Genomic DNA, 549917 nt, shown 5'->3' with positions numbered 1-549917 from the left:
TTTTAATCTTTGGGAATTTTACATCAGACAGAAAAAGGTCAAAGTATAAGGTTTGTTTCTCATCTCAGTGAGATTGTGGTCGAAGTGTAAATAATTCAAGGCGTCAATAATACTTTCAGTTGATAATAAAATTATTGTAACCCAAAACATCAGAAACATCTATTTGCGGTTACTAAACACTGGAGCAGTGGAAACTAACGGAAAGCAATGCTTTGATGCTAGAATTTCAAGGTTGAATAAGTGCTTTTATAGAGAAACAGTTGTACATTCAACTTAAGTGTAAAATGCCTAGTGTAATTGAAACTGGGAGGAGAAGAAATTTAGAAATTTTCTAAATTAAAATGTTTGCTTACAATGGGCGAATATTGTTAAGAAAGATTTAGCGATTCGGAACTATTTCTCTATCATTTGTAGACCAGTAACAGGTATGCAATACAATTCAATTATTTTCATCCAATATCCCACAATGCCAGTTTATGCTTCTAGAAAAAAGGGTTTTACGTTGTTATGAATCCATATTCGTAAAAGCATCAAAAACACAAACACCTGTGTAGACGCCATATAGGCTCAAATGCGATTAATATGTTGTGACGTACATCGTTTGACATGTATTTGTTTGTGTTTTTGGCACATTGTGCATTGTCTGGCAGGCTGTTTGTTCAAACATTTTACAACTGACATTTGTAAACAAACTAAATATTTTTGTCATATTATTTACGTGAACATTAGGCTCAAACGCTGCATTGCGTTTTTGAAATTAAATATTTAAAATTTCTTCCTATTGTCAAAATCATGCATTTAATAACAAGTTTTTCGAATCATTTCCTATTGTTGTGAAATATAAACTCGAAACTATTTAGTCGAATTTTGTCGATTGGAAACCATTTTAACGATGACCTGCTGCTCTTGATTGTGATAAATTTATTAGATAAGAAATCAATAATAATATTGCCACTGTTTACTTTTTATTGATACATATGCTTTAATTAATATTTGATAAATATTCATGTAGTCATAAACATCTATGTTCAATGAATGTAGCACTAATTAACGAAATATATAGAAATGTCTGAAAAAAAAGACGGCGTAGTTTAAAGTGACATTTGGTGACGTGAGCGTACCAGAGGTTGGTGGAGAAAAAATATACGTTTTACGGTAAAATTAAAACGGAAAATTATGAATGAAACGTCCAAATTAAAGTTGACAACACTGTTGCTATCGTTAGGACTAAACGACAACTTCATTTTGGTCGGTAACTTGATGAAAAATGTCGTTGATTACCGAAATTAGAAGCATTTTAATTTTACCGACTTTTGTCGATAACTCACAAAAAATGACAATAGTTAACTGCTTCTGTTTTTCTTTAGAAAAAAAGAGTAGAATGTTACTTAAGGGCTAAGTACATAAGAAGCTTGAAGTCATGGCACGGCCTATTTTGTGACATTTCACAAAGGAATTACAGAGCCGCACTAAAATCCTGCCGTCGTTTTTCATTATAATTTGGCATTAATATGCCTAGCCATGACTTCAAGCTTTTTATGTATTTGCAGCCTTACTCTCTCAAAATCACTCACTGAGTAAATTCTATCAAAATAATAAAAATATATTCCCATCATTGCCACACTGTTCCTCGCAAGAGCAATTATCGATAATGTATACCATGCTTTATTAATTCATAAATTGGGCCGGGCCATACATCAAATTGACATATGTAGATTTTTTTAAATAGGTTTCTTTGACAATAATTCTGTGAAATATAATATAAAGTCGGGCCGACTTTATGATAACCTACACCACTTTGCTAATTTAGTAGAGCTCCACATAACAATTAAAAGTTTTTATGGGAGAATTTAATCATACACGCTATGATTTTAATTATAATTTAAAGTTCAAAGGAATAAATATGCCGAAGCAGTTGTATCTTTTAAATTCGGACTTGTATTGCCCATTTGGTGCACAATTAATTTGAAATCTGATAAAGATATATATATGGGAGCTATATCCAAATCTGAACCGATCTCGATAAAATTTGGCAAAGATATTTCTGAGCTGTATTTGATACATTTCCCTGAATATCGTTGTTACGGAGTGCATATTACGGCTGTGGGTAACAAATATAACAAATCGGATGAACAATATATATGAGAGCTATGATTATATCTAAACCGATCTTCACCAAATTTTACATACTAGCTTCAATTCGGTCATAAGTGGCAAATTCCAAGCCATTTGGACAAATATTAGACGTTTGGTGCACAATAAAAGACAAATCGGACGAAGATATATATCGGAGCTATATCCAAATCTGAACCGAACTCGATAAAATTTGGCAAAGGTATTTCTGTGCTATATTTTATATATTTCCCCGAATATCGTTACTACCGAGTGCATATTACGTCTGTGCAGGATAAATTCAACGAATCGGATGAACAATATATATTGGAGCTATAGCTATATCTGAACCGATTTTCACCAAATTTGAAATACTTTTTTCTAGACCCAATTTGATCGTAAATGCCAAATTCCATCCCATTTGGGCTAATATTACACGCTTGGTGCACAATAAAATGCATATCGGACGAAGATATATATGGGAGCTATATCTAAATTTTGACCGATTATATCCAAGTTCAATAGGATTCGTTCTTGGATCAAAGGAAACTATCGGTCTACCTCGTTTCTTTTTGCCTGCTACAAACAAATGCATAAAGACATAATACCCTGATGACCTTGTGGTGTAGGGTATAATAATAGTTTTCCTATCACAACAAATAATATTATTGAAAATATTCCAATAATTTTGAACAGTGCTGTATCATTTCAAATATGTAAATATATGCCGATAACGCGCCATCAAAACAAGTTCTTTTTCATTGTGAAAAATGTATTTTCAAAATAGCATTGATATTGTCGGAAGCAGCCACTGTAATCAATAAATGTCGTCGTTAATTTTTCCAGATTATTTACTGGCGCGCACACACACGGAGAGAATGCTAATGGCATTAGATTGCAATGCCCGCATATTTTATGTTTATTTTATGTTAATAGGTTGTACTAGATTTATTTCAAAGCTCTACAATAACAAATCTTTTTGCAATCATTATTGAAGAATAGCTAAATTGATGTGTGGCTTAGTAGCTTAGGTCAGGGTTACCGTTATGCCCTTTTAACGGGTTTTAAATAATTAAATTGACGTAAAAATCTATCACAATAATAATAAAAATATATTCCCATCATTGCCATATTGTTTCGCGCAAACATAATGAAGATGATCGATAATATATACCATGCTTTATTAATTCATAAATTGGCCTGGGCCATACATCAAATTGACATAAGTAGCTTTTTGACAATAATTCTGTGAAATTATAATTTATAATGTAATGTATAACCAGTAAAGAAAGTCTTAAGAAAGTATCCGGGTGGGCCGACTTTATGATACCCTTAAACATGTAGATGCATCAACGCTAGGGAACATTAAAATGTCAACATTTTTAAAATGTTTTTTAAAAATAAGTAGATTTTTATATGTTTTCATATAAGACGCAAATCTGAGGTTGTCCGCATATGCATTTTCCAACAATTTTTACAAATTCAAATTATTTTTTAGCAGCTGTGTTGATGCGACTACCTGTATTCTTCTACCATACGTAAAACGTATGAATATGTCTGTCAAATATAAGATAATTGATCAACTGTCTAATAAAACAACTTTAATATCAACGTGGACTTAATTTGAATTTGTAAACGAATACCTTTATGAGGATAAACTGGTGGACGGCATTTTGTATTTTTTGCATTGTACACATTTTATTTCTAATATTCCCTTTCAACGTTGGAACAATGCAAACAAAGCATTCTTTGTAAACTCAAAATGATCACCCTTTCTCCCATTTCAAAGCCACAACACAACTTTACTACAAATTCAAAACAAAGAAGAAAAGCTGGCCACGTGACTTGAAGTCAAGTCCTACGTACAACATATGGTCATCCTGGAAAGTTATTGTGAAACACAGACGGTGACGATTATGATGACGATAGATGGTGGTGGTTGTCACTGACTACTGGCCATGTAAAGATTTTGCGCAGTAGACAATGGAAATCTCTTTGTTTTCACAAAATATCATAAAATGTGGCCATAGAATTTTTTTCCATCATTTTTTTTTGTTAAACAAACAATACTCTGTGGCAAAGCCCAATGCTGACATTTAGAGGTACAGTAAAAATGATTGCCTTTATTTTTCTAAGAATATGCGTGTGTGTGCGTGTGTTTGAAAGGATCAATATTTTTCCCAGTTGCATTTTTAATTACCTCAACTTAATCCTTGAAATGCCTATATTATAGTTTATGGTTTTTTCGCACTTTGTCTTTGTCGAAAAATTTACAGTTTTTTGTTCCAATTATAGGAACCGTTATAATAAAATAAAATTAATATTAAACTTTGGACACACATATTTCTTGACAAGTCCATGGTCATCACTATTTCAGCCGTTGTATGCCCGAATTAAAAACGCAAATGTCGACAATTTCGCACAGAAAACTCCGAAATTTTCCAACTTTCGTTTCGTAACACGTTTTCTTGATTTCTCTTCTACCTTTCGTCACACAGAAGAATCGAACGAAAAATTTCCACGTTTATAAATTATATAAGACAAATGAAATATGTCTTTTAACAAATTTGAAATAAAATTCTTGCCAGAACACAAAAAGACAAAAAATATTTATAAAGAGTTTTTTTGCTGATATCCGAATGGCAGAATTTTCATCCGTTGTTAGTCCTTTTATGTTCTCTTGCTGCCGAGCTTTGACACTTCAATGTAAAGAGATTCCAAAAATTAGTTTCAGCTTTAGATAAAAAAGACAACACGTCCGCCAAACAACGGCGTCGGTCGTCGGTGGTTGAAAGAAAACTAATGGCAAATATTTTTGGACTTTCTCTTCGTAATGTTGGTGCATTGGATGGGTTTCCAAACAGGAAACACAATGCATGGATATACATTGCAAACCGGAGAGAGTGAGAGAAAGACATAATGAAAAAAATTAACAATAGATGGCGTTAATTAAGGAATATGGCAAAATTACCCCCATTTAGTTTGATGTCTTATCACTGGGTACTAAAGGACTGTTCCAAACATTCAAGAATCCACAATTACGGAAGCAGATACACAACACTTTTAAGAGGCAATTGAAAATTACTGTACCGAGATTTTATATTAGACCATTTAAAGCAACGAGTACCAGTGAGAGGGTGAGATGAAAAAACTGCAACCAATATCAGACTGTTGTTCGTTGTCCAGCAGTTTGTAAACAAAGAGGTCAGCTGAAAATGTGCACCTTCGGTTGGCCACCAGCTCAAGAACTCAAGCGCCGGCCATGGTGATGGTGTGGGCCACCATAACAGCGGATGGTCGCTCTCCGCTAGTATAAATCGACCCTGGCATAAGAATAAATGCCGAATATTATCGCGAAAATATTCTGGAGGGTGTATTAAATATAGCAAACATTTTGACCGCAGACCTTAGAAATTCTACAGAACTCAGCGCGCCAACCAAGAATGGTTACAAAATGAGTTTCCTCGCATCATTTCCAGCGCACAATGGCCACCAAAATCTTCGGATACCAATCCGCTGGACTATTGTGTCTGGAGTATTTTGGAAAGCAAGGTTGGCGCTAAAAAATACCAAAGTGTCGATCAGCTCAAGCAAGCGCCGGGAATGGGCCAAAATACCGCAGATCATTGGCCGTTTGAAGGCCGTAATGCGTGCCAAAGGTGAACAATTCGAACAAATCTAAATTTATTCTAAAATTTGATGCTATTTCCGACATTTGTTGCTTTCATTCAATAAAATTTAATAAAAAATTAAAAACTATGGCGTTTGACTTTGTTGCAGTTATTTTATCTCAACCTGTATTTAGCTATAATGCTGAATCTTCCGCATGTTCTTATCTTACGTTTAAGTTTAGTATACAACCAAATGGTCCATAAAATACAATTCATAAAATTCTAATTAAATATGACTCCATAGCAACTTTTTCACCATTAAAAATATTTAGTACATTTTTCGATATTTCTTTTAAGGTTTTTATTTAGAATATATTTGCATTTACGCATCGAGATTGGTATTAAAAAGCAACTTTTCCATTTATTTTTGTTTATTTTAAAAAAAGCTTTGGAATAACGTTTGCATAGTTACGTTAATGCATTGCGGAACGATTTTCCCTAAGATGTGTTTTGCAGCACTCAGCTTTGGCTTGGGTCAAACATATACATCCAGAATAAACAGCTGTTCGAAAAAATTCATCGTTTCGTTTTTCGTGGCAAGAGGAGGAGAATTGTGAATTACTTTCTGTTGCATTATTTAAACAATTTGTTTTTACGACTTTATTTGGGTATTCCCCATTACATCTGGAAACTTCAACAGCAACAACGATCGATATAAGTAAACTAACAAGAGATTTATTGTATGTAAGTCAACTACCGTCACTTTTATAAACATCCCGACAATTCTGAGGTGCATTGCAATGTGAAAGTTGTAATTGGCATTATTTCGTTTCGTTTTTTGTTATTATTTTTTTTTTTTTGGGGGAAAGTGGAATGTTGGAGTGTCTCACATAGCACTAGATATGCACAACTAACTACTATATATGAATGCTCAATATATATGTACATTTTATTTATTCTTTTTTTTTTCATTAGTTAAAGTGACTTGTAAAAATTGTTTGGAGGCTTGCTGCTACAGTTAATTAATTGTGAGTATAATTGTTTAATTAAAATAACATAAAAAATGAATCAACAAGTTTTCTTTTGTTTTTGTGGTTGTATATGATATGGAAAGGCTATGATGATGTTTGGTTGTAGAAGATCAATGATCAATGTTTGCGTTTCTTGTGTTTTCTTATTGGAGAAAAGGCAGACGAACAACAAAGTTAGGAATTGAGGCAACAAAAGACTTCATTGTACAAGAATGTTGTGTTATCGATAACAATGCAGTCAGACAGATCTACCCACAAAGTCTGAATTTGTATGTAGAATCAATTCTATCTGAATATAACAGAAAATGGTTTGAAACGAGGAAAGCCAGCTGAAACACATCTTTAAGCTTAGGCAAAGCCAGACAATAAACAATTATTGTTTTTTTTACAGTATAGGTAGTATATGTTATGTTGCATATTTGGAAAGGGTGTGGCAAATAGCTTTAACTTTGTGAAATTAATATAATTGTTGTCTATTGCAATTATTTCGAATTATTTTAAAGTGAAGGTGTAAGTGCATAAAAGGCTTGAAATCATGGCTAGGCATATTTAATGACATTTCGTAAAGGGATTACAGAGCCGCACTAAAATCCTTCTGTCGTTTTCCTTTATAATTTGACATTAATATGCCTAGCCATGACTTCAAGCTTTTTATGTACTTGCACCTTAAGTCTGTATATGTGCCTTAGAAGGCCTGATTGATGTACGAATTGCAATTTATAGTTTAAATGTTGCCAGGATTTAGTTTAGTACAGCATGGTGCATTAATTTGCAAGGTAGGCCATTGGTACACATTTTTTTCTGCCAAAAAGTAGGTCTATAAGCAGACACCAGCGTCTGAGTTTTAAAAATTTCTTTAACCTATCCATTCCAAGCCATGTACAGTAGAATGTAAATGTTATTTAAGGATAAAATTTTGAAATATTGTCAGAAAAATAAATTTAATTTTTTCAAATTCAAAGAGCAAGACTTTTGACTTTTATTAAATATTACACAAAGTCTGTTGATATATTACACATAACTATTATATACAGCATCTTACCACAATTATAAACTGACTTGGCTGGAAGCATCGGTACCGATCCATAGCTAAGGAAGTTGCTTTTGTTTCTTGTCTGCCACGACAGCCAACCAAAGGCTTACTCATGATAGTTCAAACTTAAACGATTTTTTGTCAATGTCCAGATTAGAAATATTGTATTTAACTGAACTGAAGAATTGTTCATTCCATTCAGCCACACACCATTATTGACTAAAATTAGTTATTTATTACTTCGCTATTTTATTTATTGTTTTTGATTTATTTTTACACGCACGATTCCCATTACAGAGGAGCATAACAACGTAACGCGCTATTTGAAATTAATGCTAATAATTTTATGTTTTAAAATCAAACACCTAACAATGCTTCCAATGTCTATCATCTCTATGTATGTTTTTCTTTTTTTTTTGTTTCTTTCATATATGTTTTTCCCATACCTACGTTCAGTGCAATGTCTAACGCCACCACTACCACCACCACTACCACCGCCCCCACTGCAAAGCAACAAGAATTGAAGCATATCGCTTCGATTGTTCGTGCTTTGATCACATCGACCAAGCCACCGTGTTATCTAAAAGATATTTTACGCGAATATAATGAAGTAGAGAGCAAACAGCTGCCATACAAAAGTCTTGGCTACAAGACAGCCCAAGAGCTTTTGGAAGATACTGGAGAGTTTTTGTTCAATGGCAGCCGAGGCAGTGGAGACGTAAGTATATTTCGGAAGAATAAAATATAATAATTCTGAACCAAAAAAAGAAAAATGCACACTCGCACACGTTTACACTGTACCTACTATAGAGCAGCACACAGACGCACCCATGCACCACCCACCCACACGGGTGAGATGAGACTTGCTGGCTGCATTCCATTCACCCCCTTCATTGATGTGCCGAAATTAAAAGAAAAAAAATAAGATTTTCCATCGTCAGATTTTCTTTTTTATCATTTTCATTGCAATTGTTGTTTATGCTTGGTTTTTCATCTTTCACTTCTACTTCTTCCTGCTAAAAATAGATAGCTATTTATATATACATGTATGTACGCAGTATGTACGTTTATCTATCTATACAACATGCATACATCTTTCTTAGTGTTTTTGTTTATTTTCCTCTTTACGAGAGGGGGAGGATGAAGGAGAGACATTCGTCTGGGGGAAAAGTGATTGTGTGTAGTGTGGTTTCCTTTAGTTATGATCAATCTTTCTTTCGCTATAAACGAAACTCTGTCTGTCTGATTGTTTTCTTTCTTTGTTTGTTTGTTGTTTTTGTTTTCAGACCATAATCACCGCGAAATTCAATTCGAAAACTGCTCATATTGCTTCTATGGTCAGAGCTCAAAAACCAAGCAAATCGACACGTATTGCTCCGGTGAAGGCTATGAAACAACCCCCCCGAATGCCTGCTCATAGATCGAACGGATTTGCTGGTGGTGATCGCAATAACAACAACAACAACAATAGCAATAGCAACAGCAGCAATTACGGCAATCGAAACAGTGGCAACAGCAATCAATCGGCGCATCAGCAATTGCAAAGGCAAAAATCACAGGGTGCCAATAGCAACAGCATCAGTAGCAGCAGCAACAGCAACAGCCAGCCAATCGATTTACGTGATATGTTGAATTCCAAGAAGAATCAACGGATTCAAACGCAACACTCGGCCAATGAGCAAAACAAATCGCAACAAAAGAACTCACAAAACGACAACCAATCGCCACAAACTGCTGCTGGGCCAAGGCCCATATTAGGAGCCTCAAAGCCCTCGGTTCAAACGGACAATAAAAAGTCGTTGTCCTCCTCCTCTACTTCATCGTCATCGTCCATGCAGTCTCAAAAAAATACTAGCAGCAACAAGCCACAGACGACCCCGGCTCAGCAGGTTGGACAGAAACCACAACATCGGCTAAATGTCAATCAGAACAATCAGCAACAGTCGGCACAGGTTCAAGCTCCCATGGCCAGGCCACAAAAAACCCCAGCCCAGCAGCAAAACACTCCCATTTACCTGCCATCAAATAATTTGACTGCTAGACTGCAGCAACAGACCTTAATTCACCAACAACATCAGCAGCAACAGCAGCAGATTAAAGCACAGGCCACTATTCCAAAAGCTCTCAATGAAGGCGATGTGCCACTAAAACCTGTAGCCATGGGAGGCGGTTTGCAACATCGCCTTAAAGTGGTCAACCAAGTAGCGGCATTTCCAACACAGGTATGTTTTGAATTGAATTGCCATTGACATTGAATCCATCCCCCCTCTTCTTTTGCAGCACAAACAGCCTCCATTTCAACATGCCAAAGTTGATGCAATTAGTGCATTAATACAATTTTGTCGTTACAAAAAACTCCCTCCTCCTCGCTTCAATTGTATTAAGGCCAAATTTTTCGGTGGAAGATACACGTGTCGTGTAGAAGTGAATGACATCATATTCTCCACATATCCACATCAATATGAGACTGAGTATTTGGCAAAAGAGGCCTGTGCCATACAGGCCTTGGACAAACTGCAAATGCAAGAGAAGAAACGGCCCATGCCGCCTTGTTCCTTTACCAGCACCGAGTTGTTGGATAAACTGTACACAGAGTTGTTGAAATTTCCGCATGGAGTATTTGCCAAAAATTTCCCGGAATGGTTTGAGACTAACTTCCAACAAACAATACCCGAAGATTGGTTTGGGCTAATACAAACATCCAGTTTGTTCACCATAGACACTGCACTAACCAAGGCCATTATATTTGCCAACAAAGATGCCGATAAGGGTAATGGCCAATGTAGTTTTCCGATTTTGGAACTAACTAAATATATTTTCAATTACAGATATTACACCTCTGGGCGCTGAAGACAAAACAAAAGTCATACAAATCGATCCCATATGTCTTCCTTGGTCCGACGAATATTGGTCCATTTTTATAACTCATTGCAACTCAACGGTGGAGGTGTGGGGTCGTTTATTTGGTGCGGATTACAGTGGGCGCTATAGTGCCCTGCTAAATGACATAGAGGTTTACATGGCCAATAAAAAGGAACGCCCTGTTTCGATTACACGCAAAAACATATATCTGGTTAGTATCAACGATTGTTGGCATCGTATTCGAGTGGAGGAGCTTGACAAGTCCAAGGCCAGTTGCTTGTGCTTCTTCATTGATTTTGGCGATGCTGATTGGTTACCGGTGGAGCAATTGTTTATTTGCGAAACTCATTTCCTGCGGCTACCAGCCCAAGCTGTGCCATTTTCCTTGTATGGCCTTGAAGATTTCGAAGGTAATCCAGCGGGACGCAAATGTCTGGAAGATCTGTTGGCCACAAAGTCTGCAGTTGGCAAAGTTTTCACCAAAGAGAGTGAATTCTACGACACCAACTCAAAATGCCATGGTAAAATACAGGTGGTACTCTTCGACACCTCTACCCAAGAGGACATCAATCTCAATCAGCAGCTATCCAATATGATTTGCAATGAAACGTTACCGCCGGAGATTAATAAAAATACGGTCACCAATACCTTTGTGTCGCATGTCAGTGACAATGGTGATATATTTGTGCAAATTAAAAGTCCTGAGCTGAAATATGTCCAAGTAAGTTGTTGTGGCTGTTGTTTTATGACATTTGATAAAATCTAATTGATCTCTTTTCTCCCGCCTGCAGATGCTCTTGCAACAAATAATCGAAACACGTCTGAATCGTGACCAGCACAAGGTGACATTCGAGGACTTGAAACGTTCCAATATGTTTTTAATTTGCGATGATGAAGATGCCAACGATGTCAAATGGTACCGTGGATCTGTGGTCGGTGCCAAGACCATTAAGGAGGATAGCAACAATTACCCAATGTATTACGTGGACAAGGGCATAACCAAATCTGTGGATATTTCCAAAATATTCCTCTTGGAAAGCTTAAGCTTGGCTTTGAGTAAATTCCCCGAGCAGGCCATTAAGGTGCGTTTGCATAATATTCCAGAAATATCGAAACATATTGTTGGACGCATTCGCGGACTTTTGCCCAAGGATTGTGAAGTGCTGGTAGGTGTAAAGTGTAGTTTGTGATGTTTTGAGGAATTTATACTTTTTATTTTCCAGACAAAAATGGCTATTCCTGGTCCGGTGCCCCAGGTTACAATACACACACGCCTAGAAGGTCCCGGTATTTTGGTCACCATCAACGATGTCATACGCAATGAGCACGAACTGATGGGGTATGTGAGAAATGTTTATTTATTTTTTTGTTTGTCTGTTTTACGTTTTGATTTGCTTGTGTTTAGTGCTGATATGCTACCTGGTCCCAACAATTCCACCGACGGCGAGGAAGACGATTCCATTTCGAAATTCCGCTTGGACTTTTCCAAGAGCAGTCAAGATAATTCCAGTTCCACCAGCCTGGCTTCTCCGAAAACCCCGACAAGTAATTCGTTTATTGACATTACGCGAGGACTAACTCTAACCACTGTGCCTGGTTCACCGCAAAAAGTAAGCGATTTGCCAAAACTTAATGATTATAGCAATATACCGGCCATAGGGGAATTGTTTGAAGTGCGTGTAACAATGTCGGCCAATCCTTCAAATTTCACTGTAAGCTTAGGCATTGAATTGCTACAACTTGGGAAGTTGCGTTTAATTTAAATTTGTCTCTTCTCACACTTCTTTTAGATACAACCCTACAAAGACTACCCAAATTTGAGGACTCTTATGAAAGAATTGCAGACTTTTTGTGAGAACAGTGATGAGTTTATACCAACCGATATGGTTGAGATTGGCCAAGCCTATGCAGCCAAGAATGCGGATTCTTTCTTCCACAGGTAAATACCCGTTAAAATGTCCTCCTTTTTGGTTTTTTATATTCCATATTTGGATTTAGGGTAACGGCTATTAAGAAGTGCGGCGACATGATACATGTACGTTTCTGTGATTTTGGTGATTCGGCAACTGTGGATTCGAGTCATTTGAAAATATTGCCCCTCAAGTTTCGTCAATTACCTAAAATGGCAATACAAGCCAGGCTTTATGGTAAGTTTCCAAATGGGAATTTGAGAGGTGTAATGTATGTTCATGACACATTACCGTTTTTTTTTTTTGAAATAGGTATTAAAGCTGTCAATGGAGACTGGACCCTAGATGATTGTAAATTTTTCCGTAAGCTGACTGTGGGTCAGACATTTGTATCTGTTATAAAGAATATAAAATATGATAATGACACAACACCACCTACTCAAATACTTGAATTGGAACTGATTGATGTCACTACCGACGAGGATATCTTGGTACATGAGCTATTGTTAAACGAAAAACGAGCAATGAAGGAAGAGTAGAAAACTTCCATCGTTGATATTCGCAAAGGCAATCTAAAACGTTTTAAATTGCTCGATGAATAAGTTGAAACGCTACGCGTTGATCGTGTTAGACTTTTTAAAGGAACAATTTCGTTATCTCTTTTTGTAAAAATTAACTATTGAATAGTGGCTTCCATTTCGTGGGACACATTTCGAAATTTCATCACATTCCGAATGAACATTTACAATAACACTACTACTGACACACACACACACATGCAAACAACTATAATTTTTCCTTTTATGTTTCTTCACTCACATTAAGAATTTCATTTTAAATCAAAAATATTGATAATTGTTTAAATTATTATCTTATTATTATTCTCTTTTTGTAAGACTTGATATTATCAATTTTTTTTCGTTTTCTTATTTAAACAAAAGAATTCTTTTTACGATATTATTTAATTTAATTAAAAATTAACTATTTTAACAAACCAAAAATTAAAAAAAAACTCGAGCAAACAAAACTTTTTGTTTACTAACCCAATCGATATATACACATAAAATGTATGTACGTGCGTATGAAAGCTTATGTTTCATTAAATGAGAATTATAGACATGAATAGAATATTTAACAAAAAACAAAAAAAAAATCAATAAAACGTACTTTAAAAGAAAACTGTGTGCAACAATTATAAAAAAAAATCATAATAAAAATTCGATTTGAAAAAACTAAATAGTTTTTTATTTTGCAAATGGTTACGGCCATGGTAGAAGAATATAGGTAGATGCATTAACGCTTAGGAACATTGATGTGCCGAAAATTTTAAAATTTTTTTTTCAAATATAATATAGGTTTTTATATGCTTTCTATTGTGTCTGGAGTATTTTGGAAAGCAAGGTTGGCACTAAAAAATACCAAAGTGTCGAGCAAGCGCTTCGCTGGGAATGGGCCAAAATACCGCAAGCCGAGCAACATTCGGGCAGCGTGTGACGGTTTTATTGGCCGTTTGAAGGCCATAATTCTTGCCAGGGGTGACCAATTCGAACAAATCTAAACTTATTATAAAATTTGATGCTATTTCCGAAATTTTTTGCTTTCATTTAATAAAATTAAAAAAAAAAAAAATGAAATATTATGGTCTTTGGCTTTGTTGCAGTTTTTTATCTCACCTTGCATATTTCTATATTTCGTCTTCCCTCGCCTTACTTTACCTTTTTTTTCCTTTTGATTGGTTGCCCTTCTCTCCCCTTTTCAAAGAAAACTCAATTATTGGTAATTTAAATATTTTTCAAATATAGATATATATATTATTCTTTTTTTCTTTGTTGTTTAATATAGACTTTATATATGTATGTATATAATAATTTTTTTGGTTTATCGCATTTTCTTTTTTTTTGTTCTGCATTTTTTTGGGTTTCTGGTTTACTTTTTTTGTTTTTACACAACTTACTACGTATTTATAATAATTAATAAGTTGTTGTTGTTGGTTTTTTTAGAAATGTTTCGGCTTAATGAAAATTTATTGTATTTCTTTTATTTTATTTTGTTTTGAAAAAAATAAATAAAATTAATAAACAAAATTAGATACTAGAATAAGTTAAGTTTTTACGTTTTATTTATTTATTTTTTTTATTATATATAAAAACATGTTTATCATTTGAAATTATTTTCTTTACTAAAGTGTATAACTAGTTATACAATGCTCTCGTTTTCATCTCGCTCTATGTTCCAAATATATATCTATAATACCTTTCATAGTTTTCTCAGTTTTGCTGTTCTTTTTCTTTAATGTAAGTTTTTGTTTTTACAAACCAATAAGAATAATAATAATTTTATTATATACTTTTTGTTCTTCTTGTTGTTGTTTTACACGTGCACCATCTTCAGTTACAAATTACATTTATTAACATACATAAATCTTTAATATAGGCTTTTTTTGTTGGTTTTACGACAGGGGTTTTATTGTTGATTTGTTTTATTTGTCCTCTCCTTTTCTTGTTTTTTTGAATAATAATAATAATAATGTTTTAGCAGTAAAATCTAACAATCTCTTTATTTCTCTCTCGCAACATTCTATAATATATAAAAATTAAAAATAAATTTAGCTCACATGTTTCAAATGTGGTTTCTAAGCTAATTCTTAGCCGAACAAACATGATTGGCATATAACGAGCAAGGTCTTGGGCGTTTAATGTCAAAGTCCCATCTTTGCATTTCTTTACTTTGATCGCATAAAAAATCTAAAAAAGTAAGGAATAGGCACTGGAATACACATTACATAGACATACAATACATAGACAAATAATTTATACGTCGTCCAAGTTCAAATTCATCCAATAATTTATATATTTCATTGTGGAAATCATAAAAAGAGATAAAATAATTCTAGCATTAACGTATAGATCACATTGAACTTTATATACAAAAGCTGTGAACTGTGAATCTTCCTAATAAACGTCATACTAAAGAAGAGACAATTTGTAACGGTCTCAGCAATTTATCGTGAGAGGACCGTTTTTGCAAATAACCTCTTTGTTTAGTTGGATTTAATAATAATTCTGATGCCAGTTCCTTCTCAATTAAATTAATTACTGCTTGATAATTGTAAATAAATTAGAAAATAAAAAGATTTTAGGTGATAAAGTATATATGCCCTCTGCAACTCTTTACTTTCCTCGTTATATAAACCCCCCATGCTTGTTATTTTCCCTTTAATTACATACCACTTTCGTCTTTACTAGGTAAAAACAAACACTTTTGTTAACATTTTACACTTTTTTACCAAATCTATCTATGTCAGAAAAAAAAACCAAAAATCTCATTCCTAAACATTTTATTCTCTTTTCATTTTTCATTTTATCAAAATATGGGGATCTCTTTTCATACTGTTTTCTTATTTGGAGGAAAATTTATTTGTTATTACAACTGACTATACTAACTTTTTTTGGTTTGTTTTTAGATATTTACATTTTAAACTGAATACTGGAAAAAGAAAATAAAATAGAAAAAATAAATCTTTACAAGTAACCCACTATATTGGTAAATTTATTGACTGAATATTGAAAAGAAGAAATGTGTTATTTATTTTTGAAATTCTTTTAACCGCCAACTTGACACAGTCCCAATTATTAGTTACATTTATTTTACATTTGTTGTTCTTGTTGTTTTGTTGGTTTTTGTATTTTGTTTTCATACTTCATTATTGCTATACGTGTTTGGTTTTGCAAAGAGTTTCCGGTACATTTTTGTTTTGTTTTAAATATTATTTTATAAGATGTTTTTTGTTTTATTTTTTTCTTTTGAACGTCCAATCAGGTATCGGTTATTTCTCAACAAAAACCTATTTGTGTTTTTAATTATTTTTCTTTTGTTTGTTTGTTGTTTGTGTGAGGTTCCATTTGAAAATTTCTCTTCTTCACATCATTTTTGTTTTTGCAAAAAAGCTTAGTTTGTTATACGATAGCAGCCATTTTGTTGTTATAGTTTTTGTTTTTAATGATTTCCAATGTGAGTTGCAAACCCAGCATTTTTCATGTAGAAGATATATTTCTAAACAAAAACAACATTTTTTTGTTTGTTCTCTGTGGCAGTGTAACCATTTTTTTTTCAAAATTTGTATTTTGTATTTTTGTTTCTATTTAAATACATACTTTTTTGTGTGGAAATGTCGTATTTTAACGTTAATAATCGAATATTGTTTTTGTATTGATATAAGTTTAATATCGTTTTTGTTTGTTAAGGTTTTTGCTATTAATAATTGATTTGTATTTGTTCTGTACTATTTTTTCCCCAAAAAAACTGAAAAGAAAATTATTATCTGTTTAAGTTTTTTTATTATTATTTTATACATTTTATTTTAATTTATTCTTAAAAATGAACAGAAAAACACAAAAATTCAAATGCATCTTTTCAGTTATATTTCGGTTTTTTTAGATTTTTGTCTTCAAAAAGTGTGCGTTGTTGCATTCCATTAAAATGTGTATGTACGAAACTTCAATGTTCAATCCTTTCTGAAAATAAAACGAAAATAAAAACTAGAAAATGAAATAAAATAAAAAATAAAGTTTTTATATCTGGCAGTGAAGTGAAAATGTTTATGCTTTAATTTTTCACACAATTGATTTTTATGTGGTATTAGGGTTTTATTATTAGCAGGGAAGAAAGACCTAAAATAATAATTTTAAACCTTTTTTATTTAAAATAAAGACCTTATAAGCCATATCCACACTAAATGTTCCAGATGAACGGCTTATCAAAAGGCGCAAGGCGTCGTTTAATGGTGAGTGATAGTGTTTCTCTGACTTTCCTTTTCATTGCAAATTTCAGATCATTCTCAAAAGAGAAACAAATAAATAATATCGTAAACTTCCGTAAACATCCGTTAAGGGGCGTTTTTACAGATGCCTTTTAAATTTGTTTATGCATTTTCATAGTTTTCAGCTTTGGATTTGCTTTGGTTTAGAGGCCTAAAGCGTTAAGTGAAATCTGAAATATCTTAGAAATAACATTGTAGATATATTCCTTACACATCTCAATACTAAATTTTTAATGTTCCAGTTTATTTTATTTTTAAAACTTCCAGAAGATCATTGTTTTTCCTTAGGTCTTATCCTACCTTTTGTTGTTATGGTTGTCTTGCAGAATAGAGTAGACGTGGATCTGCACAGACAATTTTCTGTCATAGGCTTTAGTTCCCATTGCGAACTTCAAATAACAAATTTGAAACAATTCCGGAAATCAAAATCATCAAATACCGAATATAGGGAGGTACCGTTATATGGAGGCTATATGAAAACGTGGGCCTGCATACAAAATTTTTTTTCATAGGCTATAGTACCCATTTAGAATTCTAAATATGAAATTTGAAACAAATTTGCAAATTGTATATCACAATTTCTTGGAATTTTGTGTAAAAATCCCCCAAAACTCCATTCATGTTTTGTACTTTTACCCAAATATAACAATTCTGTGTGAAAAATAAAAAAAACAATGAATCGACATTACTGAGTTCCCAACTCTGTCATAAAGTCATTATGGGAGGCAATGGGAGAGAAAATTGTTCTCATAAGAGGAAGAGCATATGCAGTAAGTAACACGTGAAGAAAACGTTAAAAACACCAACTAATCTATTTTAAGTATTTTTTGTTAGTTTTTAGTTAGGAAGAATGTTTCATTGGGAAAAATAAAACAACACAAGGATAAATCTATTATTGTTTTTAATAACTATTCTTTGTTGTATTTTTTCTCTTTCAGTTTTATTTATGTTAAAAAAAGATATTCACAAGGAAAGTATTTTTCCCTGGTACTACTGTTTGTTAACCTTGTCCCATGGATTAAAAATACAAAAAAACTATCATAAAATCAATTTAACAATAAAATATTACAAAAAAAAAAAAAACGCATGTAACTAGTTAAATAGAGTGTTTTGTAATTGCAAAAACATGATAAGATTTGCATTACACTGATCTTAATGACAGCTGCTTACATATTGTGGTTGTTGTTGGATGCAATAATAATAATAACTCTAATAATGGTATTTAGGGGTTTCATTCGTCATAAAAATGTGTATGTTTTAGAAAAATTAAAACAAGTTTTTTTTAAACGGCATACACCAGGGTTCAACATATTTTTTTGACTATGCCTTTATTCTTTGCACTTTTCAATAATGAAAACCAGATATTTTTTTAAAAAAAGAAACAATTGGGAAAATTTCAATGTATTTATTTGTTTGACAAGTTTGTTTTTATTTAATTTTTTGTTTGTTTTATTCAATATTTTACATAGGATATTTTTCCATTTATATTTATTAGTATTATCATGTAGATTATGGGTGTGTGTGTGTTTGTTGTGGGTATGTATTTTGTTTTTCTTCTTAATATACAATGCAGTTTTGTTTTGTTTAAATTATGAGAAACGAAAATAAAGAAGGAAAAAAAGAAAATAAAACAGAAATCATATTATCTTAAATTATTAATATTCGTATGTAATTTTTTTCTGCTTAATTTTTATTGTTATTTTTTTTTTCATTATTTAAATTATTATTAAATATATGTGTTTTTATTTCTTTTTTATACAGTTTTTTCAGTAGTTTTATATTTTAAATAAAAACAATTGCACAATTTTGAAATCGGAAATAATTTATTTCACTTATATAAGAGCAAAGCAAACTATTAATAATACATAATAATTATATTTAAAAAAAATAATAATAATGATAAAAGTATCTTTAAAAATTAGAAAAACAAAAGCTTATAAGGAAATTGTTCTAAACAATTTTGTTAAAAAATTATGTTTTAGAAAAAAATTTTGCTTAAAGTAATTAATTTGTGTAAATTATTTATAAAAAAATTCTTGTAAATTTTGTGTGTTTTTTTGCATTTTTTTTCATAAAAAATAAGGCCATGCTTGGAAATCTTTTTTGGAAAAAAGTAAATTGCCAAGAAATGCCAAAATTATTTTGGGCTTATGTGGTAATGAATATAAAAAAAATTATCGATAATTAAAATAAAACTATAAATATAGATTTGCATACTTAAAACAAAGATTCAAAGTCTTTTTCCAAAAAATGTAAAAAAATGTTTTTGCCGTTATGTTATTTTTTTTTTAATTTGTTACAACTAAAGAAAGCAAAACATAATAACTTACTATCACTTTGTTGTTGGTTTTTTTGTTTGTTTTGTTTTACTTTTTCTTAGATTTCGTATAAAAAATTATATATTTATGTTTTTATAATTGCCGCCAAATATGTATGAAGTTTTCATTGTGGTTGTGTTTGTTTGTTTGTCTATATAAAATTTATAAAATTTTCAAGGGAGGGAATTCTAAAAAATGAATATTTTTTGTTTCCATTTCATGGTTTCTTATTGTGTAACTCGTAGATCTAAAAATGTGAGAAATCAGTCCAAGTTTGTTTTTGTTTTTTTTTTAGTTTTCGTATTTTTATCCATAAAAATTAAAAAAAGTATTTTTGTTTTATAATATTAATTATTATATGTTATTTATAACATTATTGTTTTCCTTTTTTTATATATCCATATATAATAGTAGTTGTTGATGATTTTTTAATAGTTATTTTTTGTTTTCTTTGTTTTTTTATTTTGTTTATTTAGATAAAATCTTAAGAAACGTAAAAAAGAAAAGCCAAAGTTTGTAAGAATGTATTTTATGGTTAATTTCCATTTTTATGTATGTCTACATATATAAATATATTATTAATTTTGTTTTCTTGTGTGTTTCTAGTTCACCGGGACTGTTTTGAGGGGGAGGGGAAATAGTTTTTCAGGTCAGCAGGTCTGGGAGGAAGTTGTAAACAAAGTTCATTTCTTTCTCTTTTGCTTTTTGTTTTGCATCATCATCATCATCTTCATATATACCAAATTGTATATAATAGACTTTTTATTATTAAATATAAATTTGATTTTGTTTTGTTATTGTTATGGGCTTTTTACATCATACTTTGAAGTTATTAACATTATCGCTCAACCTAAATACTATGGTATAAGTAATAATAATAATAAACATATTTTGTTTAACAATCTTTACTCTCAGGTTTTTTGTTTTGTATGTGTGAGTGTTTAATTTTTTTTTATTTTAATAATTTTGTATTTTCTTTGTCATAATTGTTGAAGGTTTTCCTAAATCAAATGAGAGATGTTCTGGTGGACTCATGTCAAAAACCCATTCTTTTCTTAATCCCCAAAAAAAATTGTCCTAAAAGTTTGGATTAGTTAATAAAATGTGTAAATAGTCAACTTTATATGGTCAAGAGGGAATATTAGAATTAAATACAAAATGTGTAGTATATACATACATATGTATAAATTAATACCAAAATATATATTCGTCTAATTGATGGATGCTTTAAAAATGTCAGTTGGTAGTATAAGGAGGTCTAATATAGAGTTCAAAGCATACAAGAAGGAAATGCGGTATTAAATGTCATATTATATAAGGGAACTGCCAGGATTTAAATATACTTCTTTGTCTGTAATGTATGCTGACTAGAAACAAGCTGAGAGTTTGACATGCACGAGTCCAACTTTCCTTTCAACAAATTTCAACAATGGAAGTGTATTATTATCATCATCATCATTAGCTTGATCAACGACGATTTAAGAAAACTTCAACAACAATTAATTTATGAAAATAAAAACATAACTTTGATGTGGCTGCAAAGAAAAATCAAAAGAAAACCTAAAAAAGAACTGCCAATCTATGGGATGTCTTCTCGACGCCTTCTATTGCAAACTATGATCGCCAAATGCAATAACTGCTTCTGCTTGCTCTAGAACTGTAACTCCCTCTACGCCATTGTTGTTGCCTCCAACATCACCATCATCGTCGTCGTCGTCATCGCCATCTTCACCACCATCAATCGCATGGTTATGTATTAACAGCTATTGCTATGCACTGTTCGACTGACTCATTGATAGACTCATATCTGTGCCATAGTCACCGCCATTTGGCGTGGAAGCTGCTGTGGCAGGTGGTGATGTGGATGAGGTGGCCAGCGCTGTATTGATGGACGTGGAGGTTGTGGCCTGTTGTATCGCTGTCACCAGACCCGAGGTGGGTGCCAGCGATTCTTGCGCCGCCTTTTCGGCCTGTGTCGCCTGCAGATGCGACTGTACCGAGGGTGGAATGGCATGAACGTCCCAAATCTCTTCCAGGAATTTTGGCAGTTTGCGATTCTTCAGCTTGAGAGAGAAACACATTTCTGCATTCTGATTTCCAAGTGTCCGCAGTTCGGTTAATATGGATAAGAGTTTTGCAAAGAATACGAGACTCATGGGATCGCCACAGTGGCGATTAAGTATGTAAATGCGGAGTGTATCGATGTAGTAACTTTGTATCGCTTCGACTAGTTCGGCTTCTTCGAGACCCGGCCGATCGGAGAAGATCACAATGGCAGTGAGTAAAGCATATTCGACATTGTCCACCTTCATGGAGTACATTTGTCGACAGAAATGCAGCAAGTCCTCAATATTGTCAGCCATGCCAGCCATTTTGTACGAGTCACGGGTGTACGATCGATTATTGGCAAAGAATATCGAATCTGAACTGTGATCGTAACGACGGGCCATTCTCAACATCATAACTTCCGATGAGCAGGCCTTAGCATGGGAAAAGAACAATAATATTATTAAAAAAAATCCAAGTAAATTTAAATATACAATTGTTAACTCACCTTTAACAGAGTAATTTGATCTTCTTGTGGTATTTTGGTAAACGCTGGCAAACCCTTGGCAAATTCCACAATTAATTGTACTGTGAGTATAGTGATTTCAGTTATATGACGAAAACTCACATCCGTTTGACTTTCATTTTCATCAGGTGAACTCTGTGAAAAGGAAAAAGAAAATAGAACAATCATAAGTAAGAGTGTGAAAGATGACGTCTCTCTTCCCGTTTTTTTTTTTTTTTTGAGGAGAGATAACATGAGTTTCAAAAGTAAATTGCATATGGTAGCTTTAGTCTATTTGATTAAGTAAGTCAAGCATTACTCTCATTCTACAAGGGGGGGAAACAGAAAACATATCCTCATAAAGTAAAGAAAGTAATTCAATGTGTTATTTCATGTGCTGCAGAGAATTGACAACTCATTCATGCCGTGTAAGAACGGGAATTCTTATTGGCAGCCATATTATATGATCGAAGGCCGTTATTACACATATGCTAATTTTGTTTATGGCTAGATTTATGGGAGCCATAATGGGTGGTTTTTAAATGAAATGTAATATTTAAAATTAATTTTATTCTCTTGGGTGCTTTTTTAATGATATCTAATATTTAAAATTAAATCTATTCATCAGTTCAATTTGAGGGTAATCTTTAGCGTAGGGTACAAGTCTAAAATAGAAATTCAGCAACTTGCAAATACGAAAAACTTTTTATTGAAAGTAGTGGTAGGTTGCACACTGCCCCTGTGTCCTATCTCTATGAGTTTTTCGGAAGTAATTTCTTAGGCAATCGTAAGAACTTACCATTATACGTTTGAGATCTTCCTCGGATGGCTGTTCATAGCCATCTTGATACCATATTAATTTATATATAACTGCCAATTGATTGTACGTTAGAGGAGGTATATTTCGAGCCTGACATTTTGCCAAAATGTCTTCAGGTAACAGCTATACAGAGAAAGGAAAGAGGAATATTAAATTGTGAAAAAAGTAATTATGAAGCGAGAGAGAACAACATACCGGACATGTGGGATGTGTTGGCGGTTCACAGGTCATCAAATCGAGTATCTCCTTTTTGATGACATCTGTGGCACCAATACTCGTCTGCAGTTTATCCTTTTCCTTTTGCGCCTTCTTTTCGCGCCGTTTCATTGCACACTGGTTCTCTGGGACTACACATTCCGGTCGCATGCCAACGGTCAGACATTTTTTCAGGCGGCACTCTTGACATTTGCGTCGCATGTACATGTCCATTTCACAGGCATGGCCGAATTTACAGCAATAGACTGCATTTTTGGTAACACTCCGCCGGAAGAAGCCCTTACAACCCTCACAGGTGAGGGCATTGTAGTGATAACCCGATGCCCGGTCACCACAGACCAGGCACAGTTCTTCTTGCAGACGGGGCGCAGGACCTTTTTTGATTTTCTTGACATCACTAGCATCACTCGTGGAGAAGCCATTGAGACTACTTGAAGGCGATAGATCATCTCGTCCTGCAATGGAAACACAAAAAAGAAAAATGGAATATTAGCAAAAAAACACACAAACAAGAAGGCTTTAAACAAATATTCGAAAAACAACAAGTTGAGATTGAAGCCTTAAAACTATTGATGATCATTTAAATATTTGAAGGTTTATTTCTGTATTCCAATACGATTAGAATTACAAATGGATTGCTGTTGTATATCTTGTGCTGAATGACCAACAAAATATGCATTTCAGTGGAGTGGAGAATTGTTGCCAGTTTTGAGGCTCACTCGCTCGCTCTCTCCCTGGAAATCTGGTATAGGGTGGTATGACGTCAATTGATGGTATCTCGGTTGTATTTTTGTTATTGGCAACTGGTTATTCTGCATATATTTAAAAAAATACTAAAACACAAATTTTTGTGGGTTTGCCTTCATTACACAGACATACAAAGCTCCTTTGCTTGGCGGCATCTAGGAATAACCATTTACATTAATTGATCAACGAGAATAAAAAAATGGCTGTTGGAAATTAGAAACTTAAGTTAAACAATTGATTTGTTCCAGAACTGCAAGAATGTGAAAGTTTTTACTCTGATTAACGATTTTCCCTCCATGATATCGAAAAAAATTACAAAAATAGTAGATTCTTGCAGGTTTTGGAGCAGAGCAAATACAGAACCATTCGATTTATTGGAAAGAGTTGCAGTATTCTAAGTACCATGTCGTCTGTTAAAAGTTTGTCGTGAAGGAAAGTGAGTTTTTGAAATTAATAGTAAAGAAGCTAAACTTTAAGTTCTACAAAAATGTCTCACCGTTAGCATTATTTTGAGGTTTGATGTGTGCCCATGTAGCCCTAATTAATAGATGGCATACATCGTGTAAACACGGTTAAAATTGAAGTATGAAAGGGAAACTACCACAAGGAATAAACTGAAGAATTCTTCTATATTAAGAACAAAAAGTCGGTGAATGGTAAATTTATTAGTTGTATAAATGTATAATAGTTTATTTAATACGCTTGAAAGGGAATAAATTCGTCAAAATTCATTTGGCATTTCATTTTATCCATAATATATGGCCGATTTTACACATTTCACTGGCAGTTGATTAAAACCTACCCTTGCAGAAAGGCGTTCCAAACTCGATTTATTACTGACATACCCCAACAAAAAGGCGCTCCGACAGCCAATTTTACTAGTTTAATGGATAGAAAAATATATTTATCTCTAATTTAAGTGAAAGAATGCATTTCCAAAGTGTATAATAAATTGCCAATATATGAGCCTTTCTCCATGGCTTCATTTGGAAATCAGCGCATCGTGTGTACACATGTATGCGAATAAATCACATTTAATACAATAATATATAAAAATGTAGCTGTTCATAAATTGAAGATATTCCAAACTGCAACATTTTACAAACATACATGTATAGCTAAATGAGAATACATGTAAATATATGTATGTATGTATCTTAAATATTCACACAAAATACTCATTTTTAGACAATTTTATCTTTGCCTTACTAGTCCAGAAGAACTTGATAATGGCATTTTTCAAGCATGGCGAACATACGTATGTATGCCCGGGGAATGGAAAACTATGTTGAAGATGTAAATATATGTAGGTATGTGTATACTCATGTGTATATATAGTTGCTGCGACAGCTTTTGCCAAAGATATAGAGTATATGCACTTGAACTGCATTCACATGGATGTACCTATAACAAAAAAAAGCACAGACATACATACATACATATGTGTGTGTGTTGATATGTGTAATGTGAGTGCTTGTACATCGAATGTAATTATCTACAAGATATCGTCTATTTATTCCCCCGGTACAAATTGTTTGATTGTTGCAAAGCAAAGCAAACATCCATCCACATAGTTTATTTGTAACATCCATACCAGCGATATGTAGGTATGTATGTATATAGCCATATGCACGCATCTAAATGTATTTGGTTGTTTGTGTGCCATACATGTAGAGAGTGAGTGTCTTGCTTGTCATCATCATCATCGCCGTCGTTGTCGTCGTCGTCATTATCATCATCAACATCGGTGGTTGCACTTGAAGGCAAACTACTCTCGTGCAAATGTCAGCCATCCAGTCTTGACTATTTGGATTATATCTATGGCTATATACCAGATATGTACATGCGCCTCTATGTACATATATATAGCGTATGTGTGCTTGTGTGTCATGTTGTTATTGCTCTCTAGCACCGAAATGCCCTTCACCTCGGCCGAGTCGTGGTATTTCTTTTTTTTGCTGTTGTTTAACATTTTCCTTGTCCTCTCTCTCTCTGCACTTTTTGTGCAAGTTTCCCATTTCGTTGTTTGCAATTGTAGTTGTGTTGGTTGTTGGTGTACTTTGCTTGCATGAGAATGTGTTGGGCGAATAATGCACGTGCATGACGTGCTGGGTGCTATGAAAAGTTTATTGACGTATATTTTTTTGCCTCCAAATCTATGTATGTGTCGGTGAGTGTGTGTGTGTGTGATACAAACGACCGAAAGACCAACAAACCCACCAAACGAATTGCAGTAGCAACAACCACCAGCAGCAATAACAACAACAACAACAGCAACTTTTGCAAATAGACTTATTTTGTTGCTCCAGGCTTTTTTTTGTTCCATGCTCTGCTCTCTTCTGCCATTCTCTTCCCCGGCACTGGGCCACCACGACAAGAAAAGTTCAGTGGGCAAAAACATGAGAAACCATGATGACGAGTAGAGCAGAGGAAAAAGTGGGAAAACTTGGCTTAAGCACGTTTTTGTTTTGGTATGTGGCTTTCTGGCTGGCTGTTTGGCCATGTTCAGAGCAGGCAGCATTGGATAGATGGCTATTATGCCACTTTCCTTTCCGTGACTTACAAAATGCAGAAAATGAAAAACACCATCATCGTCGTCATCATCAACATCCAACTACCAAACAAAATGAAATGAAAAATAAGACAACTGCAACAACAATCATGCAAAAAAAAATGGAAAGGAAAATGAATGAGAAAGAAGCCCGGCCAGAGCAGCAACATCAGCCAGCAACTGCAATTTGTGGCGGCACATCGTTGTTGTACAGCAACAACTTTGCCATGTTGCATTATTTCACATTTTTATGATAATGTGGTGGGTTAATGGAGCGCCAATGGCATAGCCACCCCACACAGTAGTGACTTGAGCTACCACCCATTTTTGCTGTTGTTGTCTTGTGGGAAATGCAAAAGAAAATAAGCTCAAAAAATGGATCTTCTTTTTTTTTGCAACCAAAGACAAACGAGCCTAGCTACCTACCATCTGCATATTGTATTGCATGTCGACCACATGTTTAGAGATTTTCCTCACTTTAACTTCACACTCTTTGGTTTTTGTGGCGGCTTTGGATTTTCCTTTTCTTTTTTTTTTTTGCAGTGATTGTCTGCGAGTGTGAGAAGATGTGATATTTTGCGGTGGCAAGCGCGCATTCATGTGTGCAATATAACACCATCATCATCTTCATCATCTCCATTGCCACCACCAGTAACAACAACACAACAACTTTCTCTTTGCAACACAAACCGATATTGCTGGCGAAAAGTAGAAAACAAACAAACGGCAACTGCTGCATTCACCAGGCAAGATTTCCAGTTTCTGCTTGTTTTGGTTTCGGGCATGCTCGCTGAATGAAACCAGTACCAAGCAAAATATCATTAGCCATTAATATTGGAAGAAGTATAAAAATGATCATAATTACTATTATTATAGTCATCATCTTCACTATTATTACAAAAACAAAAATAATGTGTGATCGTCAAATAATGCTAAATTATATTTTAATTAATAATAAGTCGTTGATTTAAATAATTTGATATGTGGCCATGTTGCTTTAGCACAGTTATTGTGTGTAAATATGGCCTAATATGACGTGGGGGCAAAAACAACACAGTTTACTCTCTCCCACTCTCAATAAGGCAACTTCCATTAATTTAGTCCTGTGGCAGTGGGCGAAAAAAGTAAATATAACAGAGTTTGAGTAAAAAACACGAAATAAATTGCAAAAATATTAAAAAATAATCTATACCTAAAAGGAATTAAAATTACTTGTTTCCATTGCATTGCAAGCTAAAAGTGAAGAGCCTAAAAACCAATTTTATTCTTTTTATTCTACTGATCTCATGCCCCCTAAGTTTTCAACAAAGTAAACACAACATAAAAAAATACACATCTATCTACTGGTTTTGTAAGCAACCCTGATGAAGAAGAAAATGCATTCATTATATTTGGAGTAGATAGAGGAGGGAGGGGGTGTATACACAACTTGTCCTAGGCAATTTTTTCGTTTGTTTTTTTTTTGTTTGCATAGAAGAGTCTGGTTTGTATGCATGTTGGCTGCCTGGTTAGCTTGCCGGTGGTGTCCCAACCAGCCAGTTTGCCAGCTTGCCTGCATAATTTTCCAATGTTACCTATTTTGTTTGTAAATTGTGATCTTGTTTTTTTCGTTCGTTTTTTAGATTTTCTTTTGTGTCTTTTTTTTCTAATGAATGTCAAATCAAGTCAATAACAAGGTTTTGTAAAGAGAAACTTGTACATTGTTCACACAAGTATGCATACGACATGGGGGCAACTCTATGTGTATATGTATACATGTGTATATACATATAGGCTGTAACATATACCTCCATGTATATGCATAACATACATATATTTACATTTTAAATACAAAAGTCAAAGTTGTTTATGTGTTGTTGTTGTTTTTTTTTTTGCCTTCTTCACAGAGTGAAGTGAATTGCATGGCTGAAATTTGGGTTTCAGTTTGTTCTTCTTCTAGTTTACCCTTTATATATTTGAGAAGTGTAAGTTTAGCAACTTTTATATACTCCTTAATGGAGAGGAAATAAATTTGATATCCAAGACCCATTTAAGCAAACATGATTTGTACACAAGCATAAGAAGAATTTACTAAAATGTCTACTTTCATACTTTTTCTCAAAATTTTTAAGTCTAAGTTTAAGAATTAAATTAAATAGGTCCTTGGGTAAAAACGTGTGGCAGCATTTGAATCTTAGTGGCTAAAAAGTCGAATTTTTTGGTACAGGTCTCTACACGAGTAATTTTATGAGAAAAAATTATATAAAAAATACTAGATTATATAGAGCACAACTTTTTTATTCATAAATTTCATTTTGCTTTTACTAATTATTGGCATCTTTTCCCTTGAAAACTCCGTTCTATAGACTAAGAAGTCTTACCTTATGTCCATTGTGCAACAACAGTTATTCTGCGATAAAAATAACAAAAATCCCGTTGATTGCAAAAGTTAATCCTTTAATTTATTTCTGTGGCAATATTTTTCACATAATGGAAATTTAATGTGTGGCCATTTGGTTTGAAATAGAAATGAATGAGAGTAGCCAACTGCCTTTATTAAGATACCAAGAAGGCAACCTTAAATGTTGATGTGTGGCAATTGTCATGTGGCAAATGTGCTTCACAAAAGAAAAACGAAGGAATAAATTAAATGATTAAATTTGACGTATACAGTATGGCATTAATCATTTGACTTCATTAGGTACGGACAACCTTTAGTGTTGACGTATGGTAATGTGGTCAAAAAGTATTAGAAAGCTGCAAATTTCCCTCAAAAAACTTGTTTCCAACCCACACTAGGAAAAATTGTTTTCTAAGTCAACTTTATTCCTGTGGCAATTTTTTGACATCAGGAAAAGATGGTACGGCTTTTAAAACATTGGGTTTAAAATTCCCCCATGAATGACATTAACCATCAAATTTCATTAGGATACTTATGGGAAATTTTTAGTGTTGACGTGTGGCAATTATGAAAATATGTAAGAAAACCACAAAATCTTCAAAAAAAACTTTGTTTCACCCTAATTACACCAGGAAAAGCAGATTTCTTAAGTTAAACCTTTATCTTGTTCTTGAGAGAATTTGGTGTGTGGCCATTTACTTTAAAATCTCCATTATTGATATTAACTATTCGACTTTATTAGGATAACTAACAAGAACCTTTAATGTCGACGTATAACAGTTGTTAAATGGTTTAAGGAAAATGCAAATTTCTACGAAAAAATATGTATTTCACCTCGACCCACACCAGATAAAGTTGATTTCTTAAGTCAAACCTTTATCTTATTCTTGTGGCGATTTTTTGACATAAAGAATAAAGGTTTGAATTTAATAAGAACATTTGGCCATTTAGTTTATAATCGCCATAATTGTCATTATCTTTTCGACATTATTAAGATGCCTATGAACAGCCTTTAATGTCGACATATGACAGTTGTCAAAAGGAAACAACAAATTTCTTAAAAAATAAATTATTTCCACCCGAATCCACACAAGATTAAGTTGATTTTTTAAGTCAACCCTTTACTTTATTCCTGTGGCAATTTTTTGACACAAGGAAATAAGTAATAAATTTAAAGATAAAACTTGTTGTGTGACCATTCAGTTTAAGATACCCAGTAACTAACTGACTTTATCAGAATACTTATGGGCAACCTTTGGTGTTGACGTGTGGCAATTTGCAAAAGAGTGTGAGAAAACTGCAAATTTCTGCAAAATACTTACTTCCACGCCAACCCCGACTAAGAAAAATCATTAAGATGGAATAATTATCAAGCTCTATGGCCACATACCAAATTTTCCTTTGGTCCGGACTAATCGTCGAGGCTAAATGATTTACACCCAACATTTTTTGCATCTTTATTATAAAAATGAAACTTTTTCTGATTTTAAATTTAAGATTTCAATTAAAAAGTCCTGTGAAGGGCTATTTGTGTTGCAAAACAAATCTATGATATGCCACATTAGTATGAGTTAAGGTAGGCTCAAGCTCCAGCAAAACAACATTTGTTGTTTGCCTTGAGTTGTCACAAAAAAAAGAACCAAAAACCTCCCTTTTATGGTTTGTTAGTTAAGATGAATGAATCTCAACTATGAATGGCAAAAATGGTGGGTATGGGGGGTGGTTTGCATTGCTCCTGGCATGAGAATGGAGTTGGTATTCGGTATTGTGATATATGTAAATGAATGTCCTTTGCATACATATAGAAATCCATGACATTTGTATTTGAGTTGTTTTTGTTGCTGTTGTTGGTGTTTGCATTGCAGCTTGTGTGTGTGAGCGAACCTAGGTTAACATTTCCTACTTTTTTGCATTGTTTTAAGACGCATGCGCATTTTATCCTTTAGCATAGCCCAACAAATCAATATTTTGTATTTTATACGGCAAATGGGAAAAGACCGAAAAATACATATATATTAGAAAATGAAACAACTCATTGCCGCCACAACGTCCGTTTGTCTGAATAGAACAGAGCAGAAAAGAGTAATGCCAGAAAAAGAATGAAAAGAAGAAAAAGAGCCATAAAAAACTCCACTCACACAGAGACATGCTAATATTGAAGCTACATGAAGAAACTATAGTTTCAAAGTGGAAAAAAATCGATACAATGGAATTTTTAATTTGAAAACGAAGTTTAACAAAATTTATATTAAAAAAGCAACTCATTAAATAAATGCTTTATTGCTCAAGTAATTTTCTCCAATTTTTTTTTTTTACTTTCATTAAAAAAAAATTGGGACATTAGGCCAATTTTTTTTGACAGATTCTTCAAAATCGCCTACAATTAATAATTTTGTAATAACAAAAGATAAGCATCAACTTTCATATGAAGCCCCAAGTGAATCAAGTGAATGGTGGTAAAGTAGTTAATGTCGATTGTTTGATGTCGGCTTGACCACCTTCGTCATTCAAACCACACTACCAAAAAAACACCCACAACACTTTTGGTGCTTACCTTCACAATAAACAAATGGCATTTCAAAAAAAAAAAAATGTTAAATGATTAGTTGTTGTTGCACTTCCATTTTAAAAACTATGTCAAGAAGTCGATTTTTTTTGTCAAATGACAATCATAAACATCTTGTTTGTGTTTTTTTGCAATTTTTTTTTAAGGACGGCTTTTATGTGTAGTGTCACAGAATTTGTTATCTTCATAAGTTATGAACTTTTTGGGAGGCTACACTTTCATTTTTGAAGATTTAAAATTTTAGATTATATCTTGGGTTCAATGTGGTAACCCTGTAAAAGTTGGCTTAGAGTTAGCTTAAATTTGCTGTTTTAAATTATTAAAAAAAAAACACATTAGTAGTGAAGATAATGTGAAATTTACTCTAAGTTGATATGTGGTCGTATAGCTTTATCAATCCATTTTCTTACAGGTCTGTATTACATAGACCCTTGAACATATCAACAAATATTTTTTTTATTGATATTCATTTACTCCTTTACTTCAGTTTGATGTGTGGCTCATCGACTTTAGATGATCAAAAAATTCCAGTGAGTAGTTGATTTTGTTTAATTTTTGTCAAAAGATTAAGAAAAACAACACTGTACCAATGCAAAACTATGTAACAACGACCCAAGCATTAATTCTCTTGTGTTAATCTGGCACTTATTCTCAAACTGACAAAATTACGCATGTCTACAACAGCAGGATATACGATATGCAACGGCCAAAGCTGAAGTCATCCATTCTGTAACAACGCCCACTACAAAGACATCATTGAACAGCTGACTTTCGTTAGGGTCAACCCTTTGCTTAATTCCTGTGACAAGTGTCAATTTTATAGCAAATAACGCAAGTACCTAAATAACATAACAAACTGTTACGCAAGTCTACAACAGCAGGATACGATCTGCAACGATCTAAGCTATAGCCGTCCATTTTGTAAGAACGCTCTCTACAGAAAAATCATTAAACAGCTGACTTCCGTTAGGGTACTAAGGTCAACTCTTTATTTTACTTCTGTGGCAAGTGTCTTCTTTATTTCAAATAACGCAAGTTTCTAAAGAATACAACAAAACTGTCAACAGAGTAACAGTATCGCTCAGAAATGTCTGCCTCCCCATATTAGAATTATTTTTTTTTATCTACAAATCTACAAATTGATGACTCTATTTACACAAAAGCATATTTGCATATCTATATTTAAATATGTTCGCATGTATGTTTGTGTTCATGTCTGTTACTTATTGTATTGTTCGAACAATAAAGAAGACAAAAAAAGAAGAAGTACAGTGAAATGGTATTTAAGTTACAATGCGATTTTTTTGCAAGCCAATGAATGTTTCTGTCGCCGTCGTCATCGTTGTCGTCTTCTGTTACAACAGCTGAACCACAAGCGAATTTAAAACGTATTTTCAAGGTTTTAATCCAGCTGAGTACATATGGAGCTCCACCACCATCACCACCTATCCATGTATTGTGACGGTAATAATACGCATAGCTTAGTGTTATATGTAAAATAGTTGTAGAAGTATGTTAGCTGGGAATATGTATGAGGAGAATCTAATAATTGGAAAAAGTCATCTAATAACAAGTGCAAGGTACAGTGTAAACACGGCCCATTTCTTTTGTGAGTTTTCATCTAATGTATTGGATGGCCATGTGTCATTATGTTTAGAGATTTGTAGGTCGACTTTCGTATAATTGATTCTTTACGTTTAGGGATTTGTAGATCGACTTTGAATTAATTGATTTTCTGTTATTGCTCATAAATCCCATTTTGTTGCTAACTCTTCATTGCCGTACTACCCTCTTATTACAATATTTGCTGAATATTGGCTGTTTATTGCATTAGAAGAAACAAAAACGAGCGTGGAGTACCCCATGTTTTGGCAGCTGTAGTATTTACTCTCTAAAGTTTCACATATTTGTTTTTTTTTTTCAAAGCTTAACTAAGAAGTGGAAAGAAGCAGAAGCCCAAAGGGAAAATATATAGTCTAAGTTATTATAAAAAATAAAAAGTCCACACACACACACACGCACACATGTTCTAAGACGCCCCATTGATGTTTGTGTCTCGTCAACGTCATCAACGTAATCGCCGTTGCCGCCAACTGACTGACAAGCGTAGCACCGACCAACCAGCATTTGCTTAAAGTTTATCTTTTGTACAAATCATTCGGGTTGTTATGTTGTTCTCATGTTGTTTTTTCGCCGCTTATAATGTTCTGCTTCCTGGTAGGTAATAAATACTATCATTGTTATTATTGGTGTTGTCGTTGTTGTTATATTTGACGCTACAGATGGATGAACAGATGAAGGAAGATAGCTGCGACCGACCACAAAGTCTGAATTACAAACTGCTGCTGCCTTTTTTTACGATAGTAAGTTAGTTAGTCAGTCAGTTGGTGAAAAGTGAGTTGTTGTTGTTATTTCTAAGATTTCAAATAAACATGTTAGTAATAATGGTTTTTGGTCCTTCAATTTTTAGGTTTTATTGGCCATGTTTTACTTAAATTTCATTTGCGCCTGGTGTCCCCTTACCCAACGTCTTTTTAATTCTCCATTCCTCCATTCACATTATTTACCAACTTTATTGTTTTTTTTTCGTTGTTGTTGTGTTATCATTCTTATGTGCTTGTACTTTTAGGCTTAGAAGTCATTAAGCTTCTTCTTTTAATGGCTTTTGAAAACAAAACTCCCAGAATATGAGCTGCTGTTGGTGGTGTGTTTGCTGTTGTTGTTGGTGTTATTTTAAATGAGAAGAACCTTATTAAATGTTATGATTAATTATGGAGTTGTTCTTGTCTTTTGTTCTTTTTTTTTTTTTTGTTATTGTTCACCTGAATGTTGGGAGGCTTGAGTGCCAACCCGGCTATGAACTTGTTGGCTTTGTTTTATTTTTGGCATGGCTGGTTGGCTGACAAAAAAGGGATAACAAATGATGTTAATGTTGGCATAATATTAATGTTCTTTTATACTTCGTCTCTTATTCTTAGTCTGTTTCTGATTTGTATTTGTTTTTGTTTTTTTTTGTATTAATGTATGAGTTATATTCAAGATTAGTTTATAATTTGCCATAAGATGTGTGTTGAGGTAATAATCTTATTCAATTCTCCCGAAATTAAAGTCAGAGGTTGGCACAATGGAATTGTATGATGTCATAAAAAAAGAGATGGCTTGGAAAAAGTTCTTAAATGTTGGCAAAGGGAGTTAAGCAAAGAGAGATTACATTTTTTTGGATTAAATTTTAAAGAAATTTGATTAAAATGTAATTAAAAACTATAAAACTATACAAAAGTGTGGGGTGATACAAAGAAATAATGTAAAATATTCAGAAAAGCAACAATTTCTCTATTTTTTCATTATTTTTTAATTCATTGCCAATTCTTTCGCCGAAAGCCTTACTTTCGCCCGACGCCGTCGAAAAATAATTCGGCTTTGTTATCCCCTCTCTCAGACTACAAACATATTTCTCAAATGTAAACAAATGTCTGCTCTCTCTCAGGGCAACTTGTAAACCTTTATTAAAATCGTGCGTCAGATGGCAAAAAATGATGATTGCTATTTAAAGAAATTGTTTTTAATAAAAACTCAGGGAAATTTGAACACCTTTATTGAAAACGTGCGTCAGATGCCAAAAAAATTATGATTCCTATTTAAAGAGTGTTTTTAATAAAAAAAAAACTAAAAACAGTGAACGAAGAGCAACATTAAAAGGAAACCGAAGTTTTTTTCTGGGATAAAATAACCCTTTTTGTTACAAATATTTATAAATTGTAATAGATAGGAATATTTTAAGCACACATTTTGACATAATTCTTCAGAATTGAAATAAAAACAACAATTCAAAGCCGTGTTTACACTCATTTATTTGCCAAAATTCTCGTAAAAGACGAGCAACTAAAAGGCACTATCTATACATGCTCTCTCCAACAACTTAGGTATCCAATCCAACTTAGGTATTCCTTTAATTTAGCCCTGTGGCAAATTACAAACACATACGTTTATATCCGTTGATTTTTTTGCAAAAACAAATTAAAATAGCCCTTTTTAGCATAGCTATTGATTAATTGTAATAGATAACCACAATTTTAAGCAAATAAAACTCAACAATTGATTTATCGAAACACACAAAAACAACAACACACAGACATTTCCTATTTCCGGTTAAGAATTCAAAAAAACCCACCCGCCAAGCACGCAAATGGAAGACATTGAGAATAAAATGAATACATTTTCATTGATAAATGCAAAAAAGATTTTAGTTAGAAACAAAAAACCTACAACAAAAAATCATTGCTTTGGCAAAATTTAAGTCAGGGTGAATGAATAAAAAAATCCTTTTAAGAGAACAAGAGAGTGAGTGAGGTCTCTCAGCAAATATGGCATAAAATCAATGATTTTTATATCGACCTACATTCGTTCAGAATTCTTGGTACTGGCCCAATGAGTGTGTGGAGACAAGATGACTTTATATAGAATATTTGTTTTTAATTCATCGAATGTTTTAGAATTGTATTAAAAAAATAACAACAACTAAATTAATTTTTATGCCATTTTAGATACCGTTGCTTTGGTTTTATTGTGTGTAAATTTTGTTGTTGTTTCTAAATATTTATGCTAATTTTTTGTTAGCCAAATTCAGTTATTAATGGCCAAGAAGTAAAACATTCAAAACTGGTTGACGTTAACGAAAAATTTGTTGTTGTTCCGCTTTGTGTTTTGGCCATTATTTTTGTTTTTTTTGTTTTGTGACGAGTTCACGTTTTTAATTTCCGCAAATTTTACATAATTTTGCATGTTCCACCTTATGTTGTTGTTGTTGCTGTTGTAGTTGTTGGTCTCTCAAAGAAAAAGTAACATCATCTGCTTATTTGCAATGCCCCTTCTTGCTGTTCGACACGTTTAACCTTCATGCGATTTGCCAAAAGCCGAAAAAAATAAACAAAACGAATAAAAACAACAACAAATTTTAAAGAAACATCTCAGAAAATAAAGTTCATGAACTTGTCGAGCGAGCGGCCCAACGACCACCAGAGAGTTTTATTTCTGGCGAATTTTTATCATCAAAATATAGCAGCAACCAACCATCCGACCGATCGACCTACCAAATAAGACTCTGATTATTTCTGGGGCTATCAGCTACGTACCAATCAAGCGCAACGACATTTGCCGCTCTTTTATTTTTCCAAATTTGAAGCTGATGAATGTTCGTCCGAAAACTTAAGACGAAGAAGGAGAAGAAGAAGAAAAGAAACAAGTAAAATGCAAAAGAAATTCAAGTTCAGGGGTATATTTATATAGAGTAGATGCAAATTTTATTATTTGCATAATACACTCAGGGAAAAAATTGGTTGAAAATAATATAGCAAAGTAAAGGAGAAACTCGAAATTTTCTGAAAATTTTTTCCGAAGTTTCAAGATAGTAAAAAATTTGTCGAGCAACGATGGTTACCCCTCTAACTAATTCTTAAATGCATTTTAAACTTGCCTTAAAATGGCTTATATATGCATTTTATATGTTTCAGGTTTTAGGGCGATTTTGGGGCGATATTGAGGCATAACAACTCAAGTTGGAAGGTAGCTTCCAAAGAGAAGAATATTTTGCAAGGTGTCTTCTATATTTCTTTCCTTTACATCAACCGTGTAAAACAAGAATTTGTGTCAGAAAATGTAACTTCTTGATCGGATGTTTTTTAAGATATTCTTCAAGTTTTTTTTTCAGTTTTTGGGAGATTTTTAGCAATAAGAAGTCATTGGAGAGGTAATGTTCCTTTGGGAAAAATATTAACCAATATGTCTACTACATTTGGTCTTCAGACATTAAACTTGTAAACCCATCATGAGGGTCAATAAAATTGGTTCCTGTGGAGAATCCCTTTTCGACATCGGTTATTTTAACATATTTTTCAAAGATTGAGCACTTTGCCGAGGTATTTCCTCAAAAAGGGTTTAAGTACGAAGGAAGCTTCCAATGGGAATTATGTTTGTTATTGTGTCCTCTACATTACATCTTCGCATATCAAATCTCTAAAATGAAGTTGACTAATCTAAAATAAAGGATTCCAATGGAAAATGCCGTCTAATAACAAACCTCTCTTTTTTATTAAGCTTTTTGTAATTTCCAGAAGCTTTTCGGCAATTACCATTCGGGTTAGAAGCTAGCTTGCAATGAGAATTACATTGGCTGAAGTGTCTTCTACAATTCTTTCTCAGGCACCAAGCGTTTTCAAGCAAGTTTAACATCGAAAATTGCATTCAAATCAACAGACTCTCTGATAACTCAGTTTAAAAAATATATTGCATATTTTTAGGCGTCTTTACACCAGGGCGCCTAGGATAATTGAAAGATTTTTTGGTTTTCTCGGTGGATTTCGACATGAGGGACTTAAGTAGGATGAAAGCTTCCAATGTAAACTTTATTTGTCTATGTGTGAGCTACATTTCGTCCTTTAACACCTAGCATATAAAACAATGACTTGTGGCAGAAAATGTTGTTTTATTCTAGTACTATTTTTGAGATCAGGGATGTAAGACAAATTGAAATTTTTTTGGTTTTACCGGTGGATTTTGACAAGAAGGAGTCAAGTAGGATCTACGTCTCCAATGAGAATATTATTCGTTTATGTGTCTGCTATATCTTATTCCTTAACCTCGATCGTGTAAAAGATGGACTTGTGGCAGAAAATCGGGGCTTCCCTGGGAACTATTTTTGATATCAGGGCTTTAAGATTAATTGAAATATTTTTTTGTTTTATCGGTGGATTTCGACACGAAGGAGTCGAAAAGGATGAAGACCTCCAATGAGAATTGTATAAGTTTATGTGTCTGCTACATATCGCCCTTTAACATCTAGCTTGTAAAAAATGTATTTCTGGTATAAAAAGAGAGTTTCTGTTAGTACTATTTTTCATAGCAGGGCTGTAAGATAAATTGAAAGATTTTTTCGGTTTGATGGCTGGATTTCGACATGAAGGAGTCAAGTGTGATGTAGATCTCAGTTGAGAATTGTATTTGTGTATCTGCCTGCTACATTTCGTGCTTTAACATCCAGCATGTAAAACAAGGGCTTGTGGCGCAAAATGGTACTTTATCTCGAGTACTTTTTTTGATATTAGGGTTATATGATTTGTTTCAAGATTTCTAGGATTTATTGTGGGATTTCACCGTTTAGGAGTTATGTGGGTTGTAAGCCCCCAATGAGAATTTTATTTGTTTATCTGCCTGCTACATTTCGTCCTTTAGCATCCAGCACGTACAACAAGGATTCGTGGCGGAAAAGGGTACTTTACCTTTAGTACACTTTTTGATTACAGAGTTATTTGATTCATTTCAAGATTTGTTGGTTTTATTAGTGGAATTCGCCCTGAAGGAGTCAAGTGGGGTGTAAGCCCCCAATGAGAATTTTATTGGTCTATGTGTCTGTTACATTTCTTCCCTTAACCTCGATCGGGTACAATCAGAACATGTGGCCGAAAACTAAATTTTCTTTAATTACAATTTTTGATATCTGGGCTATGTGATTTCTTTTAATATATTTGGATTTTATCGGGCGATTTCGACGTTAAGGAGTCATGAGGGATAATGACCGTCAAAGAAAAATATACTCGTGCATGTGTGGGCTAAATTTCATCCTCTCGCTGCAAGCTTGTAAAATTATGTTCAAAGCCACAACGAGCCTCCCCATTGACTGGAAATGTATTTTTTTGTAATTTTGAGAATTTGCAGAAAATTTCGTACTTATTTGTCTATGCTATTAAAATATCGCTTAGTAATCTGTTTCCAAGCTAGATTTCTCTTAATTTCTATTAAATATATTTTCTTAGATTTCTAATAATTTATTGACGTCCCTATTTAAATCTGTGTAACAAAGTGTTATCAAAAGATATATATTTTTTCTTCTTGCCAGATAATTAACATTTTCTAAGACAAAAGCTAAGTCAAGCTACAAAACAGCTGATAGATGATTTTAACACGCTTAGCAGAATTCCCAAAGGGGAAAAAGTGAGTTGAAAATTAAAAAAAAAAAAAAACTACAAAGCTAGTCTGTGGCTCGAAGCTCAATATCGCATGGTGGGTATCGTGACGAGTTTGTGGCGCGCATATTTAGTATTCAAGGTGGCTTAAAACAATTTGTTATTTGGAGGTTTTGTTTGCCGTTGTTGTTGTTGTTGCTGCTGCTGCTGTAGCTATTTCAAATTCAAGTACTGAGGGTTTTTTTGTGAATTCTGTTTTTTTTTTAATTGTGATTTTTGCACGAAAATTTAAGCCATGGAGGAAGAGGCGAAGTTTGGGGGGAGGAAGGGAGGCATTGGCTTCATTGTTGTTATTAAACAACAATTCAGCCGTGTACTTGAAAATTTACGAATTTATTGTCAAAAAAAAAAAAAAAAAACAAAACAAAAAAATGGCAGGAGAAGTTGGAGAAAAACAAACATGGCCAAAAAACAAACAGACAGACAAACAAAAAATAACTAAAAATGTACTTGAAATGATTTTTAATAATGAATGCATTATTATATTTCATGATTATTGTTATTATTTTTTTATTTAGTTTTTTTTTTTGGTTGGATAGATGATTGTTGCTTGGAAGCACCATAGACCCTGGCAGCAGCAGCAGCACCCATCATTTGATTTGAAGTACAACCAAATACTTGTTTTTTTTGCGGGATTTAGGGTTTCTAAGCTAGGGGTGGAGTGGGAGAGCGGCTTGCTTGGCCATTTTTTGCAAAGTAATGCCACCGGCCCCGAAGCCAGCCAGCCCCACATCATCAGCTTTCTTATGGTTGAATGTCATGCCGTGTTGTGCGTCTGTGTGTGTGTTTTTTTTTTTTTGCTACCAACGTCACAGCCATCATTTGTGGCCAGAAAAAAAGTAATCATAATTCAATGTTAAAAATTTCCGAATACCAAAAAACAAAACAAATTTGTATTGAATGTGTGGCATTTAGACACACTTCCATAGAGCGCGGCCCATTACAAATGGCATGGTGACGCCGGCACACAACATTGTTTCAATGGAGGCAAAAAACAACAACAACAACAACTAAGTGTAAGTAATTTTATACAAAACTTACACAGAAATCGTTTGCAATTTCTTTTCATTATTTTTTGGTTTGGTTTGCGGTTTTGAGGTAGTAAAAATAATAATGGGAAGAGAGAGGAGGAATAGGGGTGGTAGGAGGGACCAGTATCCCATTTGCGATCACGTCTAAACAGTGAAGGCCATCCACAAAAAAATGCCGTAGGTTAGAATTGTTGTTCGCCGAAAAAAATTAAAAGTGTTAGCGTAATGATGATGGTGATGGCGGTGGTGGTGGTATTGGTGCCAATTGGCGATTGGTGATTGCTGTTGACGACGGCCTATTTCTGAAAAACACAAAGCTGCAACATTTCATATTCACATACATATGCAAATGTATGGATTATTTTTTGTTTTTTTGAAAACCATTTCCGTTTTGAGTTTTTTTTTTTTTCAAAAAAAAAAAAAAAAAAAAAGTGAGGGAGGCAATTTATTCGAGAGATTTCCATTGTGATCTCATCACAACTGTGGGTGTTAAAAGGAATATCAATAAAAATTATTTAGGTGGCGTATGAGTAATATCACTTATTTATTAAGCATATGTCACAGGATCTTATGAAAATGATTTTTTATTCCGATCATTAAAAATTGAAATTTTTTCGTGGATCTAAAACCACGAATTTAGTAATATTTTAAAGCTGGGAGACCTCCTGTAGGATCGTTAGAGGCCCTTTACAGGGGCTTTATAGAACTCCCAAAGATTGAAGATCTTCTGGTCTCCTATGAATCCGTGATCCTCCATACGTTTTCGATAAATAAAAGGCACATAGATGGTCCCTGATTGCAAAGAAGCCTAGCGAATGTCTTTGAAAGTGTACATCGAAGAAAAACAATTTAAATGGCGTATGATAAACATCGCTTGAATATAAAGCATACGCCACAGGTTCTGATGTACAGTAAAATGAGCATGATTTTTATGCATATAATTTCAAATCGAAAAAAATTCTTGGTTCTGCAGACAAACGATCATCCGCTTATATTTTATAGCTGGGCGATATCCTGTAGGAACGCTACAGAGAAGACATTTTACGCAGGGGACTTTACTTTAGCTAATATCGCTTGAATATAAATCATACGCCCCAGGGCCTTATGTGCTGTAGTACAACGAGGATAATTCGTATCCTGATAATTGAAAATCGAAATATTCTACTATTTCTACACCCATAAGACCATCAACAGATCTTTTATAGCTAGAAAACAAGCTATAGAGAGCAGAGCTTTTACAGAGGGTTTTTTATGACAACTCAAGTTAGAATATCTTTGGGTCATCTATGGACCTTTTGTATATTTTCGATATATAGAAGGCTCATAGAATATCCTGTGAATATCATTTATATGGCTTATGATCAATATCACTTGAATATAAATCATACGCCGTAGGGCCTTATGTGCTGCAGTACGAGTATGATTCTTATCCAGACGATTGAAATAATTGTTGGCTTATGCAGGCATAAGACAATCTACAGATATTTTATTACCCTGAGGCCTCCTGTAGGGCTGCTACAGATAAGATACATCCTGCAGAGCTGCTATTAGAGAATACATTCTGTAGGTCTCATATGAGCAGGATATTATCCATAGACCTACCAAGAAGAAACTACCGCCCACAGGCCTTTTACTGATGAAATAACTTCAAATGGATCTATTGATCTCCTTAGCCAAGACACCTTCCATAGGTCTTCTAAAGGCGCTTCTAAGGGTTCTCTGCGAAAATAAGTTCTTCTATAGCTTTAAGCATAACTAATGGTCTTCTGTGGGTAAAAGTCCTTTAAAGGATTTCAGGACTTGTTCAGAGGAAAGATTTGCGATTTCCCATAGCAAAAAATTGCAAATTAGCGAAGCAGTTCCGGTGGGAAAACTGCAATTCAGACTGAATGAGGTTCCTTCGAATAAAGACCGGCTGAATTGAAGTTTGCCTGGGAACAGAAATGCAATTTAACCAGACTTAATGGGGTTTTCCCCACAAGAAAACTTCATTTAAGCCTGGCCTGGCTGAATGGGGTTTTCCCATGGCAAAAATTTAAATTCAGCAAGGCTGTATGGAGATTCTTTTGTGGGAAACCTGCAATTAACCCTAGTTGAATGGGGTTCTTTCGAATAGAAGGGTTTTCATAGGAATACCTTTTCATTCAACCAATTTTATAAAGAATTTTTTTTTGAATTTCATTTCCTTTAGCAAAATTAAGATTCCTGTAGCCCTGTGTAATAGTTCTTCAACTATTTCCAATACCCCTCTCTTGAATTGAAATAAAATATTCACATAAATTGACCGCATTAACAAACAACAAAAAAAAACTATGACTGGGTGCGAGTGCTGGCCACCGAAACGAGTACACCGCTGTCATTTGACGTTGTTGCTGTTGTTTTTGTACTTGTGTTTTTTGGCGAAAGTTAATGATTTTGTTTCTTCTTGTTGTCCAACAAACACCCACCCACACCCGCTGTGAATTCAATTAGACTGGCCATCAGGCGAACAATTGTTGACACTTTTATTTCTATGGTGACACACCGCCGTCACCGTCGCCACCGCCATCGCCGTCACTCCATTTACGCATTTAGTTTGGACAAGAGGCGGTGGGAGGCAAGGGCTGCTCAGTTATGTTTTGAATATTAGAAATGGCCAAAATGGTATTTAAGGGGAGTTTCCGGAGAGGGAAGGGGAGCTACCTTCAAATCGTAGGGGGTGCTACCCATTGACATGTGTTCAAATACTTAAAGAAGTGTTGGTCAAGCAACGTTTTGATGGAAATGAGAGTTAGGGGAAGGGTTCCTATGATTTTTGGGTATTCATGGAAAAGGAGTCGATATTCAAGGAATTTCAGAGGAAATGGAAAAAAGAAAAAATATTAAAAAAAAAATGTGTTTTTGAAAAAAATCTGTTGTCGCAGAAATATTTTTAAATTTTTGTAGGTTCTGGAGCAGAGCAAAAAAATTCAAAATTAAGGTCTTTGATGGAATTCCGATTTTTCTAAAAATATGTGCCAGGGCTGTAGGTGGCCTCTATGTGAGTTCTATTAAAATTATTTAGGGATTTTTTTTAAATATTTTTTTATTTCCATTTATTTGTAACTGGCAATGAAAATGCCCCTATATCCGATTTGAAGTTACTCACATGTTTTTGGTTTGTTTGTATGTTATTGTTACTGTTGTTTGTTTCAACAAGGTTAGTACATAAAATTAAAAAAAAACACCGCAATGATAACCAAAAAACAGGTCTAGGCCTTTTTATTATTTGTTCCCTGCCCAGGCGGTAAGCTTGAAAAAATAAAAAAACATGGCTGTATGAATGACTGGTGGTTCGAGTACACATTTTGCAAAAAAAAAAACAACAACGACAACAATAATAAAAAACAACAACTCATTTTGCATTGTTAAAAAGTGCGTTGTATTTTTTGGCAGCTCTTGGTTTTTTTTATTCAATTCTTTTTTTTTTGCTTTTAAAATTCAAAACCCGAGCCATACATCGCGAATATCTGTTTTTTCGTCTCAACTGGGCGTGTTTGTATTTACGAGTATTTTTTTTTCTTATAAAAATTTATACAATATTTTGCCAATGAAATTTTGCTAGGCAAGACAAAAAAAAAATATTAACAAAAATGACTTTTAATTTTTTTTTAATATTTTTCAAAAAGGGTATGACTAAAACTGTACCCCAACCAATAACAAGAGAAAAAAAAATATTGTTATTCAAAAAAATTCTTCAAAGTCATACAAAAATTTAAAAAAAGATACAACTTCGTTAATAACAATTTAGACAAGATAAAGGTTTGGTTGGTGGCGGGAGACCTTGGCAATTGGATATTCTCCCATAATTAAACTTAAAGAGAAAAAAATTATAAATAAAATTAAAAAATAAAAAATATTAATAAAAGCGATTTATACTCTATTTTTGTGGTTTCAAAGATTTATCGTTAAGACAAAAAAAAAAAATAATAATAATAATAATAAATAAATAAATAAATTGCATTTTTGGAGTAGAAAAAAGTGCTTCCGATTTTAATGGATTTTTGAAAGCCAAGTCATTAGACTTCATGTCTTCAAAAACCTTGAAAAGCCAAGGCCACCATATCCTTCGCCGGCATGAAATCATAATATCGATCAGAAAATGTTGCAAGGCTTTCCGTTTTGTTTCGAAAAACATGACTCACTGCTATAGAGAGTAATATGAAGAGAGCCCAAGGGGGAAATACTCCAGACTTAAGCAATCAAGTAATTGAGAGATTAAGGTATCGGTGGGTATATATCTCTGGCATCAAGGGGTATCATCATTCAATACGGCCAAAATTAGCCTCATCGAAATAACGAAATAACCCTAGGTCTCTCCGGACAAATTTCGTTTCAGGACTTTGAAAGTCGATCTAGGGGTATCCGTCCCCTTGAGGTATCCGTGTCTGGCTGGAAAAGAGAATCCGATTTGTTCCAAACTTGGTACATCGTAATATTATGAGCAAATTTGGATCGAATTAGGAGAAGGTTAATATTAGACCACTCCTTCCTCCCCCAAAGGTCAACATTTTTACAGAAAATAATTTACTTTATAGAACAACAAAGTTTCATCAAATTTTGTGCAAACTTCGCAAATTTTAATATTTTTATCAGTGCTGGAATGGGTGTGAAAATGGACAATATCGGGCCATATCGGCCTCCCCTTCCAAAGGAAAACATTGTGAATAATTATAACTCTCATAAACTGCGAAGCAAGATTCCGAGTGTCTTCAAATTTCGTATATTCCACTATTTCTACTAACCCAATATCTACTGTGTAGATGGTAAATGTCAAACCACTTCTTCTGGTACCTCCTCCAAAAAGGGGTTGAAATTTAGAATAATTAAAACGCCCATAAAACGAGAAATAAGCATCCGATTCTTTTCAAACTCGGCACATCACAATATTTCTACTAACAACATATCGGCCCATTCCTTCAGGTACCTCCCTCACAACGGGTCAAAATTTTGAATGCGAAATAAGCATTCGACCCTTTTTAAACTTCAAACATCCTAATATATATATATATATATATATATATATATATATATATATATATATATATATATATATATATATATATATATATATATATATATATATATATATATATATAGATATGGTGTAAAGATAGGATATATCGGTCCACTCCTTCTGGTACCTCGCTCACAAAGGGGTCAAAATATTGAATAACACAAACGCTCCAAAAACGAGAAATAAGCATTCGATCCTTTCCAAACTTCACACATTCCAATACTTCCACCAACACAAAATCTGGTGTGAAAATGGTAGATATCGGAACACTTCTTTTGGTACCTCCCCCACAAAGGGGTCGAAATTTTCAATAATTTTATTTCTCATAAAATGCGAAATAAGCATTCGATCCTTTCAAAACTTCCCACATTTCAATACTTCTACTAGAACAAAGTATGGTGTAAAGATAGGATATATCGATCCACTCTTTCTGGTACCTCGCCCACACACGGGTCAAAATTTTGAATAACCCAAACGCCAATAAATTAAGAAATAAGCATTCGATCCTTTCCATACCTAACACATTCTAATATTTCCACCAACACACGGTCTGTTATGAAGGTGGCAAATATGGGACCACTCCTTCTGGTACCTCCCCCACAAACGGATCAAAATTTTGAACAACTCCATCGCTCATGGAACGAGAAATAAGCATTCGATCCTTTCGAAACATCGTACATTTCAATATTTCCACTAACACAAGATCTGGTGTGAATATAAAATATATCGAGCCACTCCTTTAGGTACCTCTCTTACAACGGGTCAAAATTTTGAATCATTTGTAACTCTCATAAAATGCGAATTAGGCATCCCATTTCTTTCATATTTGGCACATTACAATGGTAGGTATCGGTCCACTCTTTCTGGCAAATCCCCCACAGAGGGGTTTAAAAAAAATAAGATTCAAAATAAAAATATGTCCAAAAAAATTAAAAATTCTAATTTTTTTGAGTACGTATTTCTAGCCCTATTCAGACTCAAAACAATGTCTTTATCACTAAAACATAAACTAGAATATTTTCCGAAATTTCCAAATTTTCGATATTTTTTGTAAAAATTTAAGAAGAAAATTTTTTCTAAAATTTCCATTAAGTAAAAATTTTTAAAACCTCTCAACGAGAATTGCTTAGAATCCCAAGTATAATTCCATTTGGCCTTTCTCTCTTCCCTGGGGCATTGCTAATCTCTTTACATTCTCTTGGCAAAAACAAAAGATTTAAGCAACGAACTTGAAATTTGAAGGCCTTTGATAGAACAATAGCTGAAAAAACACAAAAAACAACCCGCAGAAATAATTGTTATTTTTGTTACGCATCATACCGGCAAGTACTGGAAAGGTATAATTATGTATTTTTGTTAAATTAAATTTCAGTGGTTGTCGGTGGTGGTGGTGGAAAAAACATTTATCTTCTTTTTGTTTGTTCAAGCAATGTTGTTGAAGCATAACGCACATGCACACACACGCATACACGCACACATGGTGAGAGGGGGAAACATAAACGGTATAATCATCACCGTCACCAGCAAAAATGTTGGCAACATCGCCATTGCCATTATTTTCGTTGTGGCTTAGAAGAAATTGTTGCGGAACTGAAAGAGCGGGCAGGATGAAGAGGAAGGAAATTGAACCTTAGAATAACATAAAATAAGAAACATACGCATAATTTCTGTTGATGTTGAAATTTTTCTTCTTCCTCTTTTGTTTTTTTGTTTAGCAGCTGTGTTTTGTTTCTGTTTAAACCAAGTAATTTTGTTCATTAAATTGTTTGGCCAAAAGCTATGATGTGCTGCTGCTGCTTGTTTTAGTCTGAGGTCTCTAAGCCTTTACCCTTCATGCGAACCAAAGTTGAGGCATTTGTGCGTGTTGCTAAAACTAATTTTAATAATAAACACATTTTTTTTTTGTGTTTTGCCAAAACGTTCATTGCTCCTGAGCGCTCAAGTCAAGGTTATCACATGTGTTGAGAACGTGAAAGCCAAAACCAAAGCAAAAAATAAAAAAAAAATAACAAAAAAAAAGTACTGGAACAAGCGAAAAATGCGAAACAAAATATAAATTATAGTAAAATACAACAACAAGAACAACAACAACAATTGTTGAATTCGAAATGAAATTGTAACACAACAATGGCGGCAGCAGGAAAAAGGAAAGGGGAAACAGCAGCTAGAATAAATTACCAACACCTCGAAAACAACAACACCACCACCGACATCAGCAACAGTTGTTGTTCTTGTTTTCCATGGCATTTGAATAAAATTCAATATCTGTTGTTAATACAAAACCCCAAAATAAATTGAATATTTTTTCCTTTCGAATGTCCCACAAGAATTTTGTATGAGTTCGCAAAATAAAATTAACACCTATCACAAAAGGAACAACAACAACAATAGAATGGCAGCAAAATTCAATACCCTAAATAAATTCAGAAAAATAAATTAAAGTATTTGTTGTTATTTCTAGGGTATCAACTTTTGCCAATACCGTTAAAAATTAACACAAATAATATTGTCTTGCCGGCTTGGAAACTTGCGATTTTTTTCTCAAACAATTTATTTTGAATAATTCTTTTTAGAAGAAAACTGAGACAGACTGGTATTTGGTATCTGCAGTTAATTATTTAAATTAAGGGGGATTTTGAATAAATTTACAAGGCTCCAAAATTGGAAATATGTTAGGCTTATGAAAAATGGAGTAGGAGTAGCAATTACTGATAAAAAACTGCATTTAGGTTTCTTGAAAGGATATTTTTCTTAATTTTTTAGAAATTATTTTGAAAAAATTTTCATGGCTAATCGATTTAAATTTTTAGAAGTTTGTATTAATTTTTTTAAAATAAAATTTTGAAAATTTCATTTTATGGAGACAGTGTAAACAAATAATTTCAACAAAAATATAGAAGTTTCTAATACCGTTTCCATAAAAAGTATAACACCTAGAGCTATAGTTTATTCTGAGACCTATAGTGAAATTTTGTGCAGAATATTTCTTCCATTAACACTTTTGGTCTAAATAAAATTTTTACTTTACTTTCATGCATGAACTTGAAAACACCAAAAAAATGTATCAACAAAATAAAGAATTAGTTTTTTTTCTGTTTTTATGGCAAACTTGGTTCCAATATTTTCTGATACACAGGGTGAGATGAAAAAACTGCAACCAACATCAGACTGCTTTCATTTCTAAGCCACTCGTCCGACAGCTGTTAAAATTATTCCATTGACAGCTCATTATATTCTTTACAAGCGTACAAAAGCATTTTGGTGAGAATTTTCCAGAAAAAAAAGTTATTCGTGATGGAATTTAAGCGTGATGGTGTGATTTCTTTATATTTGGCTGGAAAGCCACAAGTGGCTATCGTTAGAGCACTCCAGCATTTAAATGTGAATAAGTCTTTTGTGTCTCGTACCATTGCTCGTTATTGGGTCGGTGATACTGTAGCGTCGTAGCCCGACGTCAAGGGAGTGGACGGAAGAAAACAGCAACTTCAGCAGAAATGGTTCGAAAAGTAAAGAAGCGATCGCAGGGACCGCTTCGCAGTGGCCGAAAAATTGCTCGTGAGAAGAATATATCGCAATATTCCAATCGGCAAATATTGAAAAATGAGTTTGGGGTCGAAGTTGAGCCATTGAAATTCCAAAAAGTGAAAGAACTTACAACGCGACATAAACAGAAACAAAATAGACTCAGAAGAGCTAAAGAGTTGCTTCGCTTGGCCGAAAGTGGTTAACTGTCGAATTTGTTTTTTTCCGATGAGAAAACATCCGTTGTCCAGCAGTTTGTAAACAAACAAAATGATCTGCTCGTGTTTACTTGCCAAAGGGGTCAGCTGACAATGTGTACCTTCGGTTGGCCACCAGAACTCAAGCGCCTGCCAGCCATGGTGATGGTGTGGGCCGCCATAACAGCCGATGGTCGCTCTCCGCTCGTATTAATCGACCAGAATAAATGCCGAATATTATCGCGAAAAAATTCTGGATGGTGTATTAAAGCCTTGGGCGCACGCAAACGTTTTGTCCGCAGACCTTGGACATTCCAACAGGACTCAGCCCCATCGCACTCAGCAGGCGCCACCCAAGAATGGTTACAAAATTAGGTTCCTCGCTTCATTTCCAGGACACAATGGCCAGCAAAATCTCCGGATACCAATCCGTTGGACTATTGTGGCTGGAGTATTTTGGAAAGCAAGGTTGACACTAAAAAATACCAAAGTGTCGATCACCTCAAGCAAGCTCTTTGCCGGGAATGGGCCAAAATGCCGCAGAGCAACATTCGGGCAGCGTGTGATGGTTTCATTGGACGTTTGAAGGCCATAATTCGTGCCAAAGGTAACCATTTAGAACAAATCTAAACTTATTCTAAAATTTGATGCTATTTCCGACATTTTTAGCTTTCATTCAATAAAATGTAACTCTAAATGTAAGGCTACTTCTGATTTGGTTGGAAATATTTGGCTGAAGTTTTCAAAATAGCGATTATCAAGAGGTAGTTATGTGGAGCTTATACCTAAACGTATTTCGATGCATTCGCTTTTCATTATCAAAAATCCTAGGAGCAATATCAATCTCTGAACAAAATGTCCTTTAAAAGGGCGAGGTTTATAGGGATTTCAACAGATTTTAATGCTGATCGCCCGCTTCTTTGTGTTGTATTTTTTGGCTAGTGGGTACGAAAATAAGCTGAATAATGAATAATTTGGTGTGGTGGCATCATTGGACTGTACCTCTTCCAAAATGCTGCGAATCGTACCGTAACTGTGAATGATGAGCTTGTCTTGCATGACATGTAGCTTCAACAAGACATGTCACACAGTACGCGTAACAATGGACTTATTAAGAAATATTTTATTTCATGTTCGGTACCGGTCATAGATCATTTCTCTATATTTTATGTTTTTTTTTTTTTTTTTTTTTTTTTTGAAAAACTTAGCTAAACCTGTTAGAATATAACCCTTTATATACTTTATGGGGTCTTCGACTATTTTTCGGTTATGGCGTATGAGTAATTTGTCCAGAGAACATATATCAATCATACGCTCCCAAATCTAATTGCGAAGTTGCTCTTCCTCTCTTTCGACTTTCAAGCTTTTCTCATTGTTAACTCTCTCACAAAATTATCTACTATTCACTATTTTTTTCTTTAAGTTTTTGATTTTTTCCTTGTGACGATTTTCAAAATGTCTTAAATCTCATAAAAATTAGAAATTTTTAATGATCAAAACAAAATTCAGCCCACATAAAAATATTGCTAAATATCTATTTTTTTTTTTCAAAAAAGCAAAAAATGTCCGAACAATACTCCAATTAGTAAAATCGACAATAATTCAATACTAAAAGGAATCCCAAAAAGGAAATTATTTTATTCTCTGTGGGATATCTCTGCGCATTTTGCATGCCGGGAGTAAAAGTGGAGAATAGGAGGGGGTAAATGGGAGTAAAATTGGTCATGAATTTGAAGAAAGTTCCATTTATTTACTACTTTGCTTTATTTTGCACTCATCTTGTTCTCCTCTCTCCGTATCTCTCTCTCGCATAAGAATTACCATTTGCCGCATGCGGCAGCAATTGGCCATGGAACATTTGTAGTTTTTCTTTTTTTTTTGTTGTTATATATTTTTGGTGGCGATATTGATTGCACAATGACCCCATTTTCTTTTTGGGCACGAGCAGTTAATGTAAATGTTTGCTGGGGCACACAATAGGTGTGTGTGTGTGTGTGTGTGTGCGCGTATGTCGTATTCATTCATATGTGAGAAAACAGACCTGTCTTGCATTACCCCCCTCTCCCTCCTACAACATGCAGAGCAAGAACACGACTAACTGACTGACACATCAATTAATGTTCGGCATTAACAATTTATTTGGGTCTCTGGTGTTGTTCTAGAAAACAAGATCAGCAGTGAGAGGCCCTCTCTCTAAGTTTTATTGGTTTTGGCATTAAAGAAAAAAGAGAAAGTAATATGGCCATTAAAGAGCGTTAGTGAGGGTATGAATGTGGCAAAGAGAAAGAGAGGAAGTGGGAGGCAATTAAACGGCATTCTGTTCAATTTCATGTGGTGACCTAAATAGAAAGAAACGAAAAAAAAGACAACAACCTATAAACAAAACAAGAAAAGGCATGCTGCAATACATACATACATATACATAATGTAGGTAGTCAATGGAAGATTCCTCCCTTCTCCTTGTCTTGCCCAGCAGCCCTCACAGTTGGCATCAACCCAACCACCCACATATTTATGCCCTCATGTAAGTAAGTGGGAAAAAAACAAAACATTTGAATAACCAAATGTTGTAACCCCCCGGACAAACACTCACCTAACGGCAACTGATTAACTTTGACTGACATACGCACCAAAGTGCGGATCTGTTGCTCACTTAGCATTGCTGCACTTGTGGTGACAGTGGGTGGCCCAAATAGCTCCCCATAAATAGTTCATTCCGCCGCATGGCCCCCAAAAAACGAAAAACACAATTTGACTTGGTTTTTCTATTTTCAGAATATTTGTGACGTTTGCTTAGATAAAAGCAGGCACGCCACATGCTTTAACCTAAATACCCAGTAAAAGCGATAAGCGGGGAGAGCTCTCGCCGCCCATGAAATGAGAACAAATTCAATGAAAACTTGTGCTCGTGCTGCGTTATATATTTTTTTTTTTTTTTTTTTTTTTTGGAAAGAGCAGCTAAGGTGCATTTTACTTTCTTTCGAAATAGACGCTACTGTCTCTGCCTCGGCCGCCATTCCAGCTGTCTGTCATCATCGCTGTTTATCAGCTGAAAATTTCTTTTATTTTGTATACACTTTGTTTGGAATGTGTGTTTTTTGGACGGAAACAGTGCAGCAAAAACAAAAAAAAAAAAAAAAGAACAGTCAGCTGTATTGGTTCTTATCACTTACACCCAAGCAAAAAATGTTAGTTCAAAACGAAATTGACATTGTGTCAGCAAAATTGCAATTACGTTGTAGGTTTTTGGAATTAAAAGTAATTTTGCGAAATTTTGAAAAAAATATTGTTGGTGTAGATGTAATCGAGATTATTTACATGGGTGATTCTGAGTTAATTTTTCATTATTGACGTTGTTGAAAAAAATTGAAGATTTTCTTTACTAAATTTTTAATATTTTTGAAAAATTTTCAAAACTTTTGGATCAATTACACAATGGTGAATAATTTTCGACGTTTTTCGAAAAATTTCCTCTCGTTGGTGAACACATTTTCGTGTTTGTGCAGAAATTATTGGCGTTGGTGAATAAGAATTGAAACTTTTGACTAACTTTTGAACATTTTTGAAAAATTTTCTGATACTTTTGAGATATTTGAAGACGTCGGTGTATGATTTTCGGGATTTTTGAAAAAAATTTTCTCGGTGGCAAACAATTTTTCAAACTTTTATATGAATTTTGTAAATTGTTCAATAATTTTCCACATTTGTAGATCAGTTGACAACGTTGGTGAAATGTTATTGGAATTTTTGCAGAAATTCTTCTCGTTTGAAGAAAATTTTCCGTGTTGGTAAATAACTTATTGACGTTGTTGAATATGAATTAGGAATTTTAGCTGGCTTTTGAACATTGTAAGTACTTTTGGATCAATTGGCCCACATTGGGGAACAGTTTTGCGTTTTTGGAAAATTTCCTCTCGTTGGTGAAAATTTTTTCGTGTTTATGGAGAAATTATTGGCGTTGGTGAATAAGAAATTGAACTTTTCACTAACTTTTGAAAAATGTTGAACAATTTTCAATACTTTTGAGGCCACAGAAGACGTTGGTGAATGACTTTCCCGTTGGTGCGAGTTTTTTGTGTTGGAGGATAACTTATTTGTACTGGATTTTTTGATAACTTTTGAACGTTGGTGAACAATTTTACGAGTGTTGGTGAACAATTATTCGTATTTTTGGGATAATTTTTTTAACTATTGGCAAACGAATATCAGTATTTTAGCATCATCTCTCTACATTGGTGAAAACATTTTCAAGTTTTTTGCAAAAATTTTAAACGTTGGTGAATAATTTTACGACCATTGCTGAAGAACTATCGGTATTTTATATTTAATAGAGTATCATTATTTCGAAATAAACTGTCTATGTTGGTGTACATTTTTCCAAGTTTCTGGGAAAATCTTCTTCGTTAGTGAAAATTTTTCCGAGTTTTGGAGTAAATTTTCAACGTTGGTGAATAGTTATCCATATTTCTGAACAAATTAATAATACTGGTGATGAATTATCCACATTTCTGTAGAAATTATCTGTGTTGGTGAATGATTATTCGGCATTTTTGGAAACATTTGAACGTTGGTGAAAATTTTTACGAGGGATGTTGAAACAATTTTGAAAACTTTTAGATAATTTATGAATGTTGGTGAATGAATATTCCTATTTCTACACATTGGTGCAAAAAAATTAATTTTTTGGGGAAAAAATATTTTCGTTGGTGAAAAAAATTCGAGATTTTGTAGAAATTTTTATTTTTTATTTCTGAATAAATTTACTACACTGGTGATCATTTATCTACATTTCTGTAGAAATTATCTCTGTTGGAGAATTATTATTCGGAATTTTTGATAACATTTAAACATTGGTGAAAAATTTTAGGAGTGTTGATGAGAAAATCTTGAAAATTTTTAGCTAATTTATGAATGTTAGTGAATGAATATCCCCATTTCTACATATTGTTAAAAAAATCAGGATTTTGGAAAAAATATTTTCGTTGGTGAAAATTTTTTTGTGTTTTTCTAGAACTTTCCGGCGTTGGTGAATAGGTTGGTGAAAAATAATCTTTATTTCTGTAAAAAATTGTTGTCATTGATGAACGTTATTTAAAATTTTTTTTATATCAACATTGGCCTAAATCCATTTTTTGTTTTTGAAAAAATCAATTTTTTTGAAAAAAAAATAATAAAGTCTGTTGAAATTTGAAAACAATAAATTTTCTTTGAAAACTTTTCCAAGTTGGTGAAAAATCCTTTTTTATGGGAGAAAAAAATCGGGTTCTTGAAATATGCAATTTTGAAAATAATCCATTTTCTTTGAAAAAATTTCCTAGTTGGTGAAAAATCCATTTTTGCGAGGAAAAAAATACTTGAGGTTCTTAAAATATGAAAATTTGAAAATGGTCCATTTTCTTTGAAATAATGTCCAAGATGGTGAAAATCCATTTTTTTTGGGAAAAAAAAAACTTCAGGTAGTGTAATGTGACAAAATTGCCACATTGGTGAATAGCAATTCACATTTTAGTACAAAATGACAACGTTGGTGAATTTAATTCTCACCTTTCTATAGAACTATAAAAGATTGAGAATATTAATAATCTTTCTTTTAAATTCGCGTTGGAAAAAATAAAGTCGACTATTCTTGAAACACAAATCTTCATCTTGGTATTTCATAAAAATATATCCTAATTTTGAAAAAAAAAACCTGTCTTATTTTCTGCCTTAGAACCTACGTTGAACTGTTTAATTTCTCTGAGTTTATCTCAAAGGGCTCCATTAAAGAGAACCAAAGATCAAAGATCCACAACTATTCTAAGCATTTCACAATATGTGAAAAGAGAAAGAAAGAGGGAGTGAATGAAAGAGATTCTATTCTCATCGACACAATGTTGCAGTGTTTTGATTGTGGGCATGATAACACGGTGTTGTCTCCATAACTGTGTAAGGAAGGAAAGTGAGTGAGTGAGTGAATATTCATTTGATTACTCAACACCCAAAGGGGGGAGAGAGAGAGGAAGGGAGCTCTTCTTTGAATCCCACAATCTCACACAAACAATATGTATATATAACCGCATTACAATACAAACAAATATTTCTAGCCGACGTTATCTATGATAACAGTGTGTCCTACTTTTTGTTATTGTATTTCAGTCACTCGGTGTGATGTTCATTTGGTTCGATTCATTTGTTCTTGTTCTTATTGTTTTTTTTTATTTTTTTGAAATGGAAACAAAGTAGAAAGAATATAATATTATTGTAAATGAGAGCAAATGGAATGGAAGGGAGGGAGATTGAGGGTTGAAGAGCTGTAACAAACAAACATTTCTAATATTTTTTTTTTCTATTTGAGACCCGCATGTGAAGAAATAAACAAATTGGGGAATATTTTTAGAAAAGAAATTGTATGTGTATGTGGTGTGGGGTGGGATGGGAGGAGGTTGAGAAGAAAATAAATAAATATTATTTTGAGAGAGAGCAAAACAATGGAAGATCAAAGAAAGAGCATATAAAATATATATTTAACAATTGTTATTATTTTTTTAAAAATACTAGATCCATTTTTATTATTGTTATTACTCTTGTTTTTTTTTTTTGGTTCATGCACAAATGAGAGTGAAACAGAAATTGATGATTTAATGGATTTCTTTGTTTTGATTTTTATTTTTTTATTCGTTTTGTTGGTGGTTGTATTATTTACTAATAATTGTGCTGGTAGCCAAACGCACGTCAACCAAATTGAGCCAAACTAATTGATCTAGAATAGAAAAAAAAAACAACAACAAAACCGACACACACACCATTCAAGTGACTTGACCCACATTTTTCTGATGAGAAAAATAAAAGAGATACAATGTTTAGGTATATATGTAAAAAACGTAATATTTTTTGTAAATGGGAATGGATATTTATTGTTGAAGAAAAAATTGGTCTATAAATCATAAAATAAATTTGGGATTAAATAAAATTTTTCATTTCATGGGGGTAAATTGGAGAATCTTGGGAAATTGTTTGACTTTGAAACTAATAAAAAAATCAGAACCAGAAAAATTTTTAATTTTAATAAAGTTGAAAGACATTCCTTCACTTTTTTGATAAATGGGGAAATTAAATTAAATGATATGACAGCATACAAGAATTTCCCAAAAATTTCCATTTCGCAATTTTGATACCATCAGCGATATTTATGACTGCAGATGGTATATATCATTTGACATGGACAAAACGTGTCTCATCGCAATAACGATTTTAGACCCTAGGTCTGTTTGGACCAAATCCTTTTTATTGGAGTCGATCTTACGATTTCCATCCGTTCTCCGTTTGCCTGACTGGCTGGAGCGCATGATAACTCTCGAAGGGAATATCCGATTTCATTTAAATTTGGTACATCGTAATATTATTATCAAACTTAGATCGAGTTCGGAGATGGGCAATATCGGGTCAAAATTTTGAATAATTATAACCCCAGTAAAATGTGATTTAAGAGTCCGTTTGTCTTCAAACTTCGCATATCCAAATATTTCTACCGACACAAGATCTGGTATGAAGACGAAATATATTGGACCACTCCTTCTGGTACTTCCCCCACAAAGGGTCAAAATTTGGAATAATTTTAACTTCTATAAAATGTAAAATAAAAGTCCGACTGTCTTCAAATTTCATACATCCCAATAATTGCGTCAGTGCTATGTTAGGTGTGGAAATGGCCAACATCGACCCACTCTATCAAGTACATCACCCACAAAGGGACGAAATTTGGAAAAATTAAAATTCTTATAAAATGGGAAATAAGCATCCGATTCTCTTCGTATTACACACATCATAATATTTTTATTAGCCGAAGGTTTGGTGTGAAGATGGAATATATCGGTCCACTTCTTCTGGTACCTCCCCCACAAAGGTTTAATATTTTAAAGATTTATAACTCCTATAAAATGTAAAATAAGATTCCGATTATCTTCAAACTTCGCACATCCCAGTATTTATACTAACCCAAGGTCTGGTGTGATGATGGGATATATCGGTCCACTGCTTCTGGTACCTCCCCCACACAAAGGATCAAAATTTTTAATAACCAGAAGGCTCGTGAAAAGGCGAAATTAACATCCGATTGCATTTAGAATTGGTACATCTCAATATTTCCATCAACACAAGATCTGTTACAAATATGGTAGAGATCGGCCCATGCCTTCTGGTACCTTCCCCACAAAGGATCAAAATTTTGAATAACTACAACGATTATAACATCCGAAATAAGCATCCGGTTCTCTTCATATTTCACAAATCGCAATATTTTTATGAACCCAAGATCTGGTGTGAAAGTAGAAGACATCGGTCCACTTCTTCCGGTACCTCCCCCACAAAGGGTCAAAATTTTAAAAATCTATGAAGCTCATAAATTGAGAAAAGAACATTCGATTCCATTCCGACTTGGTACATCTCAATATTTACATCAACAGAATATATGTTATAAAGATGGTAGAGATTAGACCATTCCTTCTGATACCTCCTCCACAAAAGGGTCAAAGTTTAGAATAACCAAAACGATTATAAAATCCGAAATACCTTCTCACCTACCAAGTGATTTTGAGTATTTTGAACTTTTTGGCCCCAATTTTTTACGAAAACTGCTGTAATTCGATATTTCTGGTTCTTTCCGTCTAGGGTATATATACACCCCATATAATAGAACTTCCAAATTTGAGGTTTTTTTTCTTATTTTTTTTTAAATATTTATAATTTTTTATAGTTCTTTTGCATTGTTTTTTTTTTTAATTTTTAAAATTTTTAATTTTTTCTCTGCCATTGTTGTTTATTACTTTTATTTGTTTGAACCTCATTATTGAGCCATAAATAATTGCCATCACATCTCGCGTTGTCATTATTCACCTGAAAAATAATAGCCGCCGATTTTTTTTCGGGCCATATAATTAATCTGACATTAGCCGAGCGGTGTCTGTGTGTGTGTATTCGTCACCCTTCTTTTTATGACATCATGGTGAATTTGTAAAACAATAAAAAAAATATTGAAATACACATTCTCCTGTCATTCAATGATTGATTGATTGGTGGATCGATGGATGGTTGTGCAAATAATTTTTTTTATTATTCCAAAACCGCAAATGGAGTTCTCATATCCAAAAAAAAAAAAACCATAAATCTCGGTCAAAAGATTAGCCACAAATAAATGCTCTAGTTTTCATAATAGCAACAATACCAACAACCATAAATCAGTAGCCGGCCCTGTTCCATTAATGGGTCACACAATTGGTATATCCTGATTGATATTATCGGTGAATGTGTAGTTATTTATTGGCAAAAAACAAAAAAACTAAAGTAGGTCTAGGTCTCGTTGTGGCTTTGTCTGTTTGTGGGTGGATGGCTCTCCCTCCATCCACTATTTCACTTTACAGCCGTTTAATGAGTACCACACTGTAATGACGCTCAATTAAGAGTTATTGTTGTTTCGAAACAACAATAAAATGAAAGTGTCAAAAATAAATAAATGGCATACATTTATATATTCAAAATATACAGATATAGGTGGGTGGGTGGTTGTACATTTAAATATTTATTGTTTAAACAATTACACATTTTGTTTTGTCGATGTAACAACTGTTTCATTGTTTACTCTTTACTTACTCTCTTTGGATATTTTGAATATTGTGACACACACACATACCTGTAAAGAGAAAAGAGACCATTCATTAGTTAGTTCTGAGCGTGTATTTAGAGAGGAGAGGAACTTTTCTATCTCTTATTCCCCCTCCATTACAATTGGTTGGCCAATTGCATTTTACAATCGCCCGTCATAATAATTAAATAAATATTTATATGTTACTTTCTACACACTCGAGATAAACAAAAAGGTATTGTAAATTATTTTACAACATTGTAACTCAATGTATTACAAAATAGTTTGCAGGGTTGGCAAACAGTTAATGGAGAGATAAAGCAAATAGTTTAGGTAATAGAATTTCAAAACTGGGTGTGCTTTATTAGATAATGTGTCAGTCAAAATTGGAAGAGGAATATTTCCAAAAAATAGGATCAAAAATAATTGATACAGGGTGAGATAAAAAAATCTGCAACAAAGTCAAAGGCCATCATTTTTACAGTTTTTCTTTACATTTTTTCGAATGAAAGCAAAAAATGTCAGAAATAGCATCAAATTTTAGAATAAGTTTAGATTTTTTTTCGATTTGGTCGTTCTTGGCACGGATTATGGCTTTTAAACAGCCAATGGAACCGTCACAAGATGCCCGAATGTTGCTCTGCGGTATTTTGGCTCATTCCCGGCGAGGCGCTTGTTTGAGATGATCCACACTTTGGTATTTTTTAGTGTCAACCTTGCTTTTCAAAATACTGCAGACACACTAGTCCAACGGATTGGTATCCGGAAATTTTGGTGGCCATTGTGCGCTTGAAATGAAGCGAAAAACCTCATTTTGTAATCATTCTTGGGTGGCGCGTGCTGAGTAAGATGGGGCTGAGTCCTGTTGGGATGTCCAAGGTCTGCGGCCAAAATGTTTACGTGCGCCCAAGGCTTTAATACACCCTCCAGAATATTTTCGCGATAATATTCGGCATTTATTCTGATGCCACGGTAGATTAATACCAGCGGAGAGCGACGTTGTGACGGCCACCCCATGGCCGGCGCTTGAGTTCTGGTGTCTGGTGGCCAACCGAAGGTGCACATTTTCAGCCGACCTCTTTGGCAAGTTAAGACGATCGGATCATTTTGTTTGTTTACAAACTGCTGGACAACGAATGTTTTCTCATCGGAGAAAACCAAATTCGGCATCTTACCACTTTCGGCCAAGCGAAGCAGCTCTTTAGCTCTTTTGAGAATATTTTCTTTCTGTTGCGGTGTAAGTTCTTGCACTTTTTTTTCAATGGTTTTACCCCGAGCTCAGAAGGGCGGTACCAGAAGAAATGATCCCATCTCTACTATCTTTGGAACAGATGTTGTGCTGATGGAAATACTGAGATGTACCAAGTCTGAATTTAATCGGATATTAATTTCCCGTTTTATGAGCTTTAGGAATATTCAAAATGTTGATGCTTTGTGAGGGAGGTACTAGAAGGTTGACCCTTTGTGAGGGAGGTACTAGAAGGAGTGGACCGATACATCCCATCTTCACAGCAGATCTTGGGTTGATAAAAATATTGTGATTTGTAAAATATGAAGAGAAGCGGATGCTTATTTCGGATTTTGTGGACTTTGACCCTTTGTGGAGGAGGTACCAAAAGGAATGGTCTGATCTTTACCATCTTTATAACAGACTGTGTGCTGTTGGAAATATTGAGATGTACGACGACTGAATGGAATCGGATGTTAATTTTGCGTTTTATGACCTTCATGGATATTCAAAATTTTGACCCTATGTGGGGGAGGTACCAGAAGGAGTGGACCGATATTGCCCATCTTTGCACCAGACCATGGGTTATTAAAAATATTGTGATAAGTGTAATTTGAAGACAATCGGAGTTGATGGAGTTGACCGATATTTTCCAGTTTCGCAGCTGTCCTAGAACTCATAAAAATATTAGGATTTGCAAAGTTAAAGGAAAATCGGATTATCTTTTCTCTTTCCGTGCTGAAAAATATTTTTTTGAAGATTTCGACCTTTTGCCAGGTGCCAGAAAGAGTGCACCGATATTACCCATCTCCGAACTCGATCTAAGTTTGGTAATAATATTACGATTACTATAATTTGATGAGGCTCGTTTTAGTCGTATCAAAGATATATACCCATATGACTCAGGGTATAATTATTTACATTCCTGTAAAATATTTGTCGGGTGCATAATGGTTTAAATTCACTGCTCAATGGGTTAAGCAGCTATATAAGTATGTACATACATATATACGCATTGATATCTGGTATATATGTATATTTATTATCTACCTCCACGCGTGCAGCAAAAATCTACAATATTTATTGTTCGCCCTGAGGTAAATGTAGTTCAAACAAATGCAAACTTCTCCCTTCACCCACCCCCTTTTTCATCAGAAGTGCATTTATACAATGTAGAGCAGTTCGAGAAAAACAGATAGAGAAAGAGGAGTCGCGTGTGGAAAAGATAACCCCTTACGAAAGAGAATTGTAAATACTTCAGTGCCAAGAACAACAAAAGGAAAAAAATTATTAAGACGCCTGCAGTTCTGTGGCCCTAGGATTTGCAGTGGAAAAGAAGAAGAAAAAAAAACAATGAGCTGTAAAGTTTTCCAACGAAGGACGAGGTCATAGTTGGCATTTACTATTTACCTTTTTCTCCCTTCACCCCTCCCATTTCCTATTTTTAGATCCCTACACTTTCCCTTGCCTCTGATACTCAGCAAATCCAATTGCCGTGATGTGTCAACTCAAGAAAAAAGTGTGAGAGAAGAAGGTGCTAGGGGCAAGTGAGAGTGCCAGAGAATAAATTTATGGCAAATGTTTACTGTGACTAGGTGCACGAGCTGTTGTTCTCCATCTAAATTTCTATTTGCAATTGCAAATGTATGGCCTTTTTATACCCTCCACCATACTATGGAGGGTATATTAACTTTGTCATTCCGTTTGTAACTCCTCGAAATACTCATATCAGACCCAACAAAGTATATATATTCTTGATCAGCGTAAAATTCTAAGTCGATTTAGCGATGTCCGTCTGTCTGTCTGTCTGTCCGTCTGTCTGCCCGTCTGTCTGTCTGTCTGTTGTAATCACGCTATCTTTCGAATGAATTGAGATAGGTGGCTAAAATTTTGCACACATGTTTATTTTTCCAGTAGGCAGGTTAAGTTCGTAAATGGGCCAGGTAGGTCCACGTTTTCATATAGCCCCCATATAACGGTACCTCCCTATATTCGGTATTTTGATGATTTTAGCGACATTATTCACGGGAATTGTTTTAAATTTGGTATTTGAAGTTCAAAATGGATACTACACCCTAAGACGGAAAATTATCCGTGCAGGTCCACGTCTTCGTATAGCCCCCATATAACGGTACCTCCCGATATTCGGTATTTTGATGATTTTAGCGACATTATTCACGGGAATTGTTTCAAATTTGGTATTTGAAGTTCAAAATGGATACTACATCCTAAGGCGGAAAATTATCCGTGCAGGTCCACGTCTTCGTATAGCCCCCATATAACGGTACCTCCATATATTCGGTATTTTGATGATTTTAGCGACATTATTCACCGGAATTGTTTTAAAATTGGTATTTGAAGTTCGTTATGGGAACTAAAGTCTGTGACAGAAAATTGTCTGTGCGGGTCCAGGTCTTCGTATAGCCCCCATATAACGGTACCTCCCTATATTCGGTATTTTGATGATTTTAGCTACATTGTTCACCGTTTATTTCAAGTTTCGAATTTGAATATGGTAATGGCTTATGACCAACAATGCCTATGCATGTCCACGTCGTATAGACCCCAAAATAACGGCTATATTCGGTATTTTTAAAATTTTAACAGAATTTTTTAAGGATTTTATTTTTTGAAAATTTCCAAATTCGTTGCAAATGGTGGAGGGTATTAAAAGTTCGCCCCGGCCGAACTTACTGCTTTTTAACTTGTTGTTGTTGTTGTTGTTTTGATGAGGAGAGAAGAGTGTTGTGGTGGCTAAAAAAATAATCATCAAATGCCGACGACCACCGAGCAACGCTAACGACCAAACAACAAATGCAAAAAAGTACAACAATGGCGGCAACATGGCATTAGCGCCAGTAAAATTGCACTCGTGACCCCTCACACTGCCTCTCTTTTCTAACACTCTCTTCTCTGTACCCTCACTCTCTTTCTAATGGCACACGTCGTTTTATAGGTTAATGACACAAAACCAAATGAAATAAATACATAATAAAATGAAATACCAACAACAATAACAAAAACAAATCATTATTTAAAACGTAAACTATTGAAAGCGCAGTTGTTGTTGTTGTTGCTGTGCATGTTGATTATAGCGTTCATGTTGCTACTGGCAAAGTGAACTCTCACATCTTCTCCCATCATCTCACCCGATTGCAATTTTGTTTTGCTTTGCTAATTAAAAAAAAAAGAAGAAAAGAAAGCCATAAAAATCTCTGTTTGTAGCTGTGTGCGTTTGTTCGTCGGCTGCTGATTAATGAATTCAGAGAACTTTTAAGAACAAAAATTGCTTGATTTCTTTTTTTTTTTTTTGCAAAAATACATTGACACAAAACACAGACACCCTCCCCTTCCTCCATCTTCTCCTGAAATTTGTTTTATCGGCCAAAAGACTGAAATGTCAGCAAGGTGGGCAACAGCAGGCCTGCATCGGTAGTAGTGCATCGATGATGTTGTCTGGTTTTTTTGTTTTGTTAATTTATTGACAAGACCGGCCATTTAGTTCAAGTGCACGTGTGGATTTATTTTATATGCCAGACCAACAACAGCAACAACAAAATGGATAAATACATTTTTATAAATAATAAAAATAATTATCGTTGTGTTGGTTGATTGGTTGGCGTTCATCACCGTGCCGTGAATCGAATGACAAATTCCCATAAAATCGAAAATTCAATGAGTGAGGAGAGGCGTTGAGGGGAGGGGAGAGTAGTGGTGCCGGACAGAGAATGCGAGCGAGAGCACAACAATCATTGCCATGCCATTGCATGGGAATTTGTTTTAGTTGTGGCTGGGGGCTGGGTTGGCTGGCGGACTGACTGTCACTGTCTGCTCAGAAAAAAGGTCAGTAAACTAATGCAGGGCGATAAACTGTTGTTGGTCAATAAAATTCAATGAAATTTGCGTTTAGACAACAGCAAATCATTAGAATAGAAGAAAATAGAAAAAACAAAATAAAAAAAATGAAATTAAAATTATGAGAAATACTGCAAAGAAAAATGATAGATATTTTGAGAGATTTCGCATTAGAATAATAGAATAAAAAAAAGTAAAACTAAAATAAAAGCTATGAGAAATACTGCATAAAAGCTGATCAATATTTCGAAAAATCATCAGATTCACATCAGATCTTGTGGTATTAAAAATATTGAGATGTGTGAAATTTAAAGGGAATGGGCGTTTTCTTAATCAAAATATTGACTTCTTTGTGGGGGAGGTACCAGAAGGAGTGGTCAGATATTTACCATCTTCACAACAGATCTTGTGTTAGAAGAAATATTGAAATGTGTGAAGTTTCAAAAGGATCAAATGTTTATTTGTCGTTTTATGGGCGTTTGGGTTATTCAAAATGTTGACCTCTTTGTGGGGAAGGTACCAGAAGGAGTGGGCAGATATCTACCATTTTCACAACAGATCTTGTGTTAGTAGAAATATTAAAATGTGTGAAGTTTCGAAAGGATAGCATGCTTATTAGTCGTTCTATGGACGTTTTTTGTTATTCAAAATGTTGACCTCTTTGTGGGGGAGGTACCAGAAGGAGTGGTCAGATATTTACCATCTTCACAACAGATCTTGTGTTAGTAGAAATATTGGGATGTGTGAAGTTTTGAAAGGATCGAATGCTTATTTGTCGTTCTATGGACGTTTTTTGTTATTCAAAATGTTAACCCCTTTGTGGGAGAGGTATCAGAAGGAATGGAGCGATATCTATCATCTTCTCAAGAGATCTTGCATTAGTGGAAATATTGAAATGTGTGAAGTTTCTAAAGAATCGACTGCTTATTTGTCGTTTTATGAGCGCTTGCGTTATTCAAAGTGTTCCCCCCTTTTGTGGGGGAGGTACCAGAAGTAGTGGGCCGATATCTCCTATTTTCACACCAGATCTTGTGTTAGTAGAAGTAGTGTAATGTGTTAAATTTCAAAAGGATCGAATACTTATTTTGCATTTTATGAGCGTTTTGGTTATCCCAAATTTCAACCCCTTTGTGGGGGAGGTACCAAGAGGAGTGGTCCGATATATTCCATATCCACAGCAGATCTTGTGTTAGTAGAAGAACTGGGATGTGTAAAGTTTCGAAAGGATCGAATGCTTATTTCTGGTTTTATGAGCGTTTCGATTATTCCAAACTTTAACCCCTTTGTGGGGAAGGTACCATAAGGAGTGGTCCGATATATTCCATATCCACAGCAGATCTTGTGTTAGTAGAAATATTTGGATGTGTGAAACTTGAAAAGAATTGGCTGCTGATTTCGCATTTTATGAGAGTTAAAATTATTCAAAATTTTGACCCGTTGTGGGGGAGGTAACAGAAGGAGTAGTCCGATATTTCCTATATTCATACCAGATCTTGCGTTAATAGAAATATTGAGATGTGCGAAGTTTGAAGACAATCGGACTCTTACTTCACATTTTATAAGGACTATCATTATTCAAAACTTTGACCCTATTGTTTGAGAGTTATTTAATGGAGCGGGCCAATATTATCCATTTCCACAGCACTTATAAAAATACTAGGTCCACATCCATTTTGGTCGATTTCGATTTTTAAATAATACCATACAGTTCTGCAAACATTTTAACTCGGGTTTTTGGACTAGAGCCATTTGGCACGACCTCTAGATATTCAAAACAATCTCACACAAAAGTTGTGGTCCATTTCACCCACTAAATGTTATCGAATGGCCATACAAATTGATAGGCTTCTTCCGTATCTTAAACTCTTACCCAATGCTTAATTCCGCCTCTATTGGTCCATAATTGTGACCTATAGAGCAAATGCAAAGTCAGGAAAATTTTCAAGTTTTGGTTCATTTCAACCCCTGGATATTTTGCGATCATCATTTCTTCTATTCTGACCCTTACCCCAACTCCATGCAAGAATTCGTGGGATTTGGACCATAATTACAACCTGAATCGGATGGATGGAGACTCATATATAGATCGGCTCAGCTTGGCGGGATAAGAAGATTATTATATAACATTGAGGGTCTAGGGCCAATATTTCAAGGTGTTACAAATATTTTGACCCAATCAAACGTATAAAAATGTCAAAGAAATTTTTTATTTATCAGTTTTGATTGAGGGTTTAACTTCTTTAAGAAATGCTTTCGTATTGTTACCATGACCTCACAAAATGACTGGTAGGTGGTTACAACAAATCCAATCCCATCGCACGCTAGGGTTTCACATCAAAACAAATTTTTGGGTTTTCAAGGTAGATATTTATAGATTTTGTTGTTGTCACCATTAAAACGGACAAAATGAAGAAAAAACTCAGTCGTCATGCCGCCGCCGCCGCTGCCATGCATCCAACCAACCGTCCATCCATCTATCCATCCTCGGGGGAATATTTGTTGGTTGGTTTGTTTGTTTATTTTATGGGGTGTCCAAATAAACCACACATTAATGTAGTTCGGGGAGGGGGGAGGTAACGGAAAATACAAAACAAAGACAACAAACTCAGAGCAAACACAGAGAAATGATTAACTTTCTCCATGAATGGACGGAAGAAAGAACCAAAGAAAAAGAAGTAGAAAAACACAAAAAAAAAAAAAAAAAACATAAAACCACTAAAAATCCAACACGTTTAACCCACAATCTGACCAAGAAGAAGAAGAAGAAGAAGAAGAAAGGTGGACAACAGAACGGGTGATAGTAAACGAAAGCAGGCAGCAGTAATACATTAAATTACAGTTACACTAGCCACGCTTTGTTTGTTTGTTTGTTGATGGACAGAAAACACGTTTGATTTTGGTTAGGGAATGTATGACCCCCCCCTCCACCAGACCAGATCTGACCAGGCGGCCGGGCATGACATTCATTAATCACCGAAAAAATATTTACTTTGTTATGGAAGAGAACAGCAACAACGGGAAGTAATGAATGGATTTGGCCAGAAGCTTTTTAACCAAAAAAGCCCTAGAGAATGCCAATCAGAATTCTTCTTGGGCTTCTTATTTTCCAAAAAATAAATTTGATTTTCCCTCCAATTTTTATAAAAAATTCTTTTCATCAAATGTTCATAGGTATCTAATAATGAAAGTATTTTTTCCAATGTGTGTGTGTGTTTCTCGCGTTCGCTTGGCCATGGCCTAGCTACACGAACAAGAAGCAGCAGCAGCAGAAGAAAGTGATATTACCACGAACCAGGCTCTCTCAAAACGGGCCATAGACAAGAAAGTAGTTTTGAGCCATCCATGGCAAAATTGAAAACGGTGAAAGACAAAGCAAGAATTGAGATTGCATGCTAAAACCACAGCACCACATACACACTCACACATACACATACATACGCCATTTAAGTGCGGCCCGGTAAGTGAGAGTAATGTAAGTTTGTCTGTTTGTCTCCAGCTTGGAAGTCAATGTGAATGAAAGTTGTTTTTAAACCTCCTCGTCGTTGAGCTCGGCTCACTGCCATTGTGGCAAATCGAATTAACGCCAAAGATGGCGAAGAAGAAGAAGCAGCAGAAGCAAACGAGGCTGAAAACTAAACCAGCTAGTGGTAGTAATTGTTGGTTGGACTTTTCTTTTCTGTTTGTGGTTAGGCAGCCAGCAGTGGTAGGCTTAGTTGAGGAGGCTGTTTGTTCAAGAATTTCAAAAAGCACTACCAGCAACAACAACCCGTTCAAGATAATTGCTATTCTTGTTACGAGAAAACATACCTACATTGCAGAGAACTCGTTTTACTTCTTTTTCTTCCGTTTTACCGCTGACTTTTTTGCACTTCGGCTTTTGGAAATACCCACCTAGTTAAGAGATCACAAAGAATTTTGTGGGCTCTTGTGTAGCCTCTTCTTCTTCACGTGCGCGGTGAAAGTGTTATGTGAGATACCCATACCGATAAAGTACACGTGTGTGTATGTTCCTAATGTTTGGAAGGTGATTTATGGGGGGGGGGAGGTAACTGAGAGAACGGAACTGGAAGTGGTTCCTAAGAATTATATGTTGTTACTGTTGCTCTTATATCGAAATTAAAAATAAATCTCTATCTAGTAAAAGATCGGGAGGGTCTTGTTGAGATTCTTTGGTCTACATAAGACCTGTCGAAGAAGTTGGCATTTTTCAAATAATTTTCCAGAGAGGAAGGATAATCCCATTTTGCTCCAACTTTGCAAATCCTAATATTTGCTTCAGTTCTAGGTTAGGTGTGAAAATAGGCAAAATCTGTTCACCCTCAATCAAGTACCTACCCCACAAAGGGTCAAAATTTTGAATAATTCTAACTCTTATAGAATGCAATGTAAGTGTCCGATGGTCTTCAAATTACACACCTCACAATATTTTTATTAACTCAATGTCTGGTGTGAAGATGGTATATTTCGGTCCACTCCTTCTGGTACCTCCCACACAAATGGTCATAATTTTGAATATTCATGAAGCTCATAAAAAGTGAAATGAACATACAATTCCATTCAGACTTGGCACATCTCAATATTTCCATCAACACAAGATATGTTACAAAGATGGTAGAGATCGTACTATTTTTTCTGGTACTGCCACCCACAAAGGGTAGGAGTTTTGAATAACCAAAACGATTATAAAATAAATAATAAGCATCCGACTCTATTCAAATTTCACACATCTCATTTTTTTCTATTAACAGAAGATCTGCTGTGAAGATGGGATATATCGGCGCACTGCTTGTGGTACCTCCCCCACAAGGAGGTCATAATTTTGAACATTTATGAACCTCATAAAACGTCAAATTAACATCCGATTCCATTCAGACTTGGCACATCTCAATATTTACATCAACACAAGATCTTTTATAAAGATGGTAGAGATTGGTCCACACCTTCTGGTACCTACCCCACAATGGGTCAAAATTTTGAATAATTATATCCTTCAGAACATGTGAAATAAGCATCCAATCCAGTTGATAGGTTTTAGCTTGTTTTTTTCTACAAAAAGAGTTTTTAAATTTTTATGCTACGAAAACAAATAAAAATGGCATAACATCTTGCACCCTGTGGAAATTTGATTTATGTTCAAATTTTAAGCTCTAATAATACCTAAAATATTGAAGTTCTGGGGGCTATACATGTGATTTGGTTAAAAATTGGATCCGAAACATTCGAAATACCAAAATTCTGGAGCTATCGTTATACGGGGCCTACAACAAAACTTGGACAAACATAAAAATAAAATTGTAACTTCTATCCTGATTTCAACCAAACCTCCAAATTGCTCGCCAGATTTCGAGAGGCGGCACTCCTGGGGGCAGAAAAAATTGAGCGATGACTCTCGAAAAAGAGCGAGCATGCTCGTTTTCGAGTAGGAGCAAAATTCGCTCGAAATCAATAAGTTTTTGCCGAAAGCTTTTTTTCTCTTTTTGTCTATTTTACACAATCTTCTCACTAAGGCATTGCCGCTCGCGAACTCTACTTGTGAGTAAAAACGACGGGCATTGTTAAATCAATTTAAAATCTTATGCTGATCCCGAAAATATGTTCTTTACGGGGTTTCCGATAAATATTTCAAACTGTTGGGTATAAAAACAACAAAGGTCGAAGGTCCTGAAACCTCAAAGCCTTCAAGATATGGGGATTCTGAAATGTTTCTAGAAAAAATGTAGACCTTAGAGTCTCTCTATAGGAAAATTAATGCTTCTAGGAATACTAAGAGGAAGAGAGAAAATGGAACTTCTTTAATAAACCAAAGATTCTTGTTAATAGAACTTGTCGTAGAAAATCGCTCCGTAGAGACGACCTTGGGAATGAAAAGTAGAAAGGCTGACAAGAAAGAGGAACTCTTGTCTATAGAAGATCCGTAGAAAATCTTTTTTCTTGTAAGTAACCATTGAAAACATTTTTGGAATAAAGTTTTGCAGAAGGTCCTCTGGACAGAAGAAGGTTGTCTCTTCTGGAATAGGCTATTTTAAAAAGACCCATAGAACATAAAAATGTTTTCATGCAGACTTGCCTCGAGAATTTAATAGAAGACCTTTAAGATGTAGTTTTTCTGTTAAATTTATGAGGGAGGTCTTTTATACGATCTCTTTTTTTCTGTCTATACAATATTTTTTTTCGGTAATTATAAAAAAATAATATTTATTTTTAATACTTAATTTAATACTTTAATACTATTTACTGCTAAAAATAACTATTTCAAAACGCTTATTTAAGATCTTCAATTGGAAAAACTCCCTTTTTATAACAGAAACATGTGCCTTGCACATGGCGTGTCATAATAGGGGAAAAATTGCATTAGATATCTCTTGTTCTCTCTCTCTCCACATTACAAAGTATATTAGCAGTTCGGAGCCAAACAAATCCCACACTACTTCGTGTAGAAGAGAAATAGTCGTTGAAACCTTCTCGTCGTTTAATTACTCCTCGATTCTATTCTCTTGCATGGGTTGCACTACTTAACTATGCACCCTTCCCTGAATGACATTGTTGTCATTGTAGTGGTGTTTTAACTGGCATTGCACTTCATTTGAAAATAAATAAAAAACAAAAACAATTCTCCACAATAGAGCGTAACGGAGTAACTAACATCGGTGGGAGAATAATAACGGTGAGAATGATGATGGCGATGACGATGGTGGTGGTCGTGTGGTGTTAGTACAAAACTTATCACTTTTTACCCGTATTTCAGGCTTTACAAAATAAAGGCGAACAACCACAGAGTAGAAGAAATGTGAAAAAAAAAACAAATACAAAAATAAACACACTACACTACTTACACGACGACCGGCAGCAATAATGAATGACATAAGAACAAAATGCAAAAAATAATAAAAAATGAAATGCAAAAAATAAATGAGGAAAAAATACAGAGTGCAACTAAAAAAGTTCTTGGGGTAGGTTTGGTCGATTTGTTGAGGTACTACTACTACTACAGCAACAACAGTAACTAGTGGTCGTTGTTGTTTCTTTTTTGCACACAAACACACATTACAACGTCCATGCCTGATAATAACAATGCTGCTGTTTCTGCTGCTGCTGATGCCGATGATGAGGATGATGATGACAACAACAGCAACGATTGCAGAAGCGCTTGTTGTAATTGCAGTAACATCTTCTTGACAACCCTCCTGACAGTCAGCCAGCCAGCCGGCCTCACCGCAATGTGCATGATGGGAAAGAAATGAAATGAAGAAACAATGAAGGCAAACAAAAACAAAAAACAACTACAAAACACATTACCTACTGCATCTCTACGAAGTAGCAGAAACTTGCATTCGCACACACAATTAGATGATGAAAATGTAGAGAAAAAATAAAACGACTTGAAATATTTCAACAAGATATTTAAGTTCAATTGTAAAATATTTTTACTTCATTGTCAGAGAGTGTTTTTTCGCTTCTTTTTGTTTTGGTTTGGACCTCATTTCGTTGGCAAGTTCATGTGTGTGCTTCGTTGTTTAAAAATACAAAAGGAACATTTTTTTTTTGCACAGCATACAAGATGCATACATATTCATAGACATACATACATATATACTTTGATACATAAGGGTGTTGGATACATAAGGATACTTCTTTACGAGAGCATACAATTCCTGTGTGAAAATTTGCCTAAAATTTAGCTGAATAGAAAAAAATTCTGAATATTAAAGTTTTCCAAAGAAAATTGACTAAATAGCACAGTTTTCGATAGAAAAGTTGAAAAAATAGAACATTTTTCTAAAGGAAAGATTTTTAATAGAACGGATTTCTAAAGAAAAGTTGCAGAGTATAACAGTTTTCCTTAGAAAATTTGCTGAGTAGAACAGTAGCACAGTTTTTTTACAGAAAAGTTTCTGAGTAGCACAGTTTTCTATAAAAAAGTATCTGGGTATAACAGTTTTCTACAGAAAAGCTGCTAAGGAGGACAGTTTTCTATAGAAAAGTATCTGAGTATGACAGTTTTCTATAGAAAAACTGTTGAATAGCACAGTTTTCTATTTAGAAGTAGGTGATTAGCACAGAGTTCTACATAAATTTCGCTGAGTATAACAGTTTTCTGTAGAAAAGTTGCCGAGTAGCACAGTTTTCTATAGAAAAGTATCTGAGTAACACCTTTTTCTATAGAAAAAATGCTGAATAGCACAGTCTTCTATAGAAAAGTTCCTGAGTATGACAGTTTTCTATAGAAAAATTGTTGAGTAGCACAGTTTTCTATAAAAAAAGTAGGTGATTAGCACAGTGTTCTATATAAATTTCGCTGAGTATGACAGTTTTCTCTAGAAAAGTTGCGAGTAGCACAGTTTTCTATAGAAAACTCGCTGAGTAGCACAGTTTCCTATAGAAAACTTGCTGATTAGCACAGTTTCCTATAGCAAAGTTCCCAAGGAGCACAGTTTTCTATAGAGAAGTTGCTGAGTAGCACCTTTTTCTATAGAAAAAATGCTGAACAGCACAGTCTTCTATAGAAAAGTTGCTGAGTATGACAGTTTTCTATGGACAAATTGTTGAGTAGCACAGTTTTCTATATAAAAGTAGGTGATTAGCACAGTGTTCTACATAAATTTCGCTTAGTATAACAGTTTTCTCTAGAAATGTTGCGAGTAGCACAGTTTTCTAAAGAAAATTTGCCGAGTAGCACAGTTTTCTATAGAAAAGTTGTTGAGTAGCACAGTTTCCTATTGAATACCTGCTGAGTAGCACAGTTTTCTATAGAAAAGTTACTGAGTAGCACAACTTTATATAGAAAAACTGTCGAGTAGCACAGTTTTCTATAGAAAAGTTGTCGAGTAGCACAGTTTTCTATAGAAAAGTTGTCGAGTAGCACAGTTTTCTATAGAAATGTAGCTTAGTATGACAGTTTTCTATAGAGAAGTTGCTTAGTATGACAGTTTTCTATAGAAAAATTGTGGAGTAGCACAGTTTTCTATATAAAAGTAGGTGATTAACACAGTGTTCTATATAAATTTCGCTGAGTATAACAGTTTTCTATAGAAAAGTTGCTGAGTAGTTGCACAGTTTTTATAGAAAAGTTTTTGAGTAGCACAGTTTTCTATAGAAAAGTTGTTGAGTAGCACAGTTTTCTAAAGAAAAGTTGCCGAGCAGAACAGTTTTCCACAGAAAAGTTTTCGAGTAGCACAGTTTTCTATAGAAAAGTTGTCGAGTAGCACAGTTTTCTATAGAAAAGTTGCTTAGTATGACAGTTTTCTATAGAGAAGTTGCTTAGTATGACAGTTTTCTATAGAAAAATTGTGGAGTAGCACAGTTTTCTATATAAAAGTAGGTGATTAACACAGTGTTCTATATAAATTTCCCTGAGTATAACAGTTTTCTATAGAAAAGTTGCTGAGTAGTTGCACAGTTTTTATAGAAAAGTTTTTGAGTAGCACAGTTTTCTATAGAGAAGTTGTGTAGTAGCACAGTTTTCCATAGAAAAGTTGTCGAGTAGCAAAGTGTTCTATACAAAAGCTGTAGTAGCACAGTTTTCTATTGAAAATTTGCCGGGTAGCACAGTTTTCCATAGAAAATTTGACGAGTAGCACAGTTTTGTATAGAAAAAATACTTAGTAGTTATGGAAGTTGCTGAATATAACAGTTTTCTAAACAAATTTCCGAAGTTAAAAATGTCCCTCCATAATTTCGCCACACCCCAATATAAGCCAATTAAATGACAAGAGCAATGAATAAAAAAAACACTACAACAACGACAACTATGCCAGCCCATGCATGAGAGTGCAATGACTACTGCAACAGCAGCAAAAACAATAATAACAAAATAGAAAACAAAAACAAACAATGCACATTTGGGTCTTGGCCCAGGCACACACTGATGGTTGGCCTGAGAGTGGGGACGTACAATCACACACACACACATATGTATCTCTCTGTGTGTGTGTATGAGTAAGATTATTAAGAAAGGTAAGTAGTTCATATACCCCACGAAAAGGAGAATGATGTTCAAACCCCACCCCGCCACAAATCATGATAATGCCCACGAATAAATTACGAAAAACAACATCATTCGTAAGTGGCCCAAAAAACGTACGCATAACCCTCACTACCTCCTCCCACCTTGCAAATGTAAACACACATGGCTACCCTTCAAAAAAAAACCAAACGAATTCAAGTCTTTGCCAAGTACGAAAAAGTGTCCTTCATTTGCAGCGCAATGCACACAATCGAACACACACTCACACACAACTGTGGCAACCTTACCACACAATGACTTTGACCGCTTGATTTCGATTGTTGTTGTCGTTGTTGCAGTCAATACTCAGGCCGAATTGCAATGCTGCCTTTTTTTCGGGGGGCACTTTTTTCATCTTCGTTTTGTCGACGACTGCACTTCGTGACAATGTTGGTTGGTCGGTTGGTTGGCCTTTTTTTCGCAAAGGGGAGACCGAAATGCATTGCCGTTTTATTAATATCGACAGCATGGCAGCCAATACAAAAACAACACCAGAGGCATTTAATGATGCATTTATGCACAGTTAAATTGCATTGTACTCTCTGGCTCATGGGCTCTGTGCTCTTTCTCTCTCTGTTTCTATGTTATGTTGCTGGGTTGCCTTGACTCTTTAAAAAATGCAATCATCATCTCAACCCCATCGAATCATTGTTTTGCAAAGCTCTCTGCACTCAACAGCCATTACATGGAGAGAGAGCGAGAGAGCACAAAATGCCATCAGTAAATTGGTGGCTGTTGCTTGAGAATTTAGGTTACGAGTGTAATATTTGACCTAACGTAACGTAAGTGCATCAGCATTGGACAAAGGACAAGGTAACAGAAACCACAACAACACCAACAACACAACCATGTTCCGCACAGTTTTGCATAAGACAAAAATCTTTGCAAACCGAAAATGCGACAGTCAATACCTATCCCATCACCGAAATGAAATGTTAATTTGTGAAATACAGTTTTTGTTTCTGAGAAAAAGTAGCTGTAGAGATTTATTGCATATTTACAACAGCAACAACAAAAAACAACAATTATATATCGTAATGAATATTTGACCCTGTCCTAAATTTTTGGCATGTGTATGCATGCATGTGCAAAACAAAGTAAAAATAAGTACTCGTTTATGAAGTGTACGCAATGTAGCAGCCAGCAGTCAATTGGTGAGCCAACCCAACCGCCAGCCGAAGTTCGGTTGTATGTTCGTTCGCAAGTAACTGGCTTGACTATTTGTTCGTTCATCATTGCATTCATGTGACACCGAACCGAACGGCAGCAGAATACTGTCTCCTCTCAAAAAAATGGGGGGCTTGGGTTGGCTGCCGCGTGACTTGTGTCAGCCTCACAGAATCTGGGTAAAGTACATTTGTTCACCAGGCCAAGGACCAAGCTCAAGGTTAAAATTGAATTGGGGGGTTTTTTTACGAAAATTCTGGGTAAAGGTTATGAAAAACAAACACATCATTATCACAACCTTGTGAGCCAGCGATGGACCAAAAATCAGTTGATGGAAAATAACTGAAAATGGAATTGTCGGAAAAGAGAGGAAACTAGGTTAAGGTTAAATGGATATGTTTGGAGGCCAATGTGAAAATTTGATTTTCTCGAAATCAGAGATGTCTTTGAAAAATCGAAATTTAACATTTGATCAACTAAATAAATATTTGCTTAAAAAGAACGGGTTTCTACAGAAAAGATGTTAAATAACCCATTTTTTTAAGAATTCTAACTGAGTATAACAGTTTGCCTATAGAAACGCTGCTGAAAAAATCCGTTTTTTTTAAGAAAAATTGCTGAATAGCACAGTTTTCTATAGAAAAGTTGCTGAGTAGCACCGTTTCCTGCAGGTATGTCACTGAGTATAACAGTTTTCTAGAAAAAAATTGCTGCATAAACCCCTTTTTTAAATAAAAGTTTATGGGTAGCACAATTTTCTATGGAAAAGTTGTCAAGTAGCACAGTTTTTTATAGAAAAGTTGCTGAGTAGCACAGTTTTCTATAAAAAAGTTGCTGAGTAGCACAGTTTTCTATAGAAAATTTGCTGAGTAGCACAGTTTTCTATAGAAAAGTTAGGGAGTAGCACAGTTTTCTATAGAAAAGTTAGGGAGTAGCACAGTTTTCTATAGAAAAGTTGTTGAGTAGCACAGTTTTCTATAGAAAAGTTGCTGAGTAGCACAGTTTTCTATAGAAAAGTTGTTGAGTAGCACAGTTTTCTATAGAAAAGTTGCTGAGTAGCACAGTTTCCTATAGAAAAGTTGCTGAGTAGCACAGTTTTCTATAGAAAAGTTGCTGAGTAGCACAGTTTTCTATAGAAAAGTTGCTGAGTAGCAAATTTTTTTCACAGTTTTCAGTTGCTGAGTAGCACAGTTTTCTATAGAAAAGTTGCTGAGTAGTACAGTTTTCTATAGAAAAGTTAGGGAGTAGCACAGTTTTCTATAGAAAAGTTGATGAGTAGCACAGTTTTCTATAGAAAAGTTCCCGAGTAGCACAGTTTTCTAAAGAAAAGTTGCTGAGTAGCACAGTTTTTCTATTGAAAAGTTGCGAAATTGCATAGTTTTGTATAGAACATTTGCTGAGTATAACAGTTTTCTATATACAAATTGCTGCTCTCTATAGGACACCCAATTTATAAAAATGTTTTCCAATTCTATTTTTTAAATTTCAATATTTTATTCACCCCATTGAGGCAACTTAATTCCCCTCCCACTTACCTGATGATATCGAATTAACCGATTCGGAGCGCGGTGTATGATGCATCATGCTGTTGTTGTTGCCATTCATCAGCTGATGATGGTTGAGACCATTAGTCAGGCTATGGATGCCGTTCTGGTGATTCATTTGCATGGGATGGCCATTCTGCAGGGACTGGTGGATGGCGGCCGACAGCTGGTGTTGGGTCAGGCCCGTTCCTGTGCCACCACCGCCATTCAGGTGATGTGATTGACTGTGATGACTGGCCATGCCGCTGTGGCCATTCAGATTTGTCATGCCGGGCACCGAACCATTTCCTGATGAATTCATATTGGTACCACCACCTCCTCCACCTCCACCGTGACCATTCGTATAGTTTTGCGTCGAACTATTCGAATTGGAGTTGGGCAAAGGTATTATCGTAGTCTGGGCCGGCAGCGTGGTGCAGCCGTGTATTGAGGTAATCACACTGTGTTGATTGTAGTTGGAGGCGGGGTCATTGCACATCCAGAGCTCTGATTCGCCGCCGTAGTCCGGCGAATCCAGCGATGAGGGTGAGATGTTTAGTTCGGTAGACAGGACGAGGCCGTTCGATGAGGATGTGACTTCGGATGAGGATTCTTCCAGCATTCTTAGGGCGGCAAAACCACCATTGTTAGACCAACGTCGTTTCATCATTTGGAAGGCGAATTTTGGTAAAGTTTTTCCTCGGCTAGGCGGCAAAAATTGTTTTTTTTTTTGTTTTCAACGATTTTTTATCTATTGTAAATGCTAGAAATGGGGGTGAGGGGAGTGGGGGAAAAAAAAATTAGTTTTTTTCCAAGGCCTCGTTAGGACTCCAAGGAATTCTGAATGGGCTGGCTGGTGGGTTCACCACCAACAAGCGTAGCAATACAAACACACAAAGAACACACGCTCTCGCCGTCATCGTTATTATTATTGTTGTTGTAATAATGTCATTATAATAATTATACATGATTGTCAAATTGTTGTTTTTTTTTGTTGTTGTTGTACATTCTTCAGACACGCGTCAGCGGAAAGAAATAAAATAAATTTTGGAATAAAATCATAGAAAATATGAGCTGAATGTCAATTTTTTATGGAAAATTTGCAAAATAACAAAGCTTTCTTCAGAAAAGTTGCTGAGTAGCACAGTTTTCTATAGAAAAGTTGCTGAGTAGCAAAGTTTTATACAGAAAATTGCTGAATAGCATACTTTGTTTTTTAGAAAAGTTGCTGAATAGCACAGATTTCTATAAATAACTGCAGTGTATAACTGTTTTCTTTAAAAAAATTGTAGTGTATAACAGTTTTCAAAAGGAAAAAAAAATGCTAAAAATTACATTTCCTTACTGAGTAGCACAGTCTTCTAAAGAAAATTTGCTGAGTAGCATATTTTTTTTTTTTTAAAGTTGTAAAGTATAACAGTTTTCTATGGAAAAAAAGGATAAATAGCATATTTTTATGTAGAAAAAGCACAGTTTTCTATAGAATGGTGGCTTAGTATAACAATTTTCTATGGGAAAATTACTGCATATAACATTTTTCTTTAGAAAAAATGCTAAATAGCGCAGTTTTCTATAGAAAAGTTGATGAGTAGCACAGTTTTCTGTAGAAAAGTTGCTGAATACCACAGTTTTCTATAGAAAACTATGTGAGTAGAAAAGTTTTCTATAGAAAAATTGCTGAATACCACAGTTTTCTATAGAAAACTATGTGAGTAGAACAGATTTCTAAAGAAAAGTTGCTGAGTAGCACAGTTTTCTGTAGAAAACTTGGTGAGTAGCACAGTTTTCTATAGAAAACTTGGTGAGTAGCACATTTTTCTATAGAAAACTTGGTGAGTAGCACAGTTTTCTATAGAAAACTTGGTGAGTAGCACAGTTTTCTATAGAAAACTTGGTGAGTAGCACAGTTTTCTATAGAAAACTTGGTGAGTAGCACAGTTTTCTATAGAAAACTTGGTGAGTAGCACAGTTTTCTGTAGAAAACTTGGTGAGTAGCACAGTTTTCTGTAGAAAACTTAGTGAGTAGCACAGTTTTCTATGGAAAAGTTGCTGATTAGCACAGTTTTCTATAGAAAAAATGCTAAGTGGCACAGTTTTCTATAGAAAAGTTGCTAATAGCACAGTTTTCTATAGAAAAGTTGCTGAGTAGCACACTTTTCTATAGAGAAGTTGCTGAGTATAAAAGTTTTCTATAGAAAAGTTGCTGAGTATAACAGTTTTCTATTGAAAAGTTGCTAAGTAGCACAGTGTTCTATGGAAAAGTTGCTAAGTAGCACAGTGTTCTATAGAAAAGTTGCTGATTAGCACAATTTTCTACAGAAAAGTTGCTGAGTATGACATTTTACTATAGAAAATTTTTTGAGTATCACAGTTTTGTATAGAAAAGTTGCCGAGTAGCACAGTTTTCTATAGAGAAGTTGTCGTGTAGCACAGTTTTCTATAGAAAAGTTGCTGAGTAGCATTGTTTTCTATCGAAAAGTAACTGAGTATAACAGTTTTGTAAAATATGCTAAGTATAACAGTTGCCTATAGAAAAAATGCAAAATTGCACATTTTTCTATGGAAATGTTGCTGAGTATCACAGTTTTCTACAAAAAAAATTTTCTGAGTATAACAGTTATCTCTAGAAAATTTGCCGAATATGACACTTTTCTAATGACAGGCTACCAGTTGGAAATACACGAATCGCCCTACATTTCTGATTCCAAAGAACAGAACTTCAATATGAAGCCCAGGGTGTTCGTTTTTTCTCAACAGCTTCTTGATCTTTTTTTCCTGAGTTTTTGCCAGCTTCTTCTTGTTTTGTTTTGCCCAATTTTTTATACGGAAATAAATCATTTGTTTCATGCGAATTATTTTTCGTTCTGCTCTTTTTTTTGGTTATTCGTTTTTTTTTTTTGCTTTGTAATTCTCAAATACTAACGCTCGTTGTTTTTGAAAAAGACAAAAGCAAAACACGCCAAGGAAAAAAAATCCAATTTATTCATTAAAAATTGTAGTTGTTGTCGTTGTTGTCTTTTGTGGAGAACTTTAAAATGATGATTAAGCTAAACTTCTAAAAAAAAAAACAACCAACGAAAAAGACATGCCAAACAAAAGCCTTCTCCTCCTCATAACGAATATTCACAGCAACAACAAGATGGAGCAACAAAAACAACAATAAGAAGGAGTAACAGTAGAGCAGCAGCAGCAGCAACACATGATCAATTTGTGGGTATTTTTTTTTTTGAACGAATGAAAGAAAAAATGAGTTAGTAATACTTGTCCAATCGTTCGTACAAACGTCCGTCCATCCGCCCCACCATCTAACCATCGATCGTCATAATAACCAAGAATACGAAAAAAAAGAAGAACAACAACAAAGAGAACTCTGGCAGCCAGAAAACCGGTCTCCAGCGAAACAGGTTGCCCAACACAAGCAGTTAGCCGGGCTAGTAAGTCGATGTTTTTGTTGTTGTTATTACTGCTGTTGATGGAACGAACGTTGTTTTCATTTTGGCTATAACAACAACAAGAACCACCGCGCAGCACACCACCACCAAAAAAAATCACTTTAAACGCGATTTCTTGGTCTCGAACACTCGCTGGCTACAAGTTAAAGCTCAAATATCAAGCTGGCTGGCCAAAACAAAACTGAAAAAAAACGATTTTAATATAGCTCTAACACACACACATGTTTCCCTGTAGATGTATTGGTGTAATGAAATCAAATCAAAGCAAAAAAAAAATAAAAAACTCCGATAACTCTTTGGAAGGAATGTCTATGTCTATTAAGCCCACAACCAACCTAGCCAACCAACCTACCTACCTACCTATCTGCCAGCCATCCAAGTTACTATCCATGTCCAGAGTTCAAAACGAAACCCGGAGGAATGAAAGAGAAATTTTTGCACAAAGAAGAAATGCTTGAGAAAACAAAAATCGAAAATATTCTAAGCGCGAATTACACACGGGCGGCAGAAGCAATAACAACAGCAACAACATTAACTTGGTTAACAGCAAAATAGCCATGGATGGCAGAGGCTACGGGAAGGGAATACGTTAACATCGTATTGGCATGGATGGCCAATAAGATAGGCCAAATACGCACTCACGCACACACACACACACGCACGCTCAACACACATACCTATCTCTCTCCCCGTGTAAAGAACAACAACAAAGAAAAGATGCGTAAAAGTTGTTTTTTTTTTTGGTGATCGTTGATTTTTACGCATTTTTTTTTCGGCCAAGAATAATTAGCTGAGACATGTTGTGGTTATTGTCAATCACCCAACAACAGAAGAAGAAAGGTGGGAAGAGAAGAGAGGGGGGAAGCTGAAAAACAAATACAGCAGCTGACATTCTGTCAATCAGTTGTGAATTATGATTTTTCGTTTTGCGTTTGACTTTTGAAATGTAAGTAAAATTCTGTAAACAGAAAGAGAGAGAGAGAGAGAGAGAGAGAGAGAAAGAAAAGGAGAGAGAGGTAGTGAGAAAGAGAAGTCATATGAGGTAGATTAATAGCCAATTGTGAAATATTCTGTAGAAAAGTATTTTGCAGGTGAGTCATGCTACAACCAGTTGCAGAATGGAGTAATTTTCCATAAGAAGGTGTCAGAACAGCGATAGTTTTTCTACGGAACAAATGTAGCTGATTTATAAGGAAAAAGATGGAAGATAATAGGTTAACGATTTTTTTCGATAGAAAAATTGTTGAATAGCATAATTTGCTGAATAGCAAATAGGGGAAAGTGCCTTAATGGACTATTTTTCGAAGGAAAAATAGCTGAAATAATGTCTTATGTAAAAGTTATTGAATAGCAAAATGTTGCGAAATAGCATACATTTCTATCGAAAGTTGTTGAATAGCTTTTTTTCTGAATAAAGTAATTTTCTATAGGAAGGTGTCAGAACAGTCATATTTTTTCTATAGAAAAAAAAAATAGCAAAATAGCAATTTTATAACGAAAAAAGCTGGAGAACAGTTAATACGTTAAATACTTTTTTTTTCTACAGAAAAGTTCTTGAATAGCATAATTTGCAGAATAGCATATATTTCCTAAATAGCATATACTTCTACGGAAAGTTCCTCAAAAACATATTTTTCTGAGAAAAAATAGTTGAAATAGAGTAGATTTTTATGGAAAAACACAAAATAGCATAATTTCTTTTGTAAAAATTATTGAATAGCAAAAAATTGCGGAATAGCATACATTTCTACCGAAAGTTGCTGAGTAGTATAGTTTTTTAAAAGAAACGTGATAAATAGCATAGAGTTCCGTGGGAAGTTCCTAAGTAGGATACATTTGTATAGAAAGTTGCAGAATAGCATAGTTTTTTACAAGAGATGGCTTAATAGCATAGGTTTTTCATAGAAAAATTTTTCGGAATAGCATAGATTTCAATGGAAAGTTGCTAAAAATATATCTTCTTCAGGAAAGAAACTGAATAGCAAAGTATAACGAAAAAAGGTGGAGAATAGTTAGTAGGTTAAATCTAGCTTTCTATAAAAAAAATTGTTGAATAGCATTTACTTCAACGGAAAGTTCCTTAATAGCATTTTTTCTGAGGAAAAGTGGGTGAAATGGCATTGGTTTTTATGGAAAAATACAAAATAGCATAATTTCCTATGTAAAAATTATTGAATAGCAAAAAGTTGGAGAATAGCATAATTTTCTACAGAAAGTTGCTGAATAGTATAGATTTTTAAAAGAAAATTTACTAAATTGCATAGATTTCCATGGAAAGTTGCTAAATGGGATACATTGGTATAGAAAGTTGCTAAATATCATAGCTTTTTACGAGAATAGATGAATAGCATAGATAATTAACGAAAAAAGCTATGTTAAAGCTATTTTTTCTATAGAAATGTTCACGGAATGTTCCTTTATATAATTTTTTTTTTTTTTTTGAGGAAAAATAGGTGAAATGTCATAGATTTTTATAGAAAAATACTGAATAGCATAATTTCCCATTTAAGTTAGTAAATAGCAAAAAATTGCGGAATAGCATACATTTGTACGGAAAGTTGCTCAATAGCATATTTTTTCTAAAGAAAAGTAGGTGAAATGGCATAGGTTTTTATGGAAAAATACAAAATAGCATAATTTCCTATGTAAAAGTTATTGAATAGCAAAAAGTTGTGGAATAGAATACTTTCCTACAGAAGTTGTTGCTGCTAAATAGCATAGATTTCCGTGGAAAGTTGCTATGCAGGATATATTTCTATAGGAAGTAGCTGAATAGCATAGCTTTTTACAGGACATAGATGAATAGCATAGGTTTTGAGGAATAGCATAGATTTCTATAGAATTTTTTTTCAATAGAACAAAATTAGCTGGATAGTAAATTTATAACGAAAATAATCTGAAAAATAATTAATAGGTTAAATAATTTTTTTTTCTACAGAAACGTTCTTCAATAGCATAATAATTAATGGATAAGCTGCTAAATAGCATACATTTCTATGAAAAGTTCTAATTTTTCTGAGGAAAAGTAGCTGAAATAGCATAGATTGCTATGTAGAAATACCGAATAGCATAATTTCATATGTAAAAGTTACTGAGTAGCAAAACGTCGCGGAATAGCATACATTTCTACAGAAGTAAATCTGCAAATAGCATAGATTTCCGCGAAGAGTTGCTAAGTAGAATCCATTTACAGTTCAGGAAATGACTGAATAGCATAGTTATCTAAATTTGCTGAATGACATTGGTTTTTGTAGAAACTTTACGGCATAGTGAGTTTTCTACAGAAAAATTGCAGAATAGCATAAATTTCCATAAATAGTTGCTGAATAGCATAGCATTCTACTGGACAGTGGCAGACTAACACATTTTTATTTTGAAAATTTGCTGAATAGCAAAGTTTTCTACACAAAGTTGTGGAATAACACATCTTTCTAAAGGAAGGTAGTTGAATAGCATAGGTTTCTCATAGGAATTTTGCGAAATATCATAGATTTATATAGAAATCTGACAAAGGCCATAGCTTCTTCAGAAAAGTGGCTGAATAGCATAGTTTTCTGTACAAAATCCACAGAATAGCATAATTTTTTTAACAAAATTTGCGGAACAGTAAGTATTCTGTATTTGCTTGTATTGGTTTTTGTAGAAAATTAACGGAATAGTAAGTTTTCTATAGAAAAGATTCTGAATAGCATAAATGTATAACAAATATAACAAATTTCCTGAATAGCATAGTCTTCTATATAAAGTTGTTGAATAGCACAGCTTTCTAAAGGAAGGTAGCTATAAATAGCATAGTTTTTTTATAGAAAATTTGCGGAATAGCATAGATTTATATAAAAATTTACGAAATAACATAGCTTCTTCGGAAAAATAAAAATTGCAGAATATTTTGCTTAAGAAAGTGGTTAAATAGCAAATATTTCTACTGAAAGTAGATTAATAAAAAGGTTTTTTTAAATTTCCAAGTAGCACACTTTTCTATAAAAACGTTTCTGAATAGCAAAGCTTTGTACAGAAAAGAAGCTAAATAGCGTATTTTTTCTACCTATTTTTTAAATAAGCAAAATAGAATACTATTTGTAGAAAATTTGCTGAATACTATAGTTTTCTTTGGAAAAGCTATTTTTTGCAAAAAGTTGCTGAGTAGCATAGATATCTGTTCAACATTTGATGAATAGCATAGGTGGTTTCATAGGACAATTTCTAAATATCATCGTTTTCTATAGAAAAGTTTCAGAATAGCATAGATTTTTGCAGAAAGCTGCTGAATATCATAACAAAAAAGTAAAATTGCAAGCATAATAGCATAGTTTTCAACACTAAATTTGAGGAATAACATGCCTTTATATATTGAAAATTTACTGAATAGCATGGATTTCCATAGAAAGCGGTTGAGTAGAAAAGCCTCTACAGGAAAGTACCAGAATAGCATAGCTTTTTTGTAGAACATTTGCATAACATAGCATAAAATTCCTCAGGAAGTTCATAAATAGCATAGATTTTTATGGAAAAATATAGAAAGGTTCTGAATAGCATAGGTTTTTATAGAAAAGTTGCAGAGTAGCACAGTTTTCAATAGAAAAGATGATGAGTAGCCCAGTTGTCTATAGAAATTTATTGATTTCTGCAGAAAGTTGCTAAATAGCTTAGGTTTCTCCACAAAATTTGCTGGATAGCACAGTTTTCTGTAACAAATAGCATTGAATAGCATAGTTTTTGACATTTGCCATATACAATAGTTTTCTAAAAGCAAGTTGCTGAATGACATAGTTTTCTATCGAAATGTAGCTGAATAGCATCGAATTCTATAGAAGCTTGTCAAGTAGCACAGTACTCTACAGGAAATTAATTGAAATAATAAAATTTACTGAATAGCATATCTGTGCTATTCTGGAAAGTAACTGAATAGCATGTTTGCTAAATGGGATAGTATAGAAATCGGTTCAAGTTTTTAAATAGCATAGCATTTTAAGAGCAAAGTTGAAGAGTAGCACAGCTTACTATAGGAAAGTTGCTTTGTAGCACAGTTTCCTACAGAAGATTTTCTATAGGAAATGATCTAAATAGAATCATTAGAAAATTTGCTGAATAGAATAGTTTTCTGTAGAAAAGCTAACGAATAGCATAGATCTCAATACAAATATGCTGAATAGCCTAGAAAAGTGACTCGATAGCCCTGCTTTTTACTAAAATTCGAACAGATATCGGTACGAAATTTCGGCTAAAACATCAGAGCTCGGCTCCGGGGAGAGAACTTATTATTGGATTATTTTAGAGGAAGTTGGCAATTTTTGGAATTCCAAATGAATTCGATTATCAAAAAATGGGTGTTTCTGACGACTTTCGGTAAAAATAATATTCTAGACACGAAGGGAACAACATGCCTCACCACTATCCCGATTCAAACATGAAGATCATTTTCAAATACGCGAATTCTTGGAAATTCCATATTTGATGTTATTTTTTTCTAAATATTTTCATGCCAATAAAACAATTCCCCCCTTTGGCTATTTTTGGTCGAAATCCTTGAATCACAAACGATAGTTCTTGTTGCCTACATGCCTCAAATTACTTTGGCAAAAATAATATTTTCTAAGAATTTTCAAAACGGTTTTAGAATAAAAAACCTATATTGCACGGAGAGGTGAATCAGAGCGTATAGGCATCAATTATGATCCTTGAACAAAACATTTCCTTAGAACAGAATTTATATGCCCCTCATGACGTTTGCATGACTAAAGCTGCTTTTCGAAACAATTATCATAAAAAGCCAACCCGGCAAATTTTGTATTTCTTCTTTTTTTGTTGGTGATCTCCTCTCTCCTTAGAAAGGAACATTTGATTGATGGATCGTTTTTGTGTTTCTGCTATTGTCAGGAAGACAAAGTATGGCTCGTTTAGAGACAACAAAAATGCTTGATAAAGCCTAAAATTTGGCCAAAATGGCATAGCCTCCTTTGAGACTTGTTTTTCTAAACTCTCTTTTTTCTGGATACGGTTCGTCGAAGACTTAGAGCCAGCAGCGTATTTCTATCTCCTTTCGTTCGGTATGTGTGTTATTATATCCAAATTTCTCATATGGGTATTTGTTGTTGTTGTTTCAATTCATTTTATTACCTTTTTTTTTTTTTTTTTGGTTGTTGAAGACCTGGCTTTTATTTTCTTTGCTTATTTCGTCGAGAAACAAGTCTAAATGAATTGATTGCGGCTACGACAACGCTTTCAGCCACAAATTCTATTTGTATCGTGATTTTTTTGGATTTGTAGTGGTTTGATCGTCTCGTGTGTGTGTCCCGTGTCCGTCTCTGAGCTCTGAGTAGAACTTAAGAAAAAATCCAACGCACGTCGTCGTCGTCGAACCAACCTGATGTGACGTGATTTGCCGCCACTTAAAATGAAATTAACAACAACAATAAAAACTTGTTTGAAATTGTCTCTTTCGTCTCTTTTTTGTATTTTGGTTGCTTAATGTTGGCTATAATTACTGGCTGGCTGGTGGACTGACTGACTGACTCAAAGGTTGGTTGGTTGCCAGACTTGTTGCTTTTCTTCTGCTGCTTAGTCTTTAGCTTGTTCTGCCTACTTGCTATAGCTATACGACGAATAAAGTTGTCCCAACTTCCAGAGTTGAGTGTTTCATTTTCGGGGGATTCAGGTGAATTTTGGGAGATATAAAAAGGACAACTTTTAGAGTAATTCCAAAATGAGAGAGAGAGATTTGGAAAATAGACCGATAAATGCTCAAATTCACCAAAGTAGCAAAATGAAAAAACCCGCTTAAAAAAGTCAGATCGATTTGGGTTCAAAAATCCGATATACTTTGGCTCGGATATTCTATTGAGGCATATGGAATATCGAATGAGTTTCTGACCCAAGTTCAGAGGGAACTCTATAATGTAACCGAAAACATGCGACACTCTTCCGAAGATGCAAAAAATGCACTCTTCCTATTCCCGGCAACCATTCCTGTCAGATTTTGAGCACAGATTTGTTCGTAATCATTCGGGAGCGAAACTTATTTGCGAGTGGGAGCTATAGATGAGCGAGAGTTGTTTTTGGGAGTTTCCTCCTCACTATTTTCTTTCATCTGAGAGCGTTGACGCTGCTGTCTGAACAACTTGAGTGGGAGCCGAATAGCTCGAAAGAGAGTAATAATTTGCTCGAAGAGTGAAATCGAGTGAATGAAACCATTTTTTTGCGTATTTGTGTGTAACAGAAAACCGGTTTGGATGTTGTTGTGAACTGTGGGAGAAGGGGATTTTCGTGTACAAAATCTGAGAAGAGAAAACAGTAAAGACGAGGGCAGGTGTACAAATGCAACCAAATACCGTCAAAATATCGGTTTTTTTGGTATAGATTAGTGGCAATGCTTTTCAACGAGCTTGGTTATGCTTCGTTGGCTGCTGTGGTTTGAGAAAATGCGCAAACACAGAAATACCACAATGCGGTATGACAAAAACTCGTTCGTTTTTGAATGAATTTTACTCCCACTCAAAAACGAACGGGAGTAACCCGCCCCTATTCAAGCGAAACTGAAAAAATACTCCCAGAAGTGCTACCGCCTTTTCACCTTTTACTCAAATTCTGTCTCCAGATATATCTAATTTAATATCGGATCAGATATGTGGTCTGATATAATATATAGGAAGAGTAGAATCTGCTCGTTTTCGGATAAACTGAGTATTGCTCGTTTTGTTTTTTTACTTCCTGGGGTGCTTTAGTGTTTCACCCTTTTCTCAAATTCGAGCGAGTTTTTCGGACGTGTGTCTCCAGATATATCTAATCTAATTTCGGATTAAATATCTTTTTTTTTTTTCTTGATATTTTCCAGTATCTGGATCTATTACATTTGCGGTACTAAGTTTGGATTCCCCCCTTTGGAGGTAAAGGTCCCCATTACAATTCAGAAAAATATATGAAAAAAGTTCGATTTGAGGCATTCCTGTTCCATGAAAATATGAAATTAAAAAAAAAATATTTTCTTTAAAAAATTTCCCATGTAACCTTTCTCACCTCCACAGGTTTATTGATAATTTCTATAGAATAAGAAATGATACCCTACCTAGTTTATCGTGCCAACAATCCCAAAAATATATTTCCTATATATTTCGCTATGGGGAAGATAGAGATATTCCACAATATTTGGTTTTACTTTCCTTATCTTCGATATTCGTCAAGGTTGTTGATAACGACTAGCAAAATGCCAAGCAAACAAAAATTGAGGCCGAAAAATTGCATTCAGTGTTTCGGAAATCAAAACAGTTGATATTTGGGTAAATTTGTAAACTTTTCTCCAGATCCTAAAATAATGGCGCCCAATGCGTCACAATTATTTGAAAATTAATATTTTTGTTATGAAAATACAAGTCACAGAGTTGTGTGAGTCATACAGCAACAGTTTTGAAGTTATGGTGAAATTAATAAAACTGTGGGGTAATTTAGAACGAGGTGCGCAGTATAAGGCTTAAACGAATCGATGGCCAAAAAATGTTTGAAAATTACGATCACAAAATCAAAGAAATTAAAAAACTACACACCAGGGTTTAGAATTATGCTGGGTGAAATCCGAGAGAGAGAGAGAGAGAATTGTATTCAACTGGGTCTCTAGAAGTTTGAAAGTTGACCAGATATCTGATACGAAATTAGATTAGATATATCTGGAGAGAGACCTCCGAAAAACTCGCTCGATTCCGAGTAAATGGTGAAAGGCGAGAGCACTCCTGGGAGTAGAAAAAGCCAAACGAGCAAAACTAAAAAACTTGAATAAGGGCGAGTTATTCCCGCTCGAGCAAAAATCAACCGAAACGAGCGGATTCTACTCTTGCTGAGCACTCTTTTAGTTTTTGACCTCTGAAAAAACTCGCTCGATTTCAAGTAAATGGTGAAAGGCGAGAGCACACCTGGGATCAGAAAAAACCAAGCGAGCAAAACATAAAAACTCGAATAAGAGCGAGCTACTCCCGCCCGTTTTAGAGTGGACGGATTCTACTCTTGCTGAGAACTTTTTGTTGAATTTCTATGTATGTGTATTTTCCCAAACCAGAGCAGCGAACGAAAGTGCGAGCGCGGCATTCCTCTATGTTATGTCACGAAACGTGCCAGGACATGAAGTCAAGCTGCTTATGTATTCTCACCTTTCGAGGCTTTCATGGCGATATCAAATTGAATACGAAAGAAAACCCTAATTTCAAATTAGTTTGTAATATTATTTTAATTTATTTGAATTAAATCCGAATTTTGAAAAAAAAAATACTTGGAATGGGGGGTTTTCCTTCGTCATAAGGGCCTTTTTTTCGATCGAAAATTGGTCGTTTATGTCGAAGTTGAAAATTTTGCTTCTGTTTCGAGTCCGGCTTCGGAGTAGCCAGTTTTTATTTCATAAAGTCATTAGAATTTCCCAAACCCCAAACCATTTAAATTCGCATTTCACCACAGATTCTCAAGTCCTGTAATAAGAAAGTCATTAATTTCAAAATTCTGGTTATTGTTGTCTTTGTTGTTTTTTTTTTGTGGAATATTTTTGTTTTTGGAATTTTTTAAATGCGTCACAGCAATAATTTTTGTCAAATTGCAAAATAATGCACGTTTTGTTGTTGTAGTCATGGAAGGAAGGTATTTGTATTTGTTGTCACACACAGAGAGAGTAGATGTTGATAATTTTTTTTCGTTGTTTCTTTTGTTTTCATTTTTTTTTTCTTTTTGTTGCTGTTGCTGCTGTTGTTTTAATGGCTGATTACTGTCAATCTGCTCGCTGCTGTCCTCTTCAACGCTACTGCCTGCATGTGCTCGCTGCTAGCCTGGTCCTGATAAATTCAAACAAAAATTATTTTCATGTTTTGCACTTTTATTTTCGCACAAATCAAGGTCATTTTTGGTCGTCGTTCGGTCGGTCGCTGCTGTTTTTATTTTATTTTTATAGATAAAGACAATTGAAAGAAAAAAATTGAAAACAGCAGGAGAAAAAGCAGAAGCAGTGGCTCATTAAAAAACCAAAAAAAAGTCATTAAAAAAATAAAATAAAACAATAAGAGAATCAACAAGTGAAACGAAATCATTTATGTCCCATTAAATATATATTTTTTAATTTTGTGGGCAATTTGAAAAATGTCTGGCAGAACCACAAAAAAATCTTGGAAATGTGGCCGGTCATTAAGGAAAGAATTTATTTTGAAATAATTTTTAAAAAATCTTCTACAAATTGTGGGACTCCAAGAAGATGGACCCAAAGGCCAGTCTGCACGAAAATTTTAATTAAAAAAAAAATCAAGGCGCGAAAGTATAACCAATTTTTTGAGATATTAGGACTGACATCTTGGAAATGCATGTTATCCTATAGTTCCCCCATATAAGTGTGACTTCTCACTGGACAAGAATGTTTGAGGCTAGTCCTCCAGACTACATATTGGAAAAGGGGATAAAAAGAGCTTGCAGGAAATAATTCATTTGGGCGCCAAAGTATGTTGGGTCCTCAAGGCATTTGTAGCTGCATTAAAACTTTATATTTCATGGCTTCCAAAATTTATGTATTATATACCTTCCCTAGCTTTAAGCGGTTCATAATTTTTTTTCTGCTAAAAAGAAAAATAAAGAGTCTTCACAAAAAAAAATAAATAAATAAATAAATAAATTTTAAAAAAGTCATTCAACTGTGTCTCTGGACGGATGGAATCAGTGGCATGTTTTTTTTTGCGATGAATATAATTTTGCTCTTTGGACGCCATTTTGCCCCCTTTCGTATTTTCTTTGAATTTGTTTAACTTGAATTTTGTGGTGCTGGTGTGCATGGTTCGGGTGTTGTTTTCATTTTTTTGTTTAGATATACAGGGTGAGATGGAAAAACTACAACCAATTTCAGACTGCTGACATTTCTAAGCCACTCGTCCGACAGCTGTTAAAATTATTCCAGTGACAGCTCATTATATTGTTTACAAGCGTACAAAAGCATTTTGATGAGAATTTTCCAGAAAAAAAGTTATTCGTGATAGAATGCAGGCGTATAGTGTGATTTCTTTATATTTGGCTGGAAAACAACAAGTGACTATCGTTAGAGCACTCCAGCATTTAAATTTGAATAAATCTTAAATCCCGTTACCGTGAGACTGGTAGCATAGCCCGACGTCAAGGAAGTGGACAAGAAAAAACCGAAACATCAGCAGAAATGGTTCAAAAAGTAAAGAGGCGACTTGATCGAAGCCCGCGTCGCAGTGGCCGAAAAATGGCCCGTGAGCTGAACATATCGCAATAGACCATTCGGCATATATTAAAAAATGAGCTCGGGGTAAAGCCATTGAAATTCCAAAAAGTGCAAGAACTTACACCGCAACAGAAAGAAAATAGACTCAAAAGAGCTAAAGAGTCGCTTCGCTTAGCCGAAAGTGGTGTACTGCCGAATTTGGTTTTCTCCGATGAGAAAACATTCGTTGTCCAGCAGTCCACGTTTTGTTATGACCCCCCATAGAAAGGTACCTTCGAATTTGTAGTATTTTAAGAGCATTAGACGTATTCTCCCACTAAAATAGTTGTAATTTGGTATTTCAGGTCCTAAGGGTAGTCAAAATCATCACACAGGAAATGCTCATATATCGTCGGTACCTTCTAAAATTCAATATTTTAAAAAAATGCAGCAATTTTGTCTTGCTGTCGTGGGATTTTCAACAAAAATTTTGTTTCACACTTCTTCTAATATTTCCAATTTTCCTCTATGTTTCTCTCTCCCCCTCTCGCGACTCGATTTCATCACTCAAAGCTTTCTGTGTGAACCACCATCCATCCAGCGTAGATTTGCTGCCTTTAAATGATGACAAATCGCATTTTCAAATTACCTGAGCCGCCGACCACGAATCGAATCAACAATCTCTACAAAAACTACAACAACGAAAACAATAAAAATAGCAGCAGCGACAGGCTAACTAAGCAAAATACAACATCAGAGGAGAGTAGCCAGTCAGTCAGGCGGTCGGTCGGCGGGTTGGTCGGTCTCAGTAGTATGAGAGAGGTCATTGTCACCTGCATGCACATTTTAATGGGCGAATGTATGTTTGATTGTTTGCATCGCCGTGTGAATGTGACCGTGTGTGTGTGTGTATTTCTGAGTATGTGTGTTTGCATGATTGTATTGTATATGAGGTGTCAATTTTTTTGACATTGAGCCCCGCCAACCCAACCAAAATGGGGGAATCCACAATAAATTAGCATGAAAAATCTGTCTTTTTTTTGGTTGATACTAAAAAAGTAGGCTGAAGTTTTGGGCCAGGAATTTTTGAGAGGGGCGGGGGGAAGTAAGGTTAAAACAGGGCTTAACATATGCCTTACAAAATTTCGCATTTGTTATTTCGCAAAATCCCAAATTTTTTGGGAGTGGTAAGGTGTTGGGTTCAGCTCTTTGTCATCCTTTAGACCTTAAAAACTGAAGATCCTTGTTGTTGTTGTCGTTGTTTTGTTGCAGATATTTCTGGGTAAATATTTACGAATTTATGTTTGCCGGGCGTTTCGAGGCAATAAGTCCAATGCAAATTGATAAAAGTGCATTTTATTTGATTTATGCGTTGTAGTCACACAAATTTCTCCAGAACTTTGCAGAAGAAAAATGGGAAGTTTATTTTTCAAGGTGTGAAGTGGCAACATAAAAATCAATTAATATTTGGAGTTTGGGTTTTCTTGGATTTATCATCAATTTATGTTTTTTTTTTTTTTGGATGAGCAATATTTTGCGGGAAAATAAGTTCTTTAGAGGGTATTATGTGGATAATGTCTTATTAGGAAGCAAAATGTTATTGAGGCGAGTTGTGAGGTATAAGTTAATGTATCGGAGATTATGAATAATTAAATTTCATACTCCATTTAAGTTTACAAGAGTGAGTCAACGAGTTTTTCCGAGATCCGAAAAAAAATGGGACGATTTCTAAGAAGGTTCATTAAAAAAATATGACTATAAAAGAGGGCCAGGAAAAATATTTTTCTTTCGAGATTTTCGAACAAAGATTCTTTGGCAAACAGGGTGAGATAAAAATAACTGCAACAAAGTCAAACGCCATAATTTTTACATTTTTGTTTAAAATTTTATTGAATGAAAGCAAAAAATGTCGGAAATAGCATCAAATTTTAGAATAAGTTTAGATTTGTTCGAATTAGTCACCTTTGACACGAATTATGGCCTTCAAACAGCCAATGGAAGCGTCACATGCTGCCCGAATGTGGCTCTGCGGTATTGGCCTATTCCCGGCGAAGCGCTTGCTTGAGGTGATCGACACTTTAGTAATTTTTAGTGCTAACCCTGCTTTCCAAAATACTCCAGACACATAAGTCCAACGGATTGGTATCCGGAGATTTTGGTGGCCATTGTGGGCTAGAAATAAAGCGTGGAACCTCATATTGTAACAATTCTAGGGCGGCGCTTGCTGAGTGCTATGGTGGACCTGTTGGAATGTCCAAGGTTTGCGGCCAAAATGTGTAGGTGCTCAAGGCTTTAATACACCCTTCAGAATATTTTCGCGATAATATTCGGCATTTATTCTGATGCCACTGTCGATTAATACAAACGGAGAGTGACCATCAGATGTTATGGCGGCACATGGCCGGCGCTTGAGTTATGGTGGCCAACCGCCAACCGAAGGTGCACACTTTCAGCTGACCTCTTTGGCAAGTAAGCACGAGCAGATCATTTTGTTTGTTTACAAACTGCTGGACAACGAATCGGCGAACGATGCAACTCTTTAGCTCTGTTCTATTTTCTTTCTGAGTCTTTTTTCTTTCTGTTGCGGTGTAAGTTCTTGCACTTTTCGGAATTTCAATGACTTTACCCCGAGCTCATTTCTTAATATTTGCCGAATATTGCGGAATGTTGCGATATGTCCAGCTCACAAGCCATTTTTCTGTCACTGCGACGCGGGTTTCGATCAAGTCGCTTCTTTACTTTTCGAACCATTTCTGCTGATGTTGCTGTTTTCTTCCCTCTACTTCCTTGATGTCGGGCTATGGTACCAGTATCACGGTAACGAGCGATGGTACGAGACACAAAAAATTTATTCACATTTAAATGCTTGAGTGCTCTAACGAAAGCCACTTGTGGTTTTCCAGCCAAATATAAATAAATCACACTATCCTGCTTGAATTCCATCGCGAATAACTTTTTTTCTGGAAAATTCTCACCACAATGCTTTTGTACACTTGTAAACAATATGATGAGCTGTCACTGGAATAATTTTAACAGCTGTCCAATGAATGGCTTAGAAATGGCAGCTCACCCTATATTATAGAGGTTATAAAAAAGGGACTGAGACACCACTCTAAGACCTCGAAATGAATAGCGGAGTTCGGACGCTTGCTAGAAGAAGAAGGCCTTAGAAGACCGAGATCAACCTCAAAGTATTACGAAAGTGGTGCCATGATGGTAGCAATTCTCAGAGGGTGGCAGGTGGGTTTTTTTAGGTACCAAAATCGAGCCCAACCATAAGCGACGGCTCAGGTTAATGCATAAAACAGATTTTTCCCGATTTTTCGCAAAAAGGAACAACTCTAGTTTAGAAAAAACTCTCTCATTTTTTTTTTTTTTTGAAATGTTTTTTTTTTTTTTAATTGTCTTCAAATTTTAGGAATTTGAGCTCTGATACCGGGAAAATATTTTTTCTTGTGTCTTGGGCCCGGCTTAGTCCCGGACCTCCAATATATCATCAGAAAGCTAAAGAAAATAGAACGGTGTTGGCATGTTTGTTCGGAATACCGTAGTATTTTGTTGTTGGAAAATAGTCAGGCTTAATCCCATTATTATTGTATTTATAAAAACAACGTTTGTTTATTGGTGGAAAAAGATGGTAATGTTTTCCAGGCGGTAAGGCAGGGAATACCTAGGTTTCGGAAAGAGCCATCAATCCTCATCAGTTACCTTGTTTTTAGATTGGGATATTCCCAACAGGAGTTATTTTTAAAATGGTAACTCCTATGACAAAAAACTGAGGATTGGTGGCTCTTTCCGAAGGTAGGTGCCTTACTCCCTTGTAAACATTACCATTTTTTTTCTTTTTTTCTAACAAACAAATGTTGTTTTTTTTAGAACAAGAGTAATGGGATTAAGTTAATGAAATTCCTATCCAACAAGTGGCTACACGGGTTATTTAAAACAGTTCCGTAGTTGTGTAAAATTTATTGACTATTTGAACCCCGAATCTTTTTAAACTCCCCAAAAGTCAAAAAATGGCCCCATTTATGGCAAGCCCCCACATTTATGCCAAATTATAGTTGACACTATAACTTTCCAAAAATGCTAGGATATGCTATGATATGCTAGGATATTCTTGGATCCAGAGATAGAGGCCTTTGAACCCGGACAAGTCGATTATGTTCAGTGTATTGAAATGATACTTATATTGTTAATATCTGAACTATGGGAAAAATTCCCAAAAAAATTAAAAAAAAAAAAAATAAAAAAAATTGAAAAACGAAAAGCCAAGAGTTTTTACTAAACGAATTGACAATTTATATTATTTTTATTATTATTCAATTATTATTAAATACGTCTTTTCGATTTTTTTATTATTTATTTATTTATTTTTTTTTTAATTTTTATGTTCCTCTCAAAATTTGTGTTTGTATTGCTTGGTTTTCATTCAGAGTTCCTTAAAGTAATTAAAAAAAATCAATTTTCCAAAATTTACCTTTTGTTTAAAAAAAATAATTTCGTTTATTATTTTTTGTATATAGTATATAATCCCAATAGTTTTTGGTGTTGCTGGAAACAGGACAGCTAAAAATTGTTAATCCATTTGAGGTGAGAGTTGAGGTTTTGTATTTTTTTGTTTTTACATTTGAGGTTGGCTGAAGATGAGGTTTTTTGAATCAATTCAATTCGAATTCGATTTTGTTTTTTGTGTGAGTTGGATGAGGAGGTTTGAAGTTGTTGTTAATAATAATTTTATTGTTGTTGTATTTCTTGGTTGCTTTATACAATATATCACAATTATATTTTTTCAATAAAAATTCAAACAGGTCATATTATTTTTTTTATAATTTTATATTCAACAGGTTTCAACAAATATTAACAATGAATTCCAGGGGGGTTAGAGGGAGATTGGTTCTCTTTTTTAATGATGATGGGATAAATGTTGTGGTGATTATTTTCCTTTTTTTTTTTTTTTGGAATATTTTTTTAATTTTTATATTTTGTTTTGCACTTAATTTCAATTTTTGTTTTTTTTTTCGTAATTTCCACTTTAACACAAATAAGAATTTTTTTATTTAATTTTTATGTTCTCCAATAAATTCGAAATAATTTGTGTCAATTTTTGTGTTTTTGTGAGACCGTAAATCGACATCATTGTTGTTTGGGTTCTACCATTAGTGACAATAATCCGCATAAATCCCAAAAACAGACCTTGACTGTGTCTGTCTGGGCGAATGTGTGTGTGTTCAAGAAATTTCTTACGAACGAAGGACGTGAGTAGCAACAACAACAAGACCGAAATATTTTTATTTCAGTGGCAGACGCATAAAATTATCACCAGCCAGCAGCCAGACGAAGAAGTTGTGATATTTGTTGTTTTTGTTTTTCTTCGTTGGCATTGCAAATATTCCCTTGCGGCTCTCAGACACACACAAACACTACTCTCTCAGATAGTTGTGAGAGAGAGTCATTCTCATTTGAATTTGGAAAGGAGTTTCTTTTGCATGGAAAATAGCTAGAACCTTGTTTTTTTCTCGATGAACAAAGAAAGTCAAACAAGATTTCTCTCTCTCTCTCGCCCTCTTGGTGCTCTCCTCTCCCTCTAATACCAGTGATTAGGAGGATTAGTTGATAGGTACCAAGTTTTGTTTATTTACTTTACGGATTTTAAAGTAGCACGAAGATAGTTTTATTATCCAATTTGGATGGAACGGCGACGAAGAGTATGAAGGAGGAGGAAAATGAGAGTGGCAAATGGTTCTCTCCACAGGTTTTTTGTTTTTTTTTTTTTTTTGAGGAGCTGGGGATTTTCAATCACTTTTTGGTTTTATTTTGAAATTTAAAATTTTGTATTTTTTCTTTACAATTTTCAATATTTATTTTCCACTTCTTTTCGCTTTGAGATTTGATGACAGACACACACACGTCTAAACATGAAAAAGTGCACGTTCTTTAATTCCAAAATTGCCTTTCTTTTTCCGTTGCAGTTGTTGGTGATCTTTTCTCTTTTTTTGTTTTTTTGCTGTGGATTTTTTTAGATTTTTTCGATCGGAAATAAGAAGAATAAGAAAATTAAAAACTGAATTGTTTTGTTTGCTTTCTTTCTTTCTTGGCTTGTTGCAGTTGTTGTTGTTGTTTTTTCGATTTTATTGCATTATGTGTGCGTGCGTTTGTGTGTGTGTGTGTTTGCTTGCTGATATTGGAAACGCAGCACAAAATTATCCACGAAAAACAAATTCACTTGGTTTTCACTGCACGTCTCCGCCGAGAAGACGTAGAGACCGAGACAGACGGACAACAGTCTGCTACAAAGTTGTTGTATTCATTTCATGCCTCCACAAAAATAAAACGTGTGATCATTTGTGTTGTTGTTGTTTTCTTTGCTTTTCTTCAATTCTAATTCTTCACTTATTTTTTTCTTTCTTTCTATTTTAACTTCTTCTTTCTTTATGTTTGATTTGAATTCTTAATTTCAATTCGACACTCACATTATTCTCAATCACTTCTTCTTGTTGTTTAGAATTTTATTTTCAAAAAAATGCAGACACATAATTATGCTTAACAAAAAAATTTTGAAAAAAGAACAAGAACAACACGGCGAACGCGTTACTCCGGCGTTATTCCAACAATAATCGAAAATATTCAAATAAAACGAAACAAAAACACGGTCAAAACGAACCGCAACAAATTCGGTGTGTTTTTTTTATTTATTTGTATTTTTTTCTTTTTGTTTTTTTTTACGTTCGCTTCGTACACGCTGAGACAACGGCGACGACACAGACACTGTGTTCTGAATTTTTCAAAAATCCTCCGCTAACAACGATGTCCAAACAAATACTAAATCAATGATTGCCAGTCATTGCCAGAGTCATGAACTCGCTTCGTTGTCGGCGGCGACGACGACGACCATACACGACGGCCAGTCAAGCAGCCAAAACAGAGCACCACACAGATACAGCAACAACGACAACAACTGTTTGTGGGGCCCTCAATCATTCATCTCTCCCTCTCAGCGAAATTGCATTCAATAACCGAGTCGTCGTCGTTGTAGTCGTCATCGACACTGAGTGCGCTCTTTCTCTCACTCTCTCTCCCTGTGTGTTGGAGTATCTGTGGGATTTGTCACGCACACATGCATTGTGGCGACGTGCGTATGACTTGGGTAAACAACATTCATTGAGAACCCACTCACAGATACTCATAACAATGTGGCCAATTTGGCGTTTTTATGACAATTTCGAAGATTTTTTGAATTGTAGTAAAATTGTATTTTTTAAATGGATTCTTTCAGAAATAAGTCTACATTTTATAATTACATACAAAATTTAAACATAGAAAAGAATAATCAGTTGAAATCGTCGTGATTTTCAGCCGTTTTTAACACATTGGCTCGAATTAAATTTTAAGAAAATTTAAAATGGGTACCATTTTCAAACAAATTTCTAGCAAATAAATACTTATATGGAGCCTGGTAGAAATATAAAAGATAGTTTTATGCAATCGTATGGCACTTTTAACCAAATAGTGTCACATCAACAAAATCAGTTTCGAGACATATTACACATTTTAAGTTATGTATTGATAAAATTAAAAAAAATACAGGTATCAGTGCTAAATTTCTGTGCAATATAAAGCATGGCTCGAAGTGTTGAAGTACAGGGTGGGATAAAAAACTGCAAACAAAGTCAAAGCCATGACTTTTATATTTTTTAAATATTTATTTATGAAAGCCAAAACAGCCAATAAAACCGGCCCACGCTGACCGAATGTTGCTCTGCGGTAGTTTGACCCATTTCCGGCGAGGCGCCTGCTTGAGGTGATTGACACTTTGGTATTTTTTAGTGCGAACCTTGTTTTCCAAAATACTCCAGACACAATAGTCCAACGGATTGATATCCGGATTGGATTTAATACACCCTCCAGAATATTTTCGGAATAATGTCGGCATTAAAACGAGCGGAGAGCTACCGTCGGCTTTTATGGCGGCCCACACCCACAACATCACCATGGCCGGCGCTTGAGTTCTGGTGGCCAACCGTTGACCTCTTTGGCAAGTAAACTCGAGCGGATCATATTTTTTGTTTACAAACTGCTGGACAACGAATGTTTTCTCATCGGAGAAAACCAAATTCGGCAGTTCAGCATTTTCGGCCAAGTGAAACAACTCTTTAGCTCTTTTGAGTCTATTTTTTCTGTGGCGGTGTAAGTTTTTGCACTTTTTGGAATTTCAATGGCTTTACCTCGAGCTCATTTTTCAATAGTTGCCGAATGGAATATTGCAATATGTTGAGCTCACGAGCCATTTGTCTGTCACTGCGACGCGAGTTTCAATCAAGTCTCTTCTTTACTTTTCGAACCATTTCTGCCATTGCTGTTTTCTCCCGTCCACTTCCTTGACGTCGGGTTACGCTACCGAGCGATGGAACGAGACACAAAAGATTTATTCACATTTAAATGCTGGAGTGCTCTAACGATAGCCACTTTTGGTTTTCCAGCCAAATATAAAGAAATCACACTATCACGCTTGAATTCCATCACGAACAACTTTTTTTCTGGAAAATTCTCACCAAAATGCTTTTGTACGCTTGTAAACAATATAATGAGTTGTCACTGAAATAATTTTAATAACTGTCCGACGAGTGGCTTAGAAATGACAGCAGTCTGAAGTTGGTTGCAGTTTTTTCATTTCACCATATATTACTTTTTCTTGTAACAATATTTTTGCCATTTTGTTGGTTTCAAGTACTACATAAACCGTTCTCAAATCGGCACCTATCCACTTCATTTCAAAACGCTTATGTTTCACTTCTGAAAATAAATTTAGAAATAATTTCTAAAAAACATCAATTAAACCGCCAAGTTGACACCACTGCCTTATCTAAAGAGAGTGGATATCCATCTTTACACTTTGTAAACATTCGGTCGGATGCGACTTTTTTGCCTCTTCTCTGCAACTATACTTGCACATTTTATCTGAAGAAGGAAAAAACGCCAGAACTGGATTCAATTGGAAATTCCCTGCATTTGCTCTTGCTTTGGCTGGCTGGTTGGCTCTCAAGGTTCCCACTTGCACACACTCACATGTAAAGTACTCTCTGACCCCCTCCCTCTCTCTCGCTAACAAACATTGTTTTTATTATTTTCTGGGTGGTGCAGGGAGGCGATGAGCTGCTGGCCATACACTACCACTGTGCCTGTGCATGGGGCGGCTAATGTGTGAGTGCGTTGTTTCGGGTTTTGTTACAAACCAAACCAGACGACACATGAACGGTGGATGTGCCTACCCTGTTAAAATGAACGGTCGGGTCGTTGGGTCGCTTAGGGACGTTGGGGATGGAACGGTTGGTTGGTCAGTATTACTTTGTTGATGTATCTCCACCACTCTCAGACATGTTTGGGTACTTGTTCGCCGTTGTGTTTACTCTATGCGTTGCTGCGACGGCGGCAGCAACTGTTTAGCATGACTAACCCACATATACAACACGACGACGACGACAGAGATGCGACAACCTAAAGAAGAACACTCTGGCAAAACAACAACAAACACTGCGAGAAAAAAAACCTAAATACGATGACGGTGACAACGAATGGCTTGCTGTTGTTGTTGTTGTCGTTGTGACTGAAACATGTTTACCTTCTGTGGGTATCTCACTATCTTTCCTAGGTAGATACTCTCTCTCTCATTGTTTTTCATTGTTATTGTTATGGCCAAAGGGAGAAATGATGGTGTTACCCCGAGAGAGCGAGAGAGAGTGGCAATAGACAATTTACCGGTGAGAATGAAATGTTGTCGTGACATTGCCCATGATGTGTACATCGTTTTTTTATCTAACAGATACAGATTTTTTTCATTTGTGTTCTGTTGTTGTTGTTCATTAAGCTCTCCTGACTGAGGAGTGACAGACAAGGTATGCAGTCAGAGTCACGATACGATGTATGCCGATGAATGAAAATGCCGATGCATTTTTAGCATTTCTAGTATCGTGTCGTTGTTCGACACGACTTGCTTTGTTTGTTGGTTGGTTGTTGTTGGTGTTGAGGTAATTCAGATTGGGGTTTATGCGGCGTTCGCTATACAGAACAGAAACAAAAAAGAGTACAAGGTCCGTGCATGTGTGGAGCAAACGAATCTGCCACTCTCCCTCTCTGTTAATGAAAAAAAAAACAGCCGGGACACCGAGCATTTGACGTCGCTGCCGTCGTCATTTTATGGCCCATTCGAAAACGAAATATTCCGAGAATGCAAGTGCAAATGGAGCTATAAAAGTACACACACACACATACACACAGAAAGAGATACATTTCCACACACACACAGACAAATGTATAGGGGCATAATTGGATTGCTGGGTAGGATGGTTGGATTGCATGATTGTAGAGAGCAGATCCAAAATGAAAATTGATATCATAGTGTCAAGGGAACAATTTTCACACACACTAACACACAAACCGGGGAAAATTAATGAAATTGAATCGAGTTGCAAGGCATGTTGCAAGCGTCGCAGAGTGAGTTGGTTGGCTGGAGGTTTTGGTGGATGAGTAACCCAGCAACAATTGAGAATGAAATTTCTCTATTTCGACAAAAAGATGAAAAACTTGATGGGTACATATTAAAGAAGTGGTGGCAGAATTTTCCTTTCAGGGGAGAGATTGCTGAAATTTTGCTTTTAAAGAAGTCCGAAGGTAGAAATTCTTTCTAAAGAAGAACTACTAAAGCCCTTCAATTATGGAGGGCCTTTAACGAATTCCTTTCTACGAAACCGATATGGGTTCGTGTTTTGCATCCAGAAGACCTAAAACATTGTTCACTGTTCTAAAGAAGAACTACTGAAGCCCTTCATTTATGGAGGGCCTTTAAACGAATTCTGTTGTACGAAACCGAATAGGGTTCGCCTTTTGTTTCCAGAAGACCTAAAACATTGTTCACTGTTCTAAAGAAGAACTACTGAAGCCCTTCAATTATGGAGGGCCTTTAAAATAGTTCCTTTCTACGAAACCGACATGGATTCTACTTTTGCATCCATGAGACCTAAATCATTGTTATCATTGAACATTGAAGTCCTGTAAAACGAATTCATCCTGTAGAATGCTAGTAAAGTATTGCCGGTCCTATAAAAGCTCTGTAGAATGGTTTCAGTAAAAAAGGAGGTACAATATTTACAGATCACCTTTAGAAGAAGTTCTGCCTAGAAAAGTACAAAAGAAAACAATAATGACAAGGGTTCGGTAAAAGCTTGAAATTAAAATTTCGTAAGAAGATCCGTTCTGAGATGTAGGGATATCTGGTAATTCGTGCTCTATGGGTATAAAAGGTACAGAATGGTACGATATTACCACCCGGAGCAATCAGTAAGGGCTATACAGGGTGATATCAAAAAAAAAAAAAAAAAAAAAAAACTGCAAACAACTTCAGACGGCTGTAATTTCTAAGCCACTCGTCCGACAGCTGCTAAAACTATTCAAGTGACGGCTCATTATATTGTTTACAAGCGTACAAAAGCATTTCGGTGAGGATTTTCCAGAAAAAAAGTTATTCGGATGGATGGAATTCAAGCGTGATAGTGTGATTTCTTTATATTTGGCTGGAAAACCACAAGTGGATATCGTTGGAGCACTCCATCCAGCATTTAAATGTGAATAGATCTTTTGTGTTTCGTACCATCGCTCGTTACCGCGATACTGGGTAGCGTAGCCCGACGTCAAGGAAGTGGACGGAAGAAAATACAGCAACATCAGCAGAAATGGTTCGAAAAGTAAAGAAGCGACTTGATCGAGACCCGCGTCGCAGTGGCCGAAAAATGGCTCGTGAGCTGAATATATCGCAATATTCCATTCGGCAACTATTGAAAAAATGAGCTCGGGGTCGGTGCAAGAGTTGACACCTTAACAGAAAGAAAATAGATTCAAAAGAGCTAAAGAGTTGCTTCGCTTGGCCAAAAGTGGTGAACTGTCGAATTTTATTTTTCTCCGATGAGAAAACATTCGTTGTCCAGCAGTTTTTAAATAAACAAAAATGATCCGCTCATGTTTACTTGCCAAAGAGGTCAGCTGAAAATGTGGACCCTCGGTGGGCCACCAGAACTCAAGCGCCGGCCATGGTGATGGTGTGGGCCGCCATAACAGCCGATGGTCACTCTGCGCTCGTATTAATCGATCGTGGCATCAGAATAAATGCCGAATATTATCGCAAAAAATATTCTGGAGGGTGTATTAAAGCCTTAGGCCGCAGACCTTGGATATTTCAACTGGACTCAGCATCATCGCACTCAGCTCGCGCCAACCAAGAATGGTTACAAAATGAGGTTCCTCGCTTCATTTCCAGCGCACAATGGCCACCAAAATCTCCGGATACCAATCCGTTGGACTATTGGGTCTGGGGTATTTTGGGAAGCAAGGTTGGCACTAAAAATTACCAAAGTGTCGATCACCTCAAGCAAGCGATTTGTCGGGAATGGGCAAAAATACCACAGAGCAACATTCGGGCAACGTGTGAGGGTTTCATTGGTCGTTTGAAAGCCATAATTCGTGCCAAAGATGACCAATTTGAAGAAATCTAAAGTTTTTCTAAAATTTGAATCTAGTTCCGACATTTCTTGTACCCATTCAATAAAATTAAAAAAAAATGTAAAAATTATGGCCTTTGACTTGGTTGCAGTTTTTTTATCTCACCCTGTAAGGTGGGACTTTTGGTGGAATTTTAGAAAAGTATGGAAAGTGCAAACTGGTTATATATTTGGTACGGTTGAGATTGTATGAGCGGATCTAGGGAATCTAAAATAGGCTGTGAGTTTGTGGTAGATATTCTAGTTTATTTTTGAAATTCGTACCAAAAGTTTACAAAAAGTACTCTAGGGAGTACTCAACTAAATTTTCTATAAAAAAAACTGAAGGCCTTGGCATTCTGGATTGTCGGATTTACACTTGGCGTCCAAGGGTCAAATAAAAAATATTGTGCGAATTTTTTACTACCGTACAATATTGTTTTAAATTTCGAAAGGGAATATTCGGCAGAGAGGAAAGGCTATCTTGAAATTTGTGTGTTCAGTGTACGAAGATTTCTAAATAGTACTTTATATTGTTCTACTGACATTGAGTGAAGGTCAGTAGAGTAAGAATTCTCCCACCACTGTTATTGTTAATGTTTTGTTTTGTTTTGTTTCTCCCCCTAAAAGTTATGCTGGGTTATTGTCGATTTTTTTCCCTCTAAAGCTCTTTCTAAGAAAGACTTTCTTTTTGTTCTTGCCACTGGCCGACTCTCGAAATTGCCAGACAAAATTGTGGATACGAGAAGAAGAAGAAGAAAAAAACTGCAACACCTAATTGATTAACAATGGAAAACGAAAACCAGTCACAATTTATTTTGCCGTAACAAAAAAGCTGTCAGAGACGAAATAAAAAAAAATTAAAATGGAAATAAATTGACAATTGCATTTATTGCCGGCCATTCAGGCAGGCTGGCGATACTTTGACAATCTCAAAGCAAGAATTAAGATCACAAAACGATGATGACTTGAAATGATAATAACGAGCGATTTTTGGGGGCTGCCATAGGAGATGCATGAGAGGGTGAGGGCGATGAAGGAAAGATGACGAACATGATATGAAAATATACCCAACAACTACATCTATCGTTCGAAAGACGAAGAAGACACGACGAAGATGAAAAACTTCATTGTCATTCAAAGTGCGCTTAGATGAGAAGCAAGTTCAAGTGTATGAAAACACATAGACGCCTATATGCACATACATTCAACTATGCATGGATGTGTTGGTGTGCATATAACACATACATAAACGCAACTGCCCGATACATTCAGGCACGCACACAAAAGCACACGGAAAGCTCCACAAACGACCCACCGACGACTGCACTCTCATAGATACTCAAACCGGCTTTTTTCTTTGTGAGAGCCCCACAGAACTGTTTGACAATGTTCTGAGAGCGAGCAGTATAGCAAACCAACAACTCTGTGAGAGCATAATGCTCTCGACCGAGAACATGTGGGGTGAAAGCATAATGAAGGTGCATTGCCAAACCACAACATTCTGACGGAGTATCGCATTTAACATTCAACCAACTATCAAATACCAGATGAGTCAAAGTCAAGAGAAATATGTGAACAGAAAAGAACACACACACACACATACAGATACATTGCTATATACGATATTAGATAGCAGGGTTGCCAAGCTGGTTTATGATAATGAAAATGAAAAAAAATTGGATTAAGGCCATAGAAGACCACTTGAGCTCTTCTATGGGCCATAGACGACCACTTGAGCTCTTCTATGGGTCATAGACCACTTGAGACCATAGACCACTTGAGCTCTTCTATGGGCCATAGAAGACCACTTGAGCTCTCCTATGGGCCATAGAAGACCACTTGAGCTCTTCTATGGGCCATAGAAGCCCACTTGAGCTCTTCTATGGGCCATAGAAGACCACTTGAGCTCTGCTATGGGCCATAGAAGACCACTTGAGCTCTTCTATGGGTCATAGAAGACCACTTGAGCTCTTCTATGGGCCATAGAAGCCCACTTGAGCTCTTCTAGGGGCCATAGAAGACCACTTGAGCTCTTCTATGGGCCATAGAAGACCACTTGAGCTCTTCTATGGGCCATAGAAGCCCACTTGAGCTCTACTATGGACCATAGAAGACCACTTGAGCTCTGCTATGGGCCATAGAAGACCACTTGAGCTCTGCTATGGGCCATAGAAGACCACTTGAGCTCTGCTATGGGCCATAGAAGACCACTTGAGCTCTTCTATGGGCCATAGAATACCTTGAGCTCTTCTATGGGCCATAGAAGACCACTTGAACTCTTCTATGGGCCATAGAAGACCACTTGAGCTCTTCTATGGGTCATAGACCACTTGAGACCATAGACCACTTGAGCTCTTCTATGGGCCATAGAAGACCACTTGAGCTCTTCTATGGGCCATAGAAGCCCACTTGAGCTCTACTATGGGCCATAGAAGACCACTTGAGCTCTGCTATGGGCCATAGAAGACCACTTGAGCTCTGCTATGGGCCATAGAAGACCACTTGAGCTCTTCTATGGGCCATAGAATACCTTGAGCTCTTCTATGGGCCATAGAAGACCACTTGAACTCTTCTATGGGCCATAGAAGACCACTTGAGCTCTTCTAGGGGCCATAGAAGACCACTTGAGCTCTTCTATGGGCCATAGAAGACCACTTGAGCTCTTCTATGGGCCATAGAAGCCCACTTGAGCTCTTCTATGGGCCATAGAATACCTTGAGCTCTTCTATGGGCCATAGAAGACCACTTGAACTTTTCTATGGGCCATAGAAGACCTCTTGAGCTCTTCTATGGGCCATCGAAGACCACTTGAGCTCTTCTATGGGCCATCGAAGACCACTTGCGCTCTTCTATGGGCCATAGAAGACCACTTGAGCTCTTCTATGGGCCATAGAAGACCACTTGAACTCTTCTATGGGCCATAGAAGACCTCTTGAGCTCTTCTATGGGCCATAGAAGACCACTTGAGCTCTTCTATGGGCCATAGAAGCCCACTTGAGCTCTTCTATGGGCCATAGAAGACCACTTGAACTCTTCTATGGGCCATAGAAGACCTCTTGAGCTCTTCTATGGGCCATAGAAGACCACTTGAGCTCTTCTGGGGGCCATAGAAGACCACTTGAGCTCTTCTATGGGCCATAGAAGACCACTTGAGCTCTTCTATGGGCCATAGAAGACCACTTGAGCTCTTCTATGGGCCATAGAAGACCTCTTGAGCTCTTCTATGGGCCATAGAAGACCACTTGAGCTCTGCTATGGGCCATAGAAGACCACTTGAGCTCTGCTATGGGCCATAGAAGACCACTTGAACTCTTCTATGGGCCATAGAATACCTTGAGCTCTTCTATGGGCCATAGAAGACCACTTGAACTCTTCTATGGGCCATCGAAGACCAATTGAGCTCTTCTATGGGCCAAAGAAGATCACTTGAGCTCTTCTATGGGTCATAGAAGACCACTTGAGCTCTTCTATGGGCCATATAAGACTTCTTGAGCTCTTCTATGGCCCATAGAATGTTAAATGCGATACTCCACTTGAGCTCTTCTATGAGCCATAGAAGACCTTGAGATCTTTTAGGAACCATAGAAGACCACTTGAGCTCTTCTACTGAGTCTTAGAAGACCTGCAGCTAATCTATGAGACATAGAAGACCTGCAGCTCATCTATGAGCCATAGAAGACCTACAGCTAATCTATGAGCCGTAGAAGACCTACAGCTCTTCTATGAACCATAGAAGACCTGCAGCTCATATATGAGCCATAGAAGACTCGCAGCTCCTCTGCTATCTAAGCCGTAGAAGACCTGCAGTCCCTCTATGAGCCTTAGAAGACTCGCAGCTCCTCTGCTATCTAAGCCGTAGAAGACCTACAGCCCCCCTATGAGCCTTAGAAGACTTGCAGCTCTTCCAATGAGTCATAGAAAACCTTAAACTCTTCTATGACTTAAGAAAACCCAGAACTTCTCTATCAGCTAATATTTGATGCTCTCGGCTACTTGGCAACCCTATATAGAACTGTATAAGGCCCCCCTATGACCACCTCTTACCATTTGTTCGGAATTGTGTCTGTATTTTCTGTGGGGTTTGATGGTGGCTGCGTTGTATGATATCACACTGCTGTTAGTTTGTATGCAATACCCTCTCTGCCGAAGAGACTCACTGGCTGCCTGTCTGGCCGGCCGGCTGACTAACCGACAGTCTAACCACCGAATGCCGAAATGACCGGCTGTGTAAATGTGGAAGGATGACAGTCGGCTGACTGGCTGCATGTCTCAGAGTATAAATAAATACAAAGTATTAAATTGTTGTGTTCAGCAACGAAAAACATGCACGCTCACACAGACACACACACACACATACACATATACAGAGACTCGTACACAAAGTACATATAAACAAATATTCAGTAGAACAGTAGAATAAAAACAAACGAAAAAGAGGAAGAAGAGGAAAAACGAAGGAAAAAAAATAAAGTGTACCAGTACTTGGAGAATTTGAGTGGTGCATCGATATGTGTCCACACCTCGGAATGGTTCCCTCACCCACCACCCCATCCCCTCCATTGCCCTTTGCTAATGCATTGCGAGAAGCAAATAAATGTGTATTTGCCGAAGCTGTTGTTTTGCTGTTTACAATGGCTTTATGTGGGTAAAAGGAACGACGTCTGTTCAAATATCGGGTCGTGGGGTGGTGGCAAATGGCGAATGCACAACGTGGGGTGTGAATGTGGGTGCTACTCTCCCAGTCTCTCTGCTGATGGCGGCGGCGGCACTACTGCACGCAATGTTGTAAATAATGACCAGATTGATGATTATTTGTTAGTTCGGCCAGTTGGCCCCCGCCGCTTCTTCTTCCTCAGCTGTTCCATGGGGTTGTTATTTATTCTTTGTTTTGTTTTGGAAAATGTAAACCAAGCCCACGCACCACAACAACAATGTTTACAAAATTTATTCCAGGATTTGGCAGGACTGTTGCCAACAAATGAATGGAAATTTTTGCCAGAGCAAAAGGTCGTCCTTGATAATTGAGCAAGGCTAAGGGATTAGATGTTGAAGCGTTTTCTTTCGTTTTTTTTTTCGTGGCAGCAGCAATAATTTGTTACAGCCAAGAAGGAAAACTTGGGAAAACAACTTTAGTTTGTTGTTGTTGTTGTTGCCTTTACTTTGTTTAATTTAAATGCGAAGAAGCTGGTAAATAAGACAAAGTTTTTAAGTGGGATAACTGCCGCTGTCATAGCGCTAAGCAACAGTTAGCGTTAATTATGTGCCGGCGATTAAGTTAGAGATGAAAGGAGACGAAGTTGCTACTAAATTGAGATTGCTCTGGAGGGAAGATAATCAATCAGTCTGGCTGTATCAAGTTTTGCAGGAAAACGTTAATTCATGGAGACTTTAATTTGGGGGGATTAACTTTTGAGCAAAAGAGCCTTAGAGAGGGCTTTCTTTAGGAAAATACTAATTCTAAGAGCTACAGGTCTTCTATGGTCCATAGAAGACCAATTGAGCTCTTCTATAAGCTATAAAGACCATTTGAGCTCTTCCATAAGCCATAGAAGGCCTACAGTTCTTCTATAAGCCATAGAAGACCACTAGAGCTCTTCCATAAGCCATAGAAGACCTACAGCTCTTATATGAGCCATATAAGACTTACATCTATTCTAAAGGAGATAGAAGACCTACAGCTTCTATGAGCCATAGCAGACCCACAGCTTTTCCTTGAGAAATAGAAGACCTTGAGCTCTTCTAGGGGCCCTAGAAGACCTACAGCTCTTCTGCCGGCCCTAGAAGCCCTACAGCTCTTCTATCGGCCCTAGAAGACCTACAGTTTTTCTATGAGCCATAAAAGATCTAAAGCTCTTCTATGAGCCATAGAAGACCTACAGCTCTTCCATAAGCCACAAAAGAACTACAGCTTCCATGAGCCATAGCACACCCACAGCTCTTCCTTGAGAAATAGAAGAGCTGTAGGTCTTCTATGAGCCATAGACGACCTTGAGCTCTTCTATGAGCCATAGAAGACCTTGAGCTCTTCTATGAGCCATAGAAGATTTTGAGCTCTTCTATGAGCCATACAAGACCTTGAGCTTTTCTATGAGCCTGTAGCACTTCAATAAGCCATAGAAGACCTACAGCTCTTCAATGAGCCATAGAAGACCTACAGCTCTTCTTTGAGCTATAGAAAACCTACAGCTTTTCTATGAGCCATACCTTAAGATTTTCTATGAGCCATAGAAGCTCTTCTATGAGCCATAGAAGACCTACAGCTCTTCCTTGAGAAATAGAAGACCTTGAGTTTTTCTATGGGACATAGAAGACCTACAGCTCTTCTATGGGTCATAAAAGACCTACAGCTCTTCTATGGGTCATAAAAGACCTACAGATCTTCTATAAGCCATAGCAGATCTACAGCTCTTCTATGAGCCATAGAAAACCTAGAGCTCTTCTATGAGCTATAGAAGACCTGCAGCTCTTCTATGAGCCATAGAAGACCTACAGCTCTTCTAAGAGCTATAGAGAACCTACAGCTCGTCGAAGAGCTACAGAATAAGGCCTACAGACTTTGTGTGATCCATAGAAGACCCAAGGCTTTTCTATGAGGACTTTGTGTCTTTGCTAAGAACCATTTTTCCATTGAAGCTCTTCAGTTAGGCCAAATCAGGTCTTCCGGGCGAACACCTGTAATTTCTATTATTCCATTCCAATCCATTTTCAATACAACTTTAACCATGTTTACTAATCAAGCACATTCCTGCTCTATTTTCGATAGAACTTTTTGCAAAAAAAGAAAAAAAAAAAAAACAATGGCAGACAACTTGGGCTATTAATAGCGGAGCCCCCCATAATGGGAGGAGAAGTAGAAACAAGAAACACAAAAGAAAACTATAAAACTGCACATAAAACAGCACACATTCATACACACACATACACACTCCGACACACACACGCATGCAGAGACATCAACATTCTGCGGAATATCCAAACAAAGACTTACTAACACCCATTTTCATCGTCGAGGCAGCCACCATAATCGGAGGAGATACATTTTTTCTGTGTTTTACCCTGGATTGGAGAGGAACATGAAAACATGCGGCCCATCTAGTGGCAAACTGACTGGTGAAGATAAAAAATTACAACAACAACAAAAACACATGTACAACATGTTGTTATTATTTATATTATTAGCAAAGAAGAGCAGAGTATCTGCATCTGTGCTATCGAGGAGTATCTAGGTATGTCCAGAAGGGGGAGGTGAGGACAGATGTGTGAGAGTGACCATGTATTGTTGTAAACTGCATTGAGAGGTGGGGTGGGGAACAGACAATGGGAGGAAGCCCTGTTTTATATATCGGCAAAATCGCAACAGAACAGAAAAAACTACAACAACACACATTAGATAGCCCCATCAGCCAGTAGAACAACAAAAAAAAAAAAAAAAAAAACAGAGGACAATATGCACAAGTTTGTCTGGCAGGCTGGCGGGCTGGCTGGCTATCGGACTATCAGCCTGTCTGTGCTGCTGCTGCCGGTAGAGAAACGCGACAACATCTTTGCATTAATGGATCCCCACAGCACCACAGACAGATACCCCCAACAGCAAAACCCTGGTATAGCCATCACAACGAGCCAAAGCAGCCAGCCAACCGGCAACAACAAAAATAACAATAACAACAACAACAACAACATCATCGTCATTGTCGTAGTCATCTTCGTCATTGGTATCCAACCATCCATCTAGCCATCCATCTATCCACCATTGCCACTGCCAACTTTGTCGGTCACCTCCTTGTCGCCACCGTCTGCGTCATTTTCTTTACAGGCTTTGCAATCTGAACCAGTCAGCCATCCAACCCACCAACAACAACACCATGGCCTGTTTGGCTGCCTGACTGACTAACTGAGTGACTGAGTGAGAAAGACATGGCAGACAATTTATGCGAAGGCACACAAATCCACTGAACGAGTCTGGAACAGTGGTGTGGCCACCACAAGGCCCAGTCCTCCAAACAGTAAAAGGCTGCCAAGCCAAGCCGACAGGGAGCCATCAGTAGGGAGGGCGGCAGTGGCGGTTGTGTGTGCATGTAAACCGGCCAGGCATTTGAAAGAAAACAGCAAAACGAAAGCAAAAAAAAAAAAAAAAGAGAGAAATAAAAAATAAAAATTCAAAGCTTCCAACTCGTTTTGTTGTTGCTTTTTTATGGTGGTGTAGTTGTTTGTTGTTGACAAACAACAAAGGAAAATAATAGACAGAATTACACACACACATAAAAAACACTCTCAGATATATACACAGAGCAGGCTCCAGTCGCCAGATGAGAAGGAGCAGGAGTGGAACACCAACGACACAAAAAAATCTTGGCAAAAAATCCCTTTGATTTTGCGGATTTTATTTTGAAGGCGACAGGTTTTACGACGAGGTGAATTCTTGAAAAAAAAAAGGATTTTTCTAAAACAATTCTGTCGTCTGAATGGACACTGAATGTCGTGGCCGTTGCTTATGATTTGCTCAATTTTATGTCTTTAAAGTCTGAGACTTCGAAGCGGATGCTTTAAAATGCAGGATAAATAAACAAAACAATGCGTAACGCTTTGAAGGATTTATGGCTGACAGTTTTCCTTTTTTTGTTGGGAACGAAAGGAAATAAAGGCAGTGGTTTTTTTATTAGAAATTTAATAAATCAAAAATGAAAAAAGGGAAAATATAAAAAATATATAAATAAATAAAAAGTCTCAAAAACCAGACGATGTTTTCAAATTATGACCTTTCCTTAAATGTGGGAAAGTCCAGCCCTTCTCTTGATGGAAGTCTACAAAAGGGTATATATCCTCTTTTTAGAAAATAATTTTTAGTAGCCATCCGTAGCCATATTTCCTTTCTAAAAGGTTTCATTTCTCATATTCATAGAACAAGAAATAAGGCCCTGGAAGGACCTTCCAGGGACCTTCTTTTCTTTAGAGTGTGATCACGAAAATATAGGCTTCTTTGAAGAGGATTTCTACAAGGAAGACGTCCATACAATACTGAAGTTAAAAAAGTTATAAACTCAAAGTATCTCCAAGGGAAAATTGAGGGATAGCAGATGAAAAATATTTGGAAGGCTTTCTGAGGGTCTACATAGGCTTTCTATGGGTCTACATAGACACATTCTGTATGAATATTTTTCAAGAGAAAGGTCTATTCTGGATAAATTTTAGTTGTTGAGTGTCCTGCAGAGAAGAACATCTGGACATATCTATAGTTACATATTATATGGCAGGAAATTACCATTAATCTGCCAGATAGCCAATATTGCCAGCTTTAACCTAACTTTGGTGCATTCACTAGACAAATAATTCTCATTGACTTCGTGATATTCGGTGCAAAGCATACACGCTCTTATTCGAATGGCATAGATAGAGTTCACTCGATTCCTTTTTTACTCACAGAAATACTCGAGCGAGTTTCACTCTCTTCTTGAATGCAGGCGGTGCTCCCTTTGTGAGTAAGAAAGAAACCGAGCAAACCCAATATTTCTCTGTCACTCGAATTCAAAGCCTACTCGCGGCTTTTCTCGTTTCCGAGTGAGAACAGAACTCGTTCGAAATCGTGCAGATTATATTTTTTTCGAGTACTCTATTAGTTTCTGTCATATCGTTGTCTAATTTATAATTATGTGGCTTTTTTCAACCCACTTCAGCAAACGAAACAAATTGGTACTCTCGGCAAGCCTCTGCCCTTAGCATTCTCCTCCATCTCAACACACTCCATACAACATAAAAGGTAAATGCTCTTCAGCAAGAGAACAACCCAAATATCTTAGAACCGAAAGTATCCCAATTGATTAATTGCAACACGATAATAAACGGAATACCTTCGAGCCGATTACAATCCGATTACTCAGATTGAATACTTCGAATCCGAGTAAAATTCTTGAGTTTTTTTTCGAGCTGGAAGTATCTCGAATACTACTGAACCAAAAGCAATTCACCTGATTACCATCGAGCCGACTACAATCCGATTACTTAGAGCCAATACTTTGGAGGCGAGTGAAATTTGTCTGATTTCTTCGAGCTTAAAGTATTACGAATACTACAGAACCAAGAGCAATTCACCTTATTACCTCCGAGCCCACAGTAATTCGAATACTTCGGAGACAACAGCAATACGAGATTTTCTAAACCACGATAAATACACACAAATAATTCTGAGCTGTAAGGAAATTGAATACTCCTGAGCTGGTAAACATGAAGACAAAGTAAGCTTAACAAATCCATGACTTGAGAACCACAGAGAGTGCTTAGGGTAATATAGCCAGCAAAAACCCGAACTCTGTGCTGACACCTTATATTTCCTAGTCATTAGCAACCGAATATTGCGAGTCGGAAGCTAACCACCCAATTATCTTTTGAACAAACAGTAGCTCAAATATCCTCGAGTCGTGAGTATACAATACAATTACCTCCGACAAAGTAAATCGAAAATAACGTAAATGCTCGAGTACTTCTGAACCGAGCCGAGGGAGCATATATCGTAAACCGGAATATAACTAAGCCGGCAACAACGAAGAAGTGGTTCAAAACCAGTTCCACGATTTAAGAAGTCGAATCAGCACATCCCGCTATTAAAAACTAAGCTCAAACCAGCTATCCGACTACATTCGAGCTGGCAGCATTCCATCGGCTACCTTACGAGACGTCAATAACTCGTCAACAACAAGTACCGATTACCTCCGACAGTAACAACATTATTACTGAGGTAACTCGACTACTTTCGGACCAATGGAACATAATTAACTCGCGGATCCGAATACTTTGATGACGAGGCTTACCGTCGTTTACATTTTTACAAATAGCAGCCGAATTTTCTGTGAGCCAACAGCAACTCGAATACTTCGGAACCGAGACATAGTGGACGAGAGCCGCTAGACATGGAGCCGAGTATCACTAATCCATTCCACGATTTGAGAAGCGGTCGAGGACAATCTATCCGAGAACTTTCCATGCGTTAGCAACCCGATTACCTTCGAAACAAGAAGAAACCACACAATTACTCCCGATCTATGGATAATCTGAACACAATTTACGAAGCCGAGTATTTTTTTTTTAACGATAAAGTTCGGTCACCAAAAACTAAAGGAAAATATTCATCCCGACCTTTTTTCGTAGAGAAAATTTCAATCTGAACAGCCAGTTCTTTCTATAGAAAAAATCAAGTTTTGAAAAATGGATACTTAACCCATTTCGCACCTCAGTTTAATTTTTCTTAAATTAAAAAAAGGAATCCACCACTAAAAATATCCCCCTCCCTCCTAAAAGTACCCTCTGACATATGGCTGGAGGAGGTGTATATCATTTGACACGCCCAAAATGTGCCTCATCGAAATAACGGTTTTAGAACCTAGGTCTCTTTGGACCAAATCCATTTGAAGACATTTGGAGTCGATCTAGCGATGTCTGTCCGTCGGTCTCTCTGGCTAGCTGGTGCGCACGATAACTCTCGAAGGGAGTATCCGATTTGATCCAAACTTGCTGCATCATAATATTTTTATCAAACTTAGAGCGAGTTCGGAGATGGGCAATATGGGTCCACTTTTACTGGTACCATCTAAGGATTATCCAGTTTTGCTCCAACTTTGTAAATCCTAATATTTGCATTAGTGCTAGGTCAGGTGCGAAAATTGACAATATTGGCCCATTGCATCAATTACCTCCACCACAAAGGGTCAACATTTTGAATACTTATAACTCTTATAAATCAAATTACACACGTTGAATATTTTTATCAACCCCTGGTCTGGTGGGAAGATGGGATATATCGGCCCTCTGATTCTGATACCTCCCCCACAAAGGGTCAAAATTTTGAATATTCATGAAGCTCATAACACACGAAATTATCATCCGATTCCATTCAGACTTGGCACATCTCAATATTTCTGTCAACACAACACTTCTGTCAACATCTGTTATAAAGATGGTAGAGATCGGACTATTCCTTCTGGTACCTCCCCCACAAAGTCTAAAATTTTTTTAATAACCAAAACGATTATAAAATCCGAAATAGACATCCGGTTCTTTTACACACGTCCAATTATTTCCACTAACTCAAGTTCTGGTCTGAAGATGGCATACATCGGTCCACTTCCTCTCGTACCTCCCCCACAAAGGGCCAACATTTTAAATATCCATGAAGCTCATAAAACGCGAAATTAAAATCCGATTCCATTTAGGCACATTTCAATATTTCTATCAACACAAGATCTGTTCAAAAGATGGTAGAGATCGGACCATTTCTTCTGGTATCTCCCCCACAAAGGGACAAAGTTTTGAATAACCAAAACGATTATAAATTCCGAAATAGGCATCCGGTTCTCTTTATATATCACACATACCATTATTTCTAATAACACAAGATCTGCTGTGAAGATGAGATATATCGGTCCACACCTTTTGCTATCTCGACAGGCTGAATAAATATTCGGATTGTAGGAGTCAATCCCGGACAAAATTCCTATTCTATTTCAAATGATTTTCTATGAATCAATCTTACAAATCTGGATCAATTTTTCCTGCGAATCAATTAAATTACATTTAAATTTTCTCCCAAAATACGACAAATATTTTTTTCAGATATCGAAATCCAAGGTGCTCGTTCCCCATAATCACTGCAGGTTATTGTTCTATAAATTACCCCTAGAATACTTAAAAACATTTCGTCTGAGGTCATAAAATATTTAAAACCACACAAAATGTTGACCTAATTACTGCCCGTCAACAGGTTAAGAGAGGCTGGCTGAGGTGTAGACAGACAATTATCATGTGACTCGCCAGCAACCGATGATGACAATTCTTTGGATTTTAAAAATAAATCAAATTCCATTGAAATCAAAAAAAAAAAAAAAATAAAAAATAAAGAAAACAAATAAAGCGAACAATGAAACAAAATTACAATTTCAAATTATTTTTAAAAACTTGTTCTACGAAATTTTGAAGGCAAAAAATAAATAAATTCAAACAATATTCCCTTCGAATGACAATGATGAGACTTAACAACTGACCTCCCCCTCGAGAGACCTTAGTAGAGTCATCAATGGAATAATTGACAAAAAATATGAGATTCCTAGGGGAATTGTGTTGTGGGTGGGTGTTGTTATTGTTGTTGTTGCTATTATTGTTTACAAGTCATAACACGCAATAAAATAAAACAAGTCACTCAATATCCGCCGCATTCGATGCCATACTACGCACAGCGACCGCACACGCCACGAATTTGATGTGATACGTTGCCACAGCTATTTTTACGTTCTCAGCTCATTCATTGTTAGTTTTTTTCCGTTTTTTTTTTTTTTTTGGATTTGCCATTTCCCACAGCTAGTTTCGTAAAAATAAACTTTTAGCACGTGTTAATATAACCCACCTATTTTGCACATCCCCCCTTCCCACAAGACTTGAGGCTTCGTTTTTTTCTTCAATTCCTCAAGTTGTCCCTGAGGTTACATTGTAAAGCCAACATTGTAGATGCTGGGAAAGGGGAGTAGTGAAGATGAGTGTTTTGAACAAGCGCGTGCATACAATTTTATTGTAAAATGAATTAAGAATACTCGCTGCCAGTTTGGGTTTACAATGTTACGGATCCTTTTAAAAAAATTATATCTAAAGAAAGCTGGTCAGAGACAACATGGAAGGGCTTATAGCCATAGAAGAACCATAGGAGGGCTTTCTTTATGGAAGAGCAAAGATCTTCTATCCATAGAAGATGGATGAAGGGACTTCTATCCATATCAAACAGATAAGAGGGTTTTTATACATAGAAAGGAGGTTATCTATTCACAGAGGTTCGATAGGAGGTCTTCTTCTCTTAGAATGCCGACAGGAGGTATTCTTTCCATAGAATACCGATAGGACGAATTCTATAAACAGATGTCTTATATCCGTAGAAGACCGATAAGAGGTATTTTATTCATAGAATATTGAAAGGAGGTCTTCTATTCGTGGAAGACCGATATGAGGTCTTCTATTCACAGAAGAACACATTAGTGGTCTTCTCTCCATAGATAGAAGGTCCTCTATTTATAGAAGATTGATTGGAGGTCTTCTATCCATAGAATACCCTGGGAAGGCTAGTCTTCTTAGAATAACAGATATCCATAGAAAATCAATAGGTCTGATATCAGGTCTTCTATCCATGGAAGGCTGATAGGAGTTCTTCTATTCATAGAAGAGCAGAAAAGAAGTCTTCTCGCTATAGAAGATCGATAGGAGGTCTTTTATTCATAGAATACCGATATGAGGTCTTCTATTCATAGAAGATCGATATGAGGTCTGGTATCAATAAAATACCGATATGAGGTCTTCTATCTATGAAAGGTTGATAAGAGGTAGCAGATTTCAGAAGGTAACAGATAGCAGGTCTTCTATTCACCGAAGATTGATAGAATCTTCTATCCATAGAAGATCGATAGGGGGTCTTCATAGAATACCGATATAGGGTCTTCTATCCATGGAGAAAAAAGTTTTTCTATTCATAGAAGAATAGCTAAGAGGCCTTCTATCTATGGAAGGCTGATAGGAGGACTTATATTCGTGGAAGAACAGATAAGAGGTCTTCTATACATAGAAGAACAGCTAAGAGGTCTTCTCTCCATAATAAATCGACAGGAGGTCTTCTATTCATAGACGATCCATAGAATACCGATATAAGGTATTCTATCCAAGGAAGGCTGATAGGAGGTATTCTATTCATAGAAGAGCAGAAAAGAGGTCTTCTATTCATTGAAGAACAGACGAGAGGTTTTCTATCTATGCAGGGCCTATAGAAGGTCTTATATTCGTGGAAGAACATATTACAGGTCCTCTGTTCATAGACGAACAGCTAAGAGGTCATCTCTCCATAAAATATCGATAGGAGGTCTTCTCTTCATAGAAGATCCATAGAATACCGATATGAGGTCTTCTATCGATGGAAGGCTGATAGGAGGTCTTTTATTCTTAGAAGAACAGACAAGAGGTCTTCTCTCCACAAAAGATCCATAGAAGGTCTTCTATTCATAGAAGAACAGATGAGAGGTATTCTATGTATGTAAGGCTGGTAGGAGGTCTTATATTCGTAGAAGAACATATAAGATGTCTTCTTTCTGTAAAAGACCGGTATAAGGTCTTCTATCCATATAAGGCCGATATGAGGTCCTCTATCCGTGAAAGACTGATAGGAGGTCTACTCTTCATAGAAGATCGATATTTTATTCATAGAAACCTGACATGAGGTCTTATAGAAGAACAGATAAAAGTTTTTCTCTCCATAGAAGATCGATAGGAGGTTTTCTATGCACATAATACCAATATGAGGTTCTCTATCCATGGAAGGCTCATAGGAGGTCTTCGATTCATGGAAGACCGATATGAAGCTTTCTATCCGTAGAAGATCTTCTATCCATGTAAGGCTGATAGGAGGTCTTTTATTCATTGAAGAGCAGATAAGAGATCTTTTCCCAATATAAGATCGATATGAGGTCTTCTATCCATAGAATACCCATATGAGGTCTTCTATCCATAAAAGGCCGGTAGGAGATCTTCTTTTAATAGATGAACAGATAAAAGATCTTTTCTCCATAGAAGGTCTATGAGATATGAGGTCCTTCACAGAAGACGTATAGAATGTCTTTCAGAGAAGACCTATAGAAGGTCTTCTATCCACAGATAAGGTCTGCAATCCATATAAAGTTGGTAGAAGGTCTTCTAGTCACACAAGACCAATAGGAGTTCTTCTATCCTTAGAACAACGATAATAGACCTTCTATTCAAAGAAGACAAAAATAAGTTTTTCTATTTGTTGGTCGTATTCTATCCATATTAGGACGAAACCAGGTCCTCTATTTATAAAAGACCTATAGAAAGTCATATATCCTTAGAATACAAATAGAAGATCTTGTATCCATAGAAGCCCTATAGAAAGAGAATACTCGTTCTCTAAAAATATTTCCTACAATTCCTTAAGTCTTCAGTTCTTCGCTTTCTTTGGAATTACCTCCCCCATTCGATTTGTATTCCATTCACAACTTTCCTCCATTCATTTGGCATGTGCATGTAAACGTGTTGTATTAAAAATCATCAACAACAACAGCTTGTAATAATTACAACGACAACAACAACAATAACAACGTCTGGCGGAGGGGGCGTTTACGCGAATTTGAATTTATTTTATTACGTCGAGTACTTTGTAGGTGACTAGTTGTTGTTACGACGACACTAGCTCTGAAATTGGCAAGCTAGCAGGGAGAAGGCTAATGGTTGCTGAGGGGGGAAGAGAGAGGGGGCTGGCTATATTGCATTTATCACTATTGTGGTTGTTGTTGGTTTTCCATTTTTATTAAATATTTTATTGAATCAAATTATACTAATAAAATATGTAGACAAAACCGCCACTCATGCCAAGGGAGGCAGCGGGCCTGTCATGAGAGAAGGGAAAGAGCGGAGCCAATCTCTTTCACCTCCCACACACACAGCTGGCAAAAATGCAGTGACGGCCTCAACAACTTATGGCGTAGCACAGTCACAACAACCGAGTTATGGCGTACAATGATTGGATCGGAGCAGTGGTGCATTGAACTATTTTTTTATTTTTTGCTGTCGCTAAATACCATGAAAGGGGGACGGGGAGGAGAGAGTGAAACGGGGAAGCCAGCCACAACCGCTTCTATGAATGAAATCAAAATTCAATTAAATGACATGCATTAGATGATGGACGAACGGACGGACGGGCGAGCGAGCCAGCGAACGGAATGTTAGAACAAAGCGTTGACAACAACTGCATTGAGGCATTGGCCGCCACTTTTGTTGTAACAACAACAAAAACGCTAATTAAATGTTATTAATTAAATGAATTTAGTTACAAAGCGCTAGCTGGCGCTGTAAAATACGCAGACAATGTGCAGAGGTGAAACAGAAACAAAAACAAAAAAAAATAATGGCAAACGTGATGAAATTAGAAAACTTAATTTGCCTCGAATAGAATATTGAATTCGGTTTCAATATTTCCATTCATTCATAAAAATAATATGCAAGCATTTCCGTTATATTTCTTTGTTTCGAAGTACTTGGCGAGTATTTGAGAAAACGTGGGGGCCATGAATGTCGGTATTTCTTCCTTTCGAACAAAAAAAAATTAAGGCAAAAAACGCCACATGACTTAAATTGATGAACGTTTTCGTGTTTGTCACTCAAATTCGAAAAAAATGTCACCATAGTTGTCATGCCAATGAATGATTCAAAATATTTTGAATGACAAATGCACGGGGGAATTGCTCATATTTTTATATCTCCATATATGAGACATGCGGGTATAATTACGGCAATTTCGTTATGGGAATTTGTAAAAACCTATGGAAAATTCGTCATATCCTGAGGCATATTAACGGATGTCTTCCATCTAGGGGAGACGATACGATGGTCCTCTATTTGCACGTTAAGAGGAATTTTATCCACAGAAGGCCCACAAGACAGGCTCTTGGTAAAAACGATCTTAAAGAGGGTTTCCATTCATAATCGACAGATAGGAGGTTTGTTATGTATAGAAGACCTATGATTGATTTTCTATCTATAGCAGACCAACAGAAGATCATTTTTTATAGACGTACGATTAAGGTCTTCTATCCATAGATTATGTATCCATAAAATACCGATATGAAGTCTTCTATCCATAGAAGGTCGATGAGAGGTCTTCTCTCCAAAGATCTATAGGAGGTCTTCCAATCATAGAAGATCGATACAAGGTCTTCTATTCATAGAAGATCGATATAAGGTATTCTATTCATAGAAGGTCGATGAGAGTTCTTCTATTCATAGGGGATCGATCGGTGGTATTCTATCTATAGATTACCGATATAGGTTATTTTACCCATGCAAGGCTGATTGGAGGTCTTTTATTCATAGAAGAACAGATAACAGGCCTTCTAATCACTGAAGATAGATAGGAGGTATTCAATCCATAAAAGATCGATAGGAGATATTCTATCCATAGTAGATCGATATGACATCTTCTATTCATAAAAGATCGATAGGCGGTCTTCTATCCATAGAATACCGATAAGAGGTCTTCTATTTCTAGAAGAATATTCTATAAAGCAACCCAATTAAAGATCTTCTACCTGCAGACCTAATGAAAGCTTTCTATGTACAGAGGACCTTGCGAAAGTCATATATTTGAAGAAGGCCGATATAAAGTCTCCTATCTATACCAGTCTCGAAGGAGGCCTTCTATTGTTACCAAGCCAATACAAAGTCTAGAGTAGAATGATTTTAGGATCCCTTGAAATAGAAGCAGATAAAATACCTTCTACATTTAGTTGGAGATTTTCTTCCATCTAAAGATTGGCTATTAAGAGGCTATAGAAATCTTCAATATGGAAGACGGATAGGAGCTCTTTTATAAGAAACAGGATGTTAGGAGGTCCCCTATAAAAAGGGGACAGATACGATGTAATCTATGGGTAAAAGGCTGATACAAGTTGCCGATAGGATAGGAGGTATTCTGTCTCATCACAACCGATATGAGTTGTGCCTACAAATAGACCTCTAATAGGAAATATTCTCCAGAAGACCGGTGGGAATTACTTTATGGATGGAAGGTTTATCGGAGGTCCACTATACAGAATTGAAGATTTTTATTCATACAAGACCCAAAAATATAAGAAGTCAGCTATACATAGGAGAGAAGGTATTCTATCTATAAAGAGTTTTTTAATATAAGTCTGATACAAAGTATATTGAAGACATAGAGTCGGACATATATGGAGTCTTTTCTATAGAAGAGTAGACCAGGAAGTTTTCTATATATAAAGTGCCAAAGGAAGGCTTTCTATTCGTAGAAGACCCATGAGAACTCTTATATCTTTATAAGGACTATAGAAAAGCTGTTATCTATGAAAGACCCACAGGAAGGTCCTATATCTAGAGAAGAGTGGTAGTGGAGGTCTTCCGTCCATGAAAGACCGATATGAACACTTCCATTTCCAAATGGAGTGATATGATGTCTTCAATTAAATTGAGAGTGATATGGGGATTTACTATAGATAGTTGACCGATAAAAGGTGTTCTATTGATAGGTATAAGGTCAATAAGGATCTTTTAAATACTGGAGATTGATAAGAGACAAGGCCCTTAGGAAGACATCCGTAAAGATACGTTGTATTTTTCTCGAGGTCAGGAAAGGTTAAAAAGAGAGATATGAGGGAAAGGGAGAGAGAGAGAGAGGGGGAGGACAAAGAGAGAGAAACCAGTGCACGGGAAGAGTGAGTGTAAAACATAAGAACATTAAAGTTATTTACCAAAAATGCAAACCAAGCAGATTTTCGAATTCAGAAAGGATTGATAGAGAGGGAGTAAGAAGCAATGAGAGTACACGGGAGGAACATTAAAGACATTTTAAAATATATTCATCACAAAAATAAAGTGTCTCGGGAGTACTTTCGGAACTTATGGAAACTATGGGAAAAATACAATTTCGGACCCCCGCTTCGGCTCCTTGTTTCAATTTTGTTTGTGTACAATGGACCTTTTTATCTTTAAAGTTGAGCTATAAATTATCAGTAACATTAAAAAAAAATCGTTAGTCTGAACTTTTTTTGTCTATAAGTTTCGGAAAATACCACCCAACTCGAACCCGCTTCCATATATTCCTATATTCTGCGCCACTTTTTTTAATATCCTGCCTTTATTTACAGGTTTTGTTATCTTAATGACACCCGTTTCTCTTTCTCTCTCTCTCTCTCTCTCTCTCTCTCTGTGTCTCGAACCTTAACCCCTTGTTGACTCAAAAAGTTTGTGTGGTTTTTGTCTTTGCTATATACACGTTAGGAACTTGATAATCGTCCGATAGAAGTTTTCCTTTCCAAAGAACGCCTACAGGTGACCTTTGATATCCAGTATAGTTATGGGAGACCTTCTTTCGATTCAATAGGAGTTGTCTTATTTGGAAAAATAAAGAGTCACCTTCATAGAAGACCGAAATGAAACGCATATGAAGAACGATATGAAGTCCCTTATTTATCCAAAGGTCCAAAGAGCTTTAATATATAAAAAAGAAGGCCAACTTATGTTCTTCTTTGATAAAGTGGAACCTAAGAAGACCTATAAAAGTTCTTCTAGGTACATAATATCTTATAAGAGTCCATTATCTACATTCGATCTTCTAACGGTATTTTGTGAACATTTCTATACCATACAATAACCAGATCATCCTAATACATCCGAAAACTCACACCCTCAGATATTATCTAATGCTAGAAACGAAAACAAAACAAAAAACACAAAACTATATTGACAAATTATATAGATTATATAATTCATGCCACCTCCGACGCGTTCCCTTCCTCCACTTAGCTATTGCTCAACGATGATGGGACCGGCATAATGCCAGACCCAACCAGTCAGCCAGCCATCCAGACAGACAAGTAATAAATCGTTCGTAACTATCATCGTCATTTGAATTTTTGCGGTGTGTATAACAGAGGAGAATCAGAAGACGTTGTGTGTGTGTGTGTGTACACACATACATATATGCACTGGGTTGTCTGGCTGATTTGCCCGTCAGACGGTCTGTATGACGATTTGGCACTTTCTTAAATTTTTTTGTTTCGCTGCTTTTTTTTTTGGCTGCAATTGGATAGGTGAAAACTATTTCAAGTAATAAGACCAAGAGGAGGAGAAGGAAAGAGGGAGGTGGAGGAAAAGGGGGAAGGGAATGAAGAAAACGCTGACGCTAATAAGTCGTTGACGTTTTATCGAAATGAAAAATTTTAGCCCAGCCCCGAGAAGGAGACTCGGCAGCCACAACACTGAACTCGACTCGACAGCCAACGACAACACAAAACAAATTGGGGTCAGGGTTCCCCCACAACTCACACATACGCACACACGGCACTTCCATACACACACATATGCATACACACACGCATACGCTGTCATAGGTGGCCCACTGCTGCTGTGCTGGGGCGCGCACACAGAGAGAATAGAATTAGCAAAGTAGTTCAACGCTGATTGCTGCCAGTTGTCGTAGTTAAATGTTGTTGGTGTTGCTGTAGTTGTTGGGTGATTCAATTGACTGCCGCTGCTGCTGTTTCTCTGACGCATTTTCGCTGAAGCGAATTGTGTCAGTGCCTTTTTAATATTTCTTATTTTTTTCTACAGCAGCAGAACTTGTTCCTCTGGAATTTTTTTTTTCGTATTTTTTCATGATTTGTTTATGACATTTATCAGAGACAGAAAACAGATGAAAGGCAGGGAGAGAGAGAGAGAGAGAGAGAACACAACAAATCAACGAAATTGTTGGATCTCCTATTGGACACTTGAATATTATTAAGAAGCTCAAGGCGAGTCAAGGGAATTTCAGATATATTCCGAAAGATGACAGCTCCACCGAAAAAGTTAATCAAATCCTCCTGCATTCCGTTCGCATTTCATTTTCCTCATAATCATCCATATTTCATTAAGCGGCAGCTATTTGTCATGCAGATTAAAAACAAAAACGAAAACGAGCCAGCATTACCTTAAAGAAATGTCTAAACACCCACACGGGTGTTAGGAACGCAGCTGAGTGTTTTTTCGGTTGCGGCTCTTTTTTTATTTCGCTAGAAGTCCATTGACGTTCAAAGGCAAATGCCTGATAATCGCATTTCTAAAAAAGCACAACACATGTACATATTTATGGGTACTCCTCTCCTCCCCCCACCACAGCCAGTCAGCCAACCTCACCACCCCATTCCCCAAATGCATTTTTAGAGGCCAAAAACCTTATCAGAATTAGTTATACAAAGAAGCAATGAACGTTGAAATAAACAGAATTATGCACACGCTCCGCACCGTCCCACTCCCCCCCATCACCACTTTATATAGAGGGTGCTGCGCAAATAGACATTGCAATTTTTTTTTTTTGAAATCGAAAGTGATAATAAAATTGAAATAATAAAAAAAATGTGTAGAGAGAGATAGAGGGCGGGGTGGAATGTAGAACTATATAATAAAAAGTGAACATAATAAAATTAAACCATAGAAACTATGTCAAAGAAAATAGAATCAATATACGAAAGAAATAGCTTGGAGAAATTCTTAATCGAATGATATGGTGGATAATATATCAGTTATGCAAGCATTGGGGTCATATAAAAATATATGGCCTACAGGTAAAAGACCAACTTGTCTTCTCTTGCTTGGGAAGAGCGAGTGGTAATTACATAGCAGATTAGAAGGCACAAACAGGACAGAAGTCATATTCTTCACCTGAAAAAACTAGGGATCTGTCTAGGGTTTGTGTGAGAAGGTTTGTGAGGAAGTCTCCGAAGTCCCAGTGTTCTCAAGAATGGTAGAGAGCTGGTGGTCTTCTCAGAGAGGAGCTGGTGGTCTTCTCATAGAAGAGCTCCCATCTTCCCAAAGAAGAGCTAATGGTCTTCTCATAGAAGAGCTTAAGATCTTCTCACAAAAGAGCTTAAGATCTTCTCATAAAAGAGCTCGAGGTCTTCTCATAGAAGAGCTTAAGGTCTTCTCATAGAAGAGCTTAAGGTCTTCTCGTAGAAGAGCTCGGAGGTCTTCTGATAGAATAGCTCGGAGGTCTTCTCATAGAATAGCTCGGAGGTCTTCTCATAGAAGAGCTCGGAGGTCTTCTCATAGAAAAGCTCGGAGGTCTTCTCATAGAAGAGCTCGGAGGTCTTCTCATAGTAGAGCTTAAGGTCTTCTCATAGAAGATCTTAAGGTCTTCTCCGAGAAGAGCTTAAGGTCTTCTCCGAGAAGAGCTTAAGGTCTTCTCCGAGAAGAGCTTGAGATCTTCTTCGAGAAGAGCTTGAGGTTTTCTCCGAGAAAGAGCTTGAGGTATTGTCCGAGAAGAGCTTGAGGTCTTCTTCAAAAAGAGCTTGAGTACGAATGGACTATTTCGGAGTTATTCATCAATTAAGTCTTTTACAGCCATACATTGAGTCTTCTTTTAACGAATATTCAATTAGCTAAAAAAAAGACATCGACTGGTTTATATTCTTTGGATAAGATACATATATCTCCCTTGAGATACAAAGAGCTACGAGTTCAATTCCAGTACATCATTCCCAAGAAAACCCAGTCCCAGACACAGTTGTATACTATCATTCTTAATTGCCAAAGACTACCCCCCCTTTCCGATAAAATGATGAACAGCAAAAATAGAAGCACAAGAAGAACAAAAGTTATACAAACAAATCCGCCACCCTGACCCACCGCAAGGCATTCTTTATTTTAGCCCAAATTTAGTTTGGCACAGAGCTTTGTCTTCTACGGCATTCCTTCAAAGATTTGTTTGCCAGCGAAAATATTTATTCAATGGTTTGCTATCGAATCAAAGAGAATAGGAGAGGGGTCGGAGGGGGTAAGAAGAGAGTATGCGAGCTTTGGGGGTAGTGCGTGCGCGTATTTTGTGCGAGCGTATTTGATTTCAATGTCTAGCCTTTTTCCTCAGAATGAGAATCAATTAATGAGGTTTCTGTTCTTGTTGCCGGCTGCAACGCCTACACCGACGACGCTGCGTAACCGTGTCTGGCAGTTGTTTGTGATAACGCATTTTTTTCTATGCGTGTGTGTGACGACAGCAGCAACAAAACTTATGCTCTTCGTCGTTTGGCAAATAAACATCAGAGAGAGAGAGAGGAGGAATTCCTTGCCCCTGGCCATGTCTGGCTCGGAATTTATTTGATGGAAATATGCCGGGGGTTGATTGAACAGCCGTCAATTGTTGCTGTTGCTAGAAATGATTATAAAGCTTTCATCAATTAGCACCTCCAGCCACTGACTCTTAATCCACATTTATTTACATAAATAGTTGCCCTTCAAACCCTCTTCCTCTCCTATCATCATCCCCTTGCAAAAATCTCAAAAAAAAAAATAGTTTTGTTTAGATTTGATTCTCTGTTGTGTAAAAACATGACACATGAATCACCTCAACAATAACAATAAACAAAAACACAACCACAACTACAACAACAACAACAACTAATGCCAAAGTCTCATGCCAGACATCGAGTCTAGAATCGTAGACAAGAATAGCAGCAACAGCAACAACAATAGCAACAACCACGATAATAATAGTAGAAAATATACATTTCGACATACAGAATCGGAACTCAAAGTAGTGGTGTTTTCGCAGCGAATGTTTGAATGAATGAATGAAAAGTTAGTTGCTTTAAGTGCTGTATTTTCTCCATAACGCTAAATTATAAACAAAAAAAATTAAAACAATAACAATGAGGAATTTTTTAAACAAAAAAAATGTTTTGGATCTTCTACAGATAGAGGGGACCCATAAAAATCTTCTTAAGATAGATATAAAGAGCTAGGATGTAAATATAAAAAAGAATCCTACACAAGCATAGAAGAGCTGACACAGGCTTTCGTTACGTAGAAAATAATTAATAGGCCTTTGGCAGATACCACAGTTTAGTTCTTAAATATACAGAAGGCTATCCTAGGGTCTAAGTAGATGGAAAATCAAGAAGGAATATTCTATAGGTCCAAGATTTTCCTTCCAAACTTTCATGTAGATTCTTCACAGGTAGAACTTCTTTTGGAAACCATCTATACATACTTGTAAGGCTCTCTGAAGGTCTTCTGGGGGGGTTCCTAAAATATAAGATTTTTAAGGGGCCATTATGTAATGCATAAATAAAACCTTTCAGTAGATAAAGGCCCCTTAGTTTCCAATTGGATTGGATGTTGGACAGATACTGATACCCAAATACTCAGAAGTAAGAGTATCCGATTTGCTCCAAACCTGGTACATCGTAATATTATTATCAAACTTAGATTGAGCTCGGAGATGGGCAATATCGACCCACCTTCCCCACAAAAGGTCGAAATAACCAAAAAAAAAATATATACTTCACAGAAAGAGAGAGAATAATTCTATTTACCTCCAACTTTGTAAATCTTTATATTTGGATCAGTACTACGTCAGGTGCAAAAATGGACAATGTCGGTCCACTCCATCGAGTACCTCCCCCACAAAAGTGTAAAATTTTGAATAATTATAACTTTTAAAAATGTGATGTAAGAGTCTGATAGTCGCCAAATTCCGCACATCACAATATTTTTATTAGCTCAAGGACTGATGTCTATATGGAAAATATCGGTCCATTTCGGACCATTCCTTCTGGTACCTCCCGCCACAAGGGGTTAAAGTTTTGAATAACCAAAACGATTATTGAATACAAAATAAGCTTCCGGTTCTCTTTATATTTCACACTTCCTATTATTTCTACTACCATCAGATCTGCTGTGAGGTTGGTATATATTGGTCCACTCGTTCTGGTACGTCCCCCACAAAGGGTCAAAATTTTCAATATCCCCGAAGCTCATAAAACGCGAAATTAATATTCGACTCCATTCAGACTTGACACATCTCAAAAATTCCATCAACACAAGATCTGTTGTAAAGATAGTAGCGATCGGACCATTCCTTCTGGTACCTCTCCCACATAGAGATCAAGACTTTGAAAAACAAAACGCCCAAAGAAAGAGAAATAAGCATCCAACTCTCTTCGAATTCCACTCAACCAAACATTTTTGCCAACACAAGATCGGTTGAGAAGATGATATATATCTGCGAAGTCCTTCTGGAACCTCACCCACCAAGGGTTACCATTTTCAATTCTTTTCTCTGTCATAACTTGCGAAACAAGTCAGCGATTATAGAGATTATAAAGTCTGCCGTTTCGTCTGGGCCCTGATAGTCAGTCAATGGATCAGTATGTAAACCTGTTTTTACTTGTTTATATAACTAGAACATATTATACAAAAAAATATTCATTTCTTTGGGAGACGGTAATTATCACCCTTTGAATTTCAAAATTTATAAATTGCCGATGCATAAAATTTATCTGCACTTTTGTTAAGGGAATCTGGATAATAATTTTCGTGGATTGTGTTTGTAAATTCCAAAACTGGTTAAAATTGTATACCAGTTAGAACCGGATTGGTCCTGTTTACAAAGATGATCAAATCACTTTTGATTGGTTTTTATAAACAGTTGAAATTGAGTTTTTTAAATATCGAAAGTCATAAGGTTTTAGGAATTATCTACTTCAGGCCTACAACTTCTGCTTCTAACTCTATTTCTCTCATATTTCAGCTACGATGGATCCCACAAATGGTCTTAAGGGTACTGGGATGGTGACTTTTCCCAAAAACTGTACTTATACCAGAGTCAATTCATTAAAAATTTTTTGAAACTTAAATCTACAGTTTAGAGAAAATTGATTCCACGGTTAAAGGAAAATATTTTTGAGAAAATTTTGTTCTTTATTAAAAACTACCCTCATAAAAATCTCCAAAAGTTTATGGGTCTTAATGCCAACCTAGCCTAGCCAACCTAAGAAATATATTTTACCAAAATTTAGAAAATATATGTCTCAATTGACATAAAGTTCTCATTTATTACTTTCCGAAGTACTAACAACGCATCCCACTCTTTTCTAACTCTTTTCCTAATAACATTAGATTACATTGTTGTCATTTTAACAACCAAAAAAAAAAATTAACAATTATTTTATAACCAGAACGATCAATTTGGGTCAATTAGAATGCCATAGAAAATGGGTTTGAATTTCAATGCCCTCAGTCCACTCCCCACTCCGCACCAACATCACAACCACCAGTCAACCAAAGAAAGTGCAACAACATCTATTTTTTTCGGGAGAATCACATTAATAATCAAGAGAACAACAAAAAAAAAACTAGAAAAGCACATTCACACACACACACACCAATGCAATTGAGTCATTTGAACTTAATTCGATGAAATGATTGCAACTTTCAATTGAAGTTCGGGGGAATGGTGTTGAGTTTCAGCAGCAGCAGCGGTGGTTGCTGGCAACAACAAAAAAAAATAGAACAAAAAAGAGTCACATAACAAACGACAGAGAGCGGGGAGAGAGTGCAGATCGGTAGTCAGAGCACCCAGAACCATTCAACCAAACCCGCAACAACACCAACCGAAACTCAATCATCAGCAACAATATTTCATTTATTTATTTATTAATATTATTTACGTTGTTCTACTTGGCTTTGTTGTTGTTGTTGCTGCTGCTGTTGTTGTCATTTATCAAATCAGGTCAGAGACCCATTAACACAATAAAAATGAAATTGAAATCGTAGACATCAACAAAAAAAAAAACACAGCAACAACAACATCAGCAACGACATAAAAAACGACAAGTGATATCCAAACTTTCCGACACATATTTCAAAAGTGAATAAACTGATGGGCCTGGGGTGCGAAGCGGCTACAGAGAGTCATAAATATGTACTCTCAGACATACATACAAATAAAAATAATAATTGCTGTATGTAAATATGTAGGGAATGCAAACATGGCTGTGGTGACAATGCCATGGCAGTTTATAGATTTAGATTGCCTTAAAGTGGGCTAAGAGAGGAAGAGGTGATTTGGGACAGCTGGGAGAAATATGAAGCCAATTTGAATAGGATTATACCCGGAGGAAGTCATAGAATATGATTTCCATTAGGAAATCTTCGATTCAGCCGGGCTGAATCGAGTTTCCATTGGGAAATCTCGCATTCAGCCGGGCTGAATAGAGTTTCTATTGGAAAAACTCCGATTCAGCCGCCAGGATGAATAGAGTTTCTATTGGGAAAACTCCGATTAAGCCGGGCTGAATAGATTTTCCATTGGGAAAACACTGATTCAGCCTGGCTGAACAGAGTTTCCATTAGGAAAACTCTGATTCAGCCGGGCTGAATAGAGTTTCCATTGGGAAATCTCGCATTCAGCCGGGCTGAATAGAGTTTCCATTGGGAAATCTCGCATTCAGCCGGGCTGAATAGAGTTTCCATTGGGAAATCTCGCATTCAGCCGGGCTGAATAGAGTTTCCATTGGGAAATCTCGCATTCAGCCGGGCTGAATAGAGTTTCCATTGGGAAATCTCGCATTCAGCCGGGCTGAATAGAGTTTCCATTGGGGAAAACTCCGATTCAGCCGTGCTGAATAGAGTTTCCATTGGGGAAAACTCCGATTCAGCCGGGCTGAATAGAGTTTCCATTGGGAAAACTCGCATTCAGCCGGGCTGAATAGAGTTTCCATTGGGAAAACTCGCATTCAGACGGGCTGAATAGAGTTTTCATTTGGAAAACTCCGATTCAGCCGGTCGGAATAGAGTTTCCATTGGGAAAACTCCGATTCAGACGGGCTGAATAGAGTTTCCATTGGAAAAACTCCGATTCAGCCGGGCTGAATAGAGTTTCCATTGGCGGAAACTCCGATTCAGCCGGGCTGAATAGAGTTTCCATTGGGAAATCTCGCATTCAGCCGGGCTGAATAGAGTTTCCATAGAAAAAACTCTGATTCTGCAGGACTGAATAGAGTTTCGGTTGGGAAAACTCCCATTCAGCCGGGCTGAATAGAGTTCCCATTGGGAAAACTCCGATTCAGCCGGGCTGAATAGAGTTTAAATTGGGGAAAACTCTGATTCAGCCGGGCTGAATAGAGTTTCCCTTGGGAAAACTCCAATTCAGCCGGGCTGAATAGAGTTTCCCTTGGGAAAACTCCGATTCAGCCGGGCTGAATAGAGTTTCCCTTGGGAAAACTCCGATTCAGCCGGGCTGAATAGAGTTTCCCTTGGGAAAACTCCGATTCAGCCGGGCTGAATAGAGTTTCCATTGGGAAACTCTGATTCAACACTCCCCAATATTGTCGGATCATTGAGAAATTGAAACGCTTTGTATCTCACCAACCAATCAATGGAGAAATACGCTGCTGAGCTCCCGAAAAAAAAAAACGCAGACATCAAGGCATTAATTATTGCAAGTGGCCCGGGGCGGTGGGAGGTGTATCATAAAAAAATTACGCCTTGCATCTCGAAGCTTACATCTCATGGCCCCCCGAGGGGGAAACATGTCAAGTGCACAACACGCACACACACACATGCTTGGAAATTTGATGATAAAGAAGAAGAAGCAACAAATTCATCAGCAGCCGCCGAAAGAGAGTGAAAACAAAAAGAAAGTATTTCTCAATTTTGGTGAGGTTTGGCTGATTGCAAAAATACTGGCAGCAGCAGCAGCGTGAGCGTGCGTGTGTGTGTGCATTTTGTTTAATTATTGCCATTTGCTGTTGATGGCGATGATGTTGTTGTGGCTAATGTGTATTTATTGTTTTTGTTGTTGCTGTTGTATTTTCGAAATTTTGTACGATAAACTTTGCAATCGCCGTTTGATTCGTCGTCGTCGCCGTTGCTGCTGCTGCTGCCGTTGTTCAATTCAAAGTTAAAGGTCACCGCTTGCATTCAAGGCCACCCAATACAATTACAACGACAACAAGAGCAACAACAACAACAACATGAGCAAGTATCACACTCCTCGCAAAAAGTACTCCAACGTTACATACTCTGGCGGTATGTCATACACACTCATATCCGTACCCAACGAGTCGGATGATTGTACGTACATATGTTGGTACAACTTACGACAAAGTCGGAACGTCTCTCACTTTGTAGACAATTCCACAGCCATCTTCTCGGCAATTGTCGTTGGTGTTGTTGTTGTTGCTGCTGTCTTCGTTTAATTTCGTTTCTTTGCAGATAATGCGAAAAAATGGCAATAAAAGTCCAAATGGGATGATGGCTGGCGGGACGGATGGTGGGAGGGTTGCAGGGTGATGTTGCTGTTGGTGTATTTGTTGTACGCAAAAACCCATCATCGTCAGCAGCAGCAGCAGCAACCACACCAACAACAAAGTAAATCGAATCACGCAAAACACTTTTGTTAATTAATACAACACTTTGAAGATTTTTATTGTTGTTGTTGTTTTAATCTTCAAATTTGTATTTGTGGTTGTTGTTCTCGTTGTCTGTAATTCCTTGACGTTGTTGCTTTTTTTCGGTGCCTACAAAATTTTGACAATAATTTATTGTTTTTTTTGTGGTTCTGGTGTTGGTTAACTGAAAAGGAGATTTATAATCGTTCACGACGATTATCATGCCTTTGTTGTTGTTGTTGTTCGGTTTTATTACTGATATTGTAAAAATAATAACAAATTACCCAAAAAAAAAACAAAATCTTTTGTTCCAGCATTTGAACAAAAAAAATGTGAGAAAGATAAATTTTGGCATTAAATTGCGTATGTCCCGACGATCAGATCAAAAGAAATTATTGAAATTTAACTGTAGAATGCAAAACGGGGAGGGGAGAGGTGAGAGCAAACGAAAGAGGTGCCGACATCACGTTAATTTCCAATTTAACATTAGGTATAGAAGTGCATGTATTTTTGCAAAGATGACGTCATAGCCCAACAGATTTGTGGTCATATTAGCATTTTTTTCAATACTACTACAGTAGGTACGTCTCGAGACCATCTACTTAAGAGTAGATGACTCTCGAGATTATGTTCTTCAGAGTAGATGACTATAGAGGTCATCCACTCCAGACAATTTACTCCAGAGTAGATGACTATAGAGGTCATCTACTCCAGAGTAGATGACTATAGAGGTCGTCTACTCCAGAGTAGACTACTCTTTAGGTCTTCTTTTCTACAGTAGACGCCCCCGAGAGTCATCTAATCTGCCGTAGACGTCCCCGAGAGCCATATACTCTAACGTAGACACCTCTAGGAGTCATTTACTCTACCGTAGACGACTCTGGGAGTCATCTACTCCACAGTAGACGTCTCTGGGAGACATCTACTCCACAGTAGACGTCTCTGGGAGATATCTACTCCATAGTAGACGTCTCTGGGAGATATCTACTCCACAGTAGACGTCTCTGGGACACATCTACTCCGCAGTAGACGTCTCTGGGACACATCTACTCCGCAGTAGACGTCTCTGGAAGACATCTACTCCGCAGTAGACGTCTCTGGACGACATCTACTCCACAGCAGACGTCTCTGGGAGACATCTACTCCACAGTAGACGTATCTGGGAGATATCTACTCCACAGTACACGTCTCTGGGACACATCTACGCCACAGTAGACGTCTCTGGAAGACATCTACTCCACAGTAGACGTCTCTGGGAGACATCTACTCCACAGTAGACGTCTCTGGGAGACATCTACTCCACAGTAGACGTCTCTGGGAGACATCTACTCCACAGTAGACGTCTCTGGGAGACATCTACTCTACAGTAGACGTCTCTGGGAGACATCTACTCTACAGTAGACGTCTCTGGGAGACATATACTCCACAGTAGACGTCTCTGGGAGACATCTACTCCACAGTAGACGTCTCTGGGAGACATCTACTTCACAGTAGACGTCTCTGGGAGACATCTACTCCACAGTAGACGTCTCTGGGAGACATCTACTCCGCAGTAGACGTCTCTGGGAGACATCTACTTCACAGTAGACGTCTCTGGGAGACATCTACTCTACAGTAGACGTCTCTGGGAGACATATACTCCACAGTAGACGTCTCTGGGAGACATCTACTCCACAGTAGACGTCTCTGGGAGACATCTACTCCACAGTAGACGTCTCTGGGAGACATCTACTCCACATTAGACGTCTCTGGGAGACATCTACTCCGCAGTAGACGTCTCTGGGAGACATCTACTCCACAGTAGACGTCTCTGGGAGACATCTACTCTACAGTAGACGTCTCTGGGAGACATCTACTCTACAGTAGACGTCTCTGGGAGACATATACTCCACAGTAGACGTCTCTGGGAGACATCTACTCTACAGTAGACGTCTCTGGGAGACATATACTCCACAGTAGACGTCTCTGGGAGACATCTACTCTACAGTAGACGTCTCTGGGAGACATCTACTCCACAGTAGACGTCTCTGGGAGACATCTACTCCACAGTAGACGTCTCTGGGAGACATCTACTTCACAGTAGACGTCTCTGGGAGACATCTACTCCACAGTAGACGTCTCTGGGAGACATCTACTCCACAGTAGACGTCTCTGGGAGACATCTACTCCGCAGTAGACGTCTCTGGGAGACATCTACTTCACAGTAGACGTCTCTGGGAGACATCTACTCTACAGTAGACGTCTCTGGGAGACATATACTCCACAGTAGACGTCTCTGGGAGACATCTACTCCACAGTAGACGTCTCTGGGAGACATCTACTCCACAGTAGACGTCTCTGGGAGACATCTACTCCACATTAGACGTCTCTGGGAGACATCTACTCCGCAGTAGACGTCTCTGGGAGACATCTACTCCACAGTAGACGTCTCTGGGAGACATCTACTCTACAGTAGACGTCTCTGGGAGACATCTACTCTACAGTAGACGTCTCTGGGAGACATATACTCCACAGTAGACGTCTCTGGGAGACATCTACTCCACAGTAGACGTCTCTGGGAGACATCTACTTCACAGTAGACGTCTCTGGGAGACATCTACTCCACAGTAGACGTCTCTGGGAGACATCTACTCCACAGTAGACGTCTCTGGGAGACATCTACTCCACAGTAGACGTCTCTGGGAGACATCTACTCCACAGTAGACGTCTCTGGGAGACATCTACTCCACAGTAGACGTCTCTGGGAGACATCTACTCTACAGTAGACGTCTCTGGAAGACATCTACTCTACAGTAGACGTCTCTGGGAGACATATACTCCACAGTAGACGTCTCTGGGAGACATCTACTCCACAGTAGACGTCTCTGGGAGACATCTACTCCACAGAAGACGTCTCTGGGAGACATCTACTCCACAGTAGACGTCTCTGGGAGACATCTACTCCACAGTAGACGTCTCTGGGAGACATCTACTCCACAGTAGACGTCTCTGGGAGACATCTACTCCACAGTAGACGTCTCTGGGAGACATCTACTCCACAGTAGACGTCTCTGGGAGACATCTACTTCACAGTAGACGTCTCTGGGAGACATCTACTCCACAGTAGACGTCTCAGGGAGACATCTACTCCACAGTAGACGTCTCTGGGAGATATCTACTCCACAGTAGACGTCTCTGGGAGTCATCTACTACACAGTAGACGACCCGACAGTCATCTACTCCACAGAAGACGACCGACAGCCATCTACTCCACAGTAGACGTCTCTGGGAGACATCTACTCTACAGTGGACGTCTCTGGGAGAGAGATTCTGTACCAGTTATTCTTTTCATAATTTTGCATAAAAATTGATTTTCCAAAGAATTTCCCAACATTTTTCCCGTCAGGAATTTCATGTTTGTGCACTTGACTTATCTTCTGCTCTAGATCAGTGGGAGGGAGCCAACATTGTTCAATTTTTTTCCAGAGATTTTTAATGGATGCATAAAAAAGGTAAATCGGCTGCACACACACACACACCCAAACATGTATGCATTATGTTGTTGTTGTTGTCTGCAATTACAAGCATTAATAAAAAAAGAAAGGAAAGTGGCAGCGGCAGTTATAAAAGCGACGAATGGACAAACGGAACGGCATCATCATCAGTCAAGCGTCACAACATTTAATTTGCACTCTCGAGTCAATGGCGATGGCGGGCGATGATGAAGATGATTGTTGGGTTTGGTGGGGAGCGTGATTGTGTGTGAGCGAGTGCTATTGTTGTTGTTGTTGCTGATATTCAGTGTATTGGATTGGATCCCCATTTTCAATACCCCATGCTCCTCCCTTTTCCCCAACAAATTCTGTGTAACTCTCTTCGTTGGCCCTCTTTCTCCTCCTACGCCTCTTTCTTCTTCTGCTGCCGTGGGGGGGAGCGAACGTGTCTGTGTGTAAATATTGCACAAATTGTTATAAATCCATAACGACCGACGATGGAAAGAAATGAAATGGAAAAAAATGCGCTGCTACATTTTTTTCCGTTTTTTCGTTCGCTAGTCGCTCATCGCTCGCTCGCTTCACTGCTGAGCAAATAATGGAAAAAAGCGAAATTATCGCATGACCTTGAATGCGGTTGCTTCACTTTATTAATTCTTTATTTTTATTTCACTTTTAATATTTATTTGTTGTTGTTGTTGCACACATTCACTCGGTCTCAGTGACTGAATGACTTAGTGACGGACTGACTGACTGACTGACTCGGGTGCAAATGTTTCGTTTTTTGTTGTTGTAGTCGCTGCACAAATACCACAGCCTTTGTTTGAAGGGTGGGGATGGATCCAACATCTGGTTGGGTGGTTTTGCGGAGCAGCATTTGTTTTTGGGCTGGGTTAGGAACGGGACGGGACGGAGGGCAAGCCAGCCGGCAGTCAGTTGAAGAGATAAGCAGCCACTGCCGTTTCAGGCAATTTCTTTAATGTCGTTGTTGTTGTTTCTGCTAAATAAAATAACAACAATAAAGAAGAACCAGACAAAAAAGTATTCTAGGCATGAAAATTTTTGATTTAATATTTTCTTATTTTAAATTAGCCTTAAGAAGAAAAATGAAAAATATTATCGGAAAATTAGTTCCAAGTCCCTGAGAAGAGTTATTGGCTGGATTTTTGGCATACATATGACTTATGGAAGGACTTTAAAAGGGTTTCCATTGATAAGAGCCCTGAGGCTGTTATTCTTTTGATAGACAACCCTCAAATGGTCTTTCATTGATTGGAACCTTCAAAATTTCATTCGGAGCACAAAAATAACAAGCCTTTATTTGATAGAAGGCCTGTAAGAGGTATTGTATGATAGAGATCTCCAAGAGGCCTTCTTTGGCTAGAAGACCTTCAAGGAATTCTGTATTGCTAGAAATCCCCCAAAATATCTGCTACAGATAATAGATCGGAAAGAGGTCTTTTATACATAAAATATCCTCAAGACGGTTTCGATATTCAGATGAATTTCAAGAATCCCAAGCTACTTAGAGGAGCTGTTGGGCCAAGTTTTTTTATACCCTCCACCATTCTATGGAGGGTATATTAACTTTGTCATTCGGTTAGTTACTCCTCGTAATACTCATGTTAGACCCTACAAAGATCTAGATCAGCGTAAAATTCTAGTCGATCTAGCAATGTCCGTCTGTGTGTGTGTCCGACTGTCTGTCTCTGACAATTACGCTATCATTCGAACAAATTGAGATAGAAGCCTAAAACTTTGCACAAATGTCTGTTTTGAGCGACATGGACTATTTACGAACTTAACCTGCCTAGTCCACGTTTTCGTATAGCCTCCATATGACGGAACCTCCCAATATTCGGTATTTAATGATTCTGAAGACATTATAGACCGGAATTGTTTAACATTTCGTATTTGAAGTTCGCAATGGGTACTCAAGCCCATGACAAAAAATTTTGTATGCAGGTCCACGTTTTCGTATATCCCACATATAGCCCCTCATTCCGTTCATTCGGTATTTTGATGATGTTAGCGACATTATTCACCGGAATTATTTTAAATTTCGTACTTGAAGATCTTAATGGGTGCTACAACCTATGACAAAAAATACCATATGCGGGACCACGTCTTCGAAAAGCCCACATATGACGACATTATTCATCGGAATTGTTTCAAAATTTCCTCTTGAAATTTCGGAATCTGTACTACAGCCTATGACAAAAAACTGAAGCAACCACATAACAGTTTTCATTTAAGCTGTATTTTTTGACGGATTTTTTTTAATTGGCAATGTTCATTTCAAATGGTGCAGGTTATATAGTTCGGCCAGACCTGCAAGTTAGCTATTTTTTCTTATTGATATGTCATATAAATGGTCTTCTTTCCATAAATGAGGAAGATGTCTTCAGAGGACATCTACTTTACGGTAGATGGCTTCGAACTAAAAAGCAGATGTCTTCTGACTTCATCTGTCGAATTTTAACCTGTCTTCTATAGAAAGAAGACCATCAAAAGGTTTTCCAGAGGTGGGAGACGTTCAACAGTTCTTCTATAAATACAAGACCCTCGGCATGTCCTCCATACATAGAAGAGTTTTTTACAAATATAAGACCCTTAACTTTTCTTCTAGAGATAAAATGCTCTTAGCAAGTCTTCTATAGATAGAAGTTTTTTAAGAGGTCCTCTTTTGAAAAATTCGAAAAGTCTTCTTTGGATAAAGGGGCTTCAAGAGGACTTCTATGGATGAAAGACTCTCATGAAGTCTTCTTGGATAGATAGATCTATATTTAGCTCCTTCGACTCAATAAATGAGGTATAGGTGGTCCCCTATAATCAAAGTCTTTTAAAATCTACTTTAGACCTCCAGATTTTCCCCTAGGTATGGTGTATATCTGCATCTTTTCCTTAAAAGAAACTTTTATTTCTGACATTCTTTTTCAAATTAATAATTTAAATTATGAAACTCTCCTCAACCATTAGTTATGGCCGAAGGAAGGGTGGGCATGTGATATCTCTTCTCCAACTTATCCTCACACTTTTTGCCCTTCCTTCTTGATATTTTTTTCCAAAGAACGGAAACAAGGCGAGACATTGAAATTCTTACTGTAAATATTGAAATATTGATATGCGTTAAGCCCCGCAGCAGCAAGCCTGCCTGCCAGCCAGCAAAAAATATTAAATATCATTAGCTTAGCAAAGTTTGGCTTGGTTCCTCATAAATATGTCGAAGTTTGCACAGCAGAATGTTTCGAATCTAAAATTTCATTTAAATATTGGCAACGAAAGAGAGAAAGATTGCGTGAGTTGTCTGTCTGCCAAATTGGCCAATATTCTGCTGCAAGTAAATATAATTAGATACTTTGTGGACGGACGGACACTTAGTCAGCCCCGATACGACACACACGTTCAATGTCTAGACAGCAGAAGTTAGTTGTTAGGTGTGTCTTAATAACACAAGGACTTGTTTTGTGGCAGAACTCCTCTTCAAAAACTAAAAAAAAACAAAATTACTGCCTCTAAATGCATGCATGTCGGATTTTTATCTCAACTGTATGTTGCTGGCCTTGGAGTTGAAAAAAGGATCAATTTCTTAAAAATCTTCAAGAACAAAATATTGGTTTCGTCCTACATAATATATGCAATTTATTGGGGATTTGCATTGCACGAAACTTTTAAAGGCTGCCAGGAGTAAGATAACAAAAATGCTGGCCAATTATACAGGGATGGGGGGTATTCTGCAAAAACATCTCTTTAAAACCAAATGTTCCAGAATTTTAGATACAATTCTAGGATTCAATTGAACAAAAGTCAGGTCCATATATGACTTTTGGTGCCATCTTTTCTCTAATAGAAGACTCTTGAGGTCATTAAATCTAACAATTTGTAGAGTAGATGTCGTCCGAAGACATCTACTGCAGAGTAAATGTCGTCCGAAGACATCTACTGCAGAGTAAATGTCGTCCGAAGACATCTACTGTGGAGTAGATGTCGTCCGAAAACATCTACTGTAGAGTAGAAGTCGTCCGAAGACATCTACTGTGGAGTCTTCTGATGACATCTACTCTACAGTAGATGTCTTCTGACGACATCTACTCTACAGTAGATGTCTTCTGACGACATCTACTCTACAGTAGATGTCTTCCAACGACATCTACTCCACAGTAGATGTCTTCCAACGACATCTACTCCACAGTAGATGTCTTCTGACGACATCTACTCCACAGTAGATGTCTTCTGACGACATCTACTCCACAGTAGATGTCTTCTGACGACATCTACTCTACAGAAGATGTCTTCTGACGACATCTACCCCACAGTAGACGTCTTCTGACGACATCTACTCCTCAGTAGATGTCTTCTGACGACATCTACTCTACAGTAGATGTCTTCTGACGACATCTACTCTACAGTAGATGTCTACTGACGACATCTACTCTACAGTATATGTCTACTGACGACATCTACTCTACAGTAGATGTCTTCTGACGACATCTACTCTACAGTAGATGTCTTCTGATGACATCTACTCTACAGTAGATGTCTTCTGACGACATCTACTCTACAGTAGATGTCTTCCAACGACATCTACTCCACAGTAGATGTCTTCTAACGACATCTACTCCACAGTAGATGTCTTCTGACGACATCTACTCCACAGTAGATGTCTTCTGACGACATCTACTCCACAGTAGATGTCTTCTGACGACATCTACTCCACAGAAGATGTCTTCTGACGACATCTACCCCACAGTAGACGTCTTCTGACGACATCTACTCCTCAGTAGATGTCTTCCAACGACTTTACCCAACGGTAGATTTATTCTGACGACATCTACATTTCGGTAGATGCTTTCTGACAACATCTACGTTACAGCAGATGTCTTCGGAAAACATCAATTCTACAGTAGGTGCCTTCTGAAATTCACTCTGTGGTAGATGGCTTCCGGCGTCATTAAATGTAAAGCAGGTGTCTTCTCAGCACACTGCATCAGTCATATAAACGAATTTTAACCTGTCTTCTATGGAAAGAAGACCGTCCACAGGTCTTCGTGAAAAAGACCTTGACAGGTTTTTTAGAGGTGGGAGACTTTCTAAAGTTCTTGTAAAGATACAAGACCCTCGACTTGTTCTCCATATATAGAAAAGCTTCAATAAGTATTCTAGAAATATAAGACCCTTAACTTTTCTTCTAGAGATAAAAGGCTCTTAGCAGGCCTTCTATAGATAAAGGTCTTTTAAGAGGTCCTCTTTTGAAACATTCGAGAGGTCTTCTTTGGATAAAAGATGGCTTCTTTAGATGAAAGTCCTTCATGAAATCTTCTATGGATATAAAGACCTATATTTTGCTCCTTCGACTATGCTTCTGAAATCCACCGAAAGAATGCAATAATTGTAGGCCCTACTGTCTAGAAGGCAAGTTATCACGAAGTTTGCATTCAAAATGCCTGTGGTTGCAGCAAAAGGAAGCTCAAAGTCCCCCATCTCTATACACAACCACCCCTTCACCCTCCCCCTCCATCACCTCCACCCACAAACACACACCGCACCACACACAGCACTTCATATGGCCGACATATGAAAATAAATTTATTTGTCTGTCGTCTAACAATTCGCTTTATTTTTCGGCGGACATTTGTTGGATTGTAATTTATTGAACGACGGCCATTTAATTTGCTTTGTTCTCCAGCAAAAACAGCAGCAACAAAAACAACAACAAAACACAACGAAAAAAGAAATCCAAAAAACAAACGACAGAAATGCAACGAAACAAACCCTAACGACAAATACGCAAAAATAACAGCAACAAAAACAACAACAAAACAACCACGCCAACTTGTTTGTGCAGTTTTGGCTGCTTTGGTGTGATCCTATTGTTGTCGTTGTTGTTGTTGTGGTTGTTGCTGCTGCTGTTTTTGTTTTAAATGAAAGCACAACATGTGCCAGTCGGTGTTGGTTGACCTTGATCTTGAAAAATACACACACACCGAGTTTCAAATTTACACACAGATACACTTACACACACACGGAGGCAATATTCAATACATTCTCAAAATAAAATTACCACCAAAAAAAAAAAAAAGGAGCACATCACCAGTTTTTTTCGGGAGGTTTAACTGACACACAGAGCCACGCACACATCCAGTCAGCCAGCCAGCCACTTACATTGCCTTTCCAGAGAGGGGAGTACACAGGGTGTGTTTTCGGAGGATGTCTACACACACAATCACGATTTTTGCAGAGACACCGATATGTATGTACACTCATACACACATGTTGTTCTAGAAGCCAGCCAGCCATGTCTGTCTGTCTATCTGACAGTCAGTCAGTCAGTCGATTTTTTGTCTGTGGGTATTTATGTATTTCGTGGCTTTCTTTGTTTTGTTCTTTCGGGCTCTGTATTTTTTTTTTTTTTTGTTTTTTGTTCTGTGAGACGACAAATTTGCCAAGCCAAAACAGAGGAACACGAAGAAGAAGAAGCTGAAGCACAACAAAGTTCTGCTGACTTTATGCCTACTCCTTCTACTCCTCCTCCTCCTTGTGGTTCTCAGTGGCGTCTTGTCTTCTTCCCTTGACACACAACAGCTGCTTTTCTCCTGCCATGGTAGAACTTTAAAATTTATTAAGGGTTAAACCCGCTGAAAACCAATAAAGTTCCCCTATTGTTTTAAGGTGGCTTATGAGGTCCGGTCCGGTCCTCTTTCCCCCCCTTCAACCCGTTTCTATTTGTTTTCTCATTTTTTCTGTTTGGTCTGAAATTAAGTTTACCTGGAACCATATATAGGCCAAATGCCATTATTCGGCAATTTGTTTTTCTTTGTTTGTTCTTCGGTCTCAGGATCTGTTCTCCTTGGCTTGCTTTGCCAAAGTGAAGTAGAACTGGTTTCTGGTTTTAAGGAGAGACAAAGGAGGGGAGTAGCCATCAAATGTGAATTTATTGTCCTTGAAATTTGCAGGCACTTCAAAAACAGAGTTTGGCTTTCAAACTGCAGCGGCGAAACAAATGCTGGAAGTCTGTCTGGTTATGCTTTACCAAACAAATATTGATCTGAAAGAGAAGGAGCCGGGTTTGTAGGCATACCCTACAGCACTTCCATTTATGTATATCAGCATAGGATCCACAGGATCCATATTTTGAAATTACAATAAATTCTCCTTTTTAAGTTATGCCCTTTTTATGCCAGTCATACTTATTTGGGTCCTACAGTGGGACAACTTGGCCCAGGATCGAATGGAACAATTCCTGCATGTTGTTATGAAACCTAAAATACAATTTTTAAGAAAAAATATATTGGAAATATCGTCAAGACCCTCGAAAAAAAAGTAAAAACTGGAGGGTCCTGTAAATGGACACTACTCGGAAGCATAGATCTAAATTGGAATTCTCTGCGATGGGGGGTTATAGGTTCTGAGAACTGAAGTTAAAGCCAAATGGATTGGGAAAATATGTCCAGGATCCCCCAGGACCAGGCCAAATGGATTGGAAAAATATGACCAGGACCCCCAAAATCCGTAAAATCAGGGCGATCTCTATACAGGGTGAGATAAAAAAACTGCAACAAAGTCAAACGCCATAATTTTTACAATTTTTTTTTTTAATTTTATTGAATGAAAGCAAGAAATTTCGGAAATAGCATCGAATTTCAGAATAAGTTTAGATTTGTTCGAATTGGTCACCTTTGGCACGAAGTATGGCATTCAAACGGCCATGAAAACCATCACACGCTGCCCGAATGTTGCTTTGCGGTATTTTGGCCCATTGACGGCAAAGCACTTGCTTGAGCTGATCGACACTTTGGTATTTTTAGGTGCCAACCATACTTTCCAAAATACTTCAGACACAATAGTCCAACGGATTGGTATCCGGAGATTTTGGTGGCCATTGTGCGTTGGAATGAAGCGAGGAACCTCATTTTGTAACCATTCTTGGGTGGCGCGTGCTGAGTGCGATGTTTCTGAGTCCTGTTGGAATGTCCAAGGTTTGCGGCCATAATGTTTGCGTGCCCAAGGCTTAAATACTCCCCCCTCTTTTCGCGATTATATTCGGCATTTGTTCTGATGCCATGGTCGATTAATACGAGCGGAGAGCGACCATCGGCTGTTATGGCGGCCCACACCATCATCGTGGGCGGCGCTTGAGTTCTTGAGCTGGTGGCCAACCGAAGGTGCACATTTTCAGCTGACCACTTTAGAAAGTAGACACGAGCGGATCACTTTGTTTGTTTACAAACTGCTGGACAACAAATGTTTTCTCATCGGAGAAAACCAAATTTGGCAGTTCACCACTTTCGGTCAAGCGAAGCAACTCTTTAGCTCTTTTGAGTCTATTTTCCTTCAGTTGCGATGTAAGTTCTTGCCCCTTTTGGAATTTCAATGGCTTTACCCCGAGCTCATTTTTCAATATTTGCCGAATGGAATATTGCGATATGTTCAGCTCACGAGCCATTTTTCGGGCAATGCGATGCAGGTTTCGATCAAGTCGCTTCTTTACATTTCGAACCATTTGTGCTGAAGTTGTGAAGCTGTTATCTTCCGCCCACTTCTTTGACGTCAGGCTACGCTACCAGTACCACGGTAACGAACGATGGTACGAAACACAAAAGATTTATTCACATTTAAATGCTGGATGGAGTGCTCCAACTATATCCACTTGTGGTTTTCCAGCTAAATATAAAGAAATCACACCATCACGATTGAATTCCATCACGAATAACTTTTTTTCCGGAAAATTCTCACCAAAATTCTTTTGCACGCTTGTAAACAATATAATGAGCTGTCTCTGGAATAATTTTAACAGCTGTCGGACGAGTGACTTAATGACAGCAGTCTGAAGTTGGCTGCAGTTTTTTCATCTCACCCTGTATATAGAAGAAGACCTCCATACAACGAAGAGGTCCTCTGAACAGAGAATAGGGATACGTAGTCAAGAAAAAGGAGGGCTTTGAGCCGTTTCGATGTTTGTCTTTAGCGAAAAAGTCCACCTTTTCATCCTCAGATAATTATACCCTCCACCATTCTATGGGGGCTATATTAGCTTTGTCATTCCGCTTGTAACTCCTCGAAATATTCATGATAGACCCCCAAACTAAATATATTCTGCATCAGCGTAAAATTCTAAGACGATTTAGAAATGTTCGTCTGCCTGCCTGCCTGTCAGTCCGTCTATCCGTCTGTCTGTTGTAATCATGCTATCCTTCGAACGAATTAAGATAGAAAGCTAAAATTTTTCACGCATGCATATTTTCCCAATAGGCAGGTTAAGTTCGTAAATGAGCCATGTCGGTGCACGTTTTCGTATAGCCCCCATATAACGGTACCTCTCTAACTTCGGTATTTTGATGATTTTAAGGACATTTTTCACCGGAATTGTTTCAAATTTGGTATTTGAAGTTCGTAATGGATACTACAGCCTAAGGCAGAAAATTGTCTGTGCAGGTCCACGTCTTCGTATAGCCCTCATATAACGGGGTACCTCCCTACATTCGGTATTTTCATGATTTTAGCGACATTAGGTATTTGAAGTTCGTAATGGATACTACAGCTTATGACAGAAAATTGTCTATGCACGTCCAGGTCTTCGTATAGCCCCCATATAACGGTACCTCCCAATATTCGGTATTTTGACGAGTTTAGGTACAATACCCATCGAAATTTTTTGAAATGTCGTATTTGACGTTCGTATTGGATGTTACAGCCTATGACAGAAAATTGTCTGTGCAGGTCCATGCCTTCGTATAGCCCCCGTATATCGGTACTTCCCTATTTTCAGTATTTTGATGAGTTTTTTTTTTCAAGTTTCGTATTTGAATATTGTTATGGCCTATGACAAAAGTTGCCTATGCTAGTCCACGTCTTCGTATAGACCTCAATATAATGGCGACTACCTATATTCGGTATTTTTAAGATTTTAACAGAATTTTTAACGAATTTTATTTTTTGAAAATTTCCAAATTCGTTCCAAATGGTGGAGGGTAATCAAAGTTCGGCCCGGCCGAACTTACTGCTTGTTTACTTGTTAGTTCTTCATTCATAATCTACTGGAATTTTTCTTTAATTATAAAAAATCGGCTATATAGCGACTATACTTAATGTACAAATTGTTGTACCAAAAAGAAGACCATGTTTTCTTTAAAGCAGAGAAAAGAAAAAAGAGGTCCTTCGTGGGACCTAAGATCTTTTGAGGGAAAGAAAAACAGCCTCCGTGTTCAGATAAAAAAGTATAAAAAAATGTTTTTTTTTTTGGGAATAGAAATGTTCGGTCTTCTGCGTACTCGGAGGAAATGGACTTTGGTGTAGGAAAAAAAAAGAGATTCTTCGTGAGGTCTAAGGTATTCTGAGGGAGGGGAAAAACAGCCTCTTTGTCCAGAAAACAAGGTATAAAAAATGTTTCTTGGGAAAAGAAGTGGTCGGTCTTCTGTGTACTCGGAAGAAATGGCCCTTTGTGTTTAAAATATATCTTCTTTGTATAGAAGAAGCCCTGCGTATAAAGAAGATGTTCTCTGTATAAGGAATAGGGATACGTCGCCTTTTCGATATTTTCCTTCAGCGTAAAAGTCGACCTTTTGATCTTCAGATTTTTTACAATCCAATTACCAAGTATTCGACTCTCCTGTCACTTGTCCTCGCTCTGTGTCTGGCTTTTTGGAAATGCTAGATTCAATAGTGTAGGATTTGAGTGCTTTGTAATCTGTCCGAAAATTGAACGATCAGAATTGAAATCTTCATATATTTTTAGACGATTTTTTGTCTATATTTCAAATAGCTAAAATTTTTGAGTTTTCCGTCTTTTTGGTAGGGTATAAAACAGTCGCCGCCATAAGGCTCCAATGTGTGTATATCCTTCTCCTTCTTCTCTTTTTTACAAAATATATTTTTCCATGAAATAATTGAACTTCCTGTTGATAATCGTTATTAGAAAACAAAAACATTGTTGCAGTTCAAAAAAAAAAAACTCCATTATTTTATCTAATTGAGTTTTGGTCGGCCTATCTTGAGAAAAATATTTGCCAAATGGCGACACGTGAATGCAATATTCGCCGGACTGGAGGAGAACGATGGAAAAGAAAACACGGAGTAATGCGTAATTTCATTATCTTTTGTTACAAAAGAAGAAAAAAAAAACAAATGTCTACTTAAAATAAATATCTTTTGTTTTTTGCGAGGTAGCCAAAAATAATAAATTATCTTTTGGCATTCTGTCTGTCTGTCTTACTTTTGTTGTTGATAAAAAAAAATTACAAAAAATAAGAAAAAAAATTGCAAACAATTAAAAATTGATTGGATATTTTTTTCGGTGCTGTCGATTTTATTTCATGTCTCAAATTTTATCAGAGATGTAAGCCAAGTGCAAAAAAAGCGAAATTTGGTGAATTAATGAGTTTTTCAGAATAAAAAATTGTGTATTTTTTGGAAATTGATAAAGATCGACGAGATATAAAATGCAGGGCAATGTCCCTTTAACAGGTTTTATTTTTTTTAGAACTGGAACAATAAAACTCCATACCGATGCATGGCATGTATTTTTACCTTAATTGCAGCAAATTTACAACAATTAATTTTTAATCAAAAATTTTACACTGCAAGAATTTTGGGTTTTTTGAAATTTGCTGCTCATAAATCTTCAGACACCAGAATTTGCGACCACACACACACACTCACACAGATTTCCCGTCAAAAGATAGAAATAGTCTGTGTGAATTTTTGTGATCTCTGCTTTTCTTTGCGTATAGAACATAAATACACTATTTGTTAGAACCCAAACAACATCCTCGATAGTATAGTGGTTAGTATCCCCGCCTGTCACGCGGGAGACCGGGGTTCAATTCCCCGTCGGGGAGATTTACAATTTTTTTTAATTTTTCATTGTTAAATAATTTATTTTTTGATTCCATAAATTGACATAATGAATACAATAAATATTCGATATTCTTATACCCTCCACCATTTGGAACGGATTTGGAAATTTTCAAAAAATAAAATCCTTAAAAAATGCTATTCAAATTTTAAAAATACCAAATGAATAGCAGTTATATTAGGGTCTATACGACGTGGACCTCATAGGCACTGTTTGTCATAGTAAATAAACGGTGAATAATGAAGTTAAAATTATCAAAATATCGTATATAGGGAGGTACCGTTATATCGGAGCAGTGCGAAGACCTGGACCAGCATAGACAATTTTCTGTTACAGGCTATAGCATCCATTACTAACGTCAAATACGACATCTCAAACAATTTCGGTAGGTATTGTACCTAAACTCGTCAAAATACCGAATATAGGGAGGTACTGATATATGGGGCCTATACGAAGACGTGGAGCTGCACAGACAATTTTCTGTCATAGGCTGTAGTTCCCATTACGAACCCTAAATACGTAATTTGAAACAATGCCGGTGAATAATGGCGCTAAAATCGTCAAAATACCGAATTTTGGGAGGTACCGTTATATGGGGGCTATATGAAAACGAGGACCTACATGGCCCATTTAGGAACTTAACCTGCCTACTGGAAAAAAAACATGTGTGCAAAATTTTAGCCTTCTATCTCAATTCGTCCGAAAGATAGGCAGATTACAATAGACAGACAGGTAGACGGAAAGACGAACGTCGCTAAATCGACTTAGAATTTTACGCTGATCAAGAATAGATCAGTAAAACGCCATAATGTCAACAATTTTTTTTTTTAATTTAGCAAAAAAAGTGTCGGAAATAGCATCGAATTTTAGAAAAAGTTTAGACCTGTTCGAATTGGTCACCGTTGGCACGAATTATGGCCTTCAGACGGCCAATGGAAATGGGTCACTCACTGCCCGAATGTGGGTCTGCGGTATGTTGGCCAATTCCCGGCGAAGCGCTTGCTTGAGGTGATCGACACTTTGGTATTTTTTAGAGCCAACCTTGATTTCCAAAATACTCCAGACACAATAGTCCAACGGATTGGTATCCGGAGATTTTGGAGGCCATTGTGGGCTGGAAATAAGGCGAGGAAAAATATTTTGTTACCATTCTTTGACGGCGCGTTCTGAGTGCGATGTTGCTGAGTCTTGTTGGAATGTCCAAGGTCGGCGGCCACGGTCGATTAATACGAGCGGAGAGCGACCATCGGCTCTTATGGCGGCCCACACCTTCACCATGGCCGGCTTAAGGATTGAGTTCTGGTGGCCAACCGATGGTGCACATTTTTAGCCGACCTCTTTGGCAAGTAAAAACGAGCGGATCATTTTTTTGTTGTTTACAAACTGCTGGGCAACGAATGTTTTCTCATCGGAGAGAAGCAAATTCGGTAGTTTACCACTTTCGGCCAAAGCGAAGAAACTCTTTAGCTCTTTCGAGTCTATTTCCTTCTTTAGCTGCGGAGTAATTTCTTGCACTTTTTGGAATTTCAATGGCTTTACCCCGAGTTCATTTTTCAATATTTGCCGAATGGAATATTGCGATATGTTCAGCTCACGAGCCATTTTTCGGCCACTGCGACGCAGTTTTCGATCAAGTTGCTTCTTTACTTTTCGAACCATTTCTGCTAATGTTGTTGTTTTCTTCCGTCCACTTCTTTGACGTCGGGCTACCCTACCAGTATCCGTATCACATTAACGAGTCATGGTACGAGACACAAAAGATTTATTCACATTTTAATGCTAGAGTGCTCTAACGATAGCCACTTGTGGTCGGTTTTCCAGCCAAATTTAAAGAAATCACACTATCACGCTTGAATCTCATAACAAATAACTTTTATTCTGGAAAAGTCTCACCAAAAAGCTTTTGTACGCTTCTAAACAATATGATGAGCTGTCACTGGAATAATTTTAACAGCTGTCGGACGAATGGCTTAGGAATTACAGCAGTCTGAGAAAGTTGGTTGCAGTTTTTTCATCTAACTCTGTATATGTGAGCTATATCTAAATCTGAACCGATCATTATAAAATTTAACAGAGGTATTTTCGAGGAGTATCTGATGTCCGGTATCAAATATCATTCTTGTGGAGTGCATATTACGTATGTGACGGATAAAACATTTATATGGGAGCTATAGCTATATCTGAAGCGAATTTATCCAAATTTGATGTACTTACTTCTAGATTGAATTCGGTGGGATGTATCAAAATCCAGGTCATTTGGGCTTATATTGATCATTTGGTTCACAATGAACCAGAAATCGGTTGAAGAGATATGGCATTTATATCTAAATCTGATCTGATTATCGCCAATTTCGTCTTTGGGCTAAATAAATATTGTTTGGAAAATTCCATCTTAATTGGATAATAAATGCGACCTGCATTTTCTTGACAGGAATATACGGACGGATGGACGGACATGCATAAATCGACTCAGAAAGTGATTCTATGAAGATCCAGCAAAGTAACAATGTTTCTATCTTCCGCATCCTTCTCCATGTTACAAACAAATACACAAAGACATAATACCCTTACCACTATGGGTATAGAGAATGGGACTTTCGGTCCCAAGACCCTCGAAAATGGCCACTTTCCAATTTTTTCCAGTTGAACCCCCGAAATGGTTCCAAAAATGCATTTCTGTGTACGTACCGTTGAAGATATACTAGCCAATCTCTGATCAAATAGAATATCACCATAATATGAATTTCTAGGCAAGTCCTTATCAGATGAAGCATGGAGCAGGCTCCTCTCCGAAATTATTACTTTTCTTACATTTTTCGTCATTTAACATTGAAACATTGATTGTTTGCTAGTAGGAGCCATCCGGAATGGCTGTGAAACAGACTTCCACTTAATTTATATAACCAAAGTTTTCCATTTCGAATGAATGAAATCTCAGAATTTCAAAAACTGAATTCTAAAAAGGCCACAAACCTATGCTAATGACCCGCCGGTTATTGGACATTTCCCCACAAATAATTTCCTATGTCAAAAGGAGCAGTTAATTTCATGGAGAGCCCCTCCAAGCCCCCAAAGGATTCCATGCAATTTAAACTTTTTTACCCCCTTTCCACCCCTCCCTCCTGACAAGTGCTGCTTGAATTGAAAAATCTCATTTCGAAACAAGTTCGATGTCTTGTTAATGAAAGTGATGTCCTTAGACGTAACTAAATATCCAACCTACAACCCATCATCATCATCGAACATAATATTCCAAGCGTTAGCGTTTCTATTCCAATGGGCTTAAAGTCATTTGGCAACAAAGTAACTAACAGCAATTTAAAAATGGCCAAACAATGTAAACCACGAAGCCGAAACCAGCCATTCACAGACGTAAATATGTATAAATCAGAAAAAAACAACAACAACCTTCTAAATATATATAGCAATAAATGTGTACATATATACATACATACATATGTATTGGAAATGTATATAAGTATGCTTTTTTGCTACGCCTTACATCCTGCGCGTGTTCGACACAAAAAAAGCACACCCAAAACCCATTAATTTGCCAAATAACAATAAAAGTCCGAAGAGGAGCAGCAGCAGCAACAGGGTGGCAAGATGTTGTTGCTGCCATGGCTGGGCGGACAAAAATAAATATAAATTCATGGCATTTCTATGACAAAACCAAGCGACCGCCAAAACGACTGACAGAGAAGCAGACAGCCTGCCACACCAACCATTCATGCCGGCTCGGTGTCTGAATCCTAGCAAATACAGCGGGTTTTGCAACAATATTTTAAGAAAGTGTGGGCGATAGCCTGAGTCCCCAACACAAAGTAAGGCAAATGCCAGCACATGCCGGCAAACACCTTGCCACTTCTTAAACCAAAAGAAAGCCAAACTGTAGGGTATGTAGGCAAAGTACAATTGAAGGGCTCACAGCTATACCGAACTAAGTCATAAAAACATAATTCGAAGATATTTAGAGGTAAAGTAAATGCACTGCCATTAATTTCTGGAAGGAATATTTTAGTCTACCAAAAGAAAATGTAAAAGACTATATTCAAAATTAACTAATGATATTAATTTAAAATAAAAATAATTTAAATATATTACTAAAAAAATATTCAAAAACAAAAAAACCTACTTTGGTTCATTATTACTCTGAATAAAATTTGAAGGTTTCACAGCTAAAGAGAACCAAGTCAAAAAAAATAAAATAAGGTGTTCGTTATATGACTAAATATAGTTCACTTCAGCGATTAATTTCCCACTAGTTTCGGAGTTTTATTTTGAGTCATGTTTTGCTTTAGCGGCTGGCAGCTGCGTGTACATCTGTTGTAATTGACAACCATTGTGATTTTTTGGAAAATAAAATAAATTCATTTAAAAACAAGTAAAAAAACATTAAGTTCGGCCGGGCCAAACTTTTAATACCCTCCACTTTAGGGTAAAAGAAACATTAGAAGAAATGTGGCAAAAACCATTAAAATGCCGATTATGGGGAGGTACCGTTATACGGGGGCTATACCAAAACGTGGACCTATAATTACAATGTTTCGCCACCGGAGCTGGAACCCATTATGACCAACAAATACCAATTTTTAGACAAATCAGTGAAAAAATGTGGCAAAAACAATCAAAATACCGAATATCGGGAGGTACCGTTATATGGGGGCTATATCAAATCATGGACCCATGCATGCAATGTTTCGCCACCGAAGCTGGAACCAATTATGACCAACAAATACCAATTTTCGAACAAATCCCTGAAAAAATGTGGCAAAAATCATCAAATTACCGAATATCGGGAGGTACCGTTATATGGGGGCTATACCAAAACGTGGACCTATAATTACAATGTTTCGCCACCGGAGCTGGAACCCATTATGACCAACAAATACCGATTTTCAGACAAATCCGTGAAAAAATGTGGTAAAAAAACTAAAATACTAAATATCGGGAGGTACCTTTATATGGGGGCTATACCACAACGTGGCCCTGTACATGCAATGTTTTGCCACACGCTCAGGGACCCGCTATGACCTACAAATACCAATTTTAAGACAAATCCGTGAAAAAATGTGGTATGAATCATCAAAATACCGAATATCGGGAGGTACCGTTATATGGGGACTATACCAGAACGTGGACCGATATATCTCATTTTCAATACCAACCATCCTAGACACAATGCAAATAGCTCTGCTAAATTTTGGAGCTCTACGTCAAATAATGTGGGCTGTATCGTGATTTCAACAGACAGACGGACAGACAGACAGACAGACGGACAGACAGACAGACGGACATCGTTAAATCGACTTAGAATTTTATGCTGATTATGAATATATATACTTTATGGGGTCTAAAATGAATATTTAGGGATGTTACAAACGGAATGACAAAGTTAATATACCCTCCTTTCCAAGGTGGAGGGTATAAAAAAAATAAATTAATGTCAACAAGGACAAAGGAAAATTTAAGGTTTCAACTATGGTAGAAAAAGATGGTAAAGTCATGCAATTATATGTTTACATTTTTATACCCTGCACCATAGTATGGAGGGTATATTAAGTTTGTCATTCCGTTTGTAACACCTCGAAATATACATTTTAGACCCCACAAAGTATATATATTCTTGATCAGCATAACAGTCTATCCGTCTGTCCGTCTGTGGAAATCACTCTAGCTTCCGAACGAAATGAAGTAAGTTGATAAAAATTTACTCAAATGCGTATTATGACTGTAGGACTTTTGGTATTGAAAATGGGCCATGTAGGTCCACGTCTCCGTATAGCCCCCATATAACGGTGTCCCCCGATATTCGGTGTTTTGATGATTTTAGCGATATTACTTACCGGAACTATTTCAAATTAAGTATTTGAAGTTCGTAATGAATACTACAGCCTATGACAGCAAATTGTATGTGCAGCTCCACGTTTTCATATAGACCCTAATATACGGCTTCATTCGGTATTTTTAAGATTTTAACTGAATTTTTAATGGATTTAAATTTTTTGAAAATTGCAAAATTTGTACCAAATGTTGGAGGGTATTCAAAGTTCGGCCCGAACTTACAGCTTTTTTACTTGTTTCTTTTTTTCAACGTTGCAGGGAAAGTTGACAGGGTAAATTACAGAAAATGCAGAGATGGATATGCTTATATGAAATGACTTTACCTTCCTTATTTTACCATGGTTTCAACAAATATTTACACATAAAAAATTCGTCATTTCCGTTTTCATCATTTTTGGGGCTGGCAAATATTCCTCATTTTCATTACTGGAAAAATCACTAGTGCTGCTATTATTACTATCCATTTATAGAAAACACTGATTTTTTTTAATTTTGCTGAAAACTGAACGACAATAAACACGTTCTCACTAATAGTACTGATTCAACGTGAAACACACTGACTTGGTTCATTTTTGCTTTGAAAAAAGTCGAAATTGTCAGTCGTTGACTTAGGTTTTTTACCGTTATCTTTGGAACGAAACACTTTTTGACATTGTGCTTTATAGAGTAAACAGAGTTTCCATATACCGGGACATTGGCACTAATTTCGGCATTTTTTATTTTTCATGACTTGGTTCGGTATAGCAGTGAGCCCTCCAATTGGAAGACAACAAATCCCCGTTATTTGCCTTGCCATGGCATGAAAGTGCACAAGCAACAACAACAACAACGAACTCAAGAAAAAGGTCGTTGCGTTATATGTCAAGGTGGAAGGAAGCAGCAACCTCAGGAGTAGAGTCGGAGGATGAGTTGGTGGCAAGACCGTGGTTGGAGTTTTCTGATTTTCCGCACAGTCATGCCCTGTCTGCTGCCATCCTATCCCCCCGCCCACATTCTGCAAGTTCAAGCACTTTTTTTTCGGGGAGATTTCTTCAAAGAAGACAACAAACGTGATGACATAGACGTCTGTCTGGTGACCTTCAACTTTTCCACCATAATAAATTTCTAAGTATGTGTGTGTGTATGTGAGCATGGAGCCCAAGGATGTATACGAAAGTATATAGTCCCACGATTGTATATATACCACATATACACAGGAATTCTAGAATGAACCGCACATTAAGTACACTTACACACACACAAGTGGAAATCTCTCAATCAGGCCATTTGTTTTTTTTTTCTGCTGCTGCTGAATGCCAGACTTTCTTTGTTCCACACACAAACACACACACACAGACAGCCAGCCAAGCTCATCGTCCTTGACGATGTTAAATTTGGTAGAAGGACAATGAATATTTTTTTTTTTTTGTTTCACAAGGTCTTTATCCTGTGGGTGTAGTGGTTGGTGGCTGGGAGAGAAGCATTAACTTTGGCATTTGACGAAAATATTCTGGTTGCTTTGGTAACCGACCGACCCAAGAGCCATTCCAAAAAGGACAAAGAAGGAGAAAAGAAAAGCCTGAATGTAGTTCAGGTCAAATGAAACAAGAAAATAACAGCGCTAACTAGACCAAAGATGGCGCCCGAATGACAAAGAAGTAAGAAAGCTTTATCAAAGCTTTTAAAATAAAAGTATTTAGTTTATGGCGCCATCTGTTGGATTATGGTGATACTAAATTAATAAATATGGTGGTATATTGTTTGGGATAGTTGGCAATGCTGATAAATACAAATTATATTTCAACACGCCTATATTCAACATCCTCGATAGTATAGTGGTTAGTATCCCCGCCTGTCACGCGGGAGACCGGGGTTCAATTCCCCGTCGGGGAGATATGAAAATATTTTTTTCGCTTTTTTAACAACTTTTAGTTATGTTTCGCGTAACGTTATAAGTTGACTGAAATATTTTTAATTTATTTGTAATTAATGTTAATTATTATTAATTCATCCTCGATAGTATAGTGGTTATTAGCCCCATCAAAAATATTATATTAGCATTCGATTTCAATCTATAAACACTCAAAATAGGATTTTTAAGAATCAATATACTTTTTATATCCTCCACCATAGTATGGAGGGTATATTAGGTTAGTCATTGTGTTGTTAACACCACGAAATATACATTTTATATTCTTTATCAGCATTAAATGCTGTGTCCGTCCGCCTACCTGTCTGTGGAAATCACTCTACCTTCCGAACGAAATGTATAGGTTAATAAAACTTTTACTTTTGGTATTGAAAATGGGCCATTTAGGTCTAGCCCCCATATTGGTGATTTAAGCGAAACAAATTTGGCATTAGAAGTTCGTAACGGATACTACAACCTACGACAGAACAAGTAAAAAACATTAAGTTCGACCGGATCGAACTTTTAATACCCTCCACCTTAGGGTAAAGGAAACATTAGAACCCATTGTGACCCACAAATACCTATTTTTGACATATTCGTGGGAAATTGTGGCAAAAATTATGAAAATATCGAATATCGGGAGGTACCGCTATATGGGGCTAGACAAAAACGTGAACTATACATACAATATTTCGCCACACGAACTGGGACCCATTATGGCCTACAAATACCAATTTTCCGACAAATCCGCGAAGAAATGTGGCAAAAATCATCAAAATACCGAATATCGGGAGGTAACGTTATATAGGGACTATACCAAAACATGGACCGATATATATTCATTTTCAATACCAACCATCCTAGACACAATACAAATTGATCTGCTAAATTTTGACTCTCTACGTCAAATAATGTGGGCTGTATCGTGATTTCAACAGACAGACAGACGGACATCGTTACATCGACTTAGAATTTTATGCTGATTATGAATATATATACTTTATCGGGTCTACGACGAATATTTAGGGATGTTACAAACGGAATGACAAAGTTAATATACCTCCTTTCCAAGGTGAAGGGTATAAATATGTCCGTACAGATCCCCGCCTTCGTATAGCCCCCCTATAACGGCACCTCGGATATTTGGTACTATGGTGATTTTAGTGGCATTATTCACCGGAAATGTTTCAAATTTGGTATTTAAAGTTCGTAATGGATACTACAGCCTAAGACAAAAATTTGTCTGTGCATGTCCACATCTTCGTATAGCCCCCATATAATAGTACCTCCCTATATTTGGTATTTTGATGATGTTAGCTACATTATTCATCGATTTTTGTTTCAAGTTTCGCATTTGAATATTGTAATGCCTTATAACAAAATATGCCTATGCAGGTCCACGTCGTCGTATAAACACTAATATAACGGCTATATTTGGTATTTTTAAGGTTTTAACAGGGTATTCAAAGTTCGGCCCGGCCGAACTTACAGCTTTTTCCCTTTTTTTAATAGTTATGTAAAGTTTTAAAATCTCTACAAATATTTTTGCATTTTTCTGAAGTTTGTTAATATCCTCGATAGTATAGGAGTTAGTAGCCCTGCCTTTTGCAGGATTTTCGTATTTGATTTCAATTTATTACGGTTTATCAATATTATAATTATTCATATTTACAAAGAGTTTATAGTTTTGTAATGCATCATTATTAATATATATTTTGATATTTCTCAAAATCATTCAATATCCTCGATAGTATAGTGATAAGTAGACCCTGTGATGTAGAGATGTATGATTATGGAATTTAATCTGAATTCAAATTTTGGATTTTTCCATAGCTTTTTTCCTCGATAGTATAGTGGCTAGTATTGTCTTGTCTTTGTCCTTGTCTTTTGCAGGATTTTTATATTTGATTTCAAAATTCCACTTTAACGGCAAATAAATGAGCCGGAGTTTGAGTTACGTTGTATCTGTTTTTGTCAATGTTAGAATATATATCTTATTATATATAGAATTTATGGTTTCGGAATGCATTATTCACATATATATTTTTATTCTCCCAAAATGAGTCCATATCCTCGATAGTATAGTGTTTAGTAGCCCCGTCTTTGACACGATTTTCATTTTCGATTTAACCCCAAATTTTTCTATAACAAAATATTATTAGCTTGGGGCTTTAAAGAAACCTTTTTTTTCATAGAATTTTGTAGAAATTTATAATTATGGAAGACAATCTGTATAGCAAAAATGTTCCCATAGATTTTTCCTCGATATTACAGTGGCTAGTAGCCTTGCTTTTCACAATATCTTCTTTATCGATTTCAAATCTTAAGCACTAAAAATCTCACTTTAAAAACAAATTATTTAGCTGCGGCTTATAACAAACGTCTTTTTTTCATGATAATGATGAAGAGAACTATAATTCCAAAATTATAGATAGATATATAATTTTGCATAGGTTTATAATTCTACAAGACAATCTCCATTTATATTTTGTATTTTCCCACATTCCTTCAACATCCTCGATAGTATAGTGGTTAGTATCCCCGCCTGTCACGCGGGAGACCGGGGTTCAATTCCCCGTCGGGGAGATCTACAATTTTTTTGTTGATCCAATGGACGGATTTTTTAAAAGTATGGACGCACGTTATGGTCCATTTTGCTTTGAAGGTAGGAGTTTTTGGTTTCCTTCACTCTTAAAAATTGCATGAAATTGTGTGCAGGAATATTCAAAAGGCATATAAATGCGATCTTTGTAACCAAATAAGAAAACATAAATTTTTCCGATGCAGATATGCTTAGATGGATGAAGCTAAAGATATATTACTTTATATGTTAACTTGTTCCTATTTTTTAAGCTTGCCTGACTAAAACCTCTATCAGAATTCAACAAAAAATCCTAATTATGATTTAAGCAATTTAATAAATAAATTATATAAATGTTGCAAATATATGTCAGGAAAAACTGGAGAAGAATGTAATCTTATTGATGCAAACAAGGATTACAATTTATTCTATAAAATTGTACCTGAAAAGCCTTCAGAAAATTATTTTCAAGCGTCCAAAGCTTTAAAAATTATTGGAATTATTTAGAGGTTAAATGATTTGTTAAATTAATATTAGTAAACAAAAAAATGTTTATATTATAATTAGATTTTGTTCAAAGTTTGGACATTGTGCAGAATACTTTGCACATACGCTTGAATGCAGTCGAGGACCCGTTCAAATCTGGCAATTAAAAATAAATATTCTAAAATTACATATTTCCCAGCCGCCATAAAATATCACATGTGTAAAATTCAGTGTGCGCTGTTTCATACTATAATGTATAAGATAATAAAGGTTCTGATCCACACACACAGATATCGATGCGTTATATAGGTACCCAAGCCCACTTGAATGATGGAACGACAAGCTGCCCTTCAATGTTCTCCATTCAATATTAGAATATAAGACAATAATTGTGTGACTGCGATTAGGTTAAGTTAGTTTAATTTTTGGTGTGCATAAGAAAAATATTTTTAAATAAAATCAGAATTGAATCTACATTCGAGCCAAACGGTTGTGGTTTTCTGGAAGAACGAGTCTCACAATCTTCAAGAAGCTCCAGTAAAGTTTTTCCTTTAAGAAAAATGTGTGATTATTCCTTTAACCTGAGGTCCATTCCTATATCTCTTAATTTTCTGAATATTTCACCCACAACTTATATTCATTTAAAAGTTAATTTGCAGATTTTCCACCTACCTTGTTTCCCATTTGGTGAAAACGGGTCATAACTACCCGCCGACATGGGCGATGAGTATCCATTCGATAAATTTGCGCCATAAATGTGATTTTGAGAGGCTGAAGATGGACTTAAAGGTGCAGTGCTGGGCACACTGCCGGGACTAGGTGTGGAAATCCATTCTTCCCTTCTGCAAAGAAACAACCAATGAAACCATGGAATTCGAGAAAATTGAGGGCCCAAAACTTACAATTCCAAACGGGCTCGTTTTGAGGGCAGAAAAACCGCTGAACTGCCATTGGAAGGATCTGCAGAGCCACCAGCAGCTGCCGCCACATTACTTGTTGAACTACCACCAGCAACGCTTGGTGCGGTCGTTATGGTAACTTGTGTAGATCCCGCCACTGTGCTGGCATTGACAGCAGCAATACCCGTTGCCGTTTTCAATGCCAAAGTTCCCGATTTGAGTGCTGCTGCTGTTGAGGGGGCAATGTTTGCCAGGGCCGAACAGGCCGCCAGACTTATGAACTCTTCCTTGCAATCGCTGCTGAGATTGGCGACCTGGCTGTGATTGCTACTGCTGCCCGCCGCCGCCAATGCTGCTGCAGTTGTTGTTGCGCTGGAAATGTCATGTAGGGGTTCCGATTTAATGGCAGTCTTTAATAGCTTGATTTTCTCTTCGACGGAAGCACTGGCGAGCGAGTCTACCGAACTAATGACAATATTGCTTACATTGTTGTTTAGCTGGCGTGTGGCGGCAGCGGCTGCGGCGACAGCATGCTGCTGTTGGATGTGTATCAAATTGCGAACTGGGTTGGAGTTACCGGCTTCCGCCGTTGCATCCAGCGTTGATGCAGCGCCACCAGCAAAATTGGCTATGAAAACATTGGCAGCATCCCCTCCTGCAGCAGCGGCAGCATTGCTGGCTGCCACAGCAGCTGAACTGGCGGCAGCATCCAGTTGTTGTTGCAACAGAATATGACTGGGTATGACTTGCTGCTGCTGCTGTTGTTGTTGTGGCGTTGATGATTGTTGTTGTTGCTGCTGCTGTTGTTGTTCGCTGGGCGGCAACGACAGCTTTTGTCCTTGCGCATGATTTAGCCGGTACATCATTGAGGACAAATTCATCCTAAACTTTGTGGTGACCCGTAAATCTTGTTCTAGCTGTTGTTGTTGTTGCGTTTGGCGACATTTAAAAAAGTGTGGCAGGGAAAATAAATATTTTTTGCTTCGATTTACATTTTTCGCTCAAACGGTGCCGCATCCAGGGGCACCGTTTCTCCTCGGCCAATCCCCCCGCGTGTTGGCCTTGGGCAGCAGGGTGTTTGGTTCTGTACCACGATGATTCGGTTTGGGTCTTGGTAAAGAAATACCAAAAATATTTACAATTTGTCCAGAAGAGCAGCTGCAAAAGAAGAGATGAAAAAAAAGAAACACAAATTAGCAATGAAAAGCAAAGCAATGGAATGTTCAAATGTTTGCTCGCTCGTGACCCGACCCTCTATAGGCTCAGTGCCCCTGCCCGCTCAGCTTTGGTGGCGGGCATTTCTAAGAATTCTAATGTTTTGTTTTATGACTGCCAGTCACCTTTCAATAATCTCAGGGTTTCAAGCACCCCTCCCCCCAGGCCATGGCTTTTGTTGGTCAGTAGCTGAATGTATTTTTTTTCTCTCTTTCTCGTTAGCTTGTCGTCTATACTACACTTGAGCATGCATTGACCTAGTTTTTTGGCTTTTTTCAGGGTATCAAGGGTTGAATGCCGTCGTCGTCATCACCATCGTCATGTCATGTTGAGAACACAAAGTATTCGTGGTCACATGCCTGGTGAACAGAGAAAAAACAACAAAAACGCTTTCACATAATATGACCCATTCGCAGGGTGGTAATGAGTCAAGGATGTTAGAGGTTGAAAATGTTGAAAATAAAAAAAACACCACAACAGGTCTTAAATTATTTACGAGAAATTTAAAGCACCGTTTTTTTTTTTCATTTTCACTTGTAATAAATACATTTCTAATGGAATGTTCGTAACAAACTATTTCACCTAGGTATGTGGTTTGTTCTGAGATTCATAGTGAAATTTTGTGTAGAACATTTCTTCTTTTGATAACTTCAGCCTAAAATGAAATTTAATGTCACTTTCATGCATAAACTCGAAAAAAGTCCGAGAAAAAAATTATCGAAAAAATTCGGATTTTTTTGACTACATTGATGCATATATTTTCTTGATATTAAATGGAAATAGAGATTACTTTTCTTTGGAGACTTATAGTGAAATTTGATCAAGAACATTTTTGCCTTTGACACTTTGTCCCAAAAACTAAGTATTATCGTCAATTTAGACTCAGATTTAAAACGCCATACAAATAACAGTTAAAAACGTAATCATGTAACGCACATTTGAAATATATAAATTCAAATGTAATTTTCGTACAAAACCATTAAAGCTAGGTATATAATTTATAGCGGGACTTATAGTGAAATTTTGTATAGAATATTTCTTCTCTTGACACTTTTTGCCTAAAACGAAATCTTATGGTACTTTCATGCGATAAATCGAAAAAAGTCGGTGCAAAAATTAATAAAAAAATTAGAAAATATTTTGACGTAGTTTGGCAACATTTAGGCAAATATTTTCTGAATATAAAATCAAAATTCTGTTTTCTTTTCCTTGAATACCTATAGTAAAATTTGATGAAGAATATTTTTGTCTTTAACGTGAACCTTCCAAAATCATGCTTTGTATGAGGATTTGGCATAAACTCACATGGAGTATGGATTTAACCCTAAATTGTGTTTTTTTTTTGCATTTATAAATTTCAGGCGTTTAGTGAAGATTTAGAGTTTTGATATCTTTGGGACCTATTGTAGAATTTTATGACAAATAATTTTATAGAATTGTTTCGACTTCCTAGATCCCGTTTAAAGGGAGATTTTAATAATATTCTGAAAAAAAATTAAATTCGATTCGATTTGGGATTGAAATTTTCAACCAAAATAATGCTTGTATTGTTATCAGTAATATTGCCGGAGACTCTATATATCTAAAATTCGAGGAATCTTTATTCGAAAAATTTTAAAAAAGTGGAGAATTACCACCTTTCCTCTTCTATTTTGGTAACTTTCCAAGGTAAACTTTTAAAACGCCGAGGCAAGTGTCTTCTGTGTTTAGCTCTACTTTCGTAATCTTCTGAGTTTTCCTGTAATTCAATATACCCTTCTTCCATTATGTGATGAAGGGTAAACAATTTGAAAACTTTGACCCGATTTTGACATTGATTCTTTGGGGGTTTTTTTAATATTTGATTTTTAACTGGGTTTCTGTAATTTGATTAGAGTTCGGTGTTTTAAGTACTTTTTTAAATATCTTGAAAAACCTAACCCTAAAATTTTGAAATTACATGGCCTCCGTGGCGCAATTGGCTAGCGCGTTCGGCTGTTAACCGAAAGGTTGGTGGTTCGAGCCCACCCGGGGGCGCAATTATTTTTCCTCTTCTTTTTGGTTGTAAGAAATGAAAGCGAAAAGAGAGTGGTTTTAGGTTCTACATCAGATAAGGGTTGATCGCTACAATACCAACTATCATATTTTTGCGTTCCCAGCTCCTTTTTATGGGATAGACAAAAGTATCGAATATCGATGAATTCAAAAAATATTCGCAATTTCCATGAAAAAGCGATACAAAAAGGTGGAAGAGAGGAAAAAGAAGGACTTGGTCCTTCGATCTTTACAAAAATCAGTACTGTACACTCTTTGGGATATGAAGTGACCTGGTTTTGCGTTCCGATTGCAGTTATTGGTTCTTTTTTGGCTATTATTTCATGTTCAATATTATGTTAATTTCATACATTTTTTAAAAATCGAAGGACCAAATGTCAATTCTTGTCCTTTTTGTGAGGAAATTATAAATATTTTGCATTATTTCCATATTCCACATAAAATTTTCTCGTCTCAGGGATACAATTTCTTTCAAAAGAACGGTACTGTACAGTCTTTAGTATTAATTAAGTATTTAGTATTAAAGTGACCTAAAACGAAGATGGGTTTTGATTGGGCGCCATATCGCCTCCGTGGCGCAATTGGCTAGCGCGTTCGGCTGTTAACCGAAAGGTTGGTGGTTCGAGCCCACCCGGGGGCGTCTTAATTTTTTTTATTGAACTCGAACATTGAAATAGTTTTCCCCAGTTGGGCTATAGATAGACTTCAAAATATGTTTTACATTAATTGAATATGAATTTCATCAAAGATGGAATTTTTCACAATTGGTCCTCGTCTAGCCACTAAAATGACTCCTAATAAGCCGGCTCGATGCGTGGACTTTGATAGATTCAATTTTCGGTGTCATCTCCTTAGGTCATCAATAGCTCAACTTGAAAGGGAAATTATCAAATATCCATTTACCAAATACCTCTGCCCTAGGTCAACAATCTCAAGTCATTTATTCTATTCACTATTTTTAATATTCAGAAATTTTTCAATGATTGTGTTGAAGGGACATACTCAGTCTTCCTATTACGCTAAATATCACAATCGTGGTTTCTATGGCGGACAGTTTTCGAAAAGTAGAATATACAAAATTACATCTGAGATATATTAGTTTTTGCATCGTTTTTAAAATTCCGGTCTTCACATGGCCTCCGTGGCGCAATTGGCTAGCGCGTTCGGCTGTTAACCGAAAGGTTGGTGGTTCGAGCCCACCCGGGGGCGATTATTTTTGATTTTACATTTGTAAGTTTTTATAGGAATTCATGGCAAAGTCCTCGGTAAATACTAAGGGCTTCCTCTGATTTTTAAATTTGCCATTTTTTAGGAATTCATGGCAAAACCCATGGTTAATACTAGGGGGAGATTTTGATATATTTAGTCAGGAATAAATATATGTCCAACATATATCAATATACTCTTAATATCCATTAGTGGTTTGTGTCTTTTCACCGTTTGTGGGAAAAAACGGCAAACATGATATTATTTCCAGGGGCGTAAGCAGTGGATGTTCTGCTAAATGGCCATTATTCTGACTTGTACATTTTACATGGAAAAGTTAGTTTGTTTGCCAGTTAGGTTCCGAAGACATTTCTGCGTACATCACTTATGGCACTGACTACCCTTTCTATGGTTTTCCCATTTACATACACTAGAATAGATTTCTGGAGGTTCCTATACGTCTCAATATAATTTTCTTAAAATTTCACAACCCAATGAAGCTTTTCACAAATTTTCTTAAAGCCTCTCTCTTTGAAAAAAAGATTTTGCGCCCCCGGGTGGGCTCGAACCACCAACCTTTCGGTTAACAGCCGAACGCGCTAGCCAATTGCGCCACGGAGGCCATGTGTTGCCGTTGCAAAGATGTACTCATTCAATTTAATCACATTTTCCTACAATGTCTGTACAGTACCGTTTTTCTGTAACGTCGAAGGACCATCCGATTAACTTGTAAGAGATTTTGAGCAATTTCATATATTTTTGTATTTTTGATAGACAATTGCGCCACGGAGGTTATCTGATGCCATTACAAACTCGTCTTCATTCAGTGGCCATCTTATTTTCTTAAATTACATGTACAGTACAGTTTTTCTGTGAGGTCGAAGGACCATCAGATTAATTTGTAAGAGATTTTGAGCAGATTTCATATATTTTTGTATTTTTGATAGCAAATTGCGCCACGGAGGCCATGTGTTGCCGTTGCAAAGTGGTCTTCATTCAATGGTTTCATTTTCCCCAAAATATCTGTACAGTACCGTTTTTTTGTGAGATCGGAGGACCATCAAAATAAGTTGTTAGAGATTTTAAACAAATGTCCGATTCTTGCCTATTTTTTGATAGTTGAATGAGCTATCCAATTGGGAAACAGAGGCCGGCCATGTGTTACCGCCACAAATTCGTTTTCGATTCGATGTTAATGTAATTTTCTCAAAATATGTGTACAGTACTGTTGGTTTCTGTAGTCGCAGGACCACCAGAACAATTTGTAAAAGAGTTTGAACAAATATCAGATTCGTGCGTATTTTTGATACTCGGAAGAAGCTAATCAATGATATAATACTGCTGAAACCACCCGTCATTGTTCCATAATACATTGTGTACATAAAATATCTGCACAGTGCAAATTTTCTGGTTTTCGAAGGTTACAAATTTTGATCGTTCAGCTTTCGAACATTAAAAGGAAATAATATTTGGTTGTTTTTTATTTCGCCAATTTTCCTATATGACAAATATCCTCAGGGATATAATTTTGTAGGAAATCGTCCTATCTGGTTTAATGCTTCAAAATATCAAACTTTAAATTTAAGATATTGCTGGTAGTCATTGTTGTTGTTATTTATCTTATATTAAATATAAGTTAAATATCAATATATAAATGAGATATTGCAGATTTCAACAGTCAATTGCGAAACAAAGACTATTGAAACCCAAGATATTTTTAGAAGATTATGAAATCTTAGATCAGAAGTAAACACCACATAAAATTCAATTCCTAACCAATTCAAAATCAAAATCTCATCCGAATTAATGCCCAAAAGCAGGTAAATAGCAAAACCTTAAAAATTTGTTTTACAGATATTCTCCCTTTAACTTTTTAGAAAATAAAAATTCTTAAAAAGTAATGCGCCCCCGGGTGGGCTCGAGCCACCAACCTTTCGGTTAACAGCCGAACGCGCTAGCCAATTGCGCCACGGAGGCCATGTGCGTGCGACAGATTTTTGCAAATTTGCAACTGGGAATTTTTGGCTGTAAAATACATCCGAGTGAGTCAATACTTTCTTTGGAGATTTCAAGATGATGATACTAGAAAGTGAACTATCCAGGCCAATATGGATGGAGAGAAGCCACAAATATTTGCAGAATGTAAATAACTTCAAAAACGTCTACTCCAAAATAAAATCAAGTCCCCAATGTCAAGTGTTGATATTGACAGCAACACGACATCGCCTCCGTGGCGCAATTGGCTAGCGCGTTCGGCTGTTAACCGAAAGGTTGGTGGTTCGAGCCCACCCGGGGGCGCATTAAATATTTTTTAGAATCACATCTCGGGATAAATTTAGGAGAAAAAAAATCTTGTTGGAAATTTCGATGGCAAATTCACATTGGTCCAGGGTTAAACCATTGATGGAGTCTCGTACATGCTAGCCTCTTAATGACTGTCATGAATAAAAAATCAATCAGATATATGTATAGGGCTTTTTTTCAACAATTGTTTATATAAATCTTGGCAAATCAAATAATAATTTTTTTATGTTTAAAAATTATTACAAAAAGTAAAAAAATCGGCTTAGAAGAGTTTTTTCAACATTCTCTTAAGAATTATGTTTTATTATTTATTTGCTATTCTATGGTTAACCCCTAGAAAGTAAAGACCGTTTTATGCTAAAATGGGTTTTAAATTTTCTGACCTCAATTCTGACTTGACCCATTTTTCTACTATATAAAATCCGTTGTACAATTTGGGCGCCATATCGCCTCCGTGGCGCAATTGGCTAGCGCGTTCGGCTGTTAACCGAAAGGTTGGTGGTTCGAGCCCACCCGGGGGCGGTCGATATTTTAATAATTCCAATGATTTGGAGAAGTTTCTAGATTTAATTCGATGAAACTTGAAAATTCATCCAACGAAAGAATAAAGAGGATGGATAATCATCAGAATGTTGGGCGCCATTTAGAACCGAATATTATTGGTTAATTAAAAATGACAGATAAATATACAATATAAAAGTATATCACATTATGAAATATCACAAATATCACCTATGTCAATTTTGTCAGGTGAATAGCATTTATATTCAAGTACATGACCTCCATAAACCTCTAACCAGAGTGAAAATTGTGCCAAGTGAATAGATCATGGTAGAAGAATACATGTAGATGGTTCAACGCTTGGAAACATTGATATGTCAAAATATTTTAAATGTCTTTTCAAATATTAGTAGATTTTTATATGTTTTCTTAGGCGATGACATCCGGAGGTTATAATACGTGTTTTTCAGCAATTTTTACAAATTTAAATATTTATTATTCAATATTTTCAATTCCAAAATTGGTTTGACAGTTCATTGTCCCAGCAACTGTGTCTACCTATATTTTCTACCATGGTATAGATATGTTTTTGACCTCTTCTAAAATGTCACATTATCTACTAAACCTCAATGTAAACATGAAACACTGATATTTTCCTCCAATCGACATAATAGTAAGTTATCCGAGAACCTTAATAAAAATGACAAAGAATTTTCTTGGTCAAAGACAAATAACGCCATACAGACACGCCGCCAACATCTGCCTCCGTGGCGCAATTGGCTAGCGCGTTCGGCTGTTAACCGAAAGGTTGGTGGTTCGAGCCCACCCGGGGGCGCATTTCCCTTTTTTTGTTATAGAACACGTAAAATGAAAAATAAAGGCAACTAGAAACTTCACCATCATATTGTATATGTTCTAAAGCTTTGCATATCGCAAAAAGCTTCATTTGAAAAAAAGCTTTTTAATATAAGCAGAATGTTCTTGCCGTATATCGGGTAACATGAGCTGCATGTGTGTAGTTAGCTGCCAGCTTAGACATGGCCTCCGTGGCGCAATTGGCTAGCGCGTTCGGCTGTTAACCGAAAGGTTGGTGGTTCGAGCCCACCCGGGGGCGCATTACTTTTTAGTTCTTTCTATTTTTGAGTTTTTTATTTTTTTTTTATTTTATTCCAGACAAAAAAAAAAACAAGGGAACTGATCCAAGAAAGATAATAACACATATTGTAGCATTTTTGGAAGGTTATAGTGTCAACTATAATTTGGCATAAATGTGGAGGCTTGTCATAAATGGGGCCTTTTTTGACTTTTGGGGAGTTTTAAAAAATTCGGGGTCCAAATAATCAATATATTTGATACAACTACGGAACTGTTTTAAATAACCCGTGTGACGACTTTGTCTCATTACTCTTGTTTTAAAAAAACAACATTTGTTTGTTAGTGGAGAAAAATGGTAATGTTTAGAAGGGGGTAAGGCAGGGAATATCTACCTAGGTTTCGGAAAGAGCCACGAAACCCTAGTTTCTTGTCATAGGAGTTACTATTTTAAAAATAACTCCTGGTGAGAATATCCCAAACTTAAAACACGATGAGGATTGGTGGCAATTTCCGAAACCTAGGTATTTCCTGCCTTACCCCTGGTCAACATTACCATCGTTCTCCACGAATAAACAAACATTGTTTTTATAAAAACAACAATAATGGGATTAACCCTAACCATTTTGCAGCAACAAATAATTTTATTTTTTAATTTTTTGTTATTTTTATTTTTATATATTTTCCATATTTGTTATTTTTATATATAAATATTTTTATTCATTTTTTTACTTTTATATAAATTTTTATTGTCATACATATTTTTAATTTTATATATATTTTTATTTTTATATATATTTTTATATTTATATATATTTTTATTTTTACAAATTCGTATTTTTATGTTTTTATTTTCATACTTTTTTATTTTTATATTTTTTGTCATTTTTCCCTTTTTTAATTTTATATTGTTTATATTTATATTTTTTGTTATGTTTATATAATTTATATATATATATATATATATTTTTTTTTTTATTTTTATATATGTTTTTACTATTATATTTGTTATTTTTTTCTTTGATTATTTTTATACACTTTTTTATTTCTAAATATATTGGTCATTTTAATTTGATCTTTTTATTTATTTTTATTTTCTTATTTTATTTTTTCATATTGTTTTATTTTTATTATTTTATTTTTTTTATTTAATTTCTTTTTATTTTTTCATATTGCTTTATTTTTATTTTTTTTTTGTTATTTTTTTATTTATATTTTTATATATTTTTAATTTTTATATATTTTTTATTTTTATATATTTTTGTTTTTTGTTATATGTATATTTCTATTTTTTAATTTATTTTTTATATTTTTTTATAATTAATTCATTTACATTATTTTTTTTTTTATATTTTTTTATAATTAATTCATTTACATTATTTATTTTTTATATTTTTTTTATAATTAATTCATTTACATTATTCATTTTTAAATGAAAATATTTTTTTTATTTTCATAGTATTTCATTTTTATTTTTTATTTTTCCATTTATATATTTTTATATTTGTTTCGTTCATTTTCAAATATTTTTTTTTAATTTTCATAATTATTTTTATATTATTTAATTTTTATTTTTTATCTTTATATTTTTCGTTATTTGTTGTATTTTTTTTGTAATTTTTATGTTATTTTGTTATATTTATTTATATATTTATGTTATTTATTTTATTTCCAAATTCATTTTTATAAATATTTATGTATTTCTTTTTGTTTTTGATAATTTTAAACGTTTTATATTTTTATATTTTTAATATTCCGGAACGCATATTTTTTGTTTTATATTTGTTCAAGATTAATTTTAATTTTTTTTTCATGAAATGGGAATCTTTCCGAAATTCTCTTTCCGGTTAAATAGGTGTATTACCATGGAACTTAGTTGAAAATAAATATACTAGACGGACTAGAAGAGTAAAACATGTACTAACGACTACTAACTATTGCTAATGGATTATTTTCCCCAAAATATGCTGTCGTTACTTTTATTACTATTTATGTTTAGTTTGTGTCTTTTAATTTTATATTTTATGAGGGGTATTTAATGCAATTAGTAATGTTCTTGACCTACAACAAAAACCCCTAACCCCTTTCTGCAACATACAACAAATGAGAAGTGCATCTTTCCCAAATCGTTCCACAAAACACTGCAATCAGGGGGAGCATTTGTCGAAAAAGCCAACAAAAAAGGGGGATTACAATAATGTTTGTTGGACGGCACAATTTCACATTTGTTTGCAACACACCTGTGAATCGCAGAGTTCCAAAAATAAACGAAATGGAAATCAAATATTAAACGTCACAACTTTGCTCGCGGCCCAGAGAGTTGGGAGAGAGTCATATTTAATGGTTACACGATTCTCGTTTCAGGAAGGCACGCTCCCGTCAAGGGTCACACAACACAGCACTGCACTTGGAACATTTCTTTGCCGCATTCAAAAGACTTTCGTACTTGTAATTCACAAATGTACATTTGCATGTATGTATGTATGGATGTAGGTTCGAATAAATATTCACATTGTCACTTTGTAAAGTTATGAATTAATTATTTTCCAAATAAACACAAAAAGCAGGGAAAGTTCCTTAATTTTTGACATTCGTTAGAAGGAAAAGAAAAAAAACGATAGCGCGAGAATTGTTGACGTTTGACATGTTGTAGAGAACGCGTGTATGTATGTGTGTGTGGAAAGTCCTCAATGAATAAAAAGCGCAGGCGTTGTTTTGGTAGTTCAGAGTTGCCATAAATTTCGATGGATATATGATTGGGTACAAGGGGACAAAAGCGGATTGAAAGGAACATACATATAGGAGAAACGGAGGACCTTATAACGGAGATCAAACATTATATCTCTCAGAATGACAGCGCAAGAGGCAAAAGACCTGAAAAATCTGTAAAAAAGGTCTATTTTTATAGAAATAAAAATATCTCCAGAGCGAATATTGACGGCTGTTCTAAAAAGGAGGGTTTGTGTTTTTAGTCTTTCTTGGAAAGTCCTCTAGTAACAGGATTTATATCAGAACTGTTTATTTATGCATTTCCCCAAAAGGCTTTTAATCAAGACCATCCAATTAGGGCTCGAGTCACCTCCTAAATGGCTCATAAAAGATCTCGAGGTTTTTTTCATTGCTTTCACTTGACTTTTCATAGAAGCCTTGAAAATATTCTCATACAAGACCTGAGGGACTTCTCATAGAAGATATGGGTTTAATGTTTCACAAGAACGGGGGTCAATCTTTCATTGAAGACAAGAGGTTTTTCATAGAAAATCTGGTGGACATTTATAGAAAACCTTTCGCTGTCTTATAAAAAAAAAACTGAAGGTAAAGGGAACCTGGAGGTATTTTAATAGAAGAGCTGGAGTTCTTCTCCTAGAAGACCCAGAGACCTACACATTCAATAATTGAGGTCTTCTTTTAGAAAAACTGGAAGTCTTTTTCTAGGACCCTGAGTTGTTCGCTAGAGGACCTAAAGATCTTCTCATAGACAACGTAGAATTTTCTTAGAAGACAGAAAAGTCATCTAGGTCTTCTCCTAGAAGTCATAGATGACTTTTCATATACGACTGAGTGGTCTTCTCCAAGAAGACTTGGGGGTTTTCTCCCAGAAGAGCTATATATTTTCTGATAGAACACCCACATATCCTCTCCCAGAAGACATAAGGGCAATTCCCAGGATTCTCCTAGAGGAACCTAGAAGATCTAGAACTAAGAAGAACTAGAATTATTCTCCGAGAAGATTTAGATTTCTACTTCTAGAAGACTAAGATGACTTTTTCTGGAAGATTCAGGTCTTTTTATAGAAGACTGGATTGAACTCTAAAAAAGCAATTTTTCTTGAGGATCTGGAGGTCCTATTTCTAGATGACCTAAAGGTTTTCCAATAACGTACTGAAGGTCTTTATCCTAGATACCCCTAGGTTATCTAGGAAAAAGACCTTCAGACCTTCTTCAGACCTTCTTTTTCTAGAGGACCTAGAGGTATTCTTCTAGAAGACATAGAGGACTTTTTCTAGAAGACCGAGAAGACCTCTACTAGAAGATATAGAGGTCTTTTCCTAGAAGACGAAAGACCTGTGTGGTGTTTTCAAAGACAGGGAGGTGGTTTCATGGAAAACTTATAGGTCTTTTCCTAAAAGACATGGATATCTTGCGAAAGAAGACTGGAGGTCTTTCCAAGAACTTGTCTTAGAAGACGTGGAGGTTTTTTCCTAGAAGACGGAAGACCTGTGGGGTACTTCTAAGGACTGGAAGGTGAAAATTTATAGATCTTATATTTTGAAACAAGAATGGAGGTATCTCAAAGAACTTCTCAAAAGAAGACGTGGATATAGAACTGGAAGTCTTCTCAGAGAAAATATTGATGCCTTCTAACAGAAGACTTTGAGGTTTTCATATAAAAAACTCTCCAAAATGTCCAGAATCCTTCTCATCTAAGACCTGTATGACCCCTCACGGGGAACCTGAAGGTGTTACCACAGAACCCTAGAAGTTTATTTACCAAATACTTGGAGATTTTCTTAAAGAACTCCAAAAAGTCTCCTTAAAGACGACTTGGATGTCTTCGCAAAGCGAGATTCTCTCGCAGAATAGATGGGTATCTCCTGTAGAAAATTTCGTGGATTTGAAGGTATGTAGAAGACCCTGAGGTCTTATAGAGGACATAAAATCTTTTTATTCTTTAATTAAAAAGAACCGATATCAATTTTCTTTGGAACTATCTGAATATTTTCAAAAAAAAGACTCTAGGTCTTATAATTGATATCCCTCCTGGACCTCAAATAGAAAACCTCGTGCTTTTCTCCCAGACGACCTCATGGAAGACCTAGTCTAGTAGTCTTCTTCCAGAAGCTCTGCATGTCTTCTCCCCAAGACCTCCAATTTCATTGAAATTATAAACCAAAAAAGCATTTCCCGTTCATTTCATTGCCAAGTTGTTGTTGCTGTTGTTTTTTTTTTGTGAATAATTAATTTTTTTTTTTGCTGTTTAGAAATTGTGGGGAAATTGTACTGCATTATGATGAACGATGCTGGGTGATTCTATTCTATTTCAGCAACGGCGGCAGTAGTTGCACAGAAAAAAAAAAAAAAAACAAACAAACAACAACAATATAAACGACCGCACCTCAATTTACATGGCAGTGAGTAGTGGAGCAGTCAGGCAGCCCAACCGACCGACAACAACCAATCAATGGAAACAAATGACAGGGAAAATACCAAAAGAAACAAAAACAACAGAACATTTCAAAGCCCCAACAATGTATTTTCATTGTGTGTTCGTCGTTCGTGTTGTTTTCTTTGAAAGCGAAAAAAATGCAAAAAAAAACTGACTGCACAAATTCGCCAGCAGAGAAGCAAAAATAATTATTTGCTGTTTTTTTGCACATTTTCGCTAATGTTTTCACTTGTTTGGGGTGTTTTTTTTTCATTTTCCTCTGAAATACCTATTCACGGTTGAAAGAGTTGAGTGTTGAGGAGCACGAATAGTTGTCTCTCATACTCACAACGGTCTATGATGTAAATGAGAGCTGAGAGGCTCTCATGTTTGTTTTTTGGTTGGGGAGAGTCTCTTACACTATTTGGTGTTGTAATGGCCAGGGAGAGTGAGCAGAGAGCCGAAAAAAAAGAAAAACTAAAATGAATTCGTTTTGTAAACACAACCCCAACCATCCGACGACGACAACGACGACATTCATAAAATAAAACGAGTGCAGCACGAGATTGTGGATGGCCGTTGTCGTCGTTTTGTTGGCGTTTTTGCTTGGTTGGGGCTGGCTGCCATTGCTGCTGCTCAACTGCATGAATATGCAGTAAAAGCTAAACAACAACAACAACAACATGGCAAGTTGAATGACATAAAACATCAACTGACCTTCAACTTTAAGATTGAACTTAAGCATTGCATATTTACACTTAGCAAACGAATGAACGAACGACCGAGCGAGTGAGCGAACACACACACACACTCACTTAAATAACTACACGTACGTAGTATGTTGGGCGACGAAATGGGTGGTGGCGTTAAAGACGTCAGCGTGTGGAGAAATGCCAGCAATTGAATGGGGCTTTAGGGGAAAAGGGAGCTCCATCAATAAAGGGTTTAGAGGTGAAATGGGAGCCATGTGTTCGGGGAAAAAAAAACTTCATTTGTGTTGAAAGAATGAGAAAATAAGCTATAAAGTATTCACAACACAAATGGGAATTTATCAAAGATTTTCCATTCAAGATAAAAGGCAATTGTTGGTTGTAATGCCAAAGGTTATGATGGGTAACAAAGGGAACGTTAGGCATGTTCGCAAATAGTACATCGGTGGGTATTTGCTAAATGAATTAAAAGTTTCGCTCACAACTTCGTATTATATATTGGCCGTTGGCACTTCAAGGCCTCCGTGGCGCAATTGGCTAGCGCGTTCGGCTGTTAACCGAAAGGTTGGTGGTTCGAGCCCACCCGGGGGCGCATAACTCTTTTTGGATTAATTTTTTCTATTTGGAATTAAAAGATGGATATTTTATAATTTTTTTATTTTCAAACTCAAAACACGAAATATAAGCCAGACTTATATGAAAATATGTATTTAGATAACGATTAGAAAATATCGAATTAATTTTCCTTTCTACATTCTATACTCGGACTGTAAATTTTAAGGTCTTCAATTTGATATAAAAATATACATTTAAAGAAATTGTTAATAATTAATTCCAATAAATTAAAAAATATGTATTTTATTATAAAAAAAATATTATTTATATTTAAAAATAATAAATTAACTCGATCCTGCCAGGAGTCGAACCTGGAATCTTCTGATCCGTAGTCAGACGCGTTATCCATTGCGCCACAGGACCACTTGGCAACCGTGGTCGCAGAGCGTAACAGCAACTGTTGCTCATTCTCAAGTAAATTGATAAGCTTTCATGTGTCAGAACTTTGATTCGATTTTTTCGTTTCGTCGTTTTTTTAGACAATAAAAATAATAAAAAAAAATAATAATAATAAAAAATTAGTGACTGACACATAGATGAAACTGTTTAAAATTTCTGAGAACTATAATTCCAAAATGTTGGTGTGGACTGAGAAGATAAGTTATTGGAATAATTTGGGGAAAATTCACACTAAAAAATAGTAAAAACAAATTAGAAAATATCTATCGGTTTTGCCGACATATGTATTCCCCCACAGACTTGAGTTGCCCTTCCGAAGCAGTTGGGCAATATTGACAAATTCGGATCTGACCTAAGACTGATATAAATAGTAAAACGTGCCAGATTTGGACTATATTGTCTACTTCCTCTTCCTATATAAGGATATGTGAAAATTTTTGGAAAATGTGTAAGTATGCGCGAGGTAACAGATATAGCGGACCCAAGTATTCCATTTTCATACTTCATCTAATACAGATAAAAAATATTGGTATGTGCAAAATTTGAAGAAAATCGAACATTTACAGGGTAAGATGAAAAAACTGCAACAAAATCAAACACCATAATTTTTAATTTTCTTTAAATTTTATTGAATGAAAGCAAAAACTATCGGAAATAGCATCAAATTTTAGAGTAAGTTTAGATTTGTTCGAATTGATCACCTTTGGCACGAATTATGGCCTTCAAACGGCCAATGAAACCGTCACACGCTGCCTGAATGCTGGTCTGCTTTATTTTGTCCCTGTCCCGGTGAAGCGCTTACTTGAGGTGATCCACAATTTGGTATTTATTAGTGCCAACCTTGCTTTCCAAAATACTCCAGATACAATAGTCCAACGGATTGGTATCCGGAGATTTTGGTAGCCTTTATGCGCTGGAAATGAAACGAGGAACCTCATTTTGTAACCATTCTTGGGTGGCGAGTGCTGAGTGCGATGGTGCAGAGTTCTGTTGGAATGTCCGAGGTCTGCGAACAAAATGTTTGCGTGTCCAATGCTTTAAAACACCCTTCAGAATATTTTTCGCGATAATATTCGGCATTTATTCTGATGCGACGGCGATTAATATGAGCGGAGAGCGATCATCGGCTTCTATGGCGGCCCACACCATGGGCGGCCGGCGCTTGAGTTCTGGTGGCCAACCAAAGGTGCACAATTTTAGCTGACCTCTTTGCCAAGTAAAACGAGCGGATCATTTTGTTTGTTTACAAACTGCTGGACAATGAATTTTTTCTCATCGGAGACGGAGAAAACCAAATTCTACAGTTCACCACTTTCGGCCAAGCGAAGCAACTCATAAGCTCTTCTCAGTCTATTTTCTTTCTGTTGCGCTGTAAGTTCTTGCAATTTTTGGAATTTCAATGGCTCGAACCGACCTGAGCTCATTTTTCAATATTTGCCGAATGGAATATTGCGATATGTTCGTTTCACTAGCCATTTTTCGGCAACTGCAACGCGGGTTACGATCAAGTCACTTCTTTACTATTCGAATTATTTCTGCTGATGTCGCTGGTTTCTTCCGTCCACTTCCTTGACATCGGCAAGCGATGGTACGAGGCACAAGGGATTTGTGCACATTTAAATGCTGGAGTGCTCTAACGATAGCCACTTGTGGTTCGCCAGCCAAATATAAAGAACTCTCACTATCACGCTTGAATTCCATCACGAATAACTTTTTTTCTGGAGAATCCTCACCGAAATGCTTTTTTACGCTTGCAAAAAATATAATGAGCTGTCACTGGTATAATTTTAACAGCTGTCGGACGAATGGCTTAGAAATGACAGCTGTCTGAAGTTGGCTGCAGTTTTTTCATCTCACCCTGTATATATGACGACGGACTCCATGAAAACACACAAAATGTAAGGAAATTCAATTAAAAATAGAATTTTTATTTTTATGCCCTTCACCTTACTTGGAGAATATATATGCAAAATTTTGAGACGATTTGTCTGTCTGTCCGTCTGCTGTAATCACTCTATCTTTCCAACGAATTGAGATAGAAGGCTAAAATTTTGCACACATGTGTATTTTGCCCGTTCGTAAATAGGTCATGTCCGTCCACCTTTTCGTATAGCCCTCCTCTCGATATTCAGTATTTTCGTAGTTGAAGATCTTAATGGGTACTACAGACTATGACAAAAAATTAATTATGCAGCTGCACGACGTCGCATATATAAAGGCCATTATGTAAACGGTATGTTTCGGAATTATTTGAAAATTGTCAAGTTCCTCCCAAATGATTTAGGATATTAAAAGTTCGGCCGGGCCGAATTTAGCAGATTTTTTACTTGTTTTTTGTTCCTATATCCATACTACCATTTTTGTGATATCCCATATACATTTCTGTAACTTAAACAATTTAGGTGATTGAGGAAATATTAAAAAATCAAATTATAAAAAAATAATAAAAATTAAAAAATTCTTCTCGATCCTGCCAGGAGTCGAACCTGGAATCTTCTGATCCGTAGTCAGACGCGTTATCCATTGCGCCACAGGACCACCTGTTGGCTACGGACGCAATGTAGCACACATGATGTCTGATAATTAACAACTACACAGTTCAGTTATGCCATTTTTGATGTCTTTTTAAGAATATTTTTTATTTTACCCTAGTCCATAAAATTGTTGTTGTAGTTTTTGTGATATACAGACTCTTTTTTAGTCATCTATTGAAAATAACCCCCTTGTAGGTCTACAAAACTATCTCAATGACTTCGTGGACGTCTCTCGACTCTCTTCCAGTCGCCTAAAATATTGCTCAGAATTGGCTATAAAGACTTTATTTTATTAAATCATCTCCCTTAACCATTTTTTCTTTCTTTCACTCCCTTTTAGAATTTCATTAATTAAATATTAAAAAAAAAGAAATATATTTTCCTTGTCGCTAAGATTATATTATTGTTAAATTTCCTATAAAAATTTATTTTATTCTTATAAAAAAATAAAAATAAAAAAATTTCACTCGATCCTGCCAGGAGTCGAACCTGGAATCTTCTGATCCGTAGTCAGACGCGTTATCCATTGCGCCACAGGACCACATGTTTGTCACACATGCTCACAGTGGGTTCATTGATGTCGTGAGAAACCATCAACAAGAACTTGTGGTTGATGATAACCGGTTTTGAAGGGGCCGAGGGGGAGGGGGGACGACCATAAATATTATTTAATAATGAATGGGCATATGTTCAAATATATAAATAAGTGTGTGTATAAAAATATACCTACATAGCTATAAATTTATGTTTGAATGAAATGAACGATTTTTGTTTTGGAAAGCAAATACAAGTGGTTTTTGGTTCCAATTTGGGAAATAATTTTACGTTTTGAAACTTGGAATGAAACAAATTGTTGCGCCTTTACAGATTTGCGGACGAATGGAATTTTTCCAATAACAATAAATAATTTCACAATTTTTTATAAAAGAAAAAAAAAAACCTTGTGAAAAAATATATTGAGTTTTTGCATTTGATTATCAACTGAGAAAAATGTTAGTGCCACAAAATTGCAGCAAAAAAAAAAAAGCAAAACTGCTTAATATTCAAAACATTCCAAAGAACAAAGGAATTCAGTTCAGTTCGGTTACAGAGCCAAAGTGAGAAAAACACAGCGAGTGTTTACTGTTGTTGTAGTTGTTGCTGCTGCTGTTGTTGTAAATCAAAAAGTCAATAAACTCTAAGCGGAAATAATTAATTAATTAGCCATTGAAAGCAACAACAACAGCATCGACAAAATCATATGGCGTTTGTGTGTGCATATTTAACGGTCAGCGTTTTAATTAGCAACTGCCCGAGTGAATGATGGGAAAACAACAACAACAAAGGCAGTGCTGAATAAAATAGTTTTAGAATAATTGAAATCAATATTATTTCATTATAAAACCAAAAGCTTGTGAAGACAAATGTAAATCAGTAGCAAATTACGACTTAGTTTTCATGACTTGAAATAGTCGTTGGAGGAGAGGACTGAAGAGGAACTCTTTCGGGGAAGAGGAGAGAGAGAGAGACTCTATGCGGAACAAGAGACAGACTCAAGAGACGACAAGAAATCAGTCACAATCGAGGACAAAATTGCCATATATTTATAGCCTCCACCATAGTATGGAGGGTTAGCAATGTCTGTCCGTCTATCCGTCTGTCCGTCTATGGAAATCACTCCAGCTTCCGAACGAAATGAAGTAAGTTGATAAAAATGTACTCAAATGTGTATTATATCTACAGGACTTTTGGTATTAAAAATGGGCCATATATGAGTACTATACGAAGACGTGAACCTAGTCTTCGTATAGCCTCCATATAACGGTACCCCCGATATTCGGTATTTTAATGATTTTAGCGACATTATTTACCGGAATTGTTTCAAATTTCTCATTTGAAGTTCGTAATGGATACTACAGCTTATGACAAAAACTTTTCTGTGCAGGTCCACGTCTTCTTATAGCCCCCATATAACGGAACCTCCCGATATTCGGTATTTTGATAATTTTTGCTACATTATTCACCGATTTTTTTTTTTCAAATTTCACATTTAAATATTTTAATAACTTATAAGATTTCAGATTTTAACAGATTTTTTAAGGGTTTTTTTATTTATTTATTTTTTTTTTTTGAAAATTTCCAAATTCGTTCCAAATGGTGGAGGGTATTCAAAGATTGGCCCGCACGAACTTACAGCTTTTTTACTTGTTAGTTAACAGAATTTATAGATAACATGTTGGGGTGAAGCTATAGCTGACGTGAAGGATTCAGAGGAGGGTCTATTTAGACCTGAGGCCACCAAAATGAGACCAGGCGAAAATTCACCAAAATGAGGAAGTGCTTCGAGTCTACAGTGGATTTTTAAAGGCCGACAGAGGAAGTCTTGTAGGGCGGTCCTTTGGTCGGAAAATAGATAATGGGCGTTTTTTTAAGTCTTCAGGAAGCTAGTCCTTAAATAGACTGGGAACAAGTATTTTAGACCAACGAAAATGTTTTCTGTAGAGAAGATCCTAAACGACTCTTGAGGTAAGACCAGGGGATGGTCACCATTGGCCATCAGTAGATAAAACTTTAAGACGACCTGATTTAGAGTCTTTGGACCATGACCTCACAGTTTTTTTTTTTTTTAAATAATCCTTGGAACTAATGAACTATGTCTTCCAATGGACTATGTCATTTCAAGTGTTTACTCGGGCTCCTACAGTTACCTAATTGAGCTGTTGAACGAACTCAATCAAAAATGGTTCTCTTAAAAAAAACGAAGAATTAATCGTTTTTTTCAGACAGAAAATTGTCAGAAAGTTATCCAGGTCTTCGTATAGGCCCCATATATCAGTACCTCCCTATATTCGTTATTTTGATGATTTTTTTTACAATATTCACCGAAATTGTTTGAAATTTCGTACTTGAAGTTCCTCATAGGTACAGAAAATTGTCTCTGCAGGTCCTTTTGTAAAAAATCTTTAGACAAAGAAACTTACAATTTTTACAAAGTTCCTAAACGGATTGACAGCCCAAGAAATGGATAGCCTTCAAACCGATTTTTAAAGGATCTAAAGGATATAATAATAGGGGGACATTTTTTAAGGATTGCCATTGATCTTTGAAGGAATATTCAGGTCATTATTCTTGCAGTGTTCATGGCGATTTTTGAGAAGATACCTAAACCTAGGGACGTGCAGTTTTTTAGCAGATTTCTTAAAGGATACCTCGACTAAAGGACCTGGATTTTTAGGACGATTTTTAACAGGATCTTCAGGCCAAGAATCCTACACATTTTACCAAGTTTTTGATTTTTGAAAATATCTTCAGGCTATCATTTTCTAAGTAGAAGTATCTTAATGTTCCGCCAGCTATCTTGATAGGATATTCAGGTCATTATTCGTGCAGTGAACAATTTTGAGAGGATATCTGGACCAAGGGACGTGAAGTTATTTAGCAACATTTTTTAAAGGACACAATGACTAAAGGGCCTGAATTTTTAAGACAATTTTTGAAAGGATCTTTAGGCCAAGAATCCTACAAGTTCCTATAAGGATTGACAGCCCAGGAAATGGGTAGCATAAACCGATTTTTGAAAAGATCTTCAGGCTATTATTTCTACGCCTTCATATAGCCACGAACTAGTTCAACCGCTCTTTTCAGTGAATACTTCAATTGAAATATCTCTTTCAAGACTTACAAAACACTATCTGAAGAGCCTCAAAAGAATTAATTACGGAAATAAATACATTATTTTTCAAAGACCAAAAAACAGATCAGATGGTAGACCAAAGAAAACCAAATGGTAGCTTTGAAGGCGAGAAGAAGGAGTTTGTGAGGAGATCATGCAGGAGCTGGGGAAAAAATTGCGACTTCCCAAGGGAAATTTAAAAGATCACTAAAGAACATAGCTCCAACATTCTCGCTCGAATTCAAGAAAAGTGTGAGAATCTCTCGAATTCGAGCGTAAGTACTTTTGCGAGCATACTCTATATTTCTGTGTCACTCGAATAAGAGCAATTAGAATTTGAGCGTTTTTGAGTGATAGTGAAATCCGCTCTGAATCGAACAGATTATTTTTCAAGTGCCAAGTACTCCTTTGGTTTTTGCCACTTTCTCTCTTCTTCGGGAATTTAGACTGCAATTTTTTTACATATGGAGTATCTCGTGAGAGCTTCCACATAACACAAAAGCGAGGAATGTTACGGTAGCTATTGAAGGAAATTAATAACATATTTGCAAAAAGCTCGCTCGAATTCAAGTAAAGTGTGAGAGTCACTCAAATTCGAGCGCAAGTACTATTGCGAGCATACCCTTTTTTCTATCACTCGAATAAAATCGGGTAGGTGGTTTGGCTCGCTTTCGTGTGATATTAAAATCCGCTCAAAATCGAACCAATTATATTCGTGCCGAGTGCTCTTATAGTCCTTGCGACTCTATTTCGGGCATTTTGACTCTCACTCTTATTTTTAAAAAAGGGTTAACTCGCGAGAGATCCCACATAACACAAAAGAGTAAAGAGTTAACTTCGTGTAAATTTCCTACTCTTCGACACTCCGGCTGGCGAGTAAAAAAAGGAGTCTGACTCCGCTAAAAATGAGTTAAGATGATTTTTCATAGGTGATAAGATAAGAGTCTCCGATGATATGAAGAAAACCCTTTTAGGAGATCTGAAGACAGAGGACACCTGAAGAAGACTGAAAAGAAGCCTATCGAAAAGTAATTGAAGCCGTTTAAAACCTTAAAATATAATCTTAAGAACATCTCCATAGTCGAGCGAGGTCTTATTTAAGTAGACGAACTGTTTACAGACGATAAAGAAGCCTTAGTAGACGACAGAAGAAAATATTGAGACGAGAGATCTTAATCTAACACCGACAGCCAGTATTTCTTCGACGAAAAAATGGGTCTTTATAGAGCCAAGAAGGGAATTAATGGGAGAGGCAAGGTGGGAGCCATTCTAGGCAACTTAAGGAGTATGAATTTATGAAGAAATTTGTTTGACGACCTGAGGGAATTCAGCATTGAGACCAGAAGGAAGTTGTAGAGGAACAGAACTATGTCTTAATAGGCGACCATAGGCCTAAAATGCGAACAGAAGCGAGTTTTACTGTGTCCAGAAAGAGATCCAGAAATGTGTGTTTTAAGGCGATCGGAAGTATATACAAGACGATCGGATAATAGAGATTTTTGTAGCGAAAATAAAAGCCTTTATAAATTCCGGGATGGGAATCGTAATAGACTGTGGGACTGTCTAAATAGATGACCAGGAGGGATCCTTTTTAGGAGACAAGGAGGGGATCTTGGTAGATGATAAGAAACGAGCCATGATACCAGAGATCGAACATAGCCTTTAGACTCCTCAAGACTCAAAGCTTAATAGGCAATCAGAAGGAATTTTTTGGCTTAAAATCTTTATGGAGCATTAGGTGAAAATAGAAGCCTACCTGGCATGGATAATACGAGCCAACAGTCAAAAATTTATTTCGTACCCTGAAGCTGAAAAATACAATCTTCACTTTCAAGTCAGGGACTTTACGAATTAATTTATTAAAATTCCAGTTTTATAATTTTCCAAACTTTTGATCATTTTTTTTTTTAAAAATTATTCTACTATTGAAAAAAATCGACAACAAAAACAAGTTTCCCACAACGACCCTCATAAATTTCCGCTGGGAAATAAGATGAGATATGGTTCCTTTGTCTCTCGAAAAGCAACAAAACTGAAAACCAAAAAAAAAAAAAACAACCACAAAAAAGTTCTATGCGAAATAAAACGAAGAGGGCTCAGCATTATAGGGGCCACAAATTACAACGACGTAGCGGCAGCAGGGGAGAACAGCAGCAGCAACAACAACAACATGAATGGCAAACGCAGCAAACGAAAATGAGACGAGTAGAAGAGAAGAGAACCGAATTGAGGAACCATGAGAAGAAAAAACAAACAACAACAGCAGACAACAATTTTGCCAACATTAGCCGAATCGAACCGCACCGAAACCTAACCTAACCCAATCCAGACGTTGTTGTGTGGAACTTTGGCATATTTTGCGAAAAGGAGGGCGGGCAGGAATACGGAGACAGACAGACAGACGCATACTTATGTCTTTGTCGCCAGTCTCCTTTATTCGTTATCGTTATCATGGCCGTTGCAGAGACCAACTGACTGACTGACTGAATGTCTGTCGTTCTGTCTGTCCCTCTGTCAATCTGTCTGTCTCATGTTTATTTTTGTTGTAAAAATTTACAACTGAGGATATGTCTGCCATGCAAAAAATAACAACAACAAAAATAACCAGAAAAGGGAAATAAGGGAAGAAGTACCCAAGTTGCCGTATTCGTTGTGTGCGCGTGTGTGTGTGTGTGCGTGTAATCGTCAATGTCTGCGCAGCATATTTTGTGCCCCCTAAATTGAAAAGTGAGTATGTCGACGTCTTTGCCTTCGTCATCGTCGTCGTTGATTCGTGATATTTACTTCAATTGCTGCTGCTGCTGCTTCTGCTGCCTTGCCTGTCTGCTGTGGGAAAAAGGAGCCGGGGAGTTAAGCTTCAGCTAGAATTTCTTGTCATGCCCAAAAAACCAACCATGGCCTACCCCAAACCATTTTCTGTTATTCTTGGGGGGTCGCGAGTCGAGACTTTTGTCTTTATTTTCCCCTTGCCCGCCGCATTTGCTTTTTAATTTTAAAGTGAATGAGGGATTTCTTAATTTGTTACATGTGTTTGAATGTATCTATGAAGTGTAGAGTGGTAATAAAAATGGGAGGATGTATATAAGAATGTTCAGAATTTCACATACCTATTGGAGGAAAGTGACAATTACTTCTACGTTTCGAAGAGATTTAAAATTTAAAACTTCCTTGGGAAAAAGTCGTGCCGTAAAATAAATAACATGAGACCGCTTTCGAATATGATTTACAGGCAACCAAACGAAGCTTCTAAAAATGACAAGAATACAGATTTTAAGGCGAACTCTAATGATTTTCTGAGGGAGAAGGATTCGACCATGAACCTTTTAGATGACCAGATGTTAGGTTAGGTTAGGTTGAAAAGAGAGGGAAAAAATGTCAAATGTCCTGCTGAACATACACTTAAGTCAATATAGGCCAAAAAACAAAAGCTTGTTGTGGGGGGCAAATGTAAATCAGTAGCAAATTTCGACTTAGTTTTTATGACTAGGGATATCAACTGGAGAAGAGGGCTGAGGGAGAACAGGAGAGAGAGACTCAAGGGAATGCAAGAAATTAGTGGAAGACCAAAGTGAATTATTTTTTTACCCTCTACCATAGTATGGAGGGTATATTAAGTCTGTCATTCCGTTTGTAACACCTCGAAATCTACATTTTAGACCCCACAAAGTATATATATTCTTGATCAGCATAAAATTCTTTGTCGATTTAGCAATGCCCCTTCGTCTATCCCTCTGTCCGTCTGTGGAAATGGCTCTAGCTTCTAACCGAAATGAAGTAAGTTGATAAAAATTTACTCAAATGTGTATTATGTCTGCAGGACTTTTGGTATTTAAAATGGGCCATGTAGGTCCACGTCTTCGTATAGCCCCCATATAACGGTACCTCCCGATATGCGGTATTTTGATGATTTTAGTGACATTATTTACCGGAATTGGTTCAAATTTCACATTTGAAGTTCGTAATGAATACTACAGCCTATGACAGAAAATTGTCTGAGCAGGTCCACGTCTTCGTATAGCCCCCATATAATAGTACCCCCGATATTCGGTATTTTGATGATTTTAGCGACATTATTTACCGGAATTCTTTCAAATTTTGTATTTGAAGTTCCTAATGGATACTACAGCCTATGCCAGGAAATTATCTGTGCAGGTCCACGTTTTATAACCCCCATGGTACCTCCCTATATTCGGTATTTTAATGATTTTAGCTACATTTTAAATAGATTTTTTCAAGTTTCGCACTTGAATATTGTAATAGCATATGACAAAAGCTGCCTATGCAGGTCCACATCGTCGTATAGATCCTAATATACGGCTACATTCGATAACAGAATTTTTTACGGATTTTAGGGGTATTCAAGGAGGGTATTCAAAGTTCCTCCCGGCCGAACCTATAGCTTTTTACTTGTTAGTTAAAGGAAGGGAGAATTCATACATAACCTGTAGGGTAAATCTACAGCGGGCACAAAGGAATCAGAAGAGGGTCTATTTAGACAAGATGTCACTAAAATGAGACCAGACGAAAATGTGTGTGTTTAAATGGCCGACAGAGGAAGTCTTGTAGGGGGGTCTTTGGTCGAAGATGGAATAATAAGCGTTTCCAAAAGGCGTCAGGAAGCTAGTCTTCAAATACAAGAGAAAAAGTCTTTTAGGCCAAAAGAAATGCTTGTTATAGAGACGATCTTAAGCTGCTCTTGAGGTAAGACTAGGGGAGAGTCACCATAGACGATCAGAAGGAAGATCTTTGAGACAACCAAATTTAGAGTCTTTGGAGGATGGGATGTTTAGGGTTTATTATTTTACTTTTACGGTTTTTTTTTTATTTACCATGACCTGGATTAAGGTCTGGTATGGAGTCGTCCCCTAAGAATTGGACTCAGATATTTGCAAACGCTGGGTATTGACAGAGAAAAGAATCCACATTTCATCAACTTCTCCGCATGTCCTACATATGCTTTTATCTGCACATCATATCTTGTACAAATGAGCTTGCATGGCTTAGGTCACCCTTAGGGAAGATTGTTACCCCTCTAATCTCTTTATTACCTAGGACTAAAAGGTCCTTCGTTTTTAGCTCATTGGGGTCGGACCCTTTGGATTTTTGAGGGTTTCCCTTCAGAAGAAAATCTTTTTCAGTTTACCGAAAATAAGGGGTTGTCTACAGGGTGAGATAAAGAAACTACAATAAATCCAATGCCATGGTTTTTACATTTTTTTTTTTTTGAATAAAAGCAAAAAATATCGGAAATAGCATCAAATTTTAGAATAAGTTTAGATTTGTTGGAATTGGTCATATTTGGCACGAGTTATGGCCTTCAAACGGCCAATGAAACCGTCAAACACTGCCCACACACTGCACTGTTGCTCTGCGGTATTTTGGCCCATTCCCGGCAAAGCGTTTGCTTGAGGTGATCGACACTTGGATAATTTTTAGGGCCAACCTTGCTTTCCAAAATACTCCAGACACAATAGTCCAACGGATTGGTATCCGGAGATTTTGGGGGCCATTGCGCGCTGGAAATGAAGCGAGGAACATCATTTTATAACTATTCTTGGGTGGCGTGTGCTGAGTGCCATGGTGCTGAGTCCTGTTGGAATGTCCAAGATATGCGGCCAAAATGCTTTGCGTGCCCAAGGTTTTAATACACCCTCCAGAATATTTTCGCAGTAATGTTCGGAATTTATTCTGATGCCACAGTCGATTTATACGAGTGGAGAGCGACCATCGGCTAGTATGGCGGCCCACACCATCACCATGGGCGGCCCTTGAGTTGTGCTGGCCAACCGAAGGTGCACATTTTCAGCTGACCTCTTTGGCAAGTAGACACGAGCGGATCATTTTGATTGTTTACAAACTGTTGGACAACGAATTTTTTCTCATTGGAGAAATCTGAAAAAACCAAATTCGGTAGGTCACCACTTTCGGCCAAGCGAAGCAATTCTTTAGCTCTTTTGAGTCTATTTTCTTTCTGTTGCGGTGTAAATTCTTGCTCTTTTTGGAATTTCAATGGCTTTACGTCGGGCTCATTTTTTCAGTATTTGCCGAATGGAATATAGCGAGATTTTCAACTCACGAGCCATTTTGCGGCCACTGCGACGCGAATTTCGATCAAGTCGCTTCTTTACTTTTCGAACCACTTCAGCTGATTTTGCTGTTTTCTTCCGCCACTTCCTTAACGTCGGGCTACCAGTATCACGTAATCGGTAACGAGCGATGGTACGGAACACAAAAGACTTTTCACATTTAAATGCTGCAGTGATCTTACGATAGCAGCGGTGCTCAAAAAGAAATATCTCTTTTCAGTCAAATTTCTCTTTGCTTATTTAAATCAAGAATAAAACAGTGTTAAGTCATTATTTATACAAATATTTTTTATCCATTTGCTTTATAAATTATTTTGGCAAACATTCGTGTTTAAAAACAATTAAATAGAACCGTAAAATATAAAGAAAAACAGAATTTTAATTTTCTCTTAAATTATATCTTTTTTCTCTTCATGTTCTAGAATACGGTTTTGAGCACCGCTGCGATAGCCACTTGTGGTTTTCCAGTCAAATATAAAGAAATCTTACTATCACGCTGAAATTCCGTCACGAATAACTTTTTTCTGGAAAATTCTTACCAAAAAGCTATTGTACGCTTGTAAACAATATAATGAACTGTCACTGGAATATTTTAAACAGCTGTCGGAGGAGTGGCTTAGAAATGACAGCAATCTGTTGTTGGCTGCAGTTTTTTCATCTCAACCTGTATATATATACTTTGTTGGGTCTGAAGTGAGTATTTCGAGGAATTACAAACAGAATGACAAAGTCAATATACCCTCTACCTCTACCTCCACCTCCTATACCCTCCTTCCTATGCGCTGGTGGAGGGTATAAAAATCACAATAAATCTATGTTTATTTTTCTCCATCTTCATCTTTTTTCCGACAATTACTTGGTTTAATCAAAGATTAACATTTCCTTACAACTACTTCAATAACAATTGTAACATCCTATATTGCAGACAGATATCGCAGCAGCAGAGCCGCTGACGTCACAACAAAGTGCCTTCCCAGAACTACTTATTTTAGTTGATTTCAAGAAGAAGAGTTATTATTGTTTTAATGTTTTGTCAATAAACAATATCCACAACTCAATTGCTGGCCTTATTCTCCTTCCCTCCCCACCCTAGAATTCAAGAAAAACACCAAACTTCACCGTCAACTTGTTTTCATTATCGGCGTGTCGTCAGGGGGGTTTTACTTCAGTTCTCCTTTGGAGGGTTCTGTATTATTTGTTATTGTATTTAGATTAAAAACGTTTTGTTTATTTATTTATTTATACCATAGCTATTATGTAGGAACATTTCTGTATGTCTGCCTATCTGTTTAAGGGGCCGAAAGGGGAACCCTGCTCCCATTGTTATCGGTCGGGGTCCCGTAGAATGCCAACAGACAACGAAAGCCCAGAACAAACCCCCTAGCAAGGTAGATCTAACAGGTAACCGCATCGGCGAATTGCTACAACAAAGCAACTTTTGTGGTCCCCTCAAATGTCAAAATTGACATCTAAGGCGAAAAACATAGATTCGCCATGACATTTATAGGTTGCGGCAAATTTGTTTCAACCAATCAGAAACGAGGTGTTTGTTTACATTTTATTTTGTGTGCCTCTCGTCGTAAACGAACGTCGCAATAAAAGTTTTTATTGTAAAACAAATAAGAGTAAAATAAGTATTAATTGTAGTATTGCGATATTTTTTAATCCAAGAAACTTATAATGACTATATTTTACTGGTTTAAACCGAAAGTTTCCCGGAACTGCAAATGACAAGAGTCGAATTCTTGCACTACTTCCCGTGATGTGCTTTGGAAATCTTAGATGTTGAGGCTAACTTAATCCTTAAAGCTGCACTCCATTCTAACCTCCTTCCTTAATTTTCTTTTACTTTTTTTACTGGTTTCACTCTTAACTTGCTCTTAAATTATTTGAAAATTATAAAAAGGTACTTTTAGGGAAGACAATATAAACAAATTTGTTGTTGCATTCATTTAGGGCGAATTCTTCATTACAACAATTTGTTTTGACATTTAATGGTGCCGTCAGCTGGGCTGATGCGATTACCTAGTACATCTACCTTGCCCCCTAGAGTACATTAAGCACTCGGAGAGATAGATAGGCGCAAGTTGGGGGGAGAGGGAGAGAGAGAAAGAGAGAGCGCGGTAATGAGCAAGCACCACCATAATAAAGATAGGAGAACCAACGAACGACCGACCGACATCGCAATAATTTTCATGTGGTGTAGGTTAGGAATTTTTCAGAAAGAACGCAATGCAATGTGCAATCGTTTGGCAACGCAAACGACGGACGACAACGACGACGAGGAATATGAAATAAACAACAAATCATAAAACATGTAGGGAGAGAGAGAGAGAGAGAGAGAGAGAGAAACAACAAATAAACCATTGTGCGTTGCATACCCAACCAAACAGAGTCAGGCGGCCACAGTTGTAACCAGGCAGCCAAACCACCCTCCCTCCCTCCCCCCCTCCCTCCCTCCTTACTCATTACGTTGTAATGAAAACAAAAACACACATTCGTACACGATGCATATTCTGGCATTCATGTTTCGCTACGAACGTCATGCAGAATGGTAAACGTGCAGACCAGCATGCACAGCTGAAATGCACTCTCTCTCTCCGTCAGAAATGCAAAATAAAGGGGAGCAATAGGTGTTCTTTGTCGGAGAGTCAGATAAAGTTCAGCCTCGAAAAGAATAACAACATAAACAAGAGATACCCACCAAAAAAGCGAGAGTGCAGCAGAGAGGAAGTTATATATATGTGTGTCGTTATGTTTGTGTGCATGAATGTACATGTTTTCTATGTTGCCACATATGTTCGTTGCATGCAAAATTGCACTTGATTTGTTTGTTAGCAATTAGGCGAATATTTGCAGAAAACAAAAATAGCAACAAACGACGACAAAGCAATGAAATTATACGAAAACATGAGATGAGGGAGGATACACAGCGCGAGAGAACATTTCATTTTCTCTTCGTACTGATGCACTCGGCAATCGAATAAAAACATGCACTGTGCCCAGTGCCATGAAGGTTGGAAAATTTTATAGGGATAATACTTTCGCAGAGAAAATATTATCCGCATAAAGGTTTCCTTTAGAATATTGTATCCGGATAAGAAAATGTTATGGATAAAGGTTTCGTATAGAAAATATTATCCGGATAAGGGTTTCGTATGGAAAATGTTATCCGGATAAGGTTTTCAGGTAGAAAATGTTATCCGGATAAGGTTTTCGAATAGAAAATGTTATACGGATAAGGTTTTCGAATAGAAAATGTTATCCGGATAAGGTTTTCGAATAGAAAATGTTATCCGGATAAGGTTTTCGAATAGAAAATGTTATACGGATAAGGTTTTCGAATAGAAAATGTTATCCGGATAAGGTTTTCGAATAGAAAATGTTATCCGGAAAATGTTTTCGAATAGCAAATGTTATCCGAATAATGTCTTCGAATAGAAAATGTTATCCGGATAATGTTTTCGTATAGAACATTTTACCCGGACAAGGATTCGTCCAGAAAATTTTATCCGGATAAGGCTCTCGTGTAGAAAATGTTGTCCGTATTATTTTCGTATATAAAAAATTTTATCCGGATCAAGTTTTCGTACAGAAAACGTTATCCGGATATTTTTTCGTATAGAAAATGTTATCCGGATAAGGTTCTCACATAAAAAATTTTATCCGAATAAGGTTTTCGTGCAGAAAATTTTATCCGGGTAAGGTTTTCGAATAGAAAATGTTATCCGGATAAGGTTTTCCTATAGAAAATGTTATCCGGATAAGGTTGTCTTATAGAAAAATTTATCCGGATAAGGTTCTCGTGTAGAAAATGTTATCCGGATAAGGTTTTCGCACCAAAAATCATATTCTGATAAGGTCTTGGTATAAAAAATTTTATCCGGATAAGGTTTTCGTATAGAAAATGTTATCCAGATAATAAAATTTTATCCGGATCTGGTTTCGAATAGAAAATGTTATCCGGATAAGGTTTTCGAATAGAAAATGTTATCCGGATGATGTTTTCGAATAGAAAATATTATCCGAATAATGTTTTCATATAGTTAATGTTATACGGATAAAGTTTTCGCAGAGAAAATGTAATTTGGATAATAATTTCGGGTAGAAAATTTTATCCGGTTAAAGTTTTTGTGTAAAAATTTTGTATGGTTTTCGTACGGAAAATTTTATCCGGATAAAGTTTTCGTATGGGAAATTTTATCCGGATAAGGATTTCGATTAGAGAATGTTATCCAGATAGGGTTTGCATTTAGAAAATATTATCCAAATCAGGTTTTCATATAAAAAAATTTATCCGGATAAAGTTTTCGTATCCGTTTAATTCCACTGTGCGTTTGTTTTTGAGCTAATTATGTTAGAGACAGAAATCTAATTTTTGCATAGCTGAAAAGGTCTCCCCCTACACAGCGGTGTAGCTAAAGTCAAGGTAACTCTGCCAACCAACTCTTACTTATGGAGTTCGCCTCTGACGTAAATGCCACCAAAAAAAAAAAAAAAACACAGCAAGAAAGAAAAACAGCGGAAAACTCCTCCATCGCTTGACTACCAACATTTGGTAGAGATGCGAAAAGAGAGAAACAGGAAATCACGTCAGACACAAACAGAGAACCTGCAGCGAGCATTGTGTGAATTATGATGGCCACTGTGTAAATGTCTGGTGTCAAGAGCGAGCGAACCAGCCATGTGGCAGCATTTGCTTTGGTATGGACCTCTTTGTGCAAAAAAAAAATGAAATAAAAATTGAAAGCAAATGTCGGAACATATGGACAAATACATACGGCAACAAAAACAAATAACAAACTAGAAAAGCATTAAATCTCCATTAGAGAAGTTGTTGGATGTTGGCGTAAGCAAGAACAACAACAACAACAAAAATAGCAGCTAATGGAAAATGCCAAGCAAACAGCGGGCGATAAAAATCCAACATTTAGTTTCAGAGCTATTAAATGAGATTTGCTGTTTTCCCTTTCAATGGCAATGGGCGGGGGGAGGTAGAGGGGGAACAGCGGGAAGTGATTTAGCACAGAAAAACTGGAATAGAGGCACATAACCCAAGTGAACATTGATTTAATTAGACTTTATAAGTTTTTAATGTCAAAATTGTTGGTGTCAAATGCCTAAATCCATTACAGCATGAACTCAGGTGCCAGACCCTGGCCGAGAAAAGCTCGGTTCACAAAAAGATACCTCTTTCCGATATCTATGAACTGTAATAGAGTCTCAGATTCTAGTTAAAAATCAAAATCTAAAAAAGTTTCTTCTTTTTTCTCCCCTTCTTTTTATTTCAATTTTCTTCTCCCTCTCTCTCCCCTTTATGAACTCCATTTAGTCATCTTCTTCTTTTTCCATGTTCTTCTTGTTTTGTTCTTTGACATTTTGAAAATATGTAAGTTTTCTTGTTTACGTCTTTTTTTTGCAGCTTTACAAAATCTAGTAAATTGCATTGTTGTTGTTGTGGAGCCAACAGAGGCATCTAAACTCTGCTACGGACTGCATCGAAGGCTGCTGCATCAAAAACCCCAACACCATTACTGCCTGCTGCCAGCCAGCCAGCCAGCCAGTCAGCCTGCTATGGCATTGTCAAAGTCAAAGTCTCAAGTGACTAGATTCGATTTCGAGGCAATTTCTTTGTGAATTTTTAATGTTACGACGACAAGCGTAAACGCAAATAGCAAAGCAAAAAAAAAAAGACGAAGCTGCAGGCAATATTACAGCAGCAAAAAAAAAAGAAGGAGAACAGAAAAGAACAGATACAGGCGGCAGCATAAAAAACCAGCAGCATCTGCACACAGCAGCCATATTTAAAATTCATTGAAAAGCCATTGAGGCCGTCGATGCTGAAAAGATGATGAAGTGCTGACTTTGGAATCATCATCACTGGGAGTTGCAATGGTTCAGTTGCATGATATTGACCCATAATAGTTAAATAATGCAGAACAAAAATACGAAAAAAGAACCAGAAACACAGCAGCAAAAACTGAAATTTGAACACGAAAATGAAGTGGAAGTCGGGTGCATCGATTCTCTTCTGGGTCAATTTCAAATGCGGACAATTTTGATATTATAATGAGAAAATGTTGTTTTGTAATATTATCCGGACACAGTCTTCGTATAGGAAATGTAATCCGGACACAGATTTCGTACAGAAAATTTTATCCGAATAATGTTTTGGCCTAGGAAATTTTATCCGGATAAGGTTTTGTATAGAAAATGCTATCCGGACGAGGATTTCGTACAGGAAATGTTATCCAGAAAATGTCTTCGTGTATCATACGTTATCCGGATAAGGTTTTTGTATATAAAATATTATCCAGATAAGGTTTCGGATAAGGTTTTCGTATAGAAAATGTTATCCGCATAATGTTTCCATACAGAAAATTTTATCCGAATAAGGTTTTCGTATAGAATATGTTATCCGGATAAGGTTTTCGTACAGAAAATTTTGTCCGGATTATGTTTTCGTAAAGAAATTGTTATCCAAATAAAGCTTTCTTTTAGAAAATTTTATCCGGATAAGGTTTTCGTATAGAAACTTATATCCGGATAATGTTTTCGTCTAGAAAATAATATCCGGATAAGGATTTACTATAGAAAATGTTATGCGAATAAGGTTTTCGTATAGAAAATGTTATTCGGATAAGGGTTTCGTCCTGAATATTTTATCCGAAAAAGGTTTTCGTAAAGAGAATGTTATCCGGATAGGGTTTTCGAATAGAAAATGTTATCCGAATAAGGGTTTCGTCTAGAAAATGTTATTCGGATAAGGTTTTCGTCAGAAAATGTTATCCGGATAATGTTTTCGTATAGAAAATGTTATCCGGATAAGTTTTTCATAGTGAAAATGTTATCCGGATAAGGTTTTGGTATAGAAAATATTATCCGGATAAGGTTTTCGTCAAGAAACTTTTATCCGGATAATGGTTTCGCATAGAAATCTTTATACGGATAAGGTGTTCGTCTAGAAAATGTTACCCGGATAAGATTTTTGTATAGAAAATTTTATCCGGATAATGGTTTCGCATAGAAAATTTCATGCGGATAAGGTTTTCCTATAGAAAATGTTATCCGGATAATGTTTTCGTATCAAAAATGTTATCCGGATAAGGTTTTCCTATAGAAAATGTTATCCGGATAAGGTTTTCGTATAGAAAATATTATCCGGATAAGGTTTTCGTATAGAAAATATTATCCGCATGATGTTTCCATACAGAAAATGTTATCCGGATAGGGTTTTCGAATAGAAAATGTTATCCGAATAAGGTTTTCGTCTAGAAAATGTTATCCGGATAAGGGTTTCGTATAGAAAATGTTATCCGGATAATGTTTTCCTATAGAAAATGTTATCCGGATAATGTTTTCGTATCGAAAATGTTATCCGGATAAGGGTTTCGTATAGAAAGTGTTATCCGGATAAGGGTTTCGTATAGAAAGTGTTATCCGGATAAGGGTTTCGCATAGAAAGTGTTATCCGGATAAGGTTTACGTACTGAAAATGTTATCCGGATAAGGTTTTGGTATAGAAAATATTATCCGGGTAAGGTGTTCGTATAGAAAATGTTATCCGCATAATGTTTCCATACAGAAAATGTTATCCGGATAAGGTTTTCGTATAGAAAATTTTATCCGGATAATGTTTTCGTCTAGAAAATAATATCCGGATAAGGATTTCCTATAGAAAATGTTATGCGGATAAGGTTTCCGTCTAGAAAATGTTATCCGGATAAGGTTTTCGTCTACAAAATGTTATCCGGATAAGGTTTTCGTCTAGAAAATGTTATCCGGATAAGGGTTTCGTCTAGAAAATGTTATCCGGATAAGGTTTTCGCCTAGAAAATGTTATCCAGATAAGGTTTTCGTCCAGAAAATATTATCCGGATAAGGTTTTCGTATAGAAAAAGTTATCCGGATAAGGTTTTCGTATAGAAAATATTATCCGGATAAGGGTTTTCCATAGAAAAGGCTATCCGGATAAAGTGGTCGTATAGAAAATGTTATCCGGATAAGGCTTTCGAGTATAAAAATTTATCCGAATAAGGTTTTCGTATAGAAAATATTATCCGGATAAGATTTTAGTAGAGAAAATGTTATCCGGATAAGTTTTTCGTATAGAAAATTTTATCCGGATAATGTTTTTGTAGGGAAAATGTTATCCGGATAAGGTTTTCGAATAGAAAATGTTATCCGGATAAGGTTTTCGAGTGGAAAATGTTATCCGGATAAGGTTTTCGAGTGGAAAATGTTATCCAGATAAGGTTTTCGAGTGGAAAATGTTATCCGGATAGGGTTTTCCAGAGAAAATGTTATCCGGAAAATGTTTCGTATAGAAAATATTATCCGGTTAAGGGTTTCGTATAGAAAATGCTATCCGGATAAGGTTTTCGTAGGGAAAATGTTATTTGAATAAGGTTTTCGTAAAGAAAATGTTATCCGGATAATTTTTTCGGTTAGAAAATGTTATCCGGATTAGGTTTTCGTACAGAAAATGTCATCCGAATAAGGTTTTCGTAAAGAAAATTTTATCCATATAAGGTTTTTGTATAGAAAATTTTATCCGGATGAGCTTTTCGTACAGTTAATTTTATCCGGATAAGGTTTTCGTCTATAAAATGTTATCCGGATAATTGTTGTACGGGAAATGCTATCCGTATAAGGTTTTCGTACAGAAGATTTTATCCGGATAACATTTTCTTATAGAAAATTTTATCCATACAATGTTTTCGTATAGAAAATTTTATCCGGATAATGTTTTCTCACAGAAAATATCCATGTTTCCTGTGTAGTGCATATTTCCATTTTCTTGGAAACTACTTTCCATTTCCCCATGTTTCTTTACCCTCTTTCCAGTTATGACCAGACTGAATTATGGCCATCAACATGGCCGTCCGCCCGTCCTCCATGGCATATCGTGTCAATGCAAGTGGAACGATAAGATTAGGCGTTACACATTCTGTGGTGTTTTTATGCTATTCGAGACTCATTCATAAGTTGCTGTTTTTTTTGCTGTTCTTGGTATTATTTTCAAGATTAAATGTAAAACAAATGTTTACATTTTATTGAAAAATCATGAACAAAATTACAAGAAAAAAATACAAAAAAAAAATCAAAAACAACAGAAATAACATCTGTACTGAAAATCTAGAAGCGGCAGCAGAAAAAAACACCGCATTTATAAATATCATTTTAGTTTCTCGACCAAACGAAACTAGAGGGAGAAACAGCAAGACGAGAACAAACTAAAAAATAGCTTTTCGAAAAAAAAATCCAACAACAATACAAAAAATTACAACTGCGAAAAAACTGCAAACAAAACAATACCTAAAAAGACAAGAAGAAGTTGAAATGAAAGGCAAACGGAGAAACACACAATTGACTAAAACGACTACAAGATCAACTAAAAGGCAGACAGACAGACGGACGGACGGACGAACGGAGCGACCAACTAACCAACCAAACAAGAATATGTCGGGACCCAGAACGAACAGCCGCAGCAGCAGTTCTACCCAACTGCGTTGTTCTTTGCTCGGCGTCCAAGAAATTGGCAACCAAGCGTAAGCGCGCACCAGCAGCCAGCGCCAAGGCATTTTTCGCATTCAGCCAAGAGACCTCCTAACACAATGATGTTCTTTTTTCATTTGTTTTTATCACTACTGATGCCGCTGTTGTTCTTCTGCTTCGGTCCCGGCTATTGTTGTTGTCGTCGTCGTTGTTGTTGTTTTGGTTTATTTACTTCATTTTTTAATGTTTTCTGTTTCGTGGGCTTCGCTCGTAGCCGACTTCCACAAGTCAAGTAAGTCACCCAAGTCAGCGAGTCTTGTCTCTTCGCTCTATCTGTACCCCACTAACCGGTCCCTGGTTCCTCTTGACAGACATAAGTACGCGCGACTGACGACAATCGTTACTATTTTTCTTGTTTGAATTTTTTTTTCACTTTTTCTCCTTTGGTTTCAGTTGTTGTCTAAACCACAGCAAGAGGTGCTTTGTTGGAAATGGGAAAGTGTGGTTAGTTTTGGCGAAGGGTTTGTAACAGGCAGGCAGGCAGTTGAATTGAGGAACATGGGGTCCTTGAGAGGTCTTTGGACGATCTACTACAAAGTAAATGTACATTTAAATCGACCACTAGCAACAAGTAGTTAAGGTCCCATCTATGACACCATAGATCGGCCTCAGGATGTTTAAGATAGGGCGGATGAGCACTTAGAAAATCTACATAGCCTACATGAGCCCTCAAGTCATCTACGGCGAAGTAAATAAGCCCTCTGATTGTCTACGATGAAGTAGATGCGCCCACGGGTCATCTAAGATGGAGTAGATATGCCTCAGGTCATCTACGATAGAGTAGATGTGCCTTCGGGTCTTCTACGATGGAGAATATGTGCCTTGCGGTCATCTACGATGGAGTAGATGTGCCTTTAGGTCATCTACGGGTCATCTACGGGTCATCTAGGATGGAGTAGATGTGCCCTCGGGTCATCTACGACATAGTATATGAACCATCGAGTCATCTACGGTGGTGTAAATAAGCCCTCTGATTATGTACAATAGAGTAGATGTGCTCACGGGTCATCTACGATGGAGTAGATGTGCCATTAGGTCATCTACGACAGAGTAGAGGTGCCCTCGGGTCATCTACCATAGAGTAGACGTGCCCCGGGTCATCTACGATATAGTATATGAGCCCTCGACTCATCTACGGTCGAGTAAATAAACCCTCTGATTATCTACGATGGAGTAGATATGTCCTTAGGTCATCTACGATGGAGTTGATATGTCCTCAGATCTTCTATGATAGAGTAGATGTGCCTTCCGGTCTTCTACAATGGAGAAGATGTGCCTTGGGGTCATCTACAATGGAGTAGATGTGCCGTGAGGTCATCTATGACAGAGTAGAGGTGCCCTCGGGTCATCTACCATAGAGTAGACGTGCCCCCGGGTCATATACGGTCGAGTAAATAAGCCCTCTGATTATCTACGATGGAGTAGATGTGCCCTTAGGTCATCTACGATAGAGTAGAGGTGCCCTCGGACCATCTACAATAGAGTAGATGTGACCTCGGTTCATCTACAATAGAGTAGATGTGACTTCGGGTCATCTACGATAGAGTAGATAAGCCCTGGGTCACCTACCACCATTAGATGAGATCTCGGCTCATCTCCGATAAAGTAGATGACCTCTCGGGTCATCTACGATAGAGTAGATATACCCTCGGGCCATCTACAATAAAGTAGATAGGGCCTGGAGTCACATTCGATGGTATAGATGATTTCTGGGGTCATCTACGATAGAGTACATGGACCATCTACGATTGGATGAATGAGCTGCGGGTCATTTACAGGACATATGCCTTCTCAATAAATTCTCGGATCATCTTCTACACAGAAGATGTACTTCGTATTCCATTATCTATAGATATTGTGAACCTTGGGCCATCTACAGTAGATTGGTAAACCCTCTTCTACAGAAAAATTGAAAAACAATGTAAGGCACCTCCGGCTTCGTGGTGAGCGTAAATCTCCCATTAGCAAGCCAGTTTTAATATGTTACATCTTTTGTATTTCTTTTGCTTTTTTCTTATCAAGCTTTTCGACCGAACAACCTAGCGACCGGCTATTCCCAATTGTTAAATAGCCAAACAAGCTGCTAAGAAAAACAAGTCAGCCAACAACAGAAGAAGCGGCAACAGCAACATCAATACCATCTTCACAACGAACAACAAGCGAAACAACAATAAGAACAATAGAGTCAGCCGTACAGGCAGGCAGGCAGTCAACCAGCCAGCCTACCCCAACCAACCATCATCGAAGCGTACCGACAGTCAGTCAGTGGTGCAAGAATAGTTTTTGGCCAAGAGTCGCTCGGTTGGTTGGTCGACCGATTTTAAAACTGAAAAGAAAACAAAAGCAACAGCAGCAAATTTTATTTTCAATTGGATGGCTAAGTTAGTTGTTGGACAAGTTGATTCCCCCAGCCATGATTGTTGTTGTTGTTGTAGCTGTGTATATGGCTGGTTGGCTGGCTGACGGGCTGTTAGTAGGCATACCTAGCCCCAGCTAACAAGCCTGCACTTGGCTGGCTATGATGGTGGTAGATTTGTGTTGTGGTTATTTATCCATTTGCTTTGCTTTTGTTGCTGTTGCTGTAGCTCTTGTCTTCTTTCGTTTCGTTGTTTTGTGCCTTGGCAATTTTCATTGACAACAACCAGTCCAAAGTACGACGACGATGCGATGAGTTTTGTAGTTCAAGAAGATTGGTAGGTAGGCAAAACAAAAGAACAACAACAACAACAACAAAAACAAAAAAGTTATTTAAAAATGTGCAACTTGACTTTTGTTCGTTGAAATCCTTTCAAGGACTGACTGACAAACTGGATTTCATGCAAAGACAATGTGCAATTTAAACATGAATAGGTTATTGTTGTTGATATATATTTTTTTTTTTTTGTGGGATTTGGGAATAAGAAATGTAATTTTTATGTATTTTTATATTGTTAAGCCAAATGACAAAAAAATAAGCATCTTTTGAAGGAAATAATCTAAAAAATGGCCTAAACAGAGTTATGTTATACCTACATTAAAAAATTTATTAAAACCCCCAAAAATGCTATATCATTGACTAGGGAAGGCTTTCTCAGTAAAATAGAAGTTTCCTTTTTCAATACAAATTTTCCCTGAAAACTACTTAAATATCTTTTAAAAAATAATCAAACTCCCCATCAATGCGTTTTAAACCCCTCTAATCGGATTGATAGACATAAAATTAACACATGCTTTATTGTCGTCTAACAGACACCACCCACAAATTGCCTCCCTCTCTCACCTGCTCACACACATGCACTCTTTTTGCAGTACTCATTGTCTCTCCCTCTTTGATTTTGATGGGCTCTATCAATCAATTTGAAAACCCCCAAACAAAAAAAAAAACAAAAACACAACGGCAGTGTATGTTTTTGTTGTCGTTTTGCTTTTTTGTGTCTTCTCTCTCGGCTACCTTGACCGATTATCATGTTTATCGTTGGCTTTCGTGTATGTCAGCCAAACAAGGCATAGGCAGACATCCCAGTAAACAATTTTTTCCGACTGCTCTGATTTTAGATTTTTTTCCGAAATTTCTGACGTTTTTTTCAGAAATTTCTGATAGAAATTGGTCCGATTTTCTAAACGTTTTTTTTTAGAATTTCTGCACATTTTCCTGTGTTTTTAAGCGAAAAAAAACTCGAAAAATGTACAAACGGAGAGAGTAGATTGTCTATTGCTCTGGCATATTCTCTCCCACATGTAAACGGATGGTGGTGGTTTGACACATTCTCTCCCATAGTAGTTGTTGTTGTGATCATTCATTTCAAGATCTCAACAACAACAAAGCAAAAATGCTATTTGTTATTGTTATTGTGAACTGTTAGATTTTCCGTTGTAAAAATGTGCGTTTTGTTGTTGTTGTGAATCAGCCTCTTTCTCTTTCGTTCCCAAAAAAATATGATGGACAAAAATTGCAAAAACAACTACATACCGGTTTTCTGTGTGCACTGCTTTTTATTTTTAGTTCTTGTTTAGCAGTTGAAACAGAAACGTGCTACTGTATGTTATGTTCCTAATAAAAACAATATTTATAATGTAAATGTATTATAGATGTAATATTTAAACTACATTTTTACGAAACCCGAAATAAATTGTTTGTTTTTTAAATAAATATGTGTTTTTTTTTTTTCATTTTTAAGTGGTGTGACGATTTTTTCGATATTTCTTCCGAATTCTGAACGATTTCTTTCAGAAAATCGGAACTTTCTCCCGAATTCTGAGCGTTTTTTTTTCAGAAAATCTGAATTTTATTCCGAATTTTCTTTCGAATTCTGACCGATTTCTTTCAGAAAATCTGAATATTTCGCCGAATTTCCAGACGAATTCTGCCCGATTTCTTTCAGAAATTCGGAGTTGTCCTCCGAATCTTTTCCGAAAATCTAATTTTTTCTCCTATTTTTTCAGAAAATCTTTCCGAATTCGGTGACCACGTCCATACAACTTTCGTACCGAAATCGGAAGGAATTCGGAATCAGAATCGGACATTTTTTCAGAGATTCTGACAGAAATCGGACCGAATTCGGCAAAAATTGTTTACTGGGATATTCCACCACCGCCACCAGCACCGTACAAATAACAACAAACATACACGCACGCACGCACGCATGCAACACACAACATTCTCTCTTGTGTTTAAATTATGCAGGGACAAGAAAATCATGTTCCCAGTATGTGGTGTTGTTGTTGTTTTTATTTTTGTTGCTGTTGCATTGTAATTTGTATTTTTCAAGAACTCCCTTTTTTGCAATTTTTCCTAGTTGTTGTTATTGTTTTTGTTTTTTTCCTACCCCACCATGGATTGGGTTGTGTTATCAGTCTACTTGTCTGGCTCGGTTGGGAAAAAGAGTTACAAAGAAGAGGGAAAGAAAGAACGAATGAAAGAAAAACAACAACAACATAACCAACCATGCTAAATGTTTGTGTGTTGCTGTATTTTCCCTTCGTTTTTGCATACATGCGTGAATTATTTTCTTTCTCTCCTTTTATGCCTATCGGCAGTGATGTCAATGCGGCGGGAATAAAAAAGCGCAAAAAGTGATTTCTAAGAAAATCACAAAATTAAGTGTAGTAAGTAAGGTATTTAATAAGATTTTAATAAAACAATAATTATACAGGGGCTACAATTACAATATATGAAAGCGCTAGGGTTTTCATTAATCTAGGAATATCAAAAGGCTATACTTTCTCGATTGGCATTTGATACTAAGGCGATGTAGTCTCTTTGACTTCCGTCTGTTTTTCGAGATATTTTGACGATTTAAGCTAAATTTTCCAATGGAATTCCGAATATATAATAAACGCCGTGGGGGAAAATTGTTCACAAAAATTTCGCCACGGCTGAACTTTGAACAAAATCACGGCAGCCAGGTCAGGTTTTTTTCATATTGAGCAACTGACAAAACAATTGAATTGAGCACATAAGAAGTATCAAAAGTTAGCTATTAATAAAGAGAAAGACAGGATAAGATGAAAAAACTGCAACCAACTTCAGAATGCTGTCATTTCTAAGCCACTCATCCGACAACTGTATTCCAGTGACAGCTCATTATATTGTTTACAGGCGTACCGAAAGCATTTTGGTGAGAATTTTCCAGAAAAAGTTATTCGGGATGGAATTCAAGCGGGATAGTGTGATTTCTTTATATTTGGCTGGAAAACCACAAGTGACTATTGTTAGAGCACTCCAGCAATTAAAATGTGAATAAATCTTTGTTCTTTACCGGGATACTGGTAGGGTAGCCCGACGTCAAGGAAGTGGACAGAAGAATACAGAAACATCAGCAGAAATGGTTCGAAAAGTAAAGAAGCGACTTAATCGAAACCCGCGTCACAGTGGCCGAAAAATGGTTTGTGAGCCGAACATATCGCAATATTCCAATTGGCAAATATTGAAAAATTAGCTCGGGGTAAAGCCATTGGAATTCCAAAAAGTGCAAGAACTTACACCGCAACAGAAAGAAAATTGACTCAAGAGTCTTGGCCGAAAGTGGTGAACTGCCGAAGTTGGTTTTCTCCGATGAGAAAACATTCGTTGTCCAGCAGTTTGTAAATAAACAAAATGATCCCCGCGTGTTTACTTGCGAAAGAGGTCAGCTGAAAATGTGCACCTTCGGTTGGCCACCAGAACTCAAGCGCCTGCCATGGTGATGGCATAACAGCCAATGGTCGCTCTCCGCTCGTATAAATCTACCGTGGCATCAGAATAAATGCCGAATATTATCGCGAAAATATCCTGGAGGCCTTGGGCACGCAAACGTTTTGGCCGCAGAACTTGGACATTCCAACAGGACTCAGCACCATCGAACTCAGCAGGCGCCACCCAAGAATGGTTACAAAATCAGGTTCCTCGCTTCATTTCCAGCGCACAATGGCCACCAAAATCTCCGGATACCAATCCGTTGGACTTATGTGTCTGGAGTATTTTGGAAAGCAAGGTTGGCGTTAAAAGATATCAAAGTCTCGATCACCTCAAACAAGCGCTTCGCCATGAATGGGCCAAAATACCGCAGAGGAACATTCGGGCAGCGTGTGACGGTTTCATTGGCCGTTTGAAGGCCTTAATTCGTGTCAAAGCTGACCAATTCGAAGAAATCTAAACTTATTTTAAAATTGGATGCTATTTCCGACATTTTTTGCTTTCATTCAATAAAATTTAAAAAAAAAAAATTATGGCGTTACTTTGTTGCAGTTTTTTATCTCTCCCTTAATTATAGTCTCAACTTGGCTATTATTTTGCTATTTACAATAATAAATTATTCTGAAGAGAATGTGCTTGTGCGGCATATAAATTTTATGTGTTTGATTTCTCTTTCGAGACGAGCTTAATGATCTGAAAATTTTTTAATGTTTTCTTCATTTTGTTGGATTTTTCACATAAAATATTAATTAATTGACAATAATTCGATCCCTTTGTAACATACTAAACAGTCCTGTCAGTTTTATTTAATTTTTATTTTCGTGACTATTAAAACCTAATGCATACCACACTTCTGTTTTTTTTCCTTTAAAAATGCTTAATCGTCAAATGCAGTAAAAAAACACCAAATAGACAACACTGTTCACTCCTCTTGTTCTATGCATTTTGAATGGGGTATTTTAGTTAGGCCTCTGCCTAGCTCAATTTTAGTAGTTTTATTGAAGTTTTGACTTTGGGCTATGGGATGTGGGCTTTAACTGAGCACAAAAGGTCAGAAGAGCGTTTTTTATAGAATTTGCATAAATGTGGCAGACAGTACTTACCTTTAGCAAAAAGAAACAAAAAACGGCACGAGGAAGAACGAACGAAATATCACATGTGATAAATGAATGATGCTGCTGCTGTTTGGTGTAGTTTTATTAGAATAAGAAGATTCTGGTGTTCTGGCTGTATTTTGCACTTTGTAACTATTTGTTGTTGCACATACACCTGCTGTGGGTCATCAGCAAAGAATTTAATAATTTTTTATATTTCTATTTAAACTTAGCTATTTGTTTTTATTTTTTTTTTCTTACAAAATAGCTGTAAGTAACACTTTGTTTTTTTTTTTTGTTATTTCTTTATTAACTTATTCCTTAGCTAGATATTTTATTGCATTTTTTTTCTATTGGCAGAGTATTGCCATGCAAGGGTTTTCTACACTCATATTTCAGCTGCCGCGGACACTAACATACAAAGAGTGCTTCCATATTTCCATTAGATTATAATTTTATTATTTTCAATATTAATTTTACTATTTTTGCAGCATAAATTCCTCAAATTGTCAATGTTTATTAATTAAAAGAAAACAGCACTGCAGTCCAATAGGGCTGGCCGCCACGAATGGAGTTTGGCAAACGCCGTTGCTTTGCAAAACAAAACACTGAGAACGACGTCGTCTCCCGCTCTCTGCCAGACATTTATTTACACTTTGTTCTCTTCTCTGTGGGCTCTGCCACAATCATGGCTCATTTTCATTCATTGCATTTTTTTGTTGCTGTTAATTTATTTGTTTTACATTATTTTTGTTTTCTGACTTACTTCTCTGCTTCGTTTTCATGCACACACACACACATAGGCTCTCTCACATAAACACACACTTTTTGTTGGGGCTGGATGCTCACTTTGCGGCCTATGGCGAAGTCAACGTTGAGAGTTTTGTTGTCGACAATTCTCTGCTGGGGGAGGTAGGGATTTTTTTATTGTTGTGGTTTCTTCTTCTTCCAGTTGCCGTTTGTCTAAGCCCTGCATGCACATTCATACAGACGCCTGCTTGTTTTATTTCTTTTTAAACATTAATAATGCGTGTGTTGCAATTGTTGTTATTATTTTCGCTTTCCACTGCAGACAGACAGACCGCCAAACAGCATATCTCGATGTTACTTGTAATTGCAATTGATAAACTCACACAGAAAATGAAATTAAAACAAAGTCAAGAGAGAAAATAAAACACCAACAATAAAGACTGTTTGACAAGCAGCGGCGCACTCCGCTGTCGTTCAGTTCTCGCTCCGCTGCTGCAATACAAAAAATTGTGCAAATTTTTTCGCGACCATTAAGTTTTTTTGCTTTGCTGTTTGTTGTCGTCGTTGTTGTTGTTGTTTCTCTTCTTTTATTCATGCATTCAATTTTTTTTCTTGTTTTTTGTATTTCTATTTTTATTCGTTTCGGCCGTCTTTCTTGTAAAGAAATCTCAATTCTTTTTCCACTGCTCTGAATTACAACAAAATCACTGCAAATTTTCTTTTAGGAAATGACTTTTCGAATGGAATTTCTTCTTTCAAATTTGCTCTCTTGTCACCCACAACACTATGACGACGGCGGCGGCACACACACTTCTTTAACTTAAAGATCTATTTGTTTAATGTTTTTTTTTCCTTTTTGTTGACTGATTTCCTTTTTGCAAAATATCAATCAAGTAACACTTTACTTTTTTTGTGTTTTCTTCTATAATTTTTTCTTCTATTTCTCAGCGACGGCGACGACGCCCGCACACATCACAATATCGACCGTAACAATAAATTAAGACTGAGAGACTGAGACAAACTAAACTGAAATCGCAAAAGTAAAGTTGCATTCGCAGAGCATCAACGCCACCACGAACTATAAGGCATGCAGTTTGCGTTTGATGTTGTTGCAAAAGCAGAGTCAAAGAGGAATGCAAAACAAAATAACATTGCAAAAGGTAAGCTTTTTTCTCAACGAAAACAAGCAGCTTTTCTTGGGCAAGTGTCAGTGTTGCCAATGTTTTGCCATTCATGTGGTGGTGGATGAGTGTTGCCAAGCACAGGCGACAAATGATTGTGTTTATTTCCTTGCGTTGAATGGATTTTGTGCAAAAAGTGAAGCTATAATTAATGGAAAATTGAATTTTAATAAAGTGTGCTTTATAACGGTTTTAACGTATACGTCTATACGGTGTAAATAAGCCAATTTGAACATGCAACGTGCAAAACACTTGGCTTGACATCTGTCAAGTATGGAATATAAAGCTCCCTGCATCAACACTTCATAGGTCTTTGGAGGAAGCCCCATTTCAGGAAATTACTGCCGTGGAGAAACATAAGGGTGAGAAAATATGCAATTTTTTTTCTTTTGGCATAAGTCATAAGTCGTTTTTTCGAAAAAGAATATTGGAATTAGGGTGACCTAGTTTAAAACATGAACTGCAAAACTGAACTAAGTCAACCTAAACAAAAAAAATTCAGATCAGAATAAAATTCTATGTCGATTTAACGATGTCCGTCTATCCGTCTGTGGAAGTCACTCTAGCTTCCGAACGAATTGAGGTAGATTGATAAAATTTTACTAAAATGTATTTTATGTCTGCAGGACTTTTGTTATCGGAAATTGGTCATATAGGCCCACGTTTTGGTTTAGCCCCCTTATAACGGCACCTTCCTATTTTCGGTATTTTGGTCATTTAAGTCACATTATTCACTGGAAATGTTTAAAATTTGGTATTTGAAGTTTGCAATGAATATAACAGCCTATGACAGAAAATTATCTGTGCACGTGCACGTTCACGTCTTCGTAAAGCTCTTATATAATGGTACCTCCCTATTTTCGGTATTTTGATGATTTTAGCGACATTATTCACCGGAATTGATTCAAATTTGATATTTGAAGTTCGTAATGGATACTACATTCTAAGACAGAAAATTTTCTGTGCAGGTCCACGTCTTTCTATAGCCTCATATAACGGTACCTCCCAATATTCGGTATTTTCATGATTTTATTTGAATTGTTTCAAATTTCGTGTTTGAAGATTTTAATAGGTACTGCAGTCTATTACAAAAAATTACTTATGCAGGTCCACGTCTTCTATAGTCGTAATTTAAAATTTAAATCATCATTTAAACAGTATTTTTAAAAATTTTTACAAAAAAAATTCCAAATGGTCGAAGGTATTAAAAGTTCAGCCCGGCCGAACTTAGCTGCTTTTTTACTTATTCAGTTATAAGTTCATTTATGCACAAAATTTGTCGATGGGTTAATGATGCTTAGAACTACCGATAGGCAAAGTGCTGTAAACTTTCTATGTATCTTTTATATAAAAATCTTCATAGTAAGCCAAACCATTTATGAACCGCCAGTCCAATAAACTTGAAGGTTGTGCACGATTGAAGCTAAACTCATTTCTCAAAAATTTGCAACCTTTCCTGCATGTAAGGTATAAAAATTGAGTTATTTTTTTCTGACTTTTGGATTAATTAGGAGATGTTTCAAAGTCATTTTTAATAATAAAAATAGCCTTTTTGACTTTGACATGCTGTAATTGTGTCTTCGAATACTTATGCACCTATTATTATTTTTAGTCCTTCTAGAACCACCAACTACAATATGACCAGAAAAATGTCAATTTAAAGTTATGTCCCAAATTAACAGAGAGACACATATATTTGTAAAAATGAGACAAGATGAATGTCACAAGAGCAACTCAATTTTTTACCAGAACATTATCGACAGCCATAAGAATATAAATATCAAATGATCACATACCACCTGAAGCAGCGACGACCAGCGATCTCCTGCAAGTCATAAATGATATGTTCGATTAACTAAATGTATAAAATAAATCATCTTCCAATTCCTATTATCAACCCATGCATGGAGGGTTTCGACTTAAGTAACTTAATTGTGAAGAGAAGAGCAAGATGTGTCGATGGAATAGTTCAGACAGTGAAAGGTATGTAACTAATTGCTGAAGAAGATTCGTGGACTGCAACGATGTTGACTACACACTCCATGGAAAGTTAAATCAGGATGCGTTGGAGAACGCCATCCCAAGATACCGAGCACAAGGAAACAACACACACCTCCCCTGTAAGGGAGTTAATGTTCTATATTACCCATTATACCTTTCAGAAGTTTTTAAAAAGCGCACACAGAAGCTCGGTAAAAGATTGCGAAACGGGTGATGTTAAATATTTGGATTGGTCAATATGCACTACCGAGAAACCCAATGCCATGCACTATGAACAAAGGAATGAAACGGAAATGTTATCAATGCTCAAGATTTTCCAAAGTGTTGAAAAAAATGAAGTAGAAATGAAGACCGAACGGTACGTGATTGGATTTACCATACTTAAAACGATCACAAATAAAATAATATGCCAGAAACGTCAAGCAGCTATAACAAATGCGACAGCAGCAGCTCAAACTGTTCACCAATTTAAAAAATTATAATCCTACTCATAAATTGGCCATTGTAAACCCTAATCAAGAAACCTTTATTGTATGTCAATTCATTATTTTTTGGTATAAAAATATATTTGAAAAATTTCCCCATACGCAACAAATCTAGGACATTCAATGTCATAATAAAGAAAATAAACGTCGTGTTTCCCTAGGTCCTTTCCGATGAGATATGTAAGTACTGACATATTGACACTTTATAACTTGTGTTAAAAAAAAAAAAAAAAATAGTTCACAACAATGATCTTCAATATTGGATAGCTGGGATACAAGGAAAAAAAGAGTGCTTATCAAATACAAAAAGAAAGAGACATCATCATTTGTATAGACAGACTGGCGTCAATTTATATGGTAAGCAACCTTTATGTGTATCCATATTTTTTTTCAAAATAATTCCAAATAGAATTTATTTTTTTAATATTGTATGTTTTGGCGTTCACCACATATCGTATTAAGAAAATATCGTATAATACATGTCTTCATTTCGTAAATATTGAGTTGTAACTAATGCGAAGATAATATGAAATCGTTCTCATTTGAAAATGACTCTGGCAACCCTGCTATTGTGTCAGAGCTTTTGACGTTTGATTTAAGTCCTTTTCGTCAAATTTTTTGTAGGGTGGCCAAATTTCATATTTATGAAATTTATAAGGATTTTTCATTAAAGATACTACAAAAGTCCAATATCAGAGGAACTGATTTAATAATTTCTTAATTTAAAAAAAATATAAATTAGTAAATCTGATCATTGCATGCTTTGAAAGTCTATTCGCAAACATGCTCACGTTTGTAGTTGCAAGTAGACTTTCATAGAAGATTTTCTTCTGACATAAGTCATCGCCTGGCTTTTTCGTAAATTAAAAAAGGTTTTATTTTGACCTGGCTAAATTTCTGTCTATAATTTCAACTAGGTCATCATAATTTCTTTGCTATTTTAGAAAAAGCCAGTCCTGACATGTGCTAGAAAAAAGATCCTACTATTATTCTCACAGTAAAAGACTAATACAGTGTTAATTTTTTCCGATTTCCATCGAAATTAAGCTATTTTTCTGATGGGGCAAATATTATATTCATGGATTTTGCAATGCTATAAATACTTTCAGCTTTGCGTGAGATGACAAAGATGAGCCATAACTGTGTTAATTTAAATGCGGAATTAAAAAAAAACCCTGACTTTGGCATGACAATGACGAACCCCAAAACAGCGACATCACCATAAAAGAAAACTAACCCAACAACGAAGAAGACGCACATCGAAGGATATTCGATTGCACGTACAAATTGCAATTAAATTGAAAGTAATTTGTCATTCAATATTAAGACATTGCCAGTCGCTGGATGGGTCTCTCCTTGCACTTTGTTGCTCTTGACCAAATAAATCTTGCATATCCTTTTTAGCGCTGGCAAACGTTATTTGTGCCACAACGCACAATGGCATGTCAAAGTGTCCATTTAGTGCTTTGGGGGTGGTAAGGGAGGGAGAGGGAGAGAAAAACATTGTTACTGCACCAAGATTTATATATTGGCTATAAATTACAGAAAAAAACTTACTTAAATATAAACTTAAGAACTGCAAGAAAAATAAAGGGGAGCTAATATTTTGGTTTTGGGAAGGGGCTCATAAAATTAAATTAGAACCCCAACTTACCTTGTGTTATTAAATTAGCTATTTAAGCCACTTGTTACCCACACTGAACTGCTATTGAGCGTTAGAAGGTAAAAGCCAGTGCGTCACTTATTGACAACTTCTCCCATTAACTAAGTAACGAGTCTTACAGCCAGCCAACTAACCACCTGCTGTGTCAAAAAGTGAAAGCATAGCTGTGTTCGGCATTCCTTTCCTGCATCATGCACACACACTGCAACCTCATTGCCAGGATTACAAGCTGGTGTTTTGAATGTCATCCACGCTGGCGTATGATGAACATTTTTAAAGAGAAATACAGGGGTATAACGAATTTGGTTTCAATCGAACTGTGGAACAGTGTTTTGTGGAGGATATTAAAGCTGAATGTGTTATTGCGGAAGGGAGAGGGATTTTCTTTGGAAAAGCAAAGGTTCAGTAGGTACTTTTTTGGAAGACAAATAGACCTCTAAAAAGCCAACGAGTCGTCTACCGGAAGACCAACACATCTTCTTTTAGATGGGCTTCTCAAGAATGACCACTATGTCAATATATCATTCAGACAAGCCAAAGTATGACATTAATTTCTGAACAAAATTACGCCATTCTGGGACAATTCACACCCCTCTGTAAGGGAGTTTTATCCTGTTAAAGCCCGTTATATTTTCCAGAAGTTCCTCAAATAAAAAAATTATAATCCTTATCAAAAATTGGGCCTTGTAAACCCTAATCAAGAAAACTTTATTGAATACCAATTTATTATTTAATTTTTTTTTTTTATTAAATATATTTCAAAAATTTTCCAACACGCAAAAAATCAGGACATTGACAATTCATGTCATAATAAGGAAAATACACGACGTGTTTCTCTGGTCCCTTATGATGAAAAGTGTAAAGAACACAGAGAACAACGTCTAATTTACCTCCTACACCTTCTAATACTGAAAAATGGTAATTAGTTGGCGGAAAAATTGTCTTTAGAAGAGGCAAAGCAAAGGCAAGATGCATCGAAGAAGGGGAGGCTTAATATTGAAGCTAGGGGAAAAAATAACGTCAAGCTGTCCACTTAGATAAGTAAGCAGATGGGACACAGACATACTAAAACTTTATAATAAATATTTATGAAAATTTCAGTTCACAATTTATGGCTTCCACCAATGGGCAGGAGGTGCCTTAAGCATCTCGTAACATGTACGAATATTTTGGAAATTTGGGAAGATTCCACACAATAATCATGGGCACCTTGACACGATTTGATATGATACATTTTCTCTATGGAATTTAATATTTTTTTTAATAAATATAGTAAATTAAACAGCGGTTCTTCCCTCAGAAGACCAAGAAATCCTCTTCTAGAAGGCATTCTCATTAATGACCCATGTATGGAATAACTCAGAAAATGCAACTTGTGACATTAACCCTTTCAGTGTTTTTGTCAAATATATTTGACATTTAAAAGTACTCTCTTTCTTTGCCATTTTTTGTTTTTCTTACGAACCGTTATTTTTGATATTTTTTAATAATATTTTTTCGCTATTTAAAAATATTGCAGTTCTATTCTATTAGTTTCGTTTTCGAATTTCTGAGCACATTTTAGTAAATTAGTACGGAATTTCAGATTTTTATCTCGACAAAAATTTTCATTGACACTGAAAGGGTTAATTGCTGAAGAAGTATTTGAAGAGTGCGACGATGTTAAATACATGCTCGCAGGAAAGTTAAGTCAGGAATCATGTCAAAACCCATTTTTAAGATCTCGGGCAAAAAGGGGACAACTCACACCCCTCAGTAAGGGAATTAAGATATCATATAGCTCATTATATTTCTCAGAAAATATTCCACGTCAGCTTCTTAATCCTTCCTAGGATTACTCCCATTAATGGTATTATATATTTATTATTAGTTGCTCGTGATATGATATTTCTCAACTTTTCGAATCTATGAGGAACAATTTGGTTTTCAAATGCCTTTGAGGTTGTTGGCGTTCCTATATTGAAAAAGTACATCGAAGCTCAAGTTAACAGAGAGAAATATATATTTGTCAAACTGGGACAAAATGAATGTCGCTAGAGTAACTTAAATTTTTAGCAGAACATTATCGACAGCCAAAAGAATATTAATATCAAATGGTCGCATGCCACCTGAAGCAGTGGCCACAAGCGATTTCCTGCAAGTCATAAATGATATGCCAGAACATACATGCTCGCAGGAAAGTCAAGTCAGGAAACATTGGAAAACGCATTTTTTAGATCTCGGGCACAATGGGGGCAACTCACACCGCTCAGTAAGGGAATTAAGATAACATATAGCTCGTTATAGTTCTCAGAAAATATACTAGGTCACCTTCTTAATCCTACCGAGGTATATTCCAATTAATGCTATTATATTTTAATTGTTAGTTCCTCTTAATGATATTTCTTCACCCACTGTGACCCTAGAAGTATGCTAAATATTTTGCGCATTGTTTAAATTCCTTGTTAACCACACGCACACTTCTTCACTGTAAGTAAGTTGGGATTGTTAAACTACTGTCATCCGCAACTGTTGTTGGCCATTACTAAAGGCAGCAACCATCTTCCTTTGTAGGACGTGACATTCAAGTAGATTTCCATGCTCTTCAAGCAAACGGCAAGCGATTGAAAGAACAACAAAACCCCAGTTTCGGTGGAGTGAAGCAGTAGGAACTTGCATTAAAATGCAGTAGCTATGTTTGCATGTTGGATGCAACGGCATGGCGAAAGGGAATGCTATAACAAGGATATGCTAACAGGAGTTCTAATACCCAACCCATTTTTTTCCAATTTTTCTTCTTTTTTGTCGGGAACTATTTCTTTGTGTGCGTGGGTACGTTTTTCTTTTCGTTTCCTCTTTTTGTTTTATTGAAAATGGGTGTTGATAGAGTTGTTCGCTAAATTAGCTTATGTTTCATAACAAATGCTGTTTAGCTTGGGCAAGGTCATTTCAATGTCAATTCAATAGCACACACACTCACCCCCAACCACCTACATTGATGTTGACTTTTTATTCCAAAGCAAAAAAGTTGGGGGATTCTGTTGAGTTTGCAATTCCTGATATTATCAGCATTTATTTGTTGTATTCCGTAGGAGTTGTAGTTGTGGGTGTGCACTTGTGTAGCTGTGTGTGTGTGTGAATGTAATGCAATTGTTACCATACAATAATGCAATTTCACGTAGTGATCGTAAATTTTGATATGTTTTGCAGTTAAATCCCTCCTTTCCAAGAATCTGATGGTAATTTTTTTGCTTCCCTTAACGAAAATCTCCAAAAATCATAAAAATTGGGGGAAGCATCAAAAATCGAATGCATATTTCTTTGATACAGCATGAGGAATTTGAATGGTTAAAGGTACCTTAGCACTTTCTCCCTAATTTCAAGTTTTCAAGAGTACGTCAATTATTCGATGTATAACCAAAGAAATTGGCAATCTAAATGATACCTTTGAGGAAATTACGTTCACTGCATTAAGCTTCCATCATAGCATGGTCATACAGGTAGACGCATCGACACAGCTGCTGGGACAATGCACTGTCAGACCAATTTTGGAATGGGAAGACAACGAGGACAAACCACTATTAAAGTAAGAAATTTAGTAATTAAACATTCCAAAAATCATAAATCGCTAAGTGAGATATCTGAAATTGTTAATAGAAGCCGATCTACAGTTCACTACGCCATAAAATGGCAAAGACCTAAAATGGTAAAGACTGGACAAAATGCATTATGGAATAATAGTTAATGTTGAAAATATATAGAGGCGCTGCTCACAACAGAGACATGTTAGCGTAAAAAACATATTTACAGAGCAATTTTAAGAATAACATTTTCTGTAAACCAAAAATTTGGACTAAAAATTGCATTTCAATGACGTTTTCAATTAATTGAAAATTGCATTTACGTTAAAATGACTTAACATTGGTGATTATGTTGTTATGATATCGTAACAACAGAGGCAAATTCAATATTTTGAGTCTGACTTGTCCTATCTTTATACTTCTATGTCTTTGAAAATGGTTCAAAACAGAAGGATATGTAGAAAATAAGTCAAAAACGGCAAATAATAAAATATTTACCTTAGCTGATGAGAAGTGCATTTTACGGCAGATCAAAAAGTATTCATTTTTAAATGCACCGAAGCTTGCCAAAATTGCTGAGAAGGATTTGAGAAAAGTATGTGCCCTCAAACATAAAGAGATATACTGCATAAGTCGAATTACTATGGAAGAAGAGCTAGACATAAACCTCCAATCAGCAAGCGAAATCAAGAAGTAAGATTCCGATTTGCCAAGAAGCACATATCAAAAGATTTTTCATTTTCGTAGAATGAGCTGTTCGCGGACGAGAGCAAATTCAATTTTTTGGTTCAGATGCCAGACCTTATGAATGGAGAAAGGCAAATTAAGCGCTCCTTGCCAAGAATATGAAGCCTACAGTGAAGCACGGTGGTAGGTCAGTAATGGTTTGGGCTTCATTTTCAGCCTCTGGATTTGGATTATTGCATTTTATTGAGGGTATTATGGATCAGACTATGTACCTTAACATTTTGAAAGAACGTTTGCCACTCTGAAAATAAAAGCTCGGCCTTGGCGAAGATTATTATTTTTATCAAGACAATGATTCGAAACACAAGGCTCATGGGAGAATTAATGAAACTATCTCGATGGAAAAATCCGCCATCATACCATATCTTGCAAAGAAGATTTGAAGAAAGCTTTCCTGGAAGAATGACAAAAATTTGAACCTAGCTTTTGCGAAAAACTTGTTAAAAGTATGCCAAATAGTCCACAGATGGTAAAAAAGTAAAGGAATGCATACAAAATATTAATGTCTATAAATACTATTAACAAAAAACCTCGCTCGGATGGTTGGTATTGAAAATGAGATATATCGGTCCACGTTTTGAATAGCCGCCATATAACGATACCTCCCGATATTCGGCATTTTTATGATTTTTTGTCACATTTTTCCACGGATTTGTCTAAAAATTGGTATTAGTAGTTCGTAATGGGTTTTAGATCCTGTGGCGAAACATAGTAAAAATAGGTCCACGTTTTTGTATAGCGCACATATAAAGATGCCCACCGATATTCGGTATTTTGAAAATCATAGTAACATTTATCCACGAATTGTTTCAAATTTAACATTCTTCACTCCTCGTCCAGCATTTCAGGAAGACCAAGGGCATTTCTTTTTAATATTTCTTATTTAATATTAACAATACAGTGACCAGGTACTGTATTTGTTTTATGGAAATCCAAAACTCCCTTTTTTTATTTTTCTAGGAAAAAAAATTGCAGTTGATTGTTGTTGGTTTTGTCATTTTCATTTATATATATTTTTAGATTTCTATGGAAAATTGAACAAATGTTCCCTTCTCCATGGTAAGCTTTGGCATCCTTGCGAACATTGCATTATCAATTCGAAGTCCTTTACTTGCTGTCGTCATATTTTGTTTAACAAAATCTGAATTATGTTGGGTCAAGGATTTGTTTGGCGCACCAACAGTTTTTTTTTATTTCTCATCTTCAGCTGCAGGAAAGATAAAGATATCCCTTGAAATGGTCCCTCCTTTCAAGAAATAAATGGTCATAGCACTTGGTCATGGTAAATTCTTGTGGATGATTTGGTTTTTGCTAAAGTGTAAATGTGTGGCAGGGATTTTAAGGTTATCCCCTTTTTTATATTTCTTCCATGAATGTGTTCCTTTTTCTCCCCCCTTGAAATGTAAACCATAAACATGCATATACATGATTTCATTAAAGTTGATGTCAAAAAAATTGTCAGAATATAAAGCTTTATTGTATTTTTCTAAATCAAATTTCAGTTTTCAAAAAGGGGAACGAAGAAGCCGAACAATGACTTAAGCCTGTCAAAAAACCATTTTATGTGTTCTCACCTTCAAATGCAAACTTTGTATGTCTGTTAACTATAGTAGATCTATCTGAATGCCTAAAATAGATATGACATTATAGGATTCTATAGATCGACCAGTTCTATATAAAAATTTTACTAATATTCTGCATTTAATGCATTTGACAACAAAAAGATTCCTCCGAACTTGACAGCAGATAATTGAATTTCACTAGATGTCCTTAAGAATGTTACTTCACACCCAAACACAGCAATACACAAACCATCCAAAACGCAATTTAACAACTTTCACGGGTTGTCCTTTGTTTAACTTCTTATTTTCTCCCCAATTCGAAATACAGCAATAACATTTTTTTTTTTTGGAATAAATTTAAAACCTTTCTATTATCAAGGATAAGCAGGATAGCGCGAAATAAAATGAAAAAGAACGCAGATAAAAACTAAACACTTGTCAATCGACAAACGTTACAAGGTCAATGGGAAAGTTAAACTTAGTTGCGGATGCAAATGTTTTGCCTTGTTTCATAATCTCCCAAGGATACTTCAATGAAATTGACTCAACTGGATTATCAACTAAATTGACAAGCTGAATATTTCGTTTGTATGCAATGAGAAAACTGCAAAAACTTCATAAGCTGCGTAACATAAATGAGGATGTAACACATTAGTGGAATACAGTGGGAAAAAAATATTTTAAAATACCTTAAATTGAGAATAATAATTGAGAATTGGTAAATCTTTTTTATTTTGGAACTCATCTAGCATTTTCAAAAAAAAAAAAAATAAATAAATAAATAAATAAAAAAATACAAAATTAATACTATAACCATGGTAAAATTAAAAAGGTAAAGTCATTTCAAATACGCATTCCCATCTCTGGATTTTCTGTAATTTACCTTGTCAAATTTCATTGCATCAGGTTACCACCTCTGATTTGTGTATACACAATGGATTTATAATTTTGAAATTTGGATGTTGTTCTAATGGCAAAATAAAAAAATTATATTGAAAAAAAAAAAAGAAATTATGTTTACTTAATAATATGAATGGGTATAAAATGCTTTTTTTGAGCCTAGCAAATTAAATCATTTAAGATTATATTATTATAATCTTTATTTAATAACTTTTGCATACCATAAAGCCCTTTTCAAACACCCCACTGTGTAAACAGTGCATAATAGCCATTATGTTTGTGTGACAATGTGATTGGTAGCATTTGTTTGCTTAATTAACTCAACTCGAAATGCATCGTCAACTTGGCATTATTGCCACAGTAATTAGTGACAAAACTCAAAGCATACTTTTAGGGATAATGATACAATGTCACCCTCATGCTTTCTTTTATGATTTCCATTAAAAAAGGGAATTGTTAATGCATTTTAAATGCGTCATTCAATAGCTGAAATGGGAGAGAGGTCAATTTACAGAAATGTCAATTAGTTTAATGAAGTAATAAAAGTAAATGTCCGTGCCAATCTCTATCGTTCGAAGGGTAAATTTAAACATAATTATTATTAATTAAAGTGAAGGTAATATGAAACGAAAAGAAGAATGTATTGGAGATAAACATAAATGATGCCTGAAAGTAAGTATTCCTAAGGGTGCATATACACAGAAGAAATTTTTTATTGGTTGGTTTGCTGGTTCTTCATATAAATATAAAAAAAAATAAGTTCGGCCGGGTCGAACTTTTAATACCTTCATACTGTGGGCAAAGACAACATTTTTATATAAAATTATCTGAATCCACACGAGTTCCACTTCAAAACTACAGATAGCAGTAAGACCGCCTGGATAAAGCTGTTAAACTTTCAAAAAAAAACATAAAGTGGGTGAGGCCTTTGTATGGGGGCCATACCAAAACGGGAACCTCCACATAGAATTTTATAATTCAAGGTTTATCCTCTGCCAAATCTTCTTAAATACCAAATTGGAAACAATTCGGTGGGTAAATATGACTAGGATTATCAAAATCCTAGGTGGGTATCGTCGTATGTTCGATATAGGATAACGTGGACCTAAATTTTCAATGTTCTGCCGTCGGAGCTAGAACCCATTATGAACTACAGATACCAATTTTTATAGAAAAATGAGGTGAAAATCATTAAAAAACTTAATATCCGGAGGTACCATTATATGAGGGCCATACAAAAACGTGTACCTATACATACCATGTTCCGCCACCAGAGCTAGAAGCCATTTCGGACTACAAATACCAATTTTTAGACAAATCTGTGGAGAAATTGGGCAAAAATTATAAAAATACCGAATATCGGGAGGTACTGTTATATGGGGGTTATACGAAAACGTGGACCTATACATGCCATGTTCCGCCACCGGAGCAAAAACCCATAATGACCTACAAATACCAATTTTCGGACAAATCCATGGAAAAAATTGGCAAAAATCGTCAAAACACCGACTATCGGGAGGTACCTTTATATATAATGTTCCGTCACCAGAGCTAGAAGCCATTTCAAACAACAAATACCAATTTTTAGACAAATTCGTGGAGAAATTTGCCAAAAAGCATAAAAATAACGAATATCGGGAGGTACTATTATATGGGGGTTATACGAAAACGTGGACCTATACATACAATATTTCGCCACCGGAGCTAGAACTCATTATGACCTAAGAATACCATTTTTTTTAAATATGCATGGAAAAATTCGGCAAAAATCCTTAAAACACCTACTATCGGGAGGTAGGGGAGCTATACCAAAACAAGGACCTATATACACTTTTCGCCACCGGAGCTAGAACCCATTATGACCTACAAATACCAATTATTTGACATATCCATGGAAGAAATTTGGCAAAAATCGTCAAAACACCGACTATCAGGAGGTATAGGGACTATACCAAAACGAGGACCTATAAACACGATGTTTCGTCACAGGAGCTAGAACCTATTACGAACTACAAACGCTAATTTTTAGATAAATCCGTGGAAAAATGTGGACAAAATCACCAAAATACCGAATATCGGGAAGTATCGTTACATGGCGGGTATTCCAAAACAATACCAACCATACTAGACACAATACAAATTGTTCTGCAAAATTTTGAAGCTCTACGTCAAAAAATGTGGGCTGTATCGCGTTTTCAACAGACAGACAGACGAATAGATCGACAGACGGACATCGTTAAATCGACTTAGAATTTTATACTGATTATGAATATATATACTTTATGGGGCCTACGACGAATATTTTAGGATGTTACAAACGGAATGACAAAGTTAATATACCCTCCTTTTGAAGGTGGAGGGATTTATAGGTTGACTTAGTTCGATTTTAGCCTATAATTTATTCTTCTGCACCCTACGCTCATTTATTTTTTTTTTTAGAAAAAAGCCCGTCAATGACTTCTGCCAGAAAATAAAAACACCTTAAAGGCGAGAATACATAAAACATTTTTATTATTGGTTTAAATCAACGGCTGGCTAGGTTGGTTGACTTAGTTCGATTTTTGAGCCACTCTCCTTTGTTCTTTAACGAAGAAGCCAGCCGATGACTTTAGCCAGTAAAAAAAGCGTTATATGTATTCTCACCTTAAAAGGATTGCTTTCTGGCATAAACATTCCATTAGATGTAACATACAACATCGCCATAGCCATATCAATAACCTTAACCATATACACATTTAATCTTGTTATGTATTTTGACCTTTATTCTGGCATAAGTTACCGGATTGCTTTTTAATCGAAGGACAATGTAAAGTCTTGGGTGATCAAGTTTAAATTATGGGTCGAAATCGAACTATGGCAACCTAAACTCTTTTGTTTTTTATGAAAAAGTCATTCAATGATTTAAAATTCGATTATGCGTGTCATAATCATAAAAAGTTATGGTTACGGCAGAAAACCACAATTCAATTGGTATCTATGGTAAGGGTTATGGCTATGGGGTTATGGTATGTCACAAATAAATGACGCATTACACCCCATAAGTTTGCTATGAATAGCGGTTTTATGTGGTTATGGCGCGCATAATTGAACCTTAAGTCATTGGACGACTTTTTCATAAAAGAATAAACAAAGGAGTTTAGGTTGCCATAGATCGTTTTCGACCCATATTTTAAACTTGGCCACCCAAAACTTTACTTTGTTCTTTGATCAAAAAGCAATCCGGAAAGGTATGACAGAAAAACAAAATGGATGGAATATTTTCTGACATACCATAAAATGATTCCAGAACCTCACTCAAATCCTGCCGTCGTTGCTATAATTTGACATATGCCAAGCTGCTTATGTAGCTTCACCTTTAGGGTGAGAATACATAAAGCGCTTTTTTGACTAGCATAAGTCATCGGCTGGCTTCTTCGTAGAGGAAAAAGGCGGTTTTAGGTTTACTTAGTTCGAAGAAGACAGCCGATGACTAAAGCCAGACAAAAAAAGCATTTTATGTATTCTCACTTTTAGGGATTCTTACATTTATGCATTCTTACATTTAATATTAAAAAAATGTCTATAAAATTTTATGAATTTAACAAATATTTCAGTTCCGTTGGGCGTATTTTCCAATAACTCGCAAAAATTACATTGTTTCCAACGAAAAAAAAATGAATGGTTCCTCATTTATCAATGTCAGATTGGCTGAAGGTATTCCACAGTAATGCAAATTTTGTGATAAGGTTTTCAGAACTGGAAAAATCCCCTAAATTGTTGTAATATATTTCAAAAACTGAAACTACATTTGAAATCGAAAACTATTGTCTCTATATATGGAGCAGTTGGGGACCAGGTTAAGATCATTGTTTGACAATTCTAAATCTTTAGCATGACGTTTACCTGGAAAGTTTCGATTTTATTTGTGGCCTTGGTGGTGTTTGGTGGTGCTGGTGATGAGACCTCCGCCACTGTGGTCATATCACCGAGATCTTTGGGTTTGACCGTCGTTTTGGGTGAGAAACAATACTATGTGGGTGTGTCGCAAAAGGTGAGAATTGCATATAACTCTAAGGAAATTCTAAGGATGAATCTATCTTATCAAATATAGTGTTTTCGGTTTTATGAAGGCCTCCAAGATCTGTAAAGGTGAGAATTCATAAAAATCTTTTTGGACTGGTTCAAGTCATCGGCTGGCTTCTTCGTAGAGGAACAAAGGGGCCTAGGTCCAAAATAGAAGTAAGTCAACCTAAAACTCATTTGTTCCTCTACGAAGAAAGCAGTCGCTGACCTAAGCCAACCAAATAATGCTTTATATTTTCCCACCTTTAGATCTAGAAGACTTTGAAGGGTAGTTTACATAAAGGAGGCCTTTTCATATTTCCCCTAGACCGTTGAGGGTCATCTATATTAAGAAGAAGAAAAATATGAGGAATCTTCAAAGATTTCTAAACCTAAAGATCAGAATACATAAAACCCTTCTTTGACTGGTTTAAGTCATCGGCTGGCTTCTTCGGAAAAGAAAAAAGGAGCATAGGCCCAAAATCAAACTAAGACAACCTAAAACTCTTTTGTTTCTCTACGAAAAAGCCAGCCGATGACTTAAGCTAGCCAAAAAAACGTTTTATGTATTCTCACCTTAAGAGAATTGCACGGCCTCTGAACAAGGCCTCAAAGCCCCGAAGGCCCTCATTGGTCTTTATTCTGATACCATTTTTGAAATTTTGACAACAATTTCTCATATTTTTTCAGGTGAACTGGTTCCAAGCCAATTATATTTGTGCCGCCCGTGGAATGTCACTGACTGCTATCGAATCTGAGGCGGAGAATGAAAATTTAGGCAATTATTTGTTTGCAAATTGTGAGTAGAGAAGCTGCTGCTCAATTCAAGGCTTCAGAACAGAATCACAATGAAACTGCTCAAGGAGTCTTGTTTCTATTGAAATTATCGGCTGATTTCTTCGGAAAAGAACAAAGGAGCCTAGGGGCCCAAAGTCTAACCAAGCCAATCTAAAACTCCTTTGTTCCTCTACGAAGTAGCCAGCCGATGACTTAAGCCGGTCAAAAAAGCATTTTATGTACATTCACCTTAAAAGATCAATTATATGAAAATCGTAATGTCCATGGTAGAAGAATAAAGAAGGTAGTCGCATCAAAACAGCTGCTGCGAAAATGAACTGTCAAACTAATTTTGAATAAAAAGTTAATCAAATTTGTAAAATTTATTGAAAAATGCATATCGTAACAACCTCCGATTGGTGTCGTATAAGAAAACTTATAAAAATCTACTAATTTTTTTAAAAAAAATATTTTAAAAATGTTGACATATCAGCGTACATGCATCTACCTGAATTCTTCTACCTTGGTGTTGCCATATTCATATTCAAAAGTCTAGGGTAGACACATGATAAAATAGTTCAGGTAGGCGCATCAATACAGCTGCTGGTACAAGAAGCTGTCAAAAAATTTTGCGATTCTAAATTTTTAATGAAAAAATTTTTCAAATTTGTAAAAATTGTTGAAAAACACATATTATAATAACCTCCGATTGACGTCCTTTAAGAAAACGTATAAAAATCTGCCAATTTTTGAAAAAAAAAAACATTTAAAAATTTTGACATATAAATGTCACCATGGTGTTGCCATACGAATTCAAAAGCCCAGGGTAGACGTTTCCCATGGTAGAAGAATACAGCTGGCGCATCGACACAGCTGCTGGGACAATGAACTGTCAAACCAATTTTGAAATTGAAAAATTAATTAAATTTGCAAAAATTGTTAAAGAATGCATAACAACCTTCGATTGGCGTCGTAGAAGAAAACTTATAAAAATCTACTAATTTTTGAAAAACAAAAATATTTTAAAAAGTGTTGACATATCAGCGTTGATGCATCTACCTTGATACTTCTACCATGGCGTTGCCATACAAACTCAAAAGCCTAAAACGCTATTTTGACCGGCTTAAGTCATCAGATGGCTTCTTCGTAGAGGAAAAATAGAGTTATAGGTTGACTTAGTTCGATGTTGGCCCTACGCTCATCTGTTCTTTTTCGAAGAAGCCAGTCGATGACTTAAGCCAGTCAAAAAAGCGTTTTATGTATTCTCACCTTAGGGTAGGCGCATGGCAGAATCAAGAAGGTAAAGTCATGCAATCATATGTTTACAATTTTTTCAAAATTATTCATTTGACATCTCATTGTCAATATGGGTATTTATAAATGTAAATAATACATAAACAAATCAGAGATGGGAACCTGTTTTCTATGCAGTGAAATTTGACAAGGTAAATTACAAAAAAAGGCAGAGTTGGGAATGCTTATTTGAAATGACTTGATCTTCTTAATTTTACCATGGGTACACGTTTCCCTAAGCTGCCGTATGTTATCAAGAAATTTCATGGCTCCTACGGATCAGCTCTAAATGTCAAAACTGAGTAACTGTGAATGACATCAAAGCATTTAGGCAAAACAGTAGTGATTTTGACATAACTAGGTATTCAAGTGGCAATAATAAAAATCTAAAAAAATTGTTTACTCTTTATTTTCTATTTGTTTATCTTTATTCTATGCTTTCATTCACAATAGTGCCTGTAATCAGCTGATCAGGGATCACATGGTGTAAAAGCGTCATTATGCATTTGTCATTATATTTTAAATTCCCAATTCAAATTCTCTCTCATTCTCCCTTTCACCCTTAGACATAGACAACGCTGGCTTTTGGATATCAGGCTCTGACCTGGCTGCCCATCGACAATACACCTGGCTGTCAAGTGGTGCAAATTTCAACTACACCCAATGGACCAAAGGTCAACCACCCACCAACGCCAACAATCGCAATCATTGTGTCTCGACAAATAACAAATTTGAATGGACATCGAGCAGTTGTACCTCGGAACAGTTTTTCATCTGTTCCCGAGCCACCGAACCCGCCTGTGGTGCTAAGGGTTCTTGCCGTTATACCTATAATCAATTTTAAAAGAATCCAACATTTTTTTGAGAAATAAAATTCTTAATTTGGAAAAATTAATAAAATAAAAGACATTTGTTTTTTTTTTTTTTAATTTTTTTATAGTTTACAAAAAAACTTCTTTATTACACAAAATCGTAGGGGGCGAAATATAGTCGTTGCTGTTTTTTTTCCTCTATGTTTAAATTAAAATAAAGCGTAATTAAAGCCAAGATAATATTTAAAATAAATCTTAGTAAAATAATACGTTTCACAATACAAAGAAGAGATTACCTTAAGTTTAAAAAAATTACAAAAATTAATTAAAGATGGTCAGTTTGATGTGTTGGCAGGCCACATAATGTAATTATTTGACAATAATTGAGGTGAGAATACATAAAACGTTTTTGTGAATGGCTGGCTCATGGTAGAAGAATACAGGGAGTCGCATCGACAAAGCTGCTGGGACAATGAACCGATTTTGGAATTGAAGATGTTGAATGAAAAATTATTGAAATTTGTAAAAATTGTTGATAAATGCATATTTTAACAACAAATTAACGTCGTATAAGAAAACATTTAAAAATACACTTATTTTTGATATAACATTAAAAAAAAATTGACATATCAATGCTCCCAAGTGTGGATGTATCTACCTATATTCTTCTACCATGGGCTGGCTTCTTCGAAAAAAAAAAAAAACAAAGGAATATAGGGTCAAAATCGAACTAAGTCAACCTAAAACTCCTTTTTTCAAAGACCTAAAATGGTAAAGACTAGACAAAATGCATTCTGAACAAATGGTTTGTGGCTATACTACCTTGCATAACAGCTCATGACAGAGGCAAGTTAATATAAAAAACACAATTATAGGAAAGAATGACAAATAAAAATTTGGATAATCCAAAATATTTGTTTCAAAGCTCTATTCCATATACCTTCCCAAATAATTGCATACTGCAATAGCGGTTTAAATTGCTTAACATTGGTAACTATGTTGTTACGATATCATAACAACAGAATCATTTTTCACAGGGTTGCCATATTTTACTCTGTCTTGTCCTATCTTTACACTTCTATGTCTTTGCTTTTTTCCTCTACAAAGGAGCCAGTCGGAAAAGCTTCTTTTGTACTCTCACCTTTACGAATTTGTTTTCTCCTCCTAAAAAGCGACCGGACAACATAAAAACTCAAGCCAAAATGTGGCCTGGGGCTCAATTCTACTTCTACGGACATGGGAAAACTTAAAAAAAAATGTCAAATGAAAAACTTCAAAAAGAATTTTTTTCATTTCTGTAGTGAAATTATCCGTCTATTGCAGAATGTACTATTTTTGCCGAGTTCATAAACGGAATACCGGTTATCTTACATTCCTACGTTTATATTCTTGCAGTTTTGGAACAGAGAATACATGAGCATACATAAAACGCTTTTCTGACTGGCTGAGGTCATCGACTGGCTTCTTAGGAAAAGAACAAAGGAGTATCGGGCCAAACTCGAATTAATTCAACCTAAAGGGCGGAATACGTAAAGCGCTAGGATGGAAATACATAAAGCGCATATTTGGCTGGCTTAAGTCATCAGCTGGCTTCTTCGGAAATGAACAAAGGAGCCTAGGGCCAAAATCGAACTAAGTCAACCTAAAACTCCTTTGTTCAGCTACGAAGAAGCCTGTCGATGACTAAAGCCAGCCAAATATGCGCTTTATGTATTTCCACCCTAAAACTCCTTAGTGCCTCTACAAAGAAGCCAGCAGATGACTTAAGGTGAGAATACATAAATCGTTTTTCTGACTGGCTTAAGTCATCTGTTGGCTGGTTTCGGAAAGGAACAAAGGGGCCTAGGTCCAAAATCGAACTAAGTCAAGCCAAAACTCCTTTGTTCCTCTATGAAAAAGCCTGCCGATGACATATGCCCATCAAAGAAATTTTTTATGTAATTTCACCTTCAAGCCTGTCAAAAAAAAACCTTTTATGTGTTCTCACCTTAACTCCTTTTTGTTTTTGAATTACAAACAAAAAATCGATAAAATAAAAATGCTCTCAATTTTGGTAGTTACCCAAAATTTTCGGCACTTTAGCAACCGAAACTTAGTAATCGCTAAAGGTGAAAATACATAAAACGCTTTTTTGGCTGACTGAAGTCATCAGCTGGCATCATCGTAGATGAACAAATCAGTTTTAGGTTGACCTAGTTCGATTTTGGCCCCACGCTCATTTGTTCTTTGCCGAAGAAGCCGGGCCATTAAAAAACGTTTTATGTATTCTCACCTTAAGTCCTACCAATAGCTATATTGCTGTCAACTTTTATTTCGATTTTCCATTCTTGATTTTGCATTTTAATTTTACCAACATTTAATCGTAATTCAAAAAAATGAATGAGATAATGCCTCCACAGGTTTTCACAGAACAAGAATCCAGCTGGTGATGACAGCTGGGTTTTACTAAACCCCTGTTTACACGGAGTCTCACTTGTTGCATTATACTTCTTTTTTTTATTAAAATTAATGACTATTTTCTTGTGATGCTTTTTATCTGTTCTTTTTTTGTATTTATTTGCAAATATACATTTAAAAAAATTATTTATTTTTTTTTATTTAATTCTAATACCGAAAAAATTTAATGGAAATTGATTTTTTTTGTTTATGCTTAAATATTTTGGGGGAAAATGTATGCATGAGTATTTATTTTGTTTTTGTTTTTACTAAAATTTAAAATACATTTCTAATTTTATAAATTTACGTCTACTAATTTTTTTTTTGCAGAGGAATGAAAGAAACCCAATTTGTTTTAGATCACATAATATTTTTTCGCTTCAGAAAAAATATTACTGAACACACTCACGAATTCTGTTTTGAAATATCTACAAGGGAAAATGGAAAACATGGGAAATTTATTTTTCAAAATAAAAAGGAAACGACAGGAAAATGACTGAAAATAGCTTGAAATTCCCTAAGAGAATTAAAATCTATTCGCTCTTACCAAATTAAAAAAAGTAAATGGTTATAAAATAATATTTATATAAAACATTAAATATATATAGACTAAAATTTAGTTTTTTTTATAAATAAATTTTCAAATTTAAACTATTTTTAGAATATGTTTTCTAAATGATAATAATAGGCCAGGGGATGTTTGGATTTTTTTTTTTTTGTTTGAAATAGCATTGGCTTGGCCAAAATCTATTTCCTATTTCGAGTCTTCAAAGATTTAAACCTAAACCAATATCACATTGGTTCAATGAAAATATGTAATTTTAGTAGCTGATTTGTAGTGTTTCCTGGCTGCTTAACATAACATGCATTAAAAATGCCATATGTGTGAACCTGGTATAATAATGTGCTAGTCAGCTATTCCAAACCGTATTTTCCCTATTGAATTATTCAAATATTTCTCTTTCGATGAGAGATTTGTTGAATTACTCATTGAATTTCCATTATAAATGGGGAGAGCACATTTGAGAACATTTGCTTTGGGGAGAGCTCATGGTAGAAGAATACGGGTAGGTGCATAAAAGCTTGGGATTATGGATATGTCAAAATTTTAAAAACGTTTTTTTCAAAAATTAGTAGATTTTTATAAGGGTTCTTGTATGATATCAATCGGAGGTTGTTATGATATGCATATTTCAACAATTTCTACAAATTTGAATAACTTTTCATTTAACGTTTTAATTTCAAAATTGGTTTGACAGTTCATTGTCTCAGCAGCTGCGTCGATGCTACCACCTGTTGTCTTCTACCATGTAAACCGAGTTTTAGTTAGGGCACTATAATCCGTAGTTGATTTAACGTTGTTCTCCATGGTAGAAGAATACAGGTAGTCGCATCGGCACAGCTGATGGGACAATGGACTGTCAAATCCATTTTGGAATTGAAAATTTTGAATGAAAAATTATTTAAATTTGTAAAAAAGAATAAAAATACATATCTTAGTAACCTCTGATAGCGTCGTATAAGAAAATATATAAAAATTTACTTATTTTTGAAAAATCATCAAAAAAAATTGACATATCAATGTTTTCAAACGTTCATGGTTCTTTTCCATATGTTTCTTGAAGTGATCAATTTTTAAATATTCAAAAATATAGTTTAATTCCACATTTGAATAGCCGATTTGAAGTGTACCCAGACTGCTTAACATACCATGCATTAAAAATTCCATATGTGTGAACCTGGTATAATAATGTGCTTGTCAGCTATTCCTAACGGCAATCTCCTTTATGAATTATTCAAATATTTATCTTCCGATGAGAGAGATTTGTTGAATTACTCAGTAGCAGTTATAAAAGGAAGAGAGAGAGAACACATTTGGGAGTCTTTGTTTGTGGAGAGCCTGAAGTAAACATTGTTCAAAGAGGGGAAAACTGAATGTTATGATAAAAAGGAGAAAGAAAAATTTATATATAGTGTTCCTTCTGTGTCTCATTTATATAACAAGACTAATTGACGATTTTGACGGCCTAAGTAATGTTACGTTATTTCTAAAGGCAATTTTCTTATATAAACATTCGCATGTTTCTCTTTCGATGAGAGAGATTTGTTGAATTACTCAGTGGCCGCCATTAAAAGGAGGAGAACACATTTGAGAACCTTTGAGGAGAGGCCAAAATGAATATTTTTGTACACAGGGGAAAACAGAGTGATGATAAAAAAGATAGAAAGAGCATAGATGGGCAATATATGAAAGAGACATTCTTAAGAGAATTTTGAAATAACTTTTCTGCGTTGAATTTCAATTAATTTAATAATTTTTAAGCAAAAATATAAAAAAAGAAGCAAAAAAAAAATTTTATAAAAACAATTGTAGAAAATTATTCGAGTATGTCTGTTTGTTGATGTCATACTCATGAAGAGTATAAAAGAGAGCAACGCTAGCGTGCATACTTGTCTATCTATGGAAAGAGATATTTGATTTGTCGTGCTCTTTCTTTATTTCTCCTACTCAAAAACTCTGTTTCTCTTTAATTAAACCTTCTCCTTTTAATTGCTCAAGACAAATCTTGAAGAAACTTTCTGGACTCGCCCGAAATCTATCCCCTGGCCCTTTACCTTTCTTCATTTTTTAATGTGCGTTTTTCCTAAACTTAAAATCTAAAGAAATTATTAACTAATATTACATATTTTGTTTAGTTTTTGCTTTTTTTGTTGCTTGGTTTTCCTAAAGGTTTCCTTGATCCTGGCTCAAATCATATCATATCAATTTACAATAGGCATTGCATATATATATAAAAAAGTCTCCTAAAAAAAATTAATTAATTTAACAAAATTAATTACATTACATTTAAAATAAAATAATATTTTGTAATAGTTGACAAAATCCTAACGCCACATCTTATGTGGCATTCCTAAACGAAATTAAAAAAAACACATTTTCACTCCTTGGGGCGAAATGATGACCCTAGACGTTTTTACCTACTCTAAAATATCAGTGGTTATAGCCAAACTGATATTTTGGTGGCTGTTGTTGTTGCTGCGATGTTTTACTTTGGCCATTGGGATAGTAGAGATTGTGATGGGACGAGGAACGTCTGGGTGGCTCTGGACGATAATTGGCGGGATAATCACCATCTTCATGGCTATGATTGCGGGAGGGTGAATGGCGACGCATAAATCTCTCTTCTATATTGGACGTGGGCCAACGTTGGAAATGTCGAGTCGATTCGTCGGAGGAACGTCGTCGTTGATAACGCTTGGCTGAGGCGGTGGCAAGTTGTGACGGTTCTTGTTGATGATAGTTGGCCTCATCACCACTGCCGCCAGCACCCCCGGCACTCACACGTGGCAAGGCTGAACGATATTTACGTCGTGAACGTTCATCCAACGATGAGGTAGGGGTAAAATGGCGTCTTGGCTCCACCTCTTCGTCGTCCACGAATTCGCCATGGCGTCTTTGCAAATCAGCTCCATAATTATCATAGGCATAACGTTCTCCATTTGGCTGGCGTTTACGTTCTTGATGCTCCTCCAGGCGGGTACGCCATTCATGGGCTGTAACCTTTTGATTGTACAGGGCCGGGTGGGCAGCAAACTGGGCTGGGGTGCTGTTGGCAAACAAATCATGATAGGAGGATTTTCTCCATCCTTCCTCATAGCGTCTTTGGGTTGTTTCATCTTCCAATGCCTGGCGCCTTTGAGATCTAGATGAGCTACTCTCCGAGGAATCTTCTCCCGATGTGCCAATACCCAAATCTTTTTCATCTCCATAGGCCTTGTAAGGAGCTCCCAAGAAGCCCTTGGATGTAAAACCATTCACACCAGCCACATTGGAGGCATAGGGCAAATAAAAGGCATTGGCAAAGTTCTTATCCATCTTGGCCAGCTTAATTTTGCCATCAATTTCATCGATTTCATCCTCATTGCCCTTGTCCCTTCCTGTCCATGTCTGCCAGGAGCCGGGTCCGAACAGTGACAACAACACCGGCAACAAGAACAAACCATGCATGGCACCAAAGAAAATAACCAGGAACACCATTTTAAAGAACACCAAGAAAATATAGCTCTGGGCCAGCAACAAGGCCACAATACCCAAAATCGTCGAACTTGAACCTTGTATAATTGGCAGACCCAACGAATGGAAGGCCTCACGTACCCTGGCCTTGGGACTCTTCTTCTTCGACGACATATACGTGTAGCAAATGTGGGCCGTAAAGTCCACCGAGAAGCCAATGCACATGATCAGGTTAATCATGGAAATCGAATCCAAATTCACATCCCACAAGGCCATATAGCCAGCCACGCCCATTTCAATGGATATCACAGAGAAGGCCACCCACAGGGAGCACAAAATATTTGGTATAAAAATAAACGAGATGATCATCATGATAATGGCACCAATAATCATGGACTGAATGGAGGTGGGTCGCACCAATTCGAATTGATCGAAGAACACAAAGTACGGATGGAAAATGGTGGCATTCAGCGGTGAGTCTTTGCAAATTTGTCGCAAATCACGAACCATAACCTTTTCATGATTGGTATCCGTAATATTTACAGCTTGTATGAGGAAGCGGGAGGCTAGAATCTTGGTGCCATTTTCATTGAATTTCACATCCAAGGAGAAAGGATTTCCCGGGAAGAGCCAATGTTCCTTGACAGCTTCAATGAATTCCTGTTCCGTGTCCAGAGTCAGATTCAAATAGTCATTGTTACGATCCACGAAGGATAGGAAGGAGCGTATCCATGATTCGGTATAGAGGGAGGAGGTGACATACGAGGTATTTTCCAGATTTCGTGTTAATTCTTCGATTTCGTCTTGGATAATGGGATCGGAGTAGTTGATGTCGCCCGTTATGATGACCTGGGGGAAAAAGAGGGAGATTTTAGAAGTGGATTAATTTTTTTAATTAAAATAAGATGATAGACCAGGAGAATAGTATAATATATAGAATAGTAGTAGTTTTTCGTACTTTAACAACGAACATGTTTGATCAAACTTAATTGTAGAAACCATTTTAATATTTAAAACACAACTTTTAAGTTTGAAGGACGTTTTTGCTAAAACGACATGAGACACATGATGTCCTCTAAAGAGAAAAACATTTATCCAAGGGTCTACTTTGTTTCATGCCTTTACATCGAACATGTATGATCAAATTTAATGACTCAGAAAAAGAGTTTGAAAAACTTTTTTAATACTTTTTCTTTTTAGAAATATGTTGAAACACAACTCTTATGTTGCAAGGGTGGTTTTGACAAGAAGGACATACGACACATCATGTCCTCCGAAGAGAAAAATATTTGTAGAAGGGTTGACTTTGTTTCATGCCTTTACATCATACTTGTATGACGTAGTCAAAGTCTTCAAAAATGCTTCTAATATCAACTTGTCCCTACTTTTTTGATAAAAGTTCATAGTTAGAAAAATCTACCGTACCACGAAAAGTATTAACATAGTGAAGAAGTTCTGGAAGAAGACCTTTAGTATTTGACCCTGAGGAAGATTGTTGTCTTTAATAACTGTCCCAAATTGCAACTCTGTCAATGATAATTTTGACATTTACCTCGATAGAAGTTTGGAAATATTACTTTTATGTTTCAGGGAGGTTTTTGACAAAAAAGGATACGAGACATACGATGTCCTTCAAAGAGAAAAATATTCCTACAAGGATCAACTGTATTTCATACCTTGACAGCGAACATGTATGATCAAGTTTTATAGGTCAAAAACGGACATTACACTTAGTCCTCATAAAATGGTATGGGTGAAAGGTTGGGTGCGTCATATCTCCATATATATAGGTCCTTCCTTAAAATGCTGTGAGGAAGCCTTTAGTATCCTGTCCTAAAGGACATTTTTCTCCTTGGGAGTATTACCAATTTCCAATGTGTTCAGCGTCTATTTAATACTAATTTAGTTTTATCAAAGAAATTATGCATTTTGGGATTTTAAGAGCCTCTTTATATTGAAGAGCATCTAAAGGAGAATCTATGCAAGTGAGAGTCTTTCTCTAAAGGCAAAAAATGCTAACTAGAATGCCATCTTAAATTCTTACTTTGACATCTAACATGTATAAGGGGGCTATGGAGGTCATATATTTATACCTCCCTTAATGTTATGAAGAAACTTATGTATTTGTATTAGTCTATATATTTGAAATGTGGTGTTTCTTAAAGAGAAAAATGTCCATTGGAATGCCCTCTTTAATTCCTACATTTACATCCAACATGTTTGATCGAGTTGTATGATCTAAAAATTAACTTCTCTCACAGAAACTATAAGGAAACAAGGTTGGCAAAACTAGAACTTGCCAGATTGAAGGTAATGTATCTCGAAAACTATACAATTTTCATGGAAAATGTTGTAGGATATTTTGTGAAGAGTGTTCTGAGGAACATTTTTGTCTTTGAAACCAAAAGGAAATTCCTGGTATTAAAATGAGCAGCTTGGCATCATGACATGGTATATTAATGTCATATCATAAGGGAAAACTACGGCAGATTTCGTGTGAGGCTCTGACACACTTTTATTATGTTAGCAAATATGTCCTGCAATGATGCCAAGCTTCTTATCTATCTTTACCCTTACTTCTCCCCTCAAAAACTTAAAATCGTGCTCCTAAATTGAATCAATATTGTTTTAACTTTTTGAATATTGAACTTGTAAAAAATCTATCCTCTCCAAATCTTACCTGCATGCGATATGGAAATTCCCGATAATAATCATCTTCACGATCGAAAAATTCTACTGAATAAGAATCTGAACGTGATAGCTTGCGTCGTTCCAGGCCCTCCTTGATTTGGGTAATGCCATAGCAGGCACCAGCCAAATAGGCACCAAAGATCAAAATAATCAAGAATTTGCACCAGTTGTTGTTGATGATGGCCGAGAGATTGTCACGGAAAAATTTCATTAGAATATGGTCCTTGTTGTCGGTGGGATTGTCGGGGTCCTGGCGATTAATGCCACCCGACATGATGGCTCGATAGAAAATGTTGCGTTTTTCTGAAAGAAATCACCAACAAATTAGAAATGTTTCATGGCAGAATGGCTCCAAAACTTACCTTTTATGGCCACCGATAGAGGCTGGACCTTGCAACCGAATACAGCATGACGATTTTGTTGCTCTCTATAACCCGATATGGCCATGCAGGCGGCAAAGAAGGTAACATGCCACAGGAATGTGAAACCCACTGCCAAAACGGAATATTTGCAAAAGATTTGCACTGACCGGAAAGGGCTGATGACACCAATCCAAAAGGAAATCAAATCGGTCAAAGAGGTAATGGTAATGGACACCGCAGCCTCAGACATCATGTGGCCCATGCGCTCGGGTACGGACATTTTCAAAGAGGTCCGACGCCAGGCCGCCAACATAACGAAGGTGTCATCAATGCCAATACCTAAGAAGAAGAAGAGAAAGATTTTCATTAAAAATTATAAAAACTCCTGGGAATTCAAAAAAATGCTCACCAATCATCAAAAATGGAGCCGCCAAATTAATGCCAATAAATTCAATACCCAAATACATGGCCAAACCGAACGCAGCACAAGTGGCCATAACAGCTGAAATATTACCCATCAGACCCAGAAAGGGTTTGGAACGCACCGCATCACCCATCATACAGGTTATGACACTGAACAAGGCCATCAAAATGAAGGTGGAACTAAAGTAGGGCACCACAGTTTGTGTATTCTTTTCCAACTCATGATCCAGGGTCCTGGAGGCAAAATAGGCCACCGATATGTGTTTGAAAAGCCCTGTGTTTTCGGCATCACCTACCACACGCAAAAATGTTTCTTCCCATTCGGCACCTCTGCAAAAAAGGAAAATGAAGAGATAGTGGGATTAGTCAGTACTGATTTGAAGAAAGTTCATAGAAGGCCTTGATCAGGATATGTTTATCTTTAATTTTTGTTAAATAAATCATGAAAGAGATAAAGATAAAGGTCCGATTACACAGCATGTTAGAGACATATGTAAATTGCCTTTTTTCCACAATAATCAGTTGCATTTTATAGCATACTTTAAGGCGCTCTCACAATTTCAAATAAATTTGAAAAAAATCAACTGATAATTGTGTGAAAAAATTATTTTACATTTTTTTCTAGCATAATTTAGGGGGCTTCCACAAAAAACCCTTTATAAATTAAGATGATAATACTATAAGTATTTTATAAATAAAATGTAAGTGTTTTATATTAATGTATGGTATATAGTTTATATAGTGTAACGTTACTTCATCCTTTAAAATTTTTTGGTTACTCCTTAAAGTATGCTATAAAAAATTAAAATATGAAAAAGTACATATGACTCTAATATAATGTGTAATCGGACCTCAAGTGAAACTTCGCATACTCACTTTTCATCTTGCCGTTTGGTATCCGCTGTCACAAAATACACCAATTGTATCGCTGGCACACTGATGATAATATTGTCCTCGGTGATTTTGGTACCACCAAAAAATACCGGAAAGGCATGGGCATCCCATGTGACGGGATTGAACATCAGGGGAAAGGTTAAATTCAATTCACCAGATTCGATCTGCAATAACACATTAATTACAATTCATTAAAAGTTCTCTCTCTCCTCTCCCTCTCAACTTACATCATCCATAATGTAATCCAAATTCAAAATATCATTTTCGAAGCACTCATTCTCCCACCGGGCACAGGCATCCTTGTACGTGAACGTCTCGCCGTCATATGTCACCGTTGCATTCTGTATGATGTTGTCCAATTGACGTAACTCCTTGAAGATCTCGCGTCGTATCATATTGTCATTGCCATCTTTTGGTATGACAATTACCCGACCAAAACGTCCTATAACAAAAAACAAATGGCACAAAATGTTAAAATAGGAAAAAATAAACATTAAGAGTTCAATAGCAAAATTTAAAGATTTATGCACGTAGGCCAATAAAATAATTGAAAAGAAAAACACTTGGCAACAAAAAAAACATATATCAAACTTTTGAAACGACAAGAAGTCGTCTTCATAGAAAAACGATCTATTGATCCCTAATCAATGCATGTTCAAAGACATAGAAGTGTAAAGATAGGACAAGACAGAGTAAAATATGGCAACCCTGTGAAAAATGCCTCTGTTGTTATGATATCGTAACAACATAGTTACCAATGTTAAGAAATTTAAACCGCTAAGACAGTATGCAATTATTTGGAAGGTATATGGAATAGAACTTTGAAACCAATATTTTGGATTATTCAAATTTTTATTTGTCATTCTTTCCTATAATTGTGTTTTTTATATTAACATGCCTCTGTCATGAGCTGTTATTCAAGGTAGTATAGCCACAAACCTTTTGCTCAGAATGCATTTTGTCTAGTCTTTACCATTTAATGTCTTTGGCATGTTTTGTTTTTAATTTCTCTTACATTTGGTCTCCTTCTCATTATTCACAGTTAAATTGCTGAGAGAGAGACAGAGAATTTTTAGCACGGCTCAAAACAGTGTGCTGGCATAGACAAATAAAGGTATAGACTAAAAAGTTTTAAAATTTACCCTTCCGGCAGATGTCACTATGGTTGATCTTGGGCCAGTCAAGTCACTCAGGGCCAGTGAAGCACTCGACTTCGAAAACAATTTGTTAACTTTTCTGCTATTTAAGTTCTATATTTTTATATTTCACGACATATTTGGATAATGTAAAAGTAAACAAAGTCGATGTTTTGTTTTTAATTGATAAATAATAAAGAATCGTAAAAATATTTAATATTTTGTATTTTGAGAGAATTGAGTGAGTCTACTGAACCTCTCTCACAGCATGAACGACATCTATGGAAGCACTTTTTTCAGAGATAACAGATGAGACAACTTTTTAGTCTATACCTTTATTTGTCTATGGTTAGACTTTAATCAGCACTGCTCAAAACCGTGTGCAAGAGATTATTTAAGAGAAAACAAAAATTGCATTTTCCTTTTTATTTATCCATTCATTTCAATTGTTTTTAAACTTGGAGGTTGTCCAAAGTTATTAATAAAGCGAATTATTACAAACAATTTTTTAAATTATATTTTAATACTGTTTTTTGATGATAGAAGAATTAAGAGACTGGTGAGCGAGGTCTAGTTTTTGAGCAGCGTTGCTTTAATCAGTCCCGCTCAAAGCCGTGTTCTAGAACATGAGCCAAATGAAAAGAAAATTTAAGAGAAAATAAAAATTATATTTTTCTTTATATTTTCCGATTCCATTTAATTGTTTTGAACATGAATGTTTGCCAAAATAATTTATAAAGCAAATGGGTAAAAAATATTTGTATAAATAATGACCTAACACTGTTTTGTTCTTGATTTAAATAAGCAAAGAGAAATTTGACTGAAAAGAGATATTTCTTCTTGAGCAGCGCTGCTTTAATACATCTGTCGGCGAAACCCACTGATACTTTTTAACGTGTTCTAATTACTCTCTTATTCACAATTGTTTTCTATCATTTTGGTCCTTTCTCTCACTATGCTTGACTCTCCAATACTTTCTCAGTTAAAAAAATGATAGCAAATCTGTTACCCAGTGTATTGTTTCGAACATTTTTGCATGGCTTGAATGCGGAGTGAGTAATTTTGTTTTTGGTAACCGTTGATTTTTGCTACGTGACCATACGTTTTGGCGCATAAACGGCTTACCCCTTTGCCCATATAAATGTATTAATTTTTTGAATTTTTTTTGCAATTTTTCCCTCATATTAAGTTGCATGCTTTTTGTTCAATTACTTTTTTTGTTTCGTTTTGAGTTAGGAATAAAGACAACAACAACAACAGCGAAATAAACAAATAATCATAAAAATATATTGCGCTTTTATCTTCTCAATTGTCGCCAACAACACAAAAAAGAAACATCCTCAGGGTAATAAATCTAATGAACTATCGTCAGAGACACCCTCATCAAAAAAAAAAAAAAAAAAAAAAAAAAAAAACAAAAAGAAAAAGAAAAACAACAAAACAATTGAATTGCATTGCATTTTCTTTGGAGGTATGTGCCGCGATTTTTGTTGTTGTTATAAAGGAGCAAAATATGTCAAGAGATAAGCGTTTTTTTATCTACAAAATATAAATGCTTCGAAGGCAAAGCCAAGTATTTTCTGCGTTCTCTCAATCCAACAAAGACAGAATTGGTACAATTCACATGATTCACCCGGGGCTCTATGAAGTGTCCTCAAAACTCTCTTCTGAAGCCAAACAAAAAATCAAAGAGCCGAAGTAAACTTCAAACGTAACAAATGGAACAGCGATTAAATATCTTCAACCATGAGGTTTGACATACTTGAGATTCCGATTCCATGCAGGCATAAATGGTCCGGAGCCAACCTGTCTCTAATCAGTCTGCTTATAAATACAAAAGGATCAAAGATTGAATAATGCACGGGAGCCGGACTCTTCTGTGAGCAACCGAGGAATGGCCTACTCTTACAAGTTGGAGGATTTTTTTCAAGCAGAGATCTTTGCCAACGGGAAAACATCAAAATTAATTGAAGCTATGGAGAATGATATAGCTAAGCCGGCGACTACTTATGTGGACACTCAGTCGGCTCTTAAAGCTATTGAATCTTCTACAATCAATTCTGATTCAGTCCTGAGGTAGAGAACGGTTCTGGGAAAACTATACACTACTTACACTACTGTCCGGCTTTGCGGGGTACCTGGTCATTGTAATCTCGATTTAAATGATGCATTCCTGATGTAGACACAGTTCTGTGTAATTTGTATTCTACTTTCCGGCTTTACTGGGTAAGCGTATACGTGCTGACAACATTCATACGCAGTGTGGACGTTGAAACTTTTTGGTCTCTTAAGGAAGTTATCCTTGATATTGAGAACACCGAACTTGCTTATTTAAATGACGAATATTTCAAATGGAAATCATTTTTATGACTTAACTCTGGTTTAGTAAAATCTCTCTTTTTTAAATTTTTCCCGAGGTACTTTGTACCTCGTACTTTGATTCCGAGAAAGTTTTTTTTCTTTGGTGACTGATTCGGATAACCAAATATTTGACCCGAAAATCCGAGTCCAAGAAACGGATTTTTTCTTTGAATTTTTACAGAGCTAATTTTTATTACCCGCATTCCGGGAATTTTCGGGGAACGGATTCCGATACCCGGATATTTGACCCAAAAATCCGGGTTCAAGAACCGTTTTTTATCAAAATATTCCAGAGGTATTTGTACCCTGATTTCGGATATTTGAGCCGGATATTTGACCCAAAAATCCGGGTTCAAGAACAGTTTTTTATCAAAATATTCCAGAGGTATTTGTACCCTCATTTCGAGAAAATAGTTTTTTCTTGGGGGAAGGGATCAAATACTCGGATATTTTACCCGAAAATTCGGTTCCAAAACCAGGGTTAAAACCAGGATGTCCTCAACCGATATGGACAATATTGGTATTATTAGAAAGCTAATGAAAATGCCTATCTAAGGAGTCACACGATGGGGTTATTTAAATTATTTCTATTTTGTTTTCAACCGGAGAGCCATGAACTTGCTTATTTTAATTCGATTTTATGTCTCAACGCTAGTTTAGTAAAATCTCTCGGATTTTTTCAAAATTTTTTCCAAAGGTAGTTATTCGCATTCTGATTTTGGAAAAGTATTTTATTTCTTGGGAGACGGGTTTGAATACCCGGATATTTGAACTAAAAATCCGGTTCTAAGACCCGGGTTAGATTCGGATATACTAAACCGATATCGGCAATATAGGTATCATTTGAAAGCTAATAATAATACCTTTCAAATTTGTCAAAAAATGGGGTTATTTAAAACGATTCGGGTGTTGTGGCAAAATTATCGATGTTTTTTTAACCGGATTTTTTCGAAAATCCCAAAAAGTCGAAAAGGCTCTATTTTAGGAGTCCATGAAATTCGAATACCCGGATATTTGACTGAAAATCCGGTTCCAAGACCCGGGTTAGACCCGGATCTACAAAACCGATATGTACAATATGGGTATCATTTGAAAGCTAATGAAAATACCTATCCAATTGGTCACATCGTGGGACATTCTGGTGTTGTGGCAAAAATTATCGATGTTTTGGAAACGGTTTTTTTCGAAAATCCCCCAAAAGTCGAAAAATGCTTCATTTTAGTAGCCCACGAAATATAAGCCAAATTACAGCTGACACTATGACATTTCCAAAATGCTGGATTCGGTATCATTATCTTTCTTGGATCGGGAGATATGTTTTGAACCTGAATTCTGGGATTTTCAATCACTTTTCCTGGAAGGTAGACATCAAGCGAACCCTGCAACATTTATGCGGAAGATTTAGTCTTAACTAATTTTTCTAAGTAATTTTACCTAAAAACTCTAAAATCTTAACTAAGATAAAAACAACACAAAAAACTAACTTTGAACTCGACCCAAAGAATCAGCCAAGCAAACAATTTGTCCGTCCATCCCCCATCTGTTTTTTTTTTTGGTGTTTTTCTCTTTAAGTCAACCACATTTAAGTAGATCACCTCAAAAATAGGTTAAGGCCAAGAAATAACGCGGCTAGTCGCTGGCGGCGGGGTTAAGGTGCGTAACCCTTGTGACAAAATCTACATGAGTCATCTTCGCTTAATTATATACGGCCAACCAGATTTCAGCTTTGGGTCTGGCATTCATGCATTCCAATGGCATTTTTAAATGCTTCAATTGAATTCGAAAAAAAAAGAAAATTAGACAAAAATCAAAACCGAAAAAATGCACTCCATCCATCCATCCATTTGAAAAGAAAAAAAAATGGGTGTGGGAATTCAACACAAAACCGAAAAAAAGGTGAGTAAATAAGATGGGTCATGGCACAAAACATCAAATGTTCGGCAATGAGCACAACATACAACAACAAATTTTAGATTTTTGTTTTACTTGAAATCAACAAAAATTTGCTGTAGCGATTTTTTTTTTTTGAAATTCAATGGGACCCCACACAAAAATAAATTTATTTATTTATTTTTTGATTTGAACTAAATTTTTGTCGGCTTTTATTGGAAATTAAAATGCCAACCTTGTGATATCTGATTTTCTGTTGGCGAATTAGTTCATCAGCCAAATATTTCTTAATGATCACCCCCCCAATTCCTTGCCTTCCTTTTGTTTCCATTCAAGTTTTCCCCCCAAATCTTTCCCAGAATCCGCCGTTAGTCATTTGAGCAAGAAATCTCGGTATTTTCAATTGAATTTGATTTTCTTTACAAATACTATTTGCAGATACAGCGGTTTTTGCGCCGCCACTTAAGAATCTGAACCTGCCTTAGTGGTGCTACCGAATGTGCGGCTGATGATGATAATTTTATGCATCTACATTACGTCGTGTGTATTTTTTTCTTTCTTTCTCAACTTTTTTGTTTTGATTAAGTGACGTACAATGGAGAAAACAGAAAGTCCCAGAAAGAAAAGTTTGTAAGGCGAACGAACAACGATTGAGGCTGTTTCTTCCAGACGATTCGTTGGATTTTTTCCACAGATTTCCAGTGACTCTTGCTCTAATGCAAAATGAACCGCATGGGCAAATTAAATAATATGGGAGGGGGATTCGAGGGTAATGGGAGCCCACTATCGGGGCCTTATGGTGGGGAAGGGAATATTTATAAAATAAAATTAATTATTTCTTGCAAAAAATTTATTTTGGAATTGAATTGAGAGGTGTATATCTCTTTCTCTTTATTTATATCACCGTGAGCCTGAGAGACAAAGTTTTATTTTCTCTTGTCTTTGTTTTTGTGTGAGTCAGTGGTTTATCAACAACACTCTCAGAACCGTGTGCTAGCACATGAGTCCAAAAAAGAGACTATTTAAGAGAAAACAAAAATGGTATTTTTCTTTATATTTTGTTCATTCATTTTAATTGTTTTTAAACATGGATGTTGTTCAAAATTATTTATAAACGAATTATTACAAAAAATGTATAAATTAGGTTTTAACACTTGTTTTTTGATAATTTCGAAAATCTAATAGAAATTGAACTGGTGAGAGAGGTCTGGTTTTAGAGCAGCGGTGCTCAAGAAGAAATATCTCTTTTCAGTCAAATTTCTCTTTGCTTATTTAAATCAAGAACAAAACAGTGTTAAGTCATTATTTATACAAATAATATTTATCCATTTGCTTTATAAATTAATTTGGCAAACATTCGTGTCTATAAACAATTTAATAAAACTGTAAAATATAAAGAAAAACACAATTTTAACTTTCTCTTAAATTATCTCTTTTTTCGGTTCATGTTCTAGAACACTGTTTTGAGCACCGCTGTTTTAGAGCAGCGCTGTTTTTCAATGACTTCTCATCAAGAGATAAATTATCAATAAAAAGATAAATTATCAAAGACTTCCCATGTCTTAGAGCAGAGAATTGTTCTCAGTGAGAACATGTGTGAGGGCTCTTGCCTCTCACTGATTCATATTCACCAATGAATGACAAAGAATAGAAAGGAATGCGAAATTTGTACTTTTCGCCATTAAATCAAATAATTTGAGGTACCAGAAAGGGGTTCGCAAATACCATCTTCACAACAGATCTTGTGTTAGCAAAAATGTTTGTATGTGTGAAATTTAAAGAGAGTTGGATGCTTATTTCGATTTCTTTGAGGAGGTACCAGAAGAAATGGTCCGATCTCTACCACCTTTATAACAGATCTGCACAGCATATCTTGTGATAGTAGAAATAATGGGATGTGTGAAATATGCATAGAATCGGATGCTTATTTCGGATTTTATAATCGTTTTGGTTATTTAAAACTTTGAACCTTTGTGGGGGAGGTACCAGAAGAAATGGTCTGATCTCTACCATTTTTATAAAATATCTTGTGTTGATGGAAATATTTAGATGTTAGAAGTCTGAATGAAATCGGATGTAAAATTCTCGTTTTATGAGCTTCGTGGATATTCAAAATTGAACCTTTGTGGGGAAGGTATCAGAAGGAGTAGACCGATATACCCCTTATTTACACCAGACCTTGGCTTATTAAAAATATATTGATTTGTGAAATATAAAGAGAACCGGGTGATTATTTCGGATTTTATAATCGTTTTGGTTATTGAAAACTTTGACCGTTTGTGGGGGAGGTACCAGAAGGAATGGTTCGATCTCTAAGATCTTTACAACAGCTCTTGTATTCATAGAAATATTGAGATGTACCAAGTCTGAATGGAATCGGATGTTCATTTTGCGTTTTATGAGCTTCATGGATATTAAAAATTTTGACCCTTTGTGGGGGAGGTACCAGAAGGAGTGAAGCGATATATTCCCTCTTCACACCAGACCTTGGTTTAATAAAAATATTGTGATGCGTGAAATTTGAAGACAATCGGACTCTTAATTCACATTTTATGAGAGTTATAATAATTCAAAATTTCGACCAATTATGGGGGATGGAGTTGACCGATATTGTTCATTTTCTCCCCTGACCTAGCACTGAGACATATATTAGGTTTTGCAAAGTTGGAGCATAATCGGATTATCCTTTCTCTTTCTGTGCAGTAAATTATTTTCTTTGAAAATGTTGACTTTTGTAGGGGGAGGTACCAGAGGGAGTGGACCGATATTGCCCATCTCCGAACTCGATCCAAGTTTGACAATAAAATTACGATGTACCAAGTTTGGATCAAATCGGATACTGCCTTCGAAAGTTCTCGTACGCACCAGCCAGCCAGAGAGACAGACGGACGTACATCGCTATATAGACTCCAAATGTTCTGAAACGAATTTGGTCCAAAGAGAGGTAGGGTCTAAAACCGTTATTTCGATGAGGCACGTTTTGGCCGTATCAAATTATATATATACCTTCTGTAGCCATATGGCTGAGGGTATAATAAGTTACCAGTACTGAAATAACGGTATCATCTCTTTTTTTGGTATCTACTCTTAGTAAAAATGGAAGAAAATCAATATCACTTCAGTTCTTTAGCATTTGAGAGAGTGAGTCTCTTATCCAAATTCTTAAGAGACTATTAAAAATTCTTGAGTCGAATTGATTATTTTACAATTTTAAAATGTAGTTCTGATTAGCTCCACAACTAATTTTTATATATAATAATTTAAAATTATCCGTATATGTCTTTCACTGATATTTTAATCAGGACAGAGATAAAGAGAGACAAAGGCTGGCGCTCATGCATCTATACTCTTATTAATACCATTGCATGCATTTTGAGGTGTCTAATGTTTCCACAGAAGGTTTAGAAGAGAAAGTAATAAATAGGTGGGAGCTGAGTAAAAACTTCAAAAGAGATCATTTAAGAGAGAACAGAGGAAGTCCCTAACATTGCTCTTTTAGCGATTTTTTTGGGATTTTAAGGCCAATCACTTTGATTTCAATTAAATATCAACTAACTTTTGAAAAAAAGTTGACAAAGAGTCTTAAATAACCGCCCTTTTCTTCTACCAAATTTTTATTATTTGCCATTTTTGAGGCCCCCATTGACCGAAGGCCTTGCAAGCGCCACCCCATTCCCTGAGCCATCTTAAAGAAGATCATCACATCACAAAATGACCGAACGAACACAAGCCAATGGTGCTGGGCTATGCTACACTGATGGCAGAGGGCACACAACAAACTACTACGTATGAGAGAATAATTCTAGAGCCACAAACATAGCTTCATATGTTTATATATCTGGGTGTGAGTGTGTGTGTGGGCCAGCACATGTAGGTACGTGCAAACATATTTAAATTTACAGCTAAGTTTAGTAAATTGAATTAAATCGCGCTCTTATTATTTTCCATTTAAAAAAGAAACAGCAACAGCAACAGAACCCGAATGAAAACAAACACATTCCCACATGTTTGACTTCAAAAAGAAAAAAAAACGAACTGGCGTGGAATTGAATGGACGTTGATGATTTTGGACTGACATCAAAAAAACAACAACAACAACCACAAAATAAAGTACTCGTTTATATACGAAAAAAGTAAAGAAGAGAAGAAAATAGAAAACGAAAGTCAACGCCTACGGCATGGCATGTTTTCCATTTTGTTTCTGTGGGGATTTGCATGGAATTCTAAAGAGATTGACAAGTGCGGATCACTTGACACACACGCAATTTATTTTTGAGGTGGAGAATTATTTCTTACCTGGTCTTGTGATACGTCCAACATTGAAGCGATGCGTATAATTAACCTTAAAATACTGTTCAACTATGGCCCTCTCCGCCTTGCCCTCACCATTGATGGGTGAGAAGAGATATTCTGGATCGATTTGATATTTTAATTGTTGATAACTAAAAGAAAAAAGAGAAATATTTTTTATGAATAATTCATTTTCAAAATTCAGTGGTTTCATTTTGTCTCACCCCGTAATGCATAGTAACGTTAATAGTATTGGCACAATAATAAAATATCCTGGATGGCGGGCAATGAATTTACCCAGGTAGAAGAAGGTTTTATTTAACGTCTTGTCCACACAAGATATGCCACAAGTCATCTGGTATAAAAGTGAAGAGAACAAAATAAGGGAAATTAGTTTAAAAATTATGTTTAAAACAGAATTTAACAAATATGTAAACATGTTAAAATACATAAGTTATATAACTGAATTAATGAATAAATAAAGGAAAATTATTTGAGAAGTTTAAGAAAATAATAATTTACTCTCTCTTTCTCTCTGAGCATAATATAAGGTATTATAAGAGAGTGGACCGCCATTCATGCACGCTAGTGTCTGTGTCTTTGATTCTCTGTTATGATTACAATATCAATAAAGAGCATACAGGGTGAGATGAAAAAACTGCAACCAACTTCAGACTGCTGTCATTTCTAAGCCACCACGTCCGACAGCTGTTAAAATTTTTCCAGTGACAGCTCATTATATTGTTTACAAGCATATAAAGGCATTTTGGAGAGAATTTTCCAGAAAAAATATTATTCGCGATGGAATTCAAGCGTGATAGTGTGATTTTTTTATATTTGGCGGGAAACCCACAAGTGACCATCGTTAGAACACTCCAGCATTTAAATGTAAATAAATCTTTTGTGTCTGGTAGCCCGACGTCAAGGAAGTGGAAAAAGTGGCCGAAAAATGGCTCGTGAGCTGAACATATCGCAATATTTTATTCGGCAAATATTGAAAAATGAGCTTGGGGTCGGGGTCGAACCATTGAAATTCCAAAAAAGTGCAAGAACTTACACCGCAACAGAAAGAAAATGGACTCAAAAGAGCTAAAGAGTTGCTTCGCTTGGCCGAAAGTGGTGAAATGCCGAATTTTGTTTTCTCCGATAAGAAAACATTAGTTGTCCAGCAGTTTGTAAACAAACAAAATGATCCGTTCGTGTTTACTTGCCAAAGAGGTCAGCTGAAAATCTGCACCTTCGGTTGGCCACCACAACTCAAGCGCCGACCATGGTGATGGTGTGGGCCGGCTCTCCCCTCGTATTAATCGACCGTAGCATCAGAATAAATGCCGAATATTATCGCGAAAATATTCTGGAGGGTGTATTCAAGCCTTGGGTATGCAAGTATTTTGGCCGCAGTCCTTGGACATTCCAACAGGACTCAGCACCATCGCACTCAGCACACGCCACCCAAGAATGATTACAAAATGAGGTTCCCCGCTTCATTTCCAGCGCATAATGGCCACCAAAAGCTCCGCAAACCAATCCGTTGGACTATTGTGTCTGAAGTATTTTGGAAAGCAAGGTTGGCCCCAAAACAATACCAAATTGTCGAACACCTCAAGCAAGCGCTTCGCCGGGAATGTGCCAAAATACCGCATAGCAACATTCGGGCAGCGTGTTACGCTTTCGTTGGCTGGTTTGAAGGCCATAATTCGTGCCCAAGCTGACGAATTCGAACAAATCTAATTTTTTTCTAAAATTCGATGAAATTTTACGCTTTCATTCAAAAAAAAAAAAAAAAAATGTAAAAATTATGGCGTTTGACTTTGTTGCAGTTTTTTATCTCACCCTGTATATCTGTTTATTGATATTTTACTCATGGCGTAGAATAAGAGACATCAGCGCAAGCGTGCCTACTTGGCCATCTATGATCAAGAGAAGATATATGTGAGTTATTGAGAGCATATCTGGCTTAAAGAGAGTATGAATATTGGAATATAAGATATGAGAGTAAGTTAAATCGTACTCTAAGGGATTTTTTATTATTTTTTTAGACTCTAAATTTTAGAGAATTTTCATTTCCTGAAATCTCCAAAATATGTTTACCTCCATCGTCTTCAAATAAACTTTATCACAAGAAGGAAAGAAAACTGAAACAAAAATATCATGCATTTAATCAAGGTGAGATAGCTCAACTAATTCAATTTTCGTTATTAGGCGATGAAGCGTAACACCTTTATTAAACAACATGAGGTAGGTTTAATTCGTATTTTTTTTTTTTTGCCACACAATCACATTCAATCATTTTTAGGGCGTTTTTATATTGTCAAGCATATAATGTTATTTACTATGAAGAGTACAAGTTTAATGGCTCAGCCATACGCAGAAATACGCACATACACACACATACATATGTATGTGTATATGTGTGACAATGAACATTATTTTATTTCATGACATTCCAGGTGAATTGCTTGGCCGTCTCTCCGCGTGTGTCGTCTCCCTTTAAACAACCCAAAATGTGATGATTGGCGTGATGATTATTCATTTCTGTCTGTGTTTTTTTTTGCTTTTTTTTTTGCTTTAAAATAGTTTCACAGTGTCAAACGAATTGTTTCCCAACCCAATGCAACAACAACAACAGAAACACCAACTATTATTTTTATTATTGTTATTAATGAGCAGGGTCTTCGTATTATTGTTATTGCTGTTGTTGTTGTTGTAAGTATTCCAACACATTTAATAAGAAACGATTAGGCGAGGTTAACGACTGTGATGATTGTCGGTTTGGCATTACCTCATCATAATTTCAATTTGATTTTCATTCATAATTATTCATTCGAAAGGGTGATAGGGTATGGGGGTCGTAATGATATCTGCTTGAAAGGGAAGGGATTTGGGGGATATTATCCTCTATATATTTATAATTTTTAGAGCGAGGAACCTCATTTTGTAACAATTCTTGGGTGACACGTGTTGAGTACAATGGTGCTGAGTCCTGTAGGAATGCCCAAGGTCTTCGGCCAAAATGTTTGCGTGCCCAAGGCTTTAATACTCCTTCCAGAATATTTTCGCGATAATATTCGGCATTTATTCTGATGACACGGTTGATTAATACGAGCGGAGAGCCACGTCGACTGTTATGGCGGCCCACCTCATCGCCATGACCGGCGCTTGAGTTCTGGTGGCCAACCGAACATTTTTAGCACGAGCGGATCATTTTGTTTACAAACTGCTGTACAACGAATGTTTTCTCATCGGAGAAAACCAAATTCGATTCGGCAGTTCACCAAAATTCGGCTAAGCGAAGCAACTCTTTAGCTCTTTTGAGTCTATTTTCTTTCTTTCACGACCATTTTCGGCCACTGCGACGCGGGTTTCGATCAAGTCGCTTCTTTACTTTTCGAAGCATTTCTGCTGATGCTGCTGTTTTCTTATGTCCACTTCTTTGACGTCGGTCTACGACGTATCAGATATCTGACACTGCAGTAGCCAGTCAGTGTGCACACCGCGATTCTTAGATCAGACCTAGCATGTGGTAAAAGAGTGCTTGTTCCTCTTCTCGATATTAGGGGGCAGACGGCGTTAGATACCCCACAACAGGTCTCTAAGTGTCATCTTCTTCCAGCATCTTCGAAGAGAGATTTTTTGAAGTAGTTGATAAAATAGCTCATTGGTGGTTTAACAGTCTCGTCAATCGGTAGATCAAGGAATGGGAATCTTCTCGAGATAATTGATTAGCCACCCGTTCTCCAAATCGAATACATCTTAGGATTTATTTAAGATTCATAATTTTTTGAATTTTTGGTGGGCGAGGTACTGGATTAATATGAACCCACATTTGCCCTGAGTGTGATTTTTACAGAAACATTCGAATACGAATATCCTGAATTTTTGTGAGGAAGTTTCTGGACCAATATAAACCACCTTTACCCTAAGTTTGATATTGACAGAAATATTGGAATACGAATATTTTCGAGAAATTATGTCAAATTTCGTAAAATTTATGTTTATTCAAAATGTTGTCTCTTCTTTTGGAGGGTGATACTAGAAGGAAGTGGTCTGATTTTATCCATATTCCAATTTAAATTAAATAAATAATAATTAAAATATAAATATAAATAAATATTAATTAAAATTAACCTCATAAATATTGCCCTGCGCAACTAAACTCCATAGTCCATTCGCTTACTGTATAACAACAGAGGTTTTGTTACAATAACAAAAACAACAATTCTTCCTAAGTTCAAATAAAGATGTTTTATTTTCCCCAAGGACATATTTTTCCAACAAAAGATGTTCCCCCCAAAATTTAACAAATTATCTTATGATTAAATCACTTCAACAAAGTATGACCCTAAATCACTAAACCATGAATTTTGCTGAAAGGTCATAATATAAACGTCATAATTAGCTTTAATATGACAACATATCATAGGAGACCAATTAATCACTTTGGCAGTGGGTTTTCTAAATTGAGTTGTCGGATGGATTGTAACCCAATTTAAGGCAAATTAACTCATAAATAATATCCTTGAAAGTAAAGATATTAGAGTGATTTGCAGCAAAATTGAAAAGGTAAAAACGAGTAAATAAATAATTAAAGTGATTTACTGCAATGTAATTATTTATCAAGCGAAATTAAATTTCAAAAACAAAAAAAAAAATAGTCTGTCTTTGTTGAAAACGAATGCATTGCCTTCAAGTCATTGAGATAAGTGTTCTTTTTCAATAAAGAGCATGCTCTCTTAGAGGTTTTTTTCATATTTCCTTTTTTGTTTTTGTTTTTGCCTTACTTTTGCTCAAATACACTTAAAATAGAGATAAACAATCAAACATAACCAAAACATTGCACCAAACCATGTCAAAAGACTTAAGCCACAAACTTTTATTTTTATCAATGGAAGAGAGGAAGAGAAATACTAACATTACAATTCCAATTTGACCTCTCCCGCTAGCAATGAAAATTCCAATTAACTAAATTTTGTCAGTCTTGTACTAGTTATAAGCCGTACTAGTACCAAATGTGTCCCCAAGTAATGCGAATGGAACCAATTGACACCTTTTCGTCCCCAAGTAAACGAAGAGGCGACAGTTGTGCATAAATAAAAAACCACCACCAAAAAACCAACCAACAGACAAGTTAAACGAACATTTGAATGAGATCTCTACGAACAAGAATCACTTTGAATAGTTAGGGGTTAGTCTTTTGTCTCTGGTATTTGACTGTAAACCTGGAACTAGTACAATACCATCTACAGGTAATGCAAAAGGAGTCAATTGGTTACCTCGTATGACATCCCCATGTTAAAGTTTACAGTTGTTTGCACTGTGAGGGGTCTTAAGTGGAACTAGTTACTGTAATCCTAAGAATCGACGAGTATACGGTGCCGAACTAGTCCACATTGCTAGCGGGCTGTGAGAGGAAAGAGATTAAACAGTAATTTGGTGTTGATATGTTTGTGAATCAAAATCAAAATCACAATATCAAAAGACTTAGGCAACAAACCTGGGTAAAGAGTAGGGAGAACATTTTCATTACTCTTCGAAGTAAATAATGCATTTATTAGATGTTAATAAATCCAATAAAAACAAGTTAAAAAGGATCAGTCGGTATAGCCGACAGATGTATATCCTCAGCCAATGTTCGATTATTTAAATATATTTTGACTTCTTTTATGTTTATTCAAATATAAATAATTGATTGGAAATAATTGGATGTGAAATATAAAGAGAACCCGATGCTTATTTCGGATTTCATAACCGTTTTTGTTATTAAAAATCTTGATATTTTGTGAGGGAGGTGCCAGAGGAAATGGTCCAATCTCTGCAGTCTTTTTAACAGATCTTGTGTTGATGGAAATATTGAGATGTGCCAAGTCTGAATGGAATCGTTTGTCAATTTCGCGTTTTTGAGCTTCACGGATATTTATAATTTTCAGCCTTTGTGGGGGAAGCACCCGATGGAGTGGACCGATATTATCCATTTTTGCACCTGACCGAGAACTGAGGCAAATATTAGGATTTGCAGAGTTCGAGCTAAATCCGACTATTGCTTTTCTTTCAGTGCAGAAAATATTTTTGTTTTGAAAATTTCGACCATTTGTGGGGGAGGTACCAGAAGGAGTGGACTGATGTATTCCATAATAACACCAGACCTTGGGTTAATAAATATATTGCGATGTGTGAAATTTGAAGACAATCGGACTTTTACATCATATTTTATAAGAGTTATAATTATTCGGAATTCTGACCCTTTGTGGGGGAGGTACTTGATGGAGTAGACCGATATTGTTCATTTTCGCACCTGACTTAGCACTGATGAAAATATTAGGATTTGCAAAGTTGCAGCAAAATCGGGCTATCTTTTCTCTTTCTGTGCAGTAACATATTTTTGTTGAAAATTGCGACCTTTTGTGGGGGAGGTACCAGTAGGAGTCGACCGATATATTTCATCTTAACACCAGACCTTAGGTTAATAAAAAAATTGAGATGTGTGTAATTTGAAGACAATCGGGCCGTTACATCACATTTTATGAGAGTTATAATTATTCAAAATTGTGACCCTTTGTGGGGGAGGTACTTGATAGAGTAGACCAATAGTGTCCATTTTCGCACCTGACCTAGCTCTGATGAAAATATTAAGATTTGCAAAATTGCAGCAAAATTGTATTATCCTTTCTCTTTCCGTGCAGTAAAATATTTTCTTCGAAAATTTCGGCCTTTTGTGGGGTAGGTACTAGAATGTGTTGACCGGCATATTTCATTTTAACGCAAGACCTTGGTTTAGTAAAAATATTCGGATGTATGAAATTTGAAGACAATCAGGATCTTACATCATATTTTATAAGAATTATAATTACTCAAAATTTAGACCCTTTGTGGGGGAGGTACTTGATGGAGTGGACCGGTATTGTCCATTTTCGCACCTGACATAGCACTGATGAAAATATTAAGATTTGCAAAGTTGGAGCAAAATCGAATTATCCTTTCCCTTTCTGTGCAGAAAACATTTATTTGAACATTTCGACTTTTTGTGGGGGAGGTACCAGAAGGAGTGTACCGATATATCTCCTCCTCACACCAGACCTTGGATTAATAAAAAGATTGCGATGTGTGAAATTTGAAGACAATCGGACTCTTACATCAAACTTTATAAGCGTTGTAATTATTCAAAATTCTGACCCTTTGTGGGCGAGGTACTTGATGTGCAGTAAAATATTTATTTATTTATTTTTTTGAAAATTTCGACCTTTCGTAGGGGAGGTACCAGAAACAGTGGGCCGATATTGCCCATCTTTGAACTCGATCTAGGTTTTACAATAACATTATGATGTACCAAGGTTGGATGAAATCGTTTACTCCCTTCGAGAGTTATCATGCGCAGAAGCCGGTCGGACAGACAGAGGACTAGATCGACTCTAAATGTCCTGAAATGGATTTGGTCCAAAGAAACCTAGGGTCTTAAACCGATATTTCGATGAGCCACGTTTTGGCCGTATCAAATGATATATACCCTCTCTAGCCATATGGCTGAGGGTTCTTGTTCTTATAAGATTTAAATATATTTAATAAAAAAGCAAAAGCAAACAAAAGACTTAAGCAACGAACTTGTTGATTAGAAAACTATACAATTAGGTCAATGACACTTAAACTTCGATGTAATATCGTTAAGAAATAGATCACACTTTCATAATCTTCAACAAAAAATGTAAAGAAAACTCAATTATTTTTTTAAGAAATGCCCCAAAATCTAAAAAAAAAAAATTTTATTTGTTTAAAAAATTATGAGAAAAGTTAAATGTTATCCAAAAACCCAAAATATTTCTTTTAAACTATTTTAAGCACACATAGGTGTTTGTAACATGACAACAAGATGAATGTTGACAATCATGATTATTAACACCATGTTTTATTTGTGATTAGCATCCCCCGGCCAACGAGTGACTCAAAAGAAAAACCAAAATCCCAAAATAAAATAATTATCATTAACCATGAATTTAATTTCGAAATGTTTTCCACTTAATTTGCTTATATAGTTTTCAACATCGTTAACAACAATGGCACATTGCTCGTCATCATCATCACCGCCGCCAACACCACCAAAAGCCCATTGGCCATAAATCAAGAGCTGGTTTTTTTTCTACAATGAAAACAAAAAATAAAACGAAATCTCCAGCAATGAAACTCACAAAAAATGTCGCAAATGCCAACAAAGTTCATTATCAAATAATCGACATGAAAACGCACACACACAGACACACACATAGCTACATAAAAATATGCAGGCCAAAAAGCCGGCTCAATTTAAAATTCAAACTCAAGTGTAACTATGGATGGTTGGATGGATGGTTGGACAGAGGCAAAGCGGGGTAAATAATTGTCTGCAGCTTCACATGGCCAACAAACCCTTGACTCTGACTGCAGCTTAGGAAATTCATGAATGAATAGTTTGCTGTATTTTTTTTATTTCATTTTTTTTCTTTTGGATGATTGATTTGTCTGCCTAAAAACTTAGCCCAAAGACGCTAATGAAATGTATCTACATAGTTTTTTTTTTTCTTCTCAAAATTGATCTGGTTTCGTGCTGCTTGCTTTTATTTGAAAGTATCATGCATTTTGCAACCAAAAACAAAAAAATAACTAAAAACCAAGAGCCCCATAGCCAATTGTGTAGAGTGCTGTACTCGTCATAATTGAGTTTTGATGTTTTTAATGCCTTCATCCAAGCACTTGTTTGAAAAATTTTATTTCAGTTTTTTCGTTTTTTTTTTTTTTTTTTTTGTTTTGCATTAATTTTTGTTGTTGTGCCAACTTTTGTAACTGACTGCAGTCCACTTTTGGTAGTTAATATTTATTTTTATTTTATGGTTTTCAATGCATACATTTTGAGGCACGATAACGTAGTGGCATTACAAAATTTTTGTTGTTGTTTTTTTTTTTTTGATTTTGTGTTTTTCAGTTCAGGGAGATGACAAGCATAAATTTGTAAAAAAAATCTGTGTTACTAGACAAACCTTAAAAACGCATAGTTCGAGTGGCGTTTTTTTTTTTGTCTGGGGAAAAAGGGCACAGGTGCAGTAAAATTTTCAAAACAATGAAGGTGAACTAAGATTTTCAATATATAGAGACCTCTTGAAGACTTTAACTATGTCCAAGTATATCTATTATCAGTGAAAAGGGCCTTTTATGGGTAGAAGATATGTAGAAGGTCTTACAGGTGTAAGATACCTCAATTTGTTTCTAAAAAACTAGGATAAGATATCCCCTCTCTGTATGTCCTCCAGGCTGGCATCTAGCTATGGGAGATCTATAAGAGGCCTTCTACCCATGCGAAATTCTCCTTATATAGAAGATCTGTGAAAAATCTGTTTCAAATAGAAGACCTACGAAAAATCTCCTATACATAGAAGACATATGAAAGGTGTTCTAAATGAAGGCGAATCTTATCTCTACAAAGTATCCCTATCTCAGGTCTTCTATGTGGAGAAGATATCGAAAGGTCGTCTGTGTAAAGTAGATCTTCAATAGATCTTTTGAAGGATATCAGCAAGGCTTCCATATGAGGAAAAACACCAGAAAGTCTTCCGTATGAAGGCCTTTTGTAGGTCTTCTTCATATAGATGACCTTCAAAGGATCCTCATAGTATAGAAGATCTATGAGAAGTTCTCCTCATTCAGAAGACCTGTAAAAATCAGCTTTTCTGTGAAAGATTTGAAATCTACCTTATAAAGAAGTCCTGACAAAAAGCTGCTTCAAATAGAAGACCTGTAAAAGATCTTCTTCACATGGCAACCGTATGAGAGGTCTTCCTACTATGGTAAACCTGTAAGATATTCTTTATACAGAAAATCTGTGAGGTATCTTCTTAATATAGAAAATCTGTGAGAGGTTTTCCTCATACATCAGATCTGTAAAAATCAGCCCCATACAGAAGTCCTGCCAAAAAGCTGCTTCAAAAAGAAGACCGTTAATAGATCTTCTTCGTTTAGAAGACCTATGAGAGACCTTTCTTCTATGGACAACCTGTAAGATCTTCTTCATACAGAGAATCTATGTCAGATCGAAAATATAAAAAAAATGTATGGTACTCGTAACTGAGAAGACCTGTAAAAATTTCGCTCAAAATAGAAGATCTGTGAATGGTTTTTCTTTTTTAAAATGGCCCTTCATATAGGAGAACTATGAGAGGTTCTCCTTCTATGGAAAACCTGTGAGGTCTTTAAAGAATCCCCTTGATATAGAAAATCTGTGAGAGATACTCGTAACTGATAAGGCCTGTAAAAATCCGCTCAAAACAGAAGACCTGTGAAAGATTTTCATTTTGAGAATAGCCTGTGGAAGGTCTTTCTTATATGGAAGGCCTATCAAAATTCTACTTCAAATAGAAGATCTATAAAAGATCTTCTTCGCATAGAAGTCTTACAAGAAGCCTTCCTTCTATGGAAGACCTGTAAAAAGGGATTTTAAATAGAAGACCTCTTGAGCAATTCGGTGAATTTTCGTTTTTCTATCGAAGACCACTGAAGGACTTTCTCATATGGAACACTTTAGAAGGGATTTTTTTTAAATAGAAAACCTGGGATTATTCTTCCACATACAGACGAATGTAAAAGGTTTTCTTTATATAGAAGACCAAAGACAAAGACTCTTGCCCATAATTAAGGGGACCTTTGGAAGGAATTCTAGACATAGAAAACCTGAAAATCACCTTTCGATAGAGGGATCTTTGGATGGTATTCTAGCCATAGAATCCCTGAAAATCTCCTCTCATCCTTAGAAGCTGTCCAGAAGTACTTTATTGTTTATGGACACTCTGTTTAAAGACCCAAAAGAAAGCTAGAATACCTCCAGATAATTTTCATTTATAGAATAAAAAATCTGGGATTATTCTTCCCCATATCGTCGAATATGAAAGGGTTTCTTTACACAGAAGACCAACGACATAGTTTCCTAATATAGAAAACCTAGAGAGAGCGTTTCCCATAACTAAGGAGACCTTTGGACGGAATTCTTGCCATAGAAGCCCTGAAGAACACCTTTCAAAAGAGGGACTATATCCCTTCTCCTCTACTCCTTCGAAAATTGTTCTTTATAGAGAAGCCGTCTAGAAGTTGTTTATTGTTTGTGGACACTCTGTGAAAAAAGGAAGACCGAAGCCCTCCAAATAATTTTCTTTCTATAGAGAACCTCTGGAACAAGATTTTTTTCGGTAGAAGGCAAAAAAGGAAGATCTTTTGTCTGTGGAATGGAATAAAGAGCTGCCTGTCCTTATAAAAGACCTAAAAGAACAATCTATCGTTAGAAGGTTTTGTAACCTGGGAAAGCTCCTATAAAAGTCCTATGAATCCTATGAAAAATCCCGCGATTTCGATATTATTTTTTTCTTATCGACTTGAAATCCATTCAACTGCACTACAGCTAATAAAATGTTGAACACTCACGAAGCAATTTTGCAACCTGTTGCACACCGACCAACCATATAGACATAATTATGGCCAATTTTGGCCATGATACAAAAACAAAGAAGCTGTAAAACAAATTTAATTTAACCCAGATTTGAAAAAATTCCCCTTCCCCTCCGGCAAAAAGTTGGCAACGTTTCATAAAAAATAAAAAAAATATAGTGCTGCAATCCGCCACTGGTGAATCACGTTGACAAATTTGATGACACAAAACCTAGTGAAGGATTTGGCCAATACGGCCAAGCCATTGACCGTAAAAAGCAAAAGGTTAAACTTCAATAGCAAATTGGCAAAAAAAAACACAACGCTTTGCAAGGGGCACAATTAAAAGCATTGCCATGTAAAATGTCCAAAAAAAACCCAAAATATGATTGATATACCACCCACATAGACATACGCACGCTCTCATAGATACATAGATACAATTTTTGGCAATCAATTTAGCAGTTTGCGCCATAAAAAGAAGAATTGTTTGCATGAAACTCATTAGCTAAAGAAACATTTTGATGTTGGTTTGAATTGATTTTTTATATGAAATAGAAACACACGCACACATACATATATATTTACACATATATATGTGTGAGCACGTTTCACAAAACTGTGGTGGTTTTGTCGTAAGTCTTAATAAGTTGGGTCGAGGCTAAACCGGTGGCATTCAATGTCTTGCCAGACAGCTGTGACTTTACCTCAAGGCGGTGAAGAGGGGGGAAGAGGGGTGTCGATTTGAAATACACACTCAATCTAATGCAAAAATTATGTATGTACGTTTAGTTAATCTCTCGATTCTCGAAGTGGTTATTGGCCAACTGGACTTTGTATTGAGTCTAGAAAAAAGTTAACTCACTACGGCCAAGTTCTTGTTTGCGTCCATTACAATGTTCAACTCCCAAAGTCATTGTTTTGTAAAATCAAAAAAAAAAAAAAAAAGAATTGGATATGGCCCACAAAGACCACTTTCTAACTATGTTTCTGTGCTAAACTAAACATGGCTAATGAGAACGTTAACGCTATTTTATTTTCATGCACGATTATTGTTATTGTTGTTTAGCCATTCATTCACTTGGCCCCACTTGTTTGGCATTATTTTTTGATATTAAAAACAAACAAAAAAATGCAAAACAAAACAGAAATTTATTGAATCAATTAGAAAAGACAAAGAGAAAAAAAATAAAAGCGAAATCCAAAAATGTTGGCTACAAAATTGCGTTTGTCTTGGCTATGCAACTACTATATCTTATAAATAGAAATACGAAATTGGGTCAAACAAGAAAGAAAACTACGCACAAAGAGACAAACACACACATCGCGCACGCTAGCTGGAATCATACATTCCATGTGGCCCGCAGAGAGGCGCACACAGTTATGCCGGAATAAACGAGTTTGGTTACATGCATATTTAATCAATCGTTGACGTTGTGATTAAACAACAACAAAAAACCAAAGGCAATTTAAAATCGCTACAACAACAACAAAAACTAAATAAGGAATTTGTATTTTTGTTTTTGTTGTCATACAAAATATAGGTGAAACTTTTAATGAAATTCAAACACAGTCGTCATCAGCAGCAGCATAAACCAAACGAACTCACACACACCTACTTTTCAAGGTAAAGAATAATTTGCAGAGGCAGCGACAACTGATGACAACCAATTTCACTCTCTTTTTTTGCCTATGCAAAGACATAATTTATTATGCTATTATACAAAACAGCAACAACAACAACAAAAACAACACTAATAAGAAATTCCAAACAAGTGTGGAGAATAGTTTGAATGCTTACGGTATCACATCAACAAATGGAGACACACACACACAATGAGTGAGTGAAAGAGAGAGAGAGTTGATGGTTCTCTTACAATTGGCCACAATCAAACGAAAGACTTAAGACACAAACATGAAAGTGTAAGTCTGCCTTTTTTTCCCTCGCATTTGAATGGCAGTCAGACAAATGAAAAGTAATTTTGTGGTACTTTCATGGCCGCGGAAATAATTTTAACGCCTTTTAATTGACAACTCGGAAATACAAATTTCGGGGGAAACCAAGCAAATCACACAATAAAAGGGGAAATAGTTTTGTATTTTGTTGACTTCTTTTTAAGAAAACAAAAAAGAAATAGAAATAAATTACAAGAGTGTGTTATAGCCCCCCTTTTTTTAATTGTCATTTTGTAATGTCTCCACATACCCAGACCATGAAGCCATTCACAATTTAGCTAATTATTTGCTATTAAACTTTACGCCATCCATAGCCAAAAAAAAAGTAAACGAGAATAAAAGCAAAGCCAGCAATGATGTTTTGCCCAAGGAAAATTTATTATTTAATTGCAAATAGTGGAAAAAATTACTTCATATCACAATGTATTTCTTTGAATGTGAGGAAGCCATAAATTTTTGATTTCGGGCAAAATTTTTTAAGAGTAAAATATCTAAAATATTTTTTTTTGGGATCAAGAACCAGATAAATTTTATGATTTAAACCTTAGATTTTACTGCAACCACTGGCCTATTAAAGCTCTTTTTTTAATTGCAAAAACGGAAAATTAATTTGTAACAAAAATGGTATTTCTTTGTAAGTGTATTTTTTTAAGTAATAAACACAGAACTTATATTTTTTCGGGCGACATTTTTTATTAGCTAACTATCTACAATCTTTGTTAGAATAACCAAGAACCGGAATACCAGGCAAATTTTATATTTTAAGCCTTATTTTTTACTGCAACCACTGACCGAAAATTTATTATTTAATTGCAAAAAAAATGGTATTTTTGAGGAAGACATATAAATGATAAAATCAAATTTTTTATTTTTGTTCGGGCGACATTTTTTATGAGTTTTTTTTTATTTTTGGTTTTGGAAAACCAAGAATCCCAGACAATTGTTATGCTTTTAACCTTAGATTTTACTGGCAAGACTGTCCGAATAAATGTTCTATTTATATCGAATATAAAAAAGAAGTTAAAAAGAATTACGTAAAATATGAAGAAACATACTACCTAAGTATGGTATTTGGTGTAATAAAGTTTAGTTAATATGTTCCAGACAAATTTGCTATAATATTTTATTTTTTCTAAAAACCAAATAGTTTAAAAAAATTACTGCTTTAAAAATTACTGCTTTAATCTAAGAATCATTTCAGTTTTCTTGTACTACGTACAACGAAATAATATGGCAAAAGTATCTCGAAAATATGAAATAAATCTTTTAAACTTTTTATGTAATGAAATCAATAAGCAATGCTTCTTTGAGAAAATAATAATAATATTATTATTATTATTATTATTATTATTATTATTATTATTATTATTATTATTATTATTATTATTATTGTTATTATTATTATTATTATTATTATTATTATTATTATTATTATTATTATTATTATATTATTATTATTATTATTATTATTATTATTATTATTATTATTATTATTATTATTATTATTATTATTATTTATTATTATTATTATTATTATTATTATTATTATTATTATTATTATTATTATTATTATTATTATTATTATTATATTATTATTATTATTATTATTATTATTATTATTATTATTATTATTATTATTATTATTATTATTATTATTATTATTATTATTATTATTTGTATTGCAGAAGAAAAAAGTATTTTTGACCAATTTTTGTATTTTTAAATGGATTGACTGTTTTCAAAATGTCGAAAAAAGGAATAAACTTAAATAAAATCATAAAACCTCTTTGCATTCATCTCTGCATTAGATATTGCAGAAACCTCTCTTACAAATGGATATGTGACTCTTATAAAAAGAGAGTTATAACTCCTTTTCATTTTATTTTCGGAATATGTGAATTCTTAAAAATCATACCTTTCTCTTAAAGAGAATGACTTGAACCCTTTTACTTTCGAAAATCCCGTTGCTCTCCAGAAATGTTCGTAACCTCAATATAAGTATAACATAACATTATAATTAACGAAAAACTTAAGCAACAAGCACTTTTTTGGCATTCGCCTCACCATTCGATTTTACCAGGGGTGCTCAAGAAGAAATATCTGTTTTCAGTCAAATTTCTCTTTGCTTATTTAAATCAAGAACAAAACAGTGTTAAGTCATTATTTATACAAATATTTTTTATCCATTTGCTTTATAAATTATTTTGGCAAACATTCGTGTTTAAAAACAATTAAATAGAACAGTAAAATATAAAGAAAAACAGAATTTTAATTTTCTCTTAAATTATCTCTTTTTTCTCTTCATGTTCTAGAACACGGTTTTGAGCACCCCTGATTTTACAAACGTTTCACCCGTACAGGTACACGAGAGACGTGTACGTTAGTACATGAGACACAAGCCTCCTTCCTCATCTTCCTAAGAAAATATGAGTTATTGAAGAGATTTGATTTATCAAAGCTGAGCAATATCAAGAGAAAAAAAATTTAAGAGAAAATTAATATTCTGTTTTTCTTTGTATTCTTCGATTTATTTCAATTGTTTTTAAACGTAAAATTGGACCAAAAGTATTAATGAAGCTATTAATTAACAATAATGAAATAAATAATATTTTAACGATGATTTGTTGATGATTTCTAAAAGCAAAGAGAAATTGGCTGGTGAGCGGGCTTTTGTTCTTGAGCACCGCTGACAAAAAAAAATATTTAAAATACATGAGAGAGACATGCATCCAAAGAATATTTACAAATTCTCTGACTTAAAGCTTTAATCTGCCATCTATCTGAGACAATTTCGAAAAATCTTAAAGAAAGTCTTCAAATTTTTGTGATTTTATTATGATGTAATGCATTGATACAGGATTAAAGAAGAGTAAGTTCACATATTGCCGAATAAAATGAACTGAAATTTCAACTTTTCTTTTTTTTGAAATATTTAGTATATTTATTTTGAAAATAAAAGGGCTATTGTAAGGAAATGGTGGAAATCAAAATCGTGATTTTAAAAAATGAAACGAAATAAAAAATTATACAATAACGAAATCCCACAACACTCCAAAGCATTAAATTTATATTTGAGTATTATAAGTCTTTTATACCAATCACCAAAATGATGAGAGCTACTTCTTCTTTCTTTTTTCCTTTTAAACACTCATAAAATTTTTCAAAAATCTCATAACATTTAATGGCAGTGGCATAGCGCCATGAAATATGGTTTCACTTTCATTTAGAAAAAAACAGACGAAGCTTCAAAACAAAACATGGGGAGAGAGAGAAAAAAAAACAAATATTTTATTTTTTTCAAACCAAGAAAAAACACTTAAAAATTTTCAAATAAAAAACTGGCAATATCCGCTAATAACCAAAAATAATAACCAAACCAAAGATTGAAGACATAGACCTGAGTATTCATTTATAACCCCTACAACAACAACAAAAAGTCTGACAAACAAAACCCAAAAACACTCTGGGGTCAAGTCTTACATATCTTGGCTATGTCAATTCCATTGGTTTCCAGTGAATGAATGCCAAGAAATATTGAGTATTGTTTTTGTGTGTTCCGAAGCTATATAGATTTCTCTATGTGAGTTCGAGTGTTTGAGTGTGCATTGATTTAGTGATTCATTTAAAATATGGGGTTTTACTTGTATTTTGTTATTGGCCTGGCTGGCTGGCTAGCTGCCTGCCAGCCTGCTTATCATTGATTTAAATATTTCACAAAAGCACCGAACAAAATAAACTTAAATAGCTGAAGGTGGTTTTGGCACACACGCACCGCTAACTAAACACCGAAACCGACAAACAATCCAACAAATATTGGTTGATCGTCAAGGTGATGTCAAGTGGACGTAACAGTTTAATATTGCGATCAGGTATGTGTGTTTTTCTGTCAGCGAGAATGCACACACCGACCAGCTAATGGATCAATGACGAATGAAAATGAAATACAGCCAACAACAACAACGACAACAACGGCAACACAGACCATGATAAATTGAAACAAAATTGAAATGAAACAAAACATCCACTTTATTAATTATAATTAAGTGATAAAAAAAATCACAACAACAAGACAAATTTTTTTTTTTGTATGTCAGTAAGGCAAAGGTGTCATGTCAAAGCGCCCCGAAAACCAAGATGTATGGCAGATACCAGGAAACTTATAATGATATTCATGGTAAATTGTGTATTTATTAAAAGCTCAAAGCAGGTGTATCGAAAACAAAGTTCTAACCTTGATTTATGTGTGTTTGTGTGTTTTTTTTTTTTTTTTTTGTAAAATTCAAATTAAATTTTGATTTTTATGACCTTTTTTCGGAGGGAGTTTAGGAATATTAAGTTGTAAATAAATTAAACTGCCTTTGTAAGTTTTTCTAGTCTCATATTGTTTTCCAACCTCCCGCCTTCCCCTTTGCATGCCTCCTTTGTAAGTTTTTTAAATGCCGCTTTTAAGTCATTGCATTCACTTTCATTTACAATTACACTTAATGCATTTGTATTCAACTAATTTTACAATTCATCGTTTTTGTTGTTGTTGTACTTTTTTATGAAAAATAAATTATTCAACATTTTCTTGGTTTTAGATTTGAAAAAAAAAAAAAAAACATTCAACCAACAATCAAAACAATAGAAAAACTATTGTTAAGTAATTTTTCTTATGTTGAAATTACTGGAGTAGCAAATTACAGCTGTTGTTGTTACTGTTTTGTAGTGTTGTAAGCGTCGAATCATTTGTTGTAATTTAGTAAAAAAAAAAAATATTTGATTTTTTTTCTGTTGGGGTACTTGGATTGAATAATTTTTGGTTTAAACAAAGTTTGTTTCCTTGTTAAAGAGGCGATAGATGCGCCTAAAATATTTGATACTTTGCTTAAAAATTGGCCAAATTTGATATCTCATTATAGGAATATTCCAAAAAAAAGGATTTCTCGTTTTCTATAAATAATTATAATTTTCAGATTTTTTTTTTTTTTCTAAAAAATAGTTTTTGAGTCAATTTTGATTATATATATATATTTTTTTAATTATTAAATAAGTAGAAATTCAATGAAATAAATTTATTTTTGAACTCTCTTAAGAAATGTACTTTCATTATTTTGCCCATTTATGTCCCTAGCGTGAGATGTAAACCTTAAGAGATATAACACATCCTTTCTCTTCATGAAACATTTGTATTGTTATCAGGAGGAAAGACTTAAGCAACAAACCTTATAATACGGTCACACCCTCACCAGTGACCGTTATCCTAACAACCAATCTCAGACATAATCTATTTTATAATATCTACTTGTGTTAAAAAGTCAGAGAGAGAGCGAAACAGTTCTCTTCAAAACAAACACATCATACTCTCGGCTGATGCATTTCTTTGGGTTTTCTATGAGCAGCGGTGCTCATAACTGTGTTCTAGAACATGAGTGGAAAAAAAGATGATTTAAGAGAAAATTAAAATTCAGTTTTTCTTTATATTTTACGATTCTTTTTAATTTTTTTTTTAAACATTAATGTTTGCCAAAATAATTTATAATGCAAATGGATAAAAAATATTTGTATAAATAATGACTTAATAATGTTTTGTTCTTGATTTACATAAGCAAAGAGAAATTTTACTGGAAAGCAGCGGTGCTCAAAACCGTGTTCTAGAACATGGACAGAAAAAAGAGATAATTTAAGAGAAAATTAAAATTCTGTTTTTCTTTATATTTTACGATTCAATTTAATTATTTTTAACATGAATGTTTGCCTAAATAATTTATAAAGCAAATGGATAAAAAATATTTGTATAAATAATGACTTAACACTGTTTTGTTCTTGATTTAAATAAGCAAAGAGAAATTTGACTGAAAAGAGATATTTCTTTTTGAGCACCCCTGCTGGAAAGAGATATGTTTTCTTGAGCACCGCTGCTATGAGATTGAGGGAGGCACCACATTTTCCTCTGAGAACAATATAAAAGAGAAAAATTATGCTTTGTGACCCGAAAGAGTTAAGCAGCAAACTTCAAAACAAAATAAATTAATTTGAAAATGATTGAGAAAATTAAGAAAGGCGGATAATAAAACAAAAAACTGGAAATATTTTGGAAAGCAAGGTTGGTACTAAAAAATACCAAAGTGTCGATCACCTCAAGCAAGCGCTTTGCCGGGAATGAGCCAAAATACCGCAGAGCAACATTCGGGTAAAGTGTGACGGTTTTATTATGGCCGTTTGAAGGCCATAAATCGTGCCAAAGGTGACCAATTCGAAAAAATCTAAACTTCTTCTAAAATTTGATGACATTTTCGACATTTTTCGCTTTCATTCAATAAAATTAAAAAAAATGTAAAAATTATGTCGTTTGACTTTATTGCAGTTTTTTTATCTCTGCCCGTAGAGCCATAAATGTAATTACTATTTTGCAACAATTACCAGCTGTCAGTTTCAAATGCTAATTAGGCAAATTAATCACATTGATTTGCTAAATACTAGCTGTTGAATGCGCTAAATAAGTTATAATAAGAAGAAAAAAAATTGCTTAAGAAACAAAAACAAAACAAATCACAAAAACGAGGTGATAATTTTATAGCGGTTCCCAACCTGATGATGAATAACAACTCAATGGGGTGTTAATTTCGTTTTTCTAACATTTTTGCTTAATTAATTGCTTAAGTTTTTTTTTTTTTTTTTCCACAAAAATAGTTTTGTTTTCTATAAAGAAATGTGACAGCATTAATATTTCTTCAATAAATAGATGATGATTTTCGCCAAAAATATTTTTTTTACTCAAAAAAGACGCACAAAACAATAACAAAACCCAATCAAATTAAATGCTGCTTGCGGTGGCAGCACAAATCCCAGACACCAAGAAAAACTTACATATATAAATAAATAAATTAAAAATACAACAAAAAAATCACCAAAAGAGAGATACCAAAAAATAATAATAAAATCGAAAAGTGAAAGTTGTGCACCGGGCCACCAGTAACTTTTATTTTCAGCGTGTGTGTCTGTGTGTGTCTGTGTGTGTAATTTATGCCCAGCTCTGAGGTTGGGTCTGAGTCGTTGGAGTTTGTTTTTTGGTCTGTCTGCTTGGTTGTTTTCGTTTTTTTTTTTCTTTTTTGGCCATTTAAACACCATTGATTTTCTTGCACAAAAAATGCACCAAAAAAACCAATCATAAGTGTTAAGACGGGCATACATGCCTGCACATGTAAGTGAGTTTGCATGTGTGTGTGTAATGCCATGCAAACACACTCGTTTTCATTTCTCACAAGTCTTTTTGTTGCAATCCGATCGTTGTTGTTGTTTTTTTTTTCAACACGGATGTAACAATACCGCTAGCTAAGGTTAAGACATGTCACCTTTACAAAGAGAAAACATCATTTTGGAGAAACAAAGAGTCAAGCCAGATAGAGAGGAAGAGAGGGAGAGCCATGGTACAAAATACACTGCATAACTTATTGAAGAGGGTCAAGGACGTAGTTAAATCTGGTTGAAGCTGGGCTGGAAACTCCACACCACTAGACATTGTGAGTATTTGTATGAGTGTGTGTGTGTGTGAGTGTGTGGATTTGGCAATGCATGGTCTTTTGCGATGTTACCAACTGATTGCAGATATAAATTTTTGCAACCACACTAATTTTAAGCAGGTAAGGTATTAATGAGACAGGCGATGTTGACACTTAGCGGTTTTATGGTTTACAGTTAATGAAACTCAGGCTTTGGTATTTTTTCTTACATTTATGCAATTTTTGAAAATCTCAGTCTTAAAAAAGAAACGTAAAACTGTGTCTTGTTAAATTCATAACGGGAAAAGAGAGTTTCTGGGAGTTGCCTAAAAAAACTCTCACTCTTCATATTTATTATTTTCTCTTTGTTTGGCCTCCCAGCCTTCCATTGTAACTTTAATTTATTTCTTTATTAAATTATGCATTTTTATGAACATTTTTTTTTTCGTTAATAGAATTTTGTTGTCTTCTTCGTTTTTTTTTTAATAAGCTGGCCTTAAGTAGGTGTCTGAGGCAACAACACAAAATCAATTTCTTTATAACACGCGGGAGAAAGTTTCGATTGTTTTATAGAAACTCTTTTGAAGACACAACGGAATATGACTTCTTCTTCTTCTTCGTCATCTTTATATTCATCGTTTCGTTTTGGGAGTAGGAGGATTTGTCTATCAATCTTCAAATTAAAAGGCTTTATAGATTTCAAAGCAAATAGCAACAAAAGGTGCGATGGCAAGATAATAATGATGACAACTTGACAGGGATGGATGGATGATGGGAATTTTGTTTTGGGCAGAGTTGAATTGAAATTAAAAAGATTTGCACAAATGTCAATTTTGCAAAAATCTGAAATCTCAATCAGTGATTTGTGAATTTTAAGATTTTTTTAATTAAAAAACTAAAAAATTTTTTTACACCATATTTAGGGGGAAAAATTTTCGAGGTAAAAGAATATTCAATTCGAAAATGTTGGCCATTGGAAATCCTAAATTTTTTTCTTGCAAGTAGAATTTTGATAAATATGTCTCAAAAAATTCACAAGAAAAGACGAGGGGCCGAATTTTTTCTAAACCGCCTAAACTGCTTAACATTAAACCATGGATTAATTTATGGCCGATTTTGAGTTATATGAGGTCTATAAATATGTTACATATTTTGAAAAAAGTTAATCACCACCAAAAAATCGAAAAATTTTGGGGGAAAACGAAAAATCTTAAGTTGTACCAAAAAGAGAACCAACCTCAAATATTTTTTAAAAGGAGTTAATCTACCCAAACTTAATTCAAGATATAAACTAACAGGGAATTAGGTTAGAAATTGGGACCAACATTTTAAAAATTCTGAAAATCGGGACGGGCTATATGGGGGCTATACCAAAAAGTGGACAAACTTTAAATGTTTATTGCGAGGAGTTGAAATACTCAATGGGAATCCAAAATGCAAAATTATAGATAATTTGGTTGGAAATTGATGCAAAAATCTTCAAAATTCCGAAAATCAGAAGGTACCGTTACATGGAAGCTGTACCCAAAAGTGAACCAACATTGAAAATCACTGTGATGAGAATCTGAAATGCAAAATTACAGATGATTTGGTTGGAAATTGAAGTCAAAATTTTCAGAATTCCGAAAATCAGGAGGTACCGTTATATGGGGGCTATGCCAAAAGTGGACCTACCTTACATATTTTTTTCGAGGAGCTAAATTATCCTCTTGAAGACCAAAATATCAAATTAGAGAACATTTGGTTAGAAATTGAGGCCAAAATCTCAAAAATTCCGAAAATCAGAGGGTACCGTTATATGGGAGCTATACCAATAAGTGAACCAATATTAAATACTTTTTGCGAGGAGTTAAACTACCGAATGAGAAACCAAAATATAAAATTACAGAATATTTGGTCGGAAATTGAGGCCAAAATCTCTAAAATTCTTAAAATCAGAAGGTGCCGTTATATGAGGCTATACCCAAAAGTGGTCTAACATGGAATATTTTTTGTAACCTACCTACAGAGAACCTAAAATATAAAATTATAGCTGAAATTGGATACCGAAAATCAGGTACTTCAGGTTATATGGAGATCATACCAAAAAGCGGGACTACCTTGAATATTTTTTGAGAGGAGTTAAACTACTCACTTAGAACTCAAAATATAAAATTACAGTAGATTTGGATGGCATTTGGTATAAAGAACCTTTGAAATATCGAATATCAAGTACCTTAGGTTATATTGGAGCTATACCAAAAGCGCCTGCCTTGAATAATTTTTGCGAGGAGTTAAACCACTATTTTCTTTTTAAAAAAATTCACTTAAAAATTATTTTCCTTAAAAAAATAATAAAAAAATGGGTGCTTCGTGTTAGAAACGATTTTAAGTGGATTCATTCCCGAACTCAAAAAAAAATATTGTGATTTAGGTCCTAATAACATTGCTTTTGATTGAGGCTTTCTAAAATTTATTCATTTTAAATTTTCTTATTTTTTAATTTTTGCTTTTGTTTATTATTTTGAATTTGTATAAAGGCAAATAACCTCATTGCTTAATAACCCCAGCACTTAATTGTTAAAAATAAAAATGTTATTGTTTGAACTTTAACCCTACAAAGAAACCTCTAATGAAAACACAACAATTCCGGAAATCATTAACAAACAAGGTGACAGGAAACAGCCAAAAAATATTAACATTTGTTTATTAAAACATTTAGAAAAAAATCCATTTCAGCCATAAATAACACCAATTATTGCCTATTTCTCAACCTAAGAGCAGCTACCCTCTCCCCCTGCAAAGAATGTGCTCTCAAAAATACACATTTCAGCTCTTAAACGTAAATGCAGGCAGGCCGCCAGCAACAGGTCATTTGATGTCATTATTTTCTGCAATGAGGCATGCAATTATTTTCCATATCAAAAATTGTGGACGACAACAAGAAAAAAAAAATACTTGGCACAAAACACACACACGCACACAAGTGGAGAAAACCAGGCTATGGGGCAGAAACTGCCAAACAAACAATCTATCCATCCATCAGCCATCTAACAACATTCAAATTATGATTATTGTTATTTATTTTCAGGCTGAGTTTTTTGTTTTTTTTTTTTTTTTCTTTCGGCTGTCTACATTTGTTATTAACTTATATCATTCGCTCGCCCGTAAGAGAAACACGCAAATATCTACTTCATTCGAAGCTCCACTAATATTTGCATGGGTTTTTTCGTAAAGTTTTGCGGAGAAAAAAAACACACACACATACTATTCGAAAGAAGAAGCAAAAAAAATCGCCAAGAAACCGGACCAACCAATTCAAGTTATTGCATCGTCGTAACTATCTGTTTAAATTCAGCATGATTACATAAAAATATCGGAGGCCAAAGTATGCGCAGAGTACAACAATATCGGCAAACTAACGAAACAACAGCAACAAATTAAAATATAAGTTTTTCTTTTCAGTTCGCTTTGCTAAAATTAAAAACTTTGACTTTAAATTTGAAATAAATCAGAGGCATACATTCATATGTATGTATGTGTGTGTATGGTATAAATGCATGAATAAATGTTTGATGGCAAATTAGCAGCAACATTAAACAAAGTTATGATTGTTGTCTATTTAATTTATTTCGTTGCAAACAATAATAATGCATTTGAGTTTGTGCGACCACCACACAAGTTAGTGCATATCATAAACTATGACCGGGTTATTGTTTTTTTTTGGTGTTCAGAAAAAAATGGTTTTTTATATTGGCTAATTAATTTTTTATTCACTAATTGATTTGTTTCAAGAAGAGGACAGATAAAATTTAAACAGAAAATAACAATGACAAAATATATAAATAATTCAAATTTTACATAAAACAAATTTGAATGGTTGCCAGCCACTTTATTTCTCTGATGGTATGTTTACATTAGAGTTTTTTATCGGCATAACCTCCTTTATGAGGATCTAATTAAATTGAATTTATTTGAGTGAAATCGTCAATTAAAATAAACTAACTTTACTAAATCTTATAAACTGCAAACGTATTGTTAGACTTTTAAAGAGAGACAAAGGAGAAAAAATTCTAAGAGAAAAAAAAAACAGAGAAAACCCCCTGAGCAATAGAGAGATATAACTGAGTGGAGAGAAGAATAAAACAACTTATTGCGATGGGTTTCTGTAGCTGTTTAAGGTTTTTTAACATATTTAACAAAATTTCGGGTCAAAAAATTATTAAAAAAAAAACTTAAAGGTAAAAAGGACTCCTCCATAGGTCTTTTTCTTACTTCCAAGTTTATGCGAATAATTAATCAAAATTTAAGACTTTTGTGGGTGCGATATTAGAAGGAGTTAGCCGATGAATTCTATATTCTCATTAGATCTCAGGTTATCAGGTTTTAAAAGAATTACTGATTCGTTTCGCAAATTGTAGGATAAATATATTGAAAATTATGATCCTTTGTGGGAGAGATATCAAAAGAGGTGGGCCGATACCTCTCATCTTCACACCAGATCTTGTGTTAATAGAAATATTGAGATGTGTGAAATTTCAAGGGATTCGGATGCTTACTACACATTTATAAGCGTTTTGGATATTTAAAATGTTATCATTTGTGGGGGAGGTACCAGAAGGAGTGGACCGATATATTCCATCTTCACGTCAGGTTTTGTGTTAGCAGAAATATTGAAATGTTTTATGAATTTTTTCTAAATTGTGACCCTTTGTGGGGGAGTTACCAGAAGGAGTATCCCGATATATTCCATCTTCACACCGGGCCTGGATTAATAAAAATATTGCGATTTAAAGAGAATCGGATGCTTATTTCACCCACACCCCATCTTGGATTAATAAAAATATTGCGATGTATGTAATTTGAAGAGAATAAGACACTTACATCTCATTTTATAAGAGTTATAATTATTCAAAATGTTGACCCTTTGTGGGGGAGGTACTTGATTGTGTGGACCGATATTGTCTATTTTCACACCTAACCTAGAACTAATGCAAATATTGGGATTTGCAAAGTTGAAGCGTCATTCTTTATAGGATAATTTTTTATCTCTCTGCGCACTCACATATTTTCTTTGAAAAATTCGACCTTTTGTGGGGGAGATACCAGAAGGAGTGGGCCGATATTGCCCATCTCCGAACTCGATCTATGTTTGATAATAATATTACGATGTACCAATTCCTCTTCTCCTCTGTTAAAAGTCAATTCAGAGAGATGTGGATATCAACCTTTTTTGATCACATTACGTTCACCTGTTAATCATGGGATTTACATGCCTTCTTCTCAAGAAGTGACACTTATTTCTTATGCCTGTATACTCTGCCACAGTCGAAGAATCATTTTTTCGCTTGTATGTGATTTTCTCTCTCACTCTGTCATTCTCTGGACCTATAATAAAGTCAATTCATAACGATATAAAAATTACCTCATTTTAAGTACCCATATTATTGCCTACATTGGAATAATTTCTTTATCATTAATTTTACCTGAAATTTTCTTAAAAAATTAGCAACTTTTGCTCATAACGATATCCTATGCTACAAGTCGCTATATACCTCTTAATCTGAAACTTTGGGCTCATGCCCCATGTTGGGCGCCATAAGTGTAACATTCCCTCAAAATCAATTCACACGAAGTTATTTCCCTTTTATGTGATATTCTCTCTTTGGACTTTTAATACAGTCAATTCTGAAAAATCCCCTCCTGAAAGTTTGGGCTCATGCCCCACGTTGGGCGCCATAAGTGAGTCATTCTCTCCAAATCAAGTCTCCCGAAAATTATTTCCCCGTTATGTAATATTATTTCTTTGGACTTTAAATAAAGTCAATCCTAAAAAAATCCTCTCCTGAAGGTTTGGACTCATGCCCAACATTGGGCGCCATAAGTGGGACATTCCCTCAAAATCAAGTCACACGAAATTATTTCCCTGTTATGTGATATTCTCTCATTTTGGACTTTTTATAAAGTCCATCCTAAAAAATCCTATTCTAAAGGTTTGGATTCATGCCCCACATTGGGCGCCATAAATCTCAAGTCACACGAAACCATTTTCCTGTCATGTGATATTCTCTCTCTCACTCCGGACTTTAAATAAAGTCAATTCTGAGCAATATAAGAAATCACCACTCCTATTAATTACCTATTTGCCTCCAATTTCTTTAATTGGGGGGTTTTGATTTCATTTCCTAAGGAAGCAAACTCCATGTACCAGATATATCCTCAGTTTTGAGGCTTCACTGTGGCTATGTGTGTAGACATTCACTACCAGTCAGGCAGCCAGTCAGCTGTGTACGTACAATATGACACTTTGTAAAGCATAATTGCTTTTGTTATTGTAAAATGAGTTTAAGAAAAATAAAATAAAAAACAAAATTGTAAACTCATTGGGGTCCAAAGAGATCAAGACAGGCAGACAGACAGACAAACACAAAAAAACCAGTTGTAGTTTTATATAACCAAAAAGAAAAACAATTAAATTATTCGATCGCTGGCTCAAAGTGTACAGCGACCAACAAATCTAGACAATAATGATGGCGAATGATGGCGATGATGACGACGGGGATGATGGAAAGAAATACAATTCCATGCCAAACAGAAAATCATTATCACCGCCATTGAAGCTATCACATTTACCAGCAACGTTTGTAGCCATAGAAAAAAAAAAGACGACAAAATTGCACATCCGATTTCGGTTTGTCCGTCCCCATATCCATTTATCTTCTTGGGAAAAACTATGTACCTGGCAATGTCGTGGCAGGTATTCAATAAACATGATATCTGATCGCCATGGTTTTTGGGAAAAATCCCATTATGGCCAGGTGCAAAAGAAAGTGCCAGACATTTACAGATGCGGGGCAGTTTGTTGTTGTTGGTGTTCAACTTACCTTGAGGCCGTTGTTGTTGGTTTTTGTTAATCCCACCAAAGCAAAAAAAAAAAAATGAAGAGCTGAGTTCGGCAAGTGGCTGCTGATGATACCAATCACAAATTGCCTTGATGATGTTTCTCGTTGCCGTTGTCGATTTATGCAAAAATGTATTTCCCAATCTCAGTTATGATGAAATCTGTTTTCGTTGATATTTTTTTATTACTCAACATGCCATTTGAGGAGACATTATGATTTTGTTTTTTTTATTTTTAATTTTTTTTAACGAAAATTTATTTTATTTTTTATGGATTTCTTTTTCGTAAAGCTCACGTCGTTTCTTTTATTTTCTTATTTTTACGCTTAACACCGTTATTTGTTTTGTTTTTCTTTTTTTACTTCTTGACTTAAATATTAGTTTCGTTTTTCTTTCTTTTTTTTTGGTTTAAAATCGTGGACCGCACGCTAAAGCGTACAATTTTGTACTGATGATTGGCTTATCTCTTTTGGAGGCCGCAACCGCTCACATTGGCTTCTGATCTCGTTGAGAAACTGGCAAAAATAAATTCACTTAGCTGAGCTTGTCTGTAAGAGTTTCCAGCGTTATTGTGAATCGCCCTGAAAGAGCGCCCCGCCAATGTTAATCCGCTTGTATGTTAATTCAAAATTTATTGTGAAGGTGGATAATATTTAAATTTCACCAAAAAAAAAATAATGTCGGATTTATAGAAAATACCAGAAAAATGTTGGGTAATTTTTTTTTTTTAAAAACTCAAATTTTTTCTAATTTTTTTGGGTATTACACAATTTCCACAAGAAAATCGTTAGATCGTTCGCATGAAAATGTTGACATAATTTTCCACACAACAGCAAATGTTTCACTTTATTTGTCACTTTTTTTTCGTATTTACCACCACCGGTCTTTTTGCAAACCGTTTTCAAATCCAGCCAAATCAAACACCGTTCCGTTTTACACTTGTTGCTGCCGCCGCCTTTCGCATTTGCAACACACACAACAACTGGAGAAGACGGAAAACCCCCCAGCCGACAACTTCATCAAAAAGAAGAAAGTAGGTTTATGAAAGACAACACGAAGAAAGAAAAAAAAAACAAAAAGAAAATAAATAATTTTTTTTTCTTAAGGCAGGTCGGACTTTCGTCGACGTTGATTTGTTTGTTTCGTTTGCCGCCGTGTCTTTTCAAATCAAGTCTTTACAGTTGAACGTTCACGATTTTAATAACAGAGGAAGTGGGTTTTGCTCAAGACTTGAGCATAAGAGTCGGTGAGTTAAGCCCGGCTCACAGCAGCAAATCACACAAAACACACACACGCATGCACACACACATAACGAGATCATAAAACTAACTCTCTTCGTTCAAATTTAAATCTCTGAGCCATGAACAACAACACAATCACGGCATGCATGGCAGCTCTCTCTCTCTCTCTCTCATAGTTGTGAGAAACCTCATTCTCTAGCTACCTCAATTAAAGGAAATTGTTTGCACACAGGTGCCGTTAGCCACTCACAGGTGCCCAAATGAAAATGCATTTGAAGTTTTCTCGTATTTTATGGAGGTTTTTATGACGTCTTCTTTTGTTTTTCCTTGGAAAAACTATACGAAAATGTACCCTTACCCTAGCAATGCAAGGTGCTAGTAGTGGCACACATAAAAGCTATTAAAATTAAGTGATTACTCATATTTTTCTGTTGTCTTTTGTTTAGTCCACAAAACACAGTAGCTCCCAGGAATAAATATTTATAAACTTCGAGAGATATTCCAAAGAAATCTCATTTTGTGCAAGGTCAGGGAATATGTTATGGACTGTAACCTGGTTGGACCATTAGCAACCAAAGAGGGTTATGCGTATGTCACTTATTTTTTTTAGGATTTAACGGATTCTCCTCTAAACATGCGTGAAGGGGAATACTAACCGTGGAAAGGTTTTCGGGGTTTATTCTTCGGTTCTCTTTGAAATGTCAAATTATAAGCAGAAGTAAAAGAGACACAAAAAAAATTAAAGGCAGATCCATGTGTGGGTCTAAAATTCCCTTATACTATGAAATTTCCTAGCGACCCGATGGATTAGGTAAAGTTTACTTACATTACCGTAACGTGGGCTGCAATATAAACGTAGAGTGTGACGTCCCCTTTGGGGATTTTCTAACCCTGAAGGCATTTTGCCATAAGAAAAATAAGTAAAAGAACAAATATTTTCAGAAGAACGAATGTAATAACAGGGTGCCTTACATTATCGGGATTATTGATTTTATGTATCCGCTTTCGTATATTTTTCGATATTATAAAGAAAAATTGAAAAAGCAGCTTGGTTCCCTCCACCATTTGAAAGGAAATTGAAAAATTTCAAAAAAATCCTTCGAAAAATACCGCACAAATGAAAACCGTTATAGTGTGAATACTGTCGCTCAAATCATCAAAATACCGAATATCGGGAGGTACCCTAATATGGGGGTTCTGCGATATCGTGGACCTATATAGAAAATTCTCTTCCAGGGGGCAAAATTCTCATAAGGAATTACTTGTGTAGATTTTCAGGCGATTCCATTAAACATTTTGGCTACAATCATCCAAATACCGAATATCGGGAAGTAGCGTTATATGACGGCTATACGATATTGTGGACCTATATAGAAAATTATATTCTAGGAGGTAAAACACTCGGAAGAAACCCCTTGCTTAGATTGTCAGAAAATATCATTGAAAATTTGGCTATAATCATCACAAAATACTGAATATCGGGGGGTACCATTATATGGGTGCTATGTGATATCGTGGACCGATATAGCCCATCTTCGAATTTGACCTGCCTGCAGACAAAAGACTGATCTGTGCACAATTTTAGCTTCCTATCTTAAATCGTTTTGACCCTAGCGTGAGTTCAACAGACGGTCGGAATATTTTTTTTAAATTTTATTGAACGAAAGCAAAATATGTCGGAAATAGCATCAATTTTTGGAATAAGTTTAGATTTGTTCGAATTGGTCAACTTTGGCACGAATTATGACCTTCAAATGGCCAATGAAACCGTCACATGCTATTCGAATGTTGCTCTGCGGTATTTAGGCGCATTCCCGGCGAAGCGCTTACTTGAAGTGATCGACACTTTGGATACTTTTTAGTGCCAACCTTGCTTTCCAAAATACTCCAGCCACAATAGTCCAACGGATTGGTGTACGGAGATTTTGGTGGCCATTGTGCGCTGGAAATGAAGCGATGAACCTCATTTTGAAACAATTCTAGGCCGGCGCTTGCTGAGTGCGATGGTGTTGAGTCTTGTTGGAATGTCCAAGGTCTGCGGCCAAAATGCTTGCGTGCCCAAGGCTTTAATACACCCTCCAGAATATTTTCGCGATAATATTCGGCATTTATTCTGATGCCACGGTCGATTAATACGAGCGGAGAGCGACCATCGGCTGTTATGGCGGCCCACACCATCACTATGGCCGGCGCTTGAGTTCTTGTGCACATTTTCAGCTGACCTCTTTGACAAGTAAACACGAGCGAATCATTTTGTTTGTTTACAAACTGCTGGACAACGAATGTTTCTCAACGGAGAAAACTAAATTCGACAGTTCACCACTTTCGACCAAGCGAAGCAACTCTTTAGCTCTTTTGAGTCTATTTTCTTTCTGTTGCGGTGTAAGTTCTTGCACTTTTTGAAATTTCAATGACTTTACACCGAGTTGATTTTTTAATAATTGCCAAATGGAATATCGCGATATGTTCACCGCACGAGCCATTTTTCGGCCACTGCGACGCGGCCACAAGTCGCTTCCTTACTTTTCGAACTATTTCTGCTGTTTATGTTGCTGTTTTCATCCATTTCCTTGACGTCGGGCTACGCTACGCGTATCACGGTAACGAGCGATGGTACGAGACACAAAGGATTATTTCACGTTTAAATGCTGGAGTGCTCTAACCATAGCCATTTGTGGGTTTGCAGTCAAATATAAAGAAATCACGCTTGAATTCCATACCGAAAAATTTAAAAAGCTGAGGGACTAGCGCCTTAGAAATGACAGCAGTCTGAAGTTGGTTGCACTTTTTTCACATCACCCTGTATACTTTGTTAGGTCTTAAATTACTATGTACGGTGAAGGGTATAAAAATCGGTTATCGTGGTTACTTTTTTAATTTCTTGCAAGTTCTGGAACAGAGCAAATAAATGGAAACAATAATCCCGGCAATAGATTCAAAAAACATTAAATAAATTTTTATTGGGAATCTTCGTGGTAAAAAAACTCTAATGTAAACCCTGTATTATTTTCCCTATAATTATATAATTTTATCTACACATATTTTACGAAAAACGTGTCATATTAGGCCATGCACATATGAAAAGACTAGAAATTAATTTTCACATAAAACGAAATTACCCGGAATTTGCATTTAAAATATTTCATACAAATTATGCCAATTTGTTAATCAATGTCTGGCTCTCCCTCTCTGTTACGGTGGCCACTGGCCACTGGCCACATGTAAGCTCCCCGTTGAAATGAGCGGCAAAACAACTCACAATGACAAGAGCATCAATTAGAAGAGAACAACAACCCAGCCTGTCGGCCGGTGAGTTTTATTGTTGCTGCTGCTGATGATGCTGATGGCGGCTGTGGTGGTGTGAAGATTAAATGAAAACGAAGATATCATCACTGCTAAACACATTAAATTAAATTAAAATGCTATTATGATCAGATTGAGTGCGACCATCCATATGCCAGACGTACGTACATATGTAGCTGACACTCAGAGATTATCTCTGACCAACAACTTTTACTACAATGTGCTCATTGTGTGATGTGCTGCACTCAACCAAACACACACACACTCACACGCGGCTCTAATAAAATGCGATTTGATGAAATAAAAACCGAAAATGATTTTTATTGAAATTTCCGTTAAAAACAAAACGTATAAAGCTCATGTAAAAAGTGGGGAATTACTCTTACTCATTCGCTCTCTCTCTCTCTTTCCATATGCTTTCTCTATTTGTATTACACCAAGTACTTTATAGACGATCCTAGAAATAAATTGTTTTGCTAAATTTATTAATTTGCATTGATGTGAGCATTTCAGGTATGGCCGGCCGCGGAGCTTGAGTGTGGAAATAAATAGAGTAATAGTAGTGGGTAATTGTAAGTAAAATAAAACTAACAACTATTTGCATTATTTAAATGGGTGAACACAAAAATTCTTTATTTAGGGATATGAGGGTTGTAAAGAAATGTTTGGTTATTTTCTGTAATTTTTTAATTTATTTTTTTAAAAATAAAGAAAAAATTTTAATTATTATAATTTGCATAGAAAAATTAAAGATTTTTTCCTAACCCCCCCTGATTTGATATTTTCAATATTTTTAGTTTTTACCCTCCCCCTATGAGGTGATCGACACTTGGGTATTTTTTAGTGCCTACCTTGCTTTCCAAAATACTCCAGAAACAATAGTCCAACGGATTGGCATCCGGAGATTTTGGTGGCCATTGTGCGCTGGAAATGAAGCGAGGAACCTCATTTTGTAACCATTTTTGGGTCGCGCCTGTTGATTGTGATGGTGCTGAGTCCTGTTGGAATGTCCGAGGCCTGCGGCCAAAATGTTTGCGTGCGCCCAAGGCTTTAATACACCCTCCAGAATATTTTCACGATGCCACTGTCTATTAATACGAGCGGAGAGCGACCATTGGCTGTTATGGCGGCCACACCATCACCATGGTCAGCGTTTGAGTTCTGGTGGCCAACCGCCAACCGAAGGTGCACATTTTCAGCTGACCTCTTTGGCAAGTAAATTCGAGCGGATCATTTTGTTTCTTTAAAAACTACTAGACTACGACTATTTTCTTATGGGAAAAAGCCAAATTTGATTCGGCAGTTCACCACTTTCGACCAAGCGAAGCAACTCTTTAGCTCTTCTCACCCTATTTTCTTTCTGTTGCGGTGTAAGTTCTAGCACTTTAATGGCTTTACCCCGAGCTTCTTTTTCAATATTTGCCGAATGGAATTTTGTGATATGTTCAGCTCACGAGCCATTTTTCGGTCACGAGCCGCGGGTTTCCATTAAGTCGCTCCTTTACTTTTCAAACCATTTCTCCTGATGTTGGTGCTTTCATCCGTCCACTTCCTTGACGCCGGGCTACGCTACCAGTATCAGTATCACGGTAACGAGCGATGGTACGAGACACAAAAGATTTATTCACATTTAAATGATGGAGTGCTCTAACAATAGCCACTTGTGGGTTTCCAGTCAAATATGAAGAAATCACACTAGTCTCCGAATGTTCCAAATATTGCCAGAGTTTTGCAGACTAAATTTCAAAGGCGAGAAAATAGTGGAAAAATAAAACAGAAAGTTCAAAAATTCATATTTTTTTCGTGGAGAAATTTGGGACGTTTATTACATTTGCTTACATTTTAACAAGAAAAGCAAAAAAAAACCTTCCTATTGCCCACATGAGTCATGCGGACATGTTAACGGAATTTCATTAAACGGAGATATTTTTCTAAAGAAATGCGGCGCAAAAAATATCCAGGAAGAACTATTTGTTCCATGGACGCATCACATCACAGCAAGGTCTTTTTTGTGTCAAAACAAACAAAAAATCAAGTGCTTAACAATATTCCTGTCAAACAAAGACCAACAACAAAAGAAATGTAATTGAATTATGAATAATTGCAATTACCAGCCAATCTGATGGAATCTTCCCTGTTTCGAAACAATGCCCTGGCAATGGAAGAAATTCGAGTACGTGTTCACAAGACTAGGCACGATATTATTATCAATAACCACAAACAGAGAACCGCCACAGCTTCTTGACTCACCCTTTTTCATGCCATTGAAACGGAATGCTGCTATGCCCGTTGACGGCGGCACGCTTGCGTATCTTTGTTGGGCTATCTCATGAACTTTTACTTTCCATATAAAAGCATAACATTGTTGGTGTTGTACTGCATGGAATTTGCTCTGGCCGGCACATGCATGCATTCATTGTCCGCCACTGAGGCTACATATCTAAGTTTTCCTTATTTGATCTAATCTTTTGAAATGTCTTGTTTAAATGTTCATTGACTTTAATGGCTGTGAACTTCCTAAAGCACTAAAACAGCACTTTTTTGTAGGAAAAAAATATAATATCTTAAAATAAATCTATTCTTACAGTGGAGATGAAATGTTTTCGTCATAAAAAAATATTAGGAATTAGACTGTGTTTGGATTGATGGCCTTTACATTTATAAATATAAAAATAGGGCACACTATGACCGAAAAAGTACCTATATATTTTAATCATGTATGTCCATGATGGAAGAATACAGGTAGATGCATCAACACTTAGGAACATGGTAGAAGAATATAGGTAGACGCATCGACACAGCTGCTGGGACAATGAACTGTCAAACCAATTTTGGAATTGAAAATGTTGAATAAAAAAATATTTAAATTTGTAAAAATTGTTGAAAAACGCGAATTATAATAGCCTCCGAATGACGTAGGATAAGAAAACATATAAAGATCTACTTATATTTGAAAATACATTTAAATTTTTTTTGACATATCAATGCTCCCAAGCGTTGATGCATCTACCTGTATTTTTCTGCCATGGGAACAATGATATGTCAAACATTTTTAATTTTTTTGTTCAAAAATAAGTAGATTTGTATATCTTTTCCTATACGTTGCAAAATGGATGTTTTTTTTACAAATTTGAATAATTTTTCATTCAAAAAGTTCAATTCCAAAATAAGTTTGACAGTTCATTGTCCCAGCAGCTGTGTCGGTGTGACTACCTGTATTCTTCTACCATGATATGTCTCACAGTCGACAAATTACTTCACATTTAAAAAAAAAACATTAAAAATTTTACCGAAAACTTCTTCGCATCACTGTTAAAAAAATTCAGCACCGCATCAGAAGAGAAAAATGTCAAGACAATTGTGGCACAAACACGTTTCAATTGACTTTATGTGATTAACTAAATCCGACGAAAAACAGATTTAACAAAACAAGGAGAAGAGAAGAGGAACATTTTCAACGGCTACAGTTCTGTGTGTTTTCCCTATGAATAATACGAAACAGACTCCGTGTGTGTCGGTGTATCCAGAAGCTAAGCCTATCGTAAATTCTAATTTCCCCATACAAAATAAAATTAAACAGATGTCAGACGGACTGACAGATAGACCGACAGGCAAACACAAATGCCGGACAAGTGTGATGTGCAAATGTAGAAATACGTTTATGTGGATTAGGGTGTGGAGTTACAAATACCCAACGATTTTTTCCAGCCATAGATTAGTAGCTTAAATCCCTTAGAAGGGAATTTTGTAGATGTTAAATATTTATTTTAAAGTCAAGTGACAAATAAATCACTGGGAGTTTTATTATTGTACTGTAAAACAATAGGTCTGCCAGATTAGTTTTCCCTCTGAGAGAGTGAAAAATGGAAATGAAAAGTAAGCAGACGGAATCCAAGCAATCAGCTGATTTGTCAAAACAAAACAATGTGTTAGCCATAAAAATAAACATAAGTAAGAAGAAAAAAATGCATTTTGAGCAAATGGTTTGTATCTACAATACATAGAGTGACAGCTCGTGACAAAAGCATTTTAATATAAAAACCACAATTACAGAAACAAATAACAAGTAAATGTTTGAAAAAATCAAAAATGTGGTTTCAAATATATATCCCATAGACCTTTCCAAAAATTTGCATATTTCCTTAGCGGTTTAAATCAGTTAACATTAGTAATTATGTTGTTATGATATCATAACAACAGATGTATTTTCACAGGGTTGCCATATTTTGACTCTGTATTGTCCCATCTTTATACTTCTATGTCTTTAAATGAAGTTTATAAAAGGCAATATATGTAGATTCGAATTTGATTGGAAAATCTCCTAATTCTTGCTTTTGCATTTAACTTGGCCATTACATTATGAATTTCAGTAAAAGGCTGGTATTTGCCGGGACAGCTCATCCATGAATTATTTAAATTCCCGGCCCACTCTAATAATCAAAGCATTCTCATATTTGTGTATGTGTATAATCGTAAAATAAAACGATCTAGTTTTCAAGTCAAACTTAATTATATTTAATATCAAATGTCGTTTGAATATATACATATGTACAAACATACATATGGCTATGTATCTGATGAACTTTTTCGGCAGCCGTCAGTGACCTACACTTACTTCCATGTACAATAAACAGCGACCGTCAATGAAAATCTTAACTTTGACTTTGTGAATTTTTATTTGTTCTTTTAATTCCTGTGCGTTCTCCACACACACACCTACATATGCATGTACATAAAACTACATCAGAACAATTATGTTTGGAGCATTTTATTAACTAGAAAAGTACATCTTTTTTATTAATAAATTTAACAAATAAATGAAAATGGACATGTGCGAACATGCCAATATATTACCACCTTGGTTTTTTTCGATATACTTTAAAGCACCGCCTATTAGTAAATAGGTGAGATTTATATCTATACTTATGAAATCTACGGCGGTGATACATAAGCACCTTGGCATCATGGCATGACACATTAATGTCAAATTAAAAAAGAAAACAGCAGGATTTGAGTGCGGTACTGATATCCCTTTATGATAAGTCACAAACTAAAGGTTAGAATACATAAAACACTTTTTTAATTGAAAAGTCATCGCCTTGTTTCTTCGAAAAGAACAAAGGAGCGTAGGGCCAAAATCGAACTAAGTCAACCTAAAACTCCTTTGGTTCTCTACAAAGAGGCCAGCTGATGATTTAAGCCAGTCAAAAAAGAAGCGTTTTATGTATTCTCACCTTAAATCATGCCATGGCATGATGCCAAGCAGTTTATGTATCATCACCTTTAGACATTTCATGATAACTTTCAACATTTCATGATAACTTTTCTTTTAATAGATATATTTACAACAATGTGTCCCTTTATTTACTAACTGTTGTTGCCTATTGCTTCCATGTATTAATGCAAAAAATTATGCTTTTTCATGATTACAACAAAACATAGTAAATCGAAAATCCCTTGCAGCCATAAACATTTTTGCAAAATACATATGTATGTTATGAGCTCACAAGGAGAGAGAGACAGAGAGCATGTGTGTCGAAAACTAATTGTGTGGAGAGACACCACTACATTATACGACAGACAGGTGATTGTTTTGCGCGTTTTGCTTATGTTGCGGTAACAACCAAAATAAACCGGAAAAATTTAGTTATTTGCTGAAACCATAAACATATTGTGGTATAAAATTTTGTTTTGTTGTCAGCGACAGACAACAAGTTGTTAATGTTACGAAAACTTTTTTCCAACGGCAAACATCCACATGCAACAATAGCGGGTCAAGTACGAAATTTGCAAAGACATATAACAAGCAGACGCAAAAATATTTCATTTTAATTTCATCAAAAACCTATAAATCCTGTATGGGGGTCATCTAAGGCATACTTGCTAGCTCCACTCACCACTCGATTGTATCAATTGGTTAATAATTTGTTCGTAACCTTATGTGTATAAATAAAATAATATTGGGATTAATATAAATCAACGTTGAACAACACATTTTTTTGATTTTAACAAACATTTCTGTTTTTGAGGCCCAAATTTTAAGAGTTGTTCTCACCTTTTTGGCACAGTTATCATATTTTAATTTAAGTACTGTTCCTTATTCCTGCTATAAATATTCTTATGCTGTGACAGCAGTGATTCGGGATGAATACAGAACTTTACTTCTAGTCCACCAATTGTGGCGACAAAAATTGGCACTTGAGTTAATTCAATTGAAAATGAGTCTCCCACTCTAGCCATATTCTACAATTATAAAAATATGATTGATTATTATCACCATAAAATTGTTCCTTTTGTTGTAAACAACTCCGCTCTTTTTGGCGCCAAAATGTGTAAAGCTTAAACTTAAATGGTAATTTGCAATACTCATTAATAATTTTCTATGTTTATCTTCCTCTAGGACTTATTTTTAGCGATTTATTTCAAAATATTTTACCGTTTTGTCCCTTTTATGACCTTTATATATGCTATCAAATAACACAAACAATGAGCATTGCTCTTTTTGGCGCCTAAATGTTTGTCAATAGCAAGTGTTGCATTACGTACAAGTCTGCGATATTATGCATGGAAGTAATTACACTAATATGAGCATTCATAATCAATCAACATTTATTTATTTTATAAATATTTTCATTCATAATTTGTATTTATAAATCAAATTTGTTTTCAAATCAGTTTCTTTTGTTTTTCTGTCGCACAGCTGGATGAAATGTAGAATTACGCTGTTCTGTGTCGCCCTGTAGTTTTGAGGAAAAATCTATATTATCGATAGTTAACAAAGTTGATAACTTCACACAGGTTTAAAACACTATGATCATCGACATTTACATCGATTGTCTACCATCTCCAGTGTGAGGTGATTACAGAAGATATAGAAGATAAATTCCAATCAATCGTCCCAAAAAAACAGGCAATTCTTCAAATAAATATGAACATTGAAGGTGTCAGTTTTGGTAGTTGGAGTCTCTAATAAACATATGGATCATGGATGCCTCTGACTTTGTTTTGGGCGGTTTTGCATCGGTTGGTGCCACATTTTTCACCAATCCCATTGAAGTAAGTTTTCCGTTTTCCAATGAAAATTAAATGAAAAATGTTGTGAAATACATTTTAATGGTGATTTTTACTTTTTGTTTTTTATTAAAGGTCATCAAGACACGCATTCAACTTCAAGGTGAATTAGCGGCTCGCGGTACCTATGTCGAACCATACCGGGGGATCGTTCATGCCTTTGCAACGGTGGCCAAAAACGATGGCTTGTCTGGACTCCAAAAGGGTTTAGTACCGGCTTTATATTTTCAATTTATTATTAATTCATTTCGGTAAGTGGTTCTTTTGTTTGAAAACCTCTGTGATGATGATGATTTCAATGAGATTGTCTTTTGTTCAGTTTAAGCATTTATAATATGGCCTTAAACAAGGGATGGATGCATAAGAAAAATGGTGAAGTATCTTTTGGTCTGGGCCTGTTTTGGGGTGCTGCCGGTGGTGCCATTGGTTCCTATTTCTCTAGTCCATTTTTTATGGTAAGTGGGAAAATAGCATTCATTTGTTTTTTTTTTTTTTTTTTTTTTTTTTTTTTTGTCAAAACAAGTCAAATTTAAGTTGTTTTTGCATAATTAGTTTACTGTAGATAACATAACATAAAATTAGCCATGTCATCGCTATTATCTATTATTAATTTTGCTAAGGGTTCTGTCAAAATATTGGACTTGTTTATTGTGTAATTTTCCCTAAATTTGAACTCAAGTTGTTTACATTTTTAGAGATGAATAAACGAGTTTTTGATAAGAATGGAGATTAGCAATTCGCACTACCCATACAAAGATAGCGCTTAGTGACAATTATAAACAAATAAATTCATAATAGTTTTATTAGAGAGGGAACGACATTAAATTTAACTACTTCTCCCATTAGCAAGCATCGCTTAAAGCCAAAAGTTTTAATGGAAATCTACCGATGTTTATTTTCACCCTGAGCAACAGTACGAAGTTATATAACTGCCATAATTTCTTGATACATTTTATTTCCTCATTCTCGCTAAGAACGTTAAAAGTTTTTGCATTTATTTTTACAAACTGGCTATAAAGATTTGTTCCCTCTATATCAGACCTTACTTTTAATATCGTAGATGCATGTTTTAACATCTTATCGGCATTGAAAATTGTCATACATTCAATGCCAGTTTTGATATTTAATTTGCTTGGTAAATCACGTGTCTAATTGCAGAAAAAAACTTTTCTATTCATAGGTTAAAACACAACTACAGTCTCAAGCCGCAAAACAAATTGCCGTGGGATATCAACATGCCCATACCGGCATGATGGATGCCCTCTCACAAATCTACAATAAACGCGGAATATATGGCCTGTGGCGCGGTTCAATGGCCGCCATACCGCGTGCTGCTATCGGCTCCGGAGCACAAATCGCCACGTTTGGCAAAACAAAATTTATGCTTAAGCAATACGATATTGTTACCCAGCCAACCTTGAACTCATTTTGTGCCGGCCTTATTGCAGGCTCATTAATGTCGGTGGCCATTACACCGCCAGATGTCATTTCAACCCGCCTTTACAATCAAGGATGGGACGAACGTGGTCGTTACAACGGTTGGCTAGACTGTTGTGTTAAGATATTAAAATCAGAAGGTATTTATGGCTTATACAAAGGTTTTTGGGCCAACTACTTGAGAATAGCCCCACACTCAACTCTTGTTTTGCTCTTCTTCGACGAATTGCTGTTGGTGCGTGATAAGTATCTGCAAGACAAGAGCAATAGGCATTAAAGCAACAAACTTGTTAATTGTGCAATATATTTTTTTTATATTTTAATTGGAACAAACAAAAAAAGGATATTAGTTGTGATTCTTTTTTAAAAGAATATTATTTATTATTTCGATTTCTACTCTTCTTTTGTTAATTGTTATTGTTTTGCCAGTACAAAAAAAAGAAAACAAATTTTTAACATATATAGTTGTTAAGCTTTTTTCGTATTTTTTTACGATAACTCAAAAAAAATTAAAGTGCCTTCCAACCCCGCAGAGAGTCTATTTAGCTACTAGTTAATTACCAAAAAACAAATCCACTAACAATAAAATAAGAAACTGTTGAATAAATAAAATACAAAAAATTACCAAAGATGAATGAATTTGTTTATTTCTTGGAACCATGGCCCCAATTCTTTTTCTATGAAAATATGAAATGAAAAATATTTCCTTTATAAAATTTTTCATTTGACGTTTCTTTCGTTTATAAAAGTTTTCCTTTCATATCTTCATAGAAAAAGAATTGGGGCCCATAACGTGGAAATTAATCGTAAAATTTGTATACATGGTGATGTAAAAAAACTGCAACAAAATCAAACGGCAAAATTTTTACATTTGTTTTTAAATTTTATTGAATGAAAATGTCAAAAAATGTCGGAAATAGTATTAAATTTTAGAATAAGTTTAGATTTCTTCGAATTGATGACCTTGGGCACGAATTATGACCTTCAAACGGCCAATGAAACCGTCACACGCTGCCCGAATGTTGCTCTGCGGTATTTTGGCTCATTCCCGGCGAAGCGTTTGCTTGAGGTAATCGACACTTGGGTATTTTTTAGTGCTAACCTTGCCTTTCAAAATACTCCAGACACAATAGTCCAACGGATTGGTATCCGGAGTTTTTGTGGTTATTGTCCGCTGGAAATGAAGCGAGGAACCTTATTTTGTAACCATTCTTGGGTGGCGCGTGCTAAGTGCAATGGTGCTGAGTCCTGTTGGAATGTCCAAGGTCTGCGGCCAAAATGTTTGTGTGCCCAAGGCTTTAGCACACCCTCCAGAATATTTTCACGATAATATTCGGCATTTATTCTGATGCCACGGTCCATTAATACGAGCGGAGGGCGACCATCGGCTGTTATTGCGACCCACACCATCACCATAGCCGGCGCTTGAGCTCTGGTGGACAACCGAAGGTGCACATTTTTTCATCTGACCTCTTTGGCAAGTAAACACGAGCGGTTCATTTTGTTTGTTTACAAACTGCTGGACAACGAATGTTTTCTCATCGAAGAAAACCAAATTCGGCAGTTCACCACTTTCGGCCAAGCGAAGCAACTCTTTAGCTCTTTTGAGTCTATTTTCAGTTTGTTGCGGTGTAAGTTTTTGCACATTTTGGAAATTCAATGACTCGACCACGAGCTCATTTTTCAATATTTGCCGAATGGAATATTGCCGAAAAATGGCCGCTGCGACGCGGGTTTCGATCAAGTCGCTTCTTTACTTTCCTGATGGTGCTGTTTTCTTCCTTCCACTTCATTGACTTCGAACTACGCTACCAGTATCACGGTAAAGAGCGATGGTACGACACACAAAAGATTTATTCTCATTTAAATGCTGGGGTGCTCTAACGATAGCCACTTGTGGTTTTCCAGCCAAATATAAAGAAATCACACTTGAGGCCAAATAATTCTTCTACCTCCAACTAATCAGAAGTAAATAAACCGAAATCACACTATCACGCTTGAATTCCATCACGAATAACTTTTTTCTGGAAAATTCTCACCAAAATACTTTTGTATGCTTGTAAAGATGTCAGTGGAACAATTTTAACAGCTGTCGGACGTGTGGCTTAGGAATGACAGCAGTCTGAAGTTGGTTGCAGTTTTTCCATCTCACCCTGTATTTGACACAGAATTTCTCCACATTTTCCACGATAATAGGAGTTTACAAAACACCCATTCTGTAAGATTAGTTGGTCTGCTACGATAGCAGGCTATTAAAACAGGTTTGTATTAAACATTTCTTTTCACTTTTTGTTTTTTATTTAAGTTTACATATTTTGTAAGTATTAGTAATTTTGTTTTTATTTATATTATAAATATACGCAACATTGTACATTGTTTATTTTATTTATCTTACATGGTTTGGGTTGTGTAAAAATGCATAAAAATATTGAATGTTTTAAGTATGTATATATATATATTTATGTATATAGTTGTCTCTAATACTAGTCTCGGTTCGTTTTTTTTTTTTTGTTTTTAATAAGAAAACAATGGCTCTTAAAATACAAGTTAACAATTAATTGAGAGAGTATTTGTTTAGTTTAAGTCTTAGGCAACTAGACTATCTGTGTGTTACTAAGGAAAAGAAGCAGCATTTTTGTAAACGTCTTTTTTAGGTTTATGTCTCTTAGTTGAGCAATCAAATTGACATTGAGTTGAACAATTAATTATTAAAGGAGATAAGTTTATAAAAATGTAATTGTATAAATTAAGACTAAAAATTGTTAAAATTAAATACTGTTAACATTTTAATTTAACATAATGGCATTAACATTTAGAATTATTGTTCGACTTATCATTTACAAAAAAATAAGAAAAGAAAAAAAATAGTTAAACAATTGCTTAATGCTAATGGCACTAAAAAGAATATCGCATAAAAACGCGTTTGTTTGTCTTTTTGTTTTTGAAATACCTAAAGGGAGGGGGGAGGGGGTTATGTTTATTGTATACATATAAATATTCGAATGTGTATATGTTATGATTTTTGTTGTTTTTGTAAAATTATTGCATTTTACTTACATATCTTTGTATGTATGTATGTATATTGCTAGATAGAGATTGGTATATTATTATTATTATGATTATTATTATCAGGCACTTAGAAACGTAGTTTCTTGTTACTCATCCCAAAATATTCACATTCATGATTTATGATTTTTGAGCAACCAATGTTACCGAACCAATTCAACATTCGTGTCGCATTCTTTTTAGTTCGTTTGTTTTTTTTTTTTTTTGATTTCTAAATCGAGTATTATCGAGGTTTGGAGATTCATTCCGTTAAGCAAATAATTTCAAAAGTTAACATCTGGTAAAGAATTGAGACCTAGAAACAGGTTGTCGTTTTTGTTTCGTTTCGTGTTCGGTGCTACGATTTATGTGGGTTGATGTTGATGATGTTGCTGTCGTTGTTGTTGTGGTGGTTGGGGACAGATTTGTGGACGGTGGTAATAATTTTGTATATGGTGGTGACGATGATGATGCTGCTGCTGGTGATGCGGTGGTACATGTTTCTGTTGATCTAATTTCGTTTACTTTGCTATTATTGTTGTTGTTGTTGTTATTGGTAATGTTTGTCTTGGCAATAGTGGCTGAGGATTGTTTCTTCTGATCCGTTAATTTAGCATTTAAACGATGCACTTTTTCTGGACTTAAAATAGTAAGGCGATTGCTGGGCTTTATTGCGGATGATGTTGCGAGAAGACGATTTCTAGAAGCTAAAAAGCAGGAACGATAAAGAAATTAATCTCAAACTTTTTTCAAATTATTTTTAATTTTAAACACTTACTTGTTGGCAAATCCGGCTGCTGCGGCTGCTTTGTGGCTGTCACCCGTTTGGCTTCACTTGATTTCGTTGGCGACAAAGTACGACGACTAAATCCTTTTGTCTCTTCATTTCTGGTGGGTGACGAAAGATTTAATGTTCGCCGTATACTTAACAAATTACTGGACACCTTCAGCCGGCCACTACCACCAAGGGGCTTTTTTGTTTGAGCAATTGGCATTGAAGATTCCTCCGACGGTGCTGTGGGCGTTATATCCAATGATGTTATGTAGCTTTTAAAGGTTCCCTCTTTGGGCAATTTTGCTCTCTTGGCCGGACTTGTCTCTTTCTTGTCGGTTTTCGACGTGTCTGTAATAGAGATTTTGTCTAGATTTTCCAAAGAATCGGAATGAGGTTTATAGAATTCCTTTGGCTGTTGTTGCGTCATTTTTCTACCAAATACCGGTGTTTGATTAACCCGATAGGTGTTCTTCAGACCATCAGGGCTATCCGTAGACTTGGTTGGCTTCAAACGCTGAAACATTTTCAAGGCTTCTGGTGGTGATTTAAAAACTTCCTCAGATGTGTTTATTTTGAACAGGGAACGCATCGAATTTTGTGAGTTATTGAAGTTTTTGCGATTTGCTTCCTCAATTGCATCGAATTTGTTTTTACACAAATTCAAACGGGTCCTAAAGTCTTCAAGTGCTAATTTGTACGATTTATCGGCAAGATTACGTTTTATATTGTCCAAGGAATCCAGAGATTTCTGTTCCTCATTAGCTGCTATGTTATGGTTGTATAGTTTATTTTGACTTGTACGATTTTCATTATTTTCCTGCTCCTCGTCCTCCGCCGGTGTTTGCCTTGCTCGGTCCGTCGACTTGGAGTCATCTTCCATTTCCTCTACTGTCGTTGTGAGGACTGTTTGTTCTTTAATTTCTTCGGTCGGTTTTCGACTTTCATCATTAATCGATACACCATCCATGCCGGCATTGACTTCGTGATAATTGAGACTGGTATCACAACTCGAATCGAAATCGGAAAGATTATTGAGATCTCGCACATTATTGATGTGAAGAATGCCACTACGATTTATGTCCAAAATAAAACCTCTATCCAAGTTTCGTTTATTTTGCGCTGTCTTGCTTTTGTGACAATCATTTTGCAGTGTCTCCTTGACGGCCTCCAAAACCCGCTCTGTGCTTTGATCCTCACCCCCGCTCAAAGTGCTCTGGGCCTGTAGAAAACGTTGTCTCCTTCTGGCGCGCATACTGTTGTGTATTCGTTCTCCACTTGGTGAAAAATCCTTTCCCAAATGTGGTGATTTCGGTATTCCGTCCGGCAAAAGCAAGCTATTATCTTGTTTGTCTTCCTCCATCGATTCTTTGGGCCCATCATCTTTTGGGGAATCTTTTAGGTTTGGATTTGTGATTGGAAAATTTGGTTTGCCATTTCCCACTTCATCTAAATTATCTCGACTCAGATTGGATTTTGGAGTCAAGATATCGACTGGTGTTGAACAAATACTGCCACCTTGATAGCTGTCAATATCATACAAAAGTTCATGGGGAACAGGCTGCCCGGACGATATATATGTCTTTAAACTGTCCAGCCACACTTCCAATATCTCAAAGGAGGGTCTAAAAATCCCCAAGCAATTAGACAATTTTATACATCTAAGAAATCTTATTCTTACCTCCTATCCGGATTTAAGTCACAACACAGAAATGTTATTTTGTAAAATGCTTCGGGACACTGGTTACAAAATGTTTCACGAAATACCTTCTGATTTAGGCCAAAGTCTGAGGTGCGTGGCAAAAAGTCAGGATCCGCCTGGACACGACCAATAATCTAAAAAAAAGATTGTAATAAATTATTGCTGTTTCCAACAGACAAGCTCATTAAAAATACCTCACACAGCACAATGCCAAATGAAAATACATCAACCTTTTCATCATAGATGTGACCTTTCATCATTTCCGGCGCCATCCAATATGGGTTACCAACTACGGTGTAGCGTTGTCTGCGTTGTCGGCTCTTGCTTCGTCCCCAGGTTCCCGTTTTACTGGCACTGTTGTCTGTCTGCGTCTGTTCTGTGCATTTTGTACTCAAGGAGGTGTTGATGATGCGTGCCAATCCAAAGTCGGCAACAATTATGGTTTTGTCTTCCCGAACCAAACAATTTAAAGAGTTCAAGTCACGATGGATGATGTCTTTCGAGTGCAAGTAACACATTCCACATGCAATGTCCTTGGCAAAGGAAATTCTCTCTGTCCAGGTTAAAGGCAATCCCGAGTCGTGCAATAGTTCCTTTAGTGAGCCACCGGCCACATATTCGGTTACCAGATGCAGACGCTTTTCTTTGTACAGTACTCCAATGAATTTTAGAACATTTTTGTGATTTAATGACTTAAGAACGGCCACTTCTTTGAGAAAATTCTCCTGTGCACTTTCATCCACGCGGTAGAGCTCTTTCAAGACCATCACCTCCTTTGTGTTGCGATCTGTTACCTTGAAGACTTGGCCAAAGAAACCCTTGCCCAACATTTCACCCACAACCAGATCGGAGGGACGAAAAATACGCGAAGGTTGCTGTTCCACACGAAAAGATTTCGTGCGGGACAAATCGTTCATTTGTTGCGTTTGGTCCGGATGTTGTTCGCCCATGAGTTTGGACATGCTTGAACATCTTTCCTTGCCACGAAATGAAACTGAAGTGGTGCTGTTCGTTTCACTGTTCGAACTTTGATTCAGAAGATCGCTTGCCGCCATTTGATTTAGGTTTTTGTATTTGCGTAATTGTCTGGTTTTAGTTCCACTAATGTAGCCCTCATCTTTTCTCTTGTAGATGCGTTCTTTATCCTGTTTCGTCAGACGTGTGGGTGACCCACCATCGTTGTGGCTTATTGCAGTGGTGGCCGTGCTTGTGCTACCACTACTTTCGTAGATACGTCCAAACACTTCCACACTCGACGCTGAGGTGGCCAAAGGCAGGGACACTTCACTGGTGACCTTCTTGATATCCACATTACTGCAGCTACGACATACTTGCAAGGGATCATGTTCCACCGTCAGCTGGAGGATCTCTGTGCTACGTATCATTTTATCGATCTGCTCTATGGAGTTGTCACTCACGGGTGTACCATTGACTTCCAAAATCCGATCTCCCACATGCAGGTTGGTGAGATTTACATCAATTCTGTCATTTAGTAAAGAAATCAACAATTAATCATAGGTTTCCGACACAAACACATCCTTTGGTGGATTAAATTGATGAATGTGTTTAATATTATTACCTATAAGCCCCACAACACTGATCAATAACCGATGTGATTAGGGAGAAAACGTATTTGCCAACACGTCCATAAACTCTACAAATGAACCTGGTAGGTTTTAGTTTTGTTTTGCGGTAACCAAAGGAATTAGAAGGGTATGCGTTTTGAAAGAGAAAATGATTGGGTCAGAATATTAGTAGTGCCAATTATGAATGATTTCTAGTTATTAGTAATGCAAACGACTACAATGCTTGTGGAAGTCTATAACGGGTATCATGATGATTGTTTTGTACTGATAGAAGAAATACCTATATGTGGTGGTCACAAATTTATTTATATATACATTTTGTTATTCCGTAAACATTGCAAAGAAGTAAACCTCTGCTGTTTGATTCAAACCTCTTTCCTTCGGTTTTTTGTTGATAAGAACGAAGTACGCCAAAGTAACATTTGTACATATAAATGCAGTGACGACACACATAAAGGTAAATATAAGTATGTGTTTGTGATATCTGAAGTTAAGGATTATATTTGCAAAATTTTAATTGATAAGGTTAGTTACATACTTTGATAAGAAAAAACATGTAGCCAGAGACTTGGCTATTGTTTCTCCTAAATACTTTAAAATTGCTCTTCTATTCACTCACTCAGATATTCGAACAGCAGGACATAGTTCCGAAGAACTGCCTGTCAGCAGACCAGTCTTTCCATCAACTGTCGACGTCGAAGCAGAATTATATACACGAGAATACCAATTATCCGGATTGCTTAACTGATGATGACGCTGTGCTACATTTATATTATCAACAGACAACCGCAAAGTTGGGGTCACATCTTTTGGTATTTCCACCAAGCGTATAGAGTGTAGCGGTTTAACGCTTTCGAATGCCGAACTGGATGAATTCGTCAATCTCCTATAGCAAGTGTCACAATACAGTTTTGATCGTTCCAGCAAAGCAAACGCTTCGCCAAAGCCTATAAACGCCTTGCAATCTGTGCAGCAAAAACATTCCGGATGAAATTTGTGATCGCCGGCCACCATAACAGGACCTGATATGAAATCGCTGCACTGTTGGCATGCCTCACCAAACCGTTGGTAGTAATCATCGCGACAGAAGAGTAAGCCCTCCTTTTCAAAATACCAGTTGTGTAAATGATTGTCGCATACTGAACAGCGAAAGCAGTCTGTGTGCCATTCTTGGCCCAAGGCTATGGTATAATCTTCAGCATTCGAGGAGTGTAATTCATTGAGGCAGCCTGCACAGGTCGCAGTCAAGCGTGGCAAACTCTGGGAATTATTGTTAGTACAAGATTTATGTAAATGTGATTTCGTCGTTGGCGTTGTTGTTGCGTTGGAGGACATGTTCAATTTGCCATAGGAACGTCATATAAATATCTGTGGAAACAAATGCAGAGGGTACACATTAGTACTTGAATACCTTGCTCCACAATAAGACTACTTGTCTCCGCACTCAAACGCATCCAATTTAGTTGTTTGTACCTTGGATGTTGTACACTTTTGTTTGTCATTGAAATTGAGCAAGTAAACACAACAGATTACATTGGTCTCGACCCATGATTCATTCACAAACAGCTCACAAACAAAAACAAAGTTACAAACAACAAATATTTTGCAAGCCACTCGCGACGGCTCGGCACTCAATTTAATGCGTATTATTGGAAAATTATATCACGAAAACATTCGACCCCTGATCTCTTACCTTTTGAAGAAATTTAGAAGAAAAAACATGAAAATTAAACGGAGTTTGGGATTTTTCGTCGCCTTGAATCGAATGGAATGTGTCAAAACTAGGGATAAGTAGACCGAATTCGTACTATAAGCTAAGCTTGCCATGTTTACATTTAGCCATGTATTACACTGGTGCATGCAGAGGCAGGGATTTTCTTTCATAAAATCTTTTCAATATCAAAAATTGTTAGAACATACAGAATATTGTTCTTATTGCAATAAGTGGCATATAAATATTTGTGTATAATATATTTGTATTCAATTTTCTGTATAACTTTTTAAATAAGAGGTACTTAAAATAATTAAGAGTTTGTAACTTCCACTTATTCCCTAGACAGGCGGGGAAAGTTGAAATCATTTGCTTTAGAAAATGGCAGAATGATTCGTAGCTGCTGATTAAAAGATAGCCATTTAGTTTTTGAATTTTTCGTAGTTTTTCCTTCTCGTGATTTTTAGGCAAAGCCATTTGAAAATTTCTCAATTCGACTAGTTTTACCAATTAAAGAGTTCCGGAAAACACAACTACTGTTTTCATACGAAAATTGACGGACTAAAAGTGTGGCAAAAACATTTTTTTTTTTAAAAACAGAAATTCCGTAGCTTGTTTTAATAAAAAGTGCGATAGAGAGAAGAAAGTTTTGGTCCATACACGACTTAATATACATGTCTTATTATGAGTTCCCTACTATCAGCTGTTAAATTTCCCAAAGTAGACCTTTACTTCTCTATTGTTTTGAGGAATTTTCAATCTGGCAACTCTGCTCACAAGAACAAAAACAAATCCAATAACAGAGAGAGACTAGGGAACCTTGAATTTGGAATACTTAGGTGAAGATATTCCAACATATTTTTCAGTTTCTTTATGGCCATTTTTCTTATTTCTTACTTATTTTCGGGTATTAAATGACATGACTGACTCGTCCAGTTGTACTTTATCTGAGACGCAAGTAAGGATTAAACTCAGCGAATATGAGCTCATTATTTCGAAGCCTAAGTGGAGTATCTAGTAAACGAGAAATTGCAGTAAAGGAGGCAATTTTGGAAGCACTGCAAGAGAATGTGAAGGAGATAGAATACGATGTTCAAGACAAAGGAGAAGGTCAGTATAACATAAAACACACGTAGTTCTCAACGGATGAAAAGGCTGGGATTGGAATTGATTCTTGATTTTGATGTTTAAGGAACGATTATTGAACTTTGTGAAAGTTCCAATAACTTGGTAACAACAATAGAAGCTGTCTTTCTGCATGGCCTTAAGGATTCATTTCTATGGCAAACTTTAAGCATTATCAATGGCGTGGAGGGTGAGCGCAGACCAGAACCTAGTTTTTACTCGCCCATAATGGTATTCCTACACAAAGAAGTAATAGAACAGGTAACATTGAATTTGATATTTCGTAAAACCTAACTTGATTAACAGTATTTTTTTAATACTAGATAAGTTCGTTGACTCAAGTAACTTCAGAGGTTGGCATGTGTCGTGCATGGATTCGTTTAAGTCTCAACGATGGGTTGCTTTCCTCATATCTAAATAACATGGGCAAGAACTCATCTTCACTGAGTCCATACTACAAGAAATATGCGTTAATTAAGGATACATCACGTCTGGAGAGAGCAATTCATTTGATAGACAACGTTGAGAGTTTAGCGCAGTTTAAATTGCCATATAATACCAGTCTTATGAATCAATGGCCGGATCAAGCTCTACAGCTCTCAGGACTATGGACACCTACAATGAAATCCTGTCCCATTAGCAGCGGCTTAGATGTAGCCGGCTCTTTGGTGGAGGAGACAAGAGCAATACCCATGCCCCAGCCGTTGTGCACAAATCAACTCTTTTCAGAATCTATATCTAACAGTCCATTTCAAAGAAGCACAAATTTTGCCGCGGACGAGGGGAATACTCGTATGAATGTCGATCTATTTTTACAAAAAGTAGAGGAAATGGAAGAAGATACATTAGGCGAGGAGCCAACACTAGTGCAACACTCTCCACTGACTGATGAAGCGGCTAAGGAAAATATTGAAGCATGTGTGGAAGTCAATGCAAGTGGCAGTAATTCTCTTAGTAACCTCATGCAAAAATCCTGGTGTTCTGATATGAATTATGGAGACAGTAATTCCCAGGAGCGTCCTTTCCACTTTCAACGATCCCTTAGTTTAACGAGTTCTGCAAGCTCTTTGAGATCACCTGCAACAGATCGCTGCAGCTACAATGCATTACTACGCAAACATGAACGTCAACGGGAAGTGGACTGGACCGAGGTGTGGGAAAAGTTTTTGTTACAAAATACGACAGGAATTGCAGTTTCGCAGTCCACTATCAATTGTGATGATGAATGCGAATCAAATAAGTCGGACTTTGAAGTAGTGTCCGGAGGATCTTTGGAGAAATTTGACATACAGGAGTTACAAGAAATGGTGGAACAGCTATGCAAATTGGCTAGAGAGCCTGGATTGGATGCTCAGGGATTCTTGTGCAAATCATGTCAACATCCCTTGGGAATAGGTTACTCCAACTTTAGAGTTTGTTCAATTAGTGGAAGCTACTTTTGTGATAATTGTATGGACATGGAACCCGTCATTATACCAGCAAAAATAATTTATAATTGGGATTTTCGCAAGTATGTGGTGTCGAAAAAAGCTGCCTCATTCCTGGCAGAATTTCGTACACAGCCATTTATTGATCTTAAGGTAAGGGGCGATAACTTTCCTTTCGATATGCACAGAATGAATTGATTATATTTGCTTCAATTTTAAGCTTCTTAATCCAGATATATACAATGCTTCAGAGGCAATGGCCGAATTACAGGCCTTACGTATTCGACTCAATTTTATACGAGCTTATCTGTGCACCTGTAGCCCCAAGAGCTTTGAAGAATTGCAACGGTTGTTTTTCGGAAAAGAATATTTGTACGAGCACATTCATCAGTACTCCATAGGAGATTTGGCAATGATACAACGTGGTTTGTTGTACCAGAAATTGCAGAAGGCATATAAAGTCGGAGAGGCTCACATTTTAAAATGTCCCCTATGCAGTTTAAAGGGTTTCATATGTGAAATATGCAAAGGGCCCAAGGTTCTATATCCTTTTCACATCGAAACGACATACCGCGTAAGTATTTCAGAATAAATATCACTTGTGTTATTTTGATATGAATTTGATTATCTTTCGTGGACAGTGTTCAACATGTGGGTCTGTCTTTCATGCCGAATGTTTAAATGACAACCAACCATGCCCCAAATGTGAAAGGCATCGTAAACGTGTTGCCTTATTTTCGCCATCCCCAGATACTGGCGAGGAGGAAAAGGAAAATTGAATAATTATTTAAAGTATACATTAAATATTGTTATGTGTCGCTCTGTCTTAACTCGGATATAAATAAACCAACGCTTATTTATTAACATAACATTGGTTTTTTAAACATATTGTAAGTAAATGGTACCACAGTGGCGCAATCAAGGCCATATCAGAGTGAACTTATTATGCGTTATTAATAAAACGACATCCACAGATTTTGATTTTGCCTTATGGTTCTTATTTTATTTATGGTGTACTCCAAGATAGGATATATTTGAAAGAATAGCGTCAGTGTGTGCTCCGTAGAACAACAAAAATTGTACAAAGGAGACACAATTTAACTTTCTCCAGACGATTCAATGTAACGTATATTCCAAAATATATTGCATTTTAAATTAAAGTCAACATTTTCTTTAATTTCTTTTATTTATAAGTTAATAATTGTTTACTATATGTTATGTACAATAACAATATCTAATGTGAAGAAAAACAAAACACAAAAAACGCTAACCGTCATGAATGTGTTTCAAACACAAAGCACCTGTTGCGCCGTCACAGTTTTACATGCGTCTGGCTCTAAAGTCTGTTTCCGACCTTTGATTCCATTTACTCATTTGCTCTGTTGCAGGAGAGTAGAGTAAGTTATTTAATTTAATTTCCACTATTGAATCCCAATTTGATTAATTAAAATAAATTTTGTCATTACAGCAGTGAAGTGCTTTGTGTCCATTAATAAATTTCTGTAGTCTCGCAAGATGTTTGCAAACTCATCACGTAACTTGTTGCGTACCAGCATTGTAAGTTGCTTTTGATTTTGCATGTTTAATTGTGCTACGAAAACATATTTTATTTTTCATATATTTTTAGTTCCATCGCTGCAAAAGCACGTTGGTTGTAGCTGAACACAATAATGAGGCATTAAATCCCGTCACACTGAACACAATTGCCGCAGCCAAGAAGATTGGTGGCGATGTTACGGTTTTGGTTGCTGGCACAAAATGTGGCCCCGTAAGTTGACATGATGATGTTTGCATAACACTTATTATTTTATTCGTCGACATTCGTTATCATTTGCTTTCTCCTGTCTATTAACAGGCCTCTGAAGCTGTGGCTAAAGTTGAGGGAGTTGCCAAGGTTTTGGTGGCTGAAAATGACGCCTTCAAAGGTTTCACCCCTGAATCATTGACACCCTTGGTCTTGGCTGCCCAAAACCAGTTTAAATTCACCCACATTTTGGCTGGTGCCACCGCATTCGGCAAAAATGTTTTGCCTCGCGTAGCAGCTAAATTGGATGTTTCACCTATTTCCGAAATTATTGATGTTAAGAGCGAAGATACCTTTGTGCGCACAATTTATGCCGGAAATGCTGTTCTCACATTGCGTTCGAAAGATCCCGTGAAGGTTATTACTGTACGTGGCACCAATTTTGCTCCCGCTGCTGCTACTGGTGGTAGTGGTGCCGTCGAACCCGCCCCTGCTGGCGACTATGCCCAGAGTCTAACCGAATTTGTTAGCCAAGAATTGACCAAATCTGATCGCCCAGAATTGACTAGTGCCAAGGTTATTATATCAGGTGGTCGTGGTTTGAAATCTGGTGATAACTTCAAATTGTTGTATGATCTTGCTGATAAATTCGGAGCTGCTGTGGGAGCTTCTCGTGCCGCTGTCGATGCTGGCTATGTGCCCAATGATTTGCAAATCGGCCAAACTGGTAAAATTGTAGCCCCCGATCTATATGTTGCCGTCGGCATTTCCGGTGCCATTCAACATTTGGCTGGCATGAAGGACTCCAAAACAATCGTCGCCATTAATAAGGATCCTGAAGCTCCAATTTTCCAAGTTGCCGATATTGGTTTGGTAGCAGATTTATTCAAGGCTGTTCCAGAATTGACTGGCAAATTGTAAGCGATTTTTCCTCCGCCTGATCAGTAACAAGTTAAACTTGGTCGATCAAAAATAAATCATGTTTGTGAACAATGTGATTGGATTTAAGTGCATTTAATTATGTTATAACTAATTGTAAGAAGAAAAACAAAACAGCGACATAGAAAATTATGAAAAAAGTCAAAAAATCAATTAAATAAATTCTGAAATTTTTATACAATAAGAGATGTACTTGATCGACAAAATTTGTTCGTGTGCTTGCTTCCCTGTATTTATTAGAATTCATTGTTGTGTAGTTGAGTTTCTTATCAACAATAAATATCGATGTTACGCAAGGCGCAAGTCGTCACTTAACATCCAGGTTTGTCAGATTTATTTTAATTTTAGTTTGATTAACAGATGTATACCATTCGGGACGGGATGCTTCAACTAGTGTTTGCCTCAACTCAAGGAGTTGAAATTTGAATTTGAAGCAAGGTTTGTTCTGGATCTTATTAAGACAAAAGTTAAACAAGAGAGTATTAACTTACGACCATTTAGATTTATTTACACCCAAAATGCTTTCACTAAAAAAACAATTTAGGTTTACCATTTATATCAAGATTGACGGTCCAATAAGTTCTCTATTTAGCTTTGTATTGATTTCTGTACACATGCCTAAAAGTATGCATAGAATTTTAGAATTGCTTACGTCCTTTGTAAAGGTGTGACATTAATGTTATTGATGTGATTTCTTCCACTGAGTTTAGATAAATGAAATAAATTAAAAAAAATTACTGGATATTGTAGCAAAATTTTGAGAGTATGTGTATGTAAAAAATTGACCTGTAAGTTTTCAGAAAAACAATAATTTTAGACATAGTTTCATGTTTACCAAAACAATTATTATTAATTTATCGCTGTTTTCACTAAAATATTCAGTAATCTACAGGTCTTAGTTTTATCTTCCATTTCAATAGAAAAACGATGCTATCTCTAATACACAACAGTAGTAAACATTGTTGTGGAAACCTTTTTATTATTTATCTATGCGTCTCAAGTGCTATTTTAATCAAGACCCATTGTCTATAAACACGTTTTATGGACACTATTTTGGGTGGGTTGCAATATGTATTGCCAAAATGAATGTTTGAATCAACATGAACTTTGCGCATACAGTAATCATTTCACTTATCAGCCGCAACAATGTATATATCAATTATGGATGCGTTCCAGCCAGTCAGTATAGCAACGCTTCTACACTTCAGTAGCATAAAAATATATATTACGGAAATATAGAAAATAAGAAAACATGGGTAATTATTTAAAGTTTTGTTTTCCATATTCATTGGTGATGGTGATGTAACGTATAAATATGTTTACATATTTCCAACTATTGGCAATTTGTGTTGAAATTAGTGTGTTGAGAAAATATTTTCGAAATGCAAAGTTAAAAAAATACTAAAGATAGATCAAATGTTGAGTAAATTAATGTGTATATAAATCAGTCCCTTTGTATCCAAGTGGAAAGTTTTTAACAATAACAAAAAGTAACATCGGATTAATACATTGATAATAAAATGGAAAGTTTTTTTTTTACAAAAGCCTTTTTTGCAACTACAAACAGAACAAATAAAAATCTTTGCTTTGATAAAAAAATATATATATTTTTGTTATCAAATATTTGTACTTATTTATAAATCCATGGTGTAAATCCAACCTGCAGCAGATATGATGATGATAAAGATAATGATCATCCGATCCGATTTACAATTTATGGCATAGAGTAACAAACTTGAATGGCACCATAATTTTACAAAGTAGGTGATCGACGATGATGATGAAATCAATCAGAAAATGATTTTTATGTTTTATTGATAACAGATTTTCGTTTTGCTACTTAAAGACAATGTAGCTAAGGAGTTTTCAAAAGGCCAGTTGTATTGCTGGTGTTGTTGATAACAGCTTTTTTACTTCTTTTGAAATTAACAAAACAAATGAGAGTACACATATGTACATACGGGAGAGAGCGTCCAATGTTGGTTAACTAACATACACATGGCCGCTGTTAAGACACTTGGCAAAAAATTTTCCTTTCTTTTTATGTAATAGCTAGTTTATTTGTTATTGTTGTTGAATCGTAGTAGGTTACTGGTGACGACAAAAGACATTATCGTTAAGAAGCCTTCTTTCCATTTTGAGATAATGTTGTTTTTTTTTGTTGTTTTTGCAAAGATGAGCAGAGATAGTCGGGAAAACTCATCACATTTCAGTAAACGCCCGCCAGTAAAACGCAATTTGCGTGGCAAGGCACATTGTCAAAAGCACTACTAGCTCTGGCCATAACTACCTGTTGCGAAGTTTTAGTTCAAAAATCCAACGGAGTTTTGTAATTACTTCTGCTCAATATAACTTACTGGCCAGCGCCTATGAATTGCTTTCCTTTTAAGAAAACCCAAGAAAACTGGTCAGTCAGGATGTCATTCAATTGTTATTAAATGAATGGCGCCACCAAAGCAATTATCTTTCGCTAGTTGTTAGCTGTGCATACCTGGCTGTAGGGTATATAGTTGTATCGCCTGGTTTCACTAGCTATAGCTATAACACTAAATCTATTTGAGTAATGTTTACAGTATATGTTTAAACTTTTAAATGAACGGTTGTTGATTTTTCCTCTTTCTTACGATTTGAAAAAAGTGACAACAATGACCAATGGTACTGGTATAAGTGTGTGTGTTATTGGTGCTGGCACAGCAGGACTTACGGCTTTGAAAAACTCTTTGGAACATCAGCTGAATGTGGTTTGCTATGAACAGGGCAAAGTGTTGGGTGGCACCTGGGTATACGAGGATCTGTCGCCCAATATTCGTGACGATGATGAAATACACAGCAGCATGTATCAAGGTCTAAGGTAGGATCTGCACGCAATTTAATTTATGCGAAATTTGTCTTAAAATGCTCTGTTTCAGAACTAATCTCCCCAAGGAAGTAATGGGCTATTTGGATTTTCCCTATCCCCAATCGATGCAAGAATCTTTTGTAGGTTCTCAAGTGGTTTTGGATTTTTTGAATTTATATGCCGATCATTATAATTTAAAAAGGCATATCAAATTTCAACATGAAGTCGTAAGAGTTAAACCACGCTGCAATAATCAATGGGAGGTAAGTATTTGTCTGTGTGGGTGTGCTTGTGAAATTTTTGTGTGAGGGGTGTGTTTTATTTATATTGAGCGATTTATTATCATTTATAAATGTGAAAAAGCAATAAAACATATGGATTATTGTTTTAACCAAGCATTTTTTTTTTTTGATTTAAATACAAGTGAAAACTTTTCGAAGAAGCTGCAAAAACCAGAATTACTTCTAAAAGATCGTGTGTTTATTTCCAGGTCCACGTTTTAGATCATTGCACAGATAAGTGTTTTGTGACCGTGTTCGATAGAATCTTTATTTGCAATGGTCATTACACAAAGCCTCAGTATCCTCGTATAGATGGAATGGAATTATTTCAAGGTTGTAAAATGCACAGTCATATCTATCGAGAACCACAAAAGTTTAAGGGTAAGTTTTGCAACAGACAGAATGTGACCGCAATAAAAAAAGCAAAAACATAAAAAATCTACTTATTAAAGATTGCGTGTAAGGTGGTTCGATAACTGTAATTTCAATTAAACCAGAGCGAAATAAGATTTATTATGACCATAGGAAATAGCATTTAATTTTACAAAAGCAATTAGTCATGTTAAACTTGTCGAGTTACATACATCTGGAAAATTCATCTGTTATTTTATGAATTTAAAAATTTAATTTTTTTATTTATTTTGGATGAGCAACATCATTAGTTTCAATGAAATAACTACAATTCTTCCATTTAAAATATCCAACAAAACAAAAGTAGCCCAAACTTGTTTTTTTCTCTCGTTTACTGTTTAAAAATATTAAAGCAACTCCCTCGATAGAACAGAAATTATAGGAAATATACATACATATATAAACGCTACTATTTAATAAGCCAACCATTGCAATTATCGTGCTCACACTGTATATTAAGAATTCAAAATTCGTTTTTTGCAATTCATTCATTGTCACCAGCAACAAATCTTATGTAAATGAAGTGGCGGCAATATAACATTCCGGTTATACGTCGTTGTCTCACAACTCAAACAACAATATCAGCTACAACAAATAAAATAAAACAATTAAAATAATGCCACCACTATCAAATTAGAATTCATGACATTCCTTCCGAGACATGAAAATGTTGCATTCAAAATAATAATGGTACCCTCCTCCTCTCTGCCCTGTCCGATAGGTGAAAATGTGCTAATTATTGGTGCAGGACCATCCGGCATGGATTTGGCTAATCACATTAGTAAAACGGCCAACAGGATATTTCTCAGTCACCACTTAAAGGAAGCGCCCGATACAGATTTCATGGGAACCGTTACACAGAAACCCGATGTAAAGCGTTTCACACGAACAGGGGCTATTTTCAAAGATGGCACCGAAGAGGAGTTCTCTTGCGTCATATTTTGTACTGGCTATCAATATTCATTTCCATTTCTGAGCGTTGACTGTGGCATCTATGTGACCAACAACCATGTCCAACCACTGTACAAACATTGCATAAATATTCAACACCCTACTATGGCGATCATTGGTATACCATATCTGGTTTTGCCCACACAGTGTTTCGATCTGCAGGTGCGATTTGCATTGAAATACTTTGTCAATGAAAAAGAGCTGCCTTCGACAGAGGAAATGATGGAAGAACTTCGCCGTGATATGAAGGAAAGAAAAGAACGGGGTCTGTCCGAGAGAGATGCTCATCAAATGGGTGAAAAACAGGTCAGTGCGACATAGCAACAGCACATTCCATAGTTTATAATTTAAAACTAAACCTCTATCTATTGTTTCAGTTCGATTATTACAAAGAGCTTGCCGCAGTTGCGGGCCACAATGTGAAGCCGGTCATTGCTAAAATTATGAAGGACTGCTCCAAGAAATACATCTATGAACTGGAAACCTATCGCGAATACCAATTTACAATTGTGGATGATGAGTATTTCGTTAAAGTACCATCAAAATGAAAAGCTGTTCTTGAGCTTTATTCTCTGCATTTACTGTTATCATATTTTTACATACATTTTTTTTAAATAAATTTATAACAAAACATAACAAAAGAAAGAAGAAATAGTTTAGTACTGCATGCATACCATCATTTATATTATCAGACAAACAGTAGAATGGTAAGAAGGGTGGCCTTTTGCAGGGCGTCATTTGGCAAGAGAGTTCTCAATACATCAGACCATTAAATATATTTACCTTTTTGCTAACTTATCTGAGCTACACAGTCCCATTTCATATTTCAATTTCTGCGAGTCTAAGTGAAGAAGACATTCATCAATTTGTACCTCGGCAAATTTCATAGAATCCATAATTTTATATATTGGACAATGTGCTATGTCAAAATTCCTCTTGATGGTTATTAGATTGTCCCCTTTTAATTGTTCCCATTTCCTGCTATAATCAAACAACTTTACACCAAATTATCCACCTTATACGCTTGTTAATTGTAAGTATCAACCCAACTAGACATTGTCAAAAAATCCTTTGTTGTTTTTAAATCCCTATCTCATGCTACTCTTAACCTTTCTATGACACATGTTTCTCATCATTAAAACAATAAAACAACAAGTTTTTTTTTGTTGGAAATTAGAAATTACAATTTTATTACATTCTCTTTTATATTTCAGTTTGAGTTTGCTTTTAGATCTTACAGCAATTTATTGTAATGTATTTCTCGCTCTTAAAAAATGCCTCGAAAATGATGGAAGATAGGCTTTTTGTTAAAAATAATTGGATAACATTAAACATTTTCCTTGTGCCGGAGCAAGTGTGGCAAACAGTTGGTAAAATTAAGTCTATACTCCCAAGATAATGGCAGCTTGAACACCTCCACATTTTCAGCATCACAAATGTCTTGGCGAACAAGGGCCCTCGGAAGAATATTCTGTTGCATTTTTCCACACATGTTTACCGGTACTGGCACCAGGGACAAGGAAAACGTTTACTGCCCTTGTATTTCTAGATAAATAATAATTTCTAATTAATATTTGAGTGTGTGTGTGTGTTGCGGGGGTATTTTTACGATTTTTTTGTAAAGGATTTTTTCGTTTTTTTGTTGTTGTGGTTTCTTTTCTCTCTTGTTTCACATTCTTCTCTCGCGCTACATAACATTTTTCTTTAGTTTTATATTATAATTATATAATTTGCTACTACAATTTGTTGTTACTTTTTTGTTTGTTTGTTATGAATTGTACATTACATTATACATAATACATATACATATATAATTTGTTTCATTATTATATCTTTTAGTTTAGTTGCATATCTATACAATAACAAAGAAAAATCAAATGGAGTTTGTGATTGGTGGTGGTTAAACATTTGAAAGAAAAATCATAGGAAAGTTAACGATCAATCGACCGATCGATCGAACGGTCAATGATCTGCTGTTAACCATCCGGGTTCTCTTTCAATTCATTTCGTTATATATGCATATGTTTTAAATATGTATTCTGAATATATATAAATATATAATATAAATACCATAAGTTTTTTTTTTGTTTATAGCTTATCACAAAATGAAAATAATCATATAATTATTCATTATAGTCAATATATTATTCTTAGAATTGAACAATAATTAAACATAAAAATATAGGACTTATTCGTAGTATATAAATGGTTGTTGTTGGTTGGTTGATTGGTTGTGTGTATATGCAGGAATGATTAGCAGCTTGTCTTCAATTTTAAAAAATCAAAATTTGCCAACAGACTGCTGATCATAGAACATATGAGTCTAGGTTTCAATTAAATATTTTTTCGAAATAAAAATCTATGTATTCGCACGCTCGATGTTTGTATAGGTATATATGATGATTGTTGTTGTGTGTGTTCTTTTCACATATACATATTGAGGTGTGTGTATGTGTGTGTGTGTAAGTTCCTTAAAAAAGAATACTTTTTGTTAATTGTAATATAACAGTCTAAACTTTTATTTGTTTAAAATATTTAACTAAAACCTAATTTATCTCTTTCTAATGCGCACAAAAGGGCACTTTTTATAATCCTCAGCTCTTATCCCCTTCCAGCTACCCCATTATTAATCCCCTGTAACGGGGAGATGAGTAGTTGGATTCGGGATAAGAACGCGAATGATGGCATTTCTTGGTTGTTGTTGTTCTTAAGTGTCCCCTTCTGGATAACTCCCTTTTGCGGTGTCTTTGATTTTGGTTTCTCTCTTTGTCGTTTTCTTTTGTTGTTGTTGTTATTATTATTATTAATATGATGGTTGTTCATTAAGTATATTATTATTATTGTTGTTGTTGTTGTTTTATACTGGTGGTTTTCTCACTAAATTTCTTTAACATTAAGTATTTATAGTATGATGAAATGGTTTGTTGTTGCTTGTTTTGTTGTTTCAATTTGTTTAAATTACATTATTTGAATATTATATTTAATAGTTATGTGTGTTTGTGTGAAGGTGTGTTTCTGCAAAAATTTCGATAGGCGGGCGAAACAAAACAAATTGAAGAAAAAATGTTCACAGAAATTTTGTTTCTAAACAATTAACAAACGAACAAATGTATGTGTGTGTCACTTGTGTAGATTTTTACAATTAAATTATGAATTACGAAAAAAAAATAAAACAATAAAAACAATAACATAAGATAACGCAAAAAATAAACGAAACTAATAATTAAAAATATAGATTTTTTTAATAATGAAATAAAAAACAGGCCAATAATGAAAAACAATCTATCTAAGATTCCCTATTGAAAAACTGCAACAACATATCAACAACAATTATTGTTGCTTGCCAGCGTCGCCGCCGTCTCGGAGGTTTTCAGACAATGTTAGCGGGTACATACTTTCAACTCGAACCAATACAATCTATTCTATATATACAAATTGCATTGATTAGATTCACACCACAAGATGATGATAGGATAGATAGAAGTGATGGTAGTTGTTTTTGTGTTTTGATTAAATAAAACATTTTGGGATTGGTTGAATGAACGATTGATTCTTTTCGCTATAATTTGTACAAATACTTGATTGATTTCATTCAAACTACTAACACTGTGTTCTTTGTTCTTTTACACGTTAAAATGCAAACCTGTCTGTTTTCTCAATACCCATACTTGGTGTGCTGTTGGTTGTATACCTTTGTTATACATTTGGAATCTTGTACACTTTCATCGGCAGTATTGAGAGAACGGTTGGAGGCGGCAGCAGAGGCGACGACTTTGATGATATCTTCTTGCAATTACTGACATTCGAATGATCAGTAATTGATTTGATGATGATGGTAGTGGTGGTGGCGATTGTGTTGCACTGTTGCTATTTGACACTGTTGTTGTTGCTGCTGCTGGTTGACGATGTTGGTTTTGCTTTTGAACAGGTTGTTGCGTTTCTATATCAGAATATCGATATAACGAAGAAGATGATTGTTTTCTTGATGGTTGCTTTTTATTATGGTTGTTGTGTTTGTTGTTCTTATTGTTATTGTTGCAGCATTGAATAATTTATTTGGTGTACAAGTAAATGGCAACAATGAGACCGTACAGACCCAATACTTCAGCGAAAATGAGAATCAAAATCATACCGACGAAGAGACGAGGTTGTTGAGCTGTACCTCTGACACCGGCATCACCAACAATACCGATCGCAAAACCTGCCGCTAAGCCTGAGAAACCTACAGCCAAACCAGCACCCAAATGGATGAAACCCCTGTGAAAATGAGAAAACGAAAAAATTATAATTTTGTTGACATGGGTCCACAAATATCAAGAGCTTTTTTCAATGAAGCGGACGAAGCGGAGTTCTACTTACTTGTAAAGGGAGTATTTTGAGGGTTCATCCAAAGCACCAGCAATAAGGACAGCTACGACCAAACCGTAAATGGCAATAATACCAGCCATGACAACGGGAATAATGGATTTCATGATCAATTCTGGTCTCATCACTGACATAGCAGCGATACCAGTACCTGACTTAGCTGTACCATAGGCAGCTCCCAAAGCTAGAAAATATAAGTGGGGTATATTTTAGTATTAATATTTTTAAGTATTTAAAGTGGGAGTGATGCAATAAGAGGATACCAATTACCATAACTCAAATAACTTCTCCATTAAAAAAAGAAATAATAAATATTAAATTTATTAAATTTACCGGTCATTATGGTGATCTTGTCCATATTTTCCACCAAAATAAATCCCTATGATTTTGTCTACATTTTCCACCAAAATAAATGCCTAAATTCCCTTAAACTAAGATGTAAAAGAACATTTTTTGGAACTGAATGGCTCCATTTTCTTTTACCATAATTACCACAAAAATCGAAACCAGTTTGAAATTTGAAAATTGAATTTAAATGTTTTTTTGTAAATCAAGATAGGGTAATGATCTTGATTATCAGTACCTATAACAAGTGCGTTTTGAGTTCATTCCTCAAAAAATCAAAATCAATTCCATAAAGTCATGCAAAAAAAATCAGTGCCCACGATCAATTAGCAAAATTGACTGAAGAACTGGCATGGCAATAATGCTGCTGCTTAATTCATTATATTAATTTCGTTAACTTCATTGTTTTTACGCTGGTCATGTGATACTTCAAAAAGCTTGATATCCATAAATAATTTTTGAAAAAGCTTTTATTTCCTACAGTTACGCTCTCCCCCATTGTGAAAGAGAGTGATAACGACTTTAATATCAACCATATTTTCAGCAAAACAACAACAACACACTGACAACTTAAACAATATTGCCAGACAGTGTGTTGTATGCGGTGTCAGGGGAATTCTCAAGGGGAGTTGCTTTGACAAAAAAAAAAACGTTAACACATGACTACTATAGCTGGGTGGAAGTGCAAACATGCCTAGCATATTATGATAAGAAATATGAATATAAGAAAACAGTTATCTTCATAGTAATTTTTTTATGGCAGGAGAGGGAAGTGCGGGGTACATATGGAATGGAATAATACCAAAATCATCAAACGTATAAATCAATAAAACTGAAAACCAGTTTTAATTGCAATGAATTAAAATTAAAATTGTTATTTTTGTTTGTCAATTGAGAGAAAGAGGCGCTCTTCAAATTGGCCGATGTCAACGATGCTCTCTACGAAATAAAGGCCCAAAATGGAGTAGAGGTTTTCTGGTTGTTGTTGAAGGTAAGGCAACCAACAACAACCACAACGCTAACGCCGTAAAAATCAGTCATGTGATTAACCGTAACTAGCTTCTCTTCTTACACTATGTGTATTTTATTTATTATTACTAACATATTTGTACTTGAATGAATAATTACTGCAAAGCAAAATGCATAACAAAGAATGAGGTAGAATGAAATAATTCAAAAAACGACTGTGTCATGCACAAAACGAAATTGTGGCCACCTGTTTTTGTTTAAACAAAATGAAAGTTATTGATTACGATTTTCTTTGAGTTATTTATACAAAATTTGTGTTATTTTTAAGTTTATACCCATAATAAATAAACGGTATTCTGTTTTTTTGGTTCATTGATAATTATTATGGTAGTTATGTGGGAGATGTTATCAATGCTTTTATTTTAACTATGTTCCACATTGACCTTTTTAGTGTTCCATCTTACGCATCATCATTTTCTCGAGTATACCAGTATATTTTTAGTAAAATGGTACATATATATGTACATATTTATATATCTACATGTACATAGTTATGTACACATAAAAATGATGGTCGACCTTTTTTTCCTTATTCCTTTGGTAATACAAGACGAAAAAGGAGTTTGCGCACATCATGCCATTAAAAGGCAGATGAAAAAGGAATGTAAAACATGATGTGGGTATTAAAATATAGTTATATTACAAGGGAATAAATCAATTATTGAAAGAGCCAATTAAAACATAACTCAATTGCAAGTTGATGATGCACGCCCCATAAATAATTGCAGTACGTGTAAGTGCAATTGGGAATCAGCTTGTAAAACAAAAGAAAGTATACAATAAGGGACGAAGTCTGTACAGAAGAGCGATAAAGAAACGTGATCTCCCCACCCCTATAACTGTAAGGAGCTTGCATACAACGATGTTCATTTTTTAGAACACAACTGCGGCAGTTTTTATCTTATCAACAAAATTAAATTCTTTTACACACAAGCAAGCATGTGATTAGGAACACCAAGAGGAGTAATTGAAGCAGAAAAAAATACGGCAGGTAGAGGCATGTGATTTATATTTGCAGAGTTCACATGAAACTTCTTGATATGATGTTATCTATATACATACAATGACCAAGTTTTTGGTCAAGTGGCAACTCCATTGTAAGCCAAGTCTTGTGACTTGACAAGTAAAACATTCTTTCTACACATAAATATGAAGGTTGACTTAACCTACAAAATTTGTTGAAACACGTAAACCTTATTTTCTCTCTCTCTCTCTTCCTCTCCCATTTCTATCTACCATAGAAGAAATTAGAAGAGAAATCGCGTTGACAAGAACATTCATAATGGGATAATTGTAATTTAAGGAATTGTTAATTTTTCAGAATATAATTTTCTTTTGTTTTTCGTTTAGTTATTCTTCCTTTGTACGTTTGCACATTTTTCATACTTTCCAATTTCATTTATTCGTTCTTTTCGCAGTGGCCGTAATTCGTAAATATGCGTATGTATTGAATTTTTTCACTTTTCATTGTCTCTCTCATTCTCTTTACATTTTTTTCTTCAAAGAAAATCCTCTATTTAGTGGCTGTATCTGCCAAGATACCCGATTCGATTTTCCCCCAACCGTAGTTACACCTACATATATATCTATTTTTTCTATTTGTTCACAAAAAATCCCCAGACATTCCTTCTTTGAATAGGAATTTTTCATTTTTATCGATTACAAAGCTTTGTTTAACGGAGAAATTACTATGTGTCATTCGAATCGAGCTGGATGGATGATGTTGGATGCATGTATTGTTGTAAATGATTACTCACCACTGAAGATGATAGCTGAGGCGGCTCCCATAACACCGAAGAAGGGTCCGTAGATTGGATTATCGGAATCGGCCATTTTAATGTGTTTAAATTAAGGAGTTTCTACAAAGAAAATTGAATTTTTGTTTTAAACTTGTATTTACTTGTGTAATTCGCTTATACGATAGCTTATTTGGTTCTTCTTTTATATTGGCAAATGAAGAGCTTTCTTTTTTTCTTTTGTCTTTACTTTTATTTGCTTGGTTTTATGAATTTGCACTTCACACAAAACAATTGCGCCTTTACTTTCAGAGGAGTAGCTGCGAGTATTCTCTTCGACGGTTGCCAAACGACTGTTTTTTACTTAAATCGACGACCACACATGAAAATGTGACGTTGTCATTCATTCACTCACACACCAACAAGATTTGGGACGACTGTTTGCGTGTTGCTTTTCCTCTCTTCTGATAAGATATAAATTGACGTACAATTAAAAGTGGATTCATCAGCATCTAAAATCTGTTTTTTGTCATATATATTTTAGATTATTTTCCAATTATTCTAAATGATCTAAATAATGCATCAATTTGTTTAAATCAAATTTTAATAAATCCATAAAATATCCATGACGTTAACTTTGGTTTCTCATGTCTCCGCAAAACAGTATGGCAACATTGTATCAATTGTAGGAGAGCGATGACTGAGAATGCCCAATGCTCAGAGAGATAGTAGTTTTTATGGAAACTTCAAGTTTAAAAAATTTCCACAATTCTTATAAATTTATTTCATGTATTCAAAAAAATCCCGTAAGTATTATCCTTAAATTCACAATTTCTCCTGTTGGTGGTTTGAGTTTGATGTGGCAGCGCAATTGTTTCGTTAAACTTGTGTCTAATTTCCAATTCTTTCGTTTATCCATTTTGTTTTGTGCTTATGTATTTATTATATTTGTGTTCACTTTTATTATTTTTTTTATTACAAACTCACTTGACTAAGAAAAGAATTTGTTTTTTGGTTGTTTTAAAAGCTTTTGGCCTTCTTCGGTTATTATTGGTAACTGGCGAGGAGTTGCTTTGCGTTTGAGTTTGCGACTGACTTTCCGAATTCATATCATTTCAAAAGTCAATTCCGTATGTTGATTTGCAGTCAAAGTCATATGATTTAAGTCATATGCCCAATCGAAAATCGATAAGACAGACTACAGATACCTATAGTCGGATTCTCTAAATCACAGTGAAATTATAACTCTGGTAGTTACGGTGGAATGATAACTTTGTTAGCGCTGTTCCATACATTCTGATAAGAAATATAATAAGTAAAAATAAAAATAAATAACTAAAAAATATTTATTATAGATTGTTTTTGCTTTTAATTTGTGTATTTGAAGATAATACCTATTTACATTAAACTTAAGTTTAGTTATTTTTAATATTAAATACACATGTAGGGAAATAGTTCGCATATACAAAAAATCTCTACCAAACATGGAGTAGGTGTGGGCGAACTAACGAGTCCTTAGATACGAGAACTAAAGAATACCTTTATAAAGAAATATACTAGCCAGTGGGTTTCGACAAGCTAATTTGGACTCACTGGCCTTTAAGCTAGCTGCAAAATGATTTGCTAAAGACCTTCCTCACCCTTTTCAAATTATACACCAACTATATACTTAGATAGATATTGGATTGGATATAAATTAATAGCCCCGATCCATTAACAATCCTTGTCAATCTTAGTTCTGTAATTAGAATTTTTAGTCTTTTTTAAATAAAAAAACTTCCCTTGCAATCTTTTAAAGATATTCTCAGAGTCTGGGCAATTCCATTGTGGATATACTTAAAAAATTCTATATTATATAAACTATATATAAATTTATATAGCGCACTTATAGTATGTTTATATTATATTTATACTATAAAAATTAATTTATGCTTTTGTCTTTGGTTTAAAAATTTGTAGACGATGTAGAAGAAATCTCTTTCATATAAGTTGTTTCTTATGGCAGAGGGATTTTTTTTCGTGAAACTTTACATGGAGATTAACGTAAACATGGACCTACATGACCCGTTTATGAACTTGGCAAGCCTATTGACAATCGTTCGAAAGATAACGTGATAACGTTTTTAGGGTTTAGTCTTACATAATTTGAGCTCGGGCTTCGTAAAATAAAGTGGAATTCTATATCCCTTACGCTTTAATTTCTTATTTTTACAATTTTGTAAATAATATATATGAATTTTTAAATAATATTAGGGATACGTATTATTGTGGTTTTTTATTTTCCTAATTTGGAACAGAACCTAATATTTAAAAACTAGAGTTAGACCTTGTTCTACCGATATTAAATCTTAGAACAGAACAAAGATATAATTAAATGAAAAAGAAATCATATAAGTTGTTTCAATTGGTTCGGGAGTCATAGGAGAAATACACCCATGGTTTTTTGTACCCACAATTTTTACCCAGCAGTCGAAAACCGTCTCATGGGGGACCCAAAATATCTGATTTTATTAAATATTTTTAAGAGATGTTTAATAATTTGCGAAACTGTGATTTCTTAAAATATGTTTTTATTATATTAATTGAATTCGTTTAATTATTTAATAAAATTAAGAAAAAACTGTTTTAATGGCTTTTTGAAAATTCATGTGTATTATAGGTGGAAATATTTTACGACATTTTATAAAAATGTAATCCCGAGACCCCTTGTTTTATAGGCAATCACGTGTTGATATAAATACAATAAATAAACCTCAAAATTAGTAGAAAAAGCAAAAAAATAATAAAAGTTATTTACGTTTTCTATTATCAGTTCAACACATAAGTACAAACATATGTTTACCAAAGCGATGTATTGTTGGTATCATGTTATCTCAAATTTTCTTCAATGCTTCCATCGTCATAAGAGTCTCTAGTTCAGAGGTATATAATGTGTGTCATATGACCTCACAAAGAAAACCAAAGAGAAGCAGAAGTAGCATTGCTGTATATGTATTCAATTATGAAGCTCAGGGCATTAGAAGTATGCCGAAAATTTCAACAGATAACATTTGTATTTAGACGTTAGGTCTCATGGCATGGTCTCATGGTAAGAGTTTTTAGAGCAAACTTTAGTCGTTGAACATACAAATCGAGGTTTAATTCAACATTGAAAAAACCTTAATTAATTATTATTTCTCGAAAATGAGAATCGTTCGATCAGTTATGAAAAGCGTTGCATTTTTTGCTATGGCTATCATTTAGCCATTTTCCTTTGGTTGTTAGAGTAAATTATTTATTTAATTGAATTCGTCACTAAAAATGCTAACATTTAATGTAATAACAAAAGAAACGTTTAAAGGAACAATAAATTATTTTAGATTATAACTTTGTTATTTTAAAAGAACGGAGTTTCAAATGAATTTTTTCATAGAATCTCAGTTTTTTACTTTATTTTACCGTCTTCATAAATGATTTGCACACTTTTGGCCGCTGTAATATTGTATTCTAATATAATATCAACAATGTGATAATTTTCACAGATAAACAAGTATCATGTGCTTAGATAAGAAATATAAACTGATAAGAGTATCGTGATACGGTTCTACAATAAATGACGCTAACATTATCGAAAAACCAGTTTGTCTTTATTTTCTGTTATAATTAGAAATCTAAACACGTTCATTACTTAGATGTAGCTATTTATTTACTATAAACTAACAACAAATTAAACATAAATTTAACATTTTTCCAAAGCTTTGGTTAGCAGGGCGTTCATTGTTGTCAAAAGTGTACGGGGATCTTCTGCCAGTCCAGCGCCTACCATGGCATTTATAAATAATTGTTGAACCAACAATTCGGCTAGTTCCTGATCGCTGGATTTTAGTGCAAATAATTTCTTCACGATTTCATGCCTAAAGAATAGAAAAAGAAAAACATTTGTACACTGCCGAGTAAAAATGATAACAAATATTAATTACTTTGGATTAATTTCCAGCTGAGGCTGTAGTAAGGCATAACGATTCTCCTCGGGCAATTGATGACTTTGAGTTTTGATAAAGTGGCGTGCTGCTGCCATTTCTTCTACGGTGACTACGCATGGATGGCTATCCAGCCTTGTGGTAACTTTTACATTTGCCACCTTTCCTTTCAGCTTGTCCTTGATCCATGGCAAAAGTTCGTCAACTTGAGATCTTAGTAAACTATCCTCACCATATTCAATTGTTGCCTCGGCACCACTATCATTTCTCATTTCTTTTTCCACGGAGACTAGATTTTTGCTTTTGAACATTCCCAATTGCATGAGTACAAGCTCGTCATATGGTTCATAACAAAACAGAACTTCAATATCACGTTTCTTTAAATTCTCAAAGTAAGGAGAAGATTCGGCTAGAACACGGTTTGGTGCAGCCAAGTAGTAAATGTCTTTTTGTTCACCAACATTTTTGGTATATTCTTCCAGCGAAATGCGTTGTCCTTCCTTGCATTTCGAAGATTCAAAACGCAACAACTTGGCGATGTCTTCTTTTTCATTCTGATCATACGAAGTTACAATACCCTCTTTAAGAAATAGTCCATAATCTTTGTAGAAAGCTTCGTATTCGGCGGGTTGCTTATTCGATCTTTCAATGAGGAACCGTATAATTCTGGTGGTCAGTACGCTTGAAAGTTTTCTACAAAATAGGAGTTTAATAAAACATCTGACAAATGTGTATTAAATTGATCCCTTACTTTATAAGAGCTCCATTTTGAAGAAGCTCTCTGCTCAGATTGAGAGGAATATCTTCGGAATCGACAACACCTTTGACAAATCTTAGCCACTTTGGTACTAAATTTTCGGTTTTTGATTGAATGAGTATTTTACGTGTGTACAGGGAAACACCAGCAGAACCGTCGCGAGTCATTTCAAATAAACCCGGTTTACCTTCGGGGAAGTACAATAAAGCCCTGATGCTTAGGGGTACATCGGTCTATAAATACGCATGAATGTCTATTAATCTTTACTTACATCTACCTCAAAATAATAACACATACCTTGTAATGTAAAATGAAACGGGGTGTGTCAAAAGTATTTCCAATGAAGCGGTAAAATTCGTCGTGTTGTTCTTTTGTAACATCTTTCGGCTCCATCAACCACACAGGTTGAATATCATTTGCCTTCTGACCGTTTAACAATATTGGAGAACCTACAAAGTTGCTGTATTTCTTTATTACAGCCATTATACGATCCTCATCAGCATATTCCCGGCATTCTGGCTTGAGATGAATTACTATTTTTGTGCCCAACTCTACACCCTCAGCCTCCTGAATTTCATAGCTACCAGAACCGTCGCTGGACCAGCAAAGACCGGGAGAATTTAATTTAGATGACCGTGTGAATACCTCAACTTTGTCAGCCACCATAAAGGCAGAATAGAATCCCACACCGAATTGGCCAATAATGTTTGAGGAGTTTTCAGCCGTTGTGCCCTTCTCACGAATTTGCTCCAGAAATTTCTTTGAACCACTGCGAGCGATTGTTCCCAAATTATTAATAAGCTCCTCCTTTGTCATACCAATACCAGTATCTTGGATGATCAATTGCCTGTTTGTCTTATCGGTGGCAATTCTTATTTCCATAGAACGATCTGTGCCCTCATAATCTTTTTCTGTTTCGCCGGCTGTATGAATCGTGTATCGAAACTTTTCCAAAGCATCACTAGCGTTAGAAATTAACTCTCTAACAAAAACTTCATTTTCGGAATACAATGAGCGTGCCACAATATCCAGGAGCATTCGGGTTTCAGCCTGAAATTCATGTTTGTCTGCAGTACCAATAGTCTTTTCAGTTTGACGGACCTTTTGAGCAGTAGAAGGCTCAGAACACATGTAACGTTTATTGAAGTTTATGGTCTGGGGTGCAGCGGCAATGGTTCTGTGATAACCGTTGGATTTGATTGCATAACGTTGTAAAACATTGGCATTGCTGGTGGTGAGTCGCAGGAGTCTAGCCGCAAACGACATTGTGGTTTTATTACCTATATATATCCAGTTAATTCAGAAAATGCTTGCAATCCTTTTATTTTGTGGCACGATACGGGCACGTTGGTTCTATTTTTTCAACAACAGGAAAAAGAAGAAGGAAGGTCGACATTCACAGGAAAATGGGTTCCCGAAAATTATTGAGAGCACACAATAAATAGCATGTATATTATTTCGTAGTAATTGCAAGTTCTGGATCGTACATTTTAATCAATAAACAAGAAAGGGCATTAAAATGCACTAATAAGTGCATATTATATCTTTTTTCAAAATTATATTTCAAGTGAAAGATTAGCAAATCATTCGATAGGGACACGTAAGTCTACTTTGAACTTTGCTATGTCTCATTTCAACGGCGTCAAAGTTCTTATTAGGTCCTTTGAAATCTGGTTTGCAGCATACCCAACAGCAAGCTAAGCGTGCTTATTGTGTAAAATAAAATAATTAAGTAATTCTTAAAAAAAGTAAATATCTAATTTTTGTATTAACTATATACGCGAGTACATTATAGTATTTAAAACTCCATTATGTATTTTGGAAATCAGTGATGTTTTGTTGTAAATCATTATGTAACAAAGAGCAAAGGGGTGTCCGTCCGGTTTTGTATTTTTTGATCTATTGAATGCCGTTTGTACGTTCTGGAATGAAAAATGTGGTCTTTGTAAAAAAAAGTACATTTGGAGAATGAGTTTTGAAAGTGAAATGATGAAATATTATCAATTTCTGTCGAAATTAATGTGTATTCTAATATTTGTTACCAAGGGTGGGTTGCGGAAGCAATTGTTTTATAATATAGCCCACATGGAAACGTAAATAATATAGATAAAAGACGGAATTCCCCCCACAAATCAATTTAGGATTATAACCTGCCAACATTTGACAAATATTGATTTTTTAAATTTATTTTTGTTTATTTCAAGTGTATTTCTAATTGGAAACCTAAATTTCATTACAGCACAACACACATAAGCAATGGAGGAGTACGCCAGAGAACCTTGCCCATTCCGGATAGTTGATGATTGTGGTGGTGCTTTTGCTATGGGTTGTATAGGAGGTGGTGTATTCCAAGCTATCAAAGGTTTCCGCAATGCTCCCTCCGGCATGAGTCGCAGAATGCTGGGCAGTCTGTCGGCCATCAAAACTCGTTCACCTGTCATTGCTGGTAACTTTGCTGTGTGGGGCGGTATGTTCAGCACAATCGACTGCACACTAGTACATTTCCGAAAGAAGGAAGACCCCTGGAATTCGATCATAAGTGGGGCAGCCACAGGAGGAATATTGGCGGCGAGAAATGGTGTTCCCGCCATGGCAGGCAGTGCTATAATTGGCGGTGTTCTATTGGCCCTTATCGAAGGTGTCGGCATTCTTTTCACAAGACTTTCATCCGAACAATTCCGAAATCCCTTACCTCCGACCGAAGATCCAAGTGTGTTAGGCGCAGCTGGTTTTGGCCAACCACAGGGCAGTCAGGGACAGTATCAATAAGCTTAGCTATCGCGAATAAACCTAATTAAATTATCCGTACTTGTAATTATAAAAAAATAATCTGTTTACCAAAATTAACTAACTAACATAATTAGCATAAGAATGTTAAGAATGTATACAAATAAAAATAAAATATATAATAAATGAAAACAAAATGACATAGAAATTAATGAAATAAGTTGGTTCAATCTTAGTTAATTTAATAGCCAAAAATGGTATTGACTAGTCAATACCATTTGTCTACAAAAGGTGATATGCCTTTTTATTACGTTCAAAAGGGTATGAATGAATAGAATTAATGCATCTGTCAGATGAATGCGTTGCTCAGGCATTTCTGAATAGAATCAGACTAGAATGCAAGCCAAAGGCAGCCTCCAACTTTCATTTGAAATGGAATGACATAAGGAAAGTTCTTTCAATTATTTAATTTAGACTGTTCTGAATAACCAGATATGTAAGTTTGGGATTTGATATTGGAATGTTTCGAGTAAAAATTAATTTGCATATATGCATTTTTGTTTGATGAAAATGAAAAATAACAAGGGAATCAAACCCCAATTGTTCGAACTTTTTGTTCGCTATTGAATGCGAGGATTAGGGCCCAGGATGCCATTGCTAATAATTATTTTAACATACTTACCCTTAAAACTTTGCTACAGTTGTATACACCATGGATGTGTATTAAACAAATAAATACAACACAAAATTTCTTTTTAAATACCGTTTATTATGGGGAAATTGTAGTTTCTTTTGTTTTCGTGGGTATTGGATTGATTATTACTACATACACATATTTATTATAATTATTATTGTTGTTATTAAATCAAGTAGTTCTTTTGTTGTTATTATATAAGAATATGTCGAGTTGTGTTTTTATTTTCTTTTTTTTAGTTCTTAAATTTAAAACTATGATTAATACACTTTCTACAATTTGGGGTTATGGTAGTTTAATGAAATATTGGCGGTATGACCATAAAGTATGGAAAGACATAATGGGAAACGTCCTGGGGTAAAGGAAAGTTGGAAAAGAAATTTTTGTATGTGGGCCTTATCTTTGTATTCAAAGAAAAAAAGTGAATACATGTGTTTTTCCGAAATAGCGTTAATTTTCTTATTTTTTCTCGTGAAAAAATACCTAAACGTTGGAATCTTTTGGTTTCGATTGTAGTCTTTGTAAATTCTATTAAAATTTCTTATATTTCCATGTTGTCGTTTGTGTTCTTGGGGTTTGTCTTTTGAACTTGTTTTCTATGTCTATGTGTTGTGTTGTTGCAAAATTTGTTCTTGAGGTAGTTCTTAGATCTTTTATTTTTTTTATTATATATTAAAAATAAAAACTATGCATTTTTATTTTTTCAATATAAACACTGTCTATATGGGATGTCTTTTATGTCTAGATAAGGTTTTGCTTGTGCTTTTAGATGAGAAATAGGTATAGCGGGAGTAGAGGTTTGGTGTGGGACACTTCTATAAAAAGAAGGGGTTTATTTTGATTTAGTTTTTAAAAATGTTTTAAATAAGAAGTTAAAATATTTGATTTCTTTGGGGGTTCTCTTTATCCACACAAACATTTAGGCAATTTACAAAAGTAGTTGTATATCTAATATTTACCTTATTCAGATGTGTTTTGATCAATCAAATATTATATAAAAGTAAAAATTGCTTTTTGTTCGGTAATGATCTTGTCACAAAAAATGTTTGAAAATTAAAAAAGGAATTGCTTAAATTGATTGTAAGGGGGTTTTAGCTTCTATCGATTTTTGAAAGACCGCTACTGATTGTTCAAAAACCGAAGGCTTTATATTTTTTCCATGGTGTGCGCTACATTTTTTCTTATCCAAGTGTTTTAGATTCATGTTAAGAACTGTAATAGAAATAAACCCTTAATTGGTTGTTTATTTCAAAAACCTTTTTATTTTTTCAATAAAAAAAAGTAAAATGATTTCGAGAGCATATTTGTAGGAAGAATAAGTTACACCGAGTTTACGGTTTCGCAAAAAAGTCCTGCCTGTATAAATATATTGATTGTGCTGTGTACCTTGAAAAGCCGATAGTACAAAAACGTTCGAAACAAATGCGTACAGGGTGAGATGAAAAAAACTGCAACCAATTTCAGACTCCTGTCATTTCTAAGCCACTCGTCCGACAGCTGTTAAAATTATTCCATTCGGCAAATATTGAAAAAAAGAGCTCGGGGTAAAGCCATTGAAATTCCAAAAAGTGCAAGAACTTACACCGCAATTGAAAGAAAATAGACTCAAAAGAGCTAAAGAGTTGCTTCGCTTGGCGGAAAGTGGTGAACTGCCGAATTTGGTTTTCTTCGATGAGAAAACATTTGTTGTCCAGCAGTTTGTAAACAAACAAAATTATCCACTGGTGTTTACTTGCCGAAGAGGTCAGCTGAAAATGTGCACCTTCGGTTGGCCATCAGAACTCAATCGCCAGCCATGGTTATGGTGTGGGCGCCATAACAGCCGATGGTCGCTCCCGCTCGAAATTAATCGACCGTGGCCTCAGCGAAAATTTTCTTGAGGGTGTATTAAAGCCTTGAGCACGCAAACATTTTGGTCGCCTTGGACATTCCAACAGGACTCAGCACCATCTCACTCAGCACGCGCCACCCAAAAATGGTTACAAAATGAGGTTCCTCGCTTAATTTTTAGCGTATAATGGCCACCAAAATCTCCGGATACCAATCCATTGGACTATTGTGTCTGGAGTATTTTGGAATGCAAGGTAGGCACTAAAAAATACCAAAGTGTCGATCACCTCAAGCAAGCGCTTTGCCGGGAATGGGCCAAAATACCGCAAAGCAACATTCGGGCAGCATGTGACGGTTTCATTGGGCGTTTGGAGGCCATAATTCGTACCAAAGGTGACTTTGTTTAAAGTAACAGAGCAATGGATTTTTGAAAAAAAAAAAAAAAATATTTCAACGCGAATTGTATTTAGGAAACAAGAAAAATACCTCAATTCTCTGTGTACTTTGGTGATCGAAATCAAAAGATTGTTCTAAATGAGGGGCTATTATGTCTCGAAATAATTTTTTGTATTTTGTTGAGACTAAAGGGACATTCAAAAAGAATTTAATTATTTTTTTACCACTAATTTATATAAATATATTAAGAAAAGCACATCCAAATAAGTTGTTAATTTCCATTACAGTCATTGTTGAATTTGAACATGGTATTGAATATCTCATTTTTTATCATATTTAGATATTTTTTTAGATACTTACGAATTAGTTCTACTACACAGACATTTATATATAATTGTTTTACGTTTTTTTTTTCTGATAAATTTCTTTTGTTGTAAAAAGTTTTCATGTGTTGTATTGTGATGATATATGCAAAAGTACTTTTACAATTATTACAGATAATTTATTCATTACGATTTACGATGATTTTTTGCTTTATTTTGTCTTTTTTTTGGTTAAAGAATATTCAGTCATATTTTTTTGTATTCTTGTTGTTTGGTTTTCTTCCTTTTCATATTCAAGTTTTCATTTCAATGTTTCTTTTGCTTTCCCTTTTTGGCAGTGTGTTTTTCCTCTATTTGTTTGTTTTTTTTTTTAATCTTTCCCATGAAGAGAATCATGTTCCCTGTTTTTTTCTCGTTTTGTTTGTTTGCTCTCATTTTAGTCGAAAATAATTTCCCTTAATAATGTAAGACACGCTTTATCATTTAAGAGTTCAAGTGTCATGTGTGTTGTGTAGAGTACGATCATTGTTAGTGTTTGTCAATTTAATTAGATAGAGAAGGCACCAAAAACAAAAACACACAAAGCAAACGCAAACAAAAACACTAGTAATAATGCTAAAATAAAATAAAAAGAAAATACATTATCTCATTAAAAAATATGTATTTTATTTGTTGTCCTCTTTGTTACAATAAATTTAAAACTAAATTAAAATGTAAAAAAAAATCCGATTCTTGTATTGAAACAGAACCATTTGACTAACATTGTCAGGCAAACTAGCGATTGAAAAGCTTTTAAGAATAATAAAAATATTTATTTTTCATTTAAAACCTTTTTTGCAGATCTGATAATTAACTTAAAATCGAATATTCTCTTATAATATTTTTAAATATTTGCATTGTTGTGGCAGAATTTCTGTGTTTTTTTTTATTTACATTGGAGTTTATAATAATTAATTATACCAATTAAAACTATAAATTTTATTTATATTTTACATTTACATATATTTTCTAAACAAAAAAAAAAAATGATATAATTTCTCTATGAAAGAGATCAAGAGGGGGTAACTGCTGTTGTATTCTAAAATAAAATGAAGTGTTGCATTAAGTTTTTATAGTTCCTGTGAAGAAAATTGCTTGCGAATGATGTTATAATCAGGATTAGGGGCTGGATTCTTGTTCTATGAAAATATGAAATGACAAATGTTTCCTTTATAAATTTTTTCATTTCACATTTTTATAGAACAAGAATTGACACCCAAGTATTGAAAAAATCGTTTAGTTATAAAACTATTTTAAATACGGGCACATTTGTATTCTTTGAAAAAGTAAAAAAAAGAAATCAATGAGAAGCTCCTTTACGGCTGGTTAAACTTCTAAACGCATTAGCGGTTTGACGTTTCTTGAAATTGTTTGTGAAAGTTTTCTTTCAAATTGGCTTCGTGATAACGCCAATAACAACCAACGGAGAAAGTTGGGATCACTTATCTGTCATTTTAAGCGCTAAAAAGTAAGTATTGACCATTAAATAGAAAACTAAACAATAGACAAATAAAGGTAAAGACTTAAAAGATTTATAATTTACCCTTCCGGCAGATGTAACTATGGTTGGGACAGTACAGCCACTCAGGGCTAGTGAAGTCGTCACTCGACTTCGAAACACAATTTATTAATTTTTCTGCTATTTAAATTGTATATTTTTGTATTTCACTACATAATTGGGTAATGGAAATATAAATCACTGCCTTGTTTAGAATTGATAAATAATAACAAATCATAAAAATATTCGATATTTTGTGTTTTGAGAGAATTAATTAAATAGACTTAAGCCATCCCGCAGCATGAACGACATCTATTGAAGCACTTTTTTTTCGAAGATAACAGATGAGTCAACTTTTTAGTCTATACCTTTATTTGTCTATGGCTGTACTACATAAAAAGGTTTTGAGTTTTTTTCCAATAATTTGTTTTTTCCAGTCCAGTTTTTTTGGTCAAGGGTTGAATTCTTAGACGGAACATCATGTTGTTGGCTTTATGATAAAGACTCTATTTTAGGACTCATTCTGTATCGCTCTAAAAATACGACATCATTTTTTGAGCTCTCTTTTTCCTTTCTCTATTTCAACATCAAATCTTGTCTGCAATCTCCCAAAACAAGAACTTTGCATTATTTTGCCGTTTTTTTTTTCTTTTTTTTTAAATAATATAGCAAATGATAACAAAAAAGGATAGAATTTAAGTTATGTGGAATTTATCAAGTTTTGGTTTTTGAATTTAAATCATAATGTATGTTTGAATAACTAATGTTCTCGATTTATTTATAAAACAAATAAATGAAAATCAATTTGTTTTTCTTTTTCAAAAAAAAATTTATAAAAATTTTAATGTTTTTCTTTTGTGTGTGTGTGTGTGTTTTTTTTTTAATAATACAATATGTTTTTCTTGTTTACTTTAATTAGGCTAAATTAAAAAAATATATATATTTAACATAAAATATAAGCAAGTCTTATTATGGTTGGAGTTTTGTTTCTAGGCAGGTTATCATTAATTTAAAGAAATGAAAAACAGTATGTAAAATAAAACAATTGCTACAAACATCTAGAATTCGAATAATTAAAGAAGAAATAAAAAAGAAACACGCTCATTTGGATGGTGGGTTATAAAGATTTTACCCGCTGTTGGCCTAATTTAGTTTGTACAAAGCAAAAACTGCGTGTGGAAGTATTTTAGATAAAAAACACAAAGGATGTTTTTTTTTGTAATGTTTTTGTGATTACTCATTTTAAGTGCTAGTATTTTTGTTTTCTTTCGCATGTAAATGTTATATACATATACCATGTATTGCTAAACTATGTTGTTGTTGCTGTATATAAATTATATTACTTCTATTACTAGCTAGTGTTTAGTGTTTATTATTAGTATTTTTTCGTATTTACTGAATAAAGATATTTCTTTCTTTCTTTTTGTTTGTTTTCATTCCATATGGCAGTGATATATGCCTATCGATTTATGCACACACATAAGACCTATTAAACTATACAAGGAAATACTATACATACAAATATATCATTTAACGGACTTGTTTGCTATTCGATGCAAAAAGCCTTTTATACCTTGTCACTGTTGCTCGTTTGTCTTTAGAGTTGTAAAATATTTTTTTTGGGGGGGAGGGTCTTTAAACTTAACTAGGCTATGCTAATATATTGTTTTACAAAATATATGTAAGGGGCAATATGTACAAATTAAGATTAACATAAAACGACTAAAAAAGGAAATACTTCTTTTTACAGCACCACTTGGTATTTGAAGAATCTGGGAGTCTGTCTGCTTGTCTGCCAGGGGAGAAGAATATACTTATTTTGGTTTTGTTTGGGAAGAGGGGCAGCATTTGGCGTCTTCGACCTAACGTGTTATAATTATACGATTTTGTGGTTTTCGGGGATGTTTACGTCTTTGTTGCATTTGAATGTTGGTTATCGAGAGAACATGCTGGTAACTGGATATGGTTTCGGTTGTGGTAGTTGCATCCTCATCGTCCTTGTCCTCTTCATCATCATCATCATCCTCTTCATCACCTTCCTCTTCGTCTCCATTATCGCCTTCTGCGTCGTTGTCATCATCATCCCCATTGTTATTGTTGGTGGTAGACGAATCCTTGTCGTTTTTCAAACGTTGATACTGCTGACTAAGGGCATAATCGTTTTCAAATATTGTAGGCGAATACGGCAGTTTGTAGGCAGTCATAAGTAAACTTTCAACTTTATTCTTTTCGGCAGGTTTCATTTGTTTGATGTTCACCGTTTTTAAATAGGCCTCCTGGCTTTCGGGCAGCCATTCATCGGAGATTCTAAACATAAAAGTTAAGAATTCAATTACTTTTTTAATTCGAAATAAAATAAAAGCTACAACTTACATTTCCCTTGGAGACCACTGAATGTAGCATTCTGTTTTGCCACTGGATGCTTTACGTTTCATTATGCATTGACCTTGGAAGGTAATTGAATTGCAGCCATTGGTTAAAGTGGAAATTTGTCTAAGGCGATGTTGTAGGCCTTCCATAATGCCAGCATCAAAGAAATCAAACATGCGTGCTAAAAAAGAAAAATATAATGTGTTATAAAATGTGTGTTTAGGATTTGTTCAAACTTTAACTTACCAGAGAACGGTTGACGTCGGTAACGTAGTTTCTTGCCATTTTTACGTAATTGCTTTGGTACTGGAGGATCAGAAGTTCGTTTGTTTGTACTTTCCTTGTTTTCGGTGGCAGTGAAGTGATTATTGATGTGCTTTTGCAGTGCCAGCTATAATCAAAATAGAAGAAACCAAAAATTAGCTTCATTTCAAAACTCAAACTTCAATTTTTTATTCTTACCTGAGATCCAAAACGTAAACCGCAACCCTCAACAATACATTTGAATTGCTTAGAACCACCATGTGATAGCACGTGCCTTTCCAACCAGCGACGTGAACATGACTCCTTATTGTACACCTTGCAGCCAACCCAGAGACAAGAGAACGGCCCTGTCTGTGAATTGACATGCTGCTGTTGCATGTGATCCAAAAGCTTGGAATTGCTATCATGTTTCTTATTGCATTTATCCCAATAGCATATGCCATCTTGACGTTTGTTGTTCTTGCCCAAGACCGGGAAACGAATAGTCTTCGGCTGTGACAATATCGGCGATAGAGCACATTTTGGCAATTCGGGAGAGCTGATTTCAGCCAACTTGGTGTCTATTGTGGTCGCCAAGACAGAACTGGCGTTGCTGGTCGCCGTGTTGCTTGTTGCACTGTTAAGAAAATCAAAGGATGATTTTTCCGAAGAATCCTCAGATTGTTGGGTCAATTGTGACGAAGATGTATTGTTTTGGCTTTCCTCCATGCTGTTACTGCTGGAATCAATGTTCATTGGTGTAGCTGGTGGCGTTTGGCTCTCAGTTGATGTCGGCGAGGGTACCGGTTGTTCCGATGAAGATGACGTTTCCGATTTCGATGAAGAATCCATGCTTTCCGTATTACTCAGACTGCCTCCAATGCCTGATTCTGGGGTGGGCAAATCACGCTGTTTATCTTCAGAATTGTCGGGCGTTTTTAAACCATCCCTTGCTTGTTTACCATCCTCATTGTCCGGCATGGCTACACTAATACTTGCCTCCGAAGAGTTGGATGATATACACGTTGATGTGACCATTTCGCTCAACATATCTCTTGATGAAGCTCCGCCTCCTGTTTCGCAGGAATTGGAATCACCCGCCGAATTTGAGTTTGAACATGGATTGGTGGAGGTAAATTCGTTATTGCTGCTATTGAGAGGTGACAACATCGAACATCCCGGCGAATGAGCCTCCGAACTGCTCGTAATCGACGCTGGCGTTGAAGCTTCTAAAGAGAGATCAGCTGCAGACGATATTGAATTGGAATTGGATGTAAAGGATGACGAGGAACATTCATTATTTAAATTGCTCGGTTGTGGAGAGCTTGGCTTATCGGAGGAAGATGACGTTGTAACATCCTCTTCCTCTTTGGTTGAAGTCGGACTGGCCATTAACTCTTCCTTGACCAGAATATTATTCGAGGTGGGTATTTGTCCGCTAAAACTTGTGGGTGTCTCATTGATTACAGGTTTTTCTTCCGACGCCGGCGATGGTGGCACCGTCACTGAAGAGGCATTACTATTGGAAGTAGCATTTGTTTGCGTTGGTGGCACATCATCCATAGGCTCGTCTTTAATTTTCCTGAAGCTTTCCAATGGCAACATGGACTTGAACGTATTAAAGGTGTTGGCAGTTGCTGTGGTTGTGCTGAAGTTGAGAGGAGCGCTAAAGCTTTGTGTGCAACTTGTTGAGGTGGCAGGCGCAGCTGGGGTTATGCTTATTGCTCCATTTGAGTTCTTAACCAAATCAAAGAGATCGGATGCAGTTGTTTTGCTAATTGGGGGTTTTGATTTTCCTACGTTGTTGTTGCTGCTGCTGCAATTGGCGACGGTGCTCGTCAGATATGAGTTGGAATTCGTTTTATTGTTAGCGCTGTTGTATTTAAAGGATGATGCTGATGACGCCGGCGACGACAGGGAGGAACACGACGACGCCAGCAAAGTTTGGGCAGTTGATGTCACGGCGGTTGTAATTTTTGGTGCAATATTGACAAGATTTTTCCCTGACGTGGAAGATGGAGTGGCCGGACTGATAGTTACACTGCCACATGTTATGCTTTGGACCGGCTTCGGAGCAATTGGTGTAACATTTGTGGGCGCAATACTCACTAATGCCGGTGTTGGAATTTGGGAAGTCTTCGATAAATTTGTAGCTGTCGCAGCCCTCAAGCCCGGAGCTGGTAATGTGGTCAGAGCAACTGGCTGTTGGACACTGGGAGTGATTGTGGGCACCAACGGGGGTGGTGTCGTTGGAGTTGCAATAATTTTCCCATTGGCAGTTGTTATTTTTCCCGTACTGGAATTCTTCGTAGTATTTCCTATCGTGGATTTTAATTGTTGGGCATGTGCCTTTGGAGATCGCTTCTGGTAGGGTTTGGCCATTATTGAAGGCTTTTGAGTGGCAGTGGAAGAGTTGGAAGTGGTAAGCGAATGTGTGCGCGGTTTGGCATTCGATATGGTAACCAGCGGAGGCGGTTGTGAGCTGAGGGTTGTAAAAGCAACCGGTGATGCATTGGCCTTAACAATGGCCAATTTGGCAGTGGTAGTGGATTGTTGTTGTGTGGCACCGGATGCTGCACTGACTGGCGTTACTTGTGCGGACATGCTGTTATTCGAGATATTAACGGTGGTAGTGTTGTTGTTCGTTGAGTTATTGCTGTTGTTGTGCGTTAAATTAGATGAATTGGTGGCTGTGGGCAAAGTAACTGATGACAATGGTGGTGGTTGGGTCGCGGAGATGAACTGTTGCTGCTGCGCCAATGCCAATTGAGCAGCCAAATGTTGCTGCTGCATATCATGTTGTTGTTGTTCGTTTTGCTGATGTTGCTGCTGGGTTGGTTGAGGAGCAAATATGGAACTTAAAGCTGGTAATGGAGCCTGTTGTATGGGTTGTAAAGCTGGCAAGGCTATGGTCTTTTGCTGTTGATGGGCCTGGTGCTGTTGCTGAGAATTTACAGCCAAAGCAGCGGCTGCTTGTGCCAACATTGCCGGTAGGGAGGCAGCATTGAGAAGTAGACCTGCTGGGGTGGCCATAAAAACTGGCTGCTGTTGGATATTAGCAGCAGCTCCTAACCTCTGCAACTGTTGCAGCTGAACTTGTTGTTGTTGCTGTTGATTGGCTGCTATAGCTGCTGCTATTTGTTGTTGGAAAATCTCTTGAAAACTCGCTGCGGCTGTGTTTGTGGCTTTCTGCTGCTGCTGTTGCTGCTGTAGTTGTTGTAACTGCTGTTGTTGTTGCTGCTGCTTGATCAACAATTCCTGTAGATCGCTGGCACTTAACAAATTGAACGGATTCACATTTCCCGTTGAAGCCGCTGTAGCTGTTGTTGTTGTGGCTGTGGTGAATTGTTGCAGCTTGAAAACAGTGCCGTTGAGGAAATATTGAGCTGCTGCTTGTGCGGCCTGAGCCGATGTGGCTGAGGCAGCAGCGGGAGCTGTTGGGGCAGCTGTTGTTGCTACATTCTTGGCAACCGCTGCTGCTGTGGCCAAATTATTCAGTTGCATAATATTGGCCCCATTGGCTGCCAAAAGTTGTGGCAGTTGCACCAGATTGGGCAGCTGAACAGCTGGCAATTGGTACAATGTTGGGGCAGGTGCAGCCGTGGCAGTGGTTGGTGCCGGAGTTGAGCTCGATGATGCGGTAACCGAAACACTTGGAGCAGCATTAACGGCCGCTTGGGCAGTACTGGTGTTGATTTTATTTGTGACCACTGTTTGTTTTGCTTGGTTGTTGGTTGGAGCATTGTTTTGCTGTCCAGGCGGTAATCTTATAGCGGTTAACAGCACAGCTGGCTGTTGGTTGGATGATGTAGTGTTGTTGGACTGTTGCGTGGCTGTCTGCGCGCCACTGACCACTGGAGACTGTTTGGAATTCTCTTGTTTAGTGGCCGCCATTAGTTGCTGCTGTTGCTGTTGTTGTTGCTTCATTTCGGGAGTTCTCGGTGCAATAGCAACATGTTTCTTTGCTGGCGATTTGCCACTGGCAGTTGTTAGGTTGCCATACGAATTGGTCGAAGGCGTTTTCCTCAGATTTGGTGCAACTTGAGCAATTTTCGTAGGTTTTGGTCGCTCGATTTTCTTAAGGGCCGGCATTGGCATGGGTGCAACCGAAATATTTTGTGGCTTAGTGGTGGTTATGGTAACGGCTGTATTGCTAAAACTAGTTGATATCGTTGGCGCCATGGGAGGTGGAGGAGCTGTTACAGAAATGGTTGTGGTTTGTGTAGAGCAGGCTTGGAGTGGAGGTGTTGGTGTTGCTGTGCTGGTACTTGGTTGTGCTGTACTAACCGCAGCAGTATGGGCAGCATTCGTCGCGCTATTGCTGAGTGCCTTATTATTGTTCTCCTTCAGTTGGGCCAGTATGTTAAAATATTTGTTAAGGGAAGCCGTTGTGGCCGGTGCACTCATCGCCAATGCATTTGTGGTCATTGTGCTATTTTGGTGATTTGCACTTGTTGCTGTTGTTGTCATCATAACACTAGTATTGGATATAGATTGTAGATTTTGTGCATTTTTACTATTGGCCGCGTGCATTTGTGCCTTCATTTGGGACTTGAAGTAGCCGGTGATTTTGGTTTGAGACTCTTCCATTGCAGCAGCTTTCAGTCTTTTGGCTCCACCAACTGATATGACGTGGTGATTATCTTGTTGTGATGTATTGACATTGGAACGAGGCTTTTTCGGTGCTGCAACGGCATCACTGGGTCCGCCGCCATTGACGTTGGAAGCAACACGCTTCTTGGAAAGGTTTGAGACGTTTGTAGTGGCCATAGAGCTATGTGTTATGTGAGTGTTGGTACCTGTTGTCGAGGTGGATGCCGGCGTTGAAAATGTCCCAATAGATGATGATGAGGATGGCGGTGGCAAAGTTGATGAAGTGGTGACGGTGTTACCTATGCTGGTGGCAGTTGTACTCCATGGCCATTGTAATGTGGGCAAATTCGAACATCGATTTGTATTGGCAGTGTTTGAAACTTTCGATATTTGAGTTACGGAAGTTTTTGCCCTGTTGCCGTTACCACTGCCGTTTGTGGGAGTAATGGTAAGAGAGGCGGGCAGATTACTTGTTCTAATGGCAGCATTTAAAGTTGCAGATGTTGTTGAAGGCGCTGGCACAACACCACCGCCGGAAGACGACGCTGTTGTACCACCAGTATTTGTTGTTTGGGGTGACATTTTGTTGGTATTTTGTGTATTAGATGATTGCTTCTGTTGTTGTTGCTGCTGCTGTTGGTCGTCACTTATACTCGAATGATGGCTGTATGGAGATCCTGGCTCGGAGGCATCTTCACTTGAGCAGCCAGTACTTGAATCGGTGCAGCTGGAGGTGGCGACACCACTAGAAATAGGAAAAAACAAAGTAGAAATGAGTAAATTATGGATTTTTTCTGCGCGCACATTCAAAAGTATGCATTTTGCCGATTTGCTTGGTAACACCGAAACTAAAAACGCTCCAGACCAGTCAAATAAAACAGAGAAAGCATAATGTCTGATAAAAACAAGGCAGAAAGCAAAGCGACAGAGTTTACGAATGAGGGGAGAAAAACAAAAAGGAAGGTGATGGCCAAGAAAAAAATGATAGCAAAACGTAATCAGAGGGAAATTAAAAAATTAATCTAATTGTTGTAGGCTAGTTTTTAACCAATTCAATTCAAATTTATTAAGTGTTAATAATTAATAAATAAAAAAGAAAAAATCGCCTGGCTTCTGGGAGGGTACGAAGCAATGAAATTACAGAGCTTCTTCTTGGATGTTCTTATTCATTCACTGGTGAATGGTTGCCTGAGCGTCTGTGTACATCAAAGAGTGTGAAATGAAATAAATGAAAAATAGGTGCCTAAAAGTATGCTTCGATATGCAATCGTGCGTTAGTTTAATGTGGATTGACTTTTCTGAACGAGTATTAGGGATTGGAGAAAATTATGGAAACTAAATTAAATTCCTTAAAAACAAGCAATAAGTGAGACTATTTCCTGAATGATTTCTTATATTCTTGATAGACACCAAGCGAAAATAACATTAATGCAATTCGACAACATTGCAGAACATTTTTAAGAAAAAAGAAAACAGCAATCATCGCTTATTGTGGCTGCTTCTTTTATTAAATGGTAATTAAATATCCGATAGATTTCTTTCCGGCAATAATTGCTCCTTAGCCATTAATGTATCAAGTTTTTTCTTTGCTATAAGATTTATTTATGAATGTTACTTGTTACAAAATATTTACATGTATGGCTTAACCAGAAAGGTTGCTCAATTTGCTGAGCTCGGGGTAAAGCAATTGTAATTCCAAAAAGCGCAAGAACTTACACCGCAACAAAAAGAAAATAGACTCAAAAGAGCTAAAGAGTTGCTTCGCTTGGCCGAAAGTGGTGAACTGCCGAATTTGGGTTTCTCCGATGAGAAAAAATTCGTTGTCCGGCAGTTTGTAAACAAACAAAATTGTCGTGTTTACTTGCCAAGAGGTCAGCTGAAAATGCGCACCCTCGTTTGGCCACCAGAACTCAAGCGCCGGCTATTGTGATGTTGTGGCCGCTCTCCGTTCGATTTAATCGACCGTGGCATCAGAATAAATGCCGAATATTATTGCGAAAATAATCTGGAGGGTGTATTAAAGCCTTGGGCAAGCAAACATTTGGCCGCAGACCTTGGACATTCTAACGGGACTCAGCACGCGCCACCCAACAATGGTTACAAAATGAGGTTCCTCGCTTCATTTTCAGCGCACAATTGCCACCAAAATCTCCGGATACCAATCCGTTGGACTATTGTGTCTGGAGCGTTTTGGAAAGCAAGGTGGCACTAAAAATACCAAAGTGCCGATCACCTAAAGCAAGCGCTTCGGCGGGAATGGGCCACACTATCGCAGAGCCACATTCGGGCAGCGTGTGACGGTTTCATTGGCCGTTTTAAGGGCATAATTCGTGCTATTTCCGACATATTTGGTTTCATTCAATAAAATTAAAAAAAAAATACAAATTATGTAATTTGACATTTTTGCAGTTTTTTTTATCTCACCCTGTAATTTCTAATTTTCTTCAGATATAAATTACACAAATCACATACTCGTAAATCTCAATTTTACGATTGGAAACGAATTGCAAGAAATCCATGTTTCGCGACGTATGAGTTATCGATCGTATGATAATCCAAAACTGTATACGCTGCCTAGATAATTATATTTTTTTGGAAACCTATGTACTATTTTTATACTATTTGAAATCTATTATTTTAAGTAGAAAACATAATTCCAGCTTTAATTAATTATTTGTTAATTAAATCTAGCATAGAAAAAGGTACATATCATGTGTTAAGAACAAATGTTGTTCTTCCGACGGCAAAACTGCAACTTGCTTTTAGACAATATTCTGCATTAATCGAATTTCAAGTCATGATTCAATAGATACCTTGACTTATTTAATTGCATTCACGATATCTTAGAAAAGGTAATCCCATTGCTGTTTATTTCAAATCCATAGAAATATCTTTTGTCTTGTTATATGTTTTTATTGAGAATTGTTATAATTACGGTACTCTCAAACACAACTTTGCTCTCGCACACATGCTTGGAAATCTTTGAAGAAATAACAAACACAATAAGAGCGGGAAAACGACGATTACTCAATTCAATGTTGATTTTTTCTTTCGTTTCTAATGTTATTGTTTATGGCTTTCTTTTTTATCAACACAATAACAACAATGATAACAATGTTTTATTTGACGAATGCATTTTACAAACAAACACATGGTCACATTTACACACACGTATGTATGCCAACCAGAAATCCCATAGAAAAAAGCGGTTAAATTTGTTAAGCACTTCGTTCGTTGTTTTGAGTGATTATTTATCTTTCTTTATAACATTTCTATTCATTTTCGGTTCCTTGTTGTTGTTGTTGTCGTTATGGTGGGATTTCTTGTAACAGGTAATTGACACTGAGGAAAATTATCAAAATTCCCCTTTATCCCATTTGGAGGGAGAAGCATTTAACACAGATAGAAGAGTGAGTTTGGCTTATAGTTTTATGTGGCGGCTGCACACATTTCTTCTTTCTTTCATTTTTATTATTTTTATGTTTCTTTTTCATGTGTTATTCTTTTATACACGCACGTACGCACTCACAAACACACATACATAATCACTTTTGTTGTTTTTTTCTAATGCTCATTGTTGTTGTTATAAGGGTATTTTTAGAAACCACCGAAAAAAAGGGAGAGTGAGTGAGTGATGAGATTGTGTGAGAGTAAGAGAGTTGAAACCATTAGAGAGCCAGCACATAAACGGTTATGTTTATGAGAGCCACCGCCGTAACAGGAGAGTAGAGTGAGTAAATGTATTTTTTCACACATTAAACAGGAAGACTCGTTTTATTTTATAACAGGATTTAATGTCCTTAGTATAGATTTTTTCGGGAAACCTTTTCACTATCCGTTTTTTTTCGATTAAACTCAGAAAGGAGGAGGGGAATTTTTCTTAGATTTGATTATAACGCTTCCTGGCTTGGCCATAACCAATTTATCATTTCCTTCATAAACTTTTAGACTGATATTAATTAATTTTACTCACTTTATTGATTTTAGTATTTCTTTTTGAAATGCTAGTTAATGTGAAAAACTGTGATGTATTTTTTGTTCTGAACTTTTTCTTTAATCCATGGAGAAGTAGTTTTAGATATTTTTTGAAGTTTCTCTGTTTGGTTGTTATGTTGCTGGTTATTTTGTTAATTATTTTATGATTATCGTTATTGTTTAGTCCATTTCATGATGCGGCAGACATTTCCAAATAAAAGAAATTATCGAATCCAAGCAGTGAGGAAAAACATTTACACGAACACATGTGTACTGCTGTGTGGTGCGCTTAAAGAATACCGTCCGTTGTGTACACAAAAAAGAAGGAAAAAAAGAAACCAAGAACGAGGAAGAACTCTCAAATGCCGTAAACTTTCATTTTTCCGCATCCAGCGTCCGTACACAATAAGGGAAAATTTTCGACTGTTTGTATGTTATGTTTTTGGGCTCTTCATTATTAGCAGCGCACCGAACAGAACCACCACACACACAGACACACACGCGCACATGCATACGGAGCCAGCCAACATAAATGCAACCAACATAGAGCAGCCACACACCAAAAGGGGGAATAAAAACAACAACACCAACAACGACGACTAAACAAAATTCCCTGCTTTCTACGGCCAGAGAGACAGGAGACACAACCAAGAGAGCAACACTCCACTCACTCCGACTCAGTGGGAATTTAGAATTCAGAAAGAAAAAGAACAGAATGTGTGCAGCGGCAGCAACCAACAACTCCAGTGACAAAACACATAAAATACCTACAACAACAGCAACAACAACAATGGCCAAGTGCGTGAGTTTAGAAAGCAACAACAACACCAGTTGTGGAAAAACAACAATAGAGTACCTCCTGCCAACGATATTATCACAACAATAAGCCTAACAACGGGATTTAAGAGTGAGCAAGCAGCAACAACAACGACAACGAAAACGGTGCACAGCACACCACAACGGGATGATGATAATTATTTCCCAGTATTTTTATTGTTTTTGTTGTATACCAACATACACATGTGGTAAAGTGCATGTAAATATCCGTGCGTGCGTGTGTGTGTGCTCGAGCATATCTATTTACCTATGAGTTAAGGCAACGACGAGTGAGAGAGCACTCTGTTGTCCGAAGTGTTGTTTACAAAATGTTGGCTGCTGAACCCACTGTGTGCATGCTGCTGATGATGATCATGGTGGTGCTTCGGCTGCTGCCGCTGATGATGATGACTGGTGCTAATGCCTCTTTTATTTTGAAGAAAACAAAAAAATGCACCATACAATGCACACACACACGCGCACACACAACACATGCATCCAGCCATAGCACAATGCTCATCGTGCCAGTGTCGTCTTTTTATTTTTTGTTAGTTGAACTATAAAACATTCATAATGTTTGGATATAAATGAACCCACATGTTGTTGTAAGGGAAACAAAAAATGAAAAAAAGAAGAAGAAATACGAATGAAGGAGTCGGGCAACTGCGACAACATTTACACACCAAAATCAGCATCTCTGTTAAACAATGTAGATTTTTATGGGAATAGGAATTGTCATATGCCATCGTAGCTTTGTGAAGCGATACTAGAAATTAAATGAGTCCAACTTGGCCCCCATATATCCAGAGATAAGCTCCAAATAAAATGTTCTTAAATGAGACGCCAAAGAGACGTAAAAGAGTAAAAATCTTTTTGAGGGAACTGATTTTAACAAAAAGTACGGCAACGAGAAACTTGTAAAACTGTCAAAACAAGTTGACAATATTTCATAATCGACAAATAAGTCAGAAAGAGGTTGAACATAAGCCAATCAGAAGCTATCTTTTGCTCGCAAAATTTACTTAGTAACAAGTAAAAAGACGTTAAGTTCTGCCGGACCGAAATTCCAATACCCTCCACCATTGGATAAAAAAAAAACTGTTTTATGCGAAAGTATCTGGATTCAAACGTGTTCCACTTTAAATTACAAACTCCAGTAAGTTTGGTAGGAGCCGTTATATGGGGCTCATACTAAAACGGGAGCCTATATATTTTGGTGAGATAAAAAACTACAATATTTTTTAGTGCCAACCGTGCTTTCCAAAATACTCCAGACACAAAAGTCCAACGGACGAAGCGAGGAACCTCATTTTGTAACCATTCTTGGGTAACAAGGCTTTAATACACCCTTCAGAATATTTTCGCGATAATATTCGGCATTTATTCTGATGCCACGGTCGATTAATACCAGCGGAGAGCGACCATCGGCTGTTATGATGGCCCACACCATCACCATGGCCGGCGCTTGAGTTCTGGTGGCCAACCGAAGGTGCACATTTTCAGCTGACATCTTTGGCAAGCAAACACGATCATTTTGTTTGTTTACAAACTGCTGGACAACGAATATTTTCTCATCGGCAGTTCACCACTTTTGGCCAAGCGAAGCAACTCTTTAGCTCTCTGAGTCTATTTTCTTTCTGATGCGGTGTAGGTTCTTGCACTTTTTGGAATTTCAATGGCCTTACGCCGAGCTCATTTTTCAATATTTGCCGAATGGAACATTTTGATATGTTCAGCACATGAGCCATTTTTCGGCCACTGCGACCTAGGTTTCGATCAAGTCGTTTCTTTACTTTTCGAAACATTTCTGCTGATGATGCTATTTTCTTCCGTTCACTTCCTTGACGTCGGGCCACGCTACCAGTATCACGTTAACGAGCGATGGTACGAGATACAAAGATTTATTCACATTTAAATGCTGGAGTGCTCTAACGATAGGCACTTGTGGTTTTCCAGCCAAATTGTTGCAGTTTTTTCATCTCACCCTGTATATAGTTTAGATGTGTTACAAACGGAATGACCGTTATAAAAATTAGTAAAAGATAACTCTTTTTTATGTTCTCGTCATTTCAGACCTCCGAAAAATTCGCTCGCATTCAAGGAGAGTGAAACTCGCTCGAATTAGAGTGGTATCACTTCTGGGAGGAAAATAAGCGAAACTCTATTTTTCGGATGCTTACTCGATTTCACTCTCACTGTAATTCAAGCAATGCAACATACACTCTAATATTTCAAACAGGAGAAAGAGCGAGCGAATTTCGCTTCTGAGTGAAAACGAGCAAATCTGTGTTCTGCTTCATTTTGCCTACAAGTTTCAATGGTTGTTCCGTAAATTTTAATTTATCTTCTTAAAATTGGTTTTCTTGGTGTTATTAAAAAAAAAAGACGAACAATTAATACGAATGTTTTGGAATTGGAATTAATACGAATTTATGGAATTTTTTTGACTCAATAGAGCTCTGTTTTCAAAAGGGTCGGCTTCACTTTTGGCTGATTTCTATTCCCTCTATGAGGTAACAATATGGAGTTTTGGGGTTTTGTGTTTATTTATTTTCGGATCATATATCCAACTTTAGATTTTTTTTCAATTTTCAACTTTTGCTCTGTTCCAGAATCAATAAGAATCTACTAGTTTTGCAATATTTTTCGATATTACAAAGGATAAATCGGTTATAGTAGTAAAAACTTTTATAGTCTTGCAGTTCTAGAACAGATCATTTGTGTTTTTTTATTTTTCGCAGGCCTGGAAGTGCCACTCTGATTTTGAGCATTAGTCCCACAACATTCTTCATCCCCTAAAAGCCTGACTGGTTTTATTCGAAGGGAACAAAAAAACCTAGTGAATTAGATAGGTGGTAGATGAGTATTTTGGTTGGTTGTGTGCCTTTTTTTGTTCTGTATTAGTTGTAGTTATGTAGGTGTTTGTATGACGACTCTTTTTTATGCGATGCTCTCATGCTCAGCATTAAAGACTTCCACGATGTCGATGTTGATGAGGATGATAATGGGTTTCACTAGAAATTCCCCCTATTTTTTTTTTGTATTTCCACTTTGGCAAATATGTTTACATTTATGCTAGGAACACAATTGGAGCGAACGACGAATTTCGCCCTACGCGGCGACAAAATGAGCCGCGAAAATTCGTCGTATGGAACACAATACCGACGAAATTATAAAACAGCTGATGAAGTTGTTTACTTTTTGCTCATTTGTTGACTACAATGAATTATACAAGAACACATAATTCTTTACGTTCTCTATTATAATTTCACTGATATCCATCTTCACTCAGGCGCAAGTACACAAATAAATAAACAAATTAATTATGTTTTTTTTATACGAGTAACAGATAGTAGAGTGACCATAACAAATTTTAAAGTAAAAAGTAACTTTATTTACTAAAACACATAAAATTCGTACAAGTATGGCCACCTTGTACTGTTTTGTTCGCCGGTCGCCGGCGTATGAAATAGAAATAAAGCTAATTGAGTTCGCGGCGACCGACGAAATTTTCGCCGGTGCCGTGATTGTGTGCACTTCCATATACACATATGTGTTTTATTTTTGACGACGAACATACGCCGCGAAAAAATTCGTCGTTCGCTCCAATTGTGTTCCTAGCATTATGTATTTTCTTTGGAGCATAATGTCGTTACTGTTGTTGCTGTTGTTTTTGTAAGAATCCTCCAACAGTCACGTAGCTCCATGTAGAAGCCAATGATGAATTTGTGTTTGGAACAGCAATGAACTTTGTGGAAACATTAAACAACAAATGCATTAACATAAATAAATATTTGCCATGTTGCCTGCCGCCGAGTTGCACGTTTAGATGATTGAACTAAACAATATTTCCTTTAATTAATCAGACGTAGCTACCCAGATCCATATGCTAAATGGTCTCATGGCAAATTATTCAATTGCATATTTGTTTTCTTTGGCAATTAAATTCTAAACAGCCATGGATGTATTGGGATTTATCACTCATTTCAACTCTGAGAGGGGATCAACCTCAAGCGCACAGCCAATCAGACAATGTTTTGGACGTTTCCTGTTCACACACGCACACACACACTTGAACACACACACGCAGCACATGAATATTGAATGTAACAGTAAAAATGAATTTAACAAATGTTTATTTATTTATTTTGTGATTTGCTCTTAACTTTCTCAAAGGCATTCTCCCCAAAGAATGAAATTTACAACTTGTTCTTCTTCTTCTTCTCCCTTTGCTTGTTCATTCACTGGGAGGTGAGACGCCTTGTCTGTTCATTACTCTTAGGTAATATTGTTTTTGTTTCGTTGTTGTTGTTGCTTTTTGATCATTAAGCTCATTTATAATTCCTGCCATTTGTTGGGAGTATAATTTTTCAATACAAGTCCAATAGCAGCAACAACAACAATGCCAACACCAACAACTACAAAACACTTTAACGTGCTTGGAATATTTTATAAGTAATTTTTTCGTACTGTTTCTTGTCCATAATTAGTAAACATGGCACAATAACAACAACAACAACTACACAAATAAATATTAACTAAGCCTACTGCTGCTGCTGCTCCTCCTACTGCATGTAAGTAATAGACATCCCATGCCACCAGACCAGACCAGTCCATTTCATTCCATTCTATGCCATCGTAGTCGTTACACAGGTGATTTCACACGGACGCAATTGAGTGTTACAGTTGTTGTTGTTGCTGCTACTGCTATTGCCGTTGAATTTGTTGGAATATGATGATGTCTTGTTGTCGTCTTCACAAATGACATAAACAACAAAAAACCCATAAAAATAAACATACTAACTTTATATGGGCAGAGGTATATTGGACAATATTGAACTTAAAGGCAGGCCAAGACCCCAACACGTAAGTGGAGGGCAGAGCATAGGGGGCGGGGAAGACAGTATAATGACAAAGGGAGAACTGTTTATACCTTAGGGTGTCATTATCATGGAAAACAATCAGAACATTTTATTACTAATTTACGGGTATTAATTGAATGGATGTTGGTTTTTTGTTTTGTATTTTAAAGAAAGTTAAGGTTATGTTTATGGGAAAGAGAGATGGAAAAGAGGAAAACATTTATCTAAGATCTCGAATCATATTTTGGAGTTTGTTGGTACTAGTTATATCCTCTACCATAAACTAGAAGTATATATAGTATATATTCTGGTTAGCGTAAAACGCGAAGTCGGTAGTGTGAAAATCACGACAGACCCGGCTATATTAAAGATAGAGTTCCGAAATTATATTTTTCAAGGAAGGTTGGTATTGAAACCGGAGTGTATCAACTTAAGTTTAGGTATATCTCCCATATAGCTGTACATTCTGATTTCAGCGTTTTGCGGATTTTGTTTCCAAATTCCCAACAAATCAGGTTTAGTTTTACATTTAAAGTTCTCAGTAACTAACCTTTCTCTTCGCAAAAAGTCAAAAACCCCTTTTTTGATAAAAAAAAATTGAGAAATAAAAAGCTCTCCGATTGTAACGTTAATTTGCCTCATATTTTCTTTTTAATTTTTCCTAAACAATTCACTTGAAGCCTCATCAATCATGCATTTCTTTAATAAAAAACGAAGAAAAGAGACCCTCCCATTTTTCTCATGCAATAAGTCTCTCTTGACCGTTATTTCTACAAGAGCAAAGAAACAAGGAGAAATTCATTTAAATGTAAATAGAAAATTAAATAATAGAATAAAAACATAATATTGGGAGGGAGAGACATCCCAAAATTTAGAAACAATGGCTAATGAAATCGAGTGAAACAATAACCCAAACCACAAAAGTTAAAGAAAAAACTGTAATCAGATAGAGTGAAGAGAAATGCACGAAAGAGAAATGGATGCAGAGAAAGTTCTCCCATATGAAACACAAATGTAATATGAGGTTCTCTTTGTAGATTTCTGAGGCAAATAAGGTTAAGATCATTTTTATTGTGACAAAAAAATAAACCGCGGATAACTATATCGCTGGAAGAAAGTGAGAAGATCTATGGATATCAACATGAAAATTCGATAGAAATACAGAGTAAGATTCGTAAAAATTATTAGAAATTGCTGACTTTAAAAAACATTGTTAGACTTAAGCCATTTTTTGAGTAAATAGGTGATACATATTTTTCTCACGTTAGTTTTTCTTGGACGTGTAAGACTGGTTCGTTCTGAAGACATCAAAAAAAAAAAAAAAAAAAAAATACCATTGTTTAATTGGAAATGGTACTTATATCAGGGTTAGACAGCTGTTTATGATAAAAAATAACACCTCTAGGGTTTCTGTCTCTAAATCTTTGTCATGATTTGAACATCAATAAATAGACATACAAATAATTTTCAAAAATTCCGTTCCAGAACGTACAAGAATTTAACCGAAATGTTGATTTTGATATTTTTTTCAGAAAAAAGAGTTTTCTCAGAGTGAATCTCACTTTTTTCTATTTTACTAATAATCTCTAAATGTTTATATCCTCCACCTTGAAAAGGAGGCTATATTAAATTTATAATTCCGTTTGTAACACCTCTAAATATTCGTCCACGTTTTGTCATCTAGTTGCGACATATTTACAAGTCTTGCGTGTCCGTGATTAAAATGTTACTCTTTCACTGGCTTTATCATTCAAAGAGCAAAGGATCAGAGCTCACAATGTATTTGACAATTATGTATTACGAAAGTCCATTTCGAAAAGAAATTCTCTCTCCTCTTGCATTCATTCAATTACTCGTAATTCATTAGTCTCTTATTGTCCGTCTCTCTTTTTCTCTCCTCTCTTTCATTCTTATGAAAAAAGTATTTAAATGACAATATTTAACACTTAAAACAGAGACAAATTAAAGTAAAATTAAAGATATGGCATTATTAATGAAAATAGTGATGATAATGCCGAAAACCAATACAAATGACAAGTAAGAGTAAACAGAGCGATATAAAAAAAGAACAGGAGTAGAGAGTAGTATCTCTATGAGATTTCCTTTGAAAATTTGTGACACAATGAACATTAGGGCACAGCATGGGGTCCAAACAAGAATTAATCAATTCACGGTGAGAAGCCATACAGATTACAACAGAACAAACAACAACAACAAAAACATAGAAAATAAATTGAGAAGGGGATGGATGGCAGGGCAAGGAGAATAGGCTATGCTATTACAAACAAAGAACCAATATAAATTTCCATGGGCCAATATTCTATTTATGGTAAAAAAGAGGCCCCATTTGTTGTAGTCAAATGAAAAGAAAACATTTTAAATGATTTCAAAGTTTGGCTGAAGGGAAAGAGAGGAGAGAGAGGGAGAAAGAGAGACGTGCAGGAATGAGTCAACAAAATGGAAATGGATGCTGGATGATGATGATGATGCTTGGTGCTGGTAAACTAGGCTGGTGGCATGAAAATGTCTCAAGTCTACGTGACTGTGGCATTAATGTTTGTTTTGTTTCGTTGCCATGACTTGAATGATGTCCATGGATGGCTTTGCTGGCTGTGAGGATGGCAATGCCGGTGACCAGCTAAATTCTGCTCAAGGCAACACTTAATAAAACCAAAGCAGGAAAATTTTGTTAGAAATTATATTTCAAATTATTACTAGATCCTGTAAGTGTTGTTGTTGTTTTTTTTTTTCTTTTGGAAGACACTGTAGGTATATACATTACGCATTACTTTGCCTTAAGGATTTTTAACACACAAATATCAGCAATTTAAATATTTGTTTAAACTGTTAAAATATTAACATTGTGCCAGGCAGTCAGCCAGCATTATTTTACGGCAGAACTCCTTACACTTTAGGCCTCGTAGATCCTTGAGATATTTATGTGTGGATTTTAATAGGTTTTGTTTTTCGTTGTTTTTTTTTGTTTCATAAGACTCTTGTGTTTGTTGCGTGACAACAATCACAATAACAACAACAACGACGTGAAGCAATAGAAAATCAACACCGTGAAATAAGGGCAGCAGGCGCACACCGCCAAGCCAACGAAACTGCCAAGCGTAGGTTTCGTTTTTAACGTACTTCATCCTCTGCTGCTGCTTCTTCTTCTTCTTCGTTAATTTCCAAGAATTTTGAAATGCCAGGAAAAAGTAAAATCTTGGTTTTGTAATGAAGAAAAAAAAAACATTTTTTTGAAAATTAATCACCCGATTAACACAAACATGGCATGATGGGTTTTGTTGTTTCTCTTTCTGTTCGACAATAATAAATTAGCCATGTCAACCGGAGGACAAGGAATAACTGAGACAGCGGGTGTAATCTTAGAGTGGTTTTTATAGATGCATGTAGACATGCCTGATCCTTGGCGATGTCATACATGCGGTTTCAAATTAATTCTGAAACAAATTAACTTAAGTATGGCTGGGCATGAAGACTTCACAATCAAGGCATTTAAAATTTGGTAATTGTTGTTTACAAATGTCTTTTCAATATTGACAATTTGGCTTTTCAAAAAGAGGGAGAGATATCAAAGGAGGTACAAAATTCATAATTAAGTATTCTTAGAGAAGAATTCTTAAACATATCCTTTCTTTAATTTTTTCCCATCTAGAAATCCAAAGTTCCTGGAAATATATAAGACACCCATAATTATTGAATACACTCTCGAAAATAATCAATAGAGGGAAAGTTTTTATTTGTTGACTCTCGGAATGAATTTAACCTCTATCAAGTGGATCAAGTGGAAAAGAGAAATAGAGAGAGAGAGAAGTTCAGTAGATGAGAGTCAGAAGCCAAATGCATTGAACAATGGTGCTCACAACATAGAAACCCAATAAAAATTTGGTAGCCACATTTGCCAATCTCAGCATTTTTAGTAATGGTCCTTTGTGGGGGAGGTACCAGAAGGAGTGGACCAATATATCTTCATAGCACATATTGTGTTAGTAGAAATAATGGGGTGTGTGAAATATGAAGAGTTCCGGATGTTTATTTCGGATTTTAGAACCGTTTTGTTCATTCAAAACTTTGACCCTTTGTGGGGGAGGTACCAGAAGGAATTGTCCGATCTCTACCATCTTCACTGCAGATTTTGTGTTAATAGAAATGTTGCCATGTGCCAAGTTTGTATGGAATCGGATTTTAATTTCGGCTTTTATGACCTTCATGGATATCCGAAATTTTGACCTTTTGTGGGGGATGTACCAGAAGGAGTGGGCCGATATATGCCATCTTCACAGCAGATCTTATGTTAGTAGAAATAATGGGATTTGTGAAGTATGAAGAGTTCTGGATGCATATTTCTGATTTTATGATCGTTTTGGTTATTCCAAACCTTGTCCCCTTGTGGGTGAGGTACCAGAAGGAATTGTTCGATCTCTACCATCTTTATAACAGATCTAGGGCTGATTGAGTTATTGAAATGTGCCAAGCTTTAATAGAATCAGATGTTAATTTCGCGTTTTATGAGCTTCATGGATATTCAAAAATTTACCGTTTGTGGGTGAGGTACCAGAAGGAGTGGACCGATATATTCCATCTTTACAGGAGATCTTGAGTTAATAGAAATAATGGGGTGTGTGAATGATGAAGAGAATCGGATGCTTATTTCGGATTATATGAGAGTCATAATCATTCAAAACTTTGATCCTTTGTGGGGGAGGTGCCAGAAGGAATGGTCCGATCTCTACCATCTTTATAACAGATCTTGTGTTGATTGAAATATTAAGATGTGCCAAGTCTGAGTGGAATCGAATGTTAATTATACGTTTTATGAGCTACAAGGATACTCAAAACGTTAACCCTTTGTGGGGGGAGGCACCAGAAGGAGTGAACCAATATATCCCATCTTCACAGCATATCTTGTGTTAGTAGATATAATGGGATGTGTGAAATATGAAAACAATCGGAATCTTACATCACATTTTATAACAGTTATAATTTGTGGGGGAGGTTCTTGATGGAGTGGACAGATATTGTCCATTTTCGCACCTGACCTAGCACTGATGCAAATATTAGGATTTGCAAAGTTGGATCTGATTTCTCTTTCTGTGCAGTTAAATATTTTTTGAACATTTCGACCTTTTGTGGGGGAGGTACCAGAAGGAGTTGACCGATATTGCCCATCTCCGAACTCGATCTGAGTTTGATGATAATATTGCGCACCAGCCAGCCAGACATACGGACGGTCATCGCTAGATCGACTCCAAATGTCCTGAAACGGATTTGGTTCAAAGAGACCTAGGGTCTAAGACCGTTATTTCGATGAGGCACGTTTTGCCCGTATCACATGATATATACACCCTCTCTAGCCATATGGCTGAGGGTATCAAAAACGAAATACTGTAGCTGAGTGCATGGTGTGAGAAGATCGAGAGATAATACAACTGGATTGTTGTCCTGGTAGCGTAAGGCATGTATGGAATGGTCATGGATTGCCAACTTTTTCTCTCAGTGTCCCGCAACTTGGCTAAGTGACTCAGTCTTTAAAAATTCCTTATCATCGCAACGGCGATACCGTAAGAATCCTTTCTTCAGTCATGTTTCAGAGCTCAATATTGACGACCTCATCCATTCATTTGTTCAAAATGTCAGCAACAAGAACAACAGCGACAACAACCAACATCAAGCAATAAATGCATAAATGTTGTAAATGCCGAATGTGTTCGAACAACAACAAATTCGATACGTTTTGATTTTTTTTTCTACGAAGAAGGTTTAAATCCCTCATCGTTCACATTGTGTTAAATTCTTTTGAAAATTTTCAAAGAAGAAAAGAAAACTGAAAGAAAGAAACATTTTTTTGAATGAAGCTGCTTCTGCTGCTGCAACACAGAGCCAAAGCCGAGGTATGCCACAATGAAGCTATCTGTCGAAATACCTTGATATGAAATTCGTAGCATATTTAAGAGGCAATTTATGAGCATGGCCTTCCTGGTCACAATAATCAATGAGTCATCGTCGCCATCGTTGCAGCTCGTCTGCTTAAGACTCTAATTGATTAACCGAAATTGGAGATTTTCTGAAGAGTGATACAAGGAAATGGATTTGGATAAAACAACAAGAATGGAACATGGAAGTTTGGCCGGAGAAGATTGGTGAGCCAACTTGATGTGTGTAAAAGGAGTTGTGGTATTCTGGTGTTTTAAGCAGATATGGATATAAGACCCTCAGTGGGTCTGTCTACGGAAGATCTTTAAAGAGGCCTTCTATCCACAGAAGACCTTTGGGATGTCTTTTGCTTATGGAAGACCTTTAAAAGATGTCTGCCCATGAAAGATCAGTAGGAGGTTTTCTATCTCTATAAGATCAGTGTGAGGTACTTTATTTCGGAGATTTTTTATCTATAAGATACTTTGGAAGGGTCCTATCCATACAAGACCTTTGGGAGATTTTCTATCCGAAGAAGACCCTTGAGAGGTCTTCTATCCGTAGAAGACCTTTGTGATGTCTTCTGTCTAGAGGATACCTTAAAGAGGTCAACTATCTCTATTAACCTTTTGTGAGGTCCTTTATTTATAAAAGACCTTTAGAAAGTCTCCTATCCATCCGTTAGGAGGTCTTCTATCTATAGAAGACCGTTAGGAGGTCTTCTATCTATAGAAAACCGTTAGGAGGTCTTCTATATATAGAAGTCCGTTAGGAGGTCTTCTATATATAGAAGTCAGTTAGGAGGTCTTCTATATATAGAATACCGTTAGGAGGTCTTCTATCCATAGCAGAACGTTAGGGGGTCTTCTATCTATAAAAGAACGGTTGGAGGTCTTCTATTTATTGAGGAACGTTAGGAGTTCTTCTATCTATAAGAGAACGTTAGGAGGTCTTCTATCTATAGAAGACCCCTACAAGGTCTTCTATTTATAGAAGACCGTTAGGTGGTCTTCTTTTTATAGAAGACTATTAGGGGGTCTTCTATCTATAGAAGACCGATTGAAGGTCTTCTATTTAAAGAAGACCGTTAGGAGGTCTGCTATTTATAGAAACTTTTAGAAAGTCTCCTATCGATAAAAGACCTATCTATTCTATCTAGATAGACCCATCTATCTCTATAAAACCTTTGGGAGGTCCTTTATTTATAGAATACCTTCATAGGGTGGTCTTATACCTCTATAAGATCTTTTGGAGGTCTTCTATCCTTAGTAGACCTTTTGGAGATTCCCTATCCGTAGAAGACGTTTGACAGGTCTTCTATCTATAGAAGACTTTAAGGAGGTCTGCTAAACCTTTGAGAGGTCTCCTATCCCTAGAACACCTTTGGCGGGCCTTCAATCTATTGTAGACCTTTAGGACGTCTTCTATCTATAGAAGACATTTATAAGGTCTCCTATTTATAGCAGATTTTTAGGAGGTCTCCTTTTTAAAGAAAACTTTTAGGAGACACATATGAGGTCATCTTTCTATAGCAGACCTTTGGGTGGTTCTCTATCGAGAGAAGGTTTTTAGCAGGACTGTTATACGAAAAAAATATCCTTTTAACTATCCATGGACCCTCTACACTCAGAAGGCCCTCTAAAGCTATACTATATATAGATAAAACGGCTTCTCTGGGAATTGTCCTCCACAGAAGAATTCTAGCAAATGTGTCTCCATCTCATTTCCAAAACAAATTCCCTTTCCCCATTCTCCATGACAAATCCAGTTTTATTTTTCAAGAGTTTGAAATCCCAAATGATTGTTATGCTAATCTAATTTGGTACGAAATTAAACAGATGTTGTTAGGCTAAGGCCAAAGACATTACCTTTGCCAATAATGGGATGCGGAAGGTACCTTGCGCCAGGCAGCACATTGACAAACAACAAATACACTACTGCAATAAATGGACTAACAGCGATTTTTTTTCGATTTCGGGGGTTGGTTGATGATGTTCGCCCTTGTGAAGTGGATTAACCCTAAGTCCAATAAAACAAAATTATTTACTTCATACCACGGTCAAGGCAGACGGAGTATTAAGATTCTTCACCGACAACAACAACAACAATAGCAAAAAAAAATGAACCAGGCAACGCCTACATGAACATGTGTTGCTCTCCCACGATCTGATGACAATGCAAACACATCCGTCCACCATTTGCCCTAAAATACACACTTATTGACAATTGTACGTACGTACGATGGGTGTATATGTATGTTTTCTTATTCAAGTCAAATGCATTCGCTTCATGAATGCAAAGCTTTTGGTGGAGGGGAGGATAACGCTCTATCTTGCATTTTCTCCGGTGGCCAGGGAATTCTGTGATTTCTTTTTCCACTTGGCTTTTATTTCGGGGGCTACTTTTGGTGATGTTAACAACCCTCTATTGCCGCGATGAATGAACTCACACACACTCATTCTTTGAAGATTATATAGTAAGGGGAAACAGTGGTTACGAATTTTTAACGAAAGGATACATTAGGTCAGGGCCAGAGAGAGAGAGAGAGAGAGAGAGCGAGGGAGAGAACTCCGGTCTTCTGGTTTGAGAAGACTTTCTAGTCTCCTATGATCCATAAAAAATTGGTATTATGCGTTTCTATTAGGGGAAGTTCTTCTGGTCCTCTATGCCCTCTTTAAGAGAAGATCTTCTGGTCGTATTTGTTAATAAGATCTACCTATCATCTGTGCAAAAATGAACGTGTGAGTAGATTTTAGGGATTCTCGGAGAAGAAATAATCTCTTGTAGTAGTCTGAAGTTGGTTGCAGTTTTTTCATCTCACCCTGCATAGCCCCCCATATAACGATACCCCTGATATTCGGAATTTTGATGATTTTTAGCTACAGTTTTCAATGAAATTGTCTGAAAATCCACAAAAGGAGTTTCTTCTGAGTAGAAGAAACTCCTTTCTCTCTGGGAGAAAATTCTCTATATAGGTCCACGATATCGTATAGCCCCCATACAATGATACCCCCCGATATTCGGTATTTTGATGGTTTTAGAGACTCTATTCAGCGGAATTGTTTCAAAATTCATATTTGAAGTTCCTAATGGTTACCGCAACCTGTAAAAGTTTCCCCCCGATATTCGGTATTTTGATGATTTTAGAGACATTATTCACCGGAATTGTTTCAAATTTCGTATTTGAAGGTCCCAATGGTTACCGCAACCTGTAACAGAAAATTTTCTATGCAGGTCCAGGTCTTCGTATAGCCCCCATATATTATATTATATATATTGGTACCTCCCTATATTCGGTATTTTGATGATATTAGAGACATAATTCATTTGAATTGTTTCAAATTTCGTATTTGAAGCTCAGAATCGGTACTACAGTCTATGGCAGAAAATCGTCTTTCAAGGCCCAGGTCATGGTATAGCTCACATATAAAGGTTTTTATTTAAGCGGTATTTTTCGACGGATTTTTTTTCTAATATTTCAAATTCCTTCCAAACGGTGGAGGGTATAAAAAGTTCGGACCGGCCGAACTTAGCTTCTTTTTTACTTGTTAGGATTTTAACGGATTTTATTTTTTTATAATTTCCAATTTCGTTCCAATACACATGCACTTTTGCCTCTCTTTTTCGTGGACCCTGGTCTAACGACATTAATTCGATAAGACGTATAGGACTAAAGGTATCAGTACTAAACGGAATTGGGGCCCAGGGGCCAGGGAATCTGTTCCATTAATTTATCTAAATTATTTTTTATTTTCTCCACTGTGCAGCAGCAGCAACTTACTATGGCATTCGCTGGTACAGGGTTAAATTGATAATTTCCCATTAGGGCTTTGACTCCCACCTTTCGTCTAACTCAAGTCAAAATCATATTTGTTACAGAAGGGTGACAAATGATGGCTCAGCTTAGCTCATGGCAATAGAGTGGTGACGGTGGTGGTGTTTCTATTGTCGGGCTTAGAGGGGTGTTTGAGATGTCCTTGCGAAAAAATATAAGCATGTGATCCACTTCGGTGTAGAGCAAGCAGAAAAAACAATGGTTTCATGCAACAAATCACCCTCCGAAAAGCAGGTCATTTTGCAAACACAGAGAGGTTTTTTTCGCCATCCTCCAAAAAAAAAAAAACATGAAACAGGGGAGGAAAATCTCAAACCATCCCAGCATCATGGAAAGTGGATAAAAAGTATGTTATGAGTATGGGTGTGTGTGCGTTGTTGTTTTCCTTTTGTTTTGGAGAAGTGCTAATTTACAGTTGCCACTGTTCCATTCGGTTTTACTGCATGAATGGTTTTCCAGAGTATCCATAGTTTTAGAATTCCCTCAATGGGAGTTTGACTACTTGTGCGAGATTGTGTGTGTGTGTGTGTGTGTGTGCGTGTGTTTGCCCCTCACATCATGACGAGTCGCATAAAATTATGATTACATTGCTCCCCCTGCCTTCCTCACCCCAACCCCACCCCACCTAGATATCCATCACCATCGTCACCCACTTTATGTTGCATTTAAATTCAATTAGTGCTGCTTGTGTTGTTGCATGGCCTGAGCATGTATGCAGTTGTTTTTTTGTTTTTGGATTTTGCTTTGATGGTGGATGGACTGCCAGTCAGACTGGCCTCGGCGGGCACACACATGTTGTGACGCTCTGTGTGCTGCTCGCTCCATGTTTGAGTCCATCCGGTGAAATGTGTTGGTGGTTCCTCCTCTGGCTGTGGTCGCCGGTTGGCCGATTGCTTAGTTTCGGTTTAGTGCCTTTTTCCCTTTGATAACAGACAGACCAGACAAACAATACTATTATTGTTTTACGTTCGGAAAAAAAAACTATGGCATAAAAACAATCCAAAAAATGATCTAAGCACTAGGCTCAACAAATGTTTCCAATCATCAGAGCATATTTATTTGAAATTTTGTTGATAAACATTCGTCATTGTTTGTTTAGTATTTGGGAAATATTGGCGAAAAATCTCGGCATGGAAATCTGGTTGAAATGTATTTCCGACAGATATGTCTTCCGAGTTTGAGAAAAACCAACATCTATGAGGAAATGATGGGGTTTGAGAGAAAAGCACCTTTTATCTGAAAGTGGCGCCCAATTTAAATGGGAGAAAGAAAGCGAAAGAGATAGGTAGAGAGGCTGACTGTAGATTTCTGTAAGAAGGTATATCTTGGCGTTTTCTGTCGGGGATTGCCTTTGTAGTATTCTATGAGGAGGTCTGCTGGCCCTCTATGAGAAACCTCCTAAAGGCATTTAAGTCGTATGTTTGAAGAACGCTTCAGGGTCATTTCTACTATTAAACGAAGACCCATCGAAGAATGCCATATATTACCTTCATAAAGTAGAGGCCATTCCATGAAAAAAAATCCATCTGCTCTTCTACAAGAAGCCCATAATAACGATGAGTAGGATCTGGAAGAAGTAATGAGGTGGAGGTTTTTTTTTTAAATTCTATATAAAATGTCTCGAAGAACCTTTAAAGCTGACCGGAAGGGCGTCCCCATAGACGACCAGGAGAGAGATTTAATAGACGACGTGAAGGGAGTCTCCTTAGGAGATTAGAAGGCAGAATCTATAGACAGAATGCAGGCTCCGCATTACATGATATTGTCTCTTTAAACGACGAAAAAAGACAGGAAGGGAATAACTGTGGACCAAAACGAAAACCCTATCGAAATAGAATTGAATAGTCGACCGAAAGAGGATCTCCAACGATTGGGGATACCCTTTTCCGATTAGAAGGCAGAATCTATAGACAGAACGCAAAGACTAAAAAAGACTTCCTATCCGGTCTCTGTGAGAAAAAATGGAAACCCTATCGAAATTGAATTGAATAGCCGACAAAAAAAAGTTCTCCTCACTGTAGCCGACCAGGTTAAGCCTTTACAGACGTCTGTATAAACGACCAAAAGGAAGGGAGTGCCTATAGACGATCTAAACAAAAGGAGGCGGGTCGAATATATAACCGAAAGCGAGACTCCAAAGAGGACTGGGAGAGATTCTCTAACTATGAGCGGAATTGAGTCTTTATAAACGACAAGAAAAGGATCTCCCTGTAGACTGCCGAAAGAGAGTCTCTAAAAATAACCCGAGGTGAGTCTCTTTAAATGACAAGGAAGGAAGTTTATATAGAGGACCGGAAGAGGTAACAATAGACGAACGGAGAGATGGTATCTACAGAAGATAAAGGACTTATAGAGGACTGGACTGGAGAGGTTCCGAAACACCTCGAAATATACATTTTATACCCCACAAAGTGTATATACTGTGATCAGCGATATCACTATGTTCGTCCGTCTGTGGAAATCACTCTAACTTCCGAACGATTTGAATTAGGTTGATAAAATTTTACTCAAATGTGTGTTTTGTCTGCAGAACTTTTGGTATTGAAAATGGGCTATATAGGGCCACGTTTAGGCATGGCCCCATATAACTGTACCTCCTTATATTCGGTATTTTGATGATTTCACCGACATTATTCGCGGGATTTGGTATTTAAAGTCCATAATGGATACTACAGCCTAAGACAGAAAATTGTCTATGAAGATCCAGCTCTTCGTATAGGTCCCATAGATCAGTACCTCCCCATTTTCGGTATTTTGATGATTTTAGCGACATTTGTAATCGGAATTGTTAAAAATTATTTAAAGTTTCTAATGGATACTTCAGTCTGTGACAGAAAATTATCTATGCAGGTCCAGATCTGGGTATAGCCCCCATATATCGGTACATCCCTATATTCGGTATTTTGATGCTCACCGGATTTTTTTCGTAATTCGTATGATATTCACCGGAATTTTTTCGTATTTGAATATTGTAATGGCCTATGCCAAAATTAGCCTATGCAGGTCCACGTCTTCGTATAGACCCCAATATAACGGAGACCCTTTATATTCGGCATTTTTAGGATTTTAAAAGATTTTTTAAAGGATTTTATTTTATTTTTTTTTGAAAATTTCCAAAATTGTTCCAATATTTCGGCCCGGCCGAGCCTTACTGCCAACTTTTAAGAAAAAATACCTATGGGGTTTTTTCGCAATCTTTCCAGAAACTCCTTTCCCAGCTATGTTTGCAAATTTTATAACCAAATCCCCTTTGACATGCCGTTAACCCCTCCACAAACTTAAAAAAACACACCTCATTATTATTTACCCACCAACTTCCAATCTCTATGATGTTCTTGTTGCCTTAGCGTTTTGGCAAATACACTTTCAAAGCTTCCACTTATCCTTTGACAAATAACTGACATAGATAACGAAAAGTGTGTACTTAATCCCAACAAAAAAACAAAACAACACAAACAAGGGCGAGCTTAGGTCTACAATTAAAATTGGAATGTGGATGCAAAACTATGGGAGATTTGTGAGCTGAATAAAGATGTTAACTGGATGATGACGACACGTGGTCGGGTGACTGCGGCATGTTGATACTTTTGAAAGCAGTTCCATTTTTTTATTTAGGAAACTCTTTTTAAAAAACTGAGAACCAAAAAACCTTAATGAAACTGAAACAATAACAAAGGCCCAGTGCCGCAATTTTTGGGAATTTGTTTTTTATTTCTTTCTTTGGAAGACAACAGCACTTCGATCTTAAAGCTCACCCCGAATAACAAAAAAGCAATGCAAACTATGGCACGCGTCTCATTTATTACACAGAACCGCCGGCAGACGTTTCATTAGTGTCTTTTGTTGTAGTTGTTGTTGTTGGAAAGGCTTAACACCAAACAATTTTGTTTGGACGGACGAACCTCAGACGTCAAAGCTTTAATTTCAGTTTTAGCGGATTTATGAGGAACAAGCATTCGAATATGAGAGGTTCAATATCCGCACACACACACACATATGTGTGCTCACACTTTGTTATTGAAAAATAATCATGGACACCAGCGACCAAAACTGGGTGAGTCTGCAAATGATGGCTCACTGGCCGGGTGATGCGCGCCAAGTGATGTTCGGGTTTAAGCGTGGCAAACGGGTGAAAACAAAGCATTGCTGCATATAATAATGAAGCAGAATCATTAACATAATGAAACGGCAAAAGTAACTACCACACCAGCATCCCAAATATAACAACAACAACAATGAGAGAAAGAAAAAAACGACAACAACAAAGGCAATGAGATTACTCCCTACTTTGTTATTATAACGTCAACGTCATTCTCATCTCTGGAACAGAAAAAAAGTTCCTTCATCCTAAACCTTTGTGGTGTTAGTAGTAGTAGTAGTTGTTGTTGTTGTCTTTGTTCCCGGAACACAAAAGACAAACTGCGCCGGCGCACAATTTATCACTTCACCCATCCATCCATACATCCCTTCCCTTCGTGTTCATTGTTCGGTAAAATGCTTTCATCGGGTGGTTAATCTACCAAAACAACACTTGAAAAAAAGTTCAATGCCGCCATTTAAAAAAAATGGGAATTGAATATTTTTATCCTTGGAAATTATTTATTCATTAAAGGATCTTCGTGCAGTTACTTTGAGGGGATTTTTTGCAAAAGGATGATAGGGAAATACCTTTCGAATAAGCTATTTTGAAGACTTATTTGTAAAAAAAAAGAGATTTTGGAGAAAGTGGAGCGTAAAATTTCTAAGACAAAGGACCTTTCTAGGGTTATTAGAAGAATTACATATACCCCTTTGCGCAAAAAAAAGGTTTTCAAATTGAATTTCTTTGTGCCTCCAATCTTTCAAAAGGGTAGTTAAGATAACTTGATCCACGTTCCTATGCAGGGTTTGAATAATGTGTCCGAGAAACTATATATCCTCCTGAAAGGAACCCAAAGTCCCCCGAAATGGTTTCGAAGTTTGCTGAAACCAGGTCGGAAAGTTGCTTTGGAAGAGGAAGGAGAGAAACGGTCAAAGAAATCGCTATAAACGAACTACTAAATGAAAGCTTCCCTAGACGTGCGGAGAAAAAAAAATATGAATGAAAATACGTCATTAAGGATGTCTTTATGGCCCACAAAAGAGATTCCATACAGAATACATGAAGGGTGTCTTTAAAGAGCAACTACACGAAGGACTTTACATATGAAAGCAAAAAAAAGGAGCTCTAAAGGAAAAGTCCCAAATGGACGATTTTCCAGTAGAGTAAAAGGGTGTTCTTAAAAGCGTCTAGGGGGAAGATATTATAAACAACAGGAAGGGAGTCTCAATAAATTATCATGGGAGAGACTGGAAGGAAATTTTTAGTTTTCTTTCAAGACAGTGCGTAGACGTCTGCAAAAACGACCAAAAGTAAAGTATGAACAGGTATGAACGATTGAAAGAGGCCAGAATGGAGTCTTAATATACTGGAACGGAAACCCTATCGACGATCGAAAGGAAATCGAATAGCCGATCGAAAGAGGGTATCTAAAGATTGGTGATATCCTCATGTAGACGACCAGGGTAAGCATTTACAGGCGTTTGCAACTTGTACAGGAAGGGAGTATCTATAGACGATCTAAGGAAAGGGGGGGAAGGGAGTCGAATAAATAACCGAAAGCTGGTCTCCATAGAGGACCGAGAGAGATTCCCTAACTATGAACGAAAGGGCTTCAATAGACAACAGATATAAGCCCCAATATACAACCGGAATAAGTGATCGGAAGAGTATCTGCAGACTGCGAAAGAGAGTCTCTAAAGACAACCCGACGTAAGTCTCTTTAAATGACAAGGAATGAAGTTTATATAGAGGATCAGAAGAGATATCAAAGGAGAGACTGGAGGGAAACTTTTAGTTTTCTTTGAAGAGAGTGTGTACAGGGTGAGATACAAAAACTGCAACATTTTTTTTTACATTTTTTTTAAATTTTATTGAATTAAAGCAAAACATGTCGGAAATAACATCAAATTTTAGAAAAAGTTTAGATTTGTTCGAATTGGTCACCTTTATCACGAATTATGGCCTTCAAACGGCCAATGAAACCGTCGCACTCTGCCCGAATGTTGCTCTGCGGTATTTTGGCCCGTTCCCGGCGAAGCGCTTGCTTCAGATGATTGACACTTTGGTATTTATAGTGCCAATCTTGGTTTCCAAAATACTCCAGGCACAATAGTCCAAGGGATTGGTATCCGGAGATTTTGGTGGCCATTGTGCGCTGGAAATGAAGCGAGGAACCTCATTTTGCAACCATTTTTGGGTGGCGCGTGCTGAGTGGCTATGGTGCTGAGTTCTGTTGGAATGTCCAAGGTCTGCGGCTAAAATGTTTGCGTGACCAAGGGTTTAATACACCCTCCAGAATAGTTTCGCGATGATATTCGGCATTTATTCTGATGTAACGGTCCTTTTTTACAAGCAGAGAGCGACCATCGGCTGTTATGGCGATATGGCCACACCATCACCATGGCCGACGCTTGAGTTCTGGTGTCCAACCGAAGGTGCACATTTTCAGCTGACCTCTTTGGCAAGTAAACACGATCGGATCATTTTGTTTGTTTACAAACTGCTGGACAACGAATGTTTTTTCATCGGAGAAAACCAAATTCGACAGTTCACCACTTTCGGCCAAGCAATGCAACACTTTAGCTCTTTTGAGTCTATTTTCTTTCTGTTGCGGTGTAAGTTCTTGTACTTATTGGAATTTCAATGGCTTTACCCCGAGCTCATTTTTCAATATTTGGCCGAAGGGCATATTGCGATATGATCAGCTCACGAGCCATTTTTCGGCCATTGCGACGGGGGCTTCGATCAAGTCGCTTCTTTACTTTTCGTACCATTTCTGCTGATGTTTATGTTTTCTTCCGTCCATTTCCTTGACGTCGGGCTACGCTACCAGTATCAGTATCAAGGTAACGAGCGACACAAAAGATTTATTCACATTTAAATGCTGGAGTGCTCTAACGATAGCCACTTGTGGTTTTCCAGCCAAATATAAAGAAATCACCCTATCACGCTTGAATTCCATCGCGAATAACTTTTTTTTTGGAAAATTCTCACCAAAATGTATGTTTTGTACGCTTGTAAACAATATAATGAGCTGTCACTGGAATAATTTTAACAGCTGTCGGACGAGTGGCTTAGAAATGACAACAGTCTGAAGTTGGTTGCCGTGTTTTCATCACAATAAAAATACCGTGTAGTAAAAATACTGGAATGAATATTCGTAGAATAAGCATAATATCCCTAGTTTTGCCAATGAAAAGTTTGTAGAGATAGTCTACTTCCAGGTGAGGACATTTATATCTGAAAATTGGGTAATGTATGGAGCGCGAATTTTTTTAAAGGATACAAAAATTGTTTAGAATTGCTCCTTGTGACCAAATGAGCGCCATCTATACTTTAATGATTATATGAAACACCAAAGTTAGAGGGCATTACAATTTTGGCAGGATCTTTGAAATACCTTGAAGTATTCCTCAAAAGGAACATTTCCACATTTCGGTCGGAAATTTGAACATTTAAGACCAGAAAAGCAATTATATTTTAAATAGCGGAAGTGGAAAGGAAGTATGTTACCAACTGCTGCAATTACATTTTCTTTTCGCAGGACATACCTGAATAGGTCAGTTTTACTAATTCTAAATCTCAAAGGATTAGCAATTAATGTCCTAGATGGCTCTCTACAATATACAAAAACTCTCTACAAATACCCAAAGGCTTCAGATAAATTCCAAACTATTTAATAGGCAGTCTGAATATCAAGTCAAACTCCGAACGCTTATTAATTTATTACTTTGTCCTTTGGCGAGTTGTGTGCTGCGAGCAAGGATACCTTCCCCAAATTAAAGTCACCCGAGGTGTGAGTAAAATTTAATGAAATATTTATTAAAAGCAAATATTTCCAAAGAAGCTTAACATGTTTCACACACGTACAAACACTGGGACATACATACGGGTAAGCTTCCCATTTACTCCCCTCAAAAACAAAAAATTAAATTCTCAAGTATCGCTTTAATTGTGGGAAAAATTATGTCACAAAAGGTCGTTTGCTGGAAGAACAACAAAAACAAAAAAAAGCTAAGGCAAATTTCTGCTTCATCTTCTTAAAGTGGCGAGTGAGAATGTTGTTGGTTTTTAAGAAGCCAATGCGGAAAGCAAAAACAACAACATTATAAGAAATTTCAAAGTTCTTTGAGAGTGTATTGAAAGAACGTGTGGTCCGGAACTAGTACTCTAAGATGATGATGAGGCATGGTGGCCTGGATGGATGGCTGTGTGGATATGTGGAAGGGCGACCGGGCATTATTGAACAAAACAACAAGTAAATGCCAGTAAATGGAAAAGTAATTGAAATGCCAACGCATATCATAACAATAATAGCTGCTTGTTCGTCTGTCGGCCCGTACGTCCGCCCGTCTCTCTGTCAGTCGTTCTTCTATTCATTCATACATATTTATGTAATGTGTATAAAGAAAGCTGGAAAACGGCCAGTGTGAAATGTTTGAACAGCAACTAAAGCAGGGTTGATGGTTGGCTGATCGAAACAAAACCTCAAATCAAAGGCAAAAGGGTCGATTGATAAGCGTGTTGTTGGGTAAGTAGTATTTTCGTGTGTGTGTGTGAGTGTGACTGTGGATGGCCCCCGGGCCCTTGGTGTTGATGCTATTCCCATTAGTTAATAAAATTACAGATATGTGAGTTATTTCGTTTGTTCCCATTCAATTTCATTTAAAGCCAGTGAACGGGTCGATTGGTCGGTCAATCCTCCCCTAAAGCCATTTTCAGAGTTATAAATACTCTTTACACGGTGTAGTAGTTAGCTGGCTGGCTAGCGTTGCCATGAAATTTGTTATTTTCCTAGGCCTCGGCAGATGCAGTGTTTGCAGAGAGGGGGGTAGGAGGGTTGTACTAAGCGGAAATGTTGATGGATATACTTAAGAGGCCCTTAAGGGGAAAATATGTGGAAAGTGTTTAGCCAAATCAAAGCAAATGATTGCCAAGCATAGCAAAGGCTATGTGAGATTAAATTATAAGGATTTCCAGGGGGAGGAGGAGGAGTTGGGGGAGGAGATGCCAGGTTTCAAGTTACAAATCAAGAAACTTACTTTGTTAGGTAGTTAATAACAAAATTTTCGGGAGGGGGGGGGGGTATGGTGACATATTCGCCTTACTTTATTTTAACGGTAACTTTTTGGCTACCTTTCCTTTCGCCTCCAAACACTTCATTTTGGAGCATCCTGCTATCTGACAAAAACTTAGTTGTGATAAGGTCACAAACTATTTGAGGAGTGTTTGAACTGCCATTAATAGTTGAAGTGAATTTTTGTCGGTCTGCTGCAGAACTTGGCGTTCGTACAATTTATCACGTACCACCATTCCATATAAAAACATCGAATGGCTGGCGTATGTTGTTGGCGGCCAAGTAGTTATTGTACAGTTGGTGGGTTATGTTGTGACTACTCCTTCATCCTCATCCGTATGGGCCACGTAAGAACCGAACCGAACCCAACCCATGGCAAAAAAAAACACAACTCAACTCTGGGCAATGAATGTTCTGCCGTTCAAGTTTTATTGGCAGCCAGTCAGTCAGTCCGTCAGTCATAACAGCCGCCGCAAGAGACCAGAATGAATGAACGTAAAATTTATTTGGCAACATTATAACTGTTGCTGTTTTATGTTTATTATGTCCCATAATAATATATTTTATTAAATATGTGTATGTATGTATGTATGCTACGTACACATGAGCATGGCTAGCCGGCATATGTGCAATGTCGGGTAGGCGTATTACAACAACGTGTGTTGAATTGTAACCCCCTTTGTAAAATCCATGGCAAGTTTGTAGATGGAATATAATTCAGTTGGTAGATAAAATGAAAATGTTATTAGGAGGATTAAGGCAGTCATGCTTACCAAATCATGCGATAATTTATGACGGCTAAATATGTTGGTGCTATGAAGCAGGAAATTTGCCATTGTATTTTTCTAATAAAAATTAAAAATTAATAAAAGATTTATCGAATAATTTCATATTTGAATATCTTTTAGATCTCGAGTTCACTCAGTTATACGAATTAGCAATCCATCCAAACCCCTACTTTCCCAAGCCTTTGCAGATGAAATAAACTCTCGCTGGAGACTAGATGTTACTCGCTTTATTTTCACGAGAGAAATATCAAGGAAGGTACAGAAAGAGAGAGAGAGGCGTAGTAGTGTTCTGCTATCATAAAAAATACCATGGGACAAGGTTTCGACCCGAACTCAGCTATTTTTTTTTCAAATTTAATTCATTCTGATTCATTTCAAACGATTTTTAATAGATTTCCTATTCAAATGGCGCCCAATGAGGAGTTTAACAAATGTTTCCTCAATTGAGACAGAGAGAGGCGTAATAGTGTTTTGCTTCCACAAAAAATCATAGGACAAGATTTCGAAAGATAGAGAGAGAGAGATAGAGAGAGAGGCAGGTGTAATAGTGTTCTGCTTTTATAAAAAAACATAGGAAAAGGATTCGGCCCGAACTCCGCTTTTTTTTCAAATGCAATTCATTCTGATTCATTTCAAACGATTGTTAACAGATTTCCTATTCAATTGGCGTCCAATGAGGAGTTCAACAAATTTTTCCTTAATTGAGAGAGAGGCATAATAGTATTCTGCTTCCATAAAAAAAATCATAGGACAAGGTTTCAGCCGGAACTCAGATATTTTTCTTTTTATTTTAATTCATTCTGATTCATTTTAAACGATTTTTAACAGATTTCCTGTTTAATTGGCGCCCAATGAGGATTTTATCAAAATTTTCATCAATTGAGAGTGAGAGGCGTAATAATGTTCTGCTTTCATACCAAAATCATAAGACAAGGCTTCAGTGTGACGAACTCAGCTACTTTTTTAAATTTAATTCATTCTGATTCATTTCAAAAGATATTTTTTTAAAGTGGCGCCCAATGAGCATTTTTTAACAAATTTTTCATGAATTGAACTGTTTCCAAATGGATGTTGGGTGGAACCCAAGACGGAGCTCTAAAGTAATTAAAATATAATTTTAGATCTCTAAGACATTTTTTTCATTCACCCAGGGTGAGATGAAAAAAACTGCAAGCTACTTCAGACTGCTGTCATTTCTAAGCCACTCGTCCCGACAGCTGTTAAAATTATTCTAGTGACAGGTCATTATATTGTTTACAAGCGTACAAAAGCATATTGGTGAGAATTTTCCAGAAAAAAAAAGTGATTCGCAACGGAATTCAAGCGTGATAGTGTGATTTCTTTATATTTGGCTGGAAAACCAACCACAAGTGGCTATCGTAAGAGAACTCCAGCATTTAAATGTGAATAAATCTTTTGTGTCTCGTACCATCGCTCGTTACCGTGATGCGGGTAGCGTAGCTCGACGTCAAGGAAGTGGACGGAAGAAAACAGCAACATCAGCAGAAATGGTTCGAAAAGTAAAGAAGCGACTTGATCGAAACCCGTGTCGCAGTGGCCGAAAAATGGCTCGTAAGCTGAACATATTGCAATATTCCATTCGGCAAATATTGAAAAATGAGCTCGGGGTAAAGCCATTGAAATTCCCAAAAGTGCAAGAACTTACACCGCAAAAGAAAGAAAATAGACTCAAAAGAGCTAAAGAGTTGTTTTGCTTCGGTGTGTGATGATGATGACCATAACAGCCGATGGTTGCTCTCCGCTCGTATTAATCGACCGTGGCTTTGGAATAAATGACGAATATTAAATCGAAAATATTCTGGAGGCTGTATTAAACTCGCAAACATTTTGGCTGCAGACCGTGGACATTCCAAGAGGACTTAACACCATTGCACTCAGCACACGCCACCCTAGAATGGTTACAAAATGAGGTTCCTCGCTTCATTTCCAGCGCACAATGGCCACCAAAATCTCCGGATACCAATTCGTTGGACTATTGTGTCCGGAGTATTTTGAAAAGCAAGGTTGGCACTAAAAAATACTAAAGTGTCGATCACCTCAATCAAACGCTTCGCCGGGAATGGGCCAAAATACCGCAGAGCGACATATGGGTAGCGTGTGACTGTTTCATTGGTCTTTTGAGGGTCATAATTCGTGCCAAAGGTAACCAATTCGAACAAATCTAAACTTATTCTAAATTTTGATTCTATTTCCGACATTTTTTGATTTCATTCAATAAAATTTAAAAAAAAAGTAAAAATTGTGGCTTTTGGCTTTGTTGTAGTTTTTTATCTCACCCTTTAATCCACTAAAAGAGTGTTTTTTTAAATAAATGGAATGGCGCCCAACGAGGGGATCTTTCGTTTTTTTCAAATGACTTCCCATTAGGGAGTTCAAAATAATATTAAATTAACAATTTCTATGCCAAAGTAAATTGTTTCCTTGAAGATCAGATGGATGACGCCCAACGTAAATTTCTCCCATAATCGAATTAGATTTGGAACTCACCCTACTCTATTGGTTCTATGAGATTTATCATTTCAAAAAGGGCAACCAAAGACCATTTTCGAAAACATACAGTAAAATATTAGCATAAATTCTGCATTCTTAATGGCACCTACTTCAATAATTGCTTTATTTCCCTTTGGATATAAATCCATCGAAAGTGCGAGAGTTTTACTTGAAGACATACAAGATGGTGCCTAACGAGGCGTTCTTTTAGACTTTGATAGATGGCGCCCAATCAGAGACTTAACCATAATGTTATATCATTGGAGAACACTGAAAACATAAAAAACCGATACAATAGTAAAAGCTTGGATTATTAGATGGATGTTCTGACTGAACACCCATTATAGAACAGTAGGCTTTTATTTTAAAAGCAAAATATCCAGACCAGACCCGATCTTTTTATAGAAGACCAGCAGATCTTCAAATGGAAGACCCGTAGGCCTTCTTGTGAAAGACCAGTAGGTCTCCTTATAAAATATCCTCATATTCGCTTTCATTTAAGAGAAAAACATATTTTATACGAGTACAGATTTCGTATTTTGCCTTTCAAACTGGAATTTGTTTTGCGGAAATCATTTACAGGACATATTAGAAACACAAATGCAATGCATTAAAGCATTTTACAATCAGCACGATCTCCATGCAACGTGCAATCAAGATAACGTTATCATTTTTTCCAAAAACTCATAAAAAGTAGTCCCCAAGGAGTATGACCGACCATACTCGGGTTTTCATGATTGTTTGTCCCATTATTTAAAAGTAGAAAAAAAATGATCACAGTTGTGAACAAATCCTGTACCTGTGGTCTGAGCAGCGTCATTATCCGCCACCAAGCAGCCAACCAACCATCCCCCGGTAAAATGTTAAACGCCATGATAAAAAAATTGAACAAATCGTAGAGGATTTTAACAAACAATAGAAACGGTCTGCTAGGAAATTAAAGAGGGGTGTTCTTGCATTCGGTAGGGTATTAAATTGGAAATTCAATATCATTTCAGACCCTTTTTGGTGGCTTCCTGTTCTTGTCATCGTTTGAGAGTTGGTCCGTTCGCTGGCTCATTTGTAACATTTGGTGTTGAGAGACGACCTTTGATCTCGCAGACTGTCCTTCTTATATATTTTTTTCCTTCTTTTCTCTCTTCTCTTTTGTTTGTATAAATTTATTTGAAAAACAAACAGAAGTTTTAATTTAATCTCCAACTTAGTAAAAACAAACACAAGAGAACCCAACTCTATGGCTGCCTGAGGACCCAATGTTTTAAACAACAATTCAAGTGTTAAATCCCACATTCGATTCAATGGTGTTGTTGTCGTTGTAGTTGTTATGGAGATAAACCCAATGAGAGAGAGAGAGAGAAAAACACGATAGATAAACTTAATAAGGGCGCGCTTGACATGTGAGTGTGAGTTGGAACAACAGCAGATTGTGGTGTGGTGTGAGGTGGGCTGTGGTGGGGTGAGGGAAACATGATCGTAGTATATGGAACAAAGTGCAGCACGTGTTGTAAACATCCGCGGCCATTAATCTGTAATTGAGCTCTATTTGGGTTCCGCATGTCTCTCCATACACTGGCTCAGGGTGGTGGTGGCATTCCGCCCGGCCGTCTCCCATGCGGTGTGGCATTTATCAAATATCCTGTAAATATTCTAGGCATTGTAAATAATTTCAATTCCAGGTTTACCCCCCGCGTGATGACAGCAGACCTTCAGTCTCCCCCCACCCCATCCAGGGCTTTATGGGATTTGTCTTGTCAAAAAAAATTCACCCTGGTCTTTGGATAGGTAGGGGGAGTAGTGAAGCCTTGTTGTGTTCTTTTTTTTACTTCTCTCCATCGTCATACATAATTGTCTAAATCACTTTTTGGTGTAGTTGTCACTGTGTTCACCAAAGCTGCCATGGCTTGTTCCTGGCCTCAATTTCGGGCTGTGGGGTCGTGAAAAAAAAAAAAAAACAAAAACTAAAAGTACGAAACACCCACAGGAAAATATCCATCAAAAGCTATAATTAAGCATTTAACACATGCATGCCTTGTTTGGTCAAAACATCGGCAACACCACCATCTTGTTAAATGTTGTTGCCTAATTTCTTTTTTCCATGTACTAGACCTTATCCTCGGTGCTTGTCCTTGATATCCTTGGTAGAGCACATCAACAGTTTTTCCTTGTTGTAAAAATTATAGTTATTAAGATGTTAATGTTTATGAGAAATGGTCATGCAAGGCGCCAGTCCTTGGTCCTTTAGATATTTTTGCCAGGCTTCAATTTTTTCTATATTTAGAACGGAAGCAAAAGTATGGCGTCTGTGGGACAATGACATTGACACAATTTCCCTTTTCTTGTAATGCTTCAATAAGAAAAGAAAATCGCGATTATCGGGGGCTCGTTACATAAAAAGAAAACGCCATAGGTAGGTTACTATGTTCGAAATTCATGAATGGGTCTTGTCAAGACATGTTAAACATCCTTGATCACAGGACCTCTACATTTTATCTATGAATTGATGGAAAGCTATTACTAAGAGAGAGAGAGAGATAGAGAGGAAGAGAGAGAGGAAATAAGTGAGAGTTTAAAAATCCACGCCTTCAAGTTTCCCTTTTAGTAAAGATTACCGATGATTAAATCAACCAAGACGATGGCGCCCAACGTAGGGTTCCATTCTCTTAAATATCAATAAAATTCTTTCCTCATGTATTGGATTTTCAGTTTATATTGAGTGGGGCGACATTGACTTGGGCGCCATTATCTTTAATCCTCTGCTGGACGACATTCAGGTAATTATTAAGAACCCTACGTTGGGCGCCATCCTCTTTATTATATATAAATGTTTCCTAGTGTACTGGATTTTGAGTTTATTTTGAATTCCCTAGTTGGACGCCATTGACTTGGGCGCCATTATCGTTCCTTTCTGTCGAAGGCACTTGTTAAGATATTGAACCTCCTTGATCTTAGAACCCCATCTATGAAATTTTTGCATTGATGTAGAGCTATTACTAAGAGAGAGAGAGAGAGAGGGAAAAAGAGAGATGAAATGTGATTAAATCATGTATGAACCCTACGTTGGGCGCCATCCTCTTAATTATCAATGAAATTTTTCCTCATAATTTGGATTTTGAGCTTATTTTGAATTCTCTAGATGGGCGCCATTCTCTAAAATGACCTAGAATCCTTTGTTGGACGACATTCAGACAATTTTAAATAGGCATATGTTTCGATATGTTCTGTAAAGGCCTTGTGGTCTTCTATGAGTAGACCTTCGGGTCTCCCATGAGAAGATCTTCGGGTCTCCCATGAGACCAAAAGGTCTTCTCATAGAAGACCAGGAAATCTTCTCATACAAGGCGAGAAGGTCTCCTAGAAGTAGACGAGAAGGTCTTCTCCTAGAAGACCAGAAGATCTTCTCATGGAAAGCCCGAGAAGACCTTCGGGTCTTCTATGAGAAGACCTTCATGCCTTCTTTGAGAAGACCTTCTTACCTTCTTTGAGAAGACCTTCTTGCCTTCTATGAAAAGACCTGCTGGCCTTCCATGAAAAGATCTTCTGGTCTTCTAGGAGAAGGCCTTTTGGTCGTCTATAAGAAGACCTTCTCGTCTACTTCTAGAATACCTTATCGCCTTGTATGAGAAGATTTTCTGGTCTTCTATGAGAAGACCTTTTGGTCTTCTATAAGAAGATCTTCTGGTTTTCCATGAGACGGCCTTTGGTTTTCTATGAGACGACCTTTGGTCTTCTATGAGAAGATCTTCTCGTCTTCTATAAGAAGATATTCTGGTCTTCTATAAGGAGACCTTCTGATCTTCTATAAGGAGACCTTCTGATCTTCTATGAGAAGACCTTCTAATCTTCTATGAGAAGGTCTTCTGGTCTTCTATGAGTAGATCATTTGGGCTTCTATGAGAAGACCTTTTGGTCTCCAATGAGAAGACCTTCTGGTCTTCAATGAGAAGACCTTCTGGTTTTCAATGAAAAGACCTTCTGGTCTTCAATGAGAAGACCTTCTGGTCTTCTGGTTTTCCATTAGAAGACCTTCTGTTCTTCTATGAGAAGACCTTCTGTTCTTCTATGAGAAGATCTTTTGTTCTTTTATGAGAAGACCTTCTAATCTTCTATGAGAAGGTCTTCTAGACTTCTATGAGTAGACCATTTGGGCTTCTATGAGAACACCTTCTGGTCTTCAATGAGAAGACCTTTTGGTATTCAATGAAAAGACTTTCTGGTCTTCTATGAGAAGACCCTCCTGTCATTTACGAAAGTAAATAATTAGCTTTTCAAAATGTTTTTCTTCTAAGGAAAGATTTTCTGTTTTTTTGTAAACAAGTCTTTCAGGACTCCCAGAAGAGGTTCTTCTGCTCTTTGTTCTTATTTTTAGTTTTCATAAATTAAATCGATTTTTTGCCTAATTTACATTTTCCGATGTTCCTTGAAGCTAAAAATATTATAATGATATCCTTGAATAACAACGTGAATGTTAAAAAGGAGAAGACAAATTGTTTCCCTTCATTGGACAAGGGGACCCTACCCCCTCCCCCCTTTTTCAGTTTTATTGGCATCCAAATAGATGGAGTTAATTCACCAATATGTCATATTTCTACTCCCCTCTCCCCCCGTTGTGCCACAACATTACAAGTCACATCCCAATTCCGATTCCAGCTTAATTCCTTTCGTTAGCGTAACAAGTTGCCAATGGTGTGTTTAATAATAATTTCGCTACCCCTAATGCCGTGGACAGGATATTAAAGCAAACTTTTATTTTCTCAAAGCCAATGGGACCTTCATCTCCCTGCCCTTTCTGGCTGGCAGGCTGGGGTTGTCCTTTGATAAAAAAAAAACAAAATTAACATAAAATTCAAGTTTAACGCTTTAAACGAAAAACAAAGGGTATAGGGTGGGGGAACTACAAACAACTCGTTTTGCCGATCCCATCCCATCCATCGGCCAAATGTAAAATCGAAAGCCCAACAAAACTGGTTTTCTGTTTGGTCAGTGTTGTGTCCAGCAGGATAAGGCACAAGGCCGCTTGACCAGTTCGTGTTAGCTGCTGGCTCCCTTCATTTGAGCATGTTGGTAGGTAGGTAGTAGTCAGCAGAACGTTTAAACCGAAAAAAGTGGCAAGGGGATATGTGTGTCAAAGAAAGGGGTGTACAATTCCAATTTCCATATTAAAACAAAATGTTGTTCATCTGCTTTGTTGTTGTTGTGTGCTTCTCTCCTTGTTGCCTGCCAGCCACTGGCTGTTGTAGCCCTGGCTTGTGTGATGCGTGCCAAAAACCGTGTGACGCGTGTTGCTCGACTAGCAATTAAAGAACACCGAAATTACAACAACAATAACGGGATGAACAACACCATTGTTATGCTAGTCGGCTGAAATAGTGTGTATACAGAAAGGGTGATGGGGAAGAGATAGGGAAAAATAACACCCCAGTAAAACAATGTGTTATAACCAAGCCTTTGTAAAGGCCTTTTGTGGAAGGCTTTAAAATGGAGGATGAGAATTTCTACGGTATTTAATGTAGGTTTTATTAAGAGTGTCTCAAAGAGGGGGAGATTTTTTTAACGAAATACATGACTTGAGGCCTCATCGAGTGGATATTGTTTACCAGGATGTCTAGTCCTATATTTTAGGCTTAGTAGGCTCTCTTTTCCTCAGCCCTTAAATATCCCTGATTTCAATCCATTAATTACCCTTGAGGAGCCTCCTCTCCATTTTTGATTTAATATCTATTTTTCCACCAAATTCCTGCCTTTTGAGGCCTTTCATCCTTTGGACCTCCCCAACGCCCCTGTCACTTGGTGTTCCCAGAATGTCTAGGCCTATATTTTAGACTTAGTAGGCCCTCTTTTCCTCAGCTCTTTAATATCCCTGGTTTTATTCCATTAATTACCCTTTGAGGAGCGTCCTTCCCTTTGATTTAATATCTATTTTTTAAATTCCTGGAGGCCCTCCATTCTTTCGGCCACTTCTTACCGCCCTGTCCCTTCACCTTCCACGAACTTCACACATATCCTTGTCTAACCACCTCTTGCCGTCACAATCACACCGACTGTCACTGTCATTCGATAACATCTGTGCTCATTGTGTGCCTTAAGTATTCATAACATCGTTTTAATCAGTTCGGCTCTGATATTAAGGAATTATCAGCAAAAAATTATTTATTTCCTTTTGACGAACAACAGAACGAGCGAAGGGACGCAAGGACGAACTCACCCAGTCAGCACCCCATTTTAGTTCAGGGCACTGGGAAACATTTCACAGGATTTGTAGGAAATTTTCAAATACCACTGCCAAAAACAAAAACCACCACAAAGCAACAACAATTCAAATTGACGACGAGAACATGCTGCTTTTTTTGTCGAAAACGACTTTCAACATTTGTCAACTTGGAGTTCGATTTGAATTTGGCTGGCGAACTGACTGGCAAGGAATCTTGTTTTGGAATTAAAATGGAAAACTTTTTTCCCCTCATCTGTTGGCAACAAGGCGTGACAAATGATGTAAATTATTTCCATTTGTGGATGGGTGGGGGGAGAGAGAGAGGTGGAGGTTTGAGGTGGCTGCCATGAATCTGTAAATTTATCAGATTTTTATTGAAACATTTTTGGAATAAGTTTCTTTTTTTGGTGAACATTCACAGCTGGATATTAAGTCTTTTGGATGCCGTTTAGGAAATACTTTTTTAATAGTCTAGTGATGATTGTGAGTTAACGGAGTGGGGGGAGGGGAGATGTTTTCAAGGGAAGGGAAATGTTATAGATATCGAAATTATGTGTTTCTGTTTTGGCCAATAACTCCTTGATATCCTTGAGAGTGGTAAATGAGGAATCTAATTGGGTCACAGTAAATTCAATTAGAAAGAAGACAATTAATTTCAGATCTTCTATGGTATTCTCTGGTAAATAGAAGATCTCAAAATATTGGAAATACTAGAGGAAATAGAAGACCTTCCTCGGAAAAAAAAACTCTTTAGGTCATCTACAAAAAGTGGAGATCCTCAGGCATTTCATCATCTTTCCATATTTTGCCTCGTCTATGGAAAGTTGCAGACCCCAAGGTGTTGTATGGAAAATAAAAGGGTTGTATGGATAGTAGGGGACCTCTTATTCTTTAATGGATATATGTACGCTATTAGAAAAAAGAACAGGACTTTTAGTTCTTCTATGGGAAATGAAAGATATTTGGGTATCCTGAGGGAAAAATAAAGCCTTCAGATCGGGCTTTTGTAATATTGGGTCCTCAATGTCTTATGTGGAAGGTGGAACACCTCAAGGTCTTCTATTGGAGATAGAAGATTAGAAGACTTCAAGACCCCAAGGCCTTTTTTGAAAAATCAGAGAATAAAAGCCTTCAAAGATTTCTATGGAAAACAGAAAATAGGATCCATAGGGGGAACCCCCGGGGCCTATAGGGGGAACCCCCCGGGGCCTATAGGGGGAACCCCCGGGGCCTATAGGGGGAACCCCCCGGGGCCTATAGGGGAACCCGCCGGGGCCTATAGGGGGAACCCCCCGGGGCCTATAGGGGAACCCCCCGGGGCCTATAGGGGAACCCCCGGGGCCTACAGGGGAACCCCCGGGGCCTATAGGGGGAACCCCCCGGGGCCTATAGGGGAATCCCCTGGGGCCTATAGGGGGAATCCCCCGGGGCCTATAGGGGGAATCCCACCGGGGCCTATAGGGGGAATCCCACCGGGGCCTATAGGGGGAATCCCCCGGGGCCTATAGGGGGAATCCCACCGGGGCCTATAGGGGGAATCCCACCGGGGCCTATAGGGGGAATCCCACCGGGGCCTATAGGGGGAATCCCACCGGGGCCTACAGGGGGAATCCCCTCGGACCTTAAGCTCTTCTCCACGAAGACCTTGAGCTCTTCTCCACGAAGACCTTGAGCTCTTCTCCACGAAGACCTTGAGCTCTTCTCCACGAAGACCTTGCGCTCTTCTCCACGAAGACCTTGCGCTCTTCTCCACGAATACCTAAAGCTCTACTCCGCGAAGACCTTGAGCTCTTCTCCACGAAGACCTTGAGCTTTTCTCCACGAAGACTTTGAGCTCTTCTCCACGAAGACCTTGAGCTCTTTTCCACGAAGACCTTCAGCTTTTCTCCGCGAAGACCTTGATCTCTTCTCCGCGAAGACCTTGATCTCTTCTATGCGAAGACCTTGAGCTCTTCTCTGCGAAAGCATTGAGCTCGTCTATGCGAAGACCTTCAGCTCTTCTCCACGAAGACCTTTAGCTCTTCTCCGCGAAGACCTTGAGCTCTTCTATGCGAAGATTTTCAACTCTTCTCCGTGAAGACCTTCAGTTTTTCTATGCGAAGATCTTAAGCTCTTCTATGCGAAGACCTTCAGCTCTTCTATGCGAAGACCTTCAGCTCTTCTATGCGAAGACCTTCATCTCTTCTATGCGAAGACATTCAGCTCTTCTATGCGAAGAGCTCTTCTGTGTGAAGACCTTTAGGAGGTCTTCTATGAGAAAATCTCCTGGTGTCCTGTAAAAATCTCTAAAGTCTTTTATTAGAAGACAATCAGGCTGTTAAAAAACAGACCTCCCTGTTTTCGACGAAAAAATCTACAGATTTTTTATGAAAAGACCTCCGGGTCTTCTTTAAGATGTCCTCAAAGATATTGGACTTCTATGAGAAAGGCGCTTCAAAGGGCCACCAATAGCTACCCAGAATTTCTTAACTTGTCCCATATAATATGCAGGATTTTGTATGCCTTTTATTGCCATGAAAGCCCTAGGATCTTCTACATTTCTACCTTTAAAGACAATAGAGAATTTTTAGTCTTGCAAAGGAGGTAAAACGTCTGATTGACTTCTAGAGATAATATTTACATCCTTCCTTACTCATCAACAGCAAAAATGTTGCACAAAATCCTAGCAAGGCGGAATTAAAAAGTCCTGGAAATCGTTCTCCTTCTAATACCCCATTTGATGCCATATTAACCTGTTCTCCTCCCCGTCCTCTTTTAAAGATTAAAGTATTCAATTATTTTATTACAAAATCTTAAATTTTAAAAACACGAACCCCCCACCCCTTACCTCTTCCAATCAGTTCTATCTTGATTCAGAAATTCTTTTATTTTATTTACGGTGTTATTTCTTTTATTAAATTTCCCATTCATGAGAATTTGGATGTTTTCCTGGTTTATTTGTGTATTTACATTAAACGCTATCCGTTACCATAACCACAATTGCGATTACAACACACGGAGGAACATGGTATACGACTGGTTGGTTGGTAGGTGGCAATGTGGTGTGGTGGTGATGGTTCTTCTATCCAGCCAGTGGTATCTTAGCCACCATCCATGCCATTGAATCCTTTTAAATAAATAAAATAACACCATACAGGCCCAGACACACACACACCGACACATACTCAAACACACTCACATAACATGGAGTTGTTATGAAAGCTTGTTGTAGTACACAGCCACTTGTTATCCTCTAGCCATCAAACAAAACAAAAACAGAAAAACGAGGATCCTAACGTATAAAATTCCGCCAGTGGTCGTTGGTCCCCTGCTCCCTGCCTCCTGATCCACACACTCTCTCTCACTCGTTGTCTGGTGAAGTAGCGATTCTATACCAAAACAAACGAAGACCGGTTGCAATTTATATGTATTTTTAATAACAACCTTTGCAGGGAGAGTAGGGTGGGGTGTGTGGGAAGCAGTACCTATGACCAGACGTGGAGGTTATGTTTGTATTTCACTTTTCAACACCATTCGTTTCGTAGTACCGACGACCACGGTGTAGTACGCCATTCGTTAGTTGTACGAAATACCTATAAACGGAAGCCAAAAATTATTTCAATTTTTTTGTTTGTTCGGCTTTGCTACATGACGATAATGTTGAGGATGACTCTGTTGCTGGATTGTGATCCTGTGGATGGTGAGAAAAAGGGGCAGAAAGAGAGAGGGGCCCGTGTATTATATTTGTGGCCCTGGCTTGTTCAATAAACCGACCTACCTAACTTGCCAACCATGATGCCATGAAATGAAATGGACTTGAGCGCAAGAAGGGAAAAACAAACAAAAAATAAATAAACGAAGCGAGGGAAACAACGAACGATGGACCGAAGAGCATACGAACCTACAACATCAACATTAAACGACGACGACCGGCTGGATGGTTGGTTGGTTGCTTTGTTTGGCTGTGTAATCGCCAGGCCAACCAACCATCCTTGCAGAGAATGGGGTCGCAGAACATTTCGAAATGAGGATATTAAACCCACCAGCAGAGTTCTCGGCATCATCGCCATCGCCATCATCATCATTGCCAGCAACAACAAAAGGACCCGGAGCAGTAGCAGTAGCACCAGCAATATAGGAGAGTAGTTAAATGCAATGTGAATGGTGTTGTAGCTGTTGTTGTTTTTATTATTGTTACAGCCGCTGTATTATAGATGTCGTTCCACGACCACTACTCTCAGCTCAGTAGTCATTCGTTGTCGTTTCGACATTTTTGTGCCTGTCGTTCGGCTTCGTATTGTTTTCTGTTCACATTACCGTTGTTGTATTTGGTTTTGTTGTTGGTGTTCCCTTTTTCTGGTCTGTTTCACGAGTGCAAAAATGTCAAGTTCAGTTCAATAACATTAAACGGTCCGGAAGTGAGGTGGCGGCGGCGGCAAGGGACCGGTGAAAAGGGAAGAGTTAAAGAAAGGTGGCCGTAGAGAGCGATATTCCCCTACATTTGCCGTTTGCCGCCCTTAAATGGAACGCACAAACAAACACACACAGACATACATATAACACATATGAAGCATAGCTTGGGTTATTTGGTTAATGTGGGAACCAAACCAAATCATCAAGGGCAGAGAGGGAGAGAGAGATTCCGTTATTTTATTAACAATCTAATATTGATGATAGCCAGCCTTATGAAACCCCGACTCAGTTTGGTTAAAAACCTAATTAGTTCTTCATATTTAAGGAACTCTCCCCACACCTCCAACACTTTTCTCTATCACTCACGCAAACACACGCACACGAATATTAAATATGGAAAAGCGTTCACTTTTCTACCAGGACTAGTGTTGCCATTTCAGAAATGATTTTTAATACCAACATCATGATAAAGACCTCAATGCACTCAATATCAACACGTTCTATGGATAGAGGAAGACCTCCATTTCTTTTAGAGAAACTAGAAAAACCACACATCTTCTTCAGACAGTAGAAGGCTTCCAGGTCTTTTATGGACATTAGAAGACCTGCAGCTCTTCCATGGACAATGGAAGAACTCCATGTTTCAGGTCTTCTGTGGACAATAGAACCCATCTGGCTCTTCTAGGGAAAATATAAGACCTCTAGATCTCCTAGGGACAATAGAAGACCTCCAGCTCTTCTAGGGACTATAGAAGACCTCCAGATCTTCTAGGGACAATAGAAGACATCCAGCTCTTCTAGGGACAATAGAAGACCTCCACCTCTTCTAGGGACAATAGAAAACCTCCAGGGCTTCTATGGAAAATAGAAGACCTCTAGGACAATGCAACCCACCCAGGACAATAGAAGACATCCAGTCTTCTATGGACCTCTAGGTCTTCTATGGACAAAAGAAGATCTCCATTTCTTCTATGGACAGTAAAAGAACCCGCGTTCTTCCATGGGTAATAGAAGACCTCCAGCTCTTCTATGGACAATAGAAGACCTCCAGCTCTTCTATGGACAATAGAAGATCTCCAGCTCTTCTATGGACAATACAAAACCTCCAGATCTTTTACAGACAGTAGAATACGTCTTCTAATGACTGTAGGAGACCTCCAGACACTTCTAACGACAGTAGACGACCTCCAGGTCTTCTTAAGACAGTAGAGGACCTCCAGTTCTTCTAGAGACAATAAAGACCTTCAGATCTTCTAAAGACATTAAGACACTCAGACCTTCTAAAGACAGTAGAAGACCTCCAGGTCTCCTAAAGACCGTGGAGGACCTCCAGATCAAGACAATAATGACCTTCAGGTTTTCTAACGATAGTAGAAGACCTCGAATCTTCTAAATACAGTAGAAGACCTCCAAGTATTTTAACTAAAGTCAGTAGAGGATTTCCAGGTCTTCTAAAGATAGTTGATGACCTCCAGGTCAAGACAATAAAGAACTTCAGGTATTCTAACGACAGTTGAAGTCCTTTAGGTTGTCTAAGGACAGTAGAAGACCTGGACGTTAGTATAAGACCTGGACGTTAGTATAAGACCTCCAGGACCTCTAATGACGGTGTAAAACCTCCAGGGTGTTAAAAGACAATAAAATACCTCCAGGTATTAAAATACCTCCATGTCTTTAATTAAAGTAGAAGACCTCTAGGTCTTCTATGGGCAGTATAAGACTCTTAAGTCTTCTATGGACAATAGACCGTCAGGTTTTTTACAGGCAGTAGATAGATTCCAGGTCTTCTATGAATAGTGAAAAACATCCACGTCTTTTATTTACAGTAGAAGACTTCCAGGTCTTCTATGGACAGTAGAAAAGCTCCAGGTCGTCTATAGACAGCAGAAGGACTCCAGGTCTTCTAAAGGCAGTAGAGATCTCCAAGTCTTCTGTGAACCGTAGAAGACGTCCGGGCCTTCCATAGATAATAGAAAATCTCTAGGTCTTCCATAGACAGTAGAAAATCTCTAGGTCTTCCATAGACAGTAGAAATCATCCAGGTCTTCTTTGGGAAGTATAAGACCACGATGTACTGTATCGACTGAAGAAGACCTAAAGATCTTTTATGGATATTAGAAGGCTTCAAAGTCTTTTATTAACAGTAAAAAAATATCTATATCTTCTAGGACAGTAGAATATCTCTAGATCTTTTAAGGGCCTTCTTGTGATAAACTGTGACAATATAAATTAAAACCCTTTCATCCTGACTCCTCCATATTGGATCATTCCGACCAAATTCTTCTTCTTTCTCCTCTTTGGAAAGTATACAAACATTATTTCCGCCATTCATGTCTCAAGTTCAAATGTAATTCCCGTCATTCTCGGGGATCGATGAGGAAATGAAACCCCACAAAAACCTGGGAGTTTCTGGTGAAGGTAATGAAACCATCTAAAAATTCTATCGAATTTATTCTTAAATTTGTCTATTAAAGCTGACAAACAGATTTCCCATATAAAACAGTGCAAGAGAGAGGGATACATAACTAAGACAAGAGTAGAGCGCAGGTGCTACAGAAAATCATTGCTGAGAATGCTCTCTCTCCTTTAATCTCTCTCTATCAAACTGATGAGCAGCATAAAAAAATAGTGGGAAATTTTTGTTACGGTTGAAATTTGTTCCATGTGACTGAGTTTTCCAAACATGCTGGTAGCCAAAAGCAAACATAACATTAGGGTGTGTTCTCTCAATGTACTCATTCTCATACCAATTCTCTCTCGCTCTCCTGTAATGTCTCTCCACAGTGTGGAGATATCACCCATACTCCATTGATTTTCTCTATGCTTCAATAAAACAAATATATATGTGTTTCGTTGTTGTTGTTGTTTGAGTTGCCCTGCAATTGTTTTTGTTGTTACCTCCCCAAACGTGAATTAATGAATTTTCATTTATAAATAAACACATTTTTTCATAAACAAAAACATTTGGAATTTCAAAGTGTCTATGACACCCTTTCTCCCCACACCCCACTCCACAATGGCACTCAGAAAAGGATGTTCATCCTTTTGCCAGCGATTTGTTTTTTTTTTCTTTTCAGTACACATTGCGCGCGCAATATTTTCTCCCGCTCAAAATGGCAAAGAATATTGTATTTAACTTAAAGTCCTACAAAATATTATATAAAAATGTATCCTCCACCCATCCCCCATGCCCTCTCCCCCGATGGATGGTCGTACTGAATGATAGACTCAAACCTAAACAGGAAAAATATAATTTAAATATGCGGCTTGGCGTGGAAACACGTGTAAAGGGGAGGTGTCATAAGTTTGATGAACTTCGAAGTGTTTAGTAAATAAATGTTATTTTGTTGGCATTTTTACGTTGTTGTTGCGAATAAGTAATAATGTGGCAGAGCCATGTGAAAGGCAATCAGTTTTCTGCCAAAGAGGCTGAAAATCAGGCTTCAGAGGAAATAAGTCAAGATTTGTTGTGCGAGATATTGGCGTTTTCGAGGAAATGTGTGAGGAAAACGGAAGAAGAGGGGAAGGGAGAAAATTGAAATATTAACTTTTGTAGGAAGATCAATTTGCAAAGAAAGAGGACTTCTTAACAAATTCTTTAGTTTCTTTGGGAAACATCTAAAGGTTTGTCGTCTAAAGAACTCTCTCTGTCTATCGAAAATCTCAGGAAGCATTTTTAGTTTTAGAGAACCTGTAAATGAAGCTTAGTTTATAGAATGCCTGTACAAGGGGTTTCAGCTAGTCATACGGAGAATGCTTCTAAGGATATTTTCATTAAGAATTTGTGCTCCTAAGGACTCTTTCTATGAGTATAACATATTCTTAGTATCCTTTTTTAATAATGGTGCCTATGAGGGCTCTCTCTTCAATAGAAAGTTTATTTGTAAAAAGCCATTTTAGAGGAAAGGTGATTCTAAGGTACTTTTCTTTGAGAAATTGAGCCTCTAAGGTCCTCTTTTCTAAGGGACCTTTCCTTTTAAAAGAGTGGTTCTAAAGCCACGTTTTTCAGAAATTGAGCTTCAAAAGATCAATTCATTTAAGGAATGGGACGTCTAAGCACCCTTTCTTTGAGAAAAAATGCCTGTATGGAAGGGTGCTTCTAAAGTCCCTTCTCCAGGAAAAATTGCTTGTAGATTCTTCATAAAATGTTCTTCTTGGGACCTTTTCTTTTAAAAATGAGACCTGTACGGATCCTTTCTTTGAGAAAATTTGCTTCTAAGTAATCCTATCTTTGAGAAAGGGTGTTCTTAAGGACCCTTACTTTGAATGTATATTTGTAAAGGATCTTTTTATGCGATTTTTTTTTAAAGGGGTGTTTCACAGGAGATTATTTTGAAATAGAGGTGTTTCATAGGGTCCTTGTCTAAGGATAGGTTGCTTGCAGCTTCTTTCAACAAAAAATGATCTTTTTTGGACCAGTTCTTTGAGATATGCCACCTATATAAAGGGGTGCTTCTTAGGGTCTTTGTGTAAGGACGGGTTGTTTGTATCTGTTTCAAGAAAATATCCTTCGTAGGACCATTTCTTTGAGAAATGGCAATTATACGGATCCTTTCTTTGAGAAAAATTGCTTATAAGGAATTCTATCTTTGAGAAAGGGAGTTCCTAAGGACCCTTTCTTTGAATGGGTATTTGTAAAGGATATTTTAATGCAAACATTTTTTTATAGAAAGGGGTGTTTCATTGGAGAATTTCTTTGAAAAATGGGTGCTTCTTAGGGTCCTTGTATAAGGACGGGTTTCTTGTAGCTTTTTCAAGAAAATGTACTTCTTAGGACTATTTCTTTGAGGAATAAAACATATACGGATCCTTTCCTTGAAAAAAATTGCTTCTAAGGAATCCTTTCTGTGAAAAAGAGTGTTCCTAAGGACCCTTTGAATGAGTATTTCTAAAGGATCGTTTGAATTAGTGGACCCTTTCTTTGAGGACAGGTTTGTTAAGAACGTTTTTAGTAAGAAAGAATACTTTCCTTGAAATCGGATGCTTTTTTAGAAAAAATTCTTCTGAGGTTCTTGTCTTTGACATATGTTGCCTCCAAGGACCCTTTGTATAAGCAAGTATTTCCTAGGGATCCCTATTTGGAAAAGGCCATTGAGAAGGGGTGTTTTTAAAAGGGACCATTCTTATGAGATTTTGCTTCTTAGGACGATTTCTTGGGAAATGTTGTTTCTTTGGACCCTCCCTATGAGGAAAATCACTTTAAGGCACCTCTTTCTGTGAAGGGCAGAAATCACGTTGATAAAAACTAGAATTTCCATTCCTTCCTTGTTTAAGGGCCTATCATTTGCTTCTAAGTACACTTTTTTGGATAAAAGGACCTTTAGCTATAAAGGATCCTTTCTCTGATAATTGGTATTTTCGAGGACCCATTCTATAGTAGGACCCTACATGTGAGGAAGGATTTTCAAAGGACCCCATCTTTGGGAATTCCTTTTAATTGTTTTTTTGTTCAGAAGATCTCAAAGGACTCTTATGTCCTTTTAAGCATAAGTCCTTGAAAAAGTCTTCTCTTAAAAATATATCCTCTTTGCGAAAACTTCCAAAAAGTGTTGATTTTATAGAAGCCTATAATATATACCCCAAAAGATCTAGTCATCCTTGCCTTGCTGGGGTTCTACATTTCCCTGATAAGCTGTCATTTTATGTACCTAAAAGGACCTTCAGCCATAAAGGACCCCTTCTTTGATAAATTGTGATCCCAAAGGTACATTCCAATATAAATTTGCTTCTGGAGACGGTATCTGTGAAGAAGGACCCCAAATGTGAGAATAACCTTTAATTCTTTTTTGTTCAGAAGATCTCTAAGGCCTTCTATGGCTTTTTACACATAGTCGTTTTTGATACAGATTTCGCTTCATAGATCGTTTAAAATTTAACTACCTCGAAAGGACTTCCAATGGGTCTTATTTTTATCGAATTCTTTCAAAGTATCTTCCATCTATAGGAACCCATACAAACCCAAGTTGTAGTCTCCTTCTGGAAAATTTTATTCCTTTCGACAATTTGTCATTTTTATGTGGCAATTTATTCTGCAGCCAACAAGAGCTGCAACAACTTCCCACTAACCCACCATATTTCGCACATTTTCTTTGCGAACATTAAATTTGCCATCGTATCTCTGTGGATTTTAAAAAATGTCACAGGTCTAATAGGGCACAGCAGTCGGCATTCGAGCGATAACATCTGTCGAAACAACAACATTTTTAAGCTGGAAAATCTAATCATTAATCAATTGGTCCTTGTTTCGATGTGTAGTTGTTGTTGTTGCTGTCCGATGGTGCCAGCATTTTTACAACATTTAAGAATGCCGCTGCTAATACTCGTCGCCCCTTTCAGTTTAGTGCCAATCACATTTTTTTTCTTTTATTTGACCAATGGATGTTGAGTTTGTGTGTGTGTGCGAGTTTTATTGGGTTTTTGTTTTTATTGTTGGTGTCTTAATGGTTCCGATTATTTATTGAGGAACGTGTTGTCTGTCTGTCTGTCCATCGGTCTGTCGTTTGCCGTTTGTTCGTTAATCAGGTTATGAAGCTGGAAGAGGAATACCTGCTGCTGCAGGCTTGGCTGGATCTTCTCGCGTGTTTTTCTTTTCTTTGTAAGATCAGCAGCCAATGTAAAATAAGAAAACAGCTGTTTCCAACAATGTATGCATGTGTGAGTGTGTGTGTGTCGGCGCGTATTGGCAGGCGTTTTGCTTGGAATTCTGGTGTTTTTGTTTAAATGGCATGGCTAACCGGTTCTTTGGAATGGAATTTCTTAAACACCTCAGCGGAGGGTACATTGGCTCTCCAGCACGCACAAGTACTCAAATGTACACACACATACACACACTCTCCTTACACACACACACACATACACATTTTTTCCCAGCAATGCATTTTTAATGGGATTTCGTTGTAATCTTTAAGAAAACACACCAACGATCATAAAAACAAACAAAAAGTAGATATGGAAGCGGAGTGGCAGTGGCAGTGCCGAGGTAGAGGGATTGCAAGAGAGAGAGCTCAGATGGAATAAGAAAATATTTGTCTAATTATTATGGATTTTTATGAGGGGATTAATGACCAACCGATCGAACGAAAGGTGAATCGTGTGGACAACAGAGATTGGTTTGTTTGTTAAGTAGGTCGTATGGCAAACACAAATTTTTGCCGGAGATAATTTTCGTATTTTTACATGATTATCAGGGTTATGGGATCACAAGAAAGTCCCGGGATAAGGATGTACATACCTACAAACATAGAATTCACACATGCACGCAAAAGAAATTTTAATGCGACGCTAATCCAGCTACCTGTTCCATGTGATCCAAATTTAATCACTCTATGCAGTGGCTATAAGCGTGGGAACTCTTGTCTAAGAGAGGCTACTAAGCAATGCAAATTAAACTCAAATTATTTAAATTAAGTTTGACCTTAATCCAAAACATTTGGCAAAAGTTAGAAGGTGTTATTGGTCTTAGAGGAAAGCGAAACGAGGTGCTTTAAAAAAAAACTATGGAGGTATCTGCATAAATTAAATTCTTAGAAAAAATTGGAAGGAAATAATTCGGTTTGATGACACGAATCGTTATATCAACGAGGCGACCTGCAATGAAAATTCATAGTAAAAGCCCGATAAAGATAAAAAGGCCAGAAGGATTGAAGCGAATAGATGACTAGGACCAAAGATTATTTGGATTTGATTGACAAAAAATAAAAAGGCCGAAATCGAATACTCAGTTTCACATAAAAAATTTCATGTCGATTTATGCGAAATTCGATTTTAGAATAAGTTTTTGGTTTTGTAAGGGCAGGGGGCCAAAGTCTGATGGCCGATATATCCTATATTTGAATGTGATTTGATGTTTCATGCGGATCCAAAAGGGACTCTCATGAAATTTTATAATGTTTATGATTTTTCAGAATTCCGACCGTTTATCGGAAAGGCCTGAGAAGAAGTGATCTTCTTAAATCCTACGAAAACTGAATTCAGTCATTAGACCGAAAAGTTGTGATATTTTAAATATTGGATCAAACCAATCATACATTTGGAGATTTTTTGATATTTCTCCTTAAATTGTGGATCTACACAGAGACAGGTCTGGAGGCCCTCCAAATTATTTACATTTCTGACACTTTTTTTGCCCAATTCACATCGTTACTTACTGGCATACCCTCAAAAGCCTCCGAAAACCCCGATACATAGAATGTTGCTCTTTTACTTCATGGTGAGTTTTACTCTTTACTCAAATTCGAGCGGGACTACTCCTGGGAATAGAGAAAAACAAATCGAATAAAACTCTATTTTTCGGATTTTTTCTCTCTATTTTTCAGTTTTGCTCGAATAAGAGAGAGAGAGAGCATGCTTTGTTCATTTTAGAGTAATATAGCATACCTAGGACGTTTTCATTAAGGCAGTGTGCCCCCCTGAGGGTTCTGTGCTTGAGAATACATAGCTGTATGGACCCAAAAAATGATACTTCTAGGAGTCCTTTCTTTGAGAAATTGTACCCCTAAGAACTTTTCTGCTTCAAAGAAATCTCTTCTTAAACAAATCTGGTAAAACGTATTCTGTTTTAAAAAAATTGTTCTTCGAAGGTTCTTGTATTTGAGAAATGGTGTAACTCGGTGGCGCTTACACAAAACAAAAGAACGAAGAGTAAACTCCATATAGAAGTTCCACTCTTGGACCAATACTGCTCGTGAGCAGGTTTCACTGACGAGTGAAAAAGAGCAAATCTGTGCCCTGACTTTTGAATAAATTGTTTTTGAATGTAAATGTATCGAAATTTATTAATTAGCATCATTTTTGTGTTGAACTAATTATTATTTTTTTTGTTTCAGGTCATACCTTGCATGGCTACATAGCAATATCTATTATTAAAGTGTTGTGTTTATTACCTGAAAAGAGAGAGAGAAGAAAATTTTTAATTAAAATTTTGAAGTCCAAAATTATTAATTTTTTATAGAAAAAATTTGAAATATTAATTTTAGTGAGAATGAACTAATGAATCCAGAAATAGATGTTGAAGCAACCAACATTTCAATTTCAAAAATAAACGAGTAAAAAAGCAGCAAGTTTGGACGGGCCAAAATTTTAATACCCCCCACCCTTTGGAAGGAACTGGCAAAATTGAAAAAAAAAAAACAAATAACCTGTGTTTCAGTCAGATGGGGTTATACGAAGATGTGGACCTCTACATCGATATGTCTGCCAGAGAAGATGGTGCCTATCACGAACTCAAAACACCAAAATTTGAGATAGTTCTGTAGGAAAAATAAGGCTTAAATCATAAAAATACCGAATATAGGGAGAGAGGCAGGTACCGTTATAAAGCGGCTATATGAAAATGTGGACCCCTATAGGCAGTTATGTGCTAGAGAAAACGGCACTTATAACGAACTCTTAATACCAAGTTCGAGGGTAAAATCATCAAAATACCGAATATTGGGAGGTACCGTTATATGGGGCTATACGAAGGTCTGGATATACACAGGAAATGTTCTGTCGAAGGAAGTAGTACCCTCTACGAACTCTAAATTCCAAATTGGAAATAATTTCGGTGAAAAGTGTGCCCCAAATCATCAGAAACACCGAATATTTGGAGGTTTATTTATATGGGGACTATACCCAAATTTGGACCTATATGGGAAGTTCTGTGTAAGAATAATTCCTGCATACTGGGAACACAAACTGTCAATCGGGCTAAAATTGCGACTAAAACTGCTTAACTTTTCTTTTTCACATATATTGGCAACTCAATCCTGGTCTTTATCTAAAGCCGAAGCTTGAACATTAGTTTAAAATATCCCTTTGGGGGTCTTTTGTCTTTTCCCAGGCATGGGCTAATTAAGGGCAATTGAAATTTACAGTTGTTTTCTTGGTGGTGAACAATAAAAAAGTAACTCAAACGATCCTGCTACATCCAAAACAAAAAACCTAAAACCACAAACTGCACGTGAAATACATTTCGAACGCTTATCCAGCAAAAAAAAAAAAAAAAACAGAAAACACATGATTTCCAGAAACGGCACGACAAGCGAGCGAAATTATCTGCAGAAACCACAAAGCATGGAAAACTCGAGAAGAAGAAGAAAACCCCAGAAAAACACAAACAGATGAGTCTTGCGGCTGTTTTCGTGTAAACACTGACAGATGATTGAAACCTTTCAAGGTAAGGGAATGACGAAGAGCAAAAAAAAAAATAAATAAAAGACTTGATAATCATTTAGGGAAACCACCTCCAGGAACCGAACAATAACAGCAACAAACTACAACACATGCATCCATTACTTGGCGGCCCATAAGCGGAGTTTGTCAGTCATCTGGTCTCTGAAAAAGGAAACAATCGGAGGAGAGAAGGCGGACGGCTGAAGAAAACGATGACAAAGAACGGAACAAAACACTGATCGATTGATCGTTTCAGTAATTCAGGCAACAGATGAGGAAGCAGGAGAACCAAAAAAGGATACCTCATCAGCCTGTTGAGAATTCCAATTATCTGAAAGAAGAAAAGACGACGACGAAGCAGAAAAAACAGCTGTCAAGTGAGACAACAGCAGCAACAGAAAACCAGAAAAACAATACCAGGAGCTCACATTTAAAATTCAACAACAAAAACCGCACACAAAGGACTAAGGATATTTAAGGACACACATGCACAGCCCTACATGGCCAGGGAACCCCAAATAATTTACGAATGGCATGGCAAGTTGCAATCATCACACACACCTAGGCAGCATTTATCTTTGGACCCCTGCTACTAGTTGCTTGCTGGTCTGGCCTGGCCTGGCGTTCTCCCCTCAGCTAGGAGCGAGGGAGAGAGAGAAATATGATCGCCCATAATTAGATGGAAATTTAATTCTACTGTTTCGTGAAATGCCGATGACAATGTATTAATATTAATAGTGTTGTTATAAAGGAACAGCTTAGCCACAACAGCAGCATGCAATGTCCTTGAGGACATGGGACATATGTTTGCCAAGAACACATCACATACTTGTGAAGGGGGGAAGGGGGAGAGGGGCAATTATAATTTATCCTCATTACTGCGGTAGGAAAATTAACAAAATATTAAAAATAATTACATTGTAGTTGGCTGACATTACCACGGGGCGGATCATCGCCACCATCAGGCAGCAAATGGAGAGAATGGTGAAAATTGATACGGGTTGCGTGCAAGGACTTCTTATCGAAATAGTACAAGTGTCCACAAGCTGCATGAATTGCTTTGTAATAAGTCACTTAATTTATATTTGTTAAAAGTAAGTGGGGTCTTATGAATGTGGTTATCATCAGGGTAACGAATTCAAGCTGTTAAAGCCACAAGGATGGAAGGATACTATGATGGGAAAGAGGGCACAAAATATGGTTTTTAGATCTTCATAGTCCTTTTAAAGGCAGAAAAAGTAAAAGTAAAAGTAAAGTAATAAAGAAGTCTCATGTTTTTTCTAAGATCCTTGAAACGTCCTTTATCCACAGAAGATTTTAAGAAGGAGTATTCCTTTAGAAAACCTTCTAAGATCCGGGAAAGGTCTTCTTTTTTATGGGAATTTTTTTTTCAAGATCTTAAAATATTTTTCCAATTGACACAAATTCCTGAAGGATACATAAGGGTTGCTTCATAAGGAATAAATTTTTGTCACAAGATCTTCAACAGGTAGAAGACCCTCGAGATATATTCCATGGATAGCAGGCCATAAACTGGTATTATTTAAAAGGAAGATGCCTTTTGGGGTCATTTTCTAGGTACAAAGAAGTCCTTGAGGGGCTTTATGTAGATATGGAAACGTCTACGTCATCTATCATCTATGAAAAAAATCATTCCAAAAGACTTCCAGGGTGAGGGAATCTTCCACCGGTTTTCTATGGAGAGCAGATCTTCTAGAGATTTTCTATGGCATTTATTATGGTTAGAATACCTTAGACCTCAAGAAAATCTTTAACATTCTTGGGGCCTTATGTGGACTGATTTTTTTGGACAATATTTAAAAGCTCTTCCATCCGTAGGAGATTTTTGGAAGGTTCTTAAAAAGGACTACTAAAAGTTTTCGGTCTATGGAAGACATGTATTTATAGGAGACCCTTGTAAGACATACTCTCCTTGGAAAAAAAAATTCTAAGAGATTTCCTACCTAAAAATTACTTTGGAAGGCCTTCAATTTAAGGACATCTTTGGAAAGTATTTTACCTTAGAAGACATTAAAGGTAGTCAATATGCAAAAAAAAACTTTTACTAGGTCTTCTATATATAGTAGAATACTAATAAGCCATTCAGAAGTCTACCCTTTCATAAGAAACCTGTGGAAGATATTCTATCCCATGGGACCCTTTAAAAGACTTCTTAGCATAGGACACTTTTTAACTTTATCGGTATACTGTTACAAGTTTTCTCATCTATATCATCATCTTCCAGTAGAAGGTATGTTGTCCATCGGAGACCCTTCGAGGCAGGTCTTCTATTCCGCAGCCCCATAGATTCCATTGACTTGAAGACTTTTTAAACGACGTCTATTTATAGAGGACCTTGAGAAGGACTCTATCTCTAGAAGTTTTTGGAAGGCCTTCCATTCATAAGATTCTTTCGAAACCTCTCCATAGAATATTCTGACAAGGATATCTTGATATCATAGGATACCTTAAAAGGGTCTTCTATTCATAATATGCCTATGGTAGTTCTTCTTTTTTGGACTCTTCCTTTAGATATTCTTTTGCTAGTAGTGAAAAGTCGTCAATATATAGGAGGTTCTACGAGGGTTTCTCATCTCTAGAATACTTTTGGAAGGTCTACAATTCGAGGGAGGCCCTTTTAAGGAGCTTCTGTCCATAGGAGGCCTTCTGAATGTCTTCTATTTGTAAAAACACATTAGAAGGTCTCATATTTGTGGAAAAATTTTAGAAGGTGATCTATTCTTTAGGATGTATTGATAGGAGACTTTCTAAAGAATATAATAATTCCTTAAGATCTTCTACAGCTAGGATACCTTGTAAATGCTTTCTAGAAATATAATTTCTTCAAAATGCCTCCTATTGTATCCAAAGAAAACTCTTAGAAGGGATTCCATCTTAGACTGCCTTTAAAAGGTCTCCCATCAGGTTTGTATCTTTCCTTACATATCCAAAAAATCTGTAAAATTTGTTCTAGTCATAAAGACCTTACTTCTTATTTTAATCCGGGAATAAACATTGAAGGTTGTTCTGCTCGAAGTAAGGCCTTATGTATTTGTAAAATGTCTAGAATCTAAGGAAGGCCCCTCGAGGATTTCCTTATTTAGTCTTTTAATAGAGAAAGTCTGTAGAAGATTCTTTTTCAATCAACGGCTTATAAAAGCTCCACAAGAAAGTTCTTACAATCAAACATTAACTTTACAATCTTCCTGAGTTTCTCTTCTTATATCCTTAGCAGACATTCAAGACTTCCCTTCCATTCTGCTAAAAAGCCAACTGACCTATTCCACCGTTAACACCGTCAATGTCAATCACATTTTAAGTCCTTTTTTAAAATAACTACTAAAAACATAACTAATCACCAAAAATTAAATTACTTCTGGGAATATCATTTGGGGAAAATAATTTTCTCATGAAGCAGTTAATGGGAATTTTTGTGGGTGGCTGCTGCAGCTGTCTGAGGTAAGGGTGAAGGTGGGCGGGCTGCTCTGACGAGACATCATAAAAGCAATTTAAATTTCCCAATTAACTTAAATACATAACCCCAGCAGACACAAGACCTGTCCTTCATATCAATTGTGGGGGATGAGTCGAAAGGATGGTTATCATTTCAGTCAATAAAAGGGAAAATGACTTTGTACAGAGGTTGACAAGAGAGATAGACAGGACACTAATGTCGGCTGTGGCCTAGACAACGATAAAATCAACTTTAGTTGGGGGCAATGGAAACTAAAAAAACTATTGCTCCTGAGGTGGCTGTTTCAAAAAGAAGCTATTTTTTCTCTTTCATTTTTTTTTAAATTCTAAAGAGTTTAAAAATATTTTTGGTTGTATCAAGGATGAGGACATGGAGAGCTTTTCCTTCATTCATTTGAATACCCAATGATAAATTTAAATAATAGTGAAGTCTGTGAGCCTGAAATACCTTTCTTCAATTTTAAGTTCTGGTAGAAGTTAATTTTTCCAGAATTTGAAATATTCTCTATTCCTATATTTATTTGACTTAATTAAAACTCAGCCTGGAAGTTGGTTATTTTAATATACATACATTGGGACGGATGCATATTTGTCAGCAGTTACTCTCATCGCAAAAGTCAAATTGAATTCCATTAAAGAATTAAGAAGTCGACCAAGAAACTTCAATCTTTTGACGACAGGCGGAAAACTTTTGCCGGATGTTGCAGCAGCGGCAACGGCAAATGCCAGACCACTCGACGAATGAAAGACCTTTTCATAGAAAACTTTTTCAAGTTTATTTCGATACATGACACGTGAGCGAGCGTGCATGAGGCGAGCATGTGTTGCAGAACCATGTGTGGAATAATGGCAATAAGGGAGGGGTGTGGTATGATAATTGCTGGGCAATAAAGTTGAGATCTTAAAGGAGATAATTTTGAAATTATTTGTCAGGGAATATTTACTGAGTTTTTCCTAACAATTTGCCTCAAAATGTTTGTTGGAGATGTAAGGAAATGAAAAAAAAAAAAAACAACCTTTCAGATATTTTGACGGATAATTAGACATGGGTCTCAATTGGAGTAGTTGACATTCCCAAGGAAAACTAAAAAAAAATTAATAAAATACAGGGAATCAAAAAATGTCACTAAGAACTACTTAGCCCATGACATCGGGTAGAAACGTATGTCTGTATTTATGTTTTTCTTTGTTTTCGTACGTATGTGTGCCTGTATATGTTTATTGAAGCTTTCCAGCAGATCTCCTTAATGCTGACATTGTTGGTTAATGCAAAAATCTGCTATTTTTTCATCCTGTCAAAAGCTGTCACTGAAATGGTGGAAGTCCCTGTCACATTTTCAGCATGTTTAGACAGTTACATAAATTCCCATTACATCCACCGAGAGACAGGGAGGGTGGAGAGAGAGGGTGGGTGGAGAGAGGGGGTGAATAATATTTTAACAGCGACATATGAACATATTTGTTGGCCAATTTAGGGAAGATATTTTTGCCAACAAATCTTCTAATTGCCATGGATCCCGGGGGGATGCATGAGGGAAGGAGGTTTTAAATGGGAAAATCATTATCAGCAGATCTTTAATGGTTATGAGGCCTTGGTGATTTATACTAGGAAGAGCAGACCTTTTACTTATGTTCTATATGATACCTGATGTAGATAAGGAATATTTTTAGAGCTCTTCTAGAGGGTTTCTGTGGATATACAAACTTTGAGTGGGTATTCTTTTGAATATAGTCTTCTAAAGTACTTCCATAGAGCTGAGATGCTCTACAAGTCAATTCAATTTTTTCCATTTAAGTCAAATTTAGTCTTTACTATAGAGAGTAAGTCATATAGAGGTCCTCTTTAACGTATATCGGTTTTCTGTCGATATAGAAGCCTTTAACACCCTTCGATGGAGATAGAACCTTCCAAAGGACTTCCATGGGGAGGAGATTTTCTACAAATATGCTCTGGAGAGATGGTTATCTAGAGGTAGAAGAACTTCGAGATGTAGTCTATGAACGGGGAACCTAAAGCTGGTATTCTAGAAAAAGAAGTTGGTTCAGGGGTCTTAAATAGGGTTCCTTTGGATATAAACACTACTAGCAATTCCCTGGGGAAGGGTTACAGGTAGAAACTTGGATGTCTTCCATGGAAAGATGACCTTTTAAAGGACTTCCATGGAAGGGACATCGTTTAAAATTTTTCTATGTCGAGCAAGGTTTTTGGAGGCTTTCTATGGTATTTTTTGTTAGAATACCTTCTATGGGTCTCTTATATGTTGAAGATCTCCTATAGCTTTTCGGTTCTTTAAGACTGTAAAGAGGCCTTTAAAGAGACCTGAATAAAATTGATGATTATGGAAGACCTGTATCCTCTGTGAAGAGTACTACCTACTTGGAGGGCTTTTTTGTTGAAAGTCCTTCTGGAAATCAAAGTCATTATGTAGGAGACCTTGTAAAGGGCTTCAATAGAGAAGAGAAAACGTTCAAAAAGCCTTTTATAAATCAACTGGAATTTCATAGGTATAAATCCTTCTAGAGGTTTTCTACACGGGACATTCTACAGGTCTTTCAGGAAGATAAAATATTATGAAAGACTTCTACTATGTAAAGACCTTTGAGAGATTCTCTATTAAGAGAAGTCCTTCGATAGATCTTCTTGTACTTGTGGGCCTCTACTGCTGAAAAGCTTCAAGGGTTCTTTTATGTAAATTCAACCTTATGGTTACCAGGGACGTACACAGCAATGACTGGGAGGCCACAGAGGATCAACATTTTTCTCTTACAGAAGTTGAATAATTTTCCAACGAAAAGGAAAACTTTAAGACCTAATTCAGGAGTAATAATTTACAATATACCCATTCTTATCAGGAACCTCTCCCACAAGGGTTCTTCATTTAAAATAATCGAGAACGTTGTATATAGGATAAGGGGGCCTTAAAGTTGGATCAAACTTTCACATCGTAATACATATTATGGCTCAGTTATATGAAGAGGAAGAGGAAGAGGAAGAGAGAGAGAGAGAGCTATCTCCATTAAAGCTACAAACGAGTTCCACTCTTGACTCGAATTTGACAACGAGTACTCCAGAGAATAAAAAACCGATCTATTTCGAGATTTTGGCTTCCACTTATTTTTCAAACACGAGTAGTGTTCCAATAAAAGAGTGAAGAGAAAATTTCAGGTTAAACTCCTACTCTTCGAGTACGAAATTTGAGCTATACGAAATCTGAGCTCTACTCTCGACACACTCCTTCCTTCAAAATTTATGCACTCAGACGGCTTATGAATGTATAAGGAATATGGGGAAAGAAATGAGATTAGGGATTTAAAGTTCATGTATGATTGGACTTAAATAATTTCAGGGTGGTCAGGACGTTGGTCCAGATATCTTGATGATAGATAAGGATTCCCAAATTCAGGCTTGATTGTACACGTTGGGGTATATAACCTCTTTTGGAGAGAATTGACCATTTGGTTTACAGAATCTTCCGCTTGGAGTTTCTATCATAGAGTCAATATTTTCTCAACTATGCTCAAAACTAAAGCCAATTTTAAAAATGGATCTGGCTTTTTGGTTCCGCAAACCGTATAGAATGAAAAAAGTTTAACATTTTAATGAGACTTCCATGAAGGGAAGGCTTTTTGAGGGAAGGCTTTTTGGAAAGAACCAATTTTAAGGTTTTCCATCAAGGGAAGGTCTTATAGAGTTCTTTAATGTAATAATGACTTCGAGAGGTCTCCCGAAAAGATAAGGAATTTGGAGGTTTTCCATAGATAGAATTCCTGGACGATATGCTTTTCAGATAGAGGACATTTCTGAGGTCTTCCGACGAAAAAAGTTTGTTGGAAGACCTTTAAAAGTTCTTTTTTTCACAGAAGTAGAAAAAAAAGTTTTAATAGGCTCTTTAGGTACAATAAACTCTCTATTAAGAAGTTTTTTTTACAAAAGGGAATCCTTTGATGATGGAGGACTGTTAACAGATCTTCTACTCTCCAATATATTTTCTATAGAAAACAGATCTTCTAAACGTCCTTTGTGAAAGAAAACCCTTTAAAAAGGCATCCTTAGATAAAAGACCTCTAATAATCATTCAAGTAATTCTAATAAAAATTATGTCTCCCCTTTTACATACATACATACATTCCTATGTACCTACAAGTGTGACAATGACAACCTAATATCAAGAACAACAGCATTTTGCAATTTCTCTCTTGTTTTTTTTTTGGTTCTACTACACAATGTTAAACAAGGAACAAAGATTTAATTTTGAATCCCAAGCAAAGCACACATACATACATATATAGATATACAAACATACACACACTTTCCCCCACTCATACATTTTTGAAGGATCCATGCCGAGACGAAAGCATACAAAGCACGTAGTCGTATTTGTCTAAAGCTCTTAGTAACATTTCACAGGATATTTATTATATTTTACTCCTTAAACATTATTGACAAAAGTTTAAAGTGGAGGGTGGGTAGGGGGTAACCCCCAACCATTCCTAGTGCCTTCAAGGAAATATGTGTAGGGTTGGGGGGGGGGGGGGAATACTTGTTCCCTCTGTGAGTAAATACTAGAAAAAGTATTCCAAAAAACAGCAATGCCTTGCAAAAGGTTAAGAGAGTGTGCAAACACGGATGAAGAAATCGAAAAAGAAAAATTTCAACAGAATTTTCTATTTCCATGTGTGTGTGTAAGTATGTGTATCTTCAGCAACTTTGAAGTGCGTGTGGGGGGTGGGGAAGGCGGATTCCTCTTGCTATCTAAAGTAAAATCCCCAAAAATTTTGCAAATGTCGTTTTTTGATGCTTTGTCAGATGTGTTCGCTCCTGTGACTGCGAGCAAAGTTCTTCCTGTCTATTTTTTGCGCCTGCTTCCATATGATTATGGTGAATATTTGCTTACACCTTTTTGTCGGGAACTTTTTTAACTTTTACGTGTGAGGCCACCACATTCCAATGGTGTGGTGTGGAGTGGAGGGAGACATTGTGTAATAAAATCATTTGTGAAGTGGGATCCTTGGTCGTCTCTCCATATGTATATTAAATATGTGAGTGTAAATGTGTGGCTGTGTGTGAGACTCCTGTTATATCCTTTTTTATGTCGCTTCCTTTGAATAGTCCCACAATGTCTGTGTTCGAATGGCTGTTGAGTTGAGTTCTCCGGCAATGATATGAAAAGTTCTGCCATTCACATTTAAGTTTCCCGCTACTTTTGCTCCGACTCGAAATATGTTTTTTGTAGCCATGGGTATGCGATGTTGTTGTTGCTGTTGCTACTGGAATGTGTTTTATTTATGAATTTACAAAATATTTATGTCTGCCAACAAAAAACCATTTGTTTACTTGGCATTTTATTAATTTTTTCCAAGGGATTTATAAAAAATCGTTTTTTCCTATTTGTGGGGGTATTTAGGGGAATTATGGCCAATAAATGTTGAATTGTGACAATTATGAAGGCATTTTTTTGAGGGGGCGTTGGGACAGGGTGTTTGTTTAAATTTGGTTTCAATAAAAAATTCGGAATTTTTAAATGGATTGCAGGGAAATGGCTTCATTGATTTTGATCTCCCATATCAGAGGAAATATGGTTTGACATGAAGGCAAAGAGGTTGTTACAGCGATTTTCGGAATCGAAGTAGAAGATTCTTTGACTGAAGACAAGGACATTTTGGTTTGAAGTCAAAGACATTTTGACTCAAGCTCAAAATATTTTGATTGGCAGTCAAAGGAGATTTGACTAGAAATCGAAGATACTTTACTTGAAGGCAAAGATACGTTGACTGAAGTCGAAGACACCGAAATTCTTTGACTTGAAGTCAAAGACATTTTGACCTGGTGTCAAAAAAATTTTGATCTGAATCCAAAGACATTTTGACTCCAATTCAAAGACATTTTGACTTCCAGTCAAAGATATTTTGACTTGAAGTCAAAGATACTTTGATTTGAAGTCAAATATACCTTCACTTGAAGTTAATGATACTTTGACTTGAAGTCAAAGATACTTTGACTTGAAGACAAAGATAATTTGACTTGAAGTCGGTGATAATTTGACTTTAAGTCAGAGATACTTTGACTTGAAGTTAAATATACTTTGATTTGACTTGAAGTCAAAGATACGTTGACTTGAAGTCAAGGATAGTTTGACTTGAAGTCAAAGATACTTTGATTTGAAGTCAAGGATAATTTGACTTAAAGTCAAAGATACTTTGACTTGACTTGAAGTCAAAGATACGTTGACTTGAAGTCAAAGACATTTTGACTTGGAGTCAAAGGTAATTTGAGTAGAATTCAAAGATTCTTTGACTTGACTAGAAGATACTTTGACTTGAAGTCAAAGATACTTTGACTTGAAGTCAAAGATACTTTGACTTGAAGTCAAAGATACTTTGACTTGAAGTCCAAGATACTTTGACATGAAGTCAAAGATACTTTGACATGAAGTCAAAGATACTTTGACTTGAAGTCAAAGATACTTTGACTTGAAGTCAAAGATACATTGACAGGAAGTCAATGACACTTCGACTTGAAGTCAAAGATACTTTGTCTTGACTTGAAGTCAAAGATACTTTGTCTTGACTTGAAGTCAAAGATACGTTGACTTGAAGTCAAAGACATTTTGACTTGGAGTCAAAGATACTTTGAGTAGAAGTCAAAGATTCTTTGACTTGACAAGAAGTCAAAGATACTTTAACTTGAAGTCAAAGAGAGTTTGACTTGAAGTCAAAGAGACTTTGACTTGGAGTCAAAGAGACTTTGACTTGGAGTCATAGATAATTTGACTTTGAGTCAAAGACATTTTGACTTGGAGTCAAATACACTTTGACCCGCTTCTCAGTTCTTCAGTTTTCGTAATGGTCAAAGTTTGGTAGTTGCTCCCAGCTAACAAAATTCTGTCAGTTTTCCATTTTATTGCCAAAATATTTCTTTGCTTCCTAAATGGACTGCTGGCTAAACTCCATTTTGAACCAACAGCTGGCTTTTACAGCTTCAAATCTTTCATATATTTGTGTGTATGTGAATATTTTATTGCTTTTATAGAGTTGTCGGAAAATACAGTTTTGCTTGACTTAGCCAGGAAGAGAGCGGGGGTGATAGAGAGACGTAGAGAGCGAAATCGTTATGAACACTTCTGGCCGTGGTTTGGTTAAAATTTCCGTTTCCACGATGACATTTATTTTGATTTATGCCAACACTTATGAACACTAAATGTGAACAGCAAGTCACTGCCACCCAACCGGAGGAGTAGTGGACCACCATTATGGTGGCCATAAAGTTGCCGCCAAATGGTAGTGGTGGTGGTGACGGTGGCAGGATATGACCAATGTCTGGATAACATGGAAGCGAAAATAAAACAACTCTGTGGCTGGAAAAGGCCATAACAAACAATTAGTCCTAAAAGTGCGTGGAAATTCTAGACATAACCAAAAATATTGTGGTTTTCGATAGTGGTTAGCATGGCCTGGACGGGACGGGACAAACAAAAATTTGTACAGCAGCTAATAAAAAGGGACCAAAGGATCCCAAGTTTGGAGTTGTAAATTTGTACGAAAGTTGTTGCTGTAAATAAATATTGTGTTTTGTTTAAAATATTTTGCCAAGAATTTCTAATCAACAAATTACCAACAGTAACAACGACAACGACAACAACAACAGTAGCCAACTTAGCCAAGTTATTTTAATAATAAACAATAACTATGCCCAACAACAACAATGCTGGCGGAAAACAATGGAAGGCCATTCAGGAGAGATAGAGAGAGTGTTGGGAAGTGTCTGCTCCGGGAGCAGCCGGATAAAAATGTTAGTTAGTTTTAAAGCTTTTTGTGTGGTTAACTTTTGTCTGGTATGTGGTAAAGCGGAGAGCATGGAGTGGTCGAGAGGAAAGGCTCCATTTGGCTAAGAAAGAATATTTTGGAAAAGGAAAAGGATTTTGAAAACAAATTCAGAGAGGTTTGAAAATAAGAAGTTCTGGCTTTAGGATAAGGAATTGGGATTTATATCTGAGAATTTAAAAATATTCAAAAAACTTTTTTAAACTCCTTTGTGGCATTTCCATGAGTCAGTTAGTCTCCTAGGGATTTTTCAAATTTAAATTTTCACAATTTTTATTTAAATTTTTCCCTTTAAATTTAAAGAGAAATAGCAAGTCCCCTAGGATCCATCACATCCGGTTAAAAAAAACGCCAACAATTTGTTGTACTTCCTTTTTCAACGGCAACAACAAAACCAGGACTCTTTTATTCAAATACTATGTTTTTTGTTCCATTCTCCTCTTCCTCTACTCACACTGAAGTTGTCTCTTAACAGAAGAGAAATCTAAATTAACAATAGACGTTAAAAAAGTTGCTCCTCTTTTCTTTTCACAAAAAAAAAACGTAGCTGGGAGAAAACAAAAGCTGAATGGAATCCATGTTCGAGGGCGGGGGAAAGTTGTGAGGGGGCAGACAACGACAAAAACGGAACTGAACAACAAACGCAGAGTGGAAGAGCACAAAAGATGAATAAATTTAAAGAATATTTAAACAACAACAGCATTGCTGAATTCCCCATCTGAAGGAAAGGGATCCTTGGGCGAAGCCTATGCCACGGCGACAACGTCAAGAGGATAAAAGTCAGAAGTGTGTAGGCATTAATGTTGGTATTTGTTCAAGACAAATAGACGGTGAGCAACAAAACACAAAACTACTTAAAAAGGTTTTAAAGCCAAACGAAAAACATTTAAATTTAAGAACACATCAACCCTGTCTATGTGTCTGGCCCATTATTGTTATTAACTTTGCAAGGGAGAATTCACACTCCCTCACATAATTTAAATCACTACAAATGACAAACACCCTATTCTGTTGTGTATATTTATTGCCTCTGCATTTTCAGTAGAAGCACTTTGTGGTTGTTGGCAAAAATTAGATGAATTGTCGTACGTCTGTCCCTCCATCCATACAAAGTATACTCTTATGGTCCAACGCCCCCAAACCGAATGCTACACAAACAGTTTTGCACTCCTCCACATTATGCTAGCTGTGTGTTTGTGTGTGTGTGCACTAAATTTACAAACTGAGGTTAACATTTTATTAACCAACCAACTAACCACCAGCCACATCCTGAACTGAATTGGATGGCCATTTACTCACACTTGCAGCCAGCCATAACCTCAATCACCTACGAATGGCGGGAGGTGGGTTTATGGCGGAATATACTTACAATATGCAGTTTTTTTTAAGTCAATGTGGGCTTTATTGATTTTGTAAAAGCTTAATGAGTCAATACTGATTTTACCGATAATACAAATTCGGCAAAAAGTATCTATAATGGTAATTTATGGAAAAAATCAATTGGAAAAAGGAAAGGATCGATAAGATACTCTTGGAAACTTTATTTATATCCGTAGCAAGGTTTTTCTATAGAATAATTATCGAAAGCTTGATTTTTCTATAGAAAAATTATCGATAGCTTGATTTTTCTCGATGGAAAGATTCTTTCATAAAAAAATATCGATAGTGAGATTCTTCTATAAATAAATTTTCGATAGTGAGATTTTTCTATGGAAAAATTATCGATAGTGAGATTTTTCTATAGAAAAAATATCGATAGTGAGATTTTTCTATAGAAAAAATATCGATAGTGAGATTTTTCTATAGAAAAAATATCGATAGTGAGATTTTTCTATAGAAAACTATCGATAACAAGATTTTTCTAACTCTAACTCGATTTTTCTATAGAAAAATATTTGATAACTCGATTTTTCTATATAGAAAAATATTTGATAACTCGATTTTTCTATATAGAAAAATTGTCGATAACTCGATTTTTCTATATAGAAAAATTGTCGATAACTCGATTTTTCTATATAGAAAAATTGTCGATAACTCGATTTTTCTATATAGAAAAATTGTCGATAACTCGATTTTTCTATATAGAAAAAATATCGATAACTCGATTTTTCTATATAGAAAAAATGTCGATAACTCGATTTTTCTATATAGAAAAAATATCGATAACTCGATTTTTCTATATAGAAAAAATGTCGATAACTCGATTTTTCTATATAGAAAAAATGTCGATAGCTCGATTTTTCTATAGAAAAATTGTGGATAACTAGATTTTTCTATAGAAAAATTGTGGATAACTAGATTTTTCTATAGAAAAATTGTGGATAACTAGATTTTTCTATAGAAAAATATTTGATAACTCGATTTTTCTATATAGAAAAATTGTCGATAACTCGATTTTTCTATATAGAAAAATTGTCGATAACTCGATTTTTCTATATAGAAAAATTGTCGATAACTCGATTTTTCTATATAGAAAAAGTGTCGATAACTCGATTTTTCTATATAGAAAAAGTGTCGATAACTCGATTTTTCTATATAGAAAAATTGTCGATAACTCGATTTTTCTATATAGAAAAATTGTCGATAACTCGATTTTTCTATATAGAAAAATTGTCGATAACTCGATTTTTCTATATAGAAAAATTGTCGATAACTCGATTTTTCTATATAGAAAAATTATCGATATCTCGGTTTTTCTATATAGAAAAATTATCGATAACACGATTTTTCTATAGAAAAATTGTCGATAACACGATTTTTCTATAGAAAAATTGTCGATAACTCGATTTTTCTATAGAAAAATATTTGATAACTCGATTTTTCTATAGAAAAATATTTGATAACTCGATTTATCTATACAAAAATTGCAGATAACCCGATTTTTCTATAGAAAAATTGTCGATAATTGTCGATTTTTCTATATATAGAAAAATCGTCGATAACTCGATTTTTCTATATAGAAAAATTGTCGATAACTCGATTTTTCTATAACTCGATGTTTCTATATAGTGAGACTCTATAGAATGAGTCTATAGAATAATTATCGATAGTAAGATTTTTCCATAGAAAAATTGTGGATGATATATTCCATAGACAAATTATCGATAGTTAGATTTTTCCTTAAAAAATTATCGATAGTGAGATTTTATAGATATGTCGATTTTTCTATAGACAAATTATCGACATGTCGATTTTTCTAAAGAAAAAATTATCGATATATCGATGTTTCTATAGAAAAATTGTCGATAAGCCGATTTTTCTCGATTTTTCTGTAGAAAAGTTGTCGATGTGTCGTTTTTTCTATAGAAAAATTATCGATATGTCGATTTTTCTAAAGGATCGATGGATTCTAAAGGCCTTCCTTTCTAAAGGATCTAAAGGATCGATATGTCGATTTATCTATAGAAAAATTATCGATTATAGACAAGTCGACTATTTTATAGAAAAATTATCGATAACGTTAGCTTTTACATAAAATATATTTTATGAAAAAATATCTTTGGAGCAATTTTTCTATGGGAAATTGATAAATAGGACTACGGGATTTTTCTGGAAAAATTAAAACATTTTCACTTTCCCCTAGCTTAGTCTCATCCGTCAACTAAGTTCCATATCTGATTCCCTCATACGATGTCCACAAACGAAACCAAGTCTTCTTCCTTGAAAGCATTGACAGACAGAAATGTCATAACAAAAATCCTATGAAAACCACAGCAGCAACAAATTCACTTACAAACATACAAATGTCTCTCTGTCTGTCTATCAGTTGAGTTGTGTGTTATGCGTTCACATCATATGTTTTTTTGTGTGTGTTTCATTCTTGAGGATGACACAATGTTTTGAGACTGCTGCCGCTGCTACTCCCCCGCCACCTCCACCTCCTGCTCTTCGTATGGACCCTTTTTAGCCACTTGAAGATACCACTTCTTAGTCTTCATCTTATTTGTCTACTACTTCTGCTTCTTCATCTTGTTCTTCCTCATCCTCTTGATGGTGATGGGATATGTATCATGTCATAAAAAACAAGAACAAGATGTTAAGGTGCCACACTCCTTTCATGGCAAGCACACACTCGCACATATATATAGCGAACATTGTACACACATGTATAAAGTGGCATACATACTTGCAACACCACACAACGGCACAGACGACGGTGTTTAGACTACAGGAAAGGTGCAAGGATGCAGTTGAAGGCAGTGAAGAAAAAAACAAAACAATTCGTATTAGGTGTAAGAGCACCTTGAACAGTAACTTAACCTGTATTTCTACTCATCACGGGTTCTTCAGCTCAACAACAACAACTAACTGAAAACAACAATGGCACTACTACCACCATCATCACCGTAAAGAGTGAAATACTTTTATTTTCTTTTAGGTTTGTCGTCGCGTTTATAAATATTTTAAAGCCCAGATCAGGCCAACAGAACCAGTCACTGGATGGATGGATGGATACAAGCCCTTGCAGTCCATGTGTGTGAGTGTGTGAATGTTGTATGCGCTGTAGAACAGCATCTCTCTGTGTTCATTGGGCCAACCATCCAACCGACCAGCATTTGTGAAAGCATCTGTGGCTGTGTGAGTGTTAATAATTCCAGAAATGAATTTTCGTTTTTTTGTTTTTGTGTCTTTATTTTATGTTTCTCGTTTTTTGTTTTGATCCACAGTTTCATTTCTAAAAAACTGGATTCTTCTGGGTTCGTAGTATTTGTGTCTGCTTTTTTTTGTTGTTTTTTGTTTGTTTTTAAAACCAAGTGTGTAAAAGAAGGCAAATAACACCGCACCACAAAAACAAAAAGCGAAAAACTTGTGTGACCAGTCAGTCAGTCAGCCAGTCGGTGCAATGAATTCTTACAAAATATTGTGTGGCTTACACTCAAGAAAAAAAAAAAGGTGAGAGGGTCCATCTACTCTCTTTTCGGGTTCTTATAATTTTTATATAGATAAATCCGACCATCGATAATTTTTCTATAGAAAAATCTGACTGTCGATATTTTTTTTACAGGAAAAATAAATTATCGATAATTTTTCTACAAAAAATCAAGCTACCGATAGTTTTTCCAAAGAAAAATCTGACTATCAGTGATTTTTCTATAGAAAAATCCGATTATCAATGATTTTTCTATAGAAAAATCAAGCTATCAATAATTTTTTTTAGAAAAATTTTACTATCAACAATTTTTCTTTAGAAATATTTTAATATCAAATTTTTTTCTTTAGAAAAATCTTATTATCGATAATTCTGCGATAAAAAATCGAGTTATCGATAATTTTCTATAGAAAAATTTTGATATCGATAGTTTTCCTATAGAAAACTCTCACTATCGATAGTTTTCCTATAGAAAACTCTCACTATCGATAAATTTTCTATAGAAAATTCTTGATATCGATAAATTTTCTATAGAAAATTCTTGATATCGATAAATTTTCTATAGAAAATTCTTGATATCGATAAATTTTCTATAGAAAATTCTTGATATCGATAAATTTTCTATAGAAAATTCTTGATATCGATTAATTTTCTATAGAAAATTCTTGATATCGATAAATTTTCTACAGAAAATTCTTGTTATCGATAATTTTTCCATAGAAAAAACTTGTTATCGATAATTTTTCCATAGAAAAAACTTGTTATCGATAATTTTTCTACAGAAAAATCTTGTTATCGATCATTTCTCTATAGAAAAATCTTTTTATCGATCATTTTTCTATAGAAAAAACTTGTTATCGATAACTTTTCTAAAGAAAAATCCTGCAATCGATCATTTTTTGTAGAAAAATCTTATTATCGAATTTTTTTATAGAAAATTTGTGTTATCAATCATTTTTCTATAGAAAAATATTATTATCGATAAATTTTATCATTGATAATTTTTGTATGGAAAAATATTATCATCGATAATATTTCTATAGAAAAATTTTGTTATCCATAATCTTTTTATAGAAAATTCTTGTTATAGATATTTTTTCTATGGAAAAATTTTGTTATCGAACATTTTTCTATAGAAAAAAACTTGTTTTCGAACATTTTCTATAGAAAAATGTTCTTATCGATTTTTTTTCTATAGAAAGACCTTACTACCGATAATGCTTCTGTAGAAAAATCCTATTATCGATAATTTTTCTATAGAAAAATCAAGCTATAGATAATTTTTCTATAGAAAAATGTTGTTATCGCTAACTTTTTTATAGTAAAATGTTGTTATCGATAATTTTTCTATAGAAAAATGTTGTTATCGATAATTTTTCTTTAAAAAAATCTTGTTATCGATAAATTTTCTATAGAAAATTCTTGTTATCCATAATTTTTCTATAGAAAATTCTTGTTATCGATAATTTTTCTACAGAAAATTCTTGTTATCGATAATTTTTCTCTAGAAAAATCTTGTTATGGACAATTTTTCTCTAGAAGATCCTTGTTATCGATATTTTTTTACAGAAAAAATGTTGTTATTGTTAATTTTTCTAAAGGATTTTTTTTTGATAATTTTTCTATAGGGAAATCCAAACTAAATCCAACTATCAATATTTTTTATAGAAAAATATCACAATCCAAATTCTACGATTTCATTTCATTTTCAGCAGTTTTTTTTTCATGAGTTTTCCTTAATTTCTTACATTCTTTGTTAAAAGCCCTCATGTGCTCCTTACAAGACCAGTATCCTGCAGACCAGGTGATTCATGGCCCAGTGTTCCAGACTACAACTACAACAAACAATTGCTATATGCCGTCTGTTGGCCAAACAAAACCAGTTTCCAGTTTTATGACCGCATCCAACCAGCCAGTCAGTTCGTTAGTCGGATGAGAACGGCAAAGGAACTGGATCCATATCTGTATTTGCCCTGTTATTTTTGTTTTGTCTTGCGACTTTTTTTCTGTTGTTTTGCTGTTCATTTGCCGTTTGTTTGTTTCATTTTAGTTTAAAAAAACGTTGTTGGTATTTCTTCTTTTCAAATAGATTTCTTTGGTCCGTCAGTCAGCCGGGCCGGGCGGCTTGATTTGCCCGTACCAAAAAGGACCCTGTGGACTTCTTTTGTGGTTTTGTTGCAAATCAGTCAAATAAACACATAAAACTGAGATTAAACTTCAGGATATGGAATTGTCCGAGAACAAATCCGTAAATATGAGTGGTGTTCATAACATTCACATTGCGGTCCATTCACTATTGTGTGTGGTTGGAGGTTATATCCTGGTCAGGAATTTATATTACCGAGATTCTGCTGTTGTTGGCATTTAAAAGTTTCCATCGGGGAGACGTTTCATCGTGTGATGATGACGATGATGAAACGAACCTTCAGAATAGTATTTAGATTTTAATTATTTACTTTTCCTAACCAAAGTATTTTTTCCCATTTTATTTTATTATTTTTCCAAGCAGTTTCCAGTGGTGGGATTGTTTAGTTTTGAGTTGAGTTTTTCATGAATATTATTTGCATTTTTTTAGAAAAAAAATGAAGAAATGAAAAAAGTTTAAAGTGCCACTTGAAGCACTTGAAGCTGGAAGTCCATTGCTGTAAGGGGTAACAAAATAGTCATTCCTTTGGCCAGAGGATAGATGGATGGATAGTTGATTGGATTGTTGCAGGCACTTGAGTGGAGAATATATTCAAGAAAGGACAATTAGAAAAATTTTTAAAGGATAACATAAAAAATTGTGGGGGGGGGGGGTGGGGGGGGTTTTATATAAATGTTGGGAAGACTAAATTGTAAAAAAACGCAAATTTCATAAAAAGTTAGTGCCTAAAGATATTTCTATAGAAAAAATTAATTTTGAAAATTTCTGTATAGAAAAATCAAGATAACGATAATTTTCTTCAGTTCATTCAATTGCACGAAAAAACTCAAATTTAATCAGTTTTTGGAATCCCTATTATCCTAGTCAATGTAGATGTCAAATAGCTGATGGCATTGATAAAAGCTTAAATGTTTTAGAATCACCCTCTCATGGCTTAGGGCAAACAAGGGGAGAGAGAGTACTGTGAAAGAGCACCGACTAACAATGGAACACACAAGGATTCCCCATAAACACAAGGGGACACCATTAAACACCATGCAAGTGTGTTTGTGTGTGTAAATAATCTTATCGTACATATGTATGTGAGAAGAACACACACACCCATACAGTCAGCCTGACTAGTCAGCCAGTTGTCCATTCATATAAATAAACAATATTTACTTTTATCGTTTTGGCCTTTGTTGTGTCGGTGGGTTGGTTGCTTGTCGGTCGGTCGACCGAGTTGGTCTTGGCCCAATCTACAGTTGGAGTAAGTGGTTGAACAGTTCAGTCAATCATTCAATTATGTGGCACTACGTAACTTTTACTACATGCTACTAGTGTTGGTCCTCCGGAGGACATACTACACCACAGACACACACACACACAATCGCAAATAATGGACTGTTTGTGTGAAGTGCATGTTATATTTAACATGTATTTGCACACACACATTCGAATGTGTGATTTCGTTGGGATATGTGTAAGCTATCGTATCAAATAGTGTTATTGAGAATCGTTTCGATAACAAGCCAGTGGCAATTGGTCGTTCTCAAGTTATCTCAAGTAATTGTTTTTAATTTTGTATTTGGTTTAGGAAATGTTAGGAATGGGAAATCTTATTATTGATAATTTAAAGATTAAAAAACGTTTTGTCGACCATTTTTCTATAGAAAAAATGAGCTATCGATAATTTTTCTACAGAAAAATCGATAATATTTCTAAAGAAAAATATTTATCTATAATTTTTCTATAGAAAATTGTGTTATCGATAGTTTTTCTATAGAAAAATTGTGCTATCGATAATTTTTCTATAGAAATTTTTTCTATAGAAAAAAGTAGGTATCGATAATTTTTCTATAGAAAAAATTAGGTATCGATAGTTTTTCTATAGAAAAAGTAGGTATCGATAATTTTTCTATAAAAAAGTAGATATCGATAATTTTTCTATAAAAAAGTAGATATCGATAATTTTTCTATAGAAAAAATTAGGTATCGATAATTTTTTCTATAGAAAAAAATTAGGTATCGATTATTATTTATAGAAAAAATTAGGTATCGATAATTTTTTATAGAAAAAATTAGGTATCGATAACTTTTCAATAGAAAAAATAGGTATCAATAATTTTTCTATAGAAAAAAATGAGATAATTCGATTATTTTTCTATAAAAAATGAGCAATCGATTATTTTTCTATACAAAAAAAAAAATGAGATATCGATAATTTTTCTATAGAAAAAATGAGTTATCAATAATTTTTCTATAGAAAAATCTGACTATCGATAATTTTTCTAAAGAGAAATCTTGTTATCGAAAATGTTTCTGTAGAGAAATCTTGTTATCGACATTTTTTCTATAGAAAAATCTTGTTCTCGATAATTTTTCTGTTTAAAAATCACTATCGATAATTTTTCTAAAGGAAAATGTAACTATCGATAATTTTTCTATGGAAAAATTAAACTATCTATAATTTTTCTATAGAAAAATCTTGTTGTCGATAATTTTTCTATAGAAAAACCTTGCTATCGATTATTTTTCTACAGAAAAATTTTGTTATCGATAATTTTTCTATAAAAATTCCTACTATCGACCATTTTTCTCTAGCAAATTCCACTATCGACCATTTTTGTATAGTAAAGTCCCACTGTCGATAATTTTTCTTAAAAAAATCTCACCATCGATCATTTTTCTATATAAAAATCTTACTATCAACTTTTTTTATAGAAAAATATGACTATCGATAATTTTTCTATAAAAGATTCTTGTTATCGATCATTTTTATGAAAAAATCTTGCTATCGATATTTTTTTTATAGAAAAATCGTGTTATCGATACATTCTTCTGTAGAAAACCTTATTATCGATAACTTTCTACTAGAAAATCTTGGTATTAAATTTTTTTCTTTAGAAAAATCGAACAGTTTTCGAGAGAAAAATTTATTTTTCGATAATTTTTTCTATAGAAAGACCAAAACAAAAAAGAATTTTCGAAGTATGAAGGCATGAAATATAGTTCAGCGGAAATCTCCAACTAAACGAAAAACCCTGTAATTCCTCATGTTCACCAATCGCTTGTAGTTTCCCTAAAACAATTTTCTTTATTGATTTTTTCAATAAACAAATAAATGGTTGTCACCCCTACTCAGCTAGTTTTTTTTTTGCTTTGCTTTGTAATTTCCACCTCCTGCTGCCGTTGCCGTCAGGTCTTTGAACTTTGCTGGCGATACAACCACAAAGCGGAAAATAAATAAAAATTGCCTCTATTTTTAATTTGATTTTCATGTGATAAGTCACACAGACACTCAGGTCCAAGTCCCAAGGAGGAAAGCCCACAGCCGATGGGGAGAGAAAGAACAAAAACAAAAAGAAGCAACAACAGCAACAAAACTATTATAACAAATGTTAGGTTTTGTTAAAAACGCGTGGATATGAAGGATGTAACCCGCCTTCTTTTTGCTATTTGTGATTACAGCGTGACAGAAGCACACGAACGTACGCACAGACACACTCTCATACACACACAGAGACAAATATCCCCATGAGGTTCTTGTGTTGTTGTTGTTGTTCCTGCTTTCATAATAATTATTATGCCAATTGTTTTTCCAATAACAATTACAAAAGGACAATAGCAGGGGTAAAGGCAGAGGGTGAGAGAAAAAAGGACACACTGAAAAGAAAGCAGTCACTCAGCCAGCCAAACAGCCAGTCATTCATTCATCCACAACCTAGCCCATCTCGTTACAAATATGAGGATTGAAATGTGCCGAGCATTTTCATTTCATTCGATAAAATACGTTTTTTGTGTAATTTTATGCTCTGAGAAACTAAAGGCAGGCCGTTGACGTTCTACGGAGGAGGGGAAAAAGGAAAGCAGTGACAGAGTCATGCCGAACCAGGGGTGAAAGTTTGCCAGACTTATGTAACAGCAGCAGGGACAAATGAAGTGAAAGGCAAGGGGAAGGAGGGGGTATTGTAGTTGATATTGCGGTTTTGTGCCAGAGAAGTGTGTTATTTGTTGGTGTTGGCTTTTTTGCATACAACTGTTTTTATTTTCTACTCAGTTTGAGTGGGGGAAAATAGACTTCCAAAACGGGATGGAGAGTTTTTTAAGATGTCAAGAAGTGATGGTGTCAAAAAGGCTCACACGAAGTTATTGGCTTTGATTTGAAATTGAAACGATTTAAATGTCTTTGAATGTATTAAGAGAAGGTTAATGGAAGACAAATGTTGATAGTAGAAGGTTTTTCTTATGGAATTGTTATCGATAGTAGGATTTTCTATACAAAAATTGTCGATAGTCAGACTTTTCTATAGAAAAATTATCGATAGTAGGTTTTTTTGTATAAAAAATAGATCGACAGTGGGTTTTATTTCTATAGAAAAATGATTGATATGAGGATTTTTCTATAGAAAATTATCGATATGGGGATTTTTCTATAGAAAAATTATTGATAGTAGGATTTTTCTATAGAAAGTTATCGATAGTGAATTTTTTTTATAGAAAAATTATCGATAATGGGAATTTTTTATAGGAAAATTATCGATAGTAGGATTTTTCTATAGAAAAATTATCTATAACAATATCTTTCTGTAGAAAAATATCGATAACAATACTTTTCTATAGAAAAGCTATCGATAGTAAGATTTTTCTTTAGAAAAATTATCGATAGTAAAATTTTTCTATAAAAATGATCGATGGTAGGATTTTTCTATAGAAAAAGAATCTATAGGAAGATTTTTCTATAGAGAAATTGTCAATAGTTGGATTTTTCTATTGAACAATTATCGATGGTAAGATTTTTGTATAGAAAAATTATTGATAGTCAGATTTTTCTATAGAAAAATTATTGATAGTAGGATTTTTTTGTAGAAAAATGGTCGAAATTAAGATTTTTCTATAGAAAAATTATCGTAAGTAGGATTTTTCTATAGAAAAATTATCGTTAGTAGGATTTTTCTATAGAAAAATTATCGATAGTAAGATTTTTCTATAGAAAAATGATCGATAGTCAGAGTTTTCTATAGAAAAATTATCGATAGTAGGATTTTTCTATAGAAAAATTATCGATTTTAGACTTTTTCTATAGAAAAATTATCGATAGTAAGATTTTTATATAGAAAAATTGTCGATAGTAGGATTTTTTTATAGAAAGATTATCGATAGTATGATTTTTCTATTGAAAAATTATCGATATTACGATTTTTCTATAGAAAAATTATGCATAGTAAGATTTTTCTACAGAAAAATGATCGATAGTAGGATTTTTCTATAGAAAAAGAATCTATAGGAAGTTGGATTTTTCTATTGAACAATTATTGATGGTAAGATTTTTCTATAGAAAAATTATCATGTCAGATTTTTCTATAGAAAAATTATCGATAGTCAGATTTTTCTATAGAAAAATTATCGATAGTAGGATTTTTCTGTAGAAAAATGGTCGAAATTAAGATTTTTCTATAGAAAAATTATCGTTAGTAGGATTTTTCTATAGAAAAATTATTGTTAGTAGGATTTTTCTATAGAAAAATTATTGTTAGTAGGATTTTTCTATAGAAAAATTATCGATAGTAAGATTTTTCTATAGAAAAATGATCGATAGTCAGAGTTTTCTATAGAAAAATAATCGGTAGTCAGAGTTTTCTATAGAAAAATAATCGATAGTCAGAGTTTTCTATAGAAAAATTATCAATAGTTAGAGTTTTCTATAGAAAAATTATCGATAGTCAGATTTTTCTATAGAAAAATTATCGATAGTAGGATTTTTCTGCAGAAAAATGGTCGAAATTAAGATTTTTCTATAGAAAAATTATCGGTAGTCATATTTTTCTATAGAAAAATTATCGACAGTACGATTTTTCTATAGAAAAATTATCGATAGTACGATTTTTCTATAAAAAAATTATCGATAATCAGATTTTTTTTATAAAAAAATTATCGATAGTAAGATTTTTCTATAAAAAATTTATTGATAGTAATATGTTTCTATAGAAAATTATTGATAGTTTGATTTTTCTATAGGCAAATTATCGATAGTAGAATTTTTCTATAGAAAAATTATCGATAGTAGGATTTTTCTATAGAAAAATTATCGATAGTAGGATTTTTCTATAGAAAAAATATCGATAGTATTATTTTTCGATAGAAAAATTAACGATGGCAGGATTTTTCTATAGAAAAATGATCGATAGTAGACATTTTTTATAGAAAAATTATCGATAACTAGATTTTCCTATAGAAAAAATATCGATAATTAAATTTTTCTATAGAAAAATTATCGATAAATAAATTTTGCTATAGAAAAGTTACCGATAGTAAGATTTTTCTGTAGAAATATTTTCGACAACAATATTTTTTTATAGAAAAATTGACAATAACAATATATTGGGAAGATCTCACCTTGGAAAAGATTTTTTTATTTGTTGTTGTAACTTAAAGGTAAAATAAAGTTGTTACCTTGCTCATCTTCATCTGACACAACCATTTTCCATCCATCAGAATGGCCTCCCACACACACTCTTCCTTCTTTTCGAACAAAGTAAAATATTATTCAGTTACAAAACAAATACCTTCAATTAACAGCGACACCATCCATCATCGTGTCTACACTCGATGGAGGAGCCTTGTCACGCAGAAGAGATTTATTTTAAAATGAAATTTATATTTCTTAACTCTTGCCGTGGCTATGGAAAAGAACCCAACAAATAATCCATACAGGGTCGCCTTTCAAATGGACACAGAGCAGAGAGGGGGGAGGAAGACAATAAAAAATCACATAAAATTATATTAAAAAAAAAAAAGAAAATGAAAAAAAGTCTCCAACAAAATGATATATTGAAAATCGTTTGGGCCATGAAAAACGCAACATTGGTCCATCCAATAGATGCCACCCACTGAGAGTTAAATTCACTGCACTCGGAAAGTATCGAGAGAGCCAACCAACCAGTCAACCATGTGTGTGGTGGTTCATGTGCTACCCGCCAAACAGTCATCCAGGAGGCGACAATGAATTGTTGTGAGGGAAAAAGGGAACTGGGGGTTGGGGTTGGAGGCATTGAAATTGGTGGTAGTGTTCAAGTGCCTTACAACAAAAGTATTTCTCACTCTTCGAATGGCTGGATGGATGGCTGGCTGACTGAAATATTTGTCTGTCCCTTTATCCCTGTATTCATGATGTTTTCATTTTTCTGTTCTGTTTGCAGTCTGAGAATGACCTCCTGTGAGTGATGTGAAGTAACATCCCATCAAGGCAGGACGATGACAATGTTGTTTATTTAAACGTTAAGTAGGATTTCTTATGTTAATTTCGTCTTCTTCTTTTTCACGAAATATTTGCTTAGTAAACGATGTTCGGATCCATTTTCCATTCCCAATTTCTCCTTAAAAATTGTTTGGCATATTCAATGACTGACTGCCTCTTCAGCTGAGTTATGGTAATGCGGCAGGGCAGCGCCACTTGAAATCATCTTCAGCGTCATTAAGTCAGCAACACAACTTGTTTTGTTGAAATTCGAAGGGAACACGGGTGGAATATTAAAAATCTGTGAAAATGTGATTGGAAATAGGTTGGAAGTTGGGGTGTTGTGTTGTTCATGGAATGTTCTATGGAGGTGATGGATGATGAGGGTTATTTGCTAGAAATTTTTTTTTTATTTTTGTATGTAAGAAAGGCCCTTGAGAAATGTTCGATTTTTAGGGGACGTTCTGCGGACCTATGACAAACCTCTACATATAAAACACCCATGTGGGTCTAATATATATTGAAGACTTGCTGAAGGTCTTCATACCTAAAATCTCAGGAAGGTATTTTTAGCATCAGTCTTCTTCAAAGTCCTCCGTCCAGAAAGGACGGCCCGAAGGCTTCGAAAGGGACTTCAATATGTAAGGATATTCTATCAATTAAAAGGCCCATGGAAGGCTTTCTATGTTTGAAAAGGCTCTTGGAAGCCCTTTATGCACAAAATTTCAGAAACTCTTCAATATACTTAAGACCTTTTGGAGACCATCTTTGTAGTGGTATTCTAGAAGAGGTTTTTCCGGTAAAGAGGGACTTAGTAGTTCTGGTATTCTATCTATTGAAAACCTCTGGAAAGTTATCTATCCATTCAAAAACTTTAGAATATTTTTAGAATATTTTTTTTTTGGTACAGAGGACAGCGGTTTTGTCTAAAATGTGCTGATGGCCCATGGGAAGATTTCCCAGAATGTCCTTGGAATACAGGAGATATCAAAAAACTTTTCTATGCACTAAAGACCTTTGGAAGGAATTCTGCGTGAAAGTTGTTCTATAAGGCTCCTTATACAATACCTTTGGAGGGTCTTTAGTACATAAAGGACCTCTGGAAGGTACTTTGTTTTTGGGAAAGGTTCCAATCTGTAGAAGACCCCTATAATGTCATTTTCATACAGAAGACCTTTGGAAGGGCTTTGAAGTATAAAATGACTCAGGGATGGTTTCTATTCATAGAGGACCTCTAAAAATTTTTCCTGTATAGGGAAGATCTCTCGAAAATCTCCATTTATTTTGGAAGATCTCTTCCTGGAAGGTCTCCAATCCATAGAAGCCCTCTAAGAACTTTTCTATATATGGAAGTCGCTCGAGAAGTCTTATGTGTATACCAAGGACCTCGGGAAGATGTACCACCTAATGAAGACCTCAGAAGAAATTTTCTGAGTTCAGGAAACGGTTTAAAGCTATTTAGATTTTAGGACGTCTCATAAAAATCTTCAATGTACTTAAGACCTATGTAAGGTATTCTATGCATAGACCCCTGAAAATTCCTGTCTTAAAAGACTCCTGGAGCTTCAACTACCTTTAAAGGAGCTGTGCAAGATATATTAGGAATGCAGGGCCTTTGGAAGATTTTCGAATTGTAGAGGACCTCTGGAACCCCTCTCTCACTCTCCGTATAAAGTCTTTTATGTCTGCGAAGTCTATTCAGAGGATCTTTGGAAGTCAATAACTCTAGAATGTATCCATCTGTAAGGTATTCTACCTATAGACCACTGAAAATTTCTCCTGTAGGTTCAACTACCTATGGAAGATTTTAATTAATCTCTCATCCATGGCAGATTTCTGGAAATTACTTGGTCTATAAAAGAACTTTAGAGGAACTGGAGAAGGTATTTTATGAATACATGACATTTGGGAGATTTTCGAAATGTAAAGGACCTCTGGAAGCCCTTCTCTTTATAGAAGGTCTTTTACGTATGTGAATCCTCTTAGGGGGACCAGATCTCTGAAAAGCCCTGCAAGTTAAGAAAAATCTAAATCTTAAGTCCCCTGTAAGGTATTCTAACTATAGACCTCTGAAAATTCCTGACTTAGAAGACTCCTGGAGACTCTATGGAAGATTTATAGGACTCTCATAAATCGCAGAAAATTCTTCTATCTATTAAAGTCATCTGAAAAGTCTTCTAGCTTTAAAAGGAACTTTAATGGAATGTATTATATAAATGCAGGACCTTTGGAAAATTTTAGAAACTGTAGAGGACCACTAAAAGCCCTTCTCTCTATCTCTGAAAGATCTAGTATGGACTGAAATTTTATAGAAGGTCCGATATCTACCGAGAGCCTCAGTAAAAACTTTCTGAGCATAGAAAACCTCTGACAGGTTGTTCGATTGAAAAATGACCCTGAAAGGTCTCAAGGCTGTAGAAGGCTTTTAGACGGGTTTCCATCTATTGAAGCCTTTTGAAATGTGTTTTTTGTAAGGACATTGACATATCAAGATATCTGTTTAATCCCCTAGAGGCTGACCATCAACAAAATTCTCAAATCACGTTAAGTATCTATCTATCTATCTATTTATCTATCAATGTCGAATCTATCCAAAATGTATATTTCGGGCAGACTATTTGTTCTCCAATAAAATCATCCTGTTAATGGGTCACACTCTGCCTTCAATGTCTTGCATATTGACATTGAAATATTCCCCGAAGCGTGAGCCATTAAAAGTAGCATTTTATCGAAGAACAATTGGCCGGTACGGAACGGGAATTGTTGGATGGATTGATAGTTCAACGTTTTGTCAATTGATTATCCGAATTCGATTGACATAACAATGTTAAAATCGTAATTTTACACCTCAGCAAATGCTAGAATGTGATGCTTAATTCCTTTGACTCACTTCGTTGCAGGGATATTCCAATAAAAAAAAAATAACAACAACAACAATAAACCATAATCCTCGCACAGCAGAAGCAGCAGCCAGGGATCCTTGAAAGAGCTGCACACGCTTTCTTTTTTGGCACCCTTAAACCATTCTTCCATTCGAAGTTTGCTTCAAACTGCTACAAGGGTTAACTGTGGCAATGGTGGTATTGGTGGTGGTTGCATGTCAAGGTTGTGAAGATAACTTTACGTGACACACGACACAACAACGGCACCCTTCAATACAGCCCCTGAACAATTCATAGCTTGTAAGGGTATTTTGTGGCGAAAATGCAATAAAATTCCTTTTTTACTCCTTTCTTTTTTTGGCACAAAAAAAGGACGAAGGGTTATCTGCTTTCCGCTTTCCCTTTTGCCGTTCATGACATTCATTTCGTATGCAGAGCAATGTTTGCATATTCCCAGAAGGATAGCGCCATACAATGATATTGCTGCTGCTGTCGCTTCTTTTCGTCCTGCTGCCACGTTTGCCTCTTCTGATGATGGCTTATTAATGGCCCAAAGTTTGAAGTATCAGACGGAATAGCAGCAAAATGGAGAATTGAAGTGTACAGAATTCCATGATTTTTATTTCACTTTTTTCTGAGGGAATAACCAATTTCTCTGATTTGATTTTCAAATAATTTTCCATGTCCTTGACTACAGTGCTCAAGCAAATGGTAACATTTACAACACAACATTCATTCACTCTTTCAATGGAATACTAGCGCCAGACGTCGGCAAGCAGGACGTCAAATCAAATAAAAATCAATGGCTTAGAAAATTTAAATCTCCAAAAAAAAAAATAAGGAATTTGATGAGATTTGTTTTGTCCTCCCAATTGTCGTTGTAAGGACTGTAAGGACAATAAATGTAGTTTACAATGTGTTTTCTTGTTGCTGTTGTTGATCTGTAATTTCAAAAAAAAGTTTCGAAAGTAGTTATTTTGTGTTTATTTCCCTAGAGTCTGTTTGGAAATAGTTGCTGGCTCAGCAGTCTGTTCTTTTTTTTTGGAATAAAATATGTTGCCCCAAATTGTGAGGACATTTAATAAGGAAGGAGTTTTTGTTTGGCGAAAGCTCTAAAGAAGAATGACTGAATGATGAAAGATCGAGTGCAGACCTCCGAAAAAATCACTCAAATTTGTTTAGAGTGAAACTCACACGATTTTGAGGAGGGTAGCTCCTGGGAGAAGAAAAAAATCCTTCGAAATCGAGCAGATTCTTCTCTCTTCACTCTTTTAGTCATACCGTTGTTGTATTTCTATGTATGTGTAAGCGACATTTTTCTGTATGTGAGCAAATTTCACTCCCGATGGAGAATGGACAAATCTATGCTCTGATTGAGTGCAATATTTTTTTTTTTCTGAAGAAAAGCGACTCTTGCATTTCGTTTTGGAAAATCCTGGGAATATCTTAGGGAGAATTTAAACCTCCAGCTATAGATAAAACTAAAGGGTCTTGAGGTCCTCATTTAATCAGGATCATATTTATGATGACAAACCTTTGAACCAGCTTGGAACTCGTCAAGAAGTCTTGAGCAGGTGGTCTATATATTATTCCCTTTTAGAAAGATAGGAAAAAATTTTGGGGAGGGCTATGGCAAGGATATCGGATTAGATTCTTCTGGGAAATATATGAGCCTTATACAGGGTGAGATAAACAAAAAAAGTGCAACAAAGTCAAAAGCCATAATTTTTAATTTTTTTTTAATTTTATTGAATAAAAGCAAAAAAATGTCGGAAATAGCATTAAATTTTAGAATACGTTTATATTTGTTCGAATTGGTCACCTTCGTCACGAGTTATGGCCTTCAAACGGCCCTTTCCCGGCGAAGCGCTTGTTTGAGGTGATCGACACTTTGATATTTTTTAGTGCCAACCTTGCTTTCCAAAATACTCCAGACACAATAGATGAGTGCAGAGCGACCATCATGGCGGCCCACACCATCACCATGGCTGGCTCTTGAGTTCTGGTGGCCAACCGAAGTAGCACATGTTCAGCTGACCTCTTTGGCAAGTAAACACGATCATTTTATTTGTTTACAAACTGCTGGACAACGAATGTTTTCTCATCGAAGATAACCAAATTCGGCAGTTCACCACTTTCGGCCAAGCGAAGCAACTCTTTAGCTCTTTTGAGTCTATTTTGTTTCGGTTGCGGTGTAAGTTTTTCATTGTAAGTTTTTCATTTTTCAATATTTGCCGAATGGAATATTGCGATATGCTCACGAGCCATATTTCGACCACTGCGAAGCGGGCTTCGATAAAGTCGCTTCTTTACTTTTCGAACCATTTCTGCTGATGTCGCAGTTTTCTTCCGTCCACTTCCTTGAATCATTTTGTATGCTTGTAAACAATATAATGAGCTGTCACTGGAATAATTTTAACAGCTGTCGGACGAGTGACTTAGAAATGACAGCAGTCTGAAGTTGGTTGCAGTTTTTTCATCTCACCCTGTATGTCGATTTAGAGATGTCCGTCCGTCTTTCCGTCCGTGGAAATCACTCTAGCTTCCGAACGAAATGGAGAAGGTTGATAAAATTTTACTCAAATGTATATTAAGTCTGCAGGACTTTTGGTATTGAAAATAGCGGTACCTTCGGATATTCGGTATTTTGATGATTTTAGCGACATTTTTCACCGGAATTGTTTCAAATTTGGTATTAGAAGTTCGTAATGGATACTTCAGCCAATGACAGAAATTTCTCTATGCACGTCCACGTTTTGGTATAGCCCCCACATAGCGGTACCTTCGGATATTCGGTATTTTAATGATTTAAGCGATACTATTCATCGGAATTGTTTCAAATTTAGTATTTAAAGTTCGTAGTGGATACTACAGCCTAAGACAGAAAATTGTTTGTGCAGGTCAACGTTTTGGTATAGCCCCCATATAATACCTATATTCGGTATTTTGATGATTTAAGCTACATTATTCACCAATTTTTTTAAATGTCGCATTTGAATATTGTAATGGCTTATGACAAAACTTGCCTATGCAGGTCCAGGTATAGTCCCTAATATAATGGCTACATTCGGTATTTTTAAGATTTTAACGGAATTTTTAACTATTTTTTTTTTTTTGGAAAATTGCCAAATTCGTTTTTTTTATTAAATCTCTTCCGTCCCCCATCCAAAAATGACATCAAAACAGGGAAAACATTTTCGAAACTTAATTAAAAAAAGGGATTCTTCTTCACTGAAATCTTATTAGACAATTGTCACTTGCATTTCGAACCCTAATTTTCGAGGGGAAAAATCTTAAAATGTCCTTTCCTCGGACACCAACCTTCTCCTCTCCTCCAAAAAAAAAAAAAAACCTTAAAAAAAACTGCCAAATTATAATAAATTAATCGCATAATGTTGGTCTTAATGAATTAAGTCATTCATTGCATATTTATGGACATAAAAAAAAAAAACAACAAGGAAGCAAAATTTCCAAAAGATACTTAAAAAGTTTCAACACATTTTTTTTTCGATTTCATAAAGCCGAGGAAACGTAGAATGAGACGGAAAGGAAGATAACCCTTAAAGACACTCAAGCAGACAATGTTCGGCAGCAATTTGTTGGTGTTGGTTATTAAAAAATGTGAAAACTTTTTTTCTGCGTGTTGCCAAGACGTTCGCTGGCGCCCTCATGCAAAACGGATAAATATGATTTTTCACTTGACTTTTAATTATGCCTTCTCTTAGGCACACTTCAGCAAAGGATTCATTCCTTGGGAGTAGGATTGAATAAGGTTGGAAAGGTTTAAAATATTCAAATTGAAAGATAGACAAGCCAAAAGAAAAAAATGAAGGAAAAAGAAAAATGTTTTTAAAATAAATTATTGCAAGAATGTAAGGACAACGGAAGGATACCTCAACCAAACAAGAGGATAACTATGGCCCCAGTGCCAGGCAACCTGAATTTTAAAAAGAAGGGGAAGAAAGAAAACATATTTTCCCTTTTCCGCAAAAAAGCCAAAGGTGTGAGTTTTCAATATTGTATCCGCTAATGGTGCGCAGTGTGACATTTTCACAAGTCTTTACTCCCACCCAGGCGTTAAGTTTTGTTTTCTGCTTTTTTTGTGTAAAAATAGGCGCCATCATGTTGTTATCTTTTTTCCCTTCTTCTCCACCTCTATCTTTAAATCCATATTCATTACACAAAATCTTATAAATATTTAATTCGTTACGCTTTGCAACAATAACAAAAGGCAAAGAGTAACAACAACAAAAAGTACAAAACGTGTTGACTGTCAAAAAATCAAGCAATCACTTTGTTGGCTGACTGGCTGTCTGTCGTTCTGTGTTGTTCGGCCGTCATTTGTTTGGTGGTTGGCTGCTTGGTGTCTCTTTGTCTGATGTCTGCGGCTCTTTGTTGTTGCTTTCTTTGCAATTCTTTTTCGGTTTGCGTATCTTTTTTTTTTTGCGAAATAATCGATAAGTGTTGTGCTCCTTCAAGGTGTCACCCTAAATAAGTACTCGAACAAATGACACTAAAAATGACTTAAATCGCTGTCAACACTGTCACAGTTTAACATATTCCCAGGCACTTATTACATCTGTTGGCTGGTCAATGTGTTCCCTCCTTCGGCCCTACTGCACACCGGACACCAGCACTCCGAGCTGTTGCATTGTGGACGACAGCAGGACAGACACACAGACAGAGCAACAAATCACAGTGACATTAACGACAAAAAAGATGACGACGACGACGATGATGATGAGGAGGACAACATCGCAACAAAAACCGGAATCCAACACAGACTCTTTGCCCAACGTAACGTCTTGGCCGCCGCACCAGCCGGCCTTTCAGTCCACAACGAGACAAAGGACCAATGCCGTATTTAAAATATAAACATGACTCTTTATTTCTTAATAAGAAATACAAAAATTGATATCTTTTGCAAATTGCAATTTCAGAAGGAAGTCACAGTGGGCGGAAGAGTGGAAAAAGAAAGGCCAATTTGTATTAGAAGCTCTCGAAGTCGAAGCATATGGGACATGGAGACTACTACTCTTCTGTATCAAAAGATATCGTAATAAATACTACCGAAAGGATACAGAAGGATTCCTTTAGCAAGCATACTAAAGGATATCAATGCAGGAATCTCAATCAAGGACATGGAAGGATTCTAGCGGGGAAACCCTTTTATATATTCGAACGAGGATTCAAAGGGATTTTACAAAAGAAAGATAATTAAAGGATTCTATTGCATAGCGACCTCTTACTAGTATACGAGGAAGGATTCTACCGCCAAGGTCCTTTATAAATAATCAAACAAGAATACCTAAGTATTACACCGCAAAGAGGATTTTACTGCAATATAAGATAGGTGGTCAATAGGTGCATATATAAGGATTATGCTGTAAGAAACCTAAATAAGTCTCTAGCAAAGATATAAAAGAATTACAATGCTAGAAACCCCAAAACGAAACCAAAACAAGGACTACTACTCTTCTGTACCAAAGATATCGTAATAAGTACTACCGAAAGGATACAGAAGGATTTCACTGAAAGAGACCTGAATGAGCCTTTAGCAAGGATACTAAAGGATTTCAAGGCAAGAAACCTCAAACAAGGACATGGAAGTATTCTAGCGGCAGAAATCTTTTAAATTCTCGAACAAGGATAAATCTCTAGCTAGGATATAAAAGGATGCGAGGGACCCCAAAAAGAATCCAAACAAGGTCTTCAACGGATTCCAGTATGAGAGACCACAAAGGAAAATCGAGCAGGAATACAAAAGAGTTCGACTGCAAGAGTCTTTAAAATATTCAAATCAAAGCAATGAAGGATTCTACTTCAGCAAGAATGTGGAAGGATACTACTGCAAAGGGTCCTTATCTAATCAATCAACTACAGATACGAAGGACTTCTTTTAGTACTCGAGCTGGGATATGGAAGGATTTTCCGCAGGATGCCTCTAGATGTACTCAAACAAGGATACTAAAGGGTTATGCTGTGAGAGACCTGAATATGAAGGACACAGAAGGATGTAACTACGATATACTTTAAGTGGAAAGGGAGTTTTATTGACAGAGGATTTAAGATGGAACCATTTGATCTTCTTCATATCCTCTGTAAGTACTCTAAAGTGATCAGTAGAACCATCTACTTTACGGTAGATCCCAAGTTAGATCACCTACCTTACAATAGATAAAAATTGGTTTCATCTTCCGAAGTAGATGAATACAGTAGATGAATATTAACTCCAGCTTATTTAATGTAGATGCAGTAGATGACCAGTAGGTGCATCTACTCTGGAGTAGATGACCAGTAGCTGCATCTATTCTAGAGTAGATGACCCGTAGGTGCATCTACTCTAGAGTAGATGACCAGTAGGTGTATCTACTCTACAGTAGATGACCATTAGGGGCATTTACTCTACAGCGGATAACCAGTAGGGCCATCTACTCTATAGTAGATGACCAGTAGGGGCATCTACTCTGCAGTAGATGGCCACTATGTCCATTTACTATCAGTAAACGACCAGTAGGGGCATCTACTCTACAGTAGATGACCAGTAGGTGCATCTACTCTACAGTAGGTGGTCAGTAGGTGCATCTACTCCACAGTAGGTGGCCAGTAGTTGCATCTAATTTACAGTGGATGACCAGTAGGGCCATCTACTCTGCAGTGTATGACCAGTACGTCCATCTACAGAAGATGACCAGTAGGTACATCTACACTACAGTAGATGGCCACTATGTCCATTTACTTTCAGTAGATGACCAGCAGGTGCATCTACTCTACAGTAAATGACCTGTAGGTCCATCTATTTTGCAGTAAATGACCACTAGGTCTACCTATTCTACAGTAGATGACCAATAGGTCTATACATTCTATAACAAGGTGGTCAATTGTTCCTCTACTCTGGATTAGGTATCCAACGGCGTGATCTATTTTGCAGTAGGTATACCATGGGTTCTTCTACTTGGCAATAGGTGGTCAAATGGGGTACCTAGTAAGCGGACATCTTTTTCTCTTCAGCAAAAGGGAAAGTTTTAATCTACTTTACCTCATTTTTTCAATTCCAGATCTTTTTCCCATCACCTCAGCCACTGTCACAGCCATTCACTGATTATTCATACTTTGTTGCAGCATTAGCATTACAAGAAGAATATGCAATAAAAACTGGCACCTCTGATGCAAAAACAACGCAACTCACACCCCACAGCCGTTGCTTGCCAGTCCCCCCCCCCCCTCCAGACCGCATAGTAGGGAGTTATTGTGTGAATTTGTAACATCTCAACGATAAACGGATGGGGGCATGTGGCAGGCGGACAACAGGACAAGCATCGGATGGAGTTCACTGCTTAGCCTGCAGAAGACGACGTCGTAGCATGGAGGTTGGTGAGCCAGCCCGGCATCCAGCCAGCCAGCGGGTGTATTCTTCTCATCCAAGTGCAATAAATTGCAACCACAATTTTTCGGTATGGTTTGCCGGAAATCATGTTGGCAAATACTCCAAACGAACATGGCAACGAAGCATCATCCCGGGCATATGTCTAGCGAAGATAGAGATGATGATGATGAGCAGCATGATGAGGATGCTGTTCGTGTTCATCGTACGAAAAATGATGTATGACAAGAAAATGAAATGAAACAACAAAAAAAAGACCTGGTACATTGAGCAATAAAGGCTGTCGGGGAAAAAAAGGAGAAGGAGAAGAAAAAAAACTACTGCGTCTTAAACATTGTGCCAGCCAGGCCATATATTTTCGGCTCCAGAGTTGGTTGGTTGGTTGGTGTTGCTGCAGTGCTTCACCGGCAATTCTGTGGGGAGAAGCAATTGCCAGGCAAATGCTCATGCGCACACACTCCTTGTGTTAAAATAACAATAACAACAACCAAGGCAATTTATTTACTTGCAACAACATTTCGCAAGTGCGAGTGAGAGAAGGGTAGGGGGCCAGACCCCAAAGAGAATCCATGCCGGCAACATGATGGTGTGTGAAAATTATTACAACAATACATCCCGGCCAATCCACCCCAGACTTATCTTCCTCTCTCTCTCTTTGCCAGACACCAAGAGTTAGTCATGCGTGCCACTTTTGCCAAGAAACCCACCAAAAGGAGCAGCCGCCGAAGACGAAGGCACCACAAAACAAGTTTTAGCACGCGCATTAATGATTGCAACATGTTGATCGCGATATTTAGCTGCAGTAATTGACATGTTGTTGAATTGTTGCTACCGTTTAAAAAGCAGGCAGCTGCGCGGAGCTTTGGACAAAAATTGGGAATTATGGTGAGGCCCACAAAATCAAATAAATATGCAAGCAGCCAGGCAGATATGGAGGGAAAGTTGAGGGGGGATGGGGAGGGAGGGCAGGGGATTGACAGCAAATGAGGTAGGAGGAGAAGACTTGAATGATTTCAATGATGGCAAGACATTAATTGTTTTAAAGGAATTGGGGAGGGAGGGGGACTGTAGGAAGTGTTGTCATTGACTCACTGAACGCCTAACATACATACGATATTATGACATGCGAGTAACCACACTGGCACTAATTTAATCAATTGACCTTTAAATGGAAATAAATTTTATAATGCAAACACACATACACACACACAGAAATATATTTTATTTCACATCTACGGCTGACAGAGATACTGAGAGTCGATGACAGAGATTTCCTCCTATTTCCAATTGCACGACTGAAATAGTTTTTGAACTTGAATTCAAACTCAATGAGCTGGGAGGAAAAAAAAAGAAACTCGTTTGAAATTCTATTCTCGGTTGAACGCTTCTAAAAAATACACAATTTCCAACAAATATTCATGAGAATTACTATGTGTGTATGAAGGGAGGAATTTTATGTTGGTTTATATGATGAAATGATTGAATTTAAGCAGCATCTCCAGCCTCAGATCACAGCAAAAAAAAAAAAGATCGAATAAAAAAGCAGCAAAGTTCGGTCGAGCCTTTTAATAACCTCGCACATTTAGAAAAAACTTGATTTAAAAAAAATGCCGAAAAAATCGCATAAAGCCTTATATGGGGGCTATACCAAGACGTGGATCTGCATAACATTTTTTTTAAAACACACTGTGGTCAGGGTATTATTTATTTGTGCATTTGCTTGTAACAGGCAAAAGGAAACGTGATAAACCCATAGTTCCTTTTGATGATCTGCAGAGAATCACATTCCTAGTCGATTTATGAATGTTCGTCTTTCCGTCCGTCTGTCCATGTATTTTTGTAAGCAAAGTACAGGCCGCATTTATGTTCGGTCCAGATGAAATTTTGCACAACTCATTTGTTTGAGCCAAGGACGAACCCTATTGAAATTGCAGATAATCGGTAGAAATTTAGATATATCTTCCATATATATCTTCATTCGATTTTCCGAGCTTTTATTGTGCACCAAACGTGTAATATTGGATGAAACTTGGCACATGTAACCAAATTGAGTCTAGAAACAAGTAGCCCAAAATTGATGGAAATCGGTTCAGATATAACTATAGCTTCCACAAATATTATTCTTCTGATTTGTTATATTTGTTCTCCATAGCGGTAATATGCACTCAACGATATTCGGGGATATATATCAAATACAGCCCAGAAATACCTTAACCAAATTTTATCGAGATTGGTTCAGATTTGGATATGGCTTCTATATACATGGTGAGATAAAAAAAACTTTAACAAAGTCAAATGCCATAATTTTTACATTTTTTTTTAATTTTAATCAATGAAAGCAAAAAATGTCGGAAATAGCATCAAATTTTAGAATTAGTTTAGATTTGTTCGAATTGGTCACCTTTAGCACGAATTATGGTCTTCAAACGGCCAATGAAACAGTCACACGCTGCGCGAGTGTTGCTCTGCGATATTTTGGACCATTCCCGGAGAAGCGCTTGTTTGAGATGATCGACACTTTGGTATTTTTTAGAGCCAACCATGCTTCCCCAAAAACTCTAGACACAACAGTCCAACGGATTGGTGGCCGGAGATTTTGGTGGCCAATTGAGCGCTGGAAATGAAGCGAGAAACCTAATTTTGTAACCATTCTTGGGTGGCGCGTGCTGAATGCGATGGTGCTGAGTCCTGTTGGAATGTCCAAGGTCTGCGGCCAAAATGTTTGTGTGCCCAAAGCTTTAATACACCCTCCAGAATATTTTCGCGATAATATTCAGCATTTATTCTGATTCCACGGTCGATTAATACGGGCGGAGAGCGACCATATGCTGTTATGACGGCCCACACCATCACCACCACCATGGCCGGCGTTTGAGTTCTGGTGGCCAACCGCCAACCGAAGGTGCACATTTTCCGCTGACCTCTTTGGCAAGTAAACAGGAGCAGATCATTTCGTTTGTTTACAAACTGCTGGACAACGAATGTTTTCTCATCGGAGATAACCAAGTTCGGCAGTTCACGACTTTCGATAAAGTGAAGCAACTCTTTAGCTCTTTAGAGTCTATTTTCTGGCAGTTGCGGTGTAAGTTTTTGCACTTTTTGGAATTTCAATGGTTTTACCCCCAGCTCATTTTTCAATATTTGCCGAATTGAATATTGCGATATGTTCAGCTCACGAGCCATTTTTCGGCCACTACAACGCGGGTTTCGATCAAGTCGCTTCTTTACTTCTCGAACCATTTCTGCTGATGATGCTGTTTTCTTTCGTCCACTTTCTTGACATCGGGCTACGCTACCAGTATCAGTATTACGGTAACGAGTGATGGTACGAGCCACAAAAGATTTATTCACATTTAAATGCTGGAGTTCTCTAACAATACCCTCTAGTGGTTTTCCAGCCAAATATAAAGAAATCACTCTATCACGCTTGAATTCCATCACGAATAACTTTTTTCTGCAAAATTCTCACCAAAATGCTTTTGTACGCTTGTAAACAATATAATGAGCTGTCACTGTAATAATTTTAACAGCTGTCGGACGAGTGGCTTAGAAATGACAGCAGTCTGTAGTTGATTGCAGTTTTTTCATGTCACCCTGTAGTGGTGTGTTGGCTATATACAAATGTATTAACATCGAATCTTGATAAACTTCTAGGATCTGAAAGCTTCTCTTTTGTGAAAGTAATGGTTTAGTAACCCAATTTGTAATGAATTTTGTTTTTGCTAGCATCAGACCAAACATGAGACTTTTCCATATCATTTTCTTACGTCAAAGCGAAAGAGAACTGGTTAAATATCCATTCACAAATGAACTTCGTTCCAATAAAGCTAAAATTTTAAATAATATGAATTTTTTTGAAATTGGAAATTCAAAAAAATCCATTTCACAATTCTGGAAATGGTGTAGTCATTTCAAACACCAACCAAATGCTGTCTTAGAACAAGTCTTAGAACCAAACCAGTTAACATTCTTACAATTAGCCAAACATAAATACTTACAGTTAAGAATCTATTGAACCCCAAATGGCACATGATGTTGTACTCACCTGCAAAGAGACAAGAAAAAAAAAAACAAAAAAATGTAGATGAGAAATATTACCACATCAAATCGAATTATTTTACGCTTATTTAATTTCAGATATTTTCAAAAAAAAAAGAAGAAAAACAAGACGGCCACAGCTCCAATAAAAACTGCATTTTCCGTTTCTTTGCCAAACACCAACTGGATTCCCATACGTTGATCTCCAAGAAAAATAGAAACACAGGTGGACCGACAGCCAGCTGGTCAGACACCTTTTTATGGCTGTTTGATGTCTATGTTATGTGACATCGTCGTAAAATTATTCACTTGAAAAGAGGGAGATGGAGAGACGAGGAGGGAATGAACGGTGCGTGTAACACGCATCATGACTAATGTCGTACAAATGGCAACACTGCACTTAACATGGCCAATGTTTGCTTCCAATGTGAACGAAATTGTGGGGGGTTTCAAGGGGATTTTAGATAAATCAATATCTCCTAAAATATGTTAAAATTATCCATAGAAGGCATATAGAATATCCATTGCAACGAAAGGTTTCCTCTACTAGACTAGAGAAAGATCGTTGGGGTACGGGAATTTTTAGCAGAATTTTTTGTATGGTAGGTAAAGAAAACGGCCAAAGTGGACACCAGGAGAGATTCTGAAAGACAGAAGATCTCAATAAGTACTCAAACTAGGATATAGAAGAAATTCACTACAAAATGTCCGTACAGGTACTCAGGCAAGAATATGGAAGTATCCGGCTTCGAGAGACTTCAGTGAATATTAAAACACGGCTACAGCAGGTTTATACTGCAAGAGACCTTTAGAAGTACTCCAGCCAGAATAAGGGAATATTCTAATGCAGAAAACCTTGATTAACAAACGAGTAAGGATACGATTGGGTTCTACTGAAGGAGAGAGAGAGAGAGAGAGAGAGGGATAGGGAGAAAGAGCTGAGTACGCATTTAAGCTAGAATAGGGAAATACTTTACTGCAAAAGATTCTAATAGGTACCCAAGCAAGGATACGGAACGATTTGGAAGTGACCTCAATAACTCTCAAATAAGGATAGGGGCAGAATTACACCAGGACCACACCTAAATCCATAGTCAAGCGGAGATATTACGAGGATTTAACAATGAGAGGTCTTTACAAGTTTTTGGACAAGAACACAGCTGGATTTAGTTGTAGGCATCCTTTAGATGAATTTACGCAACGATACTGACGAATTTTACTACAAGAGGTCATAATAGGTTCTGTGAGAGACTTTTAATACTACAACAAGGCTGTGGCAGGAATACAATCCAAGACAGCAATAAGTGTTCAAGCAAGAATACTTTGAATATTCTACGATGAGAGGTCCTAATAAGTATTCGGACAAAGATACAGTAGAATTAAATTTCAGGATACTTTTAATAGCTTCCAAGCAAACATACGTAAGGGATCTGCTGAAAGAGATCGTAATACGTACTGGAGCAAGGACGTAGAAGAGTTATACCGCAAAATACTGTAAGAAGCACTCTCGGAAAGATACGAAGAATTATAAAGCGAAATATCTCAATAAAAACTCAAGGATTTTTTCGCAATAAACTTTAAAGCTTGTAAAGAAAGGCTTGTAAGGATTTTGTATTAAGAGAAATCTTAATACAGACTCAAACAAGGATACGAAAGGGTTCTAGTCTGAGAAACCTTAACGAAAACTTAAGCAAGAATATGAAAGAACACTGCTGCAAGAGAAATATTGGATCAAGGATACGGAAGGATTCTACCACAATGGACCCTGTTAAGATAAAGTAAGGGTACGGAAGACTTCAACTATTATTCGGGAAAGATAAATTTGTGAATACTCAAGCAAGGACATGTAAGGATATTCAACTTTAATAGGAACTCAAGAAAGGATACGTAATTATTCTCCTGATAGAGACTGCAATAAGGAGCAAGGATTTCTAAGGTCTATATTATGATATAATTTAATTTCAGTTTGAATCCTATGACTATATAGGAATTAAGAGGACACTATTTAGGATGTATCAAGTTAAAAAAAGTGATCTTTCAAAAGGTCCTTTATCTTATCCGTTTTATTCAGAGAAGACTTTTAGAAGGATTTTTATTTATAGGAGACCTTTGAACCCCTCTTCTATTAAAGATGACTCCAAGAAGGTCTTTTGTTAAAGAAGAGGAGCTTGCCCTCTTGCTAGAGGACCTTTAAATGGTCGAAAAACAAAAATCTATAGAAGAACTTGACTTCTATCTAAAGAAGACATTGAGAGGATTTTTTTTATTAAAGAAAACCTCGAGAAGATATTTTGGAAATTCTCAAGTAGAAATTATATTTTTGTGAGACCTCGACAAGATCTTCTATCTTTGGAACGAAGGCCTTTAAAAAAAAGATTTTTTTATTTATAAAAGTCTTCAAGAAGGGCTTTTATCTATAGTGGACCTCGAGAAATCCTTTCAAATTGCAGAAAAAGTGGAGTCTTGCAGCTATAAGGTCTTAGGAGAGGCGAATCTTGCCACAGGAGTATTCGACTACAGAAAATTAGATGAAGATAGAGGATTTTAAATTATTAGAAGATAACCAGAGAGTTTTCTATAGAAGATATCAGGAAAGCACAGGACATCTTTGCAAAAATTCAGATCTATGGAGTATCTCCCCATACAATGAGCCTCGAGATAGTCCTTTTCCTATAGAACACCTCAAGGTAATCTTATATTTAAGGAATACCTCATAGAAGACCTTTTATTTAGACGGGCTTCTTTAAAGGGGGAGATGAAAAAACTGCAACCAACTTCAGACTGCTTTCATTTCTAAGCCACTCGTCCGACTGCTGTTAAAATTTTTCCAGTGACAGCCAACAGATAGTGCGATTTCTTTATATTTGGCTGAAAAACCAACCACAAGTGGCTATCTTTGGAGCACTCCAGCACTTTAAAGTGGATAAATATTTTGTGTCTCGTACCATCGCTCGTTACCGTGATACTGATACTGGTAGCGTAGCCTGACGTCAAGGAAGTGGACGAAAGAAAACAGCAACATGAAGCGACTTGATCGAAACCCGCGTCGCAGTGGACGAAAAATGGCTCGTGAGCTGAACATATCGCAATATTCCATTTGACAAATATTGAAAAATGAGCTCGGTGTGGGGGTGGAGCCATTGAAATTCCAAAAAGTGCAAGAACTTACACCGCAACAAAAAGAGAATAGACTCAAAAGAGCTAAAGAGTTTCTTCGCTTGGCCGAAAGCGGTGAACTGCCGAACTTGTCAGTTTTTTATCTCACCCTGTATGTGTCTCATATAACTCCTCTGTAGTGCCTCTGCAATTAGGGAGAGGGAAAACCCCCCATTGTTTTATCTATTCGATTTCCCATTCTTTAAATTCCATTCCACACCACGCAGTCATTCATTAATCCACATCACACACATTGCGGATTGCAATGCTTGAGACGTCGTTGTATTTTATGCTCTATTTGAAACTATTAGAGAATTTACCTAACGGCCAGTCAGTCAGCCTGCTAACCAGCCCTGTGGAAAATCTGGTGGGAAAATGTCAGTTTCATAACACATTTTCATAAGCCTGAAATATTATAATCCGCAAAAATTTGGTCAGCGCTTGTGATTGGTTTGGCTGGCTTGGGTGCTTGGCATGGCCTGGCCAGCGGCGACGGCTTAATTTTCCAGCAAAACAGCAAGAACTTGTCCGGCAACATGACAAACGTGTTTTCAACAGAACAAATGTCCCAGAGATTTACATGGCTGTGGACATAACTCATGGCGGTTGGTTCGTTCGCATGCGCACCACGCTGGTATGCGGCAGTAAGATCTGCAGCAGCAGCAGTGAGCACGCATGTGCAGCTGACCGGCTTTGGCTGAAAAAATGCCGATGTGTGGACAGCAGCCAAATGGACGAGTGGATAAATGAATTGGCAACATTTAAGGCGGTTTGACAGTTGGACAAGCAGGCTGGCGGTTATTGTTGACAGTCGCTTGACACAAGCTTGGCAACAACAACAAATTCAACAAATCCCGGCTAATACAAAATGCGTTGACTTTAATTATTGTCGGGAAAAAGCCACAAAAAAGGCAATTTTTATTGCCAAGAAAAATCTACTCTTAGTTTGATTAAAACCGTATTTCTTATCCTCTCTACCTGGGCAAATACTTTGCCAGTTGTAGTTTGAAGTAATGCCTTTTAAAGCAACCCCTCCTTGGGATACTTTTAAATCAGTTGGAAACTTTCCCGAGTCCTTTAAGAAGTTGATGTTTGCTTCTTTTTTTCTCCTGGCAAAAAGGAGGAACTTATCTGCCTTCAAAGATCTTTTACTTCAAACGCTAACATTTTATATCCTTTTTAACTTCTCACGACCTTCTTGTTCTTCTTCGTATGGCTTATGAAATCTCCTGGCAAAGTTTTTTTTTTTAGTTTCATATCCCTATTCAGTTATTTGTTACCCTTACCCTTGTGAGCAACAAGCCGCATGTTTTTCACAAAAAATGTTCACCAAAAAAAAGAAAGAAATTGAATCGAAATAAAGGACTAGCGAAGAGGGAAAGGAACAGGCTTGCCATGTTGTTATTTTAATGGTCGAAAATTTAGGTGATGGGAGTAGATGGACGGGGGTTGGATTTACGGGGGTTGGATTTATCAAAAGCTCCTCTTTAATAAACCATCCTGCGAAGGTCTTCTTTTTAAAAGGCCCCGAGAAGCTGTTCTGTTTTAGGAAGACCTCTGAAATGTCCTCTCTAATGTAAGACCTTGAGAGGGTCTTCTTTTTAAAAAAGTCTTGGATTCATAGAGGATCTCGAGAAGACCTTAAACAGACAGTTGTTTGCCCCTATATGGATAAGTATGGACGTTTGCTACACCATGGCAACTCTGTAAAGACAATCCCCCCTCCAAAATAAAATTGGCAAAAGTTTCCTATCTCAGTTTCGCGTTTCTTTTGCACATCCTTTCCTAACACAGACAACAGGCCACGTTAAAGCAGTAAACTGTCTAACAAACCCAGAAGCAGTCATAAGGACTGACTTATGTTCCGTGTAGGTGTGTGTGTGTCTCTCCGTCTGTGTGTTGGTGATTCTTATCATTTTAAAAATTACTTCAACAACACACCGCACATCAAGCGAAATAGCATAAAACAGGCCAAAAAGAAACCATTTTAACTCAAATTCCATGGTTAACGGGACGCAGTGGCTGAATGGCTGGCTGACTGACTCCCAGGCTGAATGGCTGGCTGTCTCACTACTCCAAACCCCCCTCCTAGCCATCGTTTATGGCAAACACACAAAGAAGGAAATAAAAGAAAAGCCATAATCAACGACACTCCATAAAATAAAATGGAAGTTAACAATACTTCGGCAAACGGGAAAAGGGAGATGGAGTAGGGGTGGAGAGAGAGGGGGGAGGGAGGGGGAATAGAGAAGCACAACATCCTAGCGCCACGATAGTTGAACGTGAAAGCGATGCAAGGACAGACAGACGGCAGGGCAAACAAAGGCTCAACACCCCAACCTCTCTATGGTGGGCTATGGGAAAAAAGGATATGCCATTGGAAAGGCTTTAAGATTATGCCGACATCCCCTTCCCCCCTTCACCCATAGATAAACTTCTCGTTTTAACAAAATGCCAACGACAAACCCATTTAATAGCCGAACCCTAACCAACCAGGCAGCCAGCCAGCCTCATTCGTGGCCATTATACGATGATAGCCTCGTTATTCGTATTTTTGCCGCTAAATGTGAGCGGGTAAAGGTGGGGGCAAGGGGTTTTACATGGTTATACGTTCGTGTGCCCGTGTTGGCAAGTGTCTACTCCGGCGGGGTAAACGCATTTGTGAATGGGTGTTGTGTGTTGTCTGCTGGTTCGTCAGCTTCCTTCCGGGTTTATTTTACATCCGCGCGCATCAATTTTTTATTCAATGGAGCAGCAATTCTTGCCGTTTTTTTGCCAGGAGTGTTTTTTTCACCGCCATTTTTCCCCAACAATGTTCGTGACATGTTTAAAAGATTAACTTGTATTTAACCCATTATTATGGGGGAATAGCAGAAGAGGAATGGGGGGAGGATGGAAAAGGGCCAGCAGAACATAATTTAGTCATATTCATTCATTTTCTGTTAAAGCATTGGAATTTGGGATTAGGGAAACCTTAAAATAAGAAAAATATCTTATCCCCCAATGGGTTAATATTTCTTTTAGCCCAAAACTTGTGTTGGCTGCCATTCCCTTTTCGAACCACGTCTTGAAAAGTGAAGAATATTTTAATTATTTACCAGCAAAAACAATTTTAATTATTATTCATAGACATGAATGAGCATGAAACATAAGTGTCTCACTTAAAAGGATTTCCAAAAAATGTTTTGAAAGGATTAAATGCGACGGCATTGTGGTTGCTGCAGACTGGCATAAATATTGTTTAGGTTTTGACTTAATGAAATGTGTAAACAGTTGGATAGCAGATGAAGGTGAGAAATGTCAGACAGTGGAGGGAAAGGAAAGAGGACAGTTGGGTGATAAATTCCAAAAGAAAAAGGAGGTATTTTAAAGACAGAAGATGTGAAAGGAGACCTCTTAGAGGCATAATTTCTAGAGAAGTTATTTTAATGGTCTTCCAAAAGACTTTCCTAAATGGAATACCGTTAATGGGACATTTTCGCGAGTCTTTTAATATAGAGAAGGCATTTCAGGTAAAAATACCTTTTAAAGGTCTTTCAGAGCTCTCCAAAACAAGAAGGACCATTTAAAGGTTTTTAATGGTAGATATATTTTTGGACCACGACAGAACATCTTTTTCAGATAAAAGATATTTTCTTGGCCTTGTTCAATCTAAGAACATTGAAGGCGACATTAACAAACTGAAATATAGGATAGACTTCTTAGAGGTGTTTCGGAGGTATTTTTATACAAAGATAGTCATTTAGAAATTGAAGACCACTTGCAGGTCCTTTAGAGATCTTCTAGATAGGAAGGCGTATTAAAGACAATCTTGTAAGAAAAGGCCTATAAGTGGGCTTTAAGAGTTCTTCTATAGACAGAAAACTTTCAACAGGGTTTCTGGAGGTCTTCTATAACTAGAAGGTCATCCATAGTCTGAAGATGTATTAGAGATCTTCTATAAAAGGAAAACCTTTTGAAGGTCTTCTATAAGAAATGACTTATTAGACATCTAAAAATGGAGAACTTTTACAATATTCCAATAGGCTATCTCCAGTTTTTTTAGAGGTCTTATATAGACAGAAGATATTTTAGAACTCCACATAGGGAAACCATTTTAGAGATGTTTTATGAAAGGAAGATCTTTTACAGAGAGAATGCCTTTTATCGATACTTCTATGCAAAAAAAAGCTTTTCACAAATTCGTCAGAGCTCTACATTTAAGAGAGGATTTTTATATGTATTCTTAAGATAGAAAAATGCAGGTCTTTCTTTCATTCGTCCTTCATTCAAAGGAGTCACTAAAAAGCCTTATACAAAGATAAATCCTTTCACACGTTTCTAATGAAGGAAGACCTTTTCCAGAGGGAATACCTTTGACAGATCCGTCAGAACTTTTCTATAGGAAGAAGATTTGGAATGCATGTATTCCATGCATAGACAAAATTTTAGAGGTCTTACTTTCTGTGGATACAACTGCTTAAAAAGACTTTTATAGATATATGTCCTTTGACGCGTCTCTGAAGGAAGAGGTCTTTATTTATATCGATTTTATGACGAAAGAACCTTGTCTTTTATATTTTATAGATTGAAGAGCTTTCACATGCCCTTTTCAATCTCTATCTCTGTTCATAGAGGACCTTTAAGCTACATTCTATAAATATCCACAATTGATGGTCTGGGTGTCCTTGAAACTTCTTTAAAAAGTCTAGGATTTTTAACAAAGCGGTTATTGAGAAAATACTTCTTAAAAAAATTCGCGATTAATGTTCTGTGTGACCTTGAAAATTTTCTGTGCGTCCTTGAAATAAAAAATTGTCTTTAAAAGAAATATTCATTACAAAATCCCCCACTGATGAATCGGTCCTTGAAAAAAAAAATCTTAAAAAATTCACTAAGCACTGATAGGCTGTGTATCCTTCAACAACCTTCCTTGTAAAATCCTTGTAAAAATATTTTTAAAAAGTCCTTGAAATTTTCTCATTTTTTCCTTTGGTCTTTGAAAGAATATTCTTAAAATCGTTTTTTATCTATCCTTTCGTTCTGAAACAAATATTCTTTAGGGAATTTCCGATTAATCAGTAGTTCCTTAACAAAATATTCCTTGAAAGCCCTCGATTGAGAGATTGGTCCTTGCAAAACCATTTTTGAAAATAATCCCCTATTGATCTTTTCGCCGTTGAATAAATATTCCTAGAAAATTTCTCATTTGATCCGTTGGTCCTTGAAAGAATATTCTTAAAATCATTTTCCATTTATCCTGGAACAAATATTCTTTACTGAATTTGATAAGTTGTCCTTGAAAAAATTTTTTAAAGAAATTCATGATTGATCTTTGAGTCCTTGAAAAAATATTCGTTAAAGAAACCTCTATTGATCAGTTGGTCCATGCACAAAAATTGTCCTTAAAAGCTCTCGAATACTCCGTAGCTTTTTTATAAAGATTTCTCAATTGATGTTTTGAATGTCTTTAAATGCTCTACTTTAAAGAATAATTAATGGATCCATTTTTCCTTAATAAACCAAAAAAAAAAAAATTGTAAGGTCCTCGACTGATTAGTCAGTCCTTGAAATATATTCCAAAAATATCGTCGTTTTTAAAAAAAAAAAAATCTCCAAATGATTCATTTGCCCATGAAAATATTTTCTTTAAAAAATGCACTGTTAAAGGTCTGTGTGTAGTTTAAAAATCTTCTTTTAGGAATTCTCGATTGATTTGTTGGTCTTAGAGAAGAAGTCCGCGGTTAATTGGTTGGAAGACCTATTAAAGATCTCATCTGGAAAGCCGCTTTTTCAGGTCTTGTAGTTCGGACCAATTTTAGATCTTCGTTGGTCCTTGTAAAAGTTTTCCTTATTTTTTGCAAATGGTTTTCTTAAAGAAGTATTTATCCTCCGGATTCCTGTATCTCTTTTCGTTCTTGAAAATATTTTTTTTTTTAAAAATACACTGTAGTAGTTCAAAAATCGTATTTTAAGAATTATCGGTTTATCTGTTGGTCTTAGGGAAATACTCTTTATAAAGTCCTTGGTTGATCAGACCATCCCTGAAAATTTATTTTTAAAAAAATCCACTGTTAATAGGTTGGAAGACCTTTTGAAGATCTTATCTGGAAAGCCTTTGTTTAAGGTCTTGTAGTTCTGACCATTTTTAGATATTCCTTAGTCCTTGTATATATTTTCCCAAACTTCTACAAATTATCTCCTTAAAGAAGTATTTATCCTCTAAATTCCTGTATCCTTCATTAACTTTTACGAATATTACAATTCCGGAAGCTATCCTCCAATCCTTCCATATTCTTCAAATAAAAAATAAATCTATTCAATTTTCGAAATATTGTTTCAAATTCATTAATAATGTCCAAAACCATTTACTTATGACACCTAATGATTTTCCTCACAATTCCCCCTCTTGCACACTCAATCTCTCCCTCCCATCTGCCTTTTTTTCCTAGAACAGGGGTTATGTACCATCTTTCCTTACTTAACAAATTACAATTTAAATATCTTTTTAACGACCCACACCAAAGCAACCCCGATTGTTTCAGACCTCATCTCGAACTGTGTGTACGAAGGTCTGTCCGTCTATTTTTTTGTCCGTCTCTCTATGTGTTTGTGTGTTTTATTGAAATGTTTGAGCCTTTATTTGAAATTTACTACCTTACAACAAGATGGCTGGAAAATGATAAAACCATCATCACCAGCGGCTGGCTTACAAAACTGGCCGTCGCCAGCAAGCCATTTGGTTAGCCTGGTTGAACAATTTCAACATAATTTATGTCAAGGTCTTTCGATTTTCGCAACTAAATTCAACAAGCAGTGGCTTAGGTAGGCTGGCTGGCTGGTTGGCAGCCCGGCTGACGGACTAACTAACTGAGTGGCTGGCTGACAACAAAAAGTCATCAAATTCTAAGCTCTATTAAGCAATTGAATGGTGTTGTTGTTGTTGGTTTTATTAAAGGAACACGTTTGTGGCGACAACGTCGGACGAATTTTCCAAGAAGCGTGGAACAAGCCGAATCAACAAATCCCAAAACCCATATCATCTACCCAAGAGACCTGCATGCCAGCCATGGTGGTGGAGTGGATGTGCCACATGGATTGAGATTGAGTGTGGAAATCATTGAAGCAACAAAAAAGCTGCCGTAAAACCCCTCTCCGCCACCCTTGCCAACAACGCGAACAAAAACATCCATTGACTAAATAGGAAATAAAGATTTCTGATTATGCCAATCGTTAATGTTCGCTCGTTCGTTTGCTTGCCACATGCCAATGAGCCGTTGTTGCACAGGCAGCCTCGGAACAACGTACCGTATGACGACTTGTCCGTCCCTTGTGCATTGCCCAGAGTTAAGGAATGGCTTTTTTTGCTCCTTTTCCGATGAAAATTGTTGAAAAGCTATGGCAATTACACTAACAACATTCAGCGAGCAACACCGGCAACAACAACCGTACCATAGATGTTTGATTTGTTTAGTCTGTCCGTTCTGAATGAATGTTAGCTTGCCTGGCCGGCCTTTCGACCAAACGTCCGTCCGTCCATTACAACATGCAGCTGCATTCTGTGGCATAAAAACCTCAAAACATGTTATGACCAAATTCAGAATTATTTTGTGGCAATGTAAACACTCATAGATGCTGATGTAGTAGTTCTTTTATTAGTTGGTGTTGTTGTTATCGTTGTTGTTGTTGTTAGGAATTCAACGAACAAGCTCTTATTGTGTGTTTTATGATAATACAGCTGATATTTGGCATATTCAAGCTATTCGAGCTGACGAGCAGAAAATTGGTGTGGGCAGAACGAATAGAAGTGGAGCTAATTTTGAACAGGTCCCGTAGCACATATGCTAAATATATACAAGACCTCCAGAGGGTCTTGCAGCCAGAGAAGGATACGAAAAGTTCGTTCAATCATAAAAGACTTTCTTCAAACAGAAAATCTCAAAAAGGGACTTGAGACATAGAATAGGTTCAGGAGGGTTTTCAGTCAAAGAAGACCTCCATTAAACCTTTTAGCCACAGAAGACCTCTAAATGTTCTTTAAACGCTATACAGTCTTAGAAGACTGATAAGAGGCCTTCTAATCATAGATGGTATTTCGACCATTTAAGACCCCCAAAAGACCTTCTTGCCATAAAATACTCTTTAAAAGGGGTAACAGACATAGAATATCTCCAAGTGGTCTTTCAGCCGTAAAAGACCTCCGCCTTTTAGCCAGAAAAACCTGAAAAGCATATTTAAGTCAAAAAGGATTTCCAAAAGGATTTTTAGCTACAGAAGACCTCTGCAAAAACTTCAAGCTACAGAAGACCTCTACAAGGACTTCAAGCAACTTTAAATGTTTTCTTTTAGTTATAAAGGTCCTTTAAAACGTATTCCAGTCTTCGACGACTGATACCTGATACTGAAAACTTCGAAAACCTCCATAGAGCTTTTTAGCCGGAAAAATCTGTAAAGCATCTTTCAGGATTTTTAGCTACAGAAGACTTTAAAACGTATTCCAGTCTTCGACGACTGATACCTGATACTGAAAACTTCGAAAACCTCCATAGAGCTTTTTAGCCGGAAAAATCTGTAAAGCATCTTTCAGGATTTTTAGCTACAGAAGACTTTTACAAGGATAGCAAGCCACTTGAAATGAGTTTTAGACATAGGGGTTCTTTAAAACGAGGACTGATTAAAGGTTCCCTAACCATAGATGGCGTCCAAAAGTTCTTTCGACCATTTAGAAGCCATAGAAGCCCCTTAAAGAGGATATACCTCTAAGTGGTCTTTCAGCCATAACAGACCTCCATAAGACGTTTAAGCCAAGGAAAACATACAAAAGGTTTTTCATCCGCAGAGGATTTCCAAACGGACTTTTAGCTATTGAAGACCGCCACAATTACTTCTAGCCATAGACGACTCCTACAAAGGATTTCTAGGCCAAAGAATATATTCTAAAGGCCTTCTAACCTTAGAAGTTCTTTAGAACGTTTTTTCGTCCTTGGAGATGGATAAAAGCTCTTCTAACTATAGATGGCCTCCAAAATGTCTTTTGACCATTTAAGACCCCTAAAACGCCTTCTTGCAGACACTTGAAAAGGGGTTACAGACGTAAAATGCCTTCAAATGGAATTTCAGTTATAGCAGACCTCCATAAAACGTTTAAGCTACAGAAGTCCCTCAAAAGGCATATCAGCCGCAGAGATCTTCCAAAAGAATTTCTAGTTACAGAAGGCCTTCACAAGGACTTCTAACCATAAAAGACCACCAAATGTCTTTCATCCATTAAGTACCTTCTGAAGTCATTTAAGCCATAGAAGTTCTTTAAAACGTAACCATAAGATGGCCATTAAGATCCAACATACATTTCGACCATTTAAGATCCCTAAAAGGCCTTTCTTTCATAGAAGACCCTTAAAAAGGGTCTAATAATAACCTCCATAGGTACCTCCAAAAGTATTTTTAGCCACTGAGGACTTCCAAAAGGACTTTTAGTTACAGAAGACCCCTACAAGGACTTCTAGGCATAGAAAACCACCAAATGTATTTTAGCCATTGAATACCTTCTAAAGACATTCAAGCCGTAGAAGTCCTTTAAAATGTTTTCAGTCCTAGAAGATTGTTAATAGGTCTTCTAACAATAGATACCCAAATGAAGGATTTTCTACCTAAAAGGCACATCGGCCAAAGGTCTTCAACCCACAGAGGGTCTACAAAAGACTTTTAAGCAATAAAATCCCTGTAGAAAGGGTTCAGCCAAAGAAAACCTTCAGAAGCACCTATTGATTCGAGAGTAGCAATAGTGTCCTTTTTTTGAAAATAATCACTACTGGTCTATGTAACCTTGACAACAATGCTCAAAATATCACGATTGACGATCTGTAGGTCCTCGATAAAATATTCTTTAAAAGATCTACGATAGATGCCCTTTTGGTCCTCAAAAACAGTTTTAAAAATCCAGGATTGATGGCCTGTGGGTCTTTAAAAAACTATTATTGTAAAACTTTGCGATAGCTGGTCCTTTGGTCTTTCAAAAATTATTCTTCAAAATGTCCACGATTGATGAGCAGAGTGACCTTCAAAAATATTCTTTAAGAAATCCAGGATAGACTTTAGTTGGTCCTTGAAAAAATTTTCCTCAAAATATTCATGACTGATAACCTGTTGGTCTTCACCAAATGTTGGTTCCTGCAAATATTTTTTTTTTAATTTCCAATTGACTATTAATGCTAAGAGCGTCCTACAACTTAATTAAAAATATCCTTTAAAAATTATAGATAAAAGATCAGGTTGCCCTTAAAAATCGTCAATGAGTGGCTGTTGGCCTTTACACAATTATTCTTGAAAAATACACCATTGATTATTGAGGTGTTATTAAAAATGACGTCTTCGATGGATGCTAAATGGAAAACTATCCTTTAAAAAATCCAGTATTGATGGCATTTCGATCCTTGGAAAAATCTTTTTCAAATGAAATTCACAATTAATGATCAATTTGGAATATCTAAGATTAGTATTCGGTGGGTCCTTAAAAACCAGAAGATCCTTTATAATATATTCTTTAAATATCGCAGATTTTCTATCGCCCGCCTTGCCACAATGCCTTTATTCCTATAGATAATCTATAACGGGAATTTTGTAGAAGTCTTATAAAAGTGCCCAGCTTGGGCGCCATTTACAACTTGTCGCAAGACAAGATCTAAAAAAGGCTTTCCCTTTCGAAAGGCCACCAACACTTAGTGTAGCGTATCTCCTTCCCGCTAATCCCCAACACGACTGCATTCAAGCAAAGCTAAATAACCTCAACACCAAAAACTGTAATCACTGGTCGTGAACGTGTGCTCCAAGAGATATCTATCGATTCCCAGTTGGCCAAAACAAATTCTGTAAACATGGTCGCACTACCGATGTCGTAGTGGATTAAACACCAAAACATGAATGGAGCGGCGCAGAGCCTAAAACATTTTCCAAAAACAAAACGATAATCAAAAAAAACTGAAGGTCATTTCTGGCGACTAACTTTTGACAAGATACTGCCGCCACCAATACCAAGAAAAATGAAAGGAAATTGAGAGTTGAGAAGAACAACAACAACAATACAAATAAAAACCACATCCAAAACAAATGAAAAGTTAGCACCACACAATTTCAAATAGACCGACCGAGCGACCGACCCAAACGACTATCGACCGCTAATGGCAGCAGGCAATGCAACCGAATGACTGGCTGGCATTTAATTTACGCTTTAATGTCACAACATGCGAAAAGCATGATTTTTATGAGGCTCGACTGCTGCAACAACACCGACAACAACAACAAAGCAATAACAAAAACAAACATGTGGAGAAACGGGGTCATGTGTATGGCCGACTTGGACAAATGTGACATTTCCGCTTAAAAGGTGTTGGTAAGTCAGTAACAGAAAAATTGCCACGGATATTTGCCAAGTTCTTTTGCGCTCTCCTTCCGGGGACTGGGATTGGGAGTGAGAACTAAAACTACAAAAACAGAACTGTGAATAAATGTCCATGTCCAGTCATTCCTCAACATGCAGTCAGTCATTTGGTGTCACAGCTAAATGCTGATGGTGCTGGCATTGCATTGCAGCAAAAATAATTGTGTGGCTATGGACACGCAACACTTGAGAGAGAGCGCGCGGTGAATGCCCACTGAACCCCAAGTCCTTTGTGCTACCATTTCCAGGAAGAATAGGGCGAAAAAAATTTCGATTTTAGAATTGGAGTAAAAACCACAACACGAAGAAGAACAATGGCGTGGAGGGGGGAGACTCATTAAAATAGTTTGTTTTGTAGGCAAATGTTCCGTAGGTCGGTTGGTTGGATGGTCAATAGGTCGGTTGCCTTGCCTGGCCATTTATATGGCCAACAATTTATATCCAAACACGCATCCTTTCACACGCATTGAAGCGGTTTGAGTCTCTGCTTTATGTCTACCTTTAATCAACCGAATGTCAGCAAAAAAGTGTTTGTCTGTCCCCGCTCAATTGGCCACAAAAGGGAGCAAAAAATTCATCCTTGGGAGTACAGTGGATTTTAGAGAACAACATGAGCAACGAAGAGATGGAGGTTTTTTGTTTCAAAGAAGAGCTGGAGGTATTTTAATGTCCATAGAAGAGCTTGACGATAGAAGACCCGGAGGTCTTCAATTGTCCATAGGGGACCTGGAGGTCTACTATTGTCCATAGAAGAGCTGGAGGTCTTCTATTGTCCATAGAAGAGCTGGAGGTCTTCTATTGCGCATAGAAGAGCTGGAGGTCTTCTATTGCGCATAGAAGAGCTGGAGGTCTTCTATTGCGCATAGAAGAGCTGGAGGTCTTCTATTGCGCATAGAAGAGCTGGAGGTCTTCTATTGCGCATAGAAGAGCTGGAGGTCTTCTATTGCCCATAGAAGAGCTGGAGGTCTTCTATTGCCCATAGAGGACCTGGAGTTCTTCCATAGGACATAGAGGACCTGGAGGTCTTCTTTTGTCCATAGAAGACCATGTGGTCTTGTATTGTCCATAGAAGACCTGGAGGTCTTCTATTGGTCATAGAGGAAATGGAGGTCTTCTGGTGGCCATATAGGACCTGGAGGTCTGCTACAGCCCATAGAGGACCTGAAGATCTTATACACCCCATAGAGGACATGAAGGTCTTCTATAGCCCATAAAAGACCTGGACGTCTTTTAAATCCCTAGAATTCTCGAGAGCCCTAAAAGGTCTTTTATAGTCTATAGAATACCTGGAGGTCTTCTGTAGCTCAAAGGGGACCTGGAAGTCTTCTATTGTCTATAGACGAGCTGGGGATCTTTTATTGCCAACAGAAGGTCTTCTTTTACGTACAGAAAACCCAGATTTATATTCTTGCATTTGGAAGGCTTGGGAGTCTTCTATGCCTTCTAGAACCCCTGGAGCCTGTATAAGACTTAAAGGTCCTCTATTGAAGATATTTTTGATTATCGTAGATTTTGTAGGTTCCACTGCAGTTCTATTCTTTCCTCCTGGATCTAACATTCTTGCTTCCATGCCTTTCTTTCCCCCTTCATACCATGCCCGGTTTTTTTGGGGCTTGGTTTAACTGTTTGATTATGCGTTCCTCGTCGTTGTTTTTGGATTTTTTTGTTTGTTGTCGATTTTTCCCCAGTGGTTTTACATCGAGGCTCCATTTCAAATGAAATGGAGTGTGTTTGTGTTTAGGTTTGGGTTTGAAGGCAGAATTGCCGAACACATATTTTTTGCAAAGTTGCCACAGTGTACTGTTAACACAAGTCACGCAGCTGTATTAACCATACAAAACGGCCAAGCCAACAGACCAACACACACACTGGCGGTTACCATACATGCAACATAACACTAAAAACAGCAGCAGCGACAAGAACAGCAACAACAACGTTGGGACATACCCACACATTGTTTGTTAATGCCACCGCTGGTTGTTCTTTCGTGTGTGCCGTGGAGGTTTTTTTTTGGTTGGTCTTGGCTTTACAGTCGTGGTCCTCCATTGTTGCAAATTTGTATTCTGTTGATGTGATGTAGTCAATGATGATGATGATTGCTGTTGTTGTAGTTGCTGTTGTGTGTGTATTTTTTTCTCATTTTGCATAAATTAATGTTGCAACCGCAGCAACAAACAAACAAACTATCCATTGCTGCCACAACGTGAAACTGCCTATTGAACACACACACGAACGAACCAACAACCGACTGATCGTCCGTTAAACCATCTGACTGATGGACAGACTATTCGACATTGCAAATTAAAGTTAAGCTAGGGATGGGAAATATTGTACGGCAACAGCTTGAGAGCACATTCTAATTGTGGGGAGATTCGCAGAGAGGCAGCAAGAGGTTAAATGTTGCATGCCCCAGCTAAATAAATGGCTCACACATTGTCATTGTTGCATGAGAACCGATGTGGACTACGATGACGACGACGACGACGAGGCGTAGAGGTGCCCACATTAATGATATTTAAATTAATTTAAAACTCGATTCAGCCACCAAACCAAATACTCCAGCATATCCTGTGCCTCCAAACAGGGGAAGGGGAGGAAATGGAGGGAGGGGGCACCGAAAAGGAAACAGAGGAAGTTATTTTAAAACCATATTTATTTAATTGATATGTTAAAGTGACGCACATAAACCAAGCGCCACTATATCGTCACTGATGACGAGCATGACGATGGTGGTGGCTGGATTGAATGTTTTGAGGCCGTAGGAGCATGTGTTGGTGTAATTAGCAGAGTTATTTACACAAAATGTCAATTCAGAAAATGGGCATTTGGTATTAATTTCTGATGTGGAGGGCCATTTGTATTATTAAATGAAATCCGGCTAATGTTGGGAATTTAAATTGATTAGCTAATTTGTAATTAAAGGGATTTAGGAAAATAGAATTAATATTCGTATTAACAGGAAAATATGGGAAATATGGGATTAAAATTTTTGAATGACCTCACTTTCAAAGAGGATTGTTTTTAAAATTCTTTGGGAAGACGAGAATCTTTATAGTAACTAACATAAAAACTTATTTTCATTGCATTCTAATATTTAATCTAGGTATAGCGAAAATGTCCAATAAAACATATTTAAAACACATCCACTTTTACCACTTCTACTCTAGAAGAAAATATTTTTCCCAGCAGAGAGAAATACAATTCCGCTACATTTGAAGATGAAAAAAAATTTTTGCTTTTTATTTTTTTTTTATATACCCTTTGGCCAAGGTGTCGTATTAGTGTTGACACTATGTATACGTTATGGTGTAACGTGTTTTTTCGTCGGTTGAGGTAAGGATGGCAAATGGAGATATTCAGTTGAAAATCGGGAATTCGACGTTTACGATATTTTAAAGGCGACTCATGGACACTCGGATAGGTTGACGTGAAATGTGATAGGGTACCTGTGGGTGATGGTCGAATGTTGACAAATGGGGAAGATGAGAAATTACGCTGAGGAATTTGTGTTCGGCCTGACCCTGGCGTTCAATATGGTGAGAATTTGAAGGCTGTCGTCGGAAGTTCATTGGTGCGAGAGACCAGCAATTATGATGTTTGTGTTCGCAGTGACGTCGGCGTGCGGGATGTTGAGATGTAAAAGTAATTGGGAACTTTGGTCTATGGTCGTCGCTTGTGGACGAGTTGAATGTATTTAGGAATAACGACGTTGGTATTCGTTGGTATATTGATGACGGCGTTCGGAATTTTGACGATTTGAAGGTAATCGGGATTTTCAATGATTGGTTGTGGTCGGTGGCGAATGGACTTCGGAGGTGCTCTGAAATTCGAAATAGAGTTGTCTACAGTTGATGACGACGTTTACGATGTCTCGTAGGCAAGAGGGTGAACGACTCGGGGACAATCGGCAACTATGCAGCTTGGTACTCGCGTGGTTGATGTGAAGTGTGATTAGCGGATGGTTCGAAGGTGATCGGTAACTTCCTGGTGAAAGTCGAAGGTTGGTAAGTAGCGTTCGGCATGGTGATGATTTAAAGGTAATTCAGGTACTTGTGGATGATTCTCAGATATTGACAGATGTGGGAGATCTGTATTGTGTTCGTAGTGATGTCATCGCTTGCCGACGGGTTAAATGTAATCAGGAATAACGAAGGCGGTATTCGGATTAATGTCGGCGTTTGGAATGTTGGCGATTTGAAGGTAATCGGGAACTTTAATGAGTGGTTGTGGTCGGAGTAGTGGTAGATAATCAGTAGATGGTTGGGTTGTTAATGTCCAGGTTTTCGTGGATATACGTGGTAGAATCGTTGGAGATTCATGGTATAATCGTTCGGTGACGGCAGTTTAGTGTAGAGATACTCGGGAGAAGATTCCCAGATCCTCTTAGGTTGTTCGGATTCGGCAGCTCACGGTGGATATGTTCGGGAGCAGTTGTCCCGGCCTTCTAAGATGGAACGGGACCAGTTTAGGTTTAGCTCAACTAACGCACGTTCGGTTGGCGATATTTAGGCTTTTGCTGGATGATGGACTGAAACTCGTATGCGTTCGGCACTTCACGGTTTGGATCGTCTGCAATGGCTTGGAAACTATTTTACCAAGCATTGCGATTCATGACTATCTATAATTAACTACCAACAATTGAGCTATGCCCTATAGCACAGATAGCCGAAACTACTGTGGGACAACGAGCTAAAGACTTCTGTGAAAAAAAGAGGTGAAGCTTCTATGGAACCGAACCTCCTTTGGGACAAGATACTAAAGATTACTATGAAGAAAAAAACAACGATTTCAATCTCCTGTGGAACCGAACATACTGTGGGACAACGAGCTAAGGACCACAGTGAAACATAGAGGTGAAGCTCCTGTGGGACAACGAGCTAAAAATTCCTGCGCAATTCCTGTAAAACAAAGAGCTTAAGCTCCTATGGAACAATGAACCGAAACTCCTGTGGGACAATGAGCCGAAGATCCAGTGAGTATTCTTAACTATAGATTCGGTTTGTAGGAGGACAGAAAATGAATCAGAAAACCATTAACAAACATTTGGCAAGCCTCCTGCAGTAGCAAGTCTGTCTCATCATAACCCAAACGGAATACTGGCAATACCAAGTGAATGAGAATTATTTGCCTTATGTAGCAAACGGCATTTTGACGAAAGCTAAAATGCGAGTTACGCGGACAGCTGTTGATTATTGATTGACGGACATTTGGAGTCAATGTCCGTACGTCCATCGTCCAAACGTACGCCCAAAATAAAAATTCCATCACCCCAAAAACTAATTAGGAACACCACCTATAATTATAAATTAGTTTCAATGCAGTTCATAGGAATTAACATTTTCAATGTTTGATGGACATCATTTTGAACATTAATGATTATTGAGGGTTCGAAAATGGTATGGAACATAAATACAATGTGTGGAGATGATTAATGATTTGTTATAAAACAAAAATGAAAAAAAACTTCAACAAAAAAGAAAAAATAATATAAAAAATATACAACGTCATACTATAATTAGTTTATGAAAACCCCTCCAACAAAAGTTCTCTGACATTCCTCGGAGTGCGGTTGCTTGTGGTTCTTGAAATGAAATAAATGTTTCAAAAAACAAAAAAAAAAAAAAAAACAATGTTCATATGAATGCTTAATCTTTTATTAAATCAAAGCTCAACTTCGAGGCAAAAAACAAAAAATAAATAGCAAGCAATGTTTGGTTATTTTTATGAGTGCTGCCAAATCAAGTCAAACAAAAAACGTCATTATACAACAACAACAAAAAAGTAATCCAACAAAAAAGAGTGTAGAATTAAACCAATGAAAAAAGCAATACAACAACAAACCAGCAAATTAAGTGTTATGCGATGCATAATGCTTGTATTTCTGTTTATTATTATTATTTTTGTTGTTAAGGGGTTTAGGGGGGTTCCACCACTTCATATGGCGAGGACGACGATAATGACAAGCACAGCCATTGTCGAACACATTCTGAGAGTGTGTGTGTGTGGAGGTAGTAACTCTGCAAATTCATATAAACCACCAGCATGAATCAGTTAATCAATGGCTGGCTGAATGACTGACTAGCTGGCTGCATGCAGTTCGAATGAAAGAAAACAAAAAAAGCAAACACGAAAAAAAGCAACAAGAAGTCAGTCTGTCCTGGCAGCACATCGAGAGACATACATACACATATGTTTGTAGGAATATTGTCGTTTTTTATACCCTCCACCATACTATGGAGGGTATATTAACTTTGTCATTCCGTTTGTAAGTCCTCGAAATACTCATGTCAGACCCAGCAAAGTATACATATTCTTGATCAGCGGAAAATTCTAAGTCGATTTGTAATCACGCTATCTTTCGAACGCATTGAGATAGAAGGCTAAAATTTTGGTCAAATGTTTATTTTTCCAGTAGACAGGTTATGTTCTTTAATGGGTCATGTAGGTCCACGTTTTCGTATAGCCCCCATATAACGGTACCTCCCGATATTCGGGTTTTTGATGATTTAAGCGACATTATTAACCGGAATTATTTCAAATTTGGTATTTGAAGTTCGTAATGAATACTACAGCCTAAGACAGAAAATTGTCTGTGCATATCCACGTCTTCGAATAGCCCCCATATAAAGGTACCTCCCAATATTCGGTATTTTGATGGTTTTAGCGACATTATTCACCAGAAATGTTTCAAATTACGTATTTAGAGTTCGTAATGGGAACTACAGTCTGTGACCGAAAATTGTCTATGCAGATCCAGGTCTTCGTATAGCCCCATATGACGGTACCTCCCGATATTCGGTATTTTGATGATTTTAGCGTCTTTATTCAACGGAATGGTTTCAAATTACGTATTTAGAGTTCGCAATGGGAACTACAGTTTGTGACAGAAAACTGTCTATGCAGGTCCAGGTCTTCGTATAGGCCCCATATATCAGTACCTCCCTATATTCGGTATTTTGACGATTTTAGATGCAATATCCACCGAAATTGTTTGAGATGTCGTATTGGAAGTTCGTAATTGATGCTACAGCCTGTGACAGAAAATTGTCTTTGCTGGTCCTGGACTTCGCACAGCTTCGATATAACGGTACCTCCCTATATACGATATTTTGGTGATTTTAGCCACATTATTCACCGTTTATTTCAAGTTTCGATTTTGAATATGGTAATGGCTTATGACAAACAATGCCTATGTATGTCCACGTCGTATAGACCCCAATATAACGGCTATATTCGGTATTTTAAAAATTTTAACAAATTTTTTTAAGGATTTTATTTTATTTTTTTTTAAATTTTCAAATTCTTTCCATTCCATTTATGGTGGAGGGTATTCAAAGTTCGGCCCGAACCTACTGCTTTTTAACTTGTTTTGTTTTTTATTTGTAATTTGTTTTATTATGACTTGTTCCCAAGCCTTATGGCGGGCTGGCTGGCTGCTTGACTGACTTACTGGAGTTAGTAAAAACGTGTAGTATGGTTTTTGTTGTTTTTCTTGTTGCTGTTCTTGTCGGTTGCAATCTTCCATCTTCTAATATTTAAAAAATCTAACAAAACTCTTTTGGCTTAATGGCGTTTTGGCAGTTTTTCTGCTGCTGTCGCTAGCAAACAATGCAACATTAAGGCAATATTTGGCTGCCACTGTCGCCGTTGCTGCTTACAAAAAGTCAAACAACCAACTAAACTCAAGGTTCTTTGAAGTCTGTTTTTTTATTCTCGCATTTTAGCAACAATCACTTTTTTCGCTTGCGAAATTAACGTTTTCTTCTGCACATTTTGTTGTTCAGTTTTTTGCTAATTTCGTGTTTTGATATTTTTTTTTCATTGTTGGTCTTTTTATCTTAACAACAAAAATCGACGTTGCACTATCAAGTCAAGGTTTAGATCAGTCGAAAACTGAAAAAAAACTAGTGATCTCTGATATAATTTTCCGTTGTTATGCTTCCAATGAATTTTAATATTTAATTAACATTTTTTCGACATTATTCTACAAGTCTTATCACGATCATGTAAAGGGGCATCATAAAAGACATAATGCAAAGAATATTCTCACGAACATTCAAAGGAGGACAAAGGAAATTTCCCTCAAACCGAAGTATGCTGTTGGAAGGCTACATTTCGAGCTCAATGATATTGAATCAAGGGGGACAGTTTTTCTAACCTTGAAAAATAAATACTAGAACCATCAGGTAATGGGTCTAATTCTACCCTTAAATACTTCGAAAGGCCTGTTGAACTCTCTTTAGGTCATTATTATACCTGGATTTTTCTTCCAGATCAAATTGTAGTAATTATCTTCATTTTTCTTCCTACGCTAAAATATTTCCGTAATATATACAAGTACGTAACGTCTATATTATTTTATGGAAGTCTAGAAATTGAGCCATCCATCAGCTTGCTATTGAATCTAAGGGGAAAAAATATGTTTCCCACAAAATATATATCTAAGACAATCGGAATGTCAAAGCAGATGTCAGGGCTCTAATAAAAAATACTTTAAAAATAATGCGCTTTTGGTCTACACCTATTATAATGAGACCATAAATTACAGATATAGGTATAGTTCTCAAAAATTATTGTTTTCAATTCCTATACAGGGTGAGATAAAAAAACCGCAACAAAGTCAAACGCCATAATTTTTACATTTTTTTTTAATTTTTATTGAATCAAAGCAAAAATGTCGGAAATAGCATCAAATTTTAGATAAGTTTAGATTTGTTCGAATTGGTCACCTTTAGCACGAATCATGGCCTTCAAACGGCCAATGAAACCCTCACACGCTGCCCGAATGTTGCTCTGCGGTATTTTGTCCCATTGCCAGCGAAGCGCTTGCGTGAGGTGATCGACACTTTGGTATTTTTTAGTGCCAACCTTGCATTCCAAAATACTCCAGACACAATAGTCCAACAGAGATGTATCTGGAGATTTTGGTGGCCATTGTACGTTGGAAATGAAGTGAGTAACCTCATTTTGTAACCTTTCTTGGGTGGTGCGTGCTGAGTCCTGTTGGAATGTCCAAGGTGTGCGACGAAAATATTTGCGCGCTCAAGGCCTTAATACACCCTCCAGAATATTTTCGCCATAATATTCGGTATTTATTCTGATGCCACGGTCGATTAATACGAGCGGAGAGCGAAAATCGGTTGTTATGGCGGCCCACACCATGGCCGACGCTTGAGTTCTGGTGGTCAACCGAAGGTGCATATTTTCAGCTGACCTCTTTGGCAAGTAAATACGAGCGGATCATTTTGTTTGTTTACAAACTGCTGGACAACGAATGTTTTCTCATCGGAGAAAACCAAATTCGGCAGTTCACCACTTTCGGCCATGCGAAGCAACTCTTTAGTTCTTTTGAGTCTATTTTCTTTCTGTTGCTGTGTAAGTTCTTGCACTTTTTGGAATTTCAATGGCTTTATCGCGAGCTCATTTTTCAATATTTGCCGAATGGAATATTGCGATATGTTCAGCTCACGAGCCATTTTTCGGCCGCTGCGACGCGGGTTTCGATCAAGTCGCTTCTTTATTTTTCGAATCATTTCTGCTGATGTTGCTGTTTTCTTCAGACCACTTCCTTGACGTCGGACTACGCTACCAGTATCAGGGTAACGAGCGATGGTACGAGACATACAAGATTTATTCACATTTTAATGCTGGAGTGCTCTAACGATATCCACTTGTGGTTTTCCAGCCAAATATAAAGAAATCAAACTATCACGCTTGAATTCCATCACGACTAACTTTTTTTCTGGAAAACTCTCACCGAAATGCTTTTGTACGCTTGTGAACAATATAATGAGCTGTCACTGGAATAATTTTAACAGCTGTCGGACGAGTGGCTCAGAAATGATAGCAGTCTGAAGCTGGTTGCAATTTTTTCATCTCACCCTGTAATGGTCATATTAGACATTTACAGAAATCAAATTTCATCGCTGATGAGTACATTTTTGATTCGGTAATTAAGTATCTTCCTTCTATCCCGATGTCCCCAATTCAAGGACTTTATCTAAACTTTTTTTATTTCAACAACGACAGGCAATAATTTAATGACAAATTCATGACCGATTCAATTAATTTTTTTTGTGTCACAACAGTTTTTACTGTTCATTATTGTGTCAGTGTCAGTCTGTCGGATCGACAGACAGACAGACATTCTTTTGTCTTTACACATCTGTGTGTTTTTTGTGTGTAAAATTATTATTATTATTATATTAATAAACAATAATAATACAGAATAATGAATAAATAAACAAAGCAAAGCAGAACAAAAAGAAAGACAACAATCGAAATGAAATACTGTGCGGGACGAGACAAGCAGACAGATAGACAGACAGCCAGAAAACAGAGAAACAGGTTTAGCTGTTCATTTGGCGGATGACAATTATAAAGTTTTTATTTCAGCCAAGACAATGATGATAAACAAAGGATCGGAAAATAAATAAATGCAAAAGAAACAAAATAACAACAACTAAACTAAACAACAACAACTAAATGAAATCAATCAATCAATGCTGTCGGAGGTGCATTGTAGAGAGACAGAGACATTGTCATGGATACCAGCTGTTTGAGGTGATTGTTGAGGAGACGACAAAAGGATGGATTTCTGGGTGTAAATGTGGGGGGGATGGAGGTGGAATTTGGCTGTGTGTCAGCTCCACAATTGTAAGGGATTCTGAATAAAAACCTTATACGTTTTGTGCAGTATTATCACACAGGGATTCTGAGAATTTTTACTAACAAAACGTACTTCAAAAGAACTATGTACCTTTGGCCTTAGTTTTCAGTAGCAAGTAGCCTGAACCAATATTCTACAAAACACCCACATCTACTTTCTGCTGGTCTTTCGTTCCATTCCCAATTGCCTGCCTCTTCAATTTCATCTGACATCTATGAACTCAAACTCCATTGTCTAGCACGTCCAACATATCCTGTCAAGCAAAATGTATATGTGTTTATAACGACGATATGAGTTTTTAGCGGACCATTGAATGTTGAAAAGAAGGAAGAAAGCGAATATGGAGAAAACGAAATTGCTTGTAATAACAATAAAACGAAATAAAATCTACAAATGGATTATTATTGAGATGCCTGGAACTGAAGACGTACCATTTCAGTACAAGTGGACAAGTGGCACTCGAACATAATTGTAAAATTACACCTTCATCCTTGTGGTTGTCGGAAGCTCCTATTTTCAATATGAGGACATGATTCCCATAATGAAGCAAATGGAAGGGGAAAGAAGGAAGGAAATACTTTCTGTTCTTCAAAAGAGAGAATCTGCTTTACTAGGAGAATAGCTAATGTTGTTGGGGGGGGAAGGACTTCTGCTAATGTTGTTGGGGGGGAAGGAATTCTGCTAATGTTGTTGGGGGGAAGGCTTCTGCTCTTTTAGAAGAAACACATTTGTCCATTTTGGAGGGGGGCTTCTGCTCTTCTGGTCTTTTAGGAGAAGAGCTTCTGGTCGTAGAGCTCCTGCTCTTCTAGGAGAAGAGTTTCTGCTTTTCTGGCAATAGAGCTCCTGCTCGTCTAGTAGAAGAACTTTTACTCTGCTCGGAGGAAAATTTCTGTTCTTCTAGGAGAGGGACTTCTGCTCTTCTAGGAGAAGAACTTTTGGCCTTTCAGGAGAAGAGCTTCGGCTCTTCTGGCCGTAGAGCTCCTGCTCTTCTAGGAGAAGAGCTTCTGTTCTTCTGCGAGAAGAGCTTCTGCTCTTATCAGAGAAGAGTTTCTGCTCTTTTGAGAAAAAAACCTCTACTCTTCTGAGAGAAAAGGTTCTACTCTTCTGAGAGAAGATCTTCTGTTCTTCTGGGAGAGGATATTCTGCTCTTTTAGGAAGAGAGCTCCTGCTCTTCTAGGAAAAGAGTTCCTGCTTTTCTAGTTGAAATGCTCTTCTCGAAAAAAAAAACTTCGGCTCTTCTAGGAGAGGAACTTCTGCCCTTCTAAGAGAAGAACTCCTGCTCTTCAAGGACAAAAGCTTCTGCTCTTCCAGGAGAAGAGTTTCTGCTCTTCTAGGAGAAGACCTTCTGCTGTTCTACAAGAAAAATTTCAGGGGTTTCATGAGAGAAGAGCTTGTGGTCCCCATTGAGTAGGCTTTCGGATTTTTTTTCAAGAGAAGACCTTGTGGTCTTCTGTGAGATGAGTCCTTATGGACTTTTAAATGAGGAGATTTTTTGGTATTTGGTAAAAAACCCTTCTGGTCTTCTATAAGAGAAGTCATTCCGGTCTTTTATGAGAGAAGATTATCCGGCCTTTTTTGAAAGAACTCATTTCGACTTTTATGAGTCTATCTTCTGATCTTTTGTGAGGCGTCCTTTTAGACTTCAATGAAGCGACCTTTTGAATCTTACTTTCTGCTCTTCTTTGAGAAGATCTCCTGGCTACTTTTATTGGAACAATTTTTGTTATCAACGGAAAGCTGGGCTTTTATGAGAAGTACTTATATTTTTTATGAGGAATTCTTCTATGAGAAGACTTTCTGGCTTCTTCTTTTTGAACAATTGTTGTCTTCAACGGAAAGTTCTCCTGGTCTTCTATGAGAAGAACTTCTACTTTTTATGAGGAATTTTTCGGTCTCCCGCGATAAGGTGTTTTGCTCTTTTATGAGAAGACATTTTGATCCTTCCTTGAAGACTTTCTTAGTCTTCTATAAAAAGAGCTATAAGCTTTTTGGAAGGAGACCTACAGGAGACCTATTGAGACCTATTGAAAAAATATACCCTGTTAAAAAATGGTCTCTTCCTTGTTCCTCATACTTCACTCCTCTTTTCTTCCCCTTCTGTTGTCCTCACCCTATTTTTGTAAATAGTTTATGTGCAGCTTCCCTTACAATTTTATTTATTCAAGATCTTTGCCTTATTTTAGAGTAAACATTGCGGCAGCCACAACTGGATGCAAGTAAAAAAAAAATATCTCATTCGATTTCAAAAATTCCCTTTCCCTTCTCTTATAAATCTTGCCAAGAGAATGGCAACTTCGTCATCACCCTCACTTTCATTACTACAAGCAATTGTTAAAACCCACATGCCATGGCAACAAATCCTCTGCAAAAATCTCTACCAGCAACTGCGACCTCCTCCTCCCCCATATAACCCGAGAAGAAATCAAGCAGAAAGAATACCTCTATTTGACCGTCTCAATGGCCACTTCAATTGAAATATAAAAATTCGCATTAAAAAATAAGGGAGCATTATTGGGCTGACAATACGCACAGGGAACTGCAGTAACTGTGTACTGAACACTGCTTATGTTTTATGCCAGCAGATGCTTTACTCTCATTCTGGCACCCCCTTCTCCCCTGAGCAAATACTGAGTGTGGGTAACATGATTATCAAAAAGCCGCAACGAGAATGCAAATGATTGTTGTCGTCCCGGTAGCAATGAGACAAATCGTTAGTCGCTAATTTCCAGCAACTGAAAAATATAAAAACGCTTACAGCATTGCCAGGCGATTAATTGAAGATATTTTGTTTGGAATATCTTTTAAATGTTGCTTTCCTTTTTAGTGTTTCAGTTGCCAGCCACCCTTGGGATGTGAGTCATCTAAGGGATAATTACAGTAGGCAGGCAAAATGTTATGGAGGAGGACTTTTATTGCATCTGAATTGGTGGAAATTATTTAGAATTTAAAAAAAAAATGAACTAAGACTTTCAACTAGTCTGTGGCTTTTTATATCTCCTCGGGGGAATTTTCATCTACTTTAGGCGATTCCCACCTACTCCTGGCAATCTCACACCAAATCTCAGTTAATTATGAGGTGTTTTTTTATTTTTGTAAAGATCATGTTGATAATTTGCTTGGGGTTATTTTTTATGTGGTCTCACCCACAAGGGTTAAATGAATGGATGTTCCAGAAAGAGGCCCTATTGTAACCTAAGACTATCCATATTAATCCTTGAAAATCCATTTTTCCTCTCTTGTGTTCTCCTAACCAATATCTTGTCGGGATACTGTTAAAATTCTACTACATTTGTTGCCACACATCCTCCCCTAGTTATCGCCATTATTGTCTCGTCTCGTTAAATATTACAGTTACTTAAGGACTATTTAATTATGTGCCAAACAATTTCCGCTTTTTATTTCCAATATCAATTCTGCTCCTTCCATAGTTTTGTTTTATGGTTGCTACTGTCCCTCACCCTCCGCCGGCTGTTTGAGTGACATACATTGAGTAACTGAGTCGGTTAGTCTGTCTGTCCGTTGTTAATGTTGTCTGGTTCCTTTTTATGTCAATCGAACGGAAACGATTTTCTAAATGGCCGTATCAGTGGCAATGTTTGATGGAAAGAAGGACAGAACAAGGATGGGTCAGTGGTGGTGGATATCTAATTTTCCTTGTTTTTAATTTTAAGGTGGAAATATTTCAAATTACTTAAAAAGAACCCTTTATAACATACATTTGTTTAACAAAAATTTTCTACTACAGAAAATCCAGAATCTCCTTAATTTTCCTGTTTTCAATCCAAGTTTTTATCCTTAAATATTGAACATAAAAACACAATATCCTTAAATTTTTAACACTGCAATAAAACCAAACGTACACACAAATTCATACACCTTCAGACAGCAATTCCAATCGTGTCTAAGGTAAATAATTCCTCAAAAAAGGAATGGCTTGTAAAACGGCCTCAGGTAATCCCGGCAATGTGTGTGTCTGTTTCACACACTCACACCAGCCGAAAGAAAAGGATCTAGAATAAATAATGAAAAAGTCAGACAACAAAGTCGGACTAATAAAGTTTTCAAACAGAAAATAATACGAGGAAGAAGAAGACAAGGATACTTTTATCCTATCCTAGAATAAATAAACTCAAGACCATGGAAAAGCCCTAACTGGCTACAAAAGCTAGACAATGGCCATAATCATCATCATCATCATCATCATCAAGTTGGCTACAACTTCTTCGATATGCAAGTTGTAAAGTGGACTTATTTTTGGTATTGTTGAAGTTTTCTTTTCCAAACAACCCGGCACCGTTAGTCAATCAGTCAGTCAGCCAGTTAGTCCGCCAGACTACAGACTACAGACAATAATACCTTGATTACTTTTTCTTAGCCACTTTTAAAAGAAAACAATTTTGTTTTTTTTTTTTGGGGCGAGAGAAGTGAATCGAAGTTGTAAAAAGCAAACAATGAGTTCCTTTTAGCGATTCAGTCGGAATGAATAAAATTCCAGGAGATAGCTGTCAGTAGCACAGTGGGACGAAAATGTAAAATTGTCACTTCTCTTCTATATATGGTTAAGATAATGTATCTATACCTCCTTTATAACGTGCCTGTAACATCCAGATAATGTGCATAGTACATATACATCACTAATAATAAATGGATAATGTATCTGCAGCATATACGCATTGGGTATAATGTATCTACGCTATGCATGTAAGATGGATAATGTATCTCATCACCTCTGTAATATGTATAATTTATCTACGTCAATCATAAACATGGATAATGTATCTACAGCGACTAAATAATGCGGGAGATGTTTCTATAGTATTTGTATAATGTATCTACAGTATCCACATTATGTGGATAATGTATCTACGACATCCATATAACATAGATAATGTATCTACAACGTCTGCATTGTATCCATTTTATACTGTATGTGCAGCATTTACCTTAGGTAGATAATGTATCTACAGCATCTATAATGTATCTACGCCAATCTTTGCATCGTGGATAATGTATCTACGTCACCCAAATGATATGTATAATGTATCTACAGTACCTTCATGATATAAATAATGTATCTACAACGTATATATAAGTTGGATATTGTATCTACAGCATTTGCGTAAGATAAACAATGTATCTAAAGCATGTAAAATGTATCTACGCCATCTTTGTAACGTGAATAATGTTTTTAAGTCATCCAGATAACACGGATTATGTATCTACACCATCTTCATAATATCGATAATGTATCTAAAACTGTTGCATAAGATACTGAATGTATCTAAGCTATCTTAGTGAAGTAGATAATGTATCTACGTCTCACAAATAATATGTACAATGTATCTACAGTACCTTCATAATATGGATAATGTATCTACAACGTCTAAATAAGGTGGATACTGTATCTACACCATTTTCATAAGGTACATGATGTATCTAAAGCATCTATAATGTATCTACGCCATTTTCGTAAAGCGGATAATATATCTACGTCGTCCAGATAACATGGATAATGTATCTACAGTACCTTCATAATATGAATCATGTATCTACGACGTCTACATAAGGTGGATACTGTATCTACAACATTTTCATAGGGTACATAATGTATCTATAGCCTCTATAATGTATCTACGCCATCTTCGTGAAGTGGATAAGGTATCTACGACATACAGATAACATGTATAATGTATCTACATCATCTACATTATCCATAATGTATCTACAGCATTTATGTAAGGTAAATAACGTATCTACAGCATCTATAATATATTTTGCAACGTGGATAATGTATACTTGTCATCTTTTCATCGCGGATGATGTATCTATGTCATCTTTGCAAAGTGGATAATGTATGTGCGATATACAAGGGTGAGAAAAAAAAAAGGCAACAAAGTCAAACGCCATAATTTTTACATTTTTTTTTTAAATTTTATTGAATGAAAGCAAAATGTAATAATATCATCAAATTTTAGAATAAGTTTAGATTTGCTCGAATTAGTCACCTTTGGCACGAATTATGGCCTTCAAGCGGCCAATGAAATCGTCACACGCTTCCCGAATGTTGCTCTGCGGTATTTTGGCCCATTCCCGGCGAAGCGCTTGCTTGAGGTGATCGACACTTTGGTACTGTTTTGTGCCAACCTTGCTTTCTAAAATACTCCAAACACAATAGTCCAACGGATTGGTATCTGGGGATTTTGGTGGCCATTGTACGTTGAGTTATGGTGGCCAACCGAAGATGCATATTGTCAGCTGACCTGACCTCTTTGGGAAGTAAACACCAGCGGATTATTTTGTTTGCTTACAAACCGCTGGACAACGAATGTTTTCTCATCGGAGCAAATCAAATTCGGCAGTTCACCACTTTCGGCCAACCGAAGCAACTCCTTAGCTCTTTTGAGTCTATTTTCTTTCTGTTGCGGTGCAAGTTCTTGCACTTTTTAGAATTTCAATGGCTTTGCCCCGAGCTCATTTTTCAATATTTGCCGAATGGAATATTGCGATATGTTCATCTCACGAGCCATTTTTCGGCCACTGCGACGCTAGTTTCGATCAAGTCGCTTCTTTACTTTTCGAACCATTTCTGCTGATTTAGCTGTTTTCTTCCGTCCACTTCCTTGATGTCGGGCTATGCTACCAGTATCACGGTAACGAACGATGGTACGAGACACAAACGATTTATTCACATTTAAATGCTGGAGTGCTCTAACGATAGCCACTCGTGGTTTTCCAGCCAAATATAAAGAAATCACACTATCACGCTTGAATTCCATCACGAATAACATTTCTTCTGGAAAATGCTCACCAAAATGCTTTTGTACGCTTGTAAACAATATAATGAGCTGTCACGGGACTAATTTTAACAGCTGTCGGACGAGTGGCTTAGAAATAACAGCAGTCTGAAGTTGGGGGTAAATTTGACATACTCGTTTCTAGGCTCAACATGGCCGTAAGACACCAACATATAGTCATAGTCATCATGGAAACCTCATGTTTAGGTAATTTTTAAGCTCCCGGATTTAATTATAATTTAAGACATCCCACGTAACACTGTGCCCTAGTTCGTTGTTCAAACACCCTCCGTATAAAAAACCGTTAATATCTAGCAAACATTGAAACCTACCTTATCAAGTGTAAATAATGGCAAGTGATTACCGACATTTCTATTACCAAATCCACCTCTTCCCTATACCCCCAACCTTTATTTAAGTTTTCATTTCTTGGAAATGAAATGGGCACCATAAAATTGTCCATACCAGCCAAGTTGGTAAATATTTGTGGGGGTTATAATAACAAATATTTAAAGAAATAAACATTTGTTTTTAAAACATGGACTTTGCGCGAGTGTGTGTGTGACGACGTATATGTGTGAGTTTTAGTTGGATATACCACCCATGTTGCGCGCACACACACACACACATGACTTGTCACCGGGAGAAATGACAAACTGTCAACACCTCCGTTGTGAAATGTGTCTGTGTGCGGTAGTGATGAGAGGCGCCGTCGATGACAGTGACAACCCAACCAAACCAAAGCCAACAACACCACCATCAGCAGCCAAATTCAGCGGCAGCATATCGAACTAAATAACAACAACAAGAACAACTAATGATGAGAAGTTTAATCGTTGTTGTTGTGGCTGCTGCTGCCATTGTTGTTGTTGTTGTTGTTGTTGATTATGATTAAGTTGATGATGACATTTTTACGAGCCATCATCGTTTTAAATATTAAAATAAACACAGAACGAGATAAGCATCGAATTAAATTAATTTCGATATCACAAAGAGATGTTCGCACCACGTAGATCATCATTTCGGGCGATTAACATTCTGAGAGTATTTCGAGGTTCATGGCCATACTTCCATTTGGAGCCGGTTTAAAAGATTTGCCAATGGCTTTGTGGCCAGCCAGGCGCAATTTCAATTATTGACAGTTGTTTGCTGGATGCCTTCGGTCTTTGGTTGGCGTCGGCCAACGATAATGACAACGATTACCTCCAACTAAATGTTGATTTAAACAAGAATGGCCTGTAGAAGTAGAAGTTTTAGCAAAACGGTCGGGCACAACAAGTTGCAGGTTCCACTTGCCGAGAAGCAAAAAAAAAATCAACGACAGTAACCGTCTTGGCATAAATGGAGACACGACCAACGGAAAGAGCGACAAGCAGCGAAGCAGCCAGCCTCGACTACTGGCAACCAAATGTGTTCTCAACATGCAACATAACATATATTATTACCCCAAAGACGTGCCAGCCATCAGGAAGCAGAGATAGGACGGACGGAAGGACAGACAGCAGATCATTGGAGGGACAGACAGACCGACAGATACCATGCGACATACATATGAACACAGAGGCAATTAACCAGTCAACAAACAATCCACCATCAAGACGGCCGTGTAGACAAACAGAGGGAAGGAAGGAGGGATGGATGGCTAAAGGAAGAATGGATAGATGTTTGGCTGCCACACATACCTACCGACAATGTGTTAGTCAATACGTCAGAATTCTGCTGAATTAGCAGTCAGTGTAACAATAACGGAGTATGTGCTGAGAATTCTTAAAGAAACGACAACAAATTCGCATTCTCACTTGAAAAGTTCAAGGGGATACCCTACAGCAGGAGGAGGTGGAAAGAGTTGGAACGCATAGCCGAAGTTACATGGAACTATTTCAAAATTTCAGATTAACACAAAAACAAAATAAATCTCCAATTTATCCTCTCTGTTCTCAAAAGCTGTCCTTAAACATAAAACCGACTCTGTAGGTGCAAGCTTAATATATATAAGCTTAATATACTTTCCAAATCATGATAGAGGCTATGCAATGCATTCTTTTTAGGTAGGGGAAGGAGAGATGATAGGACGGACGAGATATCAAGGGGGATCATTACACACAGGCCAATAATGATGAGGACAACAAGAACAACAAAAAATGAGCATGTAGTAAAAGTCAATCCAACAGATGGACAGACGAACCGGCATGTGCATAAACCTCTTGCATGCCATGGTGCTGCATTCTGTCATGCCTTACTTTGGCGGCGGGGTCAATGACAAGTGGCAGCATATTATTGGGCTGACTCAATCGTGTTACTGCCTGGACATGTTGCTCATCTTCTGGTCTCCGGGATGTTGTTGTTGTCGTTGCTATTTTAACTGGATGATTACCTCCTAAACAACGGCTGTGGCTCCCTCCGACCGAACCTCGGCAGGAACAGTAAATGACATGACATTTACAACAACATGGAAATGTATGCTTGTAAGAAGTACCGTTTAAGTAGCTGCAGGTTTGTGCACTTTGCCAAAGTTACACTGAGAGAAAAACGGCAGGTGTACAAATGATGTGAAGATGGAATTGGTCCTTTGAGGGGAACATTTTTATAACCTCTCCACCTTGGAAAGGAGGGTATATTAACTTTGTGATTCCGTTTGTAATATCCCTAAATATTCATCCTAGACTCCATAAAGTACATATTCATTCATAATCAGCATAACATTCTAAGGCGAATTATGGATGTCCGTTTGCCTGTCTATCCCTCCGTCTGTCTGTTAAAATCATGATACAGCCCACATAGGATGTATTGACAATGGATACATTGTGTCTAGGATGGTTGGTATTGAAAATGAGATAAATCGGTCCACGTTTTGGTATAGCCGCCATATAACGTTACCTCCCGATATTCGGTATTTGGATGATTTTCACCACATTTTGTCCACGGATTTGTCTAAACATTGGTATTTGTAGGTCATAATGGGCTCTAGCTCGTGAGGTGAAAAATTGTACAGGGTGAGATAAAAACCTGCAACAAAGTCAAATGCCATAATGTTTACGTTTTATTTAAATTTTATTGAATGAAAGCTCAAAATGTCGGAAATAGCATAAAATTTTAGATGAGTTTAGATTTGTTCGAATTGGTCGCGTTTGGCACGAATTAACGGCCAATGAAACCGCCACACGCTGCCCGAATGTTGTTCTGCGGTATTTTGGCCCATTTCCGGCGAAACGCTTGCTTGAGGTGATCGACACTTTGGTATTTTTTAGTGCCAACCTTACTTTCCAAAATACTCCAGACACAATAGTCCATCGGATTGGTATCCGGCGATTTTGGTGGCCATTGTGCGCTGGAAATGAGGCAAGGAACCTCATTTTTTTAACCAATCTTGGGTGGCGCGTGCTGAGTGCGATGGTGCCGAGTCCTGTTGGCATGTCCAAGGTCTGCGGCCAAAATGTTTGAGTGCCCAAGGCTTTAATACATCCTCCAGAATATTTTCGCGATAACATACGGCATTTATTCTGATACCACGGTCGTTTATTACAAGCGGAGAGCGATAATCGGCTGTTATGGCGGCCCTCACCATCACCATGGCCTGCGCTTGAGTTCTGGTGGCCAACCGAAGGTGTACGAGCGGAAAATTTTGTTTGTTTACAAACTGCTGGACAACGAATGTTTTCTCATCGGAGAAGACCAAATTCGGCAGTCCACCACTTTCGGCCAAGCGAAGCAACTCTGTAGCACTTTTGAGTCTATTTTTATTTCTGTTGCGGTGTAAGTTCTTGCACTTTTTGGACTTTCAACGGCTTTACCCCGAGCTCATTTTTTCAATATTTGCCGAATGGAATATTGCGTTATGTTCAGTTCACGAGCCATTTTTCGGTCACTGCGACGCAGGTTTCGATCAAGTCGCTTTTTTTACTTTTCGAACCATTTCTGCTGATGTTGCTGTTTTCTTCCGTCCACTTCCTTGACGTCGGGCTATGCTACGCCAGTATCACGGTAACGAGCGATGGTACGAGTCACAAAAGATTTATTCACATTTAAATGTTGGAGTCCTCTAAGGGTAGCCACTTGTGGTGGTTTTCCAACCAAATTAAAAGAAATCACACTATCACGCTTGAATTCCATCACGAATAAATTTTTTTCTGGAAAATTCTCAACAAAATGCTTTTGTAGACTTCTAAACAATATAATGAGCTGTCCCTGGAATAATTTTAACAGCTGTCGGACGAGTGGCTTAGAAATGACAGCAATCTAAAGTTTGTTGCAGTTTTTTCATCTGACCCGGTATGTATAGGTCCACGTTTTGGTATAGCCCCCTATATAAGGAACCTCCCGATATTGGGTATTTTGGAAAATTTGTGTTACGGTATTACGGAAAATTTGACCTTTATTTTCCTACTTTGACGAGGTTGTGGTCCAAAAACACCTTTGAAAATATAGCATCTTAAAAATATGGACAACCACATACCCTCAGAATTGCTAGTAATCTGTAAAATAATGAGTTATTTCTATACAATTTACAGCGGAACCATTATTTTGTGGTCACGGATTTTGATATGTTACCTAATATGTCCCATGTGTCATGCCAAACATCCTAGAGAGTGATTTCCATTTTTGAACAAACTTTCGAAGCTCTATCTTGAATTACCGGAACTGATAATTAAAAACCTTATATTAAGACAAGTTGGTCAAATTGCCGATCAAATTCAGATCCCATCAAAGCCATGTTGATTCACAAGAAAATTCTGGAAAAATTACCACTCCACTTTCCCCCCAATTAATTTCTTCGAGTGCAGTATAACTGTGTCCGAACATATTTATATTTTAACCCGAAACGAACTCGTGCCAGTATATCATGTGTTTAGCTTTTGATATTATCGTTGTTGTTTTTGTTGTTGTTGTAAGAACAACGTATGTATCTCCCCCCATCTAACATGTGTGCTTTAAGAGGGGCGAAAATTGAACGTTGTCTTGTGGTGTCCCAAGTATTTGTATACAAAATCATAAAAACTCCCATTACAGCAAACATCAAAGACCCTCGTCGTTTTTTTTTTTTATAATGCAAACCCCTCTACACCCGTTATACTCCTCTCCGCCTAGCTTACAAATAGCATTTAGTGATCAATGTGGCCAAGACGCAAAGGAATAAAACGATACCTTATTGCTTTTATGGAGGAGGCTTCCTTGCCCCCCCCCCCCCCTACATTGATTGGCTGTTCGGGGTTTGGTTGTTTGTCTCCACATATAAAAAATAACGAAAGAAGATGGATAGATTGAAAAGACAGGCAGGCAGGCGAATGGATGGACGGACAGACCAACTTATGGAAGCATGGACAGACATTTGGCCAGCCAGCCAGGCAACTCACCAACCACTCGATCATTGTAGAATGCAAGCAAAGCAAAGTAAAGCAGCTCCATTGAGGCTTTTTGTTGTTGTTGCTGGTTTTCCATTTTTTTTTTGCTTTTGTTTTGTTATCGATGAGCCCAAGAATGATGACCAACGCAACGTTGCTTTTGTGAAAAAGATACACATGTTTGATAACCACACCATGGCATATCAGCAGCTTTGGTATTTTTTTATGCAGTGCAGACAGACACACAAACCGACATAGAGAAACGAACGGCAGCAGAAGCCGGCAACAACAAGTAATAATGCAGTGTAAACGAAACGACAAAAAAACCTTATTACAGTTGACTCCCCTCTCTTACAGCCCCACACTGGCAGGCACTATTTTTTTAGGGGGGAATAAATGTCTGTGGCCCTTATGAACCTGCAAACAGACTGAACAAAAAACCAACCTAACAACATAACACCAATCATCCAACCAACCAACCAACTGCAGCGGCAACGATAGCCTCAGCCAACAACAGCAACATCAACAATTCCAATCGAACGAGTGTGAAAGCATAAAGTTTATAATTAACACCGACATACAGACAAATGTACCGAACAACAACGAAGACGACGTCGATATCGACAACAAAGTGGACGGACGAACGGACAGACAGGCAGACCAGTTGCTACTCCACAGGCTAGCGGCGGCACATACAAACATATGTGTGGTGTGTGTCTGTTCGTAACTCTCCCAGGTATTCCATTAAGAAAATCATTAATAAAATTGAAATTCTTATAAGCTTTACATGTAAATTGATTATTAAATAGTTGGCATTGTTCGGGAAAATATTCTTGAAAATTGTTGTGGAAGAAGAGGGCAAGGGATAAAGGAGAGGGAGAGAGAGGGTAGTGAGGGCATGTAAGTGGATAATTGCATGATTGAATTGCGAGATATTAAAATATTATGGATAACAAGGTAGTTGACTTTTTGAGGAGTAGATGATCAGGGAAATTGAATTGTTTAAAAAAGGTGAGACAATTTGAACACAAGAAGCTAATTTTTTCAAAAAAAAAAAAAAAAAATAATAATAATAATAATAATAAATAAATAAATAATAAAATTAAAAATATTGGGAGTACCTTGGAGGACCTGTATACAAAAATTGTCTGTGATAGGAGTTGATTGCTATTGTGTTCTCAAAATACGAACTTCAAACAATTCCGTTTGGGAAATGTGTATAAAACCATTCAAATACCGAATATTGGAAGGTATCGTAATATATTGTGCTGGGAACCCTGACTGCCGATTAATAGCACAAGAGGTTGGAAAATTAGAATAAACCTCCGAAAATATTTTAAATCCGACGATATCGGGGAATATACTAAGTTAAGAACTAATTACTTTAAAAATTTGAAGTGATTATTTCGAAGAGCTTCGAACGAAACGACAAACGTAGTGTAGCCTCATTGAAATAGTGAAAAGTATACCCTCATTAGAATGGCAAAATAGTACCCTATAGGAATTTCAGTAGGGATCACATCAGATGGGGGTATTGATGACATGATTTACTAATGACCCTAGCCAGCAAAAATCTCATTACCAAATAATGGGTTTACTAACAGACTACTAAATCGCTTTTCTTAAGTAAGTACTTAACAAACTGTCACTAAGATTCAAAAAAAAAAAAAACAAATAAAATGGCAGATAAGTCCGACCGGGCCGAACTTTTATTACCCTCCACCGTTTGGAAAAAACTTAAAAATTTAAAAAAAAAACTATGAAAAATATCGCTATACCTTCATATGGGGACTATACGAAGACGTGGATCTACAATACGAAATTCCATACAATTCGGGTGAATCGCTAAAAAAAGGGGGACCGACGTGGCCCATTTACGAACATAACCTGAATACTGGCAAAATACACATGTGTGCAAAAATTTAACCTTTTATCTCAATTCGTTGGAAACAAAAATTCCCATTACCAAATAATGGGTTAATTAGTCACATTTTGGCATAAGCCACCAGTTACAAAACATCCACTTTTCTTACGCAAGGACCAACCAAACAGCCACAAAGAATCAAAAAAAGAATAAGTCCAAAATCAAGCTAGTAGTATGGAAATATAACTTTCGAAATGATCTAATACCTAGGATGTAGTACATCGGCCCACGTTTAGGTATAGCTCTAATATATAAAAATAACTTCGTTTTCGGTATTTTGGTATTTCTTCCCTATTTCCTCGACTGAATCAGCTGCAATTTCGGGTTCTCTGTGGATAGTTTAACTTTCGGCGAAAATATTTCATGAAGGTCAAGTTCTTGGTCGTATTTCTTTTTTGCCGACACGGAGAATTTAATCAGCGAACTAATGTTTTGTAACATGACAGGTGTCACATACATACAAGGTGAGATGAAAAACTGCAACCAACTTCAGACTGCTGTCATTTCAAAGCCACTCGTCCGACAGCTGTAAAAATGTGATATTGTTTACCAGCGTGCAATGGCATTTTGGTGAGAATTTTCCAGAAAAAAATTATACGTGATGGAGACCCACCGCAAGTGGCTATCGTTAGAGCACTCCAGCATTTAAATGTTAATAAATCTTTTGTGTCTCGTACCATCGCTCGTTACCGTGATACTGATACTGGTAGCATAGCCCGACGTCAAGGAAGTGGACGGAAGAAATAGCAATATCAGCAGAAATGGTTCGAAAAGTAAAAAAGCGACTTGATCGAAACCCGCGTCGCAGTGGCCGAAAAATGGATCGTGAGCTGAGCATACCGCAATATTTCATTCGGCAAATATTGAAAAATGAGCTCGGGGTAACGCCATTGAAATTCCAAAAAGTGCAAGAACTTACACCGCAACAGAAAGAAAATAGACTCAAAAGAGCTAAAGAGTTGCTTCACTTGGCCGAAGGTGGTGAACTGCCGAATTTGGGATTCTCCGATGAGAAAACATTCGTTGTCCAGCAGTTTGTAAACAAACAAAATGATCCGCTCCTATTTACTTGCCAATGAGGTAAGCTAAAAATGTGCCCCTTCGGTTGGCCACCAGAACTTAAGCGCCGGCCATGGTGATGGTGTGGGCCACCATTACAGCCAATGGTCGCTCTCCGCTCGTATTAATCGACCATGGCATCAGAATAAATGCCGAATATTATCGCGAAAATATTCTGGAGGGTGCATTAAAGCTTTGGGCACTCAAACATTTTGCCCGCAGACCTTGGACATTCGAACAGGACTCAGAACCATCGCACTCAGCACGCGTCACCCAAGAATGGTTCCAAAATGAGGTTCCTCGCTTCTTTTCCAGCGCACAATGGCCACCAAAATCTCCGGATACCAATCCGTTGGACCATTGTGTCGGGAGTATTTTGGAAAGCAAGGTTGGCACTAAAAAATACCAAAGTGTCGATCGCCTGAAGCAACCGCTTCGCCGAGAATGGGCCAAAATACCACAGAGCAACATTCGGGAAGCGTGTGACGGTTTCATTGGCTGTTTGAAGGCCATAATTCGTGCCAAAGGTCACCAATTCAAACAAATCTAAATTTATTCTAAAATTTGATGTTATTTCCGACATTGTTTGATTTCATTCAATAAAATTTAAAAAAAAATTGTAAAAATTATGGCGTTTAACTTTGTTGCATTTTTTTGCTCACCCAGTACGGTAAACTTTTTGAAACCAAGCGGTTTAAGTAGTGTATGTTTGTCCATACCTGTCCAAAAATGCAGATACCTTCAATATTCGTAGACATCTAAAAACAAATTTTCAATTAAATCAGAAGGAAACGTCTAGATTTCCTAAGAATCTTTAATATGTTCAGCAATGCATATTTTTCTAAAGGGAAAATGTCCTACAAAAGCCAAAATGCAGCTATGAACAATGCAGGTAAACCAAAATTATTATATATACATCAATGTAGGAGGGGTAAACTTAAATGTTGATACGTTAATGAAAGTCTGAACAAAGCATAGCTATAAGAGGAAATGTTTTCTGACCAGAAAAAGCCAAAATGCAGTTATGAGTAATGCAGGTAAATCGAAATTACTGTATATAACTCAAAATGTTGTTTTAAAACTTAAATCGAGCGTTTCTATCGAATGTCTGAACAAAGCGCCGATATAGGAGGAAAAGTTCTTTTGATCCTCACAGTCATAATGCAGTTACGAGTAACGCAGATAAATTAAAATTACTTTATATCCCTCAAAATGTAGATTTTTTATAAGTGAGATGTTAGAAGCATAGATCGGTTTAGACACTACCTTTTTATATGTAGCTGTGGCCGTAGATATCAGAAGGCTTGAATCCACATACCTCGCTTTGTTTTGAATGACATTTATAGGTTCTCCAAGGTTTTTCAATGAAGAAAAATCAAGTTTTGAACAAAATATTATTATTTTAAAAAGTTTAGCCCATGAATGGGGGATGAAAGTAATTGGTGTGACTTTGAGCTGCTATTTGTTATGTGAAACCTCAAATTATTATGAAAATTATCCAGTGAAAAACTCAGGCTCCATTTATTCCACTAGCAATTTTGTTACTTTTACAGGTTTTAGAAGTTTCATAACTAAGACCAATTCTATGGCCCAATAATCCCTGCACCATCAGGCTCTTTTGCCTAGGTCCTGAAGAATTCAATTTTAGAAAATATTTAGTTAAATTAAAGTTAGTCCCGGCCTCTTCATTATTCGTTGCCAATTTTAATGACATTCCTCAATCTCTGTTTGAAATCTCTAATACTCAACAATTTACCTTTGATATTCTTGGAAATTTCAACACAACAGCTATGTATTGTAATCTTCAAAATATTACCTGAAAAGAAAAAGAGAGGGAGAGGAAAAAGGAGAATCATTATTAAACATTTATTCAATCTCGTTCGAAATTTAAATCTAATAAAAATTAATAAATAAAAAAAAAAAACAAAATTCCTAAGCACATTAAATCTAACCTCAAAAACACAAACTCATTAAATTACACAGGCAATTTCCTGAAATCACCATCACAACGCCATTCCCCCTCTCTAGAAGATGTATGGGATTCAGGAGAAAAAAAAAAACGGAAAATTCTTTACACGAAATACTCTATCAAGCATTTTGCCGGAACAAAGTGCCACATAAAAACCGACAACAACATTTCCTTTTCAAAGGCAAAGAAAAGAAAACGAATTAGACGAGAACAACTTGAGCTGATATCTTATTAAGCGCCTTTTTCTGGTTTCATTAAAGAATATTTAAGAGAGCAGAATTTTTCCAATAACGACGACAACAACATGTTTTCTTTATGGCCAAAACGGAAAAACGGCAAACCAGCAGCCAAGCACAGCATCGAATGGTTATTTCCTCCTTTAGCTCTTCATCTTTAAACGACCCAATTTGGTGTATTGAAATGTATTGGAGGGGAGGAGGGTCTCCTTTTGCATATCCTTGTCAAAGATGAAAGAAAAGAAAGACAAGCACGGAATATCTGTAAGTAACGCTATGTCTCCCAAGGAGGCCCAAACTGTTTTCATAAGCAAACCATTTACAAAAAAAATAAGAAAATGTATTCAAAGGAAGCGGAAATTGATTTCTACATTTCGTTTTGCCATGACCACCCATCTGCCCCCATTCCAAATCTCTTGCATTTGACTTGCCCAGCAAAAGAAAAAACCACTCCGTTTCTAAACAAAAGAATTATTGAAAAGGAATAAAGAAAACTGAGAAGAAAAAATGGAGGAAAAAGGATATTCAAAAGTCCATAACAATAATATCGTTTATGGAGTGAGTCATCTCCTTCTCCCCCCCCCCCTCCACCTTCTGCATCCCCTCCTCCTTCCCCTATGAGTTCTCTTTTTTTACCTTCCTTCTATGTTACGCTTCAATGCTTGCTCGTGATGGATGAGACGCTTGAATGGTTAGGCTTTAATATTAAAGTACTGGGGCGTGTTTCGAACTTCATCATTAAATCTGACACAAAAAAACAATAATTTAAATACAACAGAAGTTAAATAAGAAAACTGCTGGCTGCTGCCTAGTGCTGCTGATGCTGTGGGAGACCAGTTTTCTTGAGGAGATTTGAGAAAAAACATCTCAAAAAGTATAAGAAGAAAAAGTAATCTGAAAGGAAATCGCTTATTAAAAACGACATATACAGCAGTAAACTGAACATTGTTCATGAGATTTTAAGGCTCATATATGGTTATGAAATATTTGAAAATCTGGACCACCATTGAATCTGTTGAAAGGTATTCATTCCTGCATCAAACAACCCTATATAAGGTTACAATGTGGCTCCGACCCACATTTATATCACTTTTATCCCAATAGGGGTTTCTTTGACATTGCCGAAAATTGTAATGCATACACTAAGCTTGCTGCTTTTACTGGGTAAGTAATTCTCATTCACTTCATGATATGGGAAGAATATGTCGCTCGTTTGCTCGAAAGATTGTTAAAAGTCAAAAGAAGCCAGATTTAACATACGATATTTAAATAGACCCTATAAAATCCTTGTAGACATGCATTTTTTAATAATAGAAATGTCGGAAGAGGTCTTCTGTGGACAGAAGAAGTCTTCTGTGGGCAGACGAGGTCTTCTGTGGACAAAAGAAGTCTTCTGTGGGCAGAAGAGGTCTTCTGTGGACAGAAGAAGTCTTCTGTGGACAGAAGAAGTCAGAATAAGAGGAGGTATTTTGTGGACAAAAGAGGTCTTCTGTGGACAGAAGAGGCCTTCTGTGGATAGAAGAGGTCTTCTGAGGATGAAGAGGTCTTCTGTGGATAGAAGTGGTCTTCTGTGGATAGAAGAAGTCTTTTGTGGCCAGAAGAGGTCTACTGTGGACAGAAGAGGTCTTCTGTGGGCAGAGGAGGTCTTCCGTCGACAGAAGAAGTCTTCTGCGGACAGATGAAGTCAGAAGAAGAGGAGGTATTTTGTGGACAGAAGAGGTCTTCTGTGGACAGAAGAGGTCTACTGTGGACAGAAGAGGTCTTCTGTGGGCAGAGGAGGTCTTCCGTGGACAGAAGAAGTCCTCTGTGGGCAGAAGAGGTCTTCTGTGGATAGAAGAGGTTTTCTGTGGATAGAAGAAGTCTTTTGTGGCCAGAAGAGGTCTACTGTGGACAGAAGAGGTCTTCTGTGGACAGAAGAAGTCTTCTGTGGACAGAAGAAGTCTTCTGTGGACAGAAGAAGTCTTCTGTGGCAGAAGAGGTCTTCTGTGGGCAGAAGAGAAGAAGTCTTCTGTGGGTAGAACAGGTCTTCTGTGGATAGAAGAAGTCTTCTGTGGGCAGAAGAGGTCTTCTGTGGGCAGAAGAGATCTTCTGTGGATATAAGAGGTCTTCTGTGAATAGAAGAGGTCTTCTGTGGATAGAAAAGGTCTTCTGTGGATAGAAGAGGTCTACTGTGGACAGAAGAAGTCTTCTGTGGACAGAAGAGGTCTTCTGTGGACAGAAGAGGTCTTCTGTAGGCAGAAGAGGACTTCTGTGGGCAGAAGAAGTCTTCTGCATCTAGAACAGGACTTTCTGCGTGCAGAAGAAGTCTTCTGCGGCTATAAGAGGACTTCTGTGTACAGAATAGGTATTTTGTGAATGGAAGAGGTCCTCTGGTGAAAGTCTGTTACAAAAGTAATGTTGTTCTCAATACTCATTACTTGGCGAAGTTTCGTCTTGAAAATTTTAGGGTCTATTCATTATTTTTCGTCCGTCTTGCTGACCTGCTGGTAATGTCAGAGGTATGTTATTCTCATAACTTATACCCAAAATGAAAACTACGACAAGTTTGCCAACGCTTGAGTTTCAGACAGAATTCTGCTCAAACTCAAAATTTTCTTTTAGACTTTCACACAAAATTGGTGCAGACAAGATGCAGAGTTGGTTCCGATATTCCAAAAATATTTATTTCCTGTTTGTCAATTTGGCTAGCTTTTGGTTTCGAAATAGCTGAGCTAATGTTACCAGATTTTCAGAAAAGGTTTAACTTTTTTAAACCTTAAGAGGAGAAATTTATCCTTCTTAAACTTAAAGTGGCCCCAAACCATGATGACCAGTAAGATACGATGAGTCCGCCAAACACTACCATATCCAGAAATGAATGTCTATTATTTTTCACGTCTTTAAAAGAGGAAACTTTTGTTAAAACTTCTGCCTTCGTATGAGTCAAACGCCCAATGTGCGCCCGATTTGATTTTATACCAGCCCTTGAGATAAAGATTTCCAGACAAGTTCCTGATTTCATCCACATCCTGATATTTCTCTCCAATAAGATGTGCTCCATTCCAACCTGTTTTCCTCACTTCCCATTCCCATTAGCTGCTAATAAAGTGTAGAATATTTCAACTCCTTTGTTCTGAAACAAAAAATCCGAATCCAGCCAATAAAATGTGATTAAACAACTGATGAACGAGGACACTCGTATTCCCATGACTGTCCCAACTCCATGCCATGGTGTCCACTATCCATGTAAACTTAAACTGCAAAGCCGATTTGTTAAATAAAAGCAAAAACAACAATCTTTATTAAGAACCAAAAGGAAAAAACCCCACATCCAACAAAGAGAAAGGGAGAGAGAGAGAGAGGGAGGGGTCCGTGGCGAGAGAGACAGTAGGTAGGGAAGCTTCTTAAATGGATTTTCTTTTGAAACCTCAAAGTGTTTTTAGCCACTTTGGTTATAGGGTCGGCGGCTTTGTTGTAGCAGCTACTTCATGGACATCATGTGTTGTTGTTCGAGGCTAAAACATTTGTTGGCTGGTGGGGCCCAAAGACAGACAGGTCGTCCGCAGCTTAAATACATTTGAAGATTTATTAAATTGTATTTTATTTGTCCAGCTCAAAATGTTGTTGTTGTTTTTCATTTTGTTTCTTTTTATTATTTTTATTGTTGTTGGGTTTTCAGGGGAAATGTTTTGCTAACCTTTGTCTCATATACTACCTTGCCAAGACTGAAGCTTTGCTTCCCGTTAGCCCCCTACTCCGGAGGGCTTGGTTTGTTTGCTTGCCTGTTTGTCTGTCTGCTGCCTACTTTGAAAACCTTTTTTGTTTCGTTTTTTTTTTTTTGAGGTCTTTTAAGAATTAAACTTTTCGAAGTGCTTTTACTGGGATTTCTACTTTTTCTCCTTCTCTTTCCCTGGTCTTAGCTTGTTTAGTTGCTGTCTGCCTGACAGTTTTTTTGTGTAAACTTTTTTTTACTTGGTTTTCGACAGAAGCGACAGTCATCTTTCCTCGAGAGCAGCAGAAACTACTTACAACTTTGTTGTTTACTGTCTTTCAGGCACTGTCGTTGTTGTTGTTGTTGTTGCTGTTGTTGTTATCTGTAATAAACATTTCTATGTCTATTTAAATTATGTTGCAATGTCGTCGTTGTCGTCCTTTTTTGTTGTTACTGCCGTCATTGTTAATGTGCTTAAGAGTCTTTTTTTTTGTCGCTGGCTTTCATTTGAATTCCAGCACTTTAAGGTATCTTTGGGTTGTGAGTTTGGCGAAAATACTGGAGATGAGTTTGATGTATTACTCGGCAGCCTCGGTTTCTTCGTATTCTTCGTCTTTGGTTTCAATTCTTCATCATTGTTCACTGTTGTTGTTCGTTTTTTTTTATTCATGTAATTAAGTCTTAAGAAAATCTTGAGTGGCGCTGTTATCTGCCACAGCCGCTCAAGTCGGTGGCATTTCCCAGAACTTGGCTATCAAATGTTTTGTAGACGTTTCAAATTCCTGTAATTGTTGTAATTTCTATGAAATTTCCAAGTGTTGTCACAGCCCAGAGGGCTATGATTTAAGGCCTCAGTAAGTATTTTAGGCAAATGAGTTTAATTTGAAAATTTATTCAAATTATTTAAATGAGACAACTGGTAAATACCCTAGAGAAACTTATATGGAAGACCTGTAGAATCAAAGAAGTTCTCTAGAAGGTTTCAGCTGACCTTAAATTCCCTATCTAAGACCTTCAATCGACAGAGGTTTTTTTATTGAGAAAGTCATATTTCGGAAAAGGTTTCCTGTCCACAGGAGGTTCTCTGTAAATACAAGAGTTCTCTAATATAGTGAAAAGTATCCTCTTCAAGGGAGGTCTTCAGTAGAAGAGGAGGTATTAATTGTACAAAAGAGGTCCTTTGTATAAGACATAGATTAGACAAAAGTGCTCTGTGGACGTAATATCTTTTTTGTGGACAGAAAAACACAAGAGGTTCTCAGTGGACAAAAGATATCGTTTTCAGGATGCTTTCAGAGAACCTCAATTGACAGAAAATGTTTTCTAAATACAGAAGAGATCTTCTGTGAACAGAAAAAGTCTTCTGTGGAACGAGGAAGTCTTCTGTGAACAGAAGAGATCCTCTGTCTACAGAAGAGACATTTTGCCTATAGGAAAGTGTCCTTAGTCCTCAGAAATGTGGACAGAAAAGGTTCTCTGTGAACAAAAGAGGTCTTCTGCAGATACAAGAGAACCTCTCGAGTTCCTAAAAGGACAGAAAAGATCCTCTGTGAACCGAATAGGTCTTCTGTGGCCAGAAGAGGTCTTCTGTGGACAGAAGAGATCCTCTGTGAACCGATCACGACAAGAAGAGAACTTCTGTGGCCAGAAGAGACCTTCAGTGGCCAGAGAAGAGTTCTTCTGTTGACAGGATAGGTCTTCTGTTGACAAAAGAGGTCTTCTGTGGGCAGAAGAGGTCTTTTGAGGGCAGACGGGGTCTTCTGAGGGAAGAAGAGGTCTTCTGTGTACAGAAGAGTTATTTTATGGACAGAAGAGGTCCTCTGTGGACAGGAGAAGTCGTCTGTGGACAGAAAAAATCTTCTGTGGACGGAAGAGGTCTCCTGTGGACAAAATGTCTTCTGTGGACAAAAGAGATTTTCAGAAGAGGTCTTCTGTGGGCAGAAGAGGTCTTAGGTAACCAAAAGAGAACTTCTGTAGCCAGAAAAGGACTTCCGAGGGAAGAAGAGGACGTCTTTTGTTGACAAAAGAAGTCTTCTGTGGACAAAAGAAGTCTTTTGTGAACAGAAGAGGTCTTATGTGCATAGAAGGGGTCTTCTGTGGACTGAAGAGGTCTTCTGTGGACAGAAGAGGACTTTCGAGGCCATAATAGGTCTTCTGTGGACAGAAGAGGTCTTTTGTGGACAGAGCAGGTCCTCTATGGACAGAAGAAGACTTCTGTGGACAGAAGAGATTTTCAGAAGAGGTATTCTGTGGACAGAAGAGATTTTCAATAGAAGTTTTCTGTGGACAGAAGAAATCTTCTGTGGACAGAAGAGGTCTTCTGTGGACAGAAGAGGTCTTCTGTGGACAGAAGAGGTCTTCTGTGGACAGAAGAGGTCTTCTGTGGACAGAAGAAATCTTCTGTGGACAGAAGAGGTCTTCTGTGGACACAAGAAATCTTCTGTGGACAGAAGAGGTTTCAAAGAGATTTCATTGAGGGAAATTAATTGCATTCATTCAATCTATATTTGCACACATGGCGGGGTGCTAATTTCCTCACATTTGTGATGCAATTGTGCACTCTCCCCCTCTCTACCCACTTCCTACACTACGTATTGCAAAAGATTACCCTCATATCGCTATTACATTATGCGGATGCACGCTTCCAAAGGTGCATTACCCTGAAATTGGAAGCCGCCACCTTCAATGGCTGAGTGAATTGAATTAAGAAATTATTTATTGTTGAGGAGGGAAGAATACAACAACAATGCCAACAAAAGAACTGAGAATAAATAATGTCAATAGTAAACGAGGGTATTACCGATATTTGTATAGCAGACAAGTACAACAATAACAAACAATTGTCTGTCTGTTTGTATTTCGAACAATTTCCAATTCAAATATTTCAAACCCACCCAAACAGAAACACATGTGAATTGGACGGGGATAGGGATGAAGGTTTGGGAAAAGGAAATAGGAGAAGTATGAGCCTGTCTAATATCCTCTTGAAAAAGTACATCGAATTATTCGCATTCTGCATTTGTTGTATCTTCATTTTTCCACTCAACGTTTATCTCCTCATTTTCCCAAAATTTAAACTCCTAGACCTTTTCCTCCAATCCCAGACTGATATCCCTACCACCTTGTCATTGCCAATATTTATTTAAAACATTGAAAACTAAATATGACGTAGGGGAGGATAGACAATGAACTTTTGCTGCTACTAATGATGATGATGATGACGATGATGATAATGGCTGAATATAAACATATTCAAGACAATCTAATGATAATCACACAGACATATTTATCTTTCAATATTCTACAACAAAATGTTGCCCTCTTCACTTTCAATAAATGAAATTTGCATAATGATGTGAATGCGGATTGGGAATGAAGAAAGAGCAGACGGCGAAGGCGAAGACAGGCACCTTCAGCACATTCACAGGCAAACGGATAGACCTCGAGTTAAGAAAACACATATTTACATTTTTCAAACAAACAACGTCGATAGAGGCAAACAAACCGACAGAGAGACGGAAAGACAGACAGACAGCGAGCCAACCCGCCAGTCAGACCGTCGAAAGGTAGCATCGACACAATAAATAAAACAGTTGCTCCGATACCTGTTCACGCTGATGATACCTCCTCTGCTAAACGCCAAGCAAATACCAGGCCAACAGCCAGTCAGTTTCTAGTAACGGCCTGCTTCCCCACTCACAGAAGGCAAGGTGAACGGATGAGAACAGAACAAAAAAAAATTAAAACAACAACAACAACAAGCAATAGAAGGTGCTAATGAACTGCTTTCAATACTCTACATTGGCAATTAAAAATCATTTGATGGCAGCCATTGATAAAACGGAACGAGTGGCAGGTGTAGATCAAAATGCCGGGTTTTGTTGACTCGATAGATTGAAGGCGCAAGATATTGAACCAGTTGTTAATTGCTGCTTTACATGAATGCCAGGAGGGAGAAAAAGGGTCCACAAGAGTTTTCACCTTTACGAGAGTTCAAAGAAAGTTCGCGAAGTAATAAAATTGTAAGAAATTCTCGGAGATTTTCCTCGGCTGATAGGAAGGGTTTATTTATTTTATGGAAGATTTTACAATGGAAGAGATTTTCTTTAACTGATGGATGAAAAGGTCGGGGAAAAATTAATTAAAAGAGAGCACTGAAGAGGTTGTTTGTGGATTAAAAAGGCCTCAGTTAACACAAAAGGCCCTCAGCCCACAAGAGGTCTTCTGTTTGCAGAAGTGGTATTCTGGCTACAGTAGAGGACTTCTGGCTACAGAAGTGGTCTTCTTCTGTCCACAGAAGAGGTCTTCTATTGTCCACAGAAGAGGTCTTCTATTGTCCACAGAAGAGGTATTCTTCTGTCCACAGAAGAGGTATTCTTCTGTCCAACGAAGAGGTCTTCTTCTGTCCACAGAAGAGGTCTTCTGTTTGCAGAAGAGGACTTCTTCTGAAGAGGTCTTCTTCTGTGCACAGAAAAGTTCTTCCCTCTACACAGAAGAGGTCTTCTAGCCCGTCAAGAGGTCTTCTGGCAACATACAAGGCCTTTTGGCAACAGAAGAGATCTTCTGATTACAGAAATGGTCTTCTGGCCACAGAAGAGGTCTTCTGGCCACAGAAGAGGTTTTCTGGTCACAGAAGAGGTTTTCTGGTCACAGAAGAGGTTTTCTGGTCACAGAAGAGGTTTTCTGGTCACAGAAGAGATCTTCTGGTCACAGAAGAGGTCTTCTGGTCACAGAAGAGGTCTTCTGTCTACAGAAGAGGTCTTCTGGTCACAGAAGAGATCTTCTGGTCACAGAAGAGGTCTTCTGGTCACAGAAGAGGTCTTCTGTCTACAGAAGAGGTCTTCTGTACACAGAAGAGGTCTTCTGTCTACAGAAGAGGTCTTCTGTACACAGAAGAGGTCTTCTGTCTACAGAAGAGGCCTTCTGGTCACAGAAGAGGCCTTCTGGTCACAGAAGAGGTCTTCTGGTCACAGAAGAGGCCTTCTGGTCACAGAAGAGGTCTTCTGGTCACAGAAGAGGTCTTCTGGTCACAGAAGAGGTCTTCTGGTCACAGAAGAGGTCTTCTGGCCACAGAAGAGGTCTTCTGGCCACAGAAGAGGTCTTCTGGTCACAGAAGAGATCCTGTGTCTCCACGGAAGAGACCCTGTGTCTCCACAGATGAGGAATTCTGTCTCCACCGATGATATTTTGTCCACAAAAGACGTCTTCCTTCCACAGAAGAGATCTTATGTCTCCAGAGAGAGATCTTCTGTCTCCACAGATGAGGTGTTCTGTCTCTACAGAAGAGATCTTTTGGCCGCAGAGGTCTTTTGGAAAGGACCTCTTCAGTGATCTTTGGGTTCTTACGTCCCTCGAAAATGTCCTTTGTGTAGAGTAGGCATTAATTCCTTTTCTGTCCTCTTTTCTCAACTTCTTCAGACCACTTCCATATTTCCAAAACTTGCACCCCTTCCCTCCACCCTACTCTGAAACATCTACCACAAAAAAAACATTCCACTCTAAATATTAGAAATTGTGCCAAATTCAATTCAAACAAACAATCCAACCAGCAGCAACAACAACAACATAAAAAACGTATTCAAATGTCGGAACATTTATTTTGACTATGAAAACCGAAAACAAACAACAGTCGAAGCTTTATAAATAACAAAAAAAAAAAAAAATACAAAAAATATGCAAAAATTATGCAAATTCAACAAAAAATAAATCTATCGGTTGTTGTTTTGTTTTTTGTTTATTTTCTTTGTTATCACCTCCCCGCCTAGGCTGCCTCCCGCGCTCTGGCGCAACATTACCAAATTCCAAATAGCAACGTAAGAATTCCGCCAAATAACAAAACAGTCTGTCAGCCAACCAACCGAACCAACAGCTCAAACCAAACTTGTATTGAGGTAGTCTTGACTTGATGACAACGGCGTTGTTGTTGTTGGGCCAGCGTTTTTTGCGCTGGTAGGTTTGTTTGTTTGATTCTGATTTGATTTCATTTCCATTCTTTGCTTGTGTTTTCCTCCTTCTGTGTTTAGGGAGGAGGGAAAACTGGCTGGCGCTCAAACGTGGCCAGCGAAAATTGTAGTAGTTGTCGTTGTTTTTGCTGTTGCCGTTGTTATGAAAAGTAATTAAAATTACAGTAAATTAACAGTTGTTGCCTTAACTAGATTCGTGTTTTTTCTTCGTCTTTTAATTTGCTTCTCCTGGATGAAGTTTAATGACTGGAGGAGTCTTCTCGTCAGTCATAAAAAATCGAGAGAGAGGTAGCGTGGGGAAAGACGAAAAAGCTAAAGAAAACAATGCAAGTTCTACATAACCCAGTGAAATTTTTGGCGAGGGAAGAAATTCGGTAAAGAAAGGATAGAATTTTTGTGGGTGGAGGCATCTTCTGTCAATCATTCAATTATGAAGATACGACCTCTTCTTTGGCAAATTACACCTTCTAGAGATGTAAGGCCCTTTCCATAGATAGAAACGTTTTCCATGTTTTCAAACGCTAATTTTCGCTGAAAACCTCCTGAATCTATAGAAACCCATTCCCAACGGCTTCTCTTCTCTCTATCTGTAGGAGACCTCCACTTTTGAAGAGAGAAGACATTTTCTGCAGACAGAGCAACTATTCTGAAGAAGAGAGACCTATCTGGAGGATAAAAAACCTATTCCATGGTTTTAAAAACTCTAGCCTCTTCCTCTGAAATTTTCTTGCCGGAAGACCCTCGTCCATCCCTCAATTTGGATAAAATCCCCAGTTTGAAGAACTTTACCACAGCATTCGTTGGGTTCTCATGCCAACCCCGAAGAATTTCTGTTAGACTTTCTTGTTTTTAGCTGCTCAACGGCAATCAGGAAGTGGATTTTAAATAGTGCTGGAGACCTTTCTGGACCCATTCCATGGCTATAAAAACTCTAGCCTCTTCCTCTGATATTTTCTTGCCGGAAGACCCCCGTTCATACTACAATTGGAAAATATGCTTAGTTTGACGAACTTTTCCACAGCATTCGCTGGGTCCTCCTGCCAACCTCGAAGAATTTCTGTTAGACTTTCTTGTTTTTTAGCTGCTCAACAGCAATCAGGAAGTGCTGGTGACCTATCGGGAGGATAAAAGACCTATTTCATGGCTATAAAAACTCTAGCCTCTTCCTCTGATATTTTCTTGCCGGAGAACCCTCATTAATCCTACAATTGGGAAAATATTCCCAGTTTGAAGAACTTTTCCGCAGCATTCGCTGGGTTCTCCTTCCAACCCCGAAGAATTTCTGTTAGACTTTCTTGTTTTTTTTAGCTGCTCAACAGCAATCAGGAAGTGAATTTTAAATAGTGCTGCTGTTGTTTAAAGACTTGCTGTTGTTATAGTTTTTTTCTCTCTCTCCTTCTCGTCTTTTGTTGTTGTCAACATCATCATCAACATCACATGTATAATAGCAACAACAACAACAGCAGCAGCAGGCATCTGATAGATAGCTAGTGTTGAGAAGAAGAAAAAGTTAAAGACATTAGCAGCGAATGGCTTTTTAATCTTAAAGACCATCTAACGATTCGTTTTGGTTTAGAGTTGGCGTTGTTGTAACAGGTTATTGTTGTTGCTGTTGTTGTTCGGTTTTTTTATGAGTTGTTATCATTTTTAAGACTTGCTTGCTCAGGTCTCCCCTCAACCAGGTGTGGCTTCCCACCACAAAATGACCCCCCTCTAATTTAGGAAATAGAGAGGAGATTAGGCCTAAGGCTGTCCGGCTGACTGACCATGTAAATGTAACCTGCCTGTAAATGTGCCTTTTTTTTATTGCTTTTCATCTATCCCTTCCCTTGGGCAACAATCTAATTTTCTGTGTTCCATTTCAGCTTGCCGCAGATAGAGAGAGAGAGCACAGCGGTGGAATGTCAAAGTTACCCGTCTTGGTAGTTACTGCTCTGCCATCCGTGGCTTGAGAGTTTGAGTTCTTTATCTGATGCCTGATGGCTGGGTTTTCTCCACTATCTTGGCCATGCATTGGATTTTATTACCATTGATTGTTTCTTGGCCAGGTTGGACGTCGTGGCTCCGTTGTCCGCTGGCCACTTACGGAATGGCAAGTGAAATTATACACCATAGCGAAGCCGCTGCAGTTTCTGTGATAGCTATGAATGCCTTCCTTTGGAGGGGAGGGTAAGGGGGTCCTCAGTTCTTAACCTCGTAATTTATTGCCACCATTTGAAAACTTTAAGTAATTAAATTATGGCATTTGGCCGTGGCCACCATGCCAAAGAAAATGCTTCATTAATAACAAAATATTACAGCCAAAAAATGGGATATCTTAATAAAGGGCAGGTGGGAAGAAAGTTGGGTGAGAATGTCTTTGGAGGAAAAAATATCAGAAATATTTTCTGGAAAATTCCATTTTTAAAGCCTCGCACAGAAGAGGTCTTCCGTCCACATAGAAGAGGTCTTCTGTCCACTGAAGAGGTCTTCTGTCCACATAGAAGAGGTCTTCTGTCCACAGAAGATGTCTTATACCCACAGAAGAGGTCTTCTGTCCACAGAAGGTCTTCTGTTCACAGAAGAGGTCTTCTGTCCACAGAAGAGGTCTTCTGTTCACAGAAGAGGTCTTCTGTTCACAGAAGAGGTCTTCTGTTCACAGAAGAGGTCTTCTGTCCACAGAAGATGTCTTCTGTCCCCAGAAGAGGTCTTCTGTCCACAGAAGATGTCTTCTGTCCACAGAAGATGTCTTCTGTCCCCAGAAGAGGTATTCTGTCCACAGAAGATGTCTTCTGTCCACAGAAGATCAGAAGAGGTCTTCTGTCCCCAGAAGAAGTCTTCTGTCCACAGAAGAAGTCTTCCGTCTACAGAAGATGTCTTCTCTCCGCAGAAAATGTCTTCTGTCCGCAGAAAATGTCTTCTGTCCACAGAAGAGGTCTTCTGTTCACAGATGATGTCTTCTGTTCACAGATGATGTCTTCTGTCCACAGAAGAGGACTTCTGTCCACAGAAGAGGACTTTTGTCCACAGAAGAGGTCTTCTGTCCCCAGAAGAGATCTTCTGTCCCCAGAAGAGATCTTCTGTCCCCAGAAGAGATCTTTTGTCCCCAGAAGAGATCTTCTGTCCACAGAAGAGGTCTTCTGTCCACAGAAGAGGTCTTCTGTCCACAGAAGAGGTCTTCTGTCCACAGAAGAGGTCTTCTGTCCACAGAAGAGGTCTTCTGTCCACAGAAGAGGTCTTCTGTCCACAGAAGAGGTCTTCTGTCCACAGAAGACGTCTTCTGTCCACAGAAGAGGTCTTCTGTCCACAGAAGAGGTCTTCTGTCCACAGAAGAGGTCTTCTGTCCACAGAAGACGTCTTCTGTCCACAGAAGAGGTCTTCTGTCCACAGAAGAGGTCTTCTGTCCACAGAAGAGGTCTTCTGTCCACAGAAGAGGTCTTCTGTCCACAGAAGAGGTCTTCTGTCCACAGAAGAGGTCTTCTGTCCACAGAAGAGGTCTTCTGTCCACAGAAGAGGTCTTCTGTCCACAGAATATGTTTTTTGTCCACAGAAGAGGTCTTCTGTCCACAGAAGAGGTCTTCTGTCCACAGAAGGGGTCGTCTGTCCACAGAAGAGGTCTTCTGTCTCCGGAAGACATCTTTTTTCCGCAGAAGACGTCTTCTTCCCACACCAGGGATCCTCTGTCCCCAGAAGATGTCTAGAGGGTTTCGTTCCACAGAAGAGGTCTTCTGTCCCCAGAAGAGACCTTCTAACCTCAGTCGAGGTCTTCTGCCTCCAAGAGGGATCTTTTTTTTTTGCAGAAAAGGCCTTTTTTCCACAGCAGGGGTCCTCTGCCCCCAGAAGAGGTCGTTTGTCCACACAGAGCCAAAAACTCCGTCTTCATGGCCCTTTCATAGGTCTTATGTAGATGGACAACTTTTAAAAGGTCCATTTGAAGACAGACGATCCAGAGGTATTCCATAGGTGTAAGACCCTGCACAGGTATATTGCAGGTCAATTCTAGAAGAAAATTTTTAAAAATGCTCCGAAAGAGATATAATATATTTTTTGCAGACTCTCCGATTGCAGAAGACATTTTATAGACCTTAAACTTCAACTTCCAATACAAATACAACCAAAAAACCCCAACTTCGCATAACCACACATCCCATGTTGTAGACAAATAAAATTTTAATAACCATTTAAATAAGGGCCTACCCTTTAACGACACCGTAGGCAGGTCATTTCCCTGGTCTATTATTATTACCAGACATTTTTTTCAGTTCTGTTTTGGTCGAATAGCATTTGAATTTTTGTAAAAATAATAACTTTGAGATTAAATCTTGAAATAGACGAACAAAATCAACTAAAACAAAACAAAACCGAGAATAAAAACCAGTTTAGTTGCCCTAACAACCGAACCTACCAACCGATCAGAGAGCCCGAGCCACGCAGGAGGGGGACACAGGGTCATTTTGTAACCAAACTATGGATGATGGCTCTGTGTTGCTGTTGTAAACTGTGGTCTCAATAGCTGTGAACGGGGCTAACCGACCATTCAGCCAGTCAGCCATCCAGCGAACCAACCAATAAAACCAAATTAGTTTTTCTGTTAATGTTTCAAATGTGTTATGGCCATAAAATGTGTTGTAAGCCCACAAAGTTGCCATGGCATAAATTAAATTCAAATTAAATAGCCATAGAACAAGTTGAACACGGCAGCAGCAACAAATATATCCAGGGGTGGGGAGAGGGGAGAGGTGAAGGGTTTATGAGTCTCTTTTTTTTTTGCTTATCACACAATCCCCCCAATGGCAAAAGTTTATCTGGCATTAAATTTTAACTAACATTTCCTCAAACTCAAGGGCTGATATTCTCCGCAAAAGAAGAGCATTCGGTTCATGATAACAAAAACTTCAGATGATCTTGAAATGGAAACACACACAAACACACAAAAAAAACTTAGTTTCCATTTACAAGCAAAACTTCCTCCATGATAGTTATTAACCATAGAAGTCGCATCGTTAGTGTTGCTAATGCAATTGCAACAGGTTGGCTATTCTCAGCCTTCGGCAGCAAGTGCAATTTACCCACATCATCAGACACACACACATACACACCAGACCAACAACTTCCCCACAATACAAAATACCTGAAAAAAAGTTGTTAGAAACAACCTGAGCGAATGTGCATGCAGGGCTGTGCGTTTGCATTTTTAATGCGTTCCAGGTTTATTTCTTTGTTTTCGAACACGTTTTTGCAATGCTGAGATGCCTAGACTTGCACAGTGCTTGGACTTGGCCAAAAAATAGGCAATTATCACACATAAGGTCTTCTGACCATCGAAGAGGTCTTCTATCCATATAACAGGTCTTCTGTCCAAAGAAGAGGTCCCCACAGAAGAGGTCCTCTGCCCATTGAAGAGATCTTCTGTCCCTAGAGGAGGTCTTTTGTCCATAGAAGAGGTCTTCTGGCCACAGAAGAAGTCTTCTATCCACAGAAGAGGTATTCTGTACACAGAAGAGGTCTTCTGTCCACAGAAGAAGTCTTCTGTCCACAGAAGAGGTCTTCTGACCACACAGAAGAGGTCTTCTGTCTCCACAGAAGAGGTCTTCTGTCTCCACAGAAGAGGTCTTCTGTCCACACAGAAGAGGTCTTCTGTCTCCACAGAAGAGGTCTTCTGTCTCCACAGAAGAGGTCTTCTGTCTCCACAGAAGAGGCCTTCTGTCTCCACAGAAGAGGTCTTCTGTCTCCACAGAAAAGGTCTCTGTCCACAGAAGAGGTCTTCTGTCCACAGAAGAGGTCCTCTGTCCACAGAGGAGGTCTTTTGTCCATAGAAGTGGTCTTCTGTTCACAGAAGAGGTCTTCCGCCCACAGAAAAGGTCTTCTGTCCACAGAAAAGGTCTCTGTCCACAGAAGAGGTCTTCTGTCCACAGAAGAGGTCTTTTGTCCATAGAAGAGGTCCACAGAAGGTCCTCTGTCCACAGAAGAGGTCTTCTGTCCCTGGTAGAGGTCTTCTGTCCTCGGAAGAGACCTTCTTTTCACAGAAGAGTTCTTCTGTGCACACAGAAGAGGTCTTCTTTTCACACAGAAGAGGTTTTCTAGTCAAAGAAGACGTCTTATATTTAGATAAGAGGTTTACTGCCCCCAGAAGAGTTCTCCTATCACCAGTAGTTGTCTTCTGTCTTTCGAAGAGATTATTAGTTTCCAGTTCGAAACACTGTTTCCTTTCCACAACATTCCCATTGTGTGTTCAGTGATTCTCTAATTCCTTTCTACAAATTTTTTGTTGTTGCTGCTGCATCGCTCTGTTCTGTTCTCTTCCTTCTTTTGTTCTCAGCACTCTCTCATGAAAAACAAATGAGTTTTTTTTTGGTTTGAGGTTGTTGTTGTTCGTTCGTCGTTCGTGTTGCATTTGAATGGCTCGATTGTGCGCGCCCCATATGGGAGGTAGAAAATAGGGAGTTCTCTATCTGATTATAGGCTGTAAACATGACTTGCTGTTATGGTCATAATTTATGCAAGTTTAGATGTTGTTGCTGTTGCTACTGCCACCATCAAATTCCCCTGTCACCGTGTGTGTGAGGAGTTTGTAAGTTTTTATGGAGGTTTTTTTTTCGATTTCATAAAAATGCAACACGCACATTGCAAATTTCCTCGTTGCAAATGCCGTTGGTGTTGTTGTTGCTACGGCTGTCATGCTTGTTGTTTCTGTTGTTGCTGCTGTTTACAGTTTCTTCAGTTTAATGCTTAAATAATGTTTGTTGGCAGCATTCAACATTCAATTCATTCTTGAATGCGATTTTTTTGCTGTTGCTGTTGTCTTCCATTGGTCGGCTCTTTCTTTGGCCATTCCTAGGCATTCTTCTTTGTTTTTTGTGACAACGTCACCCGCCGCCACGGGCTCCACGAGAAGTTGTGAAGAACACAAACATGTGTCAAGTTGGATGGATGGGTTGGCTGACTGGCTGACTGACTGACTGGCTAGCTAGAGTCTTGCTTCCCCTCGTGCCTCGTTTGGCCTGGCATGAGTGCAACAAATTATCATGGCTCGCAGGGGTTTTTATTCTGCCATCCACTTCGGCATTGCTGTAGAGTTAAATTAATTTTTAAAGTATTTAAAGTTCTCTGTAGTTTTTTTTTTCTTCTGGGTTTTCTTTAATTCAATTTTCCGTTTTACAGGAATAAAGTGAAAAATTCTTGGGAGGCAGAAGAAAATAACTTGAAAGGGAATTAGAAATGAAGATATGAATGCGTATATAAAGCAATTTGAAAATGGACCAAGAGCAAAGATGAAGTTCGGGAAGAAACTGGACCTCCAAAATTTTAAATTGGGATTTTATGTGGAAGAGTCCATAGCTCTTCTTAACATCTATCAATATCTCTTTAGTTTGCCTTAAAGCTCTATTAAATGTCCACCAACTAACTGAGCAATTTTTCCACATGTCTGCTTCTTGCTTTTGTTTTTCATTTGTGGCCATTGAATCACAGTTCTGTGTGGTCAGATGTCACTCTATGGCTCCCAGGAGGGCAATAGAACTCTATAACCACACCGCCAAACAGATGAGCAAATAAATTTTCTCAGTTATTTATGGATGGAATAAATTGAATGGATGGCCATCCCACAAGTAACGGTGAGGGTCAGGGGGGACTGGCGTGGCCGGAATGGTCATAAAAATTTAACAACATTTTTCTAATGAATTGAAATTGAAATAATTTTAATATTCAATAACCAGTTTTCAATATTTTTTGTATGTTTAACAACCAGTAATGGTTGACCGTTAGGCAGTATTGAAAAAATTGTTTTTTTTTTTTTTTTTTTGAAAATTGTCGATAGTGATTAATTGTTAAAATTTTTTATTGAATATTGAATATGAATTAAGAATGGAATAGCTAATTTGTAGCACGGGGGGAGCATAAAAACGTACTCATTTGCTTCGGATGATACAAGAATAATTTTCAATTTTATTTTAATTTTTTTCCAATGAATATTCCAGGGCTCTGCGTGTTCAAGATGGAGGAGATAATTTTTGAAATCGAACTGAAAATGGCCAGTGTCCACATTTTACTAATAATTGCACTAATTGTAGAAAAAACGAGTTAAAAAGTCTGAGTTGGTTTAGCCGACAGATATATACCCTCAGCCAATGTTCGATTATTTAAATATATTTGAATTTCTGTTATATTTATTCAAATTGTTGAACCTCTATAGAGTAGGTTCCGTAGGAATGGGTCAATATTGTCAATTTCTTATCGATCCTAAATAAATATGATATAAATATTGCGAGGTGCCAAGTTTGGACTATATATGTTACCTCCTTCACTTTATATGAGATATACAGGGTGAGATGCAAAAACTGCAACCAACTTTAGACTGCTGTCATTTCTAAGCCACTCATCCGACAGCTGTTAAAATTATTCCAGTGACAACTCATTATATTGTTTACAAGCGCACAAAAGTAATTTGATGAGAATTTTCCAGAAAAAAAAATTATTCGTGATGGAATTCAAGCGTGATAGTGTGGTTTCTTTATATTTGGCTGGAAAACCTCCAGTGGCTATCGTTAGAGCACTTCAGCATTTAAATGTGAATAAATCTTTTGTGTCTCGTACCATCGCTCGTTACCGTGATACTGATACTGGTAGCATAGCCCGACGTCAAGGAAGTGGACGGAAGAAACAGCAACATCAGCATAAATGGTTCGAAAAGTAAAGAAGCAACTTGAACAAAACCCGCGTCGCAGTGGCCGAAAAATTGCTCGTGAGCTGAAAAAATCGCAATAGTCCATTCGGCAAATATTGAAAAATGAGCTCGGGGTAAAGCCATTGAAATTCCAAAAAAGTACAAGAACTTACACCGCAACTAAAACAGAAAGAAAATAGACTCAAAAGAGCTAAAGAGTTGCTTCGCTTGGCCGAAGGTGGTGAACTGCCGAATTTGGTTTTCTCCGATGAGAAAACATTCGTTGTCCAGTAGTTGGTAAACGAACAAAATCATCCGCTCGTGTTAACTTGCCAAAGAGCTCAGCTGAAAATGTGCACATTCGGTTGGCCAACAGAACTCAAGCGCCGGCCATGGTGATGGTGTGGGCCCCCATAACAGCCGATGTTCCCTCTCCGATCGTATTAAACGACCGTGGCATCAGAATAAATGCCGATATTATCGCGAAAATATTCTGGAGGGTGTATTAAAGCCTTGGGTACGCAAACATTTTGGCCACAGATCTTGGACATTCCAACAGGACTCAGCACCATCGCACTCAGAACGCGCCACCCAAAAATGGTTACAAAATGAGGTTCCTCGATTCATATACAGGGCACAATGGCCACTAAAGTCTCCGGATACCAATCCGATGGACTATTGTGTCTGGAGTATTTTGGAAAGCAATGTTGGCACCAAATAATATCAAAGTGTCGGTCACCTCAAACAAGCGCATCGCCGGGAATGGACCAAAATACCGCAGAGCAACATTCGGGCAGAGTGTGACGGTTTCATTGGCCGTTTGAAGGATATGATTCGTGCCAAAGGTGACCAATTCGAACAAATCTGAACTTATTCTAAAATTTGATGCTATTTCCGACATTTTTGCAGTTTTTTATCATAGCCGGTATATGCATGTACCATTATATGGGGCTATAACAAACATGGGCTTACACAGAGGGTTATACGAAGACGTGGACTGGAACAGACATTTTTCTGTCTCAGGTTGTAGTATTCATTACGAGCTTCAAATACCATATTTAAAACAATTCCGGTGAATAATAACGCTAAAACCATCAAAATACCGAATGTCGGGAAGTGCATACACGGACAATTTTCTGTCATAGGCTGCAGTATCCATTACGAACTTCAAATACCAAATTTGAAACATTTCCGGTGAATAATGTCGCTTAAATCACCAAAATACTATACCACAACTAGGGAGCTACCATTATAGGGAGGTACCATTATATGGGGGCTATACCAAAACGTGGTCCTACATAACCCATTTTTAATACCAAAAGTCCTGCAGACCTAATACACATTTGAGTAAAATTTTATGAACCTACTTCAATTCGTTCGGAAGCAAGAGTGATTTCCACAGACGAGCAGACGGACGGGCATCACTAAATCGACATCGACATTTTATGCTAATCAAGAATATGTATACTTTGTGGGGTCTAAAATGTATATTTCGAGGTGTTACAAACGGAATGACAAACTTAATATACCCTGCATTCTATGGTGGAGGGTATAACAAGTTAAAAAGTATTAGTCGGTTTGGCCGACAGATGTATACCCTCAGCCAATGATCGATTATTTAAATATATTTTGTTATGTAACTTCAAATTTTTTATAGACTTCCAAAGCCCTAGGTTTACGAAACACTTGAGCCTTGATATGCGTCGTTTCGATTTTCAAAACTATTAAGCCTTGACATGCGTCATTACGATTTTCAAAACTAAAAAATACTTTTTTAAGGTTTTTTTGGTGTATTTTGTAAACAGAAAAAGTTAATTCGATTTACATAGATTTTGCCTGGTCCCCAGTAGCGATGCTAGTCGGGGCCCAGGTGTAAAATCTTACAAATTATTTAGCATTATTATTTAGTAGAGTTGTACGATATTTCGATTCAACATTTCCATAACATGACCATCTACTTAAGGTTCTCCTCGGAATATTCCTCATAAACCTTAAAAAATACAAATCAAATTAAACTAGCCCTCAGCTAGCTCCCCATCCATGTGGGCTCTTCAAAACAGCACTTCTCCGCATGGGCATGTGCATGTGTTACATACGTGTGTGTGTGCATGTATTTGTTTCTCATATTAGAAATTCCATAAATCTTGAAACATCATAAAATGTCAACAGCGTCTTTTCTCTCCATTCGAATTTAATGCTTTGTCAAATAAAAATATCAGTGTCTGTCTAAGACAACATCGCCTCCTAGACGAGCAATAAAAAAAGAACTAAATATTATGGAAAAAAATAAACTTTTTTTGGGGGCCTAATAAAAAAGACTACAAATCGTAAAATTGTTGGTGGTTTTCTGTCTCTCAACCTCAACGGGGGAGATAATTCTGTGTTTACGAAAATTTGTCATTCTTGGGCCATAATTTTTTTTCGATTCTTAGACAGCCCAAAAAAAGATATAAATCTTCGTGTAGTTAATATAACGAAATGGAAATGTTGTTCAATAAAATTAGGAATAAAAAAAGACACACGATGGGTAGAAGGAGGGGGGAAATTAAAAAAGTAGAAAATTAAAAATCTATTTAAAATATTCTCAAACCCCATAAAATTATGGTTCCAATAAGGAAGATATTGTAAAACATTCGATAGCTTTCTCTTTCTAAAATCAAGACATACATAAATACTCTGTTCCAGAACCTGCAAGAATCTACTTCGGTATCATAAAGGGAAAATCTGTTATCGTAGTAAAAACTTGTACATTCTTGAGACCAAAGATCGCCCAGACCCAGAACAGACCAAAGATTGCCCAGGAAGTCTACTTCTGACAAAATTTGACAATAGACTATTTTTTGTCAGGAAACTTATTGTCTGTTCCAGAACTGCAAGAATGTATTGTATTCCCTTTATAATATCGGAAAAAAATTGCAAAACTAGTAGTCATATGGGTTAATGGTCGGCCAGGCTAGAAATCCAATCCAAGGACTTATCGGAAATCAAAGGCAACTCTTTCATATTTTAATTTTTATACCCTCCACCATAGTATGGAGGGTATATTAAGTTTGTCATTCCGTTTGTAACACCTCGAAATATACATTTTAGACCCCACAAAGTATTTATATTCTTGATCAGCATAAATTTCTATGTCGATTTAACGACGATCGTCCGTCTGTCTGTCCGTCCGTCTGTGGAAATCACTCTAGCTTCCGAACGATTTGAATTTAACTGAAATGTATATTACGTCTGCAGGACTTTTGGTATTGAAAATGAGCTATATTAGACCACGTTTAGGCATAGTCCCCACTGTACCTCCCTATATTCGGTATTTTGATGTTTTTGGTGACATTGTTCACCGGAATTGTTTGATGTTTCGTATTTGAATTTCCTACTAGGTAGTACAGTGTATGACAGAAAATTGTCTATGCAGGTCCACGCATTCGTATAGCCTCCATATAACGGCACCTCCCGATATTCTGCACTTTGATGATTTTAGCCACATTATTCACCGGAATTGTTTTAAATTTGGTATTTGAAGTTCGTAATGGACGCTACAGCCTAAGACAGAAAAGTGTCTGTGTAGGTCCACGTCTTCCCATATAGCGGCACCTTCCGATATTCGGGATTTGGAAGATTTTAGCGACTTTATTAACGGGAATTGTTTAAAATTTCGTATTTGAAGTTCCTAATGAGAACTGCAGCCTGTGACAGAAAATTGTCTATGCAGGTCCACGCCTACGTATAGCCCCCATACCCGTTACCTTCCGATATTCGGTATTTCGATGATTTTAGCGACTTTGTTCTCGGGAATTGATTCAAATTTCGTATTTGCACGTCGTAATGGGTACTACAGCCTGTGATAGAAAATTTCAGGTCCACGTCTTCGTATAGACCCCAAAATAACGATAACTCCCTAGATACGGTATTTTTAAGATTTAAACAGAATTCATAACGAATTCTATTTTTTTGTTTTTATTTTATTTTTTTTTTTTTTTTTGGAAATTTCCAAATTCTTTCCAAATGGTGGAGGGTATTCAAAGTTCGGCTTGGCCATACTTACTGCTTTTTCACTTGTTATTTTTTTTAATCTGACAGTAACCTTGCCACTGGCGTTAGTCCGGATGAGGTAGAAATGCCTGATGATAGCTTTACGCTAAGACTTTCTAAAATAATCGACTATTTACTCTGAGTGTGGCAATGCCCTGTCCATATCTAGGACTTTATAGAGAGAGCTTCTCACGAGTAATCCTGTCTTGCCACTGACAGTAGTCCAGGTGAGGCAGAATTGTCTGACAAAAGCTTTGCACCAGGACTTTCTAAAATAAGCGACTATTTGCCCTGAGTGTGGCAATGCCTGTTCCATATCTCAATTTTTAGAGAGAGAGAGGGAGAGCTTCTTACTAGCAATCCTGTCTAAATAAGGGAACATTAGCCATATAGCGGTCTTTAATATCTCCAAATATGTTCTGAAGAAAATTTAGAAAAAATTATTCCAAATAAAGAATCAAGTCCATTATGTGTCCTTCAAGAAAAGGCCTTTAAGTTCTCATCCATTTGTGTCAGTTCCCTCCCCTCACCATCCAAAAAAAATTGACTTAAATCTTCATTTATCTATCCTTTATCCCAAGCCACCTTTATCTTGTGTCTGACTTTTTAACAGATCTGTGGACACATTAAGCAGCTTTGCCCGGAATTCGTTTAAACTCAAAGTCAATTGGAACGCAGAGAAGTCTGCTTCCAAAGCCATGTCAATCAGAAAGCTAAACTTATTCTAAACCCACTGCCACATTGCCGACATTCATCCTTCACGCTTGAGTCTCAAGAGAGAAAAAAGAAACAAAATGCCCTACCTTGACATTGGAAAGTTCAAAATCTTGTGGTTTCTTCCGAGAATAATTCTCAATTTTTTATTGGCGTTCAAACTAAATGGTCACAGATATTAAAACTCTAAATTCTCAGAATTTCACACGTTCTGGCCAAGATGATGAAGAACAAAAGGATTGGCAAATAACTTAAAAAATTGCATGTTAACATAAAGTAGTCTTCTTTAGCTGGCTTAGCAAAATGAAGGTTCTTAGGAGATCTAATTGCAGAATCAAGGAAATTTGATGAGCTACCGTAAGTCACCTCAACAGCAGAGAAGACCACCTGCCAAACAAATTTTTTAATGAAATTAAAGCACCTCGTCCCGAGTACCGGCAGGCGAAGGACCCCAACTGCCATCTATGGGCTAATTTCCAACAAAATTAACCTAAACATCATAATCATTATCGTTATCATCATCGCCATGAAAAAGTCGTTACTGATGACTCCCAGAAATGAAGGGTAAAGAATGAGAAGAAAAACAAAACAAATAGAAATCTAAGGCAAAGGGGAAACTCAATAACGAAAGAACAAATAAAAGGGAAAGTCAACAAAAATTCAGCCACCTCCAACATCCTCAACATCATTATTCAGCAAAGGCAAAGCCAAAAACCATTAAAAAGGGTGTGCTCTGTCACACACACACACACACACAGAGAGAGAGGCAGACACACACAAACTCAGGAACTCCCAGCCAGGAGGCTGCCACCATCACTGCTCTAACCTCCAGCAACTTTGAGCCATTTTACCACTTAAATGTACACCAAAACATTCATTTCTTCCCTCCAATACATTCAAAGCTATTTTGTGGGGTTGTTGTTGTGCTGCCGGCTCACAAGGAGGCCAGCCATAACAGACAGAAGGAAGAAGAAGAAGAAGACGAAGCAAAAACACATTTTCAGCACAAAGGATAACGAACCTTTCGAACCAACAAAAAAAAAAATACACATTTGTGTACGTGTGCTGCCAAAGACAGAGAGAAGAACGCGGCGACACACATTCGATGTGAGCCGGCAACCAGAAAGAGAGAGTGATTTGTGGCAGCTAGAGAAAGCGGCGGCAATTGAACAGGCGCTCAGTTAGAACTGAAAGCAGGAGCATTTGCCGAAGCAACACAAAAACGACAAGTCGAAAACCGCTTGATGTTATGTTACGAACGGAAGTTGAAAGGAGAAAGGCAAGAGAGAAAACGAAAAAACTTTGCAGGATAAACGATTATGTAAGGATTATAAAGGTCAGAGACATTGCATGCAAAAGGGGGCCAATGACTTGGAATTGCTGTCTGCGAGGAGGGAAGGATATGGGGTATTTGTTTATATTCGAAGGAAACTTTCCAAGTAAATATTGGGAGACAAGAATGCCGTACCAAAGAGGAGTTGTGGAATATTCAGAATTGGAGGCCTGAACAATACAGCACAAGGTATATATATTCTTGCTCAGCATAAACTTCTATGTCGATTTAGCGATGTCCGTCCGTGCAGGACTTTTGGTATTGAAAATGGGCCATGTAGGTCCACATTTTAGTATAGCCACCATATAACAATACCTCCCGATATTCGGAATTTTGATGATTTTAGCGACATTATTCACCGGAATTATTTTAAATTTGGTATTTGATGTTCGTAATGGATACTACAGCCTAAGACAGAAAATTGTCTGTGCAGGTCCACGTCTTCGTAAAGCACCTATATAACTGTACCTCCCGATATTCAGTATTCTGACGATTTCAGCGTCATTATTAACCGGAATTGTCTTAAATTTGGTATTTGAAATTCGAAAGGGATTCTACAGCCTAAGACAGAAAATTTTCTGTGCAGGTCCACGTCTTCGCATAGCCCCCATATAACGATACCTACCGATATTCGGTATTTTGATGATTTTAGCGACATCACTCACCGGAATTGTTTTAAATTTGGTATTTGAAGTTCGAAATGGATACAACAGCATATGACAGGAGATTGTCTGTGCAGGTCCACGTCTTCGTATAGCCCCCATTAACGGTACCTCCCGATATTCGGTATTTTGATGATTTTAGCGACATTAATCACCCAAATTGTTTCGAGTTACGTATTTAGAGTTCGTAATGGGAACTACAGTCTATGTCAGAAAATTCTCTATGCAGGTCCAGGTCTTCGTATAGGCCCTATATATCAGTAGGTCCCTATATTCACCGGAGTTGTTTCAAATTTCGTATTTGAAGTTCCTAATAGGTCCTACAGTCTGTGACAGAAAATTGTCTATGTAGGTCCAGGTTCGTGTAGCCCCGATGTAACGGTACCACCCTTTACTAGGTTCCTCCCTATATTTGGTATTTTAATGGTTTTAACTACATTATTCACCGGATTTTGTTTTCAAGTTTCGTATTTAGGCAACAAAAGTTTCCCTTGCAGGTCCACGTCTTCGTATAGACCCAAAAAAAAACACAGCCATATTCGGAATTTTTAAGATTTTAACACAATTTTTAACGCATGTTGTTTTTTTTTTTTAAATTTCTAAATTTGTTCCAAATCGACTAGACTTCGTCCGGTTTGATCCTGTGGCTAAAGAGAAAATATTTCTGCAAAAAGCTCGCCTTCAAAAAAGAAACTCAAAATTGGTCTTCTAGCTATTTATCGTTTTAAGGCTCAAATGACCAACCAGTTACTTACGGTTTATTTGTAATTCATAGGAGTCAAGCGATTCTTACCTGCAATGAGAAAAAAGAAAATAAATTATTATCACATTTTTTTTAATAAATTCTGAAATAAATTCCATCAAAAGGCCACAAATATTTTAATATCACAAAAATTTTGCAACTTCTCCTTCCCCTCCCCGCCAACACCAGTGATAAAAAAAATTTTTGCTCCCCCCAAAAAAGAACTTGCCAAAGATTCTAAATCAAATTCCCCCAAAACACTGCTAATCCCTCAAAAGTTCTCCTTTGCAAAAAATCCTTTCAAGAAAATGATGAATCTCAAAGGCATTGACAGCACCGACGGATTATTTAGAACTTTTTCATTTAGGGCTGTGTAATCTTTTTGTCTGACATTTAACCTATTTCAAAAACAAAGTAAAGGAGAAAAAAGGAAGAAAAAATAAACAAATCACTTGTCTTCTTAAACTCTTTTTGTGACATTTTGCTGGGATTTTTTGAGTCCACAGGAGACCCAAGATTTGCGGCAATGCCGGCAAAAATTCATTCCATGTTTTTTTTCAAAGGAATTTCTAAATGTGGTTGCCTGTTAGGTTTTCATGGCCACTGCCGTGGTATTTGGTTAAAGATTCTCTTTTTGAAACTCCGCCCCTTTATTGGAGTGTATGTCTGTGTTGTTGTTGTTGTTTCACACAAAACTCCACCTACCTACAGGCAAACACAGGCCACAACCAAACAAACCAAACATCAAACAGACTTTCCCATTGTCATAACACCACACCAACACAGCTGTTTGGTGTTATTCACTCACACACTTACAGATATACTACTACAATTGCAAACATGCATACCATGTTGCCACATGCAACGGAGGGACCGCCCCTTTTTCTGGTGTTATGCCGTCGGCAAAATTTCCAGCTTGGGTTACAGTAACCGGCGGCTACATTGCCACATCAGGCTTAAGGAAATTCCACACGGTAAACAGATATGTAGATTTTCTTAACATAGCCAAAGACTATAGTGCCTCTGTAGGGAATATTGACAGAGCTTTAAAGCACCTTATTTTAAAGTAAAATAAATCCTATTCAAAACAGAGGCGTGGTATAGGCGATCAATTTATTTACAAGTTCTTTCCCCTTGAAAGTCGGAAGGGACCCACAGAAGACCAATATTTTTTGAGAGACCAAGATTTCCCACTGAAATAAAAAAGGTCTTTAAAGACGAGAATCTTCTAAGGAGAACTTGTTTTACTCTTCTTATTCGAACTTCTCTTTCTAACAGTGTATTTTCCGAAAATAAGTACAATGTGACACAAAAGTAGTCCTCCTATCAGAAAATGTTATAAATTTTACGATTGACCCCTGAAGTAAGTTTTTTTTTGACATTTTTGTGCGCAGATATCCTGGGCTACTGGGGAAACACTCCGACGTTTTGCCGCTCGCCTCGAAGAAACTGGCACAACAAAATATGCTGCCAGGCGTGGCAGACTCCGGAGTAACCGTTCTGCGGAGAATATTGCTACTGTAGCCGAGGATGGTTATGGAAGCGCCGTCGACTTCGATTAGATGATGTGTCACGCAAATGGGTATCAGCCGACGGTCTTTTAAGGCGAATTTTGATACAAGATTTGAAGATGTTTCCGTACAAAGTCCAGATGGTGCATCAGCTGTTAGCTGCTGACCACCAATAGCGCCTAAGATACGCTCAAGCCATTCTTAATCACCACCAAGAAGATGATTTTTCATCAACAATAATCATGAGTGATGAGGCCCATTTCCATCTTACCGGGCACGTAAATAGGCTAAATTTACGCTTCTGGGCACTGAAAATCCGCGTGTAACCCACGAAGAGCCATGAAGTATTAAGGAGGCTTCTTATCGCATAAAAGTATTTTAAATAGGACTTTTGTCAAATGTAAAGATTATTGATTTAAATTCATTACTCCTCCAGCCCTTATTATGCCTAACAACATCCCTCCCTCCATCATTCAAAAATCAACCCAAAAAGGCCCAACAAATAATCAAAATAATGGTGCCAACAATAAATGAATTTCTTCCTTTCCAACTGGCAGACACAGGGTATGAGGAGAGGAAGGCGAGGGGGGCCTTTGTTGTCGTTACACTGTAATTTTGTTAAATGTTTATCAAGATAAGCAAAGTCACACACTTTAAATAAAAATGTGAAACAAAGTAAAAAATAACTACAACAAAAATGGAATCGGGGGAAAAGCAACAATAACAACAGCAACGACCTAACACCAAGTGACGAATGCATGGCCTGATGGACGGACGGACGAACAAACATTGAAAATGAACTTTTGGGCAAAAAACGCAGGGAATTAACCACACGAAAGAACAGCAAACCGCAGTGGAAAGAGGGAGGAGGTGGAAGAATGATGGCAACAAATTTTATTCACCCCATTTGGAATGAACGTCAAAGCGAGGCCAGGACAACATGGGGTCAGTCAGCTAGCAAGGCAGACCAACGAAGTTAGATGTGTTTTTTGTGTTAATTATATTCCCGGAACTTTAAAGGCAAAAAAAGACCAAAGAGAGCAGTGGAGGGGGATACGTGAACTTTAATTACATGAAAAATGTGGTTATTAGGGAAATTTCAAATTAACCCATTTGATGGCTTGAGATCTTAGAGAAGACCTGAATGCCTTGAATAAGGTCTAAAAGTCTTATAATACTTCAAAGACCTTGGAAAGCTCTGGATTTTTGTTGACCGTCTGAAAGTCTTACATAAGGTCTGGAAGTCTTAGAATATTATATAGAAGTCTTAAAGGAGAAGACCATTAGGTTTTGGAGAATGCGTGAATGTAGGAAAGAAATTTTTATGACGAAGGGCTATAAAATACCTAAAACTTAGACGTGGATGTTTCAGATGAGATTTAAAAATTTAAGAAGAAAATATTTGGGGGGACTAGCAAACACCTTGAGATGTAAATAATGATTTAGTAATCTAAAAGACAATGTGGAGGTTCATAATGAGACCTGGAGTCTCAGACAAGAACTGTGTACGACTTGAAGATCTGAGGAGAGACCAAAGCCCTAAAGAAAATTTAGAGGCCCAGTGGAAGGTCTAGATATATTTTAGAACATCTTTAGATACTAGCTTGCCAACAAAATCCTGGAGATCTTAGAGAATCCTTGGAGATCTTGAAGAGAAAGTTGAAGTCGTGAAAGAGACCTGGTGTCTCAGTGCAGACCTTGTGAAGATTATAAGGACTGATGGAAGGGAGTCTGATGTACAACATATCTGAGGGGAAACTTGAACGTCTGGGAGAAGTCCTCGAGGTGTAAAGAATCACGCGAAGAAATTTGAAGTGACCCAAGGACAGGCATTTGATGCGAGCTGGAGATCACATAGAAGACGTGATTGTCTTCGACGAGCCCCGGAAATACTAGAGGAAACATGAAGGTTTAAAAAGAGGCCCTGAGGACTAGACCATCTTAAATTACTAGATTGCCAACAAAACCCTGAAGATCTTAGAGAAGTCTTGGACATCTTAAAGAGAAAGTTGATGTCGTGAATGAGACCTGGTGTCTCAGTGGAGACCTAGGATTATGAGGTTTGGTGAAAGACTAGGAAGTCTGAGGTAAAACATATCTGAGGAGAAACTTAAAGGTCTGGGAGAAGTCCTCGAGGTCTGAAGAAGAGCTGGAACACATTTGAAGGGATCTAAGAACATACATTTCATGCAAGCTGGAGATCACATAGAAGACGTGCTTGCCTTAGCCAAGCCCTGCAACTACTAGAAAAAACGTGAAAGTTTTAAAAGCGACTCTGAGGCCTTATGGAGATCTTGAAATTCTAGAAAATATCTAGGGGTTCTAACAAATACCTGGAGATATTATAAACCTGCTGAGGATATACAGAACAATGTGTAGAACCTGGAGTCTCAGAAAACATGGTGGACTAAGGAAAGACCAGATATCTAAGGGATACCTAGACCTGATATCCTGGAGATCATTAGATATCTTAGAGAAAATCTTAACATTCTAGGGGTCTTAGGAAATACGTGGTTATATTAGAGAAAATTAATCATAATGCCTCGAGTCTCAAACGAAACATGGGGAAGACCTATAGGACTGAAGGAACAACATGTAGAACTGGGGAAAGCTCTGAAGGTATGCGAAAACTATTGGAATTGTTTGCAGAGCCTGAAGTTTTAAGAGACTTCCTATGGACCCTGCATTTTAAATATTATTAAAAGACCTCACGGCATTTTCCATGACCATCCGGTCTTCTCCGGCCCCTGCAAATCATTAGGTTATGGAATATCAAGAGGTTCCAAGATAGAAAAAAATGTTATGGATGATCAAAAAGAACCCTCTTTGCATTGAAATCTGTTGACGCCTCCTAATGGGTTAAATAGCATTTTATGCAATTAAAAGAAAATACTACTTATGGATATGTGTGGGTATATGTATGAATGTTTGTGTGTGTGAGTACATTCATACATGCCCGAGAATTATGCGAATCATTGTATTGAGTATTATGTTAACAACAATTACCACTGACCACCGAACAACGCCGAACACAACAAGTGACAATTTATCTCTGGCATTCATCAAAGAAATTGAGCAACAACAACAACAGTAACAACAATACGAGGAAGACCGACACCATTTAAAATAGGAAGTCCACAAGAAAGGTAGGAATACTCCAACCAAGGGAAGAAACGTGAAATGACCAGCCAACCAACCAACAACAACGACACCGGGACTCTTCGACGCCAACCAGCCGTGCCAGGGCAAAATGTGTACTCAGGTGGTTTCGATGTCCGTCAAGATAAATTTAAATTTAATTAGCAAAGACACAAACCAAGGTGATTTTTTCTCCGGTTCACAAAGGGTTAATAAAGAGAGAGAGAGAGAGAAAGAGAGAGAGAGAGGGAGAGATAGAGAGAGGGAGTAGTAAACCAGAGAAAATTAAAGGTAAACTAAATTATATTAGTTTTCATCAAGTTTCATAATTTTCCCTACAAATTTCAAATTTAAAATGAAATCGCTAAATAAAAACCTAATTAAAATTTACGTTGAAAAACTTTGAAACCCTTAACCGTTTAAACCGAGAATAAAATATTTAAAAATGAAGCGGTGTCGTGGCTGGGCACAAATGAAAGATCTCGAGGAGTACTTTCCGAATCTGTGGACCTTATAGTCAAAAAGAATTTCAGACTTAGGAATTTTTTGCATTTTCTGAAGAATTATCGCACAATTTTAGGGAAATTGCAGATAAAAGGGTCCACAGAACAGAAACTAAAAATGAAGCGGTGTCGAGGCTGGGCACAAATGAAAGGTCTCGAGGAGTACTTTCCGAATCTGTGGACCTTATAGTCAAAAAGAATTTCAGACTTAGGAATTTTTTGCATTTTCTGAAGAATTATCGCTCAATTTTAGGGAAATTGCAGATAAAAGGGTCCACAGAACAGAAACTAAAAATGAAGCGGTGTCGAGGCTGGGCACAAATGAAAGGTCTCGAGGAGTACTTTCCGAATCTGTGGACCTTATAGTCAAAAAGAATTTCAGACTTAGGAATTTTTTGCATTTTCTGAAGAATTATCGCTCAATTTTAGGGAAATCGCAGATAAAAGGGTCCACAGAACATAAACTAAAAATGAAGCGGTGTCGAGGCTGGGCACAAATGAAAGGTCTCGAGGAGTACTTTCCGAATCTGTGGACCTTATAGTCAAAAAGAATTTCAGATTTAGGAATTTTTTGCATTTTCTGAAGAATTATCGCTCAATTTTAGGGAAATCGCAGATAAAAGGGTCCACAGAACATAAACTAAAAATGAAGCGGTGTCGAGGCTGGGCACAAATGAAAGGTCTCGAGGAGTACTTTCCGAATCTGTGGACCTTATAGTCAAAAAGAATTTCAGACTTAGGAATTTTTTGCATTTTCTGAAGAATTATCGCTCAATTTTAGGGAAATTGCAGATAAAAGGGTCCACAGAACAGAAACTAAAAATGAAGCGGTGTCGAGGCTGGGCACAAATGAAAGGTCTCGAGGAGTACTTTCCGAATCTGTGGACCTTATAGTCAAAAAGAATTTCAGACTTAGGAATTTTTTGCATTTTCTGAAGAATTATCGCTCAATTTTAGGGAAATTGGAGATAAAAGGGTCCACAGAACAGAAACTAAAAATGAAGCGGTGTCGAGGCTGGGCACAAATGAAAGGTCTCGAGGAGTACTTTCCGAATCTGTGGACCTTATAGTCAAAAAGAATTTCAGACTTAGGAATTTTTTGCATTTTCTGAAGAATTATCGCTCAATTTTAGGGAAATTGCAGATAAAAGGGTCCACAGAACAGAAACTAAAAATGAAGCGGTGTCGAGGCTGGGCACAAATGAAAGGTCTCGAGGAGTACTTTCCGAATCTGTGGACCTTATAGTCAAAAAGAATTTCAGACTTAGGAATTTTTTGCATTTTCTGAAGAATTATCGCTCAATTTTAGGGAAATTGCAGATAAAAGCGTCCACAGAACAGAAACTAAAAATGAAGCGGTGTCGAGGCTGGGCACAAATTTAGAAATTAATTAAAAATGTGTTGCAATTATTTTTGTATTTTCTGTATTTATAATTTGAATTCAACAATTTTTTGTCAGTGCATGTATATTACCTTCGGTTCAATTTTAACTCCGATCAATGCTCTCACTATTTTTCGAAGTTCGAATTGAATTTGTTAGATTTGATTTTAGCTTTATATTTGCTCTCACTGAGGAAAGCTCTAAAAGTTTTTACAAAAAACCGAAAAATTTAACAAATGTTCTTCATGTATAGCAGAGTCGTGTAGAGGGAGAGAGAGAGTGAGAAAGAGAAGCACGATCCTGCGTAAAGTGTTTGTGAGAAGACAAAGAACTAAGTGCGCGCTCCCAAAATGCGAACGTTACTATTTCTTTTTTTTTAGGAATTTTTTTTTTGTTTTAAGAAAATGCTTCGCCAGAAGAGTGCAATCCGGTGTTGGAAAACATATATTTTTGTACACATGGGCCATTATTTCGTTTATGCTTATTCTGCACTAAGTTAATTTTACACCAACAAGTAGTAGGTTGTAGGAAAAACGTGAAAACACTATTTTTTATTTCAAATGTTTAATTTTTATTTTCAAATTCATACTTTGATACAACAATTACTTTTTTATTTTTGCAAATTAACGTATTAAAAAATAAATAAATTAGATAAAAGAGTTTAAAATACAAAAAAAAAAAAACAAAAAAAAATAATAATAAGTAAATCAATCCAATTGACATATATATATATATATATATATATATATATATATATATATATATATATATATATATATATATATATATATATATATATATATATATATATATATATATATATATATATATATATATTCTTCAGAAAATGCAAAAAATTCCTAAGTCTGAAATTCTTTTTGACTATAAGGTCCACAGATTCGGAAAGTACTCCTCGAGACCTTTCATTTGTGCCCAGCCTCGACACCGCTTCATTTTTAGTTTCTGTTCTGTGGACCCTTTTATCTGCGATTTCCCTAAAATTGAGCGATAATTCTTCAGAAAATGCAAAAAATTCCTCTGTCTGAAATTCTTTTTGACTATAAGGTCCACAGATTCGGAAAGTACTCCTCGAGACCTTTCATTTGTGCCCAGCCTCGACACCGCTTCATTTTTAGTTTCTGTTCTGTGGACCCTTTTATCTGCAATTTCCCTAAAATTGAGCGATAATTCTTCAGAAAATGCAAAAAATTCCTAAGTCTGAAATTCTTTTTGACTATAAGGTCCACAGATTCGGAAAGTACTCCTCGAGACCTTTCATTTGTGCCCAGCCTCGACACCGCTTCATTTTTAGTTTCTGTTCTGTGGACCCTTTTATCTGCGATTTCCCTAAAATTGAGCGATAATTCTTCAGAAAATGCAAAAAATTCCTCAGTCTGAAATTCTTTTTGACTATAAGGTCCACAGATTCGGAAAGTACTCCTCGAGACCTTTCATTTGTGCCCAGCCTCGACACCGCTTCATTTTTAGTTTCTGTTCTGTGGACCCTTTTATCTGCAATTTCCCTAAAATTGAGCGATAATTCTTCAGAAAATGCAAAAAATTCCTAAGTCTGAAATTCTTTTTGACTATAAGGTCCACAGATTCGGAAAGTACTCCTCGAGACCTTTCATTTGTGCCCAGCCTCGACACCGCTTCATTTTTAGTTTCTGTTCTGTGGACCCTTTTATCTGCAATTTCCCTAAAATTGAGCGATAATTCTTCAGAAAATGCAAAAAATTCCTCAGTCTGAAATTCTTTTTGACTATAAGGTCCACAGATTCGGAAAGTACTCCTCGAGACCTTTCATTTGTGCCCAGCCTCGACACCGCTTCATTTTTAGTTTCTGTTCTGTGGACCCTTTTATCTGCGATTTCCCTAAAATTGAGCGATAATTCTTCAGAAAATGCAAAAAATTCCTCAGTCTGAAATTCTTTTTGACTATAAGGTCCACAGATTCGGAAAGTACTCCTCGAGACCTTTCATTTGTGCCCAGCCTCGACACCGCTTCATTTTTAGTTTCTGTTCTGTGGACCCTTTTATCAGCAATTTCCCTAAAATTGAGCGATAATTCTTCAGAAAATGCAAAAAATTCCTAAGTCTGAAATTCTTTTTGACTATAAGGTCCACAGATTCGGAAAGTACTCCTCGAGACCTTTCATTTGTGCCCAGCCTCGACACCGCTTCATTTTTAGTTTCTGTTCTGTGGACCCTTTTATCAGCAATTTCCCTAAAATTGAGCGATAATTCTTCAGAAAATGCAAAAAATTCCTAAGTCTGAAATTCTTTTTGACTATAAGGTCCACAGATTCGGAAAGTACTCCTCGAGACCTTTCATTTGTGCCCAGCCTCGACACCGCTTCATTTTTAGTTTCTGTTCTGTGGACCCTTTTATCTGCGATTTCCCTAAAATTGAGCGATAATTCTTCAGAAAATGCAAAAAATTCCTCAGTCTGAAATTCTTTTTGACTATAAGGTCCACAGATTCGGAAAGTACTCCTCGAGACCTTTCATTTGTGCCCAGCCTCGACACCGCTTCATTTTTAGTTTCTGTTCTGTGGACCCTTTTATCTGCAATTTCCCTAAAATTGAGCGATAATTCTTCAGAAAATGCAAAAAATTCCTAAGTCTGAAATTCTTTTTGACTATAAGGTCCACAGATTCGGAAAGTACTCCTCGAGACCTTTCATTTGTGCCCAGCCTCGACACCGCTTCATTTTTAGTTTCTGTTCTGTGGACCCTTTTATCTGCAATTTCCCTAAAATTGAGCGATAATTCTTCAGAAAATGCAAAAAATTCCTAAGTCTGAAATTCTTTTTGACTATAAGGTCCACAGATTCGGAAGTACTCCTCGAGACCTTTCATTTGTGCCCAGCCTCGACACCGCTTCATTTTTAAATATTTTATTCTCGGTTTAAACGGTTAAGGGTTTCAAAGTTTTTCAACGTAAATTTTAATTAGGTTTTTATTTAGCGATTTCATTTTAAATTTGAAATTTGTAGGGAAAATTATGAAACTTGATGAAAACTAATATAATTTAGTTTACCTTTAATTTTCTCTGGTTTACTACTCCCTCTCTCTATCTCTCCCTCTCTCTCTCTTTCTCTCTCTCTCTCTCTTTATTAACCCTTTGTGAACCGGAGAAAAAATCACCTTGGTTTGTGTCTTTGCTAATTAAATTTAAATTTATCTTGACGGACATGTGGTTTCGGTGGTTCGTTGGTTCTATGAATTCACTGAAACAGGGGGAACAGATAGACATACGCCAGGCTGGGCAAATGACTTACCGGGCAGCGACGATTTTGAGAACAAAGTGTATGTTAATTGTTTGCCATTGTTTTTGGTTGTGGCGTGCCGTCAAGTGCGGTATGGTGCGGTGCAGGGTTGTGGCATTGCGTGCCTCGACTTGTTAAATTGATACCATTTAGTTATGTTGTGTTTAAATCAAGTGTCAAAACAATTTCCATACAAAGATATGCCCGAGTCATATCAGTGCTGCAACGAAAATGGAAGAGCCAATTCCCCTCCCCCTCTCCGTTTCCTCGTTACCTGGCTGGCTGGCTGGCGAAAACCGAAAAGTAAACAACTTCATGGCAATGAAAAGGAAACTTAATTTGCCATTTGTTTTGTTTGGTTTCATGTTCGAGTGTTTGGCTGTGTGGGAGTGGGAGTTCGCTTGTATTTTGTTGCGGCAATAAAGTTGTCCTTTCCCCTGTTGCCTTTCCCGTTTGGCTTTTCCACGACAAGTTGACACGAAAAGAAAAAATAACAACAAACAAAAAATCCTATTAAAAACCGGAATTTCTTTAGACTCTGGCCAAAGTTGGCAGAGTCTTTGTTTGGCGATGGATGTTTTAGGTTCCAGCCTCTCGTCCATGCAACGACATCATCATCATCTTCAGGGGTCCACGAATAGTTCAGCAACAGCAGTCTTCATCTCTACAACATCTACCTCTTCGTCTTCGTAGTTTTAAAGAGGCAGCTGTGTTTGCCCTGGGCTATCCTCATCTGCCCTTCCTTCCTACTACTACTTCTACGCTTCCTTTTTGTCACGGAATTTGTCGTTATTCTCTTGGAAATTGTAACTAGATACTATCCCGCTCCGTTCAATTTTCTTGAAGGTTGTTTTCGTTTCTGTTGCCGCTTGTTGTTTCTTTGCTCTTTGCATCGTGTGGAACTGGCTCAGAATGTTATTGTTCCTGTTTTTCTACGAACTCTAATAGCTGATGCGTCTCGGGATAGCCCAAGATAGCCAAAGCAGAGCAAAGATGTCAACAAGAAGGTGAAGTAAATAATATGGAAGGAACCGTGTGCGCTTGGAACAAAGTTGAGAAGTTTGCGGGACACTCAGAAAAAAGAGTTCGAGCAATTTAAAGATCTTCCAAAAGTTGGACAAATCCCATTAACCTATGGGGAAAGCCTAGGGCTTGAAGAGGGAATCCGCCGGGACCATAGGTAAATACCTCAAGGCCCATAGGGTAACCCTCGAGCCCTATGAGGGAATCCCCCGGGGCCTATAGGTTGAATCCTTCAAGGCCTATAAGGGGAATCCCCCGGGGCCTATGTGGGGGAATCACCCGGGGCCTATAGGAGGAATCCCCCGGGGCCTATAGGGGGAATCCCCCGGGGCCTATAGGGGGAATCCCCCGGGACCTATAGGGGGAATCCACGGGGCCTATATGGGGAGTCCCCCCGGGCCTATGGGCTCTTCTCCGCGAAGACTTTGATGTGTTCTCGGCGAAGACCTTGAGCTCTTCTCGGCGAAGACCTTGAGCTCTTCTCCGCGAAGACCTTGAGCTCTTCTCCGCGAAGACCTTGAGCTCTTCTCAGCGAAGACCTTGAGCTCTTCTCAGCGAAGACCTTGAGCTCTTCTCAGCGAAGACCTTGAGCTCTTCTCAGCGAAGACCTTGAGCTCTTCTCAGCGAAGACCTTGAGCTCTTCTCAGCGAAGACCTTGAGCTCTTCTCAGCGAAGACCTTGAGCTCTTCTCAGCGAAGACCTTGAGCTCTTCTCAGCGAAGACCTTGAGCTCTTCTCAGCGAAGACCTTGAGCTCTTCTCAACAAAGACCTTGAGCTGTTCTCAGCGAATACCTTGAGCTCTTCTCTGCGAAACTTTAAGCTCTTCTCGGCGAAGGCCTTGTGCTCTTCTCGGCGAAGACTTTGATGTCTTCTCTGCGAAGACCTTAAGCTCTTCACCACGAAGACCTTAAGCTCTTCTCCACGAAGTGTTCTACGAGAAGACCTTCTGGTCTTCTATGAACAAACCTCCTGGTATTCTATGAGAAGTTATCCTGACCTTCCATGAGAAAACCTCTTGGTCTTCCGTGAGATGACCTCCTGATCTTCTATGAAAAGATCTCTTGGCCTTCTATGAGAAAATCTCCTCCGAAAACCTAAATATTAACTTAGAATTAAAGTTTCACACAAAAAAACTTACTTTTTTCTCCCAGTGTATCGCCTTCGTTGTTTGCGACTTCAGCAATTTCGTTGAAGGAATACATTTTATTACAATCATATGTTTGCATGTATTCCAAACCAGACCATAAAGTCTCAGAGCAAAGTATCTACTTTTTTATGGCACTAAGGATGGAGGGACAGACGAACCGATGAACAGGCAGACACACAAAGGCAATAGAGGGACATGGCCATCGATGTAGAATGACTATGGAGGGACAGACTGACTTGTAGAGACCGTAATGTGTTTCTGCTGCTCCTTAGTTTTTTTTCCTTTCCAACTTTCGTTGTCGTCTTCATTCTTGGTATTCCTTGCGAGTCAAGTGTTGAGGATAGTTTTTCAACGACTCCTCACAAAGTTGTCTTGTTTTACAATCTGTTTGTCTTTCTAATGTTCGGTGTCAATCATTGATGGTATGGGTTGGAACTGGCTGGTATGGGTTGCTTGGCTGTGCTGGGGACAACCAACACCAGCAGCCTTTGCCCCTGCCATGGGTATAAAATAATATGTGTTGTGATCTGATTTGAAAATGAAGTGCAATGAATTTGATACGATGTGAACAATAAACTAGAAATTTATTGATAAGAAAGGATGGGTGGGGGGAGAGAGAAGAAAAACAGTCATAAAAATTGAGTAGAGTGTTTTTTCCAAATATTGGAAATTGTTTTAATGGCTTTTCTTGGGAAAATTGTCTGAAGAGGGAAAATATGATTGGGGAATTTAAAGTAAATTGAAATTCGGAAATTCGGGATGTATTTTTTAGGGATCATTATTTTTTGGATTGCATTTGGGGTAAATTAAACTGAGGTGTTAAATGTCCTTCGATTCTGTTAATTACAATGGAATTTTGGATTTGGAATTTCTTTGAAAAACCATTTGCAGTTTATTATCATCGTAGAACAAAAAAAAAAAACGAAGTTTGAGAGGACTCCTTCATCTCCAGAGACTCCCATAGTCCCAAGTTATCCAACCAACATTACAATATTTGAGGTCTAAATTTCCGTTCCCTTCTCTGCCAATATCGGCCATAACTTGACCCACAAACCCACGATTCCTTACATTTCACGTAGTGTTAATTAAGACCTTGAGTTTTTCTCTGCGAAGACCTTGAGCTCTTCTCTGCGAAGACCTTGAGCTCTTCTCTTCGAAGACATTGTGTTCTTTTTTTCGGCGAAGACCTTAAGTTCTTCTTTTCGGCGAAGACCTTGAGCAATTCTTCTCTGCAAAGAGCTTGAGCTCTTCTTTTCTACGAAGACCTTGAGCTCTTCTTTTCGGCAAAGACCCTTAGCTCTTCTTCTCGAGGAAGACCTTCAGCTCTTCTACTCGACGAAGACCTTAAGTTCTTCTTCTTTTTGCTAACACATTTAGCTCTTCTTCTAAGCGAAGACCTTTAGCTCTTCTTCTCGAGGAAGACCTTGAGCTCTTCTTCTCGATAAAGACCTTAAGTTCTTTTTCTCGACAAAGACCTTAAGCTCTTCTTCTCGAGGAAGACCTTGAGCTCTTCTTCTCGATAAAGACCTTAAGCTCTTTTTCTCGACGAAGACCTTAAGCTCTTCTTCTCGACGAAGACCTTAAGCTCTTCTTCTCGACGAAGACCTTAAGCTCTTCTTCTCGGCAAAGACCTTGAACTCTTCTCAGTGAAGACCTTAAGCTCTTCTCGGTGAAGACCTTGAGCTCGTTTTTTTCTGGAAGACCTTGAGCTCTTCTTCTCGACGAAGACCTTGAGTTCTTCTTCTCGGCGAAGACCTTGAACTCTTCTTCTCGACGAAGACCTTAAGCTCTTCTTCTCGACGAAGACCTTAAGCTCTTCTTCTCGACGAAGACCTTGAGCTCTTCTTCTCGACGAAGACCTTGAGCTCTTCCCGGTCCCACAAACCCATGATTCATTATTTTTCCCATAGTTTTAATTATCATCGATAAAAATTACCCCGATTTTTTCATTGGAATTTTCTATGAAAAATCCAGCAAGTTTGTCTAGGCCATTCCCTTTTTCCTTGGAAATTTGATTAACTCGAAGGTACATGAACTGACCCCCACTTCCTCCCCCCTCCACTTCGGCATTCTAATATTATTTAATTAAACAAATGTAATAATTCATTAGCTACATGTTTGCCTAGTTGCAATTATTAAAACGTCACAAGACAATGTTAATTACAGCCGTTTTTCTTCGTTGTTGTTGCTGTTGTTTTGCATTTCATTTGCAAACGACAAACCGCAAGGGAAATGTCAGAAATTAACAGCAAAACAAATTCAGTTGAGTTTTTTTTTCTAATTTATTTATGGAAGCAACTTGAAAAAGTAGCTGCCAACAAAGGAAGCAGTTGTTTGCATTTAACTTGACAAAACTTTTCAAAGCCACAGCAAGTGACTGACTGACGTGCCAAGTGTTTGATAGCGCGAACGAGCGAGGCAGACCCGACCCTCTGCCAGATGTACCCAGCCAAGCCAACCAATGACTCAGTCGCTTCGTTAGTTTTTTTCAAAATTGCATAATAATAATGACAGTCATCATTGGCGTAATGATAGTAATAATAATTGTCGGAGTAGCAGTTGTTGTTGTCTTTGTTGTTGTTGCAGTGTCAATAATAATAATTGTCAATTGTAAATTGCCAATCAATCCCCCTGCTGTGTTTCTTTTTTCCTCTAAGCAGATAGTGTAAGAGTTATGGGAACTTTATAACTTGTTAATCAACTAATCTTGAGAAAATTATTTTCCAATAACAGATGACGAAGGCCGCAAGTGTTTTTTTATCGAGAAATATTGTATTAAAAAAAACGGGTAAAGGGAATTCTGGAATTTAGAAAATGGGTGGGAGGCCTAAGCTAATTTTCAGGATGAAAAAAATTTTACTAGGCGGGTTTTAGCCTACAGGTACTAAAACCATCAAATAATATCAACATCTAGTAATTTAATTGACAAAGAAGAACAATCGGCTTATGAGAGTTCAATCTTAAAAACATGTCGACCTGGAGTCAGGAATTACAGCCAACTTGGATGGTATATTGCCAAAATCACCAGTTTTTACATATTTTTCCAAGACATTTTTCTTGGAAAATTAGATTATTGAAAGATTATTTTATATCATATTTGAAAATCTTTTAACAAATAACCAGAGTGTCCTCTTCTTACAGAAGACCAGAAATGTCGTCTAATAGAAGAAAAAAAGCATAGAGCATCAGGAATTTCTCTGGTAGAAGATCAGGAGGTGTTTGCTTAGAGGTCTTTTGCTAGAAGATCCGGAGATGTACAAAAGTCTTCTTTAGAGGACCACAAGGACCCTTATTTCTTTAATGTAACATCAGAGGGATCTCTTGTAGAAGACTCGAAAATTTCTTATATAAATCATAGGATGTTTTTTCTGAAATCCCTAGGATTTTTTAGAATTAGTCCCAGAGAAGGTAAGATCAAGATGTCTATCAAGAATCTACTAAAAGGTTTTCATATACAGAGACTGGAGGCTTCTCCTAGAAGGCCAGAAAGAACGACTTTTAATGAAGGTTTTTTTTCGCTGATGGTCTGAAAATCTTTATTAACTGAGCAGAAGGTTCTTCCATTGAAGATGTGGAGGTCCTATTGCTAAAGACCAGAGAATTTTCCTAAAAATGAATAGATTTTTTCGTAGGCGAAGAGGAAAGTATCTCGCAGAGCAACAGGAAGTCTTTTCGCAGATCAATAGGGGGGTCTCCTCGACAGAAATTTTCAATAGAAGACCAATAGGGTTTTTTGATAGAAGACCAGGAAGTCTCTTGAATAAGCCATGTCTTCTCTTGAAAACCCCTAGGGGCTTCTCATGGAAAACTTTGAGGTATTTACATAGAAAAGAAGGAGATCTCATAGAAATTCAGGTGGTCTCATAAAAGAGATCTTCTCACAGAAGACCAGTAAGTCTTTATACAAGACTGGGAATCTTCTCATAGAAGTCCAGAAGGCCTTCTCACAGAAGACCCGGTAGGCATCTCATAAAAGGCCAAAGGGTCTTTTCACAAAAGTGCAGAAGGTCTTTTCACAGAAGACCAGGAAGTCTTTTCACAGAAGTTCAGGAGGTCTTCTCACATAAGATTAGGTGGCCTTCTCATAAAAGGCCAGGCGTTCTTCTCATAGAAAGTCAGTGGGCCTTCCAAAAGAATAACAGAGGTTGTCTCATAGAAAAGAAAAAGAAGACCAGGAGATTTTATCACAGAAGACTAGGGTGTCTTCTCTCCAGAAAGTCTTCTCATGAAATAATAAGAGGTATTTTTGTGTGACACTGAGGCTTTTTCATAGAAGGCCTGAATGTTTCATAGAAAAGCAAGAGACTTCATAAAAGACCAGGAACCTTCTTACCGGAAGATTTTCCCATGGAATACCCTGAGGTTTTCTCATAAAGGGTCAATAGGTTGTTGTTTGAAGACCAGGGAGTCTCTCGTGGAAGACCAGGACGTATTCTCATAGAAGATCAGAAGGTCTTTTATGAAAGACCAGGAGATCTTCCCATAAAGGATCAGAAGGCCTTCTCAAAAACATTATATTAAATACGGAGGTCTTTTAATAGGAGCAGAAACTCTCATAGAAAACCAGGAAGTTCGTTAAAGAAGACCAGGAGATCTCATAGAAAATCAGTAGGAATTCTTATAGAAGACGCAGAGGTCTTTTTTAATGGCCAGGATGTTGCCTTACAGAAGATCAGTCGTGTTTCGGGTTAAATAAAACTTCAGGATATTGTCCCAGAAGGCTCAATGTCATTTTTTAAAAAGTCTTGAAGGTGTCTTAAAATTCCTCCCACAAAACACCCCAATACCATTTTTGGAAGAGCTAAAGGACATATCTTTGAAGTCTTGGAAGAGTAGGTGTTCGCTTTTCTCTCAAAAAAATTCTCGTTGAAGACTCGAAGGTCGTTTTGAAATTCCTATCATAAAAGACACCAAGACCGCCTTTTGGAGGATCTCTAAGTTTTTCTTTAGGATGGAATAGAGATATTCTCGCGGAAGAGCTTATGGTATTTTCTTAGAAAACCAGTCGGATTTTCATTAAAAGATATTCTCGTTGGAAAGTCTTTTGCTTTTTGAAAAAGCCTTGCGGAAGTCTTAAAATTTCTACCATAAAAATCTCCAAGACTTTTTCTTTTAAAAGACTCGGAAGTCTTATCTTTGAAGTCCAGAAGGTATTTTCTTGAAAGATAAATCCGTTTTCCTTTAAAGGACCAGATTGATTTTTCTTACAAGAACGCAACAATTCTCATAGAAGACCCAAAGGTCAAATGGCAAACCTTTGTTCGATAGCACTTTTCCACTATGTTTAAAATTCCCTTCCTGCTTCTCTCACTAAATTCCATCATTTCTCCTAAAAAAATAATCTCCAAATTAAAGAATAAACAAAAAATGTAAAAAATAAATATTTCCTTTCAATAAAACAAAAACACACAATTCTCAACCATTTTTCCATAGCCAGAGAGAAAGACAGTTATTCTTACAATGCTTATCATCCGCTCCTCCTCCCCTTCCCCCTGCTGCAGGCTGTCATTTACAATTAAAGTATCAATCAAAATGCCCGATAAATTCCGATTAGAGTTATCATAACTGGCTTTCCGTATCGGATTCAAAGTGAAACATTGTATGTAAATGTAAATAGTCGAGTAAATATGTCAATCAATTTGTATGAAATGTAAACCTTGTGAATACAAAGCGTTCTACAAAAAGACGATCGAGCACACACACACACACATGGGGACAAGACAAACGGGTAGAAACAAACAAACGAATATAAACATATTCACACCTACACGAGTTGTTGCCACAGAAAAAAAATACAAAAATTATATAGAGACAACAATTTTTAAGATACGATTAAATACTTAATCGCCCATACATAATAATGCCACAGAGCGACAGGCAGAACGACCGACAGACAGACACATGACTTACATGTCATTCATAAGGCCGGGCCAGCAAACCCAGTAAAAAAGCAAACATAACTTAAAGCCATAAAATAATAAAATCATAAATTTGCCAAATGTTATTAAAAAAAAAAGTATTTGATTTTATGTTTGGATTTTGAAAGCAAATTTCATAAAATCATGAGTTGGGTCATTTTGCCATTCATCGAATGCCATAAATTTCACATAATTGCCCATTTTGTTTGTAGTTTTTTTCTCTCCGGCTCGTTCTCACTGTGTCTGTGTGGGCGTTTTTCCTTTGAATTGGTGTAATAATAAATAAGAAATCATGTTGTTAAAAATACATTTAATTTAAAATGTCGTAGCGCAGCAAATCCATCTGAATCTGAATAATTGATTGAATTTGACAACCTGAGAAATGTTTAAGTATTTTGTTAAAAATTTTAAGTTGTCACATAAAACATAAAATTTTAAATGGGAAATTAAGACATAATCGAAAGGAGAGAGAGAAACATATCATTTTTACGAAAATTATAGAGGAAGAGATTGACATATCACTTTAGCATAGCGTTTAAGCATATGTAGGCCAATATTGGATATTGCAAAGTCAATTATAGATGGCGCAGTGAGTCTGGCGCAGTCTTAGCTACTTTTCTCCTATAAATTTGCCAATTATGATTGTCTGTGTCAAAGGACAATCTTATATATTACAAACTTGAATATAGATGTCGCTAAGAGCCAAATATTTTCCGGGGAATGAAGAAGTATTTCATATACATGGTGAGATGAAAAACCTGCAACCAACTTCAGACTGCTGTCATTTCTAAGCCACTCATCCGACAGCTGTTAAAATTATACCAGTGACAGCTCATTATATTATTTACAAGCGTACAAAAGCATTTTGGTGAGAATTTTCCAGAAAAAATGTTATTAGTGATGGAATTCGAGCGTGGTATTGTGATTTCTTTATATTTGGCTTGAAAACCACAAGTAGCTATCGTTAGACCACTCCAGCATTTAAATGTGAATAAATCTTTTGTGTCTCGTATCATCGCTCGTTACCGTGATACTGGTAGCGTTGCCCGACGACTAACAGCAACATCAGCAGAAATGGTTCGAAAAGTAAAGAAGCGACTTGATAGAAACCCGCGTCGCAGTGGCCGAAAAATGGCTCGTGAGCTGAACATATCGCAATATTCCATTCGGCAAATATTGAAAAATGAGCTCGGGTAAATTGAAATTCCAAAAAGTGCCAGAACTTACACCGCAAGAGAAAGAAAATATACTCAAAAGAGCTTAAGAGTTGCTTCGCTTGGCCGAAAGTGGTGAACTGCCGAGTTTGGCTTTCTCCGATGAGAAAACATTCGTTGTCCAGCAGTTTGTAAACAAACAAAATGATCCGCACGTGTTTACTTGCTGCTGACAAACCTTCGGTTGACCACCAGAACTCAAGCTCCGGCCATGGTGATGGTATGGGCCGCCATAACAGCCGATGATCGCTCTCCGCTCGTATTAATAGACTGTGGCATCAGACTAAATGCAGAATATTATCGTGAAAATGTTCTGGAGGCTGTACTAAAGCCTTGGGCACGAAAACATTTTGGCCGCAGACCTTCGACATTTCAACAGGACTCAGCACCATAGCACTCAGCATGCGTCACCCAAGAATGGTTACAAAATTAGGTTCCTCTCTTCATTTCCAGAGCACAATGGCCACCAAAATCTCCGGATACCAATCCGTTGGAATATTGTGTCTGGAGTATTTTGGAAAGCAAGGTTAGCACTAAAAAATACCAATGTACCGATCACCTTAAGCAAGCGCTTCGCCGGGTATGGGCCAAAATACCGCAGAGCAACATTCGGGCAGCATGTGACGGTTTCATTGGCCGTTTGAAGGCCATAATTCGTGCCAAAGGTGACCAATTCGAATAAATCTAAACTTATTCTAAAATTTGATGCTATCTCCGGCTTTTTTTTTTCAATCATTCAATAAAATTAAAAAAAAAAATGTAAAAGTTATGGCGTTTGATTTTGTTCCGGTTTTATTATTTCACCCTGTAGCTTTAATAGATTTAAAAGATTTAATCACAACGTACAAAAGTTTACATTTCGAACTTAAATATAGATGGCGCCCAATCTATAAATATCATATCTTGGAGCCCTCTAGAAAGTGTGCTTAGTTAATCGTTTCGAAATCAAATATAAGATCCTTGCGAACGTTGGAGGTGCTAACTTTTGTAGGAGGAAGTGTTCCGTTCACTTTCTACCATAATTTACTTATTGCAAATAAAATGTTATAAAATCGTCTTAAACTCTGATGCTGATCAGCAAAAATTAATAGTTTTTATCTTCCAACAAAATATAGCTACCCTGCCATCTTCTTTTCCAAATTTTAATATCACCGATGTACCCAAAGCTATGCACAGAATACATTTATATAATACACGAAATTGAAGTATAGATAGCGTTGGTAACATACAGCCCAAAATTGTCAATATTCTTGAACTTCATTGCGGAACTCATTGAAAGATTTAAGATTTAGCTATTTAGCTTGGGCGCCATTGATTCTTCAGTCAATCCCACATCATATTTATATTTTTCTATTCCTCAAATGTCAGTACCCAAATGTATGACCAAAAATCCCTTCAAACAAAACAATATTGTTCCTAAAATATAAATGGCATTGGCAACCGTATGAAGGGTAGTATCAGGAATTTTTCGGACTTTTGTAACTTCTTAAGAATGATACCTATTACCGATCTTTGTACCAATTCATGGCTAAAATTACGATTCCAGCTTTAGTTATTTTGACCTGAGCTCTGATTATCACTCACTCAGCCATTGATGCCTCCTTCCCCTACGAACTTTTTGATGAATGGCCAAAGACCTGGTCCAGGCCGAAGTTAACACTTTTTTAAATTGTTATTAAACAAAGATGAAAAAAACACATCTCAATATTTCACTTTAATTAGTGTTCAGCCCTCCTCCCAGTTTTCTTCAAAGATTTCGCTCCCCATCTAATGGCCAAAAAAAAGCATTAATTTGTAAAATTGCCTACATCGTCGTCGTCGTCGTGGTAGACTTTTTTTCGTATTTTATTTTGCCAAAGGTTATCCAATTACAGAGCACTAATGATTTCACATAACATTTCCGCCCCCCGGGGGAATACCTTTTCCAGTTGTAAAGCCAAAGACATAGCGAGAGAGAGAGAGGGGGAAAGACGAAACCAAACAAAAACAATAAAACCAGAATTCCCTCTTTGTCCATCACGAAATGTGTAAAGTGCAGACAAAAGAGGCCAGTGGTCGTCATGGATGGCCAGTGGATGTGACGAGGAAACCTGTTTTTTTTTATAGAAATTCTGTATGACCATTGGTCGGTCCGTCCGTCCGGCGAGCAGACAAATGTTTGCTGGCTCAAATTGTTTTTTTTTTTTTTTTGCTGTTTATTGTTGCCATTACTGTAGTTAATACCATTTATTATGTGATTTCTGTTTGGGCGTTCTCGTTGTTGTTCTTGTTTTTGGCTGTTGCTGTTTTGATTCAATACTCATATTAAAATCACAGCTGTCAAGATACTTCCACATTTTTCTTGCTGTTATGTGGCCGTATCTGTGTGTGTTTGAGTTTCATTTTTATACCCTCCACCACAGTATGGAGGGTATATTATGTTTGTCATTCCGTTTGTAACACCTCGAAATATACTTTTTAGACCCCAAAAAGTATTTAGATATTCTTGATCAGCAGATCAGCGTCTGAGGAAATCAGTCTAGCTTCCGAACGAATTGAAGTAGATTGATAAAATTTTACTCAAATGTATGTTATGTCTGCAGGACTTTTGGTATTGAAAATGGGCCATGTTTTGGTATAGCCCCCCTATAACGGTTCCTCCTGATATTCGGTATTTTAATGATTTTAGCGACATTATTCACCGGAATTGTTTTAAAGTTGGCATTTGAAGTTTGTAATGAATGCTACAGCCTATGACAGAAAATTGTCTATGCAGGTCCAGGTCTTCGTATAGGCCCCATATATAAGTACCTCCCGATATTCGGTATTTTGACGATTTTAGCGACATTATTCACCGGATTTTTTTTTAAATTTGGTATTTGATGTTCGAAATGGATTCTACAGACTAAGACAGAAAATTGTCTGTGCAGGTCAACGTCTTCGTATAGCCTCCATATAACGCCGATATTCGGCATTTTTATGATTATAGCGACATAATTCACCGGAATTCTTTCAAATTTGGTATTTGATGTTCGAAATGGATACTACAGACTATGACAGAAAATTGTGTATGCAGGTCCAGGTGTTCGTATAGCTCCCATATAACGGTACCTCCCTATATTCGGTATTTTGACGATTTTAGCGACATTATTCACCGGAATTATTTGAGATGTCGTATTTGAAGTTCGTAATGAAAGCTACAGCCTGTGACGGAAAATTGTCAATGCAGGTCCAGGTTTTCGTATAGCTCCGATATAACGGTACCTCCCTATATACGGTATCTTGATGATTTTAGCTACATTGTTCACCGTTTATTTCAAGTTTCGAATTTGAATATGGTAATGACTTATGACAACAATGCCTATGTAGGTCCACGTCGTATAGACCCCAATATAACGGCTATATTCGGTATTTTTAAGTTTTTAACAGAATTTTTAACGGATTTAATTTTTTGAGAATTTCCAAATTCGTTCCAAATGGTGGAGGATATTCAAAGTTCGGCCCGGCCGAACTTACTGCTTTTTAACATGTTTTTGCTGTATATGTGGCTGTGTGTGTGTTTGAGTTTAATTTTTTCCTTCAATTCATTTATTCTTGCCCATATCACATTTGTCAGTTGTTCAGATTCGGCTGTGGGTATGTCTTTCTGTCTGTCCACCAGCCTATCCATCCATCCATCTGTCGGTAGGTTTGGCAAAAACAGAGCCATGAAAACAGATTTTGCACGTGGTTTTAAATGTTGTGTGTTTTTCTTGTTCTCTTTTTTTTTTTGGTTTCTGATTTCAGACCATGTTTTTTGTTTTTATTTGAATCTTGTTTTGATTTTCTTGGTTTGTTTTGGTATTATTCCCCCATTTGACCCATTATTCAATTGGGTCTTCTATGATATATTCAATTGGTTTGCAATGATTTGCCTGGTTTTTTATAGATGTTCGATTTTTATGTCATCCATGTTTATGGTACGAAAAGTGGAAAACACAAAATGAAAAAAAAAAAAACAAAAACACCAACGACACCCACCACAAAAACTGAAAAGACTCGCGTGCTCCACTGCTCCAATGCCATTCATCCAAAAACAATAAAAAACACAACGCGTCACCATCAACAACAACAACCAAGCAGCCAGCCAGCCCGCACAACAGATTCACTTCACACACACACACACACACTGACACACAGTTGTCAAACAATAAATGTAGACAACACAAAACAGATACATTTCTCGTAAATTATCAGATGACGACTAGTTGGTCGATCGGTCACTCTGTTAGTCCGCCAACCAGTCATTCAGTTAGTCACAAACGACACAACACGTTTTAATGCTACACACACCAGATCCAGCCTCAGACATGGTTCAATATTTGGTTGGTGGTAACAGTGGCTTAGTTGCACACCAGTGACGACCATGTGAACAGCAACAACAACAACAACGGAACCCCAAAACCAACAACAAAATCATTGCCGCATCCCAGCCTCACAATTCAGAGAGCACGCCTTCTTTGTTTACCAACACATACACACAACCATTTAGTTACTCTTCACTATATCCCCATCAATTGGAGGGGGGAAGGGCTACACATAATCAGAGTTAGGGAGCCATGAACACTATATTGCCCCGGTACATGGAAAGAAGTTTTAAAACTAGGATTTGAACTGACAATTATGAAAATTCCGCCTGGGTCTCAGTTTTTGGAATAAAAATAAAACCGAATTAAATGAAACTCAAGGAAAATACAAAATCGGGAATTATATTTGGATAACAGGATAATTGGATTGGATAACACTGAAGCCACAATGTCCCAAAATACTAAACGCGATTTTCCAAAGTAGAGATGGAAGGTAGGGTAAGTGTACCAGTAATCGGCACTTTTAGGATTTTCGCGTTTTTAATTGTTCACCATTCTAAGTGGAACATTTCAATTATTACAAAGTTAATTTATTCAGATTGGAAATTTTGTATAGTTTTGGCAATAATAAATAAAGTTTTAATAAATTTTTATTAAATTTCATAAATTTGTAGTTTTATTAAAACAATGCTTTTATGCCAGTAGTCGGCACCACTTCCCAATTGCCGGTATGGCATGTTCCAACAGTCGGCATACCAATTTTTTTGTAAGAATAATTAATAATAATAATAAATTAAATCATTAAAATATAATATTTTTGTTTAGTTAAACTGATTCGACATCTTTATTGTACTTTTCTTAAGAATATGAATTGTTGAGGACCTTCACATACAAAAATTTAATTTTTATTAGAATAAATCATCTTTTCTTAGCGAAATTGTGCACAAAGATAGCTGACAATATATTTGAAGTAAACAAAATACATTTAGTTATAATAGTTTCATTTATTTGGGCTTAAAAATAAAAAGTGCGACTACTGGGACATGCCGAACTTAGGAACACTTAGCCTATATCCATGGAACAACTTTAAAATTTGAACTTCGCACAATGGCGCTCCAGAACGAGTTGTATTTTTAAAAGGAATTTTAAGTTGCCTTTGGGAATAAAACATAGAGGGTGAGAAAAAAACTGCAACAAAGTCGAAAGCCATAATTTTTACATTTTTTTGAAACCTTATTGAAACAATTTGGGAAATAGCATCAAATTTTAGAATAAGTTTAGATTTGTTCGATTTGGTCAACTTTGGCACTAATTATGGCCTTCAAACGGCCAATGAAACCGTCACACGCTGCCCGAATATTGCTATGCGGTATTTTGGTCCATTGCCGGCGAAGCACTTTCTTGAGGTGATCGCCACTTTGGTATTTTTTAGTGCCAACCTTGCTTTCCAAAATACTCCAAACACAATAGCCCAACGGATTGGTATCCGGGGATTTTGGTGGCCATTGTGCGCTGGAAATGAAGCGAGAAGCCTCATATTGTAACCATTCTTGGCGCGTGCTGAGTGCGATGTGGCTGAGTCCTTTTGGAATGTCTAAGGTCTGCGGCCAAAATGTTTGCGTGCCCAAGGCTTTAATACACCCTCCAGAATATTCGGCATTTATTCTGATGCCACGGTCGATTAATACAAGCGGAGAGCGACCATCGGCTGTTATGGTCATCACCATCACACTATATCACCATGGCCGGCGCTTGAGTTCTGGTGGCCAACCGAAGTAGCACATTTTCATCTGACCTCTTTTGTTTGTTTACAAACTGCTGGACAACAAATGTTTTCTCATCGGAGAAAACCAAATTCGGCAGTTCACCACTTTCGGCCAAGCGAAGCACTCTTTAGCTCTTTTGAGTATATTTTCTTTCTGTTGTATGTTCTTGCACTTTTTGGAATTTCAATGGCTTTACTCCGAACTCATTTTTCAATATTTGCCGAACGAGCCATTTTACGCCACTGCGACGCGAGTTTCGATATACAACGCTTGTAAACAATATAATGAGCTGTCACTGGAATATTTTTAACAGCTGTCGGTCGAGTGGCTTGACATACTTGTTTCTAGGCTCAATTTGGTCGTAAGTGCTGAATTCCATACCATTTGAGCTAATATTACACGTTTGGTGCACAATTAAAGGCAAATCGGACGAAGGTATATATGGGAGCTATATCCAAATCTGGACCGATCTCGATGAAATTTAGCCAAGGTATTTCTGAGCCGCGTTTGATATATTTCACCGAATATCGTTGATACGGAGTGCATATTACGGCTGCGGAGCACAAAAATATCAAATCGGATGAAGAATATATATGGGAGCTATAGCTTTATCTGAACCGATTTCGATCAAATTTGGCATAATTATTTCCAGACTAAATTTGGTCATATATGCAAAATTCCATAACGTTTCAGCTGATATTGCACGATTGGTGCACCATAAAAGCGTGTAGGGTATAAACAGAAGAAACATATGTAAATTAAGGTATATATGGCGTTCGTCATAAAATATTTACGAGGCTGTAGAATGATATATTTGCAAGTTTCATTATCAAAAAAGAAAGGAATTTGAATTCCCGTTATATTAAAAGTATTTTCAAAAATATTTGTTTAAAAAAATTAAATTAAGAACATCTGAACTTAACACTCCCCATTTCTTTTGCCACCTATAAAAGATAGTGACCAACTATCAATGGTTAAAAGTGTCGTTTATCTTTTTTCTTTTTTTTTTTTTTGGTTTGAAAATGTTCGCCCTTGTTGTTGTTGCCGCTGTTGCCAGACATACTACGGACGCGCGATATTCACTTGTCCACACATTCACAGGCACTCACTTCTTTTTTTGTTGGAAGGGGTCTTCAATAGCTTCAATGTTCAAATGGTTTATATGGGGTTCTGGTTGTCGTAGTCGTCGTTGTTGTTGTTGTTATTGTGTTTTTGTGATATTGACTTCAATCATTGCGTGGAATACTCATAAATTCTCAAACCTATCACAAACATATGCGCGCACATACAACGAAGCACTCTTCGGCCGAATTTACAAGTTGTATCCAAACACACAATCATTGTTTGGTGGAGGCACAGTGGGGTAAAAATGAGCGAAAATAGATATCTGCAGCTAAAGGATCTTCTGTCTTTAGAAGAACTCTATGGGTGTCCTCTGTTTATAGAAAATCCCCATTGGTTACTCTTTCTATTCTCGGTCTTGTTTTTATTAAAGGCCCTGGAGGACCATATACAAGATATTTAAACAATTGAATACCATTAGATGAACATCTATTTTAAGAAGACCTCCAAAGGGTCCTCAAGAAGCATCTGCCAATTGAAGGCCTTTAGAGGAATCTCCATCTAAAGGAAACTTTTAGAGGGTCTTCTGTTTGGAGGATCTTCTGTCTATAAAATACCCCTATGAGTGTCCTCTGTTTATTGACGACTTCCGGAAGCTCTTCTGTTTATAGAAAATCCCTAGAGGCTATTCTGTCCCTTTTCGGTCTTGTTTCTATTAAAGATCACCAATTGAAGGCCTTTAGAGGAATCTCCATCTAAAGGAAACTTTCTAGAGGGTTTTCTGCTTATAGAAGACGTCTGAAAGATCTTCTGTCCATAGAAGGCCTCTGGAGTATCCTCGGTTTAGAGACCATTTTTAGAGGCTCTTCTGTGTACAGAAAATCCCTGGAAGTTATTATGTCTATTTCTCTGGAGAGTCTTCTGTTTATAGAGGACCTCTAGAGGCTCTTCTATCTGTAGAAAATCTCTAGAGGATATTCGGTCTATTCTCAGTCTTGTTTCTATTAAAGACCTCGGAGGACCCACGGTCTATTGATGACCTCTAAAGTGTCCTTCTATCTTCAGAGGACCACAACAGAGTCTTCCATTAATTGAATACCATTAGATGAACTTATATGCAACAGCTATAGGGTTCTCAATCTATTGAAGACTCCTAGATGTTTAACTGTTAATTGAAAACGCCTAAAGTGTCTTCTATCTATGGTAGACCTCTGAAGGACCTCTGATCTATGACCCATCTGGAGGGTCTTCTATTAATTGAAGACCTCCACAGGCTCTTGAACCTAAAGAACACCTTTCGTGCATTTCGTTCAAACCTCCAAAATGCCTTCTTCCTATTAAAGACCTCCAGAGCACCTCAAATTTTTTATTCTATCTTCTATTCTCTCTATTAAAGAGCGACTTCTGTATACAGAAGATCTCTAGAGGATCTTTGGTCTATCGAAGACACCCATTGGGTCTCTTGAGGGTCTTTTATAGAATGTTTTCCAGATATCCTTAGAAAGACTTCTGTCGATTGAAAACACCCGGAGGGTTTTTGTACCTAATTAAGACCACCAGATTTTTTTTTTTTTTTTTTGAAGGATTCTACAGCTTTTTCCATTTATAGAAGGCCTGTAAAGATGTTCTTATCAATAGAAGAATTTCCGAGAATCTCGTGCCAATTAAAGACCTCTATGTCTTCTAACTATAGAAAACCTTTAGAGGGACTTCTATTAGTACGAGATATATTCTGCTAATAGATAGCCTCTAGAGGGTCTTCTACCTTCAGAAAATCTCTAAACGGCTCCTAGAAGGTCTCTTATCTACAGGAGGTCTCTAAGACCTCTAGAGTGAATTCTACCAATTGGAGGTCTACAGAAAGTCATCAGTCAGTAACATACCTCTGGAGGGTCTTTTGTCTATTAAAGTCGTCTAGGTGACATCTAGAGGGTCTTCTATCAATTAAAGATATCCAGAGTGTCTTATCTATTGGAGACCTTTTGAAGGTATTCGATCTTGAGAAGAGACCTGGAGGGTCTTCCGTCTATTGAAAAGATTTAGAAGATATTCTGTCCACAGAATGCCTATAGGGACTACCGTTTATAGAAGAGAAGTACCTCTACAGGGTCTGTTACCCATGGAAGATCCCTAAGGTATCTTATCTGTTACAAACGCATGTTGATTCTATAAAGGATCTATTTGAGAGTTTCCTTTCGACTCAACTACTCGGAAAGTACAAGTGAGACGAGGATCTAGGTTCTGGACGGGAATCTTTTCAGAAAAAAAGTAGATGACAGTTCTCTCTGGTACTCGTTCAGTTCTATGGACCAATTCTTATATGAAACCTACAAATCTTTCCAGATACTGGTCTTTAAGGAGCCGACGAGCACCTTCAATATGCTCAGGAAGAGAAATTTCCCCATGAGGAGAAAAATTACGTAGGGTTTTCTATTCCTTTAGGGTCTTCTGTTTATAGAAGGGACTAGAGAGGTTCCCTTCAATTTATTTCATACCTCCAGGGGACTTTCTGTTTGTTGAGGGCCTCTAGAGCGACTTCTGTCTACAGAAGACCTGCAGAGGGTTCTCAGTATATCGAATACATCTATTGAGCCTCTAGAGTCTAGAATAATTTTAGGACATCCATAGAAGACCCGGAGGGACTTGTACCTATTTCTCTTCTGGTGGTATTGAAGGCGCTCGTCGACTCCTAAAAGACCAGTTCTTCTATTTATTGACCACCTTCAAACATGGAAGACCTCTAGAAAGTCTTCTTTTTACAAAATACCCTTCGGAGACCAATCTGTAGAACAACATACTACTTTTTTTTTCCTGCGTAGGGTATCTCCTGGTCCCACCAGACTTCATTAGGCCTTTTCTGTTTATTGCTCTGTTAAATTCAATATTCAACTGCCGTGTGGAGCTATAAAATAATCTTATTCATTTATTTATTTATGGGCGAACATTAATACATACATATGTAGACATCTCTGTGTACGTACGTACATCTCTGTAGGTATGTTTGTAGTCCCAACATTGTAGTGAATATTTTCTTTTGTTGTTGTGTTCATTTGATATTCTTTTTTTTCTTTTTTCTTCGTCGTCCATCGGCGTTAGTAACATTACATACGAAAACGTTGTAGTTGTTGTTGTTGCGTTGAATTAATAATAACCGTTGTATGGCGTTGGTGGTGGTGGAGCTGTTGGTGCTGTATGGTGTTCTGCTGGATGTGAGAACACTATATGTGGGATTGTGGTGAGGAATAGGGTGGCGGAGCTTCTATTGTAATAGTTATGCCAGTGACAGTTAATAGCGTAAAGTTGAGAAAAGTATTTCCATTCTTTGGCCTGTGCTCCCTCTCCCTTCCCCTCCCTTTTCCTACCATACGTCCCACAGCAAATTTTACTTTCCTTAGCCAACAATAAAACCGACATCAAGACACAGAGAATTACAATCATTTCTCACCGGTTGCATTTCATTCTTTCTTCTCTCCTGCCCCTTCGTCAAAGAACAAATAAGTGAAGAAGGAGTAGGAGCATTAACATGAATGTGGGGGGAGATTACATTGCATGACTTGGTTTAAGTGTATGAATATCTCTGTGTGTGTACGTGCGTGTGTGTGTGTATCTTGTGATTTCGGGTAGAAGAGAATTATGATATTGTGTAATCGCCCACATGATGATGATGATGATTACGACCACGACAACGACGACGATGATGATGATTTATATCATATTTCAAATTGTTATTGTAATGTAATAACAGGAATTGTAACTTGTTTTTGCCTGTGGTAGTAGTAGTTGTTGTTGTTGCTATTGTTAGGGTTCTTGATTTGTTGTTGGCGCTATTGTTAACAGCCAGAAAGAGTTGTGTTGCCAGTTTGGTTATCGTTTATCACACATTTGTTGTTTGTCGCTATGGACTGACTTCAAATTCTGTGGGGGGAAGGGAAGACGAAGGAAGGGTAGGAGGAGGGGGAATAACAAAACAAAGTTAGTTTTGAAGTTAATACAAATAATGGAGAGGGCAAACAAATAATGTTTTAATTTACTTTTGTCATGGACGCAAAGAAGTGTAGAACACATTGATTTATAGAAAATGTTGCAAGATCAATCGGAATGGGGGGTGGGGAGATAGAAGGTGGGAAGTTAAGTAACTTTCAAAGTTGGTAAAGGAAAATAGTTTTTAATTTTCATTTATTGGAAAGGATATTAAGGGTCTTATACTAAAAGTGAAGGTCTCGAGGATATCGTCCAAGACCCCTAGATGTCTATTAAAGACCTCCAAAATATCTCCTATGTATTAAAGAGCTCCAGAGGCCCTTCTGTCTGTTGAAGGCTTCTAGAGAGACTTCTGTCTACAGAAGACCTACAGAGGGTTCTTCGTCTATCGAATACAACTATTGGATCTCTAGAGGGTTTTTTAACTAAAGAATAGTTTTAGAACATCCATCTCCTATCAATTGAACTCACTCGGAGGGTCTTGTACCTATTGAAGACCACCAGGTGGTTTTCTTTCTTTTGAAGAATTCTAAAAGGGTCTTATATCTATAGAAAACCTGTAAAGGTGTTATTATCAATTTGAAGTATAGATGGCGTTCGTCACAACACATTTATGACAGTATACAGGATCTATTTGAGTGTTTCCTTTCGACTCAACTTCTCGGAAAGTTTAAGTAAAACGAAGATCTAAGTTTCTGGGCGGGAAGCTTTTACGAAAAAAGAACGGACAGTTCTCCCTGGTACTCGTTAAGTTCTATGGACCTATCCAACCAACCAACAAGTCTTTCGAGATACTGTATTTTGGGTGCCGACGAGCGCCTTCAATATCCGCAAAGAAATTTCTCCATAAGGAGTGAACTGACTCTTATTTCAGGGGACGACGTGCAAATTTTCAAAAAGAAGGTCTACTGGTCTTCAAAGGGATTGACCTTCCGATCCTGTATATTAAAGATAACAGGTCCCTATGAAAAAAGCTAATAATGTTTTACATAAAATACGCAGGGTTTCTTAAAAAAATGTCTTCAGCTCTTTAATGTGAGGAACTATAGTCCATTCAGGTAAAATCTCACAGGTATTATATGAAAAGATCTCCAAACTTTTAATTTTACAGGGTACTACGTCTTTGTCATTTGTTTGTAACAGGCAAAAGGAAACGAGATAGATCCATAGTTCCTTTTGATGATCTGCATAGAATCACATTCTGAGTCGATTTATGTATATCCGTCCGTCCGGCCGTCTTTCCGTTCCTCCGTCCATGTATTTTTGTTTGTCGCATTTATTGCCCGATCCAGATGACGTTGAATGTTGCACAAGTTATTTGTTTGACCCAATGACGAACCCTATTGAAATTGGAGATAATCCGTCAAAATTTAAATACAACTCCCATATATATCTTCGTCCGATTTGCTTTTTGTTGTCCACCAAACGTGTAATATCTGCCCAGATAGTATGAAATTTTGCATATACGACCAAATTAAGCATGGAAATGAGTGTTCTAAATCGGCTCATATATAGTTCATCCGATTTGATATTTTTATCCTCCGCAGACGTAATATTCACTCTGTAACAACGATATTCGGGGAAATATATCAAAATTTATGATTTATGGTTTACTTTCCGCCGATAAGTAAATTTTATCCTACTTGAAACTCCCAACATCCAAAATGGTTTCAAAATGCATTTCTTTTTACGTCCCTGATCTACACTCGTTGTCCCTACGAGCCAAAGTCATGGAGTTGACGAACTATTAAATATAACTTTAACAACATTAAAGTTATTGTCTTTATTATGGTTTTTATTATTATTGTTGTAGTTATGTCCACATTGCAGATAATTTTATGTAAAGAAAAATTACAACAACATCAACACAACCTTTGGGCACACAGACTCACTCAGTCAAATCTCATGTAAACATAATCATTTAAATGCAAACAAAAGAAGACAAGCTGAAGTTCAAGTAAATATGCTGGTATATTTGTGTGTGTGTGTGTGTGTGTAAGGCATTCACACAGACAAATAGCCAGGAGACTCGATAAACATGAACGACCATAAATGTAACTTAAGGAGGACTTTTACTTGGCTGGATGATTGATTTAATTGGATGAGATGGAATGGAAAAGAGATTATCAAGTGAAATATAAACGAGGGTTTGGAGGGTAAGTGGAGCAGAGGAAGGTCTGTCTGAAGGTCCCGAAGAAGGCCTAAGGAATGACATCTAGAAGAAATGCATAAAAGACCTGTAGAGATTTTCTATCCAAAAAAGACCTGCCTAAGATCTCCAGTTCATTGAAGACATGTAGAAGGCCATATCTTTCTTTTGAAAACGTTCAGTAGTTTAACTATCCATTGAAGATCTGTAAAAATAATATTAACATAAACAATCTGTAGGAGGTCTTCTAATGACAGAAAATCTTGTATCCATGGAAGACATATGAGAGGCCTTCTTTCCTGGAAGACTTGTAGAATTTAGAATTTAAATAGAGATTATAAAGTAAAATATAAACGAGGGTTTGGAAGGTAAGTGGAGAAGAGGAAGGACTGTCCGAAAGCCGAAGAAGGTCTAATGGAAGATATCTAAAATAAACACATAAAAGTCCTGTAGAGATTTCCTTTTCCAAAGAAGACCTACCTAAGATCTTCTGTCCATTGAAGTCCTGTAGATAGTCATATCTTTCTATTGAAGTCTTTCAGAAGTTCAACTCTCCATAGAAGGCTTCTATCCATTGAAGATCTGTAAAAATGATATTGTCTTCTAATGACAGAAAATCTTCTATCCATGGAAGACATATAAGAGGTCTTCTTTCTTGGAAAACTTGTAGAATTTCTTTAAAACAAAGAAGTAAAATAGAAGGGAGTTTTTATATAGAAGACCTGTAAAAGTAATATTGGCATAAAGGATCTGTAGGAGGTCTTCTAATGACAGAAAATCTTCTATCCATAGAAGACATGTAAGAGGTCTTCTTTCTATGAAAGACTTGCAGAATATCTGACAATAGAAGTTAAGTAGAAGATCTTTTTTGCATAGAAGATCTATAAGAAGTCTTCTGTCCATAAAATATATATAGAATATCTTCTGGAAGACATGTAGAAGGTCTTCATACATAAAATTGTATAAGATTTCCCTGGTCTGTATCTAAGGAAGGCCTGCAGAAGTTCGTCAATTCAAAGGGCCTTTGCCAAAGGGACTTCTGGTCATATGTCTTCTTCCTGTTGTCCTTTTATTTACAAAAGACTTGCAGACTTCCTACATATGGAAGACCTATAGTAAGATTCCTATTCAAAAATGGTAGAAGGTTTTCCAGCCGTTAAAGACCCGTAGAATTGTTCCCTTCCATAGCAGGTTTGTAGAAGGTCTTCTATCCAAAAAGACATATTAAAGTCGTATTGCCAGAAAATCAGAAAACCTATAGAAGGTCGTCCTGCCCCAAAGAAGTTCTAAAGTCTATAGAAGGCTTTGTTGAAATCTTTCATTCCAAGGAAGAGCTGTAAATGATCGTCAACCCAAGGAAGAATTCTTAAGGGGCCTTGAGACCAAACAAGACTCCTTCTTCATAGAAGCTCTGCTTTAGGATCTTCTATGCCAAAAAATACCCCATAGAAAATCTTTTGTCCAGGGAAGGTATTTAGAAGGTCTTTTGCCCATAGGCCTACTATACATATACCCTCTCAAGCCATATGGCTGGGGGTATAATAATGTGTAGGAAAAATGCTTCATAGCTCCCCCACACTTCTGGGTACCTGGGACATTTATATAATTTCCCGCCTCCCACTTAAAATTTAAATTAAGTTCAAATGCCTTTGTTTAATTTGTTACTTTTTAATTAAATTTTTCCCTTATCGGTCAACATCACAACAAGCCCAAATGCCGCTTTGTTTCCTTTTTGGAGAATTCCCATCCCATCCCAGTCCAGCGGTGAGCAAAAATTGACATGTATGACTTATTTATGTTGTTGTAAAACAAATTATGGAAGTCACCTTTTGTATTTTATTTTCACTGGCATTTTGCTCATCATTTCACACCTTTATTTAATATTCATTTCACGCCTCATTGAGGGGCAGCAACGCAGGCAACAACAACAACAGCGCATAAAAGAAACCAAATAAATCTTATCAAGAAAATTTCTGAATAAAAATGATGAGAGGTGGTGTTGAACAATTGAGAAACTGCTGTAAGGCCATGTTTCCTGGCATTTCCAGGAAGTACTAAAATTAAAGAGGTCTTGGGGTTTTTTTTTGAAGTGACCGCAACTAAATGCGGGGAAATAATTTTGTAATGTGTTTTTATTTTGTTTTATTTTCACTAAATATACAGTTGTTTTATTTGGGGTTTGAGGTATTTATTTGTGTTTGTAAATAAATTGTGGCAATGAGCAATAGTTTATTTGCAGGGCTTGAAATGTGGGTGAATTTAGGTCAGATTATAAATATTAAACATAAATAAAATATATGACATTGTTTTTGGGAGAGGTTTCAACAGAGTTTTTTTTAATACAGAAGTGGACTGAAAAAATAAAACAGGAACATCAGCAGAAATGGTTTGACATGTAGAGAAGCGACTTGTGCGAAACCCGCGCGCAGTGGCCGAAAACTGGCTCGTGAGCTGAAGATATCGCAATATTCCATTCAGCAAATATTGAAAAACGAGCTCGGGGTAAAGCCATTGAAAGTCCAAAAAGTGCATGAACTTACACCTCAACAGAAAGAAAATAGACTCAAAAGAGCTAAAAGAGTTTCTTCGCTTGATCGAAATTGGTGAACTGCCGAATTTGGTTTTCTCCGATGAGAAAACATTCGTTGTCCAGCAGTTTGTAAACAAACAAAATGATCCGCTCATGTTTACTTGGCAAAGAGCTCAGCTGAAAATGTGCACCTTCGGTTGGCAACTAGAACTCAAGCCTTAAGCCGGCCATTGTGATGGTGTGGGCCGCCATAATAGCCGATAGTCGCTCTTCGCTCGTATTAATCGACCGTGGCATCAGAATAAATGCCAAATATTATCGCGAACATATTCTGGAGGGTGTATTAAAGCCTTGGGCACGCACACATTTTGGCCGCAGACCTTGGATATTCCATCAGGACTCAGCACGCGCCACCAAAAGAATGGTTACAAAATTAGGTGTCTCGCTTCATTTCCAGCGCACAATGGCCACCAAAATCTCCGGATACCAATCCGTTGGACTATTGTGTCTGGAGTATTTTGAAAAGCAAGGTTGGCACTAAAAAGTACCGAAGTGTCGATCACCTCAAGCAAGCGCTACGCCGGGAATGGGCCAAAATACCGCAGAGCCACAATCGAGCAGCGTGTGACGGTTTCACTGGCTGTTTGAGGGCCATAATTCGTTCCAAATGTGACCAATTCGAACAAATCTAAACTTCTAAAAAAATTTCTAAAAAATCTAAAATTTTCTAAAATTTGATGCAATTTCCGACATTTTTTGCTTTCATTCAATAAAATTTAAAAAAAGTGTAAAAATTATGGCGCTTGACTTTGTTGCAGTTTTTTTTCTCAAACTGTAAATGTTCGATTTCCTTTAAATTGTTCACATACCAATATTTTTATCTGCATTACATGAAGCGGTATATTTCGGTCCGCTTCATGTAACCGGTCTATATCTAGTAACTCACGCATATTTCCTTCAAAAATTTGCACATATCTCATATAAAGTATAGAAAGTAAACGATATAGATCAAATATGGCACGTTGTAATATTTATATCAGACTTAGGTCAGATACGAATTAGACAATATTGGCCAGCTGCCTCGGAACCTCCCCCCAAAAAGGGTCATCAGTGTAAATAATCATAACTCAAGGCTGGGGGTATACATCTGTCGGCAAAACCGACTGACACTATTATTTTTTTTTCGAAGCGTCTAAAAATCTATTTTGTTATGGGTATCCCCCCAATCAAAAATATCAAATTTTGTTCCCAAAGTACAAATGCGTTACACCCTAATGTATCCAAACACACAGCGCAGCTCATATTTCTAATTAGCAATGAATGACACTTTTAAAATACCCTCAAATGGGTAGCCACCGCTCCCCAAGTTCACGTAATGAATAATAACACAAGGAAGGTAATCAAGTGTAACGGTTGAATCGAATCAACCAAACACAGCAGACACAACTCACTCATACACACACACGTTTACTGGAGCATCCCGTTTTGCACGTGTGTCCGTATGTATATCAACGTGTGTGTGTGTGAAGAACTTAGCCATTCAAATTGTTCTATAAATTCAAATCACGAGCTTTACCCACAGCAACAACAACACAGAGAAACATGTAGAAGATATCTAGAATTGCAGAGATTCCATTTAATAGCGGTTGGTGTTTTTGTTGCTGTTGTAGCTCAAGGCATATTTGTCATTATTAGATTAAATGTTTATTGCTTTATCAAATAGTATTTCTTGTGAATAAGGTAAAATGTCATTATGATGATCGCTATTATCATTATTATGATGATGATGATTATACTAATAATGTCATTAAGTCCCGTGCTAATATTCTTTCTCCTATTCGTGAAAAAAGCAAACACACCACAACGATGACGTTTCTTAAATTGTTCTTCATCCCCCCAAAAAAAATCCATTAACATCTTCTTCATTATTATCGTTTTCATTATTCCCCCCATTGTCATCATCATCGTCATCTTCATACGGCTCGGCATCGTCATCGTTGTCGTGATAATATCCAAATGGTTCAATGACCTTCAATACAATTTCACACTCTCTTACATGTATGTATGGATTGTTGTTTTTGGTATTTGTATGAGTTTCAGAGAGTGTGTCCACCCCCCACACAAACGGTGAGTGAAACAACAACAAAATGCCGTCGTGCAAGTTAACAACAACAACAGCAAATTAATAACAAATGAAAGCAAAATAATAAACACTTGAGGTGCACACACACACACCTTGTGCTGCAAACACATGTATTTTAGATAAATTTGCATGAATTTGTTTATCATACGCCACCCCTCCCTTCCCTACTGCCATAGGCATCACACAGCAACAACACAAATGTGCCAAAATAAACACGGAAGAAGCGCGCCGCTTTTTTTCTTGATTCCTTTTCTTTTCTAAAACAAATAATTCAATACAAATTATAGTCTCTCTTCTGTTCTCTCTCCTTCCCCAACTCTTGCTGATATGCTCTATGTGTGGCTCTTTAAAAATTCCTTTAAAGAAAACACAGAGAGAGCGCTCTGTAGAGAGAAATGTGTTTGCTAACATGACGTATACGCCATGTATGCCCCAAAATTAATGAGTGTTGTGTAGGGTGTTTGCGCGTAGTGGAGGGAGAAGGCATGAGTATCACAATTTGTGTGTGAGTGCAATTTAAATTCTCCAAATGATTGCAAATGCCAACGACAGCAAACACCAACAACAACATTCATTCGCACATAAATATCACCATTTTTTAATGACTTTGGCCTCGTCGCTGTCATCATCACTTCCCAAAACCATAAACTGTCATCGCTAAGTTATTGAGAGCTTTCGGCTATCGTAAATTATTGGCTTTACTTGAAGAAAGTAAATAGAGGAAACATTTGCTGTTTTATTCTATTTTTCAAGTGGGGGCTAATTGGGGGCTATTCACGTTTTATAATTTTCGGCTAAAATGGTTGTACTTTGGGGCACCAGCTAGGTCCCTTGGTATATTTAAATGGGATATTATGGTTTACAAGTCATTCTTAGGACAGTCGGACACCTACATCACATTTTATAAGAGTTATAATTATTCAAAATATTGAACCTTTGTAGTGGAGGTAATTGATGGAGTATCAGTCCACTCCATCAATTACCTCCACTACAAAGGTTCAATATTTTCGCATCTGACCTAGCACTGATGTAAATTTTAGGATTTGTAAAGTTTGACAATATCGGATTATCACTTCTCTTTCTGTGGGGCCTATATTGCCCATCTCCAAACTCGATCTAATTTTGATAAAAATGTTACGATGTACCAAGCTTAGACCCTTCGTGAGTTAGCGTGCGCGCAAGCCAGATAAACGGACATCGCTAGATCGACTCCAAATGTCCTGAAACGGATTTGGTCCAAAGAGACCTAGGGTCTAAAACCGTTATTTCGATGAGGCAACAATATATATAACCTCATTAGTAATATGGCTGAGGATTCAAAATATAATATATTTACAACGACCTCTACATGTCATGTGTATGCGGTTGGAATCTTTGCTAATTTCAATCCATAACATTTTCGAAAAAAAAATAAGCAAATGCCAATAACGAGGTTAAAACCTGATTAACCTGATGTAAGAAAACGGTAAAAGAATTAAATCTTGGAAACGACCTCTACATGTCATTTCCATGCGGTCATGATCCTTGCTAATATCAACCCACTGTGCATTGCGTGTCAAAGTTGCCCAGGAATACCCTAAAACACGTGTCTAGAAAAAATGAATGCAGTTCTAAGGCTGAAAATGTTTTGATGTTATTTCTTCAGGCATTCAAACAGTTTTCAACAATAGATGGCGCTTTTCTATGCATTTTAGTTGACTTAGTTATATCAGCTTTACAATAGAGTATTTTTGAAGCAAAGAATCTAATGTCAAACGAATGAGAATATTCTTTCTCTGTATTGTTTTTGAAGAGAAAAAAATCAAAACCAGAGTCTCTGCTTTGTCTACAGTGGTTAATGGGAAAAAATCATCTTTTGGCAACGACATCTACATGTCATTGCATGCGGTTGTAGTCATTGCTAATCTAAACTCATTACAGCATTACCGCATACCATATCTCTGATGTCCTGAATCCCATGGAAAAATCATGCCTAGAAAATAATGAAGCCATATTTGTACGGTGTTAAAATTGTACTCTGTTTCTTAATGGGTTAACGCTACCAACTTCAACAATAGATGGCGCGATTTTCCAAACTTTTAGGCTAATCTTGTTATATTGGCTTTAAAGTTGCTATAAAATCAACTGAGCTAATGGACCTTGGCACTCGGTTCTTTCAGGAACGTAGAATAGACTAACGAACAAATATTAATTCCATATCTTCTGTACTATTGTTGAAGAAAAAAATTCGATACCATAATCAACACTCTCTGTTGAAGTCTAAGACGACTTAAGACGTTTTCAGGCCATCTACATATCAGTCTCTTGATACAGGTTTTTGAGATTTTTTTATGAACGATCAACAATATAAGTGCGGATTTCATGGGATTCTTTTCGAGATTGGTGGTATACTTTTCAAATAACTTTCTAAGCTCTAATCTTGAATCTATTATTCGGATGAATTGCTAGGTCTCCCATGTTTTTGTTGAAGAGAATGAATCAAAACCAGAGTCCCCACTTTATCGTATTGTGGTTGACGTCTGAGCTACTTTTAAGCGTTTTAAATCCACCTACATGTCAGTCCTTTCATACAGGTTTCGCGAACTTTTTTATAAACTATGAGAGATATTAGTGAGGTTTTTGAGAATATTTTTCGCAAAATTTAAAAATACTCTTGAAGAATAGCAATAAGAACTATACATCTAGATTTTTTGTAAGGACTTTAAAGACAATATCAGTAGATTTCTATGCATCATTTAGACGTGTTTTTAGATTTTCTAACTAATACATCTTGAGAAGCTATAGTCGAAAATTTTGTTTGAAAAATGTCTTTCAAGACTGTCAAAGCTATATGATATAACATACTCAAAAACTGTCCGAGGTTATAACCTGGTTTATGATTAACTTTGCAGAATTTTCTGAGTTATGACTACGGATCTTTCAAGGCCAGTCAGATCTCTAGACCTATAATTAATAAGATAAATATTTGAACGACTTCCGGGCTTTATTCACAAACTTCAGAGAATTAATGCTTCAAGAAGAACAAAATTTGCAGGTGCCTGGAAATTGTTGATATAACTATTTGAACGACTTCCAGACTTTATTCACGAACTTCAGAGAACTATAGCTTCTAGAAAAGCAGACGTCCCAGGTGCTACCAAATCTCTGGAATTTTAAAGATCATTTTTCTAATACCCGTAATTTTAAAGTATTATCAGTGCCCAAACAAAAGATTTTTTTGAATATTTTCTCAAAGGAATAATCGGACAATTTTTTAACTAAACTGTCAAGAACTTTGATTTTAACAAAAATTTCTTTCTAACAAATCCTGCTCAGATTTCTAAAAATTTTCTGAGTTAAATGATCAGTAGAATGGAAATGGAGGAATAGTACCTATCACATTGCCATCTATTATCACAGGATAGCTATGTCTTCAGGGGTTTGTCAATGCTATTGTTGTGAATTCAACTGGTTGTTGCCTTTGCTATTTTCAGATTCCCAAATATAGATGGCGTTCCATTAGTTGAAAATGTTTGAAATTTTAGAGTACCTCAATTTACGCTTCCTACCATTTCCTAGAGCTTGCTTCTAATATCAGCGCCAAGGGTCTCTTTACACGCATCGTACCCTTCTAAGGCGAATTTTTTAAAACCTTACCTTTGCATACTTCTTAAATGTTTAACCTTCCCCTCTGTAACTGCCTCATATCCAAGAGGAGTGTGCATGGATTGCCCAACAATATTTTATCTAATTTAAATGCCTAACTTCTGTCTTTGAATATTAAGTGTAGTATCTGCTGTGAGTTTTCCCCTCTCCCAAGCAATTTACAATTATGGAAAATTTTGTAACTTGAAGAACAGTCATGTAAACCATTTATGGCAGCAGAGGCCATGGAAAGGTGGCTAAACTTTTAGCAAATTAATTTTGCACAAAAATCCCTCTTTGCTTAATAATTCATGTCTGCTGGTTGGATGGCTGGCTTTTCAAACATCCGTCTGTCTGCCCCATCGTCAGTCCGTCCATCGTTCTGCCAGTGAGCCCGAAGTAAGCATATGTGTAAGTCGGCTTGTTTACACAAAGTTTTTAAATAAACCCAGCTAAGCACTTAGAATGTAACCAAGAAATATTTGCATAAAAACTCAACAACTTCTAAGCAGGATGGGTGGTGTTAAGCCATTAGAGGGCGTCGAACGGTTGAGAGTTTTTAACATGCCAGCAAGACCCCCAAGTCATCCATCCATCCATCCAGGCATTTTGTTTGGAAAAACCCAAACGGAGAGACATGTTGCGGGGAGGCAGTGTCGCTGTCGCCATATTAACTAAGTAAACCGACACACGGAGTGTTGTGGTGCAATGTGCCGCCTTCTCAAGCACCACTGCAAGTGTGGGAATACACTTATTTTCCTGGCTGTTGATTTTTCTATTATCCAGTAACCCTTTTTGTTTTATGTAGCTTTTCATTCACTGTTCTCTGTTTTCCTTTATCTTGTTTGCCATTTCTCTTTCTTTTAGCATTCCGCTGAAGTGCTTTACTTTTTCCATCATCTCTTTTATCATCGCTGTAGTTTTTTTGTTTCATTTCATGTTTTTCCCCCATTTTCCTCTGCCAAACAAAACGATTTCTATGTTTCCTTTTGCTAAACTTGGCTAAGAGCTGGTAGTCAGTTTAGTTTTCCAGTAAAGTGACTTGGTTTGAAATTACCTGGGCTTTTGGTCTTACTTTTTTCCCTGCCCATAAGAATTGCGACCAAAGCAGAAAAGAAGGAGTTTTCCCGAAAAGAAAACACAGCAACAGTCTTAGCAATAACCCTGCCTTACATTGGTTGATATGTCTTCAGTTAAATGAATCTATTTTAGTTTTACAACACTTGTCATGATTCTTAGGCTGCCTCCAGATTGTTCACTTCCCCAGCGATTGTCATGTACGAGTCGGGAAAGAAAGAAGGAAAGAAAAACTTCTCGTTAACATACCACTCGTTGTGTGAAATATTCTCTGCAATTTTCACACGGAAGCTTAAATAAACGGTGCGTTTTTTTTTTTGCGGAGAAAAAAAGAAGACTACTCATCCGGTCTTAATAGAGAAAAATTCTAAATGGTTTTCTAACTAATTAGCAGAAGAGTTTACTTGGTAACACAACTGAGCTGTGGCTAATGAAGTAGAGCGTTCAGCATTTTATGAAATAAGATCTGAAGAAAGCAATAATTCAATAAAAATATATACATACAAAATATATAAAAAATGGTTATTTACAGCATAATAACCAAAAAACCCTCGTTGGGCGCCATTCCATTAATCTTCATGATTTTCCATTCATAAGACTTTGTTTGGAAAATAGTCTCGTTGGACCTCATTTAGCTTAAAAATAAACTCGAACAAATGTATTTAATGAGTCTGATATTATGTAAGATGCACCAGAGGGGTTCGCAGATTTATATCATTTTCACAACCGATCTTGTGTTAGCAAAAAGGTTTGTATATGTGAAATTTGTTTTTCAAAATTTCGAACCCTATGTGTGGGAGGTGCCAGAAGGATTAATTCGATCTCTCCCATATTTTTAACAGATCTTGTGTTGATGGAAATATTGAGATTTGCCAAGTCTGAATGGAATCGGATGTTAATTTCGCGTTTTATGAGCTTCATTGATATTCAAAATTTTGACCCTTTATGGGACAGGTACCAGAAGAAGTGGACCGATAGATTCCATCTTCCCAGCAGATCTTGTGTTAGTAGAAATAATGGGATATGTGAAGTATGAAGAGAACCGGATGCCTATTTCGGATTTAATAATCGTTTTTGTTTTTCAAAACGTTGAACCTTTGTTGGGGAGGTACCCGAGGGAATGATCCGATCTCTACCATCTTTATAACGGATCTTGTGTTGATGGAAATATTGAGATGTACCAAGTCTGAATGGAATCGGATGTTAATTTCCCGTTTTATGAGCTTCATGGTTATTCAAAACTTTGACCCTTTGTGGGAGAGATACCAGAAGGCGTGGACCGATATATTCCATCTTCACAGCAGATGTTGTTTTTGTAGAAATAATGGAATGTTTGAAATATGAAGAGAACCTGATGCTTATTTTGGATTTTATAATCGTTTTGGTTATTCAAAACTTTGAACCTTTGTGGGGGAGGTACCAGAAGGAATGGTCCGATCTCTACCATATTTATATTGGATATAGTGTTGATGGAAATATTGAGATCTACCAAGTCAGAATGGAATCAGATGTTAATTTCGTTTTTTATGAGCTTCATGGTTGTTCAAAATTTTGACCCTTTATGGGAGAGGTACCAGAAGTAGTGGACCGATATATTCCATCTTCACACCAGACCTTGGGTTATTAAAAATATTGTGATGTGTGTAATTTGAAGACAATCAGACTCTTAATTTACATTTTAAAAGAGTTATAATTATTCAAAATTTTAACCCTTTTGTGGGTGAGAATGGACCGATATTGTCCATTTTCTCACCTGCCCTGGCACTGATGCCAATATTGAGATTTGCAAAGTTGCAAGAAAGTCGAATGATACTTCCTCTGTCTGTGAAGTAAAACATATCTTTTGAAAATTTCGACCTTTTGTGGGAGAGGTACCAGAAGAAGGAGGACCGATATTGCCCATCTCTGAACTCGATCTAAGTTTGACAATAATATTACAATGCACCAAGTTTGAATACTCCCTTCGAGAGTTATCGTGCGCACCAGCCAGCCAAACAGACAGACGGGCGGGCGGACAAAGCTAGATCGACTCCAAATGTCCTGAAACGGATTTGGTCCATAGAGACTTAGGGTCTAAAATCGTTATTTCGATAAGGCATGGTTTGGCCGTATCAAATGATATATACCCTCTCTAGCCACATGGCTGAAAAAATGTATTCAATGTACCTGTAAGCCCCTCGTTGGGCGCCATACCCGAAACTTAAAGGTTTTCCAAAGTTTTTTTTTTAAGCCAGGCAAAACAAAATGTTTTCCATAATTCAAGAAGTCCAGCCTCTCTCGCGCTCTCTCTCTCTCTCTCTCTCTCTCTAAAAAAATGTTGTAAAAAATTGTTTCCATTTGATTTTACAACACCCTATTAACACAATTCATCTCCTCGGATAGTTTATTATTTTTTCTATTTTCTCAAGCAATTATTCATATTTAAATAAGCTATCGCTGGCACACACTCAGTCAGTCAGTGAGTCCGTCTCTCACTCACCCGCCTGCCAGCCCCTTGTTTCATTCGTTTGTTTGTTTCGCTTGCTGACTGGCACATTTCTATGACAAAGCGAATTTGGCAAATATCACAGACATTGAAGCGACAGCATTAGGAGTGTAGGCGTTGACTGCCTCGGTCCACCAGAAACCCCCCCAGCTCTCTCTCTCTCCCTTCCTGCAATTTGGCGTTAGATGTTTGTGTACAAAATAAATGCTGTTTCATTGCATTTTGCAGTGCATGACTGACGAGCCGGCTGACAGTCTATTTGTTTCGCCGGTTTGCCAAAGTGTCATTGTTACACGAGTTGTGTTAGTTGCATTAGACTTTAGCCCGACGTCAGACGACGACGAAGCTTTACACACACACACAGAATTGCGATAAAGATTTGATGAAAAAGAAAATGGAAAATACTTCCTCAATTTATTTTTACTCTGTCGCTTTGCGAAGTGTAATGAATTTATTGCCTGTCATGAAGTAGTAGTAGAATCAGCCAGCCGAACGCAGAGCAGTGTTTTGAGTATTTTCGAAGACGACATGAGGATACATAATTTGGTTCTTAGTTGGATGTTAAAGTCATGTGGAGATTAGGGATCTAAGGTACATATGTGATTTTTGGAAGGGAGACCAAGAGGAATGTTTGTTTATTATACCCTCAGCCATATGGCCTCAGAGGGTATATATCATTTGATACGGTCATTTGATACGGTAGACCCTAGGTCTCTTTGGACCATATCCGTTTCAGAACATTTGGAGTCTATCTACCGATGTCCATCCGTCCGTCTGTCTGGCTGGCTGGTGCGCACGATAACTCTCGAAGGGAGTATCCGATTTGATCCAAACTTGGTACATCGTAATATTTTTCTTAAACTTAGATCGAGTCTGGAGATGGGCAACATCGGTCCACTCCTTCTGGTATCTCCCCCACAAAATGTCAAAATTTTCAAAGAGAATAATTTATTGCACAGCAAGAGAAAGAATAATCCGATTTTGCTCGAACTTTGCGAATCCTAATATTTTCATCAGTGCTACTTCATGTGCGAAAATGAACAATATCGGTCCACTCCTTCAAGTACCTCCCCCACAAAGGGTCAAAATTTTGAATAATTAAAACTCTAATAAAATGTGATGTAAGATTCCGATAGTCTTCAAATTTCACACATCCCAATAATTTTATTAGCCCAAGGTCTGGTGTGAAAATGGAATGTATCGGTCCACTCCTTCTGGTACCTCCCCCACAAAAGGTCGAAATTTTGAAAATATATATTTTTTGCACAGAAAGTGAAAGGATAATCCAATTTCGCTCGAACTTTACACATCTTAATATTTGCGTCAGTGTTAGGTTAGGTGTGAAAATGGACGATATCGGTCCACCCCATCAAGTACCTCCCCCACAAATGGTCAAAATTTTGCATAATTACAACTCTCATAAAATGTGATGTAAGATTCCGGTTGTCTTCAAATTTCACATATCCCAATATTTATATTTATCCAATGTCTGGTTTGAAGATGCAATATATCGGTCCACTCCTTCTGATACCTGCCCCACAAATGGTTGAAATTTTCAAAAAATACATATTTTTTGAAATAGAAAGAAAAACTATAATCCGATTTTGCACCAACTTTGCATATCTTAATATTTGCGTCAGTGTTAGGTCTGGTGGGAAAATTGAGAATATCGGTCCGCTGCTTATGTTACCTACCTCACAGATGCTCAAAATTTTGAATATCAAAATATTTTTAAATTATCGAACATTGGCTGAAGGTATACATCTGTCGGCAAAAACTGACCGATACTTTTTTACTTGTTTTCTTGAAAAAAAAAGGTATAGTTTAGGATTCAGACACAGAAAGTAGAGAATTTACTGTCTAGAAACAATATTCGTTTTGGCAGGCAACCAGAGTTGGTCTTCTCATAGAAGACCAGAGAAGGTTTTCTCATAGAAGACGAGAAGGTGTGCATAGCGGGGCAGGAGGTTTTCTCATAGAAAAATTCTCTATGGGAAACTATTCCAACTCATGTACCCACTTTAGACGCTAATGGTATATAAAGCTCACAACTATAAAAAAACTATATAGTTTTTTTATTTTTTTTTTTTTGCTACATAAACACACATATCTACATACATATTGTATGTATATATTTTAAGAATATCTAAATATATAGTTTACAGTCATACGACCATGTGTATGCATGTCTCACTGTATGTACGTGGTTTCTTACATACTTTCTCGTATTTAGTTTTTTTGTTTCTATTTATTTATTTGTTGTAGTTTTTATTTTATTTCAAGAAATGTGTACGTCTTTTAATTCAATTGTTTTCCTTAGATCTTTGGGCACAGACGCACACACACACCGAAGTGCGGGAACGAAAAACAAACAAATTAACAAAAATTGGAAATAGAAGATGAAATTTGTAATAAAAAAGACCGTGTTTTAAATTTTCATAGTTTCCAATTGAAATAGATGTGTTTAAATGCAAAACAAATAAACATATTCGATTTATCGATATCAACAAATTTTGGGGTTTTCTATGAATTTGAGTTTGGCAAGGAATGTGTCCAATCAATAAATGATGATGATGAGAAAAGTGTGTGAAGTAATAAATTTTAGATTTTAGACATTTCCATGAATTCCAAGAATAGAAATGTTCTATTTTTATTTTAAAAACATAGAAGGGACAGTAAATCTCGCAAATAGGCTAGCTGACGAAATTGGAATTTTGGGAATTTGCAAATTTCGAGCAGAGATTGTAATACGGAAAATGTAATTGCATAAGTAAAAATAAATAAATTTATTCAATTCAGGTTCATTGTCCTTTCCCTAAATGACGCCAAACGAACGGTCCGTCTTAAATTTAGCTTGATTCCAAAGTAATTTATTTATTTATCTAAAAATAAATCCATACCTTCAAGATTTGTGGATGGCGCCCAACGAAGAGTTCTTTCTTAATTTGGATTAATTTCAGACCCCTGTAACGTAATTTCTTTTATGAGATCCATTTTCTTAAATGCCTACCTATGAGACGTACTCATTGGTATTCTCAACGGATGTCCTCTATTCGAAATACCCACTTAGCTTAAATTATTTGAGAGCCTCTCGTTGGGCGCCACCAAACGAAACTCTTTTACTGTTGCATTGGAAGTTTATATCATTAACATGCTTGGGCGCCATTAAAAAATCTTAAATAAATTTCAAATTGGATACCATTCTACCAATATTCAACCAATCTTTTCTGTTGGGACCGATTTTATCCAATTTTAATGTCTTTAGACGTCATCAAATTAGGACCCCCAAAGTATCTTGAATTATCTGAGAGTTCATCTAAACAAATCTTTAACGTAAACTTTTGCTATTCTATTGTTGTTTTATGTTTTACTATTATAGTTGGGAGCGATTAAAAAAACCTTAAAAACCCCACGTTGGGCGCCATATAAATAATTTCGAATTTGTTTACCATAACCCAATAACATTCAAGCAATCTGTTTTTTTTTTTCAATTTATTTTATTCGGGTTCGTTAACCTTACTACATCTATTTCTTGAATGGCGCCCAACGAAGGGTTCATCTTCAATGTAGTTTGATTTCCATGTCATTTGTTTAAAGTAAATCCTAAAAGTAATTCCATTCTTTCAAAATTTGTGAGTGGCGCCCAACGATTAATTTGGATTAATTTCTGACTCTTGCAACATAATTTTATGTATGAGATTTATTCTCTTAAATGGCTCCCAATGAGATTTAAACATTTATTCTCAATTGATGTCCGCTATTTGAAATACCCACTTATAATACCCACGTTGGGCGCCATCAAAGCAACCCGTTTACTACTTCATGGGAAGTTTATAGCTTTAGCATCCTTGGGCGCCATTAAAAAATCTTAAATAATTGATGTGCATTATTAAAGGAACGCCTTCGTTGGGGCCTCAATTATCTAAGAGCCCCACGTTGGTCGCCATTCACATAATTTTAAGGCATACAATTTTATCATTTATTGAATTATGTCTATTTGAGAACGATCCAATTAAATCTCCACAATGGGCGCCATATACCATGTGTCATTATCTTCTGGGTAAAATTAACCAAATTGAGACACTAACGCCGGCCATTCAGCAGATCACACTTATTGTCCACCTATTTCTGTCATATCACTTGACACTGGGCGCCATTCAATTAGTATTTAATGAAATCTGTTATTGCTTTTGATAAGCAATGATTTAAGGTCAAATTATATTTGACCCCAGGTTGGGCGCCATTAAATTAAATGTTGAGTAAAACTCTGACCATTTAGGTGATCCTGCATTATTCACACTTATTTCCTTGTTATCCTTTATTAATAAACCTTCATCTAATCCTTTTAACTATCCTTTCTGGTGAAAAAAATTACTTTAGAAAAAAAATCCATTTCTTTTTGAAAATTTCCGTTTTTTATACCCTCCATCTTGAAAAGGAGGGTATATTAACTTTGTCATCCCGTTTGTAACATCCTTACATATTCGTCGTAGACCCCATAAAGTATATAGTATATTCATAATCAGCATAAAATTCTAAGTCGGTTTAATGATGTCCGTCTGTCTGTCTGTCTGTCGGTTGAAATCACGATACAGCCCACACTATTTGACGTAGAGCGCCAAAATTTAGCAGAGCAATTGGTATTGTGTTTAGGATGGTTGGTATTGAAAATGAGATATATCGGTCCACGTTCTGGTATAGTCCCCATATAACGGTACCTCCCGATATTCGGTAATTTGACGATTTTTGCCACATTTTTTTCACGTATTTGTCTGAAAATTGGTATTTGTGGGTCATAATGGGTCCTAGTTCGTGTGGCGAGTCATTGTAATTATTGGTCCACGTTTTGGTATAGCCCCCATGTAACGGTACCTCCCGATATTCGGTAATTTGACGATTTTTGCCACATTTTTTTCACGTATTTGTCTGAAAATTGGTATTTGTAGGTCATAATGGGTTCTAGCTCCGTTGGCGAAACATTGCATGTGTAGGTCCACGATTTGGTATAGCCCCCATACAACGATACCTCCCGATATTCGGCATTTTAATGGTTTTTGCCACATTTCTTCTAATGTTTCCTTTACCCTAAGGTGGTATTAAAAGTATTGAAAGTTTGGCCCGGCTAATTTTTTAATTTTTTCAAACTCTTCAACAAATCTTCCGCGCTTTTTCACCCCTAAAAATATTTTTTGAAAACAAACAAATCGCCCACTTACCTGTCAGAAGATTCCGAGGAATCATAACGGTCGGTGCAGCGTTTCTTTTTGGCATTAGTGTTGTTGTTGTTGCTGCTGCCGTTGTTGTTGTGATGCGGTAATGTTAAATCAGTTGCACCCGAGGCAGCTACTAATCCGGATGAGTGCCTTGCAACAGCTGTTGAGGCAGGTGATGATGCTGTCGCTGATGAGGGTGATGGAGATGCCACCAAGCCACCAGCTACGGCTAATGATGAACCAGTCTTTTGTTGTTGCTGCTGCTGTTGAGTGGCTAGTAAAGATAATGGTGTTGGTGGCGGCGGTGGTGGTGGCTGAGATCTTTTAAGAGATCTTAAGGTTGTGGTTAAATCCTTGGACGTAGGTGTTGTGGTATTGGATTTTAGTGAATATTTCCCACTGGCGGCACGTTTGCCATCCGTTTTTATGGAATTGGGTGAGGCAAATATTGCGGGTGTTTGAAATTCAGGCTTTGGTTTTGTGGGTGATGGCGGCGGTGGGGCCAATATTTTGTTGGCGCAATTCTCTTCGACTTTCGACTCTTCGGTGTTACGCGTGATTGTGAGATTATGCAGCGGCGTTTTATTGACACAATTATGATCGACACTGTTCTTGAGTTGATCGAATAGCGATAGTTCGCTATTCGGAGACTTAGTTTCTGTTTTTGTTTCCTCTTTGGGGGGTGGCATCATCAACACTTCCGCGTTAGATGACATTTTGTGGGCGGTAGTTTTCTCGCGTCGTTTGTTTTGTGTGGGTGTGTGTTTTTAAGGAATTTTCAAGATGTTTAGGATTTACATTTTTTAAGCAGAATTCTTTCAGTTTTTTTCTTGTTGGGCCCAGCAGTGTTTTTTTGAAAATTGTTTTAAGATTTTGCTTTAAAAGCAACAAAAAGTGTTAGCCTTCAAGGAATAGGGGCTAAAAGGTGCTTATGGTTTTTTCAAAAAGGTTTAATTGTTCTTAAATGTTTATTGTGGTTGTTCAAAGTATTCAATTGCCGTTTTCCTTGGTGATTTGACATTCCAGTACATTATTGGATTTGACTAAGTTTAAAAGGGAATCAAAGCGATTCCTTTTTTTCTCTTTCAGATTCAAAACTCTTGCACAAAATCTTAGTTGTTTTGCAATCGCTTAACGTTTAAATTATTGCAAAAAAAATAAATAAATGTTCAATTTATCTGCCAATTGTCTTTAACTCGGTTTTTGGTTGAATTTGAATTCTTCTCTAGTCTAAGAAAATTTCAAGTTTGCCATTTTGTTTTTTTTTCTGTTTTCTGTTTTGAGTTAACCCAATTCTTTTGTTTCTATGCTTTTTGGAAAAAAAAACACTTTCAACTTGAAAATTCTTTAGTGTTCTTTTTTTCGGCGTTTTATTCGATTTGACTTTCCTTGGAGTTTCGTTTTACAAAAATGTTGAAATATTTTTCGTTTAGATTTGCAGTTTTCAGTGAAGTTTTTTTTTTATTCTGGTAGGGGGGCACGAGGCAGAACCTGCAATTTGCCTAACGTCAGCTTTTATTTCCGGTGACCAAAAATTAGCAGTCTTTTGGTCGGGGTTTTTGTTTTCAGGCCAAGTGAAGTTAATTTGAGGTTGCGGTTAATGGTGAATGAATGGTGGTATCGTAGCGACTCAAATCTCGTCGAATTGAGCTGAGGTTCGTTGCATACAAAGGCTGGGTATGACTGCAAGCAAGCTAGCTAGCTGGCTGGCTGGTTGGCTTGGCTGACTTGGATGAATGCTTGCCGAATGTTGTGGTAGAAAATTATGCGTTTTTCTTGTTGTTGTTGTTGGCTGGGGAAGTTAGTCGAAAAAATTGCTCACGAACAATATTTCGTAACCGGTTTCAAATGCTGCTGCTTGAATTTCTGCTATTTAAAACAATTTTGTTTCACACAATACAATAACAACAACAAAAAACAAAAACTTAATTATAAATGCACTTTTATTATTTATTAGCCTGGTTGTTGTTGTTTGCACCATCAATCACAAGCCAAACAAAAATTTAAATGATACTTGGTTTTCCGTTTCCTTCTAATTTTTCAAAATTTATTTCGAAAAAAAAACAAAATTTAAAACATTATTTTCTCTATTCGCTTTGTGCTCACTTTTGATTGATTTTGTTTTGTTTTGCTTTCTGGTTTCCACACTTTGATATTTTAATTCTCTTTTCATTTGTTGTGTTTTGTATTCTTCTGATGCTTCTTCTTCTCTTTATTTTTCTGCTGCTTTTATTTCGCTTAAATGGCGAGCAGCAACAGCGGCAGCAGGCAGTAGTTTTATTTTATGTGCGTTTTAATCACTTTTAATTATCAGCAATTTAAATGAAATTCTCACGCTGACAAACATACACACAAACCTATATATGAACACACCTACATACATACGTACAAATATTTACGTACATAGGCCGTGTTGGGTACAAAAACGGAAAAATCACTTTTTTCACACGCACTCAATTTTTGTTTTCTTTAATTTCTTTCTTAGATTTTTTTTGGCGCTCTTTGCTTCCTCCACGTTTTCTTTTATTTAATCTTATTCTTTTATTATTATTTTTTTAATCTGTAAATTTGTAAAAGAAAAATTATTTATTTATCGCTTAATTAAACAACACAAATCAGGCACTACGGCAACAACAAACTTTTAGCTTCTAGCATATCTGTCTTGCTGTTCGCATGGCCGTCCGTCTGTCGCTTGGTTTGACACCAAGTTTGTTTGTAGTACAAACTTTGTACGTTCATTCGTTCGTTTGTTTGTTTGTATATAACGCGCACTCTATCTCCACCTCCTCGAAACGAAACGAACTATCTCTGTATCTGTTGTCGGGCACACGCTGCTGCTTTTCCACAATCGCACACAAAACTCATTCCCACTTGGAACTTGCGAATGCTTAACAAAGACTAAAATTGTTGTTAAAGCCGAAATGCCGATGGAGCCACTGGTCGTAGCACTCATCGGTCGGTCGGTTGCTCGTATATCGTGGTCGTCGTTGTCGTCGTTTTTTTCATACATTCGCATTTGCCAGCATTCGTGTTTTTTGGCCCCAACATCGTTTTTTTGCATAAACAAACGATGCAAAGAGCGTTGGGGGGAGAGTGGGGAGACGACACCACTCTTTAACTCATGAGAGCCAAGTGGCTTCGTTTTGAAATGGGTTTCTCAAGAGAATTTCGTTTAACCAAAGATGGGAGTGTGCAAACAAGTGGTTTAAGTAACTCTTTGCTAAAAGATTATAAAGATAGTCACATAAGCAGAATAACCCATTACAAAGTAATCTAAACAAGAAACATTGAACATTACATGTAGATTGAAAAATACTGAGGATTGACTTTCGTTCCATGAAAACATAAAATATGAAATATTTTCTTTTGACATTTTTTACATTTTCCATTTTTAAGGCCATGGTCGATTTCTTGAAGAAAAAGACAAATAAAAAAGCTGGAAATTTTCAAAAAAAAAAAAAAAATAAATAAATAAACTTAAAAAATTCTGTTAAAATGTTAAAAATGTCGAATGTAGCTATTATATTAGGGTCTATATACGACGACGTGGACATGCATAGGCAACTATTGTCGTAAACCATTACAATACTCAAATGCAAAACTTGAATGAAAAATTCGATGAATAATGAAGCTAAAATCATCAAAATCGAGAGGTACCGTTATATGGAGGCTATACCAAAATGTGTACCTACACAGACAACATTATGTCATAGGATGTAGTATTCAATACGAACTTCAAATACCAAATTTGAAACAATTCAGGTGAATAATGTTGCTAAATTCATCAAAATACCGAATATCGGGAGGTACCGTTGGGGGCTATACCAAAACGTGGACCTGCATGGCCCATTTTCAATACCAAAAGCCCTGAAGACATACTACTGAATTTCGTTCGCAAGCTAGAGTGATTTCCACATACGGACGGACATCGCTAAATGATCAATACTTTGTGGGATCTAAAATGTATATTTCGAGGTGTTACAAACGGAATGACAAACTTAATGTATTCTCCATACTATGGTGGAGGGTATAAAAATAGTGAAGATTGACTCTTGTTCTATGAATGATGTAAGTGTCCGATTGTCTTCAGATTACACACATCACATATTTTTATTAACCAAAGCTCTGGTGCGAAGATGGAATATATCGATCTACTCCTTCTGGTACCTCACTCACAAAGGGTCAATACATAGAATATTCATGAAGTTCATCAATCATGAAATTAACAATCGATTCCATTCAGACTTGGCAAATCTCAATATTTTAATCAACACAAGAACTGTTATAAAGATGGTAGAGATCGAACCATTCCTTCTGGTACCTCTCCCACAAAGGGTTACAATTTTGAATAACCAAAATGGTCAAAAAATCCGATATAAGCATTCGGTTCTCTTCAAATTATCACATCACAATAGTTTTACTAGCCCAATGTCTGGTGTGAAGATGGGATATGTCGGTCTACTCCTTCTGGTATCTCCCCTACAAAGGGTCAACATTTTGTTTATCCATGAAGCTCATAAAACACGAAATGATCATCCGATTCCATTCAAACTTGGCACATCTCAATATTTCTATCAACACATGATCTGTTATAAAGATGGTAGAGATCGTACCACTTCTTCTGGAACCTCCCCCACATAGGGTTCAAGATTTTGAAAAACAAAATGGTCAAAGAAAGCGAAATAGGCATCCAACTCTTTTGAATTTTCTCACATCCAAATGTTTTTGGTAACACAAGATCTGTTGTGAAGATGATATACATCTGCAAACCGCTTCTGTTACCTCACCCACAAAACGTCATAATTTTCAATACATATACCTGTCATAGCTTGCGAAACAAGTCGGCGATTCTTTACAACATGTTATATCTAAATATTTCACCGGACCAGAAATCTGATATGGATGATATGGCATTTATCGGAATTTATGATTTCGTAAAAAAATAAGTAATATTAATATTTTTATCTACATTAGATTAAGGAAGCATCAATCGTTTGAATAATAATGACTCAAGGCTGGGGTACACATCGGTCGGAAAAACCGACTGATACTATTTTACTTGTTATCACCTAATTTTTATTTAAGAGTGGGTAAAACTGCAATTTCATTTCGATATAAATATCCAACTTTTAGTATACTAAACTTTTTAAAACTTTCACCTTTTCAATTAATTTTATAAATTTCTAGCATTTCCCATTACCGCAACAAAACATTCGTTTTCAAGTCAAACGTTATTCTTTGTATTTTACTTTCCAACCCTGCAACAAATGATGCATTCTCGTTTTTTTATCTTTGTTGTTGTTGTTTTCTTTGTTATTGTTCAATTTTTTCCTCCCATTCAGATCATGAGATTGAGAATCACTCGGCAATTGGGTAAGTGGAGCAAGGGGATTTGTGACAATGAACAATCGTGTTGTTACTTCTTCGCAGAGTACTACTCATGGCTTCGTAGCAAAAGCAAAAAACACGAATGGAATTGAGAGCATTGATTGTTGGGTACAATCGTACATTTGGGGAGGCCAAAACACGAGTGTCAACATGTTGTAGTTGTTATTGCTGTAATTACAATTGCATTTAATGTTCAGAGATAACCACTGCAACGGAGATCAATTGGGCAAAAAAAAAAAGTTGTTCTCCACTTCTCTCCTAAGCTCTCTTTGGATTTGTTTGTTTGAGAATTGCTAAGATAGTATTTGTTGTGAGTTCTAGCAGTTGGTCTCATTAATTATCAAAGTGTAGTATTTGAGAATTCATGCTCACAACACTGGCGGACGTGCAAAACTTTGCACTTTTTGCAATTTGTGTTGTTGTTTTAAGAAAACGAAACAAAAACACTTCCCCATTCTTCCCTTATCATGAAAAGTCAAAACAATTTAACAGCCTATGGCAGTAATCAATGGATCGTGGATTGTAGAGAATTATAGTCAACATTGCAATGAAGATGGTGTTGTATGGCACTACAACGACATAAATAACTGGAACACTATCGTCATCATCATCAGCAGAATTATGAAAATATGTCCATGCAACGGGAAGATTCTCGTATAGCTCCTTAAGGAGCTTGGGGATGGATAAGTGGTCGCTGACAGTGCGGGCACTTGTCTTAATGGGTGCTGAGCATCGAAATGCTAATTGAAATCTGCAAAACGTTTTTTTTAATGCATGTTAATATTTGCTAATTTTCTTTGCATTTTCTTTTTGTTTTTGTAATGGGAAACGGAAATTGATTTCCTCTTGGCCATGGATCGATTAAATGGGTTCTTACTTGCTTTTTGCAGTTAAGTGAAGCTATCCATGGCATCATGTCACAGGAAGTGACAATAAAAGGAGAAAGGAAGTTGCTGCAATTATGAAATATAGATTTGGTTTGGGGTTTTTTTCTTGTATTTGCAATGGGTTTAACCCATTGAAGACCGGGGAAGGAATTTTTATGGGTGGAAATCAATTATTTTTTTTTGCTGGATTAATGAAGGAGTGGGCCGATATTGTGGGACCTGACCTAGCACTGATAAAAATATTAAGACTTGCAAAGTTGGAATAAAATTGGATGATCAATTTCATACCCTCTACCATAGTATGGAGGGTGTATTAAGTTTGTCATTCCGTTTGTAAAACCTCGAAACATACATTTTGGCCCCCATAAATTATATATATTCTTGATCAGCATAAAATTCTATGTCGATTTAGAGATGTCCGTCCGTCTGTGGAAATCGCTTTAGCTTCCCAGCGAAATGAAGTAGCTTGATAAAACTTTACTCAAATGTATATTATGTCTGCAGGACTTTTGGTATTGAAAATGGGACATGTAGGTCAACTTTTTGGTATATCCCCCATATAATAGTACCTTCCTATTTTAGGTATTTTGGTGATTTAAGCGTTATTAGCATTATTCCCCGGAAATGTTTCAAATTTGGTATCTGTAGTTCGTAATGGATATTACAGCATATGACAGAAAATTGTCTGCGCAGGTCTACTCCTTAATATAGCCCCTATATAACAACACCTCCCGATATTCGGTATTTTGATGATTTTAGCGACGTTATTCAGCGGAATTGTTTCAAATTTGGTATTTAAAGTTAGTAATGGATGCCTATGACATATGTTGTCAGTGCAGGCCCACGTTTTGGTATAGTCCTCATATAATGTTACCTCCTGATATTCGGTATTTTGATGATTTTAGTGAAAACTTTCACCGAAAATGTTTCAAATTTGGTATTTGAAGTTCGTAATGGATACTAAAGCCTATGACAGACAATAGTCTGTGCAGGTCCACGCTTCCGTATAGCCCCAATGATTTTGCCTACATCATTCACTGATTTTTTTCAAGTTTCGCCTTTGAATATTGTAATGACTTATAACAAATGTTGCCTATGCAGGTCCACGTCGTCGTATAGACCCTAATATAACGGCTACATTCGGTATTTTTAAGATTTTAACGGCTTTCATTTTTTTTTTAAATTGCCAAATTCGTTCCAAATGGTGGAGGGTATTCAAAGTTCGACCCGGCCAAACTTACAGCTGTTTTATTTGTTCTTTCTGTGCTGCCTATTTTCTTTCCAAAAATTGACTTTTTATAGGAAAGGTACCAGAAGTGGAGGACCAATATTGGAATTTTCCGAATTCCATCTACGTTTGGTAAAAATATTACGACGTACCAAATCTGGACGTAAGCAGACACTTCCTTCGGGAGTCATCGTTCGAACCAGAAGGATGGAAAACCCTAGATCAACTCCAAATGTCCTGCAACGGATTTCGTCCAAAGATATTCAGGGTCTAAAACCGTTATTTCAATGAGGCGCGTTTTGCGGTATCTAATGATACGTAACCGCTGTACACATATGAATGAGAGTGTAAGAAATAGCAACAAAAAAACTACTTCGGACGGTGCCCAGGCCGCCCATCCTATGTGAGTCCCTGGACCTTAAGAAGCCTTCTCTACAAAAAATTTGCTGTATAAGCCAGATACTAAAAAAATTATAAATTTTTGGATAACAATAATATCTTCAATAGCTATTTTAAAGTACATAGAGATGAACTTTTAACTATGTATAGGTTTAAGAGAGATTTGTCTTAAAAACAACTGAAGAAGTTCTATTTGCCGAAAACATTTAGAAAAGGTGCAGGACTTTTTTGGTCCAGTATTCATTACTATATCACGATGGAGCCTCAAAGCAAAGTAGCCAAAAACTATATCGAATTACCAAC

The 549917-nt window shown here is 36.6% G+C and overlaps 13 protein-coding genes and 15 non-coding genes across 40 annotated transcripts; 18 read left to right on the top strand and 10 right to left on the bottom strand.

The window, feature by feature from the left end:
• Nucleotides 1–6307: 6307 nt before the first annotated feature.
• Nucleotides 6308–13796, top strand: LOC131805600 (tudor domain-containing protein 7B-like). 3 transcript variants are annotated; one of them, XM_059128955.1, is made up of 12 exons: nucleotides 6308–6467; nucleotides 6699–6751; nucleotides 8244–8505; nucleotides 9074–10009; nucleotides 10068–10557; nucleotides 10616–11370; nucleotides 11441–11815; nucleotides 11873–11988; nucleotides 12055–12361; nucleotides 12440–12588; nucleotides 12648–12796; nucleotides 12872–13796. In XM_059128955.1, the coding sequence occupies exons 3-12, from the start codon at nucleotides 8248–8250 to the stop codon at nucleotides 13096–13098; spliced, it is 3762 nt and encodes a 1253-aa protein (XP_058984938.1). In that variant the 5' UTR covers nucleotides 6308–6467; nucleotides 6699–6751; nucleotides 8244–8247; the 3' UTR covers nucleotides 13099–13796. The 3 variants fall into 3 exon arrangements, with proteins under 3 accessions (XP_058984938.1, XP_058984940.1, XP_058984939.1); XM_059128957.1 differs by lacking the exon at nucleotides 8244–8505; XM_059128956.1 differs by lacking the exon at nucleotides 6699–6751 and having other exon boundaries at nucleotides 6313–6467.
• Nucleotides 13797–18772: 4976 nt separating this feature from the next.
• On the bottom strand, nucleotides 18773–206822 carry LOC101897111 (ecdysone receptor). 2 transcript variants are annotated; one of them, XM_059128819.1, is made up of 7 exons: nucleotides 204959–206822; nucleotides 160653–161807; nucleotides 160423–160592; nucleotides 23263–23738; nucleotides 23047–23190; nucleotides 22251–22403; nucleotides 18773–22176 (listed from the first exon to the last, which is right to left on the bottom strand). In XM_059128819.1, exons 2-7 carry the CDS (start codon nucleotides 161528–161530, stop codon nucleotides 21466–21468), a joined length of 2532 nt encoding a protein of 843 aa, XP_058984802.1. In that variant the 5' UTR covers nucleotides 161531–161807; nucleotides 204959–206822; the 3' UTR covers nucleotides 18773–21465. The 2 variants fall into 2 exon arrangements, with proteins under 2 accessions (XP_058984802.1, XP_058984803.1); XM_059128820.1 differs by lacking the exons at nucleotides 160423–160592; nucleotides 160653–161807; nucleotides 204959–206822 and adding exons at nucleotides 76735–77485; nucleotides 95825–96239.
• On the top strand, nucleotides 148860–148931 carry TRNAD-GUC (transfer RNA aspartic acid (anticodon GUC)). The gene has a single exon. It is a non-coding gene; the product is annotated as a tRNA-Asp (tRNA).
• On the top strand, nucleotides 156593–156664 carry TRNAD-GUC (transfer RNA aspartic acid (anticodon GUC)). The gene has a single exon. It is a non-coding gene; the product is annotated as a tRNA-Asp (tRNA).
• TRNAD-GUC (transfer RNA aspartic acid (anticodon GUC)) lies at nucleotides 159198–159269 on the top strand. The gene has a single exon. It is a non-coding gene; the product is annotated as a tRNA-Asp (tRNA).
• TRNAN-GUU (transfer RNA asparagine (anticodon GUU)) lies at nucleotides 163807–163880 on the top strand. The gene has a single exon. It is a non-coding gene; the product is annotated as a tRNA-Asn (tRNA).
• TRNAN-GUU (transfer RNA asparagine (anticodon GUU)) lies at nucleotides 164465–164538 on the top strand. Its single transcript has one exon. It is a non-coding gene; the product is annotated as a tRNA-Asn (tRNA).
• Nucleotides 165034–165107, top strand: TRNAN-GUU (transfer RNA asparagine (anticodon GUU)). The gene has a single exon. It is a non-coding gene; the product is annotated as a tRNA-Asn (tRNA).
• TRNAN-GUU (transfer RNA asparagine (anticodon GUU)) lies at nucleotides 165653–165726 on the bottom strand. Its single transcript has one exon. It is a non-coding gene; the product is annotated as a tRNA-Asn (tRNA).
• TRNAN-GUU (transfer RNA asparagine (anticodon GUU)) lies at nucleotides 167329–167402 on the top strand. Its single transcript has one exon. It is a non-coding gene; the product is annotated as a tRNA-Asn (tRNA).
• Nucleotides 167857–167930, top strand: TRNAN-GUU (transfer RNA asparagine (anticodon GUU)). Its single transcript has one exon. It is a non-coding gene; the product is annotated as a tRNA-Asn (tRNA).
• TRNAN-GUU (transfer RNA asparagine (anticodon GUU)) lies at nucleotides 168671–168744 on the top strand. The gene has a single exon. It is a non-coding gene; the product is annotated as a tRNA-Asn (tRNA).
• On the top strand, nucleotides 168950–169023 carry TRNAN-GUU (transfer RNA asparagine (anticodon GUU)). The gene has a single exon. It is a non-coding gene; the product is annotated as a tRNA-Asn (tRNA).
• On the top strand, nucleotides 175376–175449 carry TRNAN-GUU (transfer RNA asparagine (anticodon GUU)). The gene has a single exon. It is a non-coding gene; the product is annotated as a tRNA-Asn (tRNA).
• On the bottom strand, nucleotides 175763–175835 carry TRNAR-ACG (transfer RNA arginine (anticodon ACG)). The gene has a single exon. It is a non-coding gene; the product is annotated as a tRNA-Arg (tRNA).
• Nucleotides 178337–178409, bottom strand: TRNAR-ACG (transfer RNA arginine (anticodon ACG)). The gene has a single exon. It is a non-coding gene; the product is annotated as a tRNA-Arg (tRNA).
• TRNAR-ACG (transfer RNA arginine (anticodon ACG)) lies at nucleotides 178874–178946 on the bottom strand. The gene has a single exon. It is a non-coding gene; the product is annotated as a tRNA-Arg (tRNA).
• Nucleotides 206823–221638: 14816 nt separating the features above from the next.
• LOC105261864 (galactose-specific lectin nattectin) lies at nucleotides 221639–224814 on the top strand. The gene is made up of 3 exons (XM_059128821.1): nucleotides 221639–221828; nucleotides 222530–222638; nucleotides 224476–224814. The coding sequence occupies exons 1-3, from the start codon at nucleotides 221670–221672 to the stop codon at nucleotides 224751–224753; spliced, it is 546 nt and encodes a 181-aa protein (XP_058984804.1). The 5' UTR covers nucleotides 221639–221669; the 3' UTR covers nucleotides 224754–224814.
• Nucleotides 224815–227236: 2422 nt separating this feature from the next.
• LOC101896935 (patched domain-containing protein 3) lies at nucleotides 227237–273698 on the bottom strand. Its single transcript, XM_059128818.1, has 9 exons — nucleotides 272953–273698; nucleotides 245444–245574; nucleotides 245226–245371; nucleotides 235770–235984; nucleotides 235525–235706; nucleotides 234635–234978; nucleotides 234226–234564; nucleotides 233853–234166; nucleotides 227237–232021 (listed from the first exon to the last, which is right to left on the bottom strand). Exons 2-9 carry the CDS (start codon nucleotides 245572–245574, stop codon nucleotides 230150–230152), a joined length of 3543 nt encoding a protein of 1180 aa, XP_058984801.1. The 5' UTR covers nucleotides 272953–273698; the 3' UTR covers nucleotides 227237–230149.
• A 10639-nt stretch (nucleotides 273699–284337) lies between these two features.
• Nucleotides 284338–286655, top strand: LOC101896580 (solute carrier family 25 member 35). Its single transcript, XM_005184466.4, has 4 exons — nucleotides 284338–284568; nucleotides 284659–284834; nucleotides 284903–285038; nucleotides 285764–286655. Exons 1-4 carry the CDS (start codon nucleotides 284497–284499, stop codon nucleotides 286295–286297), a joined length of 918 nt encoding a protein of 305 aa, XP_005184523.2. The 5' UTR covers nucleotides 284338–284496; the 3' UTR covers nucleotides 286298–286655.
• Nucleotides 286656–288545: 1890 nt separating this feature from the next.
• On the bottom strand, nucleotides 288546–294951 carry LOC101895315 (LIM domain kinase 1). Of its 3 annotated transcripts, XM_005184458.4 has the most exons (7): nucleotides 294819–294951; nucleotides 293745–294493; nucleotides 293119–293205; nucleotides 291734–293021; nucleotides 291519–291673; nucleotides 289844–291462; nucleotides 288546–289772 (listed from the first exon to the last, which is right to left on the bottom strand). In XM_005184458.4, exons 2-7 carry the CDS (start codon nucleotides 294458–294460, stop codon nucleotides 289357–289359), a joined length of 4281 nt encoding a protein of 1426 aa, XP_005184515.2. In that variant the 5' UTR covers nucleotides 294461–294493; nucleotides 294819–294951; the 3' UTR covers nucleotides 288546–289356. The 3 variants fall into 3 exon arrangements, with proteins under 3 accessions (XP_005184515.2, XP_011292899.2, XP_058984800.1); XM_011294597.3 differs by lacking the exon at nucleotides 294819–294951 and having other exon boundaries at nucleotides 293119–293193; XM_059128817.1 differs by lacking the exons at nucleotides 293119–293205; nucleotides 294819–294951.
• Nucleotides 294952–295657: 706 nt separating this feature from the next.
• LOC101895842 (uncharacterized) lies at nucleotides 295658–298257 on the top strand. Its single transcript, XM_011294599.3, has 6 exons — nucleotides 295658–295675; nucleotides 295773–295946; nucleotides 296029–296222; nucleotides 296285–297541; nucleotides 297609–297962; nucleotides 298030–298257. The coding sequence occupies exons 2-6, from the start codon at nucleotides 295817–295819 to the stop codon at nucleotides 298165–298167; spliced, it is 2073 nt and encodes a 690-aa protein (XP_011292901.2). The 5' UTR covers nucleotides 295658–295675; nucleotides 295773–295816; the 3' UTR covers nucleotides 298168–298257.
• A 402-nt stretch (nucleotides 298258–298659) lies between these two features.
• LOC101896123 (electron transfer flavoprotein subunit alpha, mitochondrial) lies at nucleotides 298660–300255 on the top strand. The gene is made up of 4 exons (XM_005184463.4): nucleotides 298660–298785; nucleotides 298857–298945; nucleotides 299016–299156; nucleotides 299244–300255. The coding sequence occupies exons 2-4, from the start codon at nucleotides 298904–298906 to the stop codon at nucleotides 300051–300053; spliced, it is 993 nt and encodes a 330-aa protein (XP_005184520.1). The 5' UTR covers nucleotides 298660–298785; nucleotides 298857–298903; the 3' UTR covers nucleotides 300054–300255.
• Nucleotides 300256–301239: 984 nt separating this feature from the next.
• On the top strand, nucleotides 301240–305163 carry LOC101896400 (flavin-containing monooxygenase 3). Of its 3 annotated transcripts, none has more exons than XM_005184465.4 (6): nucleotides 301240–301327; nucleotides 302709–302922; nucleotides 302981–303173; nucleotides 303401–303572; nucleotides 304324–304859; nucleotides 304931–305163. In XM_005184465.4, exons 1-6 carry the CDS (start codon nucleotides 301324–301326, stop codon nucleotides 305099–305101), a joined length of 1290 nt encoding a protein of 429 aa, XP_005184522.1. In that variant the 5' UTR covers nucleotides 301240–301323; the 3' UTR covers nucleotides 305102–305163. The 3 variants fall into 3 exon arrangements, with proteins under 3 accessions (XP_005184522.1, XP_019892627.1, XP_019892626.1); XM_020037068.2 differs by lacking the exon at nucleotides 301240–301327 and adding an exon at nucleotides 302485–302631; XM_020037067.2 differs by lacking the exon at nucleotides 301240–301327 and having other exon boundaries at nucleotides 302638–302922.
• Nucleotides 305164–308083: 2920 nt separating this feature from the next.
• Nucleotides 308084–313174, bottom strand: LOC101895035 (V-type proton ATPase 16 kDa proteolipid subunit c). 4 transcript variants are annotated; one of them, XM_005184456.4, is made up of 4 exons: nucleotides 313016–313174; nucleotides 312050–312151; nucleotides 308913–309102; nucleotides 308084–308810 (listed from the first exon to the last, which is right to left on the bottom strand). In XM_005184456.4, the coding sequence occupies exons 2-4, from the start codon at nucleotides 312123–312125 to the stop codon at nucleotides 308606–308608; spliced, it is 471 nt and encodes a 156-aa protein (XP_005184513.1). In that variant the 5' UTR covers nucleotides 312126–312151; nucleotides 313016–313174; the 3' UTR covers nucleotides 308084–308605. The 4 variants fall into 4 exon arrangements, with proteins under 4 accessions (XP_005184513.1, XP_011292898.1, XP_005184512.1 ...); XM_011294596.3 differs by lacking the exon at nucleotides 313016–313174 and adding an exon at nucleotides 312335–312475; XM_005184455.4 differs by lacking the exon at nucleotides 313016–313174 and adding an exon at nucleotides 312279–312431.
• A 2458-nt stretch (nucleotides 313175–315632) lies between these two features.
• Nucleotides 315633–318095, bottom strand: LOC101894871 (heat shock protein 75 kDa, mitochondrial). Its single transcript, XM_005184454.4, has 4 exons — nucleotides 317042–318095; nucleotides 316739–316977; nucleotides 315988–316680; nucleotides 315633–315921 (listed from the first exon to the last, which is right to left on the bottom strand). The coding sequence occupies exons 1-4, from the start codon at nucleotides 318008–318010 to the stop codon at nucleotides 315747–315749; spliced, it is 2076 nt and encodes a 691-aa protein (XP_005184511.2). The 5' UTR covers nucleotides 318011–318095; the 3' UTR covers nucleotides 315633–315746.
• A 255-nt stretch (nucleotides 318096–318350) lies between these two features.
• Nucleotides 318351–319679, top strand: LOC101894710 (mitochondrial import inner membrane translocase subunit Tim17-A). Its single transcript, XM_059128822.1, has 2 exons — nucleotides 318351–318492; nucleotides 318984–319679. The coding sequence occupies exon 2, from the start codon at nucleotides 319001–319003 to the stop codon at nucleotides 319511–319513; it is 513 nt and encodes a 170-aa protein (XP_058984805.1). The 5' UTR covers nucleotides 318351–318492; nucleotides 318984–319000; the 3' UTR covers nucleotides 319514–319679.
• A 3676-nt stretch (nucleotides 319680–323355) lies between these two features.
• On the bottom strand, nucleotides 323356–542639 carry LOC101896765 (zinc finger protein jing). Of its 3 annotated transcripts, none has more exons than XM_059128816.1 (5): nucleotides 541716–542639; nucleotides 327084–332202; nucleotides 326868–327012; nucleotides 326625–326802; nucleotides 323356–326558 (listed from the first exon to the last, which is right to left on the bottom strand). In XM_059128816.1, exons 1-5 carry the CDS (start codon nucleotides 542426–542428, stop codon nucleotides 326114–326116), a joined length of 6600 nt encoding a protein of 2199 aa, XP_058984799.1. In that variant the 5' UTR covers nucleotides 542429–542639; the 3' UTR covers nucleotides 323356–326113. The 3 variants fall into 3 exon arrangements, with proteins under 3 accessions (XP_058984799.1, XP_019892630.2, XP_019892631.2); XM_020037071.2 differs by lacking the exon at nucleotides 541716–542639 and adding an exon at nucleotides 335431–335859; XM_020037072.2 differs by lacking the exon at nucleotides 541716–542639 and adding an exon at nucleotides 332262–332331.
• Between the last annotated feature and the right edge of the window lie 7278 nt (nucleotides 542640–549917).

The sequence above is a fragment of the Musca domestica genome, unplaced genomic scaffold (assembly GCF_030504385.1).
Source record: "Musca domestica strain aabys unplaced genomic scaffold, Musca_domestica.polishedcontigs.V.1.1 58, whole genome shotgun sequence".
Classification (NCBI taxonomy): domain Eukaryota; kingdom Metazoa; phylum Arthropoda; class Insecta; order Diptera; family Muscidae; genus Musca; species Musca domestica.
The sequence above is the reverse complement of the archived record's forward strand: the minus strand, read 5'-3'. Positions and strand labels throughout refer to the sequence as shown.

Bases quoted from the DNA above. Each gene is read 5' to 3' on its own strand.
- LOC131805600 (XM_059128955.1), top strand. From the start codon at position 8,248: ATGTCTAACGCCACCACTACCACCACCACTACCACCGCCCCCACTGCA. The intron at 8,506-9,073 runs GTAAGTATATTT...TTTTGTTTTCAG, and splicing joins GCAGCCGAGGCAGTGGAGAC to ACCATAATCACCGCGAAATT. The intron at 10,010-10,067 runs GTATGTTTTGAA...CTTCTTTTGCAG, and splicing joins TAGCGGCATTTCCAACACAG to CACAAACAGCCTCCATTTCA.
- LOC101897111 (XM_059128819.1), bottom strand. From the start codon at position 161,530: ATGAATTTGTCCTCAATGATGTACCGGCTAAATCATGCGCAAGGACAA. The intron at 23,191-23,262 runs GTATGTTGTTCT...TTCTCTGTATAG, and splicing joins CAACACATCCCACATGTCCG to CTGTTACCTGAAGACATTTT. The intron at 22,177-22,250 runs GTGAGTTAACAA...TCCCATGCTAAG, and splicing joins ATCAAATTACTCTGTTAAAG to GCCTGCTCATCGGAAGTTAT.
- LOC105261864 (XM_059128821.1), top strand. From the start codon at position 221,670: ATGACGTTTACCTGGAAAGTTTCGATTTTATTTGTGGCCTTGGTGGTG. The intron at 221,829-222,529 runs GTGAGAATTGCA...ATATTTTTTCAG, and splicing joins ATGTGGGTGTGTCGCAAAAG to GTGAACTGGTTCCAAGCCAA. The intron at 222,639-224,475 runs GTGAGTAGAGAA...TTTCACCCTTAG, and splicing joins CAATTATTTGTTTGCAAATT to ACATAGACAACGCTGGCTTT.
- LOC101896935 (XM_059128818.1), bottom strand. From the start codon at position 245,574: ATGACTTGTGGCATATCTTGTGTGGACAAGACGTTAAATAAAACCTTC. The intron at 235,707-235,769 runs GTAAGTTGAGAG...GTGTTATTGCAG, and splicing joins TGGATTACATTATGGATGAT to ATCGAATCTGGTGAATTGAA. The intron at 234,565-234,634 runs GTGAGCATTTTT...TCTTCTTCTTAG, and splicing joins GGCTCCATTTTTGATGATTG to GTATTGGCATTGATGACACC.
- LOC101896580 (XM_005184466.4), top strand. From the start codon at position 284,497: ATGGATGCCTCTGACTTTGTTTTGGGCGGTTTTGCATCGGTTGGTGCC. The intron at 284,569-284,658 runs GTAAGTTTTCCG...TTTTTATTAAAG, and splicing joins TTTTCACCAATCCCATTGAA to GTCATCAAGACACGCATTCA. The intron at 284,835-284,902 runs GTAAGTGGTTCT...TCTTTTGTTCAG, and splicing joins TTTATTATTAATTCATTTCG to TTTAAGCATTTATAATATGG.
- LOC101895315 (XM_005184458.4), bottom strand. From the start codon at position 294,460: ATGTCCTCCAACGCAACAACAACGCCAACGACGAAATCACATTTACAT. The intron at 293,022-293,118 runs GTAATAATATTA...ACTAAATGACAG, and splicing joins CAGTGTTGTGGGGCTTATAG to AATTGATGTAAATCTCACCA. The intron at 291,674-291,733 runs GTATTTTTAATG...TCTTTTTTTTAG, and splicing joins TTGGCATTGTGCTGTGTGAG to ATTATTGGTCGTGTCCAGGC.
- LOC101895842 (XM_011294599.3), top strand. From the start codon at position 295,817: ATGAGCTCATTATTTCGAAGCCTAAGTGGAGTATCTAGTAAACGAGAA. The intron at 295,947-296,028 runs GTCAGTATAACA...TTGATGTTTAAG, and splicing joins TGTTCAAGACAAAGGAGAAG to GAACGATTATTGAACTTTGT. The intron at 296,223-296,284 runs GTAACATTGAAT...TTTTAATACTAG, and splicing joins ACAAAGAAGTAATAGAACAG to ATAAGTTCGTTGACTCAAGT.
- LOC101896123 (XM_005184463.4), top strand. From the start codon at position 298,904: ATGTTTGCAAACTCATCACGTAACTTGTTGCGTACCAGCATT. The intron at 298,946-299,015 runs GTAAGTTGCTTT...ATATATTTTTAG, and splicing joins ACTTGTTGCGTACCAGCATT to TTCCATCGCTGCAAAAGCAC. The intron at 299,157-299,243 runs GTAAGTTGACAT...GTCTATTAACAG, and splicing joins CTGGCACAAAATGTGGCCCC to GCCTCTGAAGCTGTGGCTAA.
- LOC101896400 (XM_020037067.2), top strand. From the start codon at position 302,648: ATGTTTAAACTTTTAAATGAACGGTTGTTGATTTTTCCTCTTTCTTAC. The intron at 303,174-303,400 runs GTAAGTATTTGT...GTTTATTTCCAG, and splicing joins GCTGCAATAATCAATGGGAG to GTCCACGTTTTAGATCATTG. The intron at 304,860-304,930 runs GTCAGTGCGACA...CTATTGTTTCAG, and splicing joins ATCAAATGGGTGAAAAACAG to TTCGATTATTACAAAGAGCT.
- LOC101895035 (XM_005184456.4), bottom strand. From the start codon at position 312,125: ATGGCCGATTCCGATAATCCAATCTACGGACCCTTCTTCGGTGTTATG. The intron at 309,103-312,049 runs GTGAGTAATCAT...TATATTTTCTAG, and splicing joins CTCAGCTATCATCTTCAGTG to CTTTGGGAGCTGCCTATGGT. The intron at 308,811-308,912 runs GTAAGTAGAACT...TCATTTTCACAG, and splicing joins TCAAAATACTCCCTTTACAA to GGGTTTCATCCATTTGGGTG.
- LOC101894871 (XM_005184454.4), bottom strand. From the start codon at position 318,010: ATGTCGTTTGCGGCTAGACTCCTGCGACTCACCACCAGCAATGCCAAT. The intron at 316,978-317,041 runs GTATGTGTTATT...GCGTATTTATAG, and splicing joins GTTTCATTTTACATTACAAG to ACCGATGTACCCCTAAGCAT. The intron at 315,922-315,987 runs GTAATTAATATT...TCTATTCTTTAG, and splicing joins CAGCTGGAAATTAATCCAAA to GCATGAAATCGTGAAGAAAT.
- LOC101894710 (XM_059128822.1), top strand. From the start codon at position 319,001: ATGGAGGAGTACGCCAGAGAACCTTGCCCATTCCGGATAGTTGATGAT.
- LOC101896765 (XM_059128816.1), bottom strand. From the start codon at position 542,428: ATGTCATCTAACGCGGAAGTGTTGATGATGCCACCCCCCAAAGAGGAA. The intron at 332,203-541,715 runs GTAAGTGGGCGA...TCCTATTTCTAG, and splicing joins TCCTCGGAATCTTCTGACAG to TGGTGTCGCCACCTCCAGCT. The intron at 326,559-326,624 runs GTAAGTTGTAGC...TTTTATGTTTAG, and splicing joins CAGTGGTCTCCAAGGGAAAT to AATCTCCGATGAATGGCTGC.